General features: G+C 37.4%; 10 protein-coding genes and 3 long non-coding RNA genes across 22 annotated transcripts; 7 read left to right on the top strand and 6 right to left on the bottom strand.

Moving 5' to 3' along the window:
• Positions 1–14405: 14405 nt before the first annotated feature.
• On the bottom strand, positions 14406–276775 carry LOC100651189 (lachesin). 4 transcript variants are annotated; one of them, XM_003393511.4, is made up of 11 exons: positions 275943–276774; positions 206269–206393; positions 143835–144042; positions 125902–126060; positions 124079–124207; positions 72882–73099; positions 69919–69994; positions 38334–38390; positions 37477–37563; positions 25032–25130; positions 14406–20656 (listed from the first exon to the last, which is right to left on the bottom strand). In XM_003393511.4, the coding sequence occupies exons 1-11, from the start codon at positions 276334–276336 to the stop codon at positions 20583–20585; spliced, it is 1626 nt and encodes a 541-aa protein (XP_003393559.1). In that variant the 5' UTR covers positions 276337–276774; the 3' UTR covers positions 14406–20582. The 4 variants fall into 4 exon arrangements, with proteins under 4 accessions (XP_003393559.1, XP_012169954.1, XP_048265578.1 ...); XM_012314564.3 differs by lacking the exon at positions 25032–25130 and having other exon boundaries at positions 275943–276775; XM_048409621.1 differs by lacking the exons at positions 14406–20656; positions 25032–25130 and adding an exon at positions 36919–37360 and having other exon boundaries at positions 275943–276775.
• On the bottom strand, positions 206801–214023 carry LOC125385852. Its single transcript, XR_007225550.1, has 4 exons — positions 213700–214023; positions 207600–209367; positions 207446–207496; positions 206801–206940 (listed from the first exon to the last, which is right to left on the bottom strand). It is a non-coding gene; the product is annotated as an uncharacterized LOC125385852 (long non-coding RNA).
• A 36417-nt stretch (positions 276776–313192) lies between the features above and the next one.
• LOC100651313 lies at positions 313193–314455 on the top strand. The gene is made up of 3 exons (XM_003393512.4): positions 313193–313469; positions 313561–313695; positions 313791–314455. Exons 1-3 carry the CDS (start codon positions 313415–313417, stop codon positions 314081–314083), a joined length of 483 nt encoding a protein of 160 aa, XP_003393560.1. The 5' UTR covers positions 313193–313414; the 3' UTR covers positions 314084–314455.
• Positions 314456–314554: 99 nt separating this feature from the next.
• On the bottom strand, positions 314555–315642 carry LOC125385858. The gene is made up of 2 exons (XR_007225557.1): positions 314980–315642; positions 314555–314912 (listed from the first exon to the last, which is right to left on the bottom strand). It is a non-coding gene; the product is annotated as an uncharacterized LOC125385858 (long non-coding RNA).
• A 95-nt stretch (positions 315643–315737) lies between these two features.
• LOC105666322 (protein lethal(2)essential for life) lies at positions 315738–316837 on the top strand. Its single transcript, XM_012314579.3, has one exon. It carries the CDS (start codon positions 315914–315916, stop codon positions 316496–316498), a length of 585 nt encoding a protein of 194 aa, XP_012169969.2. The 5' UTR covers positions 315738–315913; the 3' UTR covers positions 316499–316837.
• An 818-nt stretch (positions 316838–317655) lies between these two features.
• LOC100651433 (protein lethal(2)essential for life) lies at positions 317656–318752 on the bottom strand. Its single transcript, XM_012314590.3, has 2 exons — positions 318249–318752; positions 317656–318045 (listed from the first exon to the last, which is right to left on the bottom strand). Exons 1-2 carry the CDS (start codon positions 318568–318570, stop codon positions 317798–317800), a joined length of 570 nt encoding a protein of 189 aa, XP_012169980.1. The 5' UTR covers positions 318571–318752; the 3' UTR covers positions 317656–317797.
• A 532-nt stretch (positions 318753–319284) lies between these two features.
• LOC100649836 (protein lethal(2)essential for life) lies at positions 319285–321964 on the top strand. The gene is given in 2 exon segments (XM_012314600.3): positions 319285–321899; positions 321902–321964. Coding segments are annotated over 2 exon segments (582 nt in total). The 5' UTR covers positions 319285–321380.
• Positions 321965–323314: 1350 nt separating this feature from the next.
• On the top strand, positions 323315–325036 carry LOC110119847 (protein lethal(2)essential for life). Its single transcript, XM_048409641.1, is given in 2 exon segments — positions 323315–324287; positions 324289–325036. Coding segments are annotated over 2 exon segments (510 nt in total). The 5' UTR covers positions 323315–323949; the 3' UTR covers positions 324461–325036.
• A 2710-nt stretch (positions 325037–327746) lies between these two features.
• LOC105666325 (protein lethal(2)essential for life) lies at positions 327747–328705 on the top strand. Its single transcript, XM_012314610.3, has one exon. It carries the CDS (start codon positions 327888–327890, stop codon positions 328551–328553), a length of 666 nt encoding a protein of 221 aa, XP_012170000.1. The 5' UTR covers positions 327747–327887; the 3' UTR covers positions 328554–328705.
• A 1472-nt stretch (positions 328706–330177) lies between these two features.
• Positions 330178–375022, bottom strand: LOC100651552 (thyroid receptor-interacting protein 11). Its single transcript, XM_003393514.3, has 13 exons — positions 374736–375022; positions 374441–374520; positions 371304–371378; positions 338937–339104; positions 338273–338380; positions 337284–337692; positions 334448–337171; positions 334192–334295; positions 333993–334092; positions 331289–331370; positions 330939–331128; positions 330522–330617; positions 330178–330446 (listed from the first exon to the last, which is right to left on the bottom strand). Exons 1-13 carry the CDS (start codon positions 374836–374838, stop codon positions 330294–330296), a joined length of 4392 nt encoding a protein of 1463 aa, XP_003393562.2. The 5' UTR covers positions 374839–375022; the 3' UTR covers positions 330178–330293.
• A 283-nt stretch (positions 375023–375305) lies between these two features.
• LOC100651746 (band 4.1-like protein 4A) lies at positions 375306–437867 on the top strand. Of its 6 annotated transcripts, none has more exons than XM_048409879.1 (18): positions 375306–375426; positions 376007–376132; positions 376859–377136; positions 383923–384116; positions 409496–409600; positions 410498–410637; positions 421574–421671; positions 432251–432371; positions 432535–432622; positions 432715–432831; positions 432943–433455; positions 433584–433798; positions 434272–434347; positions 434490–434575; positions 435192–435350; positions 436165–436438; positions 436935–437041; positions 437322–437867. In XM_048409879.1, exons 4-18 carry the CDS (start codon positions 384003–384005, stop codon positions 437356–437358), a joined length of 2250 nt encoding a protein of 749 aa, XP_048265836.1. In that variant the 5' UTR covers positions 375306–375426; positions 376007–376132; positions 376859–377136; positions 383923–384002; the 3' UTR covers positions 437359–437867. The 6 variants fall into 6 exon arrangements, with proteins under 6 accessions (XP_048265836.1, XP_012170049.1, XP_020724040.1 ...); XM_012314659.3 differs by having other exon boundaries at positions 376828–377136; XM_020868381.2 differs by lacking the exon at positions 376859–377136.
• On the bottom strand, positions 436662–438501 carry LOC100651867 (signal recognition particle 9 kDa protein). Of its 2 annotated transcripts, XR_002308930.2 has the most exons (4): positions 438201–438501; positions 437739–437807; positions 437428–437658; positions 436662–437088 (listed from the first exon to the last, which is right to left on the bottom strand). XR_002308930.2 is itself a non-coding variant. In XM_003393516.4 (3 exons), exons 1-3 carry the CDS (start codon positions 438270–438272, stop codon positions 437563–437565), a joined length of 237 nt encoding a protein of 78 aa, XP_003393564.1. In that variant the 5' UTR covers positions 438273–438501; the 3' UTR covers positions 437254–437562. The 2 variants fall into 2 exon arrangements, 1 of the variants encoding a protein (XP_003393564.1); XM_003393516.4 differs by lacking the exon at positions 436662–437088 and having other exon boundaries at positions 437254–437658.
• Positions 438502–441414: 2913 nt separating this feature from the next.
• Positions 441415–443582, top strand: LOC125386163. Its single transcript, XR_007226060.1, has 2 exons — positions 441415–442221; positions 442528–443582. It is a non-coding gene; the product is annotated as an uncharacterized LOC125386163 (long non-coding RNA).
• Positions 443583–444382: the final 800 nt, after the last annotated feature.

Here is a 444382-nt window from a genome sequence, read left to right as displayed (position 1 = left end):
CTTAACTTTCCGGATCGTATGGGCATCTGCTTTTTGGAAGTACGGTCCCCATCGTTTTACTGTGCTTTCATCCTGAACGAAAGATGTCGTTTTAAGAGATAATCTTTAATAAACAAATGGACCTCGACAAGCAGATTTGCGGCGCGTCTGTACCGAACCGCGACAAAATCTTTTCCAGATGGCACGATCTACGAATAAGGTTGATCGAACGTTGCGTTTTGATTTGTTCTCTTGTTTGTTCGATTTGTTGAAATTGTTAAATATGTGGATTGTGAACAAAATTTCTGGGATATGATACTGTGTAATTTAAAATAATTGAATTGTTTAATCAACATCAATAAGATGTACAAAACTTTTGACATTTTGATATTATGTTCCGTGATGTTGCCGAATTAATTAGATTTATATTTGTGAAGTAAGTAAAGATTACTAATTGTTGGCGAAGATTATTTGGAGTATTAATTATGGAACAAGTTCTAACAAGCTCTTAGAGTTGGAAATTAAGAAATTTTTTTCCTCTGGAGGGATTATCTACGGATTCAAAGACAGTTGACAGATTCGTTGTAGTTCTTCTTTAATAAAAGTACGAGCTTAATCAGAATTCTGATAAAACTGCTTGCAGAATAATAGAAAATTCTTATTATACTTGCTCCAGAGTTCTTTACTTTCGTGGTATTGTAAGAAAATACTTTGTATAAATTTTTATTACGATATACAATCTATTCTTTAAATTTTAATTGTAACTTGAAAGGATTAGAAGTACATTTAGATTTACGAGTTGCGAGCGATTGATCGATAAGATAATTTTTTTGAGAATTGTATTATCTTGCTTGTGTTACCACAATTTATATTGTTAAAGTCGGTGACATGATAAAACCATGTTGAGATGTTCTATGAAATATAATGCAAGATATAGTGCATCTAGTTTTTTTTTTATCTGTACCTCACTTCTATTTCACTTTTTTGTGTTTTGTATGTAGGAAGGTTGTTATCATTACCGCATATGTATGCAAGTAGGCCAGTACGTTAAGGTGGTTTACCATTTTTAAAAGCAAAACCCCAGATACTCTTATACTGCACAGGTATGCTGTTATGGTTATTCATACTTCCATTTTGTTGTTTTTTTATGCTATTAATATGTGTTTCAATCATATATGTATGTCGGAATTATTATTATTTTATTTCAAATGAAATTATATGGACATTTTTTTTAACATAATGGTATATCAAGGATTTAAGTAATAACTTTAATTTATATTTGTACATATTATTTGCGTAGAGCATTGACATCAATCTTACTCGGGAAATCATTTTCTCTATGTAGATTTTACCGATAAAGAGTGCCAAATTGTGAATACTGCGCATGTATAGGCGTTCAAAATGTGCACGAGCATCCACGACATCAATCTTCCTAAGATAGTCATTTTTGGTATTTAGGCGTTATCAGTGAAGTGTGAACAGTGGATAAGGTATATATGTGGGATAAGAATATTTTTACTACATGCTGTGGTTTGTTGAACCTATATTCAACAAATTATTAACACCATTTCAGAGAATTATTTTTTCTTGACACTTCTAAATGATTTTACGAAATAGCGAAAAATTACAGAGTAATTTGGGTTATTGCGGTGACAAGCACTGGAATTTTTTCTTCCTGGAAAAGCTGTTTCGAGCGAATCAAATGTTCGCGAGTAATTTGCGCTTCATTTCCTGTTTTCTGTACTCAGACCAGGTAGTAGCAGCTATTGCCAAAGCAAAATAGTTTCTTGGCAAATTGAAACAGGTACTGCCTTGCCGAAAACACTGGGTACACAAGTTGTATTTACTATTTGTAGCTTACCAAGTCTCAGATAAACACGCAAGTCTATTTCGACTTGCAGATTTGCCCGGTCTCAATGGCAACCAATTGCTTGTGGGCTGAAAAGTACCAAAAACAACATAAAAAAATCGTATTTTTCTTCAAGGGAAAATTTTTACGCATCTTCTCGCTGTTCATTTTTGTTTTCGAACAATCGATAAAATACTTTTGATTTTATACGGATGTACAGATTGGAAATGAAAGAAGGAAATACTAAAATAAAACGAGATAATTTTCTTAACTTATAATTCCGTACCGCTATTCAAAGTTATTGAAAATTATATAGTAAAAGAAAGTAGGTAACGATAAAAGATGAGAAAAAAATATTTCGCAATTTATGAACTCAGTTGCAATTGGGATTATTTATATTCGCTTTAAGCTCTGTTCTATATATAGAAGGAGCATTTGAAACACAAGGCCGAATACATGTGTTCTCTCGGCCGGGAGAGAACGGAGCTGGCCTATAATTTAATTGGAATTTAATTTAATTGGAATTTAATTTAATTGAAATCGTTCGTACGCAGCCGGCAAAATGATTTCACGTATAAAATACGCGGTACGGGCCGCGTTAAAAGTATCCGACGAAATTTTTGCGAATGTCATACACTGGGAATGTCCGCCGCGATTTTCATGAATTTTCCATATTGCGATGCTCCCACGTAGTTACTGATATTATGGCAAGTGATATCCAGTGCAGATACGTCGGTGTGAATTTTTTCTTTCTCGTGTATGTATTTTTTTTTTTGTTCGATTTTTCTTTCTTCCCATTAAATTTATATCGTAGTGTGAGCGCATATCAATTGTATTGTTCCATGTAAAAATAGCGCTTTATTTTCATCGAAGCAAAAGTTATATAGATTTGCGTGTTCCGCGTGCATCAATCATTTACGCGTATCGTAATATATGCGTATACTTTGTATTTTTGTTTTATCTTCTAATGCTGCTCTCTTTCTCTCTTAGATCGTAAAACTTTATTTTGCTATTCCTCGTATTAAGTCTGTTTCGATGATGGGATTATAGCTAGGATTATGTTCATTGTTCGCAAAATGCTGTTTTTACCATAGATTAAATATTTTTATCGGAAATTATAATTTTTTTTAAATTTCCAGATTTTCAGGTGTTCTCCCTGTCATAGAAACTTTCCAATCGTTTGTAAAATCATCGAGAGCACGTTTGCATCGAAAAACTCGCTGAGAAGCATTGTATGCGTTAAACGTCGCCACTGAAATATTCAGGAGCTTCGCTATCAAGTTTCAGGACCTTCCGTCATTAAGACTTTGCCTAACGAAGCGAGAAGTACGAAACCTCGAGGTACACGTAAGGCGTAACTTCTCGGAGGGTCTCTGGTAAAAATGCAAATCTATTTCTGCGTCCGTTAGTTTACTTTGCTCGGTCATGGGTAATTGCCCAACGTCCACAGCCTACGGGCTTTCCTTCGGATGATGCAATTCCCGGAGTTTAAAACCGACCAACTATTTCACTCTCCTTTCCCAGTCTATCTTCTTCGCTCTCTGTCTTTCTGCTAGCCAGCAATAACAGTAATCAGGATACAGGATTAAAAGGAATGAGAAGCGGCTGTGCCGAGTGAATTGAAATTTTTCCGGTGGGCAGAAAAAAGGAGGATAGAATTGAGTTAGGACGACTAATGGACAAACGTCTTTCTTTTGCATTGACGACGATTTATCTCCTAGTTGTCGTACGTTTTTATTTCGTGGATCGTTGAGCGATTCGTATTAGTAATTACTCGCGTGTTTCTATCACTCTATTTTAATATTACCAATAGACAGAAATGATCAATGTCGTAAATTATTACACGCATTCCACATTTCGTGTCAACCTTTGATACAGAAAATCAAAAGTACACACTTTACGAGGAAGCTCGCAGCACCGTTCAAGCACAATCATTTACGGGCATGAATGGTTTACCGCTTTCTGCATTGTGATTATTGCACATTTAGTCGTATATGTGCACACGTTAATGCGAGCATTCTCTCGTTCTCCTGATTCGCGAACGGAATTCAGGGTCTGGTATACAAATAGCAGCAATTTCAACGCAACAACTCCGTAGGACTTTCACGCCGACTTCTGGAAACATTTGCACCCAACTGCGAGGGGAATCAAGTGAACCGTTTTGCGAATCGACGGGTCTCTTCCGATTGAGAATGTGTTCATCCCACAAGAACTCTATTTTTCGGTTTTACCAGCTAGGAAGGAATACACGTGCCGTTGGTCGGATTTTTCCATTGAAATGAAATCTGTTCGATTAGTTGATAAATATAAAGCTATAGATCGCAAGTATGTATTTATTTGGGAAATCGAAAAAATAAACGCTGAAGAGTTTTCAGAACGATCGAGTCATAAAGAAGTTCTTAGGAGATTTGTTTTCCTTCGCCGTACTAAAGGTACTAAAGGTCTGAAATGGAACTTCAGTCTCATTGCGTTTTATTGCGAGAAGTAAATATTAAATTCGTAGGAAAGGTCGGTAATTTCCTATAAACTTGAAATTAACGATAACAATTAATCATGTTAGCGTGATCGATGAATACCAGTAGATTTCGAAAGCTCGATATAATTGAATAACTTCTTTTAGTACAATTTTTATCTTCTAAAAAATTCAGCTTTTTAAATACACAAAACCAAAAAAGTGATGATGAAACAGGATCCTGACGATAAGAACCTGGTCATTGCTTTCACTTTCGATCGAGTATCCTCAAGAATATGGTTTGAGGGAATTAATTAAAAGGGAATTCTCCGTTCATAATGGTCTACGTGTGTACAGAGAGGGATGAAAGTGGAAAGAGCACGCGTTCGTTGTCCGTTGAACGCGTTCAGCACAGAAGCGGAGAAAGAAAGAGAGAGAGAATGAGAGAGAGGGTGGGAAGAGTCGTGTGTCCGGGTTCCAATGGAACTGCGATTAGAATTCGAGAATGCCGATCGGGTTGAAAGCCTGTGATATCCGTGTGGGGGTCAACTGCCAGTCCGACCCTGGGTTACTATTCTCTAGGTATATCACCCACCAACCCCCGTCGAGCTTTCCCCAATGGTGAGACCGTGTCTCTCACGCCGAGCCACGGCTTTGGAATTCGAATTGTAATTTCTAACCGCGCGTCTCCGTGCGGGCGATTGCCTTGCCGTTCAAATTTCGTAAACGGATTGTGGATTCCTGTACGCTTCCACGATCTTCGACGCGCGGACCATGTTCTCCTGGGATAAGTATGCTCGATATGTGTCATAATGAAGACTCCAGACGTCTCAACGAACAAATACTGCGGCGGAAGAGGGCCGCGGGAATTCTCCAGCGCGCACGGACTAATGATTCCGTTGAACAGTGAATCATCTATGCTGCAAGCGTTTCAGGGTAATTAGCGTTGTGTCCTGATGGGGTTTGTTAAAGGAACTTTCGTGCTTTCCGCTTCTGCCAGATGTTTTGCGAATATCGATGGTTGCACGGTGGATTTTCGATTTTCGTTTCGGAGGAAGTGGAAGGTATTTGGCACGAGAACTTATATTTTTAAATTTTGTTCAAAAAATCACAAATAAAGTATTACGTTCAAAAAACGTAATTTGGTAGACGTTACTAGTTTCTCAAGCTTAAAAATCCAACACGCGTAATGCATGCTTCGCGCGAAGCGTATTGGAACTTTTCGCTGAATAGAACATAAAAATGAGTGCGGATAGGTTCTACACACGTTCTCAATCACGAAGCCGTGCTGCCAGGCAGAAACGATGTTTTCGTAGCACGCGCCCACTGGATAAGAAAAGAAGACGAAGACAAGTCAAAGTTTTTCCAATAAAAAGTACACCACGGATTCGATGCGAAACTCGAAGTGGAAGAGGAGGATATGAAGTTACTGGACGTCACGTACGTGCCGTTGAAACGATCGATATAATTGCGCTTCCCCGGCGAGGATTCGTTATCTCGATTGTGGTAAAGGGGCGACTAAAATCTCTTTTCCAGAGATGGACAGAACTTCGACGGGATGATGAGTTTAGGATTTGATGAAGGAAGAAGTTAGCACTCTCGATGTTAGAACGTCATAGTTAGTTACTCGAAGAAGTTTATTCGCCACGCGTTGCCGCGTAAACTCACCCATGTGCTCTATTGCGAAAGGGTTGGACGTGAAATGTATGATACGCGCTTAATGTCGGACATGACAGTTGCGAGGCGTTGCTTTAAAACCAATTTGTTTTTCAATTTGGAATATGAAAGTGAATACGTAGCCTCATGTTCGTTTCATAGAATTACAAGTAAATATGTAATAAGATTCCAAATGGCGACGTTACGCATTACGACGGAAAATCACAGGCAGGCATTCGTGGCTATTGTTTAGGAACGAATTAGTCTATTACTTACTTATGGTTTTTTTATTACAAAGTCATGCTGTCGGACGTAGACTTAATCGGATAAAACAATTAAATTAGAGACATTTGTAAATAAGATCTGATACCTCGATGGTATTGAAACATTCAACTTTTGAAGAAAAGAATACAACCACTCCTTGCACCTACATATGTGTGCGTAAATGCATAATGTTATGGTGGCATAAGAGGCTAAACCTCGTAGCATCATTTAATTTTCTCTTGTATCCTTTTTTCATACCTGTTACTCCCTTAAAGACAGAGATCTTTTTAATCCCACGAGCAATTTGAAGGTAGATTCGTTCTTGCTTCCATCCTGAAAATTTTATAATAAAAAGCAAGCATTTCCTCGAAACCATCAGACTTTCTAAATATTTATTTCGCAGCGAATGGCAACTGTGAAATTTTTCTCTACGTACGTTGCCTATAAAATCCAAAACCTAAGGGAAAACTAGGGGAAATCCACCAGCGCGTAAATGCGAACTTCATTCGAATACAAACACGGTTAACGTAATCTTCGGACAACTCACGGTGATATTAAGCGCGCAAAAAGAATAGGACGTAAAGGATGGGCAACAGAGGGGTGGAAAAAATAGTAATTTTGTAAAATGTAGACGGCTCTATTAACCGGCACGCGTTATCGCCAAGCTTGCTTTCGAATAAAAGGAGAGAACGGGAGAAAACGAAAAAAGGAAGATTCGAGCTTAACTGGAAAAAGGAGCTAATAACAGGGACTAGCGTACACAGACACTGGTTAATGCTGCTCGTAGCGGCCACTTTCGGTGAAGTCTCTCGAGAGTGAAGAAGAAACTGAAGAGAATCAAGATAGAAGAGAGCTCGAGGAACCTGGTGAGTAGAGAAAGCACCGTTAGAGAGCGAGACAGAAATAGGGTGGGGACTGAATGGTCGAGGAAAAGAGCCGAAGGGGCAGCCGCGAGCTACGGACCGTATTATGGAGTAAAGTAAAGAGAAGCAAGTGCTGGCACGGAGCTAGTCGAGGGTGAATTTAATTCATAATCCGCCACAATGCCTACTTGCCGGCAGCACGGCTCATCAAGGTTTCACGAGGCCTTTTTCTTCGGCCATTGCCGACCGTGAACTCGGCTCTCTCCCTCCAGAAAGAAAGAGAGAGAGTTCTATGAAACAAGACCGCGATTTCGCGACGCCGTGGCTTTAGTACAGGCCAAAATACAGCAGGGAAGATGATGTTTGTTATGTAAACACGTTTCGATTATGGGATAGGAGAGGTTGGAGATTTTTTATTGTTGTATAGAATGATCGACCCACGATTCATCAATAAGTAATCAATTTAATATGCTACTTCACTAGATAATATCATTACACGGTTTCGTTCCCTTTATTCGAAACCATTAATCATCGGCGTTTCAAACTCGTTTTCGAATACCTGTTGAAGGTGCATTTATTTGTTGTATGATTTTTTTTATATATGGGTTATGCGTGGATCTAGGCTCTTTGATCACATGTCGTTGTAGTTGTATTTATGTAGTAATCGGTTTGGTGACATTGATTTTGTCGCTGTTTCCAAGCTTCTGTGAACGATAGAATAGAAAATGATATATTTTATATAAAGCTGATCACATCACAGATACGCAGAGATTTCTATAATCTCCTCGTTTCGACGGGGAGCCTTATTTTAAAATTAGTTTCGTAGCCCATTTCAGCGCGATTTCATGTCGGCTTAATTCGAGCAATTCTCTTATAAGCATGCGGTGCATTCTTCTCCAATTCGCAGTCGTAAAACTATGGTATGGCAATTGAAGCTTGTTGGCGCACGAAATGAAATCGGACCTATGAATATTTTCCACGACGGCGTAACTATTTTTTTATGGTCGATTTATTAGGACGATTTAGGGTTTGGCACGAGGTGGCCCCGCGGTTACTGTGTTCGATCGTTTGACGGGCATCTTAAATTTGCGTATAGCTCGTAAACGAAGTCGTTCACTGAGCGGCCGGGGTTCGATTTTATGGATTGTAACAGGGTACTTCGAGTGCACTCTGTGTTACCCGCCGACTCCTTATTCTCTCTTTCGTTAACCCGTTTTAGCACCGTCAAGAAGGAAACGTAAAAACCGAGGGCCGCCAGGAACAAAGGGAGATCGATAGCGCGGAAGCTATTGCGTCACTCTTTTCACTGAAAAAAAAAGAAGAAGGAAAAAGGAAGAATGGGAGTAAAAAAAGGAAAGAATAGAAGTAACGTTGAAAGCGGTGCACCGTAAAGTCCAGAGACCAGAGTGTTTGACGCCTATGACGCATCTCGCGATGGTTTTCTCCCGAGAAGGTTTACGGGCTGCTACTTCTAACGATTTTGATTGCAATTCTTTGTATGCTATTAAAATTTCTTTGCGTTTCTGCTTTTTATACTTTCGTGCATGAATTGCTTATGCTTTTTCTTTTTTTTTTTTTTTGAGCGCCTTTTTGGATTTATTTGTTTGCATCGCCGTCGCGCCGGTGAGTCGCTAATAGTGCCTTTTATCTTCGATCTTCTGCATATTGTTAGACGAAGTATACGGTTTATTGTTATGTGACTTCAGAGAAAGATGAGATTTTCATTACACGTTTTACGTTTTAATGTACACTAATAACTTAATGAAAGTACATAATTGGTAAAACATGATTCGAAGTTGTATTATTATGTAAAAATCGGTCGCTAATTGTTAACGAGTAGACAAAAAGAACACGCTATTTTATGGTACTAACATAATCCTTATAAACTGCTGCTTTATATCGTTAGAACATTGAAACGCAGAATATCTAACGAGGCTGTAGATTAAATGCGTCTATACGACTCTTCGAATTCACAGAAACAACCATTTTCGTAGTTACATACGATACAGGATGCGTGTAACGTCCGAGTGAAATCGCTAGCATACATCTTTTCCTCGAAACAAAGCCAATTTTTTCAACGCCTTTCCTTATCCGTAGCTGTTTTTAGCGTAGCGTCCCAAGCTGGCTGTTTTATTACTTCGCTACAGCGAAAGCTAAAGTTTCCGGAGACGTTTCTCGGTAAACTTTCCGATTCTATCGGGGGAGGAATTACCGCGCGATTAGACTACAGAGAAAAGCGTACAATTGTAACGTCCCTTTATTAGACTTCGCAATGGGAGTGTTCAGAAACTAAAAATGAGCGTAAATAGAGAATACAAATACGTTGAATTTCTCTTTCTTAGAATTAAAGGTTTGGATGGGATATATATGGAACGTAGGTCAAAAAATATTCTTATTCTAAAATGTTTATTTTTTATAGTACTGTGAGAGTTTGTCCTTTATTTTTTTACATAGGAAAACAGCAGAAACGTTAATCGGAAAGTTAGCGCGCGCCATTTGCGAACAATTTTCTTCGAGCCCGCACTTTTTAACTATGTTTCGGTAAAAGAAGCAAACGAGTGAATTCGAACGCAATCGCGTGAAGCATGACCTGGTTGGCCCGATATATGTATGTGTATAATAGAATAAATTCGCTCTTTCATCTCGAACGAATTGTCGCTTAGAATGGCTTAGATGACAGCCGTAATCAAGATCGGTCGCGTGGCTAGCCGAGTTTTCATCGAATGGAGCCAGTCGAGTGTTCGACGATTTCGCACAATGTGAAACAGCAGATAATCGTTGGAGCTTCAGGCACAATGGTTACGTGGAATCATCTTTTCTCGATTCGCATTGTCTTGTTCGTTCGAGCTATTCGAACCAGAACCACTCGAATGGATTGCACTCGGAAAATAAAGCAATTTTGGCCTGGAATCGACCGATCTCTCGTTCGTTTGTCTGTTCACGTCGATCAAAATTTGTGTCCGACATTTCGTTTCGAATTCACTCTGCTCGAATGAAAAGAGCGATTTTAATCGCTTGCTCTTTTTTTTCTTTTTTATACATACATGTACCATATGTATTATACAGTGTTTATTGCTGCGTTTTCGTTGGACGTTATTCGATATACGATTTGGAACATTTATAGGTTTTCAGAGGGAGCTTTCTCTTTGGAATTGCTGAGTTTTCAGCGATCGATGATGAAGCTGTAAATGTTTGGAAAAACACGGAGCTCAATTTTGCTACGATATTGTTGATTGCCTTTGCGTATAATTTAATAAGCGACCAGTTTCCTTACCTTTCTTGGAATGAATTGTTTCGGTAAGTAATTCGTTTTTACTTACTTGGCGACTCGATATTTCGTACAATGATAAATTTTCAAATAAATATAAATAATATACACGAGGTTTGTAATCGGTTCTTTCGTTTTGCCCGAGTGGAAAGCGTAATCAAAGTTCAAATACATACAGGTATTGCATATGTATATACGTAGACAAGGCAGGTATTCCATACATGATTATATAAATAATACCATTGTGCTCATGAAAAAATCAGAGCAAATGGTCCTTCTTACGTTATGTAAATCTAATTAGAACACATGGGCAGGCGTTACGTTGCAACGCTACTTTGTTTCCTCGTAAATATCGAGTGTACTGATAAATATGCGGAAATATTGTGTCGATTCTCGAAACGTTTATATTTCCAGCTCACGTTCATCGCGCCGTTAGTTTAAATTTCAATGTAATAGGCAATCGTGAGTTATTTTATCGTAAAACTACAGCGAACTGGGCACGCGCGAATATGCGGGTCAGAGTGCAACGGGCGGCTATCATTTTCTAATTTTACCATGACCACTTAATGTCGTGCATCGCGACAGTTTTCACGTAAACGCATTGTTGTTTGGCCAATCGTGCGTGCACGAGTAGCGCGAAGCTTTCATTTCTCTAAGTAACCCCGATTTCTGCATCTTCCGTCTATTTCAATGTCACGTGTCCTAATATGTCTGAATATTTGCTTTTCTTTCGAGTTCCATATCACCTCAACCGGAGCTAATTGAAGCTTCATCCTTGATTCTGCAATAATTACGCGTGTAATTAATATCCCGTGTAGGGATTTAACGAATATAGAAATATTGAAACGACAGCTGGAACGAATACGATGTTTTTCAATTGTACGGTTTTATACTCGAATAAATCGAATAAATATGTTGTTTGAATAATGTTGATAGTATTCCTGGAGTGAAATATTTTCTATCTATAAAATTGTTTTCGACAATAACTTTAATGATATTAATTGTAATAGGATCAAGATTTATAGTATTCGGTTTCAAAAAATATCATTTCCTTTAACTAAACTTTTATTTATGAAAAGAATGTGTACAACATGGAAATTCAAAGACTTAAGGAATCCTAATGATTTCAAAGTATTAAGACCAGTACTTGGTGAAACTTCAGAAAAAAAACTTCGATATACTTCTTATAATCTTACTGGTGAACACAAGAAATTCTGTCAGAACCGAGACAGCCAAGCACGTCGAAACTTCGGGATCCCCCGGTTTATCGAGGCCTGACTCATAATCGCGGTGAGGTATCGGCGAGGTAACCCTGCGGGGCGAAGTCGAAAAGCCAGCGGCTGTCCGAGAAAAGTCAGACGGTTGTCAGTAAGCCGACTTTGGATCTGGTGTGAATTAATCCTCCGGTTAGTATGCGGGTGGTGAACCGGCTGTTACAACATCGCTGGCAATAACCCTGCGAAATATTGTGTAAAGGACGATATACCTTCCGGCGGCGCCAACAGCCGCTACTTGGCCAGACATGTGCTCGTTGCTTAACTTTCACGCACCTATCTCTAGCCATGGCAAACACACGCTACCCTCGCCGTTTAATCTGCCGATCTTAGATAGAGACTCGACTCGTCCGTGGATTTTCCCCGACGACACTTATCTCGATTCTCTGTTAGTCTACTCAGGACCGTGCACATAGGGTTGTCGCCTGTCGTTGAATTTTATCGCTCACCGAGGTTGATTGGCTAGGTGTAAAAAACGAGAATGTAGAAAGACTCCCTTTTCGGAGAGAAGGGTTTTTAACAAAGTCGCGTCATCAACGCGATGGAATTTGTGATTCAGAACTCCCCTTAAGTCTCATAAATCCAACAAATTTTGTCCACTGTCATTCAATCTTGCGTCATAACGCAAAACGATGCGATGTATACGTCGGTTACGGCTATGGATGATTGCCTAAACCTTTCGTCAAGATATTTTTGAGGGATCACTAACAGGATAAAAATATGTATCAGCAATGTATAAAATGAAATAGATGATATTGTTAAAACCAATGTGCAGAATAAAAACAGCGTTAAGAATTTTACGTACGGCGGGATTAATACGAGTAGTATATCATTTGCAGAATGACGTCGTGCAAAATTAATACCGAAAATTAATCATACGAGTGCCTGTAAAGAGACTTTGTAGTACAATTTTCCCCAAGTCTCGATTATTCGGTGGGCCTGCATTTAACTTGTTTGTCTTCCAATCTATTAATTAGGTTAATGGAGATCTTGCTGTTTCGTATTTAGCACTGTTAGATCTTTTTGTACGAAAAATATTCTTCTTTTATCTTTGTTAATTAGTAAATTAATGAAATCAAAATATCATGGAATTGATTATAATACTCAATGTTATTACGTTAAAATATTAAAAATTTAATGAGTGTAATTTTCTTCAATATGCAATATTATGAAACAGGTTGTGAATTGAGATGTTATTTTATGATATTAAACTTTCTTCATGTAGGTATATTAAAATATTATTCGTTATATTTGGTAGAATTTTATAAAATCGAAACATAAATTTGTAATACGAATATTATACAGAGATTTCAAAACAAACCTTAAGAACAATAACAGCTGTCCCACGGTATCTCAGCGGGGAACTCTCCATAAATATCTAGGAATAAAATACGTAAAAGCAAACAGATTCAAACATTTGCAACAGCATATAGTAACAAACTAGGGATACGTTCTAACGAATTGGCTAAACACCTGACACAAATTTTAAGAGTCAGACAATTGAAGAGAACGAAACCATACAAGTTACTGAAATGAAAAATAAGGAAATGCAGTGGAAACACTATTGGGTGTTATACACACACACACACGATATTCATACTATCAAATTTGCAGGTTGATTCAACAGAGTCAATTGTAAATGTAATATATGTACAACAACAAAAAATTATATACTTGAACATTCATTTCAGTTTCTATTTGAATTCGGTGGGACATATTTCCAACTTCCTTCTACATTTAACAAAAATTAAGTTTTTATCATTGAAATTGCATTTAAATAGTATTAAAATGTATGAAATATCAGCAATACTATTTTTTTGAAAATTATATCCTTAATTAATCAATATTGTACGATTCTAAACGTATTTGCAGGGTGACGTTATTGCGCTATCAAGATATGTACATCATTTCTATACATATTTAAGGAACATTACTATCACTACTGGAATAACGGAGTCAACAAAAATAAAATCCAGTTAATATCTCGTAAATTTAATGTACCATTTCGGTACATAATCATAATTTACTTTTACAGATACAGTCACATTTGCGCGATGTTCTAACTTTCACTGTTATCTAAAAGAGGCGAGCAAAACACTGTTTTCAGCAGAATATATTACATATTTGAAGTCTGAAATTTTTTTCCGTTTTATGCGATTCTAATATTAAAAAATTTGTTAGGGATAATAATATAAACTATTAAAATTATTTTTACGTGCAAAATTATTCGTTGATATGTTCGTTATAATAGTATCGAACTGAATCTTCGAAATAAATGTAACGTGAGAAATTTCCGTTTTAAGAGGATGAAATTGATGTCAATGTTGATTATTTCTCCATGTTTGAAATTTTTCTATCGCTGCATCAGCGGCATGTCATGAAAGCGAAGCAACGATCGTAAGCACGGAGTAATTAAGGATTTATGTTCGCTGACGTGGCAAAGCAGTTAAATACAAATCAACGTAGGCACTGCTGCTGCAATATCACGAAATTAATTATTTCATTTTCTCAGCATCCGCTGCTTTCGCTGCCGGTGATGCTTCGAATGCAAATAGAATTTTCAAACGCAACCTAAAACTTCAGTCAAACTTTCTCTTTGCGATAAATAAAATTTTAGCCCCGATAATTACGGAAGTTGATTGTGTTCTCTCTGATCAAGATGTTCTTACAAAACATCGAAGATTGAACGTATAAAGAAAAAGGGATTTGTAAAAGCATTTCTCGAAGGTGTATTGAAAATATCCAAAGGTTAAATATAGTATTAATGATGAAAAAATAACAGGTAAAAAATAACACACGATCTTTTTCAGGGCAATTACTTCGCCCACATTTTATTACATATGTCGAGTGTATCCATAAGAACTTCTCTCATTTCTTTTCTCATGTAAATAACAACATTCAACTCAACGGCGCAAAGCATAATAATATTATAATAATATATCATGTAACATACAATATATATATATATATATATACATATATATATATATATACATATATATATATATATATACATATATATATGATATATCATTACTCAATAGTCCCTCTTAATTCGTATATTTATATTTATATATTTATATATTTATATTCTGTGTTATGTATACATATATATCTTCGCGTTTAATTCGTTTTATGCATTCGCAAGTTTCGACAGTATCTTTTTGTCTCGAAATTCGAAAGAAGCACGTCTCGAGTATCAGATCTGGAAAAATTGTACATGGCTTTTATCCTTCCGCTTAAAAATTTATTCAGTCAACTAACTACACGTTCGACCTCTTAAATTGCGAAACAATCACAGTCTTTACGTTTTCTAGAAAATAGTTATGTATAAATTGCTAATAGTTACGATTAAACAAATACAAATATTTATTATTGATTTTCTATAAAATATAATAAATAAATACAATCCACTTATTTTGTTAAAGTTATTTTTCGGGGAATAATAATACTAGGTCGTAAAATGCTTAACTAAACAACAATTGTTAGTAGGTACAATTTCTTTCGATTCTGCTAACCGTTTTAGAAACATATATATGGAGGAGCGGACTAATTAATACATCTAGCATAATGAGTTCAAGCGAAAGGAGAGAAGTTCGATGTACAAACTTCCGTTTCCGACGTTACCCTGACAAAATACCGTGTTGAGTTTTCGTTTAATTTTAAATTAACTTAGATTTAGAGCTTCTTATCGAGCTTCGAGCGAAAACGATGCGACCGACCACTTAAAATAACTTAACCGCTAAGACGACCGTTCTTCGCGTCGATTTCGTTACACGTTACATGCTAAGGTCAAAATATTCCCCTATGGTATTATTTCCTCCCTGACACACACGCTTGTTCACAACAGCCGTATAAAATCCGGCAAAATTGAACGACCGAACGAAAGCATCTTGCAAAGGATGCGATTCAAGAGTCTGGAATTGGATTGTTTCTCGTCGAAGTATTTTCTTCAATCATGAAAATCCAAAGGACATGTATTTACATTCGAGTGGAAATCGTGTATTTTTGGGCTGTAAGCTACTTTTAATAGCTACGTTGCAGTTTCGGATACTTTTTTAGTTACATGTTTAAAAATAAATTCAGCCTTGATGACATTTTTAAATTCTACTATCTACATGTATACGTACGCTTCTATGTTGTTCCACTTCATAAAATAATTCCGTATAATGTTCTTTTCTATTTTTGCGAAGTCGCACGACGTTTTGCTTTTCTTTACGACGCATTAGGTTTTATTACATTTTTCGTAATTCTTTTCTTGGATTCACTTTCATCGACATGTGCATCAATGTGGAAGGTAGGAACGCAAACTTTTGAAATTTTTAAGCAGCATTAAGTTCATTAACTTGAAGAATTTCTGAATTTGAAGTTCGTCAGTTCTCAAGTTCGAAAGTTACAGAGTTCAGAGTTTATGTAAATGCTGCAATGCAAGTTCCTCTTTCAGAATGTTTTTGGGACAATGGAAATGTAGATAAGCTTGATAAGATTGGTAAATGTTCTTTTTACGTTATTTAACTATTTTTCAAAAGTCTATTACGAAAGTTACTTATGAATTTGTAAACTGTATGTACGCATAAGAAGTTACGAATGTATCTCATTTCAAAATTCACAGCACAATTTGAAATAATATTTAATTAGTTCCAAATACTTTGGTTGATTTATGATACGTTCATCGCCATGAAACTTTTAACTTTTTATTTTGACGAAACATCTTTTCTTTGAGAAATAATTGTAAAGGAGTAGCTTTTTACCCCACATGAAATGACAATCGCAATATTTATTCGCGTTGATAGTCGATTATTGTTTTCTCTAGACAGATTCATAATTATACAATTATAATTATCGATATTTTAAAGATGCTTCCATATTTTATTTCTTGTTCAGTTATAGAAAACTACATATCACTTAGATTTTCACATTTAACAATGTACTTTAAGCGAAGAACAATCGAATTCAAGTCACTTGCATCATTTCGCTTGTACGAGGGCGACCATAACTCAATTCCTAAACGAACGCCCCGGTATATTTACTCTAAATTCAGTGCAAACCAGAACAAAAAGTTGTCGCGATACAAGAAAATTCTCGACAGTTTTCCATGTTTCTCGAAGTAAACTCTCGAGGCACGAATAAAATGGTCACGAATTCAACAGCATCGCGAGGACTCTTCGTTTCGTTCCTCTCTTCCCGTGTCTATTTACTTATTTAGTCTATGTACTCGTATTTACAGGATCCGCCAGCATGACGAGTCGAACGTTATTATACTCAGGCCGATATTCGTATAATGTATAGTATGCGCCATCGTTCTCTGTATCTGTAGAAATTAGTTCAAGAGGAATACAGGGCGCGAAATCACGCTTCTTCTTTCTCGCCGCGAGCTGAACTGCGTTAATTATGAAGTGCTCGTTCAATATGTGAAATTACACTGAAAATCGAAACAGGATGAACGGAAGATAATTCGAATTAACTGAAACTTCGCGTTCCTTTCGGATTCTTCGAAGCAATTGAATTCGACAAGAAGAGGTGAGTTGTTTAAAAATAAAATGGTTGAAATGATAATTGATAATCGTCCATAAATATTATTATAAGAATAAAACTGCAATATCAGCACAGTTCAGTGTTTATTGCATATATTCTACTTGAATTCTATAATGTTTATTTCGCGTGATACTTTGGGTGGGATTTCGTAATCTGCAATCGGAATGTCGGTAGTTTTCTCAATTTTTATCGACACACGGAGGCTCGTAATAACAATACAAACTATTCAAGAGATTACAACGCTCTGTTTCGATCAAAATATTCTTGCGTGAAAAGTAAACCTGCCGCAGTTCGATAGAGACCTCTAGAAAGAAAAAGTGAACTTCAACGCGTGCTATCTACATTCGTTTATTCGTTACAAATGAAAAGTATTATTTATCTTCGGAACAGTTTCTTCAAATTTTTCTCAAAAATATTTTCTCCCTTTCGCGCTGTTTTTTTATATCAACAAAGATAATAATTTAGCTGTACTTTTAATTGCTGAAAAGTATTATATACAAAGAGTTTCGTCTATCAGCTCTACTATTGTATTGTATATTTTCCACGTGTGTACAATTTCTACACAGAAATTACGAAATTGTTTAGTTAGAAGAGAAGATAGAAGCACGAATATTCGAAATTGAGTTTCATTGTTTGGAAAGCAGCTCGATACATTGAGTTGATGACGAAATTTAAAGATCTGCCGATAGTAAGTCAGCATAATCCTTGAGCTACCCTTCTTTAATCCATCATGGGCTTTAACCCGTTCGCGTCGAGCTACGGGACTCTCGAACCTGTTGCTTTAAACAAGATGTACGCTGAATAATGGATATTCCTAAGTAGTTCGAAGTCCGCTTTAAACTAGCGCAGTCCCGCAGCGGTGTTGCGCGTTTACAGAGAAATTCCGAACCTCGTTAATTAACAGGTGAATAAATTAATCGCGTGATGAATTAACGGAGGGTTATGTCTGTATGACGCGACTTTATCAATGTTGTTCTTGATTCGTAATATACGAGGATTTGTGAAAGATATTTCGTTCGATGGAACTATCATAGAATCTCGTTTAATTTTTCAATCGATTTTCTGCTCTAATTTACGTTATCTGGTAAGTTAAGGTTATTTATTTATGTAGTTAAATTCTTTAAAAGAAACTCAACTATACTGTTAGGTTGTCCGGAAAGTGTGTTTCTTTCGCAAATGTGTTTTTTATAACGATGCACTTTCATACAAACTTGAAACCAAGTCTGTGAAATGTCGCGGTGTTTATCTCAACAGAACAAAATGGGTCGTACGTAGCTCGACAAAATAATATAAAACAAAAAACGTTGTGCGTCTATTATTTTCTCATAAAACGAAAGAAACTTTTCCGACAACCTAATATTAGGAATTTATTATTGAAGAAATTTTTGCAGTACTCCAGATGTACATCGTGTATGCTTTTGATTATCTTTACAATTAAATAGAATTAAAAACCATTTGAATTTCGAAATATGTGATCTCTCTATGTAATTGAAACGGAATTTTCATTCCTACTCACAGTTATTATTTAGCTATTTTTCTTTTCATTGAAATACCGATACATACCTATTCCTCGAAAAGGTCTTTTTCAGAGGTATTTTAATGCGTGCGGAATTACAGTTAATTTGCGTTTCCGGGTATTCGAGGTTGTAGTGCCCTTGATGGATTAAAATCGATTAAAAGGTTCCGCACGATACCTTTTATTTTACGTTATTAATTTCCATTGTAAAAATTGCTCCAGCAGGCAGCAACATTATTTTATATTTTATTTTCATTTCTTTTTCGAACGTAAATCGTCAAAATTAACGTTCGTGATTACAATCAATGGTTAAAGCTGGTTTGAAATCGAAATTTTGTGAGTGGTATTTCTCGTCATCGATAAACCTGCAAAATTATTCGTGAAAGGGTTTTGGTGTTTTTAGGATTCGATAAAAACGCTTTACGTCCTAATGCAAAACTAATGAAGCTCCGGCAGTAAGAATAAAATTTCTTTATGTCTAAACGTTTTCATCATCGCTTAATCGATACCTACACGTTATTTATATATACTCTGTTTTTCATTTTTTTTTCCGTTTTAAGCGTTTCGATATTCCTTTCATCTCGATACTATACGTAGAATTTGAGCAGCTGTCTGGTCAACGTGGACACCTCAACGAAATTTAATTATGACGAAAAAAATGCCTCGGTGCGTCGCTTTTCTCTTTTTTTTTTCTTTTCCTTCGTTTAATTAATTCCTTGGTAATCGCAGATCCCCGGTTTAATTTATTCTAAAATTACATCGTCGAACCTGTGCGAGTGCAAAAACTTAATTGTTTACTAATTGTGTTTATGAAAAATGAATTAAATGATAATCAATAAAATGTATTCAAAACTTAATAAACAAATTCTAAGATAAGAAGAATATGTGACCAGAATGTAACAAAAATATTATCGGTGAGTATTCTATCCTTGGAACTTAAGATATTTTCAATTAATAATATTCCGTCTTTAATATTCCTCTATCTTTGATGTTCGTTTGACGTTTGTACTCTCCATTTCTTTTTTTTTTCTTTCTTTTTTCATGGAAGAACGTCCTCTATGCCGAATCTGACGTTTTAATCTCAACTATCCAGATGGGATCCGCGATTTGGTGTAAGGAACGGCTGTTAGAAAGAAAAGAGAAAAACTGAGGTAAGGGATGGTGGAGAAGGAACACTTCGCAGGCAGAATAAAGAGGGGGAGAGAATCATTGAAGGAGGAAAAATAGAAGAACGAAATCGATGGCGGGGACAGTTTACGCTTGCATCACTGGTCTTTGTTCTTTTGTTATCAGTACAGAAGGAAACATCGATTATGAAAATAATTTTGAAGTTGCTGATTCGGAAGACGAAATATTAACTTTAAGAAAATCAGTTTTATTCTGGTATGGAATAAAAATAAAGTCAGGTTCAAGTAAAGAAATTCTAAAATAGAATTCCGCGAGATTAGTTTTGAACCCGAACAGGTTGTAGACTTTCAGCGGAGTTCGAGATCGTTGGCGCGTTCTTCGTGGTGACATTTGGCGTTATACAATATGTTACACTGAAAGCGATAGTCGTTGCACTTTGTGATTTGCCCACCCTTCTTTACCTTTCATGTTTCGTGCATATCGATTAATCAATAGATATTCATTTCCTATTGCACGATTTCTCGTCTCATTTGTCTTCTTGGACACTGCGCTACACTGACTTGGCACGCGTAATTATTATTCTTATTATTAATCTTTTTCCCCATTCGTGTTTTAATATGACACTAACTACTCAGTCATTCTTCCTTCTTTCTCATGTATGTGTATATATGTGTGCTGGTGTTGTCGTGTGCCATCTGTGTCTTTCTGACAGTGGTATTGGTTTCTGACTTCTTATTCTTTTATATTTCGCGAATGAAATCCAGATGATCGACGTCCGACGCGTCTATTTCTATTTGCTTATCGAATGATCGATACCACGATCAGAGCGATCATCAGAAGCAGTCCAGTCGTTGTCATGTTGACGGCTGAGTCTGAAAATAGAATGTAGATATCGTTAGAAACTTCTACAGGAATAAATGGAAAGAAAAGTAAAGTAAGATATTCATTTTTAGAAATCTTTTGCAATTCTTCTCGTTTAAGATAGAGATTATAAGACGTGGCCAGACGAAAGTTCGGTGTTTTCATTGTTTTCTGCTATATATTTAGTCCGATATGTTTCTAGATTTCTTAGGGAAGTGAAGATAAAGGTTTTACGAATAATCAAGTATCATGCTATCTTTCCACGCAAATCTGGCAATTATTAAAATAGAAGCTTCCTGTTCTTTATCTAATTACCCATGAAAAGTAAGAAAGTGAAAAAAAAAGAAATAAGCAAGAAGAAGGAAGCAACGCCTAGCTCACCGTTCTCGATGTATTAAAACGACCGAGGAAGAGATAGGAACCGCAGGAAATCGGGTAGGCGGGCGTGGATCGGGACCGTAAAAATCGCGTCAGTTACCCCAAAAGGGTTGCTCGACAATCAAGAAATTCTCGTTGAAAATATCCGGCCGTTGTTCCGGCGGAAAGACGGGCTGCGAAGAATCATCTTTTCTGGCGAGACGAGACGCCAACGATGAAGGATGAGTACTGGCAAACGGACAGGAAAAAGCAGACGAGCCCAAGTGGACGAAGAGAGGCAAACAAGGGAGGGGAAGTTGGTTATTCTTCCGGTTGGCCTGGCCCATACTCTCAGCCATTACTCGCTTCGAGGGAGATGTATTCCTCTGGTCCCACTCATCTCTAATTACAAATCAGAAACAACTCGCTGGGCCCTCGCCCCAATCATCCCCCGACCAGGCTCTCTTCTGTTCATTTTCCGTTTGTTTCTCGGACTACTCGGCAGTCACCACGTTGACGTTTCTTCGTTTCTCCTATCTCCTTTTCCTTTTGGATCCCTCTTGGGACGGTTCCTCATTTCATCGGTTTTGCACCGGCGTTTTCTCTGCCAAGCCTCGCCTCTCTGTTTTTCTTCGTCGACTTTTTACAACGTGGTTTTGCGGTTTTCGCCGCAGCGCGGCGGCCTCCTTCTTTCCCGCGCCGCCAATCGAGCCACGCCTTTTTTTTAATGGTAATATGCGCGATTTTTAGTGGTGTATGCTTGTTGAAGAATTGCATCTTTGAGAATGCAAGTCTAATCGTTTCGAAAGTAACGGTTGAAAAAGCAGTTGATACGAACTGATTGAGACAGGTTCGTGTCAGTCGTTTGTGATTAATAAGTAATCTATTTTTTAATACTGTAAAGTTGTGTACTATTATTCAAATATCAGTAGTCTAAAATTCCTGCTTTATTTGAACAGTCTGTAATTAGAAAATTATTGAAATGATAGTCAGTGGGATTTTAAAAAAGACTGAAAAAGATATTAAACTGTATTTATTCATAAATAGACACGCACATGCTGAGTATTATATGCGGTAAATATAATCACATTGTCTTGTTACTCAAAACTAATGCAGTCATGTCATTGTTCGTTTTATATATATTTTGAATACGGAGGAGCCTGGCAATATATTATATCGAGAAATGTTAATATTCTGTTTAAAAAAATGTTGAAATTATAAGCTGTATTTACTCGTGTCGATTCAATTGAATTTACGACAGAACAACGATAATTTTGGCTAAAATGGTAAAAACAATGTTTTGAACACTAGCAAGCAGGAAAAGGCTGGAGCAACAATGAGCTCGACGACTACTGTCAATAAACGAAACGATGTTGATTTTGTACATTTCGTTCCAATCTAACGTATCCATTCTACATTTTCGTTTTGTCTGTTCGGTGTGTTTTTTTATGCCGCTAACCATTTCATTTGAAACACGAGTTTCCTGCGATCAGATAGATAATTCATGAGTAGCGTTTCTCGTACTTCTGGTCGTTTAAATTTGTTGTATTTTTACATTGGAATTTAAATGACGAACATTTTTGTTCAATTATTTTAAATATTTTTCCGATTTTATTATTAATTTTACAACGCGCGAATTAATAAGTTATCTATGACAATTACTCCACTGATTTTCATATGCTTCTATATATTTCAACAGACTTGAGAAATATATTTATAGAAAAAATAACGCTTAAAAAAATCTATTAGCATCGCATTTCTTTTTAGACGCTCTTCAATTTTTCATACCAAGTACTCTTTTGTTTCCACTGTGATTTTCTTTTTTAACGCTTTTGTTACAACGTTATCCTCTTGATCATGAAAATAGCTGTGCACAGAATATTCTATCCGTAACAATTTTATTTCGTATACTCTAGGTACAAGAGTAAAATATTATCGAAAGGTCTTGCTCCGTTTTTTAATCAAATTTATATATCTGCACAGCTATATACATATGCTAAGATAATGATACTTGTCTTCTTATCTTCGTCGTGGCAGTGGTTATGCATGGTTTTTCCATTACGTAAGTTATTATATATGGTATAGGAGAAACGAAAAAGTAAACCGTTCATTCAAATTCGCGATAAGGAGTCTATTAAAAGACTTGTTTAACGAAATCGAATGCATAAGGAAATCTAATAAAGCGCTGAGAACCGGCTGGATGAAACCTTCGTCTTTAGAAACTAGCAAGGTATTATGGTTGGACGATTGCTGCGCGAGACAGTTCGGAACAGCTCGATATCGTTTGGCTCTGACTCGCAGTTCGAAAACGAATTTAACGTAAAGGTAGACTGGGAGAGGAGGGTGTCGCGTTCGACCTTCGATACAACGAGGTTCCCGAGCTACCAAGGAACTAGAAGTACTTATCAAGTTGTGGAAGCTTGTGCGACGCGGTTCCACAGCCGCGTTCCCGTCGTTCTCTACTCTCTTTCTTCTTTTTCCACTCTTTTCTTTCCACTTTTTCGTCCTCTAGCTTTCCTCCAACGAAATTACCTACTTCCACGGGACTATCGAGATCGAGCCCGCGGAGAAAACGGATTTTCACACTTTCCCATTATGCAAATTCCTTTTAAAAAGAAACCACCGCTGCAGAGAGCGAGCAGAGACCGGCTGTATCGATAGTGGAAGGGGAGGGCGACTTCTCTCTGTCCATTCTAAAAGAGAGCAGGTTGGATCGAGATGGAAAGATAGCCTGGACCGAGGAATTGCAAGTACCGGTTCGGAAAGAAATATTTCAATAATGCCGCAGGCCTCGAGGAATTCTAGCTGGTGCTAAGCTTGACCCGCAGCCGATGTTCCAGCCTCTGTCGTTTAAATGCCACTGTAGCGCCACGAAATGCCGGATAAACCGCAACTTCGCAAAAGAGCTGCGGAGGTTTTGTTTCCTTCGGCCCACTCATTTGCCACGTCGGCCACTATTCAAGTTAGATTTCAATAGGTTCGACTATGGCTGATATCAGGCTTCGATTTTGACATGAACCGGCTCCTCTCGGTTCGGCTTCTCTCGTCTCGGCTCATCCGGCAAACTCGTCCGATATCGGTCTTCGAGGTTATTATTAATTTTTCTGACTTGGAAACGGAGACATCGAACGACTTTGTCCATTAATGAGCAGCCAAGGAAGAATTCCCGATCGGCGAGACGCTGTTTGTCGTTCGTTCACTGATGCCATCGTCGTTCTTATTGTCGTTCGGGTATTCTTGGTTGTATCGAGAAAGTCGACGATTTCTTTCAATAATATTGGCAATGTCTGCTTGGGTAAATGTTGATTGGGCATTGAATACTTTTGAATGGAATGATTCTTTATCGTGGTGAGAAATTGCCAGTGGCCTGGACTAGCTTGCCACGTTGTAATTATCGTGCGAATGGAAATTTTCTTCGAAAATTTTCTTTTGCTTATAGTGAATGATACAGGATTACTCGTAGATGTTTCTAATTCCTAGATAATTATAATTTTTTACGCTTATAATAGGACTTTTAAATATTCTTTAAAAACTTTGATCAGAATTAAACTTTAAAGAGGTGAGTAACTTCCTCGTAAAAAATAAAACCACCTAAAGTTGTATGACACAAAATTTCATTCCCGTTTTGCTTTGTAAGAACTTAATCCAACAAGAACGATAACTTCAACAGGAACTTAATCCCGAGCGAATTCCCGACAAAAGCTTCGAGAAACGATAACCCTTCAACACGAAATTCAGGTTTAACAGTTCCGACGATATTAATCGTATAAATCCCGGTCAATGAAAGTACCATTTACATGCAAGTCCATTTCCTCGTTTAAACCAAATAATAAGAAATCATGCACTATACGATGCGTTACAAATACGATGGCGTACATGGTCGAGAAAGTCAATGTCAAGCACTGCTATCGTCGATGCTCGAAGAAAAGAAACCAGGAAACAAGAAAGTGGAGAGAATGTTAGCCGTGTTTGTCAGGTTGTCTCGTTTTAAATTACTTCGCAATTGTTGCACGTAACAACAGAGCTTACCGCTGTCTGGGGTCCAATTGTAGTTTCTTTTCCTATCTAGGTCGCTCGATTTTTGCTCAGACTTGCCGATCTCGCTGAGGTTCGACTGGAATTTATTACCTGCAAGCAAAAACAACCGGTCGCTCTAAATGGACTTGACATACAATGAAATTACACTGGGCTGTAACCACGTATCGTAGCCAGGAACCCATTTTAAATGAAAATATAGCGGTCGCCAAATTAAATGCAAATATCAAAAGTTTTAACGTTAGCACCCGAACGAACCCTGGCCATTCCGTTCCGTTTCGTTTCGCTCTTTATCCACTCCATGGTGTTTCATCGAACTTTCGTTGGAAATAATATTTGACGAAACAGAGATACAGAGGAAAGACGGAGGCAGTTGTTTATTATATGCTCGAGATCGTTGAAAACGGAGTCGAAAATGGATGAAACGTGAAACGTTAAATTGTTATCCGTTGAAATCGGATTACGCGTGGGTATGCCGTGAACTGGAAAGTCTGAGTATATTTTACATTTTCTTTTTTTTTATCTGTATTATTTCTCATTTGTGTTGGCAGTGCAATTTCAAATCCAAGAGTATTATCGAAAAATCGTTTCGAAACACTTCTTTTTGAGAAAGTGATTATAGCAAAAATATATTTTTGCGTATTCTTTAGGATTCTTGACTAAACATTCGTTTTTCTACATCTACATTTCGTATTTCACCTCCACGATTCAGTTACTTAAAAATGATTTTAATAGCAGGTATTATTTAAATTACGAAAGTCCTAATATACGTAGTAAATGTGAAAATATATTGTTTAATAGCCTGTTTTTAGAAATCCAAAGAAAAAATTTCGCGATCGCGAAAAGTCGATAACGAGACATTTGCTCTTGTCAAGCATGGTTAAACATAATTCCCCGCAGTTGCGATCTAAATCCAGCCAGCATCCTGTCCTGGTGGAATGCATAGCGAGCGATTGCGAACAGCGACAAAGGATGACTCGAAACAATAGTTAACGCGAATAGAATAGAGAGAAAGCGCAGGAGACAGAGTTAGAACGCGGCGAGTTAAAGAATGGAAGGAAGTGGCCGGGGGTGCAAAGGAAACGCGGACAAAGGGACTAGTACTTTCAAGTGGCCCCTCGGTTGAAGATGTTTACGGGCCTGTTATGCGTAAAGTGGGTGGCAAACGCGGTAACTAGTATGCAAACTACGAGTAAACACAATTCCCTTATCCACTGCATCGTCCTGGAGCCGTTTCACGCTGGCGCGCTTGTCACGGGCCAGTCCACCGGATCAAATCAAGTAATGAAACTAGCACACGTTGACTACGTACCGAGAGGAACTAACAGAGAAAGATAGGGGGAGAGAGAGAGAGAGAGAGAGATAGAAAGGCGGGAGTGATGGAATGACAGACAGAGAGAGAAGTCGCTCAGGGAACAGCTTTTTCGTTGGTATAATCCTCGTGGCCGCGTGCACTTCGCGACCAGGTGGAGTCAGCGACGACTAGAAATTTTGTAGTTACAACGCGGGTTCCATTTGCATACATCAACCAACGGACCGGGAGAACCGAATTTCCCGCAGGAAGGATCTCATTGACGGGCATCGCGTGCTTGCTAGCCTCACTGACGTCAACAGAATCCGTTCACGGATCTCTGCATTTCTCGTTACCGATTTTGGTTTCGACTGGTTCCACCGGGTTCGCCTGCGTGGAAAAAACGTGTCCGTGCTTGATCACATTCTTCGTCTGACTCGCAATCTCGCGTTTAGGGTCGGAATTTTGGAACTGGTTTGATTAGTTTCAGCTCGGAACTTGATAGAATGCAGATTTGACGTGAATGTAAACGAAGCCTGCATTCCAATGTATTTTCTGCGGATTTTTGATCTTCATTGCGAGTAAATCTCGTTTTTCTCAATTTCTCCCATTAAATAAAGCTTCTTTTTAAGCTACCACCTTTCACGTTTCGGAACTTAATTTTCTACGAGGTACGTATCATCTTTACGACAATGAGGCGTGAAGCATAATAGACACATGTCCAAATTCTTCATCAACGTCGATTCTTCTTCTCTACTATCTTCCTTTCGGTAACAAACGCGTCAGATAATACGCTAACTAGTCGAAACTCTTCCGCAACGATTTCAAACATTCAGATGCTAAAATTCTCGCATCGCGAAGCCGTACCAACAATCGCAACTAACCATCCTGCGCTCCTTACCGCTTTCGATCACCATACAAACGAGCTCTAACCCTCGAGCTATCCTCGAACCATCTCTACCGAGCGAGTTCTTTGCCAAAAGAAGCTCGGACTCGAATGTGACGAGCCAGATCGCCGTCTCTGCTCGTCGTATTTCAATTCCATAGAAGTCGGAAGCATAGTGGCGAAATTTACCGCCCCGAGAATCGTCCTCGTCGAAACAATATCGATAAACCCTGTCAGCACCGAGAGAGAGAGAGAGAGGGGGGGGAGAGGAGAGTCGCTACTTAAGCCTCCGGTATAGCCTGATCGAACCCGCCGCTTTGTCTTGGTAACCTGGTGATTAGATTTTGTAAGTTGGTCGGCTAAAGGAACGCGCGATGTCTGCACTGGTTGGCAAGTGGAGGAAAGCTTGCAGAGGAACAGGCTCTTGGCACAATACCCTATTTCGGACGAGATAATGGGCGATCATCCTGGTACACACGCGTGCGCTGTGAGTCACTTGTTCGCCGGCTGTGTGTATAATAGCGTCTACTCCCGATACAGAAGTACGGGAGTCGGATCTAACCGGTCGTATACACGTCGAGGGACAACAAGGTGAGACACACTGGCGTACCGAGGAATGGATAGGCCAGACAGACATATGCAAATCTCAACCAAACATTAGCGGCAACAGTATATCGTGTGGTGTATCGTATACATGGAATGTCCAAGGAGAACGCTTGTCGATGCTTCTTGGAATTACTTATTCGTAATTACTTTGAATATTTGCAATAATCGGTTTTGTAATTCGCATATTTTTGGTAGAAGAATTTTACTTAGTTTTATTTTCTTTATTAAAGTTAGGCGAGTGAATATCCTGATCATGTTTTTTCACGTTTGAAGTTGTTCATATTCAGTTTTCGCGATCTCCCTCTTGCGCTTATATTTGACAATTTTACATTCTTTTACTCTTTCAGGCGATTATCTAGTTTGGATTAACTCTGTTACGTATACGGAATTTTTTCGCTCCAATGCTTTCGTTTAATTAAAAATTACTTCCTAGTACCGAGGGATACTATTCTTTAGTATAAAATTATAACAAAAAATATTTAATTAAAATTTTGAAAATTGGGAAGCCTTTTTAACCAACGAAAGACACGATTAATGTTCTTGTTTATGACTTACGCCGTGAAAGGATTCAAATCTTCAAGGGTTCAAAATTAAAGAATTTAGTAATTTCTTCGCCTATTTCTTCTAACAACTCAAAGTTCATAAAAAGTATTTCTTTTTACATAAATTTGTTATTTAAGCTGCATCCACTGTTCAACGATGCAAAATGCAGCGTCGTGTGAAGTTTATCAATGAATGCGGAGAACGTTCTGGCTAGAATTTCAATAAGCTCTCTCATCGTACTGTGTTAAATTTTGGAACAGGAAACAATCTGTATAGCAGAGCCGAATGTGGAAAGTAAGGGGCAAGCGGCATTACAACTTGTTCTATATTCAAGGATTGTTAAGCAGTGTAAATGGCCTTAAGGTGGCACGGAATCGTGTAATATGTCAACAATGAAAACGTGTTAAAGTGATTATCATTTCGTAGTTATTAGGAGAAACAAAATCGCAGTAGACTGTTGAAACTTTATTGAACGTTCTAATAAGATTGTTGACAATTATACTTCGTTATTGTAGTACCTAAATTTTATTATCGAACACTCGTTTCTAACACCCGATGGATTTAAATTTACACGACGCATTCTTTAACAATCTTATACAAATTTTATTGCTTTCCTTCCGTCAAGGTAACTGCTATGATGAAAGTGTAATCTACTAAGAATTGTATAATCGAAACATCTTTAATCGAAACAGCTTGGAAGGCCATGCAGAAATACGGTTTCCGAATTCTATTTGGGTTCTTTTATATTAAACTTTAAAAATCAAGAAAAATTCCTCCGACATTTCGATATTTACTCATATCCACAAACTATTATTTTGAATCAAACAGGAATTATCTTGTTAACGAAATTTTAAAGGTCCACCACCATCGACCTTCCCTACACCTTGTTTAGAACAATTAAACTTTCCATTCTTGCTTCGACTACAAACCACAAACCGGTGTTTGGTATAAACTTTCTCCTGTACTAAAAAGAATAACCTACGGCTCATTTTCCCAGAAGCGTAGCAACCTTCCAAATAAAATCCCCTTCGAGGTTCGAAGTCTTCTGACGAAACCTCGATTCGCAAGGCGATACGAAAGAAGAAATTTAAAAAGTCAACGGAGTGATTCGGAATTCAACGGAACGAGCGTTTCGGCCGTGCACACTTTGCAGGATCATTAACGGACAGTTTTACACTTTCATTTCCATCCATTCTGCCTTGCAAAGCAGCGGTACGCGTGAAATTTGAAATGCAACGAATTTCCAAGACTGCAAATTAGAACGGCATAGCTGCTAATATTTATGGCGCGAGTGTGCGTTTGAACGCGTGCTCCTCGAGCAGAGCTAAGTGGGACATAAACATATCATTAGGCTTCAACAGAACCGCCACCTCCCTCGTACTCTGAGTATTAAGCTAGCATCGATGCGCATGTGATTGCGTACACATTCAGCCTATATAGGCAGCTGGCTAGTCGATGCTTAATACCCTATGATCGACAAATAGGGATATTTACCTGTAAACGTCTATTGTGTCGGGAAGAAGATAGATTCCCAATTGTTAGGCGTTTAGCTAAATCGACTGCTCGAAAATAACTGCAGGAAGTGATAGAGAGAGCGAACAATTATTTTCACTTTCGATAACAATTAATATAAAATTACTTCAATAAAATGAGAAGGTAAAATTCGTATGGAAATTTGGAGATACAGTCGAGCATCTCGTAGGAAAAACACTTCGATTTAAATTGTCAAATTTAATTCATCAAGTGAGTAAATTTATATACGCGTACAGTTACCCTAACTACTCGGGGAATTGTGTGAAACTCGAAATCATACGAAAGAATTTTCAAAGTATTTAGCTCTAATTCATACGTCGCATGTCTGGCGTGCACGATTCATATCGCGAATCGTTGTCGAATTTAGGCATGTCATGAAGCTCGTATTTCAACCGCTTCTACCTCTCCATTCAACGAATATTAAACCACTCTGCGAGTGCGTTCTACTCAATAACATGCAGTGCGTGTTGATAATCGGTAGATTTTGCGATTCAGTCGATTTCAATTGTGAAGCTTCTCGAATATAGAATACACCATAGGGGAATTGAAAAGCACCGTGATACATGTTTTGTCTCCGCTGCTGTTTATTTGCTACCATTTCCGACATTTACATTTGCCTTTTATACCTACACGTTCTATCGTCTCGAAAAAATATTTCGTAACTCATAACTGTGAATTTTACCAAAAATTGTTGTCAATCGCGTTGAACATTTGAAGTTTGATATACATTAACCACCACGAAATAAAGCTATAACTATTATATTAATTAGAATCTATAGTCGAGCGTTATTCATATATACATTTGATCTTTGATTACTCATTTGCATTTTCCAAATGAAAATTTTCACATTAACAGCAGATTATTTGTTCTTTTAATGTAGCTTCCCTGAAAGCTATATTAGAGTCATCGGCCGTGTTTACGGCGTTATACCCAAAATTAAATTCGTATAGTAAAAGCACTCTCTTTTTCGACTGTTCCATTTATCCATGTTTCGCTTTAATATACAATGTGCCATTTTATAGTAAAACGATTGACAAAAACCGTTTGTAGAGAGAGGGCTTAATGTTTAAGAAAAAAAACAAGTCACGTTCCTTTATTTGCTATTTAATGTGGCGAAGACAAACAAAGTTTCAAACCTGGACCATTTGACGTTTGCTTAGCGGCTGATTAAAACCGATCATCAACCGTTTGATGTCGGGGAATGTTTAGATTATTGGCGCTCAGTCCACCGTGAACGCAGATAACTGACACAGGTCCTCAAGAGAGGTTTCCACGTTTTATCGGCTACACGTTCATATTGTTTGTCAACTTTTAGCTTGTGATATTACATTGAAACGAAGTAAGTAAAGGCATAAAGATGTAACAATTCGATCAATGAATTGTAATAATTAAAAAAATTCACAAACGAGAGCAGACAGTGACATTAATCGTGTTATTTTAAAATTTTAAACGCGAAAATTGTATTCACGTTATAACAATGCCACATATTCGCAAATGTTTAAATGACCAACCAAATGAAATTTTGTTTTTACATCAGTTCTGTAATGTTTTTATTTTCTACTAATTCTTGACACAGATGTAAATGAAAATTTTGCTACAAATTATCGTTTACTATGTAGCCAGAGATTTCGCATTTTAGTAGATACTTCTTCGACTGAAAATAATATCGCCTATGTCGTTTGTATCTAAAATTTCGATATCCACGAAATACAAATTCTATTACAAAATCGCGTCTGTATACTATTAGGTATTTACATAATTCGTTAGAAATTATCTTCTGCAACAGATTTATTATTATAACCGCTATTCGAGCATAAAACGTCAGGGTAAATTTACCGGTGGAACATGAAATGTTGGTACACATTTGTGGATGCAAACATCGTAATGCCTGCAGGAGTAATTTCCACGTCGTATTTCGGACATGTAATTTTGCAACGTTCGCCATGATCGACTTCGTGGCAGAATTGACCCAGTTGAACTCGTCCCTCCAACCCCATTTAGCGAATATTAAGCCGATCTGTACGCATATACACGCACAATAGTATGTAGAACATGTTGACAGTGCGTACACGCGCGGTTAAGTCAATCTAGATATCTACCATTCTCGAAATCCAGGCAATCAAAGATAACAGAGAGCATCGATGGAATTAGATTGTCAACGGACCATGGTAGTTTCTGAACTAAAATTTCACGCTCCTTATCGATCGTACATAATTTACGATATTTCAAGTCATTTAATTGACGATCCTCGAGATTTCCCTTGTTTTTCGGTGCCTTGCCTATCTGTAAATATCTATCGAATATCAGTTGTACGATGCTACATCAAAAAAATATTTAGATTTAATACCAATTTTGTAGGGCTTGTACCAAGGTAGGGCCAAGAGAACTATAATAATAGATATATTATTAATAATCGATTATAATAATTCCTTCTCATTTAACAAATACAATTTCCTCTATGTTAGTCCCAGTTCGCGTAACACATGCTGGAATTAAAATCGGCTGATCAGCGGAATGTCGTCGCTTATTATGATTCGGCAGAAAGGCGCCAAGCACCTCCGCAACGATCATTTCCTACCAGAGATTTAATCAGCTTGGTGTTGATGTCGTTGATGCATTCGAGGCATTTCAGCCACGTTCTCTCTTGGCTTGCCAGCAACCCCGTCGTATGTGCAAGCTTACGATAGGATAGCAGTCGCTTTATCTATATGCAAGCATGCGACTAAGCCAATCTCTCTATGTTCTCCCGCAGAATTACAGGCGAACAACGGTTCCCCAGGGAATTAAAGGACACCTTAGAGTGTATGTGGTTTGGAAGATGTCACGATACTGAAACCACGGCAGACTACATCTGCCATTGTAATTCTACTCTGACGAATTAGCGTTTGATACATGTTTCCTGTCGCTCCGCCGCGTCGAACACCGTGTCAAATCACAATTCCGACGAACGGTAAACGAAGAATAGAACAGAAGACCTGATACTAGATCCCATTTATTTCCTATTTTTCTTTTTTATTTAGCGCTTACAATGAAAAATTACGATGGAAAATGTGGCTTTGTTAAAAGCAAATGCGTCCAACAGGTTAGCATTTTTTATTACTATTTCAATTAGAAATATGATTCGTCTTTAATTAAAACAATATTATATTCTCTTTAATGTTATTTTAAAGGAGTACAATATCAACGTGAACTATACGCGTAGATTTATGTAATTGAAACAAAACAATATAGCTTTCGCTAAAGAACCAAAGCTCATTAGAGAAAAGAAAGAAAAAAGAAGAAAAAATGAATATTCTAACTTTTCTAAATAAATAAACGTTCGTATCACGAATAACGTTAAAGAAGACGGTTTAGAACAATAGGAAACTGACAAGAATTTCTACTTTAATCTGTAAAGCGTAAATTTTTGTTCGGAACATTTTCAGTTTCGTTTAATATTCGATGTAAATGTTACATTTCTTATTTAGGCGAAAGAAGCAATCGGCGAATTCGTATAACTGCTTTCAAGTGAAATAGGGAAACTGTAGATAATTAAGTTTCCATTTGTTGAATTATTCGATTAAACAATCGCCGCGCTAACAAACAGTTATGGGTTTGTAATTAATGCGGCGGTACATAATATCGTTATTATCCAACGATCTGTTGGTTAATACGTGTCGAATGTAATAGATGAAACGTATGATCAATCGGTTATCCGATTTCTATCCAACAATAATTATTAATTGTTCCCTTATTTTTTGTGTTGATCATAACGAGAAGCAATTCGTTATAAATTTTTCCGAGGAACGAAATTCGTAATCCGATTTGTTCGATGATAAATTTATGGTTCTTAGTCAAATAGGAGAAATGAAAACAAAAATTCTAAAGCATTATGATTTTGATGTATTGTAGCTGATTCATTTATTTATGTTGTTAAACTTCAATTCAATTTAGCGATTTCGATGATTCGTTATCCGCCTGATTGAAACAGAATTGTCCTTTTTGAATAGAAATTGAAAGATCATTTACTTCGCCCTTATTATCTATATTTTGTTTAATCAAGAATATGTCGGTTTATTGATTTAACATAACAAGTTCGACATGGTAATGTTAAAAGTATATTATTTATATCTTATTTTAGTTAGTGAACGTGGCAAAAGATTCTTACGAAAAAAGATATTTTGTACGGAAATGTGAAAAAATTGCGTCCTAGGTTAAAAGAAAAATAAGAAAATAGAAAATCAATAATTATAGGTAATAGAAAACGAGAAAGGTAAAGTATGTATGTAGTAAGAAAAAAGCTAGAAAAGAAGTGGAAGAGGTGACTGTGCAAGACTATGTATACGGTAAAACGACAGAATAAAAAATCGAAAAGTAAGAAGATGTTGGGATTAAAATGGAAAAGAAAGGAAATGAAAGAAGAAAGAGGAAAACGAAATGAAAGTTAAAGGGTAAATAAGAAATTACTGTTTACTCATTTGATAATGCTTCGTATGATTTTGCGATTTTCACGATACAAAGAAAAAAGATAATAAACACGAGCAAATGCACTTAAAGTATTTTATACGGCATGAAGTTGAAATTATCGTTGAAGTTACAAAAAGAGATTAAAGAAATGGGAAAACTATAAGAAATCTAGAAGACAGGAAGATTTTAAATGTATTGTAATAAAACTTGATAGAATTACGACACTATGACATTTATGCATTAAATATATTAGGTCATCCCATAAGTTCGTTCCGTTCTTCAAGCGGTTATATATGTTAAGATTGTTTACATACCTTTCAGTTTCATGAAAAAATGTAATCCCCTCTCGTTGTGCAACTTCTTCCCATTTTTCAAGTACATGTTTATAAATGTATGTTTATAAATCGACACATGAAATGTATACACAAAAGTCGGCACGAACTTATGGGATGACCTAATATCAATCACTTTATGTTTCAGGCCACGATTAATGTAAATTTGGTGTCGTTTGTTACTTCACGCGTAAGTAAGTCACGAGTAAGTGCCCATGGCTTTACCTTTATAAACCAGCATTCGTTTAACTTTTGAAACGCAGAATCTTTTACCTAGATTTCAGGTGCTTTTTCTTTCCTCTCTTCCCATTTACGAAACTAACCGATAATTCCTATACAACAACATAACTCCTGGAAAATTCTACTTGTGTCTTAATTAAAAATGCGACGCGTGTTCTTCTTAACTATCCCGAATGCAATCTTTCCTCGGCAAAAATTGCTTACGACTCAATTCATCTGCCCAAGAATGAAAACAAAGCCGGAAGAAAGAAAATTCGGCAACGAAAAAAGCAGAAGAAAAGGAGAGGAAACAAATTAAAAGGACTACGCTCGCTAAACGAAGAAGAGCACGTTGAAACGGGGAGAAAGATGACGACGACAACGACAAGGCCAAACAAAGAGACGCGGCAGAACAGAGAAAGCTCTAGCGGAGAAGCGTTGAGGGAAGCAAGCATTAATGCGACCCCGTAGACCGCAGATGTTGCGCCAATTACAAACCTCACCCTTGCGCTTGAGTGTCTCACTCACTCCTTAAAGCCGCGGCAGTTGGAGGAATACGCCGTATTCCGACTTACGAGCCCGATGTCGCATATCTTCCTGCCTCCAGCTCTTTGTCTTTTCCTCTCGTATTCCTTCTACTCATCGACGACGACTTAGGTCTCTGTGTATGTGCAGCTAGCATGTAGCGCCGGAGGCGTGGGGATAGCACGGCCCGCCAACGAGACACGAATTTTCGAAAAGGCTCTCGCACTTTGTTAGATTAAATTTAGCGCAAGGCGCAAAAGGACGATCTCTCGGTCGTTCTCTCTTTCTTTGTCGTTGACGACGGTGTTACAACGGGAAGAGGAAGGGGCTAGGCTAGACGGTTCGGCGGGTCGCCCATGATCCTTCGAAGGAGAAAGAGAAACGGTCGAGACGGAACAAGGATGCCAGGTACCAGGGGAAAAACGGGCGGAAGAGAGGGAGAACACGGAGTACGCCGGTGGCTGATATTATTCTTGGGTCTTCCTCGCTGGAGCATTATTAGTTCTGGCGTGTTAGCATACATGAAATATTGATGTTACAGAGAGCCCACCCTTCCTGCTGTCCCAACTCCGATCTCCTATGCTCCTTGGTCCCACGTCTCTTTAGATTTTACACGTATACGAGCATCCGCTTGTACTTTCGCGACTTCTCTTTTACTCGTTGTCCGCGCATACCTCTCGTTTCTTTTCTCGTCGACTCTTTGTCGACGATTTTTACGGCTTTTAAGCCCCTTCGCTGTCGTAATCCGCTTCTTGGTCGTTTTACCACCGTTTTTGGAACTCCACGGTCGAAGGGATTGAATTTCTTAGCTTTGACACGCGCAAGGTTATTGGTTTACCTTCTACATGTATTTATATCTGTATCAGGATCTTTTATATTAATTTGATTTAAGAATCGTTTAATTAATTTACATTAAGCCATTTTGATGCGGAACTGATTATCAAATATGAAAGAATACGAAATTTTCAATATCGAACGGATTTAATAAATCTCTGTTACTTTTAGTTTATCCAAAATATATTAAGGCTACTGAAGCCAGCTAATCTAGATAATTAATCATTTTAATCAGTTATATGGGGGAAATAAAATAAAATTGTCAACTACATAAAGATAATATTTATGTCGATACGGTGATTTAAATCGCAAAGCGTGGTCAGAGACGTTGTAATGTGATTATAATGAAAATAAACAGGAAGTCGTAGAATAGAAGAGAAAGCGGGAAAGTGAAATCGCGGGTAAACTACCCCATTGGTTACGGAGTTAATTGAGTTTCCGAGCTTCTTTGAGGCGCTTAAGGCGTGTTGTTCCGTTCGTTAGATTTATCTTAATACGGCGAGTCCCGAAACATCCTAACTCCTTAAAGCCACCATTAAAGCCACGATCGATTTCAAGGATTTTCGGTGCAGGTTGCGTTGGTTAACAGCCGAGTTAATTACTGGAAATTTAGAACTCGTCGCAAGGGAATTCCTTACGCTTCAACGAAGTCGTTTGATCTCCAATTTTGATTGCATATTCGTTTTGATTATTTCTTCGATATTAAAAATGTTATAATATTATAAACAGGGAAGTCGAAGTATGTTGAAACAACATTTGCAAAAATAATCTAACTCCATTTATCGAATATGTTATCCGGTAGATTTCTCCTCATTTCGTTGCTAACTGTATCACGTTATTACATTTTTGTTGCATTTCCGCCTCGCTACACCCGTTTCCTCTTTCCCGTGACTTTCCCACGGGAAGTGTCTGAGTGATCGATGTGTTCTTCGAAAAAAGATCAAGATTGAAGAGAATACGTTTCGCCAGTAGACTTTCAGAGGAGGAACTTTTTTGTCATTTGCATTTACTTTTCTCCAAATAGTATGAAATTTGCATATGTCTGATCTGTTAATCCAACATTGCGTCTCTTAGGTTTTCAATCGTTCGTAGGATTAGGATCGCATCCTAATTTTAAAAATAAAGAAAAGGATACATAAAACATAACATCGTTCCGAATTCTGTATATTTCAATCGCGCGTTTGACATCTGAATATATTTGAACAATTCATAAATGGGTTTACCTGATTTCATATTTTTCTCGTTGTGAATCGTCAGCGAGCTTGGATTTCCGTAAATAGAGTTATTCATTTCAGCCATCAGCTCCCAATCTGTACAGAAAATGGCATTTTATAGCAGTTCCTCCAGGGTTTTTGTGCGAAATAAATATCTGAAACGTTTGGTCGCTAACTTTGTTGCCTTTTAAATGAAATATACGTGGTTGTTGAAGCTTTCCGACATTCGTTGTATAAATAATAGATCGCTACCATTCGAATGGCGGTTGGCAACTAAATTAGCTTCCTTAAAGAAACTGACAGAAGCTAAGCCGCTTATGAGATCCGTGTGCAAAGATGCAGGCAAACGCATCAATTGACCATGCTTTCAACATTTCTCTTGCGAAATCTATCTAGTCACGCGGAACTTATTCAGTCTTGACTGTTAGCTGCTTCTGCGAAGGAGGATTACAAATTAATAAAGTTTATTAATGCTAGAGGGAATTTCAAATGTAAGGCTTAGGAATATGATCTGCATGGTTTCCATAAAAATGAAGTTTAAGTTAAATCGACCGCAAAAAGTTGCAAACGTTGCATTGATACAATGTTAATCCTTAATCGGTTGAGTTTTGATTCTACCTAAATCTTCTTCAATCGTTACAATTCATTTATTCCTACACTAAGACATTGAACGCAAACGTAGATCGCATATAGAAAAGGAGGATAAGGATAAAAATAGAAACGAAAAATGGGGAGGAAACACCCAATGTCTCGAAAGAGAAGGTCCTTGAAGCGGTATCGAAGAAAAACGAAAACATGCGGGGCTGACCTCGTCCGCGGGATAAAATATTATTTTCTCCGCGATTAAGGGAGGTTTACGAGCTTACCTTTCTTCGGCATCTCCGTGGTAGATGGGCTTGGGCTGGTACTCGGCGGCGAAGACACTGCAACGAAAGAAATAAGTTTTTATTTTTAATTAAAGTTTCTTCCTTGGTAGTAGGCGCGTAGCCCGTTTGAAGCAACACTGTTAAGAGGAGGATAGTTGGTCGGCAACCAGCGATGCAAGCAGAGAAGACAGTGGAATGGCATGAGGGTTGACTCGAAACCTGTACGGACCGTTATGGATTGCGCCACCTGTTACTAACTTCACCCTCAAACGTATTAGCCACCGTGGCGTCGGCCAGGCCGCCCAACCTCCACATCATATCTTACACGCTACCTACCCATCCTACTCTCTTCAAATACCCTTGCCACGCTTCTCCAACTTTGTCGCCCGTATCGAATATAGTTGAATAATTATTCCTAATATCGTCATACGTTCTGTGTTTTTTCCGTCGTCGTATCGTTGCGTCGTCGTAGGAGAATAGTCGCGCGATCGAAGTGGGAATTGCATCTGGTTGTAGATTATGCTATCTTCCGCATCAGTGATCTGGTAATTGTAGCAATAAGAATACCATTTCATTTATAATATCTCATTATAGTATTTTATTATATCCGAGTTGGAAGAGTTGTCATCACATTCTCTCGATAACTCATTTCGAATTAAAGGCAAAAAGGATTCTCCTTTGGAGAAAATATATTTATTAAATATATACAGCAATCTAATATATATTTATATATATTTATATATATTAGGTTTTGCGTATCAGTGATGTTTGTGGACTGCTTATTTATTACAGTTTGAAATATAGTATATCTACGAGATATAGATATACCAGAGGATGGTAGGAACGAAGGAAGGATTTTTTCAAAATCAAATATAATAGTAGTATAATAGTAAATAGAATGATTTGCTTAATAGTAAAAATGAGAATTTCTTAATACTAAAGAATAGTACAGAATAAAAGTATCTTCCATTTTATCACTATGGATTAAACGTTGAAGCAAGTATTTTACGAGTTATTCAGAATGTCTTTTAGGTATAGAACTTTTTCTACTTTTATCACCCGCATAAAAAATAGCTTATAAAACTTTAAACACGGATACGTCTCTTACATCTCTAACTAGTATAATATATTAAAATCCTTTTCAGTTTTTCTTCTTTCTCGTTTGCTTAAACTTAAAAATGTTTCAACTTTGAAACGATTTCCTAATTAAATATTCGATCATCTAGCTCGCGAGCTTCAAATATGAAAACATTTTTTGTTTGTTTAACCAAAAACTAATTAACAACTGGAAACTATGTTTTACTTTTGCGATATTTATGCAGCAGTATAAATGCAAACTGTTTTCGAGTCAAGCTCTTTATCGAATGTTGTCGAAACTTGAACAAGACCGATCAAACATCGTGGAAGGAAATCGTCAGAATTACTTGTGCGGAATTCCGCGCTAGGTGCGAACAAACTAACTTACCGCGTCGTCACAGTGACGCGTTCACCGCAGAAAAGTCATTGTTATTTGTTACGAAACGTTGAGCGATTGCCCGTGTGTGGAAGGTGCATGCCACTGAGATGCTTGTATGCTACGGAAGGTAAATAGGATAGAATGACGAAATATGCCTTTTGCGGAACGTATTTACACGCCTGAATATACATAATGCAACTTCGTGGTTACTCTTTTCATCACGAAATCACCCCCAAATTATTTTCTAGCTTAATTGAAATTAAATTACTTTCTCGGATTTTCGAAGTAGCATTTCATTTTCCTGACCATAGCTTATTCATTGCTCTGTTCTTATTTTTTGTATCAATGTAAATAAAATATGATATTTTCTTAGCATTTTCTATTTGTGTCTAGTCTGCTTCTCTTACCCTCTTGTTCTTCCTGTGATGGAGAGCGATTCAATTTTTATTTGGTAATTTATTTCCATCGAGGTAGCAGTAGTTCGACAGCTTACAGTTACAAGAATTATTAAACTGTAATAACACTATCTACTTATTGTTAGATATTGTAAATTCAATATTTGAAAGAACTGTGAAGGGAAAATTAATAACATATTTAATATTAAAATATTTTAATATATCCAAAATTGAAATAATTGAAACACCTGGTCTGAACTGCTCTAATCATATTGACATTGCAATTAATAATTTCGTATGCTTTCATGCTTGAACTTTGATGACATGTACGCCAAGTTTCATATTCAGCGTCGAGTTGTATTAAACTTATCGAATTAATGTTGATGTTAAATCATCCGAAAACTATCTAAGGTTTAAACTTTGACGCTTTAGTACAATCCATACGCAGTGAGAAAAATGTACTTTAATTAAAGCACAGTAGAACGTTCTGTCATACTTCGAGTGTTTCTCTAGGACTCTGGAATATATAGGTAAATACTTCATCAGTAAATTTCAAGATTATATTTTTATTTGAAAGGAAAATTACGTACATCGATACGTATTTATTTTGTTTACGGGTATTTTTACAATCTTCTTCCATAACTTCTTCAATTTTCTGCTTCACGAATTTAGTGATGTTTTCTATACTTAACACAAAATATGGTCATTTTCCCTATGTTAATCATGATGATGATCATAGTTATAGAAATAATATCACTCATACGTGTCTGTCTAGAGTAGAATGGATTTTGCTTCGGGAATATAGACGTGCATATGGCCAAAAGAATTAAATCTATACAAGTAAAAGAACAAACGAAATTCTCGATTAATTCCGGAACGAAATCGCAAAAGCAACAAAACGAACGGATGGGGGAGACATACGATGTAGAAAATTATTTAAATCCCCTTCGCCACTTTCAATTAGTTTTCATCACGACACGTCACGATTATCGATCTCCCCGTTTTAAAAGGCATGATTTTATTATTCAGACAGCGTTTCACAGACAAATTAATGAGTTTGAATGGCCGTGGCCGCTAGAATATTTTCGTACGACATGTCGACTAACATCATTAACATGAAATATGCATACACTTATTATCCATAATGTTAGAACGTTCAAAGCACGAATTCATCGCGATGAATTATCTTTTTGCCCGCATTATCGTGTCTCTCGCAGATTCCTGTCGTCGATGTCGTTGGTGAAACAGTTCCGCTTGATCAATGGTCAACCTTTTATCGAGAAAAAATCAATCGTTTAGTTACTTAGTAATTAGTTGGTTGAACGCGACCCACTTTGTGACTGACCGCAAAAGTTGCACTAACCACTCTGAGTTGATTCTTTCGTAACACTTATAATCGCATAGACGCGTGTCACTCGACGATAAGCCTAAGCAACGTAACAGGAAAGCGAGCTTTACGATTCCTGACAGCATTAATCGTATCTCATCGACCTATTCTTTAATTTTAAAATATGATATCTTCAAACTGAGAGATCTTCGATAGTAATCCGGTTTTCTTTTTACTCTATTTTACTCTGCACGCTGTTCGATAATTCTTATCCGCTAAGGCTGTCGTAATTACAAACTGTTTTTAGAGAAGACTTGATCATAAGAAGGATAGGCTGGATTATTGGTTTATGAAGATTTGTAATCTTCATAAAAGGGAAAAGGAGAGTAGATCTACGAGATGAGATAATCAGTCTTATTTATATTGTCTCATGGTGATTTTGAAGGTTGATTTCAGTAACGATAACTTTTTCTTTTTTTTTTTTTTTTTTGCAATCTCTGTACTGTAAAGTTTCTAATCTACGCTACTCATTTTTAAAGAGTAAATTCCGAAAGTTTTTAATGACTTTAAAGGCCTGATTCCATAATATATTTTCACAAAAAACGCTTTCAAACAACGGTGCAGGATAATGTCACAACTTCAAAAAAAAAAGGGTATCAGAGTGTGAAAAGCTTTAACACAGCTCTTTCGTTTGCATTATATTGTATATAGATTTCTCATTGCCAAACTTTTTAGTTTGTCGCAAATGAATAAAGAAAAGGTTGGAGAGAAATAGATCGGTATTTTTTTCAGTATTAAACTTTCCTACAAATGTTTGAAAATGACAAGCCCATAGTTTTGTTAACAGAAAGACCTGGAAACCTTTAATTTTCTTTGTCTGAAATTCATTCCACAACAGAATTTTCTGCTTCATATCAAATTCTTTATAAGTTATTAATTTTTCGATATATCCTTTAACATAAATAACATATTCAATAATGTATTCTCGAGAAGTAACAGTTATATTGATTTTTATGAGAACTAAAATTTCGAATCGCGATATGTTCGAGTACCAGAATATTTGGATCATAAAGCTTCCAATAATAATGGAAGTTTTTTCATCGAGAAACGAAGCGAATTCGAATTCCTGTAGCGATGATAAAATATTTTTACACAAACGATATAAAATTCTATATAGAAAATATCTTTATATTCGCGCTACTACAATATTAGCGTAATACCAAATATATGTTTATGAAAATATGGTATCATTATCATTTGTGTCATTTTAAAAGACCAAATAGTAATATTATACTTGACTATTTTGTTAATAGGAAATTTTCCAAATAAATAGTAATTAATGTAGAGTTTTGAATGTACTATTTTTATGGATATAATACGAATCGTATGTATAAGTAATAGCGACACGAGTCACGCGAATTCTATCTAAATGCAATCTGTTTTTCTGTTTAATTTAGTTATAAGAATAAAAGAAGTTCTAATCGCACAAAGGTAACAGCGTGGCGGATATAACTTCATTTATAGCCGCAAGAAATTTGTCTTTATTTTTATTTTTTTCGTCTTTTCTAACGGTAATATTAATATAAGAAATATTTCAATATGCAAAATTATTAAAATCAATGCACGGAATGTTATACATGCATATATATATGCTTCGGGTAAAGATTGTGTTTTCCATGATTATGGGCAGATTATCCAATTTGAAGGGTAGCGCAGGCTCGTTTCGACGCATGGATATAAATAGGCAAGGAGAAAAATTCATTTATCATTTTTGCGAGTCGTCGACGAAAAGAAGAGGCATTAGACTGCGAGAGAACGACGAGGACGAAGAAAAGGGAAACGGGAGGCGCGGAAAGACATTGGAGGAACGAGCAACGAGTAGAAGCCGAGAGAAATAGAGTGAAGACTTCTCATTTTGTACGTGGCTGAGTGGCAGACGGAAGGAAGGAGCAGAAAAAAGACACGGAAGAAAAGGAGATGGAAAGGAGAGAAGACAGACAGAGAAATATATACAGTCGAGCAGAGACTTTTCACTTTTGATTTATCGCGCCAACTTCTATTTCTCCCGGGAGATATTAAAACCCGTTGTCCCGGCAATTTAACTTTGCCCACCTGATTGATGATTGAACCAGCCAACGCGTCCTCTTCTTTCGTTGCACTGAATTGCTCATTAGATGCAATTAATAAATCGCCTTCTTCCAAATAAATAAAACTACCTATTAGTGATTATTTGATACTTCTCTTTTTACATCCCTGCGCAATTTGCGCAGTTGTCAGTTGCTTGTTTCGCTTCATTCTATTCGATTATGAAATATGTTATCACGATGTCGATGTGAATTCTGTTACGATTTAGCTTTTAATTTGATAATCTGCAAACACAGAAAGAATCGATATCGAAAAATCCTTTCAAACATTTTTAGGAAATTAGTATTTGGTCAAATTTCACGGGGATAAAAGTAAGATAAAATGAAGAATAAGATTCGAGAAAGTCGAGGAAAGAAGGAAGAATGAAGAGGACAATTCGTGAAGTTTACACGCCACACGCGACTATTTCGAAGTTCTGGCGAGCGTTAAAATCTTAAGGCGCCTTAATTAGTATAATAGCACCATCCTTTTTCGTCGGTCCATCAGCAACTTTCCAACCATCGTTCCATTCAATTTCTTCTTCGCGTTGCTCGCAACGGATCTGGAATCTGTTCGAATATTGCCCAGTGTACTAATTCCAATTAGTGTATTTTGTCTGTAACAGAAACCCTCTGGGCCTTCCTTGTTTCACGTTCTTTTTGTAGAATGAGGAAGGAAAGGTGACCAGAATGTTTGCATGGACACGGAGAATAACGGCTCGTGTGGTAGAGTTGAATGTTACTTTATGTGTGCTAAGTGAATATAAATTGGGAATTAAATCGCGCTATAATCAGCTGAACGTCGAGAAATGTATGACGTGCTTGAGAAAGATGAAGAAAAAAGGACCTCTAAGGCTGAAAGATATGGACCCCTTTCTCTTTGCTTTTTGCATTTCTTTCTTTTGAGACGTTTGCAAGCAAATAAAGGTAATAAGAAAAAGTAGCTAACTATTATAGAAATTAAAAAGTGTACACTATTCACAGAAACACATAAACGAAATATCTAAAGACATATTTTCAACATTCGATTCCAAAATCAAGTATCGTTTTACATTTTTATCAGATTGAATTTACGTGCATTATTGTTAAAAATAAGAACTTAACGCGACCGAAAAAATGGCTATTCAATTGATAAAAAAGTAACCAGTTAAAGGACTTCCTAATATTTCAATAAGTACAATAAATATCCGGTCCAGGACGGGGAACTGTATCATCCTGGCAACTGGCGGTCGGGTCCTCTAATAAAAAGCCATACATTTATCACTTTTATCCGCGCTTTATCATACGTACCGCCATGAACTCATAAAACTGCATTATCCTTGTACGTGTGCAGGAACTCGGTTTTTATCGGCCAGGCCGATGAAATTCACCCCATTCTCTTTGTTTCCCTTATCTCTAGTCTGCCCCTTTTTCCGCTCTGCGTTGTTTACTATTACTTATCTCATATCGATAAACAAATTTCCTCGTTCATATGAATCAAATTATGCGGAGGTTTCATGAAACAACAGTTCGAATTATGGGGAAATTTTAGCTGTTTGGTAAGTTCGGTTGTCTTTTTTTTCTAAAGGAAAGCAATAAACTTTTCTATCTGAGACTTCATTCGTCATCATCTCCACATTTTATTTCAACGATTGAGTAATATCGATCAAAGTATTTTCGATGAGGAATGATTAAACGTGTAGATTGTAGTTAAGCATTACATATAACAATTTTTATGTTTCTTGATCGCAGAGGAAGTGAAACGATCGAATATCGAGTGAATAGCCTATTTCCATTCTTTCCAAAGGAACGGTATAATAAGTGGTTCTTTGAAAAATTCACCTAGTTTCCTACCTACAAACTATACAAGCTTCTATCATCAAGGAAAGTTTCCATAATTGACTTTGTTCATATTTACAATATGTAGATAATTTTCTTATTGCGTTCATTGGCGATTTTCTAATGATTTAATAATTAGATCTGACAGTATTAGCTCTCGTTCCGTGCAATTTATTATGCTTTCAGTGTGAAATTAGAGGAAAATTCCGAAACTCGAAATATCTCATAACGCAATACTAATATTTGATCTACTATAACTTGATGAAATATCTTGTGGGTCAACAATATGCTAATATTCTCATAGGAAATTTCTTATTTGAAAGTGTTTACTTAAATTTATTCCTTGTGTATTATGGTATTTCAACATATTCATAAATATAATATAAAATTTATATATGAAATTTAATTAGTACAGAATTACTCTCTAATGAGCTGTTAGATTAAAAGCGATTCGGGAATAGATTTTATGTTGAATTTCATCCATATCCGTATTTTATCCAGATGTTCTATTTACGTAGCTAAATGATATATCAATCTGAATAAATGTATCAATCGGAAAATGTTGACGATGCTCTGTTGAAACCAATTCTAAATTATACGTTTCGGAAACCAATTTTCGACCATTTAATGCAATGGCGAGAAACAATTCAGTTTAAAGTGGTCTATTTATAGAGGAGTTATTCGAAAAATTATCAATTGCATTCGTTTCGTTGTAATCCCAATATCACAGTACATCTTCAATCATCTATTGCTTTAGACATTTTTAATCTAAATGAACTATATTACACTCTAGATATATTTTATTACTATCGTGCATAATATATATATAATATAACGATATATAGTAGATAAATTGGAAATTAGAAGATTTGCAGGAAAGGTGACCATAAGCTCTATTTAATAAGCGTAGCTAAGTTGTAAGTGAATTTAGATTTCGAAACGAAAATTGAGTACGGTGATACGTAATTACTTTAGTGGTTTGGAAAGTTTGTCATCTACCAACTGATTGTTTTACTTTCCATCAATTTAATTTTCATGTTGATTCTATCTATTACCATCCAAAGTTATAATTCCATTTCAAAATGTTCAATTGACCCTAACATACAGACGAATTTTGCACTAATTTTGACTGTAATGTTTAACAAGTGTTTTACACTTGCTACTGGAGTACCGATGTTAAGCAATGGAATTTGATAATGTAAAATAACTGAAAAAAATTGCAACGTTGACGCATAATTGATTGGACGGTTATTCATTTTCTCTCACTTTGTCTACACTTGTGATCTATTCATCTATTCATCCACGTCTATTCGTTTCTATTATGAAATATCATTATTTATCCAATAACAGATATCCTCGAATCAGTTTCCACAAACTCGACCCTTTCAATCATCAGTCTGAACTATTAAACTTTGTACGGGTCTATCTCAAATTTTGCCTTCGATCAATCATCAGTAACGTTTCCACAAAATCATCAACGAACCTTCATTCTGATGAAGGTACCTACAAACTATTGGACCAGCTGATTTTCTTCCTCATCCCAATTGGGAAACATAATTCCCAGGTCCGATGATGCCGCAATAGCGGCAGGCCACGATCGTTAACCCGAGCGTGCATAGGGTGAACGAGATCGCCAGGAAATAATTTGGCCGAACGTCGTCGTCATCGAATCAGCGGCCGTGATAGGACAACCAGGAAATTGCCAGCTTCGTTACTCGCGAAATATGTAATCGAATATCTCGGAACAATGGTGGATTGTCGCTGCCTTATGGAGATGCCTTCTGTTCACGTCTGTAATTACTCGTAACGGAATTCCCTGTTGACGTATCGACGGAAGATAGCTGTTTCATTCAATTAAATGACAGTGAATACGCGATGAAAAGCAATTATATCGGCTAGCTATACCAATGAATTCGTACATCAGCGATCTAGTTACTAGTATCGCTATAAGTATTTGTAAATTCCTGATATAATTAAAATTAATAAATAAATTAATTGATGTGAAACGGAAATTACTTTTATTGCAGAGACATATTATATCTATATTATATCTTTGCGTCGCGTCGTATTTATTATGGCTACTCGAATATCTCTTGATCGTGATGCGACATCCCTCTTTGATAATTACCGACCCGCGTCCCTATTCACGTTCCTCGCGCCGCATCGATCTATTAACTTGTCACTGGTGTCTACTGAAAGGTGACAGGAAGCTGCTGCTGCATCCTGCGTGAACTAATTATTAGCAGTCGTTACGAAGATAGTGTGTACGCCGAAGATGTCGAGAATGGATAACAGGATTTGTGGTACGAATTAGATCGCCACGAAATTTGCGTCATGGCTTTGCTAATGGTGATTAGACGGAACATCTACTGAAATTGCGACGTTTGCTAAATGGGAATGGTTTTTAACGCGTTGATCGATGAAAAGACATACAAAAAGAACAAATGAGATCAAGAGATCACGTTAGGAGGCTTAATTGCAATTTACATCCTACGATCATCCCAGATGGTGGCAAATTTTATCCGCGCAAATTCCTATCACCATCAGGCGATTAAATGCGCATTCACATCGAATGACATCGGTCGAAGGGCCAAAAGCATAGATGGATGCTTAAGAGAGGCCAAAATAGTCCCGAATAGGGAGAAGGAGACGCACTAGAGAAGGTGGGGAATTAGTATGCGGCGGCTGTCGCACACCCCTCGACGATGGCGACGACGCGATGTCAACGGCTTTCTACACCTTTCGCTCGACCCTGGACCAGCCAGACTAGACCGTTAATTTTCCATCCCGTGACTCCAATCAATCTTACGGCCGTCACCGGCTCTCCCGTATGACGATGCCCTCGTCGCCTCACCTCCGGCTTTGATACGTCATCGCCTTCCACCATCCCGTTTCCCCTCATTTCCGCCGTGATTTCTGACACCGTCACAGAGAATTCGCTAAATATCCAAAGACATGTCGTTTGTCCGTAGTGACACGTCCACGGAAACGGATTTCGAATGACCATCCATTTCAACACTTTCATGCTAGTCGTTTATTGCCGGACTTTGTGACGTTTGTTACGACTCATTGGCAGTATCGGGCACACGGGAAAAAGATGAAGCAGCGAACTGACCAAATCTGGTGTGGAAGTTTGCGTTTGCGTCATCACGCATACTAGTTTTGTCGGTCGTTGACAATAAATGTTGAAAAATGATTCAGCCACTTGCATAATGGATAACATTTAAAGAATCACTCAAAATATGTTTATTTGCTTTTCTTCTCTTATCAAGTAATCATTAGTGAACAAGCTTCTCACTATTTTGTTACTTTCGAATTTTTACTTGAAACTTCATAAGTTACTGGTTTCTCGTTTCCATCTACGTTGCCGAGAAACAATTGGAAATACATTCACGTGGCTAGAAATAGTTTGTTAATTATTGTGTCGCGCCGTTAATTCTTCAGCTTAATCTGCGATCGATTCGATGGTTCGCCCAGTTCGATGACCTAACAGTACATGGCTTTTCCGTGTCTCACATTTACCTCGATAAGTCACCTACGACCTACGATCTGGATTTTCATCATGCGTTCACCGCTTTCGTTACAACGGGAACACGGCCGTAGATGAAGCGCAAAACGCATTCTGTCACGTTGTTTGCATGCGTTTGCCGAAATCCAATTATTGATATGAAAGGTTCGTACGTCGTACGAGAAATTGCTCCAACTTTTTCGCCATTTTCTGGTACAATGCGTCATCGACAATCGATAGTAATGAGTTTTAAGTACTGTTTTTTATTTTCAGATGTCTCTCCACGCGATTCTATTTCCGTTTCATTCAATTAACAATCAACGGTGAACGTTTGAAGGACGCATAGAAATGTTTATACTATCCTTTGTATGTTTATGACGACACGGTTTGCTTTCCATTTCGAATGGATTTCATTGAACACGGTACAGTTACAGAACTTTCGGGTTTAATTACCAATTCTACCATCTGACGCGTCTCATTCGTCGACGAAACAATATTTATCCGCAACATTTACTTCCGTTTTGCAGCAACCGATCTTGTGATATATGTTATGAAAATTGCAATTGTATTGGATTTTTCCTTTCAAGTTTCATTTATGAATTACACAATCGGCATGATGTAATGTTGCGTTTATTTTTCATTTCTAAATAATAATAAACAATATATAAATCCTTCTAAGAATAATAATAATAATAATAAATATAATCTAAATAATAATATAAATGACAAAATACATATATAAAGTTCGCTTAAAACCAGGCATTTGCGTAACAAGTGTGCTTTGTATAACTAAATGTTTATTTTATTAAATTATGGAAATTCCGAAAATTAATTTAGTTAATGGTAATCCGCATAATTAAGTGCTTCGAAATTTCTTCCCATTGCAATAGTGTCGTACCATATTTTGTCACTGAAAGTAGTAGTCTGTCAAAATACTTCTGGGAAATACTTCTTGCACTTATTCCTTTCAAACGCTAATCGGTCTGACCAAAGTCTGACTACTTCCACTTCTTGTTATCAGCAGACCAACAATACCATCTATCTTCTTACAAAAGTTCAATATTTCTCGCATTGGTATAATGGCATACTGTCATTTTTACGGCAGAAACAGATCCTTCGCCGCTCTTAAATGCCTCATCGTTGTTCTTCATGTAATAGGTTCGTCAGAAATAAACAAATAATAGATATTAACTTTATGTATTCTGTTCGTTGGTTGTCTTTTCGACGGTCTTTTTCTCTTTAATAAATGACAAATTAATAACATGGGTAAAACTGGCTATTATGAAATTGTTCCGAATAACCTCCCACCTTCCAGATAATTGCTATCCAATTTCGCAAGTATGCGAGGAGCGAAGGAAGGTGGAAAGAGTCTCTTCAACTTTGCCAAGTTCGCCTTGAATATCGCGGGACACGCGAAGATAATTCACGGAAAAGTCGGAAAAGAGATAACTTCGTCTCGGCGATGTCGAGAACGTACGCTATGGGTTCGTCTAATTTATCGAGTATAAGGATGGAAGACGAACGACGTAGGTTCCCTCAAGTTATTAGTCCTGCTTAACCAAAGTGATTGACACGACAAAAGTTGCCTGGTACAAATTTTTAGCTGACAATTTAGATTAGGTAGGATTTCTGACGTATACAACAAATTTATATAAAAATGTCCGGATAGAATACACGCTGAAATCACTCGAAGCTTCGCAGCGAATATTTGCGGCAATGAACAGAAAAGTAACAAAGCATCTGGAGAGAAATGGAAAGGGGAGATGCAAGACAGAAGAATGAAATTAATTCATTTGAGTGCATATAGAGTTTTCAAACCAGGTCAGAATTTTAATGAGAGAGTAAGGTAACCTGTGATTCGATCGATAATGGTTGCAAACTTTATATTAAACATTTCTTGTATTTTGTTCGCAACATTAAACTGTAATTATCATATTCATATCGTGTATCCGTATGTAACGTACGAATATATCATATTCAAAATTATCATTCGATGGATCTCTGCGTTATAAGATTTTTTATTTAATCGAAACTGTTTCCGGCGGTGAAGCCTGCTGGAAAATTCATGCTGGCTGTATGGGAAATGTAACAGGTTAATTACTAAATTAGACGTCAAGGTTTCAGATTCAAACGTCCGTAGCAGCAAGTTGTAATTTATGCTGAAATAATTACTCGTTCTGGTTACTTAACACCATGTACGCACTTGCACTCCGAGCTCACAGCGAATGTCAAGAAAGCTGTAGGTCTACAAGAAACTTTGCTCGAAAGAAATCTGTTATATTATAGAGGACAATTTTTTAGCGAGAGATATAAAAACAGAAAGAAAAATGTAATCTCTTCAAAAAATGAATATTTTCTTTAAAGAATAACATTCGAATTATATAAAATCAAAGTATATTTTGTATTACTCTTTAACTTTTGTACAATGCAGGAAATACTTCACTTTTTAACGTGTTGAATTTCGCTATTTTGTTAAAAAAGTTTACGTTAAAATAAAACAGCCATCAACTAATTTCACTCGATCACTAAACCGTTCCAATACAACAAAATTACCAAAATTACCGTAGCGAATACTTGCGTAAAGACGAAAGGCAGACGTTTGCGATTTACGAAATTACAAAACAGCCGTTAAGAGCTATTACGGAGACAACCGGGGAATCGATGCTCATGGTCGGCGTGCAACGAAACGTGCACAAGCAACGGCGTAATTTTAAGAATTGCTGCTACAAAGGGCGATCGAGACGAGCAAAGGCGAATAAATTTCTTTGTCTCACCATGCGAAAAGGAGAAAGGTCGTAAGTTAACGCACGAAGAAGAACAACACGAGTCGAGCGATCGTTTGAACTCATTCGAAACAACAATTACGAAAGCTACCATGGCACAATATCCGCCGCTGTCTAGACATGTCGTTGTTGTTCAGTTGTCGTCTTTCCGTACAATTTTGCCATACGTTGATGTACCGATAAGTCGCCAATGACATAGCACAATAATGTTTTTAGCATTATGTACAGATTAATAAAGCGCAACTATTATAAGACAATTATTATGCTGCAATTGGAATTTTGATGCGAGGCATTTTAAAGAATTTTATAGATATGCACCTTTTATAGAGCTGCATCTCGACAACTTTGTCGGTGAATACATTTGACGAGTATGCAGTGTGACTCGCAAACAGAAAAAGACAGAAAGGGAGAACACACTAGGGAATAGAACAATGAGAGACTAATTTGGGGAAATGAATTCCTGCATGGATTGAAGTTGGAGAACACGAGATCTTTGACGGTAGTAAATGGGAGAACCACGAATGCACAGTTCGTAGAAATGTTATTCCGATTTTGAGCAAGTTTGCGCAATGAATTTGGATTCATAATTTTTGTGACGTTACAGAAGACTCGACATGTTGAGGAAACAGCGGCTGGTTGTTAAACTTCGGATACGCCTCGGGTTGAATCATGGCTCGCGTACCTCTTTCGTTCCAGCTTCCTCCGCGCGCATGTTAAAGAGGAAGCGTTGCTTGTTTTGACATCTCCTTTTATCATTTACGATGTCTCAGGGAAGTTATTGTTTTTGCTGGAAATTTTGATTTGGTTCAGCTAAATTCTCTCGCGTAATCGAACTATTGTACTATTATTAGTACAATTTTATAAATTATAAATAAGTTATAAGTTACCAGAATAATTAAGCTCCATATAATGGAAAGAAGTTTAGTAATAAAATAAAGAAACTTACACAAATACATTTGATGATACACGATTCGAAGTACAGAATAAATTTAAAATAATCCTTTTTCATATAGTAAAAAAGAGATCCTTAATTCGTTGCAATTGTTGCTCAAAAGCGTAATTTTATTATCGAGTTTGTTTTGACTCTGTCGTCCTCAAACCGCCTTCATTTCGATACTACTCTTTTCAACCGTGACTTCATGTTTTATCAAATACGGAGAACCGCAAACAACGAAACAGGTTTATGTTTCAAATCTTATTGAGAGACCGTTTCCTTTTGTCCTCGAGTTTTTTAATGTAACGTTTACATAATAAATGAATCTCAACACGAGAAAAATTCCTACTTTGCTGTTTTCATACTTATGACTGTGAATGATGTTTAATGTTTAATGGCATTTAGAATTCATTCTTTTTTAATTTTTTCGTTTTAACTTTGAATGCTATCGATACAAATCTATAAGCGAACAATTGAAAGACTCTTGTATAATTACATATATATACATATATATAATCAAGGTATATTAATTTTTTTCTTCTCACGTATAACAAGAGACGAGTGATTGAATCCAGGGAACGAAAAGGACTCGTAGATCTTTGGATCCAAGGATTTTAAAGACAATGAAACGGGAAAGGGGAACGAGGTGAGAAAATTAATTACGTTCTAGAAAGTTGCGTAATTGCATCGATCGCCCCTGCAGAAACTTGTTTCGCTCAATCTTCACGCGTCGACTTTTTAGCACTTTTCCTATTCTATTCTTTGTTTCAATAGTTCGTGATATCATAATGTAGAACCATTTTCCGATAATTAAAAAAATAATAAAATTTCGTGTCTGCATGTTACTCTTTGTATTAATAGTAGATTTGCCTTATACATCATAAATGTAGCCCAAAATCATTGTCCAAAATCTTAAATAAGAATATAAAGATCTGTACGACAGTTTGCCAATATAATCTTTTCTCGAAATATTTGAGTTGAAGTCGCAATAATACGACGAATGTGAAAATTCGATAATGAAAGGAAAGAACTGCGAGGTCAAGATAGATTGGTTAAAGGAAAAAAAGGTTCGGAAAGGTCGTGGCTGGACCAATTGGCACTGAGCTACTCGAAAAATGGAAATATGTCTGTACGTTCGGTAATACGATTAAAGAGGGTGCAGGAGCAGTCCCGTTAAAAGGAAGATCCTCACAGGGAGAGAGGAGAAAATATTTCCATAAAATCCTTTGCGACGACGCTTTCGAAGAAACGACAATAGAGCTTTCGATCCAATAGATCCGACGAAATTTGATCCGTTTTTATTTACTCATCCCAAATCATAAGATGACTCAAGTTTCGTTTTTAATAAAAATGGAACCGAAATTATAATTTTTCGTTAGTTTAACTAACAATCGTATCGCATAGCTTTATCGATAGAAATATTTGCCAATGCACCTATTTTTCTTCGTGTGAAATGTAATATACCTGAAAGAATAAATCTGACCATACGTTGAATATACGAATAATAACCTTACGCTTTATTATTTATAACTTTCGAGAAGACAAAGATTTTTATAGGGAACGGGAAAGGAATCGAAATTGGTGTCTGAATAAAATATCAAAAGCATTCGATAAAATCTTTATCTCCATTCATTAAAACTCATTATTGCTATATCCACTCTAATTAAAACTTGCCTTCCTCACGCTTCGGAAACTTTTTTCTTATCGTCCTTTATCTGCGCATTTTCTCGAATCAAAATTCAGTTTAAGTGATTTCTTCGTGTGATAACTGGTTCTCAGTATGTCTTCAGATAATTCTTCAGATAATAACCGCTGATCGAAATTTTTTTATATTCTCCATAACTTTACAAAGACAATTTCATTTGTAAACTCTCTTCTTGATTTACATAAAATTCTTCAGTTTATCGTATATACGCACGAACACTAATGTACTAATGTAAATTATATGTTACTATAACATTTCGCCTTAAAGACAAATAAGCTCTCGTGATTACAAAAATAGGAGCAGGTCTCATTTACAATTAAACAAAACACAAGAACGTGGCACGACGAGGAAGGAAGCAATGAACGGTGCGTGCGCACGTGGCGTACAAAAATCTTCTCTCCCTCTCGGCCAAAGCATCGAGCAGCTCATTAAAGCCAGAAGAGCTGGAGCTATCCGGTCTAATTAAAAGCCACTCAAACACGGGAGCTGATCAACCGCGACGTTTATTGGTGCGAGCGCTCAATCACGAAGGGGGTCGTCGGACGTCGACGACGACGGGTGAGATCGAGTCGTTTCTGGCACGCAACCACGTCTCTTTCTCGATGTCCCAGGAGACTTCTTCGACCTCATTCTATTCCCTCTGGTGTCTTTCCTACCATTAACAATCGGAGACGATGCTAGCTGGTGCGAATGAAGGGCAAGGTACATCAACGATTACCAAGATTAAAGATAGAAAGATACGAAAAGAGAGAAGAAGTAGAAAAAACAAAAAAGCAGCGTGAGAAGGTGAGATCGAAGGAGAACGATAGTAAAGAGAAGTATGAAAGATAAAAGAAGAAAGAGATACAAAGAAAGAAGAGAGAGAAGAAAACATAAGAACGGAAAAGCGTAGAGTCGCTTGTATAATTCATGGGTCCACTCTGAGTGGTTGCTGGTCCATGGGTCCAACCACGTTTCAGACAGTGCCCCCTGGCCCCGCTGGTTTCCAACAGTTCGACCTGTAACCCCGCAGCATCTCAATGCTGACCGACCGGCAGATTAGCCCCAGGAAATTGCCAAACTTCTCGTCTCTCCGGTAGGAAAGTCGATTCTAAAAGTCGTTCCTCAAGCGGCCAGTAACCCCCGCAGACTTTCAGTTCGAATTCCTCAGGGCAGCTTACGATAGGACACCGGAAACTGTTTCTTAAATTAATGCGTCCCGAAACGATCCCCCTTCTTCCGTTTTCCTTTTTCATCCCGCTTTGGCCATTGTTTTATCCCGTACCCCTTTCTTTCCTTTTATCTGTATTGCTTTTTGTTGTCTTCTTTATTAAGTGATTTTCCATGATGCGAAGCGGTAGAGATTACTTGCGATTTATCGCATAATTTTGATGTTGCGTTGTTTCATTGGTTTCTTGGTGCTTTTTGTTCTCGCGTCGCTTTTCTCTTCGACGTTTGAATTCGAGACGATGCGATAGTCTAGTGGATTTACGGACCACGTACGTTTCGGTGCTGCTTTATCGGCTGTACCGATGCACAGGCTTCGGTGGTTGTAAATCGAAATCGCTTTCTGGAACGGCTGCTCCGGCAATACATCGAGTCTCTTCGGGTTTTGTTTGGATTGATCTTTATCGAGCCGGTCAGACGAGTGTATTCCTTTTGTCATCTTGTTTATTCTAACCTATCAGACTTGTACTTTTATGATAGCATTTTTTTTCTTACAGCTTGACAAGGTCTAGGTTAACAAGGTCTATTAAATCAGTCAGAGTTTCACTTCTCAAACAAATCTATACAACTTTAAACGTTTTATTTCGTTCGATTTTTAAACGAACTGTACTTGATAGAGCAAATCAGTTAACAATGATGGGTAAAATTGCTCTAACAGAAAATATGCGGTTAATTATCGAATAGCATAATAAATAACATAATCACGATCATAATAATCTACCTTTAATTAATTCATCGCTTAATAATTATGTACTTGCGGCGTTGTTTAATATTAATGAAACCAAAACTCCATCGCGAATAGTAAACTACCAATCGTGAATATTAATGAATTTATAGTATTACACAAGCAGATAAATTAGCACAATGTGAATTCGACAAAAATACAATAAATCTATCGAAGATATTATATCAGGATCTTGTTAACGTAAATTTTATATCGTAATATTGACAAATGAAATATGAATTATATTCTTCACTTGATAAAAATATTTATTCGTCTTTCGCAAAATTCATATCTCCGCCTTCACGTTGGTATTAAACATTTCGAATATATATAATTAGGTATTTAACGAAAAAGAGAAGAAAGGACAATTAAAAAATCAATAATTACGGCGTAAAGTTTTTACGGTATCCTTCCATGGAGCACGCCTTAATCCAACATTTTTACACGAAGCTGCGGCAGAAAATACATCAACGATGTTCACGTATTTTGCGGTGGCGCAACAACGCTGCCGCGAGAACGAGATATTTAACGAATTTACTTTCCACGGTACTAACGAAGCAACGTCCGTGGGCCGCAATTAATTCAACCGCGAGGAAGCGTGGACCTATTTAAAAAAATAGTCGGTCTAATTTGCACGCTAAAGAGACAAAAATCGGCGAAAGAAAAGTACAGGTGCACCCGGTCCTTCGTCGTCTTTAATCTTCCCTTCAAAAATATATTCCCGTATGCTCTACGAATATCCCATATTTCAGGATAATTAAAATTTCCAAACTGTCCATGTTCCCTGTCCTGTAATAATTCGTTGTTCCGGTGAATATGAAAAATGCTTAAAAAAAGGAAAAAAAGGAAAAGGGAGATAAAGGAAGAAGGAAATGCATCCTGCAATGGGAAACCGGAAAATTAAAAATTCAATCGTGAGTTCGAGGACGGGAAATTGTTCTTCTTTTTCTATACGTTATGCACACGGCCATATTCGTCCCCGCGGGTGATTGATTGAAAAAAGAAAAGAAATCCATAAATGGAGGATGAAAAATTCATCAAGCAGGCGCCCGAATTAAAATTTTCAAATAAGGCTTTGACCAGTTCGAAAGGAAAGTTTACCGAAAACTCCATGATTACATTATGTCAAAAAATTGAGAAGCTAACTGGATGTACCAATTTCGTTACTGGTTTTCGAGTTTCGTGGATACTTTTTTTTGTTTTATTTAAGCTTTTTATACGTACAGTACTCTGCGAGCTTAAAATTTTGAAGTATAAATCTCAGATAAGAAGATTAAATTATTTCCAAAGACAAGACAGTACTGTGTCATGTATCATTGCGCAATATTCCTAAAGACAAAAAGTATAATCGAATCAATTTATTAATTTCGGGGAAAGTTAGAGAATATCTCAAAAGATTGACCCGATGTTTGGCTAAATGCAAAGCCGCGAGTCTTAAACGAAGCAATATCTTTCCTAATTAATGGGAAACTGGTCTCTGTAAACGATTCCCCTCGAAAACCTTGAAACTCTTCGATCACCGAATAGGAAGGGTACGAAAGCGAGTAATTAATTTGCCGCGTAATCTCCCTTATTATTCTTAATTGATTCATTTGCGAGGAAGCGGAAGCTCTACATGGCAAAAAGAGTAGAAGCGTGAGCAAGGGGGATGAAAAATACTCATGCAGTGATTCTAACGAAAGAGGAACGAATTAAAAAGTATAGACGAGTTCGTCGGTGGAAGGGTACAACGATGATACAGTGTCGAGTTCATGAGAAGCTCTCGTTATTACGAGCTTCTCCCTTCTCCGATCTTTAATTACGTCGCGACGTCGAATCGCAGTTCCCAAGAGGTTACGCATTCGAAAGCAGAACGCTTGACAATATTTTAGCTAAATTAAAAAGCCGTTTATGCATCCTCTATCCCCGTCACTTTTCTTTCGGTGATCTTCTTGGTGGCGTTCCAACCCCTTTGTGTCGCGGCTGTCGGTCTCAGATTGCCGTACTCGTCGACCACCAGAGAATGGAAGAACTTCGTATCTGTCTTCCGGAAGAAAGCAATAGTGACATTAAATTACGGCGTCTTCTCTCCAGTGACAATAAGAGAGAACTTTCCACGGGACCTTCGCTGATATTGCTCGAAGGGTAATCGCGCTATTACCACTCAATTGAATAAGTTTTGCGATGCTCTCGTGTATGCAAAATCATCGCGTATATTGCGCGTTTTGTCGATTAAATCTCGACTTAGTTCTTTTTAGTTCTTCGTAACTGGTTGGTAATTTACGCATAGTATTTTTTATATGTTTATTGCATGTAATTTACATGTATATCGTGAACATGTGCTACGTGTTATACCATATTTATTTCCGTTTTTCACACAGATGTAACACCTACATCGCTTCCTGGAACAACTTGGAGCAACATTTTCATGTGAGAGTTATTCCTCTTACAGTTGCTTCGATTGCATTTATAACGTGTTTATGAAATGCTATCTGCCATCATACAATTCACTTCCTAATATTTCCAAAAATATTCTTCTTATTTTTTTTATTGGTATAGAACTTTTCCACGAAGGATATTTGAGCAACCATAAAACGAATGCATTATATGTCGCCAGGTCGATAAAATTCATAAATAATGACAATGGTCAACGTGTACATCTTCGATACGAATGTTCGCTAATTATCTTGTCTAATGCGTCTAATCTATCACTTTTTGTTGCGTTATAAAATGAAATAATTTCTGATTCGTAACAACTTTCTAGTTCAGAAAAGTTGAGATCATTATGTAATGTGGAAAGAAGAACGACAAATTTTCTGGATTTAGAAATATGTGATACAAATGTAAGATTCTGTGCAAATACAAATTTAGATGAATACTGCTGCGTTGAATACATGCAAGTAAATTATTTTAGTAAATCTTTTCTATTTTTACGCACTGTACCAAGAAGACAATTTTTTTTTGTAACAATTCTTCTGTTAGAGTAATATCCGTGAAGAAATCGTCGTTTGCAATTGGTCAGCTGCTGATTGTTTCCAGAAATCGGACAACTGTCTTACAATGCGTTGTCCTTGATTCTTTTCTGCAGAACTTTTGTTTGCTTTTTATCACTTTCTCCTAAACATCTAAGTTGCACAAATGTTTTCGCATTACACAATCTCCATAATTCAACTAGGCATGTACACTTTGAATGGACATCTTTCATAGAAGTTTACTAATTGTTTATCAATCGTACCGACATTTGTTGCGTCACACAAGTCACGACAACTTGCCACAAAAATGTCTGTTATGGCTCTAAGCGGTGCTAACTTGTCCGTAACTTTCTTTTCTTTCCGAATATTCATATTATCAAAACGCATAAAGCGTACAATTTCTCTGAACCGATCTCGTGACACTGCAGCCGTGTAAATTTGACATAAAAATGACTTCATAAATGATGCGAATTTTCTCCAAATTTCTCGAATCTAACTATAGTTAATAAAACTCTAGAAAATGTATTGATTTCAATGCGATCTATAGGTTTCCATTTCTTATTTGATGTCGTACTATAAACTTCTATTTTCTAATTTATGTATTTGACAATTATATCAATAATTTCATCATTGATAAAAAGATGGAAGCATTCTTCTATCGATGTAATATTACCCTTTTGGTAGTTAAATCACTATTACGCGATGTAATTTGCATTTAATTTTTGATTTTGGGAGCAATATATTTCCATGTGCGTCTAGTTACAATTCGATCTCTTACATTAATTTTCATCATTTCAATTTGTTCGTCAAAATCGTTGATTTTATAGAAAACACATCGTTTTGTATGTCTTGTAACTCAGCCTCAACATTGCTACAGCATGATGTAGTACTTTCATCGGGTGATAACTGTATATCAAAATCATCTTCATTTGTAAGACTATCGAAAGCACAGCTTTGATTCTCTGGCTGTCCTGTTTCTTCAATTATCGCGAATGCTTCTTTTCACATTGAGCTCTTTAAAATATCTTCTTTTTTTTTGTCGATAGTTCAATAAATATTAATGGACGTACACAAATTTGTTTCCTCTCTGAAGATAAAGTCTTCTTATTGTAAATTGTCGAAGAGTAAAATATGGAGAAAAAAAGAAGCTCGTATATTTCTCAGATTACAAATCCGATACGCATTATTTACAATATGGGTGAAAATCTATGCGGCTTTGGTGGCTGACGATTAATGCCTATTTACAATTTTTAGGAGATAAATTTACATTACCTTTTTTTCATCATTATGTGAATTCCAGCCACGAAATTTATATTTTCCGCATAAATAACAAACGAGAAACAGCGCCCGAGTGCGAATACGATTTTCTTAAATAATTTATCGAATCAAAATTTACAGATCAAGTTAAAAGTTTGGAAATTAGTGGTGCAAGTTTTGAGCAAGCGAGAAGCCAGAACAAATTCTTACACGTCCGCAGAGACGTGTCGAAATTGTTGTCTTCGTCAGTGAGGTTGTTTGACAAGTTAACGAAAGACCGTGATCAATTCGTAATTAAAGCCGCGAACAGCACGGAGCGTTCGATATCGCTGCGTAAAAGAGCCTTCGGGGAAGCTGTTTGCCTGCGTATCACGATAAAGAATTCATTAGCGGGACCCTCGGACCGAAATGAAAATCTCAGAGAAATTTCCGCTAAATTTTTAAACGCCCGGTAACCGTTTCGTGTTTTTCTTCAATTAATCGAGACCGGCCGCGCGAGGCTTACCGAATAATTGATCGCGACGTATTAACTGTACGTTGAACGATTTTCCTCTCTTAAACGAATTTTTTTCTTCCTGCAGATTTTCTCGTTTTCCGTTTTCTCTTCTTTTTCTTGTATTCCTCTTTTCCTTTTCTCCTCTTTGCCTTTAGTAGTTGGGATAGATGCATTAAGTAGATAGCGGTCCTGCTCTTTCTTTTTTTGTTTCTAATAAAATCTTGTGGTTGTCAAGTGATCAATAGCTTTGTCTGCTACGAAACGTACTCTCTATCCGAATTATAATTTTTGTAATTTCTTTTTATAAATTTATGTAGTATCGGGGCCAAAAGGCCTAAGGTATCGGCCGAACCGTAAACAAAGTACCGTTCATCATCAATGTACCGTTGGGTCTTTTTAAGTGGACAGTTTTCGTGGAAAGGACCTGCGTGACCTTGACCACGGGCGTTTTGGGATACCTGTTCCGAAGAACGGGAAAAAGGCAAAGAGACGTTAGAGAGAGTGTTAGTTGAGATGCCGGAGAGGACGGATGCAAAAGGTGTGCAGAGTGTGCAGAGTGTGCAGAGTGTGAGTTGAGAGGCGAGAGCGAGCGAGTGTGGAAGCGGAAGAGTATGAATTGGGAAGTCGAAAGCCGCCTGTGAGAATAGGACGTACAACAGCATTGTAATCATTTCGTTGCTTCGAATATCATTTATTAAATCAAAACATCATTACTTGTCCTTTCCTCTAAGACCCATTTAGACCCATTCTACATTTATAATATATAATATATAATATATAATATATATTATATATATTATAAATGTAGAATCTAAATGGGTCTTAGAGGAAAGGACAAGTAATATATAATAATACAATACAATATAATAATAATACTAATAATAATAATAATAAAATATATATAATATAATAATAATATAATAATACAATAATACAAGTAATAATAATATATAATATATAATATATATATTATATATATTATAAATGTATAATATATATATTATAATATATTATATATTAATATATAATATATATTATAATATTATATATGTATATAGTGTTTGACGCAGAAATAATTTGAGCAGATATTTGTGGAAATACTTTACCGGAATTACCGCATAAAATTAATGTTACCCGTTCTCTTGTCACAGGATTGGATGTTAATCAACTAGATGATTGGGAGCGGGAAGTTTTCTCAAAGTTTGTCTCGGAATGACAACTCAAGCGACCAATTCCACAGGCACCGAGTAGCATTCCGTTTACACAGAAAGTAGTTTAACGTGAAAATTATGATGGACAGATTACTAGCTGAAATGAAATTAGCTCTCCAACCCCTTAGGCGAATTAAGAAATCGTTGGAAGAACGATGATCTTCGCGATTGTTTTATCCTGAAACCGGTAGTAGGAATTGTTTGACTATTTCAATCATCTTAATAGCTCGAGGATTAATGAACAAGGTATTTCCGTAGAATTTTTGTTTGAAATGTGAAACATTATAGCGATGGTTGAGGTGAACGGCCTGTATAAATCACGTTATTCGAGCGGAGAAACGACGATGGTTGTTCGAACTCATAGCAGTATTCAAATTTGTGAATAAATATTGAACCTGATCCTGCTGTTAGGTATCGACAGATTATATTACAAAATGGAGTTTCTTGCGGAACCAAACTGTTATACCTTGCAGATTATATTACAAAATAATGTTCATTTACATTCATTGGAATAATTATTAGAGAATTATGATTTCACTACATGACATTAAATTTCTTCCAAGAGTTTAGGATATTTTAATATGTTTTATATAGCACGTATAATATAATATATTATACAGTAATACAAGTATTTTGAGGAATATAAACAAACATAAAAAGGTAACTTTTTTTTTTATTCACACGTATCTAGAACCCGATAAAATAAGGAAAAATTAACGAATTTTACGGTAGTTTAGAACATTAATTTTTCATCCTAATATAACACCAATTAATACACGATCTATACGGCGTACGGCGATGCAATACACGTTCTACGATAGCGTGTCAAGATTAGCATAATTAATACGGGTAATTAATAGTTACTATGCCTATCAGATACATCTATAATGGTGTTCGTTGCAGAAATACATCAAACGAAATACTTCTTGACGATGAATATTGATTTCGATTCGATACGCCATTTGATATTTACCTTACTCGAAATAATAGCCGATAACTAGAACGATACGTATTCCTGTACCAGTAGTAATACTGCTATATTAAGGTATTGTATTATTTTCAAATACCAATATAAAGTATTTAGCAAGTGCTTTGCATTTTCAAAACAAACACCGATAACAATTTTTTATCATTTTTCGCGACGAAACCTTTTTCGTCCTCGTGCATCATGATGATGCACGGGCAAAAATTTTTCGCGAATATTTTATCAGTGTTGTAATTTGCTTTTATAATTTACTAAAGAAACGGCTAATTTGACGTTGGGTAAATAGGTGCGGTGCAAAAAATGTTAATAGTCGGAACGTTGGTCGAAGAGGAAGATTTAATGTCACATGTGAGATTAAAACTGCAAATATACGTAATATATGTTAAAACAAGCAGCTGCCTGAAATATAAAAAACAAATTTGAGCCATTGCTAATCAAAGTTACGAAACTTTTTTTATCACAAATAAAAATTCACAAATATTTCTTCCTCACAAATCTGAAAGAATTGCAAGATTCAAAACTCAAAGTTAATTTCTCTGATTTCTCAAATACGACACTCAGCCATGCATAATTGATTAAAAAGTTGTTCTTAACAGAAATGAAAATATTCGCATTTAAAGTCTGGAAACCATTCGAAAACTACCTACCAAGTAGAGCCTCTGCCTTCTTCTTCGAACAAATAGACGCGTCGGAAGTTTCGCGAGTTGGAGGAATTAAAAAATTCAGAGTTAACGCCTGGACTAATCTCAGAGACATTTCAAGGCCGAAGCGTAGCTTTATGCAATTAATAAGAAGGTGAGATGGTTGGTGATAAGGCAGGGAATGGAATCAACGCTATAAATGCCTATGGGAAGGCTGTCTAACGACCGACAATTAAATCCCCGTCTCAGTCGGAGGCCAAAGAGGAAGAAGCGTTGCATTATGTATACGAAGCTTGGAGTTTGAAGGGAAAGCAGACGGTGCGGTACGGCGGTGAGAACGAAGTCGAAGGAAAAGAGAAAGAGAAAACACGAAAGAAGAAAGAGGAAGAAGAAGCCGACAGCCGAATGAATACGATATTGTTGCTATCCGCAACACGGCCGCAAGTTTTGTTCGTTGCAGCAGCCTGCAACGGCCCTCCCTTCCTTCGTCCTTCCTCCACTATGCTTCCTCCACCCTCACAAATAGCAGTTTGACTCGACTATGGAATAAATTAGCCGAGCTCCGGCTTTTCCTGCGAACGATGGAAAAGGAGAAATTGCGCGTCAGAAAAAGTGAGAGATCGCAGCTCGTAGGAAGGGATGTGAACTCAAGAGAAAGGAACGGGGGAGGGGATGGGGTGGCACGGATGGGATGGTTGCTTATCAAGAAACAGGGGTACTTTGTCCCTTAGGCGGTCCTTAATAATAAATTCATATCTCTACGACCTCCTGCTCTTCGTTCGTCTTCTCCTCCGCTACGTCTCTCCTGGTGTTCACCCCATACAGTATCCCCACCAAAGGCAAATCCTGCAACCAGAATTTCACCCTTGGCTACAGTAGTAGCAAACTCTCCCTCTCAGTTAGATTACAAATCTCTTTTTTATGCCGCTTAATAAAACTCGTCTGACATATCTCTGACTTCTACCACTTAATTTCGGCCCCCTTTGTCCATCGAGCCGATCTTTTTTCCCTTCGTTCTTTCCTCCTTTTTTGCATTTCCTTCTTTCTTTCTCTTCGTTGATTTCCTCTACTTTCTATCGCTTTTCCTTCCTTCGTTTCCTTCCATTTTACAGTCTTTTTCCTTAGATGTATTTACCATCGTACGTGTCAGTGTTGTTCCTACGTCTGTCTTCATTCTACTCGTTTGAAACCTCGACCTGTCCTCGTTCAACGTTAGCGGGGAAACGAGCACCCCTTTTGGGACTCCCATGGGTTCCGGCAAGGTTATTTTACTCCCTCTACCACAAACGGAATGAATTCGAATTCCTTTCGAGTCTCGGTATCTCTTTGTGGCCGATGTTTCGAGGAGGCAGATCGATCTCCTCGCGAAGGACAAGACCGCGGAAAATAGACGAAAGGTCTTGTCGGAGTAGTAAAGTACGAAAAGATATTATTGTTTCCGTTATCATTCTTCCCTTTCTTCTCTATTTGTGATTTTCAATGAAAAATTTAATAAATTTTATAAATATATATTTTATATGTACTAACTTGGAATTTTTTAACGAATGGAAATTTGTTATAGTAATCCGACACGTCAATTACAATTTCATCGTAAGAATGACGTTGCGGATAGTGTCTATTAAAGAATTGGTAATATGGATATTAATATTTTTTAAGACGACGACTTTTAAACGACGTTGTCGTTTCCTAAGCATTATACTTTGCATATAATCGCCACTGAAAGAGAGGATAATGCAAAGGGAAAACAATAAAAGGCGAAATTGAACTTTATTGCATGAAAAGATACTCCGAATTATAAGCGTGAGACGGAACCAAATGAAAACACGACAGAATAATCAAGGGAAGAATTTAGACAACTAAGTCTGAATAATTACGAACAGGTTGGTGCGGTGTTTGCCAACCCAAAGGAATAATACCTTTATACCCCTTTGTTTCGTGAAAGCGGCCAATTAGTAAGTAATATTCGTATCCAGGGGGCAAAAACTCTCTGAGCTATTGTGTGACTTTTAAAAATCTCGCCAATTAGAAAGCAATTTCCAGGAACACGCTGAGAATTTCTCTCTGGTATATACCGACGCTATATTTACGCTTGTTTTATTTCCTCCTCCTTTCGCTCTTTTCTTCCTTTTCTTTTTATCTAGCAAAGTTATTTTTGCGTATGCATTCACACTCCACTCGGACGAAATTAAGGTTTCGCTACAAACGTATCTCTTATTCTCTTTTTTTTTCAAGATTTTATTTTGATTACCTCTGCTTTATATAGCTGTCAAATTACGCTCTCAGAAACCTGTGCAACTTAGCTGCGCATCCGATGTTTAATATTCGACATTAAAACTTTACTTGAACTTTCACTTTAAAGTACATCGCCCGTCTAATATCACAACGTCTGAACGGCATGAAACTCAATATCGACATATTCACATTATTTATTACATGTATTTTAATAGAAGTGCGTTCACTTAACGACAACAGCACAGTATCCACGCTTCTCCTTATCGATAGTAACATGGATATTTTGCTAGTCATGCGACGATCGTATGCCATTTGTATGCTGCTCGCACGTTGACAACTGAGAATTCACTGCTGATATCGCGTTGGTGACGAATAGGATGGATCAAACAAAATTGATAAAACAAAACGTAAAAAAAATAATTCAGATTCGACATCAGCAATTTTAATGCTCAGCAATATCTCCTACAAGGAAAAAAAGAAGAAATAGTGATTTAGATGAAATATATACATTTTTTTAAGTATAACAGCAACTGTAAAAAAGAAGCTATCATCCCGAATTAGAGCAATAACAAGGAAACAAATTGTTTTAACAGTATCACACATTGAATTAGGAGAGATAGATAAACACCGAGTAGAAAAAGATAAAGAAAGTAATATTTCTATTTTAAAATCTATAAAATTTGTAGACTACAAATAAAATTTTATAGTCTTGCATTTACCTTGAATATACTGTCAGTTTTTCAATGGGTGTTATTGCTTCTCTAAATTTTGTATTTCGTTGGTGTATAAAATTTTCTACGCTTTTTAAAAATATCTGATATCGGGTAGTTGACATTCAAAAGTACTGATGGAACTTTTGTCCATCTCTAATTAACTTTTTTATATAGTATATGAAATTTACCTTCGTCTTTTCTTAATTTCAAACTTTTCTACTAACTTCCGTTTTCTCCCATCTTCTTGCTTATCAAGTAACAATGCTATTATAGTCAATTCTTTAATTGTAAATTTCGAGATTTTTATTCATGTGGAGAATATTGGCAATATGGACTCACGCGCTGCCGATACGTGGATTGTTGTATTAGTACTGTACCGTTAAATGGACGATACTTGGGAATATGTCGATGTTGGTCTAACACCTGTCAGGCGTTGTGCTGTCAGATGGTCTAACTTAATTCTTTCGGTGATCGGAATGTGGTTCATTTAATTCTTCTTTTTAGTATTTTTAGTTGTCCTCTACTTTCTGTTTATATCTCTCTATTATAATGTAACTCGCGATACATTTTATGGGTCAACTATGCCATATATTTAACAATATCAACTCTCTAGACAGGGTAGAAGGCAACGATATATCTAAATTTAATGTAATGGCTTGGAATGTAAGATTCGAAGCACGGCATTTTCTCCTATTGTTTATTTTGAATATGATATTGTTCTAAAAATCCAATTTAGACGTTAAAGTGATTAACAGCGAGTGTTACAGAATATCGATATCATTGTTCTGAAATCCCTACTTTATTAGATTATACGTACGAGTGTCCCTAATGGCCTTTCTACGATATTTAATCAACTAAGCTTGTGCGTCCAATAACTGCTAATAATCAGTGACGATTCTCGAACATGGTCCTATAACGCATTCGATTGTTCCACGTGGTTTTCAGCGGCGAGCTAATTTCAGCGTACCTTCTATCACATAACACAATAATTCAAAATTACAACTACACCTATATCGTGTCGATATATATCGTTGGAATACATATAGTTGGCGATGCTAACATCGAGATCTATGGTCAAAGACTGAACGCATATACGCCTTCCCTGATCAAATGGCACTTAATATTGCTGTTGTTCATATTCAAATAATATTAGCTAGTTCACCGGATGGATTATTGTTGTTACCGATATATTGATCAGTTTCCTATTGACCTTTGTATATTGTAGGGTTGTGGCTGTTGCAATAATTAGGTCGCGGTCATCATTAGCCCCGCAGCCAAACGGAAAAGACGAACTCGTCTGTTTTGTAACAGGAAACTAGAGAATCTGATATCCCGATTGTTTGAAAATGCTTGGGATGTTAGGAAATAAGTAATACTTAAAATAATCTGTAAATTAAAAATACGTGAATCTAAAATTTATAGAAAAATCGACGAGGTTTAGCAATAACTATAAAACGAGTAGGTGACGGAAGATGAAATTCCCTTTAACTTTGTCGAAATTTTACACCTTCCTTTCAAATCTTTGTGGACACGTTGGAAATGTTTGATGGACAAGCTCGTGGGTCCACGAGGGGAACTAGCTACGCAGCCACGGATTTCCACGAATCCGGACCGCTTTCATCCGGTTGGACAGAGGTAATCGCCTGCAGGGATCACTGGCAGCCTTTTTCTTGTCGGTAGCCTTTTATGCTAAACGTTCGCTTCATTTGAATGTCGCTAATGCGAAAAACCGATGCATACTAATGGAGAGCGGCCTCCTCGCTCTTTCTCACCCCCTCTCGTTGGAGATACCGGTTGAACACACCGAAATCATCCTTCCGTGCGCACGTGTTCGTACGTGGCGTTCACGTTTGCACAGCGACTGTCCATTTCTCCATCGGCTCTTTATGTCATATGCATACATTAGGCGAGATATACGCGCCATTTCAGAAGAAGCTGCGCGGTAAAATTGGAGATACGCTATTGCCACAATTTCCGGTAATGGTTACCCAATTCCAGTGCCAGTAACGGTAAATAAATAGAAAAGTAAGAATTTCGTGAAAAGTTTTGCTAGGTTTTGTAATATCGGTATTTTGTTTGTAATTCCTCGTTGTCTTCCAAATTGCTTTGCTCAATTTGGTATTTAGTATACCTACTTATTCAAATGTTCCACGATAATTTACATTTTACGTATTCTATAGCTAATAAGAAAATATGAACTTTCATTTTAAAAAAATAAAGTGTTTTTTGGGAAAACTGATTTTTCTGTTAAAAGCGATTCTCAATAAAGTTTCTCGATCACGAAAATCAGTTGTAATCATTCGGTGTCTCAAATCTAATGGTGTAACTGTGCGGTAGTCAAGGCTAGTGGTGCTTCCGCGCGATTTCGCGAACGATTTAATCACGGATTAATAGGTCGCCGCAAAAGCGATCCTCGAGGTTTCCAGGGTGGTTAATTAATTGCGTGTATATATTTGCCGAGGAAACCCGAATTAGTGAAATCCGATTTAGGACCGAACGTTTTGACCGAGGGACGTTCTGCAACCAATCGCTCAGCGTGTCTCTGTAAATAGTATGTCTCCTTTCGTCTCGTCTTCGTCTACTTCGTAAACACCTTACAGAACGACTGTACACCAGTGCTTCTCAATTTTTGTTATCCCTTTGCACTTTACAATCTCCGATACGATACAGCACGAAATTTTACAGATCAAATTTAAACATTCAGCAATTTATGGAAATAACTTTTATAAGAAGTTAAATATCAATCATGTATTTGGATCAAAAGTATGAGGTACTCGTTTGAAATTCGATAAACGAAATGATATCAACAAATATACGGTGTAATTGTTCCAATGAAGAAAGCAAAATTTGGCTATATGTCAAGGAATAAAACGCTTTAATTACAAAAAGAAGGAAATTTAAAAAGTGCTAGACGAGGAAGTAGGAAAAATAAATAATATTTAATTAGGATTATTTGGTATACGAAATAGCAGAGACAACCTAAAAATTCTTTACACGGAGAGCCGACAAAATTGTATCTTGTTTGCGAACCACTGGTATGCTCACCGCAACGATCCGTCATTAGCTCGACAAACGTTCCCGCGGGATATTTTAAAATGCGAGTAAACAAACGACACTTACTGTACAAACGAATTGTGCCGTCGGTCTCTCCGCGTGGATTTTTCGCGACGCACTTGTAGCTGCCGTAATCCTCCTCCTGCAAAGCAGAATAGTAACAACGTTAGAATCAAGCATCGATCAGAGTTGGCTTTTAACCAAAGTTGTGTTTACACAATAGTCAGTTATTTAACAAAATCCGAAAAAGTGTTATGTGAAAACGAACAATAGAGGTAAGAAATGTAGGTTAAATGAATATATCAATCGATCCGATTCCATTTGCTCGTATTTTCATTTTTCTTATGTTGTGCTTATCTTATGCACAATGAAGTTTTGTGCCGTTCGATAAGTCAGATTTTTGTACAAGTATAGCAGTAGGATAAAAGTGATAGAATTAGATAAAAATGTTTGACGATGCTCTTAAAATACAACAAAGAAGATAAAAAATGATAGGAGGAAGTAGGAAGAAGAACATAATATATTCTGTCATTCTGATGACATGAAGAAATTTCTCTTTTACACGATTGTCTTAAGGATATCCTCTCCATGTACGAAAATAATCTAGGAATAAATTTCGTGAGATATCACGAAACTTTTCAAATATCACCTGTTGGCTTCGCGGCTCTTCATGCCGACTAAAGTCAGAGTTCCGTAGGTGAGCATTTTCCCCTGGAATCGAAGCTAATCTTCAGAGTATCTCACGAAAAGACAATCTTGAAAATTTCTGCTCGCTTTTCCGGAAGAGGCATTGCGGTACTAGAAGTTTCGTCATTATTATAAAAAAATTGTTTCGAAAAAATTAATTTTAAGTTTTGTGTTGATTAAATGTCTTTTACTCCTTCCAGTCAGTACTATACGTCCATGAAGTTTTATACATTTATTTTTTAATACCCTGTATACGTAACAAGGGAGGTACTTTTTGCTTGGCTGAGGATGTGACGAAGGAAAACTTTTTATGTATTTTTTTTTCGTGAACACTTTTGTAGTCCAACTATATTTTCACAAAAGAATTGCATATCTTTGTTAAACAAATGACTCGTGTAAATACTCCTCGAAACACGATTCTCAAAAAAATATAAAAAGTTAATAACGATGGCTAAGAACAATAATAATTACATTTAATAGGCTACGAAAATTAAGATGTTCTTGCAAGAAAAATATCGATTTCTCGGCTGTTTATTATACATGAATAACCAAACAGTGCGAGAAAAAATACGACAAGAAATTACTTAACAAGGGAAAAAGACCACATGATCTTTGTTCCACGTTATTTAAAAAAAAAACGGAAAAATAGGAATTTTTAATTCAGGGAGCACCGGAGAATAGAAGAATATTTGCATCGCAAACAAACGAACAAACACCCAAAAAGAAAGAACCAACCTGCCATGAGATATACCTACCTACTCGCGCTAAAATAAAAAGATGCAAAATTAGCAGGGAAAATTAGTTTATCGTCGAGTTATATCTCAATAATATTAATGATGACCGATTTCAGTCTATACTTTTATGCACAATTTTAGAATAATCGATACGCGATTTCTATTTAAAATCGTTACATTATATTTTTAGTCCCATTAAATTATCTTTATTCTTACTCGGGAAATAAACGGATAAATTTTGTTTCGATGAATTCATCGTTCAAGAGATGATTTTATTTCAACCTTGGAAAACGATTTTCGACGCGTCGCTTCGAGACATGTTTCAGCGAACACGACAAACGAATTGTCTTTGCCAGATGTTGCAATTCAATCGGTAATTTTTCGCGTCGATACATTGGGATTTTTGTTTCATCGAAGAGTAACGATTCGCTTCCGATCCATCGACGAGAAAACGATATTAAAATAATTAAAAGACATCGGCTGAAGTTTAACAATCGGTGAGCATTCGCTTTTGCTTCCCCGATTCTTTGACGGAACGCGGTGAATGAAGATTGAAACGATTACCCGAGAAAATAGAATTGCGAATTTTTCTATGAAATGCTGTGTTTATGCGTTACTGTATTAATTTTGACGCTGTGATATTTCATCAAAAGTATATTTATAATAATTAAAAAGTATAATTGTTTATCAGAGAACCAGACTAATTGGAAGAATTATTCCATATTTTTTAGGAAAGTAGAAAAATAATAATAACAGAAGTAATGGAAATAATGGGGAACAGTATTCCATCTCTGGCTCTCATTCATTTTATTATACAAAATAGTAGTCGGTTCAAGAATATGAACAAAGCTAATGATCCGCATGTGTCTAACGAAACTTCTGCCATTATGATATGGTTTTATTTCATCAAATTTTCGTAATATCTTTTTGTATTTCCAACAAATTAATTGATATCATGTTATTAATTTTTGTAAAATTTTACCGAAAAATACATTGTCTATATTTCTTAAAATATCTGTTGGTAATCTATTTATTAAATATGCAACAATGTCGCAGTTTTCCAAAAATTTTCAATGGCCATCGCTTTTATACTAGTACGTTTTCTAACTCGGTCCATACCTGGCATCTAATTATGAAATAGATATACCGATAGATAACTTCAATGACAAATCTAATTTGGGTAAAATATCTTCTTTTTCTTGTTCCTTCAATTTTCTTCTTCTCTTCCTCCTTTAACATTATATTACCACAGACCTCCTGAACCCACATAAATAATGTGAGTAAATAAGTGTAGCTTATTCATGAAATGTCATAATGATTTATTCGCAAATCATGATTAATAAATGTTACCGTAAGAACATTTGCATGGCTAATAAGTCTTGTCTGCTGCGTGAACTACTTTACTTAATTATTAACGAACGTTCCTCGCGTACTAAAGCATGGAGTTTAAGCTTGATTCCTTTACGGTATAGTATAGTTGATAAAAATTTGACTATTTATCATATTTATTTACCGAAGCATTTTTCTCAACTATTTTTCGAAATTATTTTACTATTTACGGATATCGAAATGCCGATATAAAAGGTGAACAATGAAATCTGTTCTTACCTGCAAATCGTATATCGTAAGCGTCATGTGCGTCTTGTACGAGGGTTTCTCCGGCGTCGAAGTAGTCTTGTATTTCTTGCTCCCCTGAATCATCAGGCCATCCTCCCTGGTCCAGTAATTCAAAGAAGTCGGATGAGCCTCTGTGTGGCATTCCAGCGTAACCGTATGGTCCGAGGGTGCACCAACCAATTGGTGCGGTATCCACAGCATAGGGGGGACTGCAACGAGAAAAGTGATTGATTGGCTCATAAATGTTCCAATTACTAGCGATACAAGCAGGAGTTCGCGATCGATAACCAGTCCACGTCTATAAATCTTGGCTTGAGTTTGTCGAACACGCGTCTAAGCGCTCCCCGACTCGATCACGCTCTTATGAGACGGGAACAAAGCGGTTACAGGATCAATGAAACTCTTTCTTAACGATTGTAAGTTTTTTATATTTCATACCTTTAAATAAGTTTATTATGATACGACCACAAATAGCGTATCAGATATCCACAGTAAATAAACCAGGATCGTCTGTCTAATTAAATATCGGGAATAGTTGAATAATTAAGTGTTCTGTCGGAATCGTCTAAGTTACTTACTTTCTGAATAAATAAATTTAGTTTTTTATCAACGAGAAGACAAACATTTTCATGACATTATTCAGTATTTTTGTATCATATTTTAAGAATACCCTACTTTAAATATCCTCTAGTTATAAACCTCTACAAAAAATATAAAATGTAACTCATTACGATAAATTAACTATCTAACTGTCTAATATTTTTCTGAGGGAAAACTTGATTTTGCCCGTTAGTATATCTTTTTCGTTTTCAAACTGTTTCTTACACCAACTTGCTCTCCTTACTGTAACTTTTCTTTTTTCATTCATCAAGCTCGCGCTCGCTTTCTTTCTCTCCTTCTCTCTCGACTTTCCCGTTAAGTTTTGATCTACGCGCCGCGGGCGTCGAGCAATTAAGAGCAAATTAGCGTCAAGATGCTCGATTAAAGACAACGGGCTCGAACAACGGCGGCGCCGTGGTTGAAAATGTGCGTCAACGTTTCGACCGCATTCTCGTGTTGAATACGGCCCTGCTTCTCCACGAAAAAGAATGAAGACGGATGCCGGTGATATTTTATGGAAATTCGATAAAGTTCCTTGAATTAAAGGAACAAAAGGGAAGCGAGCCATTTTTTGCTGCTTTACAACACCGTGATGGATTGTTGTTTCTAATGGTGGAATCTGTTACGTGTCGTAACAGCGTATTAACTTTACTGACGTGAAATCGAACATTTATTTCATAAGCAGCGTTCATCGAATGAATGTGAAACATCGATACGCTGCAGCTGCGACAAACGATTGCGTTTTTAAATAATACACGTTACCTATTATTTTGTTCTTTCGCTTGTTTTTCAACATAAAAAAAGAATTGTACTATTTTTAAAGCGTAGTCATGAGGCTATAGTCGAAGCCAAAAATTAGTTAAAATATCAAGCGGGTGCTTTATCTCATCAGTTTCGAACAATCGTCAAAATATTTTTTCCTCGTCTTATAATTTTCATATACGCACAATATCGACGTAAAAGAACTTTTTGAAATTCGAATAAACGAAGTTGCAATATCAGAAATTTATATCGTATATATCAGTAGGTATATGTATGTTTCGGCTCATTTCTTTGTATGTCTTTTTCAAAATATAATTCATACAAAAAATGCACGGAGCTCCATAAAATAACCTCATAATTTCTAAAACGTGGGGATAGTTGCAATAATCGATAAGGTACCTGAACGGAAATCGAAATGTTGAATTTGGGTTAATCGGGTCTTTTAAAGCGTATTTACGAGTTAGGAAAGCGGAGAGAAAACTTCTGTATTCATTTGCAGCATGGATCGATGCTGATTGAAAAGCAACGTAAGTGATATGGAATACAGATTCGTTTTGCAATATTTGCCGTTGAACTTTGCTTTTTTGTAATTATGAATGTTTCTTTGTATTTTGCTCCATTAATTGCTTAACTGAGTTATTACTAAAACAATAGAATTTTATTTATTATTTAATTTATTTTTAAAAAATTACAATATATATATACAATTAATATATATATATTAATATACAAAAGTGGTAAAAATTTACAATATATATACAATTAATATATATATATTAATATATATTGTAATTTTTTACAAGATAAATTTCTACTGTTTTAGTAATAACTCAGTTAAGCAATTATATATATATATATATATATATAAGCTATATGTTTATAATTTTGTTAAATTTTTAAAATCTTAAAATAATTCACAATTACCAATCTCATTGTGATATTCCGAATGTGAACTTCGCGTTTTAGATTTATGTGTGTTTTACCAGATTCTAATATATAGGTACATTAATAGCAATATCAATAACGTAACGCCTATAATGCAAGATTATAATCGAATATATCAGAATAGTTAACTGTATCAAATGATTAAAATCATATCAAATAATTCACTAAAATAGTTCGTACTGCAAACATGTTAAGTACCAATAAACGAATTAAGCGTATTTAATGTAATAATATCCAAAACAGAGTTTTGTAAATGTTGATTGTCGTTATTCCTCAGTTGAACGTCGAATTACTTAAATTCCAGGATATACATTCACCATGATTAATCCAACTGTTTTTTTTTCGACACGTTAAATCTCAGAAAATAAGTCATGCAGGCTTTACCACGCTTAGACCTGCGGAGTTCCTCCAATAAAAAAGTAATTCCGCCACAACGAATGGTTTTCCATAGGAACCCTCGTGCTTCTGATAATGCCTCCATGGGATAGGAGTGCTTCACTTTAACTTAAACCTCGTAACAATACACCCAGAGACCTCGAACTTTCCTGCCATCACATTCTTCATGAAGTTCGAGACGACCCGAGCATAATTCAACATTCGCGACAAAAAAGGAGGGAAGTATGAGAATGGAGTGTATTAACGTTTGAACACGAACAAGGTATAACATATGAGACACTTTGTAATGCGAAGTGAAACAAACAGAGATTTTCGTTATTTGTCGAATGTAGACGAAGAATATTTAGTACCAACATCTATTTGGGTCCAGTTCTTCCCATAAAAATTTGAAAATTTTTTGTAGCATCATTATTCTTTCACGCGTAACTATATTTTTCTATTACATTATTCAGAAGTCATAACTATCCCAGGCTTTTAATTTATCATGCAAACGTCTGCATTAAATACATTACCTTTTAGCTTATGTACCCTTTCTGTTCTCACGCGCGTTGTACGAAGTTTTTAATACCGCGTGAATTCATGCGCTACTGCAAAACATTAAAAAATACTCCGCGAATATAGAATTCTAAATTGAAATCGATAATGAGTTGGCTGTATTATTTCGTTCGCGATCGACATCCTATCTAGACGATAATGTTTCTCCTGATAGTTTCACGTGCTATGTTTCCTATGGGCGGTTGTTTAACTTTCATTCAGAAAGAACGGAGCGAATATCAGATATTGCGTAACAACAACAAAAAAAAAAAAAGAAAAAAAAAGAAAACGGTGGAAAGGTAAAGAAACCAAAAAAAATCTGATTTTATTCTACCTCGAAGACGAAGACTGATACAAAAGTATACAGATAGTAAAGAGCTTTAAAATTTAAATAAAGATCCTCCGTCGAATGGTTTCAGGAAGCAACTTTCACCCTTCTCATTCCACGGGGAATTACATGGCTCCCTATCTCGCCAGCTTTAACAGCGGCTGCAAGCTTGATTTTCTTGATCCCTTAAGATTCTTCAGGGCATGTTTTATTTAAGGAACGCTGAAAGCTTATCTTTGAAGTCGACGGATACATGATAAATAATTTATGTTGTTAAACGAGTTGAACATCTTTTAATAACTGGTCTCTCATTTTATAAAACGTTCTTTTTTAATTCAATTCATTTCCAACCAAAAGAGGAGGAAACGGACTCACTTTCGTCTTCGTTTCCTTTTATCCTTATATAAATTTATTCAAGAGCTCGCAATTTGATTTTCCGCTTAACTTATTCGTCGTAACATGAAAATTATTTATTGGAATTCGAACTGTGTTGAATTTTAATATGTAAGTATATAGTATATATTATATTCTGGAAATATGAAATAAAAGAGTTTTTTACGTATTCTCAAAAGATGTGAATTGGTATTGTACAACTTATATTACATTTCTTCACCTTGAAAAGAAATATTAAATATTATTATTTTATTATTTTTCACAAAATCTTGTATCTTATTTCTGCTCGTGTAAGTGTTTTTAAGGCAGTTGCGCTAGTGCAATTTATTTATTTCTATTAAGAAATCTTTTGACGGGACGTGAATACAAATTTCCTGAATTCAATAAAAGTGCATCCGAATGGAATGGAAGAAGAAGAAAAGTGATACGGTGCGGCAAGTGGATGTAAATTACCTGAAAATTTAAATAAACATCCTCCTTGAATTGCTTCAGCAGAACAAAGTGCATCCCTTTGAACCTTCTTCCTTTATCCTACCACTTCCATTGATTTTCCTCCCTCTGTTAAAATTGCTTTCATTTTCTACTGTCTTCCCGCGCGAACATCATGTCTACGAATGTTACATTGCGTCGACTTTAATAAAAATATTAGATACGTACTAATGTTGCTCGCCCTATATTACGAAATTTAACTGAAAAACGAATTGGAATATTAGAAGCAAATATCCATTATTTTTCTGTTTATATTATTTCTACATTTTATCATTTTCTTTCTCTCTCTCCCTCTTCCTCCCCCTCTCTGCCTTTCTCTCTCTCTCTTTCTTTTTTTCTTAATAAATCAAAGTGAAAAAAAGATTACACATTTGAATGAATCTATTGAAAAATTACAATTAAAAATCTTTATGCAAAATGTGAAGAGAATTGTATATAATAACTTTCTTCTTATTTTCTTTGAAACATGTTAGACGGAAGAATGATAGCGCCTATATGACAATATTAGTAACTCGCCCATTTTCTTTGCTGTTTCTATGGATAGGAACGATCATAAAATGTCATTACACTTTTACAGACATTAACATTGCATTCGATATGCCTTCGTCATTCATGTATATGTCGAATAAAAGCGAAATATGGGAATATCCTTAAAATAAGACGTTTGTGCAATGTAAATGTGAAAATATCCAAATGTCGTCTGGTCCAATATAAATTGGATAAAGTTTCCCTATGCGGATTCTCTTTCGGATTTTCTTCTTCTAGATTTTTATCTTCTTCGTATAGCTTATACACGATAACAGTTTTATTTTCCACACGCTGCTAGCGTCTTAATGGCTTGACATCGTAAATCAGTTACAATGTAGTGCACGAAATCATTCGAACGTATTGGAACAGCTTCTTAAAGCGAACAGTTCTTTAATGGTTGTCTGTTTCTGCGTCCTTTTGTCGAGAAAGTGAGATTTGTAAAAAGACTTCCATGATTCGATGCGGACGAGCTAGTTTTGTCACACGGACATTCTCTCTGCATTTCAGCGCTATGTTACTAACATGTACACACATGAGGAGATGCGGACAAACGACAGAACATAAATTTTCCATATTAGAACATTTACGAGTTTGTGTCGTAGTTAATCAAGGACAATTCTAAGCTGGTATTAAACGTATTAGTGTATTAAAGAGATGTGGTAAAATGTAATGGTCAATGTATTTTAAAATCACTTTGAATGTAAGTACAGCGATGCTGTATGTCGGTCGCAATCGTCTCTCATTCGATTCTATCGTAGAACTCGCTGCGATAATTCGTTATGCTGATCGCTATGAAGACTCTCGTAATGATTCGCTATAAAGACTGATAATACTGCTCGTAATGATACTGACTGATAATACTCGATACGGATACTGATACTGACTTCTGGAAAGCACGTTCGTCTATTTATAACTACAGTTGTTATTATAAAAAGTTCGAATGTAATTCCGGTTGGCGATTACAAATAACGGTTTTGATCTGGAGTTCGTTATGTCTCGAATCTATCTAACATTCTAAGGCACAACAATATGAGTCGTTCCCGATTCGAATCGTCCGATGACTCACGTGCCGCTACAATTCTAATGATGTAAAAGTATACTCGTTAATATTAAAATCCTGAAAATATCCTCTTGTCAATAACTGTCTTTAATCAAATTCCATTGAGTTAAAGTTACAATCAATTGCATATATATGCACACAATACAATATATATAATCTAATCGTAAAGTAATGAGAATTTTGTTTTCGATCTATTCCGAGCAATTTATTTCGATATCTCGAATAGCGAAACGTATTCTCTTTTTTATATGATTATATAATATTTCTCATATATGGTAATTTATGCTTTACTAGCAATTTTGTTACCCGTTAGTCATGTGCAGCATGATTCTTTCAATTGGCATGTACAACTTAAAACACTCCTTTGAAAAATTATTCTACCCCGGTAGAAACAAGGATGGAAAGTACACAATCACGGTTTATCGCTACTTGCAGAGCAGTCACTTTGAACAAAAGAAATCTGCGGTCAGGATAATTCAGAGAACTGAACGGATGTAACGTTCAAGCAGCCGAGAAGCTAGTGTTCCGGTTTTCAATGGCGGAGAAAGCAAAGTTTACCAAGCGGTGAGCATTGAAACGAATGGCTCCACATCGGTTTCATCTGGTGGCTTCTTTGAGCAAGGGCCCTGGTAAATAAGGACTCGATTAAATTCTACTCTCTTCACGGCTATTCCCTTAGAATTGACCACATCGACGATCCTGGCATCCTCTTTCTCCTTTCCTCTGTTTTCAGAGGATTTTTCCTCTGTTTTTGGAGCTGGTTCTTTGCCCCAGACTTCGACCAGAATTCTGTATTTATAGCTGGTTCCAAGTGACGTTGATCAGTTGAAACAAACGTTATTTTGATACGTCAAATACAATAAGGAATTTTTAATATAGAGGTACGATTGAAACGCGAAAATAAGTAACAATCTGAACTTTTATATATAGTGACTTCAGATCAGTTCTTCTTTTAATAAAATATATCATCACTTCACTTGCTCCTTTTCAACACTCGAACGCCGTGCGGGCTATCGAACGACTTATGCAGGCCCAAGTTCGTTTGACTCTAAATTAATTTTTTTCTTTTTTTTTGTTTAAAGTGACTGATTTATTTTACTTTCTCAAGTAATATAAATAATAATAATTGTTAATTTGAATAAAACAACAAAAATAATATATACAGATAAACAACGACTCTATAGTAAGGGGGGGGGGGGGAGAAGGTGAACACGTAACATGTCCCTTTATTAATTGAAATTGCAAGACCGAAATGCAGAACAAAATTAATATTTATTAATTAATTTCTTTTTATATTATATTTATATTTTAAAGACGATAAACTTTTTTCGTCGAACTCGTTTAGTTTCAACCATATTATTCGAGAACGAGATTGACGAATTGAATTAACTGTATAGGATCGTTGTAAAGATATAATTTACCCATTACATTCGTGTCTACAACACATACATACCTAGAAAGAAAATTTAAACCTGTCATATCAAATATTGCATCACAGCCGTTTGATTGATTTGAAAGAGAACAAAATTAATGGAATTCAGCGAGTCGGGGACAGCCTTATATCATACGATATCAAGTAGCCTTTGCAATCTTGATCTATCTATTTATCGATTAGTTTAATTTGCAAAATAATTAAGAAAGATAGATACTAGTTATTTATTTCTATCCGTGTTTCCAGACTATTCGTTCTGACTATCGTTTTTTTAAGTAATTTGAAAGTAATTAACATGTCGTGTATGGATCACGAAATATCTCGTGTTCGATAAAAGTTCACTGTAGATCTCGAGATTTTATCCGTGCTACACGTTATGAATGTATCGTTGTAATTAAACGCTATAAGAAAATTACAGCCTAGAATGTAACCAAAGGTGCGTAAATGTCACTAGAGATAAACGTGATTTAATGGTAACTAGAAAAACCTCTAAATATGAGACTGAATCCAATAAGAAAATCGTGAACGACAACAAAAAATGTATTATGTTCATGTGTCATTTTATCCGAATAATAGTAATTTTTCTGTAAAATATAATTTGAACAAATTTAATTTAATATTTTAATAAAGTCACATACAATTTTTTAATTGAAATATTCAAATTTTTGTAGTATGGAATAGCTCTCCTAAGATATTAATTCTATTCTAATAGTAATAATAAATAGCATTCATACGTTAATAAGATCAACACATTATGAGTTTTATCCGTTTTATCAAACACGCAAAATCGGTATTTATATATTTATAAATGTTTCATCCCTGGAGTTCCGTCAGTACCATTTTAAATGTTCGATATTAATATTTTATAAATATCACCGGTAACTAAATGAATGTTTGTTTGCATATCATCACTATTTTATTTAGACTTTCTTTGTTTTAGTAAATACAAAAGAAATTTTAATTTGTCAACTATAATGGAAGAATTTCAAAAGTTAATTCGAACGCAACTAACCCCTAACTAAACATCTAACTAACTCGAACTAAAACTAACATAATTATCGAAACGTAAACAAAAGAAAGTGAGAAATGTTTAAAAAATGTAGATCACCTAATCCCCGACCAATCCTAAAACTTTCATGAATCATTGTCAGTGCTGCCGCGTCGCGACGTTATCACATTGTCGTTCACGAATGACATACAATCGCATAGATCGTCGTGAAATCTCCCCGATTTTCACAGTTATCCCGGCGAGAGTGTCCTAACATGTAATAGAGCCTCGTGAATTACTTTGGATTTCAGGGGTGGCAAACCATCCCTTCGACCCTCTTCTTATGCAGTATTCCCAGGTTCCCGATGCCGGCCGACGAGGTACTGCTGTCTTCGGATAGCGCAAAGGATATCCGACACCTTCTTAAAATGCAAAACATTCCGTCTCAGAGTGAGAAGGGAGCAGAAAGGTTCGTGGAGAGAGAGTCAGCTCCAGGCGTGACGCTTTAGACCCTTATTGCAAGCACGAGGCCTGCTATACGAAACCTTTCGACGAGTGTTACGACTCGATGTTCCATCGTCTTTTAGTCCACCCACGCTTCGTCAGTCTTCCCTGCTCTCTTTCGTATGCGACGCCAGAAGGTCCCAGATACGTCACTGTTCACTTCATTGTACGTGTAACTAAGGATTTTCCTTCTTCTTATTCCTTTGATTTGGCTTTCTTTATTTTGGTTGGGGATTTGATTTTCAATGACTCTTAGGATTCCACTTCCCACTTAATTTGTAGAAGTAAAATAATAAGAGGAAATAAAGAATCTAAGCCAAGAAAAGAAAGTATTTATACGAATATTCAAAGGCTGATATTCAAGGCTGAACAATTATGCAACGCATAAAGCAAAGTTTGTTGTCAGCATACAAATCGCATAGCCGACAAAAAGAATAATTACCAAACTGTCTACGTACCAAGAGGAATATTCGAAACAACATGAACCACAGCATCTCCGGCCAAGTCGTTATAGAACGAAATTAACCTCTAAGCCAGCAACCCCCATAAAATTTGCGGTCGATATAATTCCTACCTGTGCAATCCGACAAGCCCGTAAATTCTCATGTGGATTTTATGAAAATACCAAATATCTGGAAACAAATACTTATTCACGGCGTTAATTAGACATTAGAATTATCGGCAACTCAATGAAACTAATATCGGATATTATAAACACGTGTGAAACTCGCAAGCATTAGAAGTTAAGATATATATTATAATTATAATATAAACTTTACTAGTTATCAGTTGTGTCGATTATTAAGTCGGAGCCTCAAAACCGAAACCGTCTTAAATAATTCACAATTTTCATTATATATTATTTTTTTCGCTTATTCACGAAACTGAATTGCATTCACGGGAACTATTTTTCTAAATCTTATTGTGTACAAATCGAACAATCATGCCCGTAACATTAAACTATGATATAGAACACCATCACCGGTTTGAATTTGGTTATTTGGAGGAACACTAGCGGGTAAGATAAAAACGAAACGTAACAATGGAGAATCGTTTCAGACGGATAATTCACTTTTCACGGACGAGAAGAAAGGAGGTTCGTAAGTTGCTCTCCTTGACGAATAGCCTGCAATAAAGGGCAGTTGAGTCGAGTTACCGCGTTAAACCTCCTTGCCACAGGACCCTTGGAACTCGCGTTCCACGAGTCACACGCGAGACTGGTATTACTTTCTTTCACGGAGAACACTAACGATCTCAAATACCGTTGGATGAGAGAGAAATCGTTCGAATATCTCATGGTATCGACTAGGGGTATTTTTCCTTGGTGTTGTGAACGCGCACTCCCTTGTGCACGCTTACTTAAACCTCCGAGGGTGAAATGACTCACCTTGAGCAGCGTACAGTTTAAATATTAACCGGAGCCACCATGAAATGTAAACGACGTCGAACTAGATTGTGGGAGAACAATGTGCAGAGAACAATGTGCAGAGAACAAGCCCGAAGGTGGATAAAAGCTAATTCAGCTGGAAGTTAAACAGTGTCAAAGGTACACCCATCGGTTTGATGGGTTAGGACCGCATGGTTTGGCTTACGGGTTTGCCAGCCGTGGTCTTAAATTCATCACAGAAGCGAATCGTCCCGTATTCCTCGATTAAGAACGTTTATAGAAATTTTACGTAAATGACGATAGATTTTCATGGTATCTTATTTGATGGCAAAATAGAGTTCCATTGTATGCCGATTAACCGAATGTACCATGACCGCTAAAAGGATCGCAAAAAACTATATCTTTAAACTGGCTGAACAGATTGAATAATTCAAAAGATTGTAGAAACAATTTATCAAGTTATTTAAAGCTTAATAAATTATAAAACAAATTGTACACTATTCTTGCCACAATTTTTGTACTTTAGCAGCAAAGAATCAAAATCGTGTCTGAACGAAGTAGAGTCTCCAGGAAGTTAAAGTTTACAGTGACACAACCAGTCAGCCAAGCAAATTTTTACAAAGTACAGTTGCAATTGAATTACACGAAACTTACCAGCATAATTAACAATGATATTGCTTGAAATTCAAAACGTTAGCGACCTGATGTGGTTTAGGGTTAAAGAAAACCAGTGTCGCTGCGCCAACACGACGGAGGGAATTAACCAGCGTGAAAGTCGCAGAATTCTCGGACCACAGTTTGTCTCTTCGGTCGAAAGTTTTGCTGTTTCCTTCCTCGCGTTGGAATCTCGCGGGATTTTAATCTTCTTATAGGCAACAGCGAAATTTAATAAGAGTCGACGTTAATATGTATGGATTGGAATCTTTCGGCCGCGGCCGAATTAAGCGGGAAGAACAGTTACACCCTGACATACGATATTCTAACTGGATAAATGGATGCAATATTTGAATAAATAAATGCTTTGCAACGTCTTCCTTACAACGTGTTTATTAGTTTTATTGGTTTCTCCGCTTATTGGACTTGTTGGAACATATTTGATAGCTGAAACACAATTAGTTAACTGAAACGAATTTATAGTACAATACATTCAGCACGTGATTGTAATAAGTTCATGTAGATTCTCTGCAATATGGTTAATTTCAAAGATGTTATGAGATTATCGTCGTAAATAATTAATTGTTGTTATAAAAGGCTTGCTTCTGCAATTATAACATAGAATAATAATCGCAAAGTGGAGATTGAAACAAAAGAATGAAGAATGCAAGCAGGTCTGTAACAAGACAGGTTTGCATGTCTACAGTTAGTTTAAAGACTTTTATGTGGGTTAGTAGAGATGGATTCATTTATCTCGATACGCTAGAACACGTGAAGGCAAGACTACTAGTTGGTTGAACTTGTAAGTTTCATTCTGACTAAGATCATGATCTTAAACATTCTGCATAAACCTCTGTAGCTTATATTCCCCATAAGTCATACTTTGCTTATATAGGAGAAAAGAAGAAACAAATTTTTAAAACCACTCTTAGAATACTTGTCTATCTAATATTTAGAATACAATTTTACTACCTAACGTCATAGGTATAAATAAAGCCTGCCACGTGCCCATAATTTACAAATTCGTTCGAATTCGTTGCACATAATTTGTTGACCGGAGATGAACCGATATTTTCGCGCTAGATCCGCCGCGGCAGTGTATAAACAGAAACTTTCGCTAATGCGATTCGCTATAAACAGAGGATGAGATTTCGAGCGCGTAATGCATAGCTATACGTTGTTGCTATAATGTCGATTAAATTTTCGGCAATTACGTTGTTCAATTTGGCGCACGCACATGCTGTGCCGTGCCGAAATCCAAACTGGCTGATGCGAACAGTTTGGCAAGCTGTTTGGGTCAGCAAAGTTAAATGCTTAGAGGCCCCTTCGTGAGATTCCGAGCAAACTTTCTGCGTGAACATAGTTTCCCACCTTAAGTGAATTTGCTGTCCCGTGCACCGAGATTCCTCTGTGCCTGTGCCGACATGCAACTTTGATATTATCTGCATCGTTACCAACGAGCATTGTGCACCGTCTACGCTTCGAATCCGGTTCTTCATCCTTTTATTTACTTTAGAAGAGATCGTGCGACAGTCGTGACTATCGATATAGAAAGATCTTTCGACGTCTTAATTTAAGGCTATAATCTATAGTTTATTGGAATATCAGCGTTTTATATTTTCGAATTCAAAGTAATTGCAAATATTGGACAGAGAAGAAAAAGAAATAACTGCAATAACGGAAAACGAATGTTGATCCAGTGGCGAGCGGGAATCAAGAGAAAGTGCATTAACGCTAGATACGGTCTGATGCATTCGCGTGGGGAATCGAGCATGCCTCGGGAGATCGTAATTCGCGGACTTTACGAAAAGTAGCTATTTCGTGAATCCGAGGGTTATGGTTACGAGCATATATGGCAAATCGCGGGTGTTCGCTCGATCAGATTACCAGGCGCGGACAGAAGCGGCAGCTATTACGTTTAACGAGATGGATGTCGGGTCACGATAAGCAAACAGCTGTTTAGCTGTTTAGCAACCATGATAACGGTATTACCGTTGACCTTGCCCTTTCTTAATAGCTTCGTCGACCACCGATGGTCCACTCGGAAAGAATTACGGCGGCTTTGGTCCCAGTTTCAACGAAATTGCGTTCAACTTCTGAACTTTCTCATAAATTTTGATAAGCAGCGTCAACGAAACCTGATAGTAATACAGGTTTTTTCGACATGCGATATTGGGATATTGTCAAGTTTAGCTTATCCTCCATTGAAATATAGTTTCATTTAGAATTTCATGAAAGAATACATTCGAATAGAAAAAGGAAAATTGACAGTAGAATATAAAACAAGCTGGTCGTATCAAACAGATAAATTTCTACATATGTTATATTACATATTACATCCTCTCGATAAGATACAACTTCTGCGCGGAGCAAATTTTCAAGTAAGATGTGATTTAGGAGTTATTGAATTTAGATAGCGCATTTCAGACCATAAGCAGCTAATTGATGCATACCATTGGAGTAACACGGATGTCGATTCCGTTAGTTTGTCCATCGAACAGTTGAAGGTGTTTCCTAATCAGAGTCAAACGCCTTGAAATCACGGAACAAGCACGGGTAATTCGGACGATGCAGAGCTAAAGAACGGCCAATAAAGCGGAAAAGGGGCGAGACTAACTGACGTTGGAGAAGCGACGGCACCGGGTCGCTCTCGCGCGCTCTGTGATAAATCGATTTCGCGGCAAACGAACCGTGAAAAATGGCGGGCAGTCGCACGTGGAAAATGTGTTTCGGCTGATAGCACTTTCCACGCAGCCGCTCTCACAGGGCTGGTTGGCGCCGGTTAATGCAGTTCACCCTATGTACCCGTAAATCCGACGCTCGTTGATTGCTGCACTCCGATAGACCGAGCTTCAATCAGAAGGGGCTACTCTCATTTTAATAACAGAATTCATTGTTGTTTCTTTCGTCGATCTTTCTTCAAATTTGGAAGTCGATCTCAATCTAGGAACTTTTTCTCAACTGCAAACTAAAGAAAGATAAAGGAGTATTTTGAATTTGCGGGATCATAGACATTCTTCGGTCAACATTTATTATATTTTTTTAAATCGAATGTCAAAACAATTTATACTGTATCATGCTTATTTTATGGCCTATACACGTAAACGCTTCCACGATCCACTATACGTCTCTAGAAACCTAATAGAAACGGATAGTACAATGTGTTAATTAATCAACCTCTCTCGAACAAGCTGCAAACGCTATCCGAACATCTTGATAGAACCCTAAGAACACATTTCTATGCTCTCTCTCTCCCTTCCTTCTCTCTCTCTCTCTTACTCTTCATACTAAGCAAAACGTTCGTGCTTAGACCGAAACTATCTTCGTTCCTCGTTAACAGGAACTCAGTGGTCGTAACCAAGATTCGTAGTAGTAGGGAATTCCTTTGAATCGTGATACACGATTCGCAGCGACTAGCAACCAGAGTTCATGATACTCTTGATCTCGTTCTTAGCGTCACCGGTATTCGGGTTTAGAAGACACTCTCGGTGCAATCGAAGCTTCGAGGAAATGTAGTAAAGCGTACGCGTCCAGTGACCGCGCGACGAGGCGTGATCCTCGTTTTCGGAGCTCGGAATTCAATAACCAGTAATGCACGAACTAAGACCCGGTCTTAGTCGTCTCGGGGGAGCCTTTCGGAACTGCCTGCTAGTTCGATTTACGGTAATTTGACTGGCATTCGCCGCTGGCGTCTGCGTTTCCTCGGATGTCAAACGATCGTTGAATGGAGTAAGAGACACTCGTGCTAACTGAACATGTCCGTTCGTTGGAATAGTACAAGATGTGGAGAGGGAAAGAGATTCTTGGTTTCGAGCCCCCCTCTGCAGAGCAGATATCAGTTAGGACATTACATAGCTTACGATCAGTTGGTCGTATTACTGGTCCGCTTAACAATGGTATAACGGTATTAATTACAGGCATCCCTGGTTTACTTTATTGTCCTTAGAAATCTAAGCGTAATCCCTTAACCATTCGGATTTCGTATTTAGCACTGATCTTGGTTCTTTACAAGCTTCTAGCATGCATAAAAAATACGTAACAGGTACCTTGCTGTTTCATATTGGTCACGCGGACGAACGTTCATTCTTAAACGACATTCTTTTTACGAGACATAGCATTATTTGCTGAGCACGCACGATTTAAAAACAAAATGTTGGAGATTTACAGTCCGGAAACTCCAATTAAAATAATCTGTAGCAAAATCGACCGGATCAACGAAGCATCGTACGTATATCCGTTTAACTAGACAGCTCTGCCGCGATTCTCGCCGACTGAACTAAGTTAGCGCTGCGATGAAACTTGACTGGTACAAACTATCTTCGTAACGACAGCTGGCAGCAACATCGTTCTGGCAAGTTGCTACTGGTACTACATCTCGACGTATCAATCATACAGAACCAGCCAAAATGATATGTACCGAAGGGATCAAACTATTCTCGCATCGAAGAAAATCAACAAAAAAACAAAAAATGTCACGTTATTTACTTCGAACGATCGCTTCCTCCCACTGGCAATAGTGCACAAGAAGAGATGGTAGATTAAACCGTTCTGATATTTCTAAATTAGAAACGAGTTATTTCATAATTCAAATATCCTGAAAGTAAAAACAACTGATTTCTATTATTAAATTAAATATTAAGTTAACGATACTCACTAATAAGTATCAGTGTTAATCGCCATGGTTGATCGAATATTGCGATCGTACAAGGTTTGTTGGATTTTGCACGTGGTATGCCGAATAAGTAAAAACTACCTATCTAGCTCGAAGGGCCACACATTAACGTGGGTAATAACTACTACAACAATTGCTAAAGACAGAAGAATACCAAAGAAACTAGTGAAGACGAAATCTAATTAGAGACAACAAGCAACTATTAGCTAGGACAAGTGACGAATACGAGTATTGACTCTGCCATGAGTAACAACTAAGCAGGACAACTAACAACTAAGAATGGTGATTGACAACTAACTACTTATCTCTAAGAAGCAACCAATTTTGCGGTCGTCCTCCTCTAGTGTGTCTATAGCGATAAAGAAGTTAGTCTCAGGGTGGACGGCGATTTGACAACAGAGTGATCCAGACAGGTCGAAGCTCGATATTATAAAGTACCGACGGCCACTAGACTCGGTATCGAGCATCTGGCTGCTAGAAGATCGTTTGAGATTTGACTTTATGATACTTTTCTAGCAAGGAAATGAACAGTGACCGAGCTCTAACAAGACGAAATTTTACCAATCGTCGCATGTGGGTTGCAGACTAGCCTGCTAAGGAAACTTGTCGAATAGCGAACTAAAATATGTACGATGCTTCGCTGTATCATAAAGTTACCGCATTTGCATTCTTTAACAATCAGTAAAGATTAGCAGGAACTAAATGTCAGGAATGTATGTCTAAAGTGTGCGGTCACTATACATCGTAGCTGTCGTTCTTGTACACGAAATAACGTAATCAAACGTGAAGAAACGAATCCCAGAGAACCACGCGGATCAATCAACTCGGCGGAAGAGCAAAAGATCACTCGAACCGTGGTTCGTTGCTCTATCTCTTTTCATGTTCGAGAACGAAGGTCCTCGAAACGTAGCTAAGTTTACGGTTCTTCGTAGCAGCGCGAGCAACTCTCTTTTCCTTGATCGTGAACCACTTCGGTCGGATAAGATAGCCCGTCACGTAATCCCGTCGTTTCAGTTTGAACCTGACGGCTGCGGGGCCTCAGGGGTCCGTAAGAATCAAAGGACACGCGGTTGGTTCAAAGAAAGACGAAGAGAACAATGTAGAGCAAAAGGGAGTAACGGAAGGAAAAGAACGGGCAGGCTCGTTGCCTCGAGATGCTTGCTGATATTGCGACCGCGGAATCACGAGGTGAAAGAGAGGAAACGGGGCAAAGCCGGAGAAAGAGATTCTTGTGCGAGAATCGATTATACTTCTCTTTACTCCATTTTTCGACCATTATGTTGGCGGCAAAGTTTCTCGCAGAAAAGGAAGAAAAATAAAGCATGAGAAACAAAAGATTTGAAGGTGGAAGGAGGTAGCGAAAGAGTGAAACAGAAATACTTAACGGAGTTAACGAAAAGGTACCTAAAGAGGAAATCCTCGTGGGATTTCCTGGATACTGGAAAACAGGGCCGGGAGAGATGTCGACTACCGAAGGAGGAAATGAAATGGGAAAGGATGGGAAAGGATGCAAGAAAATGTGTGTTTAAGAGAGGAAGGATGCATCGGCAGAGAACGGAAAGTCTCTCCGGAAGGACGAGAGGAAAACATGGAAAGTGTCGAGCATAAAAATGAGAAAGCAACACGCGCGCGAAATAGAACATCAAAGCAAGAAATGTGTAACCGAAAAAAATTGAAGTACAATCTTGTCAAGACAAGAAAGAAGAAGGAAAGGGAAAGGAATGGAAAATCAGGACGAGCAAGAAAATCAGAACGAAGCTCGGAGAAGGTTGTAGTACTCGCGGAACAAAAGACGAGGAATGAGTGTCGAAGCGGAGTGAAGAGAACGTGGCATGAGTTGCGCGAAGAGGATGAACCCCATAGAGAAGGGAGTAAAATCGGAACTCGGTGACTTGAAAGAAGACGGATGCGAAACATCGAGCGGGACAGAGGTACCTACGCAGTTGGAATTGCAAGAAACAGAAATAAGGAAAGCAGTGGCAAAGGAAGGAGAGGCTTCGAGTTGGAAGAACTCTCATTTCGGTATACAAGATGTGCTTCTATGGAAAAAACGAGAAGGCAGAGAGAGAAAGAAAGGGAGAGAGAGAGAGTGATAAAAAGAGACGAAAAAGTGGAGTAAAGAAGAAAAGTGAGGATACGGATAAAAGAAGAGTTAGAGAACGGGAGGAGAAGACAGGGAGCGGGAGAATCAGCTCGCAGTAAAGTGAGGTGAGTCAGAATAGAGGTATTGTCGCATTAACATTCCTTTCGTGTGAAGAGGATGCATAGGAAGAAGAAAGAGAGGAAGAGAGGAAGAGAGAGACAGCGGTTTGGAAGGGATTTGATTATGGAGGGTTACTAGTGGCCCTCTGGGAGGTCTAGGATTAGGGGATCCATTAAGAGAGAAAAGGATCGGCAGAGATAGAAATAGAGACCCGGAATGGGGCAGGATACGAGAATTAAGCTGGATCTTCCTTTCGGCTTGTAAATACTAGGGATGAAAAAAAGGTGAACTGCATCTTGTAACGAGGATTTGTAAGACAGGATACGTAAAAATCATTATCCACCGCTTTAGTTACATATGTTAGAAATAGCAAATATTGGGCGAGAATGGTGCGAGGTATGAGGATTTTGATGGCACGAGAGATTTTCCTGCCTAAGGAAAATTTGGATCTAATTGTACTTCTAATAGTTTTATATCTTTTATTAATTTTTCTTCATTTCAGCGATTTTCATTTTTTAGTAAGACACCACGAATAATTTTACCTAGAAGTCATTTATAGTCGTAGTTTGTACTTGTTCATTTGTGTGTGTGTGCATGTGCGCGCGCGCAATATCGTATTATTTTAAATCTAAAACTCAGACGTAAAAATTCCCGAATTTGTCCAGAAGTCAACCAATATGAAAGTAGTATAGGTCAGGAAAAATCGCACAGCAATGCTCTCTACCTCCATCGTGTCACTAGATTATTGTATTTTTCAGGTGAGGAACATCAACTATGTAATAAATAGCACCGTTTTCCAGGAGCTCGAGGCTACTTAAAGGCATACTTTCTCACTGTCGCAGGTAATGTAACAGATTAATGTCCCATTTTTCGAGGCTCAGTATCTCTGCTTACTGCGCATACTAATACACTCCATGATACGCTGCCTGAGACCCACTCTGACGGCGTCTCTGTTATTTTTATTATGATTAACGTAAGTAGAAGATGTTTGCGATAAAAATTCCATTGGTGATTCACGTGTTTCGCAACAAAAATCGACATCTGGTTGAATAATTGTATTAAATATGTTATTATTATATGTTCCTGACATTTAACAATATTGGAAATGTTAATTTGCGAGGGAGAGAGGTACCTTTTCATTCTATGATATAATGTATTTAGAGTTAATTTCTTTATAGTTACTCGCCCTTATCTTTTATATCTCTTACCAATAATCAAATTTGTAAATCATTTATGAACAAAATGAAGGTACCTAAATTTTTCAAAATCTGAATCTATCTCGAAGCACGTCTTGCAATATCGTATGCATATGTTTCCAAAACGAGTATAATAAAAATCTTTTTACCATCAACGGAACGATTTCAGCATTCTTCCGGCATAGAGACCGTTTGTTCATCAGAACTCGCTGTCACGGCGACATCGAAGCGTAACAGCTCGACGCGTCAATCGCGAGTCGAACGCGTTGAATCAGCGATAGTTTATGCGGACGCTTACATACATACGCGCGCAAACTTTCATCCAGGAAATTGAGAGATAGACATCTGTCGACGGTGGCCATTGTACGCGCCGATTGGATTTTCGGCCTTAAAACGCTTCGAGAATTAAACTGTGTCCCCGATCCTTCGCCGCTCACCACTGATAAATCCGTGACTCTGCTACGATGTACATCGGTTATCGCACCAATCGATTGGATTACCGTTAAACATGTTCCCCGTTTTCAACTCGCGTGTTACAATTTTTTGTCTCGCTTTCAGATTGCCCTATTCGCTGATAGCATCTCGCTGCTATTAACACACTTTCCTAGTTATCCTTGCAGCTGAACATTCGAGAGGATAGTGGTTTATGTAACTCGCAATATTTTCCAATGTATCGCATACCATTTTGGTGGTCATTGTTACCTTTTTAGGGTGATAGGATTTCGTTGAACGAGTGAAGAAATTTGATAGAATTTCCCAAGTCTATTTTATAAATTCGGGAATGGAATTTTGAAGATAAGCCCATATACAGAAAATTACAATTAACAAATAAAAGCACGCGCATCTGTGTCGTAAAAATATGAACCACTTAAAATAACGATTAATAATCACTTTAATAATTTAAATAAACGCCAAATGTACAAGTGGTCATCGATAAATTTTATTTGCGACTGTTTTTATTGGAGAATTTATGTACGATATCACCTACGTTTCGATTTCTATGGTTCCCCATTCTGATCCGTATCAAATTTCCTTGTTATGGCGCGCATCTAATTAATTCAATTTTCGCTCCATCCACCGGCATTGAAATAAATCTCGTACCGAACGCAAACAATTTGACAGTGTTTCTCCTAGCCTCGTAATTCACATCGATCCGTGACTTGTTTATAATGAAAACATCAACGGGCTTGCGCGCTTGATATTAATAAATAACAAGAATAAATCTCGATCATGTTTTGCTTCGTCCCACGTATCGAATATTGCGAATAATATTTCTAGATCGAGTCGCCTCGAACAGCCGCGAATATTACAGTTACTCTGCGTAATTCTTAGAAGTTTCTTAGAATTTTGTTATTTAATTTTTAGAATTTCTTATACACTAAGTTTTTATAATCGTTTTCTTTTTGTTAAAGTGTACTTGTGTGTTATTATTACTTGATATAGAACACCTATATTATAGAATTTAAGTAAATACATATATTTTAGAACATTTCTATCTGTCAGTAGGCTATAGCTGATCAAACGAACACTCGCAATTTGACGTAAACATGCTATTCTGTATCCAGACCCAATTGGTAAACCAAGGCAGTAGATCTAACGAATTATATTTATATCTTGTCGCTCTATCTCTCGAATTTTTCTCTGTGATTGATTTGCATACCATATCGTCCGTTTTCTAAGTACAAAATACAAACTCGAAATTACTGTATAAAACATACAAAAGTGATCGAGATTTACAACACTACAGGTTGTAGGTTAAAGGTTACCTGGGATTAAACTAGGGATCTTAATTATCGAATAATGCTCGCAATTAGATTGGGGTACCAATGAGATTAACTTCGTTTTGCAACTAAAAAAAGGAAGTAAACCGTGCAGTCTGACATAGAAACTACATCGATCCTGTCACAGCTTTTGTTTTAGTCCGTCTCATTAGCGTGGGTAGCAAAAAATTTCCATTAAACCGATTACGGTTCCCCCTGTACGCAGATTTTACCCATTACGATTTTCATCGTCTTAATGACGGGGGTCGGAATTGAGAAAATGCCACGAGTGAGAAACGATTCCACCAGAGGGTGGCAGGCATTCGGAACGGATGAAGAGCGGGGCAAATCGGGCCGATCATCCGCGGGGACGGAGCCGTGTAATATATTTCGGAAATTGCGAATGATACCCTCTCGTGCTGATGCCGGCCGCATTGCATTTCGAATCGTATCCGGCCGGACGATCCAAACGACAAATCGTCCGTTGCTCGTTTCTCTCTCCTACTCTCTGTCACCCTCTCTCTTTCCCTCCCTCTCTTGCTACATACTCTCCTCTCTCTCGTTCGTTGTCCTCGTAGCCCTCGAATAAGTCAGATTCCAACGAATCGGTGAAACGATAACGCTCGATTTTGTTTTCAAATGATGCTCTGGTATCTCGAGCGCGAACGCCTAGTTACAACGAATTTCAATATTTATTTTCTCTAGGAGAACATTTATTTGCAATGGCTGATTTTTGGCGATCGAATTTCAAACTTCAAGATCAAGGTCTTGTAATATTTTTCACCATGAACCGAACCTGGCTATATGGCAAGCCGACACAACGTACACAGCGGCGTGTGACTTTTACTCAAACAACTCTTAATTGTAAAATTAAATTTTTTGTGCATTAAATACTTGATGTATATGAATACTTGATAAAACTTTTTCGTATGAACGCTTTTATAATAAGGTCGATATGCTAGGTAGAAGCGTATCGCAATGAAAATAAAGATATCGACAATCTATGTTATTACTATTTCAGGCAACGATTCTCTGCAATGTTCCAATTTACACTAATTTAATGGCGATATACCTAATGTTTTAACTTCGGTCGTTTAATGTATTCTTCGTTGTATATGATTCGCACATCTACCATTTCACTTTTTACATTCTGGCATTTTTCTTTTTATATCAAAATTCTATTTTAATGTATGTATACAAAAATCTGTATTTTAAATTATTAAAATTGTCGCCAAATAACTGCGATTTTCAAGATAAACGTATTCTACGTATTCAAGATAAACAAACTGAATGTTCCATTTAGAAAAAGAAAATAAAAAGGAAACCATATACAAGCAACCTCAAACAGTAGCCAACGTTATTCAATTGATACATTAATAAATCAATTTTCCAAAGCCATTCACAACAATTACCTTGCATAGATCCACCCACACGTACACGATGTGCATAATCGAGTCAAACAAGCCTATTCAATTAAGGTGATACCATTGGTATCCGATCGCGGTTCCAAGCACTACGACACCGTTAACGTTAAACGTGCGTATGCGTTTTCACATCTCTGTGAAGATAACTGCACGCACACGTGTCAGACGGCTCGTGCGCAATAATTCAAGCCCGTATCAAGTCAGGGATGCGTTGGTAAATGATTTAAACTCATCGCATAATTTCCGTATCACCAGTCGATTAATCTATTCTGGTATCGAAGTGTCTGTCTAGCGAAAACTCCAAAAAGATTAATCCTGTATCGGCTCAAAAATAAGATACTTAGAACCGTGGCGCGATGCACGTCAATATCGAGCTACAAATTTCTCGATGACCTGATACCAACGCCGATAAAAACGGATGTGGACAAATGCGTCGAATGACTTGAACGCGCGCTGTGATTCAAAATTATATCTGCAGAAAGAAGTTGCCCGAAGAAGCGGAAGGGCTGTTTCTGACTAATAGGATGTTCGAAACTTTGGAGCGCTCGAATGTCTGGATATGCGAACATTTTCACATTTTAAACGCGCCAACGTTCCAATGTTCGAAATTTTAGAGTTATATTTAAATATTTGAGTGTTAGGAGCTTTTCATGGATAAGTACTTGGAAGTTTAAGCATCTGCATAGGTGACATTTAAAGAGTTGAAACATTTCAAAATTTTGAGAGCATCGAGTATTTTATCGTGTTAAGAAAATTTACCAAACAAAAGAGTAACTTTTTACTTTTATTATGACCTTCAAATTTCGACCAGGAACAGATTCGAAAACACGTTTAAGCTGACGAAGCACAGTAAGGAATTACGGAACATAAAGTATGAACGAAGATGTCGCGTTTCGTCGCAGTTCGTGCCATCCCTGTCATTTTTAATTAATTCAGCAGAATTGATGTAACTTATAAAGTGCGCTTCCGTTGCGCTGACCGCTCGACTTTACGCCCCCTCGACAAAGGTACAAAATCAAACACCGATATAGACGTGAAATGAAAAAGTTCAATGGAAGAGTTCGAGAACACCTTCGCGCTACTCTCTTCTTTGCTCACCTCTCGCGAACTCAATATATGAATCACGTAGATGAAAACGCACACACGCAGCATGTTCGTGTAGGTACATTAAAAAGTTTCATTAGGTTATTTCACCAGGGACATGAACTGTTCGGGCATGGACTGATGTCGCAAAAGGAGTGAACGTATGTCATGCGGAAAAAGGGACATAAATATTTATATCGCATTGTTTGCTACTTTGTTAGTATCGCGGAATTTCTTATCCGCAGATTTAAGACGCGGAGATAGGTTTTGATGCAAATACTAAAAAAATAATGTTTCGCATAAGTTTAACATAACGAAAAGTTTTGATTATGCGGGATTTTCTGATAGGAAAATTTTACTGAAATTTCTACACGCTTACAAACGTGTTCGGTGGACTGAAAATTTTTAACGTCGTTATGATCTATTTATGATAGACAAGCTGTTGAGTAAATTGTGGTGATCTGTAAAGGTTATTAGTATGTTTATATCGATTAAGTTTCAGCTACGAAGTTTGATAGAAACATTGTTGATATTCGATAAACGCTTTCTTTTTAAATGCCAGAATGACCATTTTTATTGTTTAACATGGAATAACCTCAAAATTGGATGAAATAATTTTCTTTTATTTTGCAATTTTATTTATTCATATCAGCAAACATGAACCTAAGTATATAACTTGCGATGTTGATGCTTTATAGTTTAAATTTAACATTTCTGGTTAACCAAATCTGAGGAATTTTTTCACCAAGTTACAAAAGATTGATCACAAGACGATCGGAACAGAAACAGTGTCCCCTAAGTTTTTTTTCGCAAGAAGATGATATTTTTCTCTTCTTTTCTGAGAGAAGTGCTTCATCCTAAGCAGCCGTTTCGATCCCTCTTTCGGGGTTCTTTTTATCCAAAGGGCCGCGCTGGTACGCAGTATGTTTACGTAACGAGAAAGCTTGGCAGAGGTATATGCATATAAACAGTTATATTCGTGTCCCAACACCCTTATGACTTTATTCTAGGACTTTCGTCGAATACGGAATTTTTGGCCATACGCGGCTTCTTTATTTCAACTCGTTCCACTATCGACGTATCTTCATATTTGAAAATGTTAAGTCTGTAATCTTATAGTCTATGGTCGATGGTAATTTGTCGATATAGTTCTAGATTTAAGAGCTCTTTTGTTGGTTGATGGGATCATCGTGAAGGTACCATAGTATTTGAATCACTTAGGTCCCCAAATTTTTTTCTGTCAAAGCACATTAAATTTACACGTTTATGTACATTTTCGTGCAAATATTTCAGCAAATAAACATAAAGAGTTACGCTCGAACAGTCACTTGACCGTTTTTAAACACGTACATACGTCACTGATAGACACACGTGTCGCTTCGAACAGACGACGCTCGAATACGAAATACAACCCGTTGACGACTGTATGTCTTTTCGTATATCCTTTCATCCAGCATATCACAGATGCAACTTACTATATCTTTGAAAAGGTAGAAAATTGTAAGGAAAAAGTAATCGTGCGAAAATAATTCCAATCGCGATTCGACTTTTATGCCATTGCCCTTGTTTAAAAAATGATTCAAATGCAAAGATATAATACTGAAATTTAATCAACATGGAAATTGCTGATGTTATTCTCTCAACAAATTCGATTTTCACTCTGAGAGCATTCGCGGCAAAAAATTATTTTATCTTTTCTCCTTTTTAACTTCATTACGTATTCGCATGAAAATCAAGTCCTGTAGTTATTTCCCAATAATCGCGTTACTATTTCCGGCTGATAATGGTGCGCTGATGATCGATTTAGTTACAGCACGCAAAAACATGAAAAAATGAATAATTTACTTCCAATGGCAGCGACTGCGACGTTTTATTAAAATCCACGTAAAAAATATAGCAGTATGCTAATCAATACGCTGAAAATTAGAATAACAACAAAAGAATTGTTGTTCAGCTTTGCAATGACAGTGTAGTGCAACTTTCAACCATAACGTTATTGTCACGTATCGTTGGTTTTAATAACCTATTGTTGTTGTAAATATTCTGTCGTTATTATAACGTTATCTTTTCACTTTGGTGAACATTTTTTGGAGATATTTACATATGATCGACTGGCATTGTAATTAATCTAATGAAGTATTGGATTGTTTTAACTTAAATTTATCGCTTCTGGCTATTGCACTGTTTAGATTAAAATGTATTATAATCTTTTAAAAATCTGTATTAAAGTCAATTAATCGAAAATTTCATCTCACGTAGTTTTGCCCGTATTATTCATAAAGGAATATTGAAACGATCAATATTATTGTCAATATTTAACATTCTTAACACTGTATTGACAATATTATTGATCATTTAAAGGGTATTTTTACGTACGATAATATTGAAAATCTTAAATATTGACACTAATATTGGCAATAATGTTGATCGTTTGAACGCTCCTTAAAACTATCCAATATCTGTAGGTAAATGGAACAATCTTATCGATTATTTTATGCAATTGAATATAGTGAAAGTTATGAGAGTAAAAATTATTTTCTGGTCAAAATGAAAATTTATGCGAAAGTAATATATTGTACATCCAATTAATTTGTTTGATTGCCTGATCTATTTACTCTATGAATTTATGAGCATTATGATATTGATATCCGAGAAATTATATTCTGTAAATATTGATTACAATATCATCTACGGTAACCAATCATTTTGAGAATAATTGCCTTAATAAATCAATGTTTACTAAGTTAACTTCTAATTTAATATCTCGATTGTTAACAATGGAAATAAAGTCGAGATTTTTATAACGAAGGCTTGACGAAGGCTGATATGTAATAAACGATTACTATCTATTAAAAGATAATGTTTACTACAAAAGTGAATTTTTATTCTTCTATTAAATTAAATAGAGGTAGTTGCTAAATCCGGCTGACTATTCGCATTAATTAAATAAGTTGGAAAACCGATCTCATCTATCATCACCTTCGCAGATAAGAAAACAAGCCAAATGAAAGAACGTATCAAACTGGAGCGGAACAACAACCACTACAATCCTTTAACCCAACATTAACCTATTATAATACATCTCCACCGTATTGTCCTGTGATAATCTGCGATCAACCTTTTATATCTTACTGGATGACTCACCCCTTTGTTCAGTATCATCAAGAAAAAAAGTAGAAAGGTAAAAGCCAAAGATGATAACAATGATGAGTAAAACAGGTCACAACTACGGGGACTAACACATCCGCGGAACGGATGCGACAGGATAATTATTTCAGAGGTTAGTAATTACTTCCCTCTCATTTCGGCGAACGAAGGTTAGCTTTTCCACGCTTTAAATCGCATCAGAGGGGAGACGAGCAGTTGGAGAATAGCAACATCTTGCACGGATTAGAGATTGTCAGAAAAGGAACAGCTTGCTCGAAGGAGGAATGAAGAAGAGATGCGAGGGAGTTGAGGGAGGAAGATGACGGCAGACAGCGGGATAGAGCTACGTAATGACACAGTCAAATTCATACGGAGCTAAGGGAAGAGGAAGACGGAAAAGACCAAGGAGGGAGAAGGGGCAAAAGAAACGGTCTGAGAGTTTCCAGGATGAAAAATTGCGGAAACCGCGCTGAATGGTCGTTCAACTCGCCTCTTTCGCACGATTTACGTAAATTTTACCATTCTCGCGGTGCTCCAAGGGCCTTGTAAAAATACCAGATGACAACTTTGTTTCTTTTCTCATGAATTTTGTGATACAAAAATGGCTGCGGAGATTTAGAGGTCGAGGGAAGAGAAAGTAGGGAATACCATTGATCGGGGTGCAAAGATGGTGAAACGTTTAGGAAAGAATTGGCAATGACACTTGGTGAGATTTATGTGGAGAAGGCAGCAAGGAAAATTATTCGTTGGTAGTAATGAACGTTCTTGTGAAATTATGCTAAGTGATTGATCTATCTTCCCGCGACGTTCGTACCTGATTGTGAGGCTGTTCCTGAATCCGATCCAGGAAAAAGCGAGTTTGTTTTTGCGAAAAAGGAACTAATTCGTTGCATAAAAAGTACTATGTATATTCTATATGACCAACCGTATTTCCCCCATCTTGTTTACTAAGCTTTTATAATATTTAACATAATTTTAAATAAACAAAATCTCTCCGTCTCACCGTCAAATAACTCGCGTTTCGCGAACAAAGCACACGATATAAACTGCATAGAACAAACAAAGCGATTCAGCGTCGTTCAAAAAACGAAATAGGGAAACAATATCCGTAGTATCTTCCTAAATATTTGCTATATTCGCGGAGCCATGGAAGAGAAAAAGGATGCTTATGACGTACCCATCACAAGTAATAAAGGGAAATTGACAAAGATGCGCGCACGTTGAAGATTCATTAAATTAAAATCTAATTAACGTTCAAGGAAAAAGGGGAGAGCTGTTTTAATTAGATTAAAGATTGATGATCTGACACGAGTCATGGAGTAGATTCGTGCGGGAAAGGCTTCCTGTATGAATGATAATGTATTTTAAGGACGACGAAATCTTTCAATTGTATATGCATCGAATCATCATACATAGCAAATTACTTAGTGTTTCATTTTTATTATCTTATGTTATTAAAATAGCTAAAATTGTATTTAAAAGTTTGTAACCGTGTATGGTAGAAAAGATCAAAATATAAGCTAATTAGTGAATATGAATTTTCTATGAAATTTTTATATATTATTGATCAGTGAGACTGTTATTTTTATTAGAGAGAATGTTCTGCGTACCTCGGCCGACATATAAATGGAAGTTTTAGACTACAGATCCTTGATTAACAGACATCTCTAATTAAAGCGCATCTAACCAGTTAAACTTAGTATTAGTTGCAGATTTAACACTCGTAAACATCACTAGTCATACAAGATTAATTTAGCACATGGTAACATGGATCGATATAATCTGCGTTATAGGTATAACATTAATCTAAATAATGTACATCATTATCAACGACCTCGTATATCAATTCTGTAATAAACCACTCAAAATTATTTAGATTGCACTATGCAGAAAGGTATCAATTCATAAAAATTAATTCTTACATTAGTCCTTCACAACTGTAAAATTGGTATTATAGAATTTTCATTTATAATTTTCATTTATAATTTTCATTAATAATTGATAATTATTCAGGTATTCTATCTCTTATCACTTATTTAGCGTATTTAGATATGTCGCTGTTCCTTTTAGATCCCCTAAATCGCAATTCGTGAGCTCTAATTGTAAGAAAGCTGATTCAAACAAACCACTGTTCATCTCCGTCGAGAATTTCACCTCACTCCCTTTCCTCGTGTCGTATAGAAATGAATATTATTATGTTCGTTACATTTTTATGTAACAAGTTACATTACAGGTTCTTACAAGTCATTGCCCGATACATTTACGGAAGCTTAACAATTAAACGAACGTTTGTTTTACAATTCATGACGTCGTCCTGTATTCTATATCCTGTATCCTTCATGATCTATTTCAGAAACTCCGTAGAACAGTAAGAACACAATCGGATGTTTCTACGTACTGCTTCGTGGCCATCGTTAAATGCAGCCAATTTGGTGAAATCATCGACACTTTATGGAAGTTCTCATTCGTAATATTTTTCAGTGCATCTCTTTCACTTTTTTCTTCTCCTTGATAACGCATATATATTATTATCTACATACCCTTATGTCCATACGTCGTATATATTCGAGCAATAGCATGTATACAGCGACAAAAACAACAAAATTAAAGAAGAGGGTACATGGTAGTATTCGCACGGAGAAATCCGCGTTCACCGAGGAATACTTAAAATAAGTTTAAACATGGGTAGCGACACGAATGGTGCTGTGTGAATAAAAAGAAAAAGAGGGGTGAAATGCAAAGCGCATAGAATATAACCTAAGCCAAAGAGAAACGCATACCGTGCCGGAGAAAAGCAAAATCCTAAGCTATTCTCTGAGATCCAGAATGAAATTGGATATATCAAGGAGGACAGCGAACCAAGACAGAGAAAAGACAGTCTCAAAGTCCTGTCACGGAAGTTTTCTCTGCATACGTCGTATCGTTTCCAGTTGGCCAATCACAATATTCTTTCCGTGAACTTATTATATACCGCGGCGCATATTGAGTTGTTCCGTTTTCTAACAAGAAAGATTAATCTATACACTTTTTAGAATAATAATTCTTCTGTTAATGCACGATTAACATATTTTAAAAATTCTGCAACTTTGCTGTATGATAATTACGATGTGAGCATCCATTCCTTGAAAAGCAAGAAATAAAAAAGCCCCACCCAAGGTATAGGACGATATTTCTCAATGAAAGGTTATCACAAATCAAAATCTATGGAAGAATAAAAGGTAGCCACCTTTACGCGAAGCTTAAATAAATTCTATGCAAAGCGGGAAAAAATGTCTCCCGCCGGAATACGTTCATAAAGATTTCTACCTATTCGCGTCTGACTGTTGAAAAATCTGGTAACACATCGAGACAAGTTTTACCTGTTAAAACTTAACTTTTCCTCGGAACAAAGTGTCATGAACCGCTCTGGATGCTGGAAAAAGCAAATGAGAAGGTCCGCGTCGACGAAGCATTCGTAAAAAGGAAATAGAAAAGCACGACAGGAAATGGCGAAATAGAAAGAAAAGGCCGGCGCGTGATCCTTGACTGTTCGTCCGCAAATGGAAAGCAGGACCTTATATGGTAATTTTATGGTGCCTTACGGAGCCAGCATGACCAACGGAGCAGGAGCTCCGTGAATGTACTGCACTCGAGGCCGTGATAAAAAGCCGATTGCCGGCCTAGCACGAACCGCTTTCCCGACCGACGACGTATTCCTAGATTCATTCGTCTATTTCTTCTTTCGCTCGCTGACAAAAGTCTGGCTACCGAATATTCTTACGAGAAGAAAACGTGCCGCGACTACGGACCTGGATGGCTCGGTCGAACGCGCTGAACTTTGTCCCGATTATTAAGTTTCATTTGATTGCCGAGAATAGGGTTTGATGGCCTGATATAAACTAATTTTCCATTTTATTCCTATCAGGCGCATGTTTCAAAGAAATTACAGGTTTTCACAAACTATTCATCAGAAAATACTATTAAAGAAAATTTGTCGATTCTTCGGTTAATCGTATTTAAAAATAATCCTCGACATTCGTTTTTTCTAATCACTCAGAAACCTTTTAATTACCCCATTCCACTTAAAATCGTTTCTCGAAATGCAAATTTACGAAATCGACGATGCAAGAAAAGTCGTCAGAGAGTGCCGTCTTTGTCCGAGTGACTATTAAACGAACTGTTCGTTCGTACCTTTGCTGTAGCTTTTTAACCATCGAGTTTTATACTACTGTTTCTGGATCTTCCTAACTCGAGCCGACTCGATAATTCGAACTCCGTGTTTCCTTTTGATTCATTCGTCTACGTCCGTCGCAGAGACGGATGACATGCCGGTGAGACAATAGATACGTGCCAGGCATACGAAACTTTCCTTTTGTTCGACGATTCTTACGCGGTGACGCCGCCACGACTTCGACTGCTGCACCTGCGCCCGCCTCGATCTCGCCGAGAAAACTTTCATTCCCGTTTTCCCAATACCACTGCTTCTTCCTAGAACCTTCCTAGAACCTCCGTCTTTTACCGTTAAAAATTTTGTTTGTCGACGCGACTGATAACGATAATTAATTGTTGGCGTGGCCAGCGATTGCCGTTTCAATCAAGTTTGTCGGAATCACGAAATTGACGTATAACGTATGTTTATCAGAAACAAGAGGTCAATCGTATGATGAAAGATGGGAAAATATTGATGAATATTATTATTGTTATTATGGATTATATTATTATTATAACGAAGGAGAATGTATGAGAAAGGTACGGAGTTTTTACAAGTTTAGTTCTTTTTATCGTTTTACAGAATGTCAAGTGGTTTCTTTTATAAGTATTGTTACAATTCACACGTTTAGTATGTAATTTTCTTCTTTCTCAAATGTTTAATTTTAAAATTTGCTGATTCTTTAATAGCAATGTTGGCCTTAATTAAACTCTACGGGGCTTAAAAATTATATAGTAATTTATTACAAATTTTCTCTCTGAAATAACAATAAAAGCAGCTGCCACTGTGTCACTCATGTATTTTAAATTTTAAATATCATTCCAGAGACATCAGTTCCAATGAAACAATGGTAAACGTCTGAAATTAAAATTACTTTTAATTTGAACAGTTGCCGATGGATTTTCATTTTCTGCAGAGCATGATTGACGTTCAATTTTTCTATGAATTATCGAAATATCTGGAATATGTGGCGTGTAATGAAAAATTGTGCTTTAATTAAAATTACATTTCAACTTCTTGTATATGAGAATTCAAATTATATTCATTGGAACATTTTAGTATTTTCCGTATTATAAAATTTCATTATTTATTACTAGTACTAATATTTCTGTACTTAGTGAGCATTATGATCAATATATAATAAATATTTAATAAATATAAAACACATTCATAAATTGAGTCAAGTCTGTTCGATAGAACGTATTAAAGCAGACAATTAAAAGTATTTATAACATTTTAGTGTATGAATGGCTGGACCAAATAAATGAAAAATTAGCTGATAGCTTATTCCTTTTTTTTTTTTTTTCGTCATTTCAAAAATAGTCAATACTTATTGGAAACATTTTTAGCGTGGTAATCATTTGACAATTTGTAGGAGGAAACTTACGTGAAAAAATGTATCAAAGGATAACGTTCGTTTTAACAAGTAGCAAGGCATAGCCAAAAGACACTGTTCCGACAAAAACGTGGAACGTGAGAAAACTTGGAACGCCTTCGACAGGAGAATTCTATATCCTTCGATGGCGTTTCCTCGATCCCCGATCGATTATATTTTGTTCGAACACGGTCAGCTTCCCTGCGTCGATCTCCAGGCCAGATTAAACTTTAATCGATTACGCAACAGAAAAAGCTTGCAAGCAAGGGAATTGAACGCAACGGGAGTTTGTGGAACTTGCCGTTACGAAAGTTTGCTTTAATCGCAGCCTAGAAAAATTCAATTAATAGAACTCTCGAAAGTATCCGTCTTTGGTATGAATTAATAAAAATCTTTAATATATGAAGAAATAGTAATGAAATGGCGAAATAATTATTAAACGATAGTAAAGCAATGGTAAAGTACTTGATAAAAATTTTATATAAATGTCGAAAATAGCCGTACGAATATAACGTGATAAGATTATTTTCTTGTTTTTAAATGATTCGCTGTTTTAGTTGAGTATACGGCACACAGGATTAACGAGCTCAAATTTTAATAGAAAACCGTAATGTAAACTTTTAATAAATTGGAATTCAAGATGTTCGTGATAAGCCGAGAATAATGATACTTGTGAATGTAATTTAGAAATCCATGTCGGAAAAGCTAGTCAAAAGGAACGGACGGTTCATTTTTCTTCTTGAAGAATGTTAAACACACGTGACATGGTTACTTGACACGCTTTATATTATAACCAATTTTATACTGTAATCCATGTGCAATTTGTATTATTGTAAAAGGTGAAAAATATATTACCCATATCATCTTACTATTTCAATGAAGAGAAGAAGTTTTTCGCATTTTTACATTAAAATTTGTAAACGAAGCATATCAAGACTTTATTTGTCGAGTATTCTTCAGTCACTTTAAGCTTACTATCTAGTTCCCTAATTTGAGTCTCGTAACTTGCTTTATATCGTTATACTACGTTTGTGTATGATAAACTTATAGTCTTCATCGATTGCTTACCAGACTTTCTCTTATTCCGTACATTTTCTACTTTCCTTTACGGCCATTCTATCGAACATAGCTACTCAAAACTAATCAAAATCGTCACGTTCTATGAGAGAGTCATCACCGAGAGATCTTAGTATCGTGATCGAGAGCTCGTCGCGAATTTTGGTGAATAGCAATTGAAATTTAGAATTTAGAATAACCCGCATAACGCGCACTGTCGAAAGCTAGTTCCCTGGCGATGACACGTCGCTGCAGCAAGGATGCACGCTTGTTGATGCAATTGTACTAGCACTTTATGCGTGCACGCATTGGGAGCCGATGCACGCCACGTTAAAGGCTATAACGAGTCCTCGTGCGCGGCGATAATTGCAAGCCTCGCGTACACACGCGGGAAGCACGCGTGGATTGCATTATGACATGATTATTGTAGGCCTGGCCGGTGGCGATACACCGTAACATCACGACAATATAGCTTTCAGCGATACGTCACGCAGTGTGTCTACTCCATACGCAATTACAGCGCGTTACGCTTCGTCCATGCATATAAAGGCCACACTAGGGCGTTCAACGTGACTGTCCGATGGCCAGAAAACGTCCTGTCTTCCTGTTTTTTTGTTTATTCAAGCTTAGTCGGTAATTTATATCGTATAAGGTGATTATAGCAACAAGTTGGAGTTGCAATCTTGTTTTAGGTAAAGATGAAAGAAACTCGTGTAATTTTATAAGTTTGATTCTGATGTTATAAGATATTTTTAAATGGCATTTATGAAATACGAAAGAAATAAACTAAACCGAAGAGTAAGATTACATTATGCTATATTTATAATAGGTGATGATAGAAACAGTTAATATATAACTGTTTCTATCATGAAAAGGAAGTTGATTCTTTTACGAACATATATAAGAGAATATGAAAAAGATTGTTCTTCGATCACTTCGACTTGACAGTCGGAAAATTTAATATATCATTTCTAATCCACGTTGTGGATTTCCGCATTGAAATCGGGTCAGCAGAATGTTTTAGTCAATTAGTTAATCCATCGGGATTTGCCTGTGGGAAATATAATTGTATCCTACGTTTCATGTCGTTTACGTTGTTAAATTGTCCGACTTAACCATTCAAAGATCATACATTGAATCAAATTAAATAATTATACAATTATATCAAATTAACATCATTTGCACTTGACGCTTTACTTCATTGTATTTATTATCTTGTCTTATCAATATTTGACTGATTTAATCAAATTATTCCTTTGCGGAGTACTTATTTCAAATATCTGTATTTAAGTAATAGTATTAAATAAAAGTCTACGGGTAAAAATATTCATTATCTCTCAAATACTAGATATACCTATCCGTATATTAAAAAAGGTAATGTGTTACAATCCATCAAACAATCTGAAAATTAGAATCGCCGCGATGGGGCTTTTTTCGAAATAACACATCGTGCAATACACGCACGCAGTGACCAATTACGGTGGATTATCGTCCCGAGGAACGCGCGAGTCCAGCATAAAACGACGACGCAAATGGAAATCGTGCTGCTCGTACATTGCTGTTTATTCTGTTAAGCCGAAGTTTCCTCAGAACAGCTTCAAATGACACGATAGCACTGCCACGAGTGCTGCTCGCTTTATTTTTAACGCCGTCGCACAATTTGTGTGCTTGAATTCTAACGGTGGATGGTCACTGTAGAGTTCCAGCTTACTTCGAATTTCATAGTCGTTTCATTGCTCAACGCTCTCTCATTTTCACAACTTAAAGCGAGAGAGCATCCGGAGAATTCCGAATTGGCGCATTATCTTGCATCGAAGAGCTAATTTTTATTTTATTTTAATTAGTTTTAAAATACTTAAGGTAAAGTATTTCAATAACGTCGTTGCAACGAACTTTGTTAGAAATATGACGTTTGTTGAATTTTGACGAACAACTTCACGTGTAATCACAAACCAAATTTCCATTTTCGTATGCTGCAAAAGTCGAATACCCTGCTTGGATGTTCGTAGCTCTCGTCACTTTCAAAATTCATTCTGGAATAACGAGTTGCACGATTTACATATGCTTTCACGTTGTGTGTAATTACATTCAGTTACAATTTATTCATTCATACCTGAAGCTCACACAAGAATGGTACGTAAACAGAGGTCGTGTCGAAAATAAATTGCACTATGCGATGAAGCTATTAGAACTATATAGCTGTTAAATAATTAAACGGATATATAATTTTGAATTAGCAAAACGATTATTTGCAATTTGATAAAATACTAGTAAATGCGTTCGTCCTTAACTTACTTTACTGCAATTATTAATCTAACTAGAATTTCATATACTATGCTCTTATTTCTTAAGAAAATATCCGTTACGTGTTCTCCGAAATTGCAAACAAAGATCAGTGGACTAGAAACGAATGAGAAAGCAGAGCTGGCAACGGTCGCAAGTGTACGCAAGCGGATTGCATTACAAATGTTGTGAGCGGCTTCTGACCCAGTTGTAACGATACTTTAACGCTATACCATACACGAGCTATACATCAACTCATACGTCTGTCGCACGTGCACCTTGCTCATGCGTACAAACATCAAGCCTTTTGTGGGGGAGCATTCAAGGAGAACAGGAAAGAGAGGAATAGTAAGGTCGCAGAAAGCGTACGATCACCGAACATAGCGGATAGAAAGAAGCACAGTGACAGAATACACATAGAATAATCCTGAACCTTTGTGGTCTCCTCTTCGTAGGTCACTACGGGCCACGAAGAGGGGTTTAAAACTCAACCTATAGGTATCTATCTCGGACTTTCTCATTCTGAGGGAGAATTTTTTGCATATTTTTATGCCCGGCGGGCGTACGTAAATATGTTCAGAGGAATAAATTCCAATATTTGTTTATGCCGTTGGAAAAACAGCCACCTGTAAACGGTGGGGTACGCTTTCCTCTGTGATAGGGATTTATTGAATCATGCTACTTACGGAAAATAAGTATACGTTTTGATCAGTCTTTGGAGAGGAACATTTAATGTGTGATTTTTCTGAAAATATTTGTAGCTTTTATTTAAGTTTATTAATTAGTCGAATTTTAGATCTACTAATCAGTAAACTGCAAATTAACAGAATGATCCAGTGAGCGATATTACGCGTTAGTTAGGAGACGCCTGATCATATACTGACCTGTATTACTTGGCGGCTATCTAGTCACATATTAACTTATACCTTGTGTTTTAGTTTCTCGCATTTTAATTATTAATCGCTAATTTGTAACTTCAACATATTCACAGTGCAAAAGCTAAATCCATTAATTGTACATATAAAATACGCTACGAATTAAAAATTCTTTTACATCCTTTAATTAAAGGGCGTTGTTAGCTTATTCCGTGCACTATGCGTATGAGTAATTAACGCCACTGTTAATAATAATCACGCCTTGTAATTAATTATGCGGTAACGTAGGCGACCTATGCGTGTACTGTACGAAACACGAAATTTTTTCCGTTTCGTAACGTAAAATAGTAACGGTAACACGAAGTAGATGGTTAGGGACATACACGAAGCCTGAACATGCGTGAAATAATTTCAAAAATCATACTTCCTTCGTGAACGTGACACAAACGGCGGTACCGTGTCTGCGCCACTGAAAGTTGTTACTGGGTTCACAATTTTTCATTATTTCGTAAACCGTGTACTTTCAAATTGCACCAAAGATGCATTTTCGCAACATATTCTGTAATATTACACGAATTCAATTTCCGTTTCGTTCAGATATCGCATGTATAGCGTGTCATTTTCTCTTTTTCCGCCTTTTCCTTTTTTCCAAAAATTATTTGGAAATTTACGATAAATAGATTGTGCGTTGGATTATGTGTAGATTCCGGAGTTCTTTAAACTAGTTTGAACAATTAATATTTTTAAATTGCATTACTTTCGTAGCAAAGCTGCAATGTAGAATATCGTTTAGAGAACAGTGTCATCTAAAAATCAGACAAGAATCATCGGTGGTTACATGAGTAACATTTCTCGTAAAAAATTTCACATTTTAACATCAAAAAAGACCCATATCTCAGCTAACTATACCCTCAGCCACCGACATCAGGGACCAAATATCAATCATAGTACACCCTCGAATAGACCCATCATTCCGAACGACCTCCATTTTGAGCAGGTCAGAGAAAAAAATCACAGGAAGACACCACGGAGGAACATCGCCAGAATATTCCGTTGGAAAAATAAAAGCGTGGCAGGACGGTGCTGAGGGTATGGAAAGAAGCATGCAAAGGTGAGACACGCGTGGAATAATCCAGAAAGTCATCCCTTCTCGTGAAGATCCTCGGTTCCCGCGTCGCGCAGGAGAGGAACGCATGCGGTTCCGCCTCGAGCTCCCGTGGGTCTCGTCAGCGCGCCACCGCGTGATTTGTGAGACACGTGTCTACTCATTTTTATTTATTTCTTTATTTATTTCACGCGGATCTTCGCGCGACACGCACATCGCCTGGTGTAAAGTCTTGCAGCGACTGTAGGGATGAGATAGTGCCATCGCACAGTCCGCAGAAACCTGTCTGGATTCCGCCGCTTTTATGGGGCCATTGTTTCGCGAACCGGAAGATATCGCGCGTACACTTCCCGCTACGTTGTGTCTGCGTGAAAATGGGATGATTGCTTAGACGATAGCGTTGATTCTCAAAGTATAGAGCGAGACTACAGCTGAGTATTTTAAATGACCTATATCATGCCACAAGTTGCCACATGTTCTTTAGTAATGTGACCTTTTCATTTGTAAGTTGCGGTTACATCGTAAACATTGATTTATCGAATGAAAAACGATACATCTGACGAATATTGGACATAAAATGGGTATTTTCGTAGGAGTAAATAATTAAACGATAATAATTGAAAATAGTCGGCTTCTAACGCTTATTCGAAATGCTATTGGTTAAGATGGATACTCTGAGATTTTGATATTTTAAATCTTTTACATATTTATTCGAACCTCCGATTATTTTAAACCTCTTCTCGGAATCTAATAAATTTAGCCCAATATAATAGATTTATCGCATGAACTGTTATGGATGAAACTATTTGGAACACTAGAAGTAGGAAAAAGAATCTATAGGTGGACTGAACGACTCAGTCAGTTAAAGCAGTCATGCAGTAAATTGAACATCTTACTCGCGTGATTAACAAGTCAGTGATAATTACCAATATATAATATTGGTATATTTATATATATTATATATATTTATATGTACTAATAATTTTTGCAAACATAGCATTCCTAGACACGATATGGCTATTTCTTTTCGTTCAATATTGTTATACTTAGACTTATCGAAAATCTGGTTAACGATAAAGTCCGAACTCCATTTCTGATCGGATACACTGAAATCTCGTTTCAACTACTATGATATCACGATCTCAATTATTAAGGATAGAGGAGGAATTCCATGGCATTTCCGTCCTAATGAGAATCGGGATTTTTCCTTTCCTCTAGCAGTTTAAAATAAAAAGGGAGAAATGTGGACAGAAATTATTGATCATACGAACAGGAAGCTAGTCGTGTATGTAACTTAAATTTTATCTTATCAGATATTCTCGCTGAGATGATCCTAATCGATACGCATTCGGTAAAGTAAAAGAAGTAGGAACAGCGTCATATTGATCTTCATTGATCCTTCATTCTACTTCGGTTATTTATTCTTTTTTCGTTACTTACCACGTATGGTAAATTATTCTTTAAATGAGTAATTTATTTCGCCAGAACCAAGAGGTTAATTAGTATGAAGGTCAAAGATGATGGTCGACGCAGATATTTGCTCTAAAAGCAGGGAACGTAAAAAGAGATTGATCGCGATCGGGTTTTCGATTTATATTCAAATTCCGAACGCGCTAACTTTTCCCCTGCTGCGACCGGATATCGGATCAACTCTCACTTTTCTCGTGACTCGATTGCGTAAATCTACTTTTGACAAGTGTCACCTTTATCTTTATTACGGAGAAAACTGAAATTCGCTACGGCCCAAAAACTGATTTACTTCCTTATTGTATTCGCCATAATGGATCGAAATAATACAATTTTTAAGTTTGTTATTCGTATTATTTTCTACTTCGACATGTAATTCGACTTGGCCACTGCAGCAACACGCTCGGAATAAAATGGAAGAAACGAAGCTAGAAGAAATTGAATAAAAACTAATAGCTTCGTTTTTCATTCGACTTTCATTTACTTTCTTTCGAAACATTTTTAACAAAGAGAAGGGTAAAACGACGAAAGCTCTTTCACGTGTTCAAAGCATCATTATTGCATTACACTTTGCTACAGCGATATCAAAGAAACAACGACAATAATAGCGAAGCAACAATGAGAAGAAGCGTGTGTACAGGCTACGAACTAATTTGAGGCGTGCAAAGCCGTAAAAATTCAACGCCTCTCAGAATTCATACGCGTCGTCGGGCGAGCCGTATTCAAAAAGAGGAAACAAAAGCTTCTCTGGCAAATCACCCCGTCTCCCTTATTCTCGTTTTCGTCCCCGTTCTACCCTTTTTCACCGTTATATTCGCGGCTTTTCGCGCACAACGAGGACGAGCCATGAGCACAGAATGCACTGTTCGCGCGCATTTTCAACGAAACAACAGGCTCGAGATCAAAAACGTTGCCGTGAAATCGTGGCACGTCAGTCCCTATACTTTCAGGGTTAAATGTCTGAGCTGGTTTTCATTGTCGCCTGTTGCCGATTTAATGGTCTGCTCGAGGCTCGCTTTCTTTTGCTCGCTGTTCTCGCACGCTCTCCAACTTTCCGTTTGTTTGTTTGGATACGCAGTCATTGAAAAATGTGATCGCTTAATCCATTCCTTGGAATAATAGACACTTTACAGAAGCACATTACGCAAATCAGACACGCAAAAAAAATGTCCACAAAGTAAGAAGAAATAGCGTATCGATTTCAAATTTTGTAACATAGCTAATTTTGTAGCATGATCATCCAAAATATGTTCCGAAACCACCAAACAATAACCATACAACTCAGTGCATCTCTGGGTCAGAAACAGGCGATTCATCTGCATTAAACACCGCGAAACTACAACACCCAGTTGCCTACAATAAAAAAAGGGGGTTTCTACGTTGGACCCGTAGTAATGTGTTCCAGCACAAAAATAATTCTCGGCTGGCGCAGACACCGTGCAAAAACGCGTTTCACGGCGAAGAAGAGCCGGAAGAGCGCCAATATTTCATTGTATCGCGTGACACTCGCTTATGGAATTTCTCCTTCTTTTACTCGATGCGTAAGTAGCGTCATAATTCTGACGTGAATCAGAGCCATCAGAATGTTTAATTAAGACAATTTTCCGTCCAATATATTGTGATCTTTGAATATCAAATAATTTCTGGTAAAATTTCAAATCGCATTACGTTTATCGGTTATATCTCGATAATTTTGTTATTGAAAAAGAAATGATCTTTGCTGGTAGCATTCAAATTCATAATAGCGAAAAGATTTTGAGATACGTATTGCATTGCTTTTATGCGTGGGTAGCTTTAAAGTTCTATTGTAGCTTTAATTATGTGACCCACGTACATACCAATATATATCACTTATACAGGGTGGTTGGTAACTGGTAGTACAAGGGGGTGATTCTACGCGAAAAAAGAAGTCGAAAATATAGAATAAAAATTTTTCGTTTGAGGCTTTTTTCGAGAAAATAGACTTAGAAAGTTTTCATAGAAATCTAATTAGAAGAGCAGAAGTATGTGTTCGGCAGAATGGGCAACATTTTCAGCAATTTTTGTAATAATAAACTTTATGACTACTTCATATTATTTCATTATGTATTCCTAATTTTCCGTTATGGCAAAAACAAACTTAAAGTGCGATAATCCATCGAGACAACGATCTACAGTAAGATCCATTATAACGAGACGTGATAAAATGCAAGCGTACCGAGCGAAAATTCAAAGTCGATTTTATCGAAAACAAAGCCTCAAACAAAAAATTTGTATGCTATATTTTCGACTTCTTTTTTCGCGTAGAATCACCCCCTTTCCGCTTGTACCACCAGTTACCAACCACCCTGTATAATAATGCATATGTGACTCACTTATAGGCCAGCGGCCGATTTTTAATTTAAAGGACAATTTATAACACAATTTTTATATGAATAATTGAGTTATAAAGGAAATGGTTGTACATAATACATGTATTTTATATACGATTATTTAATAAAATAAAATGAAAGAACAATGAACGTATCAATACTTCAATAGCATTGTTAGTAAGTAAATACATCTCGAGCCTGGCTGTTCGACCCAACAGGGTGCACCTCTACTTCGAAACATCGATGAGAAATTCCAGCCAATTACGAATTCCCTATTGCTAAAAAAAAAGTTTAGCCTTTCGTAGAGAACTCTGATTTAGTATGTTTCACGTAAATCGATAAAAACTAAGACTTTTGTAATTTAATTTCCTTTCTATTTCACAAAACAACGCTTTACATGAAAATGTTTCCTCTCGAAAATTCAAGCTCTCTTAAACGTGCAAAAGGCACTCGTAATCGTCGCCCGGGGAAGTCTATTTCGATTTTAACTCAGAAGATACCGAGGCCGATTGAAAGGCGCCCACGCGGCTGTTTTGATAGCAATTAAATACTCAAGCTGAATAACCTACATAACTAATAAGAGCTGGTAGTTTCCTACGCGAACATAGTTTCTTTCGAGTCGTAATACACTTTGCTCCCGAGTTCCCTCGGATATATAGTACAACTACTTTAGCCTTGTTAATAAAATATTCCACCAGATGCCCAGGTAAGAGTCGTTCTTTTCTCATTTTCCTTCCTCTCTTTTTTTCACTCTTCTTTCGTCTTCTCTATTATTTAATCGCCCACCCTACTTCCGCGCGTCGACTAAATTTTGCCTGCAAGGATACTCCTATTCCGTGAATACGGTAGATTATAGGACGGAACGTCTTACTCTGCTCTCTTACGTTTATCGCGAATGAACGCCGTCCCTGAAACTGAATAATTTTCACGATTAAGCTTAACGACCGCCCCGCATCCACGCGAGCAACACGAATTAATTAGGAAAATTCAAGCGAACAAAGTAACAATCGCGTATCGCACCAGCTCTTCAGTTGGTTATAGTTGAATTCAAGATTCGTGCACGGAAGTGGTATGTTTGTTACATAAAGGACATTGGGGAAAAAGAAATAAAATTCTCTACTAATTCTATTATTTTTATTTGGATTTTAAAAAAAGGGGGTTTGAAGTGGAAAGTAACTAGAATATCGATTGTCGAATACAAGATATAATCAGAATCAATTTTATATCACAGTACCTGGATGCTGGGTACCTGGATATAAGATACTACATTTGTATTGAAGAATCTTACTTGGGTAATATATCGCGATTTTTAATGAATATTCTAATTACTTGAACGAATATGTGCATAAAGAAAATAAAAGTTTCTTCTATAAAAACAAGAAAAATATATCAGAATTTCATTTAAATATAATCCTCGTTAAATATTCTGCTTTTAATTTATCTGTAATGGTCTCGTTAAATTAATTGGGACAAGCAACGAGTAACGAAAAAATTCGCTCGTCTCCTTCCGAGATTTTAAAAAATAAATTACAACTTACGAACTGACCAATAAAATAGTGGATAGCTCGATAAGTATTTTAATGCGACATTATAAACAGTCATATGTATGAATCGGCGTATTATTTATCCTATTGCGTATAATATTTAAATTAATTTGTAAACTTTCCACACGGAGCTAATCTCTAATGATGATAACATTATTCAATGAATAAAACAATATTATGGGTACACAAAAATTAAAGTTTGTCAAATAGATTCGCACATAACATCTTTTTTGCTGTAAAGTACGTAATAGAATTCTGTTTTGTGGCGTTATTTAATCACGCGATAAAGTCAGCGCCTTGCCTCAAAGAGGATGTTTCTTTGCGCGATTGACTTAAAAGGAAAAATTTCCATCGCGAGAAGAAAACAGACAAGTCTTTCGTTTAATTGCAGGTCACTCGTGTAATGTCCTAACATCGTTAAAAAAGAAAAAGAAAGAATAATGTGATTCAAACGACGAAGAACACACGTACCTTCTATAGAGAGTATATCGCATAGGGACCTCTTCACGTCGCATCCCTTTTGCACCCGCATACGTTAATTTATCAAAACCTTAGTATTATACGTTGTACTATATGCATATTCACGAAGACGAGAGGATATTAGGGTTTTCTTTGCAATACTTGTCTTCGGTCAACAACGTTAGTATTTGTATTTCAGATTTGAGTGCTCATCGTATTCAAAGTTTAAGAATTTAATGAAAAATCTGTTTATAGGTAAGTTTAATATCGTATATTCATTTATTTTTATATACTTCAATGTTTATTTAATATTTTTATTTATTTTAGCAGAGATAGTCTAATAAAATAATATGTTTTGTGATAATAATAATGATAATAATAATGTTTTTTGTAAACTTTCGATAAAAAAACATATCAAAAAACAGTAAACTTCCTCTTCATTATACTGTACGATCCTCACTCCTTTTCGACAAACACATGGCATCCAATGTACTAACAAACACATACCTTCACACCATTCGTTCATCCGAAGCAATCCCCATTCCTGTACAAACTTCCTCAGAAAATTCCTCGGTAGCTTTCCTATACATCAGAACGTAGAACGCAGCAGCCTGCTCCTTTCGTTTCCTTCCCACATTTGCTCACACATAATCTCTTCCTAGTCTCCCGCAAACACTTCTTAAAACCTGGAGTAAGGCACGCTCGCGGCTCTTCACGTCCTCAAGAGGCAAACAGCAACGGGACGAAGAGAGAATCTGTAGATCTGTTCTCCGACCTGGACCACGTCGTCGCGTCGTTTCCTTTCCACGCTCCACACAGAGTACGTACAAGAAGTTGGCTGAGTCGGAGGAAAGGTAAAGGGAAGGAGAATCAGCGAGACACGTTAATGAGTTTTTCGAGGGACGTGCCGGGCGCGGAGACGATCGACAAGAGCCGGGAATTAGAGGCGGTGAGACTCGAGAAAGGGAAAAGGGCCGCGCCCGTCTGGCCTCTGTGAAAAAAAGGAGACAGAGGATGAAGGAACACGAAGCCGTGACCGCGGCTCGAGATCGATCTCTTCCAGTTTTAAATTTAAATAAACGCCAGCTCGTAGCCGATAAGGCTCTGTGCTCTTCTGTCCTACCGTCTCGTGCAGTCTCAGTAGCAATATTTCTTCTTACGGGTTCGTAGGTGGCTAGGTAGGCGGGTAGGTGCCGCGACAGACGTGGAAACACGGCCGTGAGATCGATATCGAGGGAAAATCCGATCATTATTGTGCTTCTTTTCAGTCCTAAAAGGTTTCCGCGGCAGCTCCCGGGACTCCTTTCGCAGCAGTAGAACTGATTGAAATTTTTTAGAGAACCATCCCCTTTTGCTCCCCACTTGCGCCTTAGCCCTATTTCCTCCTCCCCCTTTTTCATCGTTCTTTTTCTTTTTTCTTTTTTTTTTTGGTATTCGTCTTCTGTGGCGCTTGATCGAATAATGGAATCCTTTGAGCGACGAGGAAGCCTCACCCGCGAATTATGATTTGCATGCGCAAAGCGGATTTCATGTGCTCGCGGTATTGTGTGTGCTCTTTTGCTTCGATAGAGGGGTAAGTGGAGGTTTAATTAAGTAGGGGAATAAAGTTACGAGTTTATATTTTTAATAATGAATGAGTCGTAGTTTTTGGGTTTGAAGTATCGTTCTTTAGTATCCAAATTATTAAATGATTTTATTCCATAATTATTTATAAATATATGCCGTCAAGTATTTAGAACTATATCACATTCTGTAAAATTTGATCAATTTTTATCTAGTTTTTAAAAATCTTTTTCTTTCTTGAAGGATACGAATAAAAATCCCTCTTAAAGGTATTACATACTCCAACAAATACCGATGCTCAAACCTGCTTATAGACATGTACCTCACGATCTAGTTAACCGCCCAATACCTACAACATGAAAATCCGTAGGCCGCCGACCAAAGCATTTTATGCGATTGCGTATAAATCGCTGGCGAAAATCCTTCGGACCTAGAAACGATCGTTCGTGCAAATTTTCCAGATCTATTCGGAGGGTGCCGGGATGTGACGATTGATTGCGAATTCACCGGTAGATTAGCGTACCACCACGAAATCACATTTTCGTTGGTTCAAGGAGCAGATGATTTCGGGGCTTTAGCCGGATAAACTGAAATCGATAGATTCAAACAGCGATCTGTAATATCGGCGAACACGCGATATGCGTTGCGAGCAGATTTCCAATTTCCTCGCTGCCGGACTATTAAATTACAATCGGCAAACATGATAAGCACGGCGCTCCAAAGTAAAATGAATATTTCAAGGAGGCATCGTTTAAATCAAAATGTCAATCCGCGCTGTGGCGTAAACCAAGAACGAGGAGGAAAAAGGAAGAGAGGAAACAGAAAACAAAATGAAAAAGATACTTGACCCGGTTGCGTTATCGATGTCGCTTATTCCACGGTTAAAGAGCGCTTGGAAATGCGCAGTCAACGTTTACCTGAAACGCGATTTTGTGGACATTTCAAGTTTATAGATCGATCATGAATCAAATAGAAAATCTACTTGAAAAATCAGGATGACGAAAATAATAAAAGAATCGTTTAGACATTTTTTTGAAAATTTCTGCCGATTAAGACGAAATCAAAAACTGCAAATATCAATTACGCGTAAAAAACGTTTAAATTTGTTGAAAAGATTGCATCTGACACGCAACTCCACACACCTCGCGGTAATTTTGTTTTTGAGTTAGTAGGTGGCTTAATTTTTGCCACAACACGTCTGTCGGTACGCGGCTCGTCCTGCGTAGATACGGCACGAATTTTTCTCGTTGCTGATTTTAATAACAGATTGCCACTGGAACCACGGCAAGGAGCAAGAAAGAAGGACATGGAGAGCCGAGTGCGAAGGGTGCCGAGAACGAGAGGAGGGCGGAGGCTGAGTCACTGCTTATACGTGACTACGTCGCCGCATCGGTACAACCGCCCCCTTTCCGCTTTCAGCTCCTTTTCTAGGTTCAACCCCTCTACATTCTCCCCAATGTCTTGCAGTTTCGTTACCTTCGACCCCGATATTCGCAAGTCGATAAGTTCTTTCGAACAGATTAAGCTCGATTGGAAGCATCCTTTTATACTTTCCTTTTTGTGATAAATTTAAAACAATAAAGGGGACAGATTTTTAAATATTCTATTATCGATACAATGATTAGGATGATTAAGGCCTACCTTTTGGTTGAAATTTTTATAATTTTAGGATTTACGAAATACTGAGCTATTATACAGTATTCTGTGTTTGTCATTAGTATACTTTGTGTTCGTGTATTGTACAATATTTTCATAGATATATGTAATCTACGTAACTAGACAAGTCTACCGTTTTTGGTTATATGTAGAGAAAGATATTAGAGGAAGAACGATTTAAGAACTACTTTTTCAGGTACTAATCTGTAAAATACATGTAGTATTTGTCACCGTTTAATATGGTTCATAAAGAACAAGGAAGCAGAGTGCACCGTTCCAGATATTTATTTGATGTAGGTACATTACTAGCTACAATTACTCACTTTAATACCCAGGCACCCTTTTTTAAAATTAGACCAGACGACTTGAATTTTTTTGAGAAGTTGAAAGGACTAGTTTACTAGATGTTGTGTAAAGAAAATTTTGAAAAGATTTCAATTGATCAGAATCGTGAAGAAAATAGTAAAGATTGCGTCTTATAATTTGTTTATCTGAGCTTGTAACGAAAATTAAAAAAATACGTTTTGTAGATTTATGTCAGTTGTAGACATGCTAAAAACATCGAAATCGCTTAACGTACGTACAAGACACTACAAGGTAATTTGTACAAATTTACACAATGTTAAACTATATATATAATATTTTTCTTGTTTATAGTTTCATAATTATATCGTACATAATTATTATATAAAATTAATTGTTATATCGATAGGACTAATAGTGTGTTTATTCCACCAATACGCGCACATGACGGTATCGATAAAACTTAGGGCCAACGGTGGAATTCAAATTGTATGCAATATACAACATCGGAACCGTATACCTGAAAAGCAAAAACCCGCAATGAAATAAAATTCTGTTTGTCAACGATTAAAACTACCCAGAGGTCGATTCGCATATTCATTCGCAAACTACCTTCGCGCAACTGAACAAAACCTTACGTACATCCATATTCAACGTCAATTAACCGTGACAATAGATTCGTTGGGAAAAAGATTGAATCGAAAAAGGTTAAAAACCCGAACAGCGGCGACAAAGCGTAAGAACGTTTGGCGAACCACGTATAAATGATTAAACGATCTTTGGGCAATGAGGTGGTCACAGGTGAAAGCCGAGCCGGGGTCTCGGCTCATTTTCCCAACAGATTCATCCCGTTTCGTCCTGTGACCTTTCTGCCCCACGAGAAATGACCATGTCCCGTCGGCAGATTTGCCTACGTGAATCAAGCGCAACCATCATTAACCGTGGCGGCCATGTCCAAATTAAAAAACGTCGACTTACTGGACTTTCGCTCGTACTCCTACCTTTTTTCCCTCTGTCTGTTTCTATCTTTCTCGCTTGCTCTCGCTGCGCTCCTTAGATTACGTGCGATCGATAACGGGCGCTTTTCAGAATGCTGCCGCTGTTGCTTTGATACGTTATGCACACGGTCCCGACGTATACGCGTTTTTAAAAACGAATGGACACACTCCGAAAGAATAAATGGGCCACGCTTCGAGGGATGCTTATAAAGGACTGATTAAAGCAGAGCACGCGGTGAGGAAGAAAAAATATAGCGAGAGGGAAGGGCAAAGCGTCAGAAGCAAAACCGCGGCATATATCTCGTTATCACCTACGCCTCGTGACTGAATCTGGGAACAGTGGTAAGAGGCGGATCGAGAGCGATTCGTTAGACTCGCCAAGGTGGAACCTTGTTCTGTATTGGAGTTAACCAGTTAACTGCGTTCGTCGTGTCAATGCAAAACTTTACTTTGGTGCGGTTGACGTGTACGCTCGTCATGTAAAATAAAAAATTACCATTTACTGTAAAAACTAAAAATTTTATTAAAAAGTAATATAAATGACATTTAGTGGTATGTTTCCTTTATTCTACCAGTAAAATTATTATATATTTTATAAAAAAGACAAAAAGACTGAAAAAAAGTTTGATTATTTGATTATTCTCTTTGGTATATCGTTCATGTTCCGTATAATGTATTGTTTTTTGTAAATTGAATCGATTATTTTCCCCAATGCATTAGCTACTCCTCAAATTGTTTTGTGTATTTTAATGCGTACATCGGCCATTCCCTGAATTGGCTTGCGAACTTTACTTTATTATTTTTTGACAATTCTTAAGTTTTTAATAACAACAGCTTTTTTCAACAATGCATTGTTCATTTTTTATCGAATAAAAATGTAAGACTTCCTCGTTTTGCTTTACTTTTTTCGTAAAATTTATAAAAGGAACATTTGATCTGCGCTCGACGTGTATACTCGTAATTGCTTGATATAACTATGTAATCAGTAAGGAATTTTTGAAACTAAACTCCGCAGTTAATGAGAAAATTGGCAATTTAGAAAGCAATCGTGTGAATCTGTTTTCTCGGATCTCTACATATTCTATATTGTATGTTAAAAGGTATATATTGTTTCAATAAATCTTGTATTAATCTTGAAATAGATTATCGCAGTACGTAATGAAAAATTTTATTGTCACCTTAGTTTAATCGCTTTAATCTACTTCAAATGTACACGTGTATATACTATGTATAAACATAGAGAAAGATTCGTTTGTAAAATTATTGCCTTTTTTCTTTTGAAAATTTCTTACTATGTTTAAAGCAAAAGTATGTTATCGCAATTCGCATCACTAAGCACGCAAATTCCAATTTAGTCAATTCCCAAAAATCTATCTTAATGAGCTACACAATACGAGAACGAGAGGAGTCGATTCAGTGGCACGTGGCATGCGCAGATTCTGCGGCGAATTAACCATTCCCATTTCCATTTAACTTAAGCAACGTGTTCCTTTGACAATTGAGAAGATTCAACTGCATCTGCACGAGACTTCAAGAAACCGAACGCAATCATCTCGATGTATTCATCAAACACGCAAAAATAAATCATTTTAATGGACTATTGCAATCTAAGTTAAACTAGAGTTTTAATCGTAGGTATTTAATATTTAAAATAGAGATTCGCGCACCTTTGACCACTTCAACTTCCTTCATTCTTTATTTTTCAAGCAAAATCACCTTGCGATATTTCACGATCCTCTATATCCACGGAATTTCCATTCAGAGAAATATAACGACGATATCCTATCGTGATACTTTTCAGTATCGTAACTAATTCGTACTTCTTATGATTTCCTTCGTTGCTGCATAGCTAAGTGACGAATTCCGAACAACTTGATAAGCATAAAAATAATCTTCTCGTTACGAAAAGCTGATTCCTAGCGTCCTTGGAACGCTTCACGCAGAAAATTATATTTTCTTTCCATTGTAAGTTTCTTCTTGAATTCGGGCCCGCGCCGGTAATGCATATCGCGGACAGAACTATTACATTACTCGATTGCAATTTGACTTCAAAGGGCTCGGGGTAATACTCGTTGACAAAAGCCTTTGCCCGGGAGCACCGGCTACAAATGGAATTAAAGGACGCCTAAAAGGATAATCCTCGGCGCGCATCCGCTGAGAGATCAGGGGCAAAAACATCCCCCTCTTTTCAACCCCCAGACCCGGTCTGGCTCTGAATCGCAATTCGACGCTTCTTTACGGCGCCGCTAAATTAATTAGTCTCGCTTTAACTAAAGGGATAACTCCTTGGTTTTCGTCTCTTGGATAGCGCGCGCGCGCATGCACGTGGCTCGGTTTTCTTACGAGCGAACGTGCAACGACGAAACCTGGTATTCTGCGTGAACCTTTGTCAGCTTTTTTATATTCGTTTTTTTTTTCGTATCATAGCTCTTTGATAAACGATGGACAACTTAGCTGTACAGTCTTTTTTGCCAGTGAATTTCTTATATTCCATGTGAAAGAAGAGAAGTTACATTAAATTGTCGTTTAATTAACTTGTCGGTTAACCCTTTTCCTGTGATTAACGTCAAATCGAATATTTATCCTTCGATAATATCATATTATAAAAATTTCGGATGATATGTCATAGAATCTTTTATCGACAGCTTAAAAATGGTCAAAACGCCGCGTAGCGACAAATCGTTTAATTCAACCTTTCGTCGGTAGTAATCGAACTTTGAAGAAAAGGAAGTTGACATGTCGCAGGGAACGCTCAGTATTTAGAAGGAGCAGTAACGTAACAATAGGCAAGCGTATAGGATAGAAATGGAGTAACAGTGTGTCGTGGTTCATCCCGAGCTTACTTTTATATCGCACCATCCTTACTCTTCACCCTCTGTACTATTCGCGTTTACTCTTTCGCACGAGTCAAACGTGTTTCTCTTTCTCACTTACAACCCTTGTCTCTCACATATCCCCTCGCTTCTGCTCTGCCGAGAATAGAAGGAACGAGCCGCTTTGTAAGCGGCAAAGAGCCGCTTTGTCGCCGGACACCTTTCTCTATTATTAAATTGTATGTTCTTCAACTCTTTAGCCATCTTTGCACCTCGTGTTTCGCGTTTGCGTGTTTCGGACAGATGGAGGATGTTTGCGATTGTATTTTCTCAATTTATATAGGTTTTAGGAATACAGATTTGATTTTAGAGATAGACAAGAAGATCAGGAGATGAAGATATTACTTAGATTAATTAGAAATATCAATTTGCTAGTTATTTAAACTTTTTAAATAATCTGATCCGCATTTGGTTTTTAACGTTTGAGTTGAAATTTCTAGTTTTTCAAGTTTGAGTCCATTTGAGACATCTTGAAGTTTTTAAGATTTTTACATGTATCTTCCATTGAATATTGATTATCGAAAATTAAAAAAGAGTCAGTACCGCTCAGAATGAAAATCATTACGAATTTACCAATATATGAATTGAAATAAAAGATTCACTTACAGTCGACGGAAACTTTGATCTGTTTGCTCACAGTCGGAGGGACGCCATTCGTTGCGATGCATAAATAAACGCCCATGTCCAGTCTTGAGATCCGTGTGATTTCCAGCGTCTCGCCTTTCCACTCCAATACTAAAAATGATAAGCGACACTTTAGCGTGACAGACGATTTTGGCGCTTTTATTTTCCCTGTCTGACGTCGCGGAATAACCGCTCGACAAAGTCTAAAAGCTAATTTTAGTTAATTGACAAACCAACGAACAGAGATGGAAAAAATGGCAGGAAAATGCTAAATGTATTTGTCTCCATACGAGTTCGTTCTATTATCGCAAATTCCAAGTTTTTCGAGCCTTTGTTAATTCCAGAAATTATATTTTTGTATGTCTCGCGTTATTTTCAAACTCGGTGAAATTTGCTTATAAAATTATGTGCACTATTTTGAAAAATAAAGATTGAGCTGATTTTCACGTAATTTTTATTCCATTAAAATATAATTTAGTAGTCATGGATAAGTAAAATCATTACCTTCTAACACATTGAAATTCTTTTACTGAAAAGAGGATTGTAAAACTTTTAAATCGAAGTCTACCTCTTTATAATGTAATGTAACCGTGTTTGCAAACATAAAATTAATTTTGCCACCTGATGAACACGTTAATTACACTTTTCCAATTCCAATATCTATATAACGCTTCCTGTATCGCATTTAATAAATCCTATTATGTTCGTAACCGGAATTAAATTCTTGATTTCTTTAAATAACAGGAACGTCATCTCCGATGGTTCTGGTGCGTCAATTTTTATGAAGTTGAAATTCTACATATCCGTTTTAAATTTCTCCGACACACCGTGGCATCCCTTATATACTCCAATAAATTAATACGCTTTCTGAACCGTGAAACCGTGTAAAAACTTCAACGCATCGTTCTTGAAAATCCGTGGCCAACGTAATTACGCGTTACAAGATCCTCGCCCTAGCCGTTTAACGACATCGAATTCGCGAGTTCTCCGAGTCCTCGGAATTACGTGACGTGTTAATGAGAAATACCTTTCCCTTCGTCCTCTTTTCATTAAATCCACTGTCTTTTGACACGTTTACACTTTTTCTCCTTCTTTTCAATCTTCCTTTACTCTTCTCTCCACGACCCTACCTCATGATCTTCTCTGTGATTGCGGTAACACAGTTTTTGAGATAGAGCATGTTTGATCTTCGGATAGAAGTCAAACGAATGTCATTATTTTTAATTGCAGCGCGCCTCTACCCCCCGAATTTTTCGAAACACGGTTACGGATCGACGTTGGTTGTATTCTGAAGAGAACGTCACATCTAAAGATTACAGATTGAAAAGGAACATACGGATAACTTGGATTTAGGTGATAATCAAACTTCTTGCGAAAAGGACAAACATATCACATTTTATGCTATAGTTAATAACATTATTTTAATGATATTTCAAATAATATTCATTGATTCACTGTAATTTAAATTTACAAAGCAACTAAAAGTCATCCTATATGATATTTCATATGTGACAGGAAAACAAAGTGAACACAGGACTAGAAAAACAGAAGAGAAGAGTAGATGAAAAACATACAGAGAAAATAACCATTGAAGAAAAACCAGTAAAATAACGAGAGCAACTTTAGACATAAAAATATTATCAAACTGTAAAATCGAAATATAACTATAACGGTCAATTGCGATATTAAATTGTCGTTTCAAGTCAAACTCTATCATCGCAATTGTATTATCTATTGCTATTACATCGAATTAGATTGTTGTGATAATATTTATTCATGACAAGACAATAATAACGTGTACTTACCGGAATACGTTTTGTTAATTGAGATCTTTGAACTATCGTCTCTTTTCCAGCTTATAGCTGGTTTAGGACTTCCAGTCGCTTTGCACGTTAGACTCACGTTCGCGCCTTCTCGCACAATGACATCTGACGAGGACTGGTAGTCCTCTATATTTGGAGGCACTGTGAACAGAAACATGTTTTTGTGTAATATTTGTCCATTAATACAGTTACATAGATTAACTCACTCACAATGAGTTGCATACTTAGCCAAAATAAATGTTCTCTACATGTCTGCGAATATTACATTTAGATGAAATACAGTTGATCTTCGAAGTTCGAACATAACCCGTTCCAGGAAACGGTTCGATTTTTCAGTTGTTCGAATTTCGATTTAAGTTTTCTATTTGATTTAGTTAATTGCATTAATTCGTTCCAGACATTCAAAATTTACTCAATCTTTTACATTCTAACTGCCTATTTCAAAAGATCATATTGATAAAAAAAAAAAACAAGTTTCTATAAACTACTACCAAATTCATATTTTTATATTTATTGATGAGCTCCTTTTTATATTCTATCTAAAATATAAAATATATACGACTTCTTTTTTAGCATTTTCACCTTAGGTATCCTTCATTGATAACGTTATGAATGGAAATCATTTAAAAAAATACATAAATGTATATGAAAATAACTAAATGATATAAATGAAACGCTTGAAAGTGCTATTATAAACGCTTGCTGAACCAATCATAAAGTCACAAGAGAACTGCACAAGCAGTGAACATAGCCTTGCTTTCCTCTTTTCTTCTCAGCTGGCATTTCGCCCGACCTGGGCCTAAACAGAGAGATAATGCAGCCACGTGACGGTTATATGACGACAAGTAATTCTTTGTCCCTTTGTTGGAGCTTCGAGTTTTCGTTTGAGTTCAAAAGTCGAATTTTTCATGACATTCTTATTTGAACTTCGAATTGTTCGAACTTCGAGCGTCTACTTTATATTAGTTCAAAAATTGATTTTACATAGGTCAATTTGGTATAAAAATCAAACAAATGCTGAGAAATCTACGAGAACAAATTATATTTGGATCTGCGCAAGGCACCACGGTCTTTGACATAAATCAAACAGTAGATCCTTTTCATCGAGCAAGAAATGCATTTGAGCAATGTCAAGCAGAAAGTCGTTCGCGAGCACAACGTCAATCGCGATTAACGTGTCCGCAATCGTGCAAAAGAGCGATATCGAAAAGATGAAGGCGTTGGTCAGATCCAAGAGCGGCCACATAATAAAATTTGCATGACACAGGATCGGCTTCGAGTGGACCCAGGTCAAGAACGCTTCAAAGAACAGGCCAACCTCAAGGATGAGTAAGAAGTTCTGAATGGCATTCTTTCACATGCAAATCGAATTCAAAGTTAAAAATGAAAAAAGGAAATGTCTAAGGAGGTAAAAGAAGTTCGGTTCGACGAGGTCGCAAAGGGGTTGAAGATGATGATACCGGAGAATCCAGTTACAATCGCGGAAACGTTCGATAGCGTGGCTCGAGACCGGTATGAACAGTCAGAAGGGCAAAGGAAACGAGAAATGCGGCCAGATGAGACGAAGAGGGAGGAAATCTCCGTTAAAAAGTCGTAATCACTGACGATAAGAGGCCCTTTCCGTGGAGGAGAAAATGTCTTGGAGAACAGGCTCGTCGCCTCGGGGACCGCGATTACGGCTTGAGAACGTACGATGTGGCGAGAAAGTTTTGTCGCAATTTCGCGTTCCAACAGGCATTTTGCCGAATATTCCTAGTTTTTATGGGAACGGAAGGGTTTGTTCTTTCGTCTTTTTTAATCTCCTATTGTTTACCGACAGTTTTGAGGTATGTTTTTTTAATTTTTTATTCGAATTCATAGTCGTTCGATATAAAACGACTTTGAAAATGGTTGTTTTTTAATTTGCCTTTGAATTCGTTTCAACCTTTGTTACCTTCGTATACAGTCACCGTTTTTATTTTTCTTTTAATTACTTTTATAAAAATAAGTTTTTAATTCGAATACTTTTCTGACAAAACACTTACTTACAGTAAATACAAGACTTCCACGCGAAATTATAAACCTTTTGTCGATTCTTTTGTTGTAAGGGAAATTTATGATGACTCGAGCGATAGACAATTTACAAAGACAATAAAGACTTTCTGTGTCATCCCTGATTACATGGCTCTCCTTCGATAATTACTAAACCTAGTTAGCGTCCGGATTACACGTACAATCCTGTGTTAACGTACTTAGTAACCGAACAAAAATCCTTGCCCCCATTCTGATGAATACTCGTTGGCAAAGATGCGAACAGTTTATCGAAGGTAAACGTGATAAAGTGGAATCGATATTGCGGCCATGAGATCGCCACGTATAATTCAAACGACGATAAGGCAAATGACCATAATGAAACCTCAAGCAAATCCAATTTCCATGTGAATCGCCGCCGATTGTTATCCAAATGACAAAAGGGAGCCACTTGTGGTGAGTAAATAAACTACCAGAAAGGTCTAGTTGGAAAAATTATGAAATATATTCAGTTTTTAAATAACTCCTATAGTGAATAAAAAAGAAATTTCCATAGAAATATTATTGAATTATATTTAGCATATGTCTTCTGTTCTAAATGAAATTTTCCGTACGAAACTCGAATTTTTGTTTGCATAAAATTCCGTTTATTGTATCGACAAAAATATAACCGCAAAATTGAAATTTACAAAAGTATATAACATTAAATTTTACTCTCATTCTATACTATACCCAGCATTGCGATGTTACATCGTACAATATTAATTCCCCCAATCTAGAAATCGTTATCAATCGTTATAAAAGCAAATTAAAGAACGAAGCATGGATTTAATACGTAGCTTGTAAATTCACGTATATACCTTTATAATTATTATTTACGTTGGGCATTTTTACAATTCAATAAATTTCCACCTGCAAAGTATTAATATTTTTATCCATTGAAGATTTTACAAACGCGACAAGTGTTAATGAATAAACACATTAACAATTATCTAAATGATTCGTTACAGCCTGAAAGAGTTTTCCACGAAACTGAATTGATTAGTGAAAGCGGGATCGAACGTGGTAAAAGACATCGCACAAGAAAATTTATAACCCTTTTCAATTATTAAAAAATTGCACACGTGTATTTTCCTTAGGTTAGTGCACGATTATAGTAGCGTTTTTCATTTGTAGATATTATATGATATGATTACCAATCAATTTACGATTAATACCATTAATGATTTGATGTATTCAATCTGGCGTCAGTCATCGGTGATTTGCGATAGTTTAGTGTCATTTGATCGCATGAATTATTATATTAATGGAACTAAATATTTACAAATAATCATGAATATGTATTTAGGAATATATAATTGAAATAATTCTATATGCAATACTTGCATTTTTATTCCTGCAGAAGATTCGGATAATTAATATTTTCCAAAGTATTACTCTTTCCTAAAACAACATAAAATAAAGAAGATAAACGGATCATATCCAGCATCGGAGGAAGCACTTCTGCATTATTAAAATCGTATCAACGTAAATTGATTTTTCATGGAAGGTTCGTGCCTCGTTAGTCCCAGAAACCACTGGCAGAAAACATACACTGTGCTTGAAAAGGACGCGGTATTAAAAATTAATACAGCGCAAGAGGAGTATAAAATTGTCGTAGAGGAAGAGGATGCTTTTATGATCAGACCGTAACAGCTAAGAAGACGAAGACACTACGTTCCTCGATCCCTTTTATCCTTTAATTATTTTTTTTTTCGTTATGATTTATTAGACTATTTCTACACATAAATCCACCACAAAATTGTTATGCAACGAATAATTGTAATTCAATGAAATGCTTAATGGTGTGTTATTAAAAGTATGTGTTATTATTAAAAGTATAGTTATTTTATATTTCAGTCAAAACTCTATTCGCAACTCAATATTCCTACGATATGCTTTGGAACCAAGCTGTAACTCAGCATTCACACTTCCACTGTAGGTTCTTTCGTCCGGAGCATCGACAGACTGCATTTTACGACTGGAGAGAAAAAACTTCCTTTCCGATCGAATACCCTTCATGAGTGTTCTTCCATTAACACGTGAAGCGTCAGACTGCAGAGGGAGGATGGGGGAAGAGGCTTAATTTAAAAGTCTAAATGTGATTCGAGCATCTAAGCGTTTCCTGGGCAAACCGGCTAAAGCCTTGACGATCCTCTCGAACGTATCCTGTTTGTGTGGAAATTTCAGCCGATCGTTATTCTGCGGTACACGAATGCGGCCGACTCGCGGAAATAAATAACAAAAACAATTCCATTCAATTATATCACTGTCATATTATGGAAAAAAGATATATATATAGATATATCGTACCAAGAGGAGTAGATTGGCATCTGTCGTCTGCATCACCGTGTGCGACCAAAACCAACATTCGTGGTTCGCATGATTGGTGTATATATGCCGGTCCAATGAGATATTTCACTGGACCATTCACGCTTAGTTTTCGTGTAACACGCCACGACTAATTATTATCTTTTCTCAAGGCTTGAACGCAGATCGATCGTCTATTCGTATAAAGATATTACATTAGAAACCGTCAAAATTGGACATACCGATACGTATCTAACGACTCACGTATTTCAACGTCTCGTGTGCCGAGCAAGTGAGCAAATTAAGCAAACACGCAAAACAAAGCATCGCAATGATTTACGAGCTGATTCGTCTACGTATAAACACTGAATATTACATCTTGCTTGTAATTTTCTAACGCTGCATGATTTTATCACGTAATTCAAATAATATATGTAATATTATATTTATAAAGTACACCGTCAAACACGTGATAATCGTACGCGATTTTGTTGAGCATATCTCTCTTACTAAGTAAAAGCGTGAAACGGAATTCAATCGATGCATCGCATTTTCAGAGAGAAATAAAAATAAGAGAGTGAAAGAAAATGCAATGGAGAAAAGAGGAAAAGGTCGAACGCGGAAGATCACACGACAGATACGGTAACGCGAATCGAATATTGAATTATTCCACTGGAAATTAATCGCGAAAATACCCATATCGCGACGCTAAATCGCGTATCATTCATGTAACAATTTCATGTCGATAACAAACGACAAACAAAACAAAATATGTATTTATACGATCCGCGATTATCGTTTCTTTCAACGTCGTCTATGGTGACACGATATTGTCATTCGACGGCGATATATTTTGTCTAGTACTTATTACCTTGACGACATATTTACGACATCTAAATATAAATCGAAATAAGAAAATTTTTATACGTTTGTGGCTAACCGAAAAGCGATTTGTTTAAATTTCGCATTCCATTCGTAATATATGTACTTAAATCTCTTACCACAGATTTGAACATGGAATTTGTCCTTTATGGCTGATGTATTAATACAGGAATTAAATACATAAATGAAAGACAGATCGTGACAACTGAATTCACACAAGTCGATACGAATCATTTCGATAAATTCTTTACTAAACTCAAGGGGGACTATACACTGTATGTATCGTACGAAAGAAATTTTATTTTCTATTTTCACTATTACGGTAACAAGCAGATTTATATATATTTCCAGCTGATCTATTTATAATTCAGTAAATTGCAATTGCACTCGAAACTTTGTTTATAATGCATCAGTCTTACTTTAGTCTCTCTTTTCTTTGAATTTGTAGTACTGCTACTTTGAAAATGTACAAACTTCGTAGACTAAAAGCGAAGAGTAACTTACAACGGAGTTTTACTACCTTTGTATCAGATATTTTGAACGAAACGCACTTTAACTCTCCTCTTAACTCACCGTTAAAGAGAATTATCCCATAATTACAATTTTCTAATATTCTTCATTAATTTTTAAACGATTTACGGTTATGTTGTAATTATCCTATTATATATTTGAATACTTCTGATGGTGTTCTGATCTATGTCACGAAATATGTGGAGGATACTTACCGCGGATATGTAAATATATACAGTGGAATTACCGATGCAATGTAACGTTCAGCTGTGGTCCACAAATGCATAAAATAATAATCATCGCTAGCTCTTTTCTCCCCCCGAAACATGAATGTCAATGGATAGTGCCAAATGCGCATCGATTGGCCGTCAACGTAGAACGATGGTATACATGCATATTTATGTATATATATCATCTTCTGTATGTAGTAAATCGATGCTTCATTGACCGGATAGTCGTAATGATTCTTTGAAAGAAAGGATGGCTATGAGTGTCCCCTTCCTCTAGCGGGAAATCACAGAAAAAATTGTCCCCGCGGGATGCGCGATGTAACGCGAGACAGAAGAATGGCGATGGACGACCTAAAATATACGATAATCGTTAAGCCGGAAGCTAACACTATCGGCGTTCGTGCGTCTGTCGTTTATATCAAACGTCGAAAATGTTCGTCGAAAGTATTGGTCGATAGGAATCGCGTTCGACTCTCCCTTCAGGACTGATCCTTCCTATTTTTCTACCAGATTGTAGAGTCACGATAACGACCTTAACGCAGGGCAAAATATTCCTCCTGGCTGGCACGTACTTCCAAATCCCGAGTTTCACTGGCTTGACCCGGCAAAATTGATTAATGTCATGTCGGAAATTAACGCTATCGCACACGCTTTTAATCTCCTAGCGCTTGGACACGAATTAATGGTCGTCTTTGAACGATTTCAGAGTAACGCAATGCAGTGAAGTACGCAATGCCTCGAGACGGAAGAAGCTTCGTTCGATTAAATATACTTTTGATGAGCGTTTATAAGTAACGAGGCTAAATATTTGGGGCGGTGGAGGTCGTTTCCGCCATAGAAGAAGAATAAATATTGTCTATTCAAGGAAATGCTAACAGTATCGATAATCGTAATCGGTTAACACTTAAAGTTTCTTTATTTGATGGAATTGCATTAAAATCTTACTAAGATGCACAACATTGTAGGAAATAAACAAATCATAGATCAGGAACTTGATACCATTCGTTAAAAGTGATCGATAGACGAGTATCAGAAAAATTTATCCAGGCGTAAAAATATCAAACACTGTATCGTTGTTCGTAGATGTTCGTAGAAAGTAGACTAATTAAACGAAATTTCAATTAAAAGATTTTCCAGCGCACACGACGCAACCAACGTAACCGATCAAATAATTGCACAGTTTTTTCGCGAATTCGCGAGACGCGTGAGTTATAATCGGCCAGGCGTGTCCTTTCATCCTCGAATCTGATTATTGCATTTTACAATCGAACGAAAGAACCATTCTCGTTTCACTAATACATATATCCAGGCGAGCGTATATTCAAACGAGGCGAATTCGTTTGTCGTTATGCCGCGATAGAAGACAAAACGAGGAGGAGTTAAAATATGAGAAAAAGAAGGCGAAAAAGCAGACAAAGGGAAAAAATATTTAAAATGTCGCTCGACTTATTAGCGATTTATACTTTTTCCGATAATCACGGATCGATGTGATACCACCAGGGACGTGCTCGTATCACCATTAAGAATAATTTGCATTTGGTGTCGCGCCGCTTCGCGCTGACGGTTATTGCGATTCCCAGGCGACACTTCGATTCCACTTTCGACCGTATGACTAATGCATTTTCAAACGAAACGTGAATAGACACACGTTACTTCGTGGTGGGTTCTCCACGAACATGCTACCCGAAAGCAGGACCGGAATTCCAAAGTTTTACAGTCTTCCATAGACAAAGTTGGAACGAGTTGCGCTCTGAATATTATATTATAGTATAACAAGCTGTTCTACCGACATTGTTGTAACGAACGATAAGAACACGGCTGGTGGTACGCTGAAATTTCATATTGCGTTTTCTTTAACTGTTTGTACTTTGATTATATCAGATTGGAATACGCCGTTCGGGATTTCGTTGCGGGAATAATAATTTTATAGCAGTCGTAAAGTGAGATTTTTTATCGAATTGACTTCTGCGCGGGTTTAGAGATAGAGATTTGAGTACCTTGGTTCAGGAAGTGCACTTTCATTATACTAGATGATTAACGTTATAATAATTATTAGACTTTTTTATGACGACTCTAATTTCAAACGAATATATGTAATAACTGAATGGGTCTTAGAGGAAGGACAAGTAACGATGTTTTGGTTTAATAAGTAATATTCAATACAACGAATTGACCATAATATTGTCGTACGTCTTATTATCATACTCGGCTCTCGAGTTTCCGATTTATACTCTCCGGCTTCTGCACTCACTCTCTCTCACTTCTCAATTCATACTGCCACGATTTCCTAACTAACTAATACCCCCTGGGCTAACATCCCTTTGTCTTTTCTTAGCTCCACCACGCATGTGTTTCGCGAAGGCCCGTGGCCAGGGTCACATAGGCCTTTTCTAAGAAACTATTCACTTGAAAGGACCGACGACACATTGATAGATCCGACGACGCCTCGGCTCTCGCGACATTGTTTATGGTTCGACCGATATCTTAGGCCTTTTGTCCACAATACTACATATATAATTAATAACAATAATAATTAATAGCAAATACATGAAACAGGATATCCATTTCTCTCTGTTCGTGAGATTACTATCGTCATTGCCGTTGCTAAAGACATCAACAAACACGCGCCTGACCTATGCATAATTCATTTTCATTTAATCTAATTCGAACGAATCTAAATATTCCCTTAAACAAATAATTACATATGTTTCAATCTTGCCGTCGCTATCGACAAATAATTAAAAGAGTCAAGCTTATTACCGGTAAGAATGCGGGAATCGTCGCGAATATAGCCAATTTATCATTGTGTCTCGTTATCGGTTAACCGGGAATAATCGCTATCATAAATAATCAGCAACGCAATCTGCGGGACAATTATTCGAGCCTCTGGAAATTTATTCGAGGAGTTATCCCGATAAGATGTACAGCTTTCGCTTGAAATAGCAACGAAGCCCCCTTTCGGATGGTTCGTTTGCTGGCCGAAACGCCGAGTGAAGAGGGTCGTTTCTACATATTCATATATAAATTGGCCCGAGTACCTGCCACCCCCCGCTGAAATTCTACCTCCGTAACATTCCCAAATGAACCATGACGTGTATTTTGTGCGCGAGCAAATATTTGTCTGCTGCCGAAACACGTAAAAGTTCTCCTGATTTCAGCAATGTGCCCGGATTATCATCAATATAGGAATTTTTATCGGTTTATCTCTACAAGACTGGAAGAGCAGGCGTAAAAAACATCAAACAAAACTATGGTTAGATATATTACTTGATAGATGTAATTACTTGATAGCTGTAAAACAAGATCTCCCTATTAAAAATTAAACGCTCAAAGTCGATGGAAAGCAAGGAGTCGAATTTGAGTAAAACCGTGGTTGGCGCGAGTCAATTGCGCGTCTCGAAAAGCAACAGCGAAGTTCCACTCAATCCTATGAATTACCGCAGGTGTCCGACGATCTGCTACATTAATGCTAATGCGGGGTGTTACCGAATTGTTCAACAAGCGCAGATTGAACAGCGTGGCCCGTTATACGGCAGCCGCGTACGGACTGTTGATGCATTATTCAAGCGCAAACGCCACCACGTGTACGCTGCCGCGGCGTTGTTGCGCGTTAACTTACCCTAAACTCTACCAGCATCAGTTCGTACAGAGGACAGACAACGAGAGAGCGAAAGAGAAACAGACCGACGCGACGGCATGCTAACACTAAGGGTCCACCCGTGCTTCGCGCTTCGAGCCACGAGAACATGTATGTACGCGGAAACGTCGTCGCGCTTTGAATTATTAGCGTTTTCCCTCTGTGCTACTCCAGGATACCGAGTATCTGTGTAACTTGCAAGTTTCCCTGTATGCAATGTAAATCGGAAGCAGGACTCTTTAAAGATTTTCAGTAAAATTTTCTATGATAGCAATGCTTTTCACTCTTTTACATGCGGATAGCTTTCATAGAAAAGAACGTACTGGATTAAATATTTTTCTACTTTGCCATACCATGGACATTCCTATTTTAACACCTTTATAACCCTGGATGATATATCTTGTAACTGGTACTACCACGTCTGTATCGGGTCGCCAGATATCTCATCATGAACGTTAAACAGCTGGTATTGAATCGCCAGATATTTTGTCCAGAGTTATAGATTAGTTATGGATGGAGTTTAAGGGTTAACAATTTGCAGTCAAAAGTCTTCGTTTTTCTTGGACAGCGATAGCTTAATTTATTCTGTTGAAGGCTTAAATAATCAGCATAATGAAACGATGGAATCTTGTCGTGTTGGCGATCGATATTCGGACCGAGTCTTCGTTTATCCTCTACGGCGCGGCAGTCCATGAAATCTTCGTTGTCCGTAATTGGCCACTCGAGAAATAGAGAATAAAGCGGCAGAGATCATGTTTGTGAAGGACCAGCCGATTCTCCAGATACTGGCCGCCATTTCACGAGTCGAATAAATATGTAAGGACTTAAGCAAGTAGCGAACTTTGTGCATTGCTTGGCCGTCTGCCGAACACGGTTCGATTTCCCCGTAGTGCCTCCAGTGGTTTCCTTCATGTGCCGAGTAGGAAAACAAATTTTTCTCGAACATGCTTTTCACCGAGCCTAATGATCAGCGAGTGTTATTGTGTTCACGGCCGCTTTTCTATGGGGTCAGACGGAGAAAGTCTTCAATTAGGGAATTTCCCGAGGAATAGCGGTGAAAAAATCACGTTCACAAACGGGCTAGACACTCAATGCGAAATATAGACCTGAAGAGGAATGAACTTATTTCTTTAGACGTTTATACTTGGCTTGTTGCGGAGTTTTCTTTTGAATGGATTAATAGCAAGAAAGTCGATACATGAGTTGTTAAGAACGCGTACTTATCGAAGTAGGATAAAATTAACAAAATAGTATTAATATTATTTGTAAAGCGGGATGAGATTTATTTGGTTATTTGTATTTATGCTTCGCTTATTTAATTGAAGATATTTGTTGACCGATGGATAAAAATTTGAAATTTGATTGAAATATTATTATATTGTATATATTATATATTATATTATAAATTATTATATATTATATTATATATTTGAAATATAGAAATACTAACTTTTAAACTTTCTAAACAAAAACACTTACAATTTTAGTATCGCAATAAATATCACATAGCTAATCCAAATCAATCTTAGAGGCCAGTAAAAACAGTCGTCGACAAATATAGAGATGTGTGACAGCTTGGGCAAACATTTATCGTAAGCAAAGAGTTGTCAAAACAAGGAATGAAACGAGACAAATCGACGAGTCCAGAATGCACTTGGAAAATAAATGTCCGTACGCTCCACGAGATTTGGAAGGAAAGGGACCTGAGTTTATTCGGCAAAGTAGAGGATTGCAAATAGAAAAAGACCAAACAATACCAACGTCCTCGTCAGAACCGGATACACGATCGACTGGTGAAACGGGACATATTTTGTTTACGGATATCAATAGTTGGAATGATTCGCATGGGCGACTCGGCGACGAACCTATAAACAATTGATACTTTACACGCCGAATTTTTGCCGTTTGTTGGCAAGAACTGATTGCGAGACAGTTTTTACTTTTACAACAGCAATCGAAAAGTTTCGTTACTAATTTATACCATACGTGTAGAATGAAAGAGTGAAGAGATGTTACGATTTGGTCAAATACTTACTTAGCTTAAATAACATTGTAGAAATAGTATAATGTTAAGTTACGATGCTAAATTATTTTATAGGATTTAAATGGTTTCTGTTAATAGTGCGAACTATAGTGCTTCATCGAAACGACGTATAATCGGATAACATAGTTACACGTTTATTTTACAATTGGACTTCTTTAACGTAGTGCAGTGCCAAAAGGTGTTTCGAGTCTCATTACCTTGGAGTCAAAGCGTGTGATTGAAATCCTAATGAAATTCCGCGCGTTCTCGCCTCCAAGGAAGTGGAAGCTACACTGAGAGGGAAAAAGTACTGCGATGCTTTGACAGACATTCGGAAATTAAGTGGTAGTAGGTGCGAGATGGAGTAACGCGTTTTGCAACTTAACGGAGCACGATCCGCAAACACAAAGCCCCGTTAGAGGCTCGTGTCGAAATGACTGTTATGCGGCCCGTTGAATGAAGCCTCCGTTGCAACCACAAATTACTAATTACGCCGGTCCCCCTTAGGGAATGCGGTGTCGAGCTCGCGCACCGTATGACATACGACCGCGAGACGACACGCGCGTTCTCTGATACAATACGTAACGTATACGAGCACAGCGAGACCCTTCCTTTGTGTCATGTTATACGGCTGGCCTTTGAGTATTCTTGAATTCGACTCGTGAAACACGATGGCCGGATAAAAGCTGTGCAACGGTACCGTGTCTTTTGACCGGACAAACGCCGTAACGGGCAGGCAGAGAGTAGAGGGAACAGGGTGTTAAAAAAGACCTGCACGGGGCAAGAATTGTGAACAAGGCTGCTTGTGTTTCATGACAGAAAGAAATGCATTCCCTCGTTAATGGACGCATAAAAACTACTTCCGTCGAAGAGAACTTGCTCGGAGGTTATTCCGTCTCTTATTTTTTCTTGTTACGTTTCTCTTTACCCTTTCTTTCCAACCCTTTCTTTTTCTTTTTTAGATAAATATCTCGACACTGTGTCCTCGACGTTGTCCTGCTGCTGGTCGTAATTCAAAGGATCCGCTTGAATTTCATCGTCTTCCGTCCTCGACGAGAGAACCCCCACTAACTCCTATCGACTTTCCAATAAAACGGAGCTCGAGGAAACGGTCGGAGAAAAGGAGAGCAGAAACAGATATGAAATTGCATACAGGCTCGCGAGTATCATAACATGCTCCTTTTACTCGTTACGAAGGAACGCCAATTGAACCGACAACAACCCTTCGAGTCTTCTGCCGTCCCGATCTCGGCAACTCGATAACCGGCAAAAACGCGACGGACGCGCGTATCCCAGACCAGTCGAGAGACGGCATACTCTGTGAAGGAGACAAGCAAGGGACGAAAGGAAAGGATGAATACCCGAAATGTCGAAAAATGTGCAACAAGAATCGAAAGCTCGACATCACCGTAGTGTACGCTTTTCAGCTTCATTCGAGCTTCTTTCCTAATTAAGCTCATCGACTTGCCTCTAAATCGAATAAAAGTCAGATAGTTCCCGGCTTCCGCCTTATTTACGAGAGGACAGATTAAAAAAAAAAGAATGGCTGGAGACGAAACGGTACGATCTCCGACCATTTGACGAGAGACCAAGAGATACGGAGAAAGTAAAGGACCGTGTGTACGCGATATTGGATAAAATGGAGCGATCATCGAGTTATCGTTATCCTCAATTCATGGATCATCGCGGAATTCAATGGCGAGCTTGAAATCGACGTGTTAGATACGTACGTGCCACGTTCTGAGGGGAATCTTTCATGGAATGTCGCTGCTACGGAAAATTGATTGGCCGGTAGATTCGCAGCGTATCGACCACCGGGATAACGCGATGAAGTTTGTATCCACCGAGTGGAATCGTTTCAATCGGTTTTTGTGAGGTAGTACAAAGCAATGTTACACGTGTACGGACTGAGCTTTATTTCGATAATTGTTAGATTGGAGACGAAAGTCTCATAAAAATGTTTCTCTTAAGAGAATTTTTTATTAATCGATACTTCGATTTAATTTTCATTTTTATTATTAGAATAACAAGTATGATTTTTATATGCCAACAAACTTTCTTCGCGTTAAGGAACATGGAAAATCCACCATCGAAGGAACGAACTTATCAAAATATATACTTAGTACCGTTCTAAACACTTTCGTAACAATTTTCTAATTCATGTCAAAACTTCTAAATTCCGCGCATAAACCGTACTTCTCATAACATTTATCATCCCTAATTGCTATCTCTTGCTTAATATTACACGAATGTTCTTGATCAGTCGAACGAATCACGTTTCCCCTCGAGTTAACAAACAAAAGTGAAATGTGCGAAGAAACGAACCCCCTGAAACGGTCGAGCACCGGCAGTCAAACAAGCCGGGTTATTCTCCGGCATGGCTGTTAAAATTTATTCCGTGGAATCGAATGTTCTGGACCGCTCCTCGAAACCGGTTTTCAACTGGATAGCGTGCGAGAAACGTGCTCTAGCGTGCTCGGGTAAACAGCGCAGCAACAATCGAAACGCAGCGTGGTTACGATTCCCGGATAATTTACACGGGAATTCAAGCGGAGAGAGTATGGCGCGTACGCGCTCGCGAGACAGAGCTAACGCACCCCGTCGAAATCGTCAAACTCGTGAAAAGCGTTTATTAGCTCAGGCAGCAAGGTAAACGCCTCAGGTGGTAACTTTAAGTGATTCGGTCCGTATGGAATATTTACACACGTTACACGTTTCTCCTTGCGTGCCCAGAGCTGAGAGTGAGAGAGGGAGAGAGAGAGAGAGAGAGAAGAAAGAGAGAATGGAGGACTTGAGTTATGGCAGAGCTTGCATTGTGTCTGTTCCGTCGGTATTATCACGAAGTACCGTTTCGAAGTCTTCCGTGTATTTGTGCTACGTCGGGCCAAGAGTCCCGTGGAAACAATTAATCTAGCCCTCTGATTACTCCACCGACTACTGAAACATCCACCACCCTCCCTCCACTTCGCCAAACGACTGAGCTTCCGCTTCACCGACGACTTCAGACGTCAAAACTCGAGATATTAATATGTTCTCCCGGATGGTACAACGAAGACTGACTCTCTCTGACACACTCAGCCACTCTCACGGATGCCCTCTGCTGATTAAATTATTGTTGCCCTGTCCTTTCTACAGGCCGGGATACTTTCTCCTTTGACCCGGAATTCTATTGTGTCCAACGGCTTGCTTTCCGAGAGTCTCGCCAATCGTTGAAACACAAGCGGGCTTTTTAAATATTTTATTCGATGATAGAGACATCGCCCAGGGACGTCGTTATACAAAGCGATGTTTTGCTCGTGTTTTTAAAAAAGAGAAAAATATCCTTCTCTTCCCTCTTCTTCGTTTTTCTTCTAATTATTTTAGAAAATATGGAAAAGGAAAATAGGAAAGAGATCACAGATCTGTACGTTACTATTACGATTGCAATTATTAATGTGAAAATTGGTAAAGCACATAAATGTTAGTTTAATCTGGAAAGCTAAATTAGCTTTAAACTAAATCTGGAGCTTAACTTACTAAAGAAAGTGACACGTAACATACACCGACTATAAGTTAACCGCTTTTTTACTTGCTAATCACTGACAGAATTACGTTACCAAAAGCATCCGATATGACAGAGTACCTAGTTCTCACCGCAAACAAGCTGACGGATATACTAGCTTACTCAACCGAACGTGTTTAAAGCTTCAGCGCGCTATTTCTAACAGTCCCTAAGCACTTTACGGTTTTTACTAAATCAACCAAATTTTATCAATCCTTCTTATCTTAAAATTAACCTAAAATAAAAGTGTTGCATAATTTAGTTTGTTGTAGAACTGTATCTTGATTGAGGTAAACATACAGTAGATCACCGTATAACACGGAATTCGTATAATGTGTAGCGTATCTTTCGCGTTGTAGGGTCACCATGAAACCGTGTAAATTTCATATATACAATCCCAGGCAAAATAATAATTTAATTTTAATTCTAATTTCTCGAAGATCACTTAGAATTTTTTAACATAACACATAACGCCATAACTATTACGACGCAGATAGAAGTAATCTGTTAGTAAATGAGATTGTCCTCGCTGGCTTTCTGAATAAGCAACAGAAAAACGCAAATCCTGAAGATGAAATGATAGCACACTCGAGCATTATGCTGATATCCTTCAGTAGTTTGTGAATTGCTAAGCAATCAATAGCATGTATCGAGTCTTAGAGTTAAACGTCGACATAGGTTGCGAGAAAAAATTGACTAAAACCGAAATTGCAAAAATTATTGAACTAAAAAATCAGAATCTGTTTCTGAAATTTCAAATATTGTAAAAAGACCCTGTAAATTATGGATGGGAAAAGGTTGTGGAAGACTATTCGTGCCACTATTCGTGTTGCCTCAAACTCAACATTAACATCATGCGAAATTGTTCAAAAAGCAGGCATCACGGCAAACGTGCGAAGTTCTCACCGTGTTCTTGAGAAAGGTAAATTTATTCAACGACTGGAAATGAAACAAAAACCTCCTCTAACGAAGCAACACGAAGAGGAACGATTAACAGTTTCAAGAAAACGTATTTATTTGAACAAGAAATGGAAACGAATTTTATTTATCGATGAAAACAAATTTAATATGGACGGTCCAGATGGATTTTCATTTTATTATCATGACTTAAGAGAAGCAGAAATTATAAACAAACAACGACAAATGAATAGGAATCGTATAATGATCTGGAATAGAATTGAATATAAAGGCAAAACCGATGATGATATGATTTCTTGAAGGAAAAATGAATAGTCAAAAGGATATAAATTTAATGCGAGAAGAAATTAACACGTACAACGAATTACGATAGGAAAATTTATTTTTAAACATGATAATGATTCCATTCACCGAGCTAAAATTGTAGATTCAAAAACAAATTTTTGAAACAAAAAAAAATCGATTTTACCATGTCCAGCACGTTCCCCTGATTTGGATATTATCGAAAATTCTTGGGGAGAACTAGCTATATATAAGAATGGAAGACCATACGATAATATTTAATAATTAAAGAAAGTTATTAAAATCTTTACAAAATCGGATGTAATAGAAACTAAAGATTAATATTATAATAAATAACATACTAATAATAAAACCCATTATTAATTGCTACACAACTTTTCCTTTTGTGTAAATATATATATAAATTTTGTAAATATGCTATCATTTTGTCTCAAGAATTTAAGTATTTCCTCTACACATAGGGAATGTTAGTAAGAACGAACTTCTTTACCACCACTCCTTGCGTCGTAATAGTTATGATGTTATGTGTTACATTCAGAAACTCTATATGGTCTGCAAAAAATTAAAGATAGCACACATGTGCCATTATTTTGTTCGGTACTGTGTTTACATAATCAAAAAGGCATACATAGTGGAGGTGTAATTGTTAATCAAACTGCGAAACAAGAGCAAAACAATTATAATGCCTCGTATAAAAATTGCAGTACAAAATGAGATGGTGAGTTACTGAACAGTTTCCGAGAAACGTATGTTTCTATTTGTAAACGTATCGAACGTAACGTAAACGAATTCGAATCGAATGAAATGCGCTCGTTATTTTCGTGAGAACTGGATTGTACAAAGGCAAAGCGCATTATTGTTTAACACGTCAATAGAAGGTACTATCTTGTTTTATTTACTTGAAAACGACCAACGCCCGTGTAAAATTTTAGAAGATTCGACAGCATAGAAATTTAAACGATAATACGGATGTCGGATTCATTTCTGTTGAATATGTACAAAAGATACAATTTTTCTTGGAATTGTAAATCATATATCGTTTTTTTCTTAGATAGGATACTTTTTTCCAAGACAAAGAAAAACAGGAAGAACAACCATTCGACATGTATTTTAGCTATTTTCTAAGAAAAATCAGGTGAAATAAATTGAAAAGAATTTTGAAAACAATATGGAATGTAAAAATTAGAAATCATTTAAATACCTGCGCAATGAACATGTTAACAAATTTAAACATATCTAGTGTAATAAACAAGAGGTGACACTAATGAATTGTTATAAAATTTTAAAACACAATTGGTATACAAATTGAATAGACGTGTATACGAATATGATAATTATATCATATTATAATATGATTACTTACATATGCAATCATTTATTTATAAGGGAATAATAAAGCTCATTTAGTAGTATATGTGAATAAAAATGTCTCTAAGTATTGTTCTTTCATTTGTAAATTTTCCACTATGAACGATTTTACTAGTAAAATAATAATATTTGAAAGAAACTCACCTACGACGTGCAGATAGCCATATTGTGTTTTCGCGGTCGCTGTATTAATCTGACACATGTACTTTCCCTTGTCGTCCTCCCGTACATCTTTGATATGTAGGAACCAGGTCCTATGCTTATCATGTGTCACGGATATCCTGGGGTTCCTGGTAATAACGTGACTTTGTACTGTCAGGATAGCGCTCTTGTCGAAAAGCATCCAGGCCACCTGAAAATGAAACGGCAATCCCGTTATGCTATAAACACGATTTACGGCCCCGTATCGATTATCATAAAATTGCAGTTTCCTATCGGAACGTCGCTAATGTCACGGGGCTCATTTATTGAGATATCAGAGTTTGCGTAGTCACGGATAATCAAGGTATTGTTTACGCACCACCTAATTGTTCGAAAAATCTCTCTTCATCGTATTAATAATTTGAAAACCGATAAATAGTTTATCAGTCATTTTTATTTGTCACATTTCGAAGATTTATGCCGGGAATCGCAATTTTATTATAATGTATATCTTATATCTTAGAGTGGCTGAAGAAAATCAAAGAATGGTAACAGTAAGACGCAAGAAGAGACAATTAGAAGAAGAGAAAAGCGGAAAGCAAACATGGAATTTCATAAGAAGATGGGTGACCTGCGATGGTTTCGCGATCTAGAAACTTGCATTCACCCGATCCTCTTCTTGCTCTCTCCTTAACGCGTTTTTCTAAGAAGTCAGTGCATGGACTATTGGATATATCATTCAACATAGACGAATTTTTATCAACGACAAGGGATTTTCCAATCGCTGTCTTTTATTCAGACGCATCAATCCAATCTTTTTACTTTATTGTTTGTACGATTGTTTGCTAATTCCTATTTTTCATTAACAACTTAGAATCTACTCAAACCCTTTTCTATCGAAAATTAAACGTACGTAGTAAAAGTTATATTTTACAAACACTACGTTTGCAAAATAACGTACTATTTATATGTTTTCCAAATAGATTTTTATTTAAATTACTTTTAAAATTCCACGTATTTCCGACTTGAAAATATTTATACCGTGAAATGTACATTTTCCAAAGTTCATTTAGAAATTAAAAAGTTAAATTAACTTGCAAAGTTCATTTTCCGCAGAAGGAAGGTATCACATTTCAATCTTAAACCCATGGTCTTTTCAACTCAAAACTACTTACAATTAGACATCATAAATTCAACTTCGCAAACTTGTCGTGAAGTTAATTTACAAAGGAAAGAACAAAGAGAAGAAGCACGCGGCAAGTGTTACATTTTCAAAATTTCAGCGGAATTCAATGAGAGTAGTTCAGCAATCATGAAAAACTGATTGAATTCTAATCACGAAGACCGATTCGCGGCTTGATCGATACAAAAGGAAGTAACGACCGACGCGAGAGAGAACGATCCGATGAAGAAAAGAAACTTTTCTTGGAGCAACGAAATGTCCGACAATCGTCCCTGGAGAAATAAGAAGGCCTCTTTCGCCCGTGTAAGTATACGACGCTGTTTACTTCCGGTGCATTCAGTCGATACAGTCACACCTTACAGCAGAAAATAGGTCAGTACGTTGTTACTCCGCGATATTCTTGCGATAGGTTTCGATTCCTCTTTAAGCGACCGATGTTTATGATCAGGAATAAAAGGACGAATGAAAGAAAACGGAAAGAACGCATGGATGAGAGAAACATCAGTTTAATCCGCGTTTAATTCCGTGTAATTTTCGTCCTGTCTATCCAATCCTTCTTCGATTCGTCTTGCCTATCTTAACGCGAAACGATGGAAATGGTCTTTCGCTGTGTCTCTCTTTTTACAGTAATATGCTCTTTATGCTTTATACATCACAAAGGTACCCTTTTTGGTTTATATTTTCAACAATAAGATCTCTTTGCTTTCCTTCGTATAGCAGTGTGTCTCCTTCACCTTTCTTGCCTAATGTACAAGCTCTCGTGACGCTGTAATGAAAGGGAAGAAGGAAAATGAGAAGCAAGGAGAAAAAAGATCCGTTTCATTTAAAATTCGCCTTTCAATAGATAACATAGTGGATGTTAAATTACTAAATCACGGCTCATCAAGTTCAGTGGTACAAAAACTTCTCCTGATTGCTCGCAACTACGATTCTAACAATATGTGACTTCAAATGAAACTTTTAGAACGTTCTCTGAATGTCAAATTTGTACCATCGATAGTACGATTCAGAAACCCATCGTTTTGAGAAGAAACAACCATGACTGAGCGACTTCTCCTCACAATCGATAAGCCACGCAACATTCGCTGTCGCGACTGGGGAGAATGCAACTCCATTGCCATAGTCATAAGTCTTGGCGACCATAACCAGCGACAACGTCGGCACTGACTCGTGACAGTTCTGCGTTTCACCCCCGTTTTTCGTATTCCGTAGTGGAATTTTCACCTCGATTTATCCGGGCCGACTGTCAGCGTAACAGCGGTTATGTCTCTGCCGCAACGACCCGCGTCGAGACGACCGGCGTCGAAAGGATTCCACTCTCCAGTGCGCCGAAAAATCTGCCCGGCACTTTCGTCCAGACGTAGACGAACAACGGACATTAGTCTTCCTGAGGAACAGTGGGAACGGCGTTCTGATCGATGCCAAGCATCTCGATTCGGTGGCTCGCGAGATAGGACGAAAGCGCGCAACCGCGTTTTAGTGTCCTCGCGTGACTGGAAAATGAGAATTCTTCGAGTGAAGAATGATACCGAAAAGGGATAGGGGTAGGCGTTCATCGATAGGTGGGAGATCGGCTTGTGATATTTTGATTAGAAGATGAATGTTATTGCGTATGTGGAATAAAAAAATGACGTGAATTTTTATAGCGAGTGACTGAGTTACAAATGTCAGGGATTTGGAGAGGTAAAGTACTTGAGATTAATTATTTTACTTTGCGAGGAGTTGTAGTGTTGTATTTAACTTGAAGGAAAAGCGTTATCAATATTAGATAAAATATATCATATATAGTTAATTCTCAACCGTCATAAATAAGAAGCACATGGAGAAACGAATATATTTTAAAATAGAAGTTTAAAAAGATCTATTTAAAAAGAATGAGAATCGTCCGACCCAGATCAGACAACAAACCCCGTGTCTGTAACGTATCATAGAAGTGTCACTAAACGCAACCTTCGACTCGACTTAACCACCTTTGAGGGTTTGCTAACCATGGTTGCTGAAATAGTATCGCCCCCGACCCTCGTTCCCACCCTTGTAAAACCTTCGTCACGAGCGATTGACCTCAGTGTACGCTGCCAAGTGTTCCACAGGTTCTCCCCTGGTGGTTTTCACCTCGTCATCATCGTTCAAACGGCCACAAAATGCCGAAGGGACTCGGCCGACTTGTTAAACTGAATGTTACTCTTCTGTCTCGGAATGAAATGTAAAGCGGGTGTCGAAAACTACAGTAGGATTATATTTACTGTCTTATATTTTTATCGTATCGCCGATTGATTCGTCGATACTTTTGTTTCTCTGTTTTCCTTTCATTTATTTTTCTCTTTTCTCGTTATTCCATCAATTCGCAATATTCGCATTCGTTCGTGGAAAATGTCAATTGTGCAATATTCATGAAAGGACCCTCCAATCAAAAGAATATGAGATGTCATATTTTTCCATTAAACATTCTATTAAAATATAAATTGTGAACATATTCTACCATTAATACAAAAAAAAAAAAAAAAAAATGCAAAAACTACCAACAATCGACTTTCCATGACTCCTTTCGTCTTTCTTCATCTATCAAAAGAGTCAACAGTTGCTTTATGCGGCAAGTAAGATAGATGTCTGAGAAGAGATTCGCGGCAGACGATCCACGAAATGCTAAGCATTCACCAAACTTTCCACGAATCATTAATATCGTGCTATAAAATCCCTGCAGTGAATCATTGCTTTCGTTTCGGTTACTTGGCTTTCCGGGAAATCTGATGACGTCCGCTGAGAAAGTCATTAAGAGCTTATCGTAAGTTAGTAATAACGAGTATAGATTGCTTCTACTATTGCGCATTCTGCCTCTATCAGGTCCCAAAAACCACGAAGGATACCAAGCTGTTTAGAAGACTATACAGCGATCGATCAATCGATTAAGAAAAGAAGGAAAAGAACAGTTACATGGTACTATTGTGTGACAGCGTTTCACTGGAGTGCATCAACATGCACGTTACGACAAAACTAAGTATGTACTTGTACCTCGGAGAGCTCGCTACCGCGCATTGATTCCTTGCCACGGGAGGAGAGTTACAGCTTTGTTTACCACGCGGGCGACGAGATCAGCGCCATCCAGTCTGGCTCTGGTTCTCTGTATTGCCACCGTCTCTTCTTCATCCTCCGCCAGTTCGCCTCCTTTTCCATCTCTTCCCTCGGTTTCCTTTTTCCGCGATCTTCTTCTCCTCTTTCTTTGACCGGCTGTCTGAGCCTATAGTTCGCGTCAGGATCGACTCCCTTCATCTTCTACTGCATGTTTCTTCCACTCGAGCTTCGTGAAATACGCAAATACATACCATGACAGAGGATATGTATAAAATTGAACTGGCAATTGAAATTTTGTCCTTTTGGTAGGACTAAGCATAACGGTGGTATTTGAATTTTGTCTTCATGCAATACATGTTATTTTCCTTCAACTTACTAAACACTTTTCCTTAACATTCCATACACTGAAATTACATAATGTTGTAACCATCATACTATCGTCAAACATTTTTAATTTACAACGTCAAACGTTTACCATGCTAAATTAAATTCCTATCTCATTTTGTAAAGGTTTCCAAAAAGAAATTAGGCGCGGCATTACGTCACGCTATAACTAGCATTACAACAAACTTTAGAATAGCTTCACGATCCTAACATCCTCTTAAAGACAGCTAAATCGTCCCTCTTCGTCGCTATATGTGGTAAGTTTCACCATGTTCCAGACTTGAACGTAATACGACCACTTAACCCGCAAGCTGTCTGACCCTCTGGCGAATAACCTTCTGCCATGACGTGCCCCATGGTCCGTTTAATTGTCATACAGCTCACCCTAGACCGGTTCCAACCGAAATTGTCGAATGAATTGCCTTGCTCGATTTTCCTTTCGATGATACTCATCGTGTACGCTCGTCACTTCAATCATATCTTTAAAACGAGATGTATAAAGCTTTTGTGAAGTAGAATATTATTTTTTAAGATATTATGTTCGAGATAACGCTAAGAGGATCTGAATAAAAATGCTACCTAATGATAAAAATTTATCGGGACTTTCATTCTCTCGCTGATATGTTTTCCTGTTAAACACACAAGTGCGATTTATTATAGTCATTGATGTCCATTTTTGTAATGTATGTTCCGATTACATTGCTGCTTTGTCCGATGTGTTCATGTGCACTGTTAAATAGCTTGGAAAAAGCCGTTTTTCCTTCTTGTTGTTTATCCTGTTTCTTGCTCGAGTATGTTTTGATTGATTGCATTGTCTCGATTTGCATCAATTGCATTGATGTCTCGAGCAAAGAAATATTATATGACGGGAATTCTGCAACTTGGCAGATTTCAACATGTATATATAATATACTCAATTAAAATGTCAAAAACATTGATTTCTTTTGTCTCAAATTTTACAATGTAACGAAATATTTCGTCGATCTGTGAAATAATTAATGAAAGTAACTTCCCCGTTTTACTTTTGATGGTGTCCACGCTCGTTCCTTTATTCTCTCATCGAGTAAATCGAGTTTCCGAGGAAGCAACACTTCACCGCATTTGCGTAAACACGTCTGGGACTTGCACAGTTGCAGTAAAGCACGAGGAAGAGGAAAAGCCGAGAAGAGAACCAGTTAACTTCCTCCAACTTCATCTGTACATCCTCGTCTGAGCGCGAACTTGGAGGATATTCGAGCACACCGTCAAAATATATGGAACGACCGCTTGTTCTTACGATTTAACAGATACTTAAGTTAGATCATTGGTTTCCACTGGAACATTCACCGTCCCTCTCATTTTCCTGTGCCGAAGCTTTTCAGAAATTTATGGAGATATTCGTAAAGGTATTTTCAAAAGTATTACAGTCCATAAATTTCAGTTATATATTAACACGAACCAGAAGAAATTTGCAAGAAGTTATACAGCGTTACGTTCAACTAAAACATCGTGGAGCAGAACAAAAAGATGAAAAATAGGATAGAATAAAATAAAATTTTGAAGAAATAGATTCTTTTGTCTCAAAATCGTGATAGGAATTATTCTCAACAAAATTCAACAAAAATTTGACATAAAATACAAAATGGAAATAGAGTTCCTGTGTGCACTTGAACTTTTAAGCTTTTATTGCACCGAAGAAATCTTCTGTGCAAATATCACGATCTTCGATTGATTAGTTTGTCACCTATTTACGCAATAATTCTCTTTGTTTGCGAAAGGGCATAACTCATTCGTACACCATGGACGATTTCTTAATAATTTATAAATATGCAAAATAATTCTATATTTAATTTATTCGTCATTTTTATTTGATATATATAGAGAGAAAAATCGCCATATTTAAGCTACAACTTAATCATCGTGCTTAATTATGCAACCGAATGAAAAATCGAATAAAATCAATAAAATCAGTAAATTTCAAGAATCGACATTCGAGCTTATTTGATGCGAAATTTCTAGTTTATTCCTTTTCTCAATTTATTCTTCTGGCATATTTTCTCTATTTTCCTGTGCTGGTTTATAAAATTATAAGTTATGATAAGAGTGCACGGAACATTAGCTTTTTATAGAATAAAATAATTTCAGGAATATTTAGATGAAATGAAATCGGTTTGAAATATCCATATTATAAAAATTTGTTTCCAATGCAATTTTAATGTAATTAATATATTTTAATGTTAATTAATATAATTTCCATTTTAAATATCCGATCAATTAAATACCTTTTTAATTGCTTTTTAGAACATTGAAACGATTTATTTATGAATAGATATGTTTGCAGTGAAAAGTTTTCCTGAATCTGAAATAATTCAAATTTCATTCACGAGAAATCGCAAACTTTCCATAATAAAATTAATCAAGCGCAAAAAAATTCCAAAATGGATGTACTCTTTCTCCCGATGTGATAAACAGAATAAACATTCCGCGAGTCTCATTAGATTTCAAGTAGTCAAAGTAAACGTCAATGCTGACAAGCGTAATTAGTTTCAATTTACTTCGTAAACTCGACGTGGTCCGACAGAAAATTTCAAAGTACCAGTATTTCAAAGTAAGCTACTATGCAACTCGAGACGAGTTTTCCAAGCTATGCGGTAAGTAGGATTACACTCTGTTTAAGTACTTATTACAATCATTTGGCACCGTAGAAATACTTTTCATTAACAAACTTAACGTTTCATTCGCAGTATAGTTTTCATGCTAATTACAATATGCAATACGTTGAAGATCCATATACAGGTGGGATAAGAAGAAGAAATCGTAATAATAATCGTTACTTTGAAATTTATTGACCGATCCTTTGGCATTCTTCATCTTCATAAAGAAAGGCGCAGGATTTTTGATTGTATGCTCACGCAGAAGTTCGGACAAATTCTGGTTAAAGGTATTACAACCACTTAGCCCGCAAGCTGTCAAGTCCTCCAACCTCCAAGACATCCGCTTAACTGGCATAGGAAGAGACCCGTAAGCCAGCAGGCCGGAAGTAGGTATGCACGCGAACCAAGGCCACTAAAAGCATCTGGAAACTTCCCGTCGAAGACACTAAATCGACGTACGTACAGCCAGAACTATTCTCGACTACGATGGAAATAAGATTGCCCTCGATTTAACCAGCCACCGCTTATGGCTCGCTTAAACTTCACCCGTACACAATCCTCTCCTATTACCCATCGATCATTAACATCAATCAGTTTAGTCTTGTTCAAAAGAGACTGATATTTTCGTAGTTCTATTGATCTTTGTATGATTATAAACTTGTGGAACTTATTAATATTAATAAATTACAATAATGAGTACACTATATATATATATTTGTAATTTGAACTATTCAATGCTAATCATACTGATCTAAATTAAAATAATCTTAATATTATTTCAATGATATAGAATAATTTGGATTTAATTTAACCCTTTATTCGTTAAAAAGGAGTCATTTGTCTCTTGGTAGCATTTTGATTATTTCACAAATCTCATATTTTGCTCAGTGAATAACTTGCTTTTTCATTCTTGTAGTTCAATTATTTCATTTTTTGCCGGCATAATGGCAAGCGAGGTGTCTTAATTTGCTTTCATTATCGGTGTGCAGAAGTTCTCGCTAAAATTCGCGGTTGAGAAGTGAGTGAGCAGATTTACGAGCACGTGAAGTTTCGTGCAAAATAGCTGTTGTAATTATTCCTTTTAATCTAAATTGCGGTCTGACAAACCAAGTGCCGGTGAAACTTACCAGCGTCAAATTTCTCGAGAATCTTATGCATCAGAAATCGAGTTTTCTTCGAGCTGACAAAACGAACACCGAGTTTAATCCATTTAAAAACGGTACGAACATAATCGTTACATTTGTAAGTTATATTAAGCAAAATAGATGTGATAATATCTGTGCATTATTTCAACTTGTACTTTTCTTTATCGGTAAATTACATACCTTAACGTTCAAAGAAAAGAATTAACCATTTTAAAAGTTAAATCTTTTCGGTTCTGATTTGGAGGAGAAAAACTTTATTTCCTCGTAGTTTGTTTCAAAAATAATTTTCCGAAATTTGTTCCATGACATATATTCACAATTATTTTTAATTATTCTTCTTTGTTGGCAAATTGTATTTGTCTTAAAATTTACAAAAAAATTACTAATCATTTGAAGAAATCTTGGTCTTTGTTTTAAAAAAGAGAAACTCTATCTTACATATTATAGTTCGTTCCAGCGTTACGAGTATAATTTCTCAAAGTTTATTTGAACTTGGTTCCATTAATCTTAAAACAAACCAATAAAGCGAATCCATAAAGATAACCTAAATTACCATTAGCTATTAGGACAGCAGGAAAATTCGTAGAAAAATTCGATATTAGCCCGATAAAAGAAACAGTTTCCCTTTCATAAGAGTGTTGGACAAAACGTGCACGTTCGCCGTAAAGAAACACAAGCTTCGCGAACGAGAGAAGACTGCTCGAGGAAAAAGCCAAAACGTACATCCATCGCGGTATTTACACCGAAACAAAGACAGCCAGGCCAAACAATCGAGAGTAATTGCTGGCTAGTGAAAAACCGGTCGCTGTTTCTTGCTTCGTCGAAGAAAACCGCCGGAAGAGTTGTTTCACTCTTCCGTTCTCACTTGTCAACGCGTTCTTCCTCCTCTTTTCTTCGGGGTTTTCCGGTACCCTTTTTCGCGAATCTGATGAAACGAACAGAGAAAAAAGGAGGCAGCCCCGAACACTAGACAGAGACAGAGTGGATGCTGCACGGCCTGGCGAAAAAACATGATTCAATTTAAAAATCATTCGCTAAGTGCTCGTGGCCTGTTGGAACGGACATTCTTTTTTTTTTTATGAGAAACGAGAAAACATCGACGACGCGCTTCTTCCACTCGTCCATTTACTGGGGCGTGCTTTAATTCACAGTGTCCTGGCTGGCCAGCAGTAGCCATGAATTCCTTTTCGACTTTCCGACACCGAAATATGGCCGTTCGCCTGAAACTGGCAACCGGTGCGGTTTTAATAGTCAGCCGGTTTAACGCCTCGGCTGCAAAAAAACGGGTAACAAGAGAAGGGGAAAAAAGAGAAAGAAAGTAGAAGGATGAGAAAGCAAAGAGAGATGGAGTTACAGGGGTGATGGTAGAGGAGCAAATACAGCGGGAGAAGAGTGTTTGCGCGTTTATCCATCCCGTTCGATCCTCGGAGACTCGTGTCCCAGCAAGGAGAGAGGGATGATTTGTAACGAGGTCGATCGGTTTTACGAGCACCGCCAACTCCGGAAAATGTTTACCATTTGCACGCTTGAAATTTAACACCGGGATTCTGAGGAACCTCGCTCTTGTGATAGATATGCTTGATTGATTGATTTAAATTTGTTTCGAAAGACCGATATCAGATCACCGACTGCTGATATCGCGTGTTTCCAGACCTCGTTCGCTCCTGGATCAAATTTCATCGCAGATTGCGATACGCGTTACGTAGTACGATCTTTCCCCTTTTTCTAAAGGAAGTTGATAAGTTACAATCGTAGGATTGAGGATATAGCCTCAAATGATTGATCAAAATGTAACAAATAAATATGCAATTATGAAACATTCGACGATAGTTTTAAAATATTTTTTCGTTTCTGATAACGAAACATTGCGCATATTTCCATTTCTATCGGAACAATCTCTCATCTATTACCCCTGGTTCACAAATTACGACGTGACAATGTTCCTGTCGCATCGGCATGGTAGAGCATATACTACGGTACTAAACAAACCGAAAAGCTGATCGAATCATCTCCCAGTCGGATCGAAACGAAAGAGTTTCGCAAAAAGTCAACGAAAAAATACCACGCTTTTAACGTCGTCGCGTCGTGTCGTTCGGGTGAGATGAAAACGAGGTAAAAAAAAACAAAAAACAAAAGAAAGAAAATAAAGTTCGAACGGAATACTGTAAATTATTCCATAACGCTCTGAAATCCCGAATATTCCACCGGTTTGTGAATTATGGTGTTCGAAAGTGCAAGAGTGAATTCCGCTACTTGGAGCCGGATCAGCGGCTAACTTCCACGCACTACCGTAAATCCACTCTTGTACTTCGAAACTCCGTAACTCACCGATCGGATCATCGGAATGATATATACATTATGGTGTGCCATCGAGACTCAAAAGCCCGCGGCTTTTTTCCCTTTCGCACTTTTCTATCCCTCTCCGTCGTTCACCCTATCCGCTCTTCTCTTGTCTACTCTTTCCTTTCGTTGTTTCAGTCTGCCTTCTTTCGGCAAACTTTGATTCGTGTTTCATTCTTCGAGTTTCTTCTCTCTTCGTAGTCCCGGAAAAACATACAACGAGCCACGAGGAATGGAATGGGATAGAATAGGAAGGTGGGGATGGATCAGAGGCTGGAGAAGGATATGTGCCCGACGACCATCGCGGTAAACGTATATTTTCTCGCATTTGGTAGTGAAATCGAATAAGGTGAGTGGAAAGAAGTGAAATTGTATGGGAAAGTACGCCAATGGAAATGGGCGGTCGACGGTCGCCATTTGTTCGCTGACAGATCACACTTTTCTCCCTGTTTGCTGCTCGTTGACTGATGGCAAATCGACCCCGCTAACTTTATACATGCCCAGGATAAATTTTCTCGGTAATGGGAACCGGGGGAGAACCATTTCATGGTGGTGGAGCCATGAATCGCAAGCGAACATAATAAAATTCTTTCTTAACGCATCTTATCGATTAATTCAAGAAAACACTCGTTTGTAATTTGCGAACTCTGTATCGTGAATCTGCGTAAATGTACAAAATTGTTCCGCGAGCTATAATTGAGCATTAGAAATTTCTTGACACAGTATTATAAAATTAAAATCTTTGTTCGAGAATAACATCACCTTTTAGTTTGGTTTATCTTTAGCTATTTTAGCTATTGTAGGCAGTATTTTAATCTTTTCTACTTACAATGATTTCACCCCAAACCTAATAAATAACTACATCCTTTCGGTTCGTTAGTTATTGACAAAAATACCTTCCACCTTTCCGGATCTCGTATATCGCGCTAAAAGTTAGTTTTAGAAGTCACTGACAAAACATTTACACTTCTTGCCAGGGCAAGTCGCTGGTGCATTATAAATATTAAACCCCTTCATGCTGAAAGCGTAGTGTGTGCGCATGGTACGACGTAAATATCCGCGATATGATGTACGCGTAACCAGCGTTAATATTAAACAGTGTGCTTACATAGCTTATATCCTACAAACGTGTTAAAACGAACGATCCTGACACTGATACGGTATTGGCCTGATGTCCGAGTGCAAAACAAACTTCGTTTCTCTCTCTCTCCCTCGCTCCTGCTCACATTCTCTACAGAGACCTAGTTATTCTAATTAATCACTTAGGTACTATGCGCCACTATACTGGTTTTCGCGGATGTCATCTTATATTACGACACACCACTATAGTGGCTCATTCGCTTCACCGTTTGAACCAAATGATCTTCTTTATTTCTCTTGCTTCACACTTTTCTTGTCCTCGCAACGTTCTATAACAGTGTTAACAACATACAGACAGAATATATAGCCCTTGTTTTTGATACGCCAGTGTCAGATATCAATTGTTGCTTTCCGTTAAAATAGAAATACCATTATTATGCTCTTTTTAACACGCCGATCCGTATACTTAAAATTTTTTAGAATCTTCAACCTCAAAATGTCGCTTCAAATTAGAAAACGAAGAGCAATTTGAAAAACACTATCGCGCTATCAGTGTGAAAATTGTGTCGTGGGTCTATGTGACGTACCGTGCTTCAAAATATATCACACTCAATTGTATTATTAATTATTAAAGTAAATTATTAAAGTTAAAGTATACGCATCATATCTTTAAGAAAAATTGTAATTTAATTATAAAAAGCTTCATTCCAATGTGCTTGCGTAGAGAACAGCATTATCATCCGTCACACATTGCAGTGCTGTATCGTTTACGCGTAATTCGCGTCAAACTTTGCCGTACAGAGAAACAGCCCTGCACAAAATTCAACCGTACCTAAGTGTACAAAGTTAAGTGTACAAATGGAAATAGACTGCGTTATACATTTTGTACGAATTGTCGATCAAATTCTGGCCCTAAATATGCCAGCAGCGCGGGTAACAAGAAAATGCTATTTTAGAGTTGGATTCATTACATGTATTGATATTTCCTTTTACACAATTGATAAAATTTGGCGAGCTGCAATTGCAGATTTCCTGTGGGATTTTGAATATTATTAATTTACTTTGAATATTATTAATTGTTTATAATTATTCATAAATACATCCCGCTACTGTATTCCCACATTTCAATTAGAAAAATATACATATGACGAACTCTACGACAAAATAAAAATTACTTCTGAAGTTGTTCAAAAATTGCGTAAACACTAGAAAATGATTTGAAACAGGCAAATAGATGAAAGTTTTATTCTGTCGAAAGTTTCATGAAAACGCATGCATTGAATATTTGACAATACGTTAAAACTTCTTGTAATTGCACGGTTATTAGTTTTGCCATTGTTTCGAAGTCTAGTTGCGGTTGCCAAGATAATTTAAAACAAATTCCGTTTCGTAGCATAGAAAAGTTTAACGTGGCAATCTAAATAGTAAAAATAGATATTAAAGATAAAACTGGCCAATCACTGCTTTTATTAACCTATAATCTTTAAATTATTTAAGACTATGAAATTAATTCAAAAGTTAGCTTATCCAATTATTCGCAACGACCGCCAATCTTTTACTAATTTTCATCGAATCGAAGAAACGAATCGGTATCAATTTCCTAAACGATGCGATTTTCGCGCAGAAGCATCAGCATTCTAACTGTCACGAATTTTCGTGTTCATTTCATTCGCTCGAATTCTCATCAAGTCGTACGCGACTGCACTTAAAGTGATTACAAAAGTTCCGTGAAGTCTGGAACACTGTGTTCTCCTCTGCTTTTATGGGTAAGAGTTCAAGCCGTGCCAATTATTAAACGAGAAGCGTATAAATGAATTAATTGTGATAAGCTTGAAGAACCTTGTAACGTTACACATTGACTTCGTTGTTTCAGAGAAGATAGAAATGATGAGAAAGAAGAAAATATATTCACAGGTGCTATGTATGTGTTAACATTATACTCTTATGTTATTGAATTACACGTTATACGTGTAATCCAATACGTTAACCAAGAAAATAGAGCATTATACCTACCGTATCATATCGTTGTACTTATCGAAATAAAATTTCTAAATGTTAATACTTCGTAAACATCGTAAATGCAGCGGCAGCGTTATTATACGCGATAATGTTGATCGGTTTATATTTGATAAACATCGCGATGCACTCGAATTAATACCGATTCATGCTTTCCTCAAAGGTAAAGTTTCTAGTTTCAGCATATAAGTTAAGCTTTAGCAAACTTCGGTTTCGTCGGTCGGAAGTCAAATTCGAAATTTTCATTCGAGTTGCTATGTCAAAATTCCAAGATTCAATTCAAATTGTCACTGAACCTCTTATCGAGCACATTCGCAACAATTAGCTACTTTAGAGATTATTGATTCTCTACTCGATTTCAAAGGGTTTTTACCAAATGGAAATTCAGCACGATCCAAAGCAACGACGTAACGAGAATAATTACTATTCTAAGAACAGTAGCTACTAAATTGGTCGCATTAGAGCGATTTGTCCTATTTACGATTACTATACATAGTAAAATAGGAAAGATAAATATGACGTAAATCCTCAATTTTAATTAGTTTCGCTCGATAAAATATACGACCGATAAAGATGCAATGTTTGACATAGCACGTAATAATGCAATTGAAAACGGCACAACGGCAAAAGATTGAAAACAGATAAAAACGAAAGAACATGGCGGAAATATGCAATTTAATAACAGTACAAAAAGTTTCAATAAGGAAAATGGTAACGACAAGGGTAAAAAGAACAATTTCATTGAAAGAGTGGAATCAGAGCAGAAGAAGACAAGGAAGATTCCGAAAGAAATTAAGAAAAGAAAAAGCAAGTAGACGAAATATTGAAGGGAAAAAGATTACACGAAAGAGATCTACGAGGAAGAAATGGGATTACGGAAGAAGTTGGTCTTGAAAACATAAGAAGGAACTCCTACGCCTCGAACGTCAAAAAATGAAAATGAAAAAGAAAATATTCCGGAGAAAATGAGCGAAATGAACAAAGTTAGATGTACAGCAAGGGTATGGAATTAATAACTGGAATAAACTAGTGGAACACAAAAGTGTAACACAACAATGTGCGCGGAAGAGGTCGGAATTCCGGAAGAAGTACTGTACTCGCAGAGAGAGGACAGAAAGCAACAAATGCAAAAGAAGAATCGTGAGTAAAGGTCAAGCTCTACGGAGAGAAAAGAGATTCGAAAAACGACAAAAGCAAACATCCAGGCAGAGCTGGAGAGTGAAAGAAGAAATTAAAAAAAGGATACAAAGAGGAAAGCGAGGAAGGGAAAGAAGAATCGGCTATAAATGCAGGAGACGATGTTTTTCAAGGAAAAGAGAGAAGGGGGTCGTCTTTCGTCTCCGTCTCCGGTGGGTTGCTGGAGGGGATGTTAGTTGTGGTGTATGTTTCTCTAGTCAGAGCACGCGCAACGTAATTGTGAGGGTGGTGAAGGGTGTGCAGGACCGAAAGGCTGGTAACACAGCTGCCGTGAAATGGTCAAAGAGAGAAGAGAACAGAAGGAAGAAAGGAGAGTCGAGAAGGTTTACAAAGGTGGGGAAGGAGAGTTGGAAATCCGAGGTCGTTCGACAGAGGACGAGAGAAGCTGTCCTAAACGAGACTGAGGGGATGAAGGAAGGGCTCATTACACCACTCTAGTACTCACATGGCATACGAGATCGATAATGAAATCATGTGCCGATCATCAAAGTAGTAGAAGTGTCACGTGAAACGATAAACACAGCAAGCAATTAAACGAGCTTCTCCACGTTCGATCCTTAAAAAGTAAGAATCCTGAATACCGTTAAATAAATATTTCTACGTAAAAAATAGAAGGTTCAAAGGAATGAACGTTTTGAGAATTTAAGCTTAAGGAAGTAATCGCCAAAACGTTCGTTTTTGTCGACTGATTGAACATTGTATTCCTTTTGCAGTGTACATGTGTTGCGAAGAAGCAATACTTGCCCGTGAATGGGATTTAATCCTTCAACGAATTTAAGTTCATAAAAGCTCGAAATTAAAATTGCGGAATTATTGTTTAAAGAGATGAACGAGAAGATATGTAGCACACTTGGCCAATTGCAAATGTGGCAGTACTATTCGTTAGATAATAATTCATAAGACAGTGTTTTTATCGAAAATTTCGCGACATTAAAAATTACATTTACTTGTATTTATTCGATGATAAAGTCGTTTGAAATTGCAAATAATATTGATGAACCGAACACATGTTCTATTAAAACGATAGCATTTTGTGAAATGAGCAGTATAATATGTAATTAGTTAAAAATCGTAAAAAATACACATAACATCGTAAATCTGTCGTATCGATTTATGCAAAATTTTGTCATACCCATTTTTATGTCGATTAAAAAATGATCTAATTGAGAATATCAACTCGTTATACGAATATCCAGACGGAACACAATTACCACAATTTAATTTTTAATTGAAGCCATTTCATCGTTTCGTTATGAAAACAATTTATGCGCCTCTTTGAATGTTTTAAAAAAAAATTAAATCTTTTTAGAGAACGTAAAACAAATAGTTCTACAAAGAACTGGTATGCCATTAAAAATTATTCGTACTGTGTGATAGATGCCAATTATAGAAAAATTAGCAACCTACGCGTTCCACCCAATTCACATTTATAATAATCACATAATTACAAAATTCTCTTCAATAACCATTATTCCTTTCATCAACGAAAATAGAAACTTTCGTTTCTCGGCAATCATCAACAGAACGAAATCATACCTGCGGCTATTTTTTTAATCAATGCACCTCTTCCCAACTTCGGAATGAAAAAATTGGAAGAAGAAAGGAAGACAAAATGCGAAGAAACGAAAAGAAGAGAAGAACTAAAATACGAAAGTCGTGACTCGACGGAGGGCAAGAAACAAGAGGAAACTTGGCGGATATTGAAGAAGATCGTAGTCTCGATGGTTGTTCGGGCGTCACACGGCAAAAACCGTGAAATCGGGAATCAGTCTCAACTTTGGTCAGCCATTGCAAAAGAAAGGGGGCGAACTTTCGAGCGCGAGTTTCCCTTAATTCTGGCCTCAAGTTGCCGGACCTACGTGACGAGATATTCCAGTATGTTCTTAGTACGTGTTCCTGGAAGGGACGCCAATTCCCCGCGCCGTCAACCCTCTGTCCTTCCAGAGACAGATGAAAAACGAGCGTCTGAGAGAGGCTGTCGCGTGCTTGACCCATCCGAACAAGTAAGCCCCCGGATGGCGAATGGAATAGTTGACTATACGTGGAATAACTTATAGCATATCGTTGCTCTTCGCAGACATGGAATCTACATACGTACGCGTCAAGAAAACGTTACATACTCACATTCTTGTCCAAAGGTACGAGAAATCGAAAATTCTGGAGAATAACGATACTCAATCGTTTATCTAGTTCGCTAGTGCAGCGATCACATCATGATCCTCCTTGTTTTTCGTTCTTAAATTTTGGCAGTAGATGAGTTCAATGGGAAACTGTTGTAAAGTAATGTAAATCATATTTAAATATAATAATTAAAAATAATCAAGAAAATGTAAAATAGTGAATACACACAAGACAGTCTCTCTCTCTCTCTCGCTCTCTCTCTTTTTATGTATGAAGAGAATAATTTATTTGCACGAGAATGTTACCTTAGAAATCTTTGTTCAAAAACGAACAATACAAAATGATTTTCCAATACAAAATGATGATATTGATAAAATACTCTTCTTGACTCAATTTCTCCTTTTACATCGAAAATTTAACTCCAATACGTTCAAATCAGGCTAAAAGAACAGCAATATCATCAGACAAGCATAAGGCGCACATAGTCTTTCTAATGAGTAAAGAAACTTCCCTGCGCGCTAAATAGAAGATTCTCTTGAAGCAACGATATTCGTTGTCTTGTCTTGAAAAGGGGCGGAACAATCGCGATTAAGTTTCCCAAGGATAAACCGCACAGTGGCGAATTTTCTTGCGTCTCGAGGAGAGTCGTTGCACTCCCACTAAACTAACTCGTAGCGATACTCTAAGAGCCGGCCGAGTTCCCGTCAAATTTGAATTCACGTACCACCCGGAAGGAAACTAGTTCATTGGGTGGAGTACTAAGGCGGAAGCCTGTCTGGAGAATAACAAAATGAAGTCGAATGTACGTGGAATAATACGTTCTCGAGTGATATGCGCGTATAATACTTTTCGCTTCTTGAAACATGTGTCTTTAGTCATCTTCCCCCACTCTCCCATGTTACGTGTATAATCATATCAGATCATCCTATAAATAATGGGCCTTTTTGATGCTATATGAAAATAAGTAACTGAGATGTACTATAAATAAGGTGACAATTGATCAGATCATCCTATAAATAATGGGCCTTTTTGATGCTATATGAAAATAAGTAACTGAGATGCACTATAAATAAGGTGACAGTTTAACTTGTAAAAGTAAAAAAGCTAAAGTACTTTTTCCGTTGGCAATCATTCCTTTAACAATCTAGAAAAAATCTATTAATTTACTCCAAACGTCTTACTCTAAATATCTTACGCAGCAACATTCTGTAGAAACGGGTAACTATAATATATTCCATGGAAGAACGTAAAGCCCAATGTTTTCAGCGGCCTTTTTCGAGTCTTTTTCTAGGAGAGAAGAGACAACAAACGGGACAGACAGGTTACAACGAGCCAGCTGTACAGCAACGCGAGAAGCAAAGCTGGCGAGGCGTTGAGGTATTTATATTGGCTTCTCCAGGCCTGACAGTGATCTACTGGGAATTCGACCCCCTGTCCTCCTCTGTCCTTTTGTCTCCACCGCTTTTCCAGCGAGCATCGACGCCTCCCTGTTCCACGAGCGTTGTACATGCCCGCGTCGAACTAATAAAAGCTTCGTTGATCCTAGGTGGTGGATAGCTGGAAAGGGGAGGGCAACTCGGACCGGGGATGCTTCCAAAGAGACGAAAACAAACGGAAGTGATGAGTCGAGTGGGACGAAAGTGAAGACAGGCTATTAAGCGATACCGGAAGGGCATGTAAATTGATCGAAAGAGCGCGGGAAACGAGAGTTGATTGTAAGCTTTCTCTGCATTTGTAGAATCGTAGCGTAGGTGCAGTGATGTACGATACAATGTGCTTCCTTCGTCTCCTCGGTTTAAATTGGATTCTTTCGAGTGTCTTTGCTCGTTCGAGTGCTCGGGTATTGGAAGGTTATTTTTCTTGGCTGTGAAATTTAATGTTCGAGGCATGTATCGAGAAGCCTTAGAGATTACTTTAGAAGTGATGTCTAAAAAGGGTTCGATAAATACGAAACACAGGTATCTTTGTATTAACCGTATTTTCATATTTCAACTGTATTGTATTTTGCCTTAAAAAATTCTTGACATCATCAAAAGTAATCAATTTAACATGGAACGCCTCTGCAATAACCAACCATTTAAAATATGATAACTTTATAATAAATAGTTGTAAAAATATATTTTCAATGTTGGTATAAACTAGAAGCTTTCTTTTTCAAAGTGCTTTGTACTTTATGTTAATTAGGCGATCGGTTCACAAGATATCGTCGTTTGGGCGAAGCATAATTTTGATTATTTTATTGTCTTCGTATTTCTCACACAGTTAAACATTTCGCTTGCACGATTTCACTGACCTATCGCAAGCATATGACGGTTGTGACAGCATAACAGTGTCCATTTAAATTCATTTGAGGTGTAGGACGTGTAGGGTGCCAAAGAAATACTCGGCGTTTTATTTAACAGTTCGTTTATTAACTCGACTAGCAGCTTCTTCACAACTCTCGACTCAAGGCACATGCTGACGACTGCTTACTGACAACTGATCTCTTAATCTGCTTTCTTCCCTTTTCTCATCTTTCGATATCCCCAGTACGTGTTCATTAGTCAATGCTCCATTAGACCTGTCAGTACTTACGCTTTGTCGTGGCCCTGCTTACGTTTTGTCGGTCTTTCATAAACAGACTTCCAGCGATGCTATACTATGTACCGGCGAAACCGTTGGAAAGAGAGTCTTATTTGTCAGAAATCAATAGAGATATAGATTTTAAACAAAGTGCGTTTTCAACGGCTCATGTTTTTTTAAATCACAAGTAGCTTAAGCTGTAAAATTGTGTAATTTCTTACTGTAAATTAGATTCGTACAATAAAACAAATTTTCAACAGTTTTTCATAAAAATGTATCAGTGATGATAATTAACCTTTAAATGACTGAAAATAAATCTGCGAACAAACTTTACATCGAATTCAAGAGTTACGAATAGCCTAAGTCTTTTGTGATTAATGAAGATTGCTAGGAAATCTCGACTAATTGTGATCAATACACATGACCGTAGACAAATTGAGATTTAGATTCTACGTTCGCTTTTACAAATCCAATTTTCGTCAGCGAGGATACGCGTAAATTTAAAAGTAAAATTTAACAAAACGATGTAATTGCTACGGATATCTCGATTTCGACTACTGCCTCCCATAACAAAATTTTCATTTATTTAACTGAAAGGTTAACTTAAGAAATATCAAATTTATTATTTCTCTTCATGCATTTTATCTTGTCTTTCACTTCACACAACTTTCCACAAAACCCTTAACCACTACTGTCCATCACTTTAATTTTATCAATCGTTCGTAACGTAACACAAATAAAAATATCACAATTATCCAAGACTCATCCACCGTCATCCTGAGACGTCAAGCTACTTAGTTGATAATGTCGAGTCGAAATGCCTTCTTCAATGTCCGATTCTTCTGGCTAACTTTTGATATTTTCCACGAATTGACCCTGACTGGACTACTAGAAGCGAGCTATGCACGGTTATCCACAGCGAGGAAACTTCATAGCAATTGTATTTACCGCGTGTTTTCGTTCGTTCTCACGAAGCAACCCAGATTCATTTAATTTCAGAACGCTCCGCTTAAAACGAGCGCGCACAGGCGCGCGTACGTACGTACGTAGGTATATAGATACGGTGGCTGCGTGAAATGGTTTCAGAGGGGGATGGTTGCGAGCGGATGCCCGACGGCTATAGCGGCGCGAGGAATAGTCGACCATAAAAATGTCCGATGGAAACGCAATTAAAAAATTACTGGCGCGCGTATATATCTGGCAGCACGCCGTGCTGCGCTTGTTTTTCGCCCACCGCGGATCGCCGGTATTAGCGAGCCTTGTCTCTCGTTCATCCGCCCACGTCATCGAGCAATTTTGTCTGGGTTTGTTTATTTCTTTACCCTTTTCTCTCTTTTCCTGCCATTTTTTTAATCGTCGTTCCAATGGATTCTTTTGATCTGTTTTAAATCTATCTGTTTTAACTGCTATGATCAAATGTAGGTAAATATGTAGGTTAATTCTTTGGTGGAGTTGAAATCGAAATTCTTCTATTACGCAATTAGTAACATTTGTATTCGATATACACCTTTGCCGAAAGGGTATTAACGATAATAAAATATTTATTTAGCTGCAAAAGATATGCTATTTTAGCTACGAATGAAACAAACTAAAATCTACTAATCTGTTGAATTCATTAAAAAAAATAAAATATCGCTTATCGAACAAATCACTTTCCTAAAAGAAATGTGCCATTATTTTTATAGGCTAGTTATTCCCGTAACCATTTCTTCTAATAGTATAATCGAATCAAATCCAGCAAACTCAAAAATGTTGGCACATTCAAAAGCGCAAAAGCTCGTCGCGGAAACCGCAATTCAGTCCAGCCAATTTCTTCGACGCGTCGCGTCGCGCCGAATCAATAATAATTCGAATGCAGGGAATTCCATGAATACTAACAGGACTCCGGTTACCCATCATCCCTACCTGTCCCTGCTCTCTCGTTTCTCATTTTTCATTCCCATTAGTCTTCATTCGGTCCACTTAGTCTCGGCGATCGGTTTCGCCTTCTCGACGACGAAATGCGACGCTCGTTATTCCCTTGAATAAAAATGACGTTGAAAAAAAGAAAAAACAGGAAAAAGACCAGCTAGGAAGAAACAAGGATTGTTCGTGATTCGAGCTCGTTCGTGTGATCAACGAAGGAAGCGACACGGAACGTACACTAAATTGGTTAAAATAATCGAGGAACGCGATAGATGCAACCAAAAAAATAAATTTATTTTTATAAATTAAGATTTCAAATAAAATAATCATTCTTAATAATACCGATAATTTTGTAACAATTTTTGTTTTAAATATCATGTTACTTGATATTATTTTATATTCTGATATATCGTTATCAATTACCTTTACTGCAGTAAATATATATATATGTAAAACGCAAGTGAAGGTTGAATATTTAAAAATCAAGTAATTTAATTCAGATAATCGTAGTCATTTATGATTCAACAATATAGTTGAATACAATTGAGGCTTAGGATGGTACAGTAAAGTTAAAAGGATATCTAATATGATCGACGATTTTTGTAAGCCACTGTACAACGAATTGACGTAGGCAGGGAAGGGACGAAAGTAAATCGGGGATTAAAATTGATGAACGAGTCGTCGACGTGCAATTTAAGCGTAGAATAGATCGATCGACTTGGACCAGAGGAGAGTGAATTAATTAATTGTTATCTGGTCATTATTTCAACCTGTTCGAGTTGTACTCGTATATTACTAAAGATAGCTGCGAGATAGATAACTCAGTACATATGATATCGAAATACATTGTTTATTAATGAGTATGTATCCATTATGAGTCTGATAGCGTATAATGTACTATACGAAATTTTGGCTTGCTCTTAACGTTTAATAATCACAATGTTTAATGTCGTGATATCAGCATTAATGCATGGAACGTAATTAAATAATTGATTCGAGGATTTCCCCTTTAATATAGCAATGCCAAAGAACTGCTTATAATACCAGTTGAATGTTTATCACTTCAAATCATTCCGGTTAATCTTTTCACCAACGAAGCGCCACAATCCCGAATTTTCTTCCTATGACGAGTTCCGTAACAATCCACAGCAAATGCGCAGCCGATAAATCAACAATCATAAATACAATCTCACCAAGGCATGTCAGCTTCTTCACCGATGCTGATCCACGAGAATCTTTGCCTCTCGAGGCAGCCCGAACGGCTGATCGTATCGCTTTATCGCCATACATCGAACCGCGTCGCACCCTTTCAACCTCAACCCTTTGGCAGTTACCCTCGTTTGGTATTTTTATTTCGACTTGGCCGAGCTCCTTGACGAAACTCAAGAGACCGCATCGAGGTTACCGAAAGGGGAAGAGCCGAGGAAGTAGGAACAGAGAGCGGGAGTGAAAAGGCAACAGCAGCTGGAGTTCGGAATTCTGGTAGATAGGTTGGAACGGGGGTTGTTCGAGTAGCAGGATGTCGCGTGCAACTTTACCAATATCCAACACGTTGCCACGAGCGCAAGTGTGTGCTGAATGTCACGTTACTATAGACACGTATGTGTGCGGGTGTGTATATCTAGAGTGTGACATGTAAAGGCGACAGAGTGGTCAATGAATTTACATGAATTTACATGTGTTGCTTTAATAATAACATAAAACTGGAATTGGATCTTTAGTGAATTAAACTCGGTGTGACGGACGGGTTTTTTCGAATGATGTAAGTTTTAACGAATGAGAGATAAGGGTTAAGTGATCGAAGGATTTTGTCGAAGAGAAAAGGTGTAATACATTCATCCATAATGTTCTATCCGGAACATCAAAAGAACGACGTCCTTGTCGATGAAGCTTATAACATGTTCGCGGTAAAGGCTATTTTTCAGTTGGAATCTTAAATTATTAAATTATTAATATACAGCATACTCTTTAAAATTGTAATTTATTCCATACTCAATGGGCAACAACGTGTTATAAACTCGGTATTTTCGAAGGGTAATTTGGAAGCATATTGTAATGGTACAAGTTACCGAAGTTACTAACCTTCCCAAAAAACCAAACACCTTGGGTCAATTCAGGTATCACGCCAACATTACTAGGAAAAGGCGTGTCAAGGATATATGGAAGGGTAGTTGTGACACTCAGGATACCGTTCATCGGAAAATTAATTTTGACAACAACCAATCAGCGTGCGTTCTGAACAAACCAGAAAGAACTTAAACAGTTCGAACGGACTAGACATTCTTCTAATATTTTTCAAGAATCAAGTACTTTCTAACATTCAACTAATTCAGACATTTTCGCATGACATTCGGACAACGTTTGAACATGTCAGGCATCCTTCAACTCTAGTACGAGCAACGCATATATTCAAAAAGATACATATATATACTGTGGTATATTCGTTTTCGTACGTTTCTATTAAAGTTCAAGCTTTCCTTGCTATTATTAAAGTAACAAGTGTGTCCGCTTCAGTTCTACCCTACACATTCCTACATCATGGCTGATAACCGCAGTTATTCAGCACACAACGTTCGTGTCGAAGTCAAGGAATTGTCGGAAATAGACACGTCCGTATACATAAGAATAGAAGCGCTAAGAATCGCACGCAACGTTAATAAAGATAGGAAATAATTAATAAGAAGAAGATGGACGTAGTGTGGGATTGTACAAATTAACGTATGACGGATGTTTCTAACATTATAAACATTTAAAAAAACTTCGATAAACTGCGGTAAGCTAATAGGCGAAAAAGGGTTATGTCGGACAAGCGTGTCAATAGTTGGGAGAAGCTCCTAGATGATCAAAGGAAGCCCTTAATGGATTGAGTAAATTGGGTACACGGAGAAAAATTAATCATACTGATAGATTGCCATACATATTTTCTTCCCTCGATGTAAAGAGAAATTTAAAAAATACAAAGGCGTATTTATGATTAAAATGGAAAATGTGACAAAATATTCAATATGAAAAAGCGTCCACTTAAATGAAAATTTCCATTCCAATTTTTGTGACGCGAAAATATACATGAGATTCTAAGTTTAAACATATAATGATATGTAAACGAAATCATACATTAATACCGGATCTCTGCATCATGCTAAAAAATATTGCCATTTAATCCACCACAAATTGTGTGCATATAACAGCGGTTTATAGTTTATGGCGACAACTACGTGCTGCACATATACGTATATACATTCCATACTTAATTGCGGACATGTTAATAAGATTTTGTAAAAACTTCCATCATCGTACCTCAAAAATAAATTTAAATTTACACGAAATCCTTTCTTTAAAATTCATTCAGCTTACTAAATAATAAAAAAGCAAAGGTATAGTTTATTAAAGTAACATATCCTGGATTTCTTGTAAAAATGCAAAGGACGAAACCCTCTATCTATGTATGATCTCGTAATATTTATTTTTCGATGACAAGAAAACGAGCTTTTGTAAATCGATATGTTTGCTATTACTGCAAGGATGCAATTAAATCGTATCCCTGATTAGAAATTCTGCGCTGCGATTTTATAGGTAAGTTACCCGTGGTAACATACGTCCACCGTCTCTGTATCAAGTACCTTGCTCTTGTCCAAGTGGTCGATAAATTTACACAACCCAGACGAGATATCTCGGAAGCACGGGTAACGGTGTGTGTGGTTTTCATGCCGTGATAGCGATCGAAGGAAATACGTTTTCGTCGAATCGAATATTTGTCGTGTAAGATAGATACGAATTTGCGTACAGGATATTCAATAAAATGAAAAAGTATACGTCGAAGCCGATGATATCGATAGCTAGCCGTCCGCTGTTCCAGCCAAAGAAAAATTTCTTATCTGCCGGAAACATCCATGAACCATCGAACGTAAAAATCTGTTGGAACACGGAATTCAGAGGCTGTGTATACCTAGGTAAAGCCGAAATATTGATCTTGCAAAAATGTTCTCATTTAAGAGTATAATCTCCCATGCAAAAGTGAAACGCACTACATGGATGGTAAGCACTGAACCTCAATAAAACCGACAATGAAAGTCCTTACCAAGCAAAGAAATCAACAAAAACTAACATAAAAAGTGCTCAAAGGTAGGATAGCTCGGTTTACTTTGGAGATTAAGCGTTTCGAGCCAGCAAAATGTAACGCACAACAATTCTGAAATATCTCTCCTCGACAAGTCTCGAAAAATGGTAAAATCCGGATGTTCAGGCGCAGGTTTCGCGTTAACATGCCAGAGATTCGTCGGAATATTACCGGTTGGAGTCCGAACAGGAAAAGGGAAACAGCCACGGGAAGAACGAAAAGTTATGGGATTGCGAGATAGGCGGGACAAGCACGAAGTAAACAGGACAAAGGTGATTCTTTGGTTGGTGTGTCGCCTGCAACTTTTCCAATATCCATCAGTGGAAATACGACGCGTGTACATTTGCGACCCTGTTCGACGAGACAAGCATGAAACGTCTGCGGGATGCTTCATTAACGCTAACATATTGCTTCCGATTCGATGCGACCATTCACGGGTTCGAACTTTCCCGCTCGTGAATCGGAGCAATTTATTCTTCCGCCTGGATAACTCTGAAAGAAATATGACCGTAGGCTACCGTAGAGTTTCCGTAAACACTGTTTTACAATTAATTATACAGATACAATTGGACGATCGCGTTAATTATCGAACGGTAGACGCAATTCACCGAAACGATTTGCAAAAGACTCGTTAATTTTACTTCGTATCTGAATAATACTTTGTTGACTATGTTATCGGTAAATGAGCGGAAAGCGGAAGCTGGAATATTTAATAATTCTCACTAATTGAAATAACGTTGAACAATGATAAATACACTGCAAATTATTTACGCAGATTCATATTTTTATAAATATATACTTTTATGAAATGGGATTCTCTAAATATTATGGCAAATATTATGATATTTTGTATATTGTGACATACTACGTACATTCGGAATTTTTGCGTATTTGAATTTCTCATAAATGCATAAACATCCGCAGTTTAAGAATAATATTGAAAAGCAATTTGGAACTAACTTAAACAACTCATAGTTATGCATAGACGCGCAAACGTGTATTAAAGCGCTATTTCACTGACAATTTTCTAAAGAATAATTTAATTTCTGAATAAAAAAGAAGTTAACGTTATAGCAGCACGTTATAAAGAATACGAAACAAAAAGTGAACATATAATAAAATAATCGCGTGATTTAGTACTGTGATGTATCTAATACGCGTCAAAATTTCGAGAACAGTAGGAAACGAGGCGGTAGAAGAAATTGGATGATATTATTGTCGGATTATTCGATGTAAGGAGCGCGAGTTATTCAGAAAATGATCGTCTTAGCAATTGGGGCTGTATTCATAGGTTTCAAGGACTAGCAGCACGTTCGCGGAAGAACGATTAAATGGCAAATAAATAGCGCTCATCGTGCATTTAATGGTTTTTATGCCTCACGATCATATTCGTTCGGCGATCCATGTGTTGGGAATGGCGTATACTCGCTCGGAATACGCGATATGAATATTTAGAGAGGCTGTATCTACGATTATACGGTATATACACGCGATCCCCATATTTGCCAAATCCGTATATCCCGACGACTTTTGTTCATCGTTATTTTCAATAAACGAAATCGCTGGGATTACCTAATAACAAGCTTTATTCTCCATAGAATAATCTATTCGTCACGCTGAAATATTTTTATATCGCGATACCACTGTAGTCGCCATGATATATAGTTTTTATCTTTGTTAATACAATTCAACGTAATTTAGATATAGTGACCAAATAAACAAATATTGTAAAAGGTTAACACTGCGTGAAAATTGGAAAATCTCATATTTTGTTCCCACCATTTATAACTTGTCAACCGTTTATTCGCGTGACTACCAATTACTAAACACACAGATTCTAAAGTTATTTTGTAAAGAATTGTATTTTTCTGAATAATAAAATAAATTCCTATTATTCGTATACTGATAATGATTGTAACTTGTTGCTCGTAAAATTTTATCAATAACATTGTTTCGATTGTGTAAGGGATCTTAAACGCTAATTAATTGCAAACTAATTTTTCTGCCTCGCGGAAATTCCAAGGTTTTTTTTATTTTTGTTTCGATACTTGTTTCCTTTCCTTATATTCGTCCCTAACATTGATCGACGGTTTACGGAAGATGTTCGAGGAGGCAAAAAAACAAAAGCAAGAAGCTGAAGGAAAAGATAGACTAGCGTATCCCATAGAGTAGTCGTAACTCTCATCTTAGGGACCGTATGTATTTTTTACACGAACGTGAGCGAGGACAAACAACGTAATTGGAGCGAAAACGAAATGTTTTCGTTTTGTGCACCAAATATGTGCTGTTAACATATATCGCAGAAACTTTAGACTGAAGATATTTTAAAGCTGATTAAAGCTGTTATTCATAACGTGGTAACGAATTAATGAGGATTTGTTCAAACGTTTTGTACTTGATCATCGATTCTTCGAAATAATAAATTTCCATTGAACTTCGGAAAGGTATCCGAGTGACCGTTTAATTTATCCGGAATAAAATTGAACCCGCAATTTCAATTTCTGTTAACTTTTAAGTGGTAAAATAATTTTTCAAATTTGTTGTTTGCCTTTTCCGGCCGTAGCAATGCATTCATGTAAACAATTGATGACAATTAATAGCGATTGAAAATGGAAAAAATTAGAATCGATTGACGCTGAACAGGCTTTTCACAGTGTTCGTTTTTTTATGTGGCACGTTATAAAATTGTACAATGAAATTCTACAACTTTGTGATTTTAAAAAGCGCAGGCAATGCCCGCTATACTTCAATATTTTCTAACTTATTTCGGAACATATCATTTTTATACGATCAATTAAAATTTGTTAATATCAATTTGGATTTTCTGATTGATATTTTTAGACATCCTTTACGTTATAATAATTCACGGCTGCCTAATTGCTAATTGTATCGATCTTTGCGTTAAATTCAACGCACTTCACCTGAACAGAACAACTAGTTCAATCTAAAGCAATTAATTCTATTCTCGCAATGCATTGCTACCCAACCCATTGCAAAGCATTTGCAACACACGTCACACGTTTACTTTTCCACAGTGTCGAAACTTCGGACGTTATTCCGAGGAAACGAAGCAACCAGTCTTGCATCTAGCACAATTACAACATAGATTTACGTCACGCACGTAACTCCTTTATAGGGCACAACGCTTATTTCGTTGCGCGAACAACCATCCACATAAATTAGAAGTAATTACAGCTCGAACTTTTAGGTACTATCGCCAAACTAGTCGTATAGAAAAATCCAGCTCACGATAGTAAACATTTTCACCGACTCGTGATACGTTTAATTGTACATATCTACATCATTAGACGTAGTGCATTTAACAATTGTGAGCAGCCATTCGTTTATAAGCGCTTTTACGATCGGCAGTGAAACAATACGTATCTCTCCTATTTGTCTGAGCAGGTAGTAACAGATTTACATCGATTGGTAAATTTGATCGAAAGATTTAACTCTACGTTGCGTAAGCTTTATATTTTTTGTGTGATACCGATGTATCAGATGTAGAACGCAAATTAAAAAATCACGAAATTAGAAACAACTTTCACAATGATGAAGATCCGATCCGAAGCAACGCTTTTTAAGAACGTGTTAGACTGTAAAAGGTTCCCTTGCACGCTTGGCGCGTGCATTTGAATATTGGAAACGCTACAGAACCAAGTCTGTGAACCTGAAGTTCAATTGAGAAGCAATTTACTCTCATAATCAGATTCATACTTCGTTACACTGCACAGATAATTCGAAAGGAATTGGAAATGAATGAAAGTAGTGAATCGGTGATGGGCCCAATTGATGTGATGCGTATTTTTATTACAGACGCAAATTTGATTTTACGATTCTTTTTAGAATAGTTCCGTTTTTGAATAAAGTCTTGCTGTAGATGAAAATATATCTAGCACCACAATTTTAAGTAAAGATTGCGAAATAAAAAGCACGTATCGACAGGGAAAAGAAAGCAGGATACGTGAGCCATTCGGAAAATAACCCAATGAAGAGTATTACAAATCTTCAAGAGATCGCTACTAGAGCAATACTCGCATAAATTAATTTTTATCATCCGTAATACTTAACGATAAATCATTTTTTGAACATTTTATCAATTATTATCGATTATGAGATATAACGATATAAAGTCCATTTCTTAAATTTTTTCAATAATTTGCATCATTACGCAAGGATTCGGTATTCCGTTTCGATACTATTAATCTCGTATTACAGGAACGCTAAGGTACGTGGTATATCCAAATATTCTTATTTCCTTGCGATTTCCTACGCATAATTTCACGATATCGGAACAATCTACTTTCCTTCGATTTCTTTCACCGATATTCCAACGATATCTAATTAAAACAACTCGTTAAACGATCTAAAACACCTTCCAAACCCACAAGTTAGCAAAAAATCCAACCTTCCTTATCCCGTGCAAAGCCCGTTAAATCCTCCTCGGCCACGAGATTCACACCGAATACTAGTCGCCTTAAGTCTTCCAGAGGAAACGAATAGTCCGGCGACTTTAAGTTCTCGGTCCTCTATAAACGAAGGGAATTCGATAAATTCTCCGCGCGCGATTCCCAACATGGAGAAACGAGCGAGGAATGGTAACGGGGAAAAAGAAAAGAAACGAATGGAAAACGAAAGCATTATCGAACCAGAGGAACGGAGGAGGCTAGGTGTGCGGAATACGGTACTTTATCCCATCGGCATACATCCTGCGTTCCTAGACATTCTCGAATATATATGTTTCTCGTGGTTTGGTCGGAGGCACCGGCCGAGTGTTTCACATTTTAACAGTGTGCATCGTGCCAAAACGTAATTTACTTCCAGCGTCGCCACGGGAAAAATTAGCAGCGCGGTCGCAGCAGAAACAGTCGATTCCGTTTCAACAGGGTAAAACCACGCACCATCCGCGAAGGAATTCGTGTAAATCTTTCCCACTCGCTTGGCAATGTCAAAAGATCACGCTTGTTAAGGCTCTGTGATTTATCGCGTCGACGACACGAGCAAATAACGTTCGTGGAAAACAATGGGAGTTGTTTACGCGCGTAAAATCTCCATACTTTTTATAACAATAATACAAGCTTGTTAAAAATTTGCAATGTATCGCGTCGGACGAGAAGGTTATGAAAATCAGAGAATCTGTGAGGGCATATAAAAGTTGTTTTACAATTAAATATTATATATTTCTGAACATTAGAAAATTCCCATCGAATGCGAATACATTGCATTGACATGAAATTTCCATCGCATAAAACGCTGAAATCACTACGCGAAGTAACACACGTGATCGAAATCACGAGTGCAAACGTCGAACCTTATCATTCCTTCTGATCGGTTGGTGATTCAGGTAGAGGAAGCAGCCGTCGAAGAGCGTAAGGAGGAAAAAGAGAGGCAGGAAGAGGAACAGCCGGATTGACCATAGGAGGTGAGAGTGGTGAGAGACGTCAAGAGGCCACGTGAGAGGATCTGACCGCGATAGATAGAGCACGTCGGGATAGGAACAAAGTGAAAGCTAAAAGCTTACGTGTTTAGGATCGATGGCGACTCGATCGCGGTAATTTACGACGATTTCTCCATCCCCTATGCTCGATGCTTTTCTCCATCGATTATCCCTTTTTCCTACGCGGATTTCGATTACATCCAAGTACTCCGCTGGCTCGATCTTCTATGTACCAAAGTATTTTTACGACTTTTTTCTTCGGTCAATTTTCTTCTTGCATCTGGCATCGCGTTTCGTTTATCATATCATCGTTTTCTGCAATACTCTGGGATTATGTTGATTCAGATTCTATGCATCTTGTAACAAAATTAGCGTAACATACAATTTTTCTCCTTTGCCGCTGATTTTTTTTGTATTGGACTCGTATATGTTCTTTCGTGTGTAAGATTTTATCTTCATAATTGTAGCACTAGATCGTTTCAACATTTAACGAATCAAACAATTTATTAATTTCATTAAGGAATATAATTATTTGTAAATTTTTAACTTTTAGAAAAAACTTGCTTTTTCATATTGGACACGTTGAAACCTTGTTATTATCTATGATCAACAATTAGGTACTTCAATTAATCACGAGAGATTCTGGTTTCCGTTCCTTCAATAGTTTCTCCAATGGTTTGATGATGGTTTTAGTTGACAGTAACTTTGACAGGTAGTCTATGTTATCATGTTGAATTAATTAACCCATTAACTATAATTGGTACCTGGCAAACAACTAATATGGCATTTTAATGCAACTTGTAACGAAAAGCATAAAAGGAAACATAATTTTTAGCCATGATTAATTATGGCTTTATTAAGATGCCATCGATGGCAATGTAATTGTTTGAATTTTCCCTTGTAAAAGAAGTATATCCACAACTGTGGTAATATGACTAAAAGAAAAACATACACTGGACGAAGAAGCTTTGACGTTAATTCGTGCTAGACTGGCTGATTTGTTGCCTCATGTCGAAGTTTTATTTCACCTTCAGGTGAACAGCTTCGAAAATTTAAAGGAATTTGCGGAAAAGTTTGTTGGAAAATGTTGTAGAGACTGCATAAAACACTATGGTGGCCGAGAAAACTTTATAGTTACATTCCTTCGGCACTTTGTTTGAGAACTTAAAATTTTATAATACCTGACTGTTTATGGTATATTTAATAGAAACTCTCATTGAATGCAGCGCAGATTCACCAATTTTTCAATGCGACAACCAAGTATTTTTAATAATGATATTTTTAAAGCGCACAAAATACGTTGAATAAATTGAGAGTTTCAAATTACACAGAAGCTGGAGTTAAAATTTGGGTGCATTCGATATCCGTATTTTATTGAGTAGAAAAATTCAAAGAAAAACAAGAATTATATTTCAACAGTTCTATTGGAAGCTTAAAACACCAGCATGATTTTTCAGAAAATACGTTGGTTATAAAATTACAAATGTAAAAATCATTTTGAAAAGTAATATTCACTCTGTTGTTTAAATATCATACTTCCAATAATAACATTATGTACATTTTCCCATTTTCTGAAAATATCCTCTATTGTACCCTATTGTTTGCAATAAAATCGTTTCATAAATGAAATATTAACGATGACTTAATGTAATGACGTAAATCCATCACAGTTTGAAAAGAAGACAAAAAGAAACCGAGACACTCATTACCAGTCTATCACGCGAATTACGATATACGAATGGACGGCCCGGAGCCTCGAAAAATCGATACGTAGTATCTCGTTCAAAAGACACCGGGATATTACGTTCCGGAAAAAAATCCCAGCAATACACTGGCAATCTCAATAACACGTGTCGGAGTGAACGGAAAGAAATCACGCGAAACGCGGCGGGTATGCGAGATAGGAAACATGTTTTGCCATACCGCTTCGGTAATTTCTACGGATAAATACATGACCAACGTACAATTTTTCGTATTAAAAAAGGAAACAACAACGAAAAACAGGAAAAAGCATACATGGAAAAGTAGCAGGTAGAGGTAGAGAAATAGGAAAAAATGAACGGATGCATGATACTATCCATAGTGTAACACGATGGCGCATATATTGACACATTTCGCGAGTCCGTCGCGCGAAATGGGTCGACTACGAAAATCCCTCCAGGATAGGAAAAAATGGAACAAAAAAGACAAAGTGGGTGAAAATAAAATAGCACCACCACCAGCTTACTTTCAGCATTGAATATTTAAGCGAATCGTTAGCACGCCATTTACCACGGCTGGATCATAATCCGCACGGTTCGATTCGATAATCGACAAATGGTCGCGTCTAACTCGTATGGGCGAATCGTAATTATTTGAATGGGAACGTTTAGCGCGACGGATGAATCCTGAAATTTTATCGCCGCCAGAAAAGCGATATTTATGGATATTCCGAAGGGAGACGGGTAATGCTGACGGTTGTAATACAAGCAGCGAAAACAAAAGGCAGAAATACTGTGTAGATGAGGTACTGTGAATTGGCGTGCAAGCTGATTGATCAAGACCACGATTCGATACCTGATCCCTCTGTATCGAAATGAGGATTTTACGAAACTAACGAACGAACGTAACTAGTCACGTTTTTAAAGGCCAAAAGGCTCGATTGTGAACGGATTTTAAACGAATCATAATGACTCATTAGACTTTAGCTTTGTGGGCTTGCAATTTCACTTCGTTGCATGATTTTTTTTTTTTTTATTCTTAATCTCGAATGTACGAAAGATGTTTAAATAATTAACTATTAAACTAGTTCTATTTCTTTCTGTATGTTCATTAAAATATAAAATATTTTGTTTTTCTGACTCGACGGTAATTCAAAGCAAAAGATAACTGATATTATTCCAATTTAACATATAACTCTTGATAAATTTAGTTTCAAACATTCCTTTCGCGTAATACGATATTCATTGCGAAAATGGTAAAAAAGCGACGAGGAATCCTATTTGCATATTTTTTAGACAATTTACGTCAAGAGCATATCTTTATGTAGAAATAACGCGATGATGCGTTAAACTCACCTGTCTGTCTGCGAGTATATCGTGCTAATTTACATCGTTGTTAACTGAGAACACAGCGTTAATCTTTTTTCAATGCCGGGTAACAAATATCACACTTTCCGTAATAATATAAAGTTAATTTTTTGTTGTAAGAATATTCTGGTTTCAGCGTCTCCCATTATTTAATTCATATTTTTCATTGAATACAAAATGAGCTTTATTAACAAAACCTTCATGCATATTTTCGATAGCATTTAAAATGTTATCTTTTATGCAAAATTCTCGTAACAGGTGTTTACAATACAATTATCTCACAAGTATAAAATTCTAGCGAAATAAATTTGATCAGATATTATTAGATTTCCATATCACATAAAATCTTGCACGCTGCGAATCGCTACAACAAAAATCGCTATGTATCGTTACTTGATTCTTTTGTTAGATTTTTCTCACGCTTCGACGAAAACAATATCCGCAAATTTGTTCCGTGGCGAAATGCAGAACAGTATCGCAAACGTGCAAGCCGCATCAAATGGATCGAACATGCCAAATGGAAATTTTTATTGCATAAAGCGAACTAATACTAATATACGTTGCTTCAATCGGGTTAGATTATGTGGGCGTCATCGATGCAAGGAAAATATTTAAAAAAGAAAGAAAAAGGAGAAAAGAAATGAAACGACCGTGTATCTTTTGGCCGAGTTATCTCGGATAAATGCGGCTAACTGGAGTTGCAAGCAAAAAGTCGTCACTTTTTAGTAAACATCGTCCACATGAAACCAATTGTTTTTACGCACACGATTGAGCAGATTGTCAGCGTCGCGACGCGCGTTTCCACGTGTGTCACACTCTCGCGCTTTTGAATACCATTATTTTCTTACTTGTTACGTTATGCATATTCATGAAGAATCGATGACGAAATTCAGGTGGGCGAGAAGTTTTTCATTTATACCTTTGTTTCGAATCGAAACTGGGAAACGAACGCCGATATCGGTTTCCAGACCGGTTGTATTTTTGTACATTGTGGGTACGATAATGAACGGAAGAAACGACATCATACGTTTTGGGATCGTGGTAATGATACATCGTATAAAGGATAATATACTTTCCTACGAAATAATTTTCGGATGATAAATTGAAAATATGATTAATCGATAGCACGAATCGGAATTGATAACAAAAATATTAGAATATTAGTAATTCTGCTGTCAGACAAATTATTTAAAAATACTTTCCTGTAAATCTTTTCAACGTTAAAAATCAAAATCTAGCAAACCACGATTTCTTCCAATCTGAAAATAAAAAGAATGTGAACCTTCGTATAATTAATAAAAATTTCGATGTGAAAAGAGGACAAATTAGTGAAATATTTATGTGCCGATCAATACGTGCCAATGGCATATCGAGCACGAAAAAATGCTAGAAAATCTTTGGAAGTCGAGGGGTTGACAATGACCGTGCGACCGTCTATTGGCGGTAAAAAAGCACACAGCACCGATGTGGTTTTCGATCGTCCCTCGTGATTCTTTCTCTTTCTCATACCTGCCGCCGTCATTTTTTCCTTTCTTGTTTTTTTTCCAACCACCGCTGCTACCACCGGAAGCTCTCGCGGTCGGCGAAACATTTTTTTCCATGGACATGGATGCGCGCCGACGCGTGGAATGAGGTGCGGTTCGTCGGTTGAAAGCTTTTTAATGACCGAGCAAAACGAACTACCCCCGACTTTTGACGCTGACCTTTCTGACATGCTGACTAATCTCGACCGAACATTTTTTCAATACCATCGAGAGTTCAATTGGACTCGTAAGAGTGTTATGTATGTCATATAAAGAAGTATACTCAGGTTGAATGAGCAAAGGAGAGAAACGAGGGTCCCTTGGCGTATATGTTTCGCAATCGCACAAAGTGGTGGACTTTGAGTGCTTGATATGACACGCAATAGTAAAAGGGGAGCAAAGCTAAGTGAGAAACGTTGCTATCTAATCGTTTCAAATCATACAAATAATTAACTGCTAATGAGTCGAATGTTTAAAATATACACCTTTTTAAGTTTAATTCTTTAAATATTTGAAGTTTAATCTCAAGACAAAAGTGAAAAGAAACGACGATTTTCCAAATTCAGACATCCAAAATTATCGTAGTTTCGTTGTTTTAATATTGGAACGTAATGATGCATCTCTAATCCCGTGGCTACCGATGAATTCTGATCGAAACGTTCACTTTTCATTAATGGTTGTAATAAATGTGCGTTACATCGTCGGGCTTTTCGATCGCAAAGGACGATCCACGCGTAACCGCACTTGCTCTCGTACGTGCGTGTTTACGGTTGTGTGTCAGCGGACCGATGTGTGCGAAACCAACCGATATGCACGGTCATTTAGCAAGCAGAGGTGGTGGAATGACTTGCCCAGGGCCAACACAATCAGCATTCCCAGTTTAATGAGCCCCGTATCCACCTTCCCTCCACGCTCTCGACGTCCTCCGTAGACTGAATCATGCAAAGAAGAATACTCTTCTCTTTACCTTCTTGTTCATTTACATTTCTACTTTCTTCCTCCTCCTTGTGTCAAAATACTTTTGTCTCTCTTTTCTTGGATAAAAATGCTTACGAGCATAAACCTCTCAAAGTAGAAAATTATTATCTCAACAGTATTAAATCGTAGCTAGTCGTAGCTAATCGATCGACTAGTTGTACCACCATTTATTCGAATAGAAAGAAAATATAAAAATTCAAAGACAAATTTAAATTTAATCGAACTAATTTCCAATCGCTTCGAGAGGTTAAATAAACTTTTACTCGGTAGAGTTTGATTAACTAGTACTACCGAGAATCGTCTTTCTTTGAACCCTTTAACAAATAGTAAAATTATTTCAAATTGAAAATTTCTACAATTATTTTCCGCTACCCACCCCAAAAATTGTTTCTAGGCTACTTTGTTTAACAATCCATTCGTCATAATAACAAATATAATATTCTTGTATAATATAACATCAAATAACACTCTGTCAACTAATATTCCACAGAATCCAATAAATACGAGTATACTTCGACTCTCGCATAATTCAACGTTTGCAACCAAACTTCCCTCTAAGCATCAACTAACGCGCAATTTGTAGGACCAATACAGTCTCAACAAAATACATAGGTACACGTAACTTCAACATAAACTCATCGCTATAAATCAGATGACAGCAAGCCCTACACACACACGTCCGTATTATCAATCCATAGCAAGTTTCGCGTCGAAAAGGGAGGGACAAAAAGCGTATGAAAATCTGTGTCGTTAAAGTGCTGAAAAGTGCTTCGATGTGCTGCGGCTAATCGGCCCGTTAAAACTCTCCTCGTTTTTCATCCCGCTAGCCACCTTCGAGGAAAACAGGATTCACCGTTCACCAGAACTGAGCTTAATCGTCTAACGTTGTCGCGTTGTCGATCTGACTCAGGATGATCGAAGGATCGACGAGGATAGTAGTAACGCCTTATGAGATGATCGTACGAATACATGGGAGTTTTGTCAGGCAGAGATAAGGCGATTGAAGAGACACAAAGTTTCGACCGAGCGCTCCGCTTGAAATAGTTCACATGGAGACTGTGAAATTTGGAAAAAATTGGGGATGGGAGTTTTGATAGTTGTTAACTGTTTTTTAGAACGTAATAGCTTTAGAAGGAAAAACGGCGTCTTTATAATACAATGTATTACGAACAAGGTAAGAATGGAATTGCAGAATCGCAATTTGATTACAGAGTCTTTGTGGTTCTATGTTTTATGAATATGGCCCTTACATTTCGTTCGAGTATGGGGTCGGTGTATATTTTGTATGAAGTTTTGATTAGAACATTATTTTCCGAAAGTACTATGAGAGGATTTCCTCCAAGTACGATCAGTGCCAGCTTAGCCCTCCTTAGCTAGAATTTTATTCGCTTGTGAAAAAAGATAAGTTACAACCGATTACAGCTTCTGTTAGAAGTAATTGGTCCTTGTATGATAATATAATAATAAAATACGATATTACGAGGTGCATATAAGAAAAAAATTAAAAAAGCAAAGTACGTTAATGGTCATAATGCTTGATGTTAATAACGAATGTGTGAAAATAAAAATTACATACTGTGGACATTCATCTATTTTCACACGTAATACAACTTCGGCAAATGAGCGGACAATAATTACGTATCATTCGCGTGTCACGTGTCCCTCGACGGATCCATCTTCCGTTTCTTTCGTTCCCCGTGGCCGTAAATCGATTACTCGTCGCCGCCTCGAGTACAGCGTTCGTAAATTAGCAACGGGGCGAACGAGCGTGAGCGAGAAGTGGTTCGACAAGATGGTACAAAGTCGAGGGTCGGCTTCTTTACGAGGGGTGAGCCAGCGGGTGTGGTTAAGCGGCAGGCTTTAGTGGCACTTACCATCGCAAACATTATTTTATCATTTTAATGGCAACCGAAGTGGGTGGGCCGAGCACGACCGAGCAAACCCGAGTTGACTGGTGGACCCTGTTAAAGAAACGAGATAGAAAGAGAGAAAAGAGGGGTCGAAAGACTACGGTGAGCAGAACGAATGGAAGACGAGGCGATACGGAAACACGTCGGATACAATGATAGGCAAATTAGACAGTTCGATAGACGAGGAGGATGGCAGAAAGAGAAATTCGTTCTTTCATGAAGAATAAGTGAAATCGTTTGTCATAGTTAGGAAATTAAATGAATCAATGATACTCGTAGGTAAGGATATCGGTATTCTTAGGAGTTAAAGCAAACTTTGGACTGGATGTAAGCGGTTTTGGGCGAAGTCTTTTGCATGAAAAAGTATATTTAACAAATAAAAATGGTAATTACACAAACAGAAAGAAAACATTATTTCATTAAAGATAAAAAAGAATTATAATACATTGCAGAAACGTGTTGGAAATACCTGCGGATTGTGCACAAGTCAACATCAGTGATAGACAAATCAATATTCAAAATTGTTGGAAAACATACACGAAAGGCAAACCGCAGGCAAATCCTATCTTTGACACAACCGAACCAACTAAATCAGCTAAAAACCCCTATCAAAAGCAAACAGAATCCAAAACGGGCAAACGTGTCCATGCAAACTACGAATCACAATGAAAATCCAACGCGGTCGACTAGTGATTTCATACTCAAAATTGTCCTTGAACGTATCACGGAAAATCGAAATGGAGATAGAGGAGGGAAAGAAGGTAAAATGGAATGGGAATGTAAGAAAGTAAAAGTAGCTATAAGAAGGAGTCAAATCGCAGGAGACGCAGAGACGAATCTCCCGTTCGTTCGAGAAGGGAACAAGGCATAATTCAAGCCGGTGGTCTGAGGTTTCTTCCTAACGTTACTCCCTTTAGATTCCTTCTACCTTCGTCGCTATCCTGCCGCCTACAATTGACCCTCGCCTCCCCCCAACCTGCCGCCTTATATAAGATTACGCTTGTTACGACAGTCTCCGCTCGACAAGGCAGCCTCATCCGACCGCTCGGCGTGTTGACTTCGTTAGGAAGGACGAGCCGCTTTAATTCACTACCCCCTTCAATCTCTTTCCCTCTTCCTCTCTCTCTCTCTCTCTCTTTTTCTCTCTCACTCTTTCTCTCCCTCTCCCTTATCATTTGCACTCCGAACTTGAGACATCCTACTAAGGCATCCAAGCGCATCTCTCGAGCTTTCTCGGTTATTCTCTTCTTCTGTCTCTTTCGATCAATCTTGCCTGCTTACACCTTATCCATCTGAAGATCGATAGGTATATATTGTTTTGGTTTGATTTCACCCGTGGCCTCTTCTATTATATGACGACAAGGGGAAGGTATTGGTAAAACAATTTCCATTTTGAGATCAGTAGGACGAGTATGAAATTCGTAGAACGAGAGAGTGACGTGACATTGAGAAGATATCAAAGACGAAACAAGTATAACGCTTCGCTGAAGATCTCCTTCTTCGAGTTTAATGTTAATCTGTTCCACGGTTTTGTTTCGTCTTCTTCGACTCCTCTTTCAGTGTCTCCGTTTTCTACCCACCGATTGAAAGTTCATTTTTGTTTTCGGCCGATGACGAACCGACACAGTCTGATTCCATTCCGGAATTGAAAGCGACACTCTTTGTGCTTTGTCTTTCTTCAGTTGTTTCCTGAAATTTTACAGTTCATACAATTCATACAATTTTGACGTTCGACCCTGTTCCGATTCAAGAACTTCCAACCTTCTTCCATCTTCCAACTTCTCCTTAGTTTCCATACATTTTAATATCATGATTGTGTCTTTTCGGTGCTACACGTAATTCGCTATTCATCGATATCTTTGATCCGAGAAGGGGCCACACTTTCATGTCGACTCCTCGTTTTCGACTTCCTTTCTTGTTCGCCGTCTTACGCGCAATTCTTCCTTGCCTCGACTATCTTAACTTAAGGACGACTCCTGTCTAGAAATATCCATCATCCTGCAGGCCAGATTTTTAATAAAACTTCCAACAGCTGGCTGCCGCTTCTCCTTCCTTAATATGCTCTCATCCCATCTATAGTGATCATCTACGGAGCCACTGATTTGCCTCCCAATACTCGCTTCTCACTCTCTACCCTCCTCTCTCTTTCTCTCTCTTGTTTGCTCTCTGCCTCTATCCAACTCTCGTATTCTATCCCATCCTGCTCCTGCTATTACTACTCTACCTCCACCTCCTCCTCTGCTTTCCACTCTCGTGTACAGGATCGATCGATTCCACAACCGGGATCCATTGTGGCCGACACTCGACCCCGGACAATACATTGGCAGGAATGTACACACGTCGGGCATACACGATGTTATAGCGTCGCAATCGGGGTTGAACGTAACAATGGACGTCTGAGAACGATTTGACTTTGTGCCTAACAAGGGAATATGTTACCTGGCAATTCGTGCGAACCGATCGATTGTTACTGTGACCAGCCAACGCAATTCTTTCCTCTGTCGTTTCTACCGTGGCTAACTCCACGTGTGATTTTTAGATAATGGCGATAACTGAGTATTGAGTTAACGAAACAACGGTAATTTACGCTACTTGGAAGATCTTAAACTAAAAGAATGTGATCCAAGAGAGAAGGAAATTTTAAATCATAGTGGAAAGAGTACAATATGAATGAAAGTTATTGTTTAATCTTTTATTTGCTATATACGCTACACATTGCCGGGATCCCATTGATTTTATAACAATCATCTCCCATAAAAAAATTCTGCTATTTTCGAGTGAACGTGGTGTATTTTACACGACACGTATTTTGCAACGATCTTTTTTTGGAATTTTCTAGCGGTTTCGATTAATCGATGGAAATGATATATCGCCGTGGTGAACGCTCATGCGCGGACAATGCATCGCCACTGTATAAACGCTGTACACACATCATGTTGAGGTGTCGCGATCCAAAATGATTGCATTGCGTCCCGTTTGAGAGCTATGATTGATACAATCCCGTGTTGCAATAGAGATACGAATTTACACTCTGTGCATCCCCTCTTTCTTCTTAAAATTAATGCCGATAATACCCATGTGTCGTTTAGAACCTCGATGGCAGTAATTGTTACTGCATGTCAAAAGGAATAGAAACTTCGATCAACTAAATAACAAATGATGAATTAAACAATTGATAACTAAATATCGACTAGACTCCGCTTCAGATAAAATAAGATATGGCGTACACATGCCTAATAATTATGCAGTAATTATTTCGAAAATTTGATATAGCCAGAATAGATTATTTAAAGCATAAAAAGTATTTTATTTAATGTTTCATTACAGGAAATTGCATTTTACGTTATTGAGTGATTTGAAACGCATATATTACGTCTTTGTGTAAATTGCAGGAACGCGTGAAACAATGGAACATATATTGAATTTTGTTACAACGATACTCGTATTTCTGTAACGCGTTCGAAAACAAATGTAACGACAGGTGTCTGAACGAAACCAACTCTTTTGTTGCAAAAATGGGAACGTTTCGAATCTCTTTGTTGCGCTTTGACTTCGCATTGTTGTACATTTTCGGACCTACTGCCGATTTTTAAAGCATCAAAACGGACGTGTAATATATGTCTATCTTTACATATTATTCATGTTGCGGATACAGCAAACACGTCACGTGGCATAAACAAGGACGTATATCAAAGAATTTAATTCTTTGGAAACATAACAACTGCAAATTAAATTAATATTTTTGAAAAATTTGCTTCCTAACTTCCTAATTAAATTATGATTTTAACGAACCAAGCACCGAATGCTGCTTCGAACCTAATAAACTTTCTACTAATTAATTAAACAGAAATCAACCTAATATACCCCAATGTAAATATTAGAGTAAATATTTTCAACATAAAATCACGAACAAGCAGAAGTTATGAAAATAAAATTATTAAGAATTCGTTTCATCGATGTCGAGTTTCTTTTCGATTTAACATTATCCGATAATCGTGGTCGGATGCTCCGATAGGATAAATTGATCGTTCATAGAGTTAAACGGTTTAGGCGAGGATATACCTGCGCATCTTATTTGGATGACTATAGCATGTACGTGGCATTGACGGATGAATCGACATTCATAATGTTCTTCACAGAACCACAGTCGCAGCTTGTATCGTGATCTCTTTCGTAATCTCGACAGGCTATATCGCTTGATTGGATTCACAATTCAATTATCGTGAGTCCTCGCGGCCGACGATCGATGGAGCCATGCAAACGAGCTCTATTGCTCCTCTGCAAAACGAACAGGTAGACATCGTTTACCATAGCATAGGAATAGGGACCAGATATTCCGCCTTTTGTCAAGCAAATGCGAACGAAACTGAAAAATTGCTCGATATATTTGCCATGTCGCGATTAATAATCTTTGTCTTTGTTGTACTTCCGGAAAATTCTTGAATAAATGCGGAAATAAGTACGGGTAGTACTGATTATAAGGTTGCGGTAGTTTTCAAAATTATTATTTTAATTCATGAATTGTTTAAAATATGTGGATTTATGCTGTATTTTCTACGACTTTATTTGAACTAGAATTTAGCAGCAGATCGTACATAGCCTATAGAAAACATTTATGTCCAGAATATTTAATACTCAAGAAAATAAATCGTCTAATCTAAAAACTAAACTTTATAAATGCATAAAACTCTCTCGCAATTCACAAGACACAAAACCTTGCCACGTAATTTCATCTCGACTGCTTCAACGGAAAACTCGAATCTAAAATTTCACACTCGCTCTCCTCTCAGAATTACACGCGAACCCACGCTTACATCTTCCAGCACCACTTTCAAAGAAAAAGGGAAACAAAGAGGTGAGAAGAGCACGGCGGATGAAAGAAGAAACAAACGCGAAGAGTAAGAAGAAAGGAACGAGGAGAAAGGGTGGAGAACAATTCGGAGATTCGCGACACTAAAATTTCACGACTACGTCGAGGCAATTTCAGCTGATCGAGGGGGTGGTGGCAGCTTGTCTTTGTCTGGTGGCTTTCTTAAAGCGGGCGAGAGATTTCGTGAGGCCATCGAGAATCAACGGTCGGGAAAATGAGTACCATCTCTTCCGGAACACGCACCCGGAAGATCCCAGTGAGGACGAGGAATTCACAGCGGAGTCAAGACTCTGAGTGACGAAATTCCGTGACTTAGATGCTCGCGACTTAAGAGTGAAACTGCGGTACCTTCTTTTCGGGAAACATCCGAGTTGCTTCGTTGAATCTTATAATTGCTATAAGATGCCACGATGCGATATTTATTGCCAACACGATCGAGCGAATTTTTATTCCAAGAGTTTCTTAATGGAACGACATTCTATGGTTCCGCGTGAAGGTATTATATTCGAAGAATACGTGACCTATTATTTTACGGATTATAGATTTTTTAAGTTTGACGATCGGGTGTGGTTCCTTTCCTCTTTAATACGAAAATACTCGACTTAAATTTGAAAATATTTTACGTTCGATACCGGATTAAATGATAAAACTATAATTTGAAGTTACGTTACATTTTAGGTAAATAATATCGAAGAAACTGTCTTTATTAACGAAACATCGTTATTACGCCTTTATACCCCAGGTGTACATTCGATTACCTCATTGGGAATTTAACCTTTTTGAGTGTCCAAAACTTTTATATGAATTATAAAATCACAATAACGTAGTTGCTGGATCTCGATGGAAGCTAAATAATAATTTCTTTTCCGTTCAATATTCTATTTACATCATATATGGCATATGGGAACCTGAACGTGACTACAAAGCCTGTTTGAAAATACAGCTAAATCCAAAGCGACGTGATCGGGTTTGAGGAAAAGCCCCGCTGTCTAACGAATTACAGCCAGTCGAAACAGCAATCAGTTCCCGTGAGATCATGTAACATAGTTGCTGATTAATTAGGAAGATGTGCGCGTATTTTCAGACTATGCAAGATGAAAAGAAATTTGACAGGAGCGCGTCCACGTGTCTCTACAAGCGCAAAGCACGTGTGCTGACACGGGTAAATGTGATTAACCATTAATTGAAAGTAACTCGCATGTTTGACGAACGCCAACGACGACCAGAACTCAATGCATTTGCACGGTTAATTTGCTAAAGCTGATTCCGAGTTCGTTTAATTAATAGAATCCGTTTCGAACTGCGATTAGAGTTTCATAACTACGAGATTCATAACTTCGAGATCACACTTTCGTGTGATGTACAATCACATATTCATCAGGATGGCGTTTTCGCGTTTACCTTTTGTCTATCAAAATATATTAAACGAATGAAAGGAAATATTATGATTTTTTAAGCGATGATTAGTTAAAGTCGTCATCAAAAATCCGTTGCCTAAAAAGTCTTCAACTATAAATACAACCATACGTGCATATCTATCTTATCACTTGAAACATTCTATACACATCTGAGATTCACGCTTGTTCCTCGAAAAATCAGATACACGCACGGCTCGGTACAACAAAGGTTAGTTTGCTTTAACCCGAAATTTAAATCATCTTGATGGCGTCATCTTGTTTGGCCATGGCCTTATCGTCGATGTTGGGGTGGTCGCCATTACAACAGTATTACATAAACGTTTTTACTATCAGTCGTGCGCACCACTGACAAATTGTTCTTTTCTCATTGTCAGTGCAAAATGAAACGCCGTAAAAGCGTAATGGACAACTGAGATTATTGTCTGAACAGAAAAATAGCCGTGTTTCTTTGTCTGTCATCCATTGCTTTCAATTATTGTTGTAAAAAAATATTCCTCTAATTTGTGACGTAAATGTTAACTGAGGCTACTGTTTTTCTTATGGAATTACGGGTATTCCGTTTGTAGAATAATTTACTTAATTTTCTCTTTTTTTTCAAATTACAGTTCACAGCTTACACCGGTCGACAGGATGTATGTTTTACACCAAGTTAATTAGATATTAATTTCAGTGTAAATACAGTAGATATATAGACGAGAGAAGAGCATGGTCATACTCGTCTTTTCGCATTTATGTAGAGAAGCGGTTATGTAACCGATGTTTTAGCTAGTCAAAAGTTAAATTTGTCAGTAATTATACATAGTTGTACCGCGAGTATGTTTATTCTGCTTTGATACCGTGCGATGTCGTACTGAAAACAGCTCTTGCTCACGACGATTACACATGATGATTAAATGTAAATTTAATGTTAGTATTGATCTTCCGTAGTGATACCAGTCATATTGATATCTGTTCAATGTCGTAATTTAATTAATAATAAATCTTCTTCCGCTTGAACGAATCAATTTTTAGATCTTTTAAGTTTCATTCGTCAAAATACGTAGTCATTCGAATATTAACGCACTGCTGATTGATTGCGTTCCGTTTATATTTTATTTACAGATTTACTTGTTCATTTATCATTTTAATGATTCTTCTAATATTTTAGTTTCGTTTTAATGCTTCATTACAACTGAAATTTAACTATATACTTTCTGATACCTTCAACATAGACGTAACGAATAGAATTAAAGCGGTAATTAATTAACGTTTGTTAATTATTCTACGCTTTGTAAACATCCATCTTTCGTAACAACAAGTTCCTACAAACTTCGTATACAGCAGGTACATAAAATTTGTTTGCAAAGGCCAATAAATTTATATCGCTTGTTTAAATTATGCCATGCATCTCTATTCTTAAAGACAATTCCAACTTTCTTTAATCGTGAAAGTGTGTTTTACGAGATATTACACTCTACTTTCTAGCCAAAGTATGATAAAGTTTACCAATTATTCTAATCGCACCAGCAACCAGCTGTCTGACCTACTTATTACGCCTTCACCAGAAAGCAAAACGTTTGTAATAATATTAGGGTGAATAAGATATAGAACCATGAAAGATTCTTTCTACTATCTGCCATCATACTTGGAGAAAAATAGTAATTGTTGTACTTAATAACTTTGGTTCGTAATAAAAGCTTCCGGTCGTAAAAAGTCGTTTGTATTCTAGGATTAAACTATACCGTCGTGTATTTTCTCTAGTGACAAAAATCCGAATCGTTGGAAATCAAAATGAATTTCTCAATGCGACACGCTATAGCAAAAAGTTGCGATCGTATTTGAAAATCCGATTCCCAAAAGAATATTTGAAAAAATTCGAAACTGAAGTTTTCCCCCGGAAATGGGCGTCGTCGTTGAGCGCCGAGCCAGGGCGATTATTATCGGTTGACATTATACGAAAGCGAAGGGCGAAAGGAAAACGTGTCGACGAAGAATTCGCCGATATATCTCGACGTCGTTCTTCGACTTCCAGCAGCGAGAAAATATTCCATCGGCCCATTCTGGGCTTGGATCGAAAAAGGGCGGCAACCCTATCGCTGCAAGGGACCGTGGGGAAAAGGGGACGAGGAGGCGGGAAAGGAGGGATAAAAGGCCAGGAGATTAACGCATCGATTAGTTCGAACACGATGGAACACTCTTCGGCACTTTGGCGCCGCGTGTGCGCTCCGCACACGTTCTTTTTATTATTCGAAAAGCTCCTCCGCGTCCAGTCCTTCATCCAGCTAAAACGATGGGATAGAGCCAGCAGCCTTCGGTCCGCGCTTAGGCCGAATTTTTCCTATGTGCCATTGCGCACCTTGCAACTTGTCGGTTTGAAAACGCCTGCGATGAAAATCCCGACTATTTTAAACCTCTTACCCCCTTCCGATCGATCTTGATTCTGACTGAATGCTTCTGAACACGACGATTTCTTCCGTTGCGGAAGGGCTCGATAGGTGATATTGCAGGATATAGCAATATTATATATGATAAATGAAGTGAGATTATTTTATTTTGAATTCTTTATGTTCTTTTTTAAAGTCGGAAAGAATTAACGAGGAAAAGTTTCAAAGCGTTTTAAAAGTAATTATTTTTTTCCAAAGGGTATTATGAATAATCCATTAATGCCTTTATTAGCAAGATTGAAATAATACGTAAAAGAGAAAGATTAAAGCTCCGAAAGTGCAATAAAGCAATTGATTTCTATAATTGATGCTGTAGATATTTATACATATACAAAGTAGGGGAAAATCAATTATTCGTTAAATATTTCAAATTTTTACATGAAATATATCACTTTTTAATTTGAAATATCTTATGAATTGCTGATTTTTTAATATTCTACCTTAATATCTTTTGATGTAGAATATATACGTGTAAAAAAGATATACAGTTCCATTTAAAAAAATAAACTGGACCTTCATATCTCTTCTACGTATCCTCCTGCAAAAAACTAATCATGTCAAATTATGTCCCCTTTGAAACTATCCAATTTTTATCTCAAAGGTTTTCATTCAAATCATTATTCACGCAGTAATCGAAGCAGTCGCAGTTATATGCCCCATCCTGTATATATTCAAATATAATTTAAGTAAACATCGAATTTATCACACGATGAATGATACTATTTAAATATTTTCTAATAGCAAAAGAGTAATTTTAATTTCACATTGAGAACCAACGGAATAAAAGATTAATATTTCTGATTATCCATTATTTATCAATGAAAGTCATCACGAAAAATGTAGACATTTTGGAAAATAATGTGCATTTAGATTTCGCTAGGTAAAATAGCATTTCGAAGAGCGGATAAAAAGTCTTTTCGGAAATTTATTTCGGTGGATTGTTGCACGTGTTACAATAAAGTATTGCATATTGCATAGTCGGGTATAAGCATAATTCAAGGGAAACTATCAAATATACGATAAGCCTATAAATAACAGTTTATTGCAATATCTAATATTGCTATAGGAATGCAAAAATCGAAATAGAATTTTGCTTTATACGCCCTGTTCTATGTTTAAAGCTATTCTGTCTGTCTGGGCTTTTATATCATGTAACGTGATCGAAATACTACTATCTTTAGATAAGAAAAACTTATTTTCTCTTTTAAATATTTATATTATATACATATTAACATTTTTTCTTTGTCCTTCTTGATGTAAATTTCATTCGTGTATGGCAAATTAACTGTGATAGCATCAATTATTGGATATATTTATTCACTGATAATTCACTTGTTTTCTCTGTAAAAAGGACGGCCATTTAGCCAAATTTTGTAAGAATACTGATCCCTCTCTTCAATACTCGCCAATTTTATAGCGTTATGAAAGCAAAGCTATCTATGTTACGATCTTATCACGTGAAAGAGCAAAGTTTTGAATTTGTGCCTATTTATGTCTGAAGATAAGGACCCATCTCTGGAACCAACCAATAAGCCTATTATGCCACCACCTCCAGCCCTAGTCACTAAAAGGCCATTGTCTAGTGTTACTTCCACTAACGATTAAACGATAGATCTACGGAAAAGAAACACAAATGTATAGCTCCTATCAAAGTGAAAAAAATTACCACAAAAATCAGAAAATTTCAAACATCCAAATTCTCAATTCAAGAATTATCTATTCAGTTGCAACCTGCTAAAGAATCAATTTTAGCAAACACATCCACTAAATTTTGACGGTATCATTGAATGTTTACATTAATTTTTACCTTTTTATATTACATCAAAGTTTTGTATAATGCACCAAGATTCACTAAAGATATCCCTGCTATTATCGTCACGCTTTCTGACATAAAGAACCTATTTACTGAGCGCAGGTTAAAAAATCGCATTGTCAGAATCATCAAGAAATTGGCAAATTCCGATCTGGACGATGGTTCTTCCAGTACCGATTCGTGTTCCATAGATGTTCAAGGAACACAACCTAGTAACTTCAACTATATCTTCATTCATATAAACAATAAAATAGATAATAAACAATAAATAGTATTCAATGAAAGACACTTGAAATTCGGATTCGACTTCTTGACGTTGACATCCTAATCTACGTAGAATCTTGGTTCTCTCAAATGGATAGGATTAATTTTCCTGGTTTTCCAATAATCAGAAAAGACAGAACCCATTCCGGGGATGGTGGGATCTTAATAGCAGTATTAAAAAATTTCGCTTTTTCCGAAATAAATAACGTAAAAACACCCGATCAATCTGTCGATATTTGCGGTATTCTCATCTTGAACGTGAAGATTCCTTTAGATTTGATAATTTGTTACAAAACCCCGGGAATCACTCTTTCTCAAGATCATTGGAATACTACTGTTCAAAATGTTAATAAAAACAATAACTGTATACTTGTGAGCGATTTTAATGCATGCAATAAAAATTAGAATTGTCAATATTCTGATAGAAATGGACTTAGACTCGAAGACAGTGCTGAATTTAACAATTTATTCTTATAGAACGATAATTCAAACACTCATATAGATATTCATCGTTCTATTAAATCTAATCTTGACCTAATTTTTTTTACCGTTAGCTCTTCGGTCAAAATAGAAGTTAGAATATATGACGAAACCTGGAGTTCTAATCACTTTTCAATTTATATAAATGGTAATGTTGATAAATATGTATATGACCTGTATTTTCGAGCTATCGCGGGGAAACGCAGTCGCGAAAAAACGCGTCAACGGGAGTCGTAAATTCCCGTTACGATTGTAATAATCGACACCACGAATAGATCGATCCCCTGATTTCCGTTAAAATAATAGGGGTGGTTGTTGTAGTATAACATTGCGATTAACAGGGTTATAAAAATGTATATTTCCAACACTTATTACACCAATGAGTTACACCGTTACGTATGATATAAAGGGCGTAGACGAGAGTTATAGATGAAGGTGACTGAACAGACTTTGACTGACCGAACGATTAGACTTTGACTGTATGAAGTAGATTTTGACTGACCGAAGAAGAGTTTGACTGTATGAAGTAGACTTTGACTGACCGAAGAAGACTGACTCTTTGCTCTCATGCAATTACGGAGGAAAGCTCGGTGTGGGTGTGTTTTTTGAGAGAAGAAAACGGATTCATTGCTCACACTTTTCGTTAGTAAAGTGAGGGCAACGATCTGCGATGTCCATTGGTTAGTCGATATTAACGAGTGATGAGAGGGGACGGAACATCCTACCAATGCTACTAGTCGATGTCTTTGTTTAAGGGAAAACCCGGATTTTCCGTTACGTATCTCCGCTTTTTGCGTGAGGCTACTACCCGCTTTTTCCGTAATTCTTAAGAGCGCGTAATAAACCCAAGGACCTTTCTAAAAACCAGCCGAAGACACTTCTAAGATTCGAAAGTCTTTTCGGGCAAACAGATTGACTAACCCTTAGAGTGCTGAATACTCGCGGCCTATGCGGTCCGTACGGATGGCGCGCGGCTAGCACTGACGATCGCTGTGGACGGAATACCTTTTCGCTAGACTGAACTCTATTGATTGACTATTGAAAGCGCAAATCGTAATAAGTTATAGTAATTCTTTTGCACGAGATTAAATAATTCAAGAGCGTTATTTTTTAGTTATTTTTAATTATTTATTATAAACATGGAAATTTACAGTTAACTAGAATTTGGGTAATAAACTAGAAAACAATAAACTAGAAAACTAAATTTAGTAAATATAACACAAGTTAATAATTTAGTTGTGTGTGAAAAATTCAGTGCTTGAGAAAACTAAAAAAACCAGATGTAGAGTTTTCTTACAAGTGGTGACCACTTCAACAATAACGAGGCACTATTGGCATTTGTTTACTGCCGTAAGGAATGCATTTATATTTATTTCACACAAACATAATAGTATCACTTCTGCGTAGGTGTTCGGAAAAATTGACAAACGCATACATGCGTCCTTAGTCCATGCCGGGCACTTACAGAAAACGCATATATGTGTCCTTAGTCCACACCGATAGCTTTCGCTAGACGCGTATATGCGCCCATAGCACTCTAAGGGTTAAACCATATATGCGAACAATGCATTTAGGAGTTCAAGTTTATGGTAAGTCCTTGGGCCTATTGAGGGTTCGAAAGATGGCACGTAGATCGTTGGCTGTCAAGTTGCGCGGGATGGAGTTCAGATGTCTTGCGCGACGTAACATGACCAATGATCCTCTAATTTTGACTTGGTTAAATTTGATGAAGAACTCGAAAATTCTTATTCGCGACTTCCTTTTATCGAATACAATCAATTAACCGAATAACAAAAATATAATACTTTCGTGCATATTTTAGTTGAAGCAGTTAAATGTAGTATTCCTATTAAACAACATGTTTTTTATCTTAGAAAACGCAATCCAGTTCTGTAGTGGGACGCAGAGTGTGACAAAATAAAAAATGAGAGCATTTGTTAAACTAAGAGATTTGATAAATTAGAAAAAAGCGTGTATTTATCTCTATTTATCAAAACTTTTAGAAAGAGAAAAGGAGAGTGCACCAAGCTTTTTGCCGAAAGCATTAATCTTTAAATGGATCCTAAGTAGGTTTGGAACATGTACAAGATCTTTAAAAATAGTTGGATTAAAATAACTACTCAATACTAGCTTGATAATTTGCAAAACAATACTGATGATCTTATTCTTTACTTTAAATTTGTGTTTATTAAAAAAGACATAAGAGTCATTGAGGAAGCCATCAGAGTAATAAAAAAAAGTTTTTGATTTGAGCCTACATCTCGTTCCTAGCAACTTGCATTTACTTCAATAAAAAGAAATTGCACTTGGCTTCACTGCGATCGAAATTGATAATCTATCTATTAAATTCAACGAAACTGTTTGTTTCTTGGACATTATTTCTGACTACAAAATATCTTTCATTGTTCAAGTTTATCGTGCAATTAAAAAATGCTCCAACTGTCTTAATATAAAAGAACTCTTGCTGGGGTTTTGATTCTGTCATGTCATGAAAGTTTCGTTTGTTCTGTTTTTGATTATGAGAGCTGCCTATACTTCCCAAAACAATAGTACTGTGTGAAAAGCTTGAAAGATTTCACTACTCAGTGATTAGAGTAGCTCTCGACTACCGTAGAAACTCTCTATGGATGTTAGCAGAATTGAAACTTCCTCTTTTAAAGGAGCGTGCTAAGTTTTTGTGTAATTGTTTTCTTGCAAAAATTCTATCAAATGGAAACTTTCTTTGTCTTAATGCAATTAAATAATATTTCAACATAATCAAAAATAGAGCTTTTAACAAAGGAATTCATCAAATCAATGCATTTCATTCTTTATGGATTTCTGTAACAAGATTGATTCGCAGAGTCACTTCAATATTTACTGTTACGATTTCAAAACGTTGATTACCTCAATTTTATTTGACTATGAATTTGATCTTGAACTTAAAAAAATGTAAGACCCCAGTCTGAGTATGGAACGATTGGTGAGAAATTTCTCCCCTTACTTTATATTCATTGATGGCAATAAAATTTCATGTTCTAATCATGTCGGTTCTGCTTGCTCCTGCCCTGTTCTAAATATTTATTCAATAAAGAGTTCGGGTCTCAGTGTTTACAGCTCTAAATAATGCTGTTGATGTTGCTTTAAATAACATTAATCATAACTGTCTTATCTTTTCTTGGTTTCTCTTAGTGCTCTGCAAAGTTTACAACCTACCAAAATATCAAAATATCAAAATTAACACCTATATTCTAAATACAAATAAGAAATACAATTAATTTGTTCATGACAATTTGAATAATTATTTCATTAAATTCTTCTGGGTTCCGTCACACTTGGGGATCTGGGGTAATCAGGTTGATGGTTTAACTAAAGGTGCTACCGTCCCAGCTCTATAGACATTCCAAGAATTCTTTTTACTGAATTCTTCTACTGGAATTATTCAAGAAAAGAGCTTTTTTACATACAGCTAATATAATCAAAAAACAAGGGACGTATAAAGGTAAATTTTACTTTCAATATTTCTTCAGCAATAATCGAACACCATGGAATGGACATAAGAAATTGTCTCGCCAAGTTATTGTAACTGTAAATAGAGGTAAAGCAAATCACTGTCAGCTATCCGCTTGTCTCGCTCACGTCGGTATTATTAACAACTCCAAATACAGATGTAATCTTGAAAATGGAATTCTCAACCATGTGTTATGGTAATGTAATCTATATAATGTTCAAAGAGTTAAATTAATATACAATTTTCTTAAGATAAATTTCCAACTGCCGTTAAACGTTGCAACATGAGTAGCTACTCCAAACGTCACAGGGTGTCTTCACATTTTGACTTTCATAAATAGTTGTAATTTGCGTTTTTAGAAGAAACCAAAAAGAAATAAAAGTAAAGAAGAAAGTCGATTTTATTTATCTAAGATCGATCTTTGTTTTCCAATTGTATCGTTATGTAATGTTTTGTAATTTCGCAAAATGTACAATTATAATACATCTGTATCTGTGATTTTTGGTAAAAAGAAAAGGAATTTTCATTCATAATCGTTTCTACTAATCGATATATAATCTTAGCAATCGCTTCTGCTAGCATTCTGAAATATGTATTTGCAATATTCTAATAATGTATAGTAGTATTTCTGTGATGGAAATTTCGACATTCCTTCGTGAAACGTACTCACCCATTGCGTTATTTTCGCTCCGAAAATACTTCATATTCCTCAGTAAAAATCGTTATTATTGATCAATCGTCCATATTTGCGTCGTAACGATCTGTACCGACGATGAAAGGATCCGACGTCGACGCCGCGTTTCGACGAACAACAAATTCCATTACCATCGAACGTTTGGCCCGAAACAAGAAAAATACAGCGCGTTCCTTTCGCGCCCTTTCATTTCGTTCTCTACAATCTATCCGGTCCAGCATTTTTGACGGCATATACAAAATCGAAAATTTATTTTTATTTAATCGTTTGCCCGGCCGATAGAACACTTATCGTTCGATGTTTTCGACAGAAAAACGTCGACTGGGTTGAGTTTGGAACCAGTGTTCATTCCCGCCCCCGTATACCGTCGGTACAATCTGTTTCGTCGAGGCGAAACATGATTCAATGTATACCAGCGAAAATCGCGAAATAATAATTCGACGTGAATTCGAGCGCAAAGAAACGTTTCGATTTGTGCGCTGCTGACCAATCGTTCGCGAATAACGTTTCCCGACCCGTTTTAATACAACGCCACGGTTTTATTCGTATCGGAATAATTTTTGTTTCGTCTTTTGCTTCGAAGTGACTTTGGGGACTATAGACAATCGTTACACGTGCATATCCTTTCTTTCAGATTTCATTTTTCTATTTGAAATAAATTTTTTTAATGGTTTAAGGGAATAGATACCTTGGAATAGTAAATCTAGACTAATTAGGAAATTGAGATACATTTAGTAGATTATACAGCTATTTTAAATAACATATATTAATGTGTAATATATTCCATTTAATACATAACTATAGTAATACGTAATTTGTACCACATGAACTTATTAATAACTAAATATGCTTGATACTAGAAATAGCTGTTATTCTGGATTTTTGTTTGAAGAAGATGCGCATCGTATCACAGTCGATGTAAAATGTTTTTAAAATATTCTCTTATCTCGAAAATTAATTTTGGAAATATCGTTCATAGTAACTCTGTCATTAAGAATTGTGCAATAAAAATATTCTTTTATAATGTAAAGTAGCTTATTGTCTGTTGTATTATATTTTATATATAAAATAAATTGTTTGGCTTCAAAGTTATTCTTCGCTATTCTGTTATTTCTAAACGCACGAAATTATTTATAACGCCCTAATTCAAATTAAATGCGCGTCACAGAATTCAAAGCAAAATTAGTATAACGCTAAAAGCATTAGTTTGTATCGTTGACAATTCGTATCACGACAAATCGTTGATAATGCTTTTGACTCGTGTTTGCAACATTGTGCAGCATACTTAAAGATTATAGTAAAACGGGAATTAAATTGATCGCGCAAATTGGCAACTTTTATACCAGAACCATTTACGTTCAGCGATACGCGAAAGAAAATATTGCAACTTACGACGCTTTTAAAATGATTACGCCAACGGATAGAAACAAAAAGAGGAGCACGCAAAATAACAGCGTACCGAAGGAAGTGTACGAACTCTGACTGTGGCAATTTATGAGTTTAAAACGAAAATGTCAGGAAATAAAAAGGGTCAAAGCCACGCGAGGCGAGGCTATCTAACAGATACAAATACTTGAGTACCCTCTTTTACGACAATCCCAACATTCTTTTTCTTTCTGTTTTTGATATTGATGAAATTACATTTTTGTTCTAAAGGTAATGCCATAATACTTCGTGTTGGGAGCAAGGGTTCCGTTTTTATCGCAAAAAAATGAACATTTACATGAATAAAAATAAAATGGGTCGAGTATTAGAAGAATGTTGTTGTAGAAAAGCTACATAAAAATTCTTACGTATACCCATGTCAAACTAAAAAATTCAAATCATTAAATTATTCCGCGCCATTTCATATTCGTTTCTAGGTTATACTTTTTAATAACCCGGTACCAAATATTTTCCGCCAACTCTTCTTTGAAAACCGACAAAAAGCTGTCCAAAAATACCTTTAGAGGTCTATCTCTGATAAAAATGTGTCAGATAAGTATCAATTACTAAAATTTAATTAATGTTGCAAATTTATCCGTCTTAATGAAAGAAATATTTAATATTAACTTAATTTTATGAGTAAGCTATAGTCAATCAATTATTTAGCCCTTTAATGTTAAAGCGAAATTTCTATTCTTAGTTAAACTTCCTAAAATAAACCAACCAGCTCAAATACCTGCTAAATACAAGATCTATAAATCTCGTCTAAAGAATCTTCCTGAGTCCACTTGAAATCTTCTTAATCGGCCAATTTCTTGCACGAGATCGATCCATGTTCTCCGACAGATGATCCACGCGAATGCAAATTAAATGTAAATTTCAGTCGATCGACTATTCTCGCGTTTTCTACTTTTTTCCAATTGGAACACGTAACTATTCACGAACGTTCTTGCATGAAATAATATAACACTTAAGAAATTATCATCGATAAGTTCCCAACCATAAATTCTTGAAAATCGTCCTAAGCATGATTAGAAAATAACGGGATCTAGTCTCTCGATAATACAGCATTCGTCAAACTCTCTAACGAGAACATCGAAAGTGTTCTTTCTCAGATGATTACGTGCATCCAATTAGAAAGTGTCTGCTCTCATGATTGCTCCACGTTTCCTTCGTTGTCCTATCTAGCTCTCCCTTGCCCCTAGAATCTCACGATTCGAACTACATAAGCTCTACTTACCCTCGCAGCCATAGTGTTGGCTTTGGTTTGGGGTTTGGTCGCGCCAAGCCGCGTGTTTGCGGTTTTGCTGTCGGTGCTTCGGAGTAGTCCTCCGCTATATACGTGTGTACACTACTGTACACTCACGGACCATACTCTGTGTCCTGGCGACAGGTTTGAGCAAAGCCCGCGGAACGATCGATATAACGATAGATAGATATCCTGATGCTAACTCATTGGTTCAACTTTACGAAGAAAAACATGAATCAGAGCTTGAATACTGGGTTCTTTCATTGTAACGTAATCCGAATAGGAGCAATTGATAGGGGAATTAGTTTAGTAGGATAAGATTTAGAGCTTTAGAGAGAGCACTATCCAAGATCTGGATTCTATTGTTTGCGGGACAATCCGATGTCCTTTGACTATTCGTTGAAATATTTGAAAAGAGCCGAAAAATGAAAATAAAGCGTTTTAAAGATACTTCGAAATCATTACAAAGAAGAATTTTTCACGAAAACGAAGTATTTCTATGGTCTAATAAATCTTTGTAATCCAATTAAATTTAAATAAAATATTTCTATTTGTAACGCGTCAAACAGAAAAATATATTTTCCACTAGTTTAGTTCGAACAACACTCATTTCCATCACTGACTGTAGCAGTCAGTCCGTTCGACTTTCACGCAGGGTAACATCTTAATAATACAACCTGCCACCCCTTCAGTTCATTACCCATTCCTGTAGAAAGGCAGAAGGAAATCGTGGATAACGAACCTCTTGGAAGTTGACGGCGACGATGCCGGTCTGTCTGCCAAGGATCAATTGAAAAATCATTCAGGCTAGTTAATTGGGGAATAATCTGAATAGAACTTAATACAGGCGGAAGAAGAATCGTCTCGCGATGAAAAATTCTGAGGAGTCGCTCGTTTTACTACAGATAAAGCTGGGATAAATAAATAACAAAATAGTAGCGAAGTTTATGCTAGGTATCGCTCATGGTACATTGCGTTAAAAAATATTTTCTTTTCTTTTTGCGGGGGGGGGGGGATTGCAAGACTATTGCATGTTTATGAATAGTACTTGAAGAATTTTATCGTTCACTAAAAATGGTTTAGAGCGGGTGCAATATCGTTGAAATGAAAATTTTTTCTATTGCTCGTTACTACTATCTTTAAAATTTGGATATATTTTTAACATCCCATTATCGCTATTATAAACAGCGACAATAGAATAAAATCACTTTTCTCTTACACTTTTACAAATTATTTCGCACAATAAATTCCACATGAATTATTTCAATATTCCAAGAATTTTATTTGTTATTCTTTTTTTATCATTACGCGTTCCATTATTCATTTTAATATAAATTCCTTACAAAATTCGTTTTTTAACCAAAATATATCCACTGAAATTAGTTTTCAGAGTTATTAACACCTAAAATTCCTTCCATGCTCTTTTAGCAAGTTTTACGTATTATTGAAATAGAAAAAATTAAAAGGTGCGAAACACCCGAACAATGAAAGCCGCGAGTAATATTTTATAGAATGTAATATATGTTTTATCAGAAGAGATATCCACGAGTCGTCAATTTCTATGTCTCCAGCTTGTCATAGACAATTTTCTTTCATAATCGTAAAATGAAGGAGCGGACGGAAAGATCATCCTGAGTCAGGATCGAAATATACATTTTCTTATCAGGCATCTCTTCCTCGTCCTATTTCCGTAGAAAGGTCGATCGTTCCGGCCAATCTACCCACGTTACGAGGTCCAGCATCGCATGTAGGCCGTGACCAGTATCGCAAAATAATATCATTAAATCGAGAGATCCCCGGTTAGATGAAGCCTTGATACGCGTCGTGAGCAACTTCGATAACGATCTTGTACAAGCAACCCGAAATTTTTGTCTTCGTAATGTCATGTATCGATTTTTCCCTCAGATAAATATTTAAGGAGTTCTAGTTTGCTTGACTTCCAGTTGATATGTGGTTCTCCTAATTGCATAAATCTTTATATCCATCCATAACGCGAAAATAAAATTCATGTTGTTCTCGGAACTTGTTTCTTGGAAATTTTTACGCAAAAATTATTAACGTAGGGAAATATTTGCGTAAATATCTTTTAAACCTTTGATTATAACATTTCCGAGGAATTTGTAAATCGAGATTAACGAATTTTGTTGTTGAAAATATTCACAATCATTCCATCTAACGTAGGACCGAAACACGTGATGCATAGATGAATAAGCATAGATGTAACTAATTAGTATAATTAACCATAGCCAATTAGAAAAAAAAGAGAAAGAAGGAAAGAAGCAAAACATTTTCAAATTACGTTCATACGAATGTCTTACACCACAAAAGCCAATAAATGTAAGGGGAAATTCCTCCGCAATCGATTCTTCTCACTGTCTCTGTATTGAAGGCGCAGTGGAACAGCGATCGAGGAATTTTAATACCTTTTTTTTTTCGTTGTACTTGTTCTTGTACGATGTAGATATATTCTACTGACAGATGCCTTTTTAGTTATGATTTTCACCAGAGACCCATCCGCGGAAACGAATAAACGGCCACAGATTCACATAATGCGAATATTTCTACAGCGAATCCTAAGGATTATTGACGCCATTTGTGATGTCGAACTAGCTCGATCGAACCATAAAAGAAATTGAGCTGTTCTTGCATCCAGCTTATATTTCTCGAGGCGCGCTAACTTATTCGCGCCGTTGCTGGTTCGTATAATATTCGATGTTCCATTTATGTAAAATTTGTCATCAAGAGCAAAAGGGTCAAATATTAAATTTTTTAACAATACGTCTTTTGAAAAGTGAAACATCATACTAGAAATAAGAAAAATATATACCATGAATTATATTCCACCATGCGGTTATAGCACTAAACGACGATTCAAGGATTTATAAAATGATCCAGGTTAAGGAAAAAAACTAGGGAACTGCGAATCATGAAAATAGCAACCTGTTCCCTATTCACCATATAACTATATAACATGTCGAAAATTCCATGTCGATGTAATTGTAAAATCGATCTAACGACGAATAAACTTATAAATGTGACCACGATATCGGATCATGTCGGCAACGATGTCGAGGCGATCCCGGATGCGACGAGTGGCGAGCCGGATGATCGTAAGGTAATCGCTTGGTCTCGCTTCGAGGGTGCGAGCTGACCGGTTTAAGTGCGTGTATAGCGATGTCACTTCCCGCGGTGATTTTCCATGAAACGTCGAAGGCCAATCAGATAACATTGTATGAAAGAACCACCGCTAGGATTCTTTTGGTGTCTCTTCAGCATAGAGTCTCACCATCATATTTCAAATTGCTTTGGAAAATGAAGTGTTTTATAAGGGAACAACAAAAGTTTTGTAACCAAATTTGATTCCTTTTCCTTCGATGTAATTGCGTTACGCTACTTAATGAATGATAAACCGACTGAACATTGGAGTGGAAAGATTCATTCAGGTTAGAGGATACGATTTGGTCGATCTAAGCGGGTGTTTAGCGGTGTCGATCCCTAGGCGACCTTTCCACAGAATACTAAGGGCCGCTAGGGGTCGCTATACGACTCGTAAGAAGGGTTGCACGCTAGAAGCAACTTGTATAACGAGGTATAGAATCACTTCACGCCCTCTGATCGTTGACAAACCGTCGCCGTCTTTATAGTGCTATTAGGTGTTCTCGGGATCCTATCAAAAGGATTAAGTGTAATCACCCTTAAAGGAGGGCATAAACTCTATTGTTCGTAGATTTCTCTTTAGATTATTTTCACGAGTCTAATGTAGTTTTACGAGTCTAAAAGAGTCGAATTTAGATAAACGTCTCTCATATTTTTAAGCGTGGACGATATAATTAAAGTTGACTATTGGAGGAAAAAGATTATCGATATAGGTACATTCGTTGATTTAATTCTATACCTTTGAGTAATTTACATTTGCTTTTTCTATCCACGTGAATTAATTATAGAACGAAGGTAACCTCTTTGTTTTTAATATCATGTTTTCTATACTTAACAAAGGTTGTTGGTTTACGATCTGACGAACTTTAATTAAAATGCACAAAGTTTGACTTTTCTTGCTCATTAGTGACTGGAAATGAGGATATTTTCATAACCGCATCTTCGAGACCAACAAATACACGGAGAACACGAAGAAACGTCACGAGTTCTTGAATTGACGAACTACTTTCAACTAATTAATCTCGAGATAAGGCATTGTAATCAAATATTCCATGAAATAAATTCCATCTTACAATATACTAGTTTTCGTGAATTTTTCAATTTTCCAAATTGCAATTCCATAAGCCAGAAGAAGTATTAGCGATTTACCTCGTTTCAGTAATCGATTTCCACGTATCCTGCTTCTTCGCTCTGAACGTGCACGTAAAATTAAAGTTTCGAAGATTCGCGTAGTACTAAAGAAAAGTCACCGCGTCCTAAACGCATCGAAGGATCCTATCGAACGGATTCCGAATTTAAGATTCGAGAAACGGCAAGAAGACGACGACACGACGACCCTTACGCGACGTACGAGTTGGCGATAGTCCAGAAGATGCCAATTCAATCTTCCTCCTTACTGCGGATGGAAAATTTCAGGTGGCCGACGAACTTCGTCGTCCGTTTCCTTTTCTATGCCCCCTTCTAGCCACTGCAGTCCTTTGAGTATGTTTCTTCCTTCTTTTCAACAACTCGTTTCTAAGCATCTGCCTTGGCATTTCTTAACAATCATACTCGCGAATAACACTGGTGTCGAGTGCAGCTATATACTTCCTTTTTCAATTTATTCAGCTCTTGGTAGTTAATTATATCCTTCGAATCGTATAAAAAGTTGCCGGGCAGTCGAATCTTTGTTGAATTGTACGATGTAAGAGATCTTTACGAGTATCGAGTTGAGATTTATGCATTACCTAATAGCACAATATTATACTTAAAATATAAAGTTTAATTTTTACAATGTGTTAATTTAACGCCAAGATGAAATTAAATTTCTTATAAGCTCTTGAATTTTTGGGGAACAACCTTTAATTCGCAGCATCGCGTCATTAAAATATTCCTTGTCCTTGATATAATTAATTCAAGATACCAAACACTTCGTAAAAATTCGTAAACATTCGGACTAAAAACGCCCGCTGGGAAAGCAATTAATTTATTCACGTGCAGGATATGAGTGCACCGAATGAGAAAATTATTCAAGAACACCTTCTTCCTACCACCAGGATACGCGCGTATATCTTGGCTCGTTCACGAAGCTTCTCAGCGTTTCACGTAGAGCGCGCTTCGATTTTAACGAGCTCCTTCATTGATGAATCGCGTTCATCAAAGCTCCGCACGATTTCAGCTCGATCTCGTGATCTAACGACGCCACGTAATCAGCGTCGAGCTAACGGAGAACTTCCGAGGCGCCTGCTGCCACTTACTTAGCATACATCGCGACGCTCGTCGCGTCCGACGGGCTAACGCGTTTCTCATCTCAAAACACGCGGATCTTCCTTGCTACGATTGCGAACGTGCCGCCGCCCTCCAGAAATTTCGCCCTGCACATTTGTTAGACGTCGCACGTTTATTGGCTCGTGCTTTGTAGGAAATATTCCAAGTAGAAGGAAATTTCGCGAAGTAAGTTCTAAGGCGCGTTATGGCAAATTTGTACAAATGAATACGTTTATTTACCTTGTATGGCCCCAAGTCCTTGACACTGCAGGCTAATTTTACGGTACGTCCTGCTGGCACTGTGATATTTCCTATTTCATCAATGAACTCAGGATCCGGTACGCTGGTAACTGAAACAACTGTAACTGAAACAAAATAAAACGACTGTTAACATAATGTTGATACAGCCTTGAATATTTAATTAAAAGAAGCTTTCTGTTTTAGATAAAATTGTCAGCCGCGAATCTATTAATTCGTACATCTAACAAGACAATTTCAAACTCGGCCTATGATCGCAGAAGGGAGAAACTTCTTTCTTTTCGACGGAGGTCCGCGAATGACTAGTATTTTCTACGAAGGTTGGATTGCACAGAAAGAGGAGAGATCGATCGATCGGAGAAGAGAGGCAATGTCTACGTGGATGTGTGGATGCGCTTTGAGTTATAGGAGGCCGCCGCTCGGACTGACAGTCTAGTTATTGAATACAAAATGCAATTTTTCAAGTCTGCCGCGCGGTACATCTACTCACAGCCAGTCTTGAAAAGTAACAGACCGTTCTTCTCGCGAGGAACTGATCGAATCCTCGCCAGGATTTCCAGATACACCCGTCTCGTCCAACCGGTACCAGCGATCCATCCTGAAATTCGCGATCGCGTCTTCTTCCTTGAATAGCATTATTTCATGGAGTACATTCTATGGAAGAAAGAACGAACAAGAATACGAACTGATGCTACGTGGTCGAAACGAGTTTCGATGTTGAAGGATAATGACGTTATTCAAGGCATGGAATGGTTTCAAATTCGAAAGGAGAAGAAGAAGAAATGTTTCCTCCATTTATTTCTAATAGAGTAGTTAAAAGAAAATTTTTAAAGAAAGAGATTAGAATAAACGTTAATGGTAAGTTGCTGTGCGAAGGACCTTTCTGAAAAGTACAAAATGATTGTGGGGAATTTTAAAACAATGGAAACAGTGACGTAAGATTTATTTAAAAATTTATTCTGAAATCCGACCTGGTTTTTATGCATTAAAATTTAACACGTGGTAAATTTCAAAATATCTTAGTCAATAAATGCTGTATGAAGTCAATAAAAATCAATAAATCCTCTCAAAGAAACACCAAGATTCGCTTAGAATTTCTTGTGAATTCCTACAGAAGATACTCGATAAACAAGAAGGCCGATTTGCGAGATACACTTACCGATTCTTTAACATCTAAGCGCGCCGTTCAAACGTTATTACGAATTACATGCTGAAATATAAAATATCGATGTATGAAAAGGGTGACGGAGACGCAGATACGAGTAGTTGGGCAAGAGGCAGACGGAACTAGCATAAATGAGAAAAATCGTTACCTCTGAAGAGACTCGCCATTCCAAAGAATTTCCTACAGTGAGAGAACACTAGTTTCGAGAGTTCGAACGCGATTCTTCTAACGATCTGTACAGTTGCATCTGTATTCCTCTACCCTTCGCGCTTGCCTTAAACTCTGCCCCAATCCTCAGAAGCAAATCCTCTTGCTGTGTCAAGACATCGAACGAAGATTTACGTTTCGAAGACACTCCACGTGTCCTATGCACGTCTTATTTCTCTAACTTTGTGTCCCCTTTTTTGATACATCGAACGTTAATGTTTAAACGAGTTAACGATACGGATTTTTCAAGTTAGGTTTGAGTTTGAGTAGCGGTGAGGATTAGCTATATAATTGTGACTTTTATAACTTAGGTTTAACTCAAACTATATAAAGTTCTTAATCGTATACTGTAGGCAGTCGTATCAATAAATTGGCATCCACGCTAAATTAAAAGTTAAAAAAGATTGGATAACGATAAAACATTTGAGTACAACGGTATTATACAAATTACAAAATAGAAAATACTGAAAATAGCACAATTAAATCATGTATTATACATTCCATACAACTCACCGACGAACCAAGAACCACGATCTCACAGAATTCTTCCGACGCTCTGCTGTAAGAATCCGTTCCCTGTCCGGAGCACAAAGCGTTACGATGCTTGTTTACAACGGCGTCCATAAAAATAAATGCAGAACAGCGTGGTCGTCCACGCGGAGAAGCCACGTTCCGGGTTCTCGTGTAGCCTAGATTTACATGCGCGTATACACGAGCAAATAAATGGAACGGAAAGAAAATGGAGAAACACGAGGGGAGGAAAAGGTGAGTTCTAAAGGTAACTCCAAGTGACTGCCGCTTGCCAACCGTGCAGGACTTGCGCTACTAGGAAATTCTCTTTGGGCCACTGCCATCGACTTCGCTATGTACCGGGGCAAAGGAGCCATCGCTCGTGCACCTCTGCACGCGTGTACCTTCGTCTGAGACTGTATTTTCAACTTCCCTACCTTCGACGTAGCATGTGCTTCTCGCGGCCAGGCTCATCCTGATCTTCACAGTTCATAACGACTGCAAACTTCGAAGAAATCAAAGATTCATGTCGAACGGAGGTTAAATGGCTGCTCCAGTAGAACAGACTTCATTAAGAATAGAAATTTTCTTAAATTTTTATGGAATAAGAGCGTAGTTTTACGTTGGTAAGTATTCTTCGTTCGTTGCTAACAAGATAATATTGTTCTCGTTTAACAATAGCAGAATGTGTCTGGTACGTTTTATTTTTATATATTTCCAATTTTCGCGTAGAATTATTATTGACAAACAGAGATCAATAAACAAACATTATCAAAGGAATGAAGCGTGGTCATATAGCTACGAAACTTCAAGTACTTTTTACGCGCTTCTAATTAAATCTACTTGCAGTACGCATTATTATATACTAATAATTAAAGAGCGAGAGAAATCTTCGCTTTCATTAGTTACCGTGAAACTATTTGTTATGATCCAATAGAAAATTGATAAAGCGAACGGTTCTAACTATTGAAGAAACTTATGATTCTATCATCGCTCTTTTACGTGAAATATAAATTATGGCATAGAATAACTCATAGAATTTTACCTTCGAGTACATTCGATTGAATTTCGATAATAACTAGAAAAAAGACTTACACCTTCTCCGGCTACGAACCAAGCAGTCTCTTTTCACGCGATTCCATCAACAACCAATAATTGACCTACCAATTAGATGTCAATCAGCAAATTTCTGGAAATACCTAAAAAACGAAAAGAAGAAGAAGCAAAACGAAGAAGTCGAGGGCAAATAGAAGATTACGAGCGCGATCATTACAGTTTGGAAAAAAAGATAAAGAATAAAAAGAGAAGGAAAGTGTGATTCAAGCAAGAATCTCGTCATACTTAGCAGAGAAAGCCTTAGGGGAGATCGTGAAGTATTAATTACGGGTGAAAGTAGTCCGACACGAGCCGTAGCTTCTATCACGGGATAATTAAAATACGATGCCTGAGTATCGGCTGTCGTTCGAATTAACGAGCGCCAAGAGAGCGGTCAAAGCGACCGAAAGAAGGGTGCTCAGCGAAAGAAGTGGCTCCTTCGAGACCACGATCCGTCAGAAATCGTAAAGAGCTCCGAAGATCCGAAACGTGACGCGTTTCGCGCCAATAGCCAACGCCTTCCGTTAATTGGAGCAGCCTTGAGCGGACGAAAGTGAAAAATATACAAGATCGAGAAACATGATAGCTTTCACGACCAATATACAAACATTTACATACACGTAAATGCGTACGTATGTCTGTGATATTTTAAGCATGTCGACTTCCACGAAACGTGCTTAGCGAGATTCCTTCATTACATGGCTCGAGTGGTTTTATAAATTTTAATTAATACATATGCGAAGCGATCGCACGTATCACGAGAGAAAAATCGCTCTCGAACTAGCTATCTGACTTCCAGAAGATTATTAATCACGTAACGCAGCGGAAAACCACTTCTGTCGTCGATCGTGGATGGAACTGGTGATTAGAGAATGCTTCTCGAGAGTAGCAAAATTGGGGAACGTCTTCAGCCTGTGTTTCTTTCGTTCAGATGTTATTTTAAGAGAGTTATTATTGCTGGAGGCCGATGGCACGATTTAATTGTTATATGTGGATTAGAGGTGAAGTGGAAAGGAATATTAAATCACCATACGAATATAAGTGATAGTGTACATCGAACACCGCTTGTAAAATTTTTTAATTTTAATATCTTGAGCAATGTTTTGAATTTTAATATACTTACAACAAATTAAGTTTAATTTTAAACTCTACCTCTTTTGCGTTCGAAATTTATGACAAATTATAAATAAGAGAGAATGTCAGAATTGTGGCAAAAGCTTTCCTAATTTGAGTGACCGGTCTTTAGCTTCGCTACATCTGGCTGTTTCGAAATTAAATTGTTTCGTTTGAATATAAAAATTCTTTGTTTAAATTTCAAAATCATTTATTGATCATTAAAATGGTATATAAGGTTAAATATATAGGATCATAATATAAGATAGATAAGGTATAATATGATGATGAAAACTACCAGTGGTATACTGACATATCCTTATTGACCAGAGTGCATTTACATCATTGCTCCCTTTATTCCCTTTATTAATTTTATTCTATCGTTATTTATATATGTCCGGTTCACATTATGATTAAGGTTAGGGGCGTGAAGCGAATCTTCGTTTGGATTAGACATTGTTGTTATGCAATAGAGAAGATATTTACTAGTCCAAATATGATTATCACAGAATTTGACAAATAACCGTGGTAATTAGATACTCGAGATGCTAATGACTTATGATCTTAGGTTCAATAACGAATCCACGGCCAACGGGATAACCAAATGCGCTTTCTTCCAAAGTCCAAGTTGTACTCAACTTGCTTGTCTACGGTACAAGTATTACTGGACTAACTCTTTGTTAAAACATAGAATATTCACCGAGTGTAAAGACGCTATGTATCTCGCTAATGCAACCTCACGAGAGAATGACTTTCCCGATCTGTCACGATGATGTTGCAGAGGAGAACTATGATGGGGTGTGCCTAAGGACACGAGATTATCAGATTCGTCGAGGAAAATCTTCGTTCGGAAAGTGGGGAAAATGGACGTTCCTGTTAATTGGTTAATTTCTATGTTGGTGGTTGAAGAAGAATGCTAACCGCCCTTGAGAGAAAATTGCTAGCGGGAAGCGTCGTTCGTGAGAAAAGCAGATTTCCCGTATCTTCCCGTAGTAGGTGGTAAATTTAGGGACTGTTAGGGTAAAGACTGTTAGTCCGTTTGAAGGACCTTAGTTCACTAAATCCTAAAATTTATAGCGGGTCCTTATGCTAACTGAATATGTACTGTGAAGATGCATCGACATCTGGTAATCATCTTGTCCAAAGAATGGGGTCTATGTGTGGCGAGCCACATGACAAAAACCGTAGGAATGTTTACTGTCGCGTGCCACCACTATTTTTTTTAAGGAAAGCTATAGAATTACCTATCCCTATGTTAGGTAAAAACGTTCATCCCGTGACCGTGGCTACGTTCAGCGACTTGTCGCCTGGAACCCATGCCCACTATCACATATCTCGGATAATTATGATCGAGTTAAATTATAGAGATTAAACTATTGGGGGTTTTCCGAAGAATTCCAAAGGGAAGGTCCCGGTGTCCTTTCATCTCCGACATATATATATACGCTATTCCAGATTTCAAAATAGACAATTAAGTGCTGCAAAACAAGACTGCAGAAAATTCATATTAAAAACGTTTTAACCCTTTGAGTGCTGACTACTCGCGGCCTATGTTGTCCGTACGGACAGCGCGCGTCTAGCGCTGACGATCGCTGTGGACGGAATACTTTTTCGTTAGACTGAACTCTGTTGATTGACTATTCAAAGCGCAAATCGTAATAAGTTATAGTAATTCTTTTGCACGAGATTAAATAATTCAAGAGCGTTATTTTTTAGTTATTTTTAATTATTTATTATAAACATGGAAATTTACAGTTAACTAGAATTTGGGTAATAAACTAGAAAACAATAAACTAGAAAACTAAATTTAGTAAATATAACACAAGTGAATAATTTAGTTGTGTGTGAAAAATTCAGTGCTTGAGAAAACTAAAAAAACCAGATGTAGAGTTTTCTTACAAGTGGTGACCACTTCAACGATAACGAGGCACTATTGGCATTTGTTTACTGCCATAAGGAATGCATTTATATTTATTTCACACAAACATAATAGTATCACTTCTGCGTAGGTGTTCGGAAAAATTGAAAAACCCATACATGCGTCCTTAGCCCATGCCGGGCACTTACAGAAAGCGCATATATATGTCCTTAGTCCACACCGTTAGCTTTCGCCAGACACCTATATGCCCCCACAGCACTCAAAAGGTTAATTGAAAAAAGAAAACTTTCGCGTGTGGGATATTCTTAATATTAGATATTTTAAGAAGATGAAAAATCACCGTTGGGAATTACGTAGATCGTTTTATCTCTATATTTAGTAAGTACATTATCCTAAATAGAATATTCCGCATGAAATTTTCCACACACAGAGCACGTTCTCAAATTGTTTATGCAATTCATAAAACGTCTTCAATGACGTGCGCGCGAATTATTAAATAGTGTGCAGGAGCACAATGTACCGTGCGTTACAAGTAGCAGAAAGAAAGATTTTTATTTCTCGCGGCGTCGCATTCGAGGCTTTTCCAAACGGGATCTGTTGATAGAAGGAATTGTGCAAATATTGTAACAAATGCATGCTGTAACAAATAGCTATATTCTCGTGCGTATCCAGTGTGATATAAAACCAATAGCGCGGCTTGAAACAATTTTTGCATTGCCGACCTGACGAAAGAAAGAATGAGGATCTGTGAAGCCAGCTCGTATATACTCGGTGTGTTTTTCTAATAACTTTTATACGCTTCGACGATTAATATCTATATGTATATTGGTATGTGATTGATCATCTTTGGCCGATTACTTATTGCAAAACGAATATGATACTTTTTATGTAACTCTTTAGTTGATGCAATCATTGATGCATTCCATGACTACATTATCATATTAACCAATTGTAATATGAATTTATCAGCTTTCGCTAAATTTGAGCTTTATTTAGGAAGAGGTGGAAAGACGGTGTACCAAAAGTTTTTGCTTTGACATTACTGCAAGAAATCGCTGACTTGCCACGTCTGGTTCTATTTAACTTGGATTTATCGCTTACAGGAGGAATAATGTGTGTCTTTAAAAATAATTATACCTCGCGCAGTTAGTTATAATAGAACGAAGAAACAATTATTTAAAGTCTACTTAATTCACACTATAATAATAAGCATTCTTCTTTAATAAATCGTATACGTTAAATTCACTTCATTCTTATATGAAAATCTTACTATTTCAATATGTGTAATCATATATCTTACAAATCATATTACAAAATAAAATTAAGCTCAAATTACCATGACATCGCTACGACGAACGAGTTATCACATTTAACAATTAAATCCTGCCAAGTTTCCAAAATGCAGATTTAAAGGTAAATTCCTACAAAGGCTGTATCGTATTACCTTTGAAACGTTGCTACCAATCCAAAGGAATGTAGTTGTTTTAATTAAGAACTTCTTCGCTACACGACTTCCGACGCTACACTTCTCCGACTTCTCCGAACAGGTCGTTGTCAATGAGTTATTATCACGGTGTTAAAGAGCTTTCTTGCGTTTTGACAAGCGTTTGTCAAGCGTGTAAAGAAGGCAGTAAATCTGAAAAGCTGCTCTCACGTTGTGAATACGTCTGACGGTGTGTTCTAACGCATGGAACGGCTGCAACGAAAGTCTATACCGAGTACCGACGACATGCACGACGCGGCGCGGTGCTTTGAACAGAGAGAAGCGTGAAGGAGTAGCAGAAGCAACAGTTTATGTCAATTTTCCGCTTGAAGGAGAGCGGGGCTCGCGACGAGACGGGCCGACTATATCGTGCTCGCTCGTAAGCGTGCGTGCCAACGCACATGTATCCTCCTGAAAATATCGCTGTTACGGAAGCAATAGGCAATCGAGCGTGTGAAATATTTTCGCGTGTAAACGTGTCCACCGTGTGACGGGTAACCTTGTTATTTCAACTTTAGTTATTCAACTTCCTATGGCACTGTTTCTCTCTCTCTCCCTCTCTCTCTCTCTCTCTATCTATCTATCTATCTATCTATCTACCTATTTCTCTCTGTCTCTATCTCTCTCACTCCCTCCCTCTCTTTCTGTTTCTATCTCCCTCTTCCTCTTTTTTTTTCGCACTTTTTCTTTCTGCATTGTTAATAATCGACTTGTATTTCAATTTTGCCTCGAGCTGCACGAATCAGTTGTCGATCTTCGCTAAATACGAACAATTACTGGAATATGAGAAAGATTTTTTGATCGAATTTTGTATTAATTATGCTTAATTAAAATTAATATCAAAATCGACTCTATATATTTTAATGAGATTTGAATTCGATTTTAAGACATCCGAACGTACGTATAGCGTCTCAATTCGTTTAACTTCAAATGAAAATTAAATATTTAGCAGATCTAACTTCGATGTAAATATTGATCAGTTCTGTCAATAAATATTCTTCGTTATCCAATATAGACAGTCTTTCTTCAAGACGTAATTGTAAAAACGAATATTTTGACGACACTAAGTGAACTAGTGTTCAGGTCCATACATAGAAAACGGATTAAATTTTTTAAAGAAAAGTAAATACGAATAATTTCTTTAAAATTCATTTCTTAAGATAGAAATCGTCCTTTCAAAATATAGACAAACTTTTGTATTACTACTAGGAATACTAACAAAATTAATTAATGAATATTTGAAATTAGGAAGGTATATACATAATAGAAACTAATTAAAATAATCTGAACTTCAAGTGTAAGTTAAACCGGATTGCTTACCAAAACCAAATGAAGCTTAGGCGGTGTTGGAAACTTAGCTTGTAAAGTTAATTAATGACTAACTGAAGGACTTTAAAATCTTGTTGCTAGATATTTGTTCGATGTCTGATATAGACGCAATGAAACTATTCCCTTGAGAGTTCAATTACTACTTAAAATCTTAAGTATTGGTGCAAATAGACTGACTAATTTTTACCTTTTCTCATCAAGATTAATCTATTTCAACTTTCTAGAAACACTAATATTTCCATTAGCTCGCCTGAAAATCGTTCTTCTGTAAAGTCTCGACGCTCTTACTACACATTGATCGTCGTACAAAATTTCTCGTTGCCCGGGTCAAATTTGATTTTCGGACAAAGAGTAACAAAAAGCAAAAAATTAAAAAAATAATTTCGCCCGATCTAAGGACTATCTACAGTGCACGCAAATAGAAATCTTTAATTGACGAAAAGTGAATCGAATATTCTCGTTTTCAGAATTTCATCGCGACCAGATCGCGAACCGATTCCGATTCGGCTTAAAAGGTGACTAGAGCTGGGATATATCTCGCAATCGTCAGAAATGTATGATCCTTTTTGCATCCGATTTTGCGATCGAAAGGAAGAAAAAGGACCGATTGTTTCGTTAGTTTCCCCGGTATTCACGTTTCCGCCAACATCGCGGTAGGAAGTCCGAACGAAATGCGAGATAAGGCGCACATGCACATGCATAGCCCCGCGACTCTCTCAGAGATACGAAAGTTTAGCGTGGAAGCGAGCGCGTGTTCAGCATTTGCATATACACGGTGTCCTGGCCAAGGACCCTGCTTCTTTTCTCGCTTTTCTTCCATCGTGGTTTCGCGAGAAACATCTTGCACGCGGCAACTTGCGAAGCTTTAAAATGTGAATTCGACGTGCAGATGTGGGTGGCTGTGCGAATGAGAACCCTTTTACTTTTCCTAACTTTCGTCTCTTTTTTCTTTCCCTTTCTCTTTATTTGGGTTCCCAGATTTTGAAAGCGTACAGTGGAAATCGTATTATATGCCTCGGTTTCTTCCTTGCTTTGTTCGTATTTTATCGTCTTAAGCTGAGATATACCCAATTTAAGCGAATATATTCGGTTGTTTCTCACGTTATTGGAAGCAACAAAAAAGTTAGTTAAAACCTTTTATCGTTCGTAACGTGAACATTGGAAAAAAGATAATCATACTGGTCGAATTTTTAATATTGTCTGTTCACGTAGTGAACATTAATGAAAACATGTTATTTATGCATGCTACGGTGTATAGAATATTCATGAAGTTATTTATAGAAAAATCCTGATGCACGTAACATGCTCTATTGACGTGAACGTAAACACACGACTTCAATTTTTTATCGTTTAAGAAGGCTGTATTCGCACTCGAATGCAGAAAATAACTATTATATCATGAAGGACGAAAATAAATATGAATTGCGTTTATCTTTGATTTACGTAGGAAGTTTTTGATTCGCATCAAAGATAAAAATAGATAGAGTTTAAAATGAAATATACGTAATAGCGGTGAATACTACTTCTTTTGTATTATTCTGCATTATGTATCATTATTATTATTACTGGCAAATTATGAAATATTTTCATTAAAATATAACAACACAATTTAATTTGCTCAAACTCTAGAATACAAAATTTGTCTAAGTACTGAGAAGTTACAATTCACACTGTTATATTTGGCACAGTTACATTTAACACTGCTTCGTCTAACGCTGCTTGAGGCTTGCGAGAGATAGCCGAATCCAGAAAGAACAGAATTCCAACGTTAAAAAATTATCGTACGAAGAACTTGTCTCTTGATATCAGGGGGACGTATTCCATCATCGAACCCTGATGTTTCATTTGATTCCATCTCAACAAATCCATCGTTATAACCACCTCGTTCCTTTTTTTAACCGTAAGCTTTACACGCACAGACAGACGAGTTCGCATCATTCTCGTACGCGGATTACACTTCGTACGAACACAGATATCGTTTTTATCCAAACGTCGTCGTGCTGTCTGGCCATCTTCACATCCACTTTATCTTGATTCGACTGTGTATTTTCCAACGATGCGTTCTTCCCGACGGCTTTTTCCCCATCCACCAAAAAACTACGTTCTAGGGAATTCGGCGCGAGCGTGCGAATGTGCACGTGCACAGGAAAGATTTTCGAGAGCTGAATTTTTCAATGCCAACAACAGCTCAGCTGGCTGGTATGACGAACACGTGAACGGTTTCTCTTGTCGCGTCAATTCGATCTGCAGTAAATGTTTCTTTTTTATCGAACACGCTCGAAATACCAGCTAGTATAGATCATCTTGTGATATGAATTTAATATATTGGACAAATGACAATTAGGAACGAAGTTCCATCTGTATTTCATATGATTTAATTGAAATTTAATTTCAATTCTATTTCAGCTTAATTTATTTTTCGAGAATATATTGAAAATGTGCTTCCCTCGATTTTATAGATATTTTATTATAGCTGATTGAATAATTATGCCAAAGCCGTGAAAATAGTTGACGACGGATGTAAATAATTTAAATCAGAATTCTTGGTGCCGATATTTGTATCAATATTCCATGCATTGCATGCTAAAGTTAAAATACTAAGCGTGCATGAGTCAAAATCGATAAAATGCAAGCTCCATCATTATCGACATCGACCACTTCCGTTCAACTGTCGCGGATTAGACAAAAGCACGGAAGGGTGGCTAAAATAAATTGTAGAAATGCTGATATGTTGAGTCGGCTCAATCGAATCAGAAGCTCGAGGAGGCAAGATCTAACCACGTTCCTCCTTTCAAAGAAAGATGGTCTGACAAATGACAGCGGTCTGTCTATCCTGAGACCAATGAGTCGTCCTTATCAGCCGCTTCTCCGCGCAGCCTCTCGATTTTTCCGGTGGAAACGGCAAAAAAACCGGTCAAGTCTATCTATCGATATCACTTCTCTGCCATGGTGGTAGACTGATGATAGAAAAACAACACCAAGGGTAGATAAACTGTTACCTTTTTGCCACGTGATATCATTGTCCGTGAAGATTAAACGGCCGTAATAAAGAAATAAAAATCGACCAGTGCTGAATGACGATTAACTATAATCGTCCTACCCTCGTGCGGGTAGAAGCGATGATCGGTGATTATTTGGTTGATAGATCTTTAAATTTAATTGCATACCAATGTAACTTTATCGATTGTTTTTACGATAAAAGTATTTATCAAATTAAATATTCGCAAGATGAAATCTTCAAAGTTAAGAAAAGCAAGTACCATGCTGTTTCCAAGAGAAAAATCCAAACTCCTCGTAATCGTGACAAAATCTCGAGCCAAAATGCAAGGTTTAAGAAAATATGTTCAACGATTCAACGAAGACCATCGCCCGAATCGCATTTTCTCGAAATACCCACCCATAATCGCAAAAAGATAAAGAGGCTATCCAACTGCATCGGCCCACCTTGAATACGATGCTTCGTTACCCACACGATATCTTCCCAGCTCGCAGGATCCAATCAGACTTCGAGGATCCAAGAGCAAAAGGAGAAACTAAAAGCGGCGGGAAACTGCAATTCCCGGTTTCATTTGAGGGCTTCCGGAAGCTCCGTGTAACTTCGTGCCCAATAACACTTACATCAATAACCCATCTGCGAAATCTCGTATCCGCGGTACGTATCTGCGAAAAACAGTCGAAAGCATCCCCGTGCTTGTGCCAGGCTTCCCCTTATCTACTTCAAAATCACAGGCATTCCACGTATTAAAGCAGGCCGTTATACTCTTGCCACGATCCTCCACCTGCCCCAACCTCTTTTCTCTCCTTCCTCCTCTTTTTTCTCCAATCTTTTCCCTTCTTTCTCCGGGGCTCGCTCTTATTTCCCACCTTATCGGTTCAGATCTCATAAATTTCACGGAAAACGCGATTAAGCGGCCCCAGGTTGCGCCCGGCTTCACCTACCTCCGCCTACCACCATCCACCCCCTTTTCCGGCGAACCGCCAACCCCCTTGGCGACCCTTCCAATCTAAGTATTCAAATGAGAGGACTCCACCCCTCCTTCTACCTCGTATAGCTTTTTACAATCGCCCCCTACATTCCCCTTCTTGTTATAACCACCCTCCATCCTTCCCCTCAGGAGACTACTGGTGCCACGTAAAGGTGGAAAGCTGCGAATAGTAAGAAAAGTAGCTGGGACACTTGTATATCTATGTTATGAATGCGTAAAAGACTCGCAAGAATATCTAACAAAAATGTAAATAACGAAACAGCGATGATAAAGACTGGTATTTAAATTTAATAGTAACGATGTTTTCATCGATGGAAGTAGATTTTTTTATCAAAAGGAGATTAGCAATGAGTAACGAAGATAAAAATGAAATTGCAATATATCGTAAAATACCAAGATGACACGGTGCAACAGAATTTCCATCAACTCCCTGAAAACAAAGATCGACGAGAGGCCACATCTACGATGTACTATTTTCGCAACAAGGGAATTGCGACGAAGAGAGAAACAAAGGACTCGTCCATGAAAAGATGTTCCAGAAAAATATCCTCGACACCGAGGGCAAAACGCGGTATTATTTTACACGCGACAGGAAGAAGCAACGAAACCGAAACGAAAAGGAGCAGAAGTAAAAATGTGAGAGGAAAGCTTAGTAATATCGATAAAATTTCGACAAAGTCTTAAGAGAGACTACTTTTATGTTTGCGAAAGAAATAGAAGGAGAGCAAAAAAGGTCTCGCTGAAAAAATATATCTCGTATCAAAGGAAGAATGAAACTGGATATTAAAACAAAAAGGATATTGGAAGAACGAAACGATTCTATTCCGCGGTGATATCTCCACGATCGCTGGGAACGTTCGAAATAGGTCGTAATTAATATGTCCGGGACGTAACGTAATTGAAACGATGAAGGAAATTGTGAACTTTAATGTAGGCATTACGGAGAAAAGTTGGCTTTCTCGGATTTCGCGCGTGAAAACGCGATATCATTCTCTAATGAGAGCCGGTGTGTTTAAAGATACAACAGAAATAATGAGAAGGAACTTCGATACGAACTAATCGGGATACATTATGGTAACAAAGAAACGGGGGAAACCAGGCAAACTGAAAGATTAGTTCGGCTTAATAAAAGACCGGATTTAACTTCCATCCGATACAATTATAATATCGAGTGCAAGTTTTGTAAAGATGACCAAGCCGGAAAGCAATATTTCACAATTTGAACTTGTAAAAAGCTGGTACGTTCGTGTATTAGGTTCTGGTACTATGATACTTTTTGATATTCTTGTGAAATTGAAAAAGACGAGAATTTCCTTTTCGTTGAAGTAATAGATAATAAAATCCAAATGAAATTACAGATTCTTATCCGAACAGAAAGTGCCTGGGACGCCATAAATTGAAACGCAAACGCGTTGAATCGATAACAAAATAATTTCATTACGAATGCATATGTGTGTATATAGTAAGTTCAAACGTCACTGTAAATGCCGCTATTGAAGTCACTCGCGGTATTCGGGAACTAGGTCAGCAGGACGAATAACCGTTAACCATATGTTTTCGTACAAAGTATGTTAATTATATGTAGGAATGATCGGTGTTTCACAACAAAGAAATAATCAGAAAAAATTTCAAAATAATATAAATATAATAATAAGAAGGAATATTTGAACACAGATATCTTTTTCTCACACGGCAATCGAAGACTGTCTTCCGTTTTTCATTGACCGCACAGTCGCACTCCACATACACGCACGTACGCATGCACACACACACACACAGAGTCACCACCGATTTTATTTTAAATTGCATTTCTCGGTTTCAAATTAACTTTTTTGATTTCATCAATCCAGTATCTATTAATTCTTAATTAACGTACTAATAAATTCGTACTCGAATATGTTCAACAATAACGATCCATAATTGATCAGACAGTAATCCAACACTACGATATAACGTTACATTCGGTACAAATAGTTATCTGGAACTTCAGGATTATTTCGTACGTGGTGGGCATACTAAAGTTTCCTTAGAAAATAAATGCATTAAACTATACTATAGAGAGCGTAATTCGATATTAGCACCAATTTTAATCTACATAATTTTAGCTTGGAATATTTCAACACATGAGTTTTTATCTGTCATAAATTCATCCCAACGTCGCGTCGTTTAAAAATACTTTAATATAACGAGAATTCACAATTTTGTTAATGAATAACACCATTTATCATATCTCATACCAGAAATTCATATACAAATAATAAAAAAAAAATAAAAAATAAAAAATCAGTTCCATAGTCTTCTTCTGAAAATTTTACATCACATTTCTAACATTGTAATAAATCATATTTAACTGCAATACGTCGAATCTCGAGAAAACCGAATTCCGTCTCATAATGATAAATTCATTTGCTTATCTTTAAACATATGGTAAATAGTGACAGAAAACGTACGCCGCGCTCCGTGATATTATACGCAACTAGAATTGCGTTTTTTCCTCTGCCTTGGTCGCATAAGGCAGTTAGAGTCGCCACTCGCGAAAAAATACGATTCTTTGCTTTGACCGCGATAAAATCGGAAACTACCACCCTACAGATAGAACTGGCAGTCGAACGGGACGTAATTCAGCAATCTTATCTAAATGAACTTCCGTGTCCTAACATCATGCGTACTTTTAGTAAACGACCGAACGACCTAGCAAACGTTTCTTTCTAGAGGGAAAAATATAATTAAACAAGACGCTAAAAGTCGAAGATTGGGTTACGCTAACTGCTTTTCACCGCGAACTCTCAAGATCTTGGCAGATGTCCATGTTAACACGCTTCTTCGTTGTTTGAACGAGATCGTTACCGAGTTAATAAGTATCAAATATATTGACTAGTTCGTGACGACTCTTGTCGGTTGTTGGAGTGGAAGTGACTAAGATGACTGTGAATTCTAGTAGTAGAAATAATATATGTTAATGTCTCTGGTGATAATTGAAAATGATAAAGAAATTCACAAATACAAAATGAAGATTCTAAAGTTTAAATATTAGATTCAAAAATCTGAGTTCAAAAAATTAAATTTATCATCACATAATTATTAATGACAAAGACAATAATATAGCACTGTTAGACAACGTCATCAACGTTGATTCTAATTTTTCATCTCGCGTCCTCCTAATCGAATAACATTTTATGACAAGCGAATTTTCATGGGAAACGACTTTTATCCAATTTTCCTCTTCGGTTCTCCCTTCATAAATTCCCTCCACAAAATATCTCTTATATTTCGGGGGTTTCCACCATCTTTTGTTCGCCGACCGAACACACGCTATTGTCCTGCACGCGGCTCGTGCGTGTCGCTCGTGTTCTCCGTGTTTACCAAAGAGTGGAACACAGCACAAAATACCGATTTCAAAACAGCTTTAAACGATTCCATAAAAGTTTTGTGCTTCACTGGATCATCCCAAGAGGGAAACTATTTGAAATATTACCCTCAAAAGAGTTCCCAAATGATTCACTGAACAGTTTTTGTCTTTGTATTCTTCTGCCATTTCTTATTCATTACCATACATCATGCTTACAATTCTTTTTTCTTTAGACCCTGTTGTGTCAAAGCAAATTTCGAGATTAAGGAAAGGACAAAATCTCAATTTCGTTAGTACCGTTCGATGTTTGATACATGTATGCATATCATGTAAAATTTATACAAATTTCTAAAGATAATAATTCACAGATTTTCTACTCCTCGCTCGCTTTAATCACAGAGAGACGTAGAGATAGAACTCTAGTTCTACGATCGCTGTTTATTTCTCTTAAACAGCCTTTCCACGTATTTTGATACACCTTTTAACCACGTAAACCAGAAAGAATCTGCTCGGCAAAGTCTCGAGCGAGTCTCAGTCAGGATCGTTCTACCATCGCATCGAAGACAACCCCTCCTTGACAAACACAACTACGACACAGTTTGTTCGTCATATTTTCACAGTGTACTAAAATGATACTTCTCCGTCCATCAATCCGTCGTAAAGTAAATCCTGCCGAGAATCACGTATCATGAGACGGATTTATTCCCCAGCGAACGATGGTAGAGGAGAGAGCAAGGTAAGACGGCGAGTGAGTATATCGGATTTACGTACTGCTCTGCTTGCCTTTTGCCCCGTCTTGTTCCATCCCCGTGTTTCCCTCCCTCCAGCCTGTTTACGCTGCAGATGCTGTTTCTTTTCGTCGCCGCTTTAAAATGCGATTTCCGCAAGCCGGCTTGGCTCTCCGTGGCTGACTTGCGGCGCGCATTATTCCCTTATTCTCGTCTCAGGCTCGAGAACTCACCGATTTTTAATTCTTACTCCTCTATTTTTTCCCATAGCTTCGCGGAGTTGAGTAGTTTTTAATATTTCAACTTGAATTACGGCTTCGTAAGATGTTTGAAGTCCTTTCATTCCTTTTTCTCTTGCTTTTTTTTGAAATGTTTAAGCTCTGCCTCGTGTAAGATATTGGGCTAACAATAACGGGTTTTAATTTCTTTTTGATGATTCAGCCATTCTCTCGTTGCGTCGAATATTCTTTTTATACTTGGTTCCTAGTTAAATGATTAACTTGAAATTTTTATGATCACAAGCTAAAAGTACATAGAAGCTAGAAAATTTAATTTTTTATATTATTCAAATTTACCCTCCTTAAAATGCAACCTGATTTCCCTAATTATCCTTCCCATGATAGATAGAACGTAGCAAAGTTTACCGCATATTTCATAATTGTGTAAAGCAGGAATCTAAACAGAACCAAAATTTCTGAATTAAGCAGTCCGTGATTCACAAGTATGCATATCATGCAGCGCAGTATGTTGAGTATTTGTGTAGTTTAATACCCTGCTGAATTCGATTTCCTGTACCCTTTAAATCGCCATGTTTGAATTTACGCCTTCCTCGATAAGTTCACATAGCACAGAACACACACACACGTAGACGACTAATATGATCATCAAAAATTGAAATGCAAATCGTCGACAACCAAACCTGGATAATACATGCGATCATTTTCAATTATCAAATCGATCTCATTCGTCGAATAACTTGTTTCTACTCGAAAAATGCACATAAAATTTGTATCGATGATTCGCGGACAATTATAGCGCTCGATGATTAAAACGGAATTAAAAGCACAAAGTTACAAATTTCGAGTGGCGGGTTTCATCGAATTTTCCGTTGATATCAATATTCAAATTAACATTGAAATAGGTATTAAGTTCGCTGTTGTAACGAGCCACACATGGCTATCCGTGTTTCGTTAGATCGTTTGAAACCGGATATATATTACTCATTATTAAATTAAAATTAAAGAATCGCATTAATATCAATGATTATTAACGAAATTGGAACGCTGTCATGCGCGTTAATTCACTGATACGTTTCCGACGATTTGGTTTCCCATATTAAAGAAATGAAACGGGGAATGAGCAAAAACGGGGGAATATGATTAATTTGAAATTTAGTAATTCTTTCAAAGTATCAACTTTCGGCGGGGTAATAATAGAAATTAAATTGGAAGAGCTAAAAAGTCTACAAAATATATATTGTTTTGACCTAAATACATATAGCGGATATTCTTCAACTTCTGAGGAAGGAAGTCGGAAGCACTGGTTCGTTAACAGCATTCTTTATTAAATAAGAAGTAAGGCAAAAAGACAACAGCATATTGGATGCATTTTTAAGCGCACCTTTGGTATAAATAGAGACCGTAATGGGACCATTGTGCATCAGACATGAAGAAACAAGAAAAGAAGAAGAAAAAGAAGCTAACTGACATCGATTTTTCGCATCGAGCTGGAAATAAGGTTGGTTCGGACAGCGGAGCAACAAGAAAATGCCGATATTTAGATTCGCATTCATCGAATCGTTTGTCGTTTATTGGATATCTCGACAGACGTCCGAGTGTACAATTTTTTAATCAAGCACGTGCTTCGTTTAAGAAGGTATTCGAGCGTTTCTATGTCATACAATGAGCAGTCGCTAATGCGTTTAGCGTGACGTACAGAAAACAAGACAGTCGTTGCTTACGGTCGAACAATTTGCTGCAATTCGTTCTTTTATGCTCTATACCGAGATAAAAGAGTTCGACGTGAAATACTGCAGTGAAACTCGAACGTTGAAAAATACAGAGAAAATCTAAGTAAAGAATGCGTCGTAACATTTTATTTAGCGGACGTAACTAACGACTAATTTACCAATTTATAATATACTTTTCACTGAAAAATGATTGATATTGAAACAAACAGAAAATTTCGATTCTATTTCCATCTATAGTTTAGCGTAATTAATTTTAAATTAATAAATTATCTGTATATAAATTTTTTTATAATTGCGCAAATCTTGTTCAGGCACGGATACATTGAAAATGTACGATAATATTGATTTACAAGCTAAGATTACAGGAATTGTTACTGTTTTTCTAGTTAAGAGTATGAGCAGCATTCTCGCGTACATACATACATACATGTTTCGCGTAGCAGTTTTATGCAGAGCTTATGCAAAATTCAGGAAACCAACCAAAAAATTCACGTCTGTTATCACGTTTTCACCCTCTTTTGCGACCCAACGCAAGGCCATCTCAAGGGGAAAAATTAAATTTTAAGTATCACTTTAATACTGTACTGTTCTTTTTTTTTTTACTGTAAACGTATTTTAGTCCACGAGTTAGCAAATTTGCTCATTTATTTAGCGATATTACGAACTTTACAGAAAAGGGATCGAATATTTTCAATATTTGTAAAATCAAATGATTAATGAAGGTTTAATGATTTTACTCTAGTATTTGAAATAAATTGCAATAGATTCCTTCCTCTTCGATGTCCTTTCTAAAGATCAAACTTTCGAATATTCTCCTACGACGAAAGTTACAAACTCCATGAACTTCGATGAATTTTATTTCTATATGCCATAAAGAGTAATCAACTCCATCAATCTCTTCAACTCATCAACAATCTCTTCCACCCATTCAGCAATAGAGAAAATGCGAACAATTTAGACTTATATTCATCGCGTGGAATGTAGTTTATTGGACCTCTCGACGATGGTGAAGGTGCGTAGTCGATCGTACCGCCCACTCGTCACACGGTGCGCCAGTTTTCCAGCAAAATGCCACGGAACGATAGGAGTTTAAAGGACGACGTTGTTGCACGCGTGCCAATCTCGAGAGACCGTGAGACGAGCGAATACGCGCACACGCTCCTCGAACGGCAGTTAATCGATTTTAATTTCCCGTCCGCCTTTATGATCGAAAATGGTTGGTATTCCTCACGAACACGTCAACACGACACTTCTTCGCGAACGCGACAAATTTTCTGAAAACCAAATTGTCAACAAAATCCTCTCGACAATACGAACGTAACGCCGTTGTATGTTGCTTCCGATTAATCCCAACAATCTCTCGCCGAAACGCGTTTGTTTAGAATATTTTCGAACGGCTGTCAGAATTTCTATGCTCTTTGTGGGTTTATGGATTTGGCACTTTTAAAATTGATCGTTCAGTTATGAATTTAATAGAAGGATATTTGGGATTGTAAAGAGGAAATTTTGTAAAACGAGATTAAAGATCCTGAGGTTTTTAAAGAGACAAAAATAAAATATCTAAAGAATTTTTTAGAACTACCCTAGAACTACCCTAGGTATTTTTCCTCCTTTCTTAGCGAAAATCACGGATAAATCTACAAATAAGTTTTAATAATTAATGTATTTCTGTATTATAATATACGTAGAACGCGATATTATAAAGAAGCGATTCGGTTATCGACATTTTATAAGAGAAAGCTCCAGTGATTTTCGGCTCTGATGTCCCCGATGAAACAATAATCATTTCGATATCACGCTTTTGTTTCATTATGTAATCAGTGCGAGGATCGTTCGAAATTTTGAACCTAATGCAATCACACTTTTAATTGGAAAATAACAGCCGGAGTCCGTTTAAAAGTAAATTCCGATTTATTGGATATCGAATAAGCTTTGCTTTAATTACGTGCTGAACCAGTAATTTCAATCAACGTTTCAATAAGTTTCAGATCATTCGGGCCGCGAAGTGCTTTCGTTTCGACCGTCGAAACGCCGGTATTAAAACAGGGAACGATCGCTTCTTCCTCCATATTCCTCCGTTGTTTCGTTCGATTCACAAGCTAAACTCAAATATTGAATCGATAAATAACGAGAGATTAGAGTTATCGCTTCACCTCGAAGACACCCCCAGACACCTGATTTACGCGATCGAATTTATACTCAATACTTAACTATTTGAGCGAAAAGCGCATCCGTCGAACAAGTTTCAATTAAAATCTTTAATGAATGTTGAAATTTCAATGTTCATAACGGCACAACGAGCGGACAGCTGGTAACTTGACGGAAAAATAACTATATAATTTGCTTATTCCAACAATGTTCTCATCAATATGGAGCAGCTGTAGGAGCAGCCATTGAATCTCGTTCGAAAATCGCTTCGCAGGATAGACAATTTATCGATCACACGCCATCTCGTTGCTCTTTGAGCAACATATTTTCGGTAAACAAGAAATCCATCTGTTTATTTCTCCTCTCGTTGGCCGATATTCTGCCGTCGAAATCCTAGGAACGTCGCGAAATCTCTATATTTTATTCCCCAATCCATGCAAATCACGAGAGGCTGTACTCGCGAAATCGCGCGTGCTAACATAATGCAATTTATTTACTGGGAAAAATTTGTCTTCGTGTCCATCTAGCGCCATTTCAATTCCACGGACTGATCATGAACTAGGAAAACGGAGTGGCAAAAGGAAGGGAAACGAAGGATACAGGAGGAAAAGATCGCATAGAAATAACTGGTTCCCGAAGATCATAACTCATCGAGCTGGCAGAGTCAAGGAAGACTACGTAAATTTGGTCGCGGAACAACAGCAGATATTTGATTCCAAGGGAATTCGTGACGGGACAGCCGCGGGGATCGAGACTTTCCCTTTCCACTCGGATCGGGGATTCAGACGGTGGAAGAACCAGGGTAGAGGGGAAAGTAGAACGAAAGAATAGAACTTGCGGGGAAGAGAAAGGAGAAATTGGCGAAACTGGGTAGAAGAGAAAAGGTCGAATGAAGAGAAATGAAGAAGGATGGATACACGCGTGAGGAGCATCGCGAAACGCGCACGACGAACGACTGTGATTTATGTGGATCCGGGGACCGGAAAGTTTATAAACGTAAACGCGATATTGCGAGACTTGTAGCTGGTGGCTAAAGGGAAAGAGATCTATAGAGAAAGGACTGAGGGAATAAGACAATTTTTGGAACTTGTCACGAAAATACTGGTATTAGTTTACGATGTCTAAAGTAATAACAATAGAGTCATATGGTAATGAGAATAAGAAAAAGGTGATATAGAAAAAGGAAACGTGGACTATCTATATTAAAAATGGTTACTTAATTGATTCCATGCCGTTCATTTTTGGGTGCTTTCCTTAGGTGCCATTATATATGTATATTTTAATGTTAGGTAACATTTAATATAATAGATTCGATAGTTTAATTCTTTATCGTAGGAGACAGACTAATTTTTGCAAATAATTCGCTAATTATTCCCGTTAATTTTTGTTAGTTTTGATGTAATGGAAATGTTATTCCGTCCTATCAAAATATCGAATACACAAGTATTTTCACATGCAACAATTTGTATAAAGTGAAATTTGAAATCGAAATATAAGAACTTTGTCCAACTTTTAATATTCCAGCTGCCGGATGACAAAAACAGAATGGAGTATAATTGAAAATAATTAAGAAAACAATATTCGCATATGGTTATATACGCCCCATGATCCTGCGATACAAAGTGCAAAAATGGTGAAACTATCTAAAAATATTCAGATGCAAGAAAAAAGTACAATTAAAAGCACTGGTAAGGAAAGTCTGAAACACAAAGAAACGAGGCAAAAAGTAAGCGTGAAAGTTGTCAAACGCTACACTCGAGCCTCTCCTTCCGAAGCAAATACAAAAGCTGCCGAACAGAGGGAGGGGGGGGGGGAAGAGCACTTAAAAACCAAGCAGAAAAATCGTCGGATATACAAAGAAAGAAAGGGAAAGGGAGAGAGAGAGAGAGAGAGAGAGAGAAAGACAGAGAGCTACGAGCACCGTCCGTGAAATTCAACAACGAGAAACGAAGTGAACAAAATTCACACGAGTGAAGGCACCAGGACAACGGGCAGTCGAAAGTGGGATGATATCGAATCTAACAAGAAAGAGAAAGAGAGAGAGGGAACGAAAAGAAAAAGGGACGCACGTTCTCGATGTGTTTTCTGGTCACATATTTGTAAAGTACCCGGGAGCCAGCCGCTCTATTCATTCCTGTCCGCCAAGCGGACGCTCCCCTATTGCCCTGGGATCTCGGTCGCATAAATTCTGACCACGCAGCATATGAAAAAAAAATTTAGCACGCGCGGCCAGCAGGATTCTACGCGCTGTCGAGCGGAGGAAAACGTTTAAAAAAAAGAGGTGGGGGGAGAAAGAAAAAAGAAAAGGAAACCGAGGAAGAAAGGGAAACGACTTGAACTGAGTGAAGTGAATCGGTCTTAAGAGATACTCTCGGGGGGATGGTCGCCTCTCCTCTCTTCAACTCTTAGCCTCGAGCACTCCTTTTCACTGGATGAAAAGAATATTCTCGCTTAAATACGACACCAATGTCTCCCATATATTTATGAGCTTCCTACGTGATATTCTTTTGACAAGAATTTTGAATGTAAAGGGAATGATTTCGCCGCAATAAAGCTAGTTCACGTCCCGAGTAATTAATCTAGCGAAGTCGAGTTACAGAGGTAATTATAGCATCGAACCTTACACTATACTTAATGCATTTTGTTCTACTAACTTGATATTTATCGATTAGTTACGTGTTAACTAAATTATAAACTTATTCTGAAAACTCTAGTCTAATGTTTTATCAATATAAGATTTAATTTTTTGTAACAACCGTAATGACCGCCAAAAAGAATAATATATATATTTTTATTTATATATAATGAGGGTAATGATTCACAGGTTGAGGAAATTCTGGATCTAGATAATATCAACCCCTTAAAAACGATACAGGCGTCAAAAATCCACAAGAAAAGTCGCGATCCATTTACATATCTCCGGGATGACCGTCACATTAAGGAGGAAACAGCCACACGTGACGGACCACCGAACAGACGAGAAACGAAAGAGGAAGCGAATCGGGAAACCTCAAAAGACACACGGTCGAGGGAGGATGGAAGGATCTTCTAGCGTTCCTCGATCGCCTTCAACGGTCAGTGACGAAGAAACAGGACGGACAGCCTTTCTCGAATGCTGTGGCCGGCGTTTCTCACCCTCTGCAGGACAACAGTCATCCAGAGTGCGGATACGTGTGAGGAATTACTTTGACCGGAGAAATTTAATTTCCGTAGACATCCTGACGCTTTGAAGGCTCGTCACCGGACCGAATCTAGGAGCTTAGCTTGGTCACCTCGGACTTTCGGTGTATGCGCGATCGTCCGCGTTTCACCACGTTCCACGTACTGACGACACTTTCATGAAAACTACTTTAATGTCAATGCTGACCGGAAAAGTAATGAAGAGACCGAGACCGACGGCAAGGCGCTTCCTTTGCGAGCTCAATGTCTTTGCTACTGTCATCTGTACAGTTAGCTTGAATGTATGGATCCTGATAAAACGAAAGACTTTTAAGTATAGTTATACTTTAAAGTGGATCTGTACATACACGTGCAGTATATTAGGTGTGTGATTTATTGGTTACGCGACTCCAACCACTTTTAGCGTATCCATTCTATAGGTACCGTAAACATTTACGTAAATATAATAAAACGATTCTTCTCTTATCAATTCTAAACAATTGAAGCAATAATTCGATCTTTGTTGATCCAGCAAGACGTTTTTCGTTGATTATCAAAATGGCAACCATTCCACGTAAACGCATTGCACGATTTTTCGTCTATTTTTTTTTTTGCTCCCTTTTTTTTAAATTCATTTTCCTGCGACCTCAGCGATATGACTGCCTATCCATCCAATATCATGCAATTACGGAAAATGTCAAACGCGGCTAACCGCACGCGACGTCGCTGATACAAACGTGTTGACGCCACGGTCCAATTGTGAAAATTCGAGGACCGATTCGACACTTGATACTGATACGCGTAATTATTTCGTCCAGTGATATGCCGCGCGTTAATTACGACTCGTTTCGTGCCTCAATACCCCAATGGTCGATCTGTTCGCGCGGCTATTTACATACGCTGCCATTTCTTCTAATTCGAGCATCAGCGTTTGACCGATCATTTAATGAAAGTAGTATTGAATTCATTGAAACATTTTTGCCATTTCTTTTGCTTAATTGTCGATGCTTTTAGAAATTTAACATTTAATAGAAGAGCTTTATAGAAACTATTCTTTGATGGCAACACAGAAGCGTGATTACTAAAAATTGATTTGTCATTATTCTTCAGGAAAAAGACAGCTGTGCGTCCCGGACGAAGAAGACGATGTAACAACCGAACGCAGCTGCTTTCTAACGGAAAAACGAAATGGCCATCCAATCAGCGAACGAGCGATCGCTTCATTGTTCATCGAGAGCTAGAGACACCATCAGAGCGGCGTCATCGTAGAAATAAGCGTGACTAGAAACGAGGCTACAGACGGTTGCACGTATCAGCGGGCGCGCACGGTGATCGGTCGCGGTAATTTGCGACAACTAATCTAAATTCAAATTGCCTCGAACAAAACTAATCTAGTGGTCACACGGAACGCCCCCTTTCCCTCTGTGTTCCAGTGGCGCGCGCGACAACGACCCTCCTTTTCGGTCCTCTTCCTCTCCCCACTGCTTTTCACAGTATCTCGTTCCATCGGTTGCGCTCGCCGTTCGTGTCACGCCTATACGTTGATTGAGCCTCGCTAACAATCTACGTCCGCAACCTTCAGGACACGCTTATACGCGTATTTCGCGAACCAGCGTTTTTTCACCGAGACAGCGCCATGCCATTTCCCCCCTCGATTCTCTCTTCTCTATCTGTTGGCGCGATGAAATTGCAGCCAGCGGCGGTCGCGCAGAGTGTCCGGTTTGATGGACGAATTGCAAGGTTTTTCAAACCGAATTCTGCGGCGCTGTCCGTTTCAAAGGGATTTGCGTGAACAGAATAAGTCATGTATAGGATTTTACATTGAAAAGCGAATGCGCTATTCATATTTTTTCAAATCGCGCGCTGCCTCTAGCCTAGGATGTAACCTAGGATCTAGTCCACCGTATTGAACGCCGCCTACGTGATAATTTCTGCGGTAAACATCGATTATTTACCGCGTGGTACTGTCAGTTTCTACTTAACAGCTGTTTAGATCGAACGAGTGCTTTGTCGTTCTCGTATCGGGTTGTGATTCGTTGAAATAATTATTTGTCGATTAGCCGCCGAGCAAGCAATATCTTTCGATGCTTCTGATATTCATTCTCCTTATTTTCCTGTCCATTCTGTTCAGACTATCGTGTCATCTAATTTTTATTACGCTTAACAATGCATACATCTAATAATTTAATCTTAATTACGTAATTACTTAATTAATTAATTACATATAAATATATTATTTGGTTTAATATTTTTAGTATGTATAGTACCATTTTAGTATCGATACAATCATTCGATCTATTTGAAAACAATGCAATGTGAAAAAATCGAACGGAACGAGAGTAAGTAGTCGATGAACCATTGGTTGAACTGCGTCCACGACTTCTCTTTGACGATAGTGCATTTAAATCAGGCCGAGATACCTCATTTCATCATGCTTGAAGGAACACATTATAAACGTACCGTTCCAGGAATATTTCGCATACTTCAGAAATACCGTCCCGTAGGATTCGCATTTATTCGACTGGCTTACTCATATACGTAACATCGTAACCGCAATTTTTCTACTTTGCATGTCACTGTTTGTTAAGGCAACAATTTATTAATATTAGTAAGCGGCATATGTGTTAACTAAATCGACGATAGTCAATACGAATGGTTTCTGTTTGTTCATCAATAATTTTGAAACGTATAATTATACATTTAGCATGTTTAAGCACGAACAGGAATTCCTCCGAATTTTAAACGCAACGAGTATCCTTTCAGAAACAAGGGGTTCTGTGGTCAAAGTATTGGAGCTTTAATCGAAAACTAGAAGTGATCGTGTTTTAGGTCGACTCGAAGGACGGAAAGAAGTTGTAACCCTGAAGAAGCAATATTGGTTCGGCGGTGGGAGTTACCAAGCCACAATTCATTACGAAAATCGATTCGACCGCAGTGTCGGCTGATTGGAGATGGTCACCGGCTGCCTCCTCACCTTCTTTGCCAATCCCCCACAAATTTTCTATTCTTCTCTCTCCATTGGGGTTAGGTTTTCGCCTGTTAATTCTGCTCTCGGCACAAATGAGAAATTATATACAAGCTATGTACAAGTAATTATATATAAAATACGGAAAATAAAATCGTAATTTTCAATTGTACAAGATTACCACTGTGGCATACAACCTTCGAGATTAAAAAAAAGAAATATGATATCATGATGAAAATTAAATAAACTAAAACGGCGAAAGACAGCTTCATGTTTATGGCATAAACGCACGAGACATGGAGGATTGAAACTTTTTATTTAGCCAAGGTTACGAGGAAGAAGACGAAGTTTAAGAAACTCGTCCTGGCATAACTGTGCACGCGCCGTTGCATCTCTCTTATTTTCTGACGAAACAAGAGATCTCCATGCTTGATTTCCGCATTCAGCGATTCGAGCTTTTACGGTGACGGGAGTTTTACGATTTCATTTTCCCCAAAGAAACGTTCAAGCCCGTTTTGTTTGTATCTATTCACTGCGAGGAAGAAGTTCAAACCCGAAAGCTTAGTAATAAACGGATTGAAAAGCGATCTCCGAACAACAAAGACCGTTCTACAAAATAATTGCTCTTATCTCTGATGAAATAGGTAAAACAAGAACCGAACGAGCCTTTTTCCTTTGAAATATCGTTTGTTATCGAAGAAAAATATATAGACGAATGAAGCCAGAGAGCAATTTTTATTTATTTGAACGTCTCCTACCGTGGACCGTTTATGCGGTTTCCATATTTTCCGCAATGATGTATAATCTATGTCAACTTTGTTTCGATAATATCGGTATTTCGACATTAAGGTGCTGTATGGAATTGTCCAAAACCAAATTTCACATTTTTCAAATATGTGTACGCCACAAACGTATCGCTAGTTCATTATTCCGCGTATTAAGCAATTCTGCCACTGCTATTAACACTTTAAAATCCATGTACACACTTATTCACAGCAAACACACATTGCACGCATATACCGTAATACACATTCAAAATTGCATTTCACCTACCACGACAACCCACCGCAGCACCTCTAACAGCCTCCATTATTACTCTTCCTCCCCGGAAACCTCTGTCCGGTCGCATTATAAATTCTCCTTTCAAACTTCCTCGTATCTCATTTTTCATCCGCCGCCTCTATTTCCGAGTTTGTTGCTCTTATTTTCCCGAAACACCAACGCATCGCCATTCGATATAACAACTATCCAAAAAGGATTCCGCCGCACCGGCACAATTGAATACCATAGCCGGTCTCGTGCCTTTTTAAGCAGAAGGCAAAAGGTGAAAAAAGGGAAGGCGAGCGTATAGAACAGGAGAGAGATGCAGCAAAACGAAATATCTCAAAAATCCTCGCGCGGTCCAAGAGAGAGGGTGGAGAGGTGATGGACCAGACGCAACGGGAACAAAGGGTGTCGTGGGTGCTCGCGAACGCGGCCGCTGGTGCGGTACCCACACCAACCTGTCGAGACCGACGTATTGTCCAGCCCGGTATTTGTGATATTAAACTGTTTAATCACCGAACTATAGAAAAAGCACAACGACGCCGGCTCGCTAGTCGTAACACCAACTAGCTAGTCGCGTCTGTGTGTACGTCGGATCCCGCATAGCTCGTAAATCTCACCTCACACCACATCGTGGCGTGTACGACGCTTATACGCCGATACAACGGGCTCGTTGTGGCCGATGCTACCCCGTAGAACCATAGACCGTGTTGAAACGAGAAAGCCACGGTACGACGAGGGGCTAAACTTGAAACGATTCTGTGTGCCAGAGCAACCGTTGGTAGAGAGAAGACAGAGGAGCGAGAGAAGGAATTGTTGGTGATGGTGGAGGGTCTGCGTAGACGAGAGAGAAAGAGGAAAGCAACGACACTCCATAGAATTGTCGACGCGCAGCCGTGGGTGAAACGCGGCAAACGACAACAATGACGATCGTTCGCCACGTTAAAAGCCTGTTCCGTGACGATTGTCCACGCCGGTGACATCGATCCTTACCCTTCAGGCCAATAATTGGCCCGACATGTCGTTGGTAATCTCTTTTGTACGACGCCCTTCTAAAAGATACCGTCATCCGTTCGTTGTTTGTGGTCAATCTCGTACATCTCTCGAAACAATTAACCGGCTTGTTCGTCGACAACGTTATGCCGATTATAAGACACACGTGTTGTTGGTGTATCGCCTTCAAGTAACGAGAATTAGAAGTGTATCACGGATAGTCAAGGATAGTTTGTGAAATTCAGCCAACCATACCTATGGTCGCAAGATTATTACGGCTGATTCTATCGGAAGTTTTTAAAAGGTGATGATTGAAAAAGAGAACCTTAATGATACGCTCATCGGGACAGAATATTCCATACAAAATGAATTGCCAAAATCGCATCTCTGGTTAGGCTACATAAAATTTCGAATCATCATCGTCTCGTGAAAAGGCTTGACATGGTTATTCCTATCGAAACAACAATTACACCCCGACAAAGGATCGCGGAGAGTTACAATTGGTCCATAAAACGTGCAGCTTGCGATCGAAACGATGGACTACAGACCAAAAAGGTATTTCTTTGGCGACAAATCATCCTCAAAAATCGGGTGGCCAATGAAAGGCTGGAAAGCTAGCCGAAACGATCTCGCGTGGATGATTTACGAGTGGCCACAAAAGGGCCGAATCGGAGTTACGCGGCTCGCACCGAGAGCGGTTGCGCTAACGCTGTCGCGCGTTATCGTCGTGATCGTGATTGCCTCGCGAATGGAGCCTGGGAAAGGAAAGGAGTCGTCGATCGTTTGTGAGAGCAGTAAATAAACACGCGCAGGATGCGCAGCGCTCGGGAGGAACACACTGTCAAGCAGTATATTGCGTCGCTTGTTGCACCGAAACGAAACGCAATAACGTATCGGTGCGCGAACGTCATTGCGACTGTCTGTCGTGGCGCGTATACACCGCGGGCGAAGCTGTCGGCCAGTGAAAGAATAACAGCCATAATAGGCTCCTGAATTGTGTACCTCGTCAATGGACGAAATGAAAAACGGCATACCAACCCCGCCGAACCCCTTGTGCTCCTTCTTCTACTGTATACCTTTCGATTCACCGTCCCCGGGCTATCACGTTCCGCCCACTGCCTCCCGAATTTTCCGATTTTTTTAACGTCAATTCGTTATGGAACTTTTGCGACAAAAAGTGTTTGCGACGAATTGTTCTTGTCATTAATGTGATTACCGAGGTTAAAGCTAAATGGAAAATGTAGAATCAACAAAAGTTGCGACAACTTTCGATGTTTTACACTCATTCGTCGAAAAACTACGTTATTTATGGAATGATCTAACAAAAAAGGATCAGCGAGTCAAATTTGGACTCGTACGAAACAAACTCGATATTTCGAAACGGTTAAAATTTCTCCAAAACTAATTTAATCGGTATCATCAAATTAAATTAATCTTTATAAAGCACTCGCGACGCCAAATAAATTATCCTCTTCTCTTAATCATTTAAACGAACCTTCTATTTGCTGCTAATGGACATTCACATGTTCTATCATCGTTAATTATTGCTAAGGACCAACAACAATCAACGACATTCCGTTCCCATGCGCGTTCTAGACAAACCAGCAAACCAGCTGTCATTTCACGTAGTGCGTGCAATTAGGCGTCCAATTTTTCTGCCTGCATATTTATTTTTGAAACATACACGCCATTCGCGTAAATTAGCGCAGACCTTATAATGATAACATTATTCCATTGTATTACGTTTTCGCATGTAGGCAAGCAAGAACTTGTGAAAAGAATTAAGTCAGCGGAAGAAACGGGCCATAGAACCAACTGACTTAATGCAGAAAAGCCATGTTTTTTCCTTCGTATCGCGCTTGGCTGCAGCGAATCGAGCCGGGGCTTATTTATTCATAGGATCTTTCATTCCGAGCTCTTCCAACTTTCTCCGGGCTTTTGTTTAATTAAGCAATTACTAAAGTAATGTGAAAATCGTAATTCTAAGATTCTATTCATTTAAGGAAATCCTTATCATTAATTACGAAATAATGAAAGTTTCTACCTACGCTGTTCGATTGAACATGCATATACCTACGTAACGACGACAAATAAAAAATATGTCAAATTATGTAATAAAAGAATTTTAACGGATATCTTACATATTACATTTTTCACAACGAGGATACTTTAGCATTTCGTCTTCTTTAGCTAGTCCTTCTCAAACCGAAATGAAAATTGTAATTATTACATTATTTCTTATGGGCGTGCATTATGTAATTAAAGAATTATAATGAAACATAACTTTTCATAGAAATTAATTACCACCTTCTTTTGCTTTTCGCGAAATTATTTGCTCTAATAACGTGCCATAATAAAAATCCGAAAAGATAATTAAAATTCATTCGATGAATTACCTCGTTGCTTCATTCTTTCTTCTTTTTATTCTCTTTCTTTCTACTTTCTTTTGTATGTAGGCATTATGATTTCTTACTAACAATAATCTGTCAAACGCATAGGCGAAATTCAATGAATATCTTATTGGACACTTATACGTTCACAGTTATACGCAAACTAAACCCTTAACCAATCTCGTGATTGTCACAGACGATTACAAAACCAAAGAACGTGACCCAAGCGGAGAATCCTCTTTCGTGCGAACGCGAAGCGAAAGAAAAAGACGAATTTTCAAACCCAAGGAACAGTGTGGTAGGATCCTCGCGAGAATCGTCGGCTAATGCCTAGCTTCCTCGCAGCGACAGTTTTTTACAAATTGACGTAAATTCCCTGCCACTTCTTTCTGCGTCTATTCCTCCCTTGCCTTCCTTACGACGTACCTACGTGCGTGAAACCAACTTCTCTACAAGTAATGTTTTACTACGGTCGTTGGCCTGATTCCATGATCTCGATTGTGGATTCCCTTGTCGTCTTAACAACTACTTCCTTTACCTGCATAAAGCTATTCATAAAAGTCACTGGCACGCTTCGACATCGATATAAATATAAGAGAGTTGTTCCGTCAGCCGTAAAGCAATGTTATTCCGTGGTCATTGTCGCGAAATCAAAACTTAATGTCAGACTTATGCACGCTTCCTGATTATTATTCATTTATTACTACCACGATTTCATTGGTTCCAGAAATTATTCATCAAATTTCTCATGAACTGGATAACGATGCATCGTTACGACTTACGATATCGATGAAATGGCTTTTTCGCTGATAAATAAAATTATTATTAGTTACAAATCGATTATCAGACGAATCCAATTAAAGATATGAATAATCTTTTGCAAGTTCTAAGGGTAACAAAAGTGTAAGAACATTTTGCCATTTTATATTCTTAAACGGTAATAAATTATTAATTGAAATGGATTATTCACTCACATATCCACTACCAGACCAAACAATTCTTCAAGCAAGTTTTCGATATTTGCCACAACACTCCGCGGTGCTTTGCTGTATCGCCACCGTGTCAAAGGTCAGCCAGTAGAAAAAAATACATTACGTTCCAGAGATCAAAGCAATCTGACAGTTCACTTGACGCTAATTATACATTCACCACATCAGCACGGCGCCCACCGTAGCTAACCATTCCGTGTCAATCATTGCCATGTATTGTCGATTCGTTTGTACACTAATTAAAGGTGAATCCTAGTCGCTCGAGATTCGCTTTGATAGCTGGTATTGTTGCAGAAAGCTTCTTACGTATTAACCATAAATAATCGTAGGGAACACGTTCACGAGGAACTCTGAACACATTTTCGGTGAAACGTTTAAGCGACTGTCTTCGCGATGAACCAACGGAGAAAGACGTTCGAGAGTAAGTGCTGACTACAACCGTTAGCATCTACTAAATGAAAACGCCTCAGCGTTTGAACTTTTCTGTTGAATGCCCTCCCTTTTTATTTTTGCCCACATTACTGAGAACATTAGGGTTTGGGTTTGCTGTTGGGTAAGCTAAGCTTTTGTCAGATTATTTTTGAGATTTTCTTCTTTCGTCGTAACGAGAGTACATCATTTTAAATATAAAGAAAACTTTATTTTATTGTTACATTTTGTTTTAATTGTGACTTTTAGTTCATTTATACGTATCCATGGTTAATAAAGTTCGCTGAACAAAATAGCAGTCCGAGACAAAGAACTAGTGACCTTTTTTGAAAAATTTGATACGAGATAAAAATTTGTTTTAGATTGTTCGTAGAATATAATGGTGATATTAAAATTAAAGTTCTAAAGTTAAAATACACCCGCTTTTTACAAGCCAAGCAAGGCAGCATCAACGTGCTTGGGGAGCTTATTTAAAGCTTTGTTTACTGACTTCAAAACGATTGCAAAGGGGGAATCGAGCGCGCGCTTACGGCGTATGCACTGTAAATTATTGTACTTAAATTTGAAACTTCTATAACTGTTACTCCATTAACTCTCAACGGTTTTCCCTAAGTTCAACCTGTAAGTTACGAAGTCCTTACATGGTACTTAACACTTCATTTACCACACACTTTGCGAAAAGTTGTGTATAAGAGATACAGCATAACCACCCAATATACACTTTAACAACGTAATTTTGTCGATGAATATCAACCCTATTAATAAATTTTATTTAAAGCCAGGCAAAATTTTACGTATTAATGTATCTTTTCAAATCTTCGTCCTTGTACTTTCTACCTTAAACGATACATTCGAGCACGATTATTAAATTAAAAGGCACTTAAAGTTCATATAATTAGAAACACATGAGAGGATGCAAAAATCCAAACATTTATTATCCTATATATTTTCACTTGTGGAAAAATCAATAAACCGTTCGATCATAATCGTGATTTAACGATGAAATCTGGGAAAGCTGATTTGAGCATACTGTTTCGACGGACCATTTCGAAAAGACCACCGGTGATACACCCTGTGGGGTTCGGCGAGCATGTTGGGTGCCTCATAAAATGCAAATGTTGTTAGCATTCCCTTATATTCGCTTATACTTTGCAATCCTCGCGATATATGCACACCCATACGTATATACGTTCCACGTTTGATATTCAAACGCTGAGATTTACGAGCGAATGAAAAATACATATAACGTTCTACGTTGACGCTTCGTCCATGTCGGCATCGATCCGCCATCTTTTCGTACGAATAATTTCAAATTTGCAATTGCTATCCATGTGCTCTGTCGTGCACGTATGTTTATGAAACAGAGTAACATTGTTCGCGCGACGACTAAACGATCGACAAGGCAATGCTCCCTACCATTTATCGTTTCGTATCGATTGCACATCGACGTTCTTCACGGGAATTTTAACGATAACGCTGATTTATTTGTCAGTCCTATATTATGTTTTGTTATGGCAGAGGTAATGAAATTCGTTGAAAACACATCTAACGTCCTAATTATCGTTTTATACCGTCGCCTCTAGAGAATCACAACAGGCGAAAAGGAGTTTGGCATTCGGTTCGGTTTACGAGCGAGCTGCAGTTACGAGGTCGTATAGATGATCCGCAGCTTTTTATTAAATTCTGTTCCGACAGGATTGCACGCTACATGGCATTTTTAACAGCGTCGAGATGATAAAACCATGATCCATCGCGAATGATTCATTCGACCAAGCTTGGATGCCGACTTAATTCGATTTTCTGCGTGTATAATGAGACTGGTATCTATAACAAAAATAGCGAAAATGAATCCGTATTGGAACTATATAGTCGAGAACAGAAAATGGGAAAAATTTTATGAGATTATATCACTCTAACCGAATGCTTCCGACTTTTAAATTTTATTTGAAATTTATAAAATTGAGAGAAATAGAAGAAGAGTATGAGTATAGAAATTTATTTCTTTATAAGCGAAATATGTGGAAGATACATAAAGTTTATGTTTCGTACCACGTTTGCTATCGTAACGCAACTTATTCCCTATTGTTCTATGTAATTTCCCCTGAAACGACTGGAGTTTTTAACAATGGATTAGAAAGTTTCATTCATAAGTAAACACTATAGAAAATTGTCTGAATAACTATTGTTTTTCATACGTCGTCAATGATTATCGTTGTTCTTAAATATAATCATAATAGAATGTATCTACCCCTTTTATCCGTCCTTAAAATTAGAGTTGAAAATTCAAAATTCAGGCTTTAGCAAAATTCCCTCATTAATGTATAAATCGTGGAAAGAGATTATATAAGGTGGAATTTAAAATTCCGCTTTCATGCCCTGTTATTTTCCATGTTCATCGTCAATACAATGCGCCGCCAAACCTTGTTCGAAATTCAAACAATGCTAACAAAGTCCAGGCGAGAAATGTTAATGGGGATTCGAACACCAATTTCCAATTTCCGACTGACTGTGATTGGAAAAGAAGAAGGCAGCAACTTGCAATTTGGATTCGTTCAAAGTTGCGAAACGATGGTACGTCCGTGTTCGCTCCGAATTATCTCGTTATCTACGCAAAATGTTGCAGAACTATTTCATCGAGCGAACTTTCTCAATCGTTAAACAAAAGCGCGGAGAACGATTCGATTTTCCGACCATTGCAAGGTACCCGACGAAACAATACGATAAACGACGCATCTACAATTCAGGACAAAGATTATACCTTTTTACAGTGTAAACAGACGTTCAACAGGTGTTCGCACGTCCATCTGCCGTTTCGATGGAATAAACAGACAATTTTCTTTACGAAAAATTGTGTGGCTCGCGGTTGCAAAGAAATTAATCAATGGGAAAACAAATATTGCATTGAACTACACAACGGAATTCTAAGTTTACAAAATTCGACTATTCGAAAAATACGATTTTTGTTGAAATATCTGATTTATTTCTTATCACGATTTACGTAATTCAATTTATACCGAATATCATTATCCAAGTCTTATCTAAAAGGCAAACATTTCAGGCCATCTTCTAAATCCATGAAATTCTCGAATACAAGCCTGAAACCTCTTCACTGATTGAATTTCCTCCTATTACGAAACTGTGGTCACAGACGTTCGAAAATTACCCAAAGAAGGAGAAACGCCGACAGAGACGCTCGGCATCTGCTGCCGGCGCGATCACGTAGCAACAGAACGCGTGGAACAACGATACGGGCAAACGCCACCCGACCACCGGCATCTCGATATTAACATTCAAAGTATAGCAGGCGCGAGATGAACACCACTACCATAGGAAGCAAAATCGAAACCAGCTCCCGATTCCTCATTCCTCGATGCCCTGCGTTACCAGAAATCGAACTTGTGACAACGGCCCGTTTGTTTATGATAGAACCAGTGATAGATTCATTATTACTCGCGAATCTGATATGCTATGTATGTTAGATGACCGTATAATAGAGAAAACGGGAAAGGCTACTCAGTATGCATTGCGGTATTCTGGACGGGGGTAATATCGAGCCCCTGGTATATATTTCCAGTGCATGCACATATTCCCACCAATACACTCGTTTGATTCTCCCTCTGTACGCGTGTACACAAGAATTTACCCTTTATGCGTCGATCCACTGGTGCTACCTGTATACAAAATGCAATATACCTAACTGGCGCTTTCGATTTTGCGCGTTGTCTACCGGCGACAACTTACACAGCCAACCAATCAACCAACTATGGAAGAGAGACACTGGCAGGTGTAATTTAGCGTCCGAACTGATGTTTATGGATGTATCGCGATTCGCAGCATTGGCCAGATTAACCATCGACAAAAACCAAAGATATTGGTTGGCTGTTTGGTTTGAACGTTTCAGGATAGGACGATGAATGTGCATATGGATTAATTTCTTGCTTGATAACAGACTGATGAAGCGGTTGAATAGGCGGTCGAGGATCCAGAGCTATCAAGATTGCTTTCGTTGAATACGAGTAAAGGACAGCAGTAGAAATAATGGACTAGAGAGAACGTTTGATGTTAATCGCGACACCGTAATCTCATAGAAAGATGATAAATTATAGTGTGGTAAGATTGAATACGTGCATCGGTCAGTATATATGTTTTATTATTCTCTTGAGTATAATCAGAAATGAATAACAAACTGGAACCCGTAAGAACCCGTGACCAATACAAACCTCGTACAATGTGTCATTGAGTCACATTATTCGTGTAATTTATTTACTTTTCCCTCGTATACTTTCTTTTACCGCGAACATCCTATCACCTATAAATCACGCGTTTAACACGATCTAGCTCACGAGCTAGTTGAAGCAAGTGGAAACTTTGCTGGTATACGAGAGCGCAATCAGGTTCACCAGTCGGAATCGGCATTATCATACGCGAATGGGGAATCGATAAAATTTAAAAGTCGATACGCGTGACGTCGGTGCTACGAACAGGAGCGGTCGCGATCGATCGTAGCGCGGGTATGCATTTTTCAAATGTTCGAACTACCGCGATGCGGTACATGAAACTAGAAACACATTGCAGTAAACGTGGCACATATAGATCATCGATAAAACGAGGTAATACCTATGCGTTGCCTCGTAATTCGCCAAGCGAGCATTTCACGAATCCTCGCAACTTCGATAATGCGTTGTGAATCTCAGAATTTTATTTACGTTGCGTACATTTTGTAAAGATTAACACTTCCATTGAATCTAATTCTGTTGTCTCGTGGAATATTCGCTTACATATCGTTGCTTGCGCACGGTTATCACGAGATGTTTCCTAAGAGACGTTCTTTTATAACCTCTTATATCTTCGTCTGTAAATCTAACCCTTTGTCCTTGAGAATACAATTTTCAAGATTCTATTTGTTTCTATGTGATTTGCTTTACATCTAGGATAAGGTATAAGGACATTACTAAAAATGAATTCACGAAATATAATAAAGATAGATTTGGAATTTCTTCGTATTTTTAAACGTTTCTCTCGCGCATCCACCAATTTTGTTTTTTCAATATTACAACAAAATGCTTTTCTACTGTATCCAACAATTACACGAGAAGCCATAAAACTCATAAGAAAAGAGAGCGCGGTTAAATGAAAAACTGATGGGCTTTGTATTCCGTCACGCGGCGCATTTTTCTTCATAGAGGTTGCGTTACGAAGATAAAATGATTTATAAGTGAGATGAGGGTGTGCCGTTTCTTACCCCATATGTTGGGATCAAGACGTACGACGATGTAATCTCAACGATCCGCTTAATCTTAATGTTTGTCCCGAAATTACTTCCCGGTTGTGTTAATGTTCAAAATGGAAATTAAAATGAAAAGAAAAAAAGAAGAACGTTCGCCGCTGAATCTGTGTTTATGCTTGGTACACCAAACGACAAAGCTAGAGATTTAGCTCGTCATACTGTAAAAACACGGATCGCTTGCATAGAGAACTTTTCAGTTTCGAATAAAGTGGCAGAATTATTGGATTGCACGAACTGATCGCATTGGGATCCAATCAAAACGCGGATATGCTAACAACGTTGCATATTACGCGTTCAATTTATCGGCTAGCGATGCGGCTCAATTTAAACTGGAACCTTACATTCCACGCGCTGCTGATTTCACGAAATAATATTTCTCATTGGCGGGACAAAAAATGCCAATAGTATATAAAGAGTGTTCCAGTTTAGTTTTTCCGCGCGATTTTCCCTCTAACTGCTGATTATTGAACAAAACGTTTCTTGATTGAAATTCATTTTCCATTTCGGGCAGAAAATATCACCAAGACGTTAGTATAATTCTTAATTTATCCTCGTCCCGTAGACGCCTAGATCAGTCCCTAAATCTTACCATACACTATTCTACTGCGGCAAATAACGGAATGTCTCTCGCTTACTGTAACAACCCTCCAAAAGCTGACGCGCGAAACAGGAGCGAAAAAACAAATCCCCATATATCCATGAGGATACATCCTCCAAATACCGCTCTAGCAGCTCCGTCCGAATTCGTTGGTCCTTATCGGCCATATTTCGCAAATCATAACGACTGCTTGCATAGGGACCGACAACAATCAACGGCAAATCCGGCCGGGTCGTTCGGCTAAATCCGCGGCCAATACCACGATACACCCCTTAGAGGGCCGATGGTGGGTCGGATGAGACAGGCAGATTACCTAATCACGGCTAACCCGTAAAGCAATCAAATTCTCCGCGGTATCGCAGTCAATGTGTTAGTCCTGACGTCAGTGTAAGGGATGGCCAGCAGGGCCGTACCGTAGGGTGGACATGGGGGGGGGCGAACCCTCGTGAGAGCTAGAGACGAAGGGAGAAACGGAGGGACTGACGCGGTACAGCCTCGTAGGCTGTTAAATTCGATTTAAACCATTAATGTGGTATTGTCCATGTAATGACCGTGCGGTACGGCCTTCCCTTTCGTAGCTTCACCTCTCCGCTCTGCTGACTGCTTCTTTTCCAGAAATTGCAGCCGCCGCTGAGTTAACACGGCATCCAAAATCTGCTGAATACACCCTCCATCTTCCCACTCTTCTCCCGACTGGGGAGAATTCAGGAATTCGATACGCATGATAGGGATACAATATTTGTTGATTCATTAAGATTTATGATAAAGGAAAATACGGCGAGTAAGAATCGCGTTAACATCAGGGGTAAAGTCACATACGAATGATCTTTCGTATAATTTTAAAAAGATATATTTTAAATAGGAATTTTATAGTAGTAAGAAGAATTATGTATTTACTGTTTCGTATACGATAGAAAATAATGTAAAATTAGGCGGAGCAAATAAATCATTGACAAGTTTGAGAGACATATCAGGAAATAAAGGATTATTAAAGACCGTTTTTAGATGAAAGTTACTCACCAATTTCGTAATACTTCTTTAATAATACGATGTCAGCCTCGTTTCACATGAATGACCCGACCCAGCCCTTTAATCCCGATGTAAGATCGATAACACACAAGCATATGCGTTTCGTAGAAGCGCACTCGATCGTAATCATAATGTTCTAACTGTATGTTTGCCGTAGCGATTGTAATCCAAACATTATTTCTTCCGTCCTTCCTTCAGCGTTGTTCTAATCATCGATCATACCAGCGTAAACTTTAAAAAATGGCACGACGATTCAATGGAAACGATAGTCACCTCTAATCGACCATTTATCATCCTCGAGGTGAAACCGCTCCATATCCGTACGCCTTTCCCCTGAACAAGGATTCTAGTAATATTCTCGTATTAATGTTAATACAAAGACGATTAGAAGCAAAGTTCTTAGAATCACGTGTTCGTGTAATGGAAAATCACCATCGTATGAAAAGTATTTGCTAATTTTCATTTTAAATAGATTGATGAAATAAACTTGAAAACGCGATTTTGATAAATATACGTATCTATGCATTATATACATACAATCATATGTATAAACCAATAGTACAACATATCGATATACCTAATTAATTAAATTAATGATAGCAGTATGAAATATATCTCTTAATGTAATTGGAAAATTACATTATATTACTGTATCAAATAAAATGTACGTTTCATTAATAACTATGTATGTACGAATCATTTCGACAGAAAGTTACTAAATTTTTGATAAAATAAACAAGATGCTTTTGTACTGAAGTAAAGAAATCTCTATATTTCAATCTGTCTTGAACATAGAGATACAGTTTCTTTAATATACGAGAATAAAAGTATATTAATAAAATCTGATTAATAGCGAGGAAAGAAATATACGAATATAATTAATATAAGGATAATTTAATAATAAAAACATTCACAACTTGAGTATATGTTCTTTCTTCAATTATGATATATCACGTTTCGCAAATCACATATTCTGCTCATCAACGTGCAGATATTAACTGTGGATATGGCACAGGTTAAATGCTTTCATACGTGATGCATAAATAATGGCCAGAGCGATTAATAACACAACCGTTAACTCTATGATCCTGGTTAATAAGAGATAAACGTCGATGGAACGATAATACGAGTCGAATTTACTCGACACATGCCTCTTTGATTAATTCCCGCTGTTCGCGTCTCGTCGAAACAATATTTGTACAATATGGCTATAATACTTGAGCATCTTTTCGTGGATAAACTATAACAAATAGATAATGACATATACTTTTAAAAATTGGGGCTATCAATTTGTAAGACTAAAAATCTTATGGAAAGATATTAGAAACGAGGCATAATACGAAAAGAAATGATTTCTTATAATAGAATAATAAATCAAAGATAAATTTTGTTCGATAGTGGCTTTGTTTTCCAAAAAATAAAATTTGCAAATAACCTTGGGTGCGTGATCGTTTAGTAAAAATGCCATTCGTAAAAGCACGACTCAGAGGAACATCACAAATGATTTTTTCACGAGGAATCATCCCCGGCTCGATTGTGTCGTGGATTTATACTCACCTTACTCCTATTATACATTTATAAACCATGCCAAAAAATCTGCATTCAAATATTTTCCGACAAAATAAATCAAACGACGCAGTGTCTACCAATTATCTTTTCGCCTATATCCCTAAGACTAAGTTAATTATAAATCTCCCTTCATATTCTTGTTCATTTTCCTTTCAATTATACATATATATATATATATTTGACAATACCTAGGCCAATGTCAGGAGATGAAGTTGCCAAACGTTGCCCCTTGACATAGAGGACAACACAGAATTCATTAGTCACAAGCACCATAACGTGTGACGCGTTGGTTTATGATGTCGCGAATAAATCGTCTACGTTGAGTGGGGTTGGACAGCGAGGTCATTCTTAACTGTACGTGACCGCTTTCCAAGATGCTCGGCTGTCCTGTTGTAAAGAGCCACGTAAGAACGATCGCAAGGAGACTGTCCGTCGTATATTTTCGTCCACCACGCTATCTGCGTTGGCGTCCATTGAAAATTCATCGTTTTATCGCGGCGAACACTTTATCGACACCCCGTTTATCGTCATCCACCGACATCCTTGCACGAAGGTGCAAAAAAAAAAACGCGTCAGCCAGGTCTGAAGTCAAGTTTTTGACGAAGACTAGATAAGCCATCGCGTCGGTTTAAACGTAAGGAAAGTTGTATCAGAGTTGGGTGGAATTATTCTAGCGAGCCTGGTCGAGGATTAATTTTTGATCGATGGTAGAAACGCATCGAAAGTTTAAGTAAATTTTTTGCAACGCTTAAAGAGATAATTTTTGTAACGATAAATTAGGTTCATAACGTAGCCAGACGATGCTCGTTTATTCAACGCGATGTTTGAATTTAATTTTCTCGAAAATGAATCCTTAGAAAAAACAAACTTGTTTCAGATTATTGCTCCATGTTCTTTTTTTATCCACTGTAATAAAAATTATGAAATTATAATAGTTAATCGTTACGCACTTTGAAATTTTCTCGATTCTATCTTGATTCTTTAAGTCCTCTGCTATTTCTGTGGAAAATAATTCAATAACTCAGAAGAGGTGGAAGACTACGAGAAAGAAAGGTTCGAACGTATGCTTGGAAACTGGAAAAGTTAATTTAATTATCTTCTGTTTAAATTCCATCTTAAAAGCTCGTATAAGCTTCGGATAAAAGCAAGTATGAAAAATCCATCAAACTGCAGCAGTTACGCGACAACATATCGAATATCAGATATTTGTCACTACGGTTCCTATCTATGTATAATACAACTTTTTATCTAACGGCTATAACAATAACTAGCGTTAGTCGACTGTGTCAAAATTAAAAACCAAACCAAAATCGCTAAATAAAGTGTTTTATTTTTAAATACGCCTTTTATTTGATATGAATAGGATAGTATTTCTGTCTTCAGAAAAACGGAAATATACGTATGTGTATTTTATAATTGACGTAATTGTATCAGCTCCACAGAAATTAACGAAATTCGTTTCCATGTTGCACAACATGTAAAATGATATATAACATGGTGAATAACACAGCCGTAATTATAAATACTTTTGCGTGCCACTTTGAATATCAAAATCGGATATACATATAAAAATGTAAAATTTTCCAACTAATAGCGCTACCTAAAAGAAAGAAAAAGAGTAAATCTAAGATGAAAGCTAAACATTCTTCCATTATATCATCTCGGCATCCTACAGCCCCATCTGCATTCCTTCTTTACTTTACTGTTTCCGCAGTCCGTGCCAGAGCCAAGGGGTTCACATATTGGCCAACCTTTCCCCGACTAACGTTATCTCATTCGGTATGCAACGTATCAGGTGGTGGATAAAGAAAACGACGATGATATCCAGGGTAGGAAACGGTGTGGAGTCAGCCGCAGCTATTCGGTAGCGCGGTTAGCCTAAATATTAACGAAGCTCCTCGGAAATGGCAATCAGGTGGTACGCGGGTCGGCACGTGCAGGTCCGTGTGGACCTTTCTGCCAAGCGCGTTCGCGTGATACGGACATATACAGGCGAGGTTAAAGCATGAGAGCGAGCATGAATACGAGTGCAGGCGGGTAGAGAGCAGAGGCACGTGGTGTGGCACGGATGCACGCAGTGTGCACGCGTGACACACACGGTGCACCGGCGTTCGGTGTCACGCGTGCGTAATGAATCCAGTAGATGCGCCGGATGCGTTCGAGATCGTATCGTGAGGATCGAACACGCGTGTGTGAGCATGTATACGATACGATCCGGGATCCTCAGTTTGCCGGCTGCTTCCTCTTCGGCCACGCCCTCTTGCGGCCCATTGTGACCCGTTGAAAACGACGCATTTCGTAATTGCGCAGCCAGTTTATGCGCGCCAAGAGGAGAACGTGTCGACACGAGAGTGCCGTTCCAACGTGTACAATTGCACGAACATGCGTGATGTAAGTGGATAAACAGGTAGCTAACTGAGAAATCCAAGAAAAGAGAGATCCGCTTTGAGCCGAGGTTCCATTAATAATTACCCCCATATCATTGATGATATTTCATTCCTCTTTCTCCTGTTCGCCCGCTCTTCCCTCTCGTCAACAGTTGTATGGGCTTCTCGTATGCGTATTTGATTAGATCGAACCGGGCTGCAGCATCTCAAAATCTATCGTCCCGTGATATAACCTATTTGTTAACATAATTCAACTAATGCACTGCTATTAAGCCGATCCGACGAACACGCGTGGGTAAAAGCCCGTTTATGATCGGGGATTGACGAAGGATTTACAGGCTGGCTGTGATCCTACTCTGAAGTGTTCGCATTAGCTTCATCAACTGAAAGAGAAAGAGAGAGAGAGAGAGAGAGAGAGAGAGAAAGTCACTGAATCTTCATAGAATTTGATTTAGATAAAGCCCAATTCCTTGAAGAATCAACCTTTTTGGGTTTGCACATGGTTAAAGGAAAAATTTGTGGCATCCATTTGTTACACCACGTGCGTTTAGAAAAGAAAATGTTGTTTCGTATTACGTATTTCTTAAATTCATATCGAGAACATTCCCTTGTCCCAAATATTTCCCTTGTCCTACATGTTTTCCTATCTAGATAATTTCCAATCATTTTGGAATCTGTCTGAACTTCCTTATCTTTGAACACACATCTTGCATGTGCTACGCCTTCCAATGACCTCTTACTTTCCATCATTCCGGCCAGATATTTCTGTAAAAACACATGTTCCTTTGCATCAATCTCATCCGCCATGTCCACGATTTTTCCTCTTCGTCCCGAAACGGTCGGCACACATCGCCTTTCGAGACATCTTGATGCGCTAGTAGGTAGATAGATGGAAAGGCAGGCTTTCCGCATCTCTGCGTGTTCTGTCATATCCTATTAAGCCGAGAAAGCAATCCCGGGTGAGCGGAATGCATCACAGATCACCGGGGCATGTATCGAGCCGTAGGGCCGAGTAGCGTTTCGCAGGGCGGCCCGGAACCATTTTGTCCAATAACTGGAGGTGCATTAATGCAGCCTAGTGAGAAGATAACGGCCGGTACATCGGCACGCCGTTATCGATCCGATCGGCCAATGCGAGAAGTTAATAGCGAACACGGGAGAGAGCCTACACGGTCCCTCTGTCAGTAGACCCAACGGTGCCGTATTTTAAAGGGAGGTGGATACGGGTAGAGGACGAACTGGTGGCCAGGGGCATCTAGGCGAACGGTTGCCGGAGAATGTTAATCGCGTGTTGGAGAACACTGTAGACACGTTATACTATGCCGCGCTTCACGATCTACGGATCGCAATGGTGCAGAACACAGCCGTGTTGCGATCCCTATCTTCCCGTGAGGATCGCGTACGCGTCCTATCGCCGCGTTATCGGTACAATTATCCTGCGGGACGGCCACTGTGCTGCAACCAATGCTTTCCACCGTTCTTTGCCCAGGGGAAGTAGGATTATTGGCGCGATGAGAGGCAGTTGAGAATTAGCAAGGAAATTTCTTTGGAACTATTTGACCATGTTGTTTGCACTTGATAACGAAAATAATTTCGAATAAAATGGCTGTCACATTTAATTAAGTAGGAATTATATCTTTTTGTGTTAATAACAAGATTTATCGTTGCCCCATTTATCGTATCATAAAAACAATAACAATACTTTGATAATCAGACAACTGATTCCCATAATAAATTGCTCTATCAAAAAAATTCCTTGAAAAGTTGGGATAGATCCGCTTTAAAATTTGCAGTGTCCTCTTTCTAAAAAGAAGCGAACAGCGCCGCCTAATGAATAATGTTATTTGTTTACAAAGAACGGAAGAAACTTGCAGTCACGCAAATGTAATTGCATGGATAGCGGTGGTTGCAGTAGTGGTGGTAATTTTTTTTTTTTTTCTATTTCAATGGTTAGTGGTCTACAAATGTCCAACGAACGGAAGGTCGTTCCACTTTTGGAGCGAATACTCTTGCTTCTACCCTCTTTTTTCCAAGCCCCACGTCCAGCCACGAAAATTAATGTTTGCGCTGGCCGGCCAATTTGAATCGGCACGGTACAGCAACCGAAAAAACGCCATGACTGTCGATGACCCGAGCGTAATTTTCAATTTCGAATGCTACGAAATCGAGGACGATTCAGATTTAATCGGAGACAGCCGTAGCGAGCAATTTATAACTACATTCTTTTACTATCGCCAACAGTGGTCTGTTTGTGAGAACCGGTACAATGTGTTAATGGCAGAAAATATTCTACACCGGTTAATCGAAGAATAATTGGTTTATATTCCAATTGACGACTCGTTTGCTGAACGAAAAGGGCAGGAAAAACGTTGATACGAATATTCGTCTGATTATTGTAATCGTGTTTTAAACGAATTTACTTTAAAAAGTAGCTTTCCTATCGTTGCGAATATAAAACGATCATAGGTTTGTGAGTTAAGTTTTATAAAAATTATATTACACTTTCCATAACTAATTATTTCATCTGCATAGAATCTTTTAATCATACTATACAATCATCTTCATAAAACAAAATCTGTGCGAAAAGAAATAACGAACATACGAGCAACGAATACTCAATTTGCTCGCAAGCTCCGCAATTAGTTATACACGCCATACCCACATATTTTCAATGGTTCCGACAATTTAATTGGTGAGCTACAATCAAACTGGCCACAAATCAACTTCATAAACGACATCGTGATGCAAGAACTTACATTATTTGTTGGTTCGCTATCCGCGATCAGTGTGGATGCGATAAACCAGCATCGAATGTCCAACAGATTGTAACAAACGCGGCGCGAATACGCGCATCAAGGCCTATAAACGACGTTGCATTATCCCGGAAAATTTTCGGTGAAAGCGGAACACCGTACCGCGTTGGCACGGTGAAATAGGAGCGGGAGGCCAGATACACAGGGAACTGGTTCGAAAGCTTGTAACGATCCACGCGGAATCCGAATCTCTCGGTCGCGTTATCCGCATTCGAACAAAACGCCACACTTCGCGGCCGGACAATTCAAGAATGCAAATCGATAATCGAATGAAAAGCGCAACACGCCGTGCTATCGAGTCCACGTCGATTTTCCGGCTACAACGGCGCACGTTGGACAAAGGACCACTAATATTCTCGAGGGCGCGATGAAATGCACGCACGGAGACGCGATCGAATAATGAAAGATTCACGAGCGACCGCTCGAAACACCCGACGATTAAATGTATCAACGCTGCCAACCGCTGCACGTGAAATCGCGCAACGTAGAAATGTCCTGAAAATTATGCACGCTGCACCCTTCACTGCGAATTGACTATTGTCTGGAAGCGAGCTTTGTGTACGTGTAGGTATCGCTGTTAGTAGCGAGTTGTTTAAAAAATTCATTTTTATCGCTCGATCCAACTGCTTTTCTGGTGAAACCAGTTCGACGGCTTTGGATTTTTTATGAAGGTTGAAACTTTTGTGCGAATTTTATTGAAACAACCACAAGAGAGGTTTATCATTATTGTAGGAAAACTCCGTTGATTTTTAAGTTAAAGAGAGAAAAATGAGATTAAGGTTTAACGAAATAAGGAGTAACGCAATTCTGCTTTCCCGAATTCCGGTTTTATAGATGTGGTTATTCATATTTATATTTTACATCTATCAAAGAAATTATCTTGAACAGAGTCAAAATGGAAAATTCAAAAATACAAATGTTTCTTTTTTTAATTTTTTTTTAATTTAAAAACCTTTAAAATTCTTCTTCTTTTTAGGAATAGTATCGTCATAAGTACTTTTCAACGAGATAATTTTAACGATAAATGCACCACACAGACAACGACAATGCTATAAAATCAAATCATCGACAGAAACGAAATAAGGCCAAACTTTATACACAGATGATATCATGAAAAAATATGTCAAACTTATAATTTGACGTGGACTAATTACGATAAATTATACAAGCCATCGATCGTCATCTTCCGACAGGAATAGAAAGATCGATGGATTGCGAGGCGCGGCATAATTCGCAATTAATCGGCGCGCGTCGGCGAATTGATCGTAAAATATCGGCCGCCATTCGTTCGCCGATAGAGTGATTTACGAACCGAGAAATCGCGCAGAAAGGAAAAACGAGGATCGTGCATTATGCCGTGCGGCGAAACCAGTTCAGCACACGACGTCCTACCTATATACGCCGAATACATGCACATAGCGCGGCGAAAATTCGTCGACAAATTCGTTCCCTTCCCCTCTGTTTTTTCGTTACGCGCCGCCTCGGTATTTATTGTTTTAATTTACCGTGACTGTGTTTAATTATGGAGAGTTCATTTTGACCGGCGCGGCGTCAGCGTGCGGCCAGACCGCTTAAGCAGACGTTTTTGTGTTTATGCTTCACAGAGGTGAAACGTTGTTCCGCGAATCGTTTATGGATACGAACAATGCTCTCGCTACGACGCTTTCGAAAGACCTTTCCGCTGAAGTATTACGTTATTTTTTATCGCGCAGCCACGCAATCGTATACGCTTCCAAAGTGGACCGCAAATACTCGGTTTGTTTTTGGTGCATCTTTTACGGTTGAAAAGTCAATCTGACCTTCGATCTCCTGGCTACGTTTGAATACATCGACCACGATTTCAATTATCAGATCTCAATTTCGTACTTGAACTTCGTGATTATTATAATTATTTCGCGATTAACACTCCACCGATTGCGTTCAACACACTGATCAGCTTCAGTGAATAAACGCTGAAACAGAAGTTCATAGAAATTAAGAACGCGCATTCTATTTTATACGAAAATACAGACATCAGTTCTGCTGTGCGCATCTCTGTTCCTTTCTTTTTGTTTCGCGCTCGTCAGTGACCAGCATCTAAAATCGGCGAGGGATGTTCATTAGCGACAAGTCGTGACAACGTGCCAAGGAATTGTCGGTCTTTGTTGTGTGTACGGATTTCCCTAGTGCGCACCAGTGGTTTATCATCGTCACCAAGAGGAGCAAAAGAAGGACAAGAGAATTCCAAGAGGGAATCGAAAGCGAAGAGATGTCAGAGGAGACTCGAGCACAGCTGTGTACGCTCTAAAAATATGCGACGAACAATATCGAGTTGTCGCGAACTCCAATGCCGGGGATATTCGCTTCGATAAAGCACGACAAATGAAACGCAATACGATTTTATGAGGTGTATATCTCGAAATAGGATCGCCTAGAATGCGCTAGGAAAGTACGATCAGGCTTGGAAGTGAATTTTTGACAGTGAAACTATTGGCAGCATATTTTGCTATCTCGGAGGTACACCAGACTAACTCAAGCATTCGACGAATATTGGCCAAGTACTATCCTTCTTTTTATATCAAGCAAAAGAGATGAAATTGCACACGTGAAAGCTTTCAACGATACGAAACAAGACCAAATACGTTGAAAAAATTATGTAATCCTTGCATAAATGGTAACGATAATAATTATTGCTTACTTAATGGCTAGTTAACAGACATTTTTTAATATTTTTGAATAATAATTGTCTCAGAATCCACTGAAAATAGAAGACGCGCAAAGTAGAATCAAGCTTTTACGGAGCTAAAGAAGAACTTGAATTATTTATTACAACCTGCGTATATGTATCGACAGAATAGTCAGAAAAGAAGCACAATTAAGTGAAATGAAATGAACTCGACGGAATGAAATTGAAGAAAAACAACTCGTCAGCTCTTTAAAGTAGTCATTTAGACGGGAATCCTGGCCGAAAAGAACGGACAAAGGCCTCATTTAGATGTAAATTCCAAGCGAAGTACCTAACGTCGCCGTCATTAACCAACCCACGAATCGAACGTTAACCGCGAAGAAGATTTTTCATTCCGACCAACGAATTTCGGTAAAAATTTCGTTTGCGATCACGACCTCGAGTTTCGGTGTCAACACTCTCGAGAAAGAACGAGCGTAGATGGCAAGGATGGTGCCGAGAGCAAGAATGGTGGAGATGAAACAGATACAAGAAAAAGCGGAGTAAGAAGGAAAAGAGGAAGAGTAGAAGATTCGGGAGAAACAGACAGAAGACGCATATAGCGCAACGTAACGGCGAAGGGAAAGGAAGGGAACGGAAGGGACGGGACCAAAATAGCGTTGGACATTTCGTTAAGTTGCCTCTCTGCAGCTAACCGAGTCGCGAAATAAAGGCAGCCACGACGGAGAAGCAGAAGAGCGGCGTTTATCCATCGTGTTCCTTGCTTGGCTCTACCTCGAAAAGCGTTTCAATTACAAAATCCTGCGAAATCACCCGGCGACTCTCGCCAGCTGCTCGCCCGCCCGTTATATTTGTTGTACCTCGCTCTAGCCACCATTCTGCGCTCTCTTTCGCCCTCTTTCATCCTCTTCTCTCCTTCCATCCATCGTTCCCCTTTCACCTCTGCTCTTTCACCGCTAGCACACACAGTTGGCTGGACGTGGTAACCTCTGCTGCTCGAAACGGAGATGAGAGACAAAGAGGGAGAGCGAAGCAAAAAAGACACGTCCATTGTTTGAACAAACCAGAGTAAACACCAGTTGTTCGACAAAATCGAACTGCCAAGGTCCGCGAATCGCAGACAGATACTCCGATATTCATGTCGCGCTTTCCATTCCCCATCTCGCTAACCTCTCGCCGATAATTAACCTTTCGCCCTTGGGATTTGGACCCAGCCCACTGGAAATCCACGAAGAACACCCCGGAATGTTGGACTTCGTATCCTCTTCCGATTCGGATTCATCAACTCTTCGCCGATAGAATGTTTCATTCATGGTTTTTTTCGGAATAACGATCGTAACAAGTAAAATCATCTTCTCCTTTTTATTTTCGTTATGTCAAGAAATATTTCTGTACTCTCACGAAGCTATAAGATATTTTACGCATGAAACTTTGAGTCTTTTTTTGGATAGTGGAAGCTTGTTATCGTTAGAACTTACTCTCGCATTTTTATATGTTGAGTATGCATGCTTGCAGGTTGAATAAGAAATATGATGAAACGATGAATGGAGATTGAGAACTTTCGAAGAACAGGAACATTAATTTCTCGTTAAACAGATTATTTTGATCGTCGTGTTTTATTTAATTAATTAAACGCATCGACATTTATTTAAATCTTATTATGCTGAAATGATAATACAAAAAGATCTCTGAAAAGCTGTAGCAGATAAAACAATGCGTTAATTGAAACGATAAAATATGATAAAGTAAAGAGAAGGAAGAAAGGCAATTTTGCGAAAAGGCGTTGATCACATCAATTTCCCTGGTGTAATTGTATTAAACGCTTAATCTTAACGAATCATCGTGACTTACATCGTGGACGTTTCCGGATCTTCCAGATGGAAGCGGAGCTGTTATGAAGCTAGTCGAATAAAGGGCTGCGATATTGTTCTATTGTACGTTTAAATTGCGAGTTCTGGTTTAAGCCCGTAAAGAATGATACCTCGCTCTCTCCGTAATTTTGGCGAGAAAGTTAGGCGAAACATCCGGTATATTATAAGATTCGTTATTTCCTTGCCATTAAGCACGAGTAATTCTAATTGTACGAAACGCTCTGCTATCAGACTACGTTTAAATCTGGAAACGGGAGAACGAAACGTTCTCGACTAACAATAAGATGAAAGATCGTTAACGTCCAGGACGAATTGATATTTCGTACGAATCTTCTAAAAATAAGCAGAACGTACGAGAGGACGTGTAAGGTTGTGATTGGTGGCTGTTAGAGATGGTATGGGGCATCCTGACGCGAGGTCGGATAACAATGGCCACATCCGTGTATGCGTTTCCGGTCGATGGCCACCTTCCGGTTGTGAATTACGCGGGTGAATAAATAGAGTGGGGATCGTGGCTATTTCAGCCGAGGAGAATATTACAACTGCGAGTGCAGGACTTCATATAGACCGACTAATGAAATTGAAATGAACGGTAAAGGAAGGATTACGTTCGTCCGCGGTGACGAACGACCTGTGACTGTGCACTTGGTTATACGGCCGCGTTCGAGCGCATATAGTTGCTCTAGATGCAACATTAACGAACAATTTTCTAAATAATTCCTTTCCATTAATATTAATAATGTATTCCAGTGAGTTCCGAAGACATATGAATTTTAAGACTAAATTTAAGATAATGTCATAATGATATATAACAAGATGTTTAATAAATTTATTAAATAGCTTTCTGTAACGCGATAAAATAAAAAGTTGCTTTTCTTTTGTTCGTTATTCTTGTCATTTTTATATTCTTTTTTCCTGTGATAATTAACCTGAAAAGTAAATGTGCAAGTAAAGAACAAAAGTGACATTTAAATATGTTATGGAATAGAATGGATTTTAGTGGTACGATTTTTGTTGCAACATTTGGAAATTTTCCAGAAATAAGTGAATTCGTATCGACCTCGGTAATTGATTACCGTTCCTCACGGGATGTTGTATAGAAGTAGCTCAGATAGGTAGTTCCGATCTGCAAGGAAATCTAGATTAATCGCAGCTATAAAATTTCAAATTTAATCAAATATTAAAACGTAGTAAAAGCACGTACTTTTGCGCGTTCTAAATTATTTCTTCGATCTATATTAAATTAATCAATTCGAAAGAGTCGTGAAACGCCAGAACATTATTCTCGCGTGTATGCTCTTTCCTCCTTCCTCGTTTGTGTTTGCTCTTTCCTTGTTTAAAGATTAAGAACGAGTGACAACGACTTATCGTTTGTATTATAAAGCGAAGACTAGTGTCATGAAATAAAGAATAAAAAGGAAAAAATCAGAGCCACTTTTGAAACGCTAGGTTTAACGCTGGCGTTCAAACGATGATCCCAGTGATATGCTAAACGACGTTGCACGAATGCAACCGTGGTCCGTAAATATTCCATACGAAGAGCAGCTGCTGGTGCAGGACCTACACTACCTTAGGGAGAACTTATAAAGGTGCCACCGCGAAAGGAGGCCGATATACTCTTGAATTAATTTCCATAGTGAAGTACTCGGATTAATTAGAAGTCGTCGCCGTCCGCCAACGTGGACAAGCATGGATAATTATTCTAATGAGCCCACCGCTGTTTGTATTTACCGTGTCGATGGCGCATTCAAAGGATCGCTACAACCACAACCCTCTATGTATGCTTGGAAAATGCGCTCGAGATCTTTACACCCCAGCGGCGACCTATCTTGTGTGTACACGCATTTGTTGAAACATCGACGATAATTCCGTTCGAAGAAATGAGTATCGATCAAGGGAAATAATTCAAACAATTTTCTTAATTGTTCGTATCAAAATCGGCTTGCTTGAAATTTTGATTTTCGTTTTACATTTTGTTACCAGGTTTTATTCACGAAGTGTTTGTTACAATAATCTGAAGGAAAGATTGCGAATGAATTTTCGTTTTACTAAAGTCATGCGTCGAAGTGGCGAACGATTGAATTAAGATGTTTATGAATATTCGCAATTCGAACAAACGTTTCATCGCTTACCGTTAGTACTAATAGAAACTATGTTTAAATGAAATTGAAATGTAAAAGTGCAAAAGTCTGGCAAATAGACAGTAACTTTTTCTTGCTTCTTTTCAGAAATATCTTTCGTTATTCATAGCCAATGAACCGTAACGGCAACACGCGGTGTCGACAAGATCAGCATATCCGACCTCGAACTAGGACACAGAACGATGATGCAAAGTCCGTGGCTTGTTTCCGACTACATTTGGCTTACCTACAGAGGATTAGCTTCGGTCAGGGAAACCCTTGTTCGCGGTTTCTCTGCATCCCCATCTCGACTACATTCCGCCACAGAGTCTCGAGGAAGCATGATCGAATCGATCGTGTGCTTCTGCTGTCCTTCGTTCCCATAAATATGTATTTTATTTCCTGCGTCCTTAATATTTAGTTTGGTTTGATGACATACTACAGAATGACGATCTTTTTAATACATTTTGTAGGAAAGCAACATTTAATGATATTACAAATGTAAATAAGGTTCAGGATAGATTTTTTGTATTGTTATCGAACATTATATAGAGAGCTGATCTCTGTTATATGGAAGTTTTTCTTCGCGTTGGAATGTTAAAGGGAAAACTTCAATTGATTTAGTTAGGAAACGAATCTCAAGAGGATGAAGAGACGGTGGGTTTATTTCGCAGCTGGCTCGAAGTTAAGGAAATAGACTTTGGGATAAAGTTAGCTGTAAGATTTTTTACAATATATAAAAAATTCCGTTTCCGCTAAAATGCATGTAAACATGTATTTTAAATCTAATCTTTGCTTGTATAGACATTAAATACTGTTCGAAATGTATATTATTTACTTTTCCCTCAGTCAATTAAATTTTCTCCGCGTGAATTATTCGAATGTTATTAACAAGTGACAACAACGAAAATGAATGGGTACGAACTCGGTGAGAAAAGTATATGTATCTGAATATACGTAATTTGAAATAACGTACACCGTGGAAAATGCTTACCGTGCATGGCGTAATTAACCGAGATTCTTAACCACGACATCGACGACAATAATTCCAGTTACCTGTTACGCCTTTACGCGAGTTTAACATGCTCTCAGACTAATTAGTTTCACGGTCGCATAGCAAACACGGTCTTTGTCTTCGTTAATTATGCAACCTCGATAATATTACAAAAGCTTGCACCTTGTACGTGACAAATCATCGAAGCTGTCCAACTTAACAATAAACGAAGAAAGAAGATGTAAATTGGGAAGCTTGCTTTTTATTTATGCTCTGCTAATTACATATCGTTCGTGAAGCGAATTCTAGTCGTCGCTGTCGTATCCAAAGTTCAATAATTGATTCATAAATGGCAATTTTTCGACCAAAATTTTTACGATCCTTTAATTCCGCTGTCGCGTGTACAAATTATTATTTTCAAGCTCGGTTAAGACTTTTCAAGAGTCTACTGCCACTGCCTACGATCGTTTTAAAAGCAATACCAGAAATCATTGTGAAGCAAAGCACCGATTGGAAAGCAGACGCAGCAAACTACCGAATTTCGATTACCGCGTAACCGAAGTGAATTCGATTTGCGAACAACCGAGGAGTCGCCGTCTCACATGGCTTCCAGCCTCCAACAATTTACACGCATTTCTTCCTTCTGTGTGGACGGTGAGCGCAGACGGTGACTGCATCGGTACATATCCACCTCCCCTTAAACCGGAGAGAAGTAGGGTGGTTCGAGGGTGCAAACAGGGGGACGGGGAAAGAAGAGGACGGACTTTAATTCGCATTTTCGGATTTCCAATATCGTAAAGCGGTGAAGGAAGACGCGACTCCGGGTAACGCCTGACGTTCGATAAGGGTGAATCCTCCAACGAAGCAAGAGACCGGGCCAGGAGGAGGATGTGAAGGACCAAACTCGAAAGGCGTTATTTCGTGACTGCTGCTTGGTCTCCCTGAGTATTATCATATTTATAAGTTAGCCTGACTCCTCGGGAATACGGAAAAAAAAGGGAAACACATCACGGGCCCGATGAGAGGATAGGATCCATGTAAAGTGTCCAACTTTGAGAGATCGAGTAGTTTTGCATCTATGCGTTTATGTCATTGCAACTTAGAGATTCTAACTTACAGGAGAAATATGTATTTCTTTCCTTATTATTTTTCGGTACCATTTTTCTAGAGAAAAAGTTTGAATCTTTTATGCGTGTTTAGGATATAATTTTAATATACGCCTATTATCTCTTCTTTAAATATGGATATTTTAGTACAATCAATGTTGTGGGTTAAATTGATTTTGCAGATAATTTTACGTACATTTTAATGTTTATCGAGTTCATTAAGAGGATTCTGTGTTATTATTGAAACTGCAGACCATGTAGATAAAATTCAACTTGTATAATTATTAATAACAACCTTGAAAAAATTCGAAACAAATCAACCTTGTTTGATTTTACGAAATAAAACAGGAATTTTACGTGTGTTGATAAGTTACAGAAGTATACGAATTCGTTAATAATATAAAAGGAATTATGATATTATATAAGAGAAAGTTGTACAAACATAGCAAATAGAAAGATAAAGACATTAAATATTATAGTTAAAATAATCTTTAAACAGAAATTCAATGGTGTTTTTTATCGCTTAACCATTTTATTAAAAATAAAAACGAACTTTGTTCCAATTTAACGACACGCGACAGATTTCTAAACGATCGTCGTTAAGGAAAGTTCTTTTGCCATAAAAGAGGGGTAAGGGGCGAGATAAACACGCTACCATCGAGGGTAGCCTTGTACGTTAAGGGTGAGTGTTTCAATGAGAAGGGATAGATCCCTTCTAACTATATCTATAAGATTCGTGACGCGAATATCTGTACGCCCCTAGCGGAAGATTAATCAAAAGATAATTTTTGTTAATACTGGAAGAGTCTGGCACCACGTGTGAATTATGTTCCTGGATTATTTAATCCCATAGCCAAAAAAAGAAAAAAAAATATGAATCGGCGCTTATTTTCGAATAAAAAAAGAGCTCAATTTCGAAGGAAAGAAAACGTGCTACGCGACTGTGTTATGCCAGCGATTCGGAGGATGTTTTACGACACGGCTCGTAAAAAAGAAAGTTTTCATCGCTTGCAAATTGAAAGAAGAATGACTGAAACGATTGAACCGCGACGAGAATTAATTTTTTTAGAGTTTGAGAAAAATTATGTCATAAAACGATAATGAACCTTGACACCGAAATTTTATAAGACTATTCACAAAGCTAATTAATAGTGCTTTATCTAGAAAGAGGCACTTGATTTTTTTTCGATTATAGCGAAAGATTTTATATTTCCTTCTTTTACATCCAACGTCTGTTTTATTTTATATGCATATGTACGTCTGTTAAAATCAAATTTCACGTACACGTTATCTAAATTCATGACGTAACAAAAGCTTCCGTCCCTCGTCTAATCATGACTGAAATTCAACACGTAGCTCGTTGTTCCCCTGTTCCGCTGGAAGACCAAAGAATCGTCGAATTTTGTGATTTTCACTCGTGGCACGAAGTCCGACGTCCGCCAGACTCGTAACGAGAGGGCAATCTCTTTCAAGTAGAAGACCATCGAACTGTCCGTCGCCGAAAAGATCGCGCGCCGTAAAAAGAGGGGGATGGGAGCAACGGTCTCTAACTTTCTAACCGAATTGTTAACTCGGCAGCAAGCAGCATCGTACTGACAGACAGAAGCAAACTTATCGGTTAACTCGACGGCAAGAGAGAAAGAAAAAAGAGAAGAGGCAATGGGAGAAGGGAACCGAGGGAACGGAAGCAAGAGATAAGGGAGAGTAAAAGAAAAAGAGTAGAGCAGAGAGAAAGAAAAAATACAGAAGGTGGAGGAAACCCGACGAGAAGTCTGATTTAGTAAACACGATTTGAATATCTGATTGCAGCCATGTACCTTTAAAGCTTGTATCTGTCTCTACGGTATTCCGCGGCTACTTGGTGTAACTTGCCTTAATCCCAAGCTTTTCCCTGCTTTTTCTCGTTCGTTCGTTCAATCTTTCGCTGGTCTGTTTTCGATCGTCCGATCGACTCTTACTATCGTGAAAAATGCGTGGAACGAGAAGAGGCGGTATGTTCAATGGTTCGTACACCGTGCTTGGGAACTCGAAATTATTTAAATTTTATAACGCAATAGCGAAGTTTATAATCCTGCCTTGTGCCGTACTCGTATTTCCATAAGAATTTAATAACACCGCAACGCAACGCCAATTAATATACTTTTTTGCCCTCTTAGAAACGGCTATTGCACCGAGGCGGCAACCTTCAAAGGAAAGTCTCGTTCCATGGTCCTTCTCCCTCTGTTTTCCATCATCAACGGCAGGTTTCCACTACCTTTGCCCGAAAACCCCGTCCCAACTGTTACGACGTAATAAGAATTATATCCTCAGGCCGGTATAATATCTCGCGATCTGTACTTCGACTTTCACGGATTGGAAGAAACGTTAAATTGTGTCGACTGGCTCGGCGTCGCCACAGAGGAACGACAACGACAACGACGACGACGACGACGACGACGACGAAGGCGGCTGCGGGATTCGAGACAAAAGAGGCGGACTGGAGATGGCGTGTAATTAATAAATCCACCGGCATCAATGGTTTTCTTGTAAGCGGCTTTCGAGACGCGAATTATAAACGTCACGCCCCGTTCTTGTAATTGCTTTAACCGTGTGCCCTTTGTCCCGATAAATTTCATTTCGTCGTCCTAATGTTTGTCAACCGTTATACTTTACCTCCGTCGCGCCGTCGTTACTGCTACCGTTACTTTTTGTTTCATCATGATCCCTCGTAATTTAATTCCCGCTACGTAGTAGCTTTTTATAAATTAAAAACGTACCGCTGACGGTTTCCAATTGGTCAAAAAAATTAATCCCCGCTTTTACCGATAGGTATTTTTATATGAAAAAATATCGTTTCTCGACCACGTCACCATAGATAGTGCAACTTTCTCGAATAAATTTCAAAATTAGAATCAGTCGAATTTCTCAGATTTTAATTAAGGACAAAGATACGCGACGCGTTTCCCTTAATTTCTCTCTAAACACCAACTCGATCTTTAAAATATTAAAAGCTTGCTGTAAAATAACAAAATTTTGGGCGAGAAACAAATAACGTGTTTAATGTTTGCGCTTTCGGCAACACCCTCGAAGCTCATCGATTCATAAAACGAACTCGATAGGCGGGCGGTTCGTGTTTGCGCGGCATCTACATATTTTAATTGGTCAGCCTGTATAGAGCCATGTAATCGGAACCCTCAAAGAGACTTCATGAAATTTCAATGTAACGACATTAAATACATGGGTACGATTCAAAGGACTCGAACTGCAAACATCGGCCGGATCCGGATGGAACTGTAAATAATATTCGAGCACCCGGGGACACAAGTTTTCTCTCTCGTTTAAACATAACTCTTCAAGAAAGTGAATGACGACCGGAGAACACTTGCGTGCTTTCACAGAGCCAATAAATTGCTGCACCACTCGGAGACTGGGTTCGAAGATTCCCCACAGACCTTTTGCTCAATTCGACTCATCTTGTGGCGAACTAACGGGACCAGACTTCGTTCTACGAGGAGAGGGATTAGAACCAGAGATTTTTAAATGAAATAGAGTGTCGACTAACCATAGATCGTTAAAGCTCTTAAAAAAAAGAAGTAAAAGGAAAATCGAGAGAGACTGATAATTTATAATAGCATGCGTACTTTTTAATTCGAATTTTTTTTTTATGGCGAATAAACTACTTAATTGGAATTGCTAACAATGAACGTCGTTTGTTGTTAACACGCAGTTTTCGGATGACGTAAACAGTCGAAAATATACAGAGTAAACATTGCATAGAATGAATAATAGAGAAACGAATATAAGAAAATACAAAGGAAGAAAGCGAGGAAGTTGGGCGCGAAGACTGGAGGAATTATAATTTTACGAGTGATTACCTCTGTGAAAATATTCAGCAGTTTTGTTAACAGACTTCACTGAGGTTTCTGGAAATTTATTTTAAATTGGATGTACTTTGTGAACGAAGAAACTGTAATGCTGCCGTCATGATGTTTCATATCGTCGCAATTTCGTGATACAATCTTTTACGCTGTTATTGGACCACGATGGCAGTGTTTAATTATTTGCCGACTGTTATCATTGAAATTTTACTTTGACGACGGGTAAGGATGAGAAATAAATTTTTATTTCAACCGGAACGTAATTTTAAGGAGAATATTATTCCATAAATCTTTGTAAAATTATGAAATACCTCTATAAATAAAGCATAAATAATCGCGCGCAGAAACTTTTATCGTTATCCTGAATCTTCGAATGGAATGCTAAATCAGCTATTATTTTCGTCCGTCTATCATGATAAAAGCTAATCGAACAATTCGAAGTTATCTACGAAAGCAGCCAAGGTACGTTCGGATCAAGTTTCTCGCAAATACACACGGTTAGTTCCAAGTCAAACAAGAACGCGTAACGTCAAAGTGAAACAAAGAAACGAATCCAGCCCAAACTGAAAAGCCTCCGGAAGAAAAACAAAGAAGGACGTAGAGACAGCAACTGGAGACTAAAAGAACTTCAAAGATTCTGAGGTACCCGGCAGTCAGTTGAGCCGGGGGTATCCCCAAAGAAGGAGAAACTGGAAGCTTTCTAGCCGCACGTACGCAATCGGAGTGTGGCGGGCAAAGCAACGACAAACAAAAAAAAACATATACACACACAAGAAGAAAGACTAAAACGATAGGAAGGAAAACGGATAAAACGAAGGAGAGACTGCTGGTCAACAGAGGCGCAAGGGTGGAAGACTGTACGCAGAAGTAAGCGAACGGGAAAGAGGAAACGAGAGGATGAGAAAGCCCCCAAGTATTTCGCCAACTTGGTAAGCCGAGTTGAGATCGTCCGCGCGAGGATTTCTTCTCGAGAGCTACACACACTTCTTCTTCTCCACCCTTCTGCGATTCTTCTCTTTTTTCTTTCTTTTTCTCGATCATGTAGCTTTGTCACGCCATGGATGCAAGTATTTCGCAAACAGATTAAAGACACCGAGACTGGTCGACGACAGTCACTGTAAACAACGTATTCAAGATTCACGGAACCAGGGACGAGAAGCGGAAGATAACGAGAGAGAAAGAGAGGAAAGTGGATCGACTTGGGCGATAGCGGCGAAAACGACGTTATTTCGAGTGTGCCGTTATTTTGAATCCGATTCAACAACGCTCGCCGAAATGCGGAGAGGTGGTCGTGCTTCTACAGCGAGATCCGCTGATGTTTACGGCTACGGAATCGGGAAACTCGAATGGGAAACAGATATGGGCTGCCGTCGAGTTTCCTCCGTTCGAGTCCCGTCGAATGGTAATGGAAAATCATTTCGCCACTCGAAGACGAACGGGTCTTAGGATACGCGCACTTTCCACGATTTACAAGCATTGCCGTTTGATTCTTCCTGTGACTTTTAGCTCTGTACTCGATCGATGCGTTTACTTGGCTAAAGTATTTCGGAGTTTAAAGTGTAGAACTGGATAACAGGGTTTACGAGGAGAATGAGATGCTCGGTAAACGAAAATATGAAATTTTATCGATTTAGAGGCGTCGACGCGTTCTACTTTGAAATTCACGAAGTGGTATAAATTGTCAGTATTGTGCGATGCGTGAAAACTATTTTATGGATTGTGATTGAACATTTTTATGGGTGATGGAAAAGTAAGAAGATGATTATAAGATATAAGTTTAAATTTTGACGAGAATGAAATAGGAGAGCAACGAGAGAAAGAACACAATAAACACGACGAGGATAAAACGACCGCTCTAAAGTTACTAAGCCTAAACGAGTAATAAAGTTGGCGATATTGGTGCCCGATTTCTACCAAAGAGCAGCCGCAACATATCAGGGTCCATCACGTATCCTAACCGGGTTGCACGCGGCGCGGCACGATATAAACTCTGTAAATCCGGTCCGGAAACGACACGCCTCGCTCTGGGAAAGTATCGCCTCCTCGCTCCTCCGAAAATTGTCTGCATTACGAAGTCCGCGCGTATCCACTCCGGGACTTTATAAGATACGAGATTAAGAGGTTCCACCAACCAGAGGCTTCCTTCCCCATTGTCTGCGTGTCCCCGTTCCCGGTCCTCGTTCACCGACGTTTCCCCGTCCTGGAATACAAGCAGCGGGTGGAATGGGCACTCATTCCAGACCCAAGGGAGAACAGAGACGCGGAATAAGAAGAAAAGGTGAAAGAACGTCCGATGACTGAACCATGATCAAAGATAATTTCCGATCAAAGATTAAGGATTACTCCCATGGGCCACATGGTCCGTCTAGGAATCAAAGTCCGACGAAATATAAAATGCATGAAGCGAGAATCCCCGAAGGGTCCTCGCTACGAGAATCCCACTAGCGTATATACCCTCTACCGTCTGCAAACCTCCCTCCTCCCGACTCGGTCGTTCCACCCCCAATGAGAGGGATTGCGTTCGCTGTAAACGCATGTACAGACACGCGAGACGGCTGTTGTACATTTCATGCCAATAACGCAGGGCCGTTGCTGAAGATTCCAATGTGTATCTCATTTGATCGACTGCGTTTGTGTCCCTAACTTTTGATCGAGGGTAGGAACGCTTCGCGAAACTGCCATTTTTGTAATATTAATACCGATATATTGTGAGAACGCGTTATTGTCCGAAAAAGTGCGTATAATCCGCGACGAAAATAACTTGAACAATCGTAGAATGCGTTGCTCGTATCGAATAACTGCTACATCGATTGTATGGAACAACATTACATGGGACAATTGTCCCTTTGAGAATTGATATATTACAAACCATGATTGACACACACTGAATAGTTATTATCTTAATAACTTCTATTAGTTTGATGTTATAGAAATAATAAAATTATCATGGCAACATAAATTACGAGAGAATTCGAGAGTTAGATTGACTTGACAAATTTCTGACATAACCTAACACACGCCGAGTATTAAACCCATGAATACAGACTACGTTTCTCCAAAGCGTATACAATACAATATAACTTTAGCTCACAATTACCAAACTGCTAAACTAGTGTATATGCACAAAGTTCTAAAATAAAAAGCGAGCATCATGACCAATAATATTTATAGAAATTCAATAATTGCAGAAATTATTAATTTCTAGAATTCTAGAGTAGAATTATTAATCATACAAATATATATATATATATATATACAGTAGACGACATCCGATTATACAATAAAAAAAAAAGTAATTTCATGACGAGGAATTAGCCCTCGAAGAACCAAGGTAAATCCCATTCAAATCTGCGATGCTGTTAAAGTTTTCCAACAAAAAGTTCAGCTTTAACGTGTAAACAGTCTGAACAAACCTGTTCGTTATATTTAAAGTAGGTACGATATCGAATCCCAAGTTAAAGAATTCCCATTATACCTGAACAAAATTGCGTGGCTTTTGTTTGCTTACCAACTGCTCGCTCAACATTAAAGAAAGACAATTCACGTATAATCAATTAGACGGACTCTTTGATCATCTTGTCTTCGGTTTGTAATTCGCGTTGTAATCAGCACAAACAGAAAAAAAGAATTACGTTATTCAGTCATGAGTTTTCACCCTCTTTTATCTGATCGTTTATCTTCTAACATAAGGTAAAAGCGAGCCGAAACAGAGATATTTCACGATAATCGGATGAGAACAGATGAATATTCAAGAACGTGTACGTGCGCAAAGAGAAAAGTACGATAATCCGTACCACAGCTGGCCCGCATCTCTGTATTTTTAGCATTTTACAATATTTAGAGGCCAAGCGAAAAATCCCAGTCGTCGTTACGTTTCTTTTTCCGATCGTTTCTCGACGAAGAACGGCATTAGATTAATCCAACTTATGGAAACGTAAACGTAATGAGAATGTTGCGATCGAATTCGAATATTGTGTCTCAAATACCACAATAAACGTTCCGCGAACTTCTCGCAATTTTATTTATTTTAACGTAATATTTCACACGTCAGTATAGTTTAATTTAAGTTAACGTAGATACGCAAGAGCAACATTCTTTCTAAATTCAAACTAAGAGAAACAGAAAGAAAATAATAATAATTCTTTCGTCTAAGACGCTTCACATTAAATAGAAACTATCTTTCTGCTCGTGTTTGTATTTCCAAAACCTAAATCGTATTACATAAACGCCGAGAGCAGCTACGAAGGAACCCTACGCGAAACAAACCAGAAAGAAAATCATAACAGTCAGATCATCGGATAGCCCTTCGTCTCTAAACGTTCCTAAGCCCTGAATACGAGTTCCATTCATCGTAAATCCGGCGTAACATCGAAATATTTTCCCTTTGGCCATGCGATGTCCGCGATTATCTATGAGTTAAACCAACTCACGGGTCGTGTCGTGAATGACAAATAAGTGTTCCATATGTATAGAAATCGTTAATATTTTTGCCACGTAGAGCGCATGCGTCGACGAGCCACATTAGATATTGATATTAGATTTAACGCGCTTACAACTGTCGCTGTACCTAATTAGGGGTGTGCTCCCCCAGCGAAACAGATGGCAACCCTCGGGCGATGAGATAATTCCATGGAGAGATTCGTTGGAGGGTGGGAAACGATAGCTACTCGAAGAAACTGTTATAGGCGCAAGATACAAAAAGGAACGGAACGTGAACGAGGACTTAACGAATAAGGATGAAAAGAGAGTGGGCGAGATAAGCAAACTTAAGAATAGATTCCGAAGTAGAGATGTATGCTCATGGTCCAACCCGCGAGCCGACGTTTGTTATCAAACTCCTACAATAATTCATCGAAATTAGATAATGCCGTGCAACGAATAGGGAGAACTCGTATAGACCGAGTCTACCTACTTAAACGTATTAAATGTACGCTGACAAAGCGGCCGAACTGATCCTGGAAACGATTTTACTCGTCGGCCATCGTGAGATCTGATACCAAGACAATGAGAGGTTTTCCATATTATGTATCTGTTCTCGAAACTATCTATTCTCTCGTATTCCGGTTGCTCGATTCTCTCGCTCCGTCCCAGTGATGAAATTGAGCATACAAGAGAATAGTAGCACGGGAATTGAATAATCACCGCATAAAATCCGCATTCGATCGGCGGTCAGCAGGGATGATAATGGTATCTCTACGTTTCGACTTCAAAAACCAACAATATAGTCGGTGAAACAGTCATAAAAACGATTGCATTTGGAAGACGTCAAAGATGCTATTGACGATACGAAATACGTCCGATATATGCGCATTATTTCGCTGAAGTTCTTTCAATTCGCGACCACCGAACAATCATGATATTTGAAGAATGAGCTTTGATATACATTCACCAATAAAAATCAAGTTACGAGATATTTACGAGATCTCCCGAGATATTCATTTTCGATTAGAATAATTTCAGCAGAATCAAATTTGCAAGTACCTACGAAGGAGTAAACGCGTGGAACGAAAGATCATCGGACGAAATCGATCGTTTTGATCCATAGATTAACACAGGTGGAAAACGCGAATGGAAAACAATGTTACTTCCGGTAATTCGTGTCAATCTATACAGATATTCAGGCCAAATTCGACTCGGCGAAGCACACGTCAATGAAATAGTCGCGAAAACAATGTATCGCATATTACTCGATAACGTGTGAATAACGCATGCACGACAAGCAAACACGAAAATTGCTACGCCAGCTTCCGCGTTTCTCTTTGCTGGCGGTTAATAAATCATCGTTCCACGAATACGGAAACGCAACGAGAAAGCGAATCGAGAAGCAAAGCACACGAGAAACAAAATGGAAAACAAACGAGAAAACAAACGATAAAGCAAAACGGACGAAGGACGAAAAGCGAAACAGGAATAAGAGAGCAAGGGAGCGAGGGAAAAGATAGCAAGGGAGGAAAACAGAAGGTGGATTTAAATGACGAACCACCGCACCGTGTCGCTGACGCCCGCTATATTACCACGGAATTTATTCGTGCGCTGGTTCGCGTTCCTATGACCGCAAAAAATGTTAATTGTCGGAAGTTGAACGTAAGTACGTCGCGCGTGCAAGACAATAAAAGCCGCCCACGAACCTACAGGATGAAGAGAAATGGCGTACGCGCGCCCACCTTACTCAAAGAAAGTGTCCGAGGTGTGCTTAGAACGACGTATAAGTATCTAGTACTACAGCTACATTAGGGCCAATTCATTTGCATGCACTTTTACATCGTTCCGCCTTCAAAAAATATTTATCGATCGTGGTTCCGCTGTGACGCGACGCCTCGCTTATGAATTATGCATAGTAATGCGCGAGACCTAGTAGCTCATTCCCGGCCGCAATTTCGCCATTGAAGTGTAATTTCACCGGCCTCGTATTAGAACCGAAACGAGCTTCTTGCGACGCCGAGACTCGCCATAAACGACGGCTATGAGAAAAGGTGTCGTTCACAGGCGACCATGACCATCACTAACATAAGAGAACTATCTACGCGACGAAGAACACAAAGGAGCTTTGCTCGACACGTCCAAGGACAAAGGACTTCAGTCGAGATTGTTTCGCGGTTCGCAAAATGTATTTAACGTGCGAAAGTGGCTGGATCGAATTATCGCCTGTGTAACTCTTTGAATGTTTATACGGCAGACAAACGATTCAGGATGAAGGACCAATATTCCAGAGATCTTGTACTTCTATATCCTGCGAAAACTTAAAAAGGGAAGTTTCGTTACACGCCTAAGACGTAAAATTTTAAAGATCGTCGAAAAGGAAACTAATCTCAACAAGCTCGAGAGAAAGCAGCGAGTAAATCTATCTTACGCGTGCTATTTCGCGCGTCTGAATAATTCTACGAACATGTGGGACGTGTTCCACGTGTCATTAAGAGTCGTTCAAATATTTAAGCTTAGCTCCAAACGTTTTTTCGCGCTGTACTCTCCTGTGCTTAACGTTTGATTGCATATTTACGAGTGGAAGTACATATTTGGTCGCGTGAAGAACAGCGACATTAATACGTGACTGTGTACTTTTATAGCGTCATTCATCATGATGTTCTCCCGCTAAAAATCATACGTGATACAGATACGTAAAACTTCGAATGAATGATTTACGTCGCAGTCGCGCATGAATTCACTCGATGAGTTTATTCTCGCGTGGATGGATCCTAACAGGCAGAAGGATTCTCTCTTTTTTTCGTGAAAATCCGAATCTGTATGGTGTAAACGATTTTGGATTGTAATTTTTCAAAGCCGCTTTTGCGATAGCTTTTTTATTGTTTACGAGGTGTTTGTATGCCATTGCACTACAAATTTTATTTTCTTCCCTTTTTTTCACGGAGAGCCAACTTATTGTATTTTAAAACAGCGATGTGAAAATCACGAAGGTAATTAATAAAGATACGAGGGAGAAGAGCACGATAATTCGTATTTCCTGTATTTTACACATCAATAATTTTAAGATTCAATCATTCGATATTTAACAATTAAGAATAAAAAAATCAACAAAAATAGACTTATCATATTCCCATGCGATAGTCGTAATTCATAAATTTCTGCGAATTCCTTTTATTGAATTTTACATTTTATTATCCTAAACAATTCTGAAAGAATTATTCGAAATAAATGAATTTAACAACCGTTTTTCTTTCGCAACTCTATAGCTTTATCAAACAATCACGGTTTAAATAATTTTCACTCACGCGTTCGCCGAATTCCGGTTCAATTTTTACGGAAAAAAGAAACAGTTGATTAACTGAAACGGCTACTTTGTTTTTATCGCTATCGATTTGGCGCGATATCGCGACATTTATTTCTCGTCGATAAAACGGCTTTGACGCGCGTTATTTGGACATGCTAAATTTCCTAGAACACTTTAGCTGTTGTCGGTTTCCTGATTTAACGTAGCCAAAATGAAATCCGAGATTACGCGCTGATCGGACCATATGCGTTTAAATCGCCGCTCCAACAGGCACGTACAGGATAGCGTACGAAGAGAATAAGAGGGACAGAATATATAGCGAACCGTTCATACGTCGATTCTGATGAAGTTTACGATATAGATCAACACTGATCAACCACCGATCTGTAAAAGCAATAGTAACAGCTAATTTTTTCGTCACTAGCCGAAATAAACGATAATATAATCTAGCCTGACTTACGAAAGCGATTGCATTACGATTTTCAAGTACGACTTTATTCGCTCATGTGAAATCAATGGAAATATATGAAATAAAATTGATGTTATCGACAGTTAGATACTATGTATCGTGCTTTTATAAATTCGAGGTACCAATCGTGAATTATAAATTATGACTGTGTGAACAAAATTTGATAAAGCGTTTAACACTAAACTTACCAGTGTCGGTTAAATTCACCGCTTTCAAACTTCTACACAAATTTAACCATATTTAAAGCTAAACCTGCCGACACTTCGTGTATACCTATTCCTACCGTGTGCGGTCAAAATGATCGATGATTAAAGAAGTAATAGTTTGTATGATTTAATTTAGATAATGGTTAATTTATAATTAAATGTATATAAAATGATAAACTTTCATAAAATTTCGTCAAAATTTACTTTTGTTTAATTTCAATTATAGATTTAAATAAAATCACACTTTTATTTATATAGAGATATCTTATTCAACTTCGCTGCATTTTTTACAAATTATCTTATTATCAAACGTATATTTACCACATACGTATTTCTCGCGTGTTAAACAAATTTTCGTAATTTTGTAACCTTTACAATTTTTTACTTGACATGTTTTTTATAGTAATGAATCTGAACTTGTTGATAGTTTTATTGCATGGGTTTTTCCCGCGATTCTTTATATAAATGTAATGTATGCACCAGGTTTATAACAATTTTGTGAATTTTCTATAAATCAGCCCCTTACTATAGATACCATCGCAAATTCATTGGTTCGTAAACGTTGGATTCTTTTGTTCTTCTTCTCAAATCGTATAAACCTCATAATTTCAGCAGTCATTCCTGCTCATTGTTTTTGAAAAAAATGCAACTCTGCAAATTTTATTCCACAAATACGAAATATCTACATTCTTTGCCTGATATGCACCGCAGGCATATAGCAGAGCAATAAATGCATCTGGTTTTGTTGCATCTAACTCCCTCTTAGTCCCCAATTCTCTAAATGCTTCTTCTTCCGTACATTTTACTATATGATCCCTTATACGATGATCAATGATAAGATAAAATGCCGTCTTTACTTGTCCTTTCATTATATTCCGTTTAGCATATCCCTAAAAATATTGTAAACTGATGTCCTGCCAGGTTTGGGACTTGCATCTATTTCTTTCCAAACTATTCCATCGGGCCCAGTTTCGATACGTTGGTTCCCTACATCAGTCTCACTCTTTGGTGTCAACGATAATTTCTTTCCTTTTTGCCCTGGATGCGAACGCTTATTTATAAATAATATTCAACTCTGATTCGATTGTAAATAGCTTTTCATGTGTTTCCATGCCGTTTTCAGTTGCTTATTCATCGCACACTGAACAGTCTTCTTCTATGTCCGTTATTTTTTTTGTAAAGTCTTGACATTTTTAGAGTAAATATTTATCACAGAATGACACCAAGTGCGGAATACAAAATTATTGTCAAATTTGATATGCTTTACTTTTCCTTTTGCAACAACTTTACACAAAACGCTCTGAGATGCTTTCTGTCTGAGTTTTAGAGATAACAAAGCTAAATGTCGATTGATTGACTAACAAACTGAGATGCATTCTGATCGAAAGGTCGATAGCAAGTAACAATTTGGTCTGTGACTACGATATTTATAAGAAAATATTGACTTCTCCGCCAACGGTTACTCGAGTTGAAGTTAAGAAAAACCCACATTTCCCGTGTTTTATCGCAATGAGCGATAATGCTAAGAAACTTCTAGACTTTCAAGATGTTTGTAACAATGGGCTGTAAAAAATGCTAAATTTTATAGTAGTTAGGATTATTATGGGCCTGAATTGATATGTCTTGACAGCTGGTGGCCATCTTGATCGAGGGATGGATTATGATTTATGACAAAGCTACGGGCGTAACAGTTATGATTTGTTATTATTGATTTTATTTGTCATCTGACTTTAAGACGGCCTTTTCTTTATTATAAGAGTAACTAAAATATTTTATCGGCCGGTCAAATTGACCGCTCGCGGTAGGCAAGGCAGAATACAATTTTTTCTTAGAAAAGAAAAAAATAAACTAAAAGTAAACACTGAAAAATGTATCGTATGCATGTTTCAGAAAAAGTCAGAAATTATAAAGCGATATGATAATATTTAATATTAGAGTATCATAATATTCGAGTGTCATAGAACAAGAATAAAACATTGGATACATATTGAGAAAAAGAAAAGACGAGAGACATGAAAAATTCACTTACCATTGTTAGCTGCAACCGTTGGTCGAGTGTCTAGCAGCAGGAGACACAAGACGACGAAGATAGTGGCCATCCTGGGTACGATATTGAAAGACGTTCCTTTGCTTCCCTTAACAAGCACCAGTATTTTTGGCTGCAACTTGACGAATCCGGTAGCACAAGCACGATCCGCGTAAGATACGCATCCGCAACGAACAGACACACCAACAGAGTCCCCCGTTTCCTTCGGCAGCCCGTACGAACTTTCAAGGTCGTCCTCCCACTCGCGAAATGGTCCACACCGATGTTTGTCCGCGCACGCACGCCCGTTCGGATCTGAAAGCGATTTATCGGTCAGAGCGTCGATCAGCATCCACCGGAAATGTTCTCCAGAAGACCCTTCCGAACGACCTTCCATCGAAACGGATCACAGGTTGAGAACTCGCGATGTTCCAGGGTGGAACCACAGTTCCGGTCGACTCGCGCCTCTTGATTAGGTCAAGCTTTTATAAAAAATCACGTCTCTCCAGCGCATCCTAAGAGCAGTCACACGCGATAGCGAAACGAACAAACACGCGCGCCATCGATTAACTTTGCTCCGATCGAACCCTCCGTCTTCACCACTTCCAAGTTTTACATCCGAAATCAGATACAACTAAAATGTAAATTACAATGTTCACCAACGATTCCGTCCAGTAGAATGAACGCGACGGTGGCCAATCGACCGAGGCGATTCTCGATCAACCAGGATATAAGAACGATCGAAGCACGTTCCCGCGATCGTCAAAGGACAACGACAGTTCCCCGACTGTACGCTCGGGACGCCCGGCGTCGACTGGCGTCCTCGAGTACAGAGGGGACCGCCGGTTCGGGCAGACGTGCACACGCCGACGTCCTGGCATCACGGCGCATATCTCCTCCACCCCCGTAGGAGATCTCTCACCCTTTACCGAAGCAAGCCAATCGCCGCTTAGAAGTCACCGCCCATCGCATCAGGGAGTCGGTACCGCCCCCGAATTAAGATTTTCGACTTTTCTTAGTCCCGACCCGTTTCGACCAAAGCGTCGCCCGTGCCTCCGCGTCTCTTGCTTTTTCTCCCCCTCTCTCTCTCTTTTTCTCTTTCTCTCTCTTACGCCCTTTTTCCAACCACCCCGACTTTCGCGGTACGTTTCACACGCGCACACACCGCGCCGGTTCAACATGCGAACAACGTGCCACCGCACAGCCGGCGGAAAAGGAAACCGCCAAGAACGCGGCTAATTTCAACCTCCTGCGGAAAATGTGCTTTTCCCTGTTTGGTTCGTCTGGAGAGCGGCTGCGACCGTACACTGACAGACCATCCTATTTATAACAGACCAGCCGAGAGACTACAACCAAAGAAAGGACGTCTCCGGACAGTCGAAACGTGAATGCTTACTGACTATTTTGATAAGTGGCGAGACAATATTTTCTTCGAGCGAACTCCGGCAATTTTCACAGGAAATGACACGATACCTCGTAGCCTACAGCGTCACTGGCAGGCGACTGTTGTTACGTTTGCGTTGAATACGGTACTAACCATGGATTCGCATTTCATACAAATAATGGAACGTTCTCTTATTAAATTAACAAAATTGATAAAATAATTGAACAATACTTGACAATGTTTGATGCACCGAAAGAAAAATTTCGGCTTTTATCAAATATTCGAAAGTGTAAGCATTGTTTAAATCGAGAAAGATACAATCCATACCACGATATTATGATCTGTTCGCAAATAAAAGAAATACGAGAAAACGCAAGAGAAAGGCGAAGATAAATATTTACAGTTGATGCGGAATCGCCTAGAATGTGACTGTGGCACCATTAGAGTAATAGTACTCATCCTTTATCAAAAGCAAGTTGCGGATGTACCTACTGTACGCTTATTTCGTATGACGTTTCATTTTCGTGAAAAATCGTCGGCGAGTTTTCTCGCGTGAAATAGAGCGTGGAACTACCGCAAACTTCTGTCATGGATACTTTTAAACTGTGATTTTACATCGTTTATATATTTTGCTGTGAAAATTTACAGGCCTCACCGTTTAGATATCCTTTTCCCCTTTTACAAAAACGTTATACATATTCGATTGTGTTATGGGTTTGTACAAGAAAGAATTATTCTCGAATGTTCTGATCTAATTATTCTACGACCTACTTGCAAGAGTATCTCATAAAAAATTTGGACATTACGTTTTCGAATTTAAATACGACAATTTGACCTGCGAAAATAAAGTTGAAGTTTACTTCAATGAGATGCAATTCGGAACAGAAGATGGTGCTCTCAAAAGACTAGTAGATGCGCGCGATAACCATTAGTTAATTTAGATTGGCTTATCGGTAGATATGGCGGGAGTTATGATTCTGTTTACGAACGATCGAGAGAAATGTGGACCAAGAAAGATCGAGTATCTTCAGACATAGTAAATTCGATAAAACAGTTCAGTTGGATTTTCTTGTCAAAGAAGATTTTATCTATACTCAAGCACCGTATAATTTCTGCTAAGTAGATACTAACATAACCATAAACTTAAAGTGCCAATGATTAACTTATGGGATCATGTAAAACGTAAAGTCGAAACTGTTGAGGTTATTCGGTATATAAAAAGAGAAAAGCGTGTGGATAAAGTGTAAGATACAAAATATATATTTGATTTAATAGTGAAATACAGAAATACAATTTGAGCTGGTCCAGATCCGCACGCTAGCAGTGTTACCTTATAACTGAAAACCCCGAAGCCAACGTCGCCTGTCTACTGTTTATGGTCTGCCTCCCTGCTATTCTTTTGTCTATATGCTGTCGATGGTTTCAGCGCTTGAGAAAGCTAAAAAAGACCAGATGTGGAGTTTTCCTAGAAGTGGTGACCACTTCAACAGAAACTAACAACTATGAAAAAAGTAGTATATAATCAAAAATTTATATTTTCGAAAGCAGATATAGACGTTACGAAGCTGTTAATTATGTGTCAAAAGATTTCAATGCCTTTGCTTAAACTTTTATGTCTAGCTCGTGCGGAAAGCCATCAAAGCGTCTTGTTGGTTCGGCGCAGACAAAATATTTCGTTCCTGTTAGAAAAGTACCAACGAGTAGAACGAATATTTCGAAAAACTTTGCCAAATATTGAAACTCGATGTCGAAGTTTCCGCGTGGAACTGAAGCATATTCGGTTTTTCCATCGCAGTACGTGAACGACATGTACAGCACGAATATGCGGTAAAATGTGAACGCACGTAGCAACAAAATAATATTTTATCAACGTATGTCCGCGTTGGAGCAACGAAAATATAGCGCAGAAATTAACCGGAATCGGTAGGCGGGAAATATGCGCGACCTTTCAAATATTTGAAAAAGCACGACCAGCCGAAGTTTATCCTTTTGCTGGATAGAAACCAAATATTTGCCAAACCAGTTATAAATATATGCCTCGAAGATCTCTATAAATTTGTTTATACGAATATGCAAAACGTTCGAACGAAAATTTGTAATGGATTGGTTTACATCGCATATTAGTGTATGAAAATCTTCTTTATTTTACTTTAATTCTATCGTCGATCATTGTAGAAAAATTGTCTCGATATCATTGACATTTAGAAAACAGCTGTAGCAAGAATTCATATGTTTGGAATATTTTTAACACTTAACATCACTTAGTTTCTCGACTAAATAAATATAATAAAAATATTTTTAGATCACTGCACAAAATATCAACTTCATCATTTTGAACGCACTTGTGTCATCCTTCACCGCGATATCACACGGCGCAAACTTTTCTAAACTAGGGTAAAATTAATGGCACGTATGGATGGACGCATGGTAATAGCGTACATAGATCCATCTGAAGATAATTTAATAGGATCGGTAGGATACACTGCCATGCGAAGACATTACGTTGGCGAAGTACGCGAAAAACTCCCTTAACACCAGAATTAATACTCCAGACACGAATCCAGGGATGTCTACAATTTTGGCAGTAAAGAGAGGTAAAGTCGGATCGGCGTCGGCGTTTGGCAGAAACAGAGACGTAGGCATCGAAGAGTGGAAGCAACTGAAGAAGAACGGATGCAAAAAGGGTAGGTTAGAGGGTGGAGCACGGCTCTTTCATTTCGTTGATGTAAGTTTGAAGGTTCGTAAGTCTGACGGGCAACCCGTTTTAGGCTTGTCCGCAGATAGCCTCCGAGCGAAAGAAAGGTAAACCACCCTCTCAATCTCGGGCAAAGTATTTTCTTCCATTGCCATTGGTAATCTCCGTTCTTCATCCATAGGTTTCTGCGGATTCTGACATCTTCGATTCCGCGTTGTTTCAACGTTTGATCGCATGATTTCGTTGGTATAGCTGCAACCACGTGGTTATCGCGCAAAAGGAATTTTCCCCTACGTCACCCTTTACCGTTCCTTGTGCAACCCCTTCCTATCGACTTCTGATACGAGTTCGCTCCACTTTCGTCATTAAGAGAAACTTCTGCGGTTTCACGGGGACGCGGATGCCAGTAATATCTTTAAGAGAGTTACAACGCTGTGAAATGATAACCGCTGTCACGTCGGCAATAATTTCAACACTGGGTTATCGATGTCATCGTTGCACGATTTATTCGCGCTTAATAGCTGTGACGTTGATCATTCTTCTGATCGCGAGAAGAGGCGACTCTAGATGGCGAGCAATAGGAGATCGTTCGTTTAATATGTCGTAAAACAATAAAATGCTTCGAAGAATTCAATAAAAATATAATTTGTAAAAGTTGACGTAGGACAGCGTTTAAAATGAAATATTGAAATTTGTCGAACGAATCGTTGTAGCAAATGTAGGAGATACAGTAAGACGTCGAGCGTATCGTTACAGGAAGGGAGGGGGAATGGAAACGAAAAGAAGAAAATGATGTGACAATCAGAGAAGAGGTTTTGCCCGGGACACATCTGGTCTCTTATTTTCATTTTCTCCCTCAAATGATTTCCTTCATTCCGTTAACTGAAAAACTCTGCTCGTGACATGTTGGGGGCGCGTCATCGTAGCCCTTGCAATCCGCTCATGCTAAAGAAACCCACGAAAAAGCAATTAAATAAGAACTTTTATGAGGAAAGTTCCAACGGATTAGCCAATCCTTTTTTTTATCTTGGCTTCTTTTCTCTTCGTTAAAATTTACTTTGCAAGTTAACCGCGGCTCACCTTCAACGAATGATAATGACGGAGACTGCTTCCTGTCAGTAAAATTTCCAAGTCGCCAAAACTTTAAATCGGACCTTTCCGCGAATGAAAAAAAGTACCAATTTCGGTTAATAACCAGCCAAGAGGATCGAATCGAATTACCTTCTCGAGAAACATCTGAAACTACCCCATTAATTGCACGGACTAACCTCCGCTTCTTTCCCTTTTTCTCTTATTATTTCAAAGACAATTTGATTCAACGTTATTTCGCTTATATCACGTATCGTTTCCCCGAGACCGACGTTTGAGTTCTGGATCGATCCAATCGTATCGTCTCAGCTCGCAGAAGCATTATCTCCGGCAGAACAGACTAAAGACTTGGACAAACAAAACTACGGCATAAGCGGCAGACAATCCCACTTCCTAGTCCCCGAGACTTTACAGCCAATTAAGACTCAATACAATTGATCAGCGACTATTCAAACGATGAAACAATCGAAATGTAATTGCGTCGTCCCAATCCTTCTGAATAGCAATTCATTTTCAAAAGAATGTGTTACCACCCTCTTTCTTGCTTGTTCCTTCTTCCTAGTCTCTTTGTTCCTCTCCTCTCGGTCTTTTTACCCCCTTACCCACATTTCGCTTCTTTTGTCCGTACGAAATCCTTTTACCGAGTGCACGTACCCCGCCAAAAGTTAAAATTTTTAGCCTTCTACGTGTCAATATACTCTCTTGTCGCACGAAGCCTGTCACATAACTACCAGTTTTATATTTCAAACATATTTTGCTTCTATGATTAACGAGAGTTCTTCGTTCAGTCCCCGACGATCAAGCAAATTGGCTGCAATAAAATCGAAATTACAGTAATACGCGTCATGGGAGCCCGATTCGTTCCTTTCGTGGGGGGTATTACGAGACGTAGGGTGGTCCCCATGGAGAACAGGCGATGGATCGACGTACGCGTCGGGCAGAAAAATGTCCAAGTTCGAATATTTTCGCGCTCACGATTTGAATTCTTAAGTTTGTGAATATCGTTGCTTGAAAGAGGCAATCTTTTATTCGATAAAACTCGTTGTTCGAATAATTTAATTATCTTTTCGTTACGTCGATCTTTTACCCGTGTATCGATTTAACATTCAAAAAGGTGTAGTCTCGAAAGAGAGAAATGTCCAATCAGTCCGCAGAGCGAGCACTTCGCAAATGGCTAATAAACCGATAAAAACGCAGAATTCGCGAACGTGCTTCTAGAGTGTTGACAAGAGTGATACCTATCGGACGATGTCCGTGTCGGACCACGTGGGAACAAGCAAGTCCAAAAACAGAGAGATAGAGCACGACGAGGACCATTCACCGACGAGACCGTTGTTGTTGCGTCCAGGCTACGCAGAGAGGCTCGGTTGCATGCCTACATAAAAAAAAAAAGAGACACGACATCGTCGAAAACACTTTCGGGAAAAAACAGACAGTGCAGAGACAAAAAAGAACAAGGCTGGAAAAAGCTTCTTGTCGAACAATGGAAACGACTCCTGACACAGTAAACAAGAAAATGTAGACTAAGGGCAGAGTATGAAAATCATTATATCGGCTGAAAAATAGGGATAAAGTTGGAATTCAAAAGAAAGAATCCGAGAGTAAGAGGAAAAGATGAGAGAAAATTGGGAAAAGTGGAGAAGATACTAAAGTGAAGGAAAAACAACATATTTTTGTACGTTATAACGAGATCAGGGAGGACACGAGCGTTGATATTTCGGAACAGCTTTTGAGCTGGTAGCTTTTAAAATCTGTCATCGGCTCGTATTAACAGTTACGCATTCCGTACCGGTACGAATCGCGCACGCATTGTTCCCAAATTGCTTTCACATCGCGAAAACAAAAAACGCTACACGTACGGAATACCAACCATACACGTTGTCGCGGATTGTCCTCTTACTTGCATCCCCTCGTACGAGTCGGTTCGAATAGAAATGCAACAATTTGTTTAATAGGAACGAAAATCTTTTTAAACTGCCTATCGCTTAACTCTCAACTACTCGAACATTCGAATTTGTACAAACGACGTAAAACGAAACGCGCTGAAAACTAACCAAGCTCGATCTTATAATCGTACGATTTTTTATTCGATATGTTGTCGATTATAAAAAATTGGATACACAGCCATCGATCGTTTGGGAAGCAGATGAATAGAGAGAAGAAATAGACAAATTATTTATGTTATATGAAATAGACATATTATAAACACTGAAAAATTGAAGTATGTGATAGAATACGATAGCGTTTTTCCTTTCCAGATGTACTTCTATTAACCAATCGACCACCCATGGAAAAGCTACCGAAGCAAAAAACGAATGCTAATAAATGCTTCAACGTTAGCATATGGTGCAAGGATGAAGCGTGGCGGTATAAGTGTTTCTATCACGTAAGTCTGGTGGCAGGATAGCGAGTTCGCTAATAGTGCAACGATTTATGAAGACTTCAGCGTGTTGGGTGGGCGAGTGGGCGTACAGCAACCCTCAAAATTGATTAATGAACAAGCTCGCTGATCGGTTCGATTAAACCAGTGTAAACGAAAGGACGACCGATAAATATCTGCCGATATAAACGTCGACATTGCGTCCTGACTTTTCCATAAATCACCCGTTGACAGGGTATACGTGCCACTAAAACGTGTTAATTCGATGAGTAAGAAATACCGTACTATGGTTAAATGAGAAGTAATCGTAGTAACTGCGATATAGTATACGAAGTTTCTATATTATTGGCGTATGAAATATTTTCTCTTTACTCGACAGGTGTAGGAAAAATATGAAGAAAGATCATCTTTGAAAGGTAGTACTGTGTGTTGAATCAATGGTAGAACTTTGCGTCAAGTTTTCTTCTGTCTCAGAAAGTACGAAGTATTTTACGAAAATAGCAAACAAGTATCGAAGGATTGAAAATTGTTTCTGGAAATATATCTTCTTTAGCTTCATGGAAATAACTTTGTTGTAAAAGTAAAGAAAATTAACCTTTCTAAAAAAAAGACACGTAAACATTTGATATGTTTTACAAACGCTCGATTTACTTTCTTTATTTCAAATATTTAACGTGCAAATATTGGAACGACACACCAGCCGCGTTCAACGCGTATAAAAGAAACAATTTACTCTGAATAAATATTTAAAAGATTAAAGGAGAAAGCGACAGGTAGCGTCGAAACGAGATTTATATATGGAAAATCAATTTGAACGCGTAACTTCTGACTGGTGTACGTCTGACTTAACGTCGGAAGAAGGAAAAGTTTGTACGCGTGTTCACCCTTACGTGTATACAGACGGCACACATGAAGAAATAGAGAAATAGGGGAAGAAAGAGAACGTGTGAGTATATCGCCGCGCGGAGGCTGTCGCTGACAGTCCTGTCTTCTCAAGCAAATTTCACTTTTTGTCAACGAACGGCCGTTTGATAAGAACGAATATTGGATTCGATTATTACGTCTTCAACCTTCGCAAAAATCTCGTTTCTCGAACTCCCACCACACGGCAGCTTATCGGCACGTTAATATTACGCCAGATCTATGAAACAATTCAATTGCATGTACTGTCTTCATTTGTAAAACTACATCGTTTGAAAAAATACATTTGTATGTACATTTAGCATGGGTGAGCAAAGTTGTCAAAGTCGATAGGTCAAGATACGAGATATTTGTATTTAAAAATATATTTTATGAAATTACTCGTACTAAACATTAGCATAATGTATTACAATGGCATTTGCTTTTCGACAAACGATATCTAGATTTATTTGACGCTAAACAGGACGAGTTAAAATCAGTATAGAGGCTCCACCGTGGTCGACCGAATTATTCGCGCGACGAAACACTCATCGCGTCACACGCGAAGTATCAACGAATATAGTTTAACGAACAAGCGGTTGACAAAACTCCGGAAACGGGTTGCATTAAAATTAACGGTGACCCGTAGTTGGCTATTCGGCAAGTTTCGGATTAACTTCATCAACGCGCAACTAATAATTCAAGCGTCTGGCCTGTGGTTTCGCGCCGAACTGCTACTTTTCCATCGCATAGTGAGGAAAACGCCACCGCTTCGCTTTGCGATGAAACGACTCGATAAAATTCATTTAGATCGAATCTCTTCGCGAAAAGTAACGATCTATTATTAGATATTTGCACCATTCGTTTTCACTTGTCATTCTGGATGTCTGTTAGCCCCTTCAACCGAGATTCGGCCGAAAACTCACGGTGACAGTCAAGCGCGCTAATAGAGATACGCATGCATACGTAACATCGTGTATGCCACGGCGTCGAAATACTGGCATAACTGCATCGAGAGAACGCTATCCAACGTCCATTAAAATGAACGCTCGAAGAGAAGAGAAATGAATCCGAAAGGATTACAAGTTGGATGCGATCGGACATACAGAATGACGGATCTGATAACGAAAACTGCGCGCACCTTTCACCGACGTTTTCGACAGACGTGTAAGTGTTCGTTGGTCAGTCACGCGAAAAGAATTCGCTCGACGACACACGCTATAAAAAGATTCAAACAGAAAAAGAGATTATCAACGAGTAATTACCCATCCATTGTCTTTCTCTTTTTCCTTTATATATATATATACGGTGGATGCAAATTTCCGTAGATAACAAAATAATCTTTTTGATTTTCTCTCTGTATTATTTTATATTAGATATTATCATCTATTATCTATTACGTTATGCTAATGTTCTGCCGTGCCGCTGGATACGCAACTGACGAGTTAACGAAACGACTGTGACGTAATTAGAAGAGAAAAATGATAATAGCGGAAACTTAATAAGCATCGAGGAGTAGATCCACAAGGCAGTGTGAAAAAAGAAAGACGAGAAATTTGAAAATATTTGAAATGGAGTTTTCTCCTTTAATATTGTGGGACGCGACAGGTTAGTCGACGAGAATGAAGCAGGGCGACGTCGGAGGTGCGAACAGAGGGGTAGCTAGCGCGGTAGGAGAAGGGACGAAACGGGGTGATTCAGCAAGGCGGGGTGTTAGTTTCCTGGTCGGATATTAGCTGTCACGCGGCTCACTGGACAGGACACCAGACGTATATACAGAGAGTGGAATCGGTGTAAAGGTAGCACAGTGCACCTAAGCAAGGTGGACGGTCGACATTGGAAGCTTGCCACATTTATGTATAGAAAAGTCTGATCGTACCAGCAGACGTTACGGAAACCGGATCGGGCATGGCAACGAATGAATTCCTAGATTCCAGATTCATTCTTTCGTTTGCTCCGGCCAAAACCAGGCCTTCGGTCGTTCGAAAACGTTCGATTGACCGATTCACGATTACAGCCGGCTCCGTATCGGACGGCTTTCGTTTAAAAGGCATAACTCGCCCCTGATAAGAACAGAGTGACACAGATAAGAAGTCCCCGTCCCGGTCAACATACTGATCGTCGAGCTGGGTGGAAAATCCCCTTATCCGACGTCGAAGAAAATTGTGGTTTCTCTTTTAAAGTAATTACTGTTATATATCTTTATGAATATAATTAAAGAAATCGAATTTTCGAAATAACGATTCCCAAGAACTCTCTCTCTCTCTCTCTCTATCTATCTATCTATCTATCTCTATCTCTATCACGATATATAAGAAAAGTTGCTTTAAATACTAAGAATCGATCAATCATTCGTGTCTGGAAATCTCGCATACATTAGGGAAATTGCAAAATACGCTATCGTCAAAGCATCTTAATGAAAGTGTCTAACCGACGTTCATCCCCGCCAGATATCCAACATAAACTACGGCCTATGTTATAGCTCAGGTTCGCCATACGTGATGCAATGCAGCCCAGGTAGTCACTGGAATACCAAACTACTCGATCCACCACCTTTTTCCCGCCACACTTCTGTTCACCGCATCCTCCATCCTCTCTTATCCTGCGAATGCCTCGTCTACGCAGCACTTTTTCTTCGTGTTCATATCGAATCCCGACCATGTGTCTACATGCTCTCCCGTCTCTGTCGCAGTTGCACACGATGAAATTCATTTTCACGTGTAGGGTTTACATCCTGAATCTACAAAATATAGCCTCGCCATGTATCTTCGCGCGACCGTAGGCTGCATGCAGTGTGGTTGCAAATTTTCCTCCCTTCGTCGCGCGCATGTTGTTAAGTATCGGGTAAAAAGGATGAAGAAGCGAAGAAACCATTGATCGTACCGTGACAGGATGGTTACATGCTAGAAAAAATTGTAGGGGGTTGTTTGGGATAAATATTCGAATCATTAACAATATGCAACCGTTATTTATATTTTACACTTTGCGATAAAAAATTATCTACGTCAATTTTTCCCCCAATTTTTTGTTATAAACACTTTTCATTTTCTCACTTCTCTTTCATACTATGCAATATGCGATGTTACGCAAATTTTATTTTTACAAATTTCTAAGTACTATTTGTTATATTGATGGAAGAAGAATTTGTCTCTCGTAGTGAATATTTTATGGCTATATCGATTTTACTATTGCTACTGATGAAACGTAATGTAGAACAGATTACAAAGAAATGATGAATGTCTTTTAATCGTAAATTTTTCTAAATTTGAATTAATTAATTACGATTATAAAACAAAATATTCGCGTCTTTGCGCGATTTTTCGGAGAAAAATCGCGGAGCGAAGGCATCGTTGTAAAAATGGATAATTTTTGATTCAGCGGTGTTGCTTCAGTGGAGAACGGAAAGCACGAAGAAATTACGTCGCGTCTGAAAGAAAGCTGAGCTCGTGAAATCTTGGATGGCCAGTATCATCGAGTAGAGTCACGGATGTTCCGAGACCAGCGAATTTTTGAAGGACGAAAAGACGAGTTTGCCGAGTCGACGAAATCTGCGCGGCCAAACGGGAGAGCCACAAAATCGAGGAATTACTCTTTGCCATCGCGTCGCAATGAATGCAAACGCGGCCGTGTTTACTCGAAATATCGAACGCCGCGAATACCGCAAAATGTCCTCGTTCTCCACCTTTTTCTTTTATTTTTCTTCGTGTTACCTGATTATCGGCATAAAATATCTTATCCAACAAACTTATAGATGCAGATATGCAGTGTAAACGAAGCAACGCACCACTGAAAAGCAAAAGTTCTTTTTCGTGGAATTTGCGAAACTCGAGCCGCGATAATTCGTTTCGTTCCGAGAGAAGCTGATTTTAACATCGATTTAAGGAATCCGAGCGAAGGGAAATAAAACATTTCCCGGAATATTTAATTGTCCGAGTTGGCGAGACGGATTGAGTTATGGAATTAAAGGACAACCTTTAAAACGCGATTCCGGCTGATAAATTGAAAGATTCGCTGCTATTTTTAGACCGATTCCTCCGGATCGATACTTAATCGGCAGTAAGTAATTGGTAATGGACTTCGATTTTAAGTCGAGGTAAAGAATTCTATGCTAACTTCACTTTATTTCTTCCGATTTCAAACGTTATTATTTTTAAGTATTAGGTATTTAGAAAAGAAGGCAATAACAAATATGAACGAATAGAAATTCCACTGAGATTTTGAAACTACGAAAATTCGAATGTTACTCGGCACTTGCCGTTAGTTTATAGGGGGAAATATTTAAAGTGTTGCTATGCAAATGACGAAAAGACGCGCCTTGATGGTGCAGATTTTACTTCCTTGTGAGTTGGATGAAAAATGTTAAAACGAAGTTAATCACGCATTATCCAAAATTATGTTTACGTGACCAAATTCATATCGAAGATATTAAACATTTACTATAGAGTAGTGATATGTTCATTATAACATCATTCATGAAGTAGTATCTATTGTTATTAGGACGCTAAAATCTTCGCAAGAAATCTTATCTAAAGTAAACTTGATTTTCGCCATCACGCGAATCTTGGATAAATCCGACGATATAAAACAATAAAGAACGTTTTCCTCTGGAAAGAATAACGCTATAGCGTATCCAGGGAAGAGCTTAAAATCAAAGCTGGCGCGAACAAAGTTCGACGAGGTAATCGTACGGGAAAACGAATCGAAGAACGAATACGCCATTCGGTAACTCAAACAAGCCTCGGTTATGATTTTAACGCGGCCAGATAGACCGATAGATTGGTTGAAAGAGGTGCTGATGGAACCGATGCAGTCGAAGGATAGCTCCATGTTGGAGAAAACTGGTCTGATACAAGCCAGCCTGGTTTGCGGATATAGGTAGCTCGTAACAGTTACGAACCCCTAGGTTCGAGGCTAACAGGCTTCCTTCTATCCTACCGTACGAAGCCGTGGATTGGAGTAAAGGGATGGCTGCCGGTGAACTCGAAGGTTGCACAGATAGTTACAGGGGTTGGGGGTTGAACGTGATCTTTCATAGCTGCTTGATTGGCCCGACCAGTGGGCGAAGCTATTGTCCCGTCTACTAGCAAATCGTACCACCGCCAACACGACAAAATATTTAAGCTCTTGGTAAACTGGCAACAATAAAAGGAGACACGTTGATGAAATCAAGATCGCAGGAAAGTTGTGCGCCGGCTGACCCTGCACGTCTACACGCTCGACGGAGACGCACGACTCGAGATCCCAATGCCAGAGAAAAACAGGCGCTGGATGAAGGATGTATATGTATACTCAGTGCCGAGGGAACGGTACAAGGGTAGGAAAGGAGAAATAAGAGGTCGAGCCCCGTAAGGTTGTGTGCCGCGTTGCGTCGTTAACGTTATGAAATTAATGCGTCTCCGGGGAGACGGGCCGGGATGACGTGCCGAGATGACGGGTCACAGCTCGGTTAAATATTCTCAATACTTGAGATTTCGGTTTAAGCACCGCTTCGACGACTTTCATCATGTTTGGATAAGGTGAATCGTCAAATTAAATGCGTCGAGCTGTTATATAAACGACATTGTTCTATAATAAAGATAAAAATTATCGAGTAATGACGTTCTATTCTTGGCTTTCCTATTTACCACACATTCATTTTAGAAACATGGAGCTTTAAAAATATTTTTTCTTCGTCACCTTCGTTTTCCTAATCTTCCGAGAACGAAACGCAAACGCTTGTATTTCGCGTACTTCCCACTCGCCAGACGACTATCCAGTCATGTCGACTTTTACCCTCCCCAAAGTCACGAGTAATCATACTTTGCTCGAAATGTACGATCGACAGGTGATTCGCAGCTAGTACTTCGAACTACCTGATCGTCGTGGATTGCGGCCAAAACGGCCATGAGAGAAATAAGGAAAAGGGACAATCGTAAAGAACCGGACAGAGCGAAAGGGAAAGAAACGGACCGTGGGTATGTGTGCATTCTCCAGAGGAAAAACGAGCAGAGTCGTGGCACCGCTCGTAAATACTAGGCATCCTACCGTTGATTGGGGCGTGAATCTTCCGAGTAAATATATATCTATGTACTGTACACACGTATGTACTACCCTAAACTGCCAGGTTACTTTTGGTCACGCGAATGCAACCACCAATACACTGATTACGCCACAGCAGCTTAATTGATTCCAGACCAATCTGGAGGTCCTTGGGACTGTTCCACATTTTGAACTTTTTCTATTTGTATTCTTCCTTCCTCCAATTCCTGCTCTTCCTTTGATTTCTACCCTACTGCTTTTCGCTCACTCCCTGAACTCTATGTCTCCGGCAGTCTTCGATTTTCTGGATGCAATCGAGCCGCGACCGTCCGTTTCGCAAGTTCCGAAGAAATCACCGTTAGCTCCTGATCCGCGAAACTACTAATTTCTGGCAGCAGTGTTAAATGAAGGAACGTAGAAATTTCGGAGATTATATATATATAACTATATATATCAATTGTTTTTATATTTAATTATTAATTTAGATGATAGAATTTTGAATTTTCTACGAAACTTAAAGGCGTTAATATTAAGAGCATTAATGATAATGAGTATGCCAGTAATTCCCGAACGAATACCTCTTTCTCCATAAAACCTAATTAAAAAGAAAGGAATAACAAGGAAAAACATACTGGCGCTACAAAATATTTGAGTACCGAAAAAGCATCTTTTCTTGGAACGAGACAAACAAAAGGAGCAACAGATCCGACTACATTAATTATGACTTGGTGCTATATATTTTATTCCCAGCCACGCAACATACGCAACAGTCGTCCATGACGAACTGAAAAGGAGATTAAGCAGTCCCCGTTTGTCGACGATACAAACGTAATGATGTACGTGTTCGTTCGTCGGACCTACCCCCGTTCCCACCTCATCCTCCCTCATACCATTCGGCCCTCACCCCTCGAAATCGTTCTGCTGTTTCGTCCAGTCTTCGTGGAAAGGTTCTCGAGCTGGCTGGTTGGAACTTGAAGCGTGCAGCTAGTTTCGCGAGCGTAACGAGAAGTAACAGCTGCAGCGAGTCGGGAATGTATCCAAAAGATCGAGCAGACGAAAGTAATTATGCACGATATATCGAGGCTGTACCCCTCGACATCTCACCGCTGGCTGCGCGAGTTTCTTAAATCTGCGGAGAAACTTCTTGATTTATCGTTTCGACCGCCTGTTCGAGATGCTTGATGTCCACGATGCATTTTGCAGAAAGTAACTATAATAAGCGTAGAATTGCAATTCTATGGCAAATTCTCAACTTACGATCTCAATCATATCACAAATACTCTCGTTTCGTCGATTCGATGGATACCACAAAAATTTTCGTGACCTTTTGAATTTAATCGATGTAAAGAAACATAAAGGGAGTTTATGTTGAGCTGTGTTCTTCGTTTCTTGGTACTATTAACTAATTTTCTGCAACAGAGAAAGCGTTGGATCTCGACACGTACATACCATACGAAGTACGTCTGACTACGGACGTACATTTTCTACTCGCTTCTCCGACGACGACTCGTACGTGCCATCCATTCTGTAATCGATTCAACCGCGCGATCTCATTGAAACTGTTCGACGCCTTCGCAGAAGCTCTCGGTCTCAAAAGAAAATTCATTAAATGCCACGACTTCGGTAATTCCCCACCCCAAACAGTCCGTACAAGTGTCGACCATAACGTAGATGTTTGCATGTGCATGCACACTGCAATAGCGAGCACAATGTCCATCGAACGCACGGACATTCACCAACACCGAGAATAATTCCTATCGTGAACGTACGTGTACTATGTTCACGAACTCGGTATAATTCTCGTTGCACCGACGAATATATGTATATCTATAAGCGTAGTATTCACAGACGATGTACATGTATGTTCGTCTGTATGTGTCGGTGACCACGTACATAAAAGAGATCCGAGAGTTAGGCGGCGGGAATGAGGTCGTGGCTAAGGTTGAAAAGGGACGAAGGAGGGTTGGCAATGCCGCGCCACGCCAGTACCTGGAAGTAAAACAGAAGGAGAGAATGTTCCGCGGGAAATAATTGATTGTATTAGGTGAGTTAGTATTCTGACTGCGGATTGCGCGGCCGAACTCTTGCCGCGCAAAGCTCTCCGGCTCAACCCGCCATGCGTCTACGTGTAATGTACACGTGTACGAACGTGTGCGATGTGCCGGTGCCGATGCGCCTGTGTACGTTCATGTATAGCTCAACGATGCGGCCAATAGCAAATGTTTGCTCGAAATCACGAATCTTGCGACCACTGCACGAGTGATTGGCTGAACGTTCGAGATATGATAATCACGGCTTTTAATACGACCGCTTAACGAGTCGAAACTGCAATACGGTACAACGATGCTGAACTATGATTAGACGTAGGCTTGGTGATCGAGATCATATGAAGGACTACGATGTTACAACGAGTATATATCTTACGATATAGAAAATTTAGATAGCTGAGATTAGAGTCTATGCGTTCTTCTGAAAAGTTTCGAACGTGATATGACGTTTTGCCACGAGATCGAGGAAACGGCCTAACATTCATCTCTCGAAATATTTTAAAACGCTGTCGGCTCGGAGAATGCAGCTGACTTTCTCGAAGGACTTGTAATTGAATCGTAACCCAAATCCGCAGATCGGCAGTCCGGTGGTAGCCTAACGTTACCGATGTTGTTCGAGCGCGATTGAAAGACAATTGGTAAGGGAGGGACGCGAAGAAAGAGAATGAAGGAAAGCAGGGAAGCAGAAGGTGAGCGAGAAGGTAAAACAGGAGAATGGAGATGATAAAGAAGAAGAAGACGAAGAAGTGGCACGATCGATCAAGTCGCGACTTTCATAGAAACGGGCAGAAGATTTTGAGAAGGGGAAAAGGAGGGGGGAGGAAGCGGTCTGTCGGTATTCGATGCCTATACACATCCAACCAGGTGTAGAGAGGCATGAAGCAAGCCGTAAGTAAGCTGTAAGCTGAAGCAGACCGTGGGGGTTGGCTCGGGCTGGCTCTGACTGGCAGGTTTCTTCATCGGAGAAGTCACCGGAAATGATGCTTCCGCGGTACCGAGGATATATTGTCACAGCACGTACTATGAGACGTATCCTCAAGCGCGTCAATAAATGTACGATCGACGAAAATATACTTTAAATATGAAACAGTCAGGTGCAGGGCCCTCGATCCCCATCGAGATGACTCCCGACAGCAACATGCCTTGAACACGCTTCGGTATACCCTCAACCTTTCCTCTTCTCCTCTTCTGCGAATCTGCCGGTTTTCTCCAACTTTTGTAACGATGCGCCGCAACTTTCCTAGCTTACTCGTACGTACATACATACGTTAACAGATATTTGATGATCTGCTCTTTATTTTCCTTCCGTCAGTCAAATGACTGTGTTTACTGTCAATCATTTTGCGATCAAATGATTAATTTTCTCTCTTATTGATGAACTAATTCATCTAATAAACTAATATGTTCATCGATTCTAAAGAGAAGAGAAAAATTTCATGAAACGCTATCTAGATATGTCAAAAAAAAAAAAAAAGGTACAACAACGCCACAATACAACGTAATTTCGTTGTAAACATATTCCGCAATGAAACAAAAGGAGGTATTTAATTTTTATGAACACGCGAACAGGAAATTGACAGATGTCAATTTATTCGACAGACCGCCGGCAGTGTACATAGAAAATACGAAGTGAAGAGAACTGTATGCCACACAATTGCGTTTCCGCCTATTTCTCTCTGCTACAGTACCATCTCTGACTTCTATACCCTCTGTGAATTCTCAAAAGGATATTACCTTTCGCCTACTTTTGTAGAGAACATATCGAGTCGTCTGAGATACATACAAATGCGAGGTAGGAGACGAGATATCCGACACGGCTACTCCTCAAAATCCGGTGTTTGATAGAAAAATCTGCTTCAAGGGTACTACGAAATACATTATAGAAATGATCGCGTGAAATCTCATTCTCATTTCCTTAATAAAAACTTTACAAATACTCATATTCTTAGTTTTCGATACATTTCGACAAATATACAAATGGAAAAGATTTTTTGCCAAGTCCATATACCTCTGGCTCTTTCGGGTTAGCAACATTATATGAAAATTCTCGGTAACCAATGTAGAGATATAAAGATAGAGTACGAGAGTTATATGTTAGCATGCAAAGTGTGAATGAATGCGATATAAGAATAGAAAGAAAATACTGCATCGAGGCGCCTTCTCTCCTTATTTAATAGACATGCACACTGACGTTGCACATTGATTGCTGTTACACCTGCACATTTACTATACGATTGCGCATACATTATTGAACAAGGACACAAGTGGCCTCTGTGCAGCGTTCTCTTTCTATTCCTATATCGCTCTCTCAATTCGCTCATACATTCCATATTTATGTCTCTATGGTAACCAATCAATCGAAATCTTAATCTTAACAAGCAAACGTACTCTCATCTAGAATCAAATGAAGAATTTTCAGATAGGTTGACACGTGTCAGACGCTTAATTTCATTTCTTTTTTTAATCGATAAGACACTAAATTTATTTTCACGTTTCGACTTTTTGCTTGCTCGGATCAAATAATTTTGCTCCATGTATCAACAATAAATCTGTATGCTCTCCGGCTGATGTTTGCTCCGATATTAGAGGATAGCTCTCATCGTTCATGAAAGCAAATACCTCGTTTACTAAACTAACGATATCGCTTCCTAATTTATCCTCGATCTATATGAATCCATATAAATAATTCACTTTTCACTTGGAAAGGAAACTCGTTTTATCATTCAGCCATTGTTTCGCTCGTATAAAATATAAACTCATGGCTATCTAACTGTATGGAAATCATGTTCCTGGGTGGAAAGATGAAAGGCCGAATTTCTACACCTGCATGGAATAGCAAACACATCGGCCACGGCGACGACAGCGCTTCGTTATCAGGAACGAATGCCAATTATACTTTAACCAAACTGCGAGTCCAATTTGTGAGTCGGCTGGCTGAAGTGGCCTCAAACTTTGGACGAAAGGGCCTCCTCTACCTAGGCCAAGCGTGCTGTAGTACCTATACTTGGTTTGCCACTAAAATAACAAGAATGTCTCGGCCATTCGCTTCCCACCAAACATCTACTACTCTATAGTTCGTTCACCACGACCTCGGGACACGAAATGAGGCGTGTGCCTTCCTAAGTATACAATTGAACACATTTTTACCAGTTATTTATATACAGAGAATACTTCTCTTATTCCGCTTTAAAACGTACAGCTGGAAGCTACTTCGCTTAGATTTTCGCCGCGCGCAACAGCAACGTGTATTTTATTCTAAACATTGTATTCTTTGCCAGCAAGACAGATTTACAGCTGTATAATCTGGCTGGCTTCGTCGGTTTTTCTCTTATGATATATCGGACGATTCTTAGTCTCTGCGAGTTTGAAAGTGGCTCACGTTCTTTCAGAATCCGTGCGGTCGGGCCTTAAATGACGAACATTTTTGCGCCAAGTAAACGTAGGCGATAAAAAATGAGTTTGAAATTTAATATCTGTTATGCAAGTGGCAAGATGTCTATCTGCTTCTAATTTCTGTAACATTTATAGAGCCTCGGGCATTGTTTCTCATTTAAACCTCGTAAAAAGAAAAGCGGAACGCGTGATAGATGCGCTGAATCTGTTACAAAATTAACCAGTATCCAGCGCTAGAGGCAGCCTGTCTCTTATTGTATCGCAGAAAAGAACGGAAACAATAGACCGAGGTAATTCATCGTGAGGCACTGCACGTATCTGCGTGTAAGAGTATAGATATTCGTCGCGGCATGTGCCATGCTAGCTGCAACTCGTGCGCGTGAGAACGAGCGTGTACACGCGCGTTGGAAAGAGCGGACGTATGAAGGATTGAAAATGGATTTTCGAAACGTAATTTCCCAGCAAGGAAATGAAGCGCGTGCATGCCCGTGCGTGCGTGTTTGCGATCGTACATCGAATATTAACCAAAAAAGGACGAACAAAAAAGCAAGAAGGAGATGAAAAAAGAGAAAAAAGCGTTCTCATTTATTTTAGATCCTCATCCCTTTTGGGCGGGCGCAGCTTGGTTCGCGCGAATGCGTAATCCGCGTAGAATTTTTCCAACACTGTGAAAGCAGAAGCTTCAAAGCTAAAACCAAAGCTATCGATACCAATTTCGGAAGATAACCTAACAGGAGTTCGCGCTTTCATTCCAAATAGTCGCGTTCGAAAACGTGTTATACTCCGTCCAATCCTGTGATTTGATTACAGCAGCTCTTTTAATAGACGCGACTTTAAATTCATAAACGTTACAGACGATGAATCTGTTTATCTATCTTTGCGCGTTCTATTCGTAATTACTTGTCAAGTCCACAAATTACGTTCTTAGAATTGTCGAAGCTTATTACAAGTAAGCAACTTAATAGTATCATATCGATGATATTTAGATATTATATCATTGCTATCGTAGGAAATCTTACCGAAAAAATCATTACAATACAAGGGCGCTTGAAAATGTTTCAGTATACTATAGCCGAACGATTTTTAATCCCGAATATGGACAGAGGCTGTTATGAAGCAATTTGAAGTAGGTAAAACAATGATTCGCCTCATTGAAAATTTTCTATCAAACACGGTGATGATCGTCATGCGAGTGAAGGCTGAACTCCAGCTGCCAGCTACAGTATCATTTTCAAACATTTTCGGCTATGTTTCAAGCACTGCTGAAAATCGATTAAATATGAAGAGGTGCGATCTCGTCGAACAAATAATACCATGAGGGATCGAAATGTAGCGTGCGTAAGAAATGTTATTTTAATATATGTACCTGTATCAGTATGTATAAAAACGAGTAAAATTCAATTTTTCAAGCGACTATATTTCGATACCGTGTCACTAAAGGGAATTAAATACAGCAAATTAATCATTGTTAACTCTATAGTAAACGTTTTAGCTATTTACGTCTATTTTTTCTAATTTTGACGAATTACACGAGAGTAAAGAGCATCTGACTGATTATTTATTGCATTTGCCGATCCATAGGAAAATCAGGTTGGAGGGATACGTATCAGATCAACGAAATTTATCGCAGTTGTAACGATAATTACGTAGCAACGCGTTAATAGGTATTACTGCGAGCAGCCAGAACCAACGTGCAACCATTAACGAAATCCTACGTGAGAAAGGTTTCGATCAGCGAGTTGATTTTAATTACGTTGTCATTCTCTTCAATTTACAAGCTGCAAATTACGTTTTCAGTACTCAGTTCTATAATGATACTATTTCGAAATTTGATTGCTAACTTTACCTGCTTATTTACCAAAATCAGTCATTATTTTCTTCTTCATTCAGAATATAATATAATAATGTGCTTCTTTCGAATTGACTGCATGCACAGCGTATTATAGAGAATAAAACTAATATGTTAACAAAATGGGCAAGTAGTATAAATATTCGAACAAAATAAAAGAAAATTTTTTTTTTTTGCCGACTGTATCAAACAAATTGTCTTCGAATTCAATTATTCCCGGAATTTACTGTATTAGCAGCGATGTCAAAGAAAATCCGGGGCTACCTCGGTTCGAATGAATAGGCTTTTAAATTTCACTGTTATTATATTGAACGTCGATAAAGGTGATTTGATCTGACAATTATACGGCGTGTAATAGACGCGCAACATACAAGTCGTGAAATTAATATTCTGAATTGGATGTATCACTTTAGTCATCTAACCATTTGTTCCAGCCGTCGCGGAAATTATCGAAACAAAGAAGTATCAAATTTTTCCGTGTCAATTAACCCGATGCAAACCACTTTTAACTTCGATTATGACCATCGTCGATACGTTAGTCCTTTAATACGGCGCAAATCGGAAAAACTGCGGGGGCACGATAGCGAGAAAAAAACCTGAACCGCTTGAAATTCCCATTTACGAGAATACATACACAGAAACGGGAGGGAAAAAATCGGTAGCGGTGGCAAAACTGCGAAGCAGATTTCAAGCTCCGCTCAGCCCTCCGGGGGCTTGCGAACTAACCTCAACTAGAGCCGATTAACAATGCAATATATCAAAAAATAAAAGCATTCTTTTAAGCTGATATTTCGCGACACATGGTGCTGCATTGCTCACCGCGCCTGGAAAATGTTTTGGTATAAGTAGCATTCGTTTCTCCTCAACTGCAACAATGTAATTAGTATGGTTTTTGAAGATTGATTTGCTCATTACGACAAAGCCAATTTTTGTTTGGCAATCTCTACATCGACAAAATATAGCGCGATTGGGAAATACGACGAGTAAAATTGCTGAAAACGACGTCAGATAATATTTCGCCCTTTAAGGGCCTCATCGGCATCGGGATGGGGCAAGGAATATTAAAAGTAAAGCACAATGAGCGAACTTATCTCATTAGAACGGCTTGTATAGCCAATCTCCGTCATGCTCTTACATCGACCTCGGATTACACGCGAGTTTCGAAAATGATTGAGAGTTGGCGCCTGTCTTCCCCATAATCAGAGTCGTTCTGCCGGGAGGAGTTCGCCCCGAAGGGGAAAAGGAAGCGAATGTTGAAGAAGTCGCCGATCGAATCGAGATAAAGCAAAAGTTTGACGTATTAATCAGTCGGTGCGTACCGGTTCCAGTGAATTCTGTCATGTTATGTAATAGATGGTCCTATTACACTAATGATCGATGAGGGAAACGTTTCATATACCGTAATTGTGAATTTCAATGTGAATGTCGTATGCGTGTATATAAAAGCTTCTGAATATTTCTGCTTTGCCAACGTTTTTCCACTAATTTCTTTCGTTTATAATTAGCTATCGATTAAACGTTAGTCAGTAATGGACGTTATACGATATAGTGAATTAAGTGAATACAAAATCTAACTAAAAACAAGCTATAAATAAACGGGCAGGTAAAATAAGATTAATTACGCAGTTTACGTTAAAGGGAAGAAATCCGGGCAATCTCTGGCGTAGAAAGTACCTAATTACAATGAAACGATCGATCGATGGGAATTGATTACTCTCCTCCGTTATCATACAGTTTTCGACCTTCTGGAAATTATTATAAAGCTAATGATATGGTGGCCACGATTACCAACTAAATCAAACCGGTCACGATTATTGAAATATGCTAAGAGAATCCATATCGGCACCTGTTCCCTTAATGCACTCATATGTATGTGTAGGATATTCTAATGTAATTTCCAATTCATAATGCATCAAAGGAAAGAGGTAGCAAAGACGAAAGTATACGAACGTGACGAAAACAAGAAACGCCGTTATCCTTTCAAATTCTCGCGCAAGAAGATATGAGATAACTTTTATTTTAAAGAATAAGATCAGTCGATGTTCTTCTCGATTTTTGCAACGTAGAAATAGAACGTCTTTCGCGATCCTAGTTTCTATAATTCAATGTTGGAATGGATTCGATAAAAGTAAAATATATTCTGTCCAATTTACACACATAAATCTTTCAGCGTAATCGAACGTTGGAATTATTCCACATGAAAACTAATCGTAATTTAAATTTTTCTAAGAAAATGAAACGTGTAAAATATGTTAAATATAAACTTAAATGGAAGATAATGGAAACGAGTCCGAATACTCTTCCAATTAGAAGGCATTGCTCTCCAGGTCGCATTAACGCGTTGCACATTCGTTATCAGTAATTAAATATTCGTACTATTTATTAACGGTATATTGCATCGATGGAAGTGCCATTTCCGTCGCTTAAATCCAAACTAAACAGAATTCGTCGGAATTCGTTCGGCTGTGCATCGTGCTTTCGAGCCACAACTATTCCATGTCAACGCTATACATCATTCCAATCATGCGATTTATAGCTGACTTTCTTCTGACGTATCCCGTCCTTTTTCATTCTTAAGGTTTTTCATAGGATTCCACGAAACAAGATATATCCTATAATATACGTTTCAGTATTATTATAAATAATGATCAAATCGTGATTACCGTCGAATTATCGTTATTTTATTTTCTACGTTTTATTGCTCTGCGTTCCTTAAGTCTTAGTAAAAATTGTAGTGTACAACCTGATTATTTAAATCCTATCATTCGAATTCATATTCGCTCATTCGTGTATTTCTCCGACGCTTTTAAACTTTCGGCGACACGATCTTCGGACTCGTTTTATCAGCAACGGATCGCAGAATGACAAATACCGAGATAGGACAAAGGTATACCTTCCGGTCGATTCAAGTTAAAGTCATCGTATACACTAGGTGTTCAGTCGATTCGTAGAAGCGTTGAAAACGCGATTACGATGGACACAAGGTGGAATTTTGATGAGAAAGCCAGTTCGAATATCTGCAGCAGAATTTACACTCTGGTGAAAAACGTTACAGAATTGTACGAAATCGATGGGATTACAGCTCGCCCCGAAAAGCAAGACAGATTTTGCAAGCGTGCTTCCATCATCGTGTTTTCGTCGTTTCCCTCGACCTACATATATACATCGGTGACTTTGTTTCGATAAACGTTCGTTTCTCCGGAATGATTATAAAGTCGACGAAAAGGTTTCCACGACGATGCTGCGACAATTGAATTTTGTTGTTCCGTTTTTCCATCGAGTAATCGAAAGGTAAGTTCATTACGTGACAGGAAATTGAGATAAAAATGGTACCTTCCAGCTGGATAGAAATATCGATCAATTTTATATGAATACCTGATACGAAATGAAATTTAGCGGAAAATATATGCGGACGAATATATTGCATCTGGTTCGATATTCAGTCAAAATGATCGATACGATTCTTTCAAAGTATCGTTAATGATAGTCATTTAATAAAACTTTCTGTGCCTGTAATTTTCTGTCTCGTTCGAATTGGTCAAATTATCAGGATTGAAACGAGTTGAGTTATAAGCGAAATTAAGGTTCCGTCAACCTTTTCTCGAACGAAATAATAAAGAATAAGAAACGAAATAATAAAAATAAATATGAGCAGATACTAAAAATTAAGTTTACTATTTTACGTCATAAGTTAAGTTGATCGGACGATTGATTCGAAATACGCCAATGTATTTCAAATGTCGATATAGATGACAGAGGGAGGAGGGAACACGTAAAGTTCCAAAGTGAAAGCCACCCAGAGGAATTTGCGCTTTATCATAACGAGATGCGATAAATATTTCGAAAGCGCAAGATGGAAACGGATATGATGGTTAATGCGAATAAATGGCCCGGCAACTATTCGTATACCGAAGCATTATGTTATAAATTAGCCATTGTTGCCCGGTCATGTCCGGATGTGGCTAACTGACGAAGGATAATTTGACTGTGCCGCGTTCAGCAGTATCCATGGGGGTCACCGCGAACGTCCGGAAATGCCCTTTCTAATTAACACGCTGGCCCATGTGGAAATTATGTCCGATTTATTAGCGATTTGACAGAACACGGAAGCTAACGAAATTCTCATTCAATTATTTTATTTTGTCGAACAAAATTCTGAGGAAAAGATTCGAAATTTCAATGTTAATTAAATATCCTATCATATCATGGAACCGTCCGCGGAAATACGATATCTTTATCGAATAACTGCTTCAAAATTCGTTAAAATTAAACATCACTGAATAATTAGAATAACAAGATGGAAAACTCGAAGAGTTTGTGAAGTACCAGCAAATAATTAATCACTCTGATTACTTTCGATGCATAGATGGAGTTGAAATTGGACGAATTTCGTTAATTAATTAATGCAACCACTGCCATTATCTTACAGTAATTATTGTATACACAGGCTATGTTATTCTCAATGTGTAAGTATATACCACAACACAAGTTTGTAAAATAGGACAACTATCCGAGAATAAAACTCGCGATATAAGTCGAAAGATAAAGTTACTTCACGAGAAGTATTGTATGCTTATTGTATGACTCGCTCTTTTTAAACAAAACTTGAAAATATTTCGAAATATTTCATGTCTTCGCAATTCGAATATTTTTCAGGATTAATTTAAGATTAATTTTTTCTACTTGTTTAATTCCGTGACGCGTTTAAATATATTTAGGACAAAGTTATTTTTAGTCAAGATTAAAAATTAAAAAATCGATGGATCGAGACATTTATGCGAAAATATTGTATTAGCCGGTGTCCCGTTAACCGAGAGAAAAATTAGATTCCCAACACGAGCAACGACAAACTGGTAACCGCGACTGTGCCCACGAACCATCGATTGCTACGAATTGAAAAACAATTAGTGAATTGCGGTTTGCACCGGCACCGCCACCATTTGAACGTATCACAGGCTCAGTCCCATCCAGAAGCTCTGCAATTCTCTCATCCTGCAATCTCGTCGAGGTCATCGTACATATATCGACATTCATTTGCATACGCGCGGCTGGAAGAGGATAAATGGGAGCTGCGAGAATTTTATGGAGGAATTCGCGGTTAAAATAATGCATCGACATTTCGAGGGAGAAGAGAGAACGAAGAAAAAGGTTTCACGGTAGAAAAATATAAAAAAGAAGACGATAGTAGCTGAAGAAATATTTTCAAAGTAAATTATAAACCGTAATAATCTACTTACGGTTTCGACACTGACGATTCTTTAATTCGAATCCTTCCTTCGACCCAATAAAATTATGCGATCTAAAATTTTACACCGGGCAAACAACGTGTCTCTCTTCTATTTCGTTTTGTCCTCGTCGTTAATAAGGTTCGCGAATACAGGTGTAACTATTACCAGCTCAATCGATTTTTCGCCGTTCACCTCCTGCAGGAAATATCAACGTGACTAATAACTGCGATTAATATCCTACCATCATCACTCGATAAAATAACTTAATCACAAAGAAAAATTCGCTGAAATAACTGCCCTTCTTTCGCGCGAGTTTCAGCTTCAATATATCTCGCTTAACTTTTCCTTGCGCACTACCCCAGCTGCCCCCTTCTCTTTGTCCGCTGCCTATCAATCTATCTTTTCCCCCAATTCATTTTTACTTTCCTCCTCGTCCGCTTCCAAGCCAATTCGTCAGAATAAGTTACAAGTGCGAGCGAATAATTCGGTTAACTCGCCATGCTACGTAACCGCGCCCATTCTTTTCGAGAGTTCAGTTCGCGAATAAGAAACGTCCAAAACTCGCAAACTCGGGTTCATTCACGATCAGTCATCCGAATATCGACCTTTTGCCAACGAAGATCTTGGATTTTCGAGTAAAAAACGGCTGCAAAATTCTCCTGCATAAAGAAATCGATTCCCTGATAATAATAGTTTGATAATTCGACGAAGATCATTTTCCCTGCATTCGATCGCGATAATTATCAATCAAAATAACCTCCTAATGGACGACGTGGAATTTTTGTTCGCAACATCGACATCGTTAGCGACGTTAATGCGGTTACGCGGCGGAGGGCAAAAAAGATATTCGACGCGAAGGAAAGAATGAATGGCACAAGCTGGCATTTCACAATGTGCAGCCTACAGCTAATTTCCATATCATTTCAACTACACGTGCGAATGTACTTCTGACAATCATCCGTTTTATACGCATACACATGTCGAGAAATTCATGCTGACCGATGCACCGGTGCAATCCTCGCCAGGACGAGTATCACTTGAAAATCAAATTCTCGTCGATGTGTTTTAGAGGGAGTGGGCGAGTATTGGGGGGCGGAGGCGCATCAAATACATGCACTTAAGTTGGCATAGTGCGTTTGATAGTTGTGAATTGTTTTATTCGCACGTGACAAATTGTATTAAACGAACGAACGGAATGGTAATTGACGCGTTTACCGTGTTCTCGTTTCTCGCTGCTGTTTGTAACGAGTCGTTTATAAAGGTTATTCTGTGTGCGAACTGTATGAATTTAATTTCAAATGGGCGTAATCAGAACAAATTTTTAATTCTCGTCATACATTATACATAAAAGTGAATATCGTTGAGATTGAGAAAGACTTGCACGAAAACGACGATTTTGATATATTTTATATACGCGGTATTCACCTAAATACGTCCATTAATTAGTACGATACAAAGCATATTTTATATGTAATTCAGGTATTCTACATTACAGCTTATAGTTAATTTCCCATGAAAATTTTTTAAAGAACGCTTAAAACGCCTCCCTCGGAAACCTATAACGATATATTTATAATGATATAAGAAATCAACGGAAACAGGAAAAGCTATATATTTAGCCATAAACTCGACATAGTATTTTGACACGCAATTATATAATGCAATTAAACGAACAAGATTGAGACATGTAACGATAAGAGGTGATGACAGCGTGCATGTACGAATAGGGTTTTAATAATTCTTGTTATCCCCTACAGATTCTGCCACTCGACCGACTCAATTATACAGCCGCTGAAATAATCTTCATTCATTAATGTTTTAATAAACATAAGGAGGAACGACAGGTTCGCAGAGCCGTTGAAGTACGGCGGACTGTCACGTCGAGAGTTGGAAAGCTCGCGAGAGATGCACTTCAGCACATCATTAGTCGGTATAATCACCAGCCGACCATAAAAATTCACAGAGCAGTGAAATTGCGACAGAGTAATGTAAAAAAGAAAAAAACAAATCAAGAAATTCTAACAAATTACACACGTTTGAGCATTCTTTCAATACTTCCTAGGATCACAGAGGCGAAAGAGATTTTCTTGTGTTTCGATAATTAACGAACACAACGTGATCCGACAAAGTTGACACAGTTTCTCGTTGCAAATATTTACATTTGATAATCGTAGAAAATTGTTATATATTTCCGAATTTTTATATATTTGCCTTTTATCTTAGTAACATCGATGTCATTAATGTTTGGTTGATGTTTAAGACATTGATATGTCGTTTCAATAAACAAATTAGAGAACGTAATATTTTAACATCTAAACGTGTTCCCCATTTTCCGTTTTGTGAAACTTTGTATTCAGAGCCACCATACTAATGATACGATATCATGATATGATTAATTAAACGCTAAAATGCTAACTATTCCTTCCGCGCATCGTATTAATATTCATAACAAAATGTCTAGCAAAATATAACGGGTTTTGACAAGATTGACTATCTATCGACAAAAAAGTTCACGCGAATATCACGTCACATACATCAAAATGACAGGTTAACTAGCACATACGAAACAACAAGGGAATCTTGAAAAATCGTAATCTCGGTGAACGATGAATGATTGGTGCACCGACAAAATTAATCGCGAATACGAGCAATTCGCACGCGTTGTGTCCATTCACGTGAACGATGCGATAATGCCAATGCATGCATAGGAACGACCATTCGTTTCTGCGTGAAAACCGCTTAATATCTCGGAACACATTGACCCGATCCACCAATTTAACGTACATACGGACGATGCGCGATTAAAATTCTATTTATAAAATTCATTGTACGGTGCTTCGGTATGTGCTACAATGTTGTTTGATAATCCTTTTAAAGCGCCGATGTTCTGACTCAACGGTGTACCGCTAATAATAAGCTTTACAATTAACAATTGTTCGTGATTTCCATAAACGGAACGATAAGTAAGATTCGACACGAATAAACTAATGAAAAATATCGGTTCTACATATAAATGTAATACTATAGATTGGAAGCAGCTTTTCAAAAGCTTTAGAACGAAAATTTGTAATCATTATATGAAAACCTTTCTACTCCATATAAAAGGAAATTATAAGTTACGAACTTTTCGAGCAGACCATATTCAATATGAACTTGATAATATGATTAACGCAACAAGGGAAATGCGACTTTTTCGATGGGCATGGTAAAATTTAAATAAATGAACTATCGCACGCTCGGGAATCGATTAAATGATAAAGAACGTATATTGTATACCAACCAATACCTTGAACATATTTTTTATACGTTTTATGTATGAAATATATATATATATGTATATATTAATGTTTGTTAAATGTCGAAAAAACTGCAAAACTCCTTTCCATTAACATGACACTCGAGCGTAGGAGAAGAATAGTAAAAGAATCGTAGGCGTTCGGCATAAAATTTCAATAACGTCGTTGCGAATTTTCGAGTGCATTACGATAAAAACGCATCAATTTTCTTGCGATAATCGTATTAACACCAATACACGTTATACACCGATATTTCGATACGATTGCGAAACATGAGAGAATTTTCATCGAACGATGGTCGCTCTCGTTTTTTCTCCTTTCTTCTACCACTCCCGAAAAAAAGGAAAACAGTGAGGAACACGACAATTGTCTGCAAATCACTAATTTACGGTTTTCAATCGTACACCAGTATGCATTATGTGTCCCAAAAGGATTACGCGCATTCCGACATCGAATTCGAATTACAATTAATCTAGTTAATACAGGAAAGTGAAAGTTTGGTCGATTACTAACACACGGAGATTTGTTTCCAATGATTACGATTACATCAGCGGCAATTGATTTGTCGTTAGAAATTTGTCGAAAATTTCTTCCTCTTTGAATTTCCACAACTGTTTGTAGAGATAACCGGTTTCAATACTAAAAAATTATGATTATTTCCAAGAAAATTAATTAATTGTTGACGTGATATGTTTATTTAAAGACATTTAAAAAAACATTTTACACGTATCTTTCAGATGCACCATGACTTCTAACATCATTAAGATTGTATCTCAATAATTTGTAGACGTGACAGACGTGTGTCTACACGTTCGAAAACCATTGAACCGAACTTTAACCAAGTGCATGCACTAGCTGCGTGTTTACAACATCTCTCGCAAACTAAAGCTGGTGAGAAAAATTGCACATTCTACTATTTTATCTTGAAAAACATATCGCCTGTTGAAATGTTACTATGCAACATATACATCTCCGAACAAAAATATGTGCGCATATGTAGACACTTTTCGAAATACGCTGTTCTGAAATATTCAAACATCGAACGTAATCTTTCCATTTTCGTCTGAATCGTGATCAACGATAGACATGCATTAACAGATTAACAATCCGTCGACTCTAAAACGGATCGAAACGGGGAAAAAAATTAAGCAACTCAAAGAGTAAAACAATGTATCATCTAGCAAAGGGATCGGAGACAAAGAAAGAGAAGCAACGGATAGAATAGGTAGAACACGCAGTATTGGTCCAGTGGCCCAATTCGCGCATTCTTTTTCACAGCTGTATATATAGTACACGTATGTATAGCAAATCGAAATTCTATCTCCGAACGATGCGATGCGTGGAAAAGTACTATCGAGGAGTACGGAGGTATGAACATCGCATTCAATACCGATATCCAACGTATCTTGAACACACGCACGTTTCAACTCTCTCCCTTGCCCCTGCCCTCTGTCGCGTACGTAGAACACCAGCTAAAACCAAATTCAACTGCAGCCGTGTTAAAGGGCTTTTTTTATACGCTGGAAACCTGGCGTACGTACGCAGAACGAAATAAATGACAGTGTGAGCCGCATCTCCGTTTTCCACACGCGAGCGCGCACGTGTATAAAGGGGTGAGAGGAGATGGGCGTGTACGCGTGTCGATAGTCGATAGATGCGAAACTACGAGCGTTTTGTACACCGGATGAAACGTTCGGCAACGTAACAGTGGATTTTTTAAATCTACGAGAAATTCCGTGATCATGAACGAACGAGAGCTAAAAAAAGAAAAAAGAGGTAGAGGGAAAAAAGAGAGACCGGAAAAAATTGCATCGGTACATCGATATGCGTAAATTACGCGCGAGAGAGGGAATAATATTGAGGCGACCTAGAAATTTTGTTCTGCCGGCCCGTTCCCAGCGTGGGAATCGTTATTGATAGAATTTATAAGCGATCGGGAAATTTACATGCACTCAATGTCAATTATTTGAAGATTAATTGAACCGTAGGATAGATTAACAGCGATTAATATTGTTAACACTGTCCGTTTATGGATAACCATACGTCACGTTAAAGCAGACAAAGGTAATTTAAAAATTTGTTAATTCTTACGTACAAAGATGTTTGATCTCTTGTTACCTCTATACTTTCGAAAAAGGCAGCTTGTAACAATTTACGAGCTTGCTCAAGCCTGCATAATTACGTACAACATACTTTCTGACGCTTTCTCACGCGATTAAATTATCCAACGAAATTCAAAGTACGAGATAAATAATCAACGTAACCCAAGCAAACTGTCAAAGATTCTTAATATTTTAGTATAATATACCGCGGAAGTACATTAAAAATTCACGCGTAACGTTCCGCGTTTAACTTTTCTGTACTATGTTTCGCGCTAGATAGGTAGAGATGCTTCGATTCAATAAAAATTACAAAAGTCAATTTCTACCATGGAATACCGTTCACCCAATTGCGAGGTATTTGCATTCGCGAACCAGCTTTAAGTTCGAAATTGTTTCGAGGTCAAGATTTACATGCCGAGTACATAAGGAAACGTAAATTTACTTTCCCTGAGGAATTGCTGCATATTAGAGTTCGTGTGAAAAGGATTTAACGAGTTCTGAGAAAATTAAAAAATGGAAAAAGTAACCTACATGTAAATTAATTCAGTCCGGTATCTACGTCTGTAATTTTATACTATGAATTATTCGTGAAACTAAATATCTCGCCAAATACCAAAATGGGGGTAGTTACATACAGTTCCAATTTTTATACACCCTAATGTCGCGTCGAAAATGGTGCAAAAGAAAATCGTTCGTTACGAATCGCTGGAAAACATTGTATACATTTGTCAATACATATTACGCGCGCAAACACGCAGTAATTTTTCGATCATTTGGAGCGAGTTTGTTCATTGTTTCTAACGAGAAAGACCTCACTGACCAAATAAAGGAAAAAGTAAATTTAAAAAAAGGAAAATGTCATCGAAACCGGAGCTGAATTAGGTCGCTCATTCCTCTCGAATATATAATCATCGATGAATCTATATCGACTTTGTTGCTCGCCGACATTCAACACATATAGTATGGCACAGGCGAATTAAAAATTTCCACATGTTGCGATGCGACGTGAACAAACGTTCTGGCGCGTGATCGAGTCGATTCTAGCGTGTTGGTGCATTTACACAAGTTGTCGCGATAAGAGGAAGAAGAAGACGATTCCCTATAAATTTGCAGAGAAGCGACTCTTTCGTATTCGCGTCGTAACTTATCTTGCGATGTGGATGCCAACGAGTCGTGCTTCGTGCTCGAAACCGAACGCCTTATCTCGATCACAAGATTCGACTGGAAGTGTTTGTACATACGGATGACGCGTAGGTGGCTCATACATATCGGTCTATGCAAAGTTATGCCGTCACGTTGCGAGCGACGTGAGAGCATCGCGTCTCCGACACCAGTCTGCCACTCTGCGTGGAAAACTGCACGGAAGTCAGTGGTAACCATAAATCTCTCCGCGACCGAGTGCCCACCTTCCAAGCCAATTTACTCAAGGCTTCGATAAACAAGAATTTGATAAACGCGCCGTGACAAGGTGACCGGATTCGCGCGAAACGTAACCTGCATTCCAGTTGAAGTTACATCGAAGTTGACATATCAAGAACAAAAATCAATTTTATTTAATAGCAATTTTTTAATTCTGACCTAGCATTATTTATATTTTCTTATGTTATTATATGTATTCTATTTATCAAAACTAATACTCATTATCCTTGCTTCGTATAATTGTTATAAATTGATTTCTAATTATCAACTTTTATATGTATATCTCTGCTTTATTTTAAACTTTTCTTATTTTGTTTCCCACTCTTTCTTTCGTCCCCCTCTTCTTTCCATTCGAGAAGCTTGTCTACAGGTTTCGCTGCTTCAGGCACTTTTCAAAGCACTAAATGGCAACCAAGATGGAAACTTAGCGATCTCGTTGAACTACCCTTTACGTTCTGCGGCCTGAACTTCCGGGAAAATAAGGAGGAAAAACAAAGGGGAAAAGATCGAAATGATTCCAATCGAAGTCGAAGTTTGATGCATGCGGTAACATTACTCTTTGATTATATTGTAGACTCGTAAAAGAGGAAAAAGAGAAGATTTCTTATAAATTAACAATTTTTTAGTCCACAAACTCGAACAATGATGATACTACGAATTTAAAAAATATGAATTATGAAATATTTACAAAGAATTACAAAATCATTGTGTTTTTTCACTATGTGTTTATGAAACGAATTGGATAATTTCTATATCCAATTTGATATGCTTACAGTCTTTATTATTTCATTAAGTCTTTTGAATTTATTCGCCTTGGCATATCTGTTTATGGGACAAATTTCTGCGTCTATTGTGCAGTAGTTGCTTTGTGCTTCGCAGCAAGTAAATACATGGACATGGAAACAGAATTTTCGCTGAAAATAAGTATATTTCGAACTAAAAGTTTCGCATCAGCGAGAAACAAGTGAAAGGCGAAATATCTCATTAGGGAAACTAAATATTTCCCTTGACTAATTTTGAAACAAAAGTAAATACGCGAAAGCAAATGAGCATACTGCGCGATATGGGACCTTTACCTACCAAAGTGTATGCAGAATAGAAATGTAGTCGTAAAACATCTATACCGCCACAAAACAAAAAATTGTCTAAAGAAATTTTTCATAACAAGCTTCAACTTAAAATTTAAAAAGTTTTAAGCAAAAATTGATACTACTAATGATTTCAATTTAGTAATATTTAGTTCTCGAAATAGAAACTGGTTTTCTGGTTTCTGGATTAGAAACTTGTTTGACGACTATACGTCGGCTGTGTCACGTGTAATCTTTGCAGTTCGATGATAGAATCGCTAATCGAAATCCAGTTAGTTGTGAGACACTTAGCGAAATAAACAGGAGGGCAAGTAAAAACGAGCAAAACATGATGCGGGGATGGCATACGTTCTCAGAGAGGGCAGTCGTAACAGCGGAAAGAGCCGCGGGCGAACCCACGCAGTAACCAGGATCCACCTCGCAAGGAATATCTGGATTTCCCTCCATCCTCTCGATTTTCTTCCTTCGCTTAGGTTCTTCGTTAGCGGTTTCGAGGGTGAAGTACCGTGGAGTTAGCTAATTGGTTGAACGCCTCGGGCGACTACTCTCAGAATCCATAAGATATCTCGTACTCTTCGGTCTCTCGCATATTTTCTCCGCCTCGAATCTTTGGTCCTGTTCCGTATCTATATCTTGGTATCTGAAACGATGCAAGGCAGAAGAAGGTGCAACTATACATATACTTTCTTCGAGATTACGAAATCGGGTTTCCAGTGTTCGAAGGGAAAACCCCACCGATGGTCGATTGTGACGGAAGCGACGAGCAACGGTGATAGGGGAGAGGTAACAGGGACAGAAGCAGCGATTCGAGGACATTCCCGTCAAGTTTATCGTGAAAGTTTTCGCCGCTTGTCCGAGGATAAGGACAAAATCCGGAGATCTCGTTCGGCGACAATGAGGACTTCTCTAAACGATATCCTACGATCGTAATATAGTGCCACCAATTCCAGCAGCAAGAATGCCAGCAAGATACCACGTTTCCTCCCTGTTTATTCTCTTAGATTTGCACGAGTCTCGTAACCCAAGACATTAGTTATGTTCATACCTTAATAGTTATTAATGCAGTATACAGAGTATACAAAATCATCAATTTATATATATATATATTAATTTATTTTGAGAGATATACTGAAATAAGTATTCCTATCGAAGAATACATTAAACATATTTGCAAGCTCTTACGTGTAGTAATTAATAAATTAATAATTGCCTCATAACGTAAAACTAAAATAAAAATTGCAATTTTTCCAAACATGCTGAAATATTAAATACTACAGTTATTTTCACAAGATTTTTAATTACAAATTATAGAATTAAACTTAAAAAATACAGTATTCAATATATACAATCGTTGCGCAAAACACTTGTTCTTTGATTTCAAAACGAAACTTTAATTTTAATTAAACAGAATTGAAAGAAATACATAACAAAAGATTTGATATTAATATTTGTAAGCCAGAGGTCCCCACTTAGCGGACAGCTCCTTACTCGCTTACCATCAGTTCGAAATGTAGAGAACTTCTTACCCTTTTATATGTTTTCACACAAATATTTTTCTCATGGGTATTTCTTATAAAATTTGAAGGAATTCAAGGAAAATCCATTATTCAAAACTATCATCGCTGAGAGAATTACCTACATATATTCTACGAACAGTAAGTCATATAGAAAATTTTAGTTCCAATTCAAACCAGTATTGTACTGAATCGATAACATCGCATGTGATAGAAAAATGATAAGGAACAATGAATGTGAGATACGAAAATGCATTGCATATTGTATATCACGTCTATTCTGCACCTCGTCGGTATAGACCTGTAATTCACTACACGAAAATATAAACAGATCTCGACATTCACTAGGGAAAACCGTCTGAAAATTGAATCATGAAAAATCAACATGGAAGACAGCAAGGTTCTCGTTCTTGCGAGGCAGACAGACATGAGTAAAGTGTCTCTGTTCTGCTCACACTCATGGTATCTATATATATATATCGAGACCTTTCTTGTCTTCCATGTTGATTTTGCACGAGTCAATCTTTAGACGATTTCTTCTATGTTTCCGGTTTAGGAGTGTTTAAACCTGTTTACGTAACCATGACCGATGTTTCGTTTATGACAAATCTGTCAATTCATTAACGAAGAAATATTGTAACAAAATAAAATAGTATTAGCTTAAAACAAATAATTATTAAAAATATTGTAGTTTCACATATGATGCAATAATTTAAATACAATAATTTTAAAGAAAATATACTGAAAATAAAAAGGCATCAGTTGTAAGCTATACACAAAATCACTAGAATCTTACGAGAACTGTCACTGTTCACCAACAGAGTTACCAACATATATCCTAGGTCTAGACTAACAGAATATATCATATACATATACATACAGAATACGTAAATATGTCAAAAAAGTAAAGCTAGTATCAATAAATATTATTGTTGGCGTCATTCCAGTAACATTTAAGATACTTGTTATATATTATTGTATTACATATCATAGATTAGCATCAAAGTAATAAATCTATCAATTTGATATCGAAAACGTCTTAGATCAAAAATTTTCGTATTACATTACAAAAATGAATAAACGAATGTTCCTTATTGCTGTCTTATTGACTGTACTTGTTAATAAAGGTAAAATTAAATCAATTAAATCTGTTATTGTGTAAAGAGTATGGTTAATCTAGTTTTTGATATTATTTTTATAATATACATTATATTTTAGGAGACAGCTTATACTGCTACAGATGTAATAGTAATCAACCTGGGTGTGGCACTCCTTTAAATTGGTTATGGTACTGGGGAGAAACTTGTCCAGAATATGATGATAAATGTATAAAAATTATTGAGAGAAAAGGAGGTAATTTCTTTTTCATATATGTATCGTATTCTTAGATACAACTAAAAATTAATTTATTATCAATATATTAATTATATTTTTAATATATATTTCAGCTGAAACCATGATAACACGTGATTGTTTAAGTTCTGTTCGTAGCTTTAGAAAAGATATTCCAGCTGATCGGTATGAAGGTTGCCGACCAGCTGCAAAAGATGTTCAATTAGGACACTATGTAAATAATTCTATTTGGCAATTAGATATTCATAGAGATTATTATGATGAAGTAACATGGTGTTTTTGTTACTTTGACCATAGATGTAACAATGCTGATAATATTACTGCATCAACAGTATTATTAATTTTGGGTATCATAATACAACAATTTGCAACACAAAATGTGTTCTAAATATTAAATTTGTACCATAAATTTATTGGTTCTTTTTTGGAAAATTAAATTCAGTCTATTTACTTCGATTAGCATTTGCATGCAATAAATCTAAGTAGTAAATTGCTGTATATAGTGTAAATAATCATTTCAATATGAAGAGTAACTATTTTTATATATAAAACATAGATCGCTGTCTTTTTAAATAATCAATCAGGAAATATTAGATGTTTTTATATGTAAGATTCCGTCCATTTTTGAAGAAAAAACTGCCTTTTAAATGTATATTTAACAAAGCAAGTGTTAACTTTTATATTTTTATATTTTTATCACATATATGTTAGATGTATATAATTAATTGTATCAAAACTTTAATAAAACTGATATTTTATAGATGTGTTGTATCTATTTATGAATATTATCAAGGCATAAATTACACTTTAAATATGATTTATGTTTAAGGGAAGAGAAGGGGAATTTAAAAATTCATAGTTATACAAAAAGAGTAGCTTTATTTTTTAAAAAATGCTTTATGACAGATGAACCTTAAATAGTACATGAAAATTTGACAATAAGGAAAATTGAGCAGTTCAGTGCAAGAGGGAGCTATGCCACAAAAGGTAGAAAAGTTTTTATTAATTTTGAAATTTCCTGGTATTTGTTTATTATCCGTTCATATATAACTACATAGCAAAATTCCTACCTGCGCTGTGATTTTTGATATAACTGAAATAGCTTTTATGTAGTTACTTTTTTAATCCAATTTTCATATTTATCTCTATCTCTATCTCCATTATGTAATTTTTGGATAACAGTCTATTATATCTTTCATTATTATTAAGAGTCCCACCTGGAAATTAACTGCTTTTTACATTCTATTGACAGCTCCATTGAGTGAAGTTCCATTACAAACGTACTTAAAGAAATGTTCTAAATCCAGTGTCCCTTAATTTTATGCTAATTGTTACAACACATATCAAATGAGAACAAATTAACATTTAAAATAAATCAAATTAATGAAATTAAACTTATTAATACTCAACAGTTATCAAGTTTTATGAATTAAGAAAATTTTTGTTTAACAAGAACATCTTAAATAAGTAATTAATTACTAATATATATTCGTTTTAAAACAAGCAGATTTATATGAAAATATTCAAAATTTTAATAATTTCTCAATTTTCCATAACACACTATTCCAATATTAAATTATATGTAAGACAAAATATGAAGAATTACGTCATTTTCAGGAAAACTAATCATTTTTTATAGTAGGGAAACAAACTCAAAAAAGTGTTTTGTAATAAAATTTCTATACTTGACTTCAAAACTGTTTACGATTTCAAAAAAATGAAAAATGTTTACAAAAGTAAAGCAAAAATCATTATTTTCTATTGAAGGAATAGTCTATAAATTCTAGAAAATTTTTATCAAAACATATTTTTCTTTTTCTATACTTTGACATGCATTGTAATATGTAAATGCACATATAAACTTTTGGGTCGATATAGATTATTAGTGTAGTTGTATGTATGTATAATATTGTATATATACAATATATAATATGTATTACTTATGTTATATGTAAGTGCATACATACGACAATACATATATGATGCAACGCTCAATAGTCGGACATTTCTCGAAGCTTCCTGAAACGTTGTGATTACCTATGCTCTGCGCATACTCGCAGATAAATACAGCCAGTGGACGATGCCTTTATCAGTGTTTCGTTAGCAACTAAGCAGTGAAGATCGCGAGTTTGAGCGAATTTAACGAAATTTCATTGAACAAGAATATCCTGTTACATACCTTGGTACATTACCACTAATCAAGCTAAATCATCGCAAAATGTCTTTGACACCATTGCTGTTTTCTGACTGGTGGGAAACTTTGGATCGCCCGCACAGTCTGCCACATCAAAATTTCGGATTGGGTCTCTATCCGGAACAATTAATAACGCCAAATCGAGTGGGATTATGTCTACAACCACGGAAAAGGAATGCTTACCTTAGCAGACCATTGGCTGAACTATTCCATAACAACGATAGAGGCACCTCGACTATTCAAGCAGATAAGGACAAGTTCCAAGTCATGCTCGATGTTCAACAATTTGAACCAAACGAAATTGACGTTGAGGTTGTCGACAACTTTGTCATCGTTACCGCAAAACATGAAGAGAAGCGCGACGAACATGGTTGGATTTCTCGTGAATTTGTTAGAAAATATCTGATTCCGGAACAATGTGACATCGATCTAGTCACATTGTATTTATCGGCAGATGGTGTCCTTAGTATTAACGTTCCAAGAAAGGAACAAAAAATTGTAGAAAACGAACGAGTAATAAAGATAGAACAGACTGGTAAGCCAGCAATGCAAATGAAGCCACTAAAGTGGCAACAACAGAAGCAAACTGAAGAAAAAGAAGAGAATTAAAAGTTCCATTATTATCATATTCTACCTCTAATGGTAAAGTTCTAACATTTATTATATTTCCTATTTAGTATAACAATCGTGTATTTATCGTTCGATATAAACTATAACGAACAACATTGTTATACTCTAGTCGTTGCATTTACATTAATTATTATATTAATAACTTATAACTTATAACTTAACTTATATTAATAATATAAGTTATTAATAGCTAATTATGTTAATAAGTATTACTAGTATGTACTTCATTTTCGTTTTGTAAACACGTGAATACGAATTATCTGCGAGTATGTAAAATTTATATATTTTTTTTGTTAATAAATTTGTAAGTAAATAGTACTATATCAGTCTCATGAGTTTTACTTTTTAATTGTTATTAATCCTTAATTCTACTCTCAATCCTAAAATAATACAATTTTTAAAAGCGGTGTACTTCTCTTTATTTTTTATGAAAGCCTTTGGTTTCTTATGTATTTTTATATTTTCTAAGATCATAAGTAGTTGTGTAGAAATTTTATAATAAAATAGTTTTTTTATCTTTATCCGTAAAAAATGATAGGTAACAATAAGCAACTAACTCGTTACGTTCTCTGTGATGTTTTATTGGCTTTATTTATTTAACAAATAAATTAGAAATGTAATCTATCTTGCATTTAACACTATATTATACTATGGAATGCTGGAAATTTATATTAATATCTTTTGTTAGCAAATATAAAATTATGAAATAAACTTTCTATTACATTACATAACAAATATTGTATCTCAACTCTCTATATATGTTTAACACGACCTTTTTGCTTGAAATAAAATTTCGATACTTAATGATTTTGTTGTTTCCAAAATGGAGAAACATAATCAAGTTACTGTTATATGTACATATACTTCTGCAATGTGTGTAACACAATCAATAAGATGTGAAGAATAAGTTTAACGGAATCTGATGTAACCTTTATGTTACGACGTAGTCGGATGCCATAGCATACTCCTATTGCCTATAATATTATCTGAATCAATTTCGTTCCACACAAAAATTTATTTTGTCTTAAGTTAAGCTTGATAACTTTCATAATAGTTGAAAAGATTAATTACACCGTGCGAGCGAATATAAGGAATACAAGTGATATAGGTGGCTAAAAAGCATTATACAATTTGTATAATATGTGTACGTACATATATTATTTACTCATACACAATCTTCAAATTTTTAATACACATAAAAAATACATTTTCATAAGTATCTGCACACACTAAAAGGCAGGTAAAGCACACTAAATATATATACAAAATCGATTGCTTTTATTGCTTTTGCTTTATTTTCAGTAGTTCGTCGTCTTCCATCGCTTTTCCCGTTTCTTCGATTTTAATGGTTTTTTCTCGCTTGCTTTCAACAGTTTCTGGCCTTAACGGTGCTGTTATTGTTAAAATACCATCCGTAGACAAAGTACTTGTAGCCCTTTCAGGATCACATTGATCTGGTACTAAATATTTTTTAACGAAATGTCTGGAGATTAGACCGTGATCGTCTGCTCTGTCTTCGTGTTTTCCTGTAAAAATAACATTCTATAAACCTCTTAATGTACAATATCGTAACAATTATTAATAATTGTAGCTAATTTTTTTAAGACTCGGTAGCAGTCACTTCTATAGATGCTAATATTACATCATAAAAGGGACAAACGATATATAATTTTCTTTTTAACATTTTTAAATTCGGGATATTAATTAAATGTATCTTAAAGACACTTACCCTCTACAATAATGAAATTGTCAACGACTTTGACACCGACTTCTTTTGGTTTGAATTGTCGTACGTCGAGAATTACCCGAAATTTGTCCTTATCATTTTTCGTTATGGACCATCCACATTCTTCGTCTCGTTCCCAATTTATCGATGGTTGGTAGTAACTGTATGGAAATGATTTAAAAGATGTTCTTTCAAATACTGAAGAAAAAAGTTGATTCGGTCGTAATCCTCTGCCAAAATGCTGATCAAATAACTGGTGTGGTTGCTCCAACACTTCCCACCAGTGAGAGAACAATCTTGGAATTAATGTTATTCCCCTTCTCATTTTTTAATTCGGTTTATCGATATTTCTATGAAGAAGAATTAATTTTGCAATTGAAGCAAGAATATGTGCGTATTCCTTGCCCGATCTCTGTATACTGACAGCGCATGCCGGCAACCCAATGCTATATATACTCAATGTGAACTTTGCACATGCGAGGATAATAGAAACAGCAATCAAATTTTTTCGCGAAAATTCTGAAAACTTCTATCAAAATATAGGTTGATCAATATTTCGATTGATTTAGTAGCTTATAGTAATTAATAACATAAATAGAAGTGTTGATGGCGAAAAGTAAAGTATTTTTACTTAAAACATTTTGGCGCGAAATAAATGGTAGATTTCATGTACATATTTTATTTTACATAATTTAATATCGTGTAATGCATCTTTCTATAAATATTCCTAAAATAATCTTGTGCTGCCTATTTAAAACTTCTGATAAATTGCATCAACCTAGTTCGTTACATCTAGTTAGTTAAAATTCGGTAATGTTGCATCAGCTTTGTGATCTCTATATGGCAAAGACATATATTCTTATTATATTTAAAAATGGAAATATTAATTAACGAACTGAATAATGATTCATGTGTATATTTGTATATACATATTATAATAATACATAGACATGTATAGAGAGGTATGCATAATATAATATTGAATATAATATTGAATAAAGGAAATTAAATTAGTTACGTAAATTTTGTAATGTACATTGTCAAATTTTTGTTTCTCATTTAATAGACATAATTTTTAAACTATAGGATAATATTTCATGTTATTGTAATAAATTCTTTTTGCATGAATTATACCATGTTTGATATATTGTTTTATATTTTTAAATTAATATCATTCTTTATTTAAATTTGATATTCTCATAGTATATGTGATGCTAATGGCTACACGTATCGATTTTCTGAAGGAACTCTTAAAGGAAACACTGACCACGCACAATGTTGTGCAACGTTTCTACATATGTATATTATGTCCGTTTCAAATATCTACAAGTGATTATTTCAGTATCAGAAATGCAAAGAAATGTTTCAGATAAAAGTTATATGGTATCAAGAGGGACATATCATGATGACTTTGACCTTGAAATATCGTTAGAGAATTTGATGAAGGTCACATTTAAGCTTTCAAAGACCTCTATATTTTTTTATTGCATATTCTTATAGCTCATATTAACGTTTTATGTTTCATTCACATAATACATACTGCAATTACCATTAAGAACATTTCCTAACATGAACAGAAAATTAATTAGTTAATATTATTAATAATAAAATGCACATACTGGTTAACTCAGAAATTTTTAATTACAATCAAAACGTCACTATTTTTCAGTTGAACTATATCCTATTTTATTGATTGTATATATGTACCTACATTACATCTGTTGATCACACCCAAAATAGTGTCTATTATTTTTAGTTTTTTATTTCAAAACATCCTTAAAAAATATTTTGCCTGTTAGTTAATACTTCAGTTAATTTTTTTATGTTCTTTAATAATTCAATTTTATTTGCACAAAGGTATTCTTTTACTGAAATGGTAGTGAAATTGTTGATAGTAAAGAATATAATTTAAAAACTATTATAAATTGATGGATTTATCACTACTTATATAGAATTATTATTATTATTATCATTGTTGTTGCTTAGTCCGTGCCTTTTGGCTTTGGACGAACTTTCGGTTTTACATCTCTCATGACTAATTCTTTTTTTATATATCTACCTCCCCTCTTTTCCACTCTATTCTATTGCACTCCCTTAGTTATTCTATTCTCTAAAAACTAAAACTAGGAACTACAAATGACTAAACCACTAATGACTAAAAACTATTGCAACTTTGGGCTTTAGTCTCCTTGCTGTGCATCCTTCCTGTCGTTTGCCCTTCTCTTCTCTATTATTGCTTTCAGTTTTGCTAAACCTTCTCTCGTCTCATTTAATGTTTTTCCTATGTCCTTTGGTCCTCCCGTTATTTCGCATTCTTCTATTACATGCCTCAAGTCTTCTTCATTCCTTTTACATAGTCTGCATCTTTTTTCTCCCTCTTCCTTCCAGTATTCCCTTGCTTTGGTCTTGTTTCCACATTTGAATCTTGCCAGTATTCTTCTGTCTTTCCACTTCATCCTCCCTTCTAGGTACACTTTGGTAATTTTTCTTTGGCTATATTTCCGTAGTGTATATTAAATTTGGATTCCCTTATCCTTTTTTCCCTCTCTTCTGCTTCTCTCTTTCTTCTTTCTTCTTAATCTGATCTGCTGTCATCCTTTCTTGCTCCTCTCTTACTTTTATCTGCGTTCCTCCCTTTCTCACCTCTTCTAGTCCCTTCTTTCTCTTTCTTGCTCTTTTCCCTTCATGGCCATTTTCCCAGTTTCTCTCTCTTTCCTTTATACACCCCTTTACTAATTCCTTTTTTGATTTTAGGGTCTTCTCTTCGTATTTTGCTGCTCATTTTAATGTTTTTTCTTTTATTTTATATAGAATTATCTGAAGTTAAATATTAAAGCTAAAAAGATATTGGATTCGAGTCATTTGTATAATTATCTACTTATTTTTTCAAGTTTCAACAAATTTCGTTTTGCGCGTGCTTGCAAATTTTCTAGACGCTTATCCGTTCGATTGGAGCGCCTCTACATATTACGGTCATGTTGAAAAATACTGCAGTCTGTTCTGAACAGTGGTCGTATTAGTGCATCTATCACAAAGTAACCAAATATTGAGATTATAATAACATTAAATCACGAAAAATTGAAAAACCTCAATTAATCTAATTTACTTGAATTAGTCAGAAATCTACGAATCTAAATGTCTCTAGAACAACTTTGTCCCAATTTGTGGGAAAATTTGGAGCGTGCTATTTTAGATTAAAATTTGCTCCATGGAATTATTCCAGGAACTCTGGTTCTAAGAATTATGCGCACGTCCGATTTTCTATCACGTAGATCGAATTTAAAGTTTCCGACGAAAAATTACAGACCATGGTATGAACTCTTGCGTAAAGGAGAAGAGGGTGTATCAACCGTGTTAGCTAACAGAGACGAATTCCGTGTGGATTTAGACGTGCAACAATTTGCACACGAAGAAATCAATATTAAAGTCGTAGACCGTTTTGTCACTGTCGAAGCAAGTCATGAAGAAAGGGAAGATGAACATGGTTGGATCTCCAGACAGTTTACGAGGAAATACATAATTCCAGAACAGTGCGATATCGATCAAGTTTCCTCGAAACTTTCATCGGACGGCATTCTTTCGATCATTGTACCGCGCAAACAAAAATTAACTTCGGATAGCGGAAGGGTGATTAACATCGAACGGACCGGTAACCGTCTGTATGCGACATGCAGAAAGAAGAAAACAAGGAGAAGGAGGAGGAGGCGCAGGAAAATTAAAGATCAGCTTCGATACTATTTGTAGCTCCTATAGCGAGTATTTGTTTAGTGTTTATATGAGCGAAATGCTTTTAGCAAATTTATTTAGATAATATTTTGTCTATATTTTTGATAATGTAATATTTTTATGATGAATAGAGACTGCGTTTATGATATGTGTATATGTATGTATGTATGTGTGGTAGGTATAAAAGAAGGTTAAGTTCAAACATTAATGATAATTTAGCTGACGATGCAATGTTGTTAGCCGGAAATATACAATATGTAAAATATATAACAATTATGCTCTTTATATAGAGCTCTTAGCGAACTGCGTGTTTTCAAAATTTACCAATAAAATGTACAAAATTAAAATAAAAAGACTATAAATAATTAAGTATGGTATTTATTGATATAAGGTTTACATATAAACTGATCTGACAGACTGCCGTCTCACGCTTACAAGTACCCGCAGTACCCTGCATAAGTATCTGAGTCAAATTTTAATCCAAAGAAACTTTCTAGCTAGATCTCGCCCTATCCCACCGGAATTTAACCAATCCGTCCCGATCCCATAAACTTAGGTACCTGCACACTCCTAATTTTAAGATAAAGAAGTATTTTATTTTATTCTTTCCCGCCTTACTGAGAAATATAAAATTAAAATTAAATAATTAAATAATTACAAGAGATATAAAAGTTGTTTTGTATTTTTATCGCGTTAAATTTCATTAAAATGATTTTGTAAACTAAAGTAAAAACATTTGTATTTATCTTTTTGTAAATATAAAATAGGACGATAAATACATCGCTCTTAACACTACTACTTTTGATATTAATGAGCGTCGAACGTTGTTTTGTATTTTTATCGCGTTAAATTTCATTAAAATGATTTTGTAAACTAAAGTAAAAACATTTGTATTTATCTTTTTGTAAATATAAAATAGGACGATAAATACATCGCTCTTAACACTACTACTTTTGATATTAATGAGCGTCGAACGTTGTTTTATATTTTTATCGCGTTAAATCTCATTAAAATGGTTTTGTAAACTAAATTAAAAATATTTGTATTTGTCTTTTTGTAAATATAAAATAGGACGATAAATACATCGCCCTTAACACTACTACTTTTGATAATAATGAGCGTCAAAAATTATAACACACCTAATTAAAACTAAAACATAAATTTTCATGGATTGTACATACGTATATTGTACATTTAAACATAAATGACTTATATTGCTTTCTTACTATCTAAAATTTTCAAAGAATTCGAAACTGTTTGTGACTAATCGTAAGTTCATGACAAAGCATATCAAATACATATATATATCAAGTTTATGACTCATAACAAGTACACTTATGTGTTTATTGCGTAATATATTCGATTACACGAAATTGCACGAATATGTACAATCATACAAAATACGTATGAATTCTACATATTTTATGAATAGTGTGAATTATGAATAGAATAAATGTCTCTGAATCCTTGTTAAAGAACCAGTTCATGGATCGTTAAAGCTATGAGCTGTATTTACATCATGTTGCGCAAGTGTGCTATATAGAACTGATGTTTGATAAAAAGACGCCGGTAATATGCTAGGGCAATCTAGTGTTTTCCAGAATCTTCTTGAATGCGTGGTGGTAGTATGTATTCCCATCACTTTCGCTAGTGTATAACGAATACATACGTAGTATAAAGTTGTATAAGGAGAACTACTTGGCTGCCACCAGTTGATTCACGTGTGAACGATGTAACAATACTACGGCACAATCAGTTGGAAGTAAATCAACAATAATTCATATTTGTTGCACAATGTTAATGTTTTTCTAACCTGCTAACGCTTAACAATTAAAGTTAACATTAATTCCATAGAATAAACATTCTAATAATTTCCTAGTAGATGAAGCATTTAAATTACTTATATTCGAAAAGTGCGGAAACATTCCTAAATCAAATGTAAACAACATTGTGAGTTTACATTGAAAATAATCACGCAATGCCGCTAATACCGATGTTGTTTTTCAACTGGTGGGAAGATCCAAATCTACCTCATCGCCTCTGGGATCAGCATTTTGGCACGACGGTAGATGCAGATAATTTTGTCAATGATCTTGATCCTCTAAACGCAGAAGTCTTGGTCTGTCGACCGCATGGACGCGACAAAAAACATCATCATCGTCGTCATCATCATCATCATCATCATCATCATCATCATCGTCGTCGTCATCATTATCATCATCGTCGTCGTAGTCGTCATCGTCGTCGTCGTCATCATCGTCATCGTCATCATCATCATCATCATCATCATCCATTCTTTAAAAGTTTAATCAAAAGCTGACAAGGGTAAATTTCAAGTATCATTAGATTTATCGCAATTTACATCAGAAGAAATTACAGTAAAAGTGATAAATCAAAAAGTCACCATTGAAGCTAAACACGATGAAAAAAAGGACGAGCACGGATGGGTATCTACGCAATTTGTCAGAAAATATATCACACCGTCGTAATGGAGCAACCAAATGGAATCGCATTTGTAGTTTAACAGTATTTTATCTATTTTGGCACTTATTTTTTTTTGACATGGAAGAAATCCGCACGGACACCAGGTCGCTTCTGGGGGGAAGCGGCGTGGTAGTGCCGGATTCCAACCGACTAAAACCTCCACGATGACCGGCTACGATCGAGAGAGGCCCGGGAACCGGTGCGAGCGATACACCGGGCCCATCTATTTTGGCACTTAGAAAACAAACTTTACGACTTAAATGTGGATGAACCAGCTTTGGCCAATCCAGATGATGATACGAACGACACATCAAAATCACAAAGAGAACAATAAACATTATAACGAGAACAATAAAAATCACAACAGCAACATCATCGTGGTAGAAAAGGCAATGTTAAAACTGTATAAATCATCTTCATCATTTATTTCTTAATTATCCATTTCATTTCTTTCCTTTTATTAAATGTTATAAGACAACGCTTGTAGATTATGTGTAAATATAAGTATTAAAAAAAATATATATATTTAAACTTTGTATTATTGTTATCTTTAAGAAATAAACTATTCTTCTTGACTTAAACAACATTAGTTTCTTTACTTCTTTTCCTCCCATTTGTTAAATATTTAATACCAGATTTAATGAAGAATATGCAATGTTTATTCACGCTATTTAATAAATCATACAGAAAATTAGTCAATATCCAGAAAAACTGCCTTTTCTCCGATTTTGATGATTTTGAAATATGTTATTACATTTTGAACAACTTTACATATCCTCTACATGTAACTGGCGGTTGCCCTTAATTTCCGAGGTATTTGGAAAAAGCTGTTGGTACCATTATGATGAATTTTGCTTATAATTGTGCAGTTATAATAGCATATGCGTTAGTATTGGTTGTCGCATATATATACAAACTTGTATAAACTCTAAACAAAAGACAAAAATTAGATTTGAGTTAGATATTATTTTATCCAATCGTCGCACTACATCATAAGGCGGCTAGCATCCAAACTGACGCACACACTGTCATGGACGTACAATTATAAACAGAATTCACTGTAGTGATACCAGCAGCTTTTTGCGTATATCTCAAAAGCTGGAATTAACTGCTGGTTATATGTGTAGGAAAAAGTTGTTCAAAGTATAACATATTTTATAACATATTTCAAAATCATCCAAATCGGAGAAAAGGCAATTTTTCTGCAGTTTAGCTTATTTATTTATGTTAAATAATTTTTCACTAGTCATATTGCGATATTATATAATAAAATATATTCAATAATATTGTAATATAAAGTATTAGAGTATTTATCTAATAAAAAGTATTAAAAAAATGCTAAATATATTCAAATATAAAGCTTTTAATTTCATTTATCTAAATTACCCCTAAAAGACGCATTTCATAGTATGAAACAATTAAGAACATTTAATGAAGGAGCTATAAGAAAAAATACTTCTCTCCATATTTCTAAAATACTACATATATATTTTTAAAATATTTTTCGATCAAATTAGAAACTTACTTTTATATAAAATCCATAAATTTATTAATATAATTATGTTATTTAAAAATACTTTAATTTGCATCTAGAAGCGTCTAGAATTTTTCAGAGTACACTAACCTGTGATAAGCTACGTGTTTGTATGAGCTTGCAGCCAGCACATACATGTAAGTTAGCAGCTTTTAGAAGCACTGAAAAACATCGGTTTCATACCGTACAAGAATAGTCTACAAACACGTAGTAAATAAAACGTTTATATTAGACATTTTGTAGTACGTTGTGTTTTGTATACAATTTTATTGTTTTTGAAGTAAGAAAGTACAACTGGAAAAAAGAAAAATCGCAATTGCTCAAGTACTATCTTAATTTTTCAAATTTGGATTATTTTGAGTAATAGTAATAACTTTTAATAAATTACACGAATATTTTATGTAGATATTTACAAATCAATATAGATAGTTGTAAAGCTATGTACTTTAGTTAACTTTTAATTTGAATTTATTACGATATATACGTAATGTTATATTTACAAATCATATTGTATATACATATGTACATATCAGAGTACGTCGAGAATATATGTGTCATAATAGAATACATTCAGAATATAATTCGACTAACAACCTATTAAATATTACCTTAAAAATATCAAGGCCATATTTTTACCCAGGTCATGTGAATTTCTTTTTTATTTTCAAGATTTACAATCTTACAACGAATTAGATTTAAAATTGAAACATTTTGATCGACAATACGCTCAATAGTAATGACAAAATTCTGTCAATATATAAATATATATATTTAAAATATAGAACCATGTTCAATATTTATAAAATGTAATTAATGGATTTCGATAAGTTCTTGAAACATTAATTATTTTTTTCCTAAAACATTTTACATCTTTTTATGTCTTGTAGATATATGATACATCTTTTCAAAATTCTATTTAAGTATATATATATAAATATATATATGTATGTATACATTTACACATTTTATAAACCTTTACAAATGCACGCTAAATGATCGATACAATTGTTGATAGATAAATCTAGAATAACACTTTTTATAAAATCATTGTACTATTAATAGATAGTCGCCTGCGATGATCAACACTTATTAAAACATCGTAGATTTTGGCACACAATTGCATTTATGTATGAGTCATAAGACCAAAATTGTACTGATTAGTGTGCAAAAATGCCGCTAATTGCATCTGAATAATATATATCTGAATGTTTCCATAGAATCATGTAATTTATTGAAAAATCAATAAGTACGACAATATATATTTATTATCTGCATTATTTGCCATTGATACTGATGATGATAAAGTTAAAAACGTGATAAACTGATTGATTTTTAGAAAATATTTTGTAAATGTAAAGTTTCATTGGAATATGATTGAAATACTATAAAATTCATGCCATTCATTCATTCCAATTATAATATTTATAAATTCTTATGTAACTAGGAAGATTATAATAATAAAATAATCGAATAGCACTTCCTTCTGAAGTAAAATCTTTCAGACATATATGTTACTTTTGTATAAATAAAAATACTAACTTTCGCTAGATGTACGGCTATAGATAAAAGATCCTTTTAATTATCATATTTGTACTTATTATACGTATAAAATTATTCTATAGACACCTAGGAACAATATCTATATGTAAAAGTATCTTTGTAGATAAGTAGAATAGGGAATTTTCTCAAAACTTCCTAACTTTGAATCTCGAATATTCTGGATACTCGATCCGCCATGTACAGCTGGCAGAAGGCAGCTATAAATACGCGCGTCGCGAGCCATTGAAACAGTATACTACAAACATTTGAACTGTGAACGTCAAAAGTGAATTGCTGTGAAGAAATCTGCAACTGAATACGTTATTTAACGTATATAGCTACCAAGTAATTCAGTCAAAATGTCTCTGATACCGTTGCTGTTCTCCAACTGGTGGGAGGAACTGAACCATCCACACCGACTCTTTGATCAGAATTTTGGTTTGGGGTTGTATCCTGAACAATTATTGAATCCAATCATCCTCGATCAATACATCTTACCCATTCGAGATCGAAGATCGAGAAGCCCACAGATGTACTATAGACCATGGGGTGAACTCCTGCGAAAAGACGGAGGAGGAGGTACATCCACGGTAAAAGCGGATAAGGACAAGTTCCAGGTAATTTTAGATGTTCAGCAATTTAAACCGGAAGAAATCAACGTCAAAATCGTTGGCAATTCCGTGATCGTCGAGGGAAAACACGAAGAGAAACAAGACGAGCATGGTTGGATCTCGAGACAGTTTACCAGAAAATACTTGATTCCTGAGCAATGCGATGTCGATCAAGTAACATCTAGTCTGTCGTCTGACGGTGTACTCAATATCACTGCGCCTAAAAAGGACGAACCGAAGATCCAAAACGAAAGAACTGTTACTATTGAGCAGACGGGTAAACCAGCGTTAAGGGAAGCAGAAAAAAAGGAGATGAAGGAGGAAGAGAAGAAGCAGGAAGAGAAGAAGCAGGAAGAGGAGAAGCAGGAAGAGGAGAAGCAGGAAGAGAAGGAGGACGAGAAGAAAGAAAAATAAAGCCTAAAAAATGTGTTAAATTATTAATACATGTTCTTCTGTTTGTGTTCTGTTCCGCTTTTATACATGTCAAAGCGCATTTTGTCATGTAATTTGATTTTTGTACTATAAGTTAAGATTTTTTTTTAAATAAAATGTTCGATAAAATATAATTTTGAGTCTCTTTCTATATATATATATATAAACTTATCTATACCCTTCATATTTAATCCTTGCTTTCTAGATTGTTAATCTGTAAAATGTCTATGTAAAACATATAAAAGTTAAAGTATTAGTTTTCAAGTTATTGTTATTTATTTTAGCTATTCAAAAATATGAGAGGATTACTTTAAATTGTACTATTAGCTTATAGATATTAACATTAGAACATTATTGTTAAAATAATTTGTTCTACATACATAATTGTAAAAAGGTTTCAGCTGCTATTAAATTGTAAAAATTATGTATAGTAATTGAAAATTATCGAATAATATCCATTAAAATACAACTTTTATAAGCTCATATTCTATACATATGTAATATAGATGGAATTTAATAAAAAAAAAGTATTGAAAAATAAATTACAAAATGCAACAATAATTTTTATGCTACATTTAGGTGTTAATGTATCCGTATTTAAAATATTTCAATATAAATAAACTGTAAAATCTAATAGAAGTAAGTAATATACAAAGATTGTATATTTGTAACTCTTACTAAAAGTTTTAGCCAATACAATTACAATAACATATATATTATATGTAATATTAATTTATAATTTATTATTTATTGCTAGCCCACCACTTTGTTTTTTTAAATATACAAAGTTTATATACAATTAATGTAAATTGACTGAAGTAGCTAAAATATTTTATCTCAGAGCATTATAATGTTTAAGATTATAAAGATATAAATAAAACTTGTAGTTAGTGCCCATCAAGTTCTAAATTAGATTACATGAAATTTAATATGATCTTTAATTTTAATTTAATATAATCTATAAAACAAGTATGAACAAGTCCAATAATGCAAATATATTCTATTTACTATTTCGTTCGTTGTACAATTTGAGATAAAAAATTTTGTGTCTTAATATTTTTGATGAAACGGTGTAATTACGGATTATTTTGAATTGAAAAAATTTTCGTTTTACATTAATTATGACATATCTTTACCAATTTACATTTCTTAATTATTGTCAAGAAACAGAAAAATTGAATTCTTTAATTCACATTAAACACTTCTGTTGCAAGCACCATGAATTACCACATATCATTTTTATTAGACTTTATCAAGTAATACTTTTTAAAAATATTTAGATTATATTTTTACACTAAAAAAATCGATGTTTTAAAGAAATAGTGCATTATCGTAACTAACAATTAATTGATAAATCTGTTAAAAACAACGTTTCTCTTTTATAAAAGAATAATAGAATTAATCTCGTAATTAGACTGCGGATATTTATGCAAATTCACATTTTAATGAGCATAACTAAAAGACTAGGATCTATGTGGAGATTGGTTTGACCTAAATTTTATAATAAGCACTGTATTTTGGATATTTTATATATGTTCATTCTATGCATTCTTGCATCTTTAAATTTGCCATAAATGCATAAAAATCCGCAATCTACCAATAATCATTTCTTTTCTTTACTTTTATTAAGTGGAACTTGGTAAACAAATGTCTTCTTTAAACATTGCTTTCTGCTACAGTCTTAGAATTTACAAAGCATAAAATATACCAAAATTATTAATATCAGCTGTCCTTCAATACTTCTTTCAAAATAGATCCTGTATTTCTGGCTGGGATAAAATCCGGGAATGTTGGTAAATTTACATTGGAAAGTAACGAAGTAGATTGTGTTGATGACGTAGAATGTTGCCTACTATGACCAGGTCGTGGTAATGGCTAGGAAAAAAAAATAGTCCAATTGAAAACATCACATATATGTATAAACAAGAAATAAAGAAATACTGTCCTTACCGATGTTTGAATTGGTAATGCTGGTAACTGTGGCTTAGGTTTCGATTCGTTTTCTAGAAATCTAATAAATGCTGCCGACAAAGATGCTTCGTGATCCTAAATAATATAATTATTTCATTTCTATATCATATTATCTAATAAATATTTTTTATAAAAATGTATGTATATTTATACGTAAGTGTGCGTATGATCAGAGAGGAAATTTTCTCTCTGGTATGATCGATGTCATGTACTGTATATGTATAACCAGCACCAAATAATTCAGTATCTCGATATCTCGCAACAGTAATTTATAAGACCCGCGAATATATGTATCGTGGAATGGAAAATAATATTAAACTTATTTGATGTATTTGTTAATGAGTAATCCTGTATTGTGTAGTGCAAAAACCTGTTTTAAAAGAAAAATTAATTTACCTTATTAGGATCGGTAGATCCACCAGTTAAACGAGAAAACCAGCTATTTTGCCCGACTGTATTACTCAACCCTGCTTTATCCTTCTCTGTCTCATTGAAATCCAAAATTGTGGAAAACACTCTAAGCACCGAAGATTTATCTGCTGCCGACGAGGACAGGTAACCCAATAAGAGGTTTTTAATGAGAGTCCTGAAAAAAGTGAATGTTTTATTTACAATTAAAGAAAATCTTTTCTACGATAATTTTATACAAAACAGTAGATAAATTTAAATTTAGAAACATAGCTAAAGTTTGAAATTCTAATTCTCTCTGCAAAAAATATTCATAGATGTATGAAATAAATACTAACTTATCAATTTTTCCCTCTCCACTTTGCTTTGCCTCTTCTATCCTGTGATCAGCAGTATTTACAAGATTTGTTAACCGGTCCACTAGAAATATATGACAAACCATGTAAGAAAGGGAGTAATAGAAAAAAGATCATTAAATGTCAGAAAATAATTATTATAATATTCTGAGTTAATCATGAGAGGGAGTAACAGAAAAGAGATCATTAAATATCACAAAATAATTTTTACAATATTTTGAATCAATTATATGTTTAAAAATGTAATTTCAGTAAAAGTATTAACTGCTTAAGGAAAAGTTTAGCATGTTGGATGTTTCATTTCTAGACATGTGCATTCCAGCGTTGTAAAGTTGGCGGATTTGGAGGTTGAAAAGACATGAGCGTAAGTATAACACAAGTACTGGTTGTCTGAATATCACACCAGTACCTGATGTAATACTCACACCCATGTCTTAGTTGCTCATGCTGCATTCTTCATTTATCATGCCATACTAGCAAACTATGACGCATGCCACTAGAAGTAAGAAAGCTATATTAATATAATAAGTACTTTAGTATGTTACAATACATTACATTAAAGAACAATAGCTATTCTAATATGATTTCATTATAATTCTTTATAAATAAATGATCGTGTACTTTATTTTTCAAATTAATATAATTTGCAATGGCTACATTAATTTTACCTCTGGCAGTCTACTCTGACAAAAATTAAATAAATTACAATTCTAGTAGTATTAATGATTAAAGTTAAAATAAAAAATGTACGTTATAGATGGTGGAATGAAAACCTTTAACTACATTTTTTCATCCTTGTAGGATAATGGTAACGGGTGGGAAACCCCACGAGGTAATATGAGCTTTTACAATTCACACGCTCACAGTTACCGCATGAGATTACCCACACTAACGCTACCAAATTTTACGTTTATATAGATCTGTTTATGTATTACATATTATTTCAACATATGTACATGTATGACTAAATGTCTTAATTTATTTGTGATGTATTTGAGTGCTGAACTTAACTTTCAAACTACAGAGGAAACTAGAGAAATACGTAGTTCACTTGTATTTCGTTTACAGATTGTAGTTATAGTTCACAGATTATAGTAATAGATTACAATTATAAAAATACATATATCATCATACATTACTACTATTACTTAGTGTGATGATTACAGTAGTATTGTAAATTCATGGTCATCAGTATTGCTTCTTAAGAATTAAGAGATTACAATATTATACAACTCTCATACTATGTGTGCACCAATATTCCAATTGTATAAATTGAAAAAATAAATTAGCCATCGAATGTAGATGTAATGTATACATAAAAAGAGTGTTTAACAATATTGATATAGTCCTCGATGATATAAACAAAAAATTATGACATAAATTAGATTAGAAAATATAATTTACATATAAATAAAAAGAAACCATACAACAAATCTTTTTACTTTTGTGCCTTTGCTATTTAACAATATTTTATATGTTAGTATATAGGAATTTATAAGTAGAAAAACAGGAGAAGGTACCAGCACCAGTGGCAATGCATGAGCCAACGAAGATGTGATTTAGTGCGCTAAGGCGATCGTCCAGTTCGTAGCCGGATACCAGCAAGAATCCTGGGCTATTGTCAAAATCCCAGAATTACCAGCTGATATTTGACTACATCACCGGATTGTTTACGTGTTTGCTTTTTGCAGATTAGTCACAGGTCACACTCAAACTGATGATAATAGAGTGGGATTTAACCATTTCACCAGTGCATAAATTATAATTAGAACATGTGTGATATTTTGTGTATAGGCAAGCTATTATAGCACCAGATTCTTATGCATAAAAAAAACCGCATGTGCTTTTCTACTTTATGTAGAAACGGGATTTTAAGGAATAATATGCATACTGTTGATCAAATGCATTATACTGATATTTTAGTCCGATATTAATACTTTTTGTATTTTTCATTGCGTATGGTCAGTAATGATACACAATTTGTGCGATTATATATTTATTATTTTGCATATTAGTAAAAAGTTAGAACATGCTAGAAAATATTTATAAATTTAATCTAGGTACAATACAGTTCGTAAAATCTAAATTATATGAGAATAATTCATTTAAAAAATTTAAATATAAACATTTTTTAAAATGTAAATAAAAATAAAATACTTCATATAAAAAAATTAATATGAAAATTAGAGAATTATTCTCAATACTTCAATTTATTCTCAATATTTAGCATTGATGTTACATAGCAATATATATTGCAAATTTTAATAATTAAATAATACCAAGCTTTATTCTACCTAAGAAATTTAGATATTTAATTACATTACATTTAGTTTCTTGATACTTGAAACTTTATTTTGTAAATTACACTAAAAACCACATGTAAAAATCCCGAAATCCCGAACCAAAGAAGCACATGTGCATATTATTTCCTCACATTTAACAATAATTTTTGAAAACTATATTATCTAACGTATCTCAAAATTAATTACGTCGAATTAATTATGTATTGATTTTTTGTGAATTTGGAAATATGAATTTTCTTTGTGAACGTATAAAAATTGTGTAAATTTGCTATCGATAAATAATGATTGAAGAATTAATTGCAAAAAATTCTAATCATGCGAAATATAAAAGAAACAAGTTGCAGGCAAAGGTAATATTTTGTAGTAATAATAGAATCGAGTACCTTCTTGGTTTAGCTGTTCGATTCGTTCTGTTTTTTTATCGAGTTGTTCGCTTAATCTGGATGCTGCTTGTAAGCATTCTTTTGCTTCAGCTAATTGTTCCTATTAACAATTATTAAAAAATTATATATTACCCTATTAACTATTAGATAAGCAATTTTTGTAATATTTATGTATAAACATACAATTATATAAGTATACCTTAAGAATTGTGACATCATTGGCCAACTCTTCTTGTTTTTTATGGGATTCGATTAGTTTAGATTGAATTCTCCCAGTTGCCGCTATGATATCTTTTTCCTTATCTAAAAATTATAAATGAAAATTATTATCGAGTTTCAATTAATAATAATAATAATAATAATAGCAACAACAACAACAACAACAACAACAACAATAAGCGATAATTTCGTATAAGACACGTTGTGCACAGAGATTATGAAATATTTGAAATTACCTCGTTGGAATTGTTCCAAGACTATCTGTAAATTAGTTAAGGACGTAGTCTGTGATAAGATCTTATCTTCAGCGATAGCTAACTTATTTTGTATATCATCCCTTTGCTGAACAATCAACGCCATTTGTTGTTGTAACGTTTCCACTTGCTGATTTGCTCTTATATTTGCGGACGTATACGCGTTTGAACTGCTCTTCATTTTTTCTTCAGCTTGCTGTAATTTCACTTCTAATTCTTTTCGCGTTTCCTCCGCAAGTAAAGCGTCTTCCGTATAGCTTGATTCCATTTCAACCAAATGTGCTCGTAGCCTTTCTAACTCCTTTGCAGCGTTCGCTTCTTTGCCTTGGCTTTCGCTAAGTTGATTCTGTAGCATTCTGTTGTTCGATTGCTCTTGAATTAGAGCTGCTTCCAACGCGTTACATTTCTCATTAAGAATCGCAATTTCCGTTGTTTGCGTTGAATGTTCGACGATCCTGCAAGTTTCCTTGCTGTTCGATTCTTCGGCATTTCTCAAACGTTGTTCGACTGTCCTCAGTTCATGCTGCAGAGTGGCTATGTCCTTTAATTCAGAGACATTTAAGTCTTTCTCTGTTAGCAAGTTCTGACCTCGCGATGTTTGTTCGTTCAAAAGGTGCGTCAACCTTTGAATTTCATCATGATATTGCACATTTTCATTGTGTTTGATGGTTACAAGTTTCACAAGTTCGTCCCTTTCGTTCTTTATAGTCGTAAAATCGAGTGTTTCTGTATCAGTTTTTGCAAGATAGAGTGCGCTTTTCAGGTTATTAATCTCTTCGTCTTTTTCTCTAATAAGATGAGATAGACTTTCTATCGTTTCTTTAGCCATATCAGCTGATTCTGTATTTTCTTCAATTGCCTTTTGTAATTTCTTTTGCGAATTGATGATTTCTGCCATTAATTTACTGTTATCATCCTTCAAGGTATCATTTTCTCGTATCTTTTCCTCTAAAATAGCTGTAATTTGTTGCTTCTCTTTATCACAGACATTTTCATTTATACGATTTAATAACTCTTTTTTCTCCGCTTGTAGACACGCAATATCATGCTCCAACTTGATACAGCTATCCCTGGCTACTTCGTATCCGGTTTTTAAAGTTTTATTCTCTTCGGCAACAGTGGCGAAACTCTCTTGTAATTTTATCAATTCTCTCTCTTTCAAACGTAATGTTTCTATTTCATTCTCCATTTGAGCATAATCGTCCTGCATGGAACAAAATTTTTCAGTTAACTCGCTAAGCTCTAATTCACTCTTTAATTCGTCGCGTTTCTTCATTTCGTTTTGCAAATTTTCTTTTTCCAATTGAAGCTTCTCAGTCGTTTTGTTCATCGACAAAAATTCATTTCTTAGTTCTAAGTACCTTTCTTCCGACTCTCGTAATCGTTCCCTAATTTCATTTATTACTTTTTTATTATTCGCTACTTTTTCCTTCAATTCCGTCTGTTCTTGCTCTAACAAAGATTTTTCCGTGTTTACCAAGTCTAATTTATCGTTGGACTCGTCTTGAATGGCAGTTAACTGTTCCAACCAGGAAATCTTTTCTTTCGTTAAACTTTCGTTCTCTTGACTCAGCTTCGCTATGTAACTTTCTTTCAACTCTATTTGGTTGAACGCTTCGTCCAATTCTTTTCTCATGTTTAATATGTCGTAATCTAAGTCATCTTTCTCGCGATTAGTTTTGGCTAATTGCTCCTGAAGATCTTTTAACGTATCGTTATTCCCTGTCTCTGAATTACTTTCACGCCACTGCGAGATCTCTATTTCTAACTGTTCGTTTCTCCGAGACAGTTCCTCGTTTTCCTTTTGAATTTCGTCTTTCATATCTCGCAGAATCGCCAAACTGTTTTCTAATTGTTTTCCACTAGAAACGGATGTTTTCAATTCTTGTCTCGCGTTCTCAAGATCGAATTTCAGCTCCTCGACTAATTCCATGTTCTCATCTAAATACTTGCATTTCTCCAATGATATTCTCAGCTGTTCCTGCGTTTCTTTCTCCGTGTTCTCCAATAAATCGATCTTCTTTCGTAACTTGTCATTCTCATCCAACGTCGTATGCAATTTCCGATTCAGATTCTCCATTGTATTAAACGTGTCCTCGATATCTTCCGGAATATTTTCTAATTTTGCTGGTTTTCTCGTTCGAGATGCAGGCGGCGACTGGCCTTGATTCTTTAATCGTGTTTCGTTCGGACAAGTACTTCGTAGCATCGAATTTTTCTTTCTTAACGAGTTTTTCTTGCGCAACGCGGAATTTTCTATTTGAAGACGCTTCACCTCCTCGTGCAACCATTCAGTTTCCGATTCCACCACGTCTTTCGTCCATTTCACGTCAATGTACTTCTTCGCCAGAGCCTCGAAAATCGACTCATCCGGTTCTATTTCTACAAAGGAACTCTTCAAAATATTCTTGACCCTCTTGGTTAATTTGTCGAGCATATTCCCCTCATTCTGCTCGTCGGTCGATTCGTTTTCTTCCATTTCTAGATCATTTGTTTGGATATGCTTATCTATGCTCTCTAAACTGTTAGTTTGTACGGTATGGTCGACAGTTTCTGTTCGTATCAGCGTGTTGAATTCCACGAGTTTACCTTCCAGTTGGGCGACTTTATCTTGAGCCTGATTGTAGTCTACGTAAAGCTGTTCGTAAGCGTTTTGAAGGCACTGGTGTTTTTTTTCGACCTCTTCCTTGAGGGACAATAGTTTTTCTAAGGGTTAAAAGGAAGATGGAAATGACCAATCATTTATATTATCAAGTTTTTAAGAAAATAGAAGAAAGTACTAGCATTATTAGATGGAAAGGGTTAACGACATGCTTACCTATCGATTGTTCATGCTGCTGATCCAATTCTTCCACATTAGCGAATAATCTTTTATTTTCTTCCTGAAGTTCCTCGATTTTCTTGTACAATTCCGATTCTCTGTTGCTTGACCCTTTGATAAATTCATCTCGCATGTGGTTCTCTGAACTCACGTCGAAATTAGGCTTCAACGCGGCGGTCTCGTGGCTGACGCTATTGGGCCTCTTAAACTTCTCATCGAAGTCAGACTTTTCTTGTTTATTAGCCTCGCTATATTTCTCGTTCTCAGTTTCCAGCGCTTTTAGCGCGCCACGAACTAAATCCAGCTTCTCGAGGGAGTTCAATTTGGACAGCACCGTACGGAAATCGTTGATCAACGCTATTTCATCCGATTGCATGCGTCTCGTGTTTTTCTCGGTTTCCCAGCTCTGATTAACATAGTTTTGCTTTTACTGTGTATCGTTCATCATAAAATGCTTTAATACTGTAAGGCAAATTTTTCAAATGTTTTTTGAAACTTTAAACTCAAGAACGCCTCTCCTTATTCTAGGAGAATAATACACAAATATTTAAGTCTTCGAAACACTGAATTAACTAGTTAAGAAAAGAAATTTATTATTTTCATTAAGGAGATCTTCACAACGTAAAAATGTGTTACATCTTTGTGCTTGATCATTTGCTTCATTTGGTCAGACTAAAGTCTTCAAATACACCGCATCGTTTAAAATTAAGTAACTCGAAGAATTACATCGCGTTTCGTTTTATTCGGAATGAAACTTCTTATTTTCATAATCATATATTTGTTGCACTAACATGTTAGTAATCTTAAATTCGCCCAGTTAAACACAGTGATTCATTAGGAATGTTTCCATGCTAACAAACTCGAAGATTGAAATATATCCTCTAAGCAAAAAAAAATCTAGCTTCCTTGGGTACAGATTTTCCGAAATAAGTTATTTCTTCGTTTTACTTTTACGAAGAATTACTAAGATATATGTATATACCTACCTTTTCTTCCATTTGTATTATACGGTTCACCATATCTTGCTTTGCTCTTAAGAATTCCGCTTTTTGATGACCATCGGTGAGTTCATCTTTCAAAGAGGAATTGTTACCCTGGAGTTAACAATTGTGACAGGTTATTTAATATTAACTAATAGGTTTTCTGAAGTATTCCATGTATCATAAAACAAAATTTCTTAAGATGAAATATTTAAATGAAATGAAATTACGGGGAATGCTATAGAAAGAGATAGATGTATTCTAATTGTTGACAACGTATTAACATTTATATTGCGCAGTTTAGAAAACGGTAATAGTGAATTAAGTATATTACGTGGATATCTTAACTAATAAGGTGACAATGATATGATATTGATTGAAGATAACGCGTAATGACATATGTTATCATGTATATATATGCGCGAAACGGACATCGCTACAGAGTTAAAATTAAACGCAATTATCTGAAAACAATTGCGACGGTAATTATCCCGTTTATGTTTAGTGGGACAAAAAAGACAATGCGATTATTAGGTACACAGAGCAATTTAAATATTATATATGCAACGAGTGCCGATCAGTTTTGAATCTATTAAATTATCATTTTTCATAAAAGGAACTTTGTTCAAAATATTTGTTTGTACATAATAGAGAATTTTTCATATTTTACCTTTTGAATGCGTTTAAGTTCGATTTCTAAATCTCGTATTTTCACGGTGGCTTGTGCCAGTTGTTCTTGCAATTGTCGCACGTGATTCCGACTTTTTGAATTCCGATTTTTCGTGGACGGCGGATCCCAAAAAAATACCTCGCCCTCGTCATCGTGATTACTATCGTTCTGAAACAAACAGATCATTAAAATTATAAGGTTTTTATCTTTAGAGATAGCGTTCTATGAAATAATATATACATAATTTTTTTAGTGACCTACTCTTATTTATTAGTTCAACCAGAAACGGGTAGGGGTTCGTAATAAATAATCCTCTTTTAATCTCACCAACTAAGCAACAAAGTATATCGACTATGAGAAATGCTACGCATTTTCCGAACAACCCAATATTTTATACGTATTTATATTATATTTTACCTATATCGACGATTGAAGGTTGGTCGCAATTTTATGTTTTATTACGTAAAGTTCCGTCATGATAACATTATACAGGAGACACGATCGTGTTGGAGATAGAGCTAAGAAAATTCACGAAGGCCCTGTAGACAGATCCCGATGATTTCAAAAGCATGGCGTGCATTAATGCATCAGCGCATCAGAAAACGCGAGCAACCTCTTTCGATTGAAAATTCATCAAGCAACGTCTTTTGCAACAATTGTTGTGAAAACGAGCGATCGTCTACAAGGGGAAAAAGAGTCGTACACGTCGTTAAGATGGGAAAATATTTACCGGGACGAGTATCGGTAGATACCGCGTTGCAACGCGACGTTTCAGCGGCCGAGTCGGATGCGAGTAATTTTCGTCCGGGAGGAAACTCGCGATTATTCCGTTATATCGCGCGAAAAAGGTTACATCGTTTTCCAAACTTGCATCAAGGGAATTTTGAATCTGCTGATTAAATGTGACAAATTTTAAACTATCGTATAACGATGTTTCGATGGTTAATTCAGATTCCAATTATGTATGTATTATAATTTCGTGAAAAGGTACAGTACATAGTTAAAAGTACGTTCCAGTACATCGCGGTCGCGTGAACGAACTCGCGAGGATCACATGTCTGATTCTAATCGATATTAGTAAGTCTTACACGATTAAAAAAGATATTAATTATCGAAATTGAAAGTATTAAATATCAAAATGTAATTGCAAAGTTGCATTTCAGCGACCAATTCGGATGCATGCAATCTTTATGGGGAAGAAAACTCGCGATTATTCGATCGTATCTCATCCAAAATCTCCTTTTGAATACACGATCGATTAACGCATCGATTTTAACGATTTGATAGGTGAGCTTGATCGATCGAATAGTTACTACCAAAGAAATACACGTGAGTCGTGCCACGTTGACGTTCCTTCGCAAGTTTGAGTCGACTTGAAGCAGGATGCGACCGACTGGTAAGCAGCGTATCATTAGTATGTAACTTAGTATTGTTATACACGTTTACATAAGTATGTCGTGAACAATGCAAGTAACATGACGCCGCTCGGCCGTGGAACCGCGCGGGCGCGAAAGAGGGAAGAAAAAAAATCTAGGGAAAAGGGACCTATGGTGGGGATGGTGTACTTATGCAATCGAAATTATGATCAGTCGCGGTTCTCTTGGGGGAAGAGAAAGAAAACGGCATATTCGGTTTTCAAATTGCTCACACCTGATAGAAAGGATGTCAAGATTTTACGGTGAATTGAGACTTTATAAAAGCCTTGTCATTCCATAGAAATTGCCGAGATTATGTAAACCCTCGTAAACTCTCTCACGTGTCCCGTGTATATTTCGTTTGTTGTTTTTATCCACGTAAAAACCGCCCGACTCCGGGACGAACCGACTCGGGTATATCTCAATTCAATTCAATTCAATTCAATTCAATTTACTCCACTGTACTGATACAGAAGGGTAAATTGAGTTCGTATTGAAACGCGTTCTTTTCCTTTTTCCTTTCTTTTTTCTTTTTTTTTGTCATATGCCATTCCAAATTCGATAGTTTAAAATTTGTTCTATTGTGCATTATGACGTAATTTAGCCGACAGTTGAAGGAAACGAAAGTTTATCCATAACTGGTACTACAAAAGTAGCTTTAAATAATAAATTAAAGTGGAATTGATGAAATAGCAGCTTCGTGAATATAAAAGTAATTCAAAAATTTATCGCGAAAGTTCATAATGAGTTGGACTATTAACTCGTTAAAAAAGAGACGACTGTCTCAACGTACAATGCTTCATGGAATAATTATCCACTTCAACTGTAAAACAGATTATTGCGCAAGAAATGAAATTACGTTTGGAAAAGGAATTGTTTTGAAAACGTAAAAATTTATTCGGCCCGAGTCAATAGAGAAATAGCTTTCGCCCGTCAATTGATTCGAAAGTCCGTCGTCATGCATTACCATACTTCTATACAAATTATTCAATGAGCTGTTATTATGGCCACGTATCGTCTTGACAAAAGACTACAAATAGGTTTTTATCCTACCATAAGTTCCCCCATATAAGGGAAAGAAGGGAGGGGACAAGGTGGAAGAGGAGAAAAAGGAAAGATTCACCTTTCGACCGGGCTTCACGCCGTTCAAAGTTCTTTCATCTAAAAGTCAATTCTTTGCCTACTCCAAACAGATCGTATGTTTTTTTTTTGTCCCGCATAATACAAAAAGACGCGTCAACGTTCACAGTTCTGTTCTGGCAAAGGCGCATCGCGCGATCGTGCCATCATTTTGGGGAAAAAAATTCTCCAACGTTTAAAATGTATAAAGTCGGTATCTGATAGCGATAAAATGATCATGAGATGAAATCCAATCCTTTTGTAGATGCAGTGGTCGATGAAATATTATTCCGTATTCCTGAAAATTATCGAAAGTTCGATGTACGAGATTCGAATAGACTTTGAATTCAAAATGTTTCCACGATCGTTTTTTTATGAGGAAACTTAAACGAGAGGAATAAACAAAAGTTCGTTTGTTGATGCATGTGTCGAAGCAGTTTGGTGTCGCATCGTTGCATATTATTCATAGGACCCTTTCAGATATGCGACTGATACCGAAAAGCTTTCGATGCACACTGTCTAAATGCTAATCGATGCACACGCGTTATGCATTTGTCTTTCCAGCCTCCGCTGACATTTTTTTAAGTCGATTCTGCTCACGATAAACTGTTTTTTGGTCCCGGTGCGAGGAGAAGGAGAAAGTAAGGAATTTAAATAACTTTTCGTTTCCATTCTTCAATTTAAGAACATTCTACTTTTTAAATCATTCTAATTTTAAACTTCTTCCGTTCATTTGTTTGTATATCTTAGTATTTGCTCCTTGCGCCGCTTATCCATTCTACTATACGAACAAGATATATTTTTTATCACTTTAATATAAAATTGGTATTATATGTCTTAATGATTTGTAAATAAGGAAAAAGGAGTAGTTAAGAAGAAAAAAAATTCGATTGAGTAGTGAGAGTATGCGGACGCTTTTCGCGGTCCAAACTCTCTTAATGAATATGAAAGGAGCCTCCGTTAGGTCAGGTCAAGGAATAATGCATCGTTTGACTTGCATATATGTATGTGGACTCGCGCGACCAAAGTTTCCTTTTTTTTCTTCCAATACGGCCTGCTTATACGTTTACTTCACCTTGAATACTTGATACTTTAGAACTGACACGGAGAAGGTTCGGGATCTCAGGGTCGTACGTCATAAGTCGAACTTAGAGCTCTTCTTGTCTTGCAAATCCTCCTCGAATAGCCTCGATTAACACATTTTTCTTTTATTATGGTAAAGAATCGGGCTTCCAAGGCTGTGTTCACACAAGTTATGAAGATAGTTTGAACAGGGAGCAGCGTTTGTTTGGTGTTTCTTGGGGGAAAATTAGAGGGGAACGAAACAGACACGACGTTGACCACTTCGACGTTGACTGTGCATTTGCATATGCTTCTTTGTATGTCCTATTAATATATGCTTCTTAACCGAACACCACCCTCGTTATCGTAGAGCTTAAAGCCATTTGTTTGAATTTGAAAAATTGTCGTCTTTTTGTAGAAATGATGTGACGATGGTACTGATATTTTCTATGTTCCAATTTTCATTTATTTCCATGATTTATCACAACAACGCGAATAGGTATACAACGTGAATATTGCTTGTGATAAGCCGAAGGATTCGAGTCGTCGTTGATGAAACTTTACATAAACTTTTGATAGATGCATTTAAATATCAAAATAGTATAGTAACGGTAAATATATTGAAACGGGAAAGAACATATGAAATTCACAAAGAATCAAAATTGACATCAGAATTTTCTTCGTCAAGAAGCTTTATCTTTCAATAACATATATCACAGACTTGTGTTATAAAGTTTGTAAATACTTTACACAGAGAAAATATATTTTTCAATCCTGAAACAGAGTACTCTAATGAAGCATAAAAGATTATAAAGTAACGATCGTAAATGAAAAGTTTGCCTCTACGGAAAGATGTTGTATGTAATTCATTAAAAACGTTCGCGTGTATCATTTGAGAAATAAAAGCGAAGGAAATGAACATGGTATATTGATACGATCGCATGACACTTGCCTCGCGTTACATGCGAAATTATAAGGTACGTGGAAAGAGATCAGTGATATCGTCGATTGAGATCGCAGCTTGATTGAATCGCGGTTGTTATTCAAGTTCTACACCAAGTTTTTATCGATTATTATTTTATCGATTATTTTGCACATGAATCAAATTGTTACAAAAGTAAAGAAAATCAAACTGTGACTAGAAATATGCAAATACGAGAATTCTTTTGCTATACAAAAATCATATACTATATTACACGCACACAAAGAGCTAAAAAGGTAATAATTTTTCGATCTTAACGAATCGTTCACGTTTTTGAAGCAACACACAATAATTTTCTGTTTTCCGATATCGTGCTAAGATGGTCGGTATATCTTTACTTTCTACATTTCGACAAAAATGAATGCTATCTGCCCTGCAAGCCTTTGATGGCATGACGTTTGTAAGCTCATTAGTGATAGGGATGATAAAGCCAAGTGATGAAATAGCTAGAAGTTAGCTTGGTTGAGATTTGATTGGAATTTCCCAAATGCCTTAACCAGTGAATTTGAAAAGAGATAAAAGATATATACTGTTTGTAATTATTTGTATGATTTCAAAGGTTACTTCCAAAACTAATTCGTGATAAAAGCAGCGTTAATTATTGCAACGCAGAGACCTCTATGTTAATGATAGCGATGAATCTGTTACCTCTTATAATAGAGTCAGAGAGAGGCATACAATTTCTGGGTATCAATAATAATACAAGCGCTTATAAGAAATACGAAGGGGAATTAAAAATATGTTTGAGTAGTGGAATATATATAATGTTTGTATAGAAGGTGAGAAAAGACAGCAAAAGAAGGATTGAAATAGAAGTAATGCGTTTATCTGGGTAAATAAACACGATGAAGAAATTATCAGCAAGTAATAAACGTTGCATTTGCCACGCCTTTATGGATAAGGAAATGGAATCTGTGATTAAGCACTTTTATGCGATTATCATTCAATAAATTTCCTCTTTTTTCTTAGGCTATATGAGATAAAGTATGTATGCACAACATACGGTCAGCAACTATTTGAATGATTGCACTAACATCGAGATAAAAATAAACCATGTATTTTTCTTTCAAATTATTTGCTGCGTAAGCTTTCTTATAATCTTTTTGAAATTTTGATAATACGTTATTTAGTACATTATCTAGCCTTACCAGAATGCTTGAAAATCTTAACTCCTTAATCCCTATAGTAAGCCGCTGTAAAAATGATTTTTCGATTAATTGCGGAAAAACCGTTCATACGAAGTCGTTAAAATGACTAATATGGTGTGTCAAATGACTAGAAGAATTTTCTTTCGACAAAAATTCAGCCTTCGCCTCATCGTTTCAACGACGTTTGCAAATAAACGTAATGCGAAATATGTAATATCGATAATTTCGGCGTCCAAAATGCGGTACATTATAATGTGAAGTTCCTATTATGTCCATTCCTGAATTTACAGAAATTTACAAAAATACCTGAAAGCACAGACAGCCAAGATATTTCTTCCTAAAGAGAAAATCTCAAACATATGCGAAGACTACGACCTTTGAGCATCAACGTGTTCTGTTTTTGAAAGATATTGTCGCTACAAATACCCTACAAATACAATACAAATACGCTACAAATACCCTAATCTTGTTACAATTTTTAATATTACAGTTACATTACAGTATATGTCAGTTATAACTTCCAATCTAAGGATGCAGCTGTTAAGAGTAAATACGTCAAAGTTGGAAGATATTTAAATTATTAATAATTAATTTTTATTTTAAATTAAAGAATATTTAAATCGTTATTCAAATCTATTTGTTAGCAGGTATGAAACAAAGTTTCACGAAATCACATCATTTTGCAAGTTACGTTGATACATTTTTATATTGTGATGTTGATAATCAGATTCAGGAAATGATTGCGTTGCCAGAATTTGCAGAACTTGTTGCATGCAAACTTTAAGCGAGATTCACACTCCACAATTTGTACAATTCAGTGCAACGTTACATAATTATTCAGATCAAAGTTACAATTTACACAGAAGTGCCATAGCAAAATTTATATACACAGAAATATTTATTGGATCATGCACTCTACCTATCTAGAATTACGAATTCTCTGGAGAAATTAATTTCGAAAATTTGAGATTTAGAATCCATATTTTCGTTCTTGATTTTGACAAATTAAAAAGATCATTCGAATTTAAATTTAACAAAGGACATTAGACACCCAAATGTTAAAATAAATTCTCAAGTGGTTAAAAGTATAAGTCATTCTAATTTTAAGAATGACAAGCTTCGTTATATGGTAAAACATACAAGAATAGAATTCAGGACATGATAGCAATAAATTGTTTACATCATAGTGAATGTCAATTATGAACTTCATTTCTAATTACGTTCTAGTCCCAGCATTTTCTATTATAGTTCAGACTGAAATTCGATTTCTATAATAAAGTGAAGAAGTAATGAAACAATGTTTATCAGTTAAAAGTTATAGATTGACAAATTAATAACCACTTTGGCCAATTTTTGGTTGTTTAGAATTTGGTTGTACGATCATTTACTTATAAGCAAACTTGGAAGAGAAGGCAAAATCATCCATCGAAGGATTATAAATAAATATACTTAAAATGAAGAGTGAAATCTTCTATTATACGGATTGTGGATGTACTTCGAGTACTTCTAAACAGTAATTATAGTCTTGTACATGACGTCACAAGACTTCAAACACGGTGACAAGTTGTACGAGTATCGTTAAATAGATATTGAAGTGAATGACGTGTAACAAGTACAAGTGCAACATAATCTGTTCTACAAATAATACTTATTTCCTTTTGCAAAAATCTAAATAAATTTAATTTCTAATTAACATTTAACATATTACATTGTAAACAATAAAAAAGTCACAGAGAATAATTGATTTTGATAAAAAGAAGTACACCAGTTCTGCCTGTTTTGAACACAATTTCTCCGAACCACCCTACTTCTAAATGGTTCACATGTAACCATGTCATCTTATCGAAGTAACGTGGCGAACTATACGCTACAGATACAGATAGTAACCGTGGGAAAGGAAGCACCTCTATTACTCATAGAAATGTACGTTATACTAATTTTAATCAGGCAAAATATTTCAATCTTTTAAATTAACCAATTCATTCGATTTATAGGATCTACACGAGACAAGAAATAAGCATATTCCATTTAACAAATAAGTCGTTCCAGAATCATAATCGTGTACTTATTTACTCATGTATACGGTAAAATTGTGAAATTCCATGGGATTCGAATGATGCTATAGCACACAAAAAACAATCGTGACTAACAACGACCAGATAACGTTTAATTGCAATCGATTAGATGTCTTCAACCGATGTTTCTATCTCGACGTTTTGGAATGGAAAACTCGCAGGAGGCGGTTGAACCGCTACGTTTAAACCACGCAGATGTTATACTCGATATTCTAACGCGAGCTATGTCAACACAGACTGTAATAAAACTTGCGTCATACCGTTTGTATGTGTTCACGTGCTTTGTTTTAATTGCAGAGAACTTCATCGCGCCAGTTCTTTGCACGAGGCGCAAAATTCTACTCGATAGCGAACGATCAAACGTCAAGACAAGAATCGACAGTTATGAGAACTGTCGTTGGACGTGTGGTGAGCTAGAAACTTACTATGTTTTCTCTTGGTAACGAATCATCTTCATTGTCATTTATCGACTTAAACAACGTTCAACAAGTTAAACGAAACTTAAATGAGATGTTATTCAATTGTCAAGTATATTGTCAAATTCTTATAATCAAATTGCAAATAAAACCATTTGTCGTCATAAAGAATCATTATACATGTTATAACAAGAAAAAGTAAACGAAATAAAAAATATTAAGAATATGTAGCCACGTTTATTCATTCGAGAAAACTCATGAAGCATAATATCAGGATATGGTTAAGAAAAAGTGTCAGGATGTGATCGTAGGCTTAAAAGATCAGAGTCTTTTAGTTACAATACTACAGCCACATTTTGTCCAAGTTCTAATTATTCTCGAAATTTTTATGAATTAAAGGCACAAAATTCAAGGTGGTATGTACCGAAGAACAAAAATTTTACTTTTAATTACTAATGGTTTTAATAATACCTATCATTTATAATCAGATATAATTATTAACTGCGTCTCTCATGCGGGGATCAAATAATCAACGCATTTTGTAACATGGATGCAATTATGCAAAATATGTACAAGCTACGCGTAACTGTGTGGCACGGCGCAACGATTGCCCGTTTACATACACATTTCGTTTCATCTCACGTAAAGCAATACCAACTCTGGACCGTGAGATTTCGTTAATTGTATACCTCGTTCTTCTCCCCCGCTTTTCCTTTCAGCCTATCCAGCAAATGATCCGTTTTGTTCCCGATTTATACTAGCTCTCTTACGTCACGAAATATTCGTTATCGGATTTATCAATAAAATTACGAACTGTCAAGGAACACAATTCGATTTTGCGAATTGTTCTCGAATTGTTACGTCCTTTAGTAATTCATTCAATGCATCCTTTCCACTTCTCATGTTTTTCGATCGTTCCATTCGAAATGATAAATTAAATCTCTGTATAAAAGTTAATTGGCGAAAATATGGTAGGTATTATTTGAATCAAAATTCTCTATTTTTTTACGAGTTTCATATTTGTATCGAATCATTTCGATTGCAAAATAAATTAAACACGATATCGTAAATATGGCAGTGGCTATATCGAAATATTTAGCCGTTTATATTAAAATTTTCACATTTCACTCGCGTAATATTTTTTCGAAATGCTTACACGTTTGCGTCTGCTAGTTATAAACGAAACCAATTGAAAATTAAATTGTGCAATCAATTAATACCGAATGATTATTTCTTACGTAGCGTGATTGAAGTAAAATGCAGGTCGGGGTTAGAAATGGCATTCATTGATTGCCATTGGAGAGGCAATTATCTCTCGCGCGGGATTCGAGTTAGATGAACGTTAATATCAATTCGATTATTTTAGTCGAAAATGGGTTAGTTGAAAATTATAGGCTTCGTGCAATGAACAACTTGTCGATATAATTATGTTTCATTGATTCTAAAATTCTAAAAACTTATATAATTTGGTAAGATATTTTCAAAGCGACATTTCCACAAATAAATATAAAACGATATAATTCCAAATACATAGTAAAGACAGTACAGTAAAAAAAAAAATTGATAACAATTATCACAATAACAATAAAAAAGAAATAATAAACTCGAGTGTTCCAATATTGGTATGAAGTTATGAGCAATTTCACTGTCAAAATTGAGACCCGGAAATCAACGTCAGGCAGCGAGACACCTCGTGGTTGGCAATTATATCGAACAAAAACAAGGGAAAATGGAAAAGAAAGGGAATTACCATCAGAACAGCCGGACAAGTAACGCAAGGAGGTCACGATAAGAAGTGCGTAACCAAAGGTTCCCCCGTTCCCTCCACCTAGATATGTCAGTCCAGTGGACTGAGTCCAGGTATCAGGAATAATGAACGTTCGAGTATTCAGCCACTGGGAGCATTGTTCGCGCTGCAAATATTAACCACAGTCTCGAGTGCAGCTCGCGGCATTTCTATCTACCAGTGGTCTTACGCGTAAATTTACAATAAAAGCAACATTTTCTTCTACAAAAGCGTATGCCTATACATGGGTTGGGTTGAATTCGAACGATCGCGAGTCCAGTAAATTGAATTGAAAACTTTGTAACTCGATTCATTAATCGTTATTCATCTTGACGATTAATCTTCACTTCTCGACAACATCAAATGATCTTCCGAATGAAACGGGTAAAAGAAAGCAGATTGATAGCCAAAACTTCTCGGAATATCTTCAAAGTTGCAATTCGGGGAATACGCGGATGGGTGCTTAAAATTCCGAATAACTTTTCCAACCTCGGGGAAACGTAAAAATAAAAGGAATGGAAAGTTTAGGTATATATTATATTATTTATGAAGTTGTTATTATAATTGTTAAAGAATGCAAGCTGATGTAAAATTGTTGATGTAGAATAATGTTTAGTGATTCGAACAGGGACAACATAGCACGAGGATTAATACACGAATTGCCAGCAGACTCGATAAAAAGCGTGAAATCGCTGAAATTGAAAGGACAAGCGTAAAGCAGATTACAAAATGAAGAGAATTTATACGGCACACAATGCGGGTTGTTACTTTCCTGTTACTCGAAAAACTATTCATACTTAGTGTGCATGCCGAACGAATTAGCACAATGAACGTGCGCCAGCCTGGAACGTAAAAGCGAAAAAATAATTTACAGGAAGAATATTTATCGTAGAACGATACTTCAGCTAGTCGGTAGTCGGTAACTAATTGCTCTTTAAACGCAATACACCGATACATTTTATTATGAATATTATCTTCGACTAATGTTCGTTCAAAATACCATAAAATTTGCTGCTCATTGCTGTGCATGTAGGTTAATTGTATTGTGTAACGAGGGATGGAAAAACACACGTCGATAACGCGATATAATTTACGAAACTGAAAGGTAATAGCGGGGAGACGTATTGTACCAACCGAAACAATGGATAGCGCAAACACCTGCATCACTGAAACGGCTCTGCTTTAGACGATCGATCATGTTGCATTAAGCTCTTTAATTAAAATGCTGTCCGGGCATGTGTATGCGCACAATGTGACTAGGAGGAATTCTGCTACTACATTCACCGTCTATTAACAGTGCAAAATGTATTAAGTCTAAAATTTCCACTTTTATAAAATCGGCAGCGATCGAATTTTAACTTTAAAAAACTTTAAAAGAACTGTACAATTTTCACAGTGGTAAAGCAACACTACCTTCGAATTTCTTAATACCATAAAATGTTATAAGTGTTGTTTTATCACTTGTACGCACGGAACCAAGAATACAACCGAAAGAAATATTGCTAAAATATGTATATCATTTATGATGAAAACTCCTCGGCAGTTCACAAATAAAGAGGACGCCGTGATACGACTGTTTCGTGAATTATCAAGACTTGTTACGGTATGAAACAGACATAGCGCCTGGCGTAATTACATACGTTTGTGTCGTTAGTGTTTCAGTTTAACATGTACTGCCCTAATCTCCGATACTCCGTGAGGTGCATTGTACCTGTACCGGTACGAACGTAATAACGTCGCGCGAGGTCAATGACGTAATTCGATGGTGACCATCATACAGACCGTATGCTTCTGTAGCGGCACTCGACAGTAAACTTTCCAACGGTTTCTGTCTCGTAGCTCGCTACACAAAGACCCAATTCTTCGGACAAAATGATTGCTAGATGTCGATACATTCTTACAGAATATTTTCAGCTAGCCTAAGGACTCGCTAAAAATCTTAGGATTTATTTAGCTAAGGTCCTCCAAAGGGACAAATAACCTTCGTCTTAACAGTTCCTTAGTCTATCACCTACTACAGGAAGACACGAGAAATCTACTTTTTCTCATGTACGATGTTTCCCGCTAGCAACTTTCTCTCAAGGGCAGTTAGCATCCTTTTCCAACGACCAACACAAAATTCGCCAATTAACAACGACGTTCATTTCCGAACCAAGGCTTTCCTCAACGAATTCGATGATCTCGCATCCTTAGACACACCCCATCATAGTTTTCCTTTGCAGCAGCATCGTGACGGAAAGTCAGTCGCTACACAGTCGTTACAATCGCAACGGTCCGAGTCAATCATCAATCCAAATTTTCGGCATGCCGAGCAATCATCGTCTGAACTTATTTCGCGTATAAAAACGCATCGACCAGTTGTCGAATTTGTAACCGCGAAACGATAATAGTAACCGCGAGTTCTACCCATCGGTGTACACATACAATATATGGTTAATAAATATTTATTGTTAAACATATTCGAGGGTTCCTTCAGTACCTATCACGACCTAATCACCTCACTACTGTAGGGTGTCTGAATTTTAATTAGATGTAGGAAATACGGATGAAAATAGATTTAAGGAAATTACTTTGAGAATTCTGTATTTTCTTTACTATTGAACGATGAATAGCTTGTAGTTACGTATCAAAGGCTAAGTACCTTGACATACATAGTCAAAGGTCGATACTATTATTCAAGTTTATCAATACCATTAATATTGCTACTTAAATTTATTAACAACACTAATATTCTTACCTAATCCTGCTTTCTGCAAACAAATACTTAAGTAAACACCAGTTGAATGTTTTCGATCCTATTATGATAAATGTACCGTTTTAAAAATTAGAGATTTAGTAATATTGTTTTCCAATTCTACATAAAAATACAGTCTGTAAAAAAGCCTGTACTCATAAAAAAGCAGAATTGGACACAGTGTACAGGGCAGAGCGGTCACAGGCGCCATAATGGCGGTTTAAGGGTCAGTGAATAATTATAATAAATGTCGGTCACCAAGTTACGTCATCTTTGTAATGTTCTATCGTCTCGGATAAATCGAGTCATAAAAAGGAATCTTTACGCTCTCTTCATTTCTGAATCCTTTCGCTGCACCAACACGAACTTCTTAAACACTTATTTCAAAACGATTGCTTCGTTCTTTTCATCGCCCTGTCGCGTGGGCTTCGTCATTATACATCGTTGTATTTGATTTTATATTCGATAAAACATTTCCGACTTTCGAAACGTTGCATCTAGCTGCAAAATATTATTATTAAGCGCAGGCAAAAGCTTCTTTGAAGTTAGTTTACAGGTTTCAGCGTAAAATAAAACACTCGTTGAAAGTCAACATGATCAGTCAAAAAACAGTTTCAAGCTTAACCAATACAAAACGAACTTCATAGAACATTCTCAAAATTCTTTATTTTAGTAGAAAATCGATCACCGATTGAAATTCTGGAAAAGAAACGAATCACCGTGAAATGCCGTCGATGGCATGAATTCTACTTGTGTTGCTATAAATTATCACAGTTTTCGAGATTCTTTATCAGACCCGCTGCTCACTTTTATCGTGACATTAGCAAATTTGGCTCTTAAATTTCGCGAACGGTTGCGGGAATGTTCCCCATTGAGGACACGCGATCACGAAATAGAGGATCAGAGTTAGGAGACGAGCGGCGATTAGTCAGCAAAGCGACAAGTGTGTTTGCGACGAGACTCGTCGTTCCCATCGCTGCGTTTTTTTCCTGTTCTTCGTTTTCTACTGCCTCCTCGGCTCTTTCCGAGTAAGTCCACCGGTGTCTTCGTTCCCTTCTCGCGATATTGCCGAGCAGGATGGAAAAGGTACACCGTGTCTCGTGTTAGATACTGAGAAGTTAGCATTCAGCGCGTTCCAGTCAAAGATAAGGGAATTGGGTTCACAGTCAGCCGCAACATCGCAGACCACTTTTTAATTAATGCGTTGCCTACGCTCCGCGTGCGATTCAAAATATTGAAAAAGCGGGAACGGATCAGCTAGATCGTGTGGAAAGACGCGCTTGTAGCTGACATTCTATGTCAGTTTATTAAAGCTTAACTCTCGAACAAAGATTCCTTTTTTCAATCTTTTTCGCTCCCCTGATTAAGATAGTTACAACTATCCGCAAGTTCCTGAAACTCCTAACGATGTCTGTGTCACCAACAACGAAACAATTCATTGTATTATCCTCTACAGTCCTGCATTTATCTTCAAATATTTCAACACTCCCTTCCGTTTCGTCGAATACGTATCTGGTTCGAGCGTTTGCAAACAGAATGTAGCCGACACGGCGTGACGCATCGAGAAATGGAGAGAGAGAAGAAAAAAGGTACGATGCTGTTTCAGAAAGTGTATTACTCATTCGACACGTGCCATTGTGTTCCACGTCACGTAATGCGAACGGAAAAATCTCATATGTCGCGCGATTTCGCGTAACCGAAATAAAGTCAACGCAAACTGGAAGTTCGTCGAGTTCTCGAGCTCACCTATGCGAGTCGTTGAGATTCACCGGAAAGCAGGTTTCTTCCTCTCCTTCCTGGGAAGCGAGTGTCTCTCCCCGTTTTGTAATTCTTGAGCAAATAATAGCACCAAAAATACACACTGGCATGTGTGAAAGACCTTAGAGAAACTCGGCATCCAGTTCATGGAATTTGTAAAACCTTAAACAATGAACGGGACGCGTTGGAAATTCACACCGGCGGGGCGCGGCGTTCGGTCGGACTCGATAAGAGGTAACGGACGGCTTTTGGTGAAAAAGAGGGCAACCTGGTTGGTACTTGAAACGTGTTAGCGTTTATTCACTCCATCAAGCTGATAAAACATCGACTGTTCGAAAAAGAACTCGATACGTTCCAAATACTTTAACGACCTATGATGTGTAACGTAGCGTTCATGTGTACTATTAATGTACTATTAATGTGTACTAATAATGAATTTCATCAATTTTATCGTCGACGTACGATAAAAAGGATTCCTACGAATCGTCCGATTCGATTTGCTTTCTATTCGATTCTCTTTCGATACAGCTATTACGTCTTTCAGCTATCCTTGACAGCATTTCCATAGTAGTTAGCGTTTCTTCTAAAAATATAAATAGGTCTCGTGTGAATATTAATCTCGTTGTTCTAAAAGGAAATTGATCTACTTTATTCCTATGTACAAGTTACGTCTTTAAAGTTACAGGATAAGACTTAACTTTTCACGTAAAAAGTTCATTTGAATGCATATCGTTGATGCAATAGTCGTATCATGACAGGCAAATATTTTATCGACCGTTCATGATCTTTGGTACACCTCACCGTTCCAGAAAAAGAAACTTTCCGCAGTCTCCTTATAAACGGGAGAGTAAATGGTACAAGGTGATATTAGGAAAAGTGTGCTAATATCAGTGTTAATGACAGTGATAGTTAGAATCACTAATAAATTACACTATGTTGTTGTATACTATGTTTTCTTAGTTATTTCTTGATCAGTCTTACGTTATGTACATCCTGCGTTAGTAATGTAAATGGCAGTGTTTCATAAAATGATCGTTCACTGTTACGTATCAGTTGACGTTTCTTGGTGATATATATATATATGTATGTAGGTCTACGTGATTTTTAATGGCTTATTAAATACTTCCAATCTTATGTCACAACTTGGAAACCATGAAACTTGTAGTAGTTCTTAGCGAACATTTGATAAAATTTTTCTAAAAGTATTGTTGCAGCTTTTGGAAGATTTCGTGAAATACTTACAAGAGAGAACGATTTTTCCGAGTTCTCTTTGATAGCTTTCCTTCCTTCCTAACTAGATTATCATGTCGCAAAGTTTTCCAGCCGCAATTAGGAAATTAAAAAAATTTTTAAGAATTTGCGTCGGCAAACACAAGTCCCTCCGAGTTCGTGGATGCAAACTATCGTTCGCGGTGTTAACGAAGAAAAGTCAGGTCGGGATATTATTTTCTGTTAATGAGGGCGACTGCATGAGTCGTAAATAATAGTTAATAAATTTTTTGCATGTATATTTATTAGTGATCCGAGATATATCGCTATCTAAACCATTCGACAATAAAAATTCAGTCGCAAGCGATAATTGTTATCTAGGAAACCTTTAGATATATTCAGGAATGAGCCTTGAGGGGCATTATTTATTCAGTAAGGCAAGAGTGCATGAAATAATAGAATAGTAGCGATAATAGTAAACGATGAAAAGTGTTGGTATTATGCAAAAAAATGAAAAAAAGAGAGGAAGAGGAATGAAAGGACGAATTGACATATTTAAAGACGTCAGACGTTCGTGTTCTTTGAACAGCTCAAACATGTTTCACTGCTAGAAACCATCCATACCTCTGAATGTTTTATTCCTCTCGTTTAAAATAGAAGAAACTATGTTTATCCTTTATTATTCACGATATAGGAAAGCGAGACTTTAGCTAACGTAACGAAATCAAAATTTGCTATTATTTCTATCGTTTATCAAGGATTTGAAGTTTGTAATTTTCAACGTCCACCGTAGGTTTCGGAGTGCTTCCAATGTATAATAATTACGTTAAAGGAACTTTTTAATTTTTAGAGATTTTAGAAGAATTTTCTAATTTCGAAGAAGACTTTCCTAGAATTTGTTCTTATATATCCTTTTTGAATTACGAAATGCTTTCATGAAAATGAAACATGATTATGATAGAAGATCATCAAAGGGTTGAAGCAGAACTCAATCATAAAACTTTACCCGTGCAAACACGAATAAGCAGGACAGATTCTTTATAACACCTTGCGAAACAAAATTAGTGTATTAATTTCGAACGATTACGGGCCGAATCGAGACAAGATATTGCAGCTGACACTTTGGAAAGAAACAATGCGTTTGATCCGATTCCAAAGCAAATCTAATTACATTTTAACCAATTGCTAATCGTGGTTAATTGCATGTCAACACAGTAACATAATAATGAATTACTGCCTTCCTGTGCAAATGTGTAGCGACAAATTTGCCGGGGCAACTTTGTCAACTTACCCGCAACTCAATCTCGGTGTCCCTCTACGCGATGCTGGTAATTCGCGACACTTCAAAGCCCGTACTTGTTATAGTTTAAAATGATTGTCAAAGTTGTATCGGTCGCACGAGATTGATTCAACGAACGGCGAACTGTGACCAGCGTTATTAATGTTACTAATATTTACGATTGTTGTGTATAATCGGTTTGCAACGAGCCAGTTAGTACAAAGTGGCATAAAAACTATTATTTACAGCCACTTACTCGTTTTAACATATTGATAGAAAATTATCAATTAATATAATACACACGCTAAACTGGTTGCTATACATTTTTTCTCAAACCGTAATTTTATAACTAAAAACTATCGAATCGAATGTTTTGCAAAAGTCTTGTTTCCAGAGTACATTTTCATCTACGATAGTGTAATCTTGATAAATTGCTTTTTCATTAATCGAAAGCGTATTTTGTTGTTTTCTTTAAATATCAATTAATGGCCTAAAATATACCAGGTAATTCTATCATAGTTTAGAGTAGCGTTTCGTAGAGGATGTCGGATAAAAATCAAATACACGGCTTTACTCTTTTCTGGTATCAATTATACACGATCACCTATCGATCTTTGGTCATCCATGAGTAGATCAGGCCGCGCATTACACGTGGCGTCGCGTCGAGTTTAAAAATGCGAGCGTATGAGCACAGAGATCGGGGGAAGCCGCATTTGCGGTTCGTGGTACGTGGGTAATCTCATTCTCTGTTCCGCTACCGTGAAATTGTAACGTCCCCCCCGGGCTGGCTCGATTTAACTCGCGATCGCTCCGACTCCGACTGCGATGTTTCTTCGTGCCACTATCGACATCGGTCCGTTTCCCGTGAAAACGAAAGTTTCCAGTGTAGTCAGGCCGATTGAACGACTCGATTCGACTTGATTCAAATCGGTTGCGCGGACAGCTTTAAACGCGTCCGGGAAATCTCAAATAATTGCCGTGACGTCTTGTTGTTCCACGGTGCTGCGATTCTTCACAATTTCCAGTGAACTTCCTTTTCCATCGGTCTATCCAATTAATCAGCTGTTAATAGACGATCGACTGTAATTTCTTATACCCCAGGATCAGTGAAACGTGCTGCTCGATTGACGCACCGCACCGTCTTAGAAAAATTTGGTTGAAATGGATTATTGTTAATAACGTTGACGTTGTTAACGTTGGACGATAACAAAGAACAAAGCCAATTATAGCGATAAATGTCGAGTGTAAGGTTCTTCAAAAGAGTCGACACTTTCTTTGTTATTTCTATTTGAAGTACGCATATGCGTTGCTCGATAAAAGAAAGTTTCATGTAATAAGATGTTTAATGTTTTGGAGCTAGATTTTATAAACTACAGAAAGGATGTAGTAGTAGAGAAAAAGAAACGAAAGATTTGTTTGGTATTTTACGAGTTCCATGGATTTTCGTGATCTTTTTACATATAAAGAGTACAGATATCGTAATAAACTTCTTTGACAGTGAATTGTATAATAATCATAGTTTCTGTTAATTTCTACAAACAAAAAATTACAACCAGAAAAGATGAACTACATTTATCATCGTATTTACCTTTTAATTATTTGCCTTCCCCCGCATATTACATTACTTCCCCCGAATACAACAACGACTTTGATTCCAGCCCGAGATTACATGTACATAATGGCGCATTAGCGCTATCTTCAGTTATAAAAACAGTTGAAAAATCATTTCTTCTGGCACTTCTCATTTAGCTGGTTGACGTCGAGGTTCATGCGTGACGAAACAGTTGTCAGTGACTCGAAACAAATAACGCCGTAAATTTTGTCAGTCTACCTTTTTTCTTCTTCTAAGTTTTCTCTTCTTCTTTTTTTTTATATTTTTTCCTTTCCTTTCGTTAAGTGAAAATATGTCGGTGTTAATTTACTCGAGTTTACAGCATTCCGCGCGTCGTGTGTTTCAATTCACGCCTAAGTTTCTCCCCTACGCTCTGGGCTCTGGTGTTCGACGAGCATCGAAGCCACTAGAATACGATTCGCTTGTGTGCTCGTGTACGTTTCCTCTCCTTCTGGATGTGCCACATATGTCCCGGTGAAAATTTTTACCCGGATATACTTAACGAATTTATTTGTCTTAACAATTTCCTCCCGCCGGAATGCACGATCTAACGTGTTTTCTAAAAGCTCGCCGCGCTCTACTTCGTTCCGAATGGAACTGTTATTTGAACATTCTTCCGTACAGATTAGTCGGCCGAAGATGATGATTTTCCTTGGATCAATGACTCGACACGAAGGATTTGGAAAGTTAGAAATTTCTGTGCAGTGTGCACGGTCGTATTGTTGCAAATTAAATTTAAATTGAAATTAAAATTAAAGACATTGGTATTGATTTTCTTTCTTTTCCTTTCATTAACTTAGAGAATACATTTTGGAAGTTTAAATCTAGAGCCAAGCTTCTGAAACAAGTATGTACGTTGTATATACCTTTCACCATATATTACAAATTAGCCGGATCCTTTTCTAGAGTATCTCTAAAGATGCCTGCAACTAATCGGTAGAAATCAAACACCTCGCGAATGTTCACAAGCAATATGATAGATTGTTGAATATCTATTCGCGAAATTATGCAAACTGATTTGCATTTATTAGGATGGAAGGCCAAGATTTAATTTCAAAGATTCGCGGTAGATTCCTGTGTATATTTCTTTCTGTTGCTTCAATTTGAAAATATTTAACACATCGGAAGAATGTAAAATTTTTAAAATGTAACGCCGATGTACGTGTTGATGTTGGTAATATTCTAATATTTTTATCGTTGTTCGTATGATCGAACATCCTACTTATAAAAATCTTCGACAACGGTTCAAAACAATTTAACGCGACAAAAATTTCTCGACTGTTCCTCAAACTATCGCGTTTCCCCTTTTTCATTATCGTCTGAACTTTGGACACGACTGTCAACGGTTACTTACGTAAAGACGAAACACGTCCCTGCATCGTGGTCTCTTGAATTAATGAACGGAAAATATTACACTGAATTTTCTGCGCACACCTATCGTTACTCCAAATCTGCGAATCTCGGATCGTCTTGTTACGTTGACGTGACTCTTGCAACTGCGGAGCACAGTACGACAATCACGTGACGGTTTTATTGCGCAACTGGATCGCTGGACGGAGACCTTGATTACTCTTACACCTTTGCGGATATTTTTGCTTTTCATTTTTTTCCAAGCAATCGTCCGATATTTATTTTTTTATTCAAAAACAATCGATATTTGCTGCTTGTTTCCGTTCGTTTCTTGATGGAAAATATTTCAAACAGTGAGTTTGACAGTGACATGAAATTTTAATTTCTGAACGCCTTTATTAATCTTGTTTTATATTTGCGTTATTATCTTCGATTCCTGTGCTTTTGTAGCGCTACTGTAAATTTTCTATTTGGCTCGCTGCGAGATTACCGATACAATTTTCCGTTGAAAATTTACCAACACGGAAAATTGATTTACCTGGTTCTGTCGGTAGCTTTTAGTTGACAAAATAAATTCATGTAACGTGGCGTTTTTCCTATCGTTCGAACGTAACAAAAAAATGAATACTGTAATTCTGAAGACTTGTATTGCGCAACTCGATCGGTGAACGCAGGCCTTGGTGACGCTTGCATCTTTACCGGCATTTTTATTTTCATGGCACGCGGTTATAAACAACTTTTCCTTTTCATTCAGGTGCAAGGTTCGTCTGGTTATTTAGAAAAATATTTGTTAACTTGGAAGATATTTCCGATCGACAAAATCCTTCGCGATAATATGCTATCTCGATTGCGTTTTTATAGAAATCGTATGAAATTTTAGCGACGTTTGAGAATTTTCTTAAGTAAACTTAGAACTCAAATGAAAATGAAGAATGTACTTAGGAGAATAGTTAAAAGGCACAAATTCGCTTAGTTTCAGTAACGAATTGATTTTTTAAGAATGTCTTATCACTTATCAATGTAACATGTTGGAAACGTGACATGCAAAAAATAGATAAGCAACAGACTAACACAGGTGCAACTGAACATTACAAAGGATTCTGAACTACTGTCTCTAAGGTTAAAGTACAAGGATCGACTTAATTAATTGCAAGTAATGTACGTACGTTCCACACAACTTACGTACTTCATAAATGACACATTTTGTTCGGTTCACTCGAAGTTTAAGACTATTCCAATTGCTTTTTTCTTTCTTGTTTTAATAGGGAAATGTTAAGCGAACATTTGAATATCGGTTTCGCTTACGTGAATATTATACAAGCGAGTATTAATTCTCCGTACGTTTTGTATCGTGCGATAATGAAAACGTTATAAGTTCTATGCGATAAAAAAGCCAGCTGTATCGGCGTGATCGAAATAACGTCGCGTCTGTATAGAACTTCGATAAATTAGGCTGTACGTTAATCTATCGATTGTGAGATACGTAATCTTAATCACAGTTTTAGAAGCGTAGCGACGTGATGGCACCGAGCAGAAAAAATACTATGTATATCATTCTCGTGCCACGTTCTATTTTCCATGGTGTTAATTATCGCCAATCAAGAATCTATACATCTAGACGAGTTTCGAATCACTGAAATTTGTTTTGCAAATTCATTTTAGGTCGACGAAATTTTTAATCTTCGCTATTAATCATCGTTAGTGAAGGATGCGTATTTTTAAATGGATTTTAAACGACCACAATTCATTCGAAACGTCAACGATTAGAAAAAAGAGTACGTTAAAAACGCAAAAATATCGCGGTATTGATGCACATAATCACTATGGCACTCAAATAAGCGTGCACTGCGAATTTTATCACGCGATAGCCTACACACTGACTTTTACAACAAAGATGACGGTAACGAACGTGTATACGGCTAATCGTTCCGTTCGTTAAGTAATCATAGGTAAGTTCGTCCTTCGTCTATTATCTACCGATAGCGTGCTCGCGTTTCACCGTTCGCGTTTCATTTTTAGTCGTTCGAGGTAAAACTAAACCTAATATTTTTTTATTTAAAAGTTAAAAAGTTGATATTCGATAAAAAGTTCTTCAGAAAGATAATATTGACAGTTGAAAATATTGGTAGTAATACTATTCTATAGGATGTATGTTAATATAATACTTTACTTAAAGACTTGGTAATTACACGAAATATCTCGTGATTAAGGTGTTTGTATAAAAAATTGACTTCTCTTGATGTATGGTTTTTGCAGGATGATAATTTAGGAGAACTGTTTGTTTCGTACAAGCTTAAACGAAGAAAATTTAAAACGATAATATTTAATTCAGTACTATATTTTTGCCACTCCGTTGTATTAATTCTTCTATACTTGCTTTCCCAAAATATCGCCTAAGTCATAGCTGTTCAGCCGATAACCCGTCCTAAAAACGAAACTATATGACCATCGATATCCTAACAATCGATCCACGTTCTCAAAATATGAACCAATGACGCAGTTGCGCGATTCAACGCCGGAAATCTCTGTGTTTACCGGGTGCAGCAGCGTTCGCGTTTCGAAACACGTTTGTGGAAAATCATTTCATAGGGTTATTTGCATAGCGAGTGTTAATCCTGTTCATAATGTTCGCAACGTTTCGAGCGGTTTGTTACGCCGTACTGAACATCATCGTCGACAAATGAGCCGCGAGTCGGTTGCAATAGCCATTTTAAGACATGGAGAAACGGTAAACTTTATGGAAAAAACGTACAAAAACGAACATGATTTGCATTCGTGTAAGTAACATATCGATTGCATATTCTTTCGTCTGATTATCGAGAAGGATTCTTTGCGAGAGATCTTTTTGCTTTTAAACGTAAGTCGCAAAGAAAAATCATGCAATTTGATTAAAAACTCGGAACGAGTCGCGAAAGACTTGGAACGAATTAGATTTCTCGATAAATAGTTTTAGAGGCAGAAAAGTTGGTAATTACCCGACGATTCTAACGAAGGATGTTTTCCAATCTAGAAGAGGCGAAGTTTACCGTGCCCGGTTGGAAACTTGTTGCGCACCCTCTGCGCCATCCAGGTCTCCCGTGCAATTAATCTTTATTATGAGGTAATTCGATGGCGAAGAATGATTATTAACATATAGTACGTCTCGATTGGGTTTAAATATCGTTCGGATGCAGGTTTGAAGGAGCACCGCGTCATTACGATCGAGCATGAACGCTCTCTTTGAGACACAGTACGAGGAAACGTAATATACTGCAAGTTCGCAATGTCTCTGTGTCTCGTGTGTCTCTTGCATTCGTTTTACAGCTAGTTAAACGTATCGAGGAATCAACGATATGTAACATTGTAACGCGATTCTTATCGGGAATCGTGACAAATATTAGCAGCGGCTGCCCGATACGGTAATCCTGTCACGGTGTGTTTCGATTCGTTCTCTTAATCGGCTCTAGCTAAATATCGCTTATCGGATACCTCTATTACGAGCGAGCGTGCACGTACACTCGATACAAACATACGTTTATGCTCTAAATCCAGGCCTTACTGACAAGTCCTCCATTAAATAGATACGTCACGACATAAAACTTTTTCTATCCACTATCTTTCCAACCTGTTTTATCTAAAATTTCAATTTGAAATATATATATTTATAGCATTTGAAACTAACAAAATCCATCGAAGCTGAAAGTTTATGTTAGCTATAGAACCCTACTTAACGTCTGTTTAAAAAGAATCAAATAAAGAAGACATATCCTCTTACTTGTACGAGCCGTGCTCATCTGCCAATGAGAATCACCAAATGTAGCCACCTCCTTACGTTTGCCTTCGAGTGAAACACCACAAGAATTTCCAGGGATGGAAGGTCAGGGGGGAAAAAGTTGCGTAGATGCGTGGTGCGGTACGGAGTTCGCTCGCGGCCAAGGAAGAGCACGTTCGTCACGTGCTGGACAGCAACGCCACGTTTACGGTCCGATCGTCGAGAAGCGACTGTGCGTTCTCGACTACTCCACCTCCTACCACCTAGCAACCCTCCCCGTGGAGAGGGCACACGCACCAAGAGGCCACGTTCTACTACTGACACACAAACGATCGCGCCATAACCGCGAATGCAGATATCAAAGATACGTATGTACATACGGTGTTTTTACAGCTACATACATAGGTATAGATTGTAGATCCGGTGTGCGCGTGCGAGCATACACCCGAACCAAGTACAGTCGGGCCTGTGTAAACGAAAAGCGCATTACCGCGGGCTCCGAGAACAGAAACAGAAAGAAATGCAGGTAAAAAACGCAGTTACATCGGCGCGGCGCGGCGGCCACGTGTGCCCCTAGCCAAACTTTGACGCTACGTAAGCTTATGTCCCAGTGACTCTTCCCTTTACAAGACGGATGTGTCGGAGTGGACAGGGCACTGGACGAAAATGTAACTGTCATTTTGTGGTTTCTGAACCTGCTTGTAACAGCATGGCTAAGGACAATGCAATGTTTAGTTTGATGATCTTACAGATATCTGATGGGTCGGTATAGACCATTTTTCCGAGAAATCTATATCGCTTTATCGACTCTAGTTTAATAGTTTCCAGCCTAATATTAGCCATGAGCGGAAGATGAAGACAGAAGTAGTCTCGGACGCGAACCCTAGAGTTCGTTAATCAACGATAATCTAAATAAAGAAAATACCAAAGTGATTGATCTATGAATAATCGTCATTTTAAAATTGTTATCATTTTGTCTAATACGATGCGTTGGTTGGTGCATCTGTACAACAATATATTCGGTTTGCACGTGCATATGCCACGCTCGATGCAATTCCATTAGTTCGCTTTCCGATAACAAACGCAAGTGCATCCGAGCGATGGACGATCGTTGCACGCATAGTGCGTGTCGTAGACACTGTCACGTTTGCACGCAAACGATCGTACACGAGTCTCTTTGTGTACCACGATGACGATCCTTCGGCCTTAGAGACAAGACAGGATACGTTACTTCCTAATGTTGCTCGGTTACCGCGTGCATCTCTTCCGTGTGAGAATATTCAAACTTTGAGTCAAAAGTTTACTTCAATATCTGTTTTGATATATTTTGGATCATCAAGAGAAAGCATGGTTGAGTACAAAGGTAGAATCGCGTTGGTTAAAGTTTTAGAGACTTCGGAATTACACGAAACTGCTAAATAGCTGAAATGGGAAGAAAAAGTAGAAAAATATCTAGCTTTATGATATATGTACTCGTGGAAAATGAATGCGAGCTTTAGCTCCAGAAGTAGAAGACGAGGATATTGAACATGTTGAGAGATAATTAAGTTACCTAGGTTCCTAGAAAGTTTGTTTTTTCATTTCGATCGATGTTAAGTTTTTTGTCGGATAAATTTTTAGACAAAAGCTTCTTCAGCTAGTAAGTAAAAAATTAACAAACGAGGGTTAATTTCAGCAAGATATTAATCCGCTTTAATGTGTTTTTGAGTAATATAAATATTTATAAACAAAATTCTAAAGTAATCAGACCGAAGAAATTGCATAAAAATACGATGATACAAATCATACCTTGTGATAAATGTAGTCTGCATTACATGCAGGGTACAAAACGTTCAGACGAGGATACAATTTTTTTAAACGAACAAATTGCACGAAGATGTCCTTCCACGAGATGAACTTCACAATGCATATACACTATTACCATTTTGAATGAAACTTCTGCATTCTATGTATTCACCATAAATCGTTACACTCGCTAGAAAAAATTTATAACGTGGAAAAAGAAACCATACCGAATTTTGTACTACCTTCACTTTAGACAACGTGTTGCAAACCAAACATTTAAATTTTCTACGGTTTATGATATGTCTATGAGTATTGCTTCGATTTGTTAACATTATACCTTTGCAATAAAAGAAGCGAAAAGAAGTAACCAGTTGAAAGGTAAAAATCTTGTAAACCGTACGTACGTTGCTAAAAGTAACGGAATATTTTCACGTCGCGAATCCGCACTTTCAGGAGCGCATAAAGATTCATTCAAAAAAAAGTTTTCTCTGTCGGGCAAAATGTGTCGTTCAGACGAAAGAACACCGCAGACGTAGTCATGAATAATGTAATTAGGCCAGGCTACCACCTTTTCCGTTGGGATATGTTTGTGTACGAATGTATAACGCGTCACTGTTAACGACAGGACATTTTTATCGGCCCCCATGTGAACGGGTGCTGCGGGCGCAGCTGAAGGAAACCAGAGTGGAAAAGGTACATTACCGGTGACATTATGATAATCACGGGATTGCCCTCTTCAGCTTCTTCCCCCACTGGCATCACAGTTAGCGTCGTTTTTTGTGGGTACGAGCCCACCTACGAGGAATTTCCTTTTTCACCGAAAGAGTACTGTTTCGCCGACTGGAAACTAACCTGGTACGTCATTCGTGACACAACACGTTTGTCCACGTTTGTCCATATTTGTTCACGTTTGTCCACGTTTTTCATTAAAAAGCGTCTTAAGATTTTTTGATAACTTTGAGAACAGCGATTGATATCATCGTATTTGAAAATGAAGAGGAGGTTGGTGATAACAAAAGCTATATCTAATGAATAGATCGCTTTGAAGCTATTGAAATGTTAATTTCATATACAGATCCATATATGTTGTAAAATATGTTGGAATTTGGTTCCAAGAATGGTGGAAAACATTTTTACTTGAGCATAGTTATTAGTTTGTTAGACCTATCGCACAATTAGATTTCAGATGGATTTAGTTAACAGTTTATTTTTCACTATCTCGGCACAATTACAGCGAATGTTTCGTAACATACTTTATCAGATTTTCTTCGAATTTTACCGATATAATGCCGAATTATGCTTTTATCGATGAATTTTAGTCGATATCCTCGCAAGCGAAGCAGCCTCTATTAAAGCGAACTTAATCCATTTTGTTTGATTCGTTGAAATTTTCAATCGTGTACTACCGGCTATTCGAATAAAAGAATAAAGGAAGCAATACTGTTTCGTAAATAGTACTTTGTTCTCGACTGAAATTTCATGGCGGTCGTATTATTAAAAGCTATCAACTAAAGTGGCGTTCAAAGAGATAGCGTGGGGCGGTGGTTCTAATATTAACGAATAAAAATAACATTTAAGGGTTTGTTCTACTGACCTTTTGGCGAAATTCTTAATTAGACGAACAGAGTAGCGATAGACACGTAAGCGAAGTGAAAGCTCGCTCGACCTACATTTATAGCCATTCCTGGAGGGTAGTCATAGACACTATCACCCCCGGAGACTAAGCACCCCCGTTATTCAGCCTATCATGCTCTGATGCGTTATCAACGAAAACGAACCATTAACGTTGGCACACGCTGGTTACATCGGATCGATGCGTTTCCTTTTTTTCGTCAAAAGATAAAACGTTTAACTCGTTCGAATTAATTACGAGAAAAGCGAGATAGATCAAAGTTTTTCGATTCGCTCTTTCAAGTCTCCAATCAGTTTTGTGCAAGGTTATTTAACCTCGTGTATCAAAGTTTAGTATTTTTTCAGAATCAATCATTTTACGATGTTTTAAATATCACAGGAATTTTCTCCCATCAAATCTACCCGATTTTTATCGAAACACTTACGCAGCAAAACTAATCGTACCTTTTCCAACGACTAATTCGATAACGCTTATTTCTATTTCGTAAAAGTGTTATAGAACGAGGTCGGTCATTTATCGAGCTACGTTTGAAAACACATAAGTGCTAAATGCAAGTTCAAATGGTATTATGGAACGGCAATTAACGTGCTCTTATTAAGTAATATGTATTTAGCCAGTACGAACGCGATTACGACAAAGTGTCTCACAGTTAACAAATTAAGCTGATAGTTGTATTAATAACTATCAACGCAGTATTATATTCATTTTCGAGAGGCTGTATCTGCGCGTAACATGTTTCACCTCCACATACTTATACGGATACAGGGTCACGTTTTTAATTCCTTCAGCATACATAAAAAACGGGCACAATTCGTATCATACTATAAATAAATTTAGCATTAAGTAATTTACGATGCATTAACTGCGACGATTAAAAACGATGCCTCGGCCACTTATATGTCGCAAACCATTGTCGGCAAGGAATGACTCATTGCGACGAATTTTATCTTGCTTAATGACAAGTTCTTACGCGATCGCACTGATGGAAATAGTACGATGCTTCAGCATCTGATTAATTATTAAAAGTCGAAGTGGCGGAGGTCACCGGCTACATCCGGTGCTCGTGAGTGGCACAATGTCTTGTGATCGGTCGCGTTGAAGCCACACGTGCCCGACCCCATCGCGATTATGTAGAACGACTAATTTTAATTCGAATAACCGCTAGGCACGAATTTGAAATGGTACGACAATAAGAAAAATGTCGAACAGAACGAAACGTTTCTTTTTGAACGGTGCTCACAACGATAATGAGGATGAACAGAGGGAGGTTTAAGACCAATCCTTTGTTGGTCCAAGATATGAAATAAAGTGCGAGGCTATGGTTATCGAGCTTATCTCGCATTCCTAGCGAACGTTCTTACCGTGGTACTGAAACAGTGCAATATCGAAGTGGCCTTTTCAGCCATCTCCTTCTACGATATTTTTCATTCTTTATATCTTGATACTGCCAACTTCGATAAACACTCAATAATTTTTTTTATCCTTCTTTCATTTTCTATTTTGTTTTCTATCATTTTTAATGGTATCAGTTATAAGCGAGAAAGAAGATTAGATCGTCTCGTGTTTAATTTTGAAATTGCTTTCTTGATTGGCGAAGTTACGTAACTGTTTTAGTTAATAATAATTAATCCGGAATAATTTGTCCTCTCGGATAATCCGAACAATGTATCTTTCTAGTTAATACGAATTTAATAAACTACCTACTCTGACAATTAATTAAACTTAAAGAGTCACTCGTTCAATTTGTTTTGTCCTAAAATATAAAATGCACGTCTTAACGCGTAATTTTTTCGTTTCCTTGGACAAGAGTAAATATTTCTTTCAATAAAACGATGTAGCACGCTTAAGATAAAAGTTAGTTAAATGTATTTTCGTTCACTTGTATAAAATATTGAAGTTATATATAATTTTACGAGCTACTTGTTAGAAGGAAATAATCTAGCATAAAAAGTGGTTTAGCCAATTAAACATAGGAACGGAATATCTATTATGCTAAGATACTGTAATTGAGGACTGCAGTTTTCGCGATGGCAGATGTGAGATTGTTTTCTCAAATAATTTGCGACATCAAAGAGCAGTTAAACGGACTACGTTATCTCTATATTAGTTAATAAAAACATACAAATCGACCATTAGTTGAAAATGCGGAAATTCTGAGTCTCGATAGTCTTTTAAAATATTTATATACTATATAATTTAGCCATATATTAAACAATGTCAAATTGCTTCTTGATTGCTTTAGATTCACGGAAAATATCCTACTGACTCATTAAGCCATTCATTTGCAATCTTCTGTCAATCAATTTGCATAGTTGAATATGTTCTTTTAACACTGTGGTTATGAAAAGGAATCGCAAAGATTCGTTCGATATTTCTTTATCGTTATTTCCTTTAAGAAATACTTAATCCTTAATAGCATAAGCAATGGGAATAATACTTTCGGTACCAACAGAGTCTCCCTTGGACAAAGAAATAAAAACGCTAGCTTTCGTAAACCCTTCCACGTTCGTGTACCAAACTGCAATCTTCTTACTTTTCGATCGTTCGAATTACGATGGCAAAAATGGCACACGGAAAAAATAATCTCGAATTGGGCGGGAAGCGGTAGCAAATGGGTGCTGCTCTTCATTCAGGTTACACAACGATGCGTTACATTCGCGTCTAAACGCTTGCGTCACTTTCGAAACTTAATAACGCACCGTGGCAAGCAATTTAATGACACTCGATCGCGGTTTATTATTGCGATGACCTAACAATGAGTTATCGTCTTTCGAATGCTAACAGGGTAAAAGTTACGAGTCGAAGCAGGGTACGTGCTTCGTCGATCGTGCAACTGATTCTTTACGATACATTCATTGTCCAAATGGTTTCCATTTCCATGTTTCTCCCTTTTTCATTTCCATTTTGTCGAGGCGTGTAACACTCGAGAGAGACGCGTTTGTACTTACACGATCGTTTCTGCATACATGGTTGTCGGTGGGTTCAGGGAACTCGAGTTGCTCGTGAGCTCAGAATGAAATGGTACGCGCCCAACAGCTGCGTGAAAACCACGTGAAATTGCTTTACCTATTGCGACGCAATTTTTGTTGTTACGTTGGTTATGGTAAAAGAACGTCGCACCAGGAAGCTAATGAATATTATTCAGGAATACATTTGTAAACGGAACTCGCGTACTGCCTGCTATTCCATTGATAGATGGAACGCTGAATAATTTTCAAACGCGTGAAACGCTTCTTTCAATGTTTTATGCTTGTTTTACGAGACAGCGAATTAAGAAAGTTTGTTGTAACTACGGTAATGCTATTAAGTGCCATTGATTTAATATTAATTGTATATGTAGAATACGTCAACATAATTGTTAAAAATTGTCCAATGATTGTATTCTTCCCTATTTAAGAATGTAAATATAATGGGAAAAACAAAATATTAGAATCAGAAATTTTTCGTTTATTTATTAGTCTTTTAACTATCTACATATTAGGTTATAATGAAAATTTGCTACAATATACGTATGCGTTCTTTGAAACACGAAGTCAGTGTTATTCTTATACATCTATCGCATCAGACTGTACAAAGTACATATTTAAATATGTATCATTATTTATACGTATATTTCTTTCGTGTTACATACAACGAAAGCTGTCTCGGTTTGTATACCAAGAACGCTCTTAGTTCCAAGAATACCGCAGCAGAAGAGTTAACATTAGAAACATCACTTGCATCAGAATGATACATTGCTGAATTAGCAACAATTAGCGATAATTATTTTCATTACACATAACTATTTGATCTGAATTAAACACGTATATTTTCTTCTGCATAAAATATGTGTATAGCAGATTTCTCCAAAAACTTGGATATTTTTAACGTTAACTTTTTCGCCGTATAATTAATTACGTATTGACTTCAGCTACTCTTAACAAGTATCAAGTTAAAAAAAAGTCTGTTTTTTTGTACTTTTCTATGTTATTATTATATACATATTTCATTATTGATTTTTACGACGAAGGAGAATATAGTCAAATTCCCTAGCGACCAGAAATAAGCGTACAAGTTAAATCATTAATTTAGACGTTAGTGTAGTTTGCAATTATCTGGAAGTAGCTTTTATAACTAAAAATTAAAGATGAAGGCTATTTCAGAAAATAGATAACTTATTTGAAATAAATCGCATTAGAATCCCGTAAAAGTGACACACAAATAAAAGAAAAAAAAGTAGTAGGAGATACAAAAATATATAGTTCAGAGTGCGAAGAGAATTTGTAAGCCAATACAAGTATGTACATACTTAACTAAGTTTTAAGCGTCGTATATTACCAACGACGCGTGTGGAAGCGTTGAGTGGAGTAGAAGAGCGCGAGACGTACAAATGAAATGCGAAGAAGAAACAGTGTTTAGCAGTTTTGTATCTGCCTCATCAGCTGCTACTCAGCATTACACAGCGTGCACGGCAACAGCAACGGCAGTGACAACGGCATTGGCAACGGTAACAGCAACGAAAGCGAACCGATCGAGACCGATTAATTACAACGAATGAAAGTTCGTAGCCATGTATGTTCAACTGTACTAATTAATAACAATATTTTGAAAGTATTACTTTTCCTCTCGTCGAATTGGTACTATATTAGATGCAATAAATTGGCATTGAATATCGGACCATATAATAATACTTATATTATGTATGAATTAAACGAATTGATTAAAGATCCTCTATTAATGTTTTGGATATTTGGATAATTGGAAGTAAAACATAGAGTAAAATACTGCGGAATACATATACGTGATAATTGATAGATACTCGTAAAGTCCGAATGTCCCGTAATTTTTTCAGCAAACGTTACGTTTTATATCGGTAAATTTATATAGATTTTGCTAATCATAATGAGTATAATTACAGAATTCCTGGCAATTATTAGGTTTCAATGAAATAAATGTGAAAAAATCGAAATATATCGATGAAACTGATTTTTCTGGTAACTTATACGAACACAATTACCTATGGATACTAGATACTTAATTAACGTTATTGCTTAGCGTTCAGCCTTATTATATTCTACTTTTTAAACTAAACTAACAACGTGTTATTACTGAGTCATGAATGCATATAAAATTCTCGTTGAATATGCAAGTTTGTATAAAAGAAGACAATATTATTCAAAGTTTTCCGTTAAAACGTGTCCACATTCCTAGTGGAATTTCTCGTATAACCTTGTATAACAGTATTAGTAAGAAATTAAGATTTCAGAAACTCACCGAATCCTTTGGTTTTGCGTTTAATTCGACGACAGTCTTCTGGAGTTCACAGTTCTGCCGTCGTAGTAGCGAAATCTATGCAAAATGAGATAAGTAGTGTTTAGTAGTATTTTAATACTCCTAGCATAGAGAATTAAACATAATCATAATCGCTGAAATTATTTGCTGTCTAATTACATACATATATCGAGTTACAATCCTGGCGCAGATTATGTATTGATATCGGAACGCGATAAACTCAAGATACCCTGGATTGTTTCTTGATTAAATAATACTCGATACTCTGAAAATGAATTTCTAAGCTTAATTAGTAAAGTACCAGGAACTATCCAAGTTAGAACGGATTTTCATCGTGATCTAAGAATAAAAAAATGATAATGTTGAAATTTTGAGAAGCGAGTTCGAAGATTATTCGTGACGTGTTCGATAGCTATAATGGCGTCAGAAGTATTTATTTCTGTAACTTGATGATTTTGTTGAAGCAGCAACGAAAAATCGGTATCTCTTAACCTGAAGGGGAGCGAAGAAAAAAATGGAGGGAAAAAAGGAAAGTTGACATGGGGAACGTGGTAATCACGCTACGGACTTAAATATTGGTAACCATAATCAGAAGGAAGTCCGGTGGTACGTCGTGGGTATACGAACCGTACGATGCGCGTTTCTGTTTGCCTTCCTTATCTCAGGTTTGCGCTGCGATAACCACCACCAAACTCCTTCTTCAAACGTTATTTCACCTATACGGTTCACAATCTTACTACGAAAGCTGGGAGCAACGAAAGTGAAACGATTTGAAACGTTCTAAATCGACCACAAGTAATGCGCTTAAATGGTTAGATATCTTTTTCGAGTTATCGATAGTTTCTAGATCTGTAAGCATAGGTTTCGACGAAGAAATATTTTATGAAAAATAACGATAATTTGATAAGCCTGCTTCAGAGAAAAATATGGAAGGAAAAATGAATTTTGTGATATTTAGAGATTTTGGTGATTACAACGTAATAATAATGTCTATTTATTAATATTTTCTAAGGGTTTTTGTATACATAGAGTTTAATGTAAAATTTGTTATTTACAAGTACATCTTTTATTCAAATTTCAATAGAATTGTTAATTTAAAAGAAAAATATAACAAATTTATCGAAGTTATATAATCTACTGTAAACATATCTAGTAAGTGAGTTAATTTAGAAGAAAGATACAACAAATTTATCAAAGTTATATAATCTACTGTAAACATATCTAGTAAGTGAATTAATATAGAACAGCTTTAATATAATATTTCAAGGAAGAATTTAACGAAAGTATCATTAAAACGTTTCGATATGAAGTTTTATAAAACAAACTGAACGAAAGAACCAATAAAGAATACGCGATCGATCTTTATAATTACCATCGTATTCGATCAAAGACACTCCCTAAACCATGTAGTTTATATTCTAGGAACACGGCTCGGATATCGAACGTTAATATTGGAAAACGATATTACGATTCCAGCAGGTTGATAACACGATTAACAGATGCTTCAAAGTTTCAACAGTTTTATACGCCTGCACTACCATAATAGTTACATACAATTTTGATGTAAAATATAACTTCATTTTCTACGATCATACGTGATAACGAGTGTAATGATTTACGAAATTAAAAAACGACTGTCTAAAACACATAATGATTCAGTAAGACAAAACACGATTATTAAAAAGATTAATACAATTGCTATTATTTATTATAAGCTCTCGTAAATTATAAATCCCTAATTAAAGTTACATTGAAAATTTGCCCTGTTTTCCATGTAATTCGCTCTGTACACAAAAATATAAAACCCTGCTCTTCGCTACCCAAATTCTTTGCCTTTCCCTCCTGTCTTCGCATGATTAATTAGTCAATTCATTTTATCGTATAAATTCCACCCTGTCTAAAACTCTTCCCACCTATATATGTACATATGTACATACATACACATATAGTTGAGCGATCAATTTACGAATAGTTGCGTTTCGTGGCAAATACACGGTATCTCCCAGGTATGACGTAAAAGTCAATCGGTGCGTTAACATTGTAACGTTATACATATAGGTATCTCTGAAGAAGGTAGAGGGCATAGGATGCGAGTATTGTTAATGCAGAGCCAAAGGCTTTGATATCGCTATCTATCGGTTCCTAGAACAACAGAGGGTACCGTCCTGAAGCTTACCACAAAAGCACGAACAAACGTGATGCACGCTTTCGGTCCCTTATGCTTCCACAAATTGTCCGCGATAACAGACCGGAACGACGTGACCGTGCAGACTTCAATGACCCCTCTGCCCCCCTTCGCCATCCCTCCTCTGATGAAACTATTTTTGCACAATAGAACGATTGCTATTCGAAGGTCGAACATGTAATATTTTATGAAGGCAATGCTACAATACCCAGGAAAATGGAATATTTAAGCTCTTTCCTAGATGAGTTTTTAACGAGAAAGACGGGAATTTAAGGTGTAAAATATCATGAAATCGAATGGTATTTTTTTTCTTTTGAAAGATTGGTAAGAAACGATGTCATTATTTTTCTTTTTTTGTTTAATGCTCTAAAAAATATTATAATGGCATCGCTTTATTACGTGAAAAGTATGATTGATAGCTTATGTAATAAAGGACAGCTTCCTATCGCTCCTTGTTGAGAATTGAAAGGATTTGGGGTTGGTGTCATATGAGATAAGGTAAACGTGTTTACATAGTACTCAATCCCGTTTAATATGGAAAGCAACATCTGTTAAAATAATTCCAACTGCAAGGTAACTGTATCCTTATCGAGGTAGTCAACATCTGCGTATATGTAAAGAATTTGCAATAAAGTATGTTATGCGATCGATTAGTAGAATCAAAATTAGTATAATGTTAGAGATACCGTGAAAATATGAAAACTTAGTAAAATACAAAAATAAATACACTCAAGACAATTTTTTACATTTAACGAATTACCATTTTCAAAAAATTGCCTATTGAATATTACATATTGCAGGACATTATGTATATGTATATTCCATATAACGATATTTTCAATGACATTCTTATGCAAGGCTAATATTATATTAATTCTTATATTAATAAATTAATGAATTACTTCAGCAATTTAAAAACCAAAATTATACTTACTTCAGCGTCTTTCGAGTTGAGTATTTCTTGCAATTCAACGCATCTTTCGTTCGCTTCCTTTAATGCTTTCGATCGTTCGTCTATACAAAAAGATTATAATATTATTTGTAAATGATGAAATTATGAATAGTTATATTCGTCATTTTATATCTTCACGATTTGAATTTCCCGCCATTACGTCACGCACTCACTCGATAAAATAAACTCTTACATTGACAGTCGTCAGTAATTGACGTTACGTGATACTAGGTTATGATTTACATTGATTACATGATTTAGAGATGATTGTACGTACCTATTTCCTCTACTATACCCTCCGATAAGACTTCCTTTGTAAAGTTTGTTAACTGTCCTTTTAAATTCGACAAACTAGGCAGTCCGTCACCGAACCACGCCATTTTACACGTCGACACTTATTCTTGAGTGTACTTTTTAAAGACTATATGAACACTGTTTTTCAAACTTATATGCACTGCATATTTTGACAAAACTACATTACTTAACGGCATAAAAATATCAAAACATGAACCAACAGGAACCTCGCACGTAGTAACCTTCGCAAAACATACAAGTTTAGTTGCGAGCATTGTCGGCAACATTACGTAAAAAATTACTAGATTTCTCGGGACCTTTTCAGCTTAAATAATAGTGTACCATATGGTGGTATAAAATCTGATCTATTGAAATTATTATTGATATTTACGATATACTGTCTCCTTTTATTTTGTTCTTACGTCAATAAAAATAGTTTCCTAATTCAATCTATAACGTTACAATGTTATCACGGGAAAACATATACATACTTTTATCGAGCGACTTTTCTTATCGACGAACTCGCTTTTTAGTTCTTTAATATATCTAAAGAGTGCAGTATTAACGACTGAATTTGTCACTTTTTTCGCGAGAAACATTTTAGAGCAGTTCTTGTGCGAGCAATTCCAAATCGTTATGCGCAATATAATATCATTAACTAGAAGAATGATAAGGTAATTGATATCTCCTTTCTATTTGATACAATCAGTTTAAAATCGTTTTGATTTTATCAAGTATTATATAGACCTACGACGACGTTTTAATCAGTGAAGTAATAATGTTTTTATTATATTTAATATTAACCACAATATTCCGGTGTTTATCTAATACGATATTGCATATTCGTTATAGGTGAATGCGTAAATATTTTAATAAACGTCATTTGGAATGTTCGAAATACATATTAATTCATGGTAAAATCTAGAGAAGAAGCGCCGGAATCGTTTGAAAACGCTACGGTTGTTCCACGAAACATGCACCTGTAACACCTGTTTTAAATAGGACGCTCTCGCGTCAATTTACTTTATCGTTCCCTGGCAAATAAATTGTCCAGTTTCTCTACCCAGTTTGATAAATGTTAATTCGAGAATAAAAAATCTTTTCGGAACGGCGTCGTGGCATACCATTTTGAAAAGTGATAAAGTTTTCGACAGAAATTGTTCTGAAGGAACCTTTCTTCTATTTTACCTCTTTTTTCTTCTTTTTCTTCTCGTTCTTTTAATCCACGTGTCGCGTATTTCCTTTTATTTTTAGGAAGTCAACCCGATTGCATGGGCATTATGGAGCAGCACCTTTTTACGGGGCTTCCTTTCTCTGCGGCGTGTACCAAAGTATTAGGAAGAATGATGGGCACGAGGCCGAGATCCTCAGCAGAGGAAGGTGAGTAGCGGTTGAGAAAGGGACAGACGCTTCGCTATGCTGTGCTTACACGCAGTGCCGTATCGTTTTTCTCGAGTACACGAGAGTAAACGGGCTCGTTTTTAGTTACGTGAAAAGTTAGTTACAGTTCTTCTGCCACTAACTGGTTATTTTTTCCATTGAAACAAACGCTGTCTTTATTTTTCAATTATATGTAACTTTTAAATCACATGTAAATTTTCATTTTATTAGAATTTTAATGTATTTTAAACTCTATAGAATGACAGAAAATTAATGGATGATGATTTAATTATTACCATTTTTAAAGATCGTTTACTTAGTGCGAAGATGATATAATTCTTAAACTACGCAAGATCATGCTTTCATGGTAGGTACATAGGAAATAAATCAGTAGTCATTTAAAAAAATAAACAGCTATTTTAAAATAGTATTTTATTCGGTATACAAGAGAACATAGCATTCGAATAATTTCTTAGAAACAAGCGATTTCATAATTTTCAAATTAGAAACTAATAAAAATGTAATAATATAATAAATAATATAATAGCATAAACTACGACATGATGAACGAACTAGTACAATAATGTATAGTACAATAATGAATGTCTATATGAATATCGATTTGCATTGGCAATAATTCTTCCGCCTATCTGGCAATTATGATTTATTTCGAAACTATCTGATTCTGGCAACAGGTCCGGTGAAAAATTCGTGCTGTCGATTTAGGCTGGCTGCCAGTGGAATTGGTCGTATAATCGCAACAACTTAACCAAGTAACAATCGGCGTTGAAAAAGTTTTGGTGGTCGCGTGACGCGCCGCAGTTTCGAACACGAGAGGAAGAAGAGGGCTGAGCGAAACGGGTAAAGGAAGAGTCCCGAGTGGCGAGCTACGTCACTGTCCACGCGATCACGATTAACAGAGTGAACAACACGAGACGTCCGAGCGCGCGAGCAAGACGGAACGCTTGGCGAAGGAAAGGTAGAGGAAAGGAAAGGCGCGCAAGGTAAAGGCACATCTGAATCCTACGGTTGACTCGGCTCAGTCTGATCCGAGCCAAGCCACTGCCCTGGCACGACGTTGTTCGCTCTGTACGCGGTTCTATCCGCTGCTATTCTTCCTCCTGTTCTTGACACACAGCACGGCACAGTGCACTCGGGCCCGCGGTCTAATCCACTGGTGTCATCGATTACCGATCCAACTTGCTTCGTACGCATCGATTCTCGCTGCGCGGTCAGTTTAAGTCGTGGCGAGCTCCCGCTCTCGCCGAGTTCGCCCGACAGACGAAAATCACCGCCTGATATGTCACAGTGCATACACCAGCACCGTGTCGATTGGTTCACGCGCGTCCAGTGAACGACCGACGGAGCTCGATTCCTTGGCTTGGCTTCGCTCGTCGCACGGTTTTTGTTCGGTTTTTCGTTCTCGACGTACATACTTATAAATAGTACGTCTGCGAATCGTGACTCGTGCGCGCGTTCGTCAATACAGAAACGTTTTATGGACCCTGCGGTGATTCGACACACCGGAAGTGTGATGATCCTTCTAGCGGGACGTGCTGCATCGATCAACGCGGCGACAGCGTACCTTCGATCTGGGATCTAAGTTTCGCGGTCAAGGTGTGTATCATTCAACTCTGTTCTTACCAACTTTACCTCCAATCTTACTTTCTTTTTTTCGTTCTATCCTTTGTAATCTCCTATGGTGAAAACGCCTTTGTTTCGATTTGACATTCAACGTATCATATCGATATCGACCGCTGCTTTTTAAACAGACGTTTCGTTTATTATTTCGATTTCTTTCTACTTGGTGTGCCAGTTCTTGCAGTTAGGCTTTCTTTATCCGTTTGTATTCGATGCGATAATATTCCTGATACTTCGTCACGGTGTGTTCTTTCTCTTTGTCTTATCAATGAGCGAACGATAGAAGGGCCAGACACGGGCAATGGGAAAAATTGATGGTCGGCGTAATTTAATGCCTCTTTAAAGCCGATCGACGAATGCTTAATGTGGGACGAGAACGCACTTCGCATTCTATTCTGAAACGTATCGTCGACGTTTGTGTCCCTTCCAATGTTGCTTCTGAAAACGTCTCAGATAAATGAAACATTTTTCCCGCTTCTTTACGGTAGACAATGGGCTATTAGCTGTAAGCACCAATTATGGGGCTGTACGAGCGCGCTTCTTTTTCCCGAATAGTTGTGCACGAATAAAGTAAGGGGGATCGAGGGAGTCGCGTCCTCCGTCGATGTTCGTAGAAGATGAGACTAGACGAAACCGGAAACGGGGCTCAAAAGAGTCAAAGGACGACTCCATTCGTTCGTTTTTCCACGCGAGATTCTATCTCGTAGGCTTGACTGGATTAATTAGACAATGCATTTGTTTTTGTTGTTCTCACCGTTGCCTCGATTTACTTGTCTAAATTCTATTTTTTACTTAACCGCCATTTGGTATTGGTTGATCATCAATCGCATAAAGTGACCGTTTCTCCCGAATAAAAATCGCAAATTGAAAAGGATAAAGGAGAGCGAGAAACGAAATCGAGGCCAGCGTACTATCGTTGCCGATATTTACACAAGAAATTGCAGCTTCGTATCGGTTAACTGCATCAGTTTCAAGGAGCTTGTCTCGTTTAACGACTACACGGCATGTAGGACGTCGCAACCATCGGAACAAAGTAATCGTGACCGTAGTGTCCATTCACGAAACATCATTGGTCGAGCCCGAATTTTGTGAATCGAGAAGGAGAACGATCGATTCGAGCTTATTTCTTTCCTTTCTTTTTCTCTTTCTTGTTCTGGAAGGATATCGTGTCACAGTCGAATAGCAAAACGGACGCGTTAATCTAACGAGGCAGGCTCGTCTGCAATTAATTCCGCAATAAGGGTCAACCGTGTGGCAATTTGTTAAGCTTCGTCGGTTTCTATTATCCCGGGTCAGATTCGGGGATTCTGGATACAAAACCTGTTTCACTGATGCATCGAGCAAGACATTGGAGCTCGCGTTCGCCAGGGTTCAACGGCACTCGCCACAGTTCGGCACATTGAACAGACATTTTTCACCGCGATACGAGGACGCGAGTTGTACCTTGGTCTCTTGACCTTCTGCCGGAGCGACTTGTCACGGGCGTCTATCGCTCGAAAGTTTCTGCTTCTACGTGACGGGAAACAATTATATTCGTCGCCACGGAGAAACGATAGACAGCCAGAACCACACCTGACCTTGATTTCTGTAGATCTATTACTAAAAAAAGATATAGGAGAATATCAGTCTTAGGCAGTCGCGTTTAGAAACGTAGGCGTATTTCGTTAGGAGAAAGTACTATACGGTTTGGATAACGACGTACCAAGACTGGGTGATGACTGATTGATTAAGGTTAGGCATCGACGATAACATTTCAAATTAATAGGTCGGCTTTTCAGAAGGAATTTTAATAGTTCGATGGGGCTAAGAAAATAATATTGATCTCTTAATTGCTACGCGAGGATTATTCTTCTGTCAACTTTATGTTCGTATGAATACATTGCGCGAAGCGAGCGAGAGTGTAACATTAACGCCAGAGTGATCTGTTGTGTTTAATTCGCAGTACGATCTCGTGGATATGGGATTAATTTTAATATGTTAAAGTAGCAGACTCGATTCATATGTCTGAACGACTCGAGTGACCTGATTCTTACCACACGATCAAAATTCAAGCAACGAGTTTCGAAAGTCTCGCAATATTCTTTCCCAACCCCATCAACTCCAACGGCCGTTTTGCAAAAATCCACACACAATAACTTATCTTGATTGTACGTGAAAGACACTAGATTTCAGCTGTGTTCGATTAGAATTCGACATCGAGACGCTGGTACGCGCGGCGTGTACGAACGAATAAAATAATTCATCAGGCGGCGTGACAGCGGTGAACGGCGTCAGCTAATGAATAATACGTGAACACGTTCACAAAACCGCGACGATCGCGGCGAGACGATGGCGCGAGCCAGGAGGAGAACGCACCGAGGGTGCAATAGCACTCGGGAGCGTGAACGCGTTACCAGAACCTAGAAGGCTACTTTCCAAACGACAGGATACCTTCGGCATTCAAAGCTTCTCTGGAGAATGCGAAGCACGAACCATTAATTTTCTTAGCGATTCGTCGAGCGTAGGGACATTCTTCTCAAGGGTTGATATATTGCGCGCTGCGCCGGTCAACGTTCACGCGCAATTTTTAGTTGAGTCCAGTTTCGAAGAAGGGGATGGACAGAGAGGTAGCAGACCGAAAAGAAAAGAGAGGGAAACAGCCCTCCTACTGTTTACGAACGTTCTTTCTCGAATCGAAGACCAACCACTCGAACATTGCAAAATGAACGGACAAATATTCAATTGCAAATCGCCGCGATTGAAATACATTGGATGGATGGCGAAATGGTCGGAGTCTCGCGGCGTAATTTTGCGCTGGCTTAATGAGTTTAAATATTTAAATTGCACCGACGTGCCAGTCCAACGAGAAAGAAGTTCTTCGATGATTTACCCTCGCCTATATACCGGCGCATTTATCAATACACCCTTGGATCCTTTTTGCGGTGTACTCACGATGCACTCGCGGCGTACATGCACTCATCATGGCGCGGCGCGGCGCGGCGCAGCGGCTACCTTCGCTTTTTAATCGGTTCGTTCGGCCGTGCATCACCGTGACCTACGCGAATAGCGTCGCGATATAAATAGCCTGAGACAATGAGATACCGTATCGTGAATATGTTCTGGCTGAATTGCAATAATGGTGTGTGCTTTCGGTGTCTTGGTAATCGGGTTTCATGAGAGATGCATTGTGTTGGAGAGCTGTAGGCGTTTCGATTTTAAACGAGACTGAAAAAGTCGTGGAAAAGTCGTTTAACGTATCTTTAGATTTTAATAATTTATGTAATTTTGTAGTTTTATGTATATAAGTATTGAAAGTATCAGACTGGAAATTTAATGATATCAACGATATGTGCGCATAATCTTTTATTACGTTGACAATCATAGTCTCTAATCAGAATAAATATAAAACGTATAAAGTTATACCGTAAACCTCGTAGGTTTCGAAGAATTCAAAGTACCGTAACTTTTCCCCTAATTTACTATAATTGGATCAATGTTTTTATTAAAAAAAAAAAATTCTCTCTTTTAACTCGATGATAATGCAACGATCGTCACACTTTATATTACGTGCTTCAAACGTTTTAAAATATCTACAATTCAACTCGCTACGTCTTGCGACGATCATCGACTTCTGCAACTCGTTCTCTGCTTCTGCCTTTGTATTAATATTTCCATCGATAGTTAAATATATTCCATCGATAAATATGGAACACCCGCATCGCGATAGCGAATGCCGCCTCTTATCTCCATATCGATTTCGTTGGCTCCAGGAGGTTTTGCTTGCTAGTAAATTTTTTGCAGCCTAGCAACCAAAGTGGAGATGCATGCCAACAGGTCTCAAAGCGATGGTATTTTAAGTGACAGCCACTCGTATAGTATTAGCGCGCGTACATACTACATACACGTGGGTTACCGCACGGATGAGCGCGCGTCGAATAGTCAGGCGATCGTATTCGAGATGTTACTTACGTCGGAACTATGAGCTAACGGTAAAGACGAGTGGCCGAACGGCGAGTAGCGAACTGTTTACGATTTTTTAGAGTCAGAGTAGGAAGTACACCTCGCGGTTTGAGGCGTTGAAAATAAATTTGTGATCGTCTAGTTATAGTGGATTGGTTATGCTCGGTATTACTGTCCAAACTTTGCTAGTAAAATGATTCGCCGATTCTAGCTATTGCCTTTTGCGTCAAGATCTCTTTCTAAATTCTGTTTTTGCTGCAACGACAATACGCGGCATTAGTATTGTTAATCACTATCGCACTAAACTCATAAAAAAATTATGCTACATCTTGGGTCTCTTCCCTGTTATAGAATCCCATCTGTCGCATTGGATTAAAAAAATTATTTGAATCATTGTCGGAGACCTGTTGGCATGCGTTCGAGAGGATTTCCAATTGAGAGCATTTTCTCGGCCGGTTCGCGTGCTGCTAGTTTGGCTCGTGTATAAATCAGAAGACGGATAATTGATATTCACGTTATTCTATTTTGTTGATTTATCGAGTAATTTAATTGATAAGTTGATTTTTACTACAGCACGCAGGTACTTAGTTTGGCGGAGGATCGACGTTCCCGATACACATCGGCGGCATGTTTGAATCTCAGAGTTGTATTTCGGTGTTCGGTACGTTTAACCGAGTTGAAACCGGCTGGCACTGTTTTAGCTGCGCCGCTCCGCATCATACGGATTTTACACCGCGTCGCCACGATATTTGTTACTTAAACTTGTTATGTAAATAATGTTTATAGCGCAGTAATTATGCGCGGGAAAGAGGCGTGCATAAATTTGCTTGATATACTTAAAAAGAATGCGCCGATGGAGCAGGCCGTTTCGAGATTTGTGTACCGTAGAAATTTGCATTGTAGATAATTTATCGTGCTTAGTACGATCGCGTGATGTATCTTAATAGTATGGAAGCAATTCTCACTTTGAACCACCTCGTTGACTTTTCATCGGACCTATTTTTTTGTATTGTTTTCGCGGAAGGATTTCTCGACGTTCGCCTAGGTTCTAGATGGTGGTTGTCGTTTTAAAGAAAAAGGAAGATCGAACGTTGCAGGAGACGAACTCTTCTTCTCAGCAACTTTCGATCTTCCTCGGTTGTGTCTGGATATCATAAATCACGAAATCAATTGCACCGAGTCAATCATTCTACTCTTATACGCGTCTTTTTCGACGACGTTTCGAACAGAGATGTAGATAATTCAACTTCATTTCATGTCCTCCTTTCTCTATTCCTACTCTTTTTCCTTCGCTTTCTTCCTCATTTTCTTCTTGTTGTTCACGAAGTCGACTCTATTAGTCGTACAAGCGTGTCCCGTCCACGGATCTCATGGAAGACACAAGATAGATATCTATCTGATTAACGATCAGATCCAGCGATATCCTCCTGGTGACTGATCAACGAGTCAGTTTTCTTTTCGACCAACCTCCGCCATACGAATCGTTAGGCCATCGAGCCTGACGCTTTTGCGATTCGTTAGTGTTTCATTATTCTATTGTCGCGGTGGGCACGTAATTCCCTTAGGTTCAAAAGCATTAGTTAATTCGTCCACTTATTCATTCATCGTACGGGGCAATTTTAATTGGTTTCGTTGAACCTAGGCCCATTGAACTCGCATTTGAAGAACTCCGAATGTTTTCAGGTTTGCTTCATTCATCGCTTCGAATCGCAGTGAATTATTCGTCGGGTATTAATTTATTTCGTTTATTAATTGTATTTCTTATTTTAACAAAACAAGAATTGAACAAGTATCCTGGTACTGCAAATATACTGATATTATAACTGAGTTAATATTTAATAAATGATTATTCGAGCGTGTTAGATTTAGTCATCGTGTGTTATGTATTAATACGGTGAAAACTTATTTCAGGGGAATGTAATATAGATGGAAAATTAGTGAATGATTACTTTTCGTTGTTTTTCTAAGATCTATTAATTATTTTAAGTATAAAAATTAATGCCACGGAGGCTGTATTCGATCGAAAAATTATTCGTTCCTTTTAAAAAAGAACGCGCGTTAATAAACGCGTAAGGGTTAAATGTCTCGCAACTCTGATCCTTTGTTCCCCGACAACACGTCGAGATTAGATCGTGTTCGTCTGCATCAGTATATACGAGCTGCAACGGCGATAGTTTTGATCGGATTACAGCGTCGTCTTCATCTTTCAGGATGACCGAAACCGATGAGCGGATGAACGAGTAAAGCCAGGAAGGAATCACAAGGGAAACGAGGGCTGCCGAAGGAAGAGATGGTGGTGGAGTGGCTCTGCCCTGGACTTCGGCCGGCCGGAAGCCGTAGGCCCCGTCTTCTTCATTGCAAAGTGATACTTCTCGACGAACACGAACTACTGCAAGATGTTTTGGTGAGTTTCTATCCGATCTTTTGTGTCTTTTAATTAGAATATTCATTGACTTGGATTTCAATGGATACCCATTAATGCCCTTCCGCGAGCTTCATCTATTTACGATAGCGAGTAAGTACATGCATTAATGATCACACATGTGTTACACCTACATCGTTAAATTATTCTTACGAGAAATTAATCGTGTCTTTTTATGCACAACCTAGTAACAGCGCGCAGAAATTTCGTACACCCACGCTTAGGCCTTTTCTGGCAATAGAAATCAAGTATATAAAAGGTGGGTAGGCGATGTGGGCGAACTTGCGTCGCTAACGCGTGTTCCTTTTCGCGTATACCCTTAACAATAATTTTATGTCCGACACAAGTGTCTTTTTCGTGCTGAAATCAAACCGTGATACACGATATCCCTTGACACTGTGGTTTGCTCTACGGACAAGCTAAATTAGTGTAGCTACTGAATAAAATTACCATCTTCCATTTCTTAATTTTCTTTGAAGCTTTGAAGCATATGAGAAAATTTGCGAATTAGCAAAATGTGTTAATAAAATTCGAATAAATAGTGTCGTATGAGTGTACTCAACGAAAAAATAATATTATAAGTGGGGTAGTTATTATATTATTTTTAGAATCATGAAACAGAGGAGATGCATATGTTGTACGTGTAATAATTCGCTACATTACATATTTCCAGCATAGCATGATTTGAAGCACAAAATATGACTTATCTTTAATTTTATCCATTACTATTAACAAGATAGATTCCACCTGATATTATTAATACTTGAACGGGACTTCGGACGAACCACTTCATGTTAACATGATGAAAATACGTTATTTCACGTTATCTCCTTAATATAACATGGAATGTTGCAAGCAAATTACACAACATTCTAAAAGGCAGAAAGGTATTCCAATTACAGTCTGAACGTTTCCTGTTTCCCGGGGTTTAAATGCGTTTCGTAAAAATAGTAAATAATTTTCAAGAGACCCCGCTTTATTTCAGTATTTAAGAACTCCATCGCCAAAAGTGGGCGATATTCGTCTATTTTAGAATGACTATCAGTTCATGGGGCAATTTCGCGCAAACGCGTCACGTAATGAACATGCTGTTAATTGCTTTTGCCCGTAGATATTGCGTTGTTGTTTCGTAATTGTCTATCTGCTACAGATATTCTCTTTCGATACGATTTACCTGACTATCTGGCACTTTCATCGATGAAAGTGATATTTCCTCGCATCACAAGAATTAAACAAAATTCTTGTTTTTATCTGAGAAGTGATACGTTATTACATTAGAATTTGTAAAATTTGTTACTCTGATTTGTTGGAATGTTTTGACTAAATCTGTGATTTAATATTTTAGAATGAACATAGTGTAGGAAATAATGAGAAAAAATGCGGTAATTCAGAAAACGGAATGTAATTTTTCTTATTTCATTAGCGCATTAAGCGTTTGATGAATTTTTTTAGCGAATACGTTGAAGTCTTAACGTTAGTTTGCAAAAAGGTGTGGAGTATTAAATAACGAATGTTTTGCTAACTGCATAGGTTACATACTTTAATTGCATGAGTAGTCAGAAGAGAGTCGTATATTTTTTGTTACTGGTGCTCGATGCAACAATTTTCTATCTCCAATATTTCATGTTTAGAAAGGTCTTCAACAGTGTATTGCGTTTAATAAAAATTTGATTATTTAACCGTTCCCCCAATTCTCTCAATAGTAAGGCATAAAAACATTTTTTGTCTTAAACGTACAATATTTTTAATTTAAACATTTATCAGTCTTATAATACGTGTAACAATGTGGAAAATGTACATTTACTCGCCATTTAACACAGGTGTAAAACGATTAACGTATCTAAATATTGTCGTGTGCGATACATCGATAATAATTATCGATATGCCCATCACGTACGCTCATTAAGGGGAGCGAAATGACTGGCGCTTCTTTCGACGAAACATGCCGATTTAATAAATGTCTCAATTCTGATAGGAATTCGCAAAGGATCAACCTACAGCCATTTTATAAATCGTATTATTTATATCAAGGACTACACGATAAAGCATAACTTACATTTAAGAATTATCAATTTATGTCGATTATAATTACTAAGCTATTTTCGATGAAAGAAGACTCATTTGTACATTTATTTTGATAATATTAAATTTTGTAGATTTCTAGTATTTGTGAACAAAATTATTTCGAGTTTGTTGCTCAGTGTTATTTCTGGATAGTTATGTGGCATATTGTTTTAATCGTATTTTCTGCTTCTAAAATACCAAAATCACCGTATTGGCATATACTGCGCCATCGGCCAAAATAACAACATCCACAAATTATTTTGAATCTCTCATCCAACAATTTTTTTTATATTGGATATTTCATATAGACTCACGACAAAAATACCGATCCTTTCAAAGATTCATCGTCGATCGCGAGCAGGATACCCGGTCATAAAACAGGTCACCTCACGCATTCCATATTTCATCGTCGCGGCAATTGCGCGCGCGAAGCACGCCCGCACCGCGACCAATTCTGCGCACAAATCATCGTCCGAAATTTAACGCCACGACCTACTATAACACGCCGGAGGCAAGAACGCAGAGCAGCAACGCACCCGTGTTGCACACGTTTCTCCGACGTTGCGCGTCACGCTAAAAACCTCTCAGACACGCCACGATTCAATCTTCCTTCGTGGCGTACATGCAAGTACTTACACAGCAGTGAATGTCGCCTTTTCAACGAGCGTTGAGATTCTGCACTTTTGATACGCTTTCTTGTAAATTTTTTGGATGAATCGAGAATACAAGATGTCGAAGTAATTTAACGCGTTTAACAAGTTTACAAAGTAGAAGCTCACCATCAAACGAACCATACAGTACCGCTTCGCGATTAAATCAACATTGGACCAATCATCCGCATCTTTTCATTCAAATGTGAAAAAAGTTCTTTTCAATTGGAACTTGAAAATTTGGACTTATATCGTATATTGCATTTAAAAACTGTCTTATAAAATGTTCGGGCAGCTGCTTGATTACTTGAAAGTTACACAACGTGGTTTAAAACATATATACATTTTAAATCATATTATCTCTTGTGATTGTGCATTTTGGCGAGGATTGTGGACAGTGCGATCGATCGACGACGACCACCATCGATTGTATGTAGAGAAAATGTGAAATTATCGATCGTAATTGGCCAACTCAGTGATCATTAATCGAAGGTCACGGTGGGCAGTTAAGGATGGCTGTTTGTTGGTGTGCACGGGTCAGATCGGTCGGAGAACGAAGACCCGACAGCCGGAGGCTTTCTTTAGTTTTATTCGGTGGCAAATTAACGGCCGTTTGGCGCGTGGGAGAGCGAAATCCAGCGGATAAACTGGCCGACGAAGGTTTATGATTTAATGATGCACTGTGATGCGGTTTAATTGCCATCAAGATTGCACCGGTGGATGTCGGTTATTGACGGTTTCGATGTTCATTGATGTCTGTATCCGCGAGCACGGTATGCCACGAACCCAGACTTAAAACCTTTTTCATTTACTTTATTCATGGTTAATCTTGTGGAATGGCCTCTCTTTACTCTTGGCTTATTCTTTACTCTCTTGGCTTTATGATCCAAATCTTCGAGCGGTAGTTGTTCGGTTTCGTACGCTTCTGAATGTTGATTGTGATATTGGACAAAAAATAGAGTAGATCTTAATTTTTAATTTCAGCCGTTTTATCAACTATATTGTGCAGGATTTGAAAGGAATGTTTTGCTGTGATGTTTGAATTTATTACTATACCAGGGGTTCCCTTTTTTATATTATTGCGTTGCCGTTTTAGAGTGAATATTTGATAATAATCGTGTTAATAATTACTATGTAGAAACTGTATAATCGATGACACTAATTTTCATAAACCTACAAACCGATTTATTTGCTCTTCGAATGATTCGAAGTCGACAATTCAATACATCGCGTAGATATTGCATCACGTAGCGTAAAAGGGTTTCGTCCAATAATAACCAGTAGTCTTCGTTGCTGGGAGATATTGCCTCTTGCTAAATTCATTCATATACCCGTAATCTATAGCAGATACACGCCAAGTTGATTTACATTCAAAAGGACACCCTTTCACCCACGTTCCTTCGTAAAGCATCGTCAGTGGTTCCCGATACCGGCATATTTTCGACGATGCTATCACGCGATGTTAGAGTAAACCTCCTAGCTTACGCGGCATTGGACGCGCCTCTTTCGTGGCGATCCCATAGTCCTCGAATCGCGGTTTCGCGTCTCCGTTAGTCATTAAACGCACGCGAAACGACACTTAAAACCGGCTATTACTTTGCTACTGATTGACACACCTACTATAAGGCTCGATTCACAATAGCCTGCTTTCCAATCCTGACAGAAAGGTAGGTCGCTGTTCCGAGACCGAAAGTAATTTCCTTTTCACGCGAAGATTGATTTCGGAGGAACTACATATCTGAATGATATTCGTGTCGGCTGCGAATATTTTCTGCAATTGATATTTAGGATCAAGGATTCGTGTTAGCAATTTCTTTCGCTGCATTTGACGCAAAACGACAGGCTTGCCTTGCAATTTGTTCTTATCTCGAATATACAAATATAATCGTCGTTGCAATTGCGTTACTGTACCAATTACAAGGGTTTTCCTACAAATATATATGTTTACATTTTGGTTTCTCGCTTCAGATTTTGCTAATTTAGATGTTTTCCTTTGGAATTGGTTGCTTTCCTATCTCGATCTTTGGGTATTATGTATATCAAATATAAAATGCCAATGATGTTCGTTACACAGAAATAACCTGTAAATTATAGATGTTCCCGAACAACGCTAAAATGAGAATTCCATACTTTACTGCATAATTCAGCGTTTTATGAGTGTAACAGAAAACATGTCGATTACTTAAGTTCCATTTTTATACCTGTATCTAGGATGATTATTTCTGTTTAAGGTGACGTGAAAGGCATTAAAACTGTTACTTGTACGAGTAATAAGATGTGATCAAATTCTTATCAGTTTCTTTGTCTTTTATTGGTTGTGTTCAACGTCTGGAAACTGGTTCTTGTTCGACACTGTTCTCCTTGGTCGATAGTTGTCGCATCGTTAAATGTGAATCGACCTTAATTCTCTGATTCCTGGGCGCATCGTTCGTGAAATGTAAAACACCGTGTAGCTCACGGCATCACAACCATGCGGTCGGGTCATTAAGTCCAAGACACTTCGCGCACGTAACTGCCCTATTATTCATTCTAGCCAGCGCTGTCTATCAGACGCTGGTTTCAGTTTGCCCAGGGAACTTCGTTGCTTGTAAATTATCCCTGCATTCGCGACTCCCTTTAATTAGATATCGCGAACGTAACGTCAAAAGTGGAAACATCGTTCGACTACTCGACAACCGAAAGATGTTCCAACAATTTGTAACGATAGGCGGGTTTAGAACTTGTTAGATTTATCTACTACTTCCAGCTATCCGTCAGTGTGCAATGTATTCGTCATGATTTATCGCTGGACAAATAGTGTCTCATTAAAGAAAGTCCACGAACTCAAAGTTTCGTGTCTTCTAAATGTTGAAGATACCTTGCTTCATCAAAGCAATTCACTTTCGTTCCTTCTAGTGATTTGTAGTGATCTATATGGGAACGATTGTACAGCTAGAGAAGATTGACGTATAAGTCATGCTTTGTACGATGTATAATATAAATGTAGTTCATAATTTGTACCAAATATTCAAAGTATAATAATTGCTCTTAGAATTGTTCACCTTTACGTATACAAAGAATATATGCTAATAATTGTATCCTCTCGATAAAAATCGAAAATCGTTTACGCGGTAATCGATGAATTAAGGAGATTAATCGATCTCAAATATTCAATCGATTGCTGATTACTATTTCACCCGACTCTGGGCAACGGTGGTTAATAAGTGACTCGATTTATAAAATGTGGAGAGGAATTTGTCATCATTGGTGCGGGCTAATTGCCTGCTAGTGTGCGCGAGTGTTCACAAATTGATATTCAGCGATTCAAGACGTGCGCACATCGATATTCTTCAAAGGCGAGTTTATACCACGAATTAACCAGCTCTTAGCCATCGATCAGCGGTAATCGAGCATTTTACGACGGCGGACGTTAATGACAACCAAGAAACACGTGTTACACTACTGCCAATACACCGCTACGCCACCACGAACAAAGTGTTACTTACTTATCAGCCGGAAGTAGTATGTTATACTGCCGTGTATTATGGTGCAATTAAGAGAAAAAAAGACGCCTGCCTACGCGCTTCATCATTCACTCGTCTAAAGACTGACTTCTGACTTTCCGTCCGTGGTTACGCGAACGAGATACGACGTATATAAAATCTAGAAGTAATTAACTCCGCTCTCAACTACGCTCCGCGTTCCAGCGCAATAATTACAGGTCCCTCTTCCGAATATGGCAAAGTTCATTTTGCGCATGTGAAAACTTTTAAAAGAGCTGACCTTTGGATAACGTCTAATAATTTAAGGAAAAGAATTTGATGTTTCCAGTTGTTTCTATGAACCATGACATTCGATAAACAATAATACGGTTTTTCCCAATAGGAGATCAAATATCTTGGGGTTGAAAATTTATATGTCACGAAACATCGTTTACCTTGCTATTTCATATTACAAAATGGAAAATACAAGAATTAAAATTACTTTATGTGTTTCCTTCTCAAATTAACGCGCAACTTATGCTAGAACCACTCCGACCAAAGTTGCGGCATCTCGCTACCTATTCTACACCGATCGTTTATTAAAAAAGCAATCGCAATAATTAAATATACCGGAATCGGTATATCAGGACTCCCGTTAAACGTTCTAAGTTCATAGCGCGTCAGAATCGAAAGAATTTGACGCGAAATTGCTGCTCTAACGGCGTTTCCCGTTCTTGGCCAAGAAACCGTGACCGGTATCGCGCAGGTAACAGCGAGTCGTATTAAATCGGTTGTCCGAAGATTGATATTCATCGCGTTGTCTGGGGGGGTTCCACTAGTCCTGTATAAAGGGTCTGTTGACCGCCGCTCGTGAAACGTCTCTAATTAATTCTAATTAATGCGCTTCGAGTTGCGCGCCTATCTACTACCTATTAATTCTTACTTTTATTTTAAATTTATAGTATTACTTTTATTATTAATTATTAACTATTACCTATAATTATAATCGTCCTTTCTTGCGATGCAATGCTTGCTGCTGTGGCTCGGTTCGCACTTCAGCAAGATACGGCGTGGCGCGGCGGCGTTTTCGCGATCCATGACGCGAGTGTCGCACGTAACAACGATTATTCGTAAGGCCCAGTTGACCGGAAAACCGGAGAGAACGTCTTCGTACAGAAGGTTGAATCGTGAGCATTGTATGGCAGATATTAATGATTCGAATACCTTCTATGAAAGGGAAAGAGTAAACGTTTTAATCTAAGTTTGATAAATCGAGAGTCTTAATACAGAAAAGTGTAGTCGAATCGAATCTTTAACACCGATCTTGCATTTGTTGCACTTAAACAACATAGCTGATCGTGAAGCTGTCTTTGTTGAAGCAGTTGTAGAAATTATTGTGAACTAGTAAAGTTCTACATAGGATTGCAACAAATGAACTTATAGAAAAAATTCATCGGTTTTTCGATAATTGATAATGGGTTGATTAATTTGATATTCGAAAAGCTCAATATTTTATTGACTCTCAGTCTTTTAATATATACAGTAAATTCTAGTTCAAATACGTTTGCAACCGTTAAAATAATCAAATGTAGGTAACAGCACCCTATTTTTCGATTGACCGTGCCTTCATTTAATCGTGACTGGTTGATGGCTAGGTGGATGCGGGACTATTGATCGCGTGTAGCTAGGCTAAATCAAAATCGTGCATAATCACGCAGGAATGTCGTACTTATCGGCGGACGTTCGGTTTCATTGAACTCGCGCGCGATTCTAACCGAGCCAGGAAAGAAGAAGCGCGTTCTCCCGTGGATATTTAAAATATTGCGTAATGCGGCGTGACCGGATGAGAGCAACTCGTCGCGTTATTCTATTTCTATTCGAGGAAGCTGTTGAACGGTGTCTCGATGATCGCAATCACGATCGTAAATGATTATACGAATGAGAAGATACGGGAAGATAATGATTTTGGTTATACGAGAGTTGGTGACCGTGGGAATGGTAGAACGGCAGATTGAAATTTGTGTTGTGGGAAGGTTAGTACGAAGGGGAAAGGAAATATTATATGGATGCAGGTAAGATGGAAAAATTAATGTATGCAGTGATTCTTCTGTAAATAATCGGAAAACGAATGGATTGTTGGTGTAGCATTTAATTGGAATCTGAATCTTCCCACTATGGTAGTGGTTATACAGTATTCTTTTTTTACAGAACTAGAAATGTTCAAATCTAAAGCAGGCGAGCTCGACAGATAGGGATTGACTTGCCCTTCGTTGATTAAGGAGATCAAACCTCAGATAATTTCGCAAGATGTACGAGAAAGAATCCGCTTTCTCTCCAAACGCGGGGATCATTCATCGAATAACTCGATCACTACTTAGTACCTCCATTAAGTTGGACAGACGAAGGAGTCGTGCCGTCATCGTTGCCGCGTTATAATTTCAACAATATTCCGTTTGGCTGCGGGTTTGGTTGAACGAAGCTCACCTCCCGTGACCAGAGGCTAAGTCAGCGGTGGGTTATGGGTGGCGCAGCACGAACAAGGGACGTACGTATCATGGAGGTACCCGGGGCACTTTCTTCTTCTTCTGGCTGGTCTGTTATTAGGCGATATACTAAAATTGGTGGGCCACTTCCCCACGGGGCAACCCCGTAACTCCCTCATCCACCCTGCACACTAATTCACGCGGCTTTTAACTTCGGTTTCTTTCTCCTTCGTTCAGTTCGTACCTTTTCCGTTCCCTTGGCGAACATTTTGCTCTCGAATAGCCAGCCACGGATTTCAGCATGGACACGTGTGCGTTCGTGTAAGCGCGCAACCGAGCGAGCAGTCCACCGCCAAACATTAAAAACGAGGAAATTATTGCCTAGAGAGGGAATCACCGTCTATGGGGGCCCGTACCGATTAACAGCGACCGTGAAAACTTTCGGAATGCTCCGCCGAAGGAGATCCCTGGAATGCCTTCCCTCGGGCTGTTAGAATGAAACGTTCGGTCGACCGGTGATTCTCGATTCGAAAGGGTAATCTTGTCTTTTGCCCGCTGAATTTTTCGGGAATAAAGTCCGCGACCGACACGAAACTTCCACGACAAGAGGAGATGTTTCCAAACCGCCTTCTTTTCCCTTGTTTTTTTTATTTTTGCGTTCTCTTCCATTTTCTTTTTTTTTCACATGGTGGAGCGATCCTACCCCGAAGCAGCCCTAATTATGGGATATTCGGCGATGGAATTTCGATCGGTTAAAAATATCTGAAGTGGCTTAGTCGTGACGCTCAGCGTGATATTTTCGGTGCGTGTTTCCTACTGCGATATTCCAAGACTTTCGTTTCTTTTTTTAATAAATAACGTTCGAAAATTTTTGGTTGAAAGGGAATACGTCGAACATTAAAATTAAAATGGTTATAAGATGTAACTCGTGTTTCTATGGAAAGTTTGAATTCAAAAATTTATAATCGCGGAATAATTAAGTTAAAACATGTTTGAGATAAAAAAATAAAAATTTTTAAAGTGGCAAAATATGAATGATACTCGATACTAACAGTCGGATATCAGGCAAACACGTTTTATATATTCGCCGGGTATAATTTATGCGATTCGAAGCAACTTCACTCCCGGGTGGGAAATACGACTAATTTAAACGTTACATGGGATAAATACGTTATATTATGCGTTACATCGAGTTTCATGAATATTTCATTACTCGTGTGTATCTCTGCACTGGCCGACTACCCCAAGCGTGAACTATACGTACGAGTAAATATCCATTGTACTTTTTATACCGTTTTATAGGATTTTTATCATGTTATTGCCACATTCGTCTCTGATCGAGCTGACTGTTTATGAAATGTAAAGAGTAATAACGCGTAATTGTACACAATTAGTGCGCGATATTTTTTTAGGAAGAAGACGATAAGAGATGGAGCATGTACCGATAATCTTCTGGGAAATTGGAAAGCATTACTAATCGAATACAGACACTCCATCACCATGTCTTGCTTAATTTTAAATTCAGACCAGTTAGTTCTGTTTTCGTTGGCAAACAACAACAAATCGAATAAACCGTTCGTTGCAGTTAAATACAAACAAAAGTCCGATTGAGCCAAGTACAGTTCCGAGCAAATTCTCTTTTCACTTGGTTCGAGGAAATGCCAACGTCAACGTTTTTCCCTCCGCGATGACAATCGCGAATTATGGAAATCGAAACTGGCGAATGGAAGTGCAACGAACAGACTGCGTTTGTTGTTTCGCCGCATTGTTTGCTGTAGCTCGCGGAATTTCCGCAAATAGTTCCCACGACCGAAGAAAATGAGGTTCTCGGTAGATTCAGTCTCGGAACGGGAGGATTCGTGCGGAACGAGCACGATGCTGTTTGCTCCGTTCGACAATTATCATCCTCCGAGGCACCTTCCATCCCTTCTGGCCCCGAGCGTTCACCCTTCGCTATCTAGTGACGGTCAACAAAAGAAAATTCGAGCGAGGTTGGTTCGGGAGACCAGTTGAACTTTCCTCGAGGAACATAATTTAATCAGCCCTGATTGGTTCGATTTGACTTTGCGTTAATCCGTCGGACGAAAGTCATCGAAGAATCGTGTTTGAACAAAAAGCGGAAGTTGGAGGCGACTACTCGCGAACCATCGAGTGGGGCAGGATAGGGGTGCATGAAGCGCGAATTACGGACAATAGAAACCTCGTTCCTCGAATTGCGACGGTGCTGTCTCTGCCGAACTTTCCAAGCGATTTTCGTCCATCCTTCTCCGTTTCCGGGTGACGTCTGGAGCGACGATCCTGATAAAAGTTTCTCTCTACGATGAAATTGAAACCAGTCTAATTATACCCGTAGATCGCTCTCGTTCTCGTCCCCCCTCAATCCCCTGCGCCTCTCCACGCTCTGTTATCCTCGTTTCCCTTTCACTATAGATCCAGGTATATATTAAATTCACTGCCGATGAATTTGTTCTGAAAGAGAGGAATGGTCGTTAAAAAAAAATTCCCTCGTTACGCGTTCGCCAGGTCCCTCGACTATTATATTATACATGCCGGACGAATTTTAAACTTGAATGACTTGATTGGGGGATATTCGGAAAGAAATCGAGTTACCAATTCTTTTTTTCTTCGTTTTTTCCAAAGTGTTCAAAGGCTGCCTCGTGACGACCTTTTTCAACAATGAAAGGTCTCAGGGATTAACGAGAGAATACAGCGATGCTCCGTATGTAACAATGGCGTTTGAGTAACAATCCTAAGTTCTCGTGTAAAAAAATTTGATCGTCGTTTCCTTGATCGATTAATGTCGTTCCAGCGAGCACGCGTAAATATAATTCCATGATACCTGTGTTGCGATCGTATCTTTTCTCATAGGTCAAAATTTCTAGTGGACTCGATCGATTCGATTAATTTATCAATTGTTATGACAATAGATGTCAATAATTTATTTCACCTTCGTATGGAACGCGAAGATAATTTAAAAAATCATCGAATTTTTTAACATGTTGTTAGTGTCGAAGCATTGATAAAGTGCAACGCAAATTTTAATCGAAGCTGCGCGAGTAAGTTACTTGACGAAAGTATCATTTCCTCTAACCGCGCTGAATGACTACGACAAGCTCGCCGAATGGAGGTTGTAAAGTCACACGGAGAAATACCACCGCAAGTAGTCCCACATTTAAAAACTCTGAATCACACCACTTCCTGAAATCGATCGTTTTACCACTCGTCATTCAAGTCGCTAGCTATCGTGACATCTGTCCGTAGAAAGGAACGGCCCGACCAATCGGGATTCCGTCGTAGCATGTTTCGCAATCAATTTACGAGCTTATGCCCGAGCTTACTCATGGCGAGCCGCGTGTCGAACGCGCTGGAACTCGCAGTATGTCGGTGGAACACAGCAACCTACTGTCCACTCGATGAAAAAGGCGACGCGCGTATCCTGCCTCTGTCTTCATTCCGCTTATCGTTCCCGGGCGTAAACGCGGCGTATATTAATAGAGTTCCACGAGGGCCGGTTGCAAAAGTCTCGTTGTGTCGGAACGTCACCGCGATTACATCAATTTCAATTATCGGGCTACGTCGCGATGCTTGCTCCGTTCTGTTCGGTTTTCTGTTCTGTTCTCGTGGAACGCGCACGGGTTCTTAGTTTCTTATTATTGGAGAGAAGCAGCAAGGATAGGAAGGAGGAACACGATAATGTATCTGGAGAGGGAGAGAGAGAGAGAGAGAGAGAGAGGGAGAGAGAGGAAGAGAAAAAGGAAAGGCAAGGATGAGCCAGGATACACTGCGAGGGAAAAGACCGAGAAAAGGGTAGCGTGATATCACGGATTATTAGAGCTGGAACGGTCGAGTCGTTCGGTTAGTAACCACGATACTTATAGACACTATTTCTCGCCATCGATATACCAGTATACGGTCGGTATCTTCCCGGTTTTATATCGCCGATCATAGAACCAGTCTCGCGTAACCGAACAGCCTGGAAGAATGGTCATGCGTCAAGATAATGCGACCGGATAAATGTAACCCTTTCCGGCAGAACCAGATATCGTCGATACACCGCTCCCGTGTCGTTGCCATCGCGCCTCTTCTACTCGATTCGATCGAATTTGCATATTGTTTATCGCTTGTTCGGATATTAGAGCTGGTTAATGAGTGGCTACAGACGCTACGTTCCACGCATTTTGCGCCCCTGTTTCTGATTCATGAAGGATATCTGTACGGAGGAATCGGAGGTAATGCGAGTAATTTGCTGTGAACATATTAAAAAGTGCACGTGCAATTTTATGATAATACCTTTTAGCAAAGGCTACTAGAAATCGAGCCTTTTAAGGTTTTATAGGAAACGAGGGTGAAAATGGAATCGAAGGAACAAGCTCGAAAAGTTTGTTCTTATTCGATTTACTTTCGACTCGGGATACGTTTATCTGAGATATAAATTCCTGTATGGGGTGTAGAAGGTTGACAGAAAATTACGTAAAAGCAAGGAAAATCGTTCACAAATCCTGCCTCCCTGTATCTCGGTTCGTATCACTTTTAATGGATAGGACATTTAGCTGGCATAAATTTTTTAACGCGATATGTTGTTTGCGAAACGAATTTTTCACCGCGATCTTTCTTTCATATCGTGCCATGCTGCTTTCCAAACAAAAACTTGTTCGTCTGATTTAGATGGGATAAAAAAAAGGCTCGACCATGCGAAGGAACAAAATACGAATATTCCATAATGATGAAACGATAGAACGGTAGAAGATAAAATAGGACGAGAAGGATACCTTTATGAAACACGTCCGGTCAAGGGAAATTTCGTAGGTCTCGTTAGAATAATTTTCAAGCGTTCCGAGGCATCGTCCAATTACCTCCTATGACATCTCCCTGCAATTTACGTTCACGATCCGTGGCATCCGTAGAAGGCGAGCCTTCAACGAGGCCTGATTAGAAGAGCTCGCTCTACGTGCATTTCGCGGCCAATTCTCGGCAAAAGGAGCGGAGAAGTTCGCGTAGTTGAAACGACCGGGAATGAAAAGAAAGCGAGCCGGAAACATCTCTGAAGGGGATTTCTTCTTGGCTATCGGTTCGTTGAAATTTTCACTTTTCGAACAAGTTTCATACCTTTCCTTGGTTTCTTTTTTACCTTGAACCAATTATCTACGAGCAATGCTTATTAATGTAATTTACCAGAGGCGTAATCTCTTAAGGAGATAGTTTTTCGAGTAGGATCATTGTTCGCCAACACTTTTCATCGACGTTCCTGCGGTCGTTTGCAAAAAGTAGCAACGACGTAAACGAGGAAGAGAGAAAAACCGGTCTGAAATTTTCTGCTTTGTTGCCAGGAGCTTTCGTTCCCTTCCGGCGAACGATGGGAGCTATCGTAATTTTTGTAACAAGCCGTAAAAAGGCCTTCCCCCTCATTCTCCTTTTCTTTCTTCCTTCGTTTCATTTGTAGCTTTTCCTTTCCTTCCTCGTTTCTCTCCCCTTTTCTCTTCACGGTAGACGTATTGATTATTCAGATTCCGATTCGTTATGAATAAAGATCACGTTTTCAAGTAAACTCCCCCGTTTACGGGATGGCTCTTGTTGCTTGAGTGGTTTAAAAGTTTCGGATTTTTATATCTCCTGTTAGCAGCAGGGAAAGTTTGGTCGTTAAAGTTAACGAAAATTCTCTTTCTCTTGGGCGCAACAAACTGTAACGAAGCAGTCGAGCATCAGGATACCTTTGTTCTTTCGCAAGATCGTAAATTCCTTTCTTTTACCTAGCGCAATTCGAATAATAAAAATACATTCGAATTCGCCTTGTTTAAGAAATATTAAACAACGAATATGTACGCGGTTTTGCAAACTTTTTAAACAAATCTTTTTTACTTTGCATTTTTTCGTTTTTGTAAATTAATGGCGAAATTAAAACTTTTTTCGCACGGAGTACTTCGTCAAAAGAACGCGCTATATACGAACGGCTCTTTTTGTCGCGCCCGATGGAAGATCGTCCTCAAGATGAGAGTGAATATCCAAGCAGAAGAAAGATTGAATCGTGCCTCGAAGTATTATTAACGTTGCTCACTGTACCTTCCTTGTGCTCTTTGATACCTTTAAAGCCATCGCTCTGGAGATGTCAAATGAAAGTCGCGACCAACATTTTCACCGTGACAAGCTTTCTGCTTCGTTACTGTTCTAATCTTTCTAATCTTTATCTATCTTTGCATAAGGTTTTTAAGGTCATCTGTTGCGTTTCGAGATCAACAATTTTCTTCTTCGTTCGAGATTCTAAATTCGTAACATTGCAGTTCGTCTTGGCGCACCAGTTAAAAGATATTACAATTTTCGACGTATATTTCCAATTTAAAAGTTTATTTATTATATTGTACCTTATTTCTAAAAATACATATTTGATTCAAAGGAACGTAATTTTTACTAGTTCTGAATTTAACGACTAAAATAATATTTGTTACTTAGCAACACGCAGTCGCATATATACATGTATTCGATAACAGCGATAGATTTCCTTCAAATGGTAGTGTGCAAGTCTCGCGGCCGACAAGAAGCAATTAAAAAGAATCGACGACCAGTCTAATTGTCATCCTCGAACGCAATTAAATCCCTTAATAATCGCCTGTTGACCATCAGTAATTCGTTGTTTTCTTCAAGAAATACACCACCAGACTCCTCCAGCTAGGTCGTTTCTCGGGCGGTTACAGACGAGGAAGCAGCGATCAGCACTTTTTCTCAGAGCATCGTCGATGAGCCCCAACGAATTGCAACAGAGAACAAGCCAAGGTCAATTATTGCCACGGTAAAATTATGCCGACCAATTGGCGTTACGCTGAATGTCTTCTTTCTGCGAGTCTGTAGAATGCAGCGAATCACGGTGGAAGGGGTATTCATCGAGAATTTGAAGGTTTCGTAGCTAAACGACGAGATTCTCCCGCGAAACGTCTGATTCGGGGGCCCCTGATTCGCGTTTACGTGTTCCGATTCCCACAACAAACCCTAGCCCCGGGTGTTGAAAAGTAGCGGCCACCACGGGATCAACGGGAAGACAGAAAGAGAGGGCGGTATGCCTAAATAAACGGTTTGCCTGCAACGTATGTGAAAAATGAAAGAAACACGATTGTAGTGACTGGTGAACAGAAGAGCGAGCACGCAACCTGAAGATGATTACCTACCTCCTGGACCTATACCCAGGTCCATTCGGCCTCGGGCCAGAAGGGAAGAGAACCACCTCTTCTTTATCTTCTCCTTCGACATCGTCGACGCGTCGTTGTTCCTCTTCCTTTTCGACTACTTTCCTTCTCGTTCGTTCCCTCTCAAGTTGGTTGTTCTGTACTTTTATTAGTTTTGTTACACCACGCCGCGCCGTCTCGGTCCACACACTTACACGTTCCGTTCGATCTTTCGCTTTTTCTAGGCCGCGTGACGCAGCACGCTTTTAAGTGCTTACCATGTACTCTCCCTTGTCGTGCTCTCGCAGAAGTAGGACGATGTTAGGCCGCACGTATTATATTAATCGCGTTAAGCTGTCCAACTTCATCGTATTACAGCTTACGGGAAAGAAAATAAGAGATCTACTAGAGTAATCCTCGTTTTTGCACTGCCTCGGCCAAGTTGCGTGGTAGATTTCACTAACTAGTATTCTAGCCACGCGAAGTATGTTCACGAAACACGGTGTAACGAAACTTGTCATTTAATAACGTTCAACCACTTCCTTTGTTTTTTGCCACTTTTTAAAGTGAATACGTATCTGTGGATTTAATTACACCGTACACTTACTGAAATGTTTCTTTTTATTTTAGCGTTTTCACAGTTTTCGAAGGGGATGATTGTGTGTATGGATTAACGGTGGCTTTCTTTGCCACATTATTGAAATAAAATTTCGTTAAAGACAATCGGAGGGTACAAAAGAATTTGGAGAATATCTTCCGTTTGTTTTATTATGTTATAACTTTCTCTTGGTCATGCCTCACAATCATTCTGTAACCGACGTACCAACTCCTTTTTTTCACATCACGTATATTTCTTCTACTTTATCTTCAAAGCACTCGTTCCATCCGTGTACAGGGTTTAGGGTGGGACGATGGCAGCTGCCATTTCCAACAACTTGCAATCAGTGAAGTAACTTTTTGTATAAATAACATTTACATATCTTCGAAGTCCTGCATCGTGTACGCGGAATAGCGCAGTGAGTACATTTAATACTGCTATGCAATAAGCTCAAGGCTAACTAATGCCAACTAGTGGCATTTTAAAAATTTGTTAAAAACTTTTCTACCGGTTGAAATCCTACCTTCTATCCCTTATCCACCATATTTCATCGAAAACCACTACTAACGTGCAACGTCAATTCTCAATCTATCGGACAATCAATTTTTTCCCTTGATGACGCACACTAACGAACTGCGTACATTTACCAATGATAGTCATCGTTGTACGCGCGCCACGATGGCCGCGAAGCACAGAGCAAAATCGAAGGGAGTAGCATACACTCGAAAGGAAATTGTCGCGCGCGGAAAAAGGAGGAGAAGAAGAGAATCAGGAGGAAGAGGAGGAGGATGGATCGGCAGGCTGGTAAGTCGCTAGCGCAGAATCGCGAGCGACTAGCCGGTCGTGGTACTCGTTTTCTTTATCCCTCGTCACATCCCCCGTGGTGTCAGTGGTGTTGCTCGTGCAGCCAACGATGCATTTTCCGCTGAAAGCCTATGGGTGCGAAGCTGTTGCAGGTGAAATGTTACGCACTGCGTACCTTTTGTGCGCACGGAGTGCCTATTTACTCTGTTGCTCAGAGGCTTGTCTCGCCAGTGGCAGCGCGACTTCCTCTAAGAGCACAATTTTCTTGCTGGAGCTTCTTGATTTTCCTGGCTGTATTCAACGCTTGTTCTCATTACGTTTCATCCATTAGCTATCCCGCCTGTAACACTCCTCCCTCTTTCTCGCCTTCTTTCGTTTTCGAAATGGTATGGCCTTCGAAGTTGCATAATAGCAGCCGTTACGACATAGAGCTCCGAAACATTTTTTCGTATTACCACTCGCGGAGAAAATCTCATTGTTTCAATGGTTCGTTCTTTCATCGGGGATTTTCCGGCATTTCTATTCATCGATAGGTGGATTTCTGAACAATTGCTTGAGCAATTTAGGAGTAGCTTAAGGAACAAAGTTTGCTTCAGTGTGAGTTTGTAAGTTAAAGGTATCGTTGTTTAAAATTTACTAAGAAATTGCAATGGTGAGATACTTAGCTTAACGTAACATCGTTTGGTTCACTTTGGGGTAAGCGAACGCGAGGTGATACGGATGTAGCGTAACCGTGATCGAGAGGAAGATAGCAGCGACAAGAAAGTTAATTACCTGGAAGAGAATATGTTGTAATTTCGTGCGGTTTAGTTTAACCGTTATTAACTTCGTTACATCTTTTGTGTCATTTTCGACTGAAAAGCATTTGTCTATCGTTAAACCGCTATAGAGGAAGCACGTGGAGGATGAAACAAAAACGACTGATCCCTCACATCCGCGTAATAACAATAACGCTGTATTGAGAACTATCGAAGCGTTGCTTCCATCTAAGCAACTTCTCGGATAATACATCGATCCTAAGCATGGCGCGCAGCATAAACAGCAATGGTACATGACGTTTCACGTCAAGTTTAGCGGCGCGGTTTATAAAAAGTGACAAATGGACTGACGAAGTGCTGTCCTTGCGGCATCGAAACCTTCCCTCCTACCATGGGTATACATATTAAGTATGGACTACGCATTCTCTCTCTGGGCTACGTCCACCATGTAACTATTTATAGACGACAGACCGACCGACCCTGATAGAAATGCCTTGCAGAGAATGCCGTACGCACCTTTTCTTCTCTCTCTCTTCTTTTCCCTCGATGTGTACATATACCCGAGATAACGAACGCGCTAAATGGAATCGAGCAACGCTAATCAGTCGCCGCTTGTTCCACGATGAATGAATCCTTCATAATTCCGTGTCGGTCGACGAATCGCCGTGCTTCGCGGAATATCGAGTTAATGTAACCATAGATTTGTGCGTGAAAAATGGTAATGGCCAGTCGGGGTACGGCAAGAACCACAGCCAGCTTACACGCGATAGCCTGGCCCGCGTGCATGAACGTGAACCGTGCAACTACCGAAGCGTTGCTTCGTTCCAGTGCATTGCAGCAGCGATAAGTTACGCGAGAGTCCGTCGATCGCAAGGCGACCAACCATCGCAGCTTCGAGGCTTCCTTCGCCGTCGCAACGCTTGGAAAAAGTGACAAACAACCCGGGCAGGTATCGTCCTCGCGCATGAACCGTTCTGTGCCCGCGCAAGAAGCGCATTAGTGTATGCGCCACCAGCGTTTACCTCTCCCGTGCGCGTTTAATTAACTAATTTATTTAATTGCTTAACGATTACCTTTCCTGACACGAAAACGTGTAATTTATTTTCATCGCGTAACGAGCCGATCCCCCTTCTTCCCTTTCCCGGTTTATTTCGTTTTGCTGACTACGTTCGCTTGCTCGTGCCGGTCTGTCATTCAGAACGAGGCGGTCTCGAGCGGTGCTAATTGTGATCGATCGTGGGAGTTAATCGAATTCCAGAGCTTTCCTATTTATTGCGTTCGCTTCGTCGAATTTTTGCTCATTTAAAGGTATTTTAAAAAGTATATCTAGAATTTGCAATTCGTTGGAATTTTAGTGTTTCGAGTATGAAAAGTTATATGTATTTCGATTCTTAGGGCGTTATTCTAATGAAGCGATTTCTAAATTTCTAATTAGCTTAGCATCCACTTAAATATAGAATCACATTAGTATCAACGAGAAAATATCAATTTTCTTGCTGCCAACAGTCATTCGTGCAGATGAGAAAGAATTTTTTTAAAGTACTCGTTAACTATATCGAAAAAACAATTCGAATTACCGCTTAACCGACCTCTGATATAAACCGGTGGAGATTGGCGTGAGCAGCAGGGTTAATTCATCGAAGCGACAACATTCACCTGTAGCATCACGTGTAGGTACTCGAATAGGTAGTCTGGTATCGCGAATGAATTGTCCGCGGGCGATCGAGGGAGTGCGTCGAGGCCGCGGCGATGAACAGAGCTCGTAGCTCGAAAATTGGTATTCCCCGGTAGGTATGAGTTAGCGGCATCGGTATGTGGGTATTATACCTTTTGTATTCCGATGTGACACGCCTCCGTCACGTTTGCGGGCGTACAACGACGACGACAGCGTCGGCCACGGCGAAACGGCCAGCAATGGACGTATGGGTGGACAACGATAAGAGTGTCTCCCGTTGCCGCGAACGTCCACGTACACCCACACGACCATCCCGTCGTAGAGTGTAGAGCGTAGAGCGTGTAGAGAGAGCACGTACGTGGACGCGCGTACCAACACGAAGGCACACAGACGGCACGAGAGGGCCCATGCGGATGCCATACGTAAAGGCTCACTGGTAGCAGAGTACCCAGAGCCGTATGTACGTTTGAGAATACATTATGTAAGCAAAAGGTGAAAAAAGACCGGTGGAATAAGCCTCACCAGATTCTATCGAGTCGCGTCCCTCCGTCTACTCTCTTCCAGCACCTTCCTCTTCTTCTTCTGCTGGTCTTCTGCCTGCCGCGTGTTCCTGTACCCCTGAGCCCGAACATCGGGCCAGCAGCATCAGGGCATAGACCTTCGCTCTGTTATACGTACAGGTAGTATACATACGTATCCGCCGATACCGATGCTGTGTTGTATATATACACCGAAACCAAGCCGCTGGCGCTCGTAAGCTGAGGGAAGAAGGGATGCAAGAGAAGGAAAGAGAGAGAGAGAGAGAGAGAGAGAGAAAAGAAAAAGGCGAAGACAATGCATCCTGGAAGCAGCCGGGCGAATTTCATCGCGGGTCTGGGATATGGCCAGGGAGTGGGATCCAAGTCGATTCTTCTTGTGGACATTGAAGTTCTTCGATCTTCCGATCCGCCAAACCTTTGGTCAGGAACCAGTTGGTGCTCTGCATCTTTTTGAAGGCTCCTTTCGGGAACGATTGTGCTTATCTCGACCACGAATCTTTTTTAATAACAACGCGAAATTTTATAATACGTACTTCGTAACGCCGATACGAATTACGAGCAAATCGTACTCATAATATCGCAAGTTGGATTCTCCAGGTTCTTCATCGACCGTTCCTTTCGTGAGTCACGTTGCACGCGGAAACATAAATCTCGTTAAAAAATGCAGCCCTTTCATTTCCCTCGTTTGCGATTCCACGAAGGCATCAGTCGATCCACGAAATCCAAAATATTCAGAAGCCACGCGTGTCTGTCGAGAATCACGTAGCTCGTGGACGACAAAAGTGTGCTCGTCTCTGTGCTGATCGTTGGTCGACGGGAACCTCGTTTCCATCATGGTTGTCACTGTTTTCGAAAAGCTTCGATGTTCGCGGTGCCAACCACGTAGATTACCGAGATTTAAAAGGACTTACGAGAGTAACCGGTCGAGATGAGCAGTAAACCTTGGGCCATCGACGTTTCTTTTCTGCACCTTTCCACCTTCTTCGTCTTCTTCCTCTTCTCTTTGCCTCTCGTCGAACTATTGCTTTCCTCTTCGACCGTCCCTCTTCTTCGCGCGGATTACGTCTTTGTTTCGGTATGTTCCTATGATAACATTGTTCCGGTTGCAGCACAACCGTGACGATTTTTTGTATTTCGACCGACTGATAAAATCGCGATATACTTCGTTGGTCCGGGAACACTATATTTCACTTGGATCGCGCGTTCGTATGCGTTGTGGGAGATTCAACGAGTGAGCTAAAAGATAAGGGCACGTTTTAATAAAATTGCCCGTATTCATCGCAAGTGTAGCGTTGCAAAGGAAACTATTCCTGTCTACGATCAGAGCTTAATAAAGGGAAGAAGTTCGTCGCACCCATATTAGGACTCCCTTTAAATTAGAGCTTTTTTTCGAACATTCAAATCTTTTTTTTAAATCGATTAAATATTTGTTTTCAATTTCACGCGTTTTTCTATTTTCTGCCTTTGTTACACTAGGAGCATTTGTTTTATTAAATCAGAAGTTCTATAGAATACAATCCATAGTTTGCGAACTGTTAACTTTTTAATCGTTTAGCCTAGGACCGTGCGTTATTAGCTTTACTCTTTAAAATCTTTCCATGGAAAACTGTTCTGCTCCTAAAAAATAAATTTTGCATGAAACCGAGTGAATCATTTAAATGGTGTGATCCACAGGAGCATTCGTGTGATATAACAAATTCTATCTTCGCGTACCGGACACACGATACACGTCCCCGTTTGTTCCAATAAAAGTGCAACATTTATGAACTTGTCGCGGCGATCTTCGTATAGCCTTGTGCTCGTTCATTAATAAATTCGTTCGACGCGCACCAAGTAAACTATGGAGGAGCAGTAATCACATTTTTCGCTGGAAATATGTTTTTGCTCTTGCAACAAATTACGCAGCGGCGCGCACTGTGCATTCGTTCGTTGCACCGATTCCAATGTCATTATACCTGTCCCTGGTAGAAGAAGAACTGGCCTGATCCGTGGAAGGTGCAAACCACCTCGTCGTGGTAAAAGTGCAGGTGCAGCAGAGGTAGAATAGATGCCAGAGCCGTGGATGGGTTCACGGCACCTACAATAAATTTCATGACGCCGCGATCCAGATACAAGTACAGCCAGAGTTGAAAAGAACGAAAGAAGAAAAAACGAGAGCGAGACAGAGCTGCCTCGTTCGATATTTCTCTCGCTTTTTCTCTTTCATTTTCCTTCCTTTTTTTCCTTCGTTCATGCCCCGATGCTTTGTCGTTGACCCCGGCTATCGAAAACCATTACCTAATTTTATTTGACGAATTTCTTTGTTGGATATTGGCTGGCCCTTGGTCTTTTGTCCGGATACCCTCTGTATTGATGAACGTTTATGAAACGTGTGCAGTAGTTTGTAATTATTGCTTCATTCATTATTCGGATAAAAATGTGTCATAAGGTAAAATTTTTTTCGGTTAAATATTCTTGGTGATTTTATCAACTGATGAATAAAAGATTCCATATTAGACGAAAGGAGATTTTGAAAAATGCTGATAAGAAAAGGTAAAATATGATTTTGTAATATTTTATGGCAGAAAAATTTTAAGAATAATTTAAGAAAAAGTCGCTCCGACTTCAATTTTACATTTCAATTCTATTATTTTATATTTAAGGAAATTTGCTTCATTGATATTAACTATAACGGATAATAAAGATAGAGATACTGATTATTTCTACGTATTCACATCTTTCATACGAATGATATATTATTATTCGATCGTTAAGGAAATCAACAATACGTTTACTTATCGTCATAAAATTCTGCGACCTGTGTGCGAAATGTTCATGGTGTAACGAGTATTTGAAGAGAAAATGATACGAAGGAAATGGCAGAAACGATGGTACTCAAATGACTTTATCGTTTAGTAGTACATATTTCGATCGGAAATTTCCTAAAGTTTAATTATATTTGCAAACAAAATATTACGACATCAAATGTTTCGACGTGACATTATAACTTTGCTTTTTATTAATTTTTCTTTCAACACCCACGAAAGGAAATCAACAAAATTTACGCGGATCACTCGAAAGACACCGCTAATTTGCGTTCGAATCCCGGGTTTCCTCGTTTCCGAAGAACACTTTCCCTCGACAAATGACGAAGCGTGGCAGCCGTAACGCCGCAAACTAACAATTGTCTCGAATACGTGCACGGCGTGGCGATGATCAATACATATCGCGCGCAACTTGTCAAAGTCGAGCCACCGCAAGATCGTTAGAGACATCAGCCTCGGCTTCAATTATCATCCTCGAATTCCAGTGATGTGCGCGCGCAAGAAACGGCGCTCTCTGTATGTAATGAACGATCGAGGGAGACAGCTGAACGCAACGAACGTCTCGCGGAAGAGAAACGGAGAACACGCCGGAGAGTCAAGTACGTAAGTAGATCGACGAAGACTGTACGGTAGAACGAAAGGACGTGGGGTAAAGAATAAGAGGTGGTAACGCGGCTACGCTAATTACGAGCAAACTCAGGGATATTTTTCCTTCTTCGTATATTCACGTGCACGGGGATGTACACAGCCCATATCTTCAAGGAACAAACGATCGAGTACGAAAACACACGTCGTGAATCTCCGTTAGTTTCCCCCGAAGGGGAACAAACGAGCGTCATGGCTCAGCCACGGAGCCAACTGGGAACCGGAAACCGGTGATTTCAATCTCAGTTCACCGACTGGATGTCCCGCGGTTAAATCGACGCTGAGTCGATGCAGTAAACTATTCTCCATTCTTCACCTTTCCATTCTTTTATCGGGCGTCTCTGCTCGAATTTTTCCCTTTTTCTTTCTTTCTACCCTCTTTTTTCCAATCGAGGTGACTTAACCACGCAAAGGGGAACTTGGAGAAATTGTAAGCTCCGTATCGTGGAAATAAATTCTTGACCGCATTCCTTTTGATGGTGGTTTTAGGAAGATACTTTTAATTTTTATATTAGATTTTTAGAAATACTAAGGAAGAATATTAGATTCTTGGAAATTAGTTTGATTCCTGAAGTTCCTTGTTAGTTTTCTCTTGAGTTATATTGTTTGAAGATAGGAATGGTAAGGCACTGTTTCTTGATCGGGTCGAAAATGTTTAAGTAGATTAATATCTCTAAAAGAATATTTGACTCTTGGAAGCCCGGTATGCTAATTGCTATAGCATTCGAAGTGAAAGTTTAATGGAGAACTATGCGAGATACGAACATATGTATTTAAGTTAAGCGTCAGCGAACTAACATTTAGTAATCTTGTGCGAGAAGTTACGACTACCTATTATTTCGTTACACGTATAGAAATTACTTTTTATATAGAAGAATATACGTACGTTAAAATATAATTTAACAGAAACGGAGCGAGTATCTATCTAAAAAAAAAAAAAACAGCGATTGCTCGGATCTCTCGAATCTACATACAGGAAACCAGTCTTTATCCTATTTATTTATTTTGTATAACATAAATATTTCTGTTTTTATTAAACCAAACGATGTATTACGAAAATATAGAAACACGCATGTTGGAAATGTAAGGAAAACACAAAGCATTGACAAGAAACTAAGATCGATCGATAACGAAAGCGTTTCGATCTAGCATACCTGTTATTTATCACAGTAAAACAAGTGACGTGCTATCACGACATCAAGAGGATCGAGCTGGTTTTGTATTAAACTCGTTTTTGTTTTAAACTCGATTTGAAATTCTATTTCACTCTGTCCTGTGTAATAATTGCGAAGTACCACATGTCCGATCGTGATATGGCTGCTCGCGCTACGGATAGAACTTAATTATTCCGCGTACAGCTAGAAAATCTACCGAGCGTAATGACAGATTGCGCGAGATTCTCAGGCTGGAAACAGACGGAAATCGATTTTGCGGCTGGGACGGAACCGTTACGAAACGTGTCGTACAACCTCCCCTTGAATCAGCGTCGATAGATAGTTGGTTCTCGTGCACAAAGGCATATAAACGCGTTCTAATGCAGTTCGAACGACGTGCTCAATGACGCGTGCGCATCACGATTTAAATCACCACGCTCGATCGAGCTCGGATCGAAAGTCGTCGCAGTGATACTAATGTAGGTCGGTTCAGGAAGTAATTCCGCTCGTGTCGCTAACGTCGGCATTGTTATTGACTGGATAAATCAAACATTGCTCTTTTTTCTATTTTTCAGAGCTCGAACCTTGGTCAGGAACTGCTGGATAGGGTGTTCAGGCACCTGAATCTATTAGAGACTGCTTACTTCGGTCTACGTTACCTGGATCACAGCAATCAGACGGTAAGGATGTTGTTTCTATTGACCTTCCGTATCGAGTTGATCGAAATTACAACGAATAGCGTGTAGTAGGTGCAGGAAGCATTTGTAAACATTTTCATCTTGATGTTTATGTACTAGTTGGGTGACTCCGGATATGTTATATTTGTTACTAGCAAAATATGTTTATCCCGATATTTATGTACCGATTATATGGGTGCGATATTAAGATATTAAATCATTGACATTTTTTTAATTTAACGCTTATTAAGTACTTTCCGTGCCTACTATACCTTTTAACATACTTTAAAATTATTATACAATTGTATCTCACCATATAATAACTTCATTGAAAAATATACTACGCCATTGTTTTTAAATTTCATTTTTGTTTTCATGAAAATATATCAAGAAGTTTCTTTTTATTTGCACGAGTATTGAATTAGATGTCATATGATCGTTTCGAAAGCTCTTTAGACCTTAATTTTCAGATCAAGGTAGCGCGCGTGAGAAATACTGTTCGCTTTCTGGAAAAGCTTTGTCAATTACGGTATGAGACAGACGCGTTCCCTTCTATAATTATAATCAAAGGCAAATTGACTCGGTCTAACGCGAAGCAGTGTCTTTGCTACGTCTTTGGCGTGACTCTGAACAAACAGCAGTATGATCAATGCAATAACTGAATATCGAACGGTTAATTAGATTTCGATGATGAAAAATTCATAGGAAGGATGGCCCGAAGGGAGTCGATTGCATCGGCCCCGGGCCATAAGAGGATAGGATTATTATCCACGGGAAATGTCGAGCTGCCTGCAATTTCCGGTCTGCTTGATCAACAGTTTCAGCGTGACGCGCCTCGATCGGAAGGGGATTAATTATTTAGAAGTAATTCTCTACTGTGTTATTCGCGCACCTTTATAGCAATGGCTCGACCCGAGTAAGAAGATCGGAAAGCAACTGAAAGTCCAAAAAGGAGATCCGAGCTCGGATGTCTACACTCTCTACTTCGGTGTGAAATTCTACGCGGCGGACCCCTGCAAGCTCATTGAAGAGATCACAAGGTGAGCAGATTGAATTTATCTCGTCACGCGAATGGTCCACTAACTACCCTCGATGCTGTAAACCACCCTCTCGCAAATAATTTTATCGATCCAAGCTTTGGCATAATTGTATTTGAATTCTATGCTTAAGGGAAATACATTTGATAGAATTATTTCAGCGAAATATGCGATGGATCATATTTTTGTTTCTCTATTTTTTTAATTAATGCAATGGAGCGAGAATATTTATTGGTAGATCTCACGGCAGAAAGAGTCAAATTGGAGAGGGTAATGGATCAAAAGTGTCACAAGATGGGTCTGAATAAAACGAAATATATCAGGGTATTGGTGAACCATTACAAATTAAAATCAATAATCGAGAAATATTTTCGATCGATGTTTTTATATCGATGATTATAAAATCATTTCATTCATTATCTTCTCGAGATCCGTCTCAAGAATTTTTAATTTATCAACAACGGTACTACGAACGAGGTTGTTAGATATAGACATAGATGCATTTCATCGAACTTGTATCAATAAACATACGAAAACTATTAACACTCTTTACAGTAAATTATTAAAAATGTTATAATAATGGTAGAAATGGTACGTGGTCATGGAGAAACTTCCTTTACCGTGTCATTAAATTATCGTGCCTCGTATCTTATATTATTAATATTTATTTTGTATGGACTGCTCACAATTTGAAATATGTATGCTGTCAGTATGCTTGTTAGCTGTACTAATAGAAATTAAATTATACATATTCATCCTGTATCATTATCATCATCATCACCAAGAACCACGCAAACTTCTCATAATATCCAGGACATGAAACAACGATTAATCTTAAATTCACACGTTTTCCGTTTTAAAATACAATAGCGTGAACTTCTCAATCTTCCACTCCGTTATTTCTTCTCGGCTTGAATTGCTAAACGATTAATCGCAAAGAAAACAACACAAGCGAGAGACACGTCGATTGGTATCACGTTTATTACGAGAACCTAACAGTACTCGCCGTTCTCCTTGGCTATTATAGTCGGAGAGATAGAATTCGATTTTGTAGTTAACGCTGACGAAAATTTACATCGTTTTACATTGTCCGGTCGTGATTCTTGAATTAATGGACGAAGCAAGTTTTGTAATCTCTCAATCAGTTCCAACACTGGTAACGCAAAGTACCATCCGTTTTATGTTCGCGTGTGTTTGTATACACGGACGAGCTCTCGGTTCTGTCGCATGTCGCATCATGAATACGAAACAGACACGTTTGCACGAGTATAGGTCTCGTGTCACAGGCACTGGATGCCTGTCTCGTTATCCTAATGAGTTGGGCTTAAAATTCTTCAAAGCACGCCTGAAAATCTTTTTACCTCAGCGTCATTCCAGCGAAGGAGTTAAAAGAATTTAAAACACTCCTTCTCCGACATTGCACTCGTTCCAGTAACGCAAGCGCGCTTCTTTTGATAAACAAATCGCTCCACTCGATGTAACTTACTATCTTTTCCTCTTTCCTTTTTTATTCTTCCTTCGAATTACAAAGAACGAATTGTCTGGATGTTAATCTTATGTTTTATGTATCGTTTAGTGCAGTATAAGATTTGTCAGTCGACAGAATCACAGACGATAGTTATTAAAAATTAATCGAATGCACGACATGGAAGTAAGGAATTAAAGGCAATAGAGAAATATAATGACCTTTTATAAATAAATTAATAATAAGTAGATCTGGAACTAGACTTTTGAGATTGAGTAATCTCTTATATGAGTCCTTCGTAAATTTCAATGTTATTATTGATTCATTGTATGAGATATTAACTAAAATCAATACTTCTACAGTATTGAACGCTTTTAATGAGAACACGTAGTAATTAAAATTTATTAGACGATAATTGCGAGTGAATCTATTGTACTTAGCCTACAATGCATTCAGTTATGAATCTTCAGAGAGATCTGTACCGAAGATCTAACGATCTTAATAAAATTACGGTAGGGTGACGAAGTACATATATCTTTGAATATCTAACTCTAGAATCAGTTGTTCAATTACCTTTGATCGATAACTTCTGTAGATTCTAGTAATTTCAAATTGCATTGAAACTTACGTCTATATTGCGAAGAAATTCAATGCAACCATCGGATTCGCGAAATATCTCGAAAATTCGTACGAACGGTATTAGCTTCCTGAGAGGAATCGCCGTCATTTCTTGCAGCTTTTTATCAGCCTTATACGCAATATATATCCGTGAGTGGATCGATTTAGCCGATCGAGCGTCGACAAGAGTATAAGCGAATGCCGATGTCGACGGCAGGGTGTAACGGACCTTTTTAATGGATATCTAGAGAAAAATTGAGGGTTCTGTCACCGATAAACCGACTCAATTGATTCGTTGCTCGCTGGAGGGAGTTTCACAACCCCTGTGTACGATTCTAGCTTTTACCTTTTCCTCCGTTTTGCGAACGCTGCTTCCCTTTAAGTTCCACCTGCCAAGATAAAACAATCATTTTTTTTGAGACCGTCGACTTCGCTGCGGTTGGTATCGATCATTCACGGTGTTTCTTCCTCTTGTGGTCGACCACGTGCGAAGTCGAGGGAGAGAACTACCGCCTTGGTCGATCTCGAATATTCCGGATGCGCTTCCGCGTAATGGAAGCACGGTAAGGGATTGCTTCATTTTTTTCGATTTCTTACAAAGTGATGCACGAAGCAAATTATTAATTAGCGATTAGACGGTTAACGTAAAACTTTGTAGTACAAAGAATTTCCTACAATGTATTATATAAATTTAACAACGAATTTTTTTAAACGATTGCACTCGTTGCTATATTAATGTTGATTTGTTTACCAAGTATGTTTTTTGTATTATTATCGTAGTATTTATTTTTGCACAATATACATACATTACGCGTGTCTATGTATATACTTCGTGAAACGTTATACACTATGAAACTCGTCGACTCGTTTGATTGCTTTCACGAGGGCTTCCACGGGGGTAATTTTGTTATTACGTATCTAAAAGCGAAGTATCGCTCTTTCATGGAAATCTGAAAATTGTGCGTCCCAGTGTACGATAGTTATAGAAACTTTTTCGTCCTGTCGTACGGAAGAATTTTGAAAACCAGCAACATTAACATTGCATTCTAGATGATCGTGATTACAGAGCAAACCTGTTTTCTTTATTAGCTCTTCTTGAAGCTAGAATAGCGCAGGTTTTCGTTAAAATAACTTCTGGTCGTTTTTAGTTTATGAATATAGACTGCAAATATAATTACAAATTAATCGCGAGGTACCAAACTTTAGTAATTTAGATAGACAGGTTCTCGCTGTTTCTTGTAGGATCTGATCTCTTTTCTTGCTATATTAGCTTATGTTTTGTTTTTCTATCAGATCTTTAAAATTTGTCAAGCTTTATGAGTTTGTAGTTATTTTTTCCCATTATGACGTCTTAATTTTTCTTGATAATCTGTATTAGTTATAAGTTATAAGCGATGTACGATCGAACCGATATACATACAATTAACCTTTGTATACTTCTACTTAATTAAAAATCCCTAGTATTTTGTAAAAATTCTACCTATTCTTTATGAAGCCCAACGATAACGAATCGAAGGCGTAAGCATTTTGCTTGAAATTAACTTATCAATTACTAACATTTATCTTGTCATATAATGCTTTATCAAATTACCAAACATCCTGCCCTTAATCAATCTTTTACCGCACTATCCATTCTTTCACCGCACCTTGATCCATCCTTTCTTCAGCCAAGATATCAACTTGTTCCGACGAAATCTAATAACATCGCCAGGTATTATCGTTCCTTTCGTAATTCGTTAAGAGCTACCAACAAATTAACGAAGAAAAAGGATTTGTCACGCTAGAAGACCATGTATTACAGTGACAGGGCGGAAAAATTCGGCGGTTTCACGGCATCAAGCTTGTCGTCCATCGTTCAAGATTTTCCCGGTAAAATGAAAACTCGAGGAAAGATGCCCATTCGCTTGATTCGGTATAGCCACACGATCCGGTGCACCGGGGAAAGGGAAAAAAAGGCGTCTTTGGAAACAGACGAACACAATCTATATGCAAATGCGTTCATCTTTTATCCCGAGTATGAGCAATCGATGGACGCTTGTCGAGGCCCCGTCGTGGTTGCATCTTCGACTCCATTGCACAATGAACGAACCGCGGGATATCAATATCTACGCGCTACCAACCGCTTATAAATAATTCCGGTAAGATGCGCGTTTGCTCCCGCCATCACTGCATATTTGTTTTCGCAGAAATCGAAGGCTATTCGAGAATTATAACAAGAACGATGCAGATTGGTTACAACTATATCTCGTGTATCTGTTTTTCGATATTTCCAAATAAACGTTACAGTACCGAGACCATAACTTTGGAACGGGAATTCTGTGCGATCGCTTCTTTTTATTCGCTTATTGTGAGAGACCGAGGTTCTAGCTCTACGGATACGTGAAAGGATCGAACGCTCGCGAAAGAATGTTTAAGCAAATCTCGAAACAAATGCAGAAGACTGTAAAATAAAGAAAGACAGACTGTATGGATATTAGGGTATACGTATTAGGTGGAAAGTGCATGCTAAACGCATCTTACGTTTGGCATTATGTAAATTCATTGCACTTCGAAGATTTCTCGCAAACTAATTTTCATCCAAATCAGATATCTCGCGTTTTAATGAATGTACATCTCACTTAAAGCGTCGCACAAATGACGTTGCGACGCAAGATAACTCGGCCACAGATGCAAAATGGTTAAATGTCCTTGATTTTTGGCGCGTTCACCGAGATGGAGCAAGTTTTTCAAAGGAAAGGTACGATCGTACACGTTCGCGATATGCGTTTTACTGTCCTACCGCTGTTAGTTTTGTTGTTCTCGCGAGCAGATGACGAACGTTAAGGACTATTTAGTTTCACAATATCGTGGTATTCGAAGGTGTTAAAACGCGAACTGTGAAAATTTATGTGACTGTTAGCATCGTCGTTCCGCTTGTACGACGAGGCAGAATCGTGGACGTTCCAATTCTATGTCGTAGTTGTCTCGATCTTCTTATAGCTACACGATGGAATACGAATAACGAGGGAAATACGACGACTGTTGTCGGATAAACGATTTGTGTATAATGGCAGAGTGTTTAGGGAGTGGTTGATGGGAGAGAATTATTCGATCTGCCGACTGTAGTAATGCATTTCGAATAAAAGTGTCACGCGTCTAAGTCCCTTTTATTTCCTTGTTTATAACGTGTAGTGTGCATTTTTAGAATATTAATTCTAAAATGTTATTGATATTTTCTTTCACATGTAGGCGCTTTTTATTGTTGAGTGGAAAGCATTAAAAGAGATTTTATAATTTTATTCAAATTGCATGTTGATCGTTCTAAAATTCTAGAAATTCCCAACGAGTAAAGTATGTAATAGGCGGTCAGGTATCAGTCGATGCGTTAGTTCGAGTTTTGCTAAAACTATGCGAAGTTCGCGAAACGTCTGATAGCCGTTTCGCTGTATCAGTACCGCAGACGAGAGTATTGACCCCTCCGGTGATCGAAACGGAAACACCTCTCTCGTTTCTGTCTAACAACTAACTTCGGGTTCTTGACTATAGATTAGCATATTTAGCCCTAAGGCAGCGTATTTCTCGCTGGTCCATAGCAATTAACCGTTGACCGATAGATAATAATTACCTACCGAAAATGAAAATTATAAAGAACATTGTTGAATCCGTACGGTAGGCGTATCTTTTTCTTTTGTTCTTCGCATCTACCTTTTCTAAACTTTTGTTTCCTGTCGTATACCTAGGAAAATAAAATAAATCATTATGCTGATTTAGAGTAGGGTAGTTCTATACACAAAATAGCTTCTCACATAAGATGAGTATAAATAATATGTATAAACAAATTTCCGATCTGACCACGATTATGTTTAACGCGAAAATGCAACATTATTTGAATTTTCTCAATAAATCTTAAACGAACTACAAAATCACTTCTAATTTATATTCGCAGTTCTATACCAATGAATATTTCGCTAATTTGTTCCTGTACCAATAAATATTTTGTTAATTTGTTCCTATATCAATGAATATTTCGTTGATTTGTTCAAGAATACCATTACGCGTATAATCGATGATATCTCCGCGTTGTTTTACGATCGTTTAATCTCACAAAATCTCGTTAGGTGGCTTTTCTTCATCTCGGTAGCGCAGAAACGTTAGAAGGCAACTCGCACCGCTGCCTATCGTTACTAATGTCCGCCCACGATCCTCCAGGAGATCGTAACTTCCTTTTTCTTCGAGTTCCAGAGGCCCTCGACGATGTTTCATTGACGTAGCAATTCCGTGTCTGGCTTCCACTTCGCTCGCTCACGCTCACAGAGGACCGTTTTATATGTCGGTGCACCATCCGTACATCGATTTACACGGCTGTATTTCGATATTCGCCGGCGCAATTTCTTGTAATTGCAAGAGCAATATGGAAATCGATAGCGCGCAACTTCGTAAACTATTTTTCTCGATTTTCATCCTGGAATGTGCATGTGACTGAATTTACGAGAGTTTTATCGTTAAATAAAAGTACTAAACGAGATAAGATGCATAGAGGATTCTTCTATTTTTACTGAATATTCATATTTGATGCATCTAGGGACAAAATGGACGAAAAAAGGAAGAAGTTTTCACGAATGAAAAATTCCGTACACGTAGTATTGCCAATCACACAGGTAATATTACGAATGCATCGTAGAAAATTCTTTCTACCAAGCGAAATACTACCTTTCTATGTTATCATACCTGTGACTAATCCCCGATGAGACGGACCAAACTTTCCCCGTTTTCCCAAAGCTTTCCTCCTCGAGAAAAATTCACAGCTCTGTAGCATGTTCTGATTCACAAATCCTCGGGTCGTCGGTCGGTGCGAAAGCTCCTTAACACGCGGCAAAAATTCCCGGCTGCGTACCCCGACATGATATAACAGGATATAAAATACAGATACAGATTGTGCGACTGGACTGCGTGACATAAAATCGTAGCTCAAGAAGTAGCGCATCCGTTCGTGCGGTGAGGATAAGACATTGTCGTTTCGACGATCCTCCGCTTTTATCTGTTCATGTATGGTTGCGTGCAAATATAAAAAGACGCGTTGAATATGGGATACGCGACACCCAGACGCTCCTCAGCAAGGTGCTCACCTCCGATACGTTGTTCGGTGTAGTCGTGGACTTTCGAAACGATTAAATAGGATAAACGACAAGCTATTTACTTTGGTGAGTCATAAGTTACTGTCCAGTTTATATCGTTTTATTTTAAGTTATATATTAGATCGTCCAGTAAATCCGCGCCCTTTATTGTTCCGCTATTTATTAAAAGCTTCCGTTTTCAGTACCATTTCCATTTTCTTTAAATAGATTCTTTAATTTCGAAATATTCAAGATTTTGATACGTCCTGAACCAATAAACCTCCCATTTCATGAGGAACGTCACGAATTCTGTTTTTGTCGGCCCAGACTTATTGAATTCTGATATATTTGACGAGAAACCACGCGATTAAGAGAAAACTGAATTAACAGCGTGGAATACTTATTGCAAGGAATAGAATTTACAGTAGAGATAACGTCAGAGTGAACTGAAACTTTTGTGAAAAGAACGCTGTAACAAATTGCTGGCAGTCAGTTCTTCCTGTGCACTTTTCAAGGCACGTATTCGGTGAACTCGTGCTTTCATTTGGAGTCACCAGCGATCATCGATTTTCTGAGAGCGCGAAAACGCGCCGTTTGCCGTGAAATTTAGCGCATGCACCGATAATGCCGACAATTTTCGTTCGACGTCACGCCTGCATGCGATCCGTGGTCGATCGCGAACCTCAAAATTCCAGGGAATTCCAGAATTGCCGGTAACGTTTGAGAATTCCGAGTGCGTCGAAATTATTCGTTCCTGCGCTCGTTCGTGCGTGCGCGCGACCCGCTCCGTGTCGTTATCGCTCACTTTGGCGAGCGTTTCTTGCACGCGCGAACGAATCAGAGGAACGAGCGAACTAAAGTTCCACAAGTAAGAAACGAGGAATCCGTGAAGAAAGACGAGTCGATTAGGTGTTCTCAAAAAGAGATTCGCTCAAAGGGCAGAAAATGTATAAAATTTGATTTACTTTCTGCAACCTTTTATTATTTCTTTACAATTTTTTGCAAAGACTTTCTATTTTATCCGCTAATCGATTAACTCGTTTGCATACGTAAGCATTAACGCTACTTTCTTACTCCTTTCGGTGATTCTAACTGTAATATATTTTTGCTGTTTTATTACATTGATTATCTTACTTCTGTAAAATATCCTGCACTTCTAACAAAAGAAATGCAACGAATAATTCGCTTCAAAGTTGATACGATTAAAGCATATTTGTGTGTTTATTGCACTGACATTTTTGGAGATCGAAGTTCGAGCAACGAGTAAAAGAACGTGGAAAGGAGCAAAATAAAATGGTTCAATATAGATGAAAGTAGAAGGCGATATAAATGATAAAAATAAAGACATGCAAAGATGACAATAAAGGAAAATTTGTAACATGTAAAATAGATTAAGAAGAAAATAGACAATTGGCGAAAAGTTCGTTAGCTGTTGTCGAAATGCTTTGAAACCGAATCTCATGTGACGTCGCGTGCGCACGGCATTTACACTGCATAGTTTACGCGGAAACGTAAAAAGTTAACGTAACCAGGAACGCCTGAAACGCGATGTAAATGGAGGCGGTGCACGAAGAGGTCGGGACTTGAATCGCCTGGCAATTCCTCGAGAATTCAAGTGGTATGGGTGAGACGAAGGAGAGCGCGAGAACCTGAGAAACGAGAGGGAAACGCGGCGAAGACGTCTTTATCCGACTTTGAAAAATGAGAAAGCGGCCCGGAAAGCGAATTGACAATTCCTTAATAACGCGAGCAGATTTATAGTCGGCAGGCACTGACGTGGCGTGTTAATAAGCGGTATTCCCCACGATCGGGTAACGGTGGCGAAAAGAAAGCAAGAGATGGAGGCAGGAGGTTGCCGAGAAAAGGAGAAAGAGAGAAACGAGAATGAAAGGGAGCAGAGGTTGCATCGGCAGCAAGAAGAAGAGGAAGGAAAACGTGGACCTAGCAGGAAAAAAGAACAAGTATGCGAGAGAAAAAAAACAGGAGACAGAAGGGGAGGACGAGGTTAAACGAGGGAGGGACGCGAGGAAGACGAGACAAGAAAGCAGACTGATTGAGGCGATGACTGGAAAAGGAAGAGACGAAGAATCCCTCTAGCGAAAAAGAGGAACTTAATAAATGGGATCTTAATGATTTCAGGATAATATATTAAATTTCTTCTGCAGTCTGTTGAGAGAGAGTACAAACGAGACGAGAGTTATATACGCGTGTATATTTGTGTTTGAGACGAACGTTACGCGCGACGAGAATTCGCGGATGGAGAGGCAGGAAAAACGGAAGAGCGATGGTAAATCCCACGGAATTACCCTAAAACGAATTTCGCAGGTAATCCTTGCATCAGCAGACTAAGGGAGGAAAAAGATAAAGCGCAGGGGAATGGAGAAGAAATGGAATATGAAAGAGGGAAAAGTCTGTCGGGGATTCGGTCTGGCTTCGAAGGATGTGGAGGATTCACAACCGGTCGGGGAATTATTCATGCGTTAATAAACAGCGTTCGGGGATCGTGTATATCAAGAAAATGAAATAGAAAGGAAGTTTATCGCGCGACGAGCTAAGCAAACGGTGCTTTAAGCGAGGATGTCGTTTTCTATAAAAGACACCTATTGCTGGAGCTAAAGAAAAGAGATACTGTTCAAGGATATAAGGGAAGGTTACAACGTTACTATGTTTCTTAAGGAACTTTATCAGACTTTTAAATCAAATATTATTTTAGAATCTAAGAATCAGAAAGATACTTATTGATATTTACTTTAATCGCTTTTCAAAACTCTTCGTGAACTTTTCACGCCGTGTCAGCAGGACTTAAATAAAAATATATTGCTCAGGCTCGCCGCTGATAAATCGTGTTTGTAAATAGGACAGCGGAAAAGCAGTCGGGACGAATGTGAGATATTCTCGAAGACAGAACGAAGGGTGAAAGCGATTCTGGTGGACGAGCAAAGAACGAAGAGGCACGAGAGATTGGCAGGTAGAAAATGAAGAAAAAGCGAAAGAGAAGAAGAAGCGGGAAAAAAGTGTGCTAGCGAAAAGGAATCTGCTTGCGAGGGAAAAGGTGCATACGAGCATGAAAGGGAGAACGCGCGCGAAAGGAAAGAGACGGCAAGTGATATCGACAGAGAAAGGTCGTGGCAACGGATGGTACAAGCGAGAAAAGAAAAAGAAACTACGAAATCCTTTAACGACGACTTTACAAGAGGAGAAACCGCGAAGGCAACGATGGCAAAATCGAAGTTCGCGGCGAGTCGAGCCGCAAGTTGACCCCATCTCGTAACTTTTCCTTTTTTCCCTCCCATTCTTCTTCGTCTTTTTCTCCTTCTTCCACTTTTGCTTCGCTTCTTCTGCTTCGCTCCTTTTGCTTCGTTTCTTTTGCTCCTCTCGTGTGTAAGACGTTTATACGTGTCATACGTTATTAATTATATACGCGACATACATACAGTGGCTGCCAAACGTTTCCTTTATCATATCTTTGAGAGAAGGAAAGATCTATTACCTAGTTTATAAAATATTATCTCGATAAATTGTGTGCAAAAAGAATTGTATAGAAATTTATATTACTACATTATATATTATTATTATACTATATGTAATATTATATTATCTTATGAGGTGCGTGGTTATATATTGCATAAAACAATTTTAATATTAAAAATAAAACAGATGTGTTAAAATTAAATTTTCATCGAAAACTATCGAAGGAAAAGTTTGTCGTCTTGTTCTTGCTTTTTATTCATACGATAAAAATATGTGTTCTTTTTTATTCAAGGTACCAGTTTTTCCTCCAAGTGAAGCAGGATATTCTCCAAGGACGACTTCCTGTGTCGTTCGACTTGGCCGCGGAATTAGGAGCATACGTCGTCCAATGTAAGAATATGACCTTTTTCACATTACTTTCGCAAAGTATATAAATTTTTAATAAATATTATAGTTACTCGTTAGAGTCAGGTTTTGTTTGATTTACTACCAAAACTGACAATAGGTATAGATATTTTCAACATATATGAAATGAATTTTTATATAGACGTTACTTATGAACCGCGTGTTGCGTCTTAGAAAGTATTACGTAACATGCGACAAAGTTCGCAAACATTCTTTTCAACTGATAATAATTTTTGCTAAGACGACATCGGTGAAAAAGAAAAAAGGTATCCATAAATAATTAAACGGAGATCTTAAAATCCATCAATTTCCGATCACGTAAACTTATGGCGCAACAAAAATATATATGTGCAAGTTATTTCTCCGGAGAAGAATATGATATAATTAGGCGTGGTTTTTATTTGTTTGTTTCTCGAAAATGTGATGCAAATAGTCGACGTGAACAAATTACGTCACTCGATCAGAGGAAATAAAAATGGAGGATCTTATTCTTAAACGATCAAAAATCTGTCTATTTTGCGATTTCACAGTAAGGACAGATTTTTCAAACCGGTAAAGCTATAATTTTCCAAGGGAAATGCATTATGCAAATGTATCACGGAAGCGTACGCGGCAAGTGCAATCAATCAGATGGTTAATGTTCGCTCGATTTCTTTTCACAACGCGGCTTCCGTCAGCCGACTGAGCACGAAGATTATTACCGCTTCTAATGAACGCTATGATTAAAATTGGTAGCGTTAATTAAATCCCGGCGTATTAATCTTCTCAAGGTCAAAGAAAGTTAACTCGTAGATGCGGAAGAATGGGAGGAGTTGGTAATACCGTTGCGGCATTAACATTCAGTTCCAAACGTGTTCGTTGCAAAGCTGGATTAACTATTTTCCCGGCCCGAGTAACGAGACAATTTTTTCAACGAAAAGGAAATCGAACCTATGCTAATTGAACGAAATAATTCAAGAGGAAATCTGTTTCTCCGACGTAAAGTAGCGACTCTTTTAAAGGAATAGGTTTAAAAATTCAGAGACACTAGCTAACGTTGCACAGTTCTATTTGATTGCAAAAATAAACCGAAAAGCGTGTTAATTAATATTAATTAATGTTGATTGTACAATGGTATTTGACATTGTGAAATGCAGTTGTATTCTTAAAAGTGATTAAATAATTACTTTTGTAACAGAACGTTGATTTTAGTATCAATAAGCACAACGAATGCATTTAATCATATTTTCGTCTAAGTAAATTAAAAAAAATTTGTAGTAAAAATAACTATTTGTTGTTTTTTATTAAGCCATTTCTTTTTATTTAAAATCTTTAAATCTTAAAATCTTTTTCAATAGAAAAAATCTAAACATACGCGTTCAGGGCTTTGTGAATGCTTAACGAAGGACGCAAAGTAATGGTTCGTGAAATACCTGTTCCAGCCAGTAAAGTTCTCATAAATTCCTTTGGAAATTTCATTCAAATTTTATGTGCTAGAACATTCGATCTTTTTAAGTATTCTGCCTTGTAAACCTGAAGTTTTAGCGATGACTATCCTGACGAAAACAGCGAAGTAATAAGATAAATCTTATTATACCATTCAATTCTTGGTACCTTCTATCTACTCTTAACTAACTGGGGAATTTGGCTTAATTAATATCGTAGCTTTCTTCGTAACTCCGTAAATTAATTCCTTCAGAACTATAATATAATAATTCAATTACAGGGTGCAATTTCAAAGGATTTCTATCAAGTATATGTTAACAAAAACGCGAAATATAATCAAACAAATAACTAACTATCCTCATAAAATATTTCAAATAGAGATAAATTATTTTCGCGTGAAATGTACCGATTAATTTTAGTTCGATAATATATTTTCTCATCTTCCCTAGGGATTGGTATTTCTTTGGAGATTACTCTAACGGATTTAATAAGGAAATTCCAAGAATTTCAACGAAACCTTTAGAAAAATAGTCTTAAATCATTTTTGATCCTCGTTAAACACGACACTTCCGTAATTATCGCGAAAAAAACTGCGCTAATTGAAACCGAGAATCACATCCAATTAAGGGAAGACAATTCGAAGAAACAGAGCGCTCTTGGCCGGGAACGCGCAAACGTCGAGTCGCAAGCAGGCGTAAAGGAAAATCGCTTAAGCAAGTAATCTTGCCGAGACAATTACCAACGTGAACCACAAATGGCCTCCGAGTGCTCGTTCCTCATTAGAGATGCCACTATAATTCTGAAAATGAGGCGTAACTCCTTTTGTTTCACTGTCAACGACTCGACTTTCCTGGCATCGTCTTCCGGTATGATTTGCACTGCCCTTGAATCTTGCATGCAAGGAAGAGGTCGTTCTGGTTTTCTCATCTGGAATAACATTATGCAAAAAATAGGCGGAATCGGGTTTGTGTAACCCACGATAACGTTATGCTTGATCTCGTAAGGCTAGTTTCACGCAATTATCGACGATAAACAGTCGATAATTATCGAGAAGATTCTGCAGGCACAGGTTTCGAGGATTTTACGATCGCATAAATTTATAATGTAGCAGTTAATGGTTAGATCTAAATTAAACGTGACTTTATGCTTACGGTATTATGCTTACAGTGATTTTATTTTCTAATATAAAGATGGAAAATGAGGCAAGTTAAGGAAACACAAAGATTTCCCTGGATATAAAATTATTAATAAAAATTATTCGAATTTTTACCGAGTACGTTTTTAAGTTTTTCAGAAAATTTTTTGAAGGATTTTTTAGTAATGTTGCATATTGTTAATTGATAAAGGTCCAAAATAATTAACTTAATAACTGCTGTTTGGTACTTCATAAATCCCTAGTATTTCGGGTATTAAGTAGTATCGACAGCTTTGATAAGAGAGAATTTGATTCGATCGTTTTTGCTTTTTCAATTAAATTTCATTTCCTATGATTTGCGCCAAATTTATGCTAACGTTTAATTACCCTGTTTAATTAGCTTGATGCGATTTAGGTGCAGTAATTCAATTAACGCATATAATTTCGCGTGTAATCAATTTAACCGTAGTATTGTACAGTAGCATGTTCCTATCGGATACGGTAAGAAAAAAAGAATTTGATTCATTTGCAGTCAAAATTCATTTATCAAAATTATTTTACTGCATTGATAAAAAATTGTTTGTTTACCATTTCACTCGGATGATTTTTTATTTAAATTTGACATATAACTAAAATAGATTTATATAACAATAACTTACTTATTAACATGCATCGGTTCAAAAAATTTCGCGGTAAAAATATACTGGAATTGCTGCGCAATTTCTACCGATTTTTCACTATTGCTTTCAATCCAAAGATCTTTTTATTAAAACACGAAATACCTGGAAGAAGCTAAGTAACTCGAATCATTCATCATGTAACCTAATACGCTTTCAAATGAAGAATCGTTGCACTATTCTCTCTATCCCCGTCTTTCTTCACCGTGTTACCGCTTGGAAACGAGTCATGCCCGATAAGATTTTACGCGACGGCAATCTGCGTTCCCTATGGTCGAAGTAGACAAAACACGAAGAGAACGATGAAACGTGTGCAATTTTTATCGCGATAACGCCGCCTTGGTTCCGAGCAGTCAACATTGCAAGACAAGGATGGCGTCGGTGGAAATTTCACGGGGCAACGCCTAACGCTCGGGCACGCTTATTTCCGAGAGAGTCTAAACAAAATTGCATGGTAGGTGCTACATTATGCACCCACGCGGCACAAAGCCGTCACGTCGAAATTACACTTCACCATCGTTTCTTTTTCATCGCCTTTCCGGTGGACAGGCAACGCGCAACACCGTTTCATCGAATCTTTTTGGAGAACTGCGTTCACCCGCTCAGAATCGCGAAACATACTTTTCTCTATTTTCTATGAACTTTGCACGCCGATAAACGTGGAAATTACGACTAGCTTTAAGTTAAGTCAACATTTCCAATCAGCATCTGTCTTTCCGCGGATTTTGCACGAAAGATAAACGCTGATTGTCTGCGACACGTTGATTGTCTGGGGACAATCGTCTGTCGGTGTAGACTTAGCTTTGCACGTCTTGAATCGAAAGACAATTGTGACTCGTGCTGAGAGAATTTAAAATTCACTGATCGTCGAAGATATTTTGAAAGAATTTTCGTTCGAAATGAACAAAATTGATCTCTTCGCAGATTTTATTTACTTTCCATAATACAATCTACCTTTTATTTAAATTTTCACTAAATCCGTATTTGAAAGAAGCTGTATTTTCTTAATTTAAGTGGAATGCTACGTATCGTAATCGAGGAGTTAAAAGAAAAAATAATATGCACATTTGAATATATTTTTCACCTTTAAATGGAATCCCAAGGAAAGCAACATGAAATAGAAAAGTACGAAAGAGTATCCTCATTTTTTAATTTACAGTCTGAAATCAAGAGGCTGTACGAGAGCACTTTCGCCAGTGGTAAAAACACGGTGATGTGAAAAATCACCACGTTTTCGTCCGTTTTCGCTCGTGTTAATCGCGAACCCGTTGCAAAACCTGAATTAATCCTGCACTCTTGCAGGCAAATATCTAGCATGGAAACTGTATTTCATTTCTTTGGTGTCGCTAAATTTCTGATCGATTACATTTAACTTGAGTTACATATCATGTTATTTAACAAATATTAAATATCTTACAAAATTATACGCCGTGACAAAAATTTTAATCGTAAATATAATTAATTAAACAATTCAAACGTTTGTCAAAAGTAACAAATGGAGGGAACGTTTCGAAAAAAGTTCTGGAATCTTTTGTCCTCCGAGTACAGAGTACAGATAAAGTATCCAGCAAAGACACGGTTCAACGAAAGTGATGTAAAAAAATTCGCAGAACGTTTGAACGGCATGTGATTTCAATGTCGCCGGTGAAAAGAGACGACCATGTAACGAGTTAAACTTTCCTAAAGTGCTTCTAACTTTCCACCCTTTGCAGATACTCGTTTCTATTTCGAAATACTTCCGTTCAAATATAGATAGAATGGAGCAAGTAATCAATCTTCGTGAAAGATTTTACTCCTTTCCTGTATCTTTGAGCCGAAGTTTTCGTTTGCACAATAGCGTGTGATATACTTTAGTTATATTAAGGAAAATGACGAGAAGAACGAAAATGCTAGGAGAAAATGATATCGTGTAAAGTTAATACTCAAAAGATATACTAAAAACTAAAAAATAAGTTAACGGTTGAAGATTTCGAAACATCGACGCGTTCTGGTCTAACGCACGCGATGGAAAGACGACGACGCTGGCAAGAACCGACCAGAAGAAAGCTGCAGGTCCACGCGTTAGTTATCTGCTGCTGAGATTCAAAGTCATGCAAATAGAGAAAGGGTGGATACAGTGGAAGAGGAAAAGAGAACGAGAGAAAAAGATACGGTCGTGTTTGCGTCTCATCGCCGTCAAAAGGGACGAAATGAATGCCCTTTCTTCTTGTTCAGTCTCTCTGCCCGTTGACAACGAAACGCGGAACGGACGAGGAAGGCGTGAAGCTGGCGAGAGAGAGAAAAATGGACATGGCACGCGTTTTGCTTCGCGAAATGGAGATAAACTTCTCTGAATGCGACTGCGGTTCGCCACGGATGAGATCACCGCGCGACGATGGATTGCAACATCTTGAGCAACAGAATTTTACGTGTTCGACTTTCCTGCTTGCCTTTCTTTCCGCGCTTCTCCACGCGAAACGCGCTCTTCCCTTCGATACTACCGAACCCAGAAGTCTTCGTTTCGGAACGTGATTCGTCTACCAGAGATCTTGCGATTGCGATTTGCGTAACACTAAAAATACTAGTCACTGTCTGTTTCTTTTACCACGGTAATAGAGCTACCTCAAAGTAGTTTCTTAACTGTCCAATAGAAATTCAAGATTTTAATATCCCTTTTATTTTATCTTAATTTTAATCCTTCTTTGTTCTTTCTCTTTGCCTCGGCAATCGTAAAGGTTAAACTAATAAGCTGCTGTAACGTTGAACATAAATGAACGTCTCGTGTGTTGGATGATAAGCAAATATTAGGTGTTTGGAATGGTGTAAAGAGATAGAGTAAGTACGTATATAGGGAAGATACGTGGTAGAATACACATTGATTTTGAATTTGTTAGTTTTAAATACTACAGTACAATAGAGGATCCTTGAATTAACTAGTCATTGACAGAGAATCAACTGGCAAAGAACGAAAAGTAAACAGGAAGAATACAAAGCAACGAGCAGAGAATATATAACAAACAACAAGTTAACGTTGAAAAATTAAGTAAAAGTCGAGAAATTTTTTGAAGTCAAGGCGCGAAAGAGATATTTTTAGTAAGAACGATATCAGCGAATTTCATAATCAAAGCTCGTCTGAATGGAATTGTTTTGTGAAATTCATATTTTCATGTCTATACGTGGAAAATCATCTTTCAAATTTATTCATATGACTTATTCATCGCATCTATTTAATCAAACCCTTGATATTGCACGGTCTCCTTGAAAAATTCCACATTTTCCTTGGTTCATGCGGCTCGCAGCAATTAAAGAAACCTTTTTCTCCCATGAATACAAAAGAAAAAGAAGGGACGAGAGCGAAACTTGGCCGTTATATAGCGTACGCAATTACGCGCTTGTTCAGCGTCGGGAAGTAATTTTACGAGGAAGACAGTTTAACGACGAATATTAATCAACTCGCCAACCAGGATAGTCACTCGTACATGATTTTTATCTCTTTCTCGTTCCAGCGTCTCCTCTGAAAATGCACCACTCTTTGGTAACGCGTTTTTCTTTCGAGCAATGAATCTGATTCGTCCAGCGACGAACCCTTTTACGCTCAGCTTCCGCAAATATTGGAGTTACTCTGGAAATAAGTAGACCCGGTCGTCGTTTTACGAATGGGAGATAGTGCTTGCGCCAGCGAAAAGCGTTGTCCAACTCCACGGAGATCTCAAACAAGATAGCCAAGGAGCTTTGAGCTTACAATGCCATTACAACGGCGACGAAAACACCTTTAGGCGTTTCTTTCGTTTTTTTCCGAGCCTCGCTGGGGTGAATTCCATTATTGTCACGCGTATTTCTTCTTGCACTGTCGAGCTCCCTTCACTCGGACGGGATGGATTCATTTTTAGAGCGCTGTTTCGCTTCGTAAATTAATTTATACTCCCACTATCGTTCCGCGGCTCCTTCTGTTCTTCGAACAAGAAGAAAAATTCTCGAGAATGCCTCATTGAAACACGGACAATGGAATCCTATTTGAAAACTTAATTGTTTCGTACGTTTAACCTGTTATCGTTGCTTCCCGTTGTCTCTTAATGATGCGTACCTTCATATAGATGAATACCACTCAATGAAATTACTATTCTATGCGATTTTTATTCCAAAGTGAATATTGAATCGACTAAGTTTTCAATCAGAGCTAATTTTAGTATGCGACTTGAACTTTTATATCTCTTTGTATAAAAAATATCGTTACGTAACTGAGTATATAACTTTTGATTGAAACATTTTTAGTAAACGAAAACACCACTGAAGTAATTGCGTTGACAGAAAAAATTCGACTAGCTCACTTCACTTCTGTAATTGGAAATGCGAAAAGAAATAGCATAAAGGGCCTTGGAAATTATTGGTCAAGCGGGTAGAAATCAAAGATGTACAAAGGACGGTCAGTGAAATGTAACTTGAAAGGATTTCCGTATCTTTTTATAAAATATAATTTCAATTTCGTAGATCAAAAGGGTGATTTCTTGCTTACGATGTACCAATTTACTTTGGAACAAGTTTGTGCTCCTCCCAGGAATAAAATCTCAAATATCTAGAGTTATTGATAAAAGCTGATATAAAAGTTATCTGACAAATAATAAGCAGAAATAAAAATTTTTAATATTTCTTTATAAATACTATAAATATTTGTGTTAAAATGACAATACATTGTTCCTTGTAAGAAACCTTTTAGCAACATTTTAATAGCTTGGTAGTTGAAAAGAAATTTGTTTCGTACTTTATTGACTATGACTCAGCAGCATGATACGACTTTCGTTCTAAGCACTTTATTTTATGGAATTCACGGTATTCGTAAAGTCATCCGATCGGTATTGCCATCAGGATAATATGAATGATCAATTAGCCATATCGATAAACATTTTGTCTTGTTTATTTTTTCAGTTACAAAATATTCGTTTTTACATCTTTTATTTTTGCATTTATTGAAAAATTTCACATTTAATAAATGAAAAATAAATGAAAAGTAATACTTACAGATTTAACAATTTCAAGGAAGGAAATTTATAGATTTTATATTATCTAATATATTAGATTTTATAATATCTAATCAAGAAGTCGACATATAAATTACCGTATATTCCCTTACGTCGTTCTAAGTCTAATTAAATTTTCCTTTTAATTTCAACAAACTTGAACTTCTCGCCTTCTAAACCGAACTAACAAGCTGCACAATTAATATTCACAACTTTCAACAACTTTCGATACCAAGAAGGATTGCTCCTCGTTCCATTCAATACACCTCATTCCCCTTCGATCACCAATTTCCATCGATCAACGATCAAATCGTTGTCTCGTTAAATGTAAAGGTAGAATCCAAAGGTTTTAATTACGAGCGACGACTTTTATCGATCGAGTCGCATTCCTTGGCTCCACACACTACTTCTTTCCTCACGTACGGGACAGTTCTTCTTCCATAATCGTTCACATGGTCGAACATCTCCGCATACCATTTTCATCATCGAACAAATTCCTCTTCATTTAGGCAAAACTTCTGGGACCCTGATAACGCGTTTTGCGGTTTGATTTCGATCGTTTCGTAGTCTACGATCAGCGGTCTCGTAATTACATGACCGAATGAACATACAAGAAATCGACGACGACAAGGTGCAGGAATTCTGTTCTGTATGGTAGGCGAAGGACCGGAGAGAGACCAAACCAGCGAGAAAATAAAGTGCCCCTCGTGCTGGTCTCAGCCGATATTCATCAAAGTCAGTGATTCAATTAAGCGACTAGGATGATTTCTGGAGGGCATTTCCGTGCTGCAGCCTATAGCAACTGACGGTGACAGGTTTCGAAGAAGCAGAACTTGGAGATAGGACGAAAGAAGCGAAATTCCGACGAGCTGAAATTCCTTTATGTAAATTAGATTTATGCGATTAGTTGCCTAGATATTGAAATCTTAGTTTTACACAACGCGACCAAGTGAATTTAATTGGTTCTGTTGTTGAGACAATTTTAAGCATTTTTGCATTTGGAGTTTACACATTACGATGGAAAGTAGCATATTGCAGCAGATTGCGATCGTTCAGTCAGCAACATGTGTCACTGGGTTTGTGAAAGTTTGAAAAGTAGTGAAAAGTAAAAAGTTTACAAAATAATAACGATAAAATAAAAGATACTTTTCTTTTATATTTTAATAATGACTAATTTTAATCATGTATATTATAATATGAGCAATAATATCTATATCTATATCTAGTTGTGATATTTTATAGAAACTAATATTCTACATAAGTGGCATTACGTTCGAATAATTTCTTTGCTGCAATTTGCATGCAATGTTGTGCCGTGATGTATTAGGTTCTATTGGAATAAAATGGATTATCTATTGTTCCCTTGCAAAACAAAAGAAACTTTTAGGACAACTTAATATATTAAGTTTTAAACTGGTGCATCAAAACGGAATTTCTTATACAATTGAATTGGTTACCTCGTATATCATGATAAGCTAGGTGCATCAAAGACAAAAGGAATGAGGACAGCAGCTAGACAATGGTAAATCAGAAATATAGATCTTAAATTTCAAAGAAGCTTGAGTAACACAGTCACTTAGATAGGATTCGTTTCCTATGTTATCGAAAAAATAATTACATGTGTCTAACTATTTGAATATTGTAATCACAAAATGTTTAATTTTCTAATTTTCACCATTTTTATCTCCAATAAAATGCACAAATTATCTCCATATGTATTTATCTCCAATAAAATCGAACAAATTGTACCACATGTAATTTTTTCTCGCATTGCACGATATTCTAAGAAAAATGCGACAGCAACTTTAAGGCATAAATTCTCCCACTTGCATGCGTTTAGATCGTGCAGGGTAAGAAACTAAGGAGAAAGAGGAAAAAGAAGGGTGGACTAGGCGCAACTTGTGCGTACGTAGATTGCAGGATGAGAGTGCTATCATACTTTTTCTCCTAGCGTAGATAATGCGTGCAAGCATCCGGTTGAGGGAATGCGTGTTACTGGACGATTTGCTTAATGCTTTGAAAATAAATCGTGAACGTGTTCCACGTGTGTACGTCTTGTATGCTCGATGAACTCGTATGTCCGTATAAAGAAAATGTATGGAATTACGTAATGAGGAAACATTAAATATTTGTGACCTGTTACGTGTACAATGTGCAACATATACCAGGGAGTCATCAATTTTTAGAGTGTAATTGCACGTTTTTTATGAAAAAAAGTTTATACATATTGTTTCTCCGGATAAACTAATTTAAGATTTCAGAAATAAGCGATATACTCCCAGAGACATTATTTCTTGAATTAAAATAACATTGAATTAATATTATTGTTTCAGCGGAACTCGGTGACTACGATCCAAGACGACATTCTGTGGGCTACGTTACTGAATTTCGGTTTTTAGCGAACCAAACTACGGAATTGGAAAATCGTATAGTGGAACTTCATAAAACTCTCGTGTATGTCTTACATTTACATTACATTCCTTAGCACAAGTATCTGTAAAGGAGATACCCGCTTTTATTTGTTTCACATATAGTATAGAAAGTAAAGTAATAGATTTCACAATACACGCAATTAATAATGAAGGTAATTTAAAGTAACAATGACCTCCTTTTCCAGAGGACAATTACCCTCTGCCGCGGAGCTGAATTATTTGGACAAGGTGAAATGGCTGGAAATGTACGGGGTTGATTTGCATCCCGTTTTGGTAGGTACTTGTTGTTTGAACGAACAAAGGTTACCGATGCCTTAACGAAACACGATAATGTGTAAAAAAAAACCCGTAATCTCGATCCGCAGGGTGAAGATAGCGTAGAGTATTTTTTGGGTCTGACGCCAAGCGGGATAATTCTACTACGTAACAAGTCCAAAGTGGGAAATTACTACTGGCCTCGAATCAATAAGATCTATTATAAGGTAGGTAAACAGCATTTCTCGAAACATTATTCACTTATGTGTTTCACATATCAAAATTGCTACTATAATTAGCATTAAAATACATAAAAATCATCCTATTACTTCTTTCAGGGTAGATATTTCATGCTAAGAGTCAGCGAAAAGAATTCTGAGGAGAGAACGCACGGTTTCGAGTCACCGTCAAAAGGTGCCTGTAGACATCTATGGAAGTGTTGTTTGGAACACCAAGCATTTTTCCGGTTAATGGCTACCGGTCCACCACCTTTGAGTCCTTACTCTCGTTTCCGCTCGTACAGTCCTCCGTCTAGCTCTGAGAAGCACACGGTGATCAGACGGAATCCACCGCCGATTTTCCAGAGGACACCTAGTCGTAGGGCACAGCGACGCGTGGTCGAAGGCCAAGAAATGGTCGGCCCGTTCGTGGAAACACCCGCGACAGTGAATTCGAATCCGAGTAGCAATTCGGTCGGGGGAAACGTTCTGTGCAATACTCAAAATGCGAGACAAGTGAATAATTCAAGTCCCAGGAGCACCAGGAGCGCGCCGTGGACTCAGAGCCAACCTCGTGGTCTTTACACTTCGTCTAGTCCTCGGTCGGTCCGCTCTGCAGGAACGGCACCGGCAGTACGTTCTTCACATCTGTTATTTGTTATTAACTTGATTACATTTTATAGTTTTTCGTATTGTGTAACAGAAATGAGTTGAATTTCAATATTCTTAGCGTTAATGCTATATCGTTATTCACTTTTTAGCTCTTGAGCAGACTCCAACGACGGAGTAGCTCTGTAGAGAGCCAAAGTTCAGGTGACAGTCATAGTCGCGGTGGTCATCGTAGAAGAAGTCATAGTCATAGTCATCGAAGACATAGTCGTCACTCTGATTGCGAATCGGAGCTATCGAGAGGTTCGGATACAAGATCGGGCCATCGCAAGCACCGTAGAAAGCACAGAAGCTCCCGATCATCTAGGTACGATTTTCTTGTATTTATTTATGCTCACCGTCATCAACGATTAGGCATTAATTGAAAGAAATAACTTAACTGCGTTGATCAGCATCGTTACATTTGTTATCGTGCATTGAGACAATTAGACGTCTAAATTCTAAGATATACGTTAGTTAGCCTAATTGGTAATTAATCGGCATAATAAAGGCCCCTTAGACAGTGATGTGAAAACGAAAGATCTTGATAGAACATCTTGTGCAAGTTCATCGACCGTGAGGACGGGAAGGAGACCCTTGCACTCATTATATTCTCACGGTAGGGTACGTAGAGCATATAAAGGTGATAATTATTTTAATGACGACGCGCCTGGGAAGTATGTCTTTAATGTAAAATCACAAGTGGAACGAGCCAACTTAGTTTATCACAAAACACTTTATACTATGCACGAATATTTTGGAATTGAAACATTCTACATATGCGTGCGTAAATCTTTTTAGACACGAATTGGTAGATTCCGAACCGCAATGGAAAGAAGCACAGAAGCGGAAAGGCGAAGGAGTTCAACGGGCTGTTGTAAGTTCGAATAAGATGTTGAATATTATTTCTTTTATTCGATATTCAGCGATGCTTTCGTCTTCTCTATTTCGTACAGTTTCTCGTGCGTTTTCCTTCTTTTATCGTAAATGTAAACTGATTAAAATGAATATTTTAATAGGTGAGCCACACGGAACCAAGAAGGAGGCATAGAAGTAGACACCGGAGTCCTTCTCAAAAGCAACCATTGCCAGACGAACTTAGGAAGTACGTTTTTTTTATGAAATTGTAACAATACTGAAATAATTATTTATCAAATAGATGTTTCCTTTCTCATCTTTTTATGCTGTTTGTTCGGTAAAAATAAAGATAAGAGAGAACACGTGAAAAAATTGTTTGATTTGGAGGGGTAAGTATAATATTAAGTATAAACTTTTTGTAATATTATTTTGTATAAAATTTTCAATATTATTTTATTGTGTTTATAGCGATATATAGTTAAATCAGTTAAAATTAGATATTAAATGCATGAAAACCAAATGATCCAAAGTGAATTTTATCTACCTTGTCATCTCCAATACAAATGTAATTTATCTAATTTCAAATGTACATATTTTATGTTAAACTTGCACAAATACTTTGTATTATATTCCTTCCTCCAAATGAAACAACTGTATCCCGTGTACATATAAACCGAACAATCTTAGTATTACCATGTAACATATGTATACTAATCTAATTACTTCTGGTGTGAATAAAATTGAATTATTTATACCAAACAATTTGCACAATGATTTATGCAAGGAAGTTTCTGTAAAAATAATGAATTTCCTTGTGTAAGACAACATAATGTAAAACAATGAAACAATGGCTGATTTTACAGACACTTGGAGTTTGGGCTAGTCGATACTTCCGGAATGACTGAACAGCAACGACGAGAGATACCATATACGGTGGTTCAATCACAATCATCCGTACAACAATGTACGCTACAGTCTAGCAATTCTCGATTGGATGACGCAGACTCATCGTCCCTACCTAGGTACGATGATCTCAAGATGGCCTGCAACATCCAGAGTCATCCTCCGCAACTGGAGGATGAGACGGGATCCGTAGTCATTGTTTGAAATTTTTCCCATTGCATGCGGTGTTTCTTTTTTTTTTTTTTTTTAATTTATTAAGAGCATGTACGTGATCTACTTTAAGCATGCCCCCTATTATTTATTTAAAGCATGATAGGTCCTTAATAAATCGATGAGATTAACAGCTTGTCGCACCTGTTTATTTATTTCCTGGCTGGCACCTATACTGATGCTTTTCGCTATACCATGAAAGCACATTGCTGTTCCATGAAAATATGTTCTAAAAACAATTGTAGCATTTGTACGTGTGTGTTTTCTTTTGAAATGTTTTGTGTATTTTCTATGTAATGGTATAATGCATCGTGTTAATCGTTAATTAATTGTGATCGGTATATGGGAGTGTTGAAGTTCTAGTAGATAATCATTGTCAACGATCCAGATCGAGATTTTCATTGTGCCAGTCGACTCGATTCCCTGAACCCCTCTTTAGGTAGCCAGTAATGTTATTCTCTCCTTAAACACTTATAGACTTTTAAATACATTGGCGTGCGTATGTAAGTGATCGACGAATGGAGACATTGTTAAGTAAAACTTAGTGTTGTAATGTGAATAAAAATATGTATCGTTAGGGAATGCAATATGGCTCGTAGTATGTATTAACCAGGTTATGAACGTTTGATAAACTAAAATATGCATCGATGTCGTTGGTGTCCGATCAGGGCTGTGCTTAAATTTTGCCGTGATATCGCAAGATTGTCAAGGAATCACTTTCAGAACGATCGGACCCGTTGGCAAAAGAAACAGAAGAACGATACAACATAGTCGCGACGGAAGTTATAATTTGCCGCCGACCAGGCCGAGTCCAGTCGAGACAAAATACTACGATGGTAGTAGGAGCGAGTGCAATATGAGGAAGGACTTTTATTATACTCGTAACAACAGAATATTAATAGGAAGTAATGTGGACAGTGGGCTCGGGGAAAGTACACCGCAGGAATTTTCAAGTTGCTGCTCAAGTTCCGCCGACAGCGCTAAGCCTAATCGGGTAGTACGTATTTTTTCGCTTGTTCGTTTATGATAACGTGAATTTTTCGTTTATCGATTTTGGTTTCGAGTGAAACTCATTATTTTCTTTACTTCTGCTTTCTACACGTAATTATACTTCACTATGTTATTGCTTGAACAAAATATTACTAGAAAATAATGGGTAACACTTATGCTTCAAGTAGTTTAAGCTTTTTGCTTTTAAGAAAGAAAGGATTACTATAATCTTAAATGATAGATAAATTGTTTTTATTAAGATTGTGCACTTATTGTACGAAAATCTTTTAGATGCACTGAACGCTTTTTACAAATACATGTGGTTAAGGCTTGCTATTTCCTTCTCTGCTAGCCACAGTATTTTGTTACGTCATTTTTCTTCTCTTTGAATCATAATGCGATAAGAAAAATCGATTCAATGAAATACTGTTGGTAGAATGTAGTGTGTTGTATCGTACAATCTTCTGCATAGTAAATTAGTAAAATAGTTTTGTTTGGTATAGCCGCAAATGCAATTAGGGGGAGAGGTACGCTATGAACTGTCTCCAAATCAAGAAATCTACCCTCCTGTTGATACTACTCTGGATGCTGTTCTTCAGCCCATTATATCGTAAGTGCTTCTTTTCATTGCTTCGTGCTTCCCTTTTACAATAATATCTAGTAAAAAATGAAAATTAAGTTCGGCTTTATTAATAACTAATGCACTACATGCTGCTGTTACACATATGCACACAGTTACACTTTCCAAAAAGTATTGGTATTTTCAAATAAATTTTAGTATACCATATTTTTGTACTTTGAAGTGGTTTTTATTTGGAACAATTATTTTTAAATAAATTTATTTCTAAATATACTTATACCACAATACATTTTATTTTATACTGTTTCAGAACTTTAACAAGGAGACAACGGAACCGCCCGAAATGAGCTTGAAGCTTTAAACAAATACAAAATAGACATTTATGCACATATTGTATATTTAAGAAAGTTTTATACCTCATTCAAATTAAATATCTATAATCCCATCAATCACTGAATCTTATGAAATGGAACAACGTAAACAATGAATTAAATGCGCAGCACTTTTATTCCTTGATTAAAAAAGTGTCCCTAATCTCATCTAGTCTTTATTTAGCTCTCTTTAGATGCCATGTGCCTCATTAGGTTTCCTATAAATTTTTCCATCTTCTTTAAATCTTGTGCTATCTCTGTTTTATATTGTAGACACTATGGAAGAAAATTATAAATGTATTATTTAAGTAGATTTTTAAGACTTACAAGGTAAGTTGTATAAGGATAAAGCTTACCGTTCTGTTATCTGTAAGTTTTAGACATAGAACACCTTTATTATGGCAATATTTCATTGTATACCGAGCCTAAAATGACAAAATAATAAATTATAGACTTCATGATTATTGAACTATTTATAAATGTGATCTGTCTTTATAAACTTTATTTATTTCACCTGTAATCTAATATTAAAATAAATATTTTGCACAGAATACATTTGTATTATTCATATACCAATTAATACAGTAAAAATTCACGTTCTAAAAATTTTACAGTTCTATATGATATATTTTTTAGTTAAAAAATTTGTTTAAGTAGAGTTTAATTTTCAATATGACATGTCATGTCATACTCATCTCAGTTACGATTTATAACCTATCTTTATAACCTATACCTTACGTTATTAACTAGAGTACATTTCAATATATGTTTTATGAATAAAAAATATATAAATGAACATTAATTTAATTAAAACACACCTTCATTGGGTCTTGAAGATATAACCTCTCAGCACCTTTTTCAAATTCTTCCCACGAACTTAAATACGTCATCTTTATTTGTAACAAAGCAATAACTATATAAACAAAATTATACTACGTTAATAATTCTATTAGAAATAAAAATTTGTATTCAACACATTGCCAGAAAGGACGTTGATTTTAAGAAAGGCAAAATGTGAGGGAAACATAAACAGCTGCTTTGTTGGAACCGGAATTCTGGAATGATTAACGTGAAAAAAATTGTTTTCGTGCCCGTCCCTGAAGATAAGTTAGTGTATTGTCCTTGCTTACCGACGCGCAGCACTGCAGCCGCGGACGAGGTACACAATAGACGTAACGACGGTCATATAGAGCTGCTGAACCATAGACAATATGTAAGAGTAGACAGATCACCTTATGGATTTTCGTGGTTGAACGTGATTGCCATATCCATTTAGAAATTCTATACTGTTTTTAGCGTCCTCTACTCATAAATAATGAGCATTAAAAAAAATATTAATGAATACTTAACATATCTAAAAAATATTAATGAGAGTCAACAGAACTTATGTGTTCATGCGTCTGTGGTTATATATGTGGGTATATTGAATTACTGTTACATCAATATATATATATATATGTGTGTGTGTATGCGGCAGTTTTTATTATATTATTAAACTAAATAATTTAAAACTAATAAAACATCTTTAATAATTTTACACTATGCACGTATATATTTTAAGAAATAAGGTGTATTTAATACATGTTTATTAAATGCATTGATTTCCTTCTAGATTGAGATGCAATGTAAATTATAATATACATGAAGCTCATTTATTGAGAGAAAAAGATTTTAGTGATTGTTATACATATTTTTATAGTGATCTTGTTTTTGTTCTAAATAATAGTAATGTTTTAATACATTCATAAGTAGTTTTACAAAATCAAATAGATTCCTTTTATTAAACAAAATTTGTGTACAATTTATTCATAAAAGAATATTTAAGAATCTTTCTTTAATTTCTTACTTTCTTATTTTTCTCAGTCGTAGATAAAAATAAGGAGCTATGATTGTTCTTAATATAAGAAAAGGACATTTAACTTTCTTTTCTCTCATTTTTGTTCTATTACAACTATACATATATGTACATATATATACACATATACTTACATATATACGTATATACATATGTATATAACATGTATATGTACTTGATCACCTGAGTGTATGAAAGGAGAATTTAACAATCCTGGATTACGCCCAATGTTTTTATAATTTATGCGTTAATGTATAAACATTAAGCAATTAACAGTATTCAAACCTTGAATGTATTCGAAATAAATACACATATTTACTTGCGATTATATTTATATAAAGATATTTACATATACATGTGCCGATTTTAACCTTTTAAAAAAAGATTTTTTTTAGTAAACTCTGAAAAGGTTAAACTTGAAAAGGAGGGCAAGTATGTATAAATATACACAAATATAGCCTACCATACAACTATTAGGTCATCCCATAAGTTCGTGCCGACTTTTGTGTATACATGTGTCGATTTATAAACATACGGCGAAAAGGGACCAATGCACTTAAAAAATGGGAAGAAGTTGTACAACGAGAGGGGGATTACATTTTTTCATGAAACTGAAAGGTATGTAAACAATCTTAACATATATAACCGCTCGAAAAACGGAACGAACTTATGGGATGACCTAATACATTAGAAATTATTTTTAGGTTAATACTAGGCATTAAAGTTAAATCGTGGATTTTTGTACAGTTATGATAAATACAAATATATAAATACCTTCAAAATATACTAAGTATTAAAAAATGTACAAAACATAAAAATGAAGAATTTTATAAAAACATGATTTTGCATAGATATCAGCAGTCTAAAACTACTCATTCGTTATAACAGCTTACACTCCTTGTCAAAAAGATAGTCCAGGTGTGCTATCTTTAATTTCTCAATGATACGTGCAAAGTTTTTCGTCTGTAATGTATAATATCAAAACATTATGAGCTCAGAATATCCGGTTCGTTGAAAATAATTAAAAATATTATGAGGTTTAGTGTGTAATAAAAAAAATCGTTTTATTTTAAGAACGAAATGATAACACATGTACAATAAGAAAATAATAATCAACATAAATTGTAACTAACAATAATTACTTATCAAACTTATATACTTATTTAATAATGGGTACATCTCCCTTTATTTTCTATTACTTCCATTGTACGATTTGGTATCGATTTATATGGTTTCTGGATATAATTACTTAATTATAATGACTTAACGTATCCCATTTGACCTGTGGGTACGAACGCCGCATATAAGCGGCGACCACACGACGACTCCTGGGTCCAGCACCCCATATGTCCGGCATCCAAATGATGCATATACAAGTGTTATTTGTAGTCAATAATATATTTTTTCGTTATCAGCAGGACATCTTCTGTTGATTTTATTGGCATATTGGATTAATCACACAAACAACATCAAAACGTTTCACGCAATATATTTCAAACATCCAAACGACCACGATTACAAGAATTATTGTTATTTAAGACTTAGGAAAACATATATACAGCAACCACGCACACTGCATCTCTGGCGCGCGTTTCCGTTCAGTGATAGTACTTTGGTGGACTGGACTGCCGAAACGAAAGGGTTAAAGGCATTGTTTGACATAGCTCCTTTACAGCAGACATCGTACCGAGACCTATAATCCTATTTAAACAAGGTGGAAGCTCATTATGGAGCCTTACAAGTCCTCAAACAACCGACCGCGGATACAGTGCTGCTGTATTTGCTTATTTCTAAGTTAGATCACTTTAAGATAAAAGGAAAGGGTAGAAAACACACCCTTCCCAATAGTCGAAGAACTTCTTAAATTTTTAAACGATCGCTACAAGGTATTAGAACCTACAGGATCAACGTATCAAACACGAGGGCACGCATTCACCGCGATACATTCTTCGCCGAAATGCCTAATCTGCCGGGGACCGTACGAAATTTGGAACTGCCACATCTTCAAGGTAAAACCTATCAGCGAGCGCTTTACTGCCGTCAGGGAAACAGCCTTGTGCACCAATTACTTGGGGAAAGGGCATGCACTTTTACATTGTCGCGTTGGTTCCTGTCGTGTGTGCGGATAACATCACCACACGCTTCTGCATAGGTTCGAATCCCAATCCAACACGGCTCGTCACAGACGCCCGATTGCTGATCGCCATCGATTGGCGACACCTCTCTGGCAAACACATCCACATCAGAGACCAGGCCACACACCGCGGGCAAGATAACAGCCAGATGTCTACACATCCTTACTGGGCACTCTCAATAGTCTTAGGGACTCACCATAAATCTTGGAATTTTCATAGTTAGGGTCTTTCAGACCGAACAAGCATCTTTTATTTCAAGTATCCTTTACATTTATTGTTTACCACAGGAAGATACGGGAAACTTGGTTTTTTTCACGTTCGGTATCTTCCGTTAGCAACTTTCTCTCGAGAGCGGCTAGGACCCTTCCTAGTCTACCAATCTTCATATAATCCAATCGAAAGCAATGTCTATCGCCCTCACTTTCCTAGCCAAAATTGTCCTAACGAATCAGCTCATCTCGTGTCTTTAGACACACCCATCACTAGCTTTCCTCCGCCACAATATCGTCACTAAACTTTACTTATTCTCTATCTTTAGAATAGTCAACATCTCTTTACCGAGTTTCTACCTGTAGCGGCACATGATTTAGAGGACAAATCAAATCATGTTATTGTTCTGTCCCGGAGCGTCAAGATCGTTAGAATACAAATAACGTAAACTCCAGGCAAAACAATGCCGCCGCTACAGGCAACCGTCGGGTCAGGACAAATTCAAATTTTTCCACTCTCCTCCGACCAGTATAAATAAACAGACACGTTCGCGGACGATTAGAATATAGTACGGTATCGAGCGAATATACACAGAAACTATCAGCACTAACGGGTATCTCCGCAATACTTATATCTCGTGTACGTATGTCTATTTAATTATTTGAAATACATATAACGAGCTGTGACAGCGATAATTTGCTCTCATCATTTCGCACTATCCATAAGCGGTTAAACCTCTACATACACTTAGACCAGTCGCGTACTTAATTTATACATACACACCAGTGTAACTAGGTTCTATATAAAGTTGTTGGAGTGAACTGTGATTTATACGTGTCAATTCAGTGTATATTCAATTGTGATTATTGAGTTCATAATAAAGTTTGATCAAAAGAAAGTTAATAGTTGTGTTACGGCTCAACCTTCTTGTTTTTATTATCTAAGTTTCAAGTTTACGTGACACCTCCTTCGATCAGGAAGCACGGTTGGCACCACTGAAGCGCTCGGTCAAGGAGAGTTTCCATTTGCGTCCGCGTTCTCGGTAGATGATGTACTTGCGTTTCCGGTAGCTGCTGCACTCGCATTCTCGCTCTCCGCTTGCGTCACGTAGGACCCCAGCCAACGATGATTGATTAGACTACTTAGAGCGAATTGGACCTTGATTACATTAAGGTATGCCCGACTCGGTGACGTACTATTAATTAATCCCGATATTTAACCTCGCGTAGAACGATCTCGCGATTGAGTAATGGTTACGAACTAAACTGGAACGAGTACTAAATTTAAAAAAAGGCGTCGTCAAAATTTGTAAGGACGTCACACATCAACAAGTTAACCGAAACTTCTTACGCCTTATTTTTGTGATGTACAATCCGCATTTTTGACTTCAACGACTTCAAAATCTCCACAAGTGACGGTATAGCCGGATATTGTGAAGTCCAGATATTATACTACAACCGAATGATACACAAATATCATATTTATGGTCATGATTGACATACGAGACATTGATTTGCCTTACAGTACAGAAAAGCGCAAAGTAAACTTTGACATAAAACAGTTGACTAAAAATATTACTGGCTTCCGACAGACCAACATCTTTAGTAGGTACTTATTCATTTGTAAGGACTGTGAGTACCATTTTATATTGTATACACTTCTCAAAACATTTACACTACGTAAATTCTATAAGATTTATTATACATAATAAAATATAATATTTTCTATGTAAATAATTGCATGTAAACACTTACTGCGTCTTGTAAATAATCTCTATTTATTTACTTATTCGATCAATAAATGTGACATATCTGTCATTTCTACGCTATACACTTCCGTATTTTCATTGTATTGTCTTCCAAATATAAAGAAAGAAAGAACGAAAGAAAGGTATGGAATATATAAAGATGAATTTACATGTGACAATAGACGCTACTTTCCCTGTATTTGACCTCAAAATGTAAGCACATTAATATAAAAATAATAAAGTGGAAAACTAATGGAATTAAAATATTTTTTCCCAAGAGAACAGTTGAATTTGATGAACCCATGATTTTATCAAAACTTTTGATCCTCATGATGAGTAGAATACGATGCAATAAAAAATTTGGCCTTAAATTTTAAGGTCAAAGTCAATTTTGCAGCCACTTTCTTGCAGATCTTTACCAACTCAGAAATGAAGAATAAAACTTTGGTCACAATTCATCTTGGAAGATTATGTATACAAAACATCATCTTCGCATGCTATTATCATTAAGGCTCCAAATAAAGTTATATTAAACGTTGTTGTTGCCACGAGTAAAGTACCATAAAGCGAAAACATTCGATCACTTCCTTCGCATGTCTAGATAGGTGGAAATTTCTTATAATAAACGTTAATATCATGTAAACTATCGTTTAAATCATAAATTGTAAAATGTTACCGTTACCTTCTCAAACGAAATTGTTTCTTAAAACAATAGGTCAACATACAAATATGTTCAATGTATGCGAATATGGGAGCATACTGATGCAGGTAGATGATAATATTTACTGGTATATAATCAACTTCAAATGGATATTCTACATTTATTGTGATTGGAATTAGTAAGAAGAAAGGACCAAATATACAACAAATCGCTGACATATATGCACCCACAACATAAATATTGTAAATGCTATTGCATTTTGCTATATATACATTGAAAATGTCTCTTTCAAATTGCTGCGCTTTGTTAACACATTTCACCATTACACGCATTTTTATTATTTATTATATATATTTATGTAGTATTGTGGACAAAAGGCCTAAGATATCGGC

The sequence above is a fragment of the Bombus terrestris genome, chromosome 2, assembly GCF_910591885.1.
Source record: "Bombus terrestris chromosome 2, iyBomTerr1.2, whole genome shotgun sequence".
Classification (NCBI taxonomy): Eukaryota; Metazoa; Arthropoda; class Insecta; order Hymenoptera; family Apidae; genus Bombus; species Bombus terrestris.
Note: the sequence above shows the minus strand (reverse complement) of the source record. Positions and strands in the feature narration are given on the sequence as shown.

What these genes read in the sequence shown, in the direction of transcription:
- LOC100651189 (XM_003393511.4), bottom strand. Translation starts at nt 276,336, where the DNA reads ATGGAAGGTCGTTCGGAAGGGTCTTCTGGAGAACATTTCCGGTGGATG. An exon ending in AACGGTTGCAGCTAACAATG is followed by an intron (nt 206,394 to 275,942) that starts GTAAGTGAATTT and finishes ATTTTGTTTCAG; the next exon opens with TTACAGTTGTTTCAGTTACC. An exon ending in CACGGAGATGCCGAAGAAAG is followed by an intron (nt 37,564 to 38,333) that starts GTAAGCTCGTAA and finishes TTTTCTGTACAG; the next exon opens with ATTGGGAGCTGATGGCTGAA.
- LOC100651313 (XM_003393512.4), top strand. Translation starts at nt 313,415, where the DNA reads ATGAATAAACGAATGTTCCTTATTGCTGTCTTATTGACTGTACTTGTT. An exon ending in GACTGTACTTGTTAATAAAG is followed by an intron (nt 313,470 to 313,560) that starts GTAAAATTAAAT and finishes ATTATATTTTAG; the next exon opens with GAGACAGCTTATACTGCTAC. An exon ending in AATTATTGAGAGAAAAGGAG is followed by an intron (nt 313,696 to 313,790) that starts GTAATTTCTTTT and finishes TATATATTTCAG; the next exon opens with CTGAAACCATGATAACACGT.
- LOC105666322 (XM_012314579.3), top strand. Translation starts at nt 315,914, where the DNA reads ATGTCTTTGACACCATTGCTGTTTTCTGACTGGTGGGAAACTTTGGAT.
- LOC100651433 (XM_012314590.3), bottom strand. Translation starts at nt 318,570, where the DNA reads ATGAGAAGGGGAATAACATTAATTCCAAGATTGTTCTCTCACTGGTGG. An exon ending in CAATTTCATTATTGTAGAGG is followed by an intron (nt 318,046 to 318,248) that starts GTAAGTGTCTTT and finishes TTATTTTTACAG; the next exon opens with GAAAACACGAAGACAGAGCA.
- LOC105666325 (XM_012314610.3), top strand. Translation starts at nt 327,888, where the DNA reads ATGTCTCTGATACCGTTGCTGTTCTCCAACTGGTGGGAGGAACTGAAC.
- LOC100651552 (XM_003393514.3), bottom strand. Translation starts at nt 374,838, where the DNA reads ATGGCGTGGTTCGGTGACGGACTGCCTAGTTTGTCGAATTTAAAAGGA. An exon ending in TCAACTCGAAAGACGCTGAA is followed by an intron (nt 371,379 to 374,440) that starts GTAAGTATAATT and finishes CATTTTGCATAG; the next exon opens with ATTTCGCTACTACGACGGCA. An exon ending in TAATACAAATGGAAGAAAAG is followed by an intron (nt 337,693 to 338,272) that starts GTAGGTATATAC and finishes TATGTTAATCAG; the next exon opens with AGCTGGGAAACCGAGAAAAA.
- LOC100651746 (XM_020868381.2), top strand. Translation starts at nt 384,003, where the DNA reads ATGGTGGTGGAGTGGCTCTGCCCTGGACTTCGGCCGGCCGGAAGCCGT. An exon ending in GAACTTCATAAAACTCTCGT is followed by an intron (nt 432,372 to 432,534) that starts GTATGTCTTACA and finishes CTCCTTTTCCAG; the next exon opens with AGGACAATTACCCTCTGCCG. An exon ending in AGAAGCTCCCGATCATCTAG is followed by an intron (nt 433,799 to 434,271) that starts GTACGATTTTCT and finishes AAATCTTTTTAG; the next exon opens with ACACGAATTGGTAGATTCCG.
- LOC100651867 (XM_003393516.4), bottom strand. Translation starts at nt 438,272, where the DNA reads ATGACGTATTTAAGTTCGTGGGAAGAATTTGAAAAAGGTGCTGAGAGG. An exon ending in ATCTTCAAGACCCAATGAAG is followed by an intron (nt 437,808 to 438,200) that starts GTGTGTTTTAAT and finishes TTGTCATTTTAG; the next exon opens with GCTCGGTATACAATGAAATA. An exon ending in AACTTACAGATAACAGAACG is followed by an intron (nt 437,659 to 437,738) that starts GTAAGCTTTATC and finishes TTTCTTCCATAG; the next exon opens with TGTCTACAATATAAAACAGA.